Source organism: Jaculus jaculus, chromosome 1 (assembly GCF_020740685.1).
Source record: "Jaculus jaculus isolate mJacJac1 chromosome 1, mJacJac1.mat.Y.cur, whole genome shotgun sequence".
In the NCBI taxonomy this organism is placed as follows: Eukaryota; Metazoa; Chordata; class Mammalia; order Rodentia; family Dipodidae; genus Jaculus; species Jaculus jaculus.
The window spans coordinates 287,480,382-288,057,097 of NC_059102.1; the positions used below are offsets into that span (position 1 = coordinate 287,480,382).

At 35.4% G+C, this 576,716-nt stretch overlaps 1 protein-coding gene, 1 long non-coding RNA gene, 1 other non-coding gene and 2 pseudogenes across 6 annotated transcripts; 2 read left to right on the forward strand and 3 right to left on the reverse strand.

The window, feature by feature from the left end:
* Positions 1–21,649: 21,649 nt before the first annotated feature.
* On the reverse strand, positions 21,650–24,627 carry LOC123457713. The gene is made up of 3 exons (XR_006635119.1): positions 23,942–24,627; positions 23,372–23,471; positions 21,650–22,252 (listed from the first exon to the last, which is right to left on the reverse strand). It is a non-coding gene; the product is annotated as an uncharacterized LOC123457713 (long non-coding RNA).
* Positions 23,810–485,713, forward strand: Brinp3 (BMP/retinoic acid inducible neural specific 3). Of its 4 annotated transcripts, none has more exons than XM_004659507.3 (8): positions 23,810–25,112; positions 48,770–49,055; positions 256,005–256,195; positions 274,390–274,580; positions 324,844–324,949; positions 331,335–331,571; positions 414,566–414,788; positions 484,248–485,713. In XM_004659507.3, the coding sequence occupies exons 2-8, from the start codon at positions 48,820–48,822 to the stop codon at positions 485,362–485,364; spliced, it is 2,301 nt and encodes a 766-aa protein (XP_004659564.1). In that variant the 5' UTR covers positions 23,810–25,112; positions 48,770–48,819; the 3' UTR covers positions 485,365–485,713. The 4 variants fall into 4 exon arrangements, with proteins under 4 accessions (XP_004659564.1, XP_044997954.1, XP_044997953.1 ...); XM_045142019.1 differs by lacking the exon at positions 23,810–25,112 and adding an exon at positions 26,063–26,135; XM_045142018.1 differs by lacking the exon at positions 23,810–25,112 and adding an exon at positions 26,511–26,732.
* LOC105944073 lies at positions 127,357–127,784 on the reverse strand (annotated as a pseudogene).
* On the forward strand, positions 252,563–252,721 carry LOC123457994. Its single transcript, XR_006635332.1, has one exon. It is a non-coding gene; the product is annotated as a U1 spliceosomal RNA (small nuclear RNA).
* LOC105944072 lies at positions 349,904–361,239 on the reverse strand (annotated as a pseudogene).
* Positions 485,714–576,716: the final 91,003 nt, after the last annotated feature.

Here is a 576,716-nt window from a genome sequence, read left to right on the forward strand (position 1 = left end):
AATAACACAAAGCCGTAGTTTGTTAAAATTTTGTATATATATATTTTTTTATTTTTTATTTTTTTGGCTATTTAAGGTAGAGTCTCACTCTAGCCCAGGCTGACCTGGAATTCACTATGGAGTCTCAGGGTGGCCTTGAACTCATGGCGATTCTCCTGCCTCTGCCTCCCGAGTGCTGGGAGTAAAGGCATGTGCCACCATGCCTGGCTCAAATATACATTCTTAAAATAGAACATTTCCCTGTCAAAGAGAGATTAACTTATTTTAGGTTGAATCCAAATAAAAGAACTTTACTGTAAAAAAGAGAGAACATTTTAAACTGTGCAAAAAATAAAGTTGATTAGGGAATCCAGACATATTCTATGCTGTTTTATGACATTTTTATAGGAAAATTTTGAATCCTGTCAAATTACTGTTCCATATTGAGTGACATAAAATAAACACAATATAAAACTGGAACAAATATCTTAAAATATGTGTACACTTACAAAGAGTGTGATAAAAAGAACAAATGTTAAACAAGACAGAAGCACTGGTTCAATTAGAATCAATTCTTCATGGTACCTTGTGCAGGGCACTATAATATGTTTAGATAACACATACACCCCAAAGAAGATATGTACCTATACATTTTTCATTGACTAGATTCACACTTAGATACCTTTAGAATCTAAAAGATTGGCTGGAGAGATGACTTAGCAGTTAAGCGCTTGCCTGTGAAGCCTAAGGACCCCAGTTCCAGGCTCGATTCCCCAAGACCCACGTTAGCCAGATGCAAAAGGGGGCATACATGTCTGGAGTTCATTTGCAGTGGCTGGAAGCCCTGGCACGCCCATTCTCTATCTCCCTCTATCTGCCTTTTTCTCTCTCTGTCACTCTCAAATCAATAAGTAAAAATAAAATAAAAACAAATAATTTAAGATAAAACAAAAAAATAAAAAAAACCCAAATTAGAATCTAAAAGTATATTTCAATCAATTCTTAAAGTTATTATGCATTATATTCCAAAGTTAATATATAGAATACACTAGTATAAGGAAAACTACAAGATTAACCAGTGACATTTGCATCATTATCTAAAATCATAAACAAACCTGGAATTTTTATCCCGGCCAAGGTTTCAGTTTTGAGTATATGTCGAAGAAATAAATGCAAGTAGGAAGTCAGAAAACCAATTCGCTGGACACAGAAACCAAACAAAAAACTAGAGCTAAGGATATTCTCAGTTTGTGCAGTACTTAACCTAACTTATAAAGGCCTGGGTTCAAGCCCCATGATTACAATAAAACAAACTAGTAGAAAAGTATTGTATCTCAGTATAGGATACCTGGGGTAATGAGTTAAAAAGAAGGCTGCTTGCAAAGATAATCATTAAATTGATAAATGAATATGTGTATAGTTCAAATGGGCAAAAATTAAAAATTTGTATATACATTAAGAATATATCATTTAATTCCAGAACACTCTAAGTCATATGACTCACTTGCATCCATTGGGTTTTTATTTTGAAGTATTAAGCAAGTAATCTCCTTTATTAAATGCCATAATCCTTAAGTTGTATATTTCATTTTATTTATGCTTAAATTGAGATTGGTAAAGTCCAAAAATCTTTCCCCAAATTCCCAATCTAGGACAAAGTGGGAGAAGCTGTGCTCTGCAATTCCACTTCTTGGGCTCAGGATGTCTTTGTGGTTAAGGCATTTGCTTACAAAGCCAAAGGATCCCAGTTTGACTCTCCAGGATCCATATATAACCCAGATGCACAAGGGGACGCATGCAACTGGAGTTTGTCTGCAGTGGCTGGAGGCCCTGGCTTACCGATTTCTCTCTCTCTCTCTCTCTCCTTCGATTTTCTCTGAAATAAATAAATTAAATATATTTTAAAAAATTCAAACAGGGGCTGGAGAGATTGTTCAATGTCTAATTCATTTGTCTGTAAAGCCTAATGACCAGGATTCATTCTCCAGTGTCCATGTAATGCCAGATGCACAAAGTGGTGCATGCATCTGGAGTTCATTTGCAGTGGCCAGAGGCCTAGGCATGCCCATTCTCTCTGTATCTTTTTCTTTCTTCCTCTTTATCTCTCTGTCTGCTTGTAAATAAATAAACAGTATTAAAAAAAAATCAAGCAATTGTTCCTTCTCTGAAGAGTCGAGGAGGAAATGATTCAGAGATAGAATCCTTCAAGCCCTTGCCATTCCTCTCAGCACCTGTCAGCTCCCAGTCCCAGCATACTTACTTCAAATAACAGACAGCTTTTACCTCTTTTCCCCTTGTTATTACATTTACAATATGTATGCTGGTATATCAGAAGAGAACATCAACAAAAATAAATAAATAAATAAATTCTAATGACAGTATCTTCACATGGAAAGCATTAAGATGGTAGAGAAAATCTAAGTCCAAAAGAGCTAAGGAGATGGCTCAGAAGATAAAATACCAGCTACACATTCACAGGAAATTTGGATCTCTAGTACCCTATGCATGATTGGTTTGATGGCTAGCTTGTAATTCAATACTAGAGAGATGAGGATAGGGTCCCCCTGAGAAAGTTTGTTAGCTAGACTAAGTGAATCATCTATCTCCAGGTTGAAGTGAGAGACCTGGCCTCAATAAATAAAATGGGGAAAATTTGAGGAAGAAAGCAGGCATCAACCTGTCGTCTACTTGTGCATGCACATACAGTCATGTACCAGCGCATACCTGCAATCATACACATATGAACTCTAACCTATGCCTGCATATTATACACACACAAAAAAATTTATAAAACATTTTAAGATTACACTGTACCACATACAAAAGTAAATTAATAAAATACTTTAATATATAATACACTGTACTATTATGGTTCTTTCAACCTTATCTTTTTCTTTGTATCAGTCCAAAAGTCCTGCTAATTTGTCCAAGACAGATCACCTATACACTGGTCTCCTGTACACATAGTTAGATAAAGCAGTCAGAGCCTAGTGTTGAGTATATCTGGCAATTTGGGTTCTTTATTTTTGAGTGTGTGTATGTGTGTGTGTGTGAGAGAGAGAGAGAGAGAGGGAGAGAGAGAGGGTGAGAGAGAGGAAATTACATGATACAATTTGAATCTTTTCACATGAGAAGTATAGGAATAAGCTATCTTATATTATTTAAGAATACAAGCAGAGGAGGCAGAGGAGTTGGTTTGGTAAAGTCTGTGTATGCTACACAGACATGAAGATCTGAGTGGATCTGCAGCGTAAATGTCATGAATGATTAGAGGTGGGAAGGTGGAGACAGGGGGATCCCTCAAATTTGCTGGGTAGCTAATGTAGCCATATGCACAGCACAGGGTCTAGGCCAATGAGAATGAGAAACTGTCTCAAAATGATAAGGTTAAGAGTGATTTTATAAGACACCTTATGTCAACACCTGGCCGATATTCCCTTTTCTGAAGACATAGGGAGAAAAAAAATGATAAAAGGATATAGTATATTAATATGTTAATTTAATTGATTCTCCATAACAAAACACTACAGATTGAATGGCTCATACAACAGAAATCTATTCTTACAATTCTGAGCCCCAATAAACATAATTAAGGTGCCAGCTTGGATAATCCTTGGTGACACATTTCTTCCTGGCTGGCAGTCAGCTATCTTTTTGTTATGTCCTCACCTGATTTCCTTATGAAGCTCTGATTTGCTACTTCCTTATATAAATTCACAGCTTATATAAGGGAGAACAAAGATTTGATGATTATGATCATATTTAACTTTAGCCATCCTTTATAAGTCTTTCCAATGCAGTTCCTTAGGGGGCTGGAATTCAACATTGGTTATGAGGAGGTAACAGTTCAGCACATAGTACAAAGACTCTACCAATAAGTTGGAATTTAGCAGAATACCCACTCATCATTCAGGTCATTGTCTTTGCTTAATTTTCTCCACTTGGGTTTCCTCCTAGCAGTCTATCTCTCCTCCCTGACTTCTCAGAAGTATCAGAGTACTCAATAGAGAGCACTCATAAAGTGAACTGTGGATTTTATTAAGCTCTTAATCATTGTCCAACATGAAGAAAGTCAGAAAAGAGATCACTTTGCCTATAGGATTAATCAGCAAATACCACTTGGATATGATGGTGGAAAAGCAGAGAATCTAAAGCTTTTCTTTCTGAGATATTTTGTCATACAAGAATAAAGTACATTAACTGTTAAGTAAGAATATTATCATTTCTTACTCTATATTCTCTTGTTTAAAAGTTTTTTTTAACCAATAATGTAGCTAGTATAAAACTTGAAATGCTAATGTGTCAAAATATTGGTTTCTCATTGTCTGAAATCCACTCCCATAGGTGAACAGCATTCCAATGAATAATGGTGACTTGGACTCAGAATAGTTACAGTGATGAATGTTTCTTGCACAAGCATATATTTATGTGGGTAATCAGATGCACACTCCTAGTGATTTAAATTTCCAAATAGAAATAAAAATCACCACAGACAATAAGGTATTTCTGGGTTGTGTTGACAGAAGACACAACAACAGCATCTCATTTTCGGTTCCAAATGTAAGTGCAGCAGCACACGTGGTGAATCTGGCCTCGGCATCCAGTGCTCCGCTCCTCAGAGGGGTCAGAGGTAAAGGGCAGGACAGCCAAGCACAGGTTCCCACTATATAGGAGCCATTGTGTGATTTTTTTCCCCAATGAGGTGGTTCCTATTTTGCTGTAATCATTTTTCTTTTCTGTTCTTTTTCTTTTCATTTATTTATTTGAGAGAAGGAGAGAAAAGGCAGAAAAAGAGAGTGAGAGAATGGGTGTGCCTGGGCATCCAGCTAATGTAGACGAACACCAGACATATGCATCCACTTGTACCCTTGGCTTTTGTAGGTCTTGAGGAATCAAAGCTGAGTCCTTCAGCTTTGCAGTCAAGTGCCTTAATCTCTAAACCATCTAATAGAAATTCTTCAAAGAAACTCACTCTTCTTAAATGAACCACATTTGCTCCTATTGTCTGCTTATGGAAAACTGATTCCCAACTAACTGGAGAATTATAACCCCTCCAGAACTAACTTCTGAACTTCTATTAATGTAGCGTAGGCTTTGAGCAGTTATTAACTCCTTTTAGAGGAAAGTCAGAAAGAGCTCCAAAGTAAATAATAAATAAACAAGCTCAACATTGATATCACATGTTCCCTCAATTCTCTTTCCCAGTATTTCTAATTTAAGTGAATAATATTACTATCATCTAACTGTGTAAGACACTTTGGAATCACTTTCTCTTCCCTGTGTTTTCTAACAAGCAATTACATTTAATTACCTAAATAAATTAATTTTTATTACTTCTGCTCACCCCTAAAGATCTCACCTAATTTATGAATATTTCTAACTTGGTGTGCTGAAAATATCACCTGACTGCATATGAACTCAAATTCTCTCTAGTTGAAGTATAGGTATAGCTTCCAAAGTTATATTTTGACACCACCTCTTCCTTAGGATTCTTTGTCATACTATGATTCTCAGTGTAGGATCAATTCTCAGGGGCTGGTTCCAGCTTCAAGTTGTTTAAATCTTGTCCCTGATCTCATTAATTAAGATATAACTTCCATTTTCTTCTACTTGTCAGGCCTCTACCAATTTCATGTTTCTTACACATGCAGTTTGTCTATCAAGACAGCATATGCAAGTAGTAATTGTTGATTGAGCCAATAGGCTGAGTGATCTCTTTTCTGACTTTCTTCATGTTGGACATTGATTAAGAGCTTAATAAAATCCACAGTTCAATTTATGAGTGCTCTCTCTTGAGTACTCTGCTACTTCTGAGAAGTTAGGGAAGAGAGGTAAAGTGATAGGAGGCAATGCAAATGGAGAAAATTAAGCAAAGACAATGACCTGAATGATGAGTGGGCATTCTGCTAAATTCCAACTTATTAGTAGAGTCTCTGTACTTTGTGCTGAACTGTTTCCCCCTCTTAACTAATATTGAATTCCAGCCCCCTAAGGAACTGTATTATAAAGACTTGTAAAGGATGGCTAAAGTTAAATATGGTCATAATGGTCATTTTTGGTTCCCCTTGTATAAGCTGTGACTTTGTATAATGAAGTAGCAAATCAGAGCTTCATAAGGAAATCAGGTGAGGACATAGCAAGAAGATAGCTGACTGCCAGCCAGGAAGAAATGTGTCACCAAGGGTTATCCAAGCTGGCACCTTAATTATGTTTATTGGGGCTCAGAATTGTAAGAATAGATTTCTGTTGTATAAGCCATCCAATCTGTAGTGTTTTGTTATGGAGAATCAATTAAATTAACATATTGATACACTATATCCTTTTTACCATATTTTTCTCCCTATTGTGTCAAAAAAGTTGAGAAGTCCATGGTGTCCTCCATTCTGACAGAATAAAGGAAGTGTCCAAAGACCATTATACATGAAACTTATGTTCTCTTCACAATGATAACAAACTTTACCGTGAATGCATATAATATAATTACCTGTTTTAGAGAGAGCCTTATTGTCAGTTTTACATGCGACCAATTAGTAAACACATTTTTCTTAGTTCTAATACAAGATTTTATCTTATTTATTATAATCTATGAATAAAATTATTTATATAATAAGCTGAATATTTTTGAGACAATTTAGGAAGAACATTTTTAGTTAAATATTTCAATAATCAAATAAAATATATGTTAAGGGGGGCTGGAGAGATGGCTTAGCAGTTAAGGCATTTGCCTGTGAATCTAAAGTACCCAGGTTTGATTCATCAGGACCCACATAAGCCAGATGCAAAAGGGGCACATACATCAGTGGTTCATTTGCAGTGGCTACAGGCCCTGGTATGCCCATGCTCTCTTTGTCTCTCTTCTTTCTCTCTCTGCTTGCAAATAAATAAATAAATTATATATATATACATATACATAGATGGAATGACAATTATTTATTAGACATGTACTAGTTTATAAATAAACATTTGTTTTTCTTTTACAGAGCCAAATTTCTTCTTCTTCTACCCAGTCTAGAAATGGTGAAATATACTAGCAACTCAAGAAAAACATTAAATGCTGTACTATGGTTTGTGAGAAAGTTTGAATTTTATACACCTTTCAAAGCAATTTAAGGCTTATTTGAAGAATATAGCAATAATTGCTGAATTTTAAATTTATTTTTATTTTTAGTAATTGTATAGATATTTGCATATATAGAAATAGAACTTATATAGGAAAAGATATTATATAGAAATATTTTATGTTAATGAAATTTTTATTATTTATTGCCACAATATTGTTCTAATTGGTAGTTTGTTTTTCCGTTTTGTGTAAACCATATAACATTATATGGAAGAAATTTAGTAAGCATGCTATCTAAATTATTTATGAACTATTTTGGCATTCCAATCTTGCCTTCTTAAAGACTATTTATGTTAAGTATTTTGTGTCCAATTTCTAATGGCTGTCAATTGATTCATGACAAGATGGTAAGTAAACTGAAGAAATCATAACATAGTAGTGCAAATCATAAATGCTACTGTTTTCCTTCCAGCATATTTATTTTCTATATTAATATTTAAATTAATAATATGGCATATTTGTCTTGTTAAAAATAGAGAATATTTACTATTTTATAAAATCTCTTTCAGTTTCTTAAGACAAAATCCAAAAATTATCTTTTGTTCAAATTTTGTGAATATTTGCTCATCCCCCTGTCCTCTGTTCAATTTTCCCAGACATGATACCTTACCTAAAATGTGGGAGAAATCTTGTCAGAAAGGCAGCTGTTGGAAATGCTACTTTTATATTAATGTGCTTTTATATTTATAATATATAAAAGATCATTACTCTTATATTAAAAAGTTTAAGCTTACTTAATATTAAAAAGTAGACTGAAAGAATCTATTATTAATAATTCCAAGTGTTTAATTATCTGTATTAATATGACAACATAAACTAATATGAACAAATATATGAATAATTACCTTTGTCCCTTTGAAATTCTTAGTACTCAACTAGAATGTATGAAAGTGAATGATGAGGCTGAATAATGGTCACACATTTTTTGGAAGTGAATATTTGGTTTGGAAGTTGAAGACCAATGGAAACGAATTTCAGTAGGAAATCTCTTTGACTGCTTGCATGTTAATCAATCAATACTATCTGATATTTCAAAGGAAAATATATGACCATATTTCATTGAAATATTACTCTTCTTTTAAGTTGTGATTACTTTGGCTTGTTCCTGACATTGATTATGGAGGTCATAACTTTATCATTATAGATCCTGTATGCAAAGCATTAGATAAATGTAATACATTGTGGCTTCTATGTGCCTTCTCTAAACAATTACAAAATTTCAGACTATAATTTATTATCTTGGGTTTCCTTTGCAATGTACTACAAACATTTGACACAGTTCTCATAACTCATACATAACTTAAGACTGGAGTTTTAAAGTAATAAATAGGGACAGAAGATATTGAGTTATGTCATTTTATAACAAGAGTTAGAAAAAAGGCACCTGGATTCTGTGGCCATAATTGTCCTGAGTCAGATAATTCAGCACTGCACTGTGGACATGTTAAGTGGCATATTAGAAAGCAAACTGGAGAAGACCAAGGAGAAATATTTGTACTCAGGCCATATTCTTGCAGGCATATTGATTCAAATTTATCACTTTATACTTCTCTTATGCAAGTTTTACATGAGTTCCTTTTTGGTCAAATATACTGAGAAAAGGGCTGGAGAGATGGCTTATCAGTTAAGCACTTGCCTGTTGAGCCTAAGGACCCAGGTTCAAGGTTCGATTCCCCAGGACCCACGTTAGCCAGATGCACAAGGGGGCGCACACATCTGGAGTTCGTTTGCAGTGGCTGGAGGCCCTGGCATGCCCATTCTCTCTCTCTCTCTCTCTCTCTCTGTCTCTCTCTCTCTCTCTCTCTTTGCCTCTTTTTCTCTCTCTCTCTCTCTCTCTCTTTGCCTCTTTCTCTCTCTCTCTCTCTCTCTCTCTCTGTCACTCTCAAATAACCAAATAAAATAAACAAATTTTTTTTATTAAAAAATATATGTGCTGACAAAATATTTGGATATTTTCAATTGGATTTGTTGTCTATTTTCCCCAGAAGGGAAAACCAATGTCAGAAACCAATGTTTCTTCATTAGTGACTTACTGAATATTATTTTATGTATATAAAGTGTTATTTATTTGTAGAAGATAAACATTAAAAAAATGAAACATTAGAGCTAGCCTTTAATAATTATATCTTGGTTTGGAGAGGAGGCTTAGTGATTAAGATACTTGCCTACAAAGCCAAAGGTCCCAGGTTCAACTCCCTAGGACCCACATAAGCCAGATGCCCAACGTAGCATATGCATCTGGAGTTCATTTGCAATGATTGAATGCCCTGTTGTGTCTATTCTCTGTCTCTCTCTGCCTCATTCTTTCACTTTCTCTCAAATAAATAAGATAAATAAATTAATTATTAAAAACTCACAGGATTTACAGTAGACTCTTACAATAGAGATCTTTTATCCTTCCTTACCTCTCTCTCTTTCCTCTTTCTCTCTGTTCCTCATTCCTCTGTCATTTCTTTGTCACCCTTTTTCTATTACTTTTCTATTTTAGATTTTTGTTTTATTTTTTGTCAGTTTTGAAACATAGTCTGACATATAGTGTTAGTTACCATGAACTTTTCTTTATAGTCCAGATTGAAATCTCCCACTGCCTCCAAAAATCTAAAGTGCCAGTCAACCACTGTTGTTTTGGGTTCTCTGAATTTTGCCTTTTGCAGAATGTCATGTTCTCGGAATCAAATAGAAAGTGTCCTCTTGACAAAGCAGGATTATTACTTCCAAGTTTCCTTCATACCATACTGTGACTTGGTACACCGATTTTAATCACTGCAGAGTCTTGAGTGTGTGAATGTGTTCATCTACTCACCTCTTGAAGGGTATTTTGTTTGCTGCCAATTTGGAGCAACTGGAGCAAGCCACATGTATTTTTATGTACAAATATTTCAAGCCATTTGAGAAGACATCAAAGGATGTGGTTGGTGAACTGAATGATGTAATACAGATTTCTAAATGTGGCTGTCATTTTGAATGACCACCATACAGGAAATGAATGCCGTTATTTTATGTCTTCTACTAGTTTGCTATGCTTTTTAAAATTTGCTATGGTTATGGGTGTGCATGTAGTATTTCCCTGTCCTTGTAATGCCGTAATGGCATAGTGCTCAACAACTGTTTATTTTGTTTTGAACAAGATAAAGTCATTTAATTGAAAATATTATATTTTAAAATGTACAAAAAGAAAATAATTTTGGTAAAATATGCTAAAAATTACAGAAGTCAAAACCAAATTCTGCTAAAATCAAGAGAAGTGTATGGTGATGTCCAGACTATGAAATCAGAAGCAGCTACAAAAGGGATATGATAAACACAGTCAAAGAGAATACAGACACATATATATTATTTTATATTTATCTAATATATTTATTTATAATATATATTTGATTAATATTAATTCATAGTATATTTAAATTTCTAGCTATTACATATAATAGCATAGTGATTTATTTAATAAATAGCATATTGGGTGAACAGATTGCCTGGAAACCGAGAAGATAATAGGAAAGGCACTTGCTCACAGGAGCTGGGAGTTCTTTGGGGAGGAAGCTCATGAAATTTTGGAAGTTGTTAAAATGTAGGCATATTCAATTTAAAGCCAAATTTTAGTTCTTAGCCCTAGTGGGTTTTTAATTTTGGCTACAGATACTAAATTGTAAAGGCTTTTCCCAGTTTTCAATTCTTTGTTCATTTAAGCTGGTTAAGTTTTTTCACTGTGTAAAAAGTTTCTGAAGACTATATGGCAGAAGCCTGCTTGATATGACATGAATTCCAATGGAAGTTTCCCCATAAATAAAGTATGAAGACATCCTAGTCTTTTCTCTTACAGCTGTTTCGTGTGTCTTGATTTTGTGTCCCTACAGGGTTTTATCATGGCTACCTTTCTTCAGATAAAGGGTCTGCAGGGCTTCTCTCCATTCCCTTTACAGTGTTACTCTCTTGGAATTTTCATGTTCAGCTCTGTTTTCCCCAAAAAGAGATTCAGAAGTCAACTTCCAGGCAGAGTTGTTTCAGGTCTTTCTTGGATTAGAAAGGTGTAGTGTGTTTATGAGCAAATCAGAAAAGTCTTCGGAGAATGCCCTGCATGTTACCCTAGTAAATATCATGACACATGTCACCATTGGTTAAAAAAAAAAAAAAAGATTATTTCTATATGAACATTCCCTTCTTCAACTTTGGGTTTGCATATTGATGTACTATGTCCTAAATCACCAATTATATACCTCATATTTACTCAAAAATATGAGTCAGCTTCATTATAATATCTTCTATGCCACCTTGGAAGCATTTTTTATCTGAAGATGGATAAATGGAGGCTTCATTGGGTTTATTGTCATGGTCTACCATGACAAAGTTGTGAAAGTGCTTAATTCCCAAGGGACTCTGTGCAAGGATGTCCTTTGGATTTTGACTTTTGGAAATGATTATAAGATTTAGTGTTTGTAAGTGGCATAGCTTTCACGACCCTCACCACTGTTTTAGTCATTAAAATGATCACATGAATATCTTGTGATATGGGAAACACTCATGTACCACCTAGAGTTGCTTCACAATGTATGAATTAAAACTTCACAAAAAAATATCCATTCCCTATAACCATCCTTTGACTATTTTCATAGAATGCTTTGTAACAAAATCAAAGTTACTCAGCAACCTGATACACTTGTAGAACTTACCAACACCTTTTTCTTTTGATCCAAGGATTCTTTTACATAATAGGAAGACATGTTAGTTTCTCATAGAACATTTTTCTTAGCAGGCACCCGTTGTTCTTATTCATCTGCCACTGTATCCTATTTCTTCATGTTTTCTTTGAGATTTTCCCCTTTCCCTTTAAAAGTAAAATGTTCTTAAGGACTCTGTTGTGAGTGGCATAATATGACCTGTGTCAAAGAATTCTTCTCAACCCTCAAGCAAATGTGTTTCTTAAATGTCTGGAGAAGAGATACAATGGTTTCCTTGTTAAAAAAGTCTTTTACTGGCTCACAAGGATTTTAGAGTGGAAAGCACTGTGACTAAACTATCATTTTTTTTTTTTTTAATTTTTGGTGGTGATGCTGGTTCTGCAGGATATTTCGTATAGTATGACACTAAAATTCACAAAATAAGGTCTGTACTTCTATTTTCTCTCTACCTATAAGCATCAAGTTCAAGTCTCATTGGAATCCTTTGGCCTTTCTCCCTCTCCTGCACTGTCTTCTGTCCTTTCTTCTCAGACATTTTTTCACAAAAGGGAGAAGTGTAATTCCTGATTTGACCTTTAACTCCTTCATTATCCATCTCAGGGAAGTAGCTTGAAATATATGCAAGAAAGTCTCTGAGAAGGCAACATCATGAATAACATGTGTATGGAGTAAAAAGGTCACCAGTATGTCTCTTTTTCCTTACCTGTAATCTGTTTATATTTGTTGAGACATCTCTTAATATTTTTTTCCATTTTAATTATATTTTTATTGCTGAGTTTTATATGACCTTTGTTAGTCTAATGGAAATCCATTGCAATATGTTACAAATGTTTATAACTATTCTCTCTATCCATTCTCTTATCTGTCTTTTGTACAGTAGGGACATTTAATTTCAATAAAGTTAACTTATTATGCCAAAATATTCTTCCCCCAAATCAGCATCACATACATATTTATACCTGTTACCTTCTGATCATATTATAGTTTTTACTTTTATTTTTAGATCAATAAACCATTTTGAGTTAGTTTTTAATAAAAGATATAAGATTTAGATCTAAATTAATTTTGGGTCTGTCTGTTTATGATTGTTTTTGTTTTGCATATGGACATACAGGTGAATAGCACAGAGAAATTTTGTGAGAATACTCCAAGCAAAAATTTTATGAACTTAATAAATATTAATTGAGTACTGATTATGTGAAAAGTCTAGTCTAGTTTCAGGAATGGTCTGGATTCCCCCCATTATATAATGACATCATTTATCAAACTACATGATATATTTTATTCACAAAAGAAGATTTCAAGCCCATTGTGGTGATGCATACCTTTTATCCCAGCACTTAAGAGGCAGATGTAGGAGGATACTGTGAGCTCAAAGCAAGTCTAGGACTACAGAGTACATTCCAGGCCAGCCTGGGTTAGAGTGAGATCATACCTAGGGGAAAAAGAAAACAAAATAGCCTATGAATAAAGAATCACCCATTCTATACTGAAGGAGCAGCTTGGTGCTTAATCATATACTAAAAATGTTTTATTCCAAGACTATCAGTGTAGCATGTTGGTATCTATGCCTTCTTTTCTAGAAATAAAGCAGGCATGCATTGCATAGCATTCTTTGAAGCTACATGTAGCAATGTGAATATGCTCTGATCATCTGTCTAGGAAGGGACCTTTAAGTCTGATTCATAAAATAATCACAATAGATCATGCACAGTCCCCTTTACCTCCATTTACCAAAGGGAAACAAAAGATGGAAGGATTAGCTGTGTGCTGAGCTATGGGATGATATTTTATGGGGTCACAGAAACTCTACAAATCAGATCACCAAACATATCCTGTGAATAAAACTGAGCTGTTTGTAAGAACAAAATTTTATTTTGTATAAAAAATGATCTTTAGAGATCTTAGGTCCAATAGTAAACTTGATGTGGACTAAACTATTCCTTCTACCATAACTGATACTACTCATGCCCTAAGCAAATCCAGGTTGTGAATTCATGTATTTGTAGAAGGTAGCATGTAGTATAAACTTGTGGTTTTACTGGATACATTGCTGTACAGACTTTACATGTAGGCTAAAGACAGAAGTAATCATTTAATTGTAGGAGTTTTGCCATCATTGTTGCTGATTTGCTTGTGATAATATTTGATGAATATTTGGAGTCCTTTTCCTCATTGCCTTATTCAGCATCCTATTCTGGGAAGTGCTTGGCCCAAAGATGGCAATCAATACATTTGTCTTTCTTTCAAACAAAACAATGATTGATTATGTGAATGAAATAAAGGGTGGAATAAAGACTACTCATATCAATGCATTCCCTTTTTGCTACTAGAATAAAACACTATAACTTATTTTTATGTACTTATAACATTTAAAATCTTGCTTCCTCTATAGGATACTATCTGCAGATGATATTGAATAAATGCTCTATAAATATTTGTTGAATTGACTTTTAGACTTGTTCTCTTTCCATAAATAAGGAACAAATTCATTTTATATAGTCTTTGAAAATTACTTTTGTCTATAAATTCATATTTTCTCCACAGAGCTAAAACTCATTGCCAAGTAAGAAAGATTGTTTTTCATCCTCCTATAAGGTATGTATTTTTTTTCCTGAAGAGAAAATACAGCATTAGTGAGATTTAAGATACCAAGAGGCTTGGCAATCAAGTATATAGCTTTTCTGTAGTCTCATTAAAGAGGTGAAAGGCCTTCAGAGTTCATATGACACTAAAATTAATGATGCATCCTAATTAAATAAATGCTCAGTTCCTATCCTTGGTTGTAATACTGTACAAAATATAACAAGAAAAAGATCAAATTTTGTCATAGCAATCTCTTTATGAAAATAAAAATTCTCCCACTCCTTGTCAGTCATTTTCTTGGGGTCTACATTTAGATCCCAAGTTCCTTTTAATATTTCTTACATGTCAACAGCTTCTAAACTTAATTTTTTGTTCTTTGCATCTTTCCTTTATTATAAAATTAGTATTTTTCATATAGTCTTCACTTTGTGGAGTATTAAACACTTTCTCATGCATACATCAATAGTTCTTATATTTATATGCCATATTGGCTGCCAATCTATAAAGCTGTGGGATAAGTAGTATATGTGAAGTGAAGCATTACAATATTATATATTTTTAAAATATATTTTATTGATTTATTTGAGAGAGAGAAAGTGTGTCTGGCTTGTGCAGGTCTTGGAGAATCTAAACCTTTGGGTTTGCCTTAACCCCTAAGCCATCTTTCCAACCCCAATATTACATATCTTTAATTTGACTTTATTTCTAGAAACTAGTGTTATTACTAGTAACCCAAGCCTGTTTTATGTCGATCTCCTAGCTCTATGTAACTAAGTTAACGTATAAGCTTAGGGCCTGGAGAGATGGCTTAGCAGTTAAGGTGCTTACCTGCAAAGCTTAAGGAACCATGTTCAACTCCTCAGATCCTATGTAAGCCACATGCACAAGATGACACAAGAGCAAGATTGCACACATGCACACGGTGGCTCATACATCTGGAGTTCGGATGCAGTGGTTGGAAGCCCTGGCATGCCAATTATCTCTTTCATAATCAAAACAGATATAAGCTTAGTAAATGATTCATGAGAGATGGTGTTTTGTGAATCTCTAGATGGCCATTGTACATGAGTCTGTTTTTAAACCAAAATGTTCTTAGAAGAGATAACCAACCTACTACCTATATTCCATTTATCTTATTAATACTGTACTTGTTTCCTAGTATTCTTTTTACATATTACAAAATATAATCACTTAAACTTACAATTCTAGATGTAAGTCTAAATGGGTCAATTGCTTCAGTCAGCAATAAGTCAGAAGTGGGTTTTTGTGGGGTGTTTGTTTCCTTCTTACAGATTATAGAGGATAATTTACAAACATATCTTGGCTTAACACCATCTCCAATAACATCAACCAACCATTGTCTGTTCTCACAACACTGTCTGACTCTTTTCCTTTTACCCTTTCTTTGAAAGGTTTATATTTGTAATATAGTGTGAGCTCCACATATTAAGTGGTTACTGTAACATTGCAAAGGCTTTTCACCATAAAAGACAAAGCAGTCACAAATTTTGAGAATGAGATTATGGGCATTTTGGAACTCATTATTCTTCCTACCACAACTTTATGTTAATTATTGAAACACACACATAAACAAAAACAACTTTAGGGAAGATAATCATACTGTTTGAAATTTTTCAAATTTAGTATTTTTATTTTTTTTAACTTAATTTATTAGTTTTCTTTTCAGTAAATACAGGCAGTTTGGTACCATTATTTAGGCTCATCTGTGATCTACCCCCTCCCATTTGGCTTAGCGGTTAAGCGCTTGCCTGTGAAGCCTAAGGACCCCGGTTCGAGGCTCGTTTCCCCAGGACCCTCGTTAGCCAGATGCACAAGGGGGAGCACGCATCTGGAGTTTGTTTGCAGTGGCTGGAAGCCCTGGCGTGCCCATTCCCTCTCTATCTGTCTCTTTCTCTCCCTCTCTCTCTGTTACTTTCAAATAAATAAATAAATAAATTTAGTATTTTTAAAGTTACCTTAAATAGTGTGTAATTATATACATGCTAACTGACAAACATAAATCCAGATAATCACATTTCGATGAACATATGTTAGTATTAAAATAATTAAGAACATAATCATTTTGTTAAAAATCTAAAATTCTATATAAATTTCAAACAGTAAACCATTTTATATAAAATATATATTTTTTGTTTGTTTGTTTTTGGTGTTAGGTTTCACTCTAGCCTAGGCTGACATGGAATTCATTATGTAGACTCAGGTGGCCTTGAACTCACAATTATCCTCCTACCTCTGCCTCCTAAGTTCTGGAATTAAAGGCATGTGCTACCACTCCTTGCTAAAATGTAATGTACACACACACACACACACACACACACACACATATGCATATATATGTAATATATATATATATATATATAATATATATATAAAATTATCTATCTATCTACATATATATATATATATATATATATATATATATATATATATGTAGATAGATAGATAATTTTTCCCTGAATACATTTTGCTTCCAATAAACTAGAAAATACAGAACTTAAACTTGCCTAACTTAGTAATATAATTCTAAAAATAAAAATATTACCATTGTGTCTGTGCTGCCAAAGTGGGAACATAGAGCAGCTTCACTGATTGGGAATCCAACGTGGATTGCAGTGATATGACTCTTAACCATATCTACTACACCATGAAGAAGCATCACAGTTTATTTTTGATCTACAACATAGTAGAAAATAAAATATGGTGAATAAACAGTGACATAAGTTGTATGACAGGTTTTCCCACGCTAATTTCTGTGTTGAAATCCTACCCCCAGTGTAACGGTGTTCAGCAGAGTGTCCATAGGTAATTTTTAGTTTTAGTGTAGATGATGAAGGGAACCCTGTTGATAGGAGTCATGCCCATTAGGAAGATCTCCATCTGCTTTATATTGTTCCATGTCTATCTCTGTTTGCCCATGCTGAGAAAAGGTTATGAAAGTACATTGTGAAGAGGAGTTTTGCAAACCAGAAAGCAAGTGCTTTCCAGGGTCCACATTTGTTTGCAGCTTGACCCAGGGATTGCTAGTCTCTAGAAGCAAAAATAATAAATGGCTGTGTTTAAGTTACCTAGTCTATTATGTTTTATTATAGTAGCATGAATAAGCACACTAAGACAAAAATTAATAACTGATATTCAATTTCCTCACACCTTCCTCCTAGACTATTAAATCAGCTTTCTCCTTTACTTCACAAAATGGGAAGAGGATCAAGTTAATATCTTACCTAGTTAGGTGCTTATCAAAAATTGAGTCTCTTTTTGAGAAATACTCATTTCCAATAAAATTTGCTTCATGAGTTCAAAAGTGTGACAAGGAAAGCATTTGAAGAAAGCTGTTATTTAACAACAACTTTCTAAATAGTTAAATCAATGTTAAAATATTGTGGGGAGACTGAGAAGATGGCTTAGTGCATAAAGAGCTTGCCATGTAAGCCATGAGGAGCTGAGTTTGCATTTCCAGTACCCATGCAAAGCAAGAAAAGGTAGCAAGAATTTGTGATGCCAGTGCTCCTAATGAGATAGGAAATGAGGATAAGAGAATCTCCAGTTGGCCTGGCAAACACAGCTAAAACAAGATATCTTGCCTCAAACATGGTTGACGACAAAGAATAATATACAAAGTTGTCGTTTGTGTTCACACATATGGACACACAAACATGCACATAGTACGCACACACAAAAAAAAAAACACTAAAAGAAATATTTATTGAGCTCTTTCTCATTGTGTGATATTGCTTTAGAGGCCTATAAAGGAAAGTAGGCTTGTAAAGGAAAAGCATTGTTGACAATTTTGATTAAAAATCATAATTGAGGGGCTGGAGAGATGGCTTAGTGGTTAAGGTGTTTGCCTGTGAAGCTTAAGGACCCTTGTTCAACTCTCCACATCCAACATAAGCCAGACACACAAAAGTGAGGCAAGCACAAGGTTGCACGTGCCCACTAGGTGGTGCAAGCATACGGAATTTGATTTCAGTAGCTGACACCCTAGTATACCAATTCTCTCTCTCTCTTGTTCTTTTCACTCTCTCCCTCTCTCTAAAATAAATTTTAAAATATAATAATTTGGGTTTCTTTTCTATGGAAGCAATAGTTGCCCACATGTGATCTGAGATGCATTGGGCTCTATCCTGCATCATATGCACATGAAGGCATGTTTTTAGTCACACAAACGATAGCAACATAAACTCTTCTTAAATGCTTCTAGCAATGTCAATAAGTCATTAGTGATATTTTCAGTTCAGTGAAAATGTTTTAGTTATTATAAGAGTATAGTATAGACATTAAAAATATTTAGATTGATTCTTCTATTCCTATTTAATTCATAAGTAAGAACTGCAAAATGTATTTTAGTGATCACACGTGCTTTTATATTTGCTGAATGAATGAATAAAGAGAACAGAAGGAAAGGAGGAAAAGACAAGGAAAAAAAAATAGTTTCATGAAATGCTCAAACCCTGACATACACAAAAGAATAAAGAAAATCCTTATGGCCTCCAGTACTCCAGACACCTGAGTAAGGTTAAATGACTAACATATTCTCCCTTCATAGTAACCGGGAGGCCTTCTTGAATTTATTTTTTATTTGTTTTGTGTGTATAACATATATATGTGGATTTATGTGTATGCATGTATATAAGTTTGGGTATGTGCATGCCCTAGTGCATGTCTAGAAGTCAGGAAGCAACCTCAGGTACTGTTTTTCCTCCACTATCTGTAAGAAGGAGGACTTCTTATTGTTTGCTCCTATATATACAAGGATACTTAGACAAGAGATTTGCTAATGTTCTCCTGTCTCATTGTACTTTCCATATATATAGATATTAAGATTTAATACAGAGGGCTGAAGAGATTGTTTAGTGGTTATGGTGCTTGCTTGCCAAGTCTGAGGATCTAGATTTGACTCCCAAGTACTCATGGAAGCTAGATGCACAAGGTGGTACAGGCATCCACAGTTTGTTTACAGTGGCTAAACGCCCTGGCATGCCCACTATCTCTTTCTCACATAAATAAATAAATAAATAAATAAATAAATAAATAAATAAATAAATATTTTTAAATAAGTAAAATAGAGAAGTGATATTATACAGTGTGATATTACATACAAATAAATTTGTGTGCAGTTTATACCATGTAATACTCTAGAGAACAATCCAACTCATATACAAACAGAACACTGAAGACATTTCCTGAAAAAGAAATACTATATTGAGAATTGTCCCCTGATCATGTCAGGGTGTTCTTGTGGATAAAAGACTATGGAGTAACACAATAATTTTCCATGGTGAAAGATATTAATTATTAACAAAATTAAATCTTGTGACAGGTGATTCAACTTAATGGTCTTTGTAGTACTTTTTATTTGTTTTGTGTTCACATGTCCCCTCTGTCAATCCCAAATGGTACTTGTCTTAGAAACTAGAAATAGATTTGTGTGTGTGTGTGTGTGTGTGTGTGTGTGTGTGTGTTGGGGGATTAGCAATAGAATTTAATTGACTTAGAGTTACCATTAAGTTATGGGGAAGTTGTATCTAACATCTAACATTTTTTATACTACTATTTGCATTATGACCACACTCAATCAGTATGAGGTGGATTAAATGATCCTTACAGCCCTTTAAGTTCCTATTCTTTTTTTTTTTAAATTTAATTTATTAGTTTTCTTTTCAGCAAATACAGGCCATTTGGTACCATTGTTTAGGTTCATCCATGATCTACCCCCTCCCAATGGACCCTCCTTGTTGATGTAAATGGATCGTGCATTATGGAGTTAGTCCACAGTTATTGATATGATAAATGTCTCTGCATATCATGACCCAACAGGTGACTCTGACATTCTTTCTGCCCCCTCTTCCACAAAATTTCCCTGAGTCATGTTGTGTTCATTTTTGGTCTGCTTCAGTGCTGAAGTGTTGGGGGCCTCTGAGGCTCTGGCTCTCTGATTTGGTAGTTGATTTTTCTCTGTGTTGGTCTCCTTCCCCTTTGTGCTGGTATCCAGTTCATCAGGAAAACAGCACCCTTTCTTGTTTCGCCAATTTTCCTTCGTTTCAGTCTGGCCCCTTTTGAGGTATGATGGGGCAGCTCTGTCCTTAGGATCTGCATCTATCTGAAAAAGAGAAGCAGATTCTCCAAAGGAGAGTAAGTTAGCACCAGGACAAATGAGATAGCCCTTACTTTTTTAATAGAGAGCTTAATAGGTATAGGCCCTCTTGCAGCCCATGATTGATGGTAGCTTGATATTGGAGAGTGGGCTTATGTTTGGATATGGTTGACTTGTTTCCCAGCTCCAGCTATGGGTCTCGTACCAGTAAGGGGATCATGTATGACTCTGTATGAGAACAAAATATGAATTCATTTATTGTACTAAATTATAGTATGAGAACAGAATCTGACTTCATTTATCGTGCTAAATCGTATTTCCATTTTCAATTAGAATGAAAGTTTAAATTAATAAGAAACTTATGGACATTTTGCTTCAGAAAGAAATTTATATTTTGTCTTATATTGTTTTTACCTAGCTGGAACTCAAACCCAAGGCTTCATGCAAACCTGGTCATAGGCTTTACCCCTGGGCTACAATCTGCCACTGAAACACTGAAACATCTTTGGTGTTACTTTAAATACCTGGTAATGAGTTAGTAGGTAAGAAACTTATTAGCTTGTGCTCATACATGACAGAAGAAGCTGTAGGGAGAGTGAAGAGTGAAAGCATATTATCTCAAACATAAAATACTAAACCCATTTTCAGAAGGGCCATGTGGCCATTCAAGAAAAAATATTATCAACATGAAATTAAAGTGTCAAAATTTGACATTTACAATGTACAAATTACATTTGCTCTGAAGATAAAAGTACATAGGAGATTTAACATCTATAACTCCATTTTGGGATTAACACAATAATATGTTTTTTTTTTTGTTTTGTTTTTTTTTTGGTTTTGCTATGCTTTGTTTTTGTTTTTTGAGGTAGGATCTCACTCTAGTCCAGGCTGACCTGGAATTCACTATGAATACTCAGGTTTGCCTCAAACTCATGGTGATCCTCCTACTTCTGCCTCCTGAGTGCTGTGATTAAAGGCATGTGCCACCAAGCCCTGCTTCACAATAATATGTTTTAATATAATGTTCATATATTTAAATTATTTAATAGTATGTTAAGTGTTCCAAAAGTACTTGAAGGTTCATAAACTCAAAGTTACAAAATCTGTTTTTTAAATATTTTATTTATTTATGAGACAGAGAGAGATAGAAAGAGAGAGAGGAAAAGGCAGATGGAAAGAAAGAATATGCATGTCAGGACCTCCAGCCACTGCAACATCTGGCTTACGTGTGTCCTGAGAAATTGAACCAGGTTCCTTAGGTTTCACTGGAAAATGCCTTAACTGCTGAGCCATTTTTCCTGTCCCCCAAAGTCAATATTTTTATCATGTTCTTTTCCACATATTTAAGATATGTATATATTTGTAATCACTATGTAGCCTAGTTTGGACTCAAGCTCTTGCCTCAGCTTCCTGAAATGTTAAAATTTTATGCATGGCTATGAGATAACATTTTACTGCTACATTTTCTAATTGAATTCAGAAAACATGTCAATAATTTAAGTCAACAAACCAGTATAGTTCTTTGAACAGTAAACTAGGTAGATACACTGAACAGCATATCATGATTTTATATGAAAAGTGTGCTGTCTCTGTTCCATGACTGTTGAGCTGTATTTGAACTAAATGTATCACAAGATGCTGATTCTTCATCTGTGGCCTCAGCTGCTCTTGGCATCATTTGTCAGCCTCTGTAACAGAAATCATCCAGCCTCTTGGTAAAGGGGACAGCTGAACACAAAGTTCTACTCTGTCACAGCACTACGGCTGGAACACCACCTGTGAAGAGAAAGACAGAAAAGATGTGTCAGCATGCCCTTACTAAATTATTGTCCTATCATGGCTTTGATAGTCATAAATACTATACATTCCTAAGCACATGCAGTTTTGATTTGCTAATGTCATATACTGTTTATGTCATAAACCATAGCTTTGTTTCTTCTAGGATTTTATATTATTGATTTCTAAAATGTTGATTATCCAAAATGAAGTTTATAATTATCAATAGAATTTTAATATCATATATGAACAGGTCCAAATAATGTTGCATGCATTGGGAATATACTTTGCATTAGATTATCTTTTCTAACAATTGAAGGATAAGGTGTTACACTAGGATAAACCATAGAAGAAAAAAAAAATCTAACATATACATTTTGCCATTGAATCATCCTTACTAATTTAAAATTGAAATGATATCTCACCGATAATATCTACTTAAATTAACTGAATCCAAAATGGTCAGTTTCCATACCAAGTTTACACAATTTTCAAGACTTGCTATTCTCCATACTTAGTAAATATGATAGAAATACTCTGGAGCTGTTTGATTTCTTCCTGCACATCCCTGGCCACTCCTCACACTATGACCCTAACAGGCTGTGGTACTATAGACTCAATTTATAGTAACACCTCAACATGCACATCCCTGTTTTAGACACTATTCATTTGTATCTGATACAAGAGCTTGAACCAAGATACACACTGAGATTTTCTAAGTATTAAATTACTTACTTTCAAAATGTGGTGAAAAAAATAAATCTGTTCTTTGAAAGAATTTTATGTTAAACCATAGCTAAAGTATAGTAATAGCATATACACGGGACCACTACTCAACACTATTAATTGTATTGTCTGAAAGGAAAAAAGAAATATTAGAGAATAAAAGTGATCCTTAAAATACCCCTTTAGTAAACAAAGGTTGCTCTACCTGTGTGGGTTTTTAATAAGATGGATCTTAAAGTGTTTGTGTCTACTTGGAATTCACACTTACATGCTACTACTCTCTGAGGAAAGTGAGAAAGAAAATTTTCACTAGCAAATAAATGTACAGGGTGGGTGTGGGGCATTGACAGGCAATGCATTTCCTTTTCAACTGCAGAAAATAAGATTACTTACCAAGACCACTTTTATCCAGGACAAATGTTTGTTTCCTCTATCATTCAGTGACTCGGTTTCTGCAAGAAATCAATTTCCACCGTACCTTTCCATCCTATTTCTAAAAGAAGAGAGATGGCATAATCCTTAAGCTTCAGGATTCAGAGGGAATGGAGCTGGAGCCCAGAGCTAAGGATGCCCACTGAGCTCTTTACACCCTGTGGGTCAGAAAGTGAACCTTGTGGACAGAGAACCCGGATCTTCCCCAGGAGAAGACTGGGTGAGGTAGGAGAGAATACGCTTTCCACAGCCAAGTAAATAAATAAATCATCTAAAACTCAAATTACAAACCTCCAGTCTTACAGGCAATTCCACAGTGGAAATAGGTTTCTGGGGTGGCGGGGAGAGGGAAGGAGGGTGGGAGGACAGGAGAGAGGTGAAAAAAAAAATGAGAGAAGGGAGACAGGGAAAGGGAGAGGACCAGAGAAAAAGAGAAACGGAGATTGAGTTTAAAGCTGGGACAGGGTCTGGGCTTGGAATAGGAATGGGGCCTAGGAGAGGAAAAAGGAGCGGATCTAAACCTAGTCTTACCGGAGGATCGATCAGGTGATCTTTTATGCAGTATCTGGACATGCAAACGGCAAGCCAATGCTTTCCATAGCAAAACCATCTCTGCACTGCTTCTCTCAGGTCCCTAAGTGTTCAGGGGAGCAAGAGACTCCCCACAGCCTCCTCCTTTTCCCCCAGGACCAGGACGGTCCGCAGAAGCACCCGCTTCCCAGCCAGGCGTTTGGAGCGGAGGCTTGGGAGCGAAGGCAGTGCCTTGAGTGGCAGGCAGCAGGATTCGCCAGGGACCACGGAGGGCGCCGCCACCTCATCTAAGCCAGGCTCGCTGTCCCTGGGCAGAGCCCCGGAAAGCGTCCAGCGATCAGCCTCAATCCGCACCTCCGTCCCATCTGTCCCCCAGCCCCCGCCAATGCTAAACCGCGGACGATCTGATTATCATAATGTGACAACCGACCGGTCCTGGTGGGTTATGTGGTGTGCCGGGCTTCCTTACTGCGCCTCCCTCAGTTGCTGAGGGGGACAAGCGTTTCTGGGAAAGCTACTGAAGGAATACTACTAATCCTAATGACAATGTTCCCTGCGCAGGTAACTCTTAAAGAACTGAATGTGGGGAGATCCGGGTAGGATTTCCGAAGCGCTGCTCTCTGGATTCTCATTGGATCGTCCGCAGCAACCTAAATCATTCCTGCTGCTCTATCCATCAGGATGACTCCAGCCTTGCTCACTACTTCTCGCTTTATCTCCTTGCCTTCAACGCATCGGTTTACTTCTCTGGGCACATTTGTCTGTAGTATGCATCGTGTTCTCTGGGGTGACACAGTTTCCGTCTTTCCCCACTGTGTGGGAACATACAGTCTGTAAATTTGTTTCTCCTGAGGATCCACATAACTAAGAGCACCCCACCACCACCACCACCGCCACTGCCACCTCCCCTAATTTAAAAAAAAAAAAAAAAAGAACACCTCTTCTACATTTCACTTCTTTTCCTCCCTGGTTGCTGGCTCTCTGTGGAACTGGTTTCCACTTGGTTACTTACAGCCAGGAACTAGTGATTTTTTTTTTATTTTTTTATTTTTTCAAACTCTCACCACCCTGCAGTTCACTGATCTACCTTGATTTGGAAAACCATGGGATGTATGCTTGACTCCTGGAGATATTTCTCTCACAGTCATCCTGCTTCCTGAAATTTCCTCTGGTAAGTTGTTCTATTTATATGTTACTTGTTATTAATGTTATTTTTCAGTGAGCATTGCTTTTGCTAAATGAGTCACTTTCATATACTTGTTACTTTCAGAACTCAAACATCTATGTGACAATTTCTTTGCTGTGTGCAAGTTGAACTGCTAATGAATCAGTACAATACCTTGTACTTTTTTTCATATGTTCTCTTTCATATTACGGGGTGTATCAGTTATATGGATATCACCCCTCCCATCCATTAACCCTTCATGTGACACATGAAATGTCAAATTTTATATGTTTATCTGTAAGATACACATAGTGCAGGGGTTAGAAAGTTCACTAGTTTCTGGTCTTTAGAAGGTTGTTGAGGTCAGTGTGCGTTTATGTCCTCAGAAGCAATTTCATGACTGAGGAAGGACTTCTGTGAAGTGTGTTTATGGATTTATAAGACCCTAAATCCTCAATACCAGTAGGTGGTAAACAGAGATTGTTAATTTTGAGGTCTTTTTTTTCCCTTACACATCCTAAATCATACATGGGCACATGGTTTCGGACGCTGTTACAACCCTGGCACGATATTTGGCAGTACTTTTGGGTTTTGTGAATTAACTGAAGAACAGTTAATTGGACAGGGATTGTTCCTTTCAGAGCAGGAGAGCTATAGGAAGAAAATCCCTGATTATCTTGGTTCTCATACATTGAAATTCAGGGAGGCACTTTACATGAAAAATGGAATTGCCTCACTCTTCACACTTGCCCACCCCCGCCCTCAATTTTTAATAAGTATGTTAATATGCCCCTGCTTTCTGCTTTTCTGAGCGTTTCTTTGGGCTTAACTGATTATCTCCTCCCCAATCAGCCTAGTTTGTTGAGAAAGATGTAAAGCTTGACTTTTACTTCACATAAGGACAAATGTAAGGTACTCATGAACCATGAACCATGAACCTGCACGCCAGCGATCTTTCAAAGCTGGGAGGGTTTTCTCCGTGAAACCTCCCCAGAAGGACAAGTTTCTAGTTTATTGGTATAGATGGAGGTGAGAGCCTATTGTTGACGCTTTTCTTTCTTAGTTATGCCCCCCCCCCTTCCTATCTTTATTTTATATTGTCTGAAACAACTATGTCAGTCATTGAGGGCTGAGGAGGCAATCTGAACAATATTTTCTTTCTTTTTCTTTTCTTTTCTTTTCTTTTTTTTTTTTTTTTAATTCAAAAGCCCTTTAAGCTTCCAGACATAAAAGTACCCCAGCTGCAGCGTCACACCCCGCCCCCGTCTCAGATTCAAGGGCTTCCCCCTTGCCTCCCACCACGAGGGAGAGGGACCTAGCTGGCACTGTGGTCCGCACCACTTGGCGCCCCTCACCAGGCGCTAGTTTCTATTTTTTTTTTTTTCCTCTTTCTCAGTCGTTCCCGGGTCCTTTCTGACAAGCCAGTGCCATTACCATCCGTGACTTCATTTGAAGAAACCAGGCTTCAGTGTAATTCGCCAATTCAAATATCCTCAGTGGAGGACTGCTGCTATTGCGCAGGGGTGGAGGGAGGAAAGAAAAAAAAAAAAAAAAAACTTTGAGTGCAGTCAGACCTTCTCTTAATCTAGTCTACTCCATCCAGTGGCACAGACATTGGCTGTCTAGGTAAGTGCGCTTTGCTCTTGGAGTCCCGAGCTCACCCTGGTGAAGGGGATGACAGAGCCAGGATTATAGTCACCACGGGGCTATCAACAGGCGACTGTGCCTGGAGATTTCGCAGCAGCTCTTGGCTTCTTCTAAACCACCTGGGCTCAGGATAGTCCGACTGGCCCAGGCCGGGTCTGCGGCGTGGGGACCAGCGGTGGGGATGGAGTCCGTAGCTGCCCCAGCGGCTCAGGCTCCGCGCTCTGCCTGGGGGAGGACTCTGGGGCTGGCGCGTCCGCAGCCCAGTCTGGGAGCACCGGCTCACCTCGCTGGCCAGCCTTCCATCATATTCTGCTCCTGGGCTTCCCTGGGCTTCAGAGCTCTTCGGTAGGAGTGCACAAACAGGATTTCTGCTATCTGCATTGCTATTTATTTATTATGGTAATGAGCTGCTTCTAAGCCCAGTACAGGATGATTTCCTCTGCATGCCTGCTTGGTACAGCCTGGATTGTTGTCCTTATCGTACTGCTTAGTGGGGCTTGGGATTGCTGAATGACTTCTTCAAATCAGCATTGAAGTATTGCTGATGGTCACTTCTGTCTTTCTTCCCTGCAACTCCAGAGAATCCGGAGGGTGGGGGCTCCAACTTGGGTCCAGCGCTTGGGATGTAGGTTTATATTTATTTATATTCAATGAAGGTTGGGAACTGCCAGTTTACATTGTACCTTATTTTATTTATTTTTTCATGTTCTTTTTTGGACCATCTTTTCTGGAGGTGGGGGTGGGAAGCCTAAGGACCAGTGTCTGGGATATCCTCCCTCCGCTTCCACCAGGGTGGCGCTTCCAGGTCCATGGTGACTGCTGTCCCTGCACTAAACAGAAGCAGAGAGGAGAAATGTCTGATGGCTGTTCTCCTAGTCCCCAGGAGTTGAACCAAGAAAGCCTTCTTGCTTCAGGTCAAGAAAGTGATCAGTCTTTCAGATCAGGGACCTTCTTGGCTGGCGAGATTGCAGGGGAAAAGTAGGGTGGTGGACTCTACTCTAGGAGAGAAAATACTTGTTTCCAAATGTGTGAGCTGCCAAGTGGCTGTTTGAAAAGATGCAGAGGTGACCAAAGTGACAAATTAACCCTAACTTCGCTTTCAAATATCCTAGCCAGCCAAATACATGTAAGCAAAGAGAAAAGCACCCGACTGTAACACTGTCAAGTAGCGTGGAAGGCAGATGATTCCCAGGACATTAGTGTGTTCTGTAGATTGTTTTGTCGTTATGCAGCTAAGCAGGTAAGAACTGGATGACGGTATTGTATCCACAGCCAGATGACCTGTGTTTGACCTAGCCTGTGGTGGTTCAGTTCAGGCTATGGAATACATGCATGTTCAGATGACCCTTCTAAGATCCATTACTTCTGAATATTCACATTCATGAAGAAGTACATTGAAATGTTTAATACACATTCATGGAATTAACAATGGTACAGTGAACCTAATTTGGAACTAAGTGAGAGGATAAGGCTAGTAGAAAGTTTGAGAGCTACTCTAAATGCAGTGTGGAAATGGAGGTTACAGAAATGACTTAAAACGGTGCTTGTCATTAAGGTCACGAACTTTCATGCATAGAAGGCACTTGGAGATGTATTAAGGATGTCTTGAACTACCAAAGTAATTTGGCTATTTGAGATAATATTTTGTTGATATTTTTGTTCTATTTCTTAATCTTGTAAAGAAAAAAAAAATGTGGGGTGGGGGTTGGGTGTTTGGCCTGCTGGTAAAATTGGAAATGAGGAAAGAATTTGCCCAAGGGCAGGGTTCTGTATGACCTCCCCTACATAAATTTCCCTTGCTTCAGAAAACAGTTGAAAGACTGAGGAAAAAAAAAATCTTAAAAATAACTTTAGAAAATTATGGGAACATACCTCAAAATATGTTTCTTTTACACTGAAAGTTTTGTAGATGTGTAGGTTGAGCAGCCAATAGCTTTAACCCAATAACAATGAAAAAAATAAATCTGACCATGGTAATAACTTATTATTATAATTACTGTTTGCATATATGCTGCTGATAGTTAAAGGAGCATAGAGTTTCTTCTACAAGGCAGAGACAAATATTTACTAAGAGACAATCTTCAAACTATTCCATTAGCTAATAACATTTTCTCCAAGGAGGTATATCTTTAAATTTTCTATGGAAATGTTTTTAGTGCTCATGCGTATTCATGTGGATCTTTGATCAATAACTTTTTCTGTTTCTCGGGATCAATAATAAAATCTTGAACAAGTAGGAATAGTTAAAATTTTGGGTTGAAAGATTAAAAAAGTTATTTTCTTTGATGCAGGAGTAGTTTTTCCTCCACTGGAGGAAGTCATCTACCAATTTCAATTTCTCATTCCTTTTGCATTCGATATTCTGTAGTTGTATTGGAGCCACTAAGCCCACTGTGTCTGTGTATGTTCATTTTTGGATTGGTAGATAAGATAATGCAAAATATAAAATTGTTTAAGTAATCTCTTCAAATTGAAACAGATATAGCAGTTAATGACTCATTTCATTCATCTTAAACCAGATATTATGTGAATCTATACTCATAGATATTTTCTGTTAAGAAATCCAATATTATTACATGAATGTACATTTTATGGACTATATAGTACATGTTGATTATTTTCAGCAAAATCATTGATATTGTATAGTTATGTAAATCAAACCTAGGATGGAAAAAGCGATTTGACTCAAAGTATGAGGTTTTAGACATATATCAATATATATGACTTCTACTGTCTGTGCTCCTAGACCTGGGTTATTAAATAGAAATCAATGTTTTTATTTAATTTATTATTATTATTATTATTATTTAGAATAGTGCTGCCATTGCTTGTTTCTCTTTGCTTGTGCTACAATCACACTGTAGGCTTTCTAAACTTAGTATCCTTTATGCTCTACTTATATTTTATTATTCCTATATTATCTTAGAAATAAAAAATCACTTCTTGGCATGAGTCTAAATTTATTTATAAATTTATAATATTGGTCTTTACTATTTAAGGAGATCTAAATTGAATGGGAATATGATACCTAGTATATGACAAGTTTAACACATGCTTTTTTTTTCAGAAAAATGTATCAAATGCATTTGGATATTTAGTGTAAGAGTTATGATTAGTGGTATTCTTCTCAGACTCCTTACAAGGCATCTTTACCTTCTAATACTGATTAATGAGAAGGAAATTATTGATAAGTCTAGGCCTTCACTCTGAATTTCTGTTTGAATAGTGCTACCTCAATAATGTGATAATAACTTTTTTTAACCAGATTTCATTCATTTTATTAACCTCTCACATGGAGATTAACTGGACATTTCTCAGAGCTATATAAAACTTATTAAAAAAAGAGAGGATAATTTGATAAATAAGGCCAAAAATATTTACATGTTATTGGTACACCAAAGGTACCAATGAAGTGTGACTGTCTTATTTAGTCTTAAAATAATGGTATATCTTCTCATAAGAATAATATTAACTCATACTTTTCAACATTATTATTAAATGGTCTTGGTCTATGGCATCATGGTCACAGATAAGTTTCAATATTTCTTTTGTTTTGATATTACATATTTTTTAAAAAAAAATTGAAATAATGTTCTTAACAGTTTACTTACCTGGATTTTAATGTTCATGTGGAAGAAAAGTCACATTTGTGATACAATCACTCTCAATGGCCTTCTCAGTGTCACTTAATGAAAGGAAAATCTGACTTCTTATGACTTTCATATTGTCAGTTTGATGATACTATTCTTCCCAGAAAAGATCAAAATAGTCTCATGTAATAAGATTAAAGTGGCAAAACTTGAGAGAAACAGGTTAATTATTTCTAAAATCTTTCATAAACTTGTACTTAGTTTACCAAAATTAAGTAGAATGACATATGAAATTGTTGGTGTTTTAATTTAGCAGGTACTTGAATAATTTCCATTAGAAACATAATTCTGAACAGATTTTCTATGTACCACCATATGCCTCATGACAGTTAACTATGTGAATGTCTATAATTCATGAATTCTAAAACAGGGCAAAAGAAAAAAAAACTGCTTTCTTTTTGAATACTGTTGATTGCTAGGAAACAATCTTAATTGTTAAAATAATTGAAAACTGTAATAATGCTTATGTTATTTTATTAAAGGAAATGGAGTCTCTGAAGATGAAATTATGCCTACTCATGGCCTTTCCTCTGTATCAATTCCTGGAAGTCTAGGCTGGGATCAACTCTTTTTTGTTGTTGTTTTTGTTTGTTTATTTGTTTTGTTTTGTTTTTTGTTTGGTTGATTTTTTTTAACTCATATCAAATAGCCACTGTAGTTTTAAATTGATCATCACTTGCCCTCATCAGTAATATTTTAAAGCTATCATGTCTAAAAGTATTTAAATAGCTTTCAAGAGCATTTGTACCCAATCATCCACATATAATCTTATTTAATTATAAATTTTTAATCAATAAGCATTTCACAAGATATTAATCCATTCTGCCATAATTGTTTAATTTAAATAATTAATACAAAGTGTAATGGCATGCTTTCTAATTAATATTCAAAGTTACTAATGTTGATTATCTGGTTCATTCTTTAACAAGTAAAATGAACTCAATTATGCTTCACTAGCACATTTCTTTTTCCGAAGGATGGAAAGATACAACTATTTTTTAGACAGATTGGGTTATTAGATATTTAGTCATGTGGTAAATGTATTGCTCAGATGCTTAGGTTTTTTTTTTTTTTTTTTTTTTTTTTTTTAACCAGGATGTGTGAATTAAGATGTAGAAATTTATACACAATCTACTTATTTGGGAAAAGTTCAAAATTTAGTATATTCAAAGTTATGTCTTTTTAAAATTATACTACTATTTATTTGAAATACATTGAAATGTCTTCTGGATTTTTACATCTTTTTGTTAAGAATGTTCTTTGTATGGACACATAAAAGTTATTTCTTAATCACACTTTATTATTTTAAAATGTTGTTAACATTAGAGCTAAAACAGTATTTATCCTGAGCACAACCCATTTCACTTATAATTATTCTTTGTTTTAAGTTGAAACCCTAATTTACTCAGATGTAGATGCTTTAAGAGCACCCAAAATTGAACAAATTCCCTCTAATAGGTTATAATTTAGCTACATATAATAGTTCCATCAAATTAAATATATAAAATACATATTTATTGCTTAAATGAATAAATATGTGAACATTACATCCAAATGTATTATAGCTTTGTTGTATGTAAGAATTATCCTCTCGTAATAATAGTGTGTTTCATTTAAATTCCATTATAGATTTATTGTGAAAGACTACTTATAGATAGACTTATTCTTCCTAAATTTTGTGAATAACAGCCCAACTTCATCAGGATCGAACTCGTTTTTATTAACTTTTCTGGACTCTTGCATTTTGTTAATTTTAACAGCTATTTCTTATATATTACGCCATTAAAAACAATCTGACATTGGGAAGACCAGGACTGAACATGCCTGCTGCACTTCTCTGTCAAATAGTGATTGCTACGTAGCATATTGTTACTTTATAGATTTAGTGAACGCTCACTTCACAGTCACAACTTTTAGATAATTTTTTTTTATTAAAAGGTTTCACACAAAGTCTTCCTCTCCCCTGCCCCAGTTCTGCTGAGGGTCTTTGGTGGCATTATTGGCATTCATTGTGGGTAATCAAGAGGCCTCAGTCAGTCTCCGACAGGAATGGGGGAGATATGGTGTCTCAGGCGATTCCTACCTACCTTGAGGCTCTTATAATTATCTCACCTCTTATTCTTAGATGCTCCCTGAGCCTTTGTGGGCAAGACAGAGATTTGATTTAGTATTTCTTTCTTTGTAGATTCTGGATCTTTTTGTATGAGGTTTGAGTGACCACATGTTTCTGCTGTCATTTCCTGGAACTGGTTTTTAGGCTAGTCATGAGAGCGGTATCTGTGTCACCACTCTCTTTTTTCTTTTTAATATTTCAGCTGAGGTGCACACACATAAAACAGTAGGGAAGGATAATTAAGTTATATGAGAAAAATAAATTTGAACATTATGGGTTTATTCAACTCAAGCACGACATCTCGCACACATGATCTAATACTAAGGAGGTTGAAGCGGGAGGACCGCTGTGGGTTTGTGGCTAGCCTGGGCTACGTAGTGAGGTCCAGCTTGAGATATTTAGGGTGAACCTGTATCAAAATATGTACATTTATACTATCTATGTATTATTGTGTAATAGGAATACTTTTATATTTTAAAGACAGACATTTCTATAGTTGTTAGTGGATATAGAGCTTAACAAGAAGTTCTGTTAGAGCTGAAATAAATATAATACAATACATACACAATCATGGGGATTTTGACATAGATGGTATATAGAGGTTGCTTTTGCATCTTTTGTGTGTAATATTAAAAAAAAAATCAGTTCTAGAGCCAGGTATGGTGGTGTATGCTTGTAGCTCCAGCATTTGGGAGGCAGAGGGAAAATGATTGCCATAATGAGTTCAATGCCACCCTGAGACTACATAGCGAACTTCAGGTCAGCATGAGCTATAGTGAGACCCTTCCTAAAGCAAAATAAAATAATCTCTGAAAACTTGTATGTAGAAGTTGGTTGCTATTTTTTTCAGCAAACACACTTCAATTTTCATCAAAAAATCATGAAATATTGAATACGTCATGTGAAAGTGTTATAAATATAATTTTGGATAATTTATGCACTTCTTTCAATATTTTCATAGATAACACCAGTCATATGAATGTGTATACTAAGGCCAATGTACTCAACGCTGTAGATTAAAGCATTATATTTAAATACAATGGTTCTCTTATAAAAATAGAATTATTTTTATTATCCATCCAGACCAGTCATTAATACAAAGTCAGATTTATAGTGTTTTACACATGACAAGCAGAGTTTTGAATATTGCATTAAGGAATAATGAGAAAGTAAGGTAAATTTTCAAAAATTGCTCAATCTAGAATAAAAAGAATAATCAATTATCTGAAGAAACAACTAGAAAGTTGATTTTTTCAGATTACTTAATACTATGTTCACTCCAAATATAGATTTTCAATAACTTTTTATATCTTATTACAACATCTCTGAATACATTAAGATATGTTTTTCAAATTTACAAGGTGTATTCAATTCTACTTATACAATGTTTCAGCCTGTCAGTCAAAGTCACTCAAAGACTAAACTATCCTTTTATTTTCATTTCTAAAATAGGAACTATGAAAAGTGAATTAACTCACTTTTCAAGAATTGAAATTCTAACCTTAAGGAAAAGAAAGAATCCTGAGTAATTCTTTTTTAATATTTTATTTATTAGAGAGAGAGATAGAGATATTATGGGCATGCCAGGGCCTCCTGTCACTGCAAACAAATTCCAGAAACATATGCCACCTTGTGCAACTGGCTTACATGGGTCCTGGGAATCAAAATTGGGTCCTTAGGCTTCACAGGCAAGCTCTTTAACCACTAAGCTATCTCTCTAGCCTCTGACTAATTCTTAAAACCTACTGTATGTAACCATCAGAATTAGTGTTAAACCTTCCATTTTGATTCAAGGAAGTCCTAAGTGTCTCTAAATGGAGATATAGCTTCTTTCATGTTTTAGAAGTTACAATCTCCCCAGTATACTTTCCCAGAACATCAGTTCTTCCAGAACTTTCACATGAGAAACAGATTAGATAATGCCATGAATAACTTTTTCACCAATGTAAAAAGAATGCTATGCACAATATATATTGGTGACAAAAGTTATTCATAGAATTATATTGAAATAGTAAAATAAATATGGGTAAGTGATTCTGAATATATTTTCTGTTATAGTAAACTGTAGTAGATTTTTATTTTCATTTGTCATCTTACTGTGAATCTCAAACACTTTAACATCCCTTGTTCAGCCAGTTGGAAAGATGATACAACAAATTACATTGTTGAGTACAGGCCAGAATGAATTTGGAAAATCGTTCATTTTAGTTTTGTGTTTTAAACCTATCCCTGACAGCTGCTATTTAAAAAAAATAAATAAACTCTGACTTAGAACAAGTCAGATACTCTATCTAATACACACTTCTGTGACTACTAAATATATTTTTCTCTAATGCACTTTAGTTCATAAAGGAAACAAAAGCTTAATCTATAGCCACATAATTTTTTGTTCACACAACATAAAATTTTAACATGCTTTACTATCTTGCTTTAGATATAGATTTTCAGAACTCTAAAGTAATGGCGGCATTTTATTTTCTTAGATTTTTAAAACAAACATTGATTAACTGATAATTAAAATGTAACTCTTAGTAAATTTCTTCTTAGAAATTTAATTATTGATTGCTACAATCATCGTATAGGAAGTCATTCCTGATATGTCCAAACAACATGACTTCCAAAATTACCACTTACTGTGTACATGATTGTATCAGATGGCTTCAGGTTCACTGACATGAACTTCCAGACCAGGCACAGTTATGGAGGAAGGGATATTTATTGAAGCCTACCGATCCAGGGGACGTTCCATAAATGGCAAAAGAAGCTGGCCTGCCTTCACAGGACCATGCGGAGAGAGAGAAGTACAAGCCAAAAAGCCAAAAGCCATATAGCACAGCACACTTCAGGAACTCCAGTTAGGCATACTTTGCATATATCTAGATTGTAATCTGAAACCCACCACCACACTTTAAGGTCCACCCGGTGACACTGCCTTCAGCCAGGTGGCTGCAGATGCAGACTACAAACAAATAAAAAAAAAACAAAACTGAATATATTGGGGGCCATATATTCAAACCACCACAATGATATACAGGTATAAATGATATTCAAATTATTTGTAAGACTTAGGATTCAAAAATGTATTCATATCCCTATATATATCACATATACCTTTATTTATCTTTGCATTTGTATAGTGTGTTTGCTTGTGTTTGTGTGTGTGAGCCCTAGTGTCCTGGTGCCCATGTGGAGATCAAACAACTTTGAGCATTAGTGCTCACCTTCCTCCTTGCTTGTAAGCAGGGTTTCTTGTTATTCACCACTGTGTATGTTGAAAGTAGCTGGCCAGATTGTTTCTGGGGATCCTCCAGTCTCTCTTTGCATCGTGCCATAAGAAGGTTAGCTGGTATTATAGATGCTCACTTCTATGTGCTCCTTCTACAGTGATTCTGGGGATTTAAACTCATAGCACTTATACTCACTGAAATATCTCTCCAGCCCTATTCATTTGTTGTTATAATTTCCTTCAAAGGTTTTCTGATTTTTAATTTTTATTTTATTTTTTTCTGGTTTTTAGAGGTAGAGTCTTGCTCTAGTCTAGGATGACCTGGAATTCACTATGTAATCTCAGCGAGGCCTTGAACTCATAGCAATCCTCCTCCCTCTGCCTCCCAAGTGTTGGGATTAAAGGCATGTGTTACCATGCCTGGCTCTGATTCTTTGACTACTATTAAGATGGTCTTCAAAATATAGTTTATTTCATGATAATTTACAATGTTTTATGAAATTCAGTCTTCCATTACTGAAAACAGACTTGACCAGGGTTTCTGAAATTCACATTTTGGGCAACCATGATGCATGTAGATACCTGCAATTAGGGGGAAAAAAAATTTAAGTAAGACATATTAACATCACACCTAGAAGACTAGCTTGTATAAATATATGTTATATTAGCATGCTTGACAACTAGGTCAGATTTGCTGAAGAGGAAAAAAATTGCTTAATTAGTAATAAGAACAATTTTGACATGCTTTGTTAGATGAGGGTTCCAAAGGTTTTGGAGGCAAGAAAAAGATGAACTTTTAAATACTTGATCTTGAAGGGGTTTATTATAGATCATAATCATATTGTTATTATTTCTGCTTATTTTTAAAATGCTATGTGTTGAATACCTGATGAATTTGGTACTTGCATAAAGAATACAATGCAGCAATGCAAATGGAACCAGCACAAGCAACTGTGAGCTGGGTGTGGCCAATTTGTCATTCAGTAGACACCTGGTTTTAATTAATCCAGCAAGACAAAAGAGGCTTGGCCACTCATTTTCACACATGTACAACTTTGATACTGTGAATACTATTCTCTGGAAAAAGTGGGTTGTTTAATTACTAACCATTGACAAACCTCCATATATATATTCTAGTATACTAAAGAATAGGTGTTAAAGAGAAATGAAGAAACCAGAAAAGTTCTGAAAATAAGGGCATTTTAATTTTTGAGTGAATATTTTGATATACTAATGTATGTTTTTAAGGAATATGTTAGAATATTTTTTAAGGAATATGTATAACAGAAACATTATGGTGGGTTATTCATTTTGATGTCAGCAAGTAAATTTAATGAAAGTATCAATGAACACCTCATGAACTCTCTTTATAAATTTATCTTTTCTTATTCTTCTGTTTATTTATTAATATGTTCCATTTAATAAATACTTTCTACTTGCTAAGACCTCTTGTTGTTGGTTGTGTTACAGAGAAATCTTTGTATAAGCCCATACTTCATGCTGAACAGAATACATCTGTAAACAGGAAGGTAAAAAGTTTGGGAGTTACCAACAACTTTTAGAAACACAGCACACTTATTTTTACTACACATGGATAGAAGCAATCTGAATGTTATTATATTTAAATTTTAGATGTTTTTTAATGACTTGAATAATCATGCACTATTTTAAGTTTAAAAAATATTACTGAGGGGGGCTGGAAAAATTGCTCAGATGTCAATGATGCTTGATTAGAAAGCCTGCCAGCTTAGGGTCAATTCTCTCATCAGGCTTGTAATATAGATGAAACAAGCTAGAGAAACAAGCATCTGGTGTACCTGCAACCACATATGATAAGCAAATAAAAAGTACAGAATTGGCCTTGAAAGTTCTGTATATCTAATATTTCCCATGTGGGTTCTCAAAGTACACATTTTACTTGTTACATAATAAAATCTCTTCAGTTTATATAGCTAAACATGTTTATCTTGGTCCCTATACATGTCGAGTTTGATCTTTATTCTATTTTCCTTATGGTTTACAATCTGAATTTTACAAAGGTGGTTTTCTATATGATCATGCATGTTGGAAAACAGGTGTTTCGTATTTATCAGACAACCCAGATGTCTCATATTTTGACCTATGTTCTGGACAGTGTTGGAGACTGGAACTGATCTCTTCTTGTTTTTTTTTTTTTTTTCTAATCAGTTCTACATTGGGCAGCAGCATTTAGTGTCCTGGTTATTGGTAGGACACGATTGTATTGACAGGATCAAGCAGGAGATTTGTTCCCTTCCCAGTATATATTCCTCAGAGGAATATTCACCCTCATTAAGATGGAAAACACTCAAAGCTGTAATTCAGAGGCCCTGCCTTGCCTGCTCAGTTAAAATAAACAAGGAGACAGGCCCTCTAGAATACAGGATTAGCACAGTAAAAAGACTAAAAGTGCACCCTTCAAAATCCTGTCTTAGGCTACACAATGTGGTTAATACAAGGAAATTCAGTTCCTTTAAGTAAGTGGAGAAAGAAAAAAAAAAAAACAGTCAAAAAAAGTACAATAATGTGCTACGGATAGATAAATGTATTGGAAATCCCTATGTGGTACAAAAAGATGGCATGAAATAGCCCAGGAAGCTAGGGAAAATGAATTTAATTCAGTACTCATTCTAAAAACTTGCTATGTACCAAATAGTATGTTAAGTATTAGGGCCCATAGAGGTGACTAAAATAATTCTTTTGTTGTTGTTGTTGTTGTTGTTGGTAAAAAGGATTTTATTACGTGGCTTAGGAGGTCTTTGCATTATGCTAACAGAAAAGCATTGTCCATACCTTATCCAACCTAACAGAAGTACGTATTTGCAACTTGGCCTGCACAGCTGCAGCATGAACACTATGAACACCTTCCTTCCTATGCACTCTGGTACAACTAAAATAATTCTTAATGGTAAACCATCACACTCTATGAACAAGTGTTAGAAAACATATTACCAGCATACTGTAAAATTTTAGCAGATTTATAAATGGGAGTCATTTTAATATGTACTTCGTTTTAATGCTCTCCAACTTGTGATCACAGCAATCCAAGGCAGTTATCTGAGTATTTTTCTTAGAAACGTCAAGAGAATGTATGTGCATTCCATTCACTGTTTTAGTTCATGCAAAGATCAGCTCAGGTTACTGGGATGACTGGAGTTGAATGACAGCTTTCTGTTCATGGACTATAAGCACTTTTTGGTTTAATGAACTGTTCTTCAAATTTAGTTTTTTTAAATTTTTTTTTAAAAATTTATTTATTTGAGAGCGACAGACACAGAGAGAAAGACAGAGAGAGAGAGAGAGAGAGAATGGGCGCGCCGGGGCTTCCAGCCTCTGCAAACAAACTCTAGACTGCGCCCCCTTGTGCATCTGGCTAACGTGGGACCTGGGGAAACGAGCCTTGAACTGGGGTCCTTAGGCTTCACAGGCAAGCGCTTAACCGCTAAGCCATCTCTCCAGCCCTCAAATTTAGTTTTTAAAAGAAGTATCAATGAATGAAGAAGCATATGTAAATTTTGTTGTTAATTCCCAGAAATGTCCACTGAGAATTGGAACAGCTAGGGTTAGAATATAATCCCCCATCTCTATGTTGCTGTTTGCTAAGTTCAAGAGAAGGATCAAGATCAAGCAGTAATTCTGCTTCAATACTGGTGAAGGAAAGAGAATATATGGTCAAATCTTTTCTATTTATAGTTAAAAAAACCCACATCACGGCTTTTAATATTTCATATTTTCAGTGAAGTGATGTGCACTTAATTACTGTTGTTGCTTGGATAAATACAATCTTATTTTTTGACCTGCTCAGACTATATCCAAATAAATATCATTCTGAAGCAAATTTCAACATTCACATACATATGGAAAAATCATGTGTTTTACTTTTCTTGTTGGCATGAATATGTTTTTCATAATTAGCATTTAGGATTAGAACTATTAGCTATTGTTCCCAAAACAATGCTTTCAGAAATATTTGTTATTATAATTATTTTTGGTTTTTTTGAGCCTAGGGTCTCACTCTAGCCCAGGTTAACCTGGAATTCACTATGGCCTTTAACTCATGGTGATCCTCCTTCTTCTGCCTTCTGAGGGGTTGGATTAAAGGTGTGTGCCACCACACCAGGCAGAAATATTTTACTTACTTTTTTTTTATTCAAGGTTATGACCAGTAAAATTGTATGATATATAGGATCTATGGATAGTTCTGAGTTTTCACATTATTGTCTTCTCCTTATGTGAAATGACTTTCATAGTGTAATTAATTGATGTCTGAGAACATAAGAAAACTGACCTTAATTAATATCTTATAACTTATTTTCAGCCAAATATTGTGTTTTCCCTTTTACTAAAGCTCTATTATGTTTGCAACTTTCGTACACTTATTCTGGCATATGTATTTTGTAGATTTTAGTAGAAGATTGGTTAATCAAGGCCTTATTGGATTAATCTTCCAGATTTTCTAAAGAATAGATAGATAAATTAAATTACACTAAACATGATGATTCTTTCGCCTTTTGCATGTGTGTGTAGGAGCACATGTGTGACTGACTGCCATTCATATGGACAGTCTGTCTATTGACTCCAGAGGTCAATGTGGGTGTTTTGATCAATCACTTTCCATTTATTCCTTGAGTGGTTGAGGGGAGATAGCGAGAGAGTAGGAGAGGATGCTAAGAGAGGAAGGGGGAAGAAGGGATAGGGAAAAAATAAAAGAGTAAATAAGTCATGAATATAGCTAAAAGATATGTAATTTTTTGAATTTTCATATATATTTTACACTATTTAAAATAAAAAATGGTTTTACTTATTTTAAGAAAATACTTTGGTGTTGGAGAGATGGCCTAGCAGTTAAGGCACTTGTCTGGAAAGTCAAAGGACCTAGGTTCAAATCCCTAGGACCCATGTAAGTCACATGCACAAGGTGGCACATGCATCTGGAGTTCGTTTGCAGTGGCTGGAAGCCCTAGTGTGCCCATTCTCTCTCTCTCTCTCTCAAATTAATAAATAAATAGAAATATTAAAAAAGAAAATACTTTGGATATGTGCAAAATCAGTTTAAATGATATATAAATGCAGAAATTAAACAGTTCGTATATTCTTCAACAATAGTAATGATTAGCACTTAAATCCAGATAGATAGGGAATAAATCATCATAATCCCAAAACCAATCCAATGAAGGTGATACTGAATTTTACCAAAAATTTCAGTTAGGCCTTTATAGTTTCAGCTATATTGGGAATTCACCTTGAATATTGTCAGACAAATTTTATTCATTTCAAAACCTTATGACTTTAAAATATATGTCACATTTCTTATACATTTAAAATTCATATCACCAATATTGCAGATTAACGTAATTCATTGTCATTCTTGAGTATTACATATAGCTTGGGATAAAAAGTAATTATTGCCTATTTGAATATAAGTTATAAACTTAGCATGTATACTTATATATTATTAATAGTATACATTTTAATATATAATATAATCCAATGTGTATTGTTTCTGCACAGAATTTTTAGGGTTGTTGGGTTTTTGCAAATAAATTTATATCAAGTAGTTTCAATACTTATTTTGTCGGCATGAATCCCATTTTTAACTAGTAAGAAACTTCAAGATTTACTGCTTTTGGTTTTTGAAAAATAGAACTATAGAAATAGAACTTTCAATTACATATCATATTGGAAGTATAAGATCCTATTTTTTTCTCACACTTCTTTTAATCTTGCTCCTAAACTTCTTTTATTCTTATATATTATGTTTCAGAAAATATTATTCATTGACATTTTGATGTCAGTATTTTGCCACATAATCACCTATTTATTAAAATGAATTCAAAGGTTTTTGCAATTTTCTTAACAAATCCCTTAGTATCATTAAAAATAAGTGAAGAATTAGTATTTATATAGAAGTGACTCAAATGTACAATCGTCACGTGGATGTAGATGAGCAATTAACTTCTGTTAGTAAGTAGCACTTGAGGGATGATGGTCAGACGCCTGCACCCTTCATGAGCCCACATCAATGTGCAGAACTTTTCAAAGAAATGATACAAGTCTAATTTCACTAGAACATTTGTAAGATATCTTAGTATTGCTTGATAAATATTTTTTTAAAAGATCTTATAAACATGATTTTAAGAGATGTGAAAACTTGGCTTGCCTTTGAAAAGCACCAATATTACCATGTGTTAACATTTTTCTAAGTTTTTCATAATTCCACTTCTCAACCCAAAGAGGCAATTTGTTCATGCAAATGATCAGAGACAATAGAAATAAAAGTCTAATAGTTATGTTTCCTAAGATTCCACCTAAGCTATTTTAAATTGTTTTCTACAAATATCTGAAGAAAGTGTTTCTAATATCTCAAATGAGTATAGAGGTGATAGATGAGATGATAGGCATGTGATATTTTTCCTATTAGTCATTTTATTATATTTGTCAGTATGTTTCAAGATGCTAACTTTATACAATAAAAGTCAGTTTTTAAAGTCTGAGGAAATACAGTAGACAGCTTTAAGTTCTCTGAGATGAACTTCCAAACCAGACACAATTATGAAGAAAGGTTATTTATTGAAGCTTACAGATCCAGAGGAAGTTCCATAATGGTAAATAAAGTTTGCCCCCTCTTAAAAGACTGGGAAGAAACAGAAAAAAAAAAGAAACCACAAGCTACAACCTAAAAGCCAAAAGCCACACAGCACACTTCCAGAAACCCCAGGTGGAACTAGGCAATTTGCATATCTCTAGATTGGCATTTTAAACCAAAAAATACCTCAAGATCCACCCAGTGACACCTCTTCTAACCAGGTGTCTGGTATTGGGGGCCATCTATTCAAACTACCAAAATCTCCTGACCTCCAATAAATTCAAAAGTATCATACACTATAAACTGTATTCAGTTCAATTTTCAAGGTCCCCACAGACTTTACCAACTTAAGATACTTTCAAAGTCCCAAATCTCATCTGAGATTTAAGATTGTCTCTTAGCTCTGAGTCTTGTAAAACCAAACAAGTTAAACACTTTCAACATATAAAGGCACAGAGTAAACCTTTCAACTAGTGCAAGGCATAGCAAGGAGAAACTAGCTCAACCACCATCTAGCAAACATCAAACTTCTGCAGTTCAAGTCCAGTGACTGACAGTCTCCAGATTTTCTAATTCCACCCTTCCAGCTGGGCTGAGTAGCCAGGGAAAACTGCCATTCTTAGCCAACAGCCTCTATGGTAGCCCTTGCACAGTCCTAGTATATCCAAAACATCTTTGGGTGTCCATATAAGCCACAGTCCATCTTTTAAAGGCTCTTTTGTCCTACTTATGTGGGTCATCATGCCCTGTCTATATGCCACATCTCAGCAGTGGCTCCTGAAACTGTGTGTATGTTATGACCATTCTACACATTTTTAAATTAATATCGGGTGTGTAGGACACAACCATATTTTTTAATTCAGGGACAAAATAAATCATGACCTAGAAAAGCAGGTTTTTTTTTTTTTTTTTTCCTCCAGTCAACTCTTTCTAAAAGAGTTTGTATTTTTATCATAGTCTTTTCTCAGGCATCCTCTAATTGTATTAATGTAAAGCAGTTGGGCCATCTTTCTTAAGATTGTTAACGTGTTGGCAATAACAGTTTTAGTAACCTAAAACCAGTCTCTGTGTCTGTAATTTTAACTTGTTTAAGGTTTATTTTTTTAAAACTTAAACTCTTAAATCTCTCACTCCAGTATGTTTATTCAAGCACATCAGTCCATTACAAATTTCACCTTGATTAAACTCTCTGGACCTGGGCAGCAGAACAAAGCCAGACTTTATGCCAGTAATCCAGTTCCAACAAAGTACTCTGTAGTATTTCCTTCCCTTTAGAAAGTTCATAAGCCAAGCCTCCATGTTCATAAGCTAAGCCTCTAAATTCAACTTTTGCTATACTTAGCATTCTCAAATTGTTATAAGAATAGTCCATAAAACTTGTATTAGCACTCTAGGTGTCTTTAGTTGTAAGTACCAAGTACATAAATAGGTCTGTAGGCCTCAAGATGCTAACTTTATACAATGAATGTCAGTTTTTAAAAAGTCTGAGGAAATATTAAGAACATGAAGCATCCTCAATGCAACATTTTTTAAAATAAAATACAATTTTATACAGCAATATTATTCTTCATCCATTGTTTTATTTATGAGAGAGACAGAGAGAGAGAGAGAGAGAGAGAGAGAGAGAGAGGCAGATAGAGAGAATGGATACATCAGAGCCTTCAGCAACTGCAAAAGAACTCCAGATGCATGTTCCACCTAGTGCATCTGGCTTATGTGGGTCCTAGGGAATCAAACCTGGCTCCTTTTTGTAGGCAAGTGCCTTAACCACTAAGCCATCTCTTCAGCCCCTCAATACAATTTTTGATGAGGGCAATAAGAATGTTCTTCTACTTAATTATATTTAAAAAAACCCTTCATAATTTTAGAATAAAATTATAAAACCTTCCTAAGACAACCAAATCTTACATTTGCAACATTATGTATTCCTAAAATATATGACCAATTACAGACAGATAGGTTTAACTTCATGCTAGATAATTTCAAGCCAATTAGAAACACAATCTGAGAACATATTTTTCTTTATGCCATGATACGTACTTGCTTGGCTGCAAAGCCTAAGAACACAGCTTAGTTTCCCCAGTACCTCAAGTAAGCCATATAGACAAGGTGGGCAAATGTCTAGAGTTCCTTTGTAGTGGCTGAAGTTGCTGGCATGCCAATTCTTTTTCTCTCTTTTTCTCTCCCTCTTTCTCATCTCTGTCTCTACCTTTCCCAAATAAATAAATAAGTAAATAAGTAAAATAGTTTTTAAAATAAGGATGCTTTTTATTTATTTATTTATTTAATGTAACTTTTTTTTTTTAATTAACAACTTCCATGATTATAAAAAACACCCCCGGGTAATACCCTCCATCTCCCTAATTTCCCCTTTGAAACGCCCTTCTCCATCATATCCCCACCCCCTCGCAATCACTCTCTCTTTTATTTTTATGTCATGGTCTTTTCCTCATATTATGATGGTCTTGTGTAGGCATTGTCAGGCACTGTAGAGTCATGGATATCCAGGCCATTTTGTGTCTGGGGGAAGAATGTTGTATGGATCCCTATCCTTCCTTTAGCTCTCATATTCTTTCCACCACCTATTCTGTAATAGACCCTGAGCCTTCAAATGTGTGATAACGATATTGTAGTACTGAGTGACTCCTGTCACTTCTTTCCAGTACCATGATGACTTCTGAGTCATCCCAAGGTCACTGCCATCTGAAAAGAGAAGATTCTCTACCAAAAGTGAGAGGGCATTAATATAAGGGTATGAACATTAAGAGAAGTGCTTACTGGGCAGTTTGATAAGCATAGTATATACATTTAGCCAGACAGCAGCAGACGTTGCACCCCCAGGACTCACAACTACCCCTGTCTACAGTCCAATTTGAGGGCAGTTGGTTTCCACCATGACAGACGTGCCACTATTGCACCCATTGGCCCATTTGGCCTGACTGGCTAAATATAAGGCTTGCAATGTCCACTGTTGAGTATCTTCACTGTTGTTTTCTCTTTCTCCCATTGAACTGCTTGCAGAGTAGCTTCTTCTAGCTTTCTGTCAGCTGGTCTGCATGGAGGAGGTTATCAGCTCAGTTCCAGCAGGATATCTCAGTGACCTTGCAGCCCAAGTATGTGGAGTCTTCAGCAATTGGGTCTTACCATCTATTTCTGGTGGGAAGCTAAGGGCCTTGGCAATGGCTTATAATGTTTTGGGGGCATCAGGGATCTCCCTGGCCAACAACTCACTGGAAGATCCCATCCTTGGCACTGAAAATTTCCTAGCAAAAATCTATATCTCCTGAGTGTTCCACTGGAGTATGCTTTTTATAACAGACTGATAGTGTGGTCCTTTATCATAGCTGAGTGAAGAAATTAAGGGATAAAATATTAGCAACTTGGGCTGGAGAGATGGCTTAGTGGTTAAGCGCTCGCCTGTGAAGCCTAAGGACCCCGGTTCGAGGCTCGGTTCCCCAGGTCCCACGTTAGCCAGATGCACAAGGGGGTGCACGCGTCTGGAGTTCGTTTGCAGAGGCTGGAGGCCCTGGCACGCCCATTCTCTCTCTCTCTCCCTCTATCTGTCTTTCTCTCTGTGTCTGTCGCTCTCAAATAAATAAATAAAATATTAAAAAAATATATATATATTAGCAACTTGCTTGGGCCACAGATGATTTGGGCAGACAAGCTGAGGTTTGAACACAGGTAGTTCTTTTTCATAAATTTTCAACAGCCTTACCACAAGTATGTTTATAAATCTGAAAGCTCTATGTTGATAGTATGAATATTAAATTTACTCAATTGAAATTTATTTTCTTTAATATTAGATATTTGATATCTCTTTAAAACATCTGAATAATTTATTATTATTTTATAAATTAAATAATTACTAGAGAAATTAAAAATGTACATAACATTAGTAATAAAGATAACATTTTGTTAGTTTAAATGCAAATGTCTTAGTGAATAAAAATGCATGTGCTTGATAAAGATGAGTGATATTTGTCGATCCCTCGGGAATTATACTATACCATTACATATAAGATACAAGAAACATTCTTTTTTATTCAATATTTTTAATTAATTACTTGCACATGTTTGTTGGGGGACATTCTCCAGGAACTCTGGTTGGCTGAAAATTAGCATAAGACACTTATACTGCTTATAAAAAAAAGTCTATATAGGGTCTCACTCTAGTCCAGACTGACTAGGAATTCATTTTGTACTCTCAGGATTGCCTCAAACTCACTGCAATACTCCTACCTCTGCCTCCCCAGTGTTAGGATTAAAGGTATGCACCACCACACCTTGCTTTGTTAAAAAAAATATATATTTTTTATTTAGAGCGAGAGGAGGAATGGGCATGATAGTCATTATAGTCACTGCAAACATATTCCAGACATATGTGTCATCTTGTGCATCTGCTCTATGTGGGTTCTGGGGAATCAAACCTAGGTCCTTAGACTTTGTAGGCAAGTGCCTTAGCCACTAAGCCCTTGCATTGCTTTTTGAGTACACCTTACGTGGGTGGCTGGGAATTCATGCCAGGCTAGTAGATTTTGTAAGAATGTGTATTTAACCACTGAGTCATCTTTTCAACATCCAAGAAACACTTTTAACTTATGAAAATGAACTATAGAAACTTTGATATAGAGTTGGGTATGGTTACACATGCTTTTAATTTCAGAACTTGGGATGCAGAAGTAGGAGGACCACTGTGTGTTTGAGGCTACCCTGAGAGTACATAGTGAATTCTATATCAGCCTAGGCTAGAGTAAAATCCTAATCCAAAATAGATAAATAAATAAATAACTTTGATACAGTTTCCATATAAGAAAAACAGCATGTAAAAATTTCTTTTCCGTAGCAGATTTGGAACTCATGAGTTGATGCATTTGGCTGTTATGTTTACAAAATAACAAAAGATCAGAATCCCCTAGCATATGATCTTAAGTCCTGCTATTATACTTTCTTAGATTTCTTGAAAAAATATTTTTAAATGTTTTTGCATGTAAGACTATCTATATTATTAACGAACACATCATTCCTTAATAACTATAGTGGAATAATTTATATTATTGGGATAGGTACTAAACTTTGTGAATATAGTTCTTGTAAATTTTAGTGGGGAAGATAGTGCAACTAAGGATCCACGTGATTCAGACAACACCACTAATTTGAGATAATCAATAGTTGCAACATATTTATAGCATATGACACATATCCCAATGATTTAGAATTAAGTTAAAATGGATATGGAGAATCAATAACATCAATATTATTATCTGAATATTGAAGATATGCTAGCTATTGTAACATATTTTACTCAATGTTGTAAATTTTACTTTTTATGATTTGATGGCTAGAAATCTCACACTAAAATGTGACAAAATAGAATATATTGCTACTGATGTATGTTATGAATATAACCCTTTTTAAATGATGAGAATAGAAATTTTAAATGCAAATGTTTCTAGAATGTTTTCTGTAGCAGTTTTCCATTGTACCATCAGTTTTATATCTATTTATTTACACCATACTACTTTGGAACTCTACCTCTATTATTATAGTTATGTTTGGTAATATTGTAATTCTTTTAATATTAAAGATTCTGAATATTCTGTCTTGCTTAGTTTATACATGCATTTGATGTATTTTCAAGTTTCTATAATGGAAGACACACACATACCTAAATCTTCTAAAGCTTAGAGAAGTAGTTTATTGTGATTGTTATACAATTACTAAAAGAAGCAGCTTCATTAAGATAATAATGAAAAGATTTCTGGGCAAATGATTCTTCTTCTTTATTTTCTTTCCCACATCTATCTATCTGTCTTTCTATTTATGTAATCTATCATCTGTATAAGCTGATTGATTACACACACACACAAACACACACACACACACACACACACACACACACATATATATTACTGCATTTTTAGTGTACTAGTTTTATGTTTAATTTATCTACCTTATAGAGAAACTATATGAATGAATAACTTTAATTCATGTCAAATGTACTTCTCAATGTAACCATAAAATAAGAGATTATATATAAATAGCTAAATTTAATAATTAATGTTCATGTTAATGTTAAAATTGATATGTGGTTGAATATTTAGACATAAATTTGATGGTATACAATTTTATACATCACTTAAAGGGAAGAATTAAATTTAACTGAAACCTCTCAGCCTTGCTCATAGATTTCAGGAATGCTTCATTGCCTGGCATTGTTACAATACAACCTCTTATAATCTGTTATCATGGAAATATGGACATGAGATATAAAAGATACATATCTCTTAAAAAATAAGTCATTTTGTTTTGATTTCAAGCAATAACTTTAGACTGAAATGAAAGAAGTTTGCCATCTCAGCACCTTGACTGATGGAAAAGACCCATGGCAGAGCTAACTAATTACTTGTGTATTTTGTCTAGGTGTTGAGGGAAAGCTAAAAGAATGACGGCTCTAAACGCCCAGAGGAAGCATGATATGGCGGAGCAGAGCTGGTGCTGAATTGTTCTCTCTGATGGCTCTATGGGAGTGGATAGCCCTGAGTCTTCATTGCTGGGTTTTAGCGGTTGCTGCTGTCTCTGATCAGCATGCCACAAGCCCTTTCGACTGGCTTCTCTCTGACAAGGGACCCTTTCATCGCTCACAAGAATACACAGATTTTGTGGACAGAAGCCGTCAGGGATTTAGCACAAGATACAAGATATACAGGTATGAAGCAAGTGGGCAGGAGGTATAGAGATATCATTCTCATGGTCTGTGTGTAATGGTTTCCTCAAGGGAGAGTTTCAGGATTATCATGGTTATATGCCACAGTGTTAATTTCTTTTTATCTTAGAATATTTTTGTGGGTATGATGTAGTATGAGAATAAATAGGTAATCACTTGTATATTTCTCCCAAGTTTGAGAATGGTATACTGACTTAAAGTTCATTGAGGCTGAATTCATTATTAAAACAAGATATTAAAAAATGATGGTTCTTGAGTCATTTTTCCTCTTACCTGGCTATGTTACTTGTCTCAGGCTAATTGGGAAAATAAATTCTCTAATTCATTGAGGAATTTTGCCAATTCATTCTATTTTTCTTGAAATGCAATTAGACGTTAAAAAGCTGTGGTGGGGGGAGGCACAATGGAATGAAGAAAAAGTAATATCAGACAAAGAGGGCATTCTAGCTAACACCACAGCAAAGAAAGTATCTAAGATACATGACTTTTAACTTTTATTACTCCTTTATATTTTAGATCTAAGTAAACTGTACAAAAGAAGCCTTATATTGAAACAAATAAATGTTTCCTGCTCCCCCAAAGCCTATTGAACCCATTAAACAGAGGAGCATACAAGTGGCCACCTGACTGAATTAGGCTGTATTGATCTATACCGTATGTTTAATGCGGTTATTGCTGGATTGTTTCTCAGTGCTGAAAGGTTGCCATTCCAGTTACTACATCAGCATTTATAAAGAAGCAGTTGTTATTATATATATATTTGTATTTGAGATTGTGCAGATATCGTCATACAAATATTTTATTATATGTGGTTTGTGCAGCAGAGGGCACTGTGTTTCAGGTCTGTATGGAGAATACAGCATTATAAGAAATGTCCAAATCCTGTCTGGCACTGAAGATCACAGGAGATACTGAGTAAGCGGAACATATTCTAGCTAGTGTAGTGCTTTATTAAATTAAGAAACTCCACACAAAACACTATCATAGCTAAAAACATTCAAGGCCCGTTAGTCTAAATTCCTAAATGAAATATTAGGGTGTTTTTTTTTTTTTGTCTAAATTCAGCAGAAACAGATGTTATAATTCTGGTTCATTCATTTTGAGATGTGTTTGTATGTTTAGCTAGATTTTCTTCACTAACTGAGTGAATTTAAAATTATGTGAGTGTCTTATATTTGAATTCTGCATGAGTATTTTTAATATTCTGAGTGAGATGAGAGCACACTTTCATGATGTGTAGAGTCCCTATCTGGAAGTATGAGGTGAGTTGGAGTCCTTCTCAAGAGACCTGGGTTGTAGTCATTTGTGTAACTGTAGTGATTTGGTTTATCATTCATTCAGGTATGAGCAGCATACGGCATACAAACCTCCATATTCTAGAGGTTCTGGGATAATAAAGAGACATTGTAAAGTATTGAAAGACAATAAAAAATGCTTTGATATCACTTGCAAGGCATATATATATATATATATATATATATATATATATATATATATATATACTACTTGATCTTTACGGAATTGATTCTTAAAATGTTTATTATCTATGCTCGTAATCATTCCTATGTCTTTACCTTTGTGGTTTGAACAAACATGTTTGTCTATTAAGTGTATGAAGAAAGGATTAAGACATCCTTTTCTCCTTGTGAACCAGATAATTATTCGTAAAAGCTTCTAAACCTTTCTCCCAATGATATAATCAATGGTAGTTATATCAAATTAATAGTGTGTCATATTCACTAGGAATGTATAGTGTTGATTAGGAGAGGTATTTGATTGGTACAACTTGAATTTCTTAAGTTCTGTCTTTGTTTACAATAGAATAGATAAAAAGAATTACTCAAGGAATTAATTTTATATTTGAGAATCTAGAGAAACTCAAATCTAGAAATTCAAATTCCTTTCTGTTTTTTTATTTTCATATTTTATTTATCATCAAAGAGATATTTTAGAGAAATATTTGCAATAAAATACAAATATTGAATTAGCAAATATTTAAGAAATAGGTGGAGAATTAATGCATTGCCATCTTAAGTATTTGATTTTTTTTTTTTTTTTGAGAAACGTAGCTAATGTGATGAATCAGCTTCTGCTAGGGCTTATTACTACTGTTATAAATTCCTTCACTTGACATATTACACTGCCACAGCTTCTAAACACCATCAGATCTGATGTCAAAACATATTAAGCCTTTAAAATAATTAGGTCATATTTTGAGTTGTCTTTCTTCTTTTCATATTTGTTTCCTGAAACACATTTTTCCTGTACATACTGAACAGAAACTTCACAATGATTACACATCACTGGTATCAGAGATAGGGATAACATTATTCATTTTCATCTGTTTCAAAAAGGTACATTTTGTCAAATAAAAGAGCTTAGGTCCACATTTTTAAAAATTAAAGTATGTAAAATACATTTACATCTTACTGTTGAAGCTGTAAAATGCCGAGATGCTGAGTTATTGGTGTTTCACTGAACTGGAAGACATATAATGAATTGTTGGTACAACTATTGTTAATCACATGTTAATAGCAGAATTAAAAAAGTAGTTTTATATAGTTTTTCAGGGGAGGAAGGAAGAGAGAGAACGAGGGAGGGAGGGGAGAGAGAAGAAGGGAGGGAGAGAGAGAGAGAAAGAGAGACTTAGCATTTGGCACAGCAGGGCTTCTTGCCACTGCAAATGAACTCCAGTTGCATGGATCACTTTGTGAACCTGGTTTTACAAGTGCACCTGGAAATTGAACCCAGGCCATTAGATTTGCAAGCAATTGTCTTTAATCACTGAGCCATTTCCCCAGACAAAATTAAGATTTGAATCACTGTTTCCTCTTATCTATAGATTGATTATATAACTAGTGAATGGAGCATTTAAAATGCCACTGGAAATTATGAAATAAGCTATTCTGAGAGAAATGTTGGCCACTGAAGCATAGGGCAGGCATAACCAGGATTTGTTGACAGATAGGAACCAGTGTGTGTTTGAACATGGCAGAGTGTGCCTGATTTCCTTCTGGTTGGTCAAGTCCTCATCCCTCCAGTAATTTGTGGGACCTAGGACAGGGGATCATTTCACTGAAACAAACTTTGCAGTAGTTCAACTGCATTATGGGTTCCATTTTCATACCCTTAGTAAGTTTTCTTCACATGAAAGAAAATATTTAATATAATTAAGTCTCCATGTTCATATTCAGTGACAAAAAAGACAAATATATTATTTTTTCCCAAACTTCTTCTATTTTTCTTAAGCTACACACACACACACACACACACACACACACACACACACACACACACACATATATATGCAAACAAATGACAAGTATATTGCAGATGTATATTACTACAATTATTTTGCATTCTGCAGTCAGACTTTACCTCTTAAGTCTATCCCAATACTATCTTGTTTTCTCATAGGGTTTTAAAAAAGTGTTCTAAACTTAAGTTAGTTAGGATAGGGATCAATGACAATAAATGTTCTGCATTATGCATGATTGTAATTTGAAAACAAACACTAGCTAAACCATTAATGAATATGAACTGGAAATTTTTGTTCCTGAGTTTTAATGTCAATAAAGCCAACTATTTACATGAGAATAGCTTTATATCATTTTATTAGTTATTTTAAAGCAGATGAATTTTTGTTTTGATACAGACTATTTGGAAGGGTTCTACTAAAGCTTTGATTGTTATAAAGCCAAAAAATACTTGAAATGAATAAGATAGCTTAAAAACCTAGAAAATATTCAGAACACACACACACACACACACACACACACACATATATATATATATATATATATATATATATATATATATATATATATATTCATATGTGACAGTACTTAATTGTGAGAAATTGCTTTCTGGACAAAGATTTCTTAAATATGAGTAACCATGGGGTAAAAGCATAAATAGGATACCTTCCTCACACCAAGTTCTTTACTCTAATTTTATATGAAATAAAAATTTACAGAGGAAGGCAAAAATATTATCTCTAGAAGAATAATTATTAAAGTGTGTTTTGATATTGGGGAACCTATGGATTTGTTGAAGATTATGAGCATGATATGAACAAAAATAGTGATCAATTCAGGTATGCTGACATTAACATGAAAATAAAGCCATGTAGCATCACAGCTGCATCTCTAAAATAGAAGGGCAACAGTGAAGGAAATAGCATACCCATTCAAGCAGAATTAAATTAGTATTTTAAATTAATATGCCTAAAGACAAATAAGGCAATGAGTAGGAACAAAGTCAAAATTGTTGTGATTTATGAGGAGGGGGAAACAAGATGTTTTAAGAAAGAGAATGAGAGAGATTTTCTAAGGCAATGGGGAAGATTACTATGATGATGTCCTTTGGACTCAGGGAACTTCAAGGAAAAAGGGTGGAAAGAATCTAATAGAGGAAGGATGAGAACTGGTGTTACAGGATGCTGTCATCTGTACAAGATAAGTCTGCTGCACTCAGAAACTCCTAGCAGTCTGAGTCTGACAATATGTCATTATTAATGACAGTGGAGTCTGTGAGGCTTCATACAGCCAGAGTAAGTAGTGGGGATGGATAACTGCTGGGTTAGGAAGAGTCATGTCCTTTACTGCTTTGGCAACTGGTGGGCTGTCCATTCTACAGTGACTGGCCTCCCTTCTATAATCACGTAAACAACCCTAACTAAACTCAGCTGGTCAAAGAAAAAGAAAACACAAAGAACAATTCATGAAATTAGTATGTGGATCTAATGAGAAGTAAGGTTTTAGTAGGAGGGGGAAGGAGAAGAAGGGGAAGAAGGGTCAACCTTGCATGCATGAAAGTGTCAAAATAAAAATAAATAAAATAATAATAAAATAAATAAATAAAGTGTCAAAATAAAAAATAACTAAATAAATATTATAAGACTTTAATCAAAATGCTACTGTTCTCAAGTTAAGTAGGTTAATTCATTTATAATTTGTAAGCCAACTTTTAAACCTTACTACTCTGCATAGAAATGTTCAGTTTTATGAGTGGTATATACTTCATTACACTTTTGTACTTAAAATTTAATTTGTATACAACTAACATTTTATTTATTGCTTGTTCTTTACATATATGTTTACTATAACATCTCATTTATTGTACTTTTAATATACTAAATTAATAAATACTAAAATGTTTTAAATAATATTTCTACAAAACAAGAAAGCGGTAAAAATAAAAACATACATGTTGCACATATATGTAGACATAAATGAGAATTTGTATTTAATGTACATTTCATTACAATTATAATAAAAGGATATAAGGAGCCCCGAATAACTGGCTCCCTCTTAGGCAGGAACTAGCCCAATATTTGAGAAACACATTCACTGCACTAATTTATCATGTATTTAATTTATCATGTATTTATGTTTGTTTGGGTCAGTAATCAGTCCTTCCTACTATCTCTGCTTTCAGTTACTAGGGGAAAGAAAAGTTTGATTTGGAATCCAAGTTTTGAGATGATTTTGTATGTAACAGAATATACACAATTATTCTTCACCAGAATTGTGCCTTAGAGCAAGCATTTACTGATGCCATAAATAATAAAATGTTGACTATAATATTAAAGAGCTTTATATAGGATTTTATAGACTTTAAATAAAAACTATGGAGATTCTATCTTTAAAAAGAACTTCTAAATAACCATCCCCAATATAAGCACTTTTAAGTTCCCTACACATGGGCCTTTTCCAGTTGTAGAAGCCCCTCTTCTTGCTCCTCTTAGTCAGGAGCTCTGTATTCTTCCCTCCTTCACTTCAGTGCTTTTTAATGCCTATAACAACATCTTCCCAAACTTCACAACAAACAAAATTTTGTTCTATAAACCTTTATAGAAAGAGAAATGGTAGCTGATGACAATAGTGAAAATTAAGGTTTGTACCCAGTTGCAGGATGAGGTGGGCAGAAGGTTGATAGCTGTATGATTCAGACATCAGCAAACATCTTAATACTCATGACAGACTTGGTTTAACAGTCCACACAAGGGTGCCATTTGCTTACATTCATTAGAGACGTTTATGATCCTTACCAGCAAGAGCTTCAAATAGACAAGCAGTGTGGCTCCTCACACAAATGATGTTAACCTCTCTTTGCTACAGATCCTGCTTTGTATTAGGAACACAAATGTAAACCCCCTTGTCTCTATGTTTGTTGACGATAGGTCACAAGGATTAAATGGTAAAGAGTTGCCCAAGAAATATTCCCCAGGCAATGTTTGTGACGTATTTAGCATTATAATTATGTGTTATGTATTTAGCTTCTCCTTTTCAATTATTAACCAGGTCCATTTAGGGTTATAGTATTCCTTTTATTTGTTAAACAGGAAAATATAAGTATCAAAATTGATGACAAGGACATTCAAAAATAACACAGGAACAAATGTGGAAACCCATGAATGCTGTTAGTGTAAATTTGCATGGACCATCTAGTTCTGGTGTTAGTAAGAAAAACATCACAGAAATTATATTTCATCCATGCAATGATAATTAAATCCAAAATACCACCCATATACCTCCAGCAAACCAAACTGTGAGTGGATAAAAGTAACCCATTCTCTGTGATTCTCAACAAAATGTAGGTATTGACAATGTTGTTTATTCCACATGTCATAAATAAAATAAAACTCTACTAGCATAGTTTACCTCTAGTGTGAAGCAATAATAGCAACAATAGGGAAATCCTGCTTACATAAGTAAGAAAGGAAACATACATATATACATATTACATAAGTAAGAAAGGAAAAATTTACATAGACATATATATAAAATCTTGAAATCCAATAGAAAAGTTTATCATGGCATGGAGGTATTGCTCAGCCATTAAGGAGTTTGCCTGCAAAGCCAAAGGGCCCAGGTTTGATTCCCAAGGACTTATATTAGGCAAATGCACAAGGTAGAACACACATATGGAGTTCGTTTGCAGTGGCTGGAGGCCTTGGCACACCCATTCTCTCTCTCTTTCTCCCTTTTTCTCTATCAAATAAATAAGTAAATAAAAATAAAATATTTTTTAAAAAGAAAAGTTTATCAGTTTTCATCTAGTATCTATTAATGCACATGTGCCCAAATGTTAAGCACATGTTCATAAACTTGAAAGACACAGGAATGTTGGAAATCTCTAAGATTGTATGGAATTGTAACATCTGTAGAAACAAGCAAAGATGATGAAAATAATAGTTTGAAAACAGAAAAGAGTTGGTTAAGATAGAAAAGTAATGCAAATAAAATAAAAGAAATAAGAAAAGCAATACTAAATTACTACACGTATGTGTAAAATTGTGACTTGTGGAATTACATGGGGCTGTTAAATACTTATCTTGGATGAAACTATATTTCACATGGCACACACTGGTTATTTTAACTCTTGAGTCTATAAATAGAGTATGGGTTAGTTTAAAGATTGAAGAAAATATTATAAAAATAAATATGTGGGGTCTGGAGAGATGGCTTAGCAGTTAAAGCACTTGCCTGTGAAACCTAAGGACCTATGTCCAATTCCCCAGTACCCACTTAAGCACAAGGTGATGCATGCATCTGGAGATTGTTTGCAGAAGCTGGAGGTCCTGGCATGCCCATTATCTCTGTGTACCTGCCTCTTCCTCCCTCTCTCTATTTCTCTCTCACAAACAAATAAATATATAAAATATTTTAAAATATAAATATACATTTATAACATAGAAATTTAGAAAAATCTAAGTTTATGTTATTGCATACTTTTAAAGCAACCGTTTACATATGAAAAGACATTGTGTGGGCTGCAAAGATTGCTTAGCAGCTCAGGTGCTTGCCTGAAAAGAAACAAAAGATACAGGTTTGATTCTGCAGGACCCATGTAAGCCAGATGCAGAAGATGGCATATGCATCTGGAGTTAGTTTGCATGGCTGAAGCCCCTGGTGTGCTCATTCTCTCTCTCTCTCTCTCTCTCTCTCTCTCTCTCTCTCTCTTTCCCACACTCTCTCTGTGTCTCAAATAAAGAAAATAAATAAATAACTATAGTTTTAACCATTATTTCTAAAAAAGCATCATGGCATTTTATTTCTGACACATGTACAAACATGAGTACTTTTCTCTCTGAAATGGGTGGAAATATAAAATCTGAAATAAAGGGTGACTTTGGGGAAATTGTAAGTATAGTTACAACAACAAATATAAATTTTTCAAGCTGTGACTATCAGTATGTTAAACAGACTCTATTGTTGGAGGAGGTTATACAAACTAATGTCACCTGAAACAAAGCCAAACCTTATATAAAAGGTAAATTGATGATTAACTCTCTCTGAAGGCACAAAATACCAGCCGATGAATAACATACTACACAATTCGATCTTTTAAGGTAAATACAATCAAACGTTATTGTCACATAAAACTTCAATATACCAATTTTTTAAAATTTATTTATTTATTTATTTGAGAACGACAGACACAGAGAGAAAGACAGATAGAGGGAGAGAGAGAGAATGGGCGCACCAGGGCCTCCAGCCCCTGCAAACGAACTCCAGACGCGTGCGCCCCCTTGTGCATCTGGTTAACGTGGGACCTGGGGAACCGAGCCTTGAACCGGGGTCCTTAGGCTTCACAGCAAGCGCTTAACCACTAAGCCATCTCTCCAGCTCCAATATACCATTTTTAACTTGTCACAAATTAAATAATGTAAATTTAAGAAATTGAGCTAGGTGTGGTGGTGCACATCTTTAATCCCAGCATTTGGGAGGCAGAGGTAGAAGGATTGCTGTGCATTTGAGGCCAATAAAATATTTTATTTCAAAGAACATTCAGATTACATTAAATGATAATTAGACTGGTTTTGGTTTTACTCTCATATACCTGAATATCTTCCATTTAAAAAACCTGCTTATCCCTCTTAAATGTGAGTGATTTAAAAGCAGGATTTTTCCATCTTTTGGCTCTATGTGTTTTGTTTTAATCTTCTCTCCTTTATATTCCCTGAGAAAGCCTGTTCCTTACACACTCAGAGCATCAGCTTTACATTGGGATCTGACTTCTGTAATAGCTGAGGCTATTCCATTGAAATATCTACTTTAATTCTATGCAAGGTGGCTTAGTTTTGTCCTTTCTTCTGTTGACTGACAATAGTTGTGTAAACTCCATTTATAACGCACTTCTTAGACTGTAGCATCCCTGTTTATGAAATTAAAGATTTAGTTCACCTCTCAATATCTTCTAAAATGTAAAAGTCACTGTTCCTAAACCAAAAGTAAGTGTAAACATATTATAACAAATAGACAAGAGAAAATCAGACCATCCTACCTCACCAGGGCCCCAGCTGAAACCAGAGAGTAATTAGAGAAATAAGCAAGAGAGATGCTTTCTTAGTGAAATTGGTACCAGCACAGGTGGTGGTGGGGGGGTAGGAGACAGACACAGAAAACACACAACTCCTACCAAACCAGATATCCAGAGACACAATGGCTCCCAAGACCTCATCACTGAAGTAGACCTAAAACGAACTCAACATGGCTCAGAGAAATTTGTGGAAGAGGGGGCAGAAAGATTGTTACAGCCACATGTTGGGACATTATGCACAGAGACATTGCCTCTTCCCCATAACTGATGGCTATCCCCAAAATGCAAGACCCACATTCCCCAACAGGGAGGGTCCTTTGGGAGGGGAGAGGGCAGGGAGGAGGCTAACAATGGTACCAACATGGCTGTATACACACTGTGCATATAACTAATATTAAAAAAAAATTAAAAGATTTAAACAAAAGTCATCTCTGGTTCTTTATGTCTGCATTTGACTGTAGTTTTTGTAAGTATCTTATGTTGATTCTATAGTAATAATAATAATACTATCACTTCTAAATTTCCTGTCTTCATGTATGTTTGTATATAATTTCATTACTTCTCTCTCCCTGACCAGTCCAACTCTATTCTGTTACTCAATTCTTATAATTCACACTCAATAGTCTGATGGAATCGATTTACTTACTTGATCAAATTACTCTACATCAGTCCATTAGTTTGTAAAATTTCTTTACAATGCAGTGGCAAAGAATATCCTAGATAGTAGTTTTACAATTTAAGTAACTAAAATTATTTGAATACCTCTCTTCAACAATTTTATCAGTGTATCATTGTGTTTCTACCATATACTTGATTTTACTGTTTAATCTTAACTCACAATTTGGATATTCATATGAACCAAGCTTTCAGTATTTTCCAGCTATTACTAAATATTTTCAGTTGGAAAATAATAAAATATCAATTTTAGAGTTTTGAGATAATAAACTAATTTCAGAAAAGCCATTTTGTAACATAAAATATAAATAATGTCACAAATGCATACATATAAGAACATGTTTTTCAAATAACTACTTGAATTTGAACAGTAATTTCTACACTAGTAATATACTCATACTTGTGGCTGTTGTTAAAATGTGGAACTGAACAGAACTGATGATAAAGGTGATTACAGAGCAGAAATTTGTAATCACAATTTTGACCTTAAAAAATCCTCTTTGAGTTTTTTTTTTTTTTTTTTTCTGTGTCTAATGACATCTTATGCTCACTCTTCAGTCATTGTATCTATGGTCCTAATGCTAGCAAGTTGTATTACTGGGCCGTTTTCTACAATACAAACTTTAAAGCTAATAAATAAACTGTAAGAAAGAACCCTTTAGAAATATGCCTTGGTTTCTTTGTGTTTGTGCTTGTCAGTGTGAGAGTAATTGAATGGATATTTAAAATAAACATCAATAAAGCATTTTTAATTTTTTTTTTTATTTATTTATTTGAGAGCGACAGACACAGAGAGAAAGACACATAGAAGGAGAGAGAGAGAATGGGCGCACCAGGGCTTCCAGCCTCTGCAAGTGAACTCCAGATGCGTGCGCCCCCTTGTGGATCTGGATAATGTGGGACCTGGGGAACCGAGCCTTGAACCGTGGTCCTTAGGCTTCACAGGCAAGCACTTAACCGCTAAGCCATCACTCCAGCCCATTTTTTAAAAATTAATTTATCTCTCTGCAGACATAGAGAAAGAGAATGGGTGTGCCAGACACATGTGCCACTTTATGCATCTGGCTTTATATGAGCACTGAGGAATTAAACCCTCAGGCATAGCAAATAAATGGTTTTAACAACTGATCCATCTCTCCAGCCCTTGAATAGACTTTATTTATTTGTTTGTTTTTCCAGATAGGATCTCACTCTAGCTCAGGATGCCTCTGCCTCCCAAGTGTTGGAATTAAAGGCAAGTGCCACCACAATCAGAACAAATGTGTAGCCCAGGCTGGCCTTGAACTCCTGATCCTCCTGCCTGTACCTTTTCATCAATATACTACCCATGTGTGCCACCACAACCATCATGAATGGACTTTTTAATTTTTTTTAATTTTTTTAATTAGTTTTCTATTGTGTAAGTACAGGCAGTTTGGTACCATTATTAGGCTCATCCATGACCTACCCCCTCCCCATTGGCCCCTCCTTGTTGAGGTATATGGGTCATGCATTGTGGAGTTAGCCCACAGTTATTGGTATGATAAATGTCTCTGTATATCATGACCCAACATGTGGCTCTGACATTCTTTCAGCCCCCTCTTCCATAAAATTTCCCAGAGCCATGCTGGGTTCATTTTTGGTCTGCTTCAGTGATGAGGTGATGGGGGCCTCTGGGGCTCTGACTCTCTGATTTGGTAGGCATTGATTTTTCTCTGTGTTGGTCTCCTTCCCCCTTGTGCTGGTATCCGGTTCATCAGGAAAACAGCACCCTTGCTTGTTTAGTCAATTTTCTTTAGTTTCAGTCAGGGCCCTTTTGAGATAAGATGGAGTGGCTCTCTCCTTAGGATATGCATCTATCTGAAAAAGAGAAGCAGATTCTCCAATGGAGAGTAAGTTAGCACCAGGTCAGAGAAGATAACCCTTACTTTTTTTATAGAGAGTTTAATAGGTGTAGGTCCTCTTGTACCCCATGATTAATGATAACTTGATATTGGAGAGTGGGCTATGTTTGAATATGGTTCTGACTTGGTTCCCAGTTCCAGCTATGGATCTTGTACCACTGAGGGGATCAGTTAGCCAAATCAAGAGCAGTTGGTTCCCCACCATGGCTGTGTGCCACTATTGCACTTGTGTGGGCATCACAACAGGTTATTTGCTGCTATTTAGGTTAGACCATGAGTTACTTGGACATATATTGGTCATTTCCCCTAGTCTCCCATGTAGCACCTTCTGGCACTAGACATGCTGACTATCTGGGGACTGACTCTCTCCTGGCTTCCAGACATGCCGTTCCATTTTATGTGTCAGCTGCATATGGTGTCTTCAGCAATAGGGTCTTACCTCTAACCTTTGGTGGGTCATCAAGTACTCTGACAGAAATCTGTCATTCTTTTAGGAAACCTTGTAGGTTTCTATAATCAAAAGCTCATTGTGGGTGATAGCCCCATGCTGGTACTGGGAGTTACAGGTCATTGCCCCCTAAGAAAATGAGGGTAAAATGTAACTAATATATAGGAGTTAGAGAAGTGAGAGAGAGGGAGAGGGAGAGGGAGGGAGGGAAGATGTAGAGGATTTAGGTTAGACTTGATCCCACCCTTTCCAGTGTCTTGTGGTTTAGGTGTTTCCTGTAAGGGCCTAGAGAAGGTTCAGCCATTTGGTCTACCGTTTAGGAAGTAAAATTTTATGGTACCCTTGCCGTTTGGGTCTAGATTAGTGTTTCCAACCCATTTGATGCCCTTCCCTCCTTCCCCATTGCTCCTAGTGTCTAGTCCATGAAATGCTTGCTTGGTATGTAAGGTATCTTGGGTAGATTCAGGTTAGGTGCTATAGATGAGTGAGACTATCTGGTGATTTTTTTTCTGTGATTGGGTAAGTTCACTGAGAATGATCTGTTCCAGGTTCAACCATTTTTTCTCAAATTTCTTTGTATCCTTTATTCTTACTGCTGTATAGAATTCCATTGTGTAGATATACCACATCATAAGTTATCTATTCTTCTAGTGATGGACATCTGGGTTGATTCCAGCTCTTAGCTATTACGAATTGAGCCACAACAAACATGTTTGTGCAAATCTCTCTGGCCTGTGGTTTGAAGGTTTTAGGGCAGATGCCCAGTAAGGGAATAACTGGGTCTGTTGGTATCTGTATAGTTAGCTTTTTCAGGAGTCTCCATATTGCTTTCCAAAGTGGTTTTACCATCCTACATTCCCACCAACAGTGGATAAGTGTTCCTGCTTCTCCACATCCTCGCCAGCATTTATTTTTGTTTGATTTTTTGATGTTTGCCATTCTTATTGGGGTAAGGTGGAATCTCATAGTTGTTTTAATTTGCATTCCTCTGGTGATTAGGGATGCTGAACATTTTCTTAAATGTGTGTTTGCCATCTGTATTTCTTCCTCTGAGAATTGCCTGTTCATTTCTTTGCCCCATTTTGTGAGTGGGGTGTTTGACTCCTTACTGTTTAGATTTTTGAGTTCTTTGTAGATTCTAGATATAAGGCCTTTATCAGTTGGGCAACCCGCAAATATTTTCTCCCATTATGTGGGTATTTTATTGGCTTTGCTTATTGTATGCTTGTCTATAAAGAAACTCTTCAGTTTCATATGATCCCATTGATTGAGTGATTATTTAAGATCGTGAGCTACTGGGCTTTTGTTCAGGAAGACCTTTGCCATTCCTATATCATGGAAAGTACTTCCTAAATTTTCTTCCAGTAGTCTTCGTGTTTCTGGTCTTATATTGATGTCTTTGAGCCATTTGGATTTGAGTGTAGTGCATGGAGAAATGTGTGGATCAAGTTTGAGTTTCCTGCATGTGGTTATTCAGTTTGTCCAGCACCATTTGTTGAAAATGCTGTCTTTTTACCAGCCTATATTGTCTGGGCCTTTGTCCAATATCAAGTAGCTATAGTTGCTTGACCCAAAGTCTGGATCCTCAAGTCTATTCCATTGGTCTATACTCCTGTTTTTATGCCAGTACCATGTTGTTTTTATTACTATGGCTTTATAAATAGCTTTAGATCAGGTATGGTGATGCCACCAGAGGTATTTCTTTTGCTGAGGATATGTTTGGATATGTGAAGCATTCTGCCTTTCCATATGAAATTTCAGAACATTTTTTCTATGTCTGTGAAGAACACTGTGGGGATTTTCATTGGAATTGCATTAAATCTATATATTGCCTTTGGTAGTTTTGTCATCTTCACAATGTTAATTCTACCTGTCCAGGGCATGGGAGGTTGTTCCATTTTCTCAAGAATCCTCAATTTCCTTTTGGAGTGTTTTTATGTTTTCATTGTATAGATCTTTCACTGCCTTGGTTAACATTATTCCAAGGTATTTTTTTTTTTTTATTGCTATTGAAAATGGGCCTATGCCCCTTACTTCTTTCTCTGTATCTTTGTCATTTGCATATAAAAATGCTACTGATTTTTGTGCATTGATTTTGCATCCTGCTACTTTGCTATAGGAGTTAATCAGCTTCAGGAGTTTTGTGATGGAGTCTCTCGGGTATCTTACTTATACAATCATGTCATCAGGAAATAGAGCTAACTTAACTTCTTCCTTTCCATATTTTACCCCCTTTATTTCCTTCTTGTTTCTTATTGCTTGAGCTAGGACTTCCAGAAAAAAAACAGCTAGGGAAAAACAGCTTTCAAAGGTAACCCCATCAGAATTACTTCAGACTTCTCAATGGAAAGCCTGAAAGCTAGAAGAGCCTGGAGTAAAACTCTCCAAAGTCTAAGAACCTATGGATTCCAACCCAAACTACTCTAAAAAGCAGAGGTGAGAGAGGACAACCCTGTCTTATTCCTGATTTTAATGGGAATTCCTCCAGTCTCTCTCCATTAAGTATTATTTGGGCCTTCGGAGCTTTGTATATTGCCTTTATTATGTTAAGATATGCCATTTCTCTCCAATGTTTTGATCATGAAGTGATGTTGTATCTTGTCAAAGGCCTTTCTGCATCTATTGAAATGATCATGAGGTTTTTAATGTTTAACCTTGTTTATGTGGTGTATTACATTGACAGATTTCCTTAAGTTGAACCACCCTGTGTTCCGGGGATGAATCCCACTTGGTCAAGGTGGATGATGCTTTTGAGGTGTTTTTGGATTCACTTTGTGAGGATTTTGTTCAGGATCTTTGCATATCAGTTCATTAGGGAAATAGGCTGGTAGTTTTCTTTTCTTGTGGCATCTCTGCCTGGTTTTGGAATTACAGTGTTTCTAGCTTCATAAAAGTAGTTAGGTAGCTTTCCCTGTTCTTCAATTGTGTGACACAGTTTAAGGAACATTGGTTTGATTTCTTCCATGAAGGTTTGATAAAATTCAGCTGAGAAGCCATCTGGTCCTGGACTCTTCTTTTTGGGGAGGTTTTTTTATTACTTTTTCAATCTCCATGAGTGTGATGGGTTCATTGAGGTGATTAATCTGCTCTGAGTTTAGCTTTGATAGATGATATGTGTCCAGGATTTTATCTATCTCCTCCACGTTATCCAGTTTTGTAGAGTAGTGGTTTTTGAAGTAAGTCCTGATGATTCACTCGATTTCATTATGTCTGTTGTGATCTCTCCTTTTTAATTTTGAATTTTGTTAATTTGAAGCCTCTTCTTTTTTTGCTTGATCAAATTGGCCATGGGTTTGTCAATCTTGTTTATTTTTTCAAAGAACCAGATCTTTGTTTTGTCAGTTGTCTTAATTGTTACCTTGGTTTCCAATTCCTTAACTTCTTCTCTGATTTTAATTATTTATTTCCTTCTGGCGGTCTTTGGGTTGGATTTTTCTTGTTTTTCAAGTGCCTTTAGGTGAATGGTTAGGATATTGATTTGGGATCTTTCTGTCTTTTTTATGAAGGCATTGAGTGCCGTAAATTTTCTCCTGAGGACCACCTTCATTGTGTCCCATAAGTTTTGGTATGATGTGTTCTCATTGTCATTCAATTCCAGGAATTTTGCAATTTCCTTTTTTATTTCATCCACTATCCAATTATTGTTTAAGAGTGTGCTGTTTAGTTTCCAGGTGCTGTTAGCATCTTTGGTGGGTCTTTTGTTGTTGATTTCTAGCAATATAGCATTGTGATCTGGTATCATCCAGGGAATTATGTCAATTTTCCTAAATATGTGGAGGCAGTCTTTGTGACCCAGTATATGGTCTATTTTAGAGAATGTTCCATGGGCTACTGAGAAGAATGTGTAGTTTGTGGATTTGTGGAGGAAAGTTCTGTAGATGTCCGTTAGGTCTAAGTGATCTATGGTTTTGTTGAGCTCTCTTACTTCCCTGTTGAGCTTCTGTTTGGCTGACCTGTCTATTACTGATAATGGTGTGTTGAAGTCCCCAGCTATTATGGTGTTGGTGGTTATTTCTGTTTTATTGTCCAGTAGGTTTTGTTTTATGAACTGTGGTGTCCCTGTGTTTGGTGCATACAGATTTATCATTGTAATATCCTCTTGACAGATCATTTCCTTGGTAAGTAGGAAGTGGCCTTCTTTGTCTTTTTTGATTATTTTTGGTTTGAAGTCTATTTTATCTGAGATTAATATAGCTTCACCTGCTTGTTTATTATTCCCATTTGCTTGGAATATTGTCTTCCACCCCTTTACCCTGAGGAGGTGTCTGTCTTTAGTGGTGAGGTGGGTTTCTTGAAGGCAACAGATTGTGGGGTCTAAATTTTGATCCATCTTGTCAGCTTGTATCTCTTGATGGGTGAATTAAGGCCATTAATATTTAGGGTAATGACTGTGAGATTTGATTTGATCCTTGCCATATTGTGATGGTAGATGTGTGTTGGTGTTTTCACGGGCTTTGAAGTCTTTTTTTGCCTACTCTGGATTTGGGTGTTGTGGTCTCCTTCTTGTAGGCATTTGAGTTTGTTTATTTGTTTCTTCTTTGTAGAGAATTTCCTGAAATACTCTCTGTAGGTTTGGTTTTGTGTTCATATAATTGTAAAGCTGAGTTTTGTCATGGAAAGTTTTTCTTTCACCATCTTTTATGAGGGATACTTTTGCCGGGTAGAGTAGTTTGGGTTGCAATCCATAGGTTCTTAGACTTTGGAATGTTTCACTCCAGGCCTTTCTAGCTTTCAGGGTTTCCATTGAGAAGTCTGAAGTAATTCTGATGGGGTTACCTTTGAAAGCTGTTTTTCCCTAGCTGCTTTTAGTATTTTCTCTTTGGTGTCAATGTTTAGAGTCTTAATGACAATATATCTTGGAGAGTTTCTCCTTTGGTCCAGTCTGTTTGGAGTTCTGTTAGCTTCTTGTATCTTTTTTTTTTTTTAAATATTTATTTATTTATTTGAGAGTGACAGACACGGAGAGAAAGACAGATAGAGGGAGAGAGAGAGAATGGGCGTGCCAGGGCTTCCAGCCTCTGCAAACGAACTCTGGATGCGTGCGCCCCCTTGTGCATCTGGCTAACGTGGGACCTGGGGAACCGAGCCTCAAACCGGGGTCCTTAGGCTTCACAGGCAAGCGCTTAACCACTAAGCCATCTCTCCAGCCCAGTTTCTTGTATCTTGATGGGCCTTTCTTTTAAGAGACTGGGGAAGTTTTCTTCAATTATTTTGTTAAATAAATTTTCCATGCCTTTGGTCTGAATTTCTTCTCCTTCTGGTATTCCAATGATTCTGATATTAGGTTGTTTAAGTGTATCCCACAATTCCCTCATGTTCTGTTTGCAGGAACTTTTGAACTTACTGAAGTTTTTGAACTTTCGAACTCTTTTTTCTATCTTGTGTTCCAGATCTGAGTTTCTATCTTCCACTTCTCTGACTCTATTCTTGAGAGCCTCTAGAGAGTTTTGGACTTGTCCAATTATGTTTGCATTTTCTACTACTTTTCTATGTATCCTTTCCATTGCTCTGTCAAGCTCCCATTTCATATCATTTTCTGATTTTCTTGATGATTCTTGGAATTCATCCTTGCATTTCTTTATGTCTTCATTTAGTGTGGCCAGCTGATTTTTAAGGTCCTCTTTTTTTTTTTCACTCTCCCTCAAATCCCTTAATTATCTTTGAAATCCTTCCAATGTCATTAATTTTTTCTAGCTTAGTGATGGTAGCATCCACATGATTATCAGTCCTTTGTTGCTCTCCTGCAAGTTCTATCAGTAGGTTGGTCAGGGTTGCATTGCTTATAGCTTCAATTGGATGTTCTGATCCTGATGATTCTTCTGTGGTTTGGTTAGATGTATTATTCATTGTAGGACTGGGTGATCTACCTGAATTTTCTTGCATTTGATTTTTCATGTTATTTCTTTTGCACTGTGGTCTGCCCATGACAGTGTATGGGCATGTAGGTGCGTGGATCAGCGTGTGCTCTAGTGCAAAGGGAATCTGAGGCTGCCTGGGGCAGTTATCAAGCAGCCTGGGTTTTGGCTCCCACTTGCCAGAGCCGCCTATCTACTACTGCCTGACAGGGGCCCCAAAGTTACCTGGTAATATGCCAAAGGTGCCTATGTTTGAGCTTGGAGGAGGACTGGGGTACAAAGCCCTGAAGCAGCGGAAACTCTGGTTGGGATCCCAGAAAGGCACCTGAAGTGATGCAAGCCAAAGACACTGTCTGGGTTTTTGTGGTAGTTCCTGTGGGACTGTTCTCACTGAATGTGCAGCAGCAGGAACAGTAATGTGGGCAAATGTGCAGAGCAGTTTAAACGTCTGCAGTGGCGGTGCCCCCCTGCCGGGCACAACACTGGGGAGTGGCAGTGTGGTGTAGGACAGGCCATGGCAGCAGTGGTACTGGGACTTCAGGGGCTGCGGGAAGGGGCTCAGGACCGTGCGAGGGACGGTGGTGGGGCACAGACGGGTCAGCGGTGGGATGCAGGATGATGCGCAGGACCGTGTGCAGGAGGGCTACCAGGCGCAGGACGGGAGGGAAGGTGGCAGGGTGCCTGATGGCGGTGGGGCCCCGTGGGACGTGGCGCCCGACAGTGACAGGGCACAGGATAGGTGTGGGATGGCAGGAGGGCGCAACAGCTATTTGGTAAATTGGATCGTCTACCCACCTGCAAGGGGATCCACGTTTCCCTGTTTTCTCCCCTTCTGAGCCCCCCACTGACAAGAAGACCCAGAACACCCTTAATTTCTTGCCTTTTCTTCCCGGGGATTTGCAGAGCACCTAGGCAGTGGCCATCTTGGCCAGAAGTCATCATGAATGGACTTTAAACAGAAAAAGTTATTCAGGTTATGTTGCTTATTGCATGTAAGGAAAGATGCTATAATTATATTATTATATTGATTTTACCTTTATGTGTAAAAATAATTAAGAGTGTCCTTTAATAGATTTGATTAAATAATCATCTTCTGAATATTAGTTTTAAGGTTGTGCTTAAGATATTACTCATTTTATTTTAAAAATATGTTTGTATAAGAATATAATAAAAATCTTCGTATTTTATTTCCAAATTAAAGTTGAAACTTTACACTGAATATTTTTGAGTTATTGTAGAGTTTATTCATCCTACATTGTGTTAGAAGGAGCAAGTTTTATATCATTTTGACATTACTTTTCCTATCAATTTTTAAACTTTCCCAGTATTATTTGTAAAATGAAAATTTTATAAATTTCTTTTGGTTGTAATAATTGTACAGTAACATTAATTTGGCTCAGATAAAATATTTTAGCAGTGAAGTTGTAATGTTTGTTCATAGAACTTTCTGAGTAAACTAAAGTAATATAGTAATATTTAGATGTTTAGTGAGAGTTATTTAAAAAGTTTTTACAAAGATGTGTGTATATTATTTTACGTTTCCCCTTTATAGATTTCCACAAAACATTACAGATTCATGTAATATCAAGCTATTTTGTATATGAAGACATTTGGAAAGTATCAATAAACTATTTGATTTGGTAATAACCAAATACAGAGACATAATTTTTAAAACACATTTTATTTATTTATTTGAGAGAGGGACAGAAGAGAAAGGTAGATAGAGCAGGAATGGGCACACAGGCCTCTAGCTACTGGAAATGAACTCTAGATGCAGTGCCACTTTGTGCCTCTGGTTTTATGTGGGTACAGGGGAATCAAAGCCAGGTCATCAGGCTTTGCAGGTAAGTGCCTTTACTGCTGAGCCACCTCTCCAGCTCCCAAAACAAATATCTTTATAAAAACTATCATTAAATAGCTTTTAAACATTTTCTGCATGTTTTCACTGGGAATGATAAAGACGGATTCTACAACATTTCAAAGTAGTTTATGTATGTGAATGTTTGTTTGTTGTTAGGGCAATAATTATACCACCAAGTACTACTGAGTATGAAGATTTGGGAATCTGAACTCACTGTTTTTAAACATATGTTTCTTTTCCATACATATTCAAAATACCTATTTTCTTCCTTTAAAAAAAAAAAAAGAATTGAAAGAAGAAAAGACAATGGCTTGGTCAGAATTTCCTTGTCCTTTTTTAATGAGTGATTTACATGTCTGGACACCTAAATAGATATTAGCATCTCACTAATTAAAGTGCCTTTCCTGTCATCTTGGAATTAACAAAGGCTCTGTTGTGCTATGTCTTTTTATGCTGTCTTATCTTAAAGACACAACCTACTATTATTCCACAACATGAGAAAATTAGATTTAAATAAGCACTCAATTAACATTTATAAAATTTGCCATAGTAAAAATGCAGTCTTTCAAAGACTGAGCATTATATGAAAAGCAATTTTTCACACAACAGTGAATTTAGCAGTTGTAAACATTTTTCATGTTTAAAATAAAACCAAAAGGTAATAAATTTCTTTACAATAATTTAAATGTAAGAGGTACATTCTCATAAAATCAGTGTATATGATATAAAATTACCTCACAATTCATATACTCAAAAGAATGCTCTGTAGCTAATGCTAATTCCATCCACAACTTTCTTCTAGCAATCATCTAATCATTTGTGAATGTTTCAAAGAGCTTTGTACATACTTCATTCCAGATGCTCAAGCCATGTGTAAGATAAAAATTATTGCTAAAACCATTTGTTCTGAAAAACTCAAAACAATCCAATCAAGAAAAATTAAAAAAAAACTCAATAAAATGTAAAATTAAATGAAAGAAAAAGACTTTCCTATTGATGACCCAAAGAACTGCATATTGTTTCTGTAATAGTTTTATTGAGGTAAAACTAATGTATAGTATTTGAAGTATACATTTGATAAGCTTTGTAAACTTTCATGTAGAGAACTTCACGGCCTCCAGAGTTCTCCTGAGTATTTTGTAAAGTCCCTCTTCCAACATGCTCTTGCCACTCCATCATGCTTTGTGTCTTCATTGATGATCTGTGTATTAAAACTTACAAGCAATATACACTCTCCTACTTGTTTGTCTAAAGTCACTCATGTTTGATATTTAGTCCTGTCTTACATATCAATGGCTTATTCATGTTAAAATATGTTTATTTAGGGGCTGGAGAGATCGCTTAGTGGTTAAGGGGCTTGCCTGCAAAGCCAAACGACATAGATTCAATTCTCCAGGACCTACAAAAGCCAGATGCACAAGGTGGTGCATGTGTCTGGAGTTTGTTGCCCATTCTCTCTCTCTCTCTTTGTCTGTCTCTCTATTATCTATCTCCCTCTCTCTCTCTCTCTCTCTCTCTCTCTCTCTCTCTCTCTCTCTCTCAAGTAAATAAATAAAAATAAACAAATATTTTTATTTAGGCTGAGCATGGTGGTGCATGCCTTTAATGCCACCACTCAGGAGACAGAGAGGTAAGAATATCGCTGTTAGTTCAAGATGATCTAGTGAATTCCAAGTCAGCCTATGCTAAAGTGAGAACTTACCTCAAAATAAATAAATAAATTGATTAAAATAAATATGTTATTTATTTCCACAATAGACAAAGAGTAAGTGCAAAAGGGCACACCACAGCCTTTTGCTGATGCAAATGAACTCCAGACACATGTACCACTTTGTGGATCTGGATTTACATGAATGCTGGGCAATCAAAACCAAGCCAGTAGTCTTTGAAAGCAAGTGCCTTTAATGGCTGAGCCATATCCTCAGCCTCATTTATTTATGTGTATTATTGAATTTCTTTTCATATATAAATAATTCACACTTTGCTTATTCATTTATGTATGCATGAACATTGAAATGTAGAAACATATCTTTTGAATATTTTTTTTTCTCTTTACATGTGTATGCCATTGAAGGAGCCTGGTTTTATCATAATAGTATTTTTAAAATATATTTTTAAAATTAAAAATATTACTTACTTTTTCAATAGAGAGAGAAAGAGGAATGAAGGAAGGAAGGAAGGAAGGAAGGAAGGAAGGAAGGAAGAAAGGAAGGAAGAAAGGAAGAAAGAAAGAAAGAAAGAAAGAAAGAAGGAAAGAAAAACAAAGAAATGAAGAAACAAAGAAAGAAAGCAAATTGAAAGAAAGAACAGGTACATAGGACTTCCAGCCACTGCAAACAAACTCCAGACATATGTGACACCTTGTGCATCTGGCTTACTTGGGTATTGGGGAACGGAATCAAGATTTCTAGGCTTCACAGGCAAGCACCTGAATCTCTAGTCATATTAGTCATATATATATATATATATATATATATATATATATATATATATATATATATTTAAGTATGAGAGAAGAGAGAGAGAGAGGGAGAGAATGGGCACGTCAGGACCTCCAGCCACTACAAGCGAAATTCAGATGCATGTGCCCCCTTGTGCATCTGGGTACATGGGTACTAGTGAATCAAACCTGGGTCCGTAGGCTTTGTAGGCAAATGCCTAAACCATTAAGCAATCTCTCCAGCCCAAGATGTGTATTTTTTAGACTGAGGCATTTTTTTTGCGGGGAGGGGACCATTAAAATGAGTGAGGTAGGGCTGGAGAGATGGCTTAGCGGTTAAGCGCGTGCCTGTGAAGCCTAAGGACCCCGGTTCGAGGCTCGGTTCCCCAGGTCCCACGTCAGCCAGATGCACAAGGGGGCGCACGCGACTGGAGTTCGTTTGCAGAGGCTGGAAGCCCTGGCGCACCCATTCTCTCTCTCTCCCTCTATCTGTCTTTCTCTCTGTGTCTGTCGCTCTCAAATAAAAAAAAAAATGAGTGAGGTACACATGATGTCTTTTCCCTTGGTATGTTGAGATTTGATGTCCATGTCAGCCTTGTTTTATCTGTTAATTTTTCTTCTATCCCTTACCTCATCAAATGTTTTAAATTAAATCAAAGCATATCTCAGCACTTTTGTATCATTAACTTTCTCAAAGTCTACCTGTAGGTACACACACATACATATATACACACACACACAGTCAGATCTTATTATATAAAATAATAACCAAATTGTATACTTCTTGCCTTCCTGAGAAACTTATTTATTTGTAAATACATGGGTGCTTGTGTTATATAAAATGTAAAATAAAAATTTGAAACAAAACCTAATTAAGGATGCTTGGGTTATATAAAAATTTTAATTTATATGCATACTTATTTTAATGCTCATATAAGCAGTATGGATACTTATTAGCCACACACTACTCTCTCTCAAGAAGAAAGGAAGATAGAAAGTGTAGAACATTACCTTAACATTTATGTCTATCCTGAGTTACTTCAGTCTTATAGAGAAACTCCCTCACCTGCATGCTTCTTCCCTTTCCTGTCAATTGCAGAACATTAAAAAAAAAAAAAAAAAAGAAAGAAAATGTGACAATATTAAGGGGATTGGATAAATATATGCAAATCAAAGCAACAGCAAAGTACTCCTTCAACTCTAACTTTTTGAATGGAAAACAGAAGACAACAATGAATGAAAAGAAAATCCACTGGGATTTTCTAGCATGAGAGATTAGGTGGCTCTGTGAAGGAAAGAAGGAAGCTGCACAGGAGGCTATCAACAGCGTGGTCTTTGTTCCTGTGATCACTTGGTGGGAACAGGGTGTCACTGTTAGTATCTGTGGAAAGAAGACTTCAGTCTTCCTTATCTTACCCTGCTTCTCATTGGCCAGGAAACTTATATTCATTCTTGCCTTTCTATAGGATCTGTTTTGACTTCATGCAGTACTGCTATTCAAAACCACCAAAATGGATAAATTTAGTAAATACCTACATTTTATAAAATAACTGCTAGATAATCATATAAATGGATTTAATATTAAATGTTTGATACTAAAAATTTATATTTAAAAGCTCCACACAGAATATCTGATTATACCAATAATGAATTGGATTATTCAAATATAATTTACAGCTAGGTGTGGGGGTGCTTGCCTTTGTCTTAGCACCACAGGCTGAGTTAAGCTGGTCACCTTAACTATGAGGCCAACCTGGGGCTGCAGAGTGACATCCAGGTCATCCAGGACTAGAGTGATACCTTAAAACAAGCAAACAAACCAAATCAAATGTAAGTTTCTTTAAAGTGAGGAACTTTATCTGCTTGATAAAGCAATTCTGGAAATGCTAATTCAGGAAAACATTGGAGTGGCCAAAATGTTGGCACTGTTTACATATAAAAAATAAAGAAAAATGAATAATAAGAGAAGAAGAGAAAAAGATCACCTGACATCTAAATAAATGCATACAAGATTGAAACTAACAGTTAAGATGCTCATCTTGTTTTCTTGTTAGGTACTTTTATGACTTTTTCTAAACATCTAATGCTTATGTTTAATATACAATAAACAAACAATGATTTAACAATAATGCTTGGAATGGAAAGGGAATATCAACTTGGAGTCATACACTGTATAGTTTTAATATAGTCTAAAATCTTGCAAAGTGAAAACATACCCTTTGTAAAAATAACCTGTAAATTGATGTGGCCTGTTCTATTTCTACAATTATATTTAGAAAATCACAGAGAAATTATATACCAAATTATATATATAAATATTTTACAATATAGACTCTACTTCAATGTATTTTATTACTTACAAATTAATCAACATAAAATTAATGAATTTTATTGAAAGTCCATTTATTTTATATAATTATGTTGCATGCTAAAAATCAATGAACGTCTAAGGGTTTAGCTCAGTTGTGGAGTGTTTGTCTAGTATGAACAAGGTCCTGAGTTAGGTTCCAAGCACAACTAAGGATAAATGAAGCAGTAAATAAACTAAGTCTTTAAATATTTTTAAACTATGAAAGTTACTTAGACATATAATAAAATTGTTAAACATGGACTCCATCTAAAATGCATCATGCTATCTGTGGTAATCAGCTTTAGGTTGTTGGGATGAACTTCAAACCAGACACTGTTTATGGGAGGAATGAATGTATTGGAAGCTTACAGATGCAGAGGAAGTTCCACAGTGGTGAAAGATGTTGGCCCCATTTCACAGATCCAAGCAATGAGACATAGCCACACAACCACCAGCAGGGACCCGGAGAGTACTCTCTCTGTACACCTTAGCCTGGAAGTCAGATCTGCCCTCAGTGACACCCCCCAACCAAGCAGGAGTCAGCCTGCTGGGGGCAAGCGCTGCAAACTCAATTTTAATAATGTCTGAGTCTATTAGAAGACATACATGAAAATTACCACGTTCTACCCTCTGGTTGCCAATAGCCTCATGACCATCTTACAATGCAAATTGTATGTAGTCCAACTTCAAAGGCCCCACAGTTTGTTAACTTTAAGACTGTTCCAAAGTCCAAATTCTTGAGATTCACTACTGTCCCTTAACTGTGAGTCCAGTAAAATCAAATAGGTTACATACTTTCAGCATATAATGGCACAGGTGTTTTATTAAAGCTTATAACTTGGATTTCTAGCCACCTGGTTAGAAGATGTGCCACTGGTGGCTGATCCTGACATCCAAGCTAAAGGTATGCAGAATACTTGAGCTCTGCGTGGGGTCTCTACTATTTGTGGCTCAGAGTGTGCTTGCTTTCAGTGATGCTGGTGGTGGATTTTTTTTCTTCCTGTTCAGATTTGTGAAAGGGGGGGCAGCCATTTTTGCCATTATGGAACTTCCCCTGGATTTATAAGCTTCAAATATGTTCCATTCTTTCCTAAACTGTGTTTTCAAGTACACATCCCAGCAACATGAAGCTGACCACAACATCTATAATGGATATATTGATATAAAGGATAAAGCTGATCTTATTCATGACAGTGCATTACAGCATTAAGGCTTAATAGTGTTCAGAGAGGAGCAGGCACACAAACATTTATTGAAATATGATAGTTTTAGCTAATGTCAATCTAGCAATGTGGGAAGTGTGAAGTTTGATTTGATTTATATAAAAATGTTCATTTTTATAAAATAGGACTATTGGACAGAACTAAGCAAGAAGTCTGAAGCCAGTGTTTCAGAGAGTATTAACCAGAAAAGATTATGTGGCAATATCTACTGAAGTCTCTATGTGCACTTAGAAGGTTCTAGAAAAAAAGAGTAGTGTTATTTAGAAGTTATAGTTCCAGATAAGAAATTCCTGGAATAAAATAGTTAACATGGGGCTAGAGGTTGGGATGTTATTTTGTGTTAGAGATATTGTTTAGCATAAGTGAGGCCTTGCATTCAAACCCTAGCACTAAAAAAAAAAAAAAAAAAAAAAAAAAAAAAAAAAAAAAAAAACAAGAAAAAAAAGAAGTAATATTTATATAGACAATGTATAGACATAGAAATTTCTTTGCACATAGAAAATTTCAAACCCTATGACTTTGTGGTTTGGATTGAGATGGTAAAATATCAAGTAGGGTTAAATAGATTGTCTCAGGTCTTGAATATGTAGATCACATATTTAAATGTTTTTACATATTCACCTGAATAAACTTGCTGAGATAGAAATATAATAATAGGGCTGGAGAGATGGTTTAGCAGTTAAGTGCTTGCCTGGGAAGCCTAAGGACCCCATTCGAGGCTCAATTCCCCAGGACCCATGTTAGCCAGATGCATAAGGGGGTGCATGTATCTGGAGTTTGTTTCCAATGGCTGGAGACCCTGGTGTACACATTCTCTCTCCCTCTCTTTTTTTCTCTCCCTTTTTCTGTCTCTGTCTGTCGCTCTCAAATAAATAAATTAAAACACCCCTCTCTCTGCCTCTCTCTCTTTCTCTGTTGCTCTCAAATAAATAAATAAATAAAATTTTTTAAAAAATAGGAATATAATAACAGGAAAACCACAATAAAGTCAAAAGCCACTTTAAACAGTACTGATTATACAGCAGGCTTTGATCTCTCTGAAAGGTTACCAGGGTGAAAGTGTGCCCTACAGAAAGGCAGGTTGTGTGCAGTGTATGTAATGTTCATTGTAATTGTGTGATTGTTGGACAATATTATTTAAGATTATAGACTTACATGGGAAAAATATGTAGTTTTTTGTTGTTGTTGTTGTTGTTGCAGTACAGAGTATGAGGTCTTAGCCATAACATATGGTCAATGAATCCAGCCCCAGCTCACTGACAGTCTCTAGCAGTTGGCCCTGTCTGATGTCAGACCATCACATCCACCATTCTCAGCTAAAGCCTGTTGAAACGACTCGTGCTTCTATTTGCATGATATGATTTCCAATCAAATATAGTTTTATACATTTATTTGTTAAGTTGTATGGGATGAGTTATTCCAATAACTTCACAAAGAGGCAGAAAATTTTAGTTAGGATCAGTTATATTTTGTTTGTATGTACATATAATGTGAAATGTATGTGTGCATATGAGGGAGTGGATAATGGCGTGTGGGAGGATCATCACAGTTTATGCATGTTTATGTGTACCTGGGCTGTCCCAGACACTGGTATGGAGTAACGTGCTTTTTCTTGCTATGGCTGGAGTAGAACTTCAAGAGTCTACTTTATCACTCTTTTCTCCATTCGTTTTTTTTTTTTTTTTTTTTTTTTTTTTTTGAGCCAGAGTCTCTTACAGCTTCTGGAGCTTACCAAGTCTTCAAGAGCTCTGGTGGTTCTCCAGTCTCTGCTCTGCTATGGGACTGTGGACACAGATGTGCATGACTGCACCCAACTCTTCATGTATGTCCTGGAAATAAAAACTCTCAGACATCCTCAAGCCCTCATATTTGCCCAGGAAATTCTCTTACCCTCCAAGCCATCTCTCCAGCCCTTAACATCATTTCTAATTAATCATTACTACTATGTGCCTAATATCTGTCACTGATACTTTTAAAATGTTGATATGAAGATTTGTTCTGTTATCAGGCATAATTTAAAGTTTATCCTAATAAGCTATTAGTTTTTAATTTAAGGAAGTCCAGAACGTTGGCATATTAACACAACCACATCAATTTAGATCTGAAATTATGTATTTCTACAGCTAAATTAATCCCCCCCTCCTTTACCTTTAGCTAAAATCTAACCAGATTGTGAACAAAATATAGTCATGTTTTCTCTGATTCAGTGAAACCTTAATTCCTATTTGTCTTTATCTGACTGACCAATAAATCCCTAAACTGTATGCATGTGTAAAAGTTAATTTAAAAGATACAGTTATTGGGCTGGAGAGATGGCTTAGCGGTTAAGCGCTTGCCTGTGAAGCCTAAGGACCCTGGTTCAAGGCTCAGTTCCCCAGGTCCCACGTTAGCCAGATGCACAAGGGGGCGCACGCGACTGGAGTTCGTTTGCAGAGGCTGGAAGCCCTGGAGCGCCCATTCTCTCTGTCCCCCTCTATCTGTCTTTCTCTCTGTGTCTGTCGCTCTCAAATAATAAATAAATAAAAAATGGACCAAAACAAAAATCTTTAAAAAAAAAAAGATACAGTTATAATCCTTACTTCCCAAAGAAAGAGAAAAGAAGCATATGCCAAAATTTAATTTAGGGAACTGGGCTGATGGCTCAGCAGTGAAAGGCACTTTCTTGAAAATCCTGTAAGACCAGGTTCATTTCCTGTGCCACCCGCATAAGGCCAGGCAATAGGGCTAACCTCTGTCATTTATTTGTGGTAGCAATAGGGCCTCGAGCAACCCCCAAATACATGCAAATAAATATTTTTAACTTAATTTTGTTTTAATGGAATAACCAATAATATTACTGGTTCAAAGGGAATTTCAATGAAGAATAATAAGCTCAACTGGAGAGATGGATCAGAAGTTAAGGCTCTTGCCTAATGGCCTGAGTTTGATTTCCCCAGTACCCATGTACAGCCAGATGGACAAAGTGGTGCATTCATCTGGAGTTCCTTTGCAGGGTCTAGAGGCCCTTAAGTGCAATTCTTTCTCTGTTAACTCTCTCTCTCTTTCTGTGTCTATGTGTATCTCTCTGCTTCCAAACAAATAAATAAAAATAAAAGAAAATACTAAACTGAATTTACAAATAAATGAAATATTAGTTCTTTTCATGGTGAGAAAGAACATTTCCCTACCTTACCGAATGTATTTGCATTGTTATTAGTTATATAAAACTTTCAGTCTTTTAAGAATGTGCCAGTTAAAATGGCATACTCTGGCCTGAAGGGATGGCATAGTAGTTAAGGTATTTCCTGTGAAGCCTATAGAACCAGGTTTGACTCCCCAGTACCTATATAAGGCAAATGCACAAAGTGGTGCATGCCTCTAGAGTTGGTTTGCAGTGGATGGAGACCCTGGCACATCCAGTCTCTACCTGCCTCTTTTTCTTCCTCTCTGTGTCTCTATGTGTCACACACACTTTCAGATATATATCTATCTATATCTATATCTATCTATATCTATTATATATATATATTATATATATATAATATATGTATTATATTATATATATAATATTGTATAACATACATATACAATATATATATATATATACATACATTTTAATATATACAATATTAAAATGCCATATTCTAACGAGTTTATTTTCTATCTTAACAAATTCAGTGCTTTCATTGCTTCATACTTATAAAATATTATTACACATGCATTAATAAATTAACTTAAAGTTATATATTATGTTTACAAATTGATTAACAATAAACCTGAACTTTTGCAACCAGTCCAAGTATAAATGTCTTGAAGTTGTGGGTGCTTGGTAAGTTTCAGCTTCTGAGAGCTTAATACTTAGTGGTGGCAAGGTCATTCTCTTCTGTTTCCTCATGGCCAATGCAGGGACATTCAAAGATGGATTAAACTGGACTTCAGCATAGAAACACTAAAAAAGATTAATAACACTAGTTTTGTAGAGACAGAAACTTTAATTCAATCCCACCTGCTACAGTAGGCAGTTGAATTGCAAGCAAAAGCCTATAATTCTTATTTAAAACTGTCAGGCCTGACAAGCTCAGCTTTACCATGGTGAAAAATCATAGACCGGAAAACAAACATGGAGCCCTAGCAGTTTTGTGTTTCTGATGGACGGTGGGCAAAGCTTCATAATCTAAGGTGTTTTTCACATTTGTGTACATGAAATATGGAATCTGAATAGTATAAGTTTTGAGCCATCTAAGGCTAAGTGAAAAAATCAATTTATAAGAGTCAGCTCTACATTATAATTCTCAGGACATGTTTTGGGGAGAAAAAAAAAAAAAACATTCTCTAAATACCAACTAGAAGTTCCTTATTTTCAATTAGAGTGGACTTTCATCATGGTGGTTTGAGAGTGAAGAAGTGTACCCTCAGCAGTTTCAGTTTGAGAGCTTTGTTTAGTGGGACTTCATGTAAATCAGTTTTGGATCTAATGGGTCTGGTTTAGAGACCATTGTGTAGGTGGGCTTAAGACCTTGTGTTTTGAAGTTGTGATTACTTCTGAGTACAACTCTCATCATGTAGATAGATAGATAGATAGATAGATAGATAGATAGATAGATAGATAGATTTGAATGTGCTTTGATACTTGGGCTCCTTTTTCTTTCCCTATTTTTACATTAATATCATTATTTTATTATCAAATTTTATATTAAAATGAAGTCTATTAAAGATATAAATTTAATAGAAAATTATGTTTATTTACCTATAAATACAGCCACATAGATAATCAGTTAGATATTATCAAAGAAAGCACATAATATTACATATTACTATTCATTTAGTTTGAAGTATCAGAAAGAAAAACAAAGAAAGACAGTCACTTAAAGGGAACTGTGATTGTTTAGAGTTCTTCAGTAGGAATACATTCCATTTTTCCCTTTCTATTTTTTTCATAGAAGTTGAAATCTTAATCCTTACAGATTAAATTGGTTTACATTAATTACTTTAAAATAATTATCAATACTATTTATAAAATTTATTATGCCAAGTGTTACTTTTAGATTTTCATTTGAATATTTGAAGACAATCTATACATATAATCAAATGCAATTTAATTAATTCTTTTACCTATCTATTAGTTCAAGCAATAATTCCCACTATCATCAGAGTCAATAGTTTGAGAATTGAAATATGTACTATATTTTCAGTCATGGATCCCAAACTATCAGCCAAGTACTAGAACTAAAATATAATATTTTAAAAGTTATTTCCTAAGACCCTCTAGTAAATATCATATTATTCTATAGTTACATGAGATATTATATCTCTTAGAATTATATATTTAAAAGAAATATTTATTTACTTATTTGCAAGCAGAGAGAGAGAGAGAGAAGAGAGACAAACACACACACACACACACACACAGAGAGAGAGAGAGAGAGACACTAGGCATGCCATGGCCTCTAGCCACTGCAAATGAACTCAAGATGCATGTGCCCCTTGTGCATCTGGTTTCTGCGGGTCTTGAGGAATTGAACTTGAGTCATTTGGCTTTGTAGGCAAATTGATCAACCACTATGCCATTTCTCCAGCACAGAATTATTTTTTTGAAGTAAAAATATCCTTGTGAGCTACCACTTCAGTAGGATAAAACTATTTGAGTTTTTCAGAGTTCATTAATTTGATTTCTTACAAATTAAACAATGTGATTGAATATTATATTATATATATTCTATAGTCTGGCTTCAGCAGTTAGAACCACAGCAATTGGGTTTCTTGTTTGATAAAGCAAAATAATGGCTTTTGTGAATACTGAAACATTCCACAGTAATAAAATGTGAAATACCATCACTGGTTTTTGGATCTGATGATCTTTAAATGTCATAAGAATTGGAAATTGTCCCTGAATAAGGGTTTGAAATTTTAAAAAAAGTTCTGAGAATAAACTTCACTTTAACAGAAAATATATTTTAATCACAATTTAGCAATAAATTTCTGAGCTGTCACCTGTGTGTCCATTCTTCTTTACTGACAAGTGGAACTTGGTATCTTCTCTCTCTCTCTCTTTTTTTTTTTAATTGTCAGACCTAGGAATATTCAGCATTGAATAAATCTTAGCTCAATTTAAAAAAATGCTGGTTTTTTTAGTAATATGTTTTTTCCCCTCTCTCTACTTTCTCAACTGTAAACAATGTCCCTGGTCTGACAGAGTAATATTTAACTCTGTTTCCAGGAGTGATAGTTTGTAGAGTAGTAACTAGTACTGTTTCCAGGAGTAAGTAAAATAGCTTGTGAAATTAGCAGCCAATTAACTTTCTGCCTTGGTTACTTGGCTTATTTATAGCACTGACCTTTCTTATCTCTCTGCAATTCCAGTACTTCAAATTCTTAAGAGCAACTCGTGAGAAAATAGATAAAGAAGAATAAAAAATGACAATTTTTTTTCTTACTTACTTAATTATTCTTTCAATTGCTTATTTTATTTTACTTTTTATTTATTTTGGTTTTTCAAGGTAGGGTTTTGCTCTAGCTCAAGGTGCTCTGGAATTCACTATGTAGTCTCAGGATAGCCTGGAACTTATGGTTATACTCCTACATCTGCTTCCTGAGTGCTGTGAGGCCCCAGTTGTTTATTTATAAACAGGTTCTTAGTATGACCTGTATCCTGGTTTTGAACTTGCTGTTCTCTTGCCTCACAAGTCATGCAATTAAAAGTGTGTGTCACCTTGCCTTAGTTGACTGACTTAAGTTCTTTGAGAATATTTTCTTCCCTTAATTACCCAACATTTGATTAAAAATACACTTAAAGCAAATAGCAATCTTTCCGAGTAACTCTGACATCATTCCTGCTGAAACAAAGCAGAAAAGAACAGTTGTTAGTCTTTACTAGCAGTATTTCTAACCTAATGATAGGGTACTAAGAGTAGATATAAAATGTTCTTGGATCTAATGTAACCTGGTCTGTTTCAACTGCTCCTTTATAAATATCATTAACAGAGCTGTGAAGATGCTTCAAGGGAAAAAAAAAAAAAAAAAAAAAAAACAACTTTCACCTTTTAAGTCTGAGTACCAAAGTTCTGTCCTAAGACCCCACATTAAAGTGCAAGAAGCTCTGGAAGGCTTCTGTAATCCCAGTACACTGGCAGTGGAGACAGGGGAATTTCCTGACAGCTAGGAGAGCAAAGAACACCAGCAGCAGAATGAGACTGAGGGAAGCTCTGCCTCAGATACACAAGACAGTGAGAGAGAGGAAGCTCTGCCTTAGAAAAGCAAGAGTGAGGCTGAAGGAAGTTCTAGCTCTAAGCAGGTGGAATGGTAATGGATAAGCCTGAAAGTTGTCTTCAGACCTCCACATGAGCACTGTGGCATGTACCAGCCCATAATCACACACCCATGCACTACACACACACACACACACACACATTGAGTTTGTAAAAAGTGCACGACTAACAAAATCTTTAAAACAAGAAATTAAAGTTAATCTTTTGGCAAATTACTATGATGAAAACAATAACTACAAATGATGCATATATTTATTACAAACTCCACCAGTGCCAATATATATATATATGGTATAACGTAAACTTCCATCTTAATTTTGAATTTCAAAAAGAAAAAGAAATTTGATATTTTATCAGTGTTGGTCCAATCTACTGTCTTTAACATATCAGGGGCCTATTTCCAAGATCCAGAAAGTCTTGTGGGCAGTCTGGGAGCAACTACAGCATATATATTGGGCATATCTTAGATTTGGGTTATGGCCATGTCACTTCAGTATCTTTTAAAATTGAGCAAGTCAACTAAACTCTAATCATTTGTATCATCATGAGTAAATGAAAATAAACATATTATCTGGTATAGAGTTTTCTTAAGAAGATTCTACTCAATAATATATGTCAAATAATAAATTAAATACTTAGTTGAACATCTGACAGAGACAATAAATTGTCATGATTTGATTTTTTGTGTATGCATATATGCATTAGGTATGATGTGGTACATATGTGTGTGTGATATATAGGTGTGTTATATACATGTGTCTGTGCACAATCCAGAGGAGAACATTGTATGTCTACTTTCATTGATCACCCACTTGTTTCCATGAGATAGTCTCTTCCTTGATTCTAGGATTACCATTTTTACCTGCCCTAAAATTTTCCTTGCCTCTGGCCTCCACAGGACTGGGATTAGAGACATGTGTGACCATGCCCAGCTACTTACGTGGGTACTGGAAAATCCAACTCATCGTTTCCAGATCCTCATGCTTCTATAGGAAGTTCTCTTACTGCTGGGTCATGTCTCTAGCCCTGTATCTGATTAAGGGTAATTTGTCAATTTAAGTGACATTTGGTGCTTTTAACCACACTTTCATGTTCAAACTAATTTTCCCTCATAAGTTAAAATGTGCTTGGTGTTCATACTCTTCCAACTCTTTTTAGCTTCATTTAATGTCTTTCAACTATTTTCAGAATATCTCACTATTGCCTAACAGTTTTGATCATATGACCACTTTGATAAGAACCTTCCACATGGTGACTCACACATATAATCCCAGTACTGAGGAAGCTGAGATTGGCCCAATATCATGAGTTTGAGGCCAGCTTCTGCTATAGAATGAGTTCCAGAATAGAAACAAAGCAAAACAAAACACCACCACCCATCAATTAAAAAAAAAAAAAAAGACTTCTAGCATTCTCCATTACCAAAATATTATATTGATACTCTTGTATAAAACAGTCAAAATTAAAATCTAAGGAAGTACTGTGCAGAAATGACCAAAAAATTTAAAACTGAGAGTTTTGAGATTGAATGATTATAGTTAGAATATCCATACAGAAATCAGTCCTATGAGGAAATTAAGACCAACTAAGGTGTATCAAGCATATTATAAAACTGTTAAAATGCTAGTGATAAAATTTTTAATTGCTGACACCTTGAGCAGGATGATTCTTTGTTCTAGTTATTTGATTCTCATTTGAAGGTATTTCTGTACTATACCTGTGTAAATGGCCTTCGTGTAACTATGTGTCCATTGGATAGTTGTTCTTGATGCCAGGTGGCATAGATACAATGTAAAAAATAAATAAAGAAAGAATATGATATCTGTAAGTAATGGTGTCTCTAAGCCATTCTAGCACTTATTACAAAACTCTATGATCACAGTGATTTATACCTTGAATTTTCCAGGTGACATCTTGCTGAGTTTCTATTTCTGCTCAGATTTAATGTATTCTTATTCTGGCATATAAATATTGACCTGTAAAGGAAATTAATCATTGTTTGGTTTCCCTACAAAATTTTTAGTTTCACTCACATTAGAAATGAAAGCTGGCTCATTGTCATTGGGTATTATATGATCATTTTATACAATCAATAATCATTTCCCCTATTGGCAACCCTTCAGTGATGAGCTCCAGGCCTCTCACTTTTCTGAAGATTACATAGACAGGCTACCATGCTAAGGACTTACAATATTCTGCTTCCTTCCCCGGGATGCCCTTATTCATTTCCCTAGGTTTCAGTACCTTCTCCTGAGAAGATTTTACATACAAGTATTTGCTAGAATTGGATACAATTTTAAACATCTGAGTCACTCTTCCCTGGCTCATATATTTTCTTCAACAGTTTCCACCCATCCTCCCCATATAATGCCAGTTCCTTCATTTGATCAAATTTTTGATAAATGCAAGTCAAGGATTCATATGTAGATTTCATGATATATATGTAAATTATTTAGTTCACTATGTTCCTAGAATGAATGTTGATGGAATGAATCAATGTAAAGTGGTTAGGTAGTGTCCAGTTTATAGCATGGCTAATTTTACTTATAGGCCAACAGAATTATTTTAGACTGAAAACCAAGAATACAATGAAAAGATGAAAGAGCAGAAAGAAAAACATAGTAAGGTGTTACTGGGAAAACTCAAGGCATAAGTCATGGTAGGTAAGTTTTTAAATAAGTTTTTGTGTTCTTCAACCTACGGTCTTGATATTTGACTTTAATAAATGCACAATGAAAATCTGGGAAATGCTACAAACTGCACTTAAAAATATTTTTCTTTATTTGGAAAATAACAAGTTTCAGATAGAAAAATGTGAATTTAGGAAGGTACAATTTTGTCATAATGTATGGTAAAATAATGATCACAAAGGCAAGAATAAATCAGAAATAAGTGAATTTTCAGAGGCAGGAATTACAATTTTTATGTGAGAAAAAGAACTAGTAAAGAATGTATATGACTATTAATATGTTGATATTATCTAACTAAGTATTAGGAAAGCACAAAGTATATTTAACACTCAGATTTAGATAGCAAGTAGGCTGCAGACACTTGTAATCACCATACTGAGATTTGGAACAGAAGTCAAAAGAGAACAGTAATTTGGAAGCCAGGAGATAGGATGATTTTTTTCAAAGTGTGGAGTAAATAGAGCATATAGTAAATCCCTGTAGAATGTGCTTTTACTTACCTAAGGAGTAGACAAACTATGAGCAATTAAAGAAGGTTCTGAAATAAAGAAGAAAGTATAACATTGTAACATTTCAAGAGTCTGAAAATCTGCAGTGTCAAAGGCTACAGTAAATTTGATACTCATTTTAATTAGCAGAGGAAAAGTGAATGTTTGGGAAATATTCAATGAAAGTAATGCAGAGGAAAACTGATGGAATCTGGAGTGCTTGAGGTGAAATAATGAATGGAGAATGCAGATATTTCAAATGTCAATTGCAAGAAAATTTGCAATGTAAAAACTAAATAGAAACACAAGACTTATTTCTAATTTTAATTGAATAAAAATCAAATTGAAACATAATGAATTAATAAGAAAGAAACAGCTAGAACTAAAAGGCATGCTTGTTCTGAAAGAAAAAGAAAACTAAAGGAATTTCATCCCCTTATGTATTTCAATAGAATTTGCAAAAGAGCTTTCTATTACTAATTTAAAATATTGGCACAGAGTTATTGTATCATGCAGTTGTGAAGTACAGATATCTATAAAGGTTCAGTAGGGTGAATTTCTTTTTGAAGCTTTAGAGACGATGCTCCTCTACCAAATGCCTTAAAAATATTTTGTGAATTTAACACATATAAAGGAAATTACTCCAACATAAAAATATTTTACAAATGTAACTTAAGTTCAGCATTTTATAAACATGATAGGGAGTGGCTCTTAAAATGGGTGCCTCAATGTTGATTTTTTTTTTTTTAAGTAAATCAAAGAGACTGCCTTTTTTGATGAGAAAGAGAGAGAGAATTGGTACACCAGGGTCTCCAGGCATTGCAATCACACTTCATACATGCACCTCCTGTGAGCATGTACAACCTTGTGAGCCTGTGTCACTGTGTGCCTGGCTGACGTGGGACCTGGAGGGCCAAACATGAGTCCTTAGGCTTCACAGGCAAGTGCATTAACTGCTAAGCCATCTCTCCAGCCTTCAATGTTGATTTTTTTCTGATATTATTTGTTTGTTATTGTATAGGTATTACTAATTATACATATACATATATATGCTGTGGTAGTTTTATTCAGGCGTCCCCCATAAACTTAGGTGTTCTGAATGCTAGGTCCCCAGCTGATGGCAATTGGAAATTAAAGCTTCCTGGAGGTGGTGTATTGTGGGGGCGGGCTTATGGGTATTCAGCCAGTTTCCCCATGCCAGTGTTTGGCACACTCTCCTGTTGCTACTGTATACCTTATGTTGGCCAGGGGGTGATGTCCACCCTCTGTTCATGCCATTGTTTTCCCCTACCATCATGGAGCATCCCCTCGAGCCTGTAAGCCAAAATATACCTCTTTTTCCCAGAAGCTGCTGTTGGTTGTGTGATTTCTACCAGCAATGTGAACCTGACTGCAACAGTAAAGTGGTACAGAAGAATGGGATTCCTGCTAGACCCCTGACAGTGTGGCTTTGACCTTTTGGAGCCTATTTTTAAGAGGAATGTGGAAGGATTTGAAACTTTGGCCTAACAGATGTCTTGCAGTGTTGTAAGTACAGCTTGATGGACTATTCTGGTCAGAGTTGAAAGACCTAAATGCAGTAAGAACTATGGACTGTGAAGTTTGGCTTATGAGGGTGAGAAAGAGCTTGGCCTGGACTGGGCTAGCAGTTTGTGTGAGAAGCTTGTTTTTATGCTCTTGTCCTGAGAAGTTGTGCAGGGTTGCTTTGCATAGAAATGAACCGGTGTGGCAGAGGGATATGGCACAGAAAGAATAAAAAAGTCTTTGGGTGAACTGCTACCTGTTTAGCTGCAATTGAGAGATCACAACCTTTGAGATTAGGCCAGCTGATCTACACAGGGGCAACAGGAAGAAAGTAGACTCTTTTGAAGGGGCCTCAGTGCTCAAGGAGTGTCTTGTTATTTCAAAGTCTGCTTTTATTCCCCCTTGAATTAACAAATTGGCACCCTATCTGGTATTGTGGAATATAAGAAATTCAGGAAAGAGAGGTCATTGACTTTGGCACAGTCTTGTGTTTTGGAAATGTCCATGGGCAGCATGAAGCAGGTTTTCTGGATGCCTACATGGAGACCCCGATGGAGCCATGAAGATGAACCGTGGATTGTAGTGGAGACCCAGTGGAGGTTCTAGGACCATGCGATAGCTGCTAAGGAAAGCTGTTGGCCCCGATGAAGTTTTCCAGGACTGTGAGTAGCCTAGATGGAGGGGTAGAATTGGAATGCCAGAGACTTGTTGCTGGTTAGAATTATTGGACTTGGAGATTTGTACTTGGCTAGAGTTGTTGGACTTGAAGCTACAGAGTTTGATGTTTGCCCTGTTTCTTTTAAATCTTGTATTGGATGAATATTTCTTTGCTATGCCCAGTGCCATCTACTGCAGTGTGAATTTTTATTCTGTGCCATTATGGGTTTTTTGAGGTTATTTTTTGGTATTATGGCTCAGTTATGAGACCTTGGACTATAGGGATATTTGAACGTTATTGGAATTGATAAAAACTAAGGGCACTTTTAAAGTTTGATGAATACATTACATTTTTTACAACATGTAAGGTTATCAGCTTATGATGCCACGGGTGGGATGTGGTGGCTTTTTTCAGGTGTCCTCCATAAACTTAAGTGTTCTGAATGCTAGGTTCCCATCTGATGGCAATTGGAAATTGTAGCCTCCTGGAGAGGTGGTGTGTTGTTGGGGGCAGGCTTATGGGTGTTATAGCCAATATCACCATGCCAGTATTTGGCACAACTCCTGTCACTACTGTCCACTTTATGTTGGCCAGGGGTTGATTTCCATTCTCCTCTGTTCATGTCATCATTCTTCCCTGCCATCATGGAGCTTCCCATCGAGCATGTAAGCCAAAATGAGCCTCTTTTTCCCAGAAGCTGCTCTTGGTTGGGTGATTTCTACCAGCAATGCGAACCTGCAATATATGCATACACCCATACAAAATGGCTTATTTTCACTATTTTGCTTTTAATTGTACATGAACACATATAAACACAGGCATTAGTTAAAATTGTCTGATATTTAAAAGTAACATTGTCAATACTTGACAAATTTTCCATCTAAAGTCAGGATGTAAAAGCATACTTTCCATATAGAAGACAACACAATTTTACATTGCAAAGCTTTTCAAAAGCATCTCTAATTCTCAACAAAGTTTGCTTATGTATACGATGATTTTCTAACAATTCATCTAACAATTTAAGGTACATTTTAGGCAAAATTATCCAACTTTATGGTTTTAGAATTTTAGATCCTTAAGTAGTCTTGAATATTTATTTATTTGCAAGCAGAGAGAGAGAGAGAGAGAGAGAGAGAGAGAGAGAGAGAGAGAAAGAATATGGGTGTGCCAGGGCCTCTAGTGGCTGCAAATGAACACCTGATTCATTTTCTACTTTGTGCATCTAGCTTTACATGGGCACTGTGGAATCAAACCTAGGACATTAGCCTTTTCACAAAATGTAATCACCCTAGCCCTGGAGGTACAATTAAAAGAAAAAAAAAGATATATAGATAAAATATAAAGATAAGAGCTAGTTGGCCTAAAATTCAACATATTTTAGAATATTCTCATATTATGGATATTTTATATCTACTATATTTTAATTTTTAAATTAATCCATGAAATAACTATTACATAGATGTGGATATCAAGCTAATTAGCAACAGGGAAATCTTTACACAAGCCTGAGGACATAGAAGGCTATGCACCTTAGGCAGTACTTCATAAAGACAAGAACTCACAGCTTCTCCAAAGATTTCCTGAAAACACAAACAAATAACCCATGATCTGTTCTGATGAAAATACGTGGTCTGCTCAGGCTCCCTATAGCTTTGACTGCTTGACACTGAAGAAAAGCTGTGAGTATAGTCAGTCCTGGGAGCACTCAGTGCATCCTCCTGACCCTCCTTTAAATCATATTTTGTGTGTTGTGTGTTTTACATTCTTCCAAGCACTGCTGCATGGTGCAAAGGCTTATATACACTGGAGGGAGATAGAAGAAAGCTAAAAGGCTTCCTTACAAGTCCATGCTCCAAAATTGAGAAGTGTATATCACATTGGAAAAGTCACTGAAATGATATTTTCTTCTAAAAAGCACACAAAGGACAGACTTGTGCCATTAATATCCTTGAAAGCAGGATGAAGGCCTGGCCTCTCTCCCTCCATGTTATGTCTGGTACTTTGGCTAAAGGCACAGAGATACATTTTCCTTTCCTTAAATGCAGTATTTTGTCTTGAGGACCTGTGCCTAGGAAATATTTGCAAAACAGAACCTCTCCCAAGATGAGAACAATTATTCATGAGGGTTAAGTCCTCCCTGTTACAAAATGGGCAGCACCATTTTGGACCAGCTTGTAGGAAACTGCAACCTTATAGGACAAGTGCTGAGGGAATTGTAAGTTAATGACAGAGATCACACATTGCCTAGGACTACTTAAATTACACATACCAAGATTTACTTGATTGTCTTGGACCACTTTCATTAATCTTATTACTAACTTGTTTATAATAGCATACTGAATAAATCTCCCCTCTCTAAGTTTTGCCATTACTCTTTTTTTCTAATTGCAGACTGGAATAAATAACTATTCCTATCCTCTTGGGTCTGTTGCTTTACATAACTCCTGTAACAATGTGACACAGTTTTCTTGTTAGCTAATAAATTAACTGGCAAATATACTTACTATTGCCAGTTAAAGGTGTGGCAAAAACAAAAGAGTTGTATTACTCAGAAAAGAATTGGAATAACATTTTAAATGATAAAAACGTCTTCAAACTTATCAATAACAATAACATCTTAACATTTGCTATATTTTCCTCAAGTGTATCCATGCACCTGAGATCACATAGCTTTTTACAAATAATCATATTTTCCCATAAAATACAGAATCAGTTATGTTATTAAGCTTTTTATAGTTATTGTATTTCATAAATATATTCAGGGTATTTAGGTCATGATCTCCATTAGGCTTGGCCAGGTAAGAGGATGAAAACTTTGTGGAATGAGAAACCATTTCCCATGTAAGTTATATTAGAAACTTAATGTAGCCAAAGCAACACTTCCATTTCTCTTTTGCTCTTAATTTTATGAGGTGGGTTGCAGAGTTAAAAATATGAGACAAGGAATATTTTCTTTATTCCCTTGGAAAGAATCCTGAAAATTATACTCTGGCTTTGGGTGGATATTTCCATTATGAAGACTATGATATACTTCTAAATTAAGGGTTACATACCAACTTTTAAAACTCAGGTTATATTGCTACATGGAAGAGAGCATGCCTCTTCATTTTCAAGTCCTGTAATATGGATATCAATCTATAATTTCTGGACTTTCTTGCAATACTGACATTTCATATGCCAATGCATTTAACATTTTGAAGATTAAAAATAAAATACAGGGTTTTCATTATTTATTGGCTTTTCATGAAAGTCAGATTTATTGGCTTCCTGTTGAAATGAATACTGTTAGAGAAGGAAATTTTATTGCAATGATTTTGTTTGAGCCATTTACCTTTCAGGAAGGCACAAATCAACATTGTTTGGGTCTAATGGTTATTGATTTGGAAATAATTCTGACAAGTACAGTTCCTTAAGGTCACACAAAGGTTTTGCCAATTTAGCTGTTGTACATTACACATTTTCCAAGCCTCTTCTCATAGGATCATTTTTACTATACTTGATTTCATTTCTGGAACAGGGGCTTAAATGGAAGCTTTTGTCACAATATTCACTACTGCCTTGCTAAATTGTGATGCTGACTCCTAGTAGAAAGGACTGTCCTTCTTTGCAAATTAAAAAAAAAAAAAAGTGGTCCTTTTGAAAGAAGTAATTTGTCGTTATCTTAATTCAGGCATTCCTGAGGCTTCCTCAATGACTGGAACACACTAAGCAGTAGAGCTTAAAGTTAAGCCAACTGTACATGCTAACTATTAAGGGTTGTCCTGTGCTTATTTTGGAGACAATATTTTTCATAAGCTCCATATGCTTTTGTGTGCTTCAAACTACCTCCTCACTTATCATTATGTCTTGTTTTGATTTTCCTTTCCATTGTAAATGAGTTTCTCTATATTTCTGTCAATGTCATTCTCTAGTTGTTTGAAGTGTCAATTCTGCTTGTCTGCTTCAATCTAGTTCTTATTTATTAGTACAAGTCTTGTTCCCAAGAAGACTTCCCTCAGCTCATTTGTCTTCCCTTTAGTTGAATTGAATTCTTCTCTTGTCTAATCTCTTCACTGAGCATGCTGCTTTAGAAATATGATGTCGTCATGCATAGAACTGCAATTTCCTTATGATGTTACACAGGGAAAAATAATTTCTGAAGACAACTTTTAAAAGTAATAACTTTAACACTTAAGAGATTTAATTTTCTATAAACTGAGGTAAATTCAGTGTCCCTCTATAATAATTTTCACATGCTCTAGGAACTTTACAATCAAAATGACTCTGCTTACAAACAGGTATAATTCTAACTACTATTCTTGTTGTTCCTTCTCTATCACATGGACAGTAGAAAGTAATAGGTTGGGTACAAATATTTGCCCATGGTTTCTCTCAGTCATTTCCTGGTGATAGAATTAGGATGTTATATTAAGCAATAGAGGGTGCTAAGACAGGAAAAAAAACGAAGTCCAGGTGTGACTATAGATGATGATGCATTTCTTAGTTCAGAAAGTGAAAAGAAAAGGTTTGGTAGGTTTCACCATAATGTATTTATATAGATGTGAGTACATGGAAGTGTTTACTCTGATATATACTTGTATAATGTGTAAATCTATTAAAACATCACATGGTACTCTATAAATATGTACATTTTTTTGTGTGTGGTTTTCAGGATAGGATGTTATTCTAGCCCAGGATAACCTGGAGATCACCATGTAATTGCAGGGTGGCCTTGAGTTTACAGTGATCTTCCTACCTCTGCATACCAAGTGCTGAGATCAAAGATATGCACAACAGCACAACCAGCTGAACATGTAGATTTTAAATGGCAGTTAAATGGACTTAAATACAATTTATTTTACAAAAAAAAGATGCATAAATTTCTAAAGCCCATTAGGTATGTTCACCACATTTCCATGACTGTATTGTCCTTCAGAGGATAAATCTGCTCCTCTCTTCCTAGGTCCCTTTATCTTTGAGGATACATAGAAAGGAGGGAACAGAAACAACTTATAATCATGAGTCACATGAAATCAGTACACTTTCATATATCATATGCTTACCTCTGTACTCCAAGTATCTAACACCATATTCTCGAAAACAATGAAGTGATAAGTACAATACATTTGGGATAAATGTTAGAAATTAAGACAGAGAAAAAGAGGCTAAAGAAATAGAGGTTTTTGAATCAATAATTAGTTGGAAAATATTAAAAAGTTGAATTAAGGTACACCTACTTAAAAGGCTCTGTATGATACTTCCACCAACTAAAATGTGAACTATCAAGTACTATTAAAAACCATTAAGTCTCCATAGTTATTATGCAAGAGGTATTGCCCTTGAGCTAAAACGCCATTGTTTATTAAACAGCTATTATTAAACATTATTTTATGAATATACAGTAATCTGACATATTAAAAATGTACACCTGCATCAGCTGTGCAGCTGTTGTTAAAAAAAAGTCAATAAAATGACAGACGGTGTGCAAAACTGAAACTGAGTTAACATAAATTCATTATATATTATTACAAATTGGATTACAGAAATTAAAATTAATCATAAAATCCCAGCAAGGGAAAGATAATATTGTGTTCAAATATCAAGCTATTGTAGTAGTAATATTAATAAAAATCTTAGGTTTAATATTAATGTCATCACTTCTATATAGGTTTTATCCAGTGGGTGGGGGAAGTAGGACCATTTTTTGAAGTTTAAAATTTGAAAGATAAATTTGTACATAGGAACATAACATGATAGTATTTGGTTTGTTTGTAACCTTTTGCTCTGTGGGATGATCTTGATTTTTGTTATATTGGATATATTACTATCACTATAAAGTACACATCACATGTAAAAGAAAAGATTGCAATATTTTACTATTCAATTGTCAAATGCATAAAAGTAAAACCAGCTGGACCTAGAGTAATTATTTTGCATTATGCTAAGTAAAGAAAATTTAAATGTGTAGGAGACTGGGCTGCCTGCTTTCCTAGTGTCAGTGAATTTTGTATTTAATTTTGTTTCAGTGATTGTTTATGAAATAAAACATATGGTGTGAAAAAGAAATATTCTGCTTATAGAAATGAGGAGGCAAAACACCATGTAAAAGCTCAGCACTTCATTACTAAGTTCAGTGTGCAGACCTTCCCTGGGCAGTAGACATGCTATAGGTTCCCCATGGATAGATCTTATCTAACCATAAAGCCCAACTCATCTTAAAGAACTTTCTGAATAATGCTGTGTGTGTGTGTGGTTGGTAAGGGCAAAGGGAAAAAAAAATTCTCTCCTATTCTCAACTGAGACTCCAATACTTGTCTTGATAATAAGGACAAAACCTTCTTTTTGTTTTCACTGACTGAATTAAAGTTGTAAATGAATATGAGATTTAAAAATGGAATGGCATTTTAAATATGACAATACATAGTACTTTGTTTTACTGTTAAAGATAGCAATTTTGTTTAAGAAATAATATTTCAATAGAAAATTTAAAATATACAAAGGCTACGCTAATTACACAAAATATCTTAAACCTAAAATAAATGCTTAACAGTAAATACTCACTATTCTTATTATGTTTTGGATGAAGTTCTAGTCTTTAGATTTACTTTTTTCCAACCATAATTTTCAAAACCTAAATTTGTTTCAGATACCTGGAATCTGCCTTAGTAAAAAAAAATTATGTGCTGCTTACAAAAAAGTAAGAATAATGGAAATTCTAGATATATGGCCGATGCTCTGGCATCAGAATTTTCTAATTACCTGTTGACCAGGGAACATCTGTAAGAAACTGACAGCACATGCCCTCCATGTACCTGTTGACTTACATTAGAACAGATGTTATTTGTCATCTATGTGTCAGTAACTTAATGACTAGAAATGTACCTTTTCTGTGTCTTGTTTTAGGTTCATAGAGAACCAGAACAAAACATTTTTCCAGTTCTATATCATTCATTGTATCCAAATAAGTCAACCATCACTGTGCTAAAAATGGCAAATCAGTTAGTCTAAAGACAAGAATGTGCACTCATCAATACCACACTGCTCTCAGTTGATGGCACAGCTTTAAATGTTCTATTATTGAACTAACTTAACCCTTCTTCTACAACATGAGTTGCAGTGTACTGTCTAAGGCTTAAAAGGATGACATAGCAATATAAAGTAATTCTCAGCAAGCATGTGACATGTAAGTCACAGACTTGGAACGAACATCCAGTCATCTTATGAGATGTCCAGGTTACCTTTGGAAACACAGACAGGGAAGAAGAAGTATTTTAAAGGGTTGCCAACGGACAATTCACTGAAGTCGCTTAAAGATATGAAGAGAAAAAAAAAAAAGTACATTAATAGAAAAGGAAAACATATGGACATCAGGAACATTCAGGAAATAATGAATGGGTACCTGGGGAATGCAGGATTATGAATATGATATTAAACATTTCATATCCATGTCCACTCAGATCCCTTGAGAACCTGTGCCTAGTATATTTCCATATAAGGACCCTAGAGTGTGGTAAAAATGAATAATTAGTTCAAAGGCATGCCAATTTAAACATAGGAAAAGTTCTTAGGCCACTAACTTTTTGCAAAAGCTAAACAGCTTTAGATTTTAAGATATGCATTAGTAATGTGACTTGTAATTGATAGCTATCTGTTTTAGCTCCTCAGGACTTGGGGCCCAAATTTGGTGCTTTCAGTTATAGTAACAAATTCTATTTTTTTTTCTCTTCTAGAAATTTATTTAGTTTTCTGTGGCTAAAAGTCCAATTTAAGCATAGATGTGTTTAATTTTGGATTATTCTAGGATACACCCATGTGTATAACATAATATTTACTCAAATTTTAGAAATAACTTGCAAAATATTGAATCTTTAGCCTTTTAAATACCTGTTTTCCCTAAACATGGAAGGCAGAATTTGACATATAAATGCCTTATTCAAAAGAAATCATTATTAATATCACATAAGCATTGAAGAATTTTATATCACACCTTCAATATATTTATTATTTATTAATTTAAGCGAGAGAGAGAGAGAGAGAGAGAGGGAGAGGGAGAGGGAGAGAAAGAGAATAGGGAGACCAGGACTTCCAGCCACTACAAATGAACTTCATATGCATGCGCCATCCTGTGTATCTGGCTTACATGTGTACTGGGGACCTGAGCCTGTGTCTTTCAGCTTTGCAAAGAAGGAATTTAACTGCTAAGCCATTTATTTCTCCAGCCCTGCAAATACTCTTTAAAAAAATTAAAATTTATTTATGTATTTATTTATTTGAGAGTAACAGACACAGAGAGAAAGAGGGAGAGAAAGAGAGAATGGGTGCGCCAGGGCTTCCAGCCACTGAAAATGAACTCCAGATGCGTGTGTCCTCTTGTGCATTTGGCTAATGTGACAATACATAGTACTTTGTTTTAGTGTTAAAGATAGCAATTTTGGGGCTGGAGAGATGGCTTAGCAGTTAAGCACTTGCCTGTGAAGCCTAAGGACCCCGGTTCGAGGCTCGGTTCCCCAGGTCCCACGTTAGCCAGATGCACAAGGGGGCGCACGCGTCTGGAGTTCGTTTGCAGAGGCTGGAAGCCCTGGCGCGCCCATTCTCTCTCTCTCCCTCTATCTGTCTTTCTCTCTGTGTCTGTCGCTCTCAAATAAATAAATAAATAAATAAATAAATAAATAAATAAATAAAAGATAGCAATTTTGTTTAAGAAATAATATTAGATTATTCCTTTTACTCATCATAAAAATTGAAAATTATCTGTATAATTATTGCCTTAATATTAAAAACAAGTAGACAAAGAAGGCATATGTTCAATAATAGACAACTCACCAAATTCATATTCTCACAAAATACATATTCAGGGATTATTCAATTACTAAATTAAATTATTAAGTTATTATTATTATTATTATTATTATTAAATGAACAAGAATACATGACCTTATCGCATTATAGCAAAATGCAGTTTAAAAAAATGATTTCCATAAATATGATAGTCTGCATATTCTATGATTGAAATGAATACCCATGTATTACTGAGTTGATCTACTTTGTAATATAGAAGAAAGTATAAAGTTATCTTAGGATCTTCATATTATTATTGAAACCTGATGGAAATACCCAAAAATGTATTACCTCCTACTCACAAAACATAGCTGTAAAATCCACTTATACATTACTAATATTATATGGAAATATACTAACATTTATAATGTTCATAGAGGTATTTTTATGATGTTTATAAGAGATTCTTGTGTTTTCTCATATCACCAGGCCTAATATTCAAATTTATGTTATATATAGAATCAAATGATAATGTTCCATTTACTTTAATATTCCTAATTATTCCTTAAAGTCTGAAGTAGTAAAAAATAAATTAGATAAAATTCTAATATATAATTTTATCATTTTGATAATTAAGCATCAAATTATGTTTGCATATTATCAATTGATATTTAAGTTTTACTTTATGCTAGCCACATTCTCATGCCTGTGTTTACATTATGCTGAAGATTAAATATTAAATGATCACAGCATGACTTTGTTTACAAAGCCAGAAGAAACAACAGCAAAGAGTAGAACAAACAGTCCTTCATGAAACTTATATTGAGCTTCATTTAATCCACAAGTAAAACAAGGGATATCAAGGGAGACTGCAGTTTATAATGGTGATTTGTGGAGTTATAAACACAGTAGAAATGATATACAAGGAGTATATGTATATATCTGGAAGGCAGAATTTGACATATAAATGCCTTATTCAAAAGAAATCATTATTAATATCACATAAGCATTCAAGAATTATATATCATACCTTCAATATATTTATTATTTATTTATTTAAGCGAGAGAGAGAGAGAGAGAGAAAGAAAGATAAAGAGAATAGGGAGACCAGGACTTCCAGCCACTACAAATGAACTTTATATGCATGCGCCATCCTGTGTATCTGGCTTACATGTGTACTGGGGACCTGAGCTGTATCTTTCAGCTTTGCAAAGAAGGAATTTAACTGCTAAGCCATTTATTTCTCCAGCCCTGCAAATATTCTTTAAAATAATTAAAATTTATTTAAGTATTTATTTATTTGAGAGTAACAGACAGAGAGAAAAAGAGGGAGAGAGAGAGAGAGAGAGAGAGAGAGAGAGAGAGAGAGAGAGAGAGAGAGGGAGAGAGAGGGAGAGAATGGGTGCACCAGGGCTTCCAGCCACTGCAAACGAACTACAGACGCTTGCATCCTCTTGTGCATCTGGCTAATGTGGGTCTTGGGGAATTGAGCCTGAACCGAGGTCCTTAAGCTTCACAGGCAAGTGCTTACCCTCTAAGCCGTCTCTCCAGCCCAATATTCTTGATAGAAGTATTAGAATGGGCTTCTTGATTGAGTAATGGGACTTTAAACCATTATTTTATTACAGCAATACATAAAACTTTTAGATTAAAAAATGTAGCCTTACCATTATCTTTTACATAGTGTATACTTTTCTGAGTTATCCATGTTTATTTTTCATATGGATTATCTTTTGAGTTCAGCCAATTTTGACCCTAAAGTTACCTTACCTTCATTTTAAAAAATTTTGCTCACAAATATTTTCACATGACCATACACATAGTTTTCTACTTACTATGATTTGTTTCCATGTGAATAATATCAAGAATATCAATGAACTAGTCATTTTACCAGTATTTCAAAATAAATCTTAAACAATTTCTATCCATAGTGTAAAAGTCATAGAAACATTACATACAGTTAGAATGCAAAGAATCAAGTAATCCTACAGACCATATCAGAAGAATGATAAATGATGTGAATGTACAGAGAGGACATGATCAAATTTAGTAATGAACTCTAAGAGAAAATGAGACAGTCTAACCAAGAAATGACAATAGAACTCAATAATGAAATAAAGATGCTGAAGAAAAACATAATAAAATTTTTAAAAAGATATAAATCAAGACTCCCATGAAAGCCTCCTAATAGAAGTAATTATGTGGAAGTCAGATCAATCAGTGATTTTAGACAAGACAGACTAAATTGATCATATATACTGAGGCCAAATCAATGATCAGTTCAAATAAAGCTAAAAAAATGAATAGAATATGAGACAAATGTGGGACTCTTTAACAAGTCTAAACATTTGAATCATTAGTATATAAGAAAGGTAAGAACTACAGGCCAAGAGCATAGAAAATATCTTCAATAAAATCATGGAAGGAACCTGGCATGGTGGTGCAGGCTTTTAATACCAGTACTTTGGAGGCAGAGGTAGGAGGCTTGCAGTAAGTTCAAGGCCACCTTGAGACAACATAGTGAATTCCAGGTCACCCTGAGCTAGAGGGAGACCCTACCTTGAAAAACCAAAAGAAAAATGTGGAAGAAAATATCCTGATTCTTACAAAAGAGAGACCTATCCAGGTACAGGAGGCATGTAAAACTCCAAATAGAAAGAATCAGGGAATAAATTCCCATGTCACACTACAATTGTAAAAATAGTAAATACAGAGCAAAAGAGGGTACTATAAGCAGCAAGAAAGAAATATTGTCACTCATCAAAGTTAGCACATTAGAATGATATTGGGTTCTTCAACGTAAGCTCTAAAAGCTACAAGTACTTGGAATGGAGAGTTTCCGATTTTGAAAGATTATGGCTGTCCAAACTACTATATCCAACAACATTATCCCTTATGACAGAAGTTGAAAAAAAGATACCTTTCATGTTCTACCTTTATAAATAAATGAGCACTAAGCCAACCTTACAGAGAATATTGGAGAGAACCCATTGCATGGATGAGAATAAAATTACTCCAAAAGCTACATGAGGGAAAAAAAAAATAATAAACAAAACTAGAACAGAAGTGAAAACAAATGAAGATTACAAAAACCCAAAACTCTAAAAAGTCTTCAAATTGACAGAGATTAATTCATGCCTCTCAGTTATAGCTATGAATATCAATGCACTCAATCCTCAATCAAGTGAAATAGGTAAATAGGCTGGATCAGAAAACTGGATCCATCTATTTGCTGTCATCAAGAAACTCATCTTGTCATTAAAGATGGGCATCAACCATCTTAGGATGAGTGAATGTAAACTGTCATTCCAAACAAATGGAAATAGGGAGCAAGTGGTTTTGCCTACATTATTCATGAAATAACACACTTCAAACCAAAGGCCATTAAAAGAGATAAAGAAGGGCATTTTATCTCCATCTAGGGGAGCATTCAACAAAAGGATATTATAATCATAAACAGGTGAAGCAAATCCTTTAAAGCAAAATCCACCAGACATTGTCAAAAATAAACTCTAAAACAATGATAGTGAGTGACTTTATGATCAATAGACAGATCAGACCAACACATACATTCATTTTTAGTCTCACTTAAAAAAAAATATTACATCTTCAATAGATTATCAGTCCTAGATGAGTGAAGATATTACACCCGTTGCCTGACTTGACTGCAGACCTCTTCGCCCTTTATAATAATTTAAATAGTTGAAAATAATTTGCTCATATAATGTATATTGAAATAATTCATATTGAAATCCATGATTGTACACAACTAATATACACTAGTAAAATATTTTAAAATATGTATAAAATGATTCAAATGCTGTCCAGACATTTTGATGGACAGGGCACTCACTGTGCTAACATTGCAATTGCAGCTAGATCACGAAATAAGACAACTAACATGAGAAACAGGACCACTGGTGAGAATACAGGCAAAAATCCGCTTTATTAGATTATCATAGGAATGATATTTTTACTAGTTACAGTTCGCATCAGTTCAGGGCTTCCACAGTTGTGAGCACAATATTTAGCACATAGGTTCCACTGTGTCCCTCCTTTCCTACTAAGGGAGGATCAGGCAACTGTTACACTTGCTAAGGTTTTAGGCAGAGAAATCACCCTGCTCTCAGGAGATTTCACTGAACAAGTCCATTTTGACCTCCTTCTGGTAACTAAAATAGAAACTATTAGATTATGGAAGGGCTGAAATCCCATGGCAAACACTGTCATTGCTAACATACTTGTTCAGAAATTGATCTATATAGTCTCAGTTACATTTGCTTCACCTTTGAATGAGAATTCTTTCATCATGTGGGAAGCCACAAGATGGAGGCTGCTTTACTGTTTTGGAATGCTGAAATGGATGAAGGTTCAAAGATGTTTTACACTTTCCCAACAGAACTTTTCAAGAAAGTTAAGACTTTATTAAAGTTACGTGGAAAAATTGTATGTTCATGAGTGAAAAATATGACAATTTTATAAAATTTATTTTTTAAGGGGAAAGAAAATGATGGATTATTTTGCTTAACCTAGGATTACTAATGGAGTGAATTTTAAATATGACTTTTGGGCTGGCTTCTATGATGAAGGTACGGAAACTAATGAAACCACCTTGATTTCTTTTGTAGACAGCATTAGGTTGCTGGGATGAACATCTAAACCTGACACATTATATGGGAATAAGAGGTTTATTTTAAGTTTACAGATCCAAGGGAAAACTCTCTCAGTGGCTGAAGAAACTGGCTTACTTCCATATATGTGAGCAGAGAGGAAAACTGTAGCAAGGGGAACAGCAGCACTAGTGCACACACACAAAGCAGCAAGCACAAACCCGCAGCAAGCAGGACCTCCGCAGAGCTCAGACAGCTCTGCGCACATCTGGACTTGGAATCAGTATGCCTGTAAACACATCTGAAGGCTGAACCCCAGGATCTGCTCCAGTGACACATCCTCCAGCCAGGCTGCTGGAGACCCAAGCTTTATTAAAGCACATGAGTCTATGGGAGACATACTTTCAATATACCACAACTTCATAAGCAAATTCTTTCTTTATATCCATGTGAACTATCCATTTTTTTAAATTTTTTTGGTTTATTTTTATTTATTTGAGAGAGACAGACAGAAAGAAAAAGAGGGAGAGAGAGAGAGAGAGAGAGAGAGAGAGAGAGAGAGAGAGAGAGAGAGAGGAATGGGTGCGCCAGGGCCTCCAACCACTGCAAACGAACTCCAGATATGTGCGCCCCCTTGTGCATTTGGCTAACGTGGGTCCTGGGGAATCGAGCCTCGAACGAGGCTCCTTAGGCTTCACAGGCAAGTACTTAACCACTAAGCCATTCCTCAGCCCAAACTATCAGCTTTATATGTCCTTTAATGCTCCAACAATTTCTAACTTTTTGTATGCTTGTCAAATACATCTGTTAAGAGATTATATTTAGCAATGTTCACAAAACAACTTCTCAGTCAATGTAACAATTGAGGACTGTACAGAAGCATGACTGTAGCCAAGTGATGAACTGAAAATATCTGTTCTATGGAGTAAAAAGTTCTTAGAACAGTTGACTGTGTCCATAGATGTTTTCAGATACTATTTGTGAAGACTGGCTGCCTGAAAAGCCATCTGTTTGCTTAATTACTGGATCTTATTAAAGATACACAGATGGATTCATAACATATTTTGTTCCAAATTTTGGTTTTCCTGAAAACATATACTTTATCTAGAAAAACAAATTGTTTTAAATGGCATTAATACACTGACATGCTAATATATAAATTTCCCCTAAGAAATTAATAATTTTGGCTAATATACCAATAGCCTATAGTAACATTCTGTGTTTTTATGACTGTTGTAATCTTACTAGTTTCTTCGGTGCCTAATGTGTGTTTGTGTATTTGTGAGCTGAAATGTGTGAACCCACTGTATGTATAAACACAACAATCATGAAAACAAAATGTACACATAAAATAATATTTTGCTATAATTTTAAGACGGGATTTTCCATATTTATATATTTGTTATCAGATATTATATCTTTGGATATGGTTTACATTGTGTGATTCTCTACCTAGCAGGTACCAATATGAATATAATAATTTAGAACTGAATTTACTAAGTATTTATTATCCTATCTTCTGTCAAGTCTATCTTTATCCACAAGTTATCTTTCCAGTTTGAGTTCTGTATGATCAGCCATGAGTGGTACCAGATGCAGTATAGAAACTGCAATAAGATGTTCTGAGAGGTCGAGAAGAAATTCGTACCATTTTAGTTCAAATACATTGTTATAATAGTTCCATTTTGTAAATATTGTTAATAGCTTAACACTACAAATTTTTATGTTAAATTTCACCATAGATATGTATGTACAAGGGAATAAATAGCATTTGTGACTATCTGTGTTCCTAATATCCACTGGTTTGGATGTTTCCCTTAGATAGGGATACTAAGTTTATAAATAATATGGAACTGATGAATTATTTAGAGTTCATATAAATATAACATTTTTGTACCAATAAAGCAACAGTAATAAAAGGAAACACAAAATTTATTGAATTATTTATGAATTTGAACAATCATTGGTTGTCATGTGATGGCTGATATTTTGGGTGAAATTAAAGAGTTTCAAGATTAATTTTTGATTTTTTAAATGTTATGCTATCAACAATGATATGGTTTTATATTCTTTATACCATGTGTGTTTGTGTCATGTATATGTACATATATATGCACATACGCACATGTATGTATATATACATTGTTTGTGTGCATGTGTTTTTTTGTTTTTTTTTTTTTTGCTGGTTTGCATACACATTGTAAAAGCTAAATGTTGACTCTGAAGTTAACCTCACTTGTTCTACCACTTAAGTTTTTGAGAGTCTTTCACAAAATTTAGACATCACCACTCAGGCTAGAATAAATAGCTAGCAAGCTACAGAGGTCTGGCTGTCTCTTCCTCCCCAGTTTTGGATTTAGTGCATGTGAAGCAAGACCCAGAATTTCTCATGGATAGTTGAGGATCTGAACTCAGATCCTCATGCTTGCAGGGAAAGTACTTTACCCATGGAACCATCAACTCAGCCACTTTTACCTTTTCTGTACTTAAGAAATGAAGATAGAATTTTCCAGTATTTTAAGTTTAAATAATAAATATTGGTTTTAATATGTGCCATTCCTCTTAGTCAACCTAAATGACCTTCAGCTATGAAACAGGTGTGTGCTAGAATGCATGGCCTGATAGACTCAGGTATTTTTGACTAAGAATGAGCTCATATCTTGAGTCTTCAGTAGTGGATTCCTGTTGGGGAAGCTGTCTATCCCTGGGGGTGGATCATTTATTTGAACCCTATAGGGTGTTTAAAGAGGAGTTTGATTTCTGGCTGTTTGTGTTTGCTGATTGCTGCAGTTTTCCCTTCAATGTATCTATGGATGCAGTCCAGTTTCTTCTGCCTGTGATGGTACTTCCTCTGGATTACTTGACTGAAATAAAACTTTTCCTCCCATAAGCTCCTTCTGCTTGGGTGTTTGTCTGGCAATGAGAAAATAACTATGACAAGGTACGTGAAAGGAAAATATAGAACTTTTTTTTTATTTTTCATGGTAAATCTATAATATTAGGAAACAAACATTTTAGAAATAATGACCTGTATCTTGAAAACAATTTATTCAACAAAAGTTTCTATAAAATTGAAAATTATCAATGGCACATTTTCAATAAGGGTCTATCATGTATAAGTTTGCGTTGAGGAAAATATAATGGTTATCTCACAGATACTTGTCTTTTAACTAATGGCTGTGGGGCTGGACAAATGGCTTAGCAGTTAATACTTGCCTGAGAAACCTAAGGACCCAGGACTGACTTTACAGATACCATGTAAACCAGATGTCCACGGTGTCCCATGTGCAAGGTCAGTGGTGCACACGTCTCGAGTCTGAGCATAGGCTGAAGGCCCTGGCATGCCAATTATCTCTCTATCTCTCACTTGCTCTCACTCTCTCTCTTTCTTTCTCATGAAACAAACAAACAAAAGGCACTAGCATCAAAAAGCAGGTGTGTTTGGAGCAATAAATATGGAGGATCTCAGCATTACTTGTGTACATGTTCAGTTTCTACAAACTGACTCTGAGAAAGGTTTATGTACACTCTTTAACCAAACTCAGGCTCTTTTGTTTTTGTTTCTGCTTATCTGCTATTTTGTTTTCTAGTTTTCCAAAGTTTTAAATAAAAATAGAAATATATGTAATTTTAGTAGGAGTTATATCTAAAAATCATTTTTAGATATAAAAGAATTATTTTTTCAACACTTTGATAGCTTAGGTTCATTATTATCTCAGTTATTCTCACGAAGATCATAGTAGAAGTCTGAAGGTGTGTTCATGTATGTGGGGTGTAAGAAGTGACATATTCTGAAAGCTGTGTGATAACTAACGTGGTATTTTGTAAAGGGATTAAAAGTCCAGGTGGCTTTATATGGTAAAGACTTAGATCCAAGTCAGAGACCAAGCTCAAAGTGATGGTAGTTTCTTTTTGGGTGATAATAGTGGGGTAAGGGATTTTCTAGTGAGAAAGAGGGAGAATCTGTGATACTGACAATATTAAATATTGTAAGTATAGTAGAGTTAAAGGTCCCTGGAGATAAAGCACAGTAAGTAGTAATATACTATGCCACTGTGCTAGAATATTTTAGGAATCTAGGTAGCTAATATCGGGACCAATTCCAAGTCCATTATTAAAAATCAGCTACACTTATGAATTATTTAATTTGACAAAAATATGCTTCTGTTAACTGGCTATATTTGTATAGATCAGAACCAACTTGCTTCCCAAAATGAAACATTCATTTTTATAAATATAAATAATGATACACTTCTCTTAGCATTTTGTTGTTTATCACTTCAACTTCTTGTCATCAAATCTGCTGTTTTATAGTCAAAAATAATAATATGGCAGCTTACTCATATTGAACTAATTATTCCATTTAAAGAAGGTACAAGTTATTATTTTATTCTTTTGTTTTGTGTTATAAATTCATGTGGTTGTTTGTGATATCTCTTCACTCTGTAATTTAGACTGCCCTAGAATTCATTACATAGCCCCGGCTGACATGATCTAATGACTCTGTATCAACCTTTCAAGGGATTGTGTGTGTGTGTGTGTGTGTGTGTGTGTGTGTGTGTGTGTATGTCACACTCAAAATGTATGCTATATGAAAAAGAAAATATGTTTATACAAAATATGTATTTAAATGTAATCATGTATGTTCCTTGAAATTATCACCAAATATCATTTTGTGAATAGTAAGAATTATTAAATTACACAAACATCTCATATATATAATATATATATATGAGATGTTTGTGTATATATATGTATACACAAACATATATGTGTGTGTATATATATATATGTTGTTGGATAGAGTTGTTGAATAAATGTTAATAGGCAGTAAACATATTAAATATCAACCAAAGAAATAAAGTAGAGTTTTGTAAAGACCCTTAATATGTCCTCTGACTGGTACAAATGCTGTTTATTCATATTAACAAAGAGTAAAGTTCAGTGGTGGAATTTTTATTATGTAAATATCTTTATTAAAATATATGCTATAATTTTAAATCGTCTCTGAATAATATTTTCATTTATAATTCCATTTAGTATATTCTTGCTATATTTCAGAAAGTTTTCTTTCTCAACTTAAATTTAGAACATATTAGACTGTTCTGAATAGCAACTGGAAAAGTAGGTAGCATCATGAAATGAGTATATCAAATAATCTTTATACCTAATCCTCTAAAAATGGCATCTTGTAGCTTAGTTGCAGTGATGAATCTACCAAAAATTCTGACCCAAATTTCTTTGATAGAGAAGACAGCCCTACAGTGGCCAATGCTCTCTAAGATGCTGCTCACTCACGGAACAGGGTAGCATCAGGATTAATGACCTGGTGTGACATAAGACATGCAAATCTCAAAAATCCCTGGACAGGAAGAGCTATTGTAATTACCACTTAGTTTATTTAATTGAGAAGTGTAGATTATAATAATGATCTTGTTTCTATTGCATTGTATCCATTGAATAATGTTTATAAGCCTTCTTATACCTGATGGCATAAAAGTCTGTTGAACAAGGAGCCATCTCATTTATATTTGTCTCAGATTTATATGACCGACATAAATTTTGAGAACCACAGGCTGCTTTGAACATCTGTGGTTATGCCTGCATAACATGAATCTTTTTCTTATGTTGATGTAAGTATATTTTATTTCCAGTTCTGAAATTTAATTTATCAATTGAACACTGTGGTATTTCATGGACACACAAAATACTCAGAGTCACTTAGGTGCTGAATTTATACCAATAGTAAATCCAAGTCCTCTCATGATGCTTCTAGGCAAGGGCTGGAAAAGCTAACGTCCAATGGGCATTTTATTAATTGAGTAACTGATATAATATTAACACTAGAGAATAAAGGATTTGTGCATATTCAAAGTAGAGATTAGAGTTGTAGATACATACAAGCTTTCATGTGATACTGATATAAAAGAAAGAGAAATGTAAGGCAGAATTCAATGTCATAGATCATTAACAGAAGACAAATCCATATATTGGTATTGAGCTGATCATTACTTAATCAGGATTTGATGGTGATATTTATGAGAGACCAAATTGTATTTAACTTCTGGAAGATTTGAGTATGATTGAGGTAGTGGAACAAAATTCATAAAGTAAAAATAGATTACCTATACCAAAAGTTTGGTTGAACTTGATTGCTAATACTAAAATATATTTGGATTTCTATTTGTACTATGCTAATGTTCTTCTGTTGAATTATTTATTCATTTGAAAAGTAACAATTTCTTTGGTTAAAAGTATTTCTGAGGTTGGGTAAATATTTAATGAATAAAATTCTTTCTCCAAAAGTGTAATGATCGGAGTTAAGATCGGCAGAACCCATATAAGAGGCTGATACAAGTAGCAGGCATTTGTAATCCCAGCAGTCCTCTGGTCAGATGTGAGGTTGAGACAGGAGAATTCATGTAAGCTCATGGATTTGCCAGCCTGGAACACACAGTCAAATAACAAGAAACTTTGCCTCAAACAAAAGTGGGCAATAAGGTCCGACACTTGAAGTTGTCCTCTGACGTTCATAGGTCCACTGTAGTTTGTGCCTACTTGCTTTCACAACACGAGCATGCACACACACAGAGACACAAATCAAACACACAGAAAAGATCAAATTTTCCTTGTTCTTGCTTAGTATTTTCTTGTGTTTAGTTTGTTTTTCATAACTTAGAAGACTGAAGACACTAAATGTTAACTGTGAATGTCATAATATCTAACTTGACTAACAGGTTAGTGTAAAATATCTGTTTTTGTTTTGGTTGCTTCCCCAGGATATTGCACATGATTGGAGACTGGATTTTGAATTTCTTCCCTCTTCATTCCTCCTTTAGGTTAACATGGGCTGCACAAAGCAGGCTTCCTCGCTAGATTGTTTTTATATTATTATTACAACATCTTACTTGTAGATGCATCATGGGTTGGAACCCTCTTTTCCCTCATCCCTGCCCCATCCCATTAGGTAAGCTCCTCAGTGGGGTTACAGGTATTCACCATGGAGTTGGGGTTTATGCATTTTGGGAACAGCAGTCAGTTATTTGGGCAGGGAGATGGAATGCCTCTGTGCATGATGCTTCAACCAGTGGTTCTTAACAATCTTTCCACCCCTCCTGAGCTGTGGTGGGTGAGTTTTAAGTCTACAGCAGTGATGAGCACTTACGAGCCCCTGGGTCTCTGCTTTAGTAGGTGTGTAGGTGCTGAGTGTCCTCAGGGTCTGTCTCCTACACCCTGGTGCTGATTTTAAGGAACAACATGGAAGCAGCACTCATACTTGACTCCCCAGCTTCTCTGTACTTTCATTTGTGGCTTGGCTAAAGTGCAAGGAGTAGTTTATCTCCTGTGGTCTAGCTACCTTCTGAAAAGGAGGAGCAAATTCTCCAACAGAGAGTAAAGTCAGCATAGTTTAAATGGGATAAGAATATTAATTTAGGGAGAATTTGATGTATGTAACCTCTCTTTTAGACAAAGATTGGTGAGAACTTGACAGAGGAAAACATGATCTTTGTCTCCAGAGGATTCTGATATGGTTCCCAATTCCAGATATGTTTTCCTTTGTACTGAGTGGATTTCTTAGCCAATAAGAAAGCTATTCGTTACTCACTGAGGCTGTGTGCCATTATTGCCCTGGATTGCACAATCTCTCAGAGTGTTTGCTTCTGAGTACCTTATATTTCTGGTGGCTAAGAGGGTTGTTGGCCATTTTCCCCCAGTAGCTACTATAGTTCTTTATAACACTAGACAGGCTAAATGTCTGAGGACTGGTTTTCTTCTGAATTCCAGCAAGGTCTCTCTGTGTCACTAGCAGATTATTGTCCAGAAGGTAATGTGTTCAACATAACTTAGAAAAAAATGGAATTATTTTTGAACCAGGTCCTTAAATAGAAACTAATCTATTTCAAATCAATAGAAGAAAATGAAGAAAACGCACAATGTTGGTTCATAGTTTCACCAGAGCCATTTGGTGACACTGTTGTAAGTCCCAGAGAGATATACCTGGAGATATGTGTCTTAACAAAAACTTCTCTTTAATATTTTTAATGAAAGTCAGCATTATTGGTAATTTGTAATTGTTCCTTTCATGGGTTGGGGAGACAATGCTAACTATCAACCCAAAGTCCCTTCTAACCCAGCCTTAGAGACATTGTTCCCAACTGAATAAAACATTTTGCAGCCTCCTAGTAGATTGAGGTGCAAAGTGAGATGTAGACAGAGCATTTGGTGTGATTCTAGGAGAGATCTCACTTTTTTTCTTTGCATTCTCTTAAACTACTCCTCCAGATGATCCTCTGTAGTATGCTATTGTCTGTAAAACGGGTGCTGTATCATAAAAATGACAGGATAAAAGTCACAACAGAAAAGAATTCCAGGGCTGGAGAGATGGCTTAGCAGTTAAGTGCTTGCATGTGAAGCCTAAAGACCCCAGTTCAAGGCTTTATTCCCCAGAATCCACGTTAGCCAGATGCACAAGGGGGCACACGTGTCTGGAGTTCGTTTGCAGTGGCTGGAAGCCCTGGCGCGCCCATTCTCTCTCTCTCCCTCTCTCTCTCTCTCCCTCTCTCTCTCTCTGCCTCTTTCTCTCTGTGTCACTCTCAAATTAATAAATAAATAAAATTTTAAAAAAGAAAAGAATTTCATTACATAATGATTCCAGTATGGCTACAACAACCTTCCATCTCTTATTTCAGAGTAATTTTATTGAAGAAAAAGTATACATTTTTGTTAAAGTTATAGGAGTTCTGATCACTGATATTAATAGGCAAATATAACAGATAAAGAATAGAGATTCATTTAGTCTCAAAACATTACTTGGTACATTAAAGAAAAAAAACTATATCAGTATGTTAAGTCACTAGGATCAATAATCTTGAGTTAATAAAACTTTGCATTTTATTGCACTTGTTTAGACAAGGATATCTTATAATCTGGGAAATTACACAATTCATTTTTCTTTAAAAGTGAAAGTAGTATTATTGTTTTCAGAAATTACCAATAGTCTTAACACGTATTTTAACTTATGTTTATTTATTTTCAGGTATTTTTTCCGAAACACTTTTGTTATGCATTACTTACACAATCACAATCTTAACAATATAACATAAGGATTTTTTTTATTAATTAGTACAGCTGATGCATTAGTATCCTGGCACAGCTACATTACCATAAGCCTAAAGTTGAAAGCAATAGAACCTTATTCTGATAACAGTTAAGTCTAGAGATCCAGTGACAGTGACACTAGATTGCTGTCAGGTTGTTGCTCACCCATTGCTACTTCAAAGGTTTTCTGGGAAATTCCGGTTTGTACTGGATCCAGGTTTTAGAGGCTGTCAAAATTTAGTGGCCTTTAGCCACATCACTCCAATCTCAGCCTCTTTATGGTCTTCTATCTCCTTTCATCTTTTAAAGACACTTTGACAAGATTTATAGCCCTCTATCCTAGTTTGTGATAATCAAGCTAAGTCAAGGTCTTTAAGTTAAACATACTTGTAGAGGTAGTTTTCCTCTAAAAAAATTTTTGTAAGTCAAAGAAATTTGGGCCTGACTACATTAAAGACAGGTTAGCTGTGTTATGCCTTGTTTGTGTATATATGCTGCACAATATTTCCAGTCCCTAGGAGAGCTACTCAAGTCACTTCCTTTTTGATTATTGTAAACATAATATTGTATTAATATAATAAATAATTATAATATTGTAAACATACTCTTTTTTGTAAAACCCTAGTAATTGACCTGTTTATTTTATTGATCTGCTTTAATCAAAGAATTTGGACATTGAACATGGCAAAATACATTGTCAAACTCCCCTCAAATAGGTTAGTACAACTTCTCAACACTGGAGAGACTGAATATGTTTATGGTTATCAGTTTTTATTGACATTATTAATATGGTAAGTTGGGGCCAAATAGTCCCTTTAAAGGCTTTTATCAGTAAAGTACAGTATATTCTGCCTTTTTTTTTTTTTGGTTAAATTCCCAAGGAGCAATTTATCCATTTGACTATAGAGTGGTACACTATTCTTCGACTGTGTGACAAATTGAAATTTCATATGTATCAATTACCTTTGGATTTTACATATCACCTATACTTTACCATCTATCATAATCATGTATCTATCTATTCATCTTCATAATCTGGTTTTATTTCTAGTAGATTGTCTTTTATTTTTTTTTAACCATAAGATTACAGAACTGTTTCTTTTTAAATAACAAGCAAAATCTTTCAGACATTTAGGTGTCTTGTTGGCAAATGATTTGAAGCGAAAAACCTCTTTCTATCCAGTAGTCCTTTCCATTCCTCAGGAAGTTTTTCTTGTTTCATGTCTGTTATTTTCCTTTGAATTTTGATGTTTGACAGAAGACAGTGAAGAAGCTAAGAAATGCCTTTCATATGCTAACATTCCCCACTTCCTGGCTTGAGTGAACACTTGGATGGGCAGGCCTGCATAGGTAGGTAATTAGTAGTCTGAGCTATGTATGAGGGAAGAGAGATTCTGCATCTATTTGTCTCTATTTCTCACCTGATTTGTTCTATCAGAAACACCTATCCTTGAAAAATATTTTCTTTATTTATGAGAAAGAGAGAATATGAATCAGCAAGAAGCCAGGACCTCCAGAATCTCTTGTCACTCCAAAAGGACTGCAGATGCATATACCACTTACACTGGGTCAGCAGGCTTTGCAAGCAAATGTCTTTAACCACTGAGCTGAGCAAACTCCTTAGTTGTTAGAAATCCTTTTAAACACTTAGGATTTAGCTACCTCCAATTTACTTAAGCTGACTTTTCAATACTTCTGCTTTCCAAATTCAGAAGTGAGTTTAAGTATGTGGTCTTCAGTTATTTTATTTTTAATGTATGGTCTTCCCCTTGTAAATTTATAATTCTTAAATTCTTATTCATGTTTTTGGAAAATGTTACTGTGGACAAAAATGCATGTTGTTTGAACAGAATATAATATCTCAAAGTCTCCATTGTTATTTTAAAAATGTTACCAGTCATTCTTTTATCCTTTCAATGTAGAAAATTGTAAACAATAGACATAAACATTCGCTGATAGATTGCTGGAAATATTTCTCAGTGTTGCCCAAAGTGTGCAGATACAATTAGGAGAAGCACAGTTTCTACCGTTGCCTTAATTTTTGCCTTTCTTTTCTCTTGTATTCTCATGTTCTTGTTTTTTTTTTATGTCATATTAAAGAAATTCTTCATGATTCTACAAGTATAGATGCTGTTTGCTATTATCTTCTAGAATATTTATGTAGTTTGTTTTTTTTCCATTCTATTTTGGATACATTTAATTTTTTTCTCCTGGAATGAGGAAGTTTTTTATCATGTTTTCCATCTTCTTGTATACATAATTATTCTTAACTTTTAATATATATTTTATTTTATTTACTTTTTTATTTGAAAGAGAAAGAGAGAAGGATGGCGAAAGAGAGAGAGAGAATGGGCATGCCATAGCCTCTAGCCACTGCAAATGAACTGCAGACAAATGTGCCATGTTGTGCATCTGGCTTATATGGGTACTAGGGAATGGAACCTGGATCCTAAGGCTTTATAGGAAAGTGCCTTAACAGCTAACCCATCTCTCCAGCCCTATTTATTCTTACCTTTTTGATTGATAACATCTCTTTTTCCTGTTATTCATTGCTTTATGAATTAATTAATGTACACATTGGTTATGGACTGAGGGTTTTTTTGAGGCAAGCTTGGAAGACTGGCATTTATTTTATTTCATTTCATTTATTTATTTATTTGAGAGCAACAGTCAGAGAAAGAGAGAGGGAGAGAAAAAGAGAGAGAGAGAGAGAGAGAGAGAGAGAGAGAGAGAGAATGCTAGGGCCTACAGCCCGTGCAAACGAACTCCAGAGGTATGTGCCCCCATGTGCATCTGGCTAAGGTGGGTCCCAGGAATCGAGCCATCTACCAGGTTCCTTAGGCTTCACAGATAAGTGCTTAACTGCTAAGCCATCTCTCCAGCCCCAAGACTGGTATTTTTTTATATAATGTGAGAGGTGAGAGAAGGGGGAGAGAAAGAGAAGCAGAGAGAATTGGTGTGCCAGGTCCTGCAGCCACTGTATTTGAACTTCAGATGCATGCACCACCTTGTGCGCATGTGTGAACTTGCATCATCTTTTGTGTCAGGCTTATGTGCGACCTGGAGAGTCGAACATGGGTTGTTAGTCTTTCAAAGGCAAGGACCTTAACCACTAAGCAATCTGTTGAGAACTGAGATTTTTTAATAAATATTTTTATATATTTATTTGAGCCAGACACAGAGAAAGACACACAATGCACCAATGCACACACACACACACACACACACACACAGAGCGAGAGAGGAGAGAGAGAGAAAGATATATATATATATATATATATATATATATATATATATATATATATATATATATACATGTATATATGGAGACAGAGAGAGAGAGAGAGAGAGAGAGAGAGAGAGAGAGAGAGAGAGAGAGAGAGTATGGGTGTTCCAGGGTTTCCTACTGCTGAAAATGATCTCCATACGCACTGGCCACTTTGTGCCTCTGGGAATCTTGACCTGGGCTATCAGGCTTTGTAAGCAAACAACTGCATAATCACTCCACCTATGCACTGTGTTTCCTTTATTGCTGGTAGCCTATGTACATACATATCCTTGAATCAATAAGATGTTGACTTGATTTGCATGAAACTGAAAATGTATATCTTTAGTTTTCTTTTGTAGCCAGGGTGTTCTGGAATTCACGATGGATAGCTGGCAATAGACATGAATATCTGATCCTCCTGCCTTAAGCACCCCCACCCAAAGCTGGAGTCTGACTTCACTGCCCCCAAGTTGTATTCATATATTGTAAGACAGCACCAAATGACACATACAAGTGAAACTCACCCTCCCAAACCACAGTTTTAGTTAAAATGATGTATTTAAATTGCCTCCGTAAGTATTGGTGTTGCCAATTCTCATCTCTATGAGGATAGCTTACACAGACCATGCAATGCCATTATGATAAAGAGAAACATCCCCAGAGGGAAATAGTCACTGCAGGGTAAAATAATCCACCATTAAAAACAATTCATCTGATATGTGTGAAGGAAAGATTGATTTTAGAGCCGAGAGTGAGTGGTAGCTCATGCCTTCAATTTCAGCACTAGAGAGGCAGAGGTAGGAGAATCACTGTGAGTTCAGGGCCACCCTGACACCATAGTAAATTCCAGTCAGCCTGGGCTACAGCAAAAATTTATTTGGAAAAGCCAAAGGAAAAACAAACAAACAAACAAACATGTTTTTAGACATAAAACTGAAATGCAAATGGGAACAAAGAAGCTCTAATAACCCAAGTGCTTAGAAATGAATATGTTCATTCATCTTTCTTAAACTTTCTAATAATTATTCTTTCTGGATCTTGAATTCAGAGATTCTAAAGTTAAAATGAACCTCAAAGAGGGTTCAATTATGTCATAGAATATTGTATGTAACCTAATAGATTTTATACAACATATACAGTTATAAATAATAATATATAGGATATATTACATAACTATGTATTATAGTATATAATTTAGTTCAACTATATTATTTTATATGTTAAAAATTGAGATAATAGCAATATATGTTTGTTGCCTATGGTCATGGGGTTGATATTTCAAAATAGTTCATATCCATATGATGGAAAGGAAATTATATGTGTGTAAATAAGAAAAAATGTTTATTTATATGTTTGGAAACTATATGACATTGCTATGATAAACATAAAAATGTGTAAATGGCTAAAGCAGCTATTAGCTTTGTTGTTTAATCTAGTACTTCCTCTCAGCCATGTTAATACTTCATTACCAATAAAAGAATATCATGGTTTTTAATGATAATAAATTGTTATTTTATGAATATACTCAAATAGAACTCTGTATATGTGTGAAATATTTTATATTATTATGTACAAAGTTTATTCTGAATAATAGAAATTTAAATCATTATATATTTGTAATCAAGTTAATAATGCTAAAATTTTCCCTTTTCACATATTAAACTTCATTTACAATAAGGCTAAAAAGTTTTAAATAAATAAATAACAAATATAAATTTTATTTTTCTTTGAAGATTAAGTTTTTGTCTTGGGATTTGATGCAAGAGTAAATGCAACAGTGATTTCAAGTGTCAGTTCTCTGGAAAGGTTCTGAATGATGCTGTCATTAATGGTGACACAGGATTCACAATTTGAAGATAGCATGTGGATTGTAGGCTCGGGTATTTGTCCATTATGCATAGTTACACCAGAACTATATTACTGACCAACTGGAAAGATGCCCTCCCTGGGGTTGTGTCCCTCAGAGTAGTCTGCCAGAATTAATGCAAGTTATAGTCTCTCTATAATAGTTTTCTTTGTTCTTGTTACAAAGCTTGGTATGTTCTGATCATAGAGGTTTGGGAAAGGATCAAGGGCATTATATTAGGCTAAAGTATTTTGAAATCAATTGTAATTTGGCCCCAAACTTGACTGAATAAGAGCATCAATAATGTTCATGGGAACCCTTTGATTTTTGTGCAATCTCCTTTCCATTTTAATGATTTCATTAAAGTGAGATGGCCATGAAAGGTACATGAATTAATTACTAGAATGGAGTATTTTGTGATCTTCACTTGAACTTCTGAAAATACCTGTCTGTCAGTGCCTATTGACTTGGTACTAGTGGCATGTGACACAATTTTCCCCCCAAACAAATTATACACAAGTATGTGCATCATTTCTCTTTTTTGAACAATCTCTGGTTCATGAAAATAAATTGTGTTCCCAGCATATAGAATGCTAGGCTGTTGTAAATTAATTTGGTATGTGTCACAGCAGGACAGAATAGATTCCAGTTCATATAAAAGCTGTATAAAGTTCTTGAAAAATAAATAATGCAAAAACCAAACTGAAATTCACTTGGTTTAATATTACTTGAATTTGAAATCTGATCTGTCAGGAGACTCAGCGAGACAGGTCTGCCTCTTGCTGTGGCATGATAATACAAGGTTAGTAAAAATAATAGTGGAAAGTGATGTGTCAAGCTTATAAGACACAGTCCATAGTATGTTCAAGGATAATGATACAAAAATAATTACCATGGGGCTGGAGAGATGGCCTGGTAATTAAGCCACTTGCCTACAAAGCCAAAGATCCCAGGTTCAATTCCCCAGAACCTATGTAAGCCAGATGTACAAGGTGGTGCATGCGTCTGAACTTTCTTTGCAGTGATTAGAGGTCCTGGCACACCCATTCATTTTCTCTTTCTTTCTCTATCTCCCTCTCTCAAAAAATAATATTATGAATCATGTTTGTTTTAGCTCATTTCTCAGTATGAAATTGTATGTGAACAATCAGTGGGAAGGTCTAGGAGATGTTAAAGTACTTGTCCTTCAAACATGATGAACCTGAGTTCAAATCTCCAGAGATCAATCATGGTGCCTGCAAGTAAATCCAGCACTGGTGAGCCAGAGAGATTTTTAGAGAATACTGGCCAGCTTATTTACCCTAACTTGTGAACTATTTGCTTAGTAAGAGACCACTTCTCAAAAAAAAGAAAAATTAAAAAACGGGGTGGAGGGCAACTGAAGGAGACACCTGATGTTGGCATCTAGACTCCACACACACACATAGATGCATGCACACCTCCACACACACTTAAGAATATGTGTAGACACACCACATGCACATATAAGATAGAATTAAGATATTCTGTATGTTCAGTTCCCCAGTTCCAACTTTGACCTCGATTAGTGTGAAAAATGATACCACACACTGACTGCCCAGTGCAATCTACCTTATACTTTACAAAACCCAATTGTATCTAATTTTGTTAGTGTGAATAAACATATGACTACTGTAACATAATAATTTTGAATCTAATGAAATATATAAATTTAAAAATATCATATCAGGTAGCCTTAATATCACAGATCATGTATTTGTTGAATGCTAGTAAGCACACTGAAAATAAAGCCTAAGTGATATAATGAAAAAGAATATATTAGTCTGTCTGACCAATTTTCAGTATTATTGTGTGAATATATTTGACCTAATTTCATCACTTGCCTGTCCTTTTTATACAGTTAGGACAGTATATGGAGCCTGATTACAGATGATTACTAATGAAATCCACAAATATAACTCAGAAATCTTTGTAGCTTACAGGGAAGGCTAGACACACATTTTTCTTATTTTATAATATTGTGCCTGGTGAGTCCTTTCCTTTCATTTGAAATCATTTCTCGGTGTCATGCTCACAGATGTGGCATTGCATTAATGTCTGTGATAAGCCTCAGAGCTCCTTCCCTCTGCTCACCGCATTCTCAGAGCTCAGAACTTCTTATCATTATTCATACTAAAGAATGATGTGACATATCTGTGATTATTCTTTGAAAATATTTCTATTACTATCAACTAAGAAAATGTGGCATAATTAATCCTAAGATCCAGGTGCTGTGAATGTAGGGGAAGGCTGCACTTGCTGACTACTAAAATGAATGTGAGAACAATAGCTTCCTTTTCCATTTAGCTGTTTATGTTTTCTTTTCTCTGTTACAAATATGCTATTTCCTGTGTAGGAATTTTAAAAGCCTTTGGGACAATAATTTCATATCAACTCTCCACTTTTAAAATATTTTATTTATTTATTTGTAAACAGAGGTAGAGATAGATAGATGATTGATAGATAGATAGATAGATAGATGATAGATAGATAGATAGATAGATAGATAGATAGATAGATAGATAGATAGATGATAGATAGATAGATAATAAGAATGAGCATGCAAGGTACTCCAGCCACTGCAAACAATCTCCAGATGAATGTTTGTACCACTCTATGCCCTGGCTCTACATAGGTACTGGAGAATGGAACCCAGGTGGTTAGACTTTTCAGGCAATCACCTTTAAGTCTGAGCCATGTCGCCATCCCATCTTGCCACTTTTGATGTTTAAAGAAAACCTTTTTTGCAAATTGAGAAATGCTTTGTAAAACTTTCTCCTGTGGTAAAATTATTACTGTCTAGAGAAAATAAATCAGAAAAACCAGAAATAAACTTGTCTAAAATAATGCAAGCTTCCACCATAAAGCTATGTGTATTACTAGAAAAGATAATTATTCCAAGCATTAACTTGCTCACCCATAATATTGGGTTAATAATTTATCTTCAATGGTAAACTCACAGGTTTTGCCAGGGCTAAGTGATAAAGTGTGTAAGAAAAAGTCTTGAACATGCTTTATTAGTGTAAAGCAAAATTATTTTAAGTGTTTTCTTAATTTTTTTTTTTTAATTTCAGTCATTGTTGCTATGTGTGGTGGTATGATTCAGGTGTCCCCCATAAACTTAGGTGTTTTGAATGCTAGGTTCCCAGCTGAGGGAGATTTGAGAATTAACCCCACTTGGGGGCAGCTTATTGTTGGGGGCAGGCTTATGAGTGTCTCCCCTTTGCCAGTGTCCACTCTCTGCTCATGCCATCATTTTCCCCTGCCATCATGGAACTTCCTCTTAAGTCTGTAAGCCAAAATAAATCATTTTCTCCCACAAGCTGCTCTTGGTCAGGTGATTTCTAACAGTGATGTAAACCACTACAACAGTAAGTTGGTATCAGAGGAGTGTGATTGCTGCTAGACACCTGACTGTGTGGCGTTGCCCTTTTGGAGCTGATTTTCAAGCAGAATATTAAAGGATTTGAAACCTTGGCCTGAGAGACACCTTGCAGGGCTGTAAGTACAGCTTGATAGATTAATCTGGTCAGAGATGAAAGACCTGAATGCAGGAAGAAGTATGGACTGTGAGGTTTGGCTTGTGAGGGTGAGAAAGAGCTTTGCTGGGACTGGGCTAGAAGCAGTTTGTGTGAGAAGCTTGCTGGTATAACCATGTCCTAAGAACTTTTTCAGGGCTGCTTTGCATAAAAACAGACTGAAGTGAGCAGAGGGATATGACCCATAAAAAATGAAATCTTTACGCCAAAACTGCTGCCTCTTCAGCTGCAAGTGTATGAGAGATTACAACCATTAAGATTAGGCCAGCTGACTTGCATTGGGGCAACAGAAAGAATGCAGTCTTTTGAGGGGCCTGTATGTTGAAGGAGTGTCCTATTCTTCAAAGTCTGCTTTATTCCCCCCTGGATTAACAAATTGTCACCCCACCTGGTATTATGGAGTACAGAAATGCAGGAAAGAGACGATCATTGAATTTGCAGCATGGCCTTGTGTTTTGGGGTATAGAAATGCAGAAAAGAGATGGCCATTGAATTTGCAACATGGTCTTGCCATGGGCAGTGTGAAGCAGGATTGCTGGATGCCTGCATGGGGATCTGACATAGCCATGAGGATGGACTGTGGGTTGCAGTGGAGACCCAGTGGAGATGCTGGGACCATGAGATGGCAACTAAGGACAGCAGCAAGGCCTGGATGAAGTTTTCTAGGACTGTGAGTACCCTAGCTGGAGGGGTGGAATTGGAACTTCAGAGACATGTTGCTGGTTAAAATTATTGGACTTGAAGTCTTGTCATTGGCTTCAGCTTGGTATTTGCTTGTTTAAATCTTCTACTGGTTGACTATTTCTTTGCTATGTCCAATGCCATCTTTTGCAGTGTGTCTATTCTGTGCCATTATGTTTTTTGTTTGTTTTTGTTTTGTGGTTTTATTCATTTATTTATTTTGGTATTATGACTCAGTTTTTGAGGGTTTTTTTTTTTTTTGGTATTGTGACTCAGTTAAAGGATCTTGGACTATAGGCATGTTTGAACATCATTAGGGTTGAGAAAAAGTATGGGGACTTTTAAAGTTGGACTGAATGCATTGCATTTTACATCATACATGGCTATCAGTTATGGGGTTCAGTGGCAGAATGTGGAGGTTTGATTCAGGCATCCTCCATAAACTTAAGTGTTCTGAATGCTAGGCTCCCAGCTGAAGGAAATTTGGTAATTAATGCCTCTGGGAGGCAGTGTATTGTTGGGGGTGGGTTTAAGAGTATTATAGACAGTTTCCCCTTGCCAATGACTGGCACACTCTACTGTTGCAGTTGTCCACCTGATGATGGCCAGGCAGTGATCTCCATCCTCTGCTTATGCCATCATTTCCCATGCCGTCATGGAGCTTATCCTTGTAGCCTTTAAGCCAAAATAAACTTTTTTTTAAAATTTTTTTCCCACAAGCTGCTCTTGGTAGGGTGAATTCTGCCAGCAATGAGAAGCTGATTGCAACACTAAGTAAATATTAAAAAAAAAAATTAGTAATCACCATTCTTCTCTAAGCAAAGGAAACAAGCAGATTATAAATGTCACACATAAAATCTATAACTTTTTAAAGGGATCACTATATTTTTAGTGTTATTCCATTTTTCTCTCAATACAAAATTATTCCACAGGTATTTAATATCTTTTTATTTAATTGTTCATCCCTGAGTCATAGAGTATCTTTGATGGATTAATGTGCCCTCTTTCAGTCAACCATTAAGATATGTCAGATTACTGTACTGTATTATTAGCTTCTATTTGGTTGTTATTAATTTTAAATTTTCAATAGAATTCTATTTCTAATAATATGATGTAATAAATTATATATTTTGCAGGGCATGGAATGAAGGGTAAAAATTCAGATTTCAAATGCTTGGTTTGGTTACCTATAAAAGATTCACTAAATGTTACTAAATTTTAGGGGTTTTGGACATAAAATGTGATAAAATAGGTAATCTGATACAGTGTAGATTTCAAATAGTGTTCTCAAAATTGTGTAAAGAAACCATGTTTTAAAATACATTGTCGTTTGAGCAAAGGATTTCTTTTACCCATAATTTTTACCTTGGCATGTAATCATTTATAAAATTATTTAAAGGGATAGAAAATTTGATGCAATCAAAATCAATCTACACAATGATGAGAAGAGTTACAAAAGGTAATACAAATCCATACCAGATATCATATTTGAATTTGATTACTGTTCCAAAATATGAAAGAATTTAAAATATTTGACAATTCAAAAATTTCCTATGTATTCATCTTATGGTTCCATTTCCCATTCACTCTGTCATCTACAGATACATTGGATCATCCTTCTTGTGAATCACTAAATCACTTGTGTACTTAGGTTATATTCAGAGACAGGCTCTGCATGCCCTGCTTTGGGCTATGCAGTAAACATGAAATTCAATCGTTTATCTTCTACATGTTTTGATACAAATGATCGAAAGTTGGCATCTCTTCCCATTGCATAGGTTTTTATCAGGCACTTTGGTTGCACTGATCTGCACACAGTTAGAAAACAGAAGCAAGGCCTGGGGCTGTACAGCTGCTTCAGCCTGGCCCAATAATTCAACTGATAAACTCAGAAGAGACTAATTGGTTAACTGTTTACAAAAGTGCATAAATCATTACTATTTCAACAAGATTACCATAATTTAGCATGCATCAAATTAGATCATAGGCTGTTCATTTCAATTTGTTTATGTTCCTTTTTCCCAAGGCCAATGAAACATTGGCTAAGTTTTGAGTACTTTTTTGTATAATGTGTTAGTTGAGAAGATTAGTTTGTAGCAGTGTGAGAAAAGTTTTTGCAATTGAAAAAACAGTCTAATCTTTAAAAATAATTCACTATACACACTTGAATGTATTTTGCGAGAAAAGTTCACCTCATTATATTTTAATAGAATACTTTTCATTGAATATGTAAAAACTTTTCTTTGGGAATATTTTACAGAGTGGTTGAAATTATAACTGAACTCCATAGCTTCTATTGAGTATGAAGATTAATGTAAATTTTCTAATTAGTTCACCACCAGCATATGAATTTAGGATGTTTTCATCAACTATGTGAGTGGACAGAAAGATTTTAATGGCAAATTACCCTCCTCTGGGGCACCTTCTGAGAGATTTCAACACAGTGCATGAAAGGAGTTTTTAAGTAAATTGGATTTCTAAATTGATAGTTTCTATTAAGAATAAAGATGATGTAGCTAATTTTAATTTTCACTAAGAAGGAACTATTATAGACCATTAACATCTGAATGTTCCTCTGTCTGAAAGTCTTCAAGTTGATGAAGCTAAGAACATATTAACACATATATTCCTATCATTTTGTAAATGCCCTGTATTTTCACAGATAAAAGTATAATCGGCTATGTAATTATACATACATATATATATATATACATATATATATATGTATATATATATATATATGCATTACTTCAATTTACTTAAGTTAAATTGTATTGGAAATGAAAACTAGCATGGAAGTTAAATTTTACTGACACACACATACACATATGACATCAGTGACTATTTTGGAATATTTAGTTTGGATTCATTCTCATGATTAAAAGGTTATATTGTTAGAAATAATCATGCAAACATATTTTTTACAAACTTCCAAGTTTAGATTGTGTAACAAACTAAAAACTTAAGTTATCCATTGAAATTTAAATATATATAAATATGCATATTTAAATATTTTTACATTTTTAAAAGTTTGTGTCAAAATAATGAAAATTGAGTTGGTAATATAAATAAGTGATAGGCCAAAATTTACAAGTATGGTTAATTTAAAAATATTGCATGTACCTTGTTCTCATGTGAATAATGTGTGCATTGTATTGACTCAATTGGCTTGACAATAATTGGTCTTTTTACATTAATTTGCCTATATTAGATGGCAATTACTAGAAATCATAATTCAAAGAGGCTCACATTCATAATTCACAAATTTTAATTGTTGATAAGACCCTGGAGATCAAGTTCAGCACATTTCTACTCATAGGCCCCAAACTAAGTTTCTATTTTGTACATGTAGTATGTGGCCAGGACAAACATTTTTGTTAAACCCACAGCATCCACCTTTTGAATTCTGGGTCAAATTACAGACATACGAAATAGTTGAAAGGTTATGTTGCTTCAAGTGACACTGAATCATCAGGATTTTTTATTTATTTTATTTTATTTTTTTACTATTTTACTCCTTTGTGCCACACCTATGACGTTTTGTTTGCCTGTGGGCACTCTTCCCTCTGGTCCACGATGTGACAGCAGGCAAGAACTGAAGCAAGGAGCTTCAGGATTCACTTTCAGTTTACAACTGAGAACATGCCTGAATAATGAAACACAAGGGCTTTTCTTTTCCCTTTTAAAAATTTATGTTTCAAGCAGAGAAAGAAAGAGAGGGAGGGAGAGAGATTGAAAGCAGAAGACAGAGCCAGGGCCTCCAGCCACTGCAAACGAATTCCAGATGGCATGTACCACGTTGTGTATCTGGCTGCATATGGGTACTAGGGAATCAAAATCAGGCCATTAGGCAGTGCATGCAAGTGCTTCAACCGGCACAAGGGCTTTCCGTTTGCGTGACTGGATATAAGCCACATATAAGAATGAACAAATGAGAGTTTCGAGGAAATGGCATGATCTGCTGTTCTTAAGCCTGTATTACTGAAACAATACAGGAAAGGACGGTCTGGACTACTTTATATCGATAACAGTGTATTTAAAGAATTATGGAAGGACTGCTCTCAAGGAGGTAAACAAGTGAATATGATTTGCAGGATGACAAAAGTCATTGATGGTGCTAGAAGGGCACAAGTAGCAAATACTTGTAATACTTCTGAATATTAACTGAACTCTATACAACAGTTCCATGAAATATGCAAGAAACAGATATGATATTCCATGCAATGAGTAATGAAATAGCTATGACTAATTCTACTACATATTTTATAAGCAACAAAATTATTTAATTATATTTATTTCTCAAGTACTTTTGTGTAATTATAGCACCCCATATATTTTTAACCACATGAGCTTATTGGGAGAATTGACTTTGCCTAACTTGCAACATTTGTTTTTTCAAGGTAGGGTCTCACTCTAGCTCAGGCTGACCTGGAATTCACTATGTAGTCTCAGGCTGACCTTGAACTCATGGAGATCCCCCTAACTCTGCCTCCCTCTCGAGTGCTGGAATTAAAGGCATGAGCCATCACGCCCAGCTTTAACTTGCAACAATTTTTGAAAGCCTAAAATAATTTGAGGTTGCCTTGTAATATCTCAACTTTAAATGCTATGTCTTATCTTTTTTACATTTAATGTTTATTGTTTTTTATATTTTTATATTATTTTATATTTAATTTGTATAAATTGTTAATCTACCTGATAATCCTTAAGGTTCTTTTTTGATCTCTATTTTTAGGACTCTCCAATATGTGACAGAATTTGAAGTGTTATAAATTCAAATTAACCAAACAGTTAATTTCATACCAGAAGTCTTGATTTATGTACCATGCCAGATGATTTTAGTCAAAACTTCATATGGAAATGACACAGAATGTTCCCTCAATTATAACTCAACCTTTCATACAAAGATTTCAGAGAAAGTATGGTGTAATACATAACAAAGAATGAAGTGGAAGCAATAAAACTACTGTCATTAGGCTATGAACACTTAAATGCACTATTAAAGTAATTTGGAGTCAGAATATTGACACTCATATGTTATAAATGAGCTGAATTTATAAGCTCAGATAGGCTTAAACTATTTTAAAACTGAATGACCTGAGCTGTGGCTTTGCTTCTCTCCTCAGATCATACATTGGGAGGATTGTCTTACAGTGTTGGTAGATTGGGATGGGAGGCTTCATACAAACGGTTTATTTTTGTCCAGCCTATGTAGTGCTGAAAGTTAGTATCCTGCTCCACACATGTGCGATTTCCACTTTCGCTTCCATGTGAACAGAAGAGTACTGTGCACACACTTAAATGTCCTAGCTAGTAAAAACCAACCTGTGGGAAATTCTAAATGAGAGCTACTTACTGTACTTTATAAAGAAATATTTCAATTTCATATCCAAGTAGTATTACCTTCATTTTTAGCTTGAAGACATTGTGATTGGACAACAAGACACAAAGTACATCTAATTAACTGACCCAAGAAAGTTTTCTATATTGAGCTAAGTATTATATTTCCTAAGAAAATATTAAACAAAACAAATATATTATATCATTGTGGTAATATTTTCTATTGATCCTTTGAAGCACAATACTAGTGGTTTTTGTTTATTGATTTTTTTAGGGAGAGAGTATAGATATTTATTATTTATGTGAATGTGTTTAGATAAAACTATTATGTGAATCTATACCCACATGATCTATAATATGAGGATTTCACAATTTACTTTTTCTGCTAAAATTCATTTAATAAGTGTTCAGATGGCAGGCTTCTAAATCACCAATAGAATACAGTTCTTGTCTAGAAAGAATTCATTATCTCTAGGGAAAACAGATGAAATGATGGAATCATTCATTAATGTTTATTTGTATGAAGTCTTAGGACTTAATCTGGAATCTCTTACATGTTTGGAAAGTGCTCACCACTAAGCCTTATAGTCAGTGGTTTCTTAATTTCTTATTTTGAGATAAAAGTCTCACTAAGTTGCCTAGACTGGACTTCAAATAATTCTGCAGCATAGATTGGCCTTGAGCTGGTAATTCAGCTCCCTCAGTCTTCAAAGCATCTGGGATTGGAAGCCTGAACTCCTTGCTGGGCTAAAAATAGATATTAGCAGTACAACCAGGTCAACGGCTGATACATGGTTACTCTTCACATTAAAAGAGAAGATGGATAATCAAAGTGAGGTGCTGGGCAGAGGAGGAACATAATGTATTCTTGGAAAAGTTGAATATTAACGAAGGAAGTTAAACTAAATAAGAAAGGCATAGAAATTAGCAGCACAGAAGCACAAGGGATAGAAAAAAATCTATTTATGTAACCATCCTACTTTTTATGTTATATAATGTTAAGCATATCAACTGTATGCACATTATGAAATTTAGATAAAATAGAAACATAAAATGAGTTCACTATACAATACATGCTTAATAAATGACAGTTACTTAAATTTTTATACTTATATTTTAGATTATAACAGTTAATTTTTAAGTGAAATTTCTTAAAAATTTTATTCAAGTTTTTGCTAGACTATAATTAAACATGCAATCACTTTGCTATTAATATATGCACCATCAGAGTTGGTCTTAAAACTATCCTCTAAATAAACTCTTCACCATTGAAGGACAGGTTAGACTTGAGTTCTTAGGAAACACGCGGTGATTTTGATGCTACATTATGTAGAACATTAATTGTCAGATAGTTTGTCTAATCTCTAATATTGATTAACGTACCACAAAATAATAATCACTTTGTGTACATTGATGAATATGCTATTTTCAAAACTGCAGTCTAATGGGACTATTTCAAAGTTAGAAAATCTCATGTTTATAGCAGAAATGAAAATGTTTTTATCATGAATACTGGCTAAGTATAAAAACACAAGCTGCTCTGGACAGGGCATGGGTCTCTTTCATCATTCTAGCAACAATCCAGATTCACATAGTAATTTCATACTTTTGAAAAAAACCCTACATAAGAAATATATTTTAGTGGCTGGAAGGATCGCTTAGTGGTTAGGGTGCTCTCCTGTGAAGCCTAAGAACCCAGGTTTGACTCCCCAGTATCCATTTAAGCCACATGCACAAAGTGGCACATGCATCTGGAGTTTATTTGCAGTGGCTGGAGGTCCTGCTGTGCCCATTCTCTCTATCTGCCTCTCTCTCACAAATTAATTAATTAATTCAGATATAAATGTAAATTTTTGTGTATTATTAACCAAATATTTAAATATCTCTTGACCTGTCATTTTATGAGATGATTTTATTATCAAATTATGGGGAGAATTTTAATAATTAAGGTTATTTCATTAAACTACTTATGTGCATAACCATTTCAGCCACAAAATCCCATCTTTTTAAATCAAAAAATTCTTTCTTTTTAAATTTTTTTTGTTTATTTTAATTTAGTTATTTGAGAGCTACAGACAGAGAGAAGGAGGGAGAGAGAGAGAGAGAGAGAGAGAGAGAGAGAGAGAGAGAGAGAGAGAGAGAGAGAGAGAGAAAGAATGGGCGCACCAGGGCTTCCAGCCACTGCAAACGAACTCCAGATGCTTGCGCCCCCTTGTGCATCTGGCTAACGTGGGTCCTGGGGAATCAAGCCTCGAACTGGGGTCCTTAGGCTTCACAGGCAAGCGCTTAACCCATAGCCATCTCTCAGCCCAAATTCTTTATTTTTTAGTTTAAAAAAAAAAAAAACTTTTCCAGGATAACCATGATTAATTTATGCACATACATCTTTAAGGTATTTCCCTGTAATAGGAAACTTAGCTGTAAAAATTCTAAACATTAAAGGTAAAAATAAAATGTTTCTATTTCTTGCCATTATAAGACAAAAGAGAATGTAGCAGAATCAAGAAATCCAGTTGTACTTCAGGCCTTTCTCCTCCAGGAACCAGCGTTGTTTTATTATTTCCATTTAACATAATCTGATCTAATTTAGTAATCCTTCTTCCTTCTGGTGTGATTTCAAACTCATTGGCATCTTCCAGCACCATATTTCTGCTTCCCCAGTGCTGGGATTAAAGGCGTGCCCCACCATGCCAGGCTCTTTTTGTTTTGTTGTTGTTTGGTTCCTTCACACTTTTTAAAAGGATACTGATGAAGTCATCGAATCTGAGAAGTGTACCAAAACTTTCTTTATCACTGTTCATCACAATGTGAATTCTTGATCCTATGCATTTGTCTACAAGCTCTAGGGCAGTAGCTGTGATGGGTTAGTGTTTGCATTAATTGACATGGCTACGACAGAAGTGAAAAATCCTATCGCTATGTTGAAACTCTGGAAGGATATTAAGTTGTCCTCTGTTGCTGTAAGTCTCACATTGCTGGCAGAAAATCATCTGACCAAGAGCAGCTTCTGGGAAAAATGGTTTATTTGGGCTTACAGACTCTCGGGGAAGCTCAATGATGGCAGGGGAAAACAATGGCATGATCAGAGGGTGGTCATCACACCCTTGACAATATCAGGTGGATGTGCCAAACACTGGCAAGGGAAGAGCCTCAGCAATATCCTGTAATGCTTTGGGGGCACCAGGACCTCCCTGGCCAACAACTCACTGGAAGGAAATAACTTATTGAGAAGCAAATTTATAGTAGATTTTGCAGTATTTGGATGGCTTTCTATAATTGAACACTGGATAACATCATTGGTTTTCCAGAAATCATCAGACACCAAGACTATGATGTCTAGTAAGAAGGAACTATTGAAACCTATACCAGCTTGTCCAAATCCAGTGAAGAAATGAAAAATAATGCCTATACTATGATTTAAGGTGACCATACTTTTTTGCTATATGTATTTTACACTTGTATATAATCACATTACTTTTGTCATTAAAACATTACATACTTGGTGAAGCACATAGCTTCCTTTCAGTGTAACATTAGCTATAGATTTCAATTCTAGTATTTTTTTAAATTTACTAGTTGGATGAGACCAACCAGTTTATTTAAGTTTATTGCCCACTGGTTCTCTCCATCCACAAAGTAACAATGATATCACCTGCACTTGCTTCATTACGTTTTTCAGAAAAAAAAAATGACATAGGGAAAATTGAGAGCCCTTTTTTATAATACAATCTTATACCCAATACAATATTAGCATTCCAAATTCCTCTTTCTTTTTTTGGTGCAGCTATTTGCCCTTTAATGAAACAGAATGTGTAGAATGTTATAAAGATTATGTATTTTCCTTAAAACAATGGCAGGAAAAACATGAATAACATAATTATCCACAACCAAACAGTGGGCTCCTTGGAGTTTTAGAAGGTAATTCACAACAGGTGAAAGAACCCTAAGCAAGTTTACCAATCAAGGTTATCTAATTTGAAGAGAACAGACTGTGTCTTTCTTTATAGACCAAGAATGAATTGGAATTATGATAGGTTAACTAATCTAATAAATATTTTACAGTGTCCCTACAAAGGATATTTAAAGAAAACATACATATATATATATATATATATATATATATAAATTTTTATAATTTTATTCTATTTAGATATTAGAGAGAGAGAGAAAGATAAAGAGATAGAGGGAGAGAGAGAATGGGCAAGCTATGGACTCTAACCAATGCAAACAAACTTTGGATGTATAAGCCACCTTGTGTACCTACATTATGTAGGTCCTGGGGAATAAAACATGGTCCTTTGGTTTTGAGGGCAAGTGCCTTAATCCCTAAATCATCTCTACAGCCCTAAAATATATTATTTTTTTTAAATTTATTTATGTATTTATTTCACAGAGGAGGAGGGAGAAAGAGAGAGAGAATGGGCACACCAGGGCCTTCAGCCACTGCAAACGAACTCCTGATGCATGTGCCCCCTTGTGCATCTGGTTAATGTGGGTCCTGGGAAAATGAACCTGGGTCCTTTGGCTTTTCAGGCCTTAACTGCTAAGCTATCCTTCCAGCCTCAAAATATATTTATTAATTTTACTCCACATGATATGTAAATTGTCTAATGTAAACCATCATTGAATATTTATTGGGTGTACTGTTGACATATATTTGTTACATGCAATAAAAACACAGGGGACAAAAACTATACTTTATTCAATAGCAACATGTTAGAAAATGTGAGGCTTAGTGTATTAGTGAACACTTATGATGCCAGTATTTGAGAGGCTGGTACTGAGGCAGAGTTCAATTTAGCTATAGCATGAAAACTCAACTTAAGCACAAAATCAAAACAAACAAAAACTAAACAGTTAAAGCCAAAATAAATAATGATAATGGAAGTTTTTATTTAATATTTTAATATAGAATTGTACTATGTGAAAATAAGTTAAACAAAGGTAACTTATATCCTGAGTTAACTTTTTTTATACTACTGTGATTACTGAAGATTTTATGTTTCAACCCATACAGAATGCCACATAGAATATTCTCAACATATTTTCACATTAACAGAATGAATATAGAAAGAAAACAATTAACTGTGGTGAAATCTGTGCTTACTTTTATTTTAGTTATTGCTTGGGAAAACAATAGCTTTACAGAACAAGTCAAACTATTTTTAGTAAGTTTTATGTGCAACAGCATAGGTAAATAAACATCCTCAGTACAATGATGGCAAAAATAATGACAGAGTTGTCAGCTATCAATACAGAAAAAATGCTGTTTCCTCTAACATACAACGTGCATGGGTTTTATGAGTCTTGTCCATTAAAAGTACCACATAAACTTTCTCAGTGACTTTCCTAAATCTCCAATGGAAAAATAACATCTTAAACACTACTAAGAAACCCCTTTGCAGACTGAAATGATTACTCAGTGGTTAAGGCATTTGCATGCAAAGCCTAGAAACCCAGGTTCAATTCCTTGGTACCCACAAAAGACAAATGTGCAAAGTGGCACATGTATCAGGAATTTACTTGCAGCAGCTAAAGGCCTGGTGTGCCCATTTTCTCCTTCCCCACTCTCTCTTATCTATCTGTCTCTGCTTGAAAGTAAATAAATAAAATATTTAACAATAAAAAGAAATCCCTTTGCATTGCAGTTCTGCACACATCTGCAGGGGAACCTTTCCCTTTTCAGAGGGGGGGAATGCTCATATGCATGTTTGTTCCTATATATGCTCCAGAAATTTATTATTATATCAATGGATGTTCATATGTATGTTCTGAAGTGCATAAAACCATGTTTAAAAATATTTAAAGAGCTATTTTTTAACAAAATTGTAAAAGGTAATAGTAAGCACAGAATAATTTGATATTTTCAGAAAAGCGATATGTAAAGGATAATACAATGTTATTATATTTATTAAATTGTGTTTCCTAACCCTATTTTCAATGTTTTAATTTTAATATCTTTCCATATAGTTGGAGATATACAGAAATTTTGTAACCTTATGCAAAGGAAGAATAAGGCCCCTGAGACAACTGTCTGAATAATGTTGAAGTAATTATTACTGATTACAATAATACAAATTGAGAAGCTTTGCTTTTATTGCCAAATGCACATGCATATTCTCTTTAGAAAGGAGAATTAGCAGTCTGTAAAACAAAACATAGCTTCATTACCATAATAAATCACTGTTATTGGAAATAATGAATTTTAATTGCACTTTGTTTATTAGTTCCATTTTCATTAAAATGAGATATTATTTTTTTGAGGATTCAATACTCTACAGATATAAGATTAAGTAATTGTAAGTAAAGAGAGAAAGGAATCTCACTTAAAGCATAAAAATGTCACAGTAGTGAAGGATTTGACATTTTAAATTATGTATAGCTTAATACTTTAATTTGTTACTTTGAATCAAGTTCCAAACTAATTATAGTGAACAATTTTTCTACAATTCTTAAGTAACCTAGCTGATAAGATGTTCAAAATGCAGCATAATTGACATTAAATAGATTGCATGGTTTAAAGCTGAGCTAAGAGAATTAAATAACTGCAATTTAAATATTTCTCAAGAAAGCAGTTTTAACTAAGAAAATAAATTTTAAAATGGCACACTTAATTTCCACTTACTGTAGTTATTACTTAATTACTTGGCTTAGCTTTATTATATAGGGAAACATGAAAACCTCTTTTAAACCTAAAATTCTTCAGTGAGTGTACACAACTAGCCATAAATATCCCTTTAACATAATCAAATGCAAATTTTTGCAACCATTTTCATAGTAATACCTCCAGTCTAGGTTTTGCATGATGCTTTTGGGTTTAATGGGGTGAGATATGAGTTATTATTCATATGAGAAAAATTTGTATACATTCTTTAATTCCTCCTTTAAGCATATTATTTTTCTGAACAATGAAAAAGAACAGCAGGAAGTGATATTTTCTATCATATTCTGTATGTGCATTATTTATACATACATGTATATAGCAATTCATGGTGTGATTTTAATCACTGAAAGGTATTCAGTATTTTGCATAGTGTGGAAATATGGACATATCAGTAAGGATTATGCTGAAGACTGAAAATTGAAAGCTGCACCTCAATTAATACATGATGTATTATTTCCCTCCCTGCACTTATCTCTTTTTTCTCATCAGACCTAGTCTTACCTTCCTATTTCTGTCAGGATTGCCTCACCCAGAATGCCACTATATGTCAGTAAATTAGAGACAAAAGTAGTTGTGGTGCCCTGAAAAGCATGTTTTAATTATCCTAGTTCACTCATAAATTCTTTAGCAGACACCATGCCTGTGAATAAAGTATATGTATCCATATCCATATGAATGAATATCTGACATATTTAATATATCATGTATGATAACTGTGCAATACATAGTAGTATACAGATAACTTGTGGTAGTTTTCTTAATAATTTAAAATACTATTACCAGGTAATACTACTTAGCATATAAATTCTAGTATTCAAGTTACAGAATCTTTAGAATTGAAAGGTTTTCTCAGGTCTTTAGACAATTGACATTCAATTGAGCAGCATTTGTTTAATATGTGTTCTATTCCATATTTAGTGATTCATGCCTGCCAAAATTACTAAGTTTTATATGCATTATGAACAAAACAAATTTAATGCAATTCAATCTTACATAAGCAATTCATTATATTAATAGTTTTTCATGCTTTGCAAATAGCCAAAGTTAAATTTTGATTAAATAATTTTAATTACTTTTTATGGAAAGTCCATTGACTTTCTTTTTAAAATTTTCTTTACTTTTAATATGTCTGTGTGTTGTGTGTGTTGTGCATACACTTGGGTGTTCATATGTATGTGGGCACGCCTATGAACAGGTTCACATTTGTATATGTATATATGTGTGAAGCTAAAGTAAAGTGACCTTGGGTGTCATCTTTAGGTATGAACTGTAGCAGTTACCTTCTAAGTGCTGGGACAAAATATCTGACCAGAAGCTTGCTTATTGTACTTTGTAGTCTCAAGGGGAAGTTTCAGTTTGGCAGGGAAAGCATAGCAAGAGCAGGAAGTCTGGGTCTCATCTCCATGTCAGCACAAAGGAATTGATCTGAGTACTGGACTTGCAGCTTTGCTATATTGCAGCAAAGTACACCCCTAGTGACACACCCACTGCAGCCGGGCTTCAGCTCCTAAACGTCCAGCGACTATATCAAATTGCTGCCAGTTGGAACCAAATACTGCAAACATGAGCTTATGGAGAAGGCATTTTATTCAAAACACCACAGCCATTCACATTTTTTAGCCTGGAGTTTGGCAATTAGGCCGTTTTGTTTGGCCAGGTGTCAACAGAGAATCACTTGTCACTGCATCCCAGTGCTTGGATTCCAGGCTGGTGTGCAACACTGCCCATAAAATGTAAATATAAATACTAATACAAATATAAATATAAATATAAATATAAATATAAATATAAATATAAATATAAATATAAATATAAATGTAAATATAAATACTAATACAAATATAAATATAAATATAAATAAATATAAATATAAATATAAATATATACATATGCATATACATATACATATACATATACATACATACACGTGTATATATATATGTATATATATATATAATTTACATATTCACCATTTATATATACAGCATTTACATATATACCATTTATGTACAGACCATTTACATATACACCATTCCAAGATCGTATGCCACCCTGTCCACCATTTACATATGCAGTAGGGTTTAAAACTCTGGTCCTCAATCTTTTGTAGAAAACATTGACTTGAACTGCCTTTTAGCACCCAATTTATTTTGAGGGTATTTTTTGTTTGTTTGTTTGTTTTTCATTGAGAATTTAGACTGCTCCTACAATGCATCCAGAGATTTACAGAATAACAATGAAATCAGGGATGGTCTGTTATGAATGGTGAATTTATATTTTTCATTTTAAACCTTATTGGAATAATATACAAAAAGTGGTGTAGAGAACATCTTGCTTTTAGAAAGCATATGCACTGAGCAATATGAACATCAACCCTTCAGATTTTTATAAATCTGCACCACCCTGGTTTCAAGAGGCAGATTGCTGGAGAATTTCATTATATCATGTTTCAGCTGACTAACTCCAGTCACATTACCTTACTTTGCTTACTCTCATTGTTTTTGGAATACCTGATAACAATAGTATCAACCTCATAGAAATGTGATTGATTGAGAAACATTCTTTATATACAAGCCATGTCCTGGCATTTTGAAGTCAAAGTCAAATGAGGGATGATGCGCTATAACGTATATGTGGGCTGTAGTTAAGATGGTGTCAATATTTATTATTGTTGTTTGCAGTAGTAGTAGCAGCAGTAGCAGCACAGAATTAGTAGAAGAGGTATTTTACTTTCATGTTTTTGATATGAAATAAAATGCACACACCACAGTATAATGCTAAATAACTATTTTTTCAGAAGGTTTTATTTCCACAGTTAAGTATGTTTGGCAAAGTTAATCCATTATTTTGTTTTAAAATTGTACAATTTTCTGTGGTAAACAAGTAAAACAAACAAATAAACAAGATATATGTATGTGTATATATATATATATATATATATATATATATACACACACACACACACACACACATGGATTAAACACGCATAGGTATTGTCACTGACAAAATATAGAACCAGAGTATAGTTTCCATAGACCAATTATCAGTGACTGCCCCACTTCAAGGAATTTGAAAGATATGTAAAGTGATAAGTTTATATTTAATGCCGGAAATGATTATAAGAAAGGGTTGTTTGGGTCCCAATTATTGATAATGCCAATATAGCCAACTTTACTGAGTAGGCTTAATTTAAGTTACAGTATGGTTGCAACTCAATCATCTACTATCTACAGATCATGGCAGGAAACCTTAGTTCCTAGTTTGGAAATAAGGAGAGAAAGAATGTCACGCTCTAAAAATCCTATAAAAGTTGTAAAAGCATCACTTTTACTTTTTCAACCATCTATAAAGTAGCTAGTTTGACCTAGATATTTTTTTTTCACATCCATAATCCCAAGGTTTGGGAGGCTAAATTGAACCCTTGCTATGAGTTTTAGGTCAGTCTAAGCTGCACAGTAAGTTGAAAACTAGCCCTGGCCAGAAAGTGAATCCCTATTTCAAGAAGAGTTTTTGTTGTTGTTGTTGTTGTTGTATTTTAATCTAGCCCAAATAAAGCATAAACTTGCTTGCTCTTAGTAGTTAATCTAAGACTAAATCTCTTCTGAAAAAGCCACTGACAGCTCTATGGACATAAATTATCTTTCCAATCAAATGCAATTGACACTCATTAATTGTGTATTTGCAAATGTAATTGAGCACATGCTTTATCACTTACCAGATGCCACAATAGCGAGTCACTATGGAGTCTCAGATGTGAACTCAGTTTTCTTTCTAGTAAAGACTTTTCTGTGTAACAAGTCTTTGTTCTCTATGTGCTCTGGCACAGAACATAACAAGGTGGATGATGGAGAACCTGAAGATCAACAAGGTCACAAGAAGCCCTCAAAGCTAGTGGTACTCAACCTGAAGTTCCTCATTCCACATCCTACATCTTTTATGTTGGTAAAATAAATACTTAACTGATTTATTTTATAAAAATAGGGGGAATAATATATTTCTTTATGAAGGAAACTTTTCACATATAACAAATAATATGATTTAAGTTCATTTCTAATATTATTATATCTCCCAGAACATAAAAAGTCTCTTCCAGTACCTGAAATAGAAGATAGCAATGCTATTTTTATGAAAACATTTCATTGGTGGTAGGAAAAGAACATTTATCTTTTTATACATTTCTACTTCCCTTTACCTTTCCTTTTATATCTTTCTTTTTATTCTTATATGAAAATTATAAACATTAGGGTAGGTCATTGGTGATTTGGTCAAAATTAGAATTTTATTAAGAAATTATGGAGGATATATGAAATGGATATATGATAGGTAGTTATTATCACTAGTTGACATTCATTCTCCCTTTTGAAGTAAGAATTGTACTTTATAAAACTTATAAAATTTGGTCACCCACATAAAAAGTCTATAGTAAATACATTATGTAATACAATACTTACTACTTTTATTTTTATTACATGCATTCAAGCAGTTCTTTATTAATTTATATAGAACAGATTTTGGTGTGGTACATAGCATTCTTCCAATTTAAAGTGTTTTAGCCCTGGGCATCTCCTCTATATTTTAAAGCATCATTTAATATTCATTTTAATATTTCATAAGTAAATACTTTTGTACCTAACAATCTACTCACTTTACTAAATGACATTGAAATCACTTAATGTCTCAGCTGTGGGAACCCTTATATTTAATTTTACATGAAATAAAGTATCTTATATACCTCCCTGTTATAATTACATAATGGGAATTGTTCACTTATTCCTTATTTTATAAGACCTGAATTGTTCCATTGGATTATAAATGTAGCTCCCAAACAATTATTATAAAGTAGACAATAAAAAACAAAATAAAGAATAAAATAATAAATGTTAATATATATTATATTAATGAAATAATAAATTTATCATTATAAGGTCTGTAGGTCAGAAGTTCTAAATCAATGTGTCTATAGAGCTATATTTTTTAATAGAATCAAGGAAAATATCCTTTTCTTCACAATCGTTGACTGGTGCTTGATTCTAATATCTACATGTCATCACCAGTTGATCTCCCTTATATATTTTCATTTCCAAATCTCCATATTTTATAAGAGTATCAGTCATTGGATTAGGATGTACAATAATCCAGTATAGATTAATTTCAAAAGATCCTACATGGAATAAGATTGTATTAGGGACTCATTTCAATTAAGTACCCTGTAGTATCTGCAGCAGAGTAGTTATTCCAAAATATTGTTAATTCCTACACTGAATGATTATTTGAAGGTGGAGAGTGACTTCATACATTACATGAAATATATGAATTTTGTAAATGGGTGGCAATTTGTTGTTCATTCTTACTGGTAACTCAAGAAATTGCTTATTATTTATGTTGTTTGTTCAATTTTTATTTGAACATAAGATATATATTTACATTTATAATCATTTATATTTTACTAGTCTACTCAATGTTATAATTATATGCATGATTATGTAAATTCATTTAATTCATATCCAACCTTTGTTAGGATGTAGACTTTCCTTTTAATCCAAATCTTCCTATAGTGGTGAGAATTGACTAAATTGTGGTAAAGTTCAAAGCAGGAAGTCAAATTTTTTTATCTATCCTAGAGAGATGCAGATGGATAGAGTTTATTGTCTTAGAGAAAATGGGAACAGCAGCTCCTACACACAGCTCGTGATTCATGGGAGGCAAGGGCAGGAAATGAGAGGTGTCAAGAATGACATTACATTCCCTGTTTGAATGACAATAAGATCTACTTGTTATTTATTTTATTTAGAGTTGGGATAGTTTTTGCAAATTATGTTTAAGAGAACATAAATGCATAGTTTTGGATTCATTGTATTTACAATTCATTATATTTCCAAGTAAAAGTATCCAGAAATTGGTAAGGTTTTACAGCATAGCATTCATCAAAAAAAAATTGAGACCAGAGATTTACATGTATGAGTCATTGTCATAAAGATGGCTTTTAAGCCTTGGAACTGGATGAAGTCATCAAAGAATTTAGTGTCAATGGAGAAAGAGGAGATCAGGATAAAGTCTGTAAAATATAGGATCCATTCATAATAAACTCTGACACTCAACTAAATGTTGAAGGAATGTACCTCAATATAATAAAGAGGAATTTTGAGAATCCTATTGCTATCATTTGTTCAAAGATGAAACAATATTTTTTTTTCCAGAGATAAGAAAAATGTCAAGAATTTCTGTTTCAACAACTGCTGTTCATCATAGAATTAGAGATCCTTTTTAGAACAAGTAGGCAAGCAAAAATGTTCAAACTGCTACCAATTCCATTTGAAATATGTTACCTATACTAAACACATAAAGCTAAGTTTCAGGATACATCAACAGCAGCAACAAACCAACAGTGATTACAAATACAAACAATGTTATAAACAAGAATAAATCAGATCAACCCTGGGTACAATACCCCCTCATACACAAAGCAATTATAAAGCTTAGCAGTAATTTTGTAAAATATTTATTTATTTATTTATTTGACAGAGAAAAAGGGAGTGAGATAGAATGGGTGTGCCAGGGCCTACAGCCACTGCAAACAAACTCTGGATTTGAATGCCTCCTTGTGCATCTGGCTAACGTGGGTCCTGGGGAATAGAACCTGGGTCCTTTGGCTTTGCAAGCAAACACCTTAACCACTAAGCCATTCCTCCCCCCCAGGCTTGGCAGTAAATTTAACCAAAGGAGGGAAAGGTCTAAAAATCATGAAGAATTAAATATTAAAAAAAAACATATACCAATGATTAGAAAGATAGATCCATGCTTGTGAGCAGAAAGTCAATAATGTTAAAAAGCATCCAAAGTATTGAGAGTGATTTGTAAATTCATTTAGTATATAATATGATATGCCTGTTAATAACATATATGATGGTGGGTTAGTCCTCAGTTTGAAATAATTAATGTTTGGTGGAAATTCTTAGTGGATGATTTAGTAAGAGTCTTGGAGCGGGTCATTCTGGGTTCCCTCAAAAATGACTGGAGAATAGCTTTCCCCAATCTCTCTCTATCTCTTCCTGGATCAGAGGTTATCAGTTCTCATCAAATACATGTTCTTGTAATGAAAGTCAGCTGCATAACAGGTATCCAGGTAACAGAAATAAGTCTGCTCAATTGTGGATTGTTCCAATACACAGGTTTTTTTTTTTCTTCCCCAAATTAGAGCTTTTGTATTCACTGATTGTCTCAGATAATTAGTATCATGAAAGGAGGTATGTGTAGAGCACAAATTCATAATGCCCATAAATATATCAATGGATTTTTCATATGAGTATTAAAATTATTAAAATTAAGAAGCATAAAACCACAAATTGACAAATTAATATTGAAAAAAGAAACCAAAAGGCACCATAATAACTTATTTCAAACAATACTACAAAACTAAAGCATTATGGTAATGAAACAGATGCACAATAAACAGACACAAAAGAGAGCCCAAAAATATATACCCATGGTAAATTATTGACAAAGACCCAAGAATAAGCAGGGAGCATTTAAAATTGTCAATAAATATTGTGGTGATATCTGGATACCCTTTACAGCAGAATGAAATTTGGCCTTTATCATAAACCAGATATAAAAGTCATTTCTAAAAGCAAGTTGTGAAAATAAAAACTACTAGAAGAAAATATGAATGAAAAAAACTATAGCTTGGATTTAATCTCCAATGTACATTGTCATAATTATATTTCATGGCACCTTGACAAAATGTCTGACACAAGCAATATATGGAAGGAAGATTTATCTTATTTCACACTTTAGGTTACAGTCCCCTATGGCAGGGAGTCATGTCAGCAGGAAAATGGAGCATTATATCCTCAGTCAGCAAGCAGAGGAAGATGAGTGCTAGAGCTCAGATAATTTTCTCCTTTTTTTTTTAAAAAAAAATTTTTAAAGACTTTTTAATTTATTTATTTGAGAGTGTGACAGAGAGAAAGAAGCAGATAGAGAGAAGGAGAATGGGTGTGCAAGGGCCTCCGCCAGCTGCAAACAAACTCCAGACACATGCACCACCTTATGCATCTGGCTTATGTGGGTCCTGGGGAATTAAGCTTGGGTCCTTTGGCTTTTCAGGCAAATGTCATAACCATTAATTCATTTCTCCAGCCCATAATCTCCTTGTTGATTAGTCTAAGCTCCTTGCCTATTGGGTGGGCCTATCTGATATAGACATATGATGTGTATACACACACACAAATATATCTATATCTATATATACATATATATATTATATATATATGTATGTATATATACATATATACACATATATAGATATATGTGTGTACATATACAAACATATCTATACATATACATATATATAGATATGTGTGTATATATGTACATGCATATGCATGCATAATGTGTATATATATGTGTATATATATTTGGAATAATACTTAACTAAAAGAAGGAAATTCTCTATTTTGTGATTAAGTAACAATAATTGGGGAAAAACTTTTGAAATAAAGTTCAGTCAGAACGAACAAAAAGTAGTGAATGGCCTCAAATATGTGGAAGGTAAGACAAGGGCACAAAGGAACTGTGAGGGGAATGGTGATTACAAGTGGGATGTGGGGAGATGATAGGCAGAAATAATATGTTTATTTTATCAGTATTATTATTCAACATTGTTATCATAAATAATACTATTATGATATTATACATTTTAATATTTAAAAAATAGCAAGAATTTGAAGTCATGGATATGATTATTTGGTTGATTGGATTGTTGCTCATTGGTATCATAAACCATAGTATCACCTTCTATGCCATAAATCCATGCCATTATAAATTTTTCATTTATAATAAAAAGTGGAATCTTGTCACCCTTTCATGTTAAAGTGAACAAACATATGTTTTGTTGTGTTTTTAAATCAATACATATAGTAGAATAACCTGGGTAATATTTGGTTTTGGAAGCCAAGCTGACCACAAATAGTAACTATAAATTGTCCTTTCAAGAAATCCTACAGAACTTCAGGAAATCATACACAGCTCCAACTCCACAACAGTGTCCATCTTCAATTTACTTAGAATTTTCATTTTTTTCCTGAATATTAGTATCCATAATTAAACAATGGTTCAAATATGTTTTGACAGTGAAGAGTACATTGGGCTTATCCATACCCATGATAAGTACAGTATACTTCCATTAATAGTGTCCAGGATTAAATTAGCTTCTACTGGGTTGTCATTTTATTTTGTTTGATTAATTGAAAATCCCGAGTTTTGGATACATGAACCAATATAATATAAGGCTTACCTTGCTCCATCCTCTAACTTCTATTATTGCTTTGTATAAAGTATATCCAGGAATTTACATATATCCTTATTAAATATCATTCTATAGCTTTATCTGATTATGCCTTTCAAATTATATTTATTTTACATCTACCAGTCAGGTAAGATAACCTCCGTCTTAACTAGATGTCAGAGGCGTACTCTAATTGCCTACTGCAATTCATCACTAAAAGTGATCACAAGGGTTAAGGTCTACAAAGACCTAATAAAAATCTCTTTCCATGAAACCCTGATTCATGTGAGAAATGACTCACAGGAATTAACATCAGTACAGATGATGTTTCCTGTTAACAGTGTTGGCAAAACCTGTTGGAAGTTAAAAGGATAAGTATTGATATTATTTTCACCTTAAAAGAATATGAAGCTTTAGCAAATTAGAGAACAAAGAAACTACAAAAGCATTTTACACAATAGTATAACTAAAAACTAGCTAAGAGGGGCTGAAAAAAATGGCTCTGTGTTTAAAGCATCTTGCTTGCAAAGCCTGAAGGCTGGATTTTAGTTCCCCAGTACCAACATAAAGCCAGATGCATGAAAGGCAGATACATTTGAGGTCTATTTTACATGGAAAGACAACTTATGTGGGTAATTTCTCTATTTTTCTCAATCTATTTTTCATAAATAAACAAATATTTAAAAATAAAGAACTAGCTAGCAATTATAGACCAATATTAATTATAATCTATTTATTTGGATCATTAATCTTTAAAGTAACTAAAATGAATATTACTATCAATGTCACTGTGGGAAAAAAGTATTCATAGTATTAAAAATGAATAAAATAGCTCCGTCCTTACCTGCCCAAATGCACAAACTTGCTCATTGACATAGGATCTTAGGCATCTGCCCTCAGGGGTAATGACTTATCTTACTAAGTACGAGTCCCTCCTTACAAAACAACTTCTGTGAAAAATTCAATAAGTTAAGTATGTCAGTCATGTCTTCAATGTTCTTATAGATTATGATTCTATAACTATAAATCAATTTATATAAATACTATTTATAAATTTTGATTTCTACTAATGGTATAGTTCATACTTAATATACTTCATTGCTTAGATGCCTTTAAAAATCTTAACTCATAAATTTCTTTACTAAATAACTTTTATCCCCTTTACTTCAAAACAGGCCACAAACACATAGGCACATCCACAAATCAACATTATCAGCACTAATTATGATGCCATAAAGTTTCTTCATAATGGTGAGGCCTCATTTTATCAGTATTTCATCTCCTAAGTGTGTTTCTAAATGTTTTGTATGATTTTAAAGAAGTGGAAATAACAATTTCATTGTAATATCATAGTCATTATGATATATTCTCTTTTGTGATCAGAGAGAGAGAGACAAAGTGGGAGAAAGAATAGAGAAAGAGAGACTTGGCAGGCCTAGGCCTCCAGCCCATGTAATCAAACTCCAGACGTGTGTGCTGTTGTGCACATGAGACCATGCACACTTGCATCACGTTGTGTTTGCCTTACATGGGACATGGAGAGTCAAACATGAGTCCTTAGGCTTCACAGGCAAGTGTTTAAATGCTAAGACATATCTCCAGCCCACAATATACTCTTAAATTTTATTTTGACATGTGCCCCATGAAATTTTGATAGGATTTTGGGTTTTCACTCAAGTTGCCAAATTTCAAAATGAACAGTAACAATATTAGATTCCTAACACCGACATATGGATAAAATAGGGGAGTTCTAGAATGATCTTAGAATATAGGTAGTTAAGGAACAAGAACTACCTTTTTGTACTTTGCCATACAACTTGTCTCTTAAAAATATGCTTCTGAAAGTAACATTCTTGGAACTTATGATATTTATAGTTTTCAAAATGTTGATAAATATTCAAAATTGTCTTCAGGACAATTAACTAGATTACATTAAAACTCTTCAAGAGCAGAGTATATTTAACTGCATTGGTATAAATCAGACTGTTGGATTTTTTATTACATAAAGTATGAATTGTATTTAAAGATTGATTTCCCTAGAAGTCATATATTACTTACTCATGCAATAGCTTTTCTCCTTGAAAAATGAATTTTTTTGTTATATCTCATATAAAATCTGAAAGAGTAGAGTTCTTTATTCATGTTTGATGGTTATATTTGTACACCTGTACAAAGGATTCTTCAAAAAGAAAATTTAAGAAAATAGTAATTATGAAGTCATTATTAAAGAAAATTTATGTCAGATTTTTAAATACTGAAATGATATGGAATATTATTGTATTTTCATTTTTCACATATTATGAAATGTTGTTTTGTGCTGAAGAAATCATGATTAAATATTAATATGTACAGGTTAAAGATACCAAACTTCCAACACACTTCAAGAAAAAGTTATGTTATTGATTACTTAAATTTTATTTACCCAAAAGTTAGAAGGCAACTAACCAATATTGATGGAGAGTGTTTTTATTGAAGGTGAAGAAGAGGACAGGCCACCATCCATGAACTAATGTCTCACTGTTAAAGAATTTATATCCTTATGAAGTTATGCATAACTCAAAGTCACCTTTGTTTCTTCCCTCATGCATGAGAAAGCTTACTCTTGTGCTAATGTCTATGGGTATGTTTACCAGAGATGACAAACAGAAATACCGATCCTATATTTCATTGAAGTTGAAGGAATATAGTATGTTTTCTTCTTTTTCCCAAGCTCCCAATGAATGTTGTTTCTTTATAAGTATACAAATATTTTTCACATGTGTATATGAAATGCCTATGTTTATGTATTTTTATCTATGCTGGAAAATTGACTTTCTTCATGATCTTTAACAATGAAACCATATTAAAATATAATTAAAATTACAGTACTGTTCAGAGCCAAGCAGTTACTAAGTAACAGGAGTCTTAATTTTTTCTTTTCATAGGAGAAAATGTATCACAAAATGAATACAAAAACTTCATTTTATGGGCTGGAGAGATAGCTTAGCAATTAAGGCATTTGTTTGAAAAGCCCATGGAGCCAGGTTTGGTTCTGCAGTACGCACTTAAGGTAGATGCACATGGTGGCACATGAGTCAGGAATTCGTGTGCCCTGGTATTCCCATTTCCTCTTTTAATCTCTCTCTCTCTCTTTCCCCCTTCCTCTCTCTGTCAAATAAATAAAATATTTAAAAATTCAAAATATTTCATTTAATTTTTTTTTTTGCATGTTACTCTAGCATTGAAAAGCTTTAAAAGTTAGTGATTAAACTGATAGCATGGATCTTGGGATTAGCTTGCCTAAGATTTGAGTTTTTGCTTCATTATTTAGCAAATGTGTGATGTTACTTACATTTGTCTATCTCCATATTCTCATCTGTCAAGATAGGATAACTACAATTACTACCTTGGAAGGTTGTTGTGATGATCCCATGGGTTATTTCACAAACCAAAGAAAGGCAGGTACAGAATCTCTCAAAGATGGAGAGCAGGCATCCTATTTCTGTTCAGTATGGGATAATATGTAAAAATTTGCCTATAAAAGTAGTAATATTGATTATCTTTATATTTCTTGTAATTCTTAAATGATTTCTTTTATTTTTATTTATTTATTTGTTTGTTTGTTTGTTTGTTTATTTAGGTTTTTTGAGATAGGGTCTCACTCTGGCTCAGGCTGACCTGGATTTCACTCTGTAGTCTCAGGGTGGCCTCAAACTCATGGCGATCCTACTACCTCTGCCTCTCAAGTGCTGAGATTAAAGGTGTGTGCCACCATGCCCAGCTTCTTTTTTTTTTTTTTTTTTTAATTTATTTGAGAGCGGCAGACACAGAGAGAAAGACAGATAGAGGGAGAGAGAGAGAATGGGCGTGCCAGGGCTTCCAGCCACTGCAAACGAACTCCAGACACGTGCGCCCCCTTGTGCATCTGGCTAACGTGGGACCTGGGGAACCGAGCCTCCAACCGGGGTCCTTAGGCTTCACAGGCAAGCGCTTAACCGCTAAGCCATCTCTCCAGCCCATGCCCAGCTTCTTAAATGCTTTTTAAAAATATATTTTATTAAACATTTCATATATAAATATACATATATATGTGCTTGTGTGTGTGTGTTGGTGAGAGAGAACAGAGAGAGAGAGAGAGAGAGAGAAATGGAAATCCTAGGGCCTCTTGGTGCTACAAATGAACTCTCTTCTTTGACACATACCCCTTTGTTCATCTAGTTTTACGTGGAAATGGGAAATCAAACCCTGGTCATAGGCTTTGCACACATGCCTATTTAAACCACTGAGACATCTTCTCAGTTCTATAATGCTTTCTAAAGCACTTATATGTCATAAAATTCCTGGGAGTCAGCAGCATTCTCATCATCAGAATAAAAATAATAAAACTTGAAAGGGAAGTAAGTACTAAGAGACTTCACCTGGTCACATATATTGTCATCTATATGTGGAATTCATTCCCAAGGTTTCTTTCTTCACTTTCTAGATTTAATATTATACACTAATAAAATGATTTACTCTATAAATTCCATGTTAAAAAGTGATAATTGAACCTGGGAATGATGGCACATGCCTTTAATGCCAGCACTCAGGAGGCTGAGGTAGGAGGATTGCTGAGAGTTCAAGGCCACCCGGAGACTACATAGTGAATTCCAGGTCAGAATAGACTAGAGTGAGACTCTATTTTGAAGAAAAACTTGATAGCTGATATGAATCTCACGTTACTCACACTTACATCTTTATTCTGTAGTTTTGCTAGTTGGGATATAGCTACTCTGATTACATGCTTAAAGAGGAAAATGAATTGTTGGAACATAATTAATGGTCTTTTGATCTGAACATGACCATTATTATCAAGTGACACATCATTGCCATCTAAAGGTGGCAAATGATGTCTCCTCAATCATGTAATGTTTTTTATTGCTAATGTACCATAAAAAGAAATGTAGGTTCTGTAGCCGATGTGTCACCATTTGTTTTTTAATTAAATAAAGGACCCTTGCTTTGTTAATGCCCTCAAAGAAAGCATGCAGTTAAGTATTTTCCTGCTCAATGTGAGATGAATAGAGGGAAAAATATACACCAGAAATGGCTGAGTGCCAGTATACTAATTGCAAGGGTCTCTTTTCATGGCCCAGTTCCACCTGCACTATTGAGAAGACACAATCAATACAGTATCTATTCTGGGTTGTCAATTTGCCAAACCCAAGTGGGGAAAGCACTTGAGGAAATTTAGAATGAGTTAGGACTGGAGTGAGTGCAGAGAATTGCAATGACACTGACATTTGTTTGTACCAGATTGAGTGGCAATCCTAAATTAAGTAGCCTGCACCTCAACCTTTATAGGAAAGTACCTTCGTTTGGATGTTACCCACAGGTCAGCCCTGGGACAAGGTGGGCAGTGGCTTCAGACAATTTGATGGCTACTGGTTTTGTGACAGTAAATATGTAATGATAGGACATGTTTAATACTTGACACAGCCTAAATTCATTGCAACAACCTTGCAATTGGCAGATAAAAATGGCTTCTAATGGCATGCTTTTAAAGGACAAAAAGAGTAATAAGTATGTACTTTCCTGTGACATTTGTCAAAGGTAGGCTATATATTTCTCAAGAAGATTAGGCAATGCAGTGACAGAGAAATTTCCTATTTTCAATAAATTAAATCTTGATCCAGGTGATCTTTCCAAAAGTTTATACTTTGGTGTTTTCTTAACTTTTTCCTTTACCAGATGGAATCAAGAGTTTGTTCAGACTCATTGAATGAGGCCACATTTCTAATTTTCTCAGCTATTGAATATGCAGTTGGAGCTAGAAACAATGTTTTCACTTGTAATAGTGCTTTAGGAGAGAGAATGTAAATCCCAGTTGTGTGACAAGGACAGATGTGACAGGATTTCTAAGTAAAATTTGCGAGCATGAAAAGAGAGGAACAAAATAAAAAGTAAGACTATTAAGAAGGATCAACAGGAATTTTGTTGTTTTTTCTTCCATGATCTTTAAATTTCATGTCACAGAAGGAGAAACATAAAAAGGAAGGTATATTTGTTGAGCTGAGCACTTTTAGGCTTCCAGAAGTACTATATTATATTTGCAAAAGGAAATATGTTATCACACATATTCTCTATAAAGAATAAATAAATGGTAGTATATGATATACACATTTATTTCATAGTATTTTATTTTTATTATTTATTTCATAGTAATTTCCTTTCATTATTGCTTTTTTAATTTTAATATTAAATGTACATGCCTAAAATATTATCTGGAAGTATAAAGTTTTGAATATATAATTTGTCATATAACATATGAAAAGCTTAATTCCCACAACCCTATAAATATGAAAAAGGAAAAGATATTTAAAAAAAAACCCTTAGAAACCATTACTATTCAATATGGCTTGGGATTCTAAGATATTAATGTGTTTTGAATGCAATATATCTGATAGATTTAATGAAAATGTTCTATTCACTTCCAATAACATATTATTTCATTATTTTATTTTACATATGATGACTCATTAAGAGAGCTTCATTAATATACTCTTTGTTAAATTATTTTATTTAATTATTTAAGAGAGAGAGAGAGGAAGAGGCAGATAAAAAGAATGGGCCTGCCAGGGTGTGGAGCCACTGCAACTGAGCTCCTGACACATGAGCCACCTCGTGCATCTGGCTTAAATGGGTACTGGAGAACTGAACCTGGGTCCTTAGGCTTCCAGATAAGTTTCCTAACCTCGAAGCTGTCTCTCCAGCTCCCCATTAATATACTTTTGATTTTTGTTAAAAAGAAAGTTAGTGAAAAAAATCAGTCATTTTCATATATTTATGTGACTAATTAAGTATTAAAGTTAGAATTAAACATGAGAATTTCTAAAAATACAAAGATACAAATGCACAATAAATTTCATTCACTTTATTTTCCTTCAAACTGTTACTGAAATTCATACTCCATAATACAGATACTGCTCAGGCTGGGGAGATGGCTCAGAATTTCAAGACACTTGCTTGCAAAGCTTGTCAGTCTTAGTTTGATCCCCTAGTGCATATGCAAACCCAGATATGTGTAAAACAGTGGTAAAGGGTACTTATATGCCCATACTCATCCCCCTTCCCTCTCAAAATATAAAAATTCATTTTAAAATTATGGACCTACTCAAAGTTGAGGTCTGTCTAAGCTGAGAATGTCACATGGACTAATACCTACCTTTACTGGTGTGGGAAAAGGCCAAGGGTACACTATAAAACAAATCAGTTTAACTTGTTATTTTAAAATAATAAATTATTGAAAATAATAAATATAATTCAGGAGAATAGTTATACAGGCAACCCTATTACTTGGGCTACAAGGGGTCATATAGTCCTACATTTCAGACTTGAGCTGAGTCCTTCGTTCTACTCTTTATCAGGTTGAACTTGGCAAGCTGGATACTGGACAATCAAACCCTTACCATAGGCTTCACATGCAAGCACATTTAACCACTGAGACATCGCCTCTTTTCTAAAATGTTTTCTAATGCACTGTTTTGTAATAAAATTCTTTGGAGTCAGTAACAAAGTTCAGTTTTCTCATTCATAGAAAACATGTGGTTAGTCAGACTTATCCTTCTAACCACATAGATTATGGAAACATAAATAGGATGAAAATGTCTTGTTTGATAAAAGGGCACTGAGAGAGAAATGAGCATAGTTTTTAATACCTAGATATTCTATTTACTAATTTGTAAAAATGAGCAAGTTTTGTTACCTGTAAATATTAATATCATAATTAATATTAATAATAATATAAATATTTTGTTAGATATAAAGTGGCTATGTCATAACACCTAATCACAGGTGTTAATTTATCTCATAACTTTTGTTTATTTTTTTTAAAAAAGATTTATTTTTATTTATTTATTTATTTGAGAAAGAGAGATGGGTGGGGGAGAGAGAGAGGCTGAGAATGGGTGTGCCAAGGCCTCCAGCCACTGTTAACAAACTCCAAATGCTTGCTCCACCATGTGCATCTGGCTTATGTGGGACCTGGAGAATCGAACTGGGGCCCCTTAGGCTTTGCAACCAAGTTCCTTAACTGCTAAGCCATTTCTCCAGCCCAAATTTTGTTCATTTTTGAGATAGAATTTGTTCACCTAAATAACTGTTCCTATCAAAAAGCAAGCCACCCCAGTGTATTTTTCTTTCTTCCTGTCTCTCCCGCGCCCCCCCCACACACATACACACACCCACAAAACATCAAAGAAGTGGGATTATTTGGGAGGAGGAAAAGAAAGTGACAATGTTTATGATTACCGTCATGAAAAGGGGAGAAAATTATGATGATAGATTATTAAATTTCAATTATTGTAATTGAATTACAACATGAACTAAATAAATAGGGGCACATACATTTCAGTAGAGTAGCCTGGGAGAATGTTATGCATCTTGATTTGTTATTTTTGATAAAGTTAAGATTTGTATTTAAACTTAGATTTGGACTTTAACCTGTTTTTTTACAAAAGCTAAAAGGTCTTAGATTATTCCTTTTTTGAAAAATGCATAATGTATCATAGCTTCGTAGACATTATGGAAACCTTGCATGAGGCACAAAGGACCTTTTTAACCACAGCATGGCAGGCAGCATGAGCTTCTCTTCCAAATTGGTTCTCCTTGCCGGAGAGTCCCACAGAGCTTTGTGTCACAGTCCAGAAATCTCGAACTAGGAATTTCAATTTTATAAAAGGAATGCCTACAAATCTTCCCAGCTTTTTACTGGAGGGAGCCAAACAAAATCTCTATTATCCTAGACAGGAAACAAATCACGCTTCTTTCCCTAAGGGCAACATTATTTCTAGATGTCAAGATTGTTAGCCAGTAGAACATCTGTAAGCAGATCTTCTGGAGGAAGATATTTCACAAGAGGGATGGAAAAACTAGAGAATAGCTTCTCCATGGTCTGGTGTTGTAATAGAGCAACCATAGCTTCAAATTTATGTCTTCACACATTCTCTTCATGCAGAAAGAACTGAGAGATGCAAAAGATCCATGTTGTCACTGCATAATTTTTGTTTGCTATTAATGTTGAACATCTTTCTGGAGATCTGCTAACTTGCCTTTGATGGAGACTCTTTGGCCTCAACTGGAGTAAGTGCATGTCTAAAAATAAGCAGTCAGGGAGGAGGGAATTTTATGTCTAGTTTAGCTTCAGATTAGGTTTTGAAATCAGAAGTGTTAGACTAATTATTTTTTCTTTTCTAATTGGGTCTCTTTTTATTGTCATTATGTGCTAATAATCATAAACAATGTCAGCAATGAAGCACATCTCCTAAGGGGCGGAGGGGTAAAACTTGTTTGCCTAAGTTTTAAACAATTGCTTTTATTTTATTGTTTTAAGATCGCTTTGCCATTTATGCTTTTGATGACTTTAAGGATTTTATTTTATTTCTGTAATTTTTGATGGGATTTTTACAGGATGTATTGAACCTCTAAATCATTTAAGGTTGCATTGGCATCTTATCAGGATTTGCAATCTGATCAATGAGCACAGAGTGTCTATCCACTTATACTTAGGCCTGCCTTAATATATCAAACAATATTTTCTACTTGATATACATTTCTAGATACCTTTTCTTTTTTAGTACTGTTGTTAATAGAACTCTTTTTGTAATTTTACTCTTGGATTGTTTCACACTTTATAGAAACACAGTTAAAATTTCTTTATGGTTTTCGGGTCCTAGATTTGTTTTAATGTATTAATGCTAATGGTTTTTGTGTGTATTTGTGTGCATCTCCAGAAAGTCCACCCCAGCACAGGGGGCAATTTCCAAAGCTGCCTCTCTGGAGCACACTGCACAACCTGCAGACAGCTAATCCTCCAAGCAGTTATTTTCACCCTTAGTGTAACCTTAGGGTGGGATCTTGCAACCTTTTCCCAGACTAGCTGATTTCCTGAGTATCTAGAACTTCCTTTCTGCCCTTCTGGAAAGGAATATTTCATAATTAACATAACCTTGGGAGTGCTTGAGTGACCATTAAATCCCAGGTCCTCCAGACTTTCCTTTCTGAATTACAACTTCTCACTCTTTAGTTCCAAGGAATCTGCCATAAAATAAACTACTCCCTTGCTTTCTATCTGCCAGGCACTCAGTCACAGTGGAAAAATAAGAACCAAAATGGGTGCATTAGTTTAGTTTTACTTTTTAGTTTATGTAATTATTTGTTTTGTATTTCTGGGTGTGAACCTCAGGATTTTCAGCATGGCTGGTCAATGCTGGTTGTGTATATTCAGATTTAATTTTTAATAAACTTTATAAATGAATATTCATGACAATATATTTGAGAGATTACTCCTCAGCATTTAAGAAATTTTGCTGTGAAGTCTGGATTATGTACATTTTTTGTTTAAAATTAGTTACCTTGCATTCGTCTTGCAATGGGGAGATGACATTTTTAATTACTTTACAAATAAAGCTTATAGCACAATGTCTAACACATTTTAAATTCCTACTGACGCAGAGACATCTATAAAAACAAGTTATAAATAGGCAGATAGATTTTAACATAATTTCATTTCTCAACTTGTATTGGCATCTGTTTTAAATTCTCAGTAAATTTCAGAGTTAATAGAGAAGTTGTTAAAGTACATTCTTTTGAGCATATCATTCTACATAGGATGATATTTCTAGAAATCATCTAATCAAAACAGAGTTTGAAGGAAAAAGCTTCCAAGCACCCAAAGGTAAGCGTCTGCTTAGACTATTTAGAACTGATTTCTCAGCCAGCTGCTACCATATCACAAGAGGCAACATTCATAAATTAGTATGCACATTGAACACTGCTGGGACATGATTAGTTCTGTAGTTACACTTTGTGGTTTTGGCAAGTGGCAAGTACTTCAATATTTTAAAATGCCCACTGTCATCTGAAGGCTTCTCTTTTGTTAATTTTCACATAAAGTTTTATGGCCAGAAAAATTTATGATAGAAATTGTGCCTGATGAGATTCTCATTTTCATTTGAATCAGATTTATTTTTATTTAAACTAAGTATGTCATCAGGGAGAATTGATTCACCATGAAACACTGAAACACTCAATCAGTATCCAGTTTACTTTCATTTCCTGAGGTGTTAACAAACTCAACATGCCTAGTATTTAAGGTCTTTTTCTTTTTTTAATTATTCTGATAGCTATTGGAATAAAAGCCAAAATAATTTTAAAGTGAATCACTATATGAATATGCACAGATGTTATTCTGTCAGCAAAATGATTGTTTCTTCCAAATCCAAGTATAGGAACCATGTGAATTTATTACATGTCACATGTAAATACCTGTTTACATGTTTGTTTTTCAGTGGGTGGTCTTTCTCTTGTTGATACATAAGGGCTTATTTATTTATTGATTGATTGATTGATGAAGGGCCTCACTCCAGGCCATGCTTGCCTGCAACTCACACTGATCCACCTACTTAGGCCTCCCAAGTGCTGGGATTAAAGGCTTGAGCTGCTGGCTGATACATAGAGAATTATATAAATAGTTACATTAATATTTTCAAATATATTTCATATTTTTCAGTTTGTTTTATATTTTTACTTCAAGTTATTAATTGAGAAAAGGCATTTATGCGTTATTGAAATAAATACTTTATGACTTCTACATTTTGATACTGAGAGTACAGATTAGAAGCAGAATGATCAGTAGCCTTGTTTGTCTCATAACTTAAGCTTTCATATTCTGTATCAGTATGAGAAAGTTGTATAAAATACACTCAATCCTTTGGAATTTTATTTCGTCTGAGATTTCAATCCTACTCCTTTGATTTCTGAATTATTAGTTTTCTATTCCACTAGTTTAAATTTTGATCATACTTGATGTAGTAAAGATGCTATCTGTGTGATTTATCAGAATTTGATACATATGTAGAACTGAGTCTTGCTTACTTTACTGCTGCTTATATGGGTGCTATTAAGTAACTTTTAAAATTATTGTGTTGCCATCACATTTTTATTAGTTCTGATATTCCCTTGTTTGTCTTCCTTCCAAACTCTTCCTAGATACTTTTGCATATCTATGTTTCCATTGTTAACATACTTCAAATTAGGATACCTTTAGGAATTTGAGACCTTATGCATCATGTAATTGAATAGTTTTATTCTACATTTGTAATCAGTAAAATCAGTTAAATTCTCTTTTAAAAGTGAGTTTAACAATTTATTTTTTTAATTGTATGCTTCTTTCATTGATATTACAAATAAAGTCTTCTCTAATATCTTCAAATGCTTAATGTGTGTATACAGGAAGCTAATAATATTTGTATTTTAATTTCATACTGTTCTCCTTTGCCAAATTGTTTTGTGTTTGAATCAGTTTCCCAGTTTATTGAGCAAAATTGCTGGGAGTGGTTTATATGACAAAAAAAGTAACAATATTTTTCTTACTTCATTTTTAGTGTTTTTGCTTTTAACCTATTTGACTGGTTACACAATGAGTATGTTTCACCATCTTTGAAACTCATCTTGGAATTTAATCTTTACTTTTAGAAATTTACTGGCTAAAAACTGTGTGTGTGTATGTGTGCTTATGTTCATGCCAAGGTGCATCTCCAGAGGTCAGAGAAAGGTTTCAGTCCTCAATTCTCATTTTCCCGTTTTTGTTGGAGGCAGAGACGTGTGTTGCTCACTGAAAGGTCATGGAACCTTTGGAGCTTCTGGGAATAGGGCTGGAATTACAGAAACCACTGTGCTCAGCTGTAGGCAAATTCATTTTCTGGGGATCTGATCTCCCTTCCTCATATCTGATCACCAAGCACTTTGACCTACTGAGCCATCTTTCCAGCCCAAAGAAGCTGAAAACGTATGAAAACTTTATATTTAGAAGCGGGTATTGACTCCACCTCAGAGTGGAGTCCCCATTATTGAATATTGATAGCATTACAAAAATGGGAAAAAAAGAAAACATAACACCAATGCAAGCTTCCTATATCCCAGTGTGACCTTTCCTTCTGGATGAGCTCTCACAATGACCCATCACCTCATGGTGATGTATCTTAGGGATTTCATCAGGTTAGGTACCCTCCTCTGAGATTAAAATAAGTAAATAAATAAACTTTTCAAATGATTTTAAAATGTAGCTTTTTCTTCTTTTTTAACTTCTCTTTCTATATATTTTAAAACAGACTAGGAGCACTTATGGATGAATAGTGTTATTGTTATAAGAATCCCTAAAAATGTAGACAAACTTTGAACCTCTATTGTGATATTGAAAATGCCTAGGCTGCTGGTATATGCCATTCATGCAGGAATTTGGAGTTCAGGAGGAAGTTTGCCAAGTTTATGAACCCCAGTTTAATGAACTCACAAAAGGATAATATATGAAGTAACAAGTTTTTGTATGGAGAAAGGATAATTTGTGGGTTTATTCAAAGGAAATTGGGAAGGGTAGAGCAGACTCGTAAGCAGGGAGGCAGGGCACATACAATCATGTGGACAACACTGTGTTGTGCAAAATGTACATTGAAGAAAAATGGAGGTTTTAAAGGAAGGACTGGACCAGATTCACAAGAGACTCACAAGCACAGGGAAGATAGAACATAGATGCATATGTAGAAAGATTTAAAAGAAACACACAGTGCATCTGCCATCTGCTTCTCCATAGAAGAAAGTTAGGAAGTCAAATGGTGGGAGCTTAAGGAAGAACAGCAGAAGTAAAATATTAAAACAGGGAGCAAGAAATTCAGATGAGAAATAAGTAGTAAAGAGAGTTAGACTCATATTTACCCTGAGTTTTGGGAAGTTACACACATAACAGGCCTAGAGATAGAGAAGGCATCCATGTGGTAGATTGGGAGTGTAAGAGAAATATGTTTGTGGTAGATTTAGAGACCAGAGGAAAAACATACATGCAATTAAAGTGAGAAGTTACCCCAAGGTATGAAACAGAGGCAAGCAGAGAATTATTCAGGTGGAGAAGGAGTACTTTCCTCTCCCTTATGCCCAGCCTAGCACACATGTGTTTAAGAAGCATAGGATCAGCCTAGGAGAATGGGGCAAGGAGAGGCCAAACTCAGCCATTATAGTGATTAAAAATGCATTCTTTCAACAGATTTAGGCATGCATCCTGACTTACTATGCTAAGAATTAATAGTCAGGGAGAACCAATGCCATTCATTGTGGTCTTTATGAGTTCAAACCTATGAACTAAATAAATTCTAATTTAAATTTACTTGGCTTTGGACATTTCATAATAGTAACGAGGAGCAAATGAATATATTGGTAACTACAAAGGTTCTTGTGCTAACCGTATATTGCATATATGGGGATTAGTTTAAGTCTGTCAGAAAATAACAGTAAACATGCCACACACACATATAGTCATCTGTTATTATAATAATAATGTTTTATTTTTAACTCTCTGACATATTTATAGGCATTTCTCTACAACACAAACATATGACACTTTTGGACCCATTATGAAAGTAATACAAACTCCTTTCAACCCCACTATATTAAATCTTTAACACATTATTTTTCTACTAGTATTGTTACTATCTCTATAAATAAGCATGTTAACTAAAGTACAGATACTAACAAATGAGCAAGTTCCAATTATTTGATCTTGTCTCTTTTGGGTTAGCTTCTCTCAGAATCTATTTCTGTGTCCTAGGGAGCTGAGTGGTGATACTGGGTATGGTCCCTCATACCTCTCTCTATATGTTGTCTCTAAGTGGGATGTCAGTCAATATCTTTTTCTAGTTACCTCCCTCTATTCTTTACAGTCTAACAAAAATTTCCTCAAAGCTGGATTCTTTCATAACACAAAGTTTAGAGGACATTCTAGATCAATAGAAAGGAAGAAGGAAGGAAAGAAAGATGAATAGTGATTTATACATTATATACACATTCATATACAACAACATTCTGAGAAATGTATGATTAAATGAATTCATCATTGGTGAATATCACAGTTTACTTACATAGGTTAAGAATGCTAGAATACCACTAAGCTGTATATCCTTGTGATCCTATGCAATTATTCTTTGACTGAAGCACTGGTATACTATAATACCTGCATATTCCATTTCTTTCTTCTTATTCCCTCCTACTTCCTCCTTGTCTTTTTTCTTTTAAATTTCTCTTCTAACCATCCTCTGTGATCTTCTGCTTCCCTTTTTTTTGTTTTGCTGTATGCATTGGGACATTTATGGTGTACTTTACTATGCATATAATGTTTTTATATAAAAATTTTTTTGATTACTATTTCTCTAACATACGAAAACGTATGATCTTCATGGTGATATGAATTCAAGTGGTTTGCACATCACTGAGTCCTCAGTTCCCAGCAAAGCAAAGGCATAGCTAGCAACTAAATCAGTGATTATATTAGTGAGTATGCAAATGAATGAATCAATGACAGACCAGAAAATCATCTTTCTCACAATTATTAAATTCTCATTCACAATTATCATATCTTCTTTAGAAGGTGGAAAATCTCTTGACTTTTAACTATGATGTGGTGCTATCTACTTTATTTTCAGGTGATACCATTAATTTTGAATATATATATTCATATATACATATGTATATATGAATATATATATATATATATATATATATATATACATATATATATTCAAAATTCATGGTAATACATGAATTATATATAATTGTGTGTGTGTTTGTATGTATGTGTGTATGTTTCAAGATAAGGTCTTCTTTAGCCCAGGCTGACCTGGAATTCACTAGGTGGATTCAGGTTGGCATTGAACTCACAGCGATGCTATTAAAGTTATGCACATCATACCTGGCTTGAGTTTTGACTTTTTGAAGACATAATGATGAATTAGTATTTTATGAAGATGACAACTTGAATAATCAAAGTTGTCATTGTAATCCAAATCTTTTTATCTTTTAATATTTAGCAAGACAGCTTCAATGTTTTTTGAAATAAATCAACTACCTTTCTTCCCATGCCAACAGTATCTTCCTAGGTAAAAATACTAGAAATTAATTATAAAGCAACTAGATACTACTTCTCAAGGTCAGTAGAGTCTTCAGAATATACTGAGCAATTTGGATAATTCTAATACAGATGCATTAACTATAGAGTCTCTAACAAAAATCATTCACCAAATAGTTTTTGAAGCATTACTAAGTTTGTTTTATAGATTTTATTATCTTTTTTTGCATTATGGTCAAGATCATGCAAGATGTCTTGGAGCTTTAGCCTAAGTCTATTGAAGGAATGATTTATAAGACAAATTATTTCTTATCAATATACATAAAATAGCATATAATATAACTCCTTATAATTTACTATTATATTTTTCACAGAGGGTAAAATTATTTTGTTCCCACAAATTTTACAAGTAATATAATAGTGTTTTTTAACTCTTTCCACTTCTCTCTCTCTTTTCTAGGCTTTGTTTTTTTCATATTGCTAGCTTATATTTTCCTGATATAGAGACTTAAACAACCATGTCCACATCAGGAACATTTATTTGCGTTGTTTAACATAGAAGTTTCCAATCAATGAGGTAGAACCATATATGAAAGTATTATTTCAGATGCAAGGATAAATTCCTGCAACAGACCAATTAAAATAGTTTATCTACTATAAAAGTGTCACAAAATACCCAAATACATCTAAAACTCAGAAAAACCTTAATCATTGGACCTTTGATTGGCAGATTAGTGGGGGGGGTGATTAGATTTTCAGAATCATCATGAATACCATTAAAAGTTTACCTTGAAATTGATTGAGCATTTTATCAGAAATGGAAATTTCTTCCAAGAAGGGGATCATGAATTATATTTTATATAAAAAATATGCACTGAGGGATATTGCCTTTTTCTTCAGATTTTGTTTTAAACAGTCTTAAATGTTATATGTCCAAATAATATTTATTGTATGATTTCCGTAAACTCAAGTTTATACCTTCTTCTATATTCCCTTTGATGGTTATAGAGCACCATACACCTAGATCTTGCAGGTTCTTATCAAGAAATCATTTTATATCAATTCCTTCATGAATCCTACACATCCCCATGATCTCCATGACTGAAATTGGTCTGTCCAGTTTAGTTTCATACCTTTATTCCCATGCATAGGTTCTAGTATGTCATGGGTATTCAAAAGAGTAAGGTATAAATTTATAAGTAATGGCAATCTTATGCTTAAATAAAGAACACCGTATCCATTAGATATTACATTTTAGAGAAAAAGAGCTAACATTAATAAGTATGCTAAAGTGTTAAATATAATCTCTGATCTGAATTAATACTACCTTTTTATGTTGTTTGCTTTCTACCTAACTTGCACACCTACAACATAGGCTATCAAGTTTTGACACACTGGCTTGTGTTTTATTCATGTTCATATCCTCATATCCCTGGAAGGGAAGAATGTTGACACATCTCAAAGGTTGAAAAATGCTTATTGTTTTCACTGAATGGGTTGAAACAAAATGTAAGAGAAATGTGGAAATACTTTTAAGAATACTAAAATCCAAACATGTACTGGTGTTTGTGTATGTGCATTTGTGTATGTATTGTTAAGCAAAGCAGGACTTCATTCAAAAAAAGAAGAGGTAGAGAAACAGACTGCTTATGAGAGAAGGAGATTAGGAATGGGAATGTCTCTTTCCACATCTTATGCCAAATGTTCCAGGCCATGTCAAACATGTTGTAGATAAGTATTTCAGATCAAGTAACACCATAAAGGCATAAAGGTAAATGTAAAAAGCAATTCATTTTGGATGTAGGAGAACATCTGTCTTTTTCCTGGGCTCCTTATAAGATACAGTGACTTTTTTATTTAAAAATATTCTCAGTCTAACTAGCATAGTTTCAGTAATATCATACATGCTATTGTTCAAATTTATGCTATTCTTAATTATTTGATTAAGTGCACAGACTTGATAGAAACTAAATATACTCTCATAGGCTTAACGGACATCTACATGTGAACTTAGCCTGCTATTCTTATTCAGAAGTGGCTGAAAAACAGTTCAGGTATTGAGAGTGCATGGCTGAAATACTGAGAGGATTTTTAAAAATCATTTTAAAAGCTTTATTTTTATTATTTATGGTCATACTCAGTGTGTAAATACCTGTTGGTACCATCATTTATCATCCCTGCCCCATTCTCCTCATTGCTGATGCCAGTTATCACCACGGGGATTGTGAATTGTGCATTGTGGGGATAGTCATTTGTTATGGAGAAGAGGCAATGTTTCTGTGCATAATGTTTCATCTTGTGGTTCTAACAATCTTTCCACTCCCTCTTGCATGAATTTCCCTGAGCAATGTTGGATTCATTTTAGGTCTACTTCACTGATGGGAACCTGGGAGCCTCTGTGTCACTGAATCTCTTATTTTGTAGGAGTAGAGTGTCCACTGTGTCTGTAGCCTTCACCCTTGTGCTGATATCAGATTCACCAAGAAAGCAGCACTCTTGCTCATCTCCCCAATTACTCCATGGTTTCAGCTGGGGCCCTGGGTGAGGTGGGATGGGCTGATTCTCTCCTCAGGTTCTAGGTCCATCTGAAAAAGAGAAGCAGAGGCTCCAAAAGAGAGTGAAGTCAGCACTGGTTAAGTGGGATAACCATTGTTATTTTAGAGAGAATTTAATAGGTGTAGGCCCTCTTTTAGCTCAAGATTGGTGGGAGCTTGATAATGGAGAGTAAACTCATTATTTGGGTATGATTCTGACTTGTTTCCCAGTTTCAGCTATGGGTTCCTTTCCACTGAGCACATCTATTAGCCAGTCCAAGGGCAGTGGGTTACTACCATGGCTGTATGCCATCATTGAACTTGAATAAGCATCAGGTCAAGTTGTTTGCTGCTAAGTAGCTTAGACCTCGAGTGATCAGACAGATGCTGGTCATTTCCCCCAGTAGCTCATGTGGCACCTTTTGACACTAGATGAGCTCACTGTCTGGGGACTGGTGTGGCATTGATATTTTTTTTTTCTATTTTTCTAACAAAAGAGGATTCTGATTTTCCTGAAGTATGGCCCATAAATTTATTTAATCACAATTTCTTTTGAAAAGAAAAACAATTCATTCGATTAGAAATGATTAGTGATCTTACCTGGATTATTTGTCTTCCATATAGTTAAATATATAGGCATGTGCAATTATATATGTGATATATGTGTGTTTGTATCTACTAGGTGATAACAACTTTATAAACAACAATGTCTCTTGTAGTACTTCTAATTTTTATACTTACAATTGATAATTCACTTTAGTTACTCTCAAATTTGTTGTTGATGTTGCTTGTTTGTTTTGAGATCATTTATTAAGAAAAACAAAGAGACTCCTGATAATGGTGGTGGGCTAACATGATGGATAAAGTCCTGCATTTAAAAGTGCTATTTATTTTACCTATTAGTTAAAACATTTTATTGACATTGTTTACATGTATATAATATATTTTGATCACAATCTCTTGTCATTACCTTGCTTTATCCCCTTCTATAATTTCCTCTTCTAATGAATTCATCTTTCTAGTTATGCCTTATTTATTTTGATGGTTTTTGGTTTGTTGTTAGTTTCTTTTCATACCTCCAACTTCCATGACAGCATTTTAATGAGCCCAATATTATACAGGCCCTGTACAAGTAGTTGCATAGCCTTTCAAAATACTCCTCCCTATCCTTTGGATTTTATATTCTTTCTACCCCCTCTTCTACTATGTTCCCTGAGCTTAGTAAGACTTGACAGAAATGTCTCATTTTTCACTGTTCACTCAATATTCACCTATTCTCAGCATGTTAATATGTTGTGAGTCTCCCAATAGTCACTCTCATCTACAAATATGAACATTTAGAGGGTAACTTGAAAATCACAATATATCCAAATAATCAAGAAACAACAGGACCTTTCCAGCTATAAACTTTTGATTAGATTTTCATTCCAGTGATGAATTCCCTGCTTTGGAATGCAAATACAGTCAGAGAGTAGTTGGTGATCCCCATAACTGTCATGCCATTATTACACCAATGAACACATTTTGACTTGTTAGTCAGTTATTTCAGCACCTTATATTATTAAAATATGTTAGTTGTAATATCACTTAAACTTCTTAGTTATTTTTATTTTGGATTTTTTATTTTTTTTAATTTTTAGAGGTAGGTTTCACTCTCGTCCAATCTGACCAGGGTGATTCAAATTCATGGTGATCTTCCTACCTTTACCTGGCTTTATTTTGGAATTTTTATCTTCCTTTCCTTTGACTTTGGCATATATTAAGGGTTGTATCCTTGGCTTCTTCCATCTTTGTACCTGTCTAGCCTCATAAGAGAGTAATCAGAATTCAAAAATAAGCTATTGTTCCAACTTAAAAAAAAAACAAAACATTAGTATTAATAGATTTGTAAGGAGAGGGAAAGAGAGAGACTAGGGCCTTGTGTCACTGCAAATAAATTCCAGATGCATGTGCCACTTTGTGCTTCTGGCTTTGCATAAGTTCTGGGGAATGGAGCCTAGGTCATCCAGCTTTACAAGCAAATGTCTTTAACTGCTAAGTCATCTCTTATGCCCTGTTGCAAATTTTATATCTATTTAGGCCCAAGTGATACCTATATGAGAAAAAGAAAATGATTTATTTTTTAACTCTCAAAATATTTTATTGTATCATTTTTTCAATATCATAAATGAATTAATATTTTCACAAAAGAAAAGCTTCACTGAAATATTATGGTCTAGCAGATGTGAAACTTCTACACTATGTACTTTGTAGTTGGAAGTATATATATATGATCTGCATAGCATATACTCATTTACTGTGAGATCATGGAGAGTCTCCCATCTTCTGAGCATTTTAAAATGTGGGTTACATTTACTAAATTCATATTCTCTTTTGCTCATATGATATGAGCTAGTAGAAAAATAGTCTCTAGAGATTCATTTATATTGAAATTGTGCTAAATTTATTTCATTCATATAATTCTTAATGAAGATCTTCCTATTTCAATCTTTGATGTTTCATTTATACTTCAATCCCAGAAAAAAAATTCTGACTACATTCCTTCTTTTCCTGTTTTCTCCTTATCCCTCAAACCACAAACGTGTATATGCTTGAGTAATATAGTTCCTCATTATTCCTTGAACAAATTTCCCCCCATATTCTTAAAGTATTTCGTATATATTTTCCTTAAATATTTTTCATTTTTTCTGACTTCTTTGAAATTCATAAACAAAACTAATTGAACTTTGATTTAATTTGTTCACATCCATTTTCTTCTCTACAATGTGAATTCTCTTTAAAAATCTGAGACAAGCTAAAGATCATTTCTTTTCATATGTAATGTCAATTATAGTATTTGACTGTGTTTGAAGACAATGAAAAAAAAAAAAACATTTGGGATAGATTTAAATCCTTGAAAACCCAATCACATACTTCAGTTCAAGCCCATAATAAACTTTGGTAAAAACAAAATTAATCTATCACTGTCTTTGATTTTCTTCATATTTATCATTGTAATATCTAAATACATTTGCCTTACTTGTGCAAAATTAGACCTCTTAAGAAATTCATAGTTTTAAAAAGGCATTTTTAAATCTCAGAAACAATGCATATTAACAAAATCCTTCTGAAACTCTTTTTAAAAATTAAATGTGAATGTTAGATATATTTTATAGATCTTCCTTATGATCACTCTTACTCTTGTTTCTTTCCATTTGATCTACAGTATTTTCTCCATGAAATCTGCATGGCAAGATTAAGATGTGTTGTCCATATGTCTCCATTTGATGGGATTGTCTAGCATTATACCTGTTTACTAATATAAATTATTAACAGTGTTCACTTTCAATATCAGAAGTCTCCTGGCTTCGACCATAATTATGCAGTTACCCTAATTACACAGAACATTATTAGTTTAATTAGAGTGCTGCAAAGACCTTTTGTGGGCAACACAATAGAAAGTTTAAATGAATATTGCTCATTGTTTAATGTATTAGACATACTGACTGGCTCTGGAAAGAGCAGAGCATGAGTAGTAGACAAGCAACTTTATGATTTTTTTTTTTTCAAATAGAGTCTTACTCTAGTTCAGGCTGACATGGAATTCATTCTATAGTTTCAGGGTGGCCTTGTACTCTCAGAGATCCTGCTACCTCTGCCTCTGAGTGCTGGGATTAAAGGTGTGCACCACCATGCCCAGCTTGCAAATTTACTATTTTGACTTCACTTACATAGATGAAAGATATGATTTGACAGGTTTGTAACCACTTTTTAAAATAACGTGATTCTTCATAGCCTGAAGTCTTTCCTATGAAAGAAAAGATTAATTAATATTCTAATCCAAGTAGATTTGCATGTTTCCTACACAAACATACCATGTGGTGGGAAGAATTTATCCAGGCATGTAGTCAATTGAGAACAGTTTTCTTTGAGGTCACCTTTAAGTTAACACTCTCAGTTTCATCATTCATCAGAAATTCTACTCAAATAACTCATTTCACTCAGATAACTCACTGGCATCCTTAAATGCATCTTCATACTTAACTACAGGAAATGGGGTACAGATTAAAATTATTCAAGAAAAGAAATGCATAGGTCAGGGTGGGAAAAATGCTAACTGAGAAGCTTCCATTACTCATTCTTTGTGGAAACATGATGTGTCATTTCCCAACCCCAGAAAACCATTAAGGGCCTTGAAGTTTAACAGCTTTATTATTTTATTGGGATCCTACATAGACTTAAAATTGGTTAATTGCCTTTGTGGTTGTATTCATTCTGCTTGAACACCCCATAAGCCAAAACCCCATGCTCAATTATAGGGTTTTTTTTTTTTCTTCTTCTTGGGTGGCTTACTTTGCCATCATATTTGGCCAATCAACTCTAAATATTATTCATATCAAGGTCTGTTGGACCTCAAGAAAGCAAAACATGCCACTCATGAGTCAAAATCAAAGGCTGATCCTCTCCTTTGGCAAGTTTAAATTCTTTATTATACATAACATTAATGCATTGTGATCTCCCTTAAAGGTTCCACACTAAGTGCAATTATAAAGTTTCAGATTGTTATCAATGCAGAATCACTATTGTGCAAGTTTTAATTTTAAGCTAAAATAACTAAGATTATTACAGGCTTAAAAAATAGAAATGTGGGACTTCAATATGGCTTAGTGGATAAAGTACTTCTGTGCCAGAGTGAATAGATGTTTGGATTCTCAGTACTCATGTAAAACCAGATGCAGAAGTGCTGACATCTATATCCATAGCCCACATAGAGGAAGGAGAGAAACAGAGGCAGAAAACTAATGCTTATCATACTCATGGGCCAGCTAGTATGATGAATGCAGTAGGAAACAGCTAGAGAACTTGCCTCAAACAGAGAAACAGTTTGAGGACTGACAACTGAGGTCACTCTCTGTCTCCAAATATGCATCCCCACACTTCTTTTGATCTCTCCCCTTTCTCCTCTCTCTCTCTCTCTCTCTCTCTCTGTCTGTCTCCTTTTTTCTCTGTCTCTTTCTCTCCTTATCCCTCTAACTCATATACCACATACACACATGCACACACAGGGGGAAATATTAGTGAAAAAATGCTATAGTAAAGGGTCCTCTAGAAATTATTTTTTGAAAATCAGTTATCTTGAATTATTTTGTAGCCATAAGTAACACTTTAATGAAAATCCAGATTAATAAATGGAACAAAAAAGTCAGTTTCAAAATGTTACTAAAAATGATAAAACATTTACTTAGCTCTTTGTTGATATGAAAATAAATCATAATCCCCTTAATTATCAACATTAATCTGAATAATCTAGAATTTAAGTTTGTTCATTGGAGTAAAATCTATTTTTTTTTTTTAGGACTGAAACAAAAGAAAAACAGATAGAGGGAAAAAAGAGAGAACAAAGGAGGGAGGAAGGACAGGCAAAAGAGAGACTACATTAGATAATATGCTATCAATTGTAGGAAAAGCATCACTGACCATTCCCAAAGATGTCCTCATGACCCCACAGAAACAATTGACACTGTGATTCTATGAAGTAACATAATTTTTTTACATCACTTACCATCCATCTTCTTGAGGCAACCTCTCTTATGCAGTTTTTAGAATGAATCACAAATTTATTAAATGAATTTATAAACTTCCTAATCAGTGAGGAATTAATTACATTCAAATAGGAGAAATTGATTATTTTGTGAAGAAAAATTATAATGGCTCCCCCAAAGTAACCACTTCTTTTTTTTTAATTATTATTATTATTGGTTTTTCAAGGCAAGTGTTTTAATAGCTAAGCCATCTCTCCAACCCATTTAATTAATTTTTTTATTGACAAGTTGCATAATTATAGACAATAACCCATGGTAATTCCCTCACTCCCCCCACTTTCCCCTTTGAAGCTCCACTCTCCATCATATCCTTTCCCTTCTCAGTCAGTATTTTATTTTGATATCATCATATATTCCTCTATTACGATAGCCTTGTGTAGGTAGTGTCAGGCACTGTGAGGTCATGGATATCCAGGCCATTTTGTGTCTGGAAGAGCATATTGTAAGGAGTCCCACTGTTGCATCTGCCTCGACCAGCAAGGAAGACACAACCACCAGTTCTTCTTACAGCAGTTTATTCAGGCAACTTCAAGCTTCATTTCCCCTGAGCCTCGGGCGGGGATTCCTTATAAGCGCACTCACTCCACCCAATCACTCCAGGCCACACAACCCCTCCAGACGAGCATCAGAAACCAATGAGCAGCAGACATGGCAAACTCCTCCAAATATGGACTTGTTTGTCCCAAGCACTGAACTTCCGTCAGGCGCCATCTTTAGGGCTTGGCCAGGGGTACTCTCCCCATAGGCCTTGGCCATGTGGGCTGAGGGGCTCCCCACATCCCACCCTTCTTTTGGCTCTTACATTCTTTGTGTCACCTCTTTTTCAATGGACCCTGAGCCTTCAAAGATATGATAGAGGGCTGGAGAGATGGCTTAGCAGTTAAACACTTGCCTGTGAAGCCTAAGGACTCCAGTTTGAGATTCAATTCCCCAGGACCCATGTAAGCCAGATGCACAAGTTGGCTCATGCATCTGGAGTTTGTTTGCAATGGCTGGAGGCCCTGGCACACCTATTCTCTCTCTCTTTCTCTCTCTCTCTCCCTCTTTCTCTTTCTGTCTGTCTTCTGCTCTCAAATAAATAAATAAAAATAAAACAAAGAAAGAAATAAACAAAAAGATGCAATAGAGATATTTCAGTGCTGAGCACTCCTCTGTCACTTCTTCTCAGTACCATGTTGCCTTCTGGGTCATCCCAGGTCACTGACATCTGTAAAGAAAAGCTTCTCTAACCAAAAGTGAGAGTAACATTAATACATTAGTTTGAACATTAAGAGAAGTGCTTACTGAACAGTTGGGTGAGCATAGTATATACATGAAGCCAGACACCAGTAGACATTACACCCCTAGGGCTCATAGCTACCCCTCATGTAGGTTTTCAGGATCAGGGCTATATTCCCTTCCATGGAGCAAGCCTCCAGTCTAATTAGAGAATGGTTGTTTTCTCTCATAACAGTCATACCACTATTGCACACATTAGCTCATTTAGCCTAGCTAGCCAAATTTAAGGCTTGCAGCATTCACTTTTGAGTATCTCCACTGGTGATTGCTCTCTCTCCCACTGAACTGCATGCAGCATAGCTTTTTGCCAGCTTTCTGTCAGCTGGTCAACATGAAAGAGGTTTTCAATTCAGTTCCTGCATAATTTCTTAGTGACCTTGCAGCCCAAGGATGTGAAGTTTTCAATAATATGGTCTTACCATCTATTCATGGTGGGAAACCAAGAGCCTCAGCAATGGCTTGTAATGTTTTGGGGCTATCAGTGAACTTGCTGGCCAACAACTCATTGGAAAATATCCCATCTCTGGCACTAACATTTTTCTAGTAACAATTTATGGGTTCTGGGCATTCTGTTGTCCAAAACGTAGGTTTCATATGACTTATTTATAGCCTCTTAGATTTTGATTAGCACATCTTCCACCTTTCCTTTATTCACTCTCTTCCTCTTCCCTCACTTAGGCCTTTTCACCCTCATTAATCTATCTTCTACTTACATGTATACAATACTGTCCTATTAAGTTCCTCCTCCTGCTCCCTTTCTATTCCCTTTATATCTCTTATTTAGCTTACTGGCCTCTGCTACAGAGTTTTATTCCAATTCACATAGAAGTCCAATCATTTGTAGATAGTAACCACTTCATAATCTCCTAAATTTTGACATATGTTAATTTACATGCTAAAGGAACTTTGAAGATGTAAGTTAATGACTCAAGATTTTCTTCAATTAGCTGGAAGGTCTTATTGCAATCTGACAAGCCTGTATAAAACTAAGGTAGATACAGAGATAGTGAACATGTGTGACCATAGAAACTGAGGCCAGAGGGAGAGAATGCTAATAAATAACATATTGTCCAGTATGGACCCATGAGCCAAGAAATACAGTTACCCTTTAGAAGCTAAAAACATTGGCAACTATGAGCCTGTATAGGAAACAGTTGTCTTGCTAAACTATTTTATGTTTTGACCATTAGAACCGTGAGATAGTATGTTTGCTTTTTTAAGTCATTGAGTGTATGATAACTTTCTGGAGAAACCATGGGAAACTTCTACATTCAAATTTGTGGCTGCTCATCCAACTTTAAGTATCTTTCATAGAGACTAAAGGATAGGACTACTGTTTAAAGTCACTTCTGATCTATTTAGACCTTCTTACAAAACCATATTCTTTTATTTTGTTGTAAGATTGCAAAATGATCAGCACTCCTCATTTATTCCTCATAAATGCTTCTAAACACACAAACACACACACACACACACACACACACACACACACACACACACACACAAACCTCAAATTCCAACAGCTTAGTTCAAATATAAAGAAAGTTCTAAATAATCATGGTGTGTTCTTATTTGTCATGTAGAACACATCATTGCAATTAAAATTTCAAATGATTATGAACATAATTAGAATAGGTTTTTGTTTATAGAAATTAATGTTGAAATGGTTTGCATGCAGCCAAAATGTTGGTAAATTATGCCTGAATATTTTCTGGAGAAACAATGTGCATATAGATGACTGACAGACTGAAAGAGGATATTCATTCTGGCTTGTGACTAGGTTTGGGAGGACAGCTTGACTGCCCTTTTTGGCAAAAGGAAATTTCACTTGAGACCTAAAGAGCAAGTTCACTGAACCCTTTGAGTACTGAGGCTGGTATTTGCAGGCAGAGAATGCAGAGGATAGACCTAACTGTGGAAATAAGTTGGTGCCCATGTAAAGGTAATGTGTACTAAATAACCATATGGCTTAGTATTGACCCACAAAAATCATTTTGTAGAATCTTTTAGGAACCAAAATGTTTTTTTTTCTATTATTTTTAATCTTAGTTCTGAGAACAATCAGTTGGGAAATCAGGAAAATACTAATACAAAGAGACAAGGTTGATATAGAATGGGAGATTAAGGGTCACATATTAGGGAACCAGGTATTTGCAGGTAGAAAGAAGTCACAAACCTTTATGTTATTACTGGATTTGACTCACCAAGCCGTAACAAGTATTTATGGCTACATCTGTTTCTAAAGGTGAAATTTTCTTGCAAAAAAGATACATGATAACAAGTATCTGTTCTGTACACACCGTACACAATACATACAAAGCTCTTGATATAAAATAATTCCATATTTGGTAAACATTACCAAATATCACTGTTCTTGATTTTACTGGCAGATATGTATGTTTTATTATTGAAATGCTAACCAGTTTTGTTCCCTGGCATTTTTCACCATTTTAATATTTACTATGATCCATAGATCTTTGTAAAGACAAGAATAGTGTATATTAGTAGTTGAACAAGAAATAGTATTTTCATAATAATAGCTTCAGAGAACAAAGAAGCCTAGATAACTATCTAGGAATTCCAACATTCCTAGGTAATCCTCAGAGTTGTGAATTATTACACACTGAAAACTTAGGAAAGACTGGAATGAATGTGGCTTATTAAGATAGAAACAAACAGAAAGAATATGCAGAGTCATTCTGATTCAACTAATTGTTTCAAAATATTATTTTTGAAGTTTTGTAATTATATTTACTCTGAAAAATTGAGAAATAAATTATCCAAAGTTGTGGGATACCATGTGAGGATTTGATTCTTGTATATGTTCTTCATTGTTCATATAGAGTAAGAAGGACTATAGCACATGTTTTGGTTCTTACTTGTAATGGAAATAATGAAAAAATTTTTTGTGGGTGCTTTTTGTGGGTATAGAGTAGATGTTGTGTGATTTGATATGTGTGTGGCATATGCAAATGCAAACATGTGTACAGATGTGTGTACCCCATGAGTGCACAGAGAGGGCAGAAGAGAATGCATGGTTCTCTACTCTATCAATCACAAATCCGCATATTTCCTTGAGATGGAAATTTTCCCAGGCTTGAGCTGTTATTTTCAGTCAGTGAGTGACTGCAATTCTCCAGTATCTAATCGCCACAGGATTAGGGCTGAAGACATGTGTGTTCATGCTTGGCTTTTTTGATAGGAGCTGGGTAATTGAACTCAGGTGAACAATGAACCTCTCTAGCCCTCATGCTTAAGTGATAAGTTCTCTTACCAGTTCAGACATCTCCACAGGCACTCTGATTTTTTTTTCTTTTTTTTTTTTTTATGACAGATGAGAGCAAGTGAGAGTGCACGCACATTAAGAGAGAGAAGGAGAATTAGCATGCCAGGGTCTCCAGACACTGCAATCAAACTTCAGATGTGTGCACTTCCTTGTGCACATGTACAACATTGCACACATGTCTCACTATGCATTTGGTTCATGTGATTTCTGGAGTAGAACATGAGTTCTTATGCTTCACAGGCAAACATCTTAACTGCTAAGCCATCTCTGAAGCTCTCTGGTTAATTTACACTCTAGTTTTGTTTATATATACAGCATATGAGCATTAGCTGTTGTGATTCTACTCTGCAAAAGAGCACCAGAATGTCTTTATCTTATCTAGCTCTAACCTATGATTTGTTATCAACCTTCCACAGTCTTCCTTTGCCACTACTATCCTGTCCCTAGTTACCACTGCTATACTTCCCTTGTGCAGTCTGCTTCTTGGATTCTACTTTCTGTGTGACATCATTCAGTACTTGTTTCTGTACCTGGTTTATTTAACCTAAGCATCTTGTGTTTTCATGCCTGATGTTGGAAATGACAGAGATCCACATTTTCAATAGATATATTGTGAATATAGTCCTGAGAAGGCAAAGGGTTATTTTACATACTGAGTTCATTTTATATGGATATATACTCATGAGCTGAATTGCTGGATGATATAGTAATTAATTTTTATGGACTTCTGGCAGTGCCAGTTCTAATTTACATTTCTCTACAGAGTTAGAAGTTACACTTTTTTTCCATATTCTAAAATGCAGTTGGAAAAATGCCAAAGTTTAAACGCAGGAGGAGCATCATCAAGATTGTTATCTTTGTTAGATGACCACTGACTGCTGACTAAAAATGTAATGAAAGTGTTCATGAGTTTCATAAGACAGCACCACCTGGAGAGTTTAAAATAAGAGGTATTTTTTAACTCTCTCTCTCTCTCTCATGTGTGTAAAGAGAAAGAAGAAATGGATATGTTATATATATTTTAGAAGTAGAAAGAGCATATTGGATGACATAATGGTGCACTTATGTATGTGCAAAAAGTGGAAAGACAATTCAGCAAAGGGAATATTGCTTGCTTGTTAAAAGGAAAGAAAGATGATTCTGGAAAATCATATTTTCATATCTGAATCAACTTGCCATCTGTTATTTAATATCTGGGTTACAAAGAAAATATCTTTATGTTTATTCACTTATCTTCCTTTTCTAAGTCACTTGCTATGATTTAGACTCTATGCTACGTGTTAATCATTCTGGCATAGAAAATTCAATTCTTAACTTAAAATATGGAAAGAGGACATTCTTGCCCCACCTCATCCTCAGCAGGTTGGGCATTTTTAGTTGGCTAATTCCCTGTTTTAGAATTGGTAGTGCATACTGAAATGTTTAGCAGGAGCTCTGGACTCTACCTATCACATGTCATCAGCATGACCTTCCCTGGTTTAAATAACCAATATTTCACATAGCAGATTTTCTCAAACCAAAACCCTAAGTGAAACAGTGAGGAAGACACATAACAGAAATCTATAACTTAGTAATAATAAAATTTAAAAGTCTGCTATGAGATAATCAAAGTATAAGGGCAAATTGAGAGCAGAAAGCATAGAGGATCTAGACACCTGGTGAGAAGAGAGGATGGACTGGGAGAGAAAGAGGAATTACCAGGCAAGAATAACTCACACGTGAAGGCTTCTTTTTTGTGTCTTCTTCTTCTTCTTCCCCTTCTTCTTCCCCTCCTCCTTCTTCTTCTTCTTTTGAAGATTGTGAAGAGTTCCAAGAAAGATAGAACTGTGTTATATAAAACACAACTGGAACACAGTTATCTAGAGAATCTTACAGAGAGGTTTCTCTCCCATTATGTTGACACATTGACCATGACTATTGAGAAACAGGAATAAGACTGAAAGACATATTGGATGTAATATTTAATGCTTTAGTGATGAGTCCAGGATGATCACAGATGGATTAAAAGCTGAAATGTTTTCTGTAGGTAAATGAATGTTTGATTATGTGTTATTCACTTTATTTCTTAAAAGAGAAAAATATGAAATGGCATACAGATAAATATAGACAGTTGTAGCATGTGCATGAAAGTGTTTAAGCATTGAATAAATAGAATAATATTATGAAGCCAATTTCACTTGAATTATATTTTTCATTCTTTATTCATGTCTTAGCTCTGACTTCTTCAAATGAAAGGGTTTGATTTTGAATAAGTCACCATAATCGCTATAGCAGCAATAGTCATATTTTAATCAAACTCTCTATTAATGTGAAGGGATGCTACTGACATATTTCCAGCATTATCTCACTTTCAAATTCCTTAGTGTTACTTAGTCAGTACTCAGGATAGAATATGTGATGGATTTCTGGCTTATGATATTGTTATGACTATGATTTAAATCATGTGGAAGAATACTAAACATAGTAACCTTTTGGCTTTACACTTTATGAATTTTGTATTACTAATATTAGGCAATTTTATTTTTACATCACTTGACATTTTTCTAGCCTAATAAAACATGCACCTCATTATGAAAATTGCAGTAATATATAAAATGTGGAATACATTTAACACAAAACATGCTCTGTTTCTGCCCTGCATATAACATTGTAGTTAAAACATTTAATAAATGAAGAGACTTTCCACCCATGGAGTTCAAAGACAACAAAGACATTTCATCCTTTTTATGTAACAATCATACCTGTTAAAAGGGCTGAGTGTCACTTATATTATATGATTCATGGAGTTCTAACTTAGTTATCTGCCATCGTTGTGTATGCATGTGTGTATTTGCACACAAGAAAGATGAGAATATCTATTTCAGTATAATTATGCTTAAGAAATATGGATGATGATATTTTATGCAATGAATATTATAGAATTTGTTTTACTGTATGGTAATTTGTTGCAACCAAAAGATTTCTGAATAAGGAATTTAAACAATAGTGTATCAAGTGGGATATTAACATAAATTAGGTTAAGAAGTTTTATATAATACATAAAATTAAGTCTTTTCATTTAAATAAACCTTCTATATCATATATCTCTTTACTCTAAGAGAGCTACTAAAGTGGTTATTTGAGTTAAACTTTCAATGTGAAGTTTTTAATGTTTTTATTTATTTATTTGCAAGAGAGACAGAGGAAAAAAAAAAAAAAACTAGAGAGCATATAGAGGCTTCTTGACACTTCAACAGAACTCCAGATGCATGTGGCACTTTGTGCATCTAGCACTACATGGGTAGAAGGGAATTAAAACCAGGCCATCAGGGTTTGCAAGCAAGTGCCTTTAACTGCTTAGACAATGCTCTAAACTCTTCAATATGAATTATAATAATGAATATAACCTGTTGCTTATTTGTTTGTTTGCTATTTTGAGACCAGGTCTCACTCAGTAGCTCATAATGGCTTTCAACTCCATATGTGGCCTCCATGGTCACCAACTTGTGGCAATATTTCTGTTTGTCTCCTATGAACTAAACCTAGATCATATTTTTCAGGAAAATTGACATTTTTTGAAAAAAAAAAAACTTTATGTCTTTATATTTCAAAAATGTCAGCACCTATGGGCCAAATATTAATTCATCCAGTATATTTCCTAAACCCTCTGAAACACAGGGTTCTAAACATCATATACTACTCAAAAGAATGAGATTGTCCAAATAGATGATAAAGTTTGCTGATTCTTGACTATGGGGTTTATAAATGTTTTTGAAAGGACAAATGAAGGTTTCGTCAGCCAAAATGTAAAATGTAACTTACTAAGTGCTGTAATAAGCTATAATGGATGAATTTCTGTGAAAGATAAGCTATTGTTCCTCACTTTTTTTTTCCTTTTTACTTACTATCTACGGAGTAAGACACAATTATATTTTGTATTTTTTTTAATTTTTATTTTTATTTATTTATTTATTTATTTGAGAATGACAGACAGAGAGAGAAAGAGGCAGATAGAGAGAGAGAGAGAATGGGAGCGCCATGGCCTCCAGCCACTGCAAACGAACTCCAGATACGTGCGCCCCCTTGTGCACCTGGCTAACATGGGTCCTGGGGAGTTGAGCCTCCAACTGGGGTCCTTAGGCTTCACAGGCAAGCGTTTAACCACTAAGCCATCTCTCCAGCCCTATTTTGTATTTTTTTATTAATTAGTTTTTCATTCATCAAATACAGTCAGTTTGGTACCCTTATTAGGCTCATTCATGACCTACCCAACCCCCACTGACACCTCCTTGTTGAGGTATATGGGTCATGCATCGTGGAGGTAGCCCACAGTTATGGGTAGGATAAATGTCTGTGCATATCACCCAACATGTGGCTCTGACATTCTTTCTGCCCCCTCTTCCGCAAAATTTCCCTGAGCCATATTGAGTTCATTTTTGGTCTGCTTCAGCGATGAGGTGTTGGGGGCCTCTGGGTCTCAGGCTCTCTGGTATGGTAGGAGTTGATTTTTCACTGTGTTGATCTCCTTTACCCTTGTGCTTGCACCTGGTTCACCAGGAAAACAGCATGCTAGCTTGTTTTGCCAATTTTTCTTGGTTTTAGATGGGGCCCTTTTTGAGGTATGATAGGGTGGCTCTCTGCTTAGGATCTGCATCTTTCTGAAAAATAGAAGCAGGTTCTCCAACAGAGAGTAAGTTAGCACCAGGACAGATGAGATAACCCTTACTTTTTTTATAGAGAATTTAATAGGTGTAGGCCCTCTTGTAGCCCACGCTTGGTGGCAGCTTGATAACGGAGAGTGGGCTCATGTTTGGATATGGTTCTGACTTGTTTCCCACCTCCAGCTATGCGTCCCATACCATTGAGGGGATAGGTTAGCCAAATCAAGAGCAGTTGGCTCCCCACCATGGCTGTGTGCCACTATTGCACTTGTGAGGGCATAACAAAAGGTTTTTTTTTTTTCTGCTAAGTGGGTTAGACCATGAGTTGCTTGGACAGATATTGGTCATTTTCTCCTGGTCGCCCATTGTAGCACTTTCTGGCGCTAGGCACGCTGACTGTCTGGGAACTGACTCTCTTTCAGCTTCCAGTCATGCCATTCCATTTTACGTGTCTACCACATAAGGTGTCTTCAGCAGTAGGGTCTTAGCACTATGCTTTGGTGGGTCATCAAGTACTCAGAAAGAAATCTGTCTTTCTTTTAGGAAACCTTGTAGGTCTCTCTGATCAAAAGCTCATTGTGGATGATAGCCACATGCTGGTATTGGGAGTTACAGGTCAGTGCCCACTAAGAAATGTAAGAAAAAGATAACTAATATACAAGAGTTAGAGGAAGAGAGAGAGAGAGGGTGGGAGGGAGGGAGAGGGAGGGTGACAAACTGTAGAAGATTAAGGTGGGTCTTCATCATAGCCTCTCCAGTGTCTTGTGGTTCAGGTGTTCCCTCTAAGGGCCTGGTGAAGGTTCAGCCATTTGGTCTGCCTTTTAGGAAGTAGAATTTTATGGCATCATTGCCTTTTGGGTCTAGATGTGTTTCCCACCCCTCCGCTACCCTTCCCTCCCTCCCCTCCCTCCCCACCCATCCTATTGTCTAGTCCACGAGATACTTGCTGGGTATGTAAGGCATCTTGGGTATATTAAGGTTAGGTGCTGTAGATGAGTGAGACTATGTGGTGATTTTTTTTTTTTTTTTCTGTGTTTGGGTAAATTTCACTGAGAATGATCTGTTCCATTTTTCCATTTTTCCTCTAATTTCATTGTGTCATTTTTTTTCTTAATGCTGTATAGAATTCCATTGTGTTGATATACCACATCTTAGTTATCCATTCTTCTAGTGATGGACATCTGGGTTGATTCCTGCTCTTAGCTGTTATGAATTGAGCTGCTACAAACACGGTTGAGCAAATCTCTCTGGCCTGTGGTTTGAAGGTTTTAGGGTAGATGCCCAGTAAGGGAATAAGTGGGTCTGTTGGTATCTATATAGTCAGCTTTTTCAGGGGTCTCCATATTGCTTTCCAAAGTGTTTGTTCCATCTCACATTCCCACCAACAGTAGATGAGTGTTCCTAATTCTCTAGATCCTTGCCACCATTTATTTTCATTTGATTTTTTTTGATGTTTGCTATCCTTATTGGGTTAAGGTGGAATTTTATAGTTGTTCTAATTTGCATTTCTCTGATGATTAGGGATGCTGAACATTTTATTAAGTGTGTGTTTGCCATTTGTATTTCTTCCTCTTGTGAACTGCTTGCTCAGCTCTTTGCCCCATTTTGTGAGTTGGGTGTTTGACTTCTTACTGTTTAGATTTTTGAGTTCTTTGCAGATTTTAGAGATTAGGCCTCTATCAGTTATATAACACACAAATATGTTCTGCCATTCTTTGGGTAATCTATTGGCTTTGCTTATTGTATGCTTGTCTGTAAAGAAACTCTTCAGCTTCATGTGATCCCACTGGTTGAGTGACTGTTTAAGATCGTGAGCTACTGGGGTTTTGTTCTGGATGGCTTTTTGAGTGTTTTTATGTTTTTTGTTGTATAGATTTTTCACTTCCTTGGTTAATGTTATTCCAAGACATTTTATTTTATTTTTTGTTGCTTTGAAAATGGGACCATGTCCCTTATTTATTTCTATGAATCTCTGTCATTTGCATATAAAACGGCTACTGATTTTTGTGCATTGATTTTGTACCTTGCTACTTTGCAATAGGAGTTAATCACTTTCAGGAGTTTTGGGATGGAGTCTCTCGGGTCTCTTACATATATAATCATGTCATCAGCAAATAGAGCTAACTTAACTTCTTCCTTTCCAAATTGTATCCCTTTTATTTCCTTCTCCTGTCTTATTGCTTGACTTAGGACTTCCAGTACTATATTGAAAAGCAGAGGTGAGAGTGGATAACACTATCTTGTTCCTGATCTTAATGGGAATTCCACCAGTCTCTCTCCATTAAGTATTATTTGGACCTTCAGAGCTTTGTATATTGTCTTTATTAAGTTAAGGTATGAACCAACTATGCCAATTCTCTCCATTGTTTTCATCATGAAGTGATGTTGTATCTTGTCAAAGGCCTTTTCTGCATCTATCAAAATGATCGTGTGATTTTATGTTTAACTTGTTTATGTGTTGTATTACATTGACAGATTTCCGTATGTTGAAACACCCCAGTGTTCCTGGGATGAATCCCACTTGGTCAAGGTGGATAATGCTTTTGATGTGTTGTTGGATTTGGTTTGCGAGGATTTTGTTCAGGATCTTTGCATCTAAGTTCATAAGGGAAATAGGCTGGTTGTTTTCTTTTCTTGTGGCATCTCTACATGGTTTTGGAATTAGGGTGATACTAGCTTCATAAAAGGAGTTGGGTAGCTTTCTCTTTTCTCTAATTGTGTGGCACAGTTTGAGGAAGATTGGTTTGAGTTCTTCCATGAAGGTTTGATAGAATTCAGCTGAGAAGCCATCTGGTCCTGGACTCTTCTTTTTGGGGATATTTCTTATTACTTTTTCAATCTCCATGAGTGTGATGGGTTCATTGAGGAGATTAATCTGCTCTAAGTTTAGCTTTGATAGATGGTATTCGTCCAGGAATTTACCCATCTCTTCCACATTATACAGTTTTGTGGAGTAGGGATTTTTGAAATAAGTCCTGATGATTCTCCCAATTTTTCTTATGTCTGTTGCAAACTCTCCTTTTTCATTTTGAATTTTGTTAATTTGAAGCATCTCTCTTTTTTTTTTTTCTTGATCAAATTGGCCAGGGGTTTGTCAATCTTGTTTATTTTTTCAAAGAACCAGCTCTTTTTTTGTCAATTGTCTTAACTATTTCCTTAGCTTCCAATTCATTAATTTCTGCTCTGATTTTAATTACTTTTTTTTTTCCTTCTTGAGCTCTTTGGGTTGGATTTTTCTTGCTTTTCCTGTGCCATTAGATGGGTAAATTAGGTTTTTGATCTGGGATCTCTCTGTCTTTTTTATTAAGGCATTGAGTGCTATGAATTTAACCCTGAGAACTGCCTTCATTGTGCCCCATAAGTTTTGGTACGATGTTTTCTATTGTCATTCAATTCTAGAAATTTTGCAATTTCATTTTTTATTTCAGCCACTATCCACTTATTGTTTAAAAGTATGCTGTTCAGTTTGCAGATGTTGTTGGGATTCTTGATGGGTCTTTTGTTGTTGATTTCTAGCAATATAGCATTGTGAACAGATATTCTGCAGGGAATTATGTCAATCTTCCTAAATATGTGGATGCAGTCTCTGTGACCCAGTATATGGCCTATTTTAGAAAATGTTCCATGGGTTGTTGAGAAGAATGTGTATTCTGTGGATTTGGGATGGAAAGTTCTGTAGATGTCCATTAGGTCTAAGTGATCTATGGTTTTGTTGAGGTCTCTTACTTCCCTGTAGAGTTTGTATTTGGATGATTTGTCAATTACTGATAATGGTGTATTGAAGTCCCCAGCTATGATGGTTTAGGTGGTTATTTATGCTTTATTGTCCAGTAGGCTTTGTTTTATGCACTGTGTTGCCCCTGTGTTTGGTGCATACAGATTTAAGATTTTAATATCCTCTTGATGGATCATTCCCTTGATAAATAGGAAGTGGCCTTCTTTGTCTTTTGTGATTATTTTTGGTTTGAAGTCTATTTTATCTGATATTAATATAGCTACACCTGCTTGTTTCTTATTCCTGTTTGCTTGGAATATTGTTTTCCACCCTTTCACCCTGAGAATGTGTCTGTCTTGAAGACAACAGATTGAGGGGTCTATTTTTTTTTTTTTTGTTTTTTTTGTTTTGTTTTTCCAGGTAGGGTCTCACTCTAGCCCAGGCTGACCTGGCATTCACTATGGAGTCTCAGGATGGCCTCAAACTCACGGTGACCTCTGCCTCCCAAGTGCTGGGATTAAAGGCATGTGCTACCACGCCCATCTAAGGGGTCTAATTTTTTCATCCATCCTGTTAGCTTGTGTCTCTTGATGGGTGAATTAAGGCCATTAATATGTAGGATAATGACTATGAGGTTTGATTGGACTCCTGCTATATGGAGATGGTATATGTGGGTTGGTGTTTTCATGGACTTTGAAGATTTTGTGCCTATTCTGAGCTAGGTTATTGTGATCTTCCTCTTGTAGGCAGTTGAGTTTGATTATTTGTTCCTTCTCTGTGGAAAATTTCCTGAAATACTCTCTGTAGCTTTGGTTTTGGTTTCATATAATTGTAAAGCTGAGTTTTGTCATGGAAAGTTTTTCTTTCACCATATATTATGAGGGATACTTTTGCTGGATTGAGTAGTTTGGTTTGGAAGCCATAAATTCTTAGATTTTGCAACGTTTCCTCTAGCTTTCAGGGTTTCCATTGAGAAGTCTGGAGTAATTCTGATGTGGTTACCTTTGAAAGTGGTGCACTGTTTTTCCCTAGCTGCTTTTAGTATTTTCTCTTTTGTGTCAATGTTTAGAGTCTTAATGACAATATGTCTTGGAGAGTTTCTCCTTTGGTCCAGTCTGTTTGGAGTTCCACTGGCTTCTTGTATCTAATGTGCCTTTGTTTTAAGGGACTGGGGAAGTTTTCTTCAATTATTTTGTTAAATAAGTTTTCCATGCCTTTGGTCTGAATTTCTTCTTCTGGTATTCCAATGATCCTGATATTAGGATGTTTAAGTGTATCCCACAATTCCCTCATGTTCTGTTCACAGAAACTTTTAAATTTACTGAAATTTTTGAACTCTCAAACTGTTTCTTCCATCTTGTCTTCCAGATCAGAGTTTCTATCTTCCACATGGCTGACTCTATTCTTGAGAGCTTCTAGAGAGTTTTGGACTTCTTCAATTAGGTTTGCATTTTCTACTACTTTTCTATTTATAATTTCCATCCCTCTGTCAAGCTCCCTTTTTACATCATTTTCTGATTTTCTTGATGATTCTTGGAATTCATCTTTGCATTTCTTTATTTCTTCATTTAGCATGACCAGCTGATTTTTGAGGTCTTCTTTTTATTTTATCACTCTCCCTCATATCTCTTAACTGTCTTTGAACTCCTTCAATTTTCTTATCTATTAAGTCTAGTTTAGTGATGGCAGCATTCACACAAGTATTGGTCCTTTGTTGCTTTTTTGCAAGTTCTACCAGTAGCTTGGTCAGGGTTACATTGCTCATAGCTTCATTTTGGGGTTCTGATCCTAATGACTCTTCTGTGTTTTGATTAGTGATGTTCATTGTAAGACTGTGTGATCTAAATGGATTTTCTTGCATTTGATTTTTCATGTTATTTATTTTGTGCTGTGGTCTTCCTATCACAGTGTATGGGCACATAGGTGAGTGGATCAGCCTGGGCTCAAGCACAATGAGAATCTGGGGCAGCCTGAGGCAGTTGCCAAGCAGCTGGGGTGCCAAAGTTGCCTGCGCTCTCAAGCAGTAATGTGCCCAAGCTGCATGCACTGAGGCTAGGAGGGGCACTGAGGTACCAAGGCCTGAAGCAGCCCAAACTCTTTTGGGGAAACACTGGGACTGGGAAGCACTCTGTACTCCTGCACAACAGTACAATGGTGGAAGGCCATTGTGGCAGACAGGTAGGTAATGGCACCTGAGCCACAGTTTGAGCTTGTGTGGCAGTTGCTGTGGGCCTGGACTCACTGAACATGCAGTGGCTGGAGCAATAAGTGGGTGAAGCAGTCTAAGCTTCCACACGCAGTGATTGATTGGTGTGGGGGCACCATGGATATGGTGATATGGTGGCTACTTGGGGGGAGGGGTGGAATACCCGCCCCGTGAGGGAATCAGTGATTCCCTGTTTTTACCTGGACTTGCTGAATGTGCAGCGGCTGGCCAGAGCAGTATGTGAGCAAGTGGGTGGAGCAGTCTAAGCTTCTACATGCAGGTAGATTTCTCTCCCCTAAAAGAGCCAGTGAACCCTTAATGTCTTGCCTGTCTTTCCCCAGGATCTGTGGTGCAGCTAGGCAGTCACCATCTTGGATGGAAGTCCACTAGATTAAAGATGCAATTATTTTTAACTTTGACCATGTTCTGCTTCTTGGTTATAGAAAAGTAGTTATTTATATTCACATATACAGACAAAATAATTTTCTTATATGAAACCTAAAATGTGTAGAAATCTTTACCTCAATCTTACTCAAAATAGAATCAACTCTTTTTATGTGTCCTCTTAACACATCAAATATTAAATCATTTTATCACTTTCAACTAATCATCATGAATCTCTGTTACCCAATGTGTAGTTAGAAACTAAGACACTATTTCTACTTTTTATTTTAATAGATGAAAAGGAGGATGAAAAGCCTGGAATGTCAGTATTGTTTTCAACATAGAAAAAAGTACATTTTTTCTTCTCAATTAGCATTCTTTCCTGCTAGCTAATGGGATATTTTCAGCAGTGTTCAATATATGGAAATGTTGCAAATACCAGTTTAACAGGCTGCCACTTTGATGCATTTTTGAACAGAAAATATTGATAATAGCCATTTGCAAAATAAATCTGCATAGCAGTTACAGGGATTTTTATATTGCAAATAAAATGAATGTGTAAATCAGTTTTGTTTAGTTTGAAATTTTCTTTTTTAGGATTAAAAGCTTAATTTGCTATGTCTCTTTGCTGGGAATGGAATTTTTAATTTGAGGTTTATTGGAAATTCAAAACAAATCTATGCCCTTTATGCATGCAAAATGCATTGTACTTAAGAAGAAAATGATGTCTTGCATTAGATAACTTATTTCTCTGCTTTGATATTGTAGGGAAAACTGAAATAGTAAGAGACAGACCTTTAGTTAATGGCCTATAATGTCTCCTTTAACCATTGTGTGGATGAAAAGAACTCTAGCAAAGGAGACCCAGGTCTTTGCCCATTCTTTTACTTGGGAACTGAGCCCAAATGCTAACAAGACACTAAACAGTCAAGAGAATACAGTAAATCATTGAACTCAGGCATAACTGTGTTTAAAGAAGAGGCAACTTCCTAATGGCTTGAAAAAATAGAAATTCATTTTCTCTCTGATAGCAAAGCAGATAATCTAAGTATATGAATAGTCATTAGATATTTGGATCCTCTGGTCTTTTGACTCTACCCTGCTATTATTCAGTATCCATGTTTCAGTCATCTCACCACTGGGGTTCTCAAACTTTCCTGATTATGATGTTCCAGGAATCAGAAAGAAGGGCTTAAAAATGGAAATAATGACATTGTATCAATTTCTACTCTATAGGAACTTTCCTGGGAGTCCAACTATAAATTTTTGTATACATGGTTACCTATAGCCTAACAATGTACTTTTTTACTAGACATTTTTAAATCAGCATAGATTTGTGGTTCAATGTGTGAAGATGATTCTAAGCACTAGGTGAAGCTAACCATGCCATCTCACCTCTTTCTTGGCTCCAGTCTCAAGTTTCAATTGACCATGTACTATCTAAAGTGTGAAGGACACAATGCTTCCAATTATGGTAGGGTTTCTGTCCTCCTTCCTTCCAATTTAATTTGTAAATCTCTTACTCAAATGATAATGTAAATACTGGCCTTTATCTCCTTGTATTTAATGTTCTTTACTGGTAAAGTTTATAATTGGACCTTACCTTGCCTTACCTCATGATTGAAAAATACTTTCCAGTAGACTAAGATTTTCTGTTACCCATGCCTGAGATAAAATCAACTTTGACTTAGGAAATCACAATGCTTTTGTCATGAATTTTAAAAAGGCTTCATATATTTAAGATTATATATTCTCACAGGAATCAATAGAATAAGAAATAAACATTAGCTCCCATGGGCTGAGACTGCTTAAAGAAAAACAAGGCGGAGAGGAGAGGTGGATTTCTGAAGCTCTTCAATTACTCTATGACTGGTATCTTCTCAACCAAGCAAAAAACAGATTTAAAAACTAAGATTTTGCTCTGCTTTTCTCTGGAACATGAGGTGAATTATTCTCAGGACATCAGATACAGTTAATGTGTCCAATGAGAGATTTTTTTTACCATGCCTTTTGTTCCTGCTATTTCTCATCTTTTTGTCACTTCTGTTGAATTTCTGCAAACTGTTCTAAAAGCAATAAATTTTAAAAAGATAAGAAAAATAAAACTATTAAAATATTATTCAGTGTACTTTTTAAAAATGACAAAACTTTAACATCTCATAGCTAAATAAGAATGGAAGTTATGGCCTGGGGTCAGTTATCTACACATCAACCATATCTCCTTAGTAGAACTACTATAAGCATTACTTTATGGTGATCATCGATCTTATGATTTGGTATGCTCCATTATCAAAAGTTGGTAGCTATATGAGCTCAACTATGAAATTGAATGAATGAAATGAACAAGTTGTACATCATTTTATTATGATTGAGCATATAGTAGGAAGAAATATTAATAGAAAATGACATGTTACAGGTAATTGTTACATATTATAAAATGTATTTTATATTCTTCTGAATAGGAAGTAAATAAATGCTAAGCGTGATTGAATCATTGTACATGTGATGATGGTAAGCATGTATAACATGGATTCCAAAGAGGGACACCAGGCATTTCTGGATTAAAAACTGCATATAGGGCTGCTGAGACAAGGTATCTGATAAAAAAGTCATTTTGATGAATGAAGACTTTTTGGTTTATCATTGCAGGTTTCAGCCCATTATGGTGTGTGGGAAGAATTATGTCATAAACTTAAGGAAGCTAGTCCCAAGTCACAGTGATAAAATAGATACTAATGAAACATCTGTGTTCAGCCAATTCTTTCCTGTCTATACATTCCAGAATACCAGGAAATGGAATGAGGCATCCCACAATTAATTGAACTAAGATAATCACTTCCAGAGACACCAAGAGGCTAACTAAATATATATCTCCTTACAGGTCATTCTAGGGGGGTTCTGTCAACTTTACAAGCAATATGAACCATTCCAAATACAAGCAGCCTGAACGAAAGATTTGAAGATATAAGTTATTTCTTACTGACATTGTTATAGTATACCTTGGAGTGAATGTCAGTAAACAAAAATATTTATTTAGTTGGCTGAAGATATAGCTTAGTGGTTAAGGTGTTTGCCAGTAAAGCCTAGGACCCAGGTTTGATTCCCTAGTACACACTTAAGCCAGATGCACAAAGAACGTGTGTCTGGAGTTTCTTTTTCTTTCTTTCTTTCTTTTTTTTTTTTCTTTTTGTTTTTGTTTCTCGAGGTAGAGTTTCACTCTAGCTCACGGTCACCTGGAATCCACTCTGTAGTCTCAGGGTGGCCTCGAACTCACGGTGATCCTCCTATCTCTGCCTCCCGAGTGCTGTGCTGGGATTAAAAGCATGCACCACCATGCCTGGCTGTCTGGAGCTTTTATGTAATGGCTGGAGGTCCTGGAGTGGCCTTCCTCAATCTCTCTATCTATTTGCCTCTTTCCATCTTTCTCTTTCTCTTTCTGTTTTTTTGTTTGTTTGTTTGTTTTTTCCGAGGTAGGGTCTCACTCTGGTCCCAGGCTGACCTGGAACTAACTATGTAGTCTCAGGGTAGCCTTGAACTCATGGCAATGCCCCTACCTCTGCCTCCTGAGTGCTGGGATTAAAGGTGTGCGCCACCATGCCCAAACCATCTTTCTCTTTCAAATAAATAAATAAATAAAATGTTTTAAAAATATTTATTATATTACCAGGGTCATTTACACAACACAACACACACACATACACACACACACACACACACCATTTTGATACAGCAATAAGGTGTGTATACATTAGGAAAACAGCTCCCAGAATGATGTATACAACTATATAGAATATTAGGATATATTTGGTTTATTTTTGGACACAGAAGCAACAGGCACATGCTGGACTTGAGAACATTTGAGCCTTTATTTTTTTTTTAATACAATCTTCTGATCATAGAGTTGGATTATGTGGAGAGTTGTTTCTCAATCTTCTTATCTCAATTCAAGATAAAATCTTTACTATTTTAAGTCATTGAGAGATTATTTCTCTCCTTTCTAAAGGAAGACTTTATGAACAGTTATGTGAAATTTATTTATATGCTGCATACAAACTTGTCTTTTCAATTGAATTTTCAAAGGCTTTAAAGAAATTGGAGTGACAAAGATAATATGTTGCATGTGCTTTCTAGGTTTAAAGCTCCAATGTAGTCCATTTTCCTTACTAAAATGTTAGTGTGTCAAGGTATCTCCCTGCCCATGGTTACATTCCTCTGTCCTTTAGATATTGCTCCTAACATAAGCTCGTTCTTTCTTTGTTTTTTTTTTTATTGTTGTTGTTGTTTTTCCTTTTGGTGAAGGGAATATATTTTAAATAATATGGGGACTATATTATATGTTTATGTTATGTTTTACATTAGTTCTTTAAAAATACTACATAATAGAACTTAAGTTTAGTTTACTTCAGACATGAACATGGTATAAGCCTCAACAAAATTTACTAGAAAAGAAAGATAAGAAAGCAAACTTAAAATGTACTTACAATAGGAAATTCAATATAATTTACTAATTTCAGTGAAGTATAGTTTTGGGATATGTTAAAGCAAGTATTTATGACATATTTTTCAGCTAAATCATTGTAAATAGGAAGGCATTATTAGTAACATATGGATTCTTTCCAGAAATTCATACTAGTCAAAACTTAGTCATAAATCTGTTTTATTCTTCCATGGAAAATTAACTTGTCTGGAGATATTTCCATTTACTTACTTATGAACTCCAGAAAGAGATAGATAGAGTGAAATAATGGGTGTGATAGGGACTCTAGCCACTGCAAATGAACTCCAGACCCATGGGCCATCTTATACATCTGTCTTACATGGTTTCTGCATAACCAAACCTGGGTCCTTTGGATTTGCAAGCAAGTGCCTTAACTGGTAAACCATCTGTCCAACCCAGATATCTCCACATTTTAACTGAACTTCTTTGTTGATTTCAGCCAGTTTTCTGATTGTGTGTTGAGTCAGAGGATAAAGGGTTAAAATTTGAAGTTAACGATAGATGATATAAAGATAAATAGATATAAATAAAAATACACATATACCACTGTGACCATACTGACTTTCATTCTCTGTTTTCTAGAAAACAGAAGAAGTTAATGAATTTCTAATCTCGATATTATGAGGAAAATCTGAGGACGAATATCATATAAGCTTAAAAATAATTTGTCTCCATCTTTGGAATGCTAACTTATTACTTATAATTTCTTAATTTTTGAAAATATGTAATTAATTCTAGGCTTCTCAAAATGATATTACAGATTCATTTAATGTTCATTTTAATGTCCAAATTTGTTCTCTAATTGATTTTCCCTAAACTTTGTAATTATATTTTTCTGTTGCATACTCATGATTGGGGAATATTTACCTATATAAATTTTAAAAATTGAAATACTTAAAGTATGTGAAAGAGCATATGATATGGGTCGAGTCATAGACTTAAACAGCCTGGTTTCAAGATCCCTGGGGAAGATGGTACAGTGTGTGATTATCCAGCTTCAGAAAAGAATGCTGTCTTGATGTCTACATCAGAGAGAATCCTGGAGTGACATTTTGTTGAGTTGAAGTAAATCAGAGAGACAGAGAAAAAATATTGTGTAATCTAGTTTACATGTAAAAATAATTCAACTATATATCGATATAAGATGCAGTAGTGGATATCAGGTTTGGAAGTGTGGAAGAAATGGGTAAATGAGTGTCAAAAACATAAAGCAGCAGATGTATACCATAAACAAACCTAGAAGTCTTATGTACAACATGAAGGCTACAGTTAAAAATTGTTTTCTATGTGTGGAACTCATGTCACATGACTATGATGTAGCTGTTCTTGCCACACACCACATGTTTACACACACAATGGGTAGTTCTGTGAGGTGTGAGGTATGTTTATTCTCTTCACTAATATATAACATTTTAAATATCCACATTGCATAATACCATTTTATTTACTTTAAGTGTATACATAACTTTTTAGAATAGATATATTTAAAGGTTATGAGTATACTGTTTAGGTCCTCCATTCTCAATCTCATCTGTGAAAAAATTATGAATGACATAATGCTTGTGAGGATTAAAAATTCTAGTGTCTTTCAACTTTTCATGAATGAAAACTATTAAATGTATCTATTATTATGATTATTATCCTTGACTTTAAAGTAGAAGGGCAGCTTTTTGGTACATTTTCAATGCTTTCCTGCCTTCTGTAACTTATCAGTATTTAAAGCTGATTACAAAAATATTTTAACAAACTTTATTTATTCTGTAAGAATAACTAAGAACTTTATTTATTCTTAGTGGCCATTACCAAGTATGCAGCAAGAATCATTGAGCACAGTTTCTATCTTCAATATATACATTTCTTTTAGAATATGTCCAGGTTAATATGCAATAATCAAACCAATATTTTGGTATGATGAGTGTAAGAATAGTTTGAATGAAGATTTAGGTTAATCAAAGAGATGCAAGTGTCTTTTGATAGCACACTTGAGAGATTGTGATCAGAGAAAATGTACATTAGAGTTCTCAAGAATGAGGAAGAGTTTGTTAGAAGAACATGAATGTAGCAAAGAGAATGAGCAGTTTCTAAAAACTGCCCAGATATTACCTAGTATTTGTGATGTATTATACAGTCTTGTGAGTTAGAAACTAAGGAGCTATGAGGAGTCTTTGTAAAAAGTATAGGACTTAAGGTTTCAAAAACAAAAATTATATGGAAATGTAATACAGATATATCAGTATCTAAACAAATTCAGTATTTTCTGTATAAAAACAATCAAGGAGTTTATATATGAAACTAACACACTGTATTGAAAGCAGAATTTCATTCCCTAATATTTTCATATAGTGATGTATTTTATATATGAATAACTATGCATGTTTTGCATTCTATATTTTTTGGTAATATATCTTTCCTCTAGAACAAAACCTTACATTTGCATTTTTCCCAGAATACTACTTAGGTACCCAGTAAAAGTTGTTATACATGTATTTTTAGTAAATTGACTGTTATTTTCAAAAATAAATCAAATGAACATAATAGATATACTAGCAACACTATATTTTCCTAATTGCTTTATAATTCTAAAACCCAAAACCTTAATTTGTCAAAAATTCACATACTAATATTTTATTTTTGTAGGCCATGATATTTCCATATATGTTTCCATATTTAGAAGCAGATTTTGAGAAGTACTTGCGAATGTTTTCCAATAAATGTCTTAAAAGTTAATTTATTTACTAATTTATATATTAATAACTTGTTCTTTCACCATTTTTCTTTGAAAGAAAATGTTCAAAAGTGCTGCATATTTTAAAGATCTTTTTTCTGAGTATAAATGAACATTTTCTGCATGATTCAGAAATTTAATTGTCTTAATGTTAGATTTTCCAAGTCAAGCTATTTTGTTTCAGCAATAATCTTATGAAAATTGTCTTGCATTTTTAACTTTTCCAATTTTAATATTAACATTTAATTTCGAAATTTAATATTAAAATGTAATCCAGATTGCAAGTGAGCACAGCTATATATGTAAACAACAAATTAGTAATAGTATTATATTTCCACTCAAAAATAAATAAAATAGATTGAATATTAAAAAGAAGAAAATTCAAAAAAGTCTTTAGGCCTCTAAAGCCATATCCAGGCTTACAGTTCTTTATTTTGTACATATTTTATCTATTCATTTATTTGTGGGAGAGGAAGAGGCAGATAAAGAAAAGGCAAATGGGCATGTCAGAGATTCTAGCCACTGCAAACTGATTCCAGACACATGTGCTATCTTGTCCATCTGGCTTATGTGGGTACTGGGGAGTTATCCTGGATCCTTATGCTTCACAGGCAAGTGCCTCAACCACTAAGCCATTCTTCCATACAAAGATTTTTATTTTATTTTTTTAATTCTCATTATGAATGGTAGCAATAGCATCACTTCACGGGAAAGTATATATAAATTTAAGTGGACTGGATGCAGATCCTATTACATATTTTTACCAGAGAATATCTAGTCCTTAAATTTATTACCCAAATAACTGAGTACTATAATGATTAAAATACACACCTTCCAGTGACTGTAGAGATATCTGTCAAAACCTCCAGGCTGGCAACTTGGGCAGTTGATAGAACAATGAATGGCATTATAAGTAAACACAGATCACAACTAACATAATGTAAATGTTAATGAACTTTATAACATTATCTCAGATGCATGCCAGGAATCATAATCACTGATTCTGTGTAAAATTTATACAATCTCAATTTAAATGAATTATAATAAATCAAATAGCATGTCATTTCCACAATGCTTTTAATTTGAGCTTTAAATTAATAGTTACTATCATCACATACTAATATTCAATTTTGAATTTCTAGTACTTGCAGGCATTGAGGCTATGTACGTAAAGATAATTATAACAACTATGAAATGTTTGACTATCAGTAATTTTACTTTATGCTATTGCAAACATCATTGAGTTATATTATTATACTAAACATTGTAGTTTATAGTCTAGAAATTAATAAATGATTGACTTTGATGTTCAGTGTGAATTTTATCTCAGGCACATTCTTTATAGCCTGAAAGAAGACATGATTATCAGGAAAATTGTTCTTTAAAAATGCCATGGAGGAGATATTCAAATATTACTAATGATTCAGACTGCACTGAGTAAAATCATACTACTTGGAAATAGTAACTGGTAATAAAATATTGCACACTGAAAAGGATTTGTTTGTTTGTTTTCGTGAGGCAAAGTTTTACAGAGAAAAACAGGAAAAAAGAAAAGACTAGTGCATCAGGTCTACATCCCAGAGGTCAGCTTTCAGGAAGCAGCCTCAAACTTCTGGGAGTGTCAGCTTTTATTGGAGAAAAGTTTTGAGCTGGCTCTTGTAACAATTAACTCAATGACAATAGCTGAAGGGTGAACATGGCAATGTCAAACCACTGTATAATAATCAACATTAGCACTTCACCTTCTAACTCTGAGACAAACCACTCTATCATCTGTGCCTCAGTTTATCCAACTCAAAGTTGGGAGTACTAAAATAACAAACTCTTTAGAACTTATATTAAAGCACAGAAAACAATGAGCATAGTAACTAGACTTAAGCAAAATATTTTCTATTAAATGACATTACATGCAGAATCATCTTTGTTTATGTAATGGAAGTAGATTCCTTTCAAGTAAGATTCAAAGCACCATGTCTAATTGTGGTGAACTTAGTTTCTCATAGCTAGTAGCTATGCATTCTTAGTCTGTTATTGAATTTGTTATTTGTTCATGAGCATCAAGTATAAGAAATTGTGTATCCTGCCACAATATATATTGTCTGTTGAAATGAAAAGCTTAACAAGACATGCCTTTAATATAATAACTCTTTAGAGAAATCCATGATAAGAACATTGTGCCAATATTATTCATAAGGATAAATATGTTCTGTGCTAGATATCAACATATAATTATTACTATTTTTAGCAAGATCTTAAAATTTTATTTCTGATATTTTAGCTACCAGTGGTTAAATAGAGGACATATACAGAGAGTTTATTGGTTGGTGGTAATGCTAACTCTCAGTAATTTTCCCTTTCTTAAATTTCTAAAACCCGAGTATTGGATATAATGATTCTGATAATAAGTTTTGGTTCTCATTTTACAAATAGCTATAATGACAACATATAAAGTGAAAATTATTTGAAGCATTGCACATAGATATTCAAATGGTTACTTGATTTGCATCACATGACATACTATTTTAGAGTATGCAAGCAGAGTGCCATTTTTCCCATTTTATAGTTGAGTAAACTGAGGATTAGAGAAGTGAGCAGACTTTCTCAAGTGACTTATGATAAATAGTAAGTATCAGAATTGAGATACAAAGTCAGATTAATCTTTATATGCTTTCATTTTAATATTTATATTATCTGTTTTCATTATCTCTTAGATTCTCAATAAAATTTGACCATTGAAAAGCAAAGTTATCTAAATCTATTTGTGATAGTTACCTACATATTTTAGAATAAAAATTTTGATTTCAGCCCTGCTTTTTTCCATATTTCTATTTTGTACCTGAAATTTTTCTCGGATGTCTCTTCTTTAGCTTGCTGGCCTAAGCTACCCTTCCTAATGCAGTCAAACAATGGTTGATATACACTCCTGTTGGCCTTAACTTTGAGGCTACCCAATTCAAAATCACTTGTAAAGTCTGCCATATATATGTTCAAAAGCTGTCATAATCCTCTAATTTTTACTGAATAAAGTTTACAACTCTTTTTTTATTTTTAGTAATTTATTTGAGAGATGGGGGGGGCGGGGAGACACACACGTGTACACACACACAGAAAGACAGAGGGCATGCCAAGGCTTGAAGCCACTGTGAATGAACTCCAGATGCATGTGTCACCTTTTACTTCTGGCTTACATGAGTCCTGGGAAATCAAACCTCGTTCTTTGGCTTTGCAGGCATGTGCTTTAACCTTTATGCCATCTCTCTAGCCCAAGTTTTCAATTCTTAAGCTAGTATTCAAAACTTTTATAATTTGATAAAAAAGTAAAATATTTTTATATTTATTCCAAGTTGCAGCCAAATACAATTTTGTCACATGTCACTGCCTTATGAGTTTGTTATATACATACATACATATATATATATATATATATATATATATATATATATATATATATATGTAATATATACCTTTTATTATGAAATTAATAGGTACATGATTTATGGATCAGAGCTCAAAACCATTTTATTTGCTTCAATAATCTGACTGAATTTCCTTAAAAATCTCAAATATGTTGACATAAGAGAAGTCAAATTTCTATGCACTGATATGAATTGCACAAGCCCAAAATTATGGAGCTGGACGTTTATATAAGCTTCCATAAAGTCCTGTTGCCTTATATCCTTTCCCAAGGGAATGAGAATGCCTTACTTTCTTTTTCCAATATAAAAATTCTTTATAATATAAAATACACAATGTGTTCAACAAGATAAAAGGGAAACTATAAACTATTAACTTGTAATTGCAACAATTACCTCCAGTTCAACCATTTAAGTGGTAATTTGTATGTACAGATTAAACACTCATTTAATGTAAAGTTTGTAAGGATTAAGGGAAAGTATAATCAGGATGTTATACCATGTCAACACTTGTAGCAACGAAAGATGAGGCCATGAATGAGTAGGTAAAATATTTGCCTGGAAATGAACCCTGTGGACCGTGAATATGTTAGGTTACCTGGTAAAAAGGTGTCATGTTGGTAGTGGGAATGAACTTTGATTTATAGTTGGACAGTGCCATTAATGAAGGCATTCACTGACTTCAATGGAATTGGCTGGGTTCTTGAAAGTAGAAGAGGGAGGCACAGGACTCAGATCTAGGTAGTTTACTTGACATGAACATGCACTGCATTTGCTGGTAGTAGAGAGCTGATTGGAACTGTGAGCCAAGGTAGGAGGGCTTTTAGAGACAGCCAAAGAACACTTTTATGCTGAAATGAATCCCTTACTATAGCACTCTAACCATCTTGACCTCAGACCCATTTGAAATTATGCTATGCAAAAATGTCATGATAGTAAATGTTTAATGTTTTAAGACACTACATTTGTGATAATTTGTGATACAAAGCAAAAGATGAAATGGTTATTATCATTTCCTACCACAGCACCTACATCTGTGTGTGTATATTCTGTATGTTTTGTTTATAACCATGTATTTATGTTTGTCTGTATAAGGTTGGTTTTCTTTCAACATTGTGCCTTTTCTATTTTTTTTCCTTTTATCAATATGTCTATTCCATCAAATATTACTTTTAAATCAGGTGAAAATTTAACAGTTTGAAATCTAGAATGACAATTTCTCTCCATGAATACATGGTATTTATTCATGAATTACTTTTTGTGTTGGCTATTAAAGGTATTATGTTACATGTGCTTATTTACTGGGTAACATTAATTATGCATTAAGAAAACATGATATTTGGGAATTATGTTTCTATCAAGAAACATGCTTCAAAGAAAGCTACATTTGAAATATTTGAGAAAATGAGGCATAATGCACATGTGAAAGGTATTTCACATAGTTTTGCAATAAAGTTGATTATCAGTCATGTGATAATCAAAGATAGAACATAGTCACCAAGATGTCTTGTCTCTACTGAGTGGTTTTAGTTTGAGTTCTGTCTGCATAGATGTGTGTAAATATTTCTCATGGGTTCATGTAGGATGTTTGTTTCAAGAAGCAATGAGAGCATAAATAACTCACCAGTAGCTGATTGTTTCCTTTCCAAGTGTAATGGCAAATAGTCTTCTGTTTTCCTGATGCATGGTGCACAGTTTTAAGTACCTGGCATTGAGAAAAGAATCTGACATTGCATTAATCTCTTTCCTTTGCAGAATGAACATAGAATGTATCATTCTTTTCATAAGAATGAGTCTATCTTGAAATGAATCTCTGCATAAAAGGATGGGAGTTGACATGAAATTTCTCACTATGACATCTGAAATTTGAATACACACACTGTTTTTGAAACCAGTGTGCGGAATACTAGTTCTTGATTGGCCAATCTGATTGGTGAGAAGGATTAGTGTAAATTATCCATACTTATTCATTATTGTCATAATTTTTCCCTAGGGATCTATAACAAATCCTTTGATATACAACACCATCAGTAGGAAGGATAAATCTATGTTTAGCTGGAACCACAACAATAAAACAATCCAAAATACACAAGACAAAAACAAAACACACAAAAAAGAAAAAAACAAAACAAAACAATGCTTCCCAAGTTTTTCAACTGAAGGGGAGTCCTCAAAGTATTCATGTGAGATAAGGAAAGTGAGCCCTTGAATGGACAATGATGAGACAGTTAACCCAGCTCAGTCGCTTCTTGAGTTCCTTCACAATGTCGGAGTCTAGCCCAATGAGCAGTGTTCAGCATATCTCTGAATTAGGAAAAGGGGACTCCTGGTGAATGATAAAAGGAGCATGTCATACTAATTTAACTGCCCAGGGAAGCAAAACTTCTCTAAGTCTTTCCCCAAGAGAACCCATGATCCAAAAATCCAATATACCGGATTACTCACAAAGACTCTCTTATGCCTTGGTATACTCCCTAAGATTTTCTTCCTTCCAAGTGTTGATCAACAAGAGTCTATAAAAGACATGTCTTTTCACAGAAGAATAATGGAATGTTTTTTTTCTATGTAATATAGTTTACAAATAAAATCAGAACAATGTCTTCAAATGTTGATGCATAGTGTCCCAGATCGGTTAGAAAATGAGCTTTGTGATAAATGAAATGAGGAACACAAAGTTTGTCTTTAGGTAAATTTAAAACAAATACCCAACTGGGCTCTATCTATAAAGAAAAGGTTTAGACATTTCTGAGGGAGAGGGTTCTATGGAAGGAAGACAATGATTAGTAATAACAAGTGAACTATTCTGAATGAAATACTTGCAGAAAGGACTTCCATCATTATTTCCTGCAGGTAGGGGAGGAACAATTACACATATTTTCACTTACTCATTAATATTTCTATTTTCTTGCCTGACTTATTTTCCATTTAAGAGTATATTTCCATGTGACCTTTTTTTAAATTTTCTTATAGATCATTAGCACAATGAATATAGATACAGATCCTAGGTCAACTGAAATACATTTGAGAATCCTCATTATTACTGAGGATGCTACCAGACTTTGGCATGAATTCCACTTTTATTTTAGGATATTCTTGAATCACAATCATTTCCAAAGATATTCTCACTTTCAATGAAGCACTGGAGCTCTCTGAGCTGCAGTAACTACTTCACAATGTGTCCCGTGAAGCCTGAAGAAGAACAGGGGCAAAGCAGACCTCCCTTCTGCACAGATTCAGAAGTGTTTTGTCCTCAACAAGGGAAGTGAAAGTGGCTGGTCTGCTGCTCAGCATTCTGTCAACATCATAGGAATGCTGCAGCACTTCTGCATAGAGACCTAAAGAAAAACCTTCATTATTTTTCCATTGAGTATCAGCTATACTCTGCCACATAAAACAAAAATATGTGTGAAAACACAAGCCTCTTAATGTATAACTTGCTTGGACTATCACATCTTGTAAACAGACATAAGAAGTGGTCCCTTTTTATGGGCAAGAATATACCCCTAACTGTTTTACACTTTGGGTAACAAGGTACCATGAGTCACAATCCTTCTTATTTACAACTCCCTACTTACCATTTATAAGCCTAAAATTATATTACCTCACTTCAGAAATTGATCAACTGTCATTATTTCTACAGAGTTCCAGGATAATATCTGTAATACAATATAGGTAAGTAAGAAGCACCTCACCAGAAACAAATAATATTATGGCAAATGTACCATAACTTGATAGATAAAAACAAGAAAGTGTCAATATTGTGTCCAACTTATTCCAATTAAGTTTCACCTATGCTCTGGTCCACCTATTTTGTTCTCTTCACATATTTGACCTGCAAATATATGTGTGTGTGTGTGTATACATACATATATATATACATACATATATATATGCATATTTAATATATATATATTTAATATCTATGTATATATATATATGATCTATGAATATCCTCTTGCAAGCAGGAGTATCATTGCAGTGTCATTTTTTCCTAAGTATTGGAGATTGAGAAAATATGTGACTTTTTTTTTTACCTTTCCATACACATAAAAATGTCTACTCAACATCATGATCAGTATAGAATAGTTAAAATAATAAAAATGTGCATTTTTCTCAATTTCCAAAAAATTAAGTCCTTTCATTTCTTTAGCAATCTTTTACTCCTTTGAATATCAAACCTAGCAGATGTTGCCTCTCATGCTAGCTGCTGGCATCCTGCTGTATCTGGTTTCCTCCTAGCTTTAGACATTGGAGATAAGGTATAATTAGTAGTGCTCTATTTTGAAGTTTTAATTCATTCCCTAAATGATCTCTGACTATGTATATCACTTGTGTTCTGTTTCCATCCATCAGAGAAAACATGAAATAGTTGTCTTTTTGCATCAGTTTATTCCACTGAACTCAATAATATTCCGTTCAATTTATTTGGGAGCAAATAATATTTCACTTTTCTTTATTGCTAAATAATGTTCATTATATTTATGGGGATACAGAGAGCTGGGCTGATAGGGTCCAAATAAACATGAATCAATCTTTCCCTGATATCTTGTATCTTTCTTATATAAAAATACCCAAGATCAAGATGAAGATACTGGGTAATAAGGGTATTTTATTTTATTTCAGAACTTCTCTAGTATATTCTGTAATATCTAAACTGTTACACCAAGCAATGTACAAGGTTTACCTTCTTTGTATAATCTCTTATGTACTTATTCTTTTTATTACTGTAGTCATTCTATCTGTAGTAATTATAATTTATGTTTCTCTAGTAATGAGTGATATTGAACCCTTTTTAATACAGTTATGAACTCTTTGTATTTTTAGTTTTATACACATGGTCCATTTTATTTAGTTTATAGATTTTGAAAAGCTATGATAAAGAAGTGACAACTTTTTTTCTGTTCTTTGTTGTGCCTTCCTCTAGCTGATTATTTCCTTTGTTGGACAATAGCATTTGTTTGATACCATGTCTGTCAAGTTTTGCTTTTCTTAAGTTTTATTTTTAATTTATTTATTTGTGTGTGTGTGAGAGAGAGAGAGAGAGAGAGACACAGAGAGAGAGAGAGAGAGAGAGAGAGAGAGAGAGAGAGAGAGAAAGGCAGCTAGGCACAGTAGGGCCTCTAGCCACTGCAAATGAACTTCAAATGCTTGTACCACCTTGTGCATCTGGCTTACAATGGAAACTGAGGAATCAAACTTAGGCTTCACAGGCAAGCACCTTAACGGCTAAACCATTTCTTCAGCACAAGTTTTGCTGTTACATATGTTCTTGAAGTTCTAGCAAAATAAAATCATGCTTATAACAATTATCTGTAAATAATTTAATGCTTTGCTCCAGTGGCTTCAGAGTTACAGCCTCATATTATTGTGTTTAATCCATTTTGAATTGATTTTTGTGAAAACTAAGAGTACAGGTCAAATTGCAATCTGTTGCATGTGGATATCTAAATTCCCTCCATTTGCTAATAAGGTCTATATATTTTGGATACTTTATTGAAAATCAGTTGGCTGTATTTCCATTCATGCACTCTTCCTTTATATGAACACTTTGCCATCTTTGTTACTATAGTATCATAGTACATTTTAATGTAAAACTTTGATATTCATACAGTTTTCCTCCTTTTATGCAAGATTACTTTGTCTATTATGAGCTTTTAATGTTCCCATAAGACCCATAGGATTATTAATCTCTAGTTAGGTAAAGAATGTCATTGGTAGTTTGAATGAGAATGCATTAAATGTGTATTTGACTTCCGGCACTTTTAACACCATTAGACAAATTTGGACTATACCAGTACTTCTAATGAGAATTTGAGCTTTTCTCATTTTAATGTCTTTTTTTAAAAAAAATCAAGGCTTTATAACATAATTTTCAATATATAATGTATTCATTCATTCACATCCTTAGCTAAATTTAAACCTGGATATTTTGTCTTATTTTATTTTACTTGTTCCTTAGAGTCAATTAAACTACTTCCATGATTTTCTTATAAAATTTATTCTTACATATCTAGAAAAGGTACCAACTCTTGTTTGTAGATTTTGAATCCTATAGTATTTGTGAACATGTATGACATTTCTAATATTCTTTTTGTGTTATGTTTAATTTTTATGTATGATTTCATTTTATTGGCAACAGAGATACTTTGCCAGCCTTTCCAATTTTTATCTCTTTTATTTATTTGATTTTTCTCTTCCTTAGTTGCCTTGCAAAACTATCTACTGCATTTAAAAGAACTGTGATAAGTAGTAGACACATATAACTTGTTCCCAAAGTTAAGGTAGTGATTTCAGTATTTTTATTATTGATTAAAGTGCTAACTGTGGATTTTGCTTCTGCAGTCTTTATTATGTAGAGCTACCATCCTTTTTATATCTTATTTATTCAAGCCTTTACTTTGAAGTAATGTTGACTTACATCTAATGACTTTTCTGGTTCTATTGTAAACATCATGTGATTTTTTTTTCCTACTGAATCTGTGTGATCATGCATTTCATTTATTTTTATTTGCTCACTTAAATTTGCAAGTCTGAAATGAAACCTATTTTATTGTGCCTTGTGAACCTTTTGTCATGCAGTTGATATTGCTTTTTTAGTATTCTGCTGAGGGTGTTTATATCATGGTCACCAGAGTATTACTCTAGATTATTATATTTTGCTGTGTTGTTGTCAGGCTTTGGTTACAGGCTAATACTGACCTCATAAAGTGGGTTTGGGGCTGGGGGTGATACCTCTACCAGCAAAGTGCTTGCCTTGCAAACACGAAGGCTCATATATGATACCAGAAAACACACACACACACACACACACACACACACACACACACACACACACTCATTTGTCATGGGGGCATTTATTGGGGAAAGGAAACTAATGGACCCCTGTCTAGTCAGTCTAACCTACTTGGGGAGCTGAAGGCCAAGTAGAAACCCTGACTCAGAAAAGGTACATGGTGGGCTGGAGAAATGGCTTAGCAGTTAAGGCATTTGCCTGCAAAGTAAAAGGATCCCAGTTAGATTCCCCAGGACATACATAAACCAGATGCACCAGGGGGTGCATGCATCTGGAGTTCATTTGCAGTGGCTGGAGTCCCTGGCAGGCTTATATCCCCCCCCACACTCCCTCTCTCTCTCTCTCTCTCTCTCTCTCTCCCTCTCTTTCTCTCTCAAATAAATAAGTAAAATATATTTTTATAAAGGTACGTGGTAACTGAGGGATGGAAACCAGAATTGTCCTCTGCTTTCACATGCATATATACAAGTGCGTACCTACAAACTTATAAAATATATATACACACAACATAATAAGTCTGTAACTGTTTCTCCATTTTAATTTTATGGAAAAGTTTTAGATATACATTGACTTAAATAGTTCAAAGTTTCTTAAAATTCATTATTGAAATCATCTAGTATTTGGCTTTTCCTTGGAATAATTTATTCACTGCTTAAAATTGTGCTGTTAGTGGGGTACAGTGGTGAAGACCTTTAATCCCAGCACTCAAGAGGCAGTAGTCAGCTGATAATCAGGTGTTCAAGGACAGTTTGGTTCTACAGAGTGAATTCCATGTCATCCTTGGCCATAGTGAGACCCTGCATCACATATGGAGCTACTGCGATTACTACTGGATACTTTCTTTGAGGTGGAAAAGCTGGCAGCTCAAGCTTTGCCAAGTTGTAGTGGCTCGAGCCAAGAAAAATTTCACTCAGCTTAAATACCCACAGGAGTGGGAAAAAATTTGGTTTAGGCAGAGTCAAAGAGTTTCTATAAACTTCCCTGGATGATGTATTTCTGGGAAAAGCCACATTCAAAGTCTTTCTAGCAGGCTTCGTGGTTCAAGTATGGGTGGACACATTAATTTTCTTGTTCAGAGACATGGCCGTTGGTCAGTGCTGGACAGAGTGGTGTGAATCACATGCTTGATTGCCTCAGCCCTGGCACAAATATAGCTCTATACATGAATGGTTATTTCTTGCCATAAAGGACAGGTCCCTTGGTACCCTGTTCTTTAAGGCAGATCTGTACATTATTCCCCATGTTGAACCACTGTGTCCTCGGATGCATTAAAATGAGTGATTTTCAGTCACAAGAATTGTTTTCCCAAGTTTAGTTCCCAAGGCAGCTGAAAATACAATGCAGTGTCTGTGGTGTCCCAGAAATGAGAATGGGCAAGGATTCAGATCATATAGAGCAGCCTAAATTTTTATAATATGTCTGCTCTCAAGATAGCTTCTAGCTGAAGCACCCTGCTGATTTATTGGAATATCATATGAATTCCTTTTCCAAACATGATTATGATGAATATTTCTGTCTTCTTTACTTAGTCTATACTACAAGCCTTTGAGGTTTGGGGAAACTTTCCAGTAGCCAGAATTGCCAGTAATTGCCACTATTTTCATAGATAAGGGATCCCCAATTTTCTCTTACTTATATTTATTCCCAAAGAACAGATACACACCTCCCATGGTTGTACAGCCAGGGTAAATATGCCTAGACATTTTGTTTACTTGCTATGCTGGTAACCATAATCTCTTAATCTGATTAAGTTCCTACTTTCTCCTGTTGATTTCCAGGATTTGCCCCCTCTCCCGATATTTAGAAATGTAGCTTTCACCTATAGCCTTGGTTCTCACAGGATATGTATGCTGGTGTCCTTGCTGTGATATTTTCTTTTCAGATAATATTTCACTGAGCTCTTGTCTTTAGGTTCTTAGACTGAGAGTTGGATGATATAGACCAAACAGAGTGAGTCACTTCAAATGATTAACAATTTTAAAAAAGGAAACCCAAACCAGGCAATTCTTTTCAAATTTGAAAGAATCTGTGGCATGTGGAAATATAACCTTTGGAAAAAATATAATAATAAAAATATACAAAATAAAAAAGAAATTCTGACCATAGCTTTAGGTAGAGCCAAATATATGTCTAAATCCAAAGTGAAGAGAAGGCAGCAAAGGCTTTCAGTATGACAAGCTTTAAGAAACTGGGACAGGGCTGGAGAGATGGCTGAGCAGTTAAGTCATATTTTTATAAAACCTAAGGACCCAAGCTCAATTCCCCAGTATCCATGTAAACTATATGCACAAGGTGGCAAATTCGTATGTAGTTTGCATTGACTCGAGGACCTGGAGAGCACATTCTCCCTCTCTCTCTCTCTGTCTCTCTCTTTCACTCACTGTTTCTCTCATGCTCTCTCTCTCTCAAATAAATAAATAAGTAAATCATATTAAAAAATAAAAGCATAAACTGGGATACACTTCTTATTCAGATTAATTCCTCTGCCCTTGGTAAGAGTTAGCACAGGGAGGAACATCGCTTCACTTTTATTATCTAAAAATTAACTCTGTAAGTATAATACCTTGGAACTTTGTTTTCTTTTTTGACACCTACTATACTTATTATTATTATTATTAGTTATTACTATCACTATTTTATGTTGTACATACAGTTATCACTTGTTGCTCACATGCATAGAATCCTAAAATTATTTCATCAAATATTCTTTGAACCCCTCATTGGTATATTGCAGTTGAAGTTGTTTAGACAACTGAAAGGTAACAAAAAAAAAAAAAAAAGGAAGGGAAGAGACAAGAGAGAACAGAGAGGGTGGGGGAAGAAAATATTATATTGTGCATTATATTCTCCTCTATAGAATATTATTTACTTTTTTTTTTTCGAGGTAGGGTCTCACTCTAGCCCAGGCTGACCTGGGATTCACTAAGGAGTCTCAGGGTGGCCTCGAACTCATGGCGATCCTCCTACCTCTGCCTCCCGAGTGCTGGGATTAAAGGCATGTGCCACCATGCCCAGCAAATATTATTTACTTTTTACTATATAACATTCAGTTGAAGAGTCAGGCTCTTAATGGTGGAACAAATATTTTGTAGTCCTTTTAATTTTGTGTCCATGAACATTAATTGTAAATTATATTTTCAAGAATCTGCCCTACAAACAAAATTCCCTGAATATGTGACTTTCAAACATACACAGTGATATTTTTCCAAGTTCTTAATTCCATTAAATGTGGTGCTTGGTCCAGGTGAGATTCACATTTTCATGTGTGGAGCATTTATTTCCATGCCATTGGAGTAGCTTGATCTTCTGACATTTGCTTATCATATTTTAATTCCTCTGATGTTATCACATGGCAGTGTGGGTTATGTCAGGTATCTAGTCACTATTTAATAAATGACACAATTATTAAATGACAAAAAAATTAATTCACCTTTATTTTTCAAGGAAATTAAAGGTGGAAAATGTGTTTGGAGCCCCGCTACAGCATTAAAATTAACTCAGTAAAACATGCATGGGACTTCCAAGTAACTTGTGGCTAAAACTGTTATGATGTTAAAAACAGCTCTCATGCAATTATCTGCTGTTGTTGCAGCACTTTCAAATGACAGAATAAGGAAAAGTAATTATGGAACTAGGGGCTACTGTAGCTGGAGGAATTGCAATGGTTCTTTATTCTAACCATTTTATTTAGATGATGCAAGAAAAATAAATGCTCATACAAATATTACAGAGTTGTATTCTATTAGACTAAAATATCACATTTCTCACTGTCAGGCATTCATTGCTAGATCTAATACACAAGTAATGATTATTAATAGATAAAGAGATGTAGATATATTATGTAATCATATATATGTATACACACATATGCGTATTTTGTTTAACATTCAAATACATACATATATGTATATATATATATATATATGTATATGTGTGTGTATATATATATATATATATTCAATACATATATGTATTCAAGCATGCACATATAAGACATAAAACACTTTGTATTTAGCTTTCTAAATCTGCTCTGTTTTGTTTAATATGATTTCCAGCTCCATTTTTTTCTCTACAAATGTCATGATTTCATTTTTTATGGGTGCTTAAAATTTCATGCATACATGGACCACATTTCCTTAATGAATTCACTTGTTGAGGGCTATGTATTCTGGTTCAATTTCTAGCTATTTGAAGAGTATAGCAGTATAAATGCAATGTATTGTTCAAGTGTTTATATGCAATGTTGACATAAAGATGTATACATTGTGTGCATGTGTGTGTGTGTGTGTGTGTGTGTGTGTGTGTGTGTACATTTTCTCCAAGTGCAATATAACTGATTCAGCAACAAAATAAATCAGTATAGTAGCTTTCCTACGGACTACATTAGGAAAATAAGCCAATGTGTCCATATAACCCCAACTTTATGTGGGCTTACTTGGTAGTGGAAGGGAGGGGTATTCCTTTTACTGCCAATTTAGATACTTTGTGCTTCACATGTGGTGTTATTCTAGAACAGAGAAAAGGTACTGGCATCATTATGGAGCTGTATAAATATTTGATGACATGTCAATTGGAATTAGTACATGAATAAATTATGTGTTTCTCACAGGACAGAACCAGAATCAATGAGTTGAAGTTTGAAGCATAACAGATTTCAGGAAGATAACACAATTGAGCTGAGCAGTATTATAAGGAATGCATTTCTTTCCCCAGAAAATGGTTAAGTAGATATCAATGTTCTATTGCCACAGAAATTGTAACAAAAAAAAAAAAAAAACCTACCCTGGAAAACAATTTTAAGAAACAAATTTAACTCATTACACTCCTTTGTTGTTCATTGTTGGAGATCACACAGGACTTTGTGTACTATAGGTGATTATGAGCCATATTCTCAACATTTTAGCTCATTTTTGAGAAAATTAACATTTTATAAAAGTAATGCTTGAAAATGTAGAAAGTTTTTTTTTAGTTTCTTATTTATAATGGGAATACTATAGTTTGATCATTTATACAGTCTATTTGATTTATTTTTATCTATTACAATGTATATAAGCTGCATTTGTCCTGCTTATTTTTATCTTTATTCTGTTTTTTTAACCTTATATCTTAAAAGTAAGAGTCAGTAATTACTGCCTCAGATACACCACTAGATTTAGTCATTTTATATCACTGGGCATCATCATTACTTTACTGTCCACAGCTTATTCAAGTAGATAGCTTTAATGAGCAAACTGTTCCTAATTCACTGGAGCAACATTCACAGCTTTGAATCTGAACATAAGTTTTTTGCATTTTATACAGTTTGAAATCTTCATTGATAAATCATGTGGAAAATTTGTTTTATTGTTTGCATCTATGACAGGAGATTACTTTTTTCTTTATTTCATTGTTGACATTTTAATATATTTATATGTTTAATAGTTGATAATATACTTTGTTAATATCATAAAATATATATTTAATATTATTTAACAATAAAAATAGATTTTAAACTTTTAAGTCAATTTCTTGCATAGTTCCATATGTAAAAATTTGTAAAATACAGCCTAGAGAGATGGCTTAAGAGAGTGGTTAATGTGCTTGCCTACAAAGCCAAAGGACCCAGATTTGATTCCCCAGTACCCATGTAAGACCAGATACACAAGGTGACATATGACTCTGGAGTTTGTTTGGAGTGGACACAGGGCCTGGCTTTCCTACCATCTCTCTAATCTGTCTCTCTTTCAAGAAAAACAATGAAATATTTTTAAAAGTGAAATTAATATTTAAAAACATGAGCATATGTAGGACTTAGTTTATGGTTCACTGGTTAAAAATGGATGCATAGTTAGGGAGGTTAATATAAAAGAAAGTGGGATGAGTTAATGGAAAATCCATAAACACTGAACCAGAACTCAATGGATGATAGCCTTCAATAAGTACATTGCTAAGCAAGAAACATTTTTTTTTGCTACACCTCTGTTTTTACTCACAGATGATCATCTATTTTGTCTCAATAAAGTACATTTACATTAATCATAGACATTTTATTGAAACACAGGGAAAAATCTAGATTGTCTTTGATATAGGTTGGAAAAAGGGACTTTTATTTCCAATTAGTAATTTCTTCAAAGAAAATGTGAAAGATGGAAACAGACAAGGCAGAGAGAAGTGTGTTGCTTTCACGGTACCTTGTAGATGGAGCTTTAATGCAAGACATGCTTAAGAGGCAAAACCAGATATATGTCTTGACCACTGCACCTACTGATGAATGAGAACACAGCAGCCAAGTGGAGCAGGTCCACTGAAGTCCACACCTATGAGGAGGCAGTATGAATGGACATGATATAAGAACAGTTTTATTTAACATATCATATACTAATTCAAGCTGACATGTGTTGTTCGGTAATGGTTTTTAAGTTTCTTTGATAATAAAGTGCTTATTTGGAATAATTTGCTCCATGCTGCCCATATTCCAGATGCTTACAAACAAGACTTTAAGAAAGCCTGGTATTGAACATGCATTTTTTTTCTAGAAAATTACCACACTAATATGTAGATATTTTCTTGTCATATATGTTAATTTTATCAATACACTGTGAATAGAAATGTGTGTGTAACTTGAATTGTGAATAGTCAAATTATAGTTTAATTGAAGATATTATAGTAAAATAATACTGACAACATAAATCTTTTATTTAAAAGAGTTTATAATCACAAAAAAATTGACTCTACTAATAATATGATAAATAAATGGGTTATTCATTAAATTATAGAAATTTCTTCTATCAACATATTTACAGAATGTAAATGGCATGGTGAAATAAGTAATCCCTGTTTTTTTTTTTTTTTTTTTTTTTTTTTGTGATAGTAACTTCTTTGCTACAAAGGAGAAGCCATAACATTACTGACACAAACATTATCATGGATTGTTTCTTATTCATGAAATGGAACTCTGCAGGATTTGGAAAGGCATGCATATCACCACTAATGATTAGTGACTGAATTTAGTCATGTGGCCACCTGTAACTGCCAAACCATGAACAGATGTTCAAGAATAAGAGAATAATCCTTCAGTTTGCTGCATGAAAATTGGACTCTTTATAATGAAAAGTGCATAGTAAACTTGCTCAACAAAGCAATTTCTGAAGTCTAGGAAAAAGTTTTGTGTTTTCACATGGCATTTGTTTTTATGTAAAGACATTCTATGAGGATGTATATTATTCAATCAAACATAATCTACCATGTGTATTTTAATATCATAGAAATCACAAAGTTGAATGTTTATATGTAAAGAGATTCTATGTGGACATATATTATTCAATCAAACATAACCTGCCATGTGTATTTTAATATCTTAGAAATCACAAAGTTGAATTTTATAGGATAATAGTTTTAACTTTTTATCAAATTATCATTTAACGAAATCCAGTTAGGAAGCATAAACCTACACATCTCTAAATACTTAGAAATGACAACTCATATGACAAAAATGTTGTTTATGCAGAAATAATAGAAATATTTTCAGGAGAGTGATGAACCAATGCCAGTATAAGACAAGAGTTGTCTACTATTATATACGAATGTTATAAAACTGGCTTTACAATACAAGTATACTAATATTGTACAATTACTTTGCAACTCAGGACAATTCTCTCTTAGTTATGACAGATTAGCAGCTCCTCCTGGTGATATTTTTCTTATATATCAATAATTCCTTTAAAATTTTGATTTATAGGCTTTGTTTTTTGAACTAGAAGCTTTAATTTCTGATCCTGAAGAGTGGTCTCTTGCCAACAGTTTGCAAGTAAAGTCTCAGGGTTTTCACTGGTTCTGACTAAATCTCAAAGAGCAGGCATTGAACCTTTTCTGTAAAGTTGATACATGGTCCCTTTGTCATATGTGTTTCTGATTGCTGTCCTTGAAATCCTTTAGCTTGTAGCCCATAGAAAGCCAGTTCTTGGTTTCCATCTAGCCCATGGCCTCTTAATGTAGATCACGTGATCAAGTGGCTCTTCTGCTTCTCCAGCAACATAACCTAATTTCCCTCAAAGCCACAGTGCTGCTTTGCAACACAACTACAGTTAAATTGAGATTGTATGGCTGGGCTGTCTGTCGGTCTGCTTGAAGTGGAGTGACTGTCTGAAAAGTTATATAACAGAAATAATGGCATCTTTCCATGCTGCCTTCTAGACAGTGTTTATCCAGGCTATTACTCTTCGAAATCAGTCCACATGTGTGGCATACAACTATGTAACATACATACATTTTGAAACGGGGGAATTGGGGTTCTGGGGTGCTTTCTGGAACCTCAAGTTCTGAGTTCATATCTGCAAAACTGTCCGATGACTCAAAAAATGTTGCTGCCAGCTCTACAGAGAGAGAGGAAAATAATATGATTTACAAGTTTAAAAAATATTTATTTATTCATTCAGTCATTAATTTTATTTATGAGAGAGATAGAAAGAAACAGATAGACCAAGAGAATGGACATTCCAAGGCCTTCAGCCACTGTAAATGAACTCCACACATGCACCACCTTGTGTATCAGGCTTATGGGGATCCTGGGGAACCAAACCTGGGAACTTTGGCTTTACAGGAAGATGCCTTAAGTGCTAAACCATCTTTCCAGCCCCTGATTTGTACTTGTTTTGTAAAGCTTGATTCCAAAGTACTAGTTATAATATGTCAATAACTATCTCTTCTTCCATCTACCTTTTAAATATGAAGTGACCTTGTTTCTAATATTTTCTGACACTTTGGGTGTCCATTAATACTTACCATCAGTTGAGTATAGTTTTAAATAGGCCAATCAATTTAGCACCAATCTGGGCATAATATTCCTTATCAAGAATTTAGATCACGTAAGCCCTTGCTTAGTATAATTTTATCTTTATAAGCTTAGTTCCTGTTTAACTAGCAAAACATTTATTAAAATATTATTTTAGGGCTGGAGAGATGGCTTAGCGGTTAAGCGCTTGCCTGTGAAGCCTAAGGACCCGGGTTCGAGGCTCGGTTCCCCAGGTCCCGCGTTAGCCAGATGCACAAGGGGGCGCACGCGTCTGGAGTTCGTTTGCAGTGGCTGGAAGCCCTGGTGCGCCCATTCTCTCTCTCTCCCTCTATCTGTCTTTCTCTTTGTCTGTCACTCTCAAATAAATAAATAAAAATTGAACAAAAAGTATTTAAAAAAAAAAAAAGAAAAGAAAAAAAAATATTATTTTAAGGGTATCATAATTAAATCATAAATGTTATTGTCAGAAAATGATTCTATCCCTTTATAACAAAATTTTTAATATTTGCTTTTGTTCTGTTGAAAAATTTTATCAGATTCATTTAGGGTATTCACTTTAAAAAAAATTAACATTTTCCATGATTATAAAAAAAAATCCCATGGTAATACCCTCCTTCCCCCACACACTCTTTCCCCTTTGAAATTCCATTCTCCATCATATTAACTCCCCATCTCAATCATTGTACTTACATATATACAATACCAACTTATTAAGTACCCTTCTCCCTTCCTGTCTCTTCCATTTATATCTCCTTTTTAACTTACTGGCCTCTGCTACTAAGTATTTTCCTTCTCACACAGAAGCCCAATCATCTGTAGCTAGGATCCACATATGAGGGAGAACATGTGGCCCTTGGCTTTCTGGGCCTGGGTTACCTCACTTAGTATAATCCATTCCAGATCCATCCATTTTTCTGAAAATTTCATAACTTCATTTTTCTTTACCGCTGAGTAGAACTCCATTGTATAAATGTGCCATATCTTCATTATCTACTCATCAGTTGAGGGACATCTAGGTTGGTTTCATTTCCCAGCTATAACAAATTGAGCAGCAATAAACATGGTTGAACACATACTTCTAAGGAAATGAGATAAGTCCTTCAGATATATGCCTAGTAATACTATAGCTGGGTTATATGGTAGATCAATCTTTAGCTGTTTTAGGAACCTCCACACTGATTTCCACAATGGCTGCAGTGTAGAAGCGTTCCTCTTTTTCCACATCCCCACCAACATTTATGATCATTTGTTTTCATGATGGTGGCCAATCTGACAGAAGTGAGATGGAATCTCAATGTAGTTTTAATCTGCATTTCCCTGATGACTAATGACGCAGAACATTTTTTTAGATGCTTATATGCCATTCGTATTTCTTCCTTTGAGAACTCTCTATTTAGCTCCATAGCCCAGTTTTTGATTGGCTTGTTTGATTCCTTATGATTTAACTTTTTGAGTTCTTTGTATATCCTCAATATTAATCCTCTATCTGATATATAGCTGGTGAATAATTTTTTCCATTCTGAAGGTTGCCTCTTTGCTTTTCTCACTGTGTCCTTTGCAGTACAAAATCTTTGTAATTTCATGAGGTCCCAATGATTAGTCTGTGGTTTTATTGCCTGAGCAATTTGGGTTATATTCAGAAAGTCTTTGCCAAGACCAATATGTTCAAGGGTTTCCCCTAATTTTTCCTCTAGCAGTTTCAGAGTTTCAGGTCTGATGCTAAGGTCTTTAATCTATTTGGACTTAATTCTTGTGCATGGTGAGAGAGAAGAATCTATTTTCACCCTCCTGCAGATATATATCCAGTTTTCCCAACACCATTTGCTAAAGAGGCTGTCTTTTCTCCATTGAATATTTTTGGCATTTTTATCAAATATCGGGTGGCTATAGCTACCCGGGCTTACATATGGGTCCTCTATTCTGTTCCACTGATCTACATGTCTGTTTTTGTGCCAGTACCACACTGTTTTTGTTACTATGGCTCTGTAGTATATGTTAAAATCAAGTGTGGTGATACCACCAGCCTTATTTTTGTTTCTCAGTATTATTTTAGATATTCGGGTTTTTTGTGATTCCAAATGAATTTTTGGATTGATTTTTTCTATTTCCATGAGGAATGCCTTTGGAGTTTTGATAGGGATTGCATTAAATGTGTTGAATGCTTTTGGTAAGATTGCAATTTTCACAAAATTGATTCTTTCAATCCAGGAACAAGGGATGTTTATCCACTTTCTAGTGTCTTCTGCAATTTCTCACTTGAGTGTTTTAAAGTTCTAATTTTAGAGATTGTTTACTTCCTTGGTGAGGTTTATTCCAAGGTACTTTATTTTTATTTTTTTTATGCAATTGTGAATGGGAGTGATTCTCTGATTTCATCCTCTGTGTGTCTGTTGTTAGCATATATGAAGGCTACTGATTTCTGTGTATTTATTTTGTCTCCTGCTACATGGCTGTAGGTTTTGATCAGCTCTAACAGTTTGCTAGTAGAGTCTTTAGGGTCCTCTATGCATAGAATCATGTCATTTGCAAATAATGATAACTTGATCTCTTCTTTTCCAATTTGTATCACTTTTATGTGTGTCTCTTGCCTTATTGCTATGGCTAAGACTTCCAAAACTATATTAAATAAAAGTGGGGACAATGGACACCCTTGTATTGTTCCTGCTGTTAGTGGAGAAGCTTCCAGTTTTTCCCCATTTAGTAATATGTTATCTGTAGGCTTGTCATAAATAGCTCTTATTATATTGAGATATGTTCCTTCTATTCCCAGTCTCTGTAGGACTTTTATCATGAAGGGATGTTGGATTTTGTCAAATGCTTTCTCTGCATCTAATGAGATGATCATGTGGTTTTTGTCCTTCAACCCATTTATTTAATGTATTACATTTATAGATTTGCGTATGTTGAACCATCCCTGCATCTCTGGGATAAAGCCTACTTGGTCAGGGTGAATGATCTTTTTGATATACTCTTGTATTCTGTTTGCCAATATTTTGTTGAGAATTTTTGCATCTATGTTCATGAGGGAGATTGGTCTGTAATTTTCTTTTTTTATTCTATCTTTGCCTGGTTTTGGTATGAGGGTGATGCTGGCCTCATAGATGGGGTTTGGTAGAATTCCTTCTTTTTCTATTTCCTGGAAAAGCTTAAGAAGCCATGGTGGATTAGCTCTTCCTTAAAGGTCTGGTAAAATTCAGCAGTGAATCCATCTGGGCCTGGGCTTTTTTTAGTTGGGAGATTATTGATAACTGTTCGGATCTCCATGTTTTTTATAGGTCTATTTAAGTGATTAATCTCATTTTGATTTAATTTATGTAGGTCATTTAAATCAAGGAAATCATCCATCTCTTTCAGATTTTCATACTTTAAGGAGTATATGCTTTTATAATATGTCCCTATTATTTTTTGAATTTCTCTGCAATCTGTTATGATGTTACCTTTTTCATCTCTGATTTTATTAATTTGTGTCTCTTCCCTCTTTCTTTTAGTCAGATTTGCTAAGGGTTTATCAATCTTGTTTATCCTTTCAAAGAACCAACTCTTTGTTTCATTAATTCTTTAGATTTTTTTGTTGTTTGTTTCTATTTCATTAATTTCTGCCATAATCTTTATTATTTCTTCCCATCTACTGATTTTTGGTTTGCCTTGTTCTTCTTTTTCCAAGGCTTTAAGGTGAAGCAGTAGGTCGTTTACTTGCAACCTTTCTAGTTTCTTAATATAGGCACTTAAGGCTATAAATTTACCTCTTAGAACTGCCTTCATTGTTTCGCAGAGATTTTGTTATGTTGTATTCTCATTATCATTTGACTCTCTAAACTTTTTGATTTCCTTCTTGATTTCTTCATTGACCCATTTATCATTTAGTAGTGTGTTGTTTAGTTTCCATGATTTTGTGTATGCTCCCGGGATGACCTGTCTATTGATGAGAGTGGGATGTTAAAGTCACCCACCACCACTGTGTTTGGTGTTATCTGTGACCTTAGTTGTAATAGTGTTTGCTTGATGAATTTGGGAGTCCCCATGTTAGGTGCATATATGTTTAGGATTATAATGTCCTCTTGGAGTGTGCCCTTAATCAATATAAAGTGACCTTCCTTATCTTTCTTGACTAACGTTGGACTGAAGTCTATCTTGTCAGATATTAGGATAGCAACCCCTGCTTGTTTTCTAGGCCCATTTGCTTGAAACACCATTTTCCAACCTTTCACCCTAAGATAATGTCCATCCTTTGTAGAAAGGTGAGTTTCTTGGAGACAACAAATTGTAGGATCCTGCTTTTTAACCCAGTCTGCAAACCTATGTCTTTTGGTTGGGGCATTGAGGCCATTGATATTAAGCGATAATATTGAAAGGTGTGTATTTATGTTCGCCTTTTTTTTTTTTTTTTTGAGGTTCTGGTTCTACCTTCACTTTCTTGTTTTAACTAGTATTTGAGTATTGCTTTTTTCTCCAGGTTCCTTATATGTGTGCTTTTCCTTTTCTTCAGCATCAAGGATTCTATCAAGTATTATCTGTAGAGCTGGTTTTGTCTTCAAATACTCCTTTAACCTGCTTTTGACATGGAATGTCCCTATTTCTCTGTCTATTTGAATGGATAACTTTGCAGGATAAAGTAACCTTGGTTGACAGTTGTTATCTTTCAGAACTTCGAATACATCACTCCAAGCCCTTCTGGCTTTAAAAGTTTGTGTTGAATAATCTGCTGTAATCCTGATGGGCTTGCTTTTGTAGGTAACTTGATTTTTCTCTCTAACTGATTTCAATATTTTTTCCTTGGTTTGTGTGTTTGGTAGTTTGATTATAATAGGACGAGGAGAGGTTCTTTCCAGGTTTTGTCTGGCTGGGGTTCTAAAGGCTTCCTGTATCTGCATTGGCACCTCTTTCCCAATTTGGGGGAAATTTTCTTCTATGATTTTGTTGAAGACACCTACTATGCCTTTGGAGTGGAACTCTTCTCCTTCTATTATGCCCTGAATTCTTATATTTGATCTTTTCATAGTGTTCCGAATATCTTGAAATTCCCACTCATACTTTCCTATAAGTTTGTCTTTCTCTTTGTTGGACGGTATTAGATCTGCCACCTGGTCTTCTAGCTTAGATATTCTGTCCTCTCCTTCGTCCATTCTACTGGTACGATTTTCTACAGAGTTTTTTATTTCATCAACTCTGTTCTTCATTGCTACTAATTCTGACTGGTTTTTCTTTATTATTTCTATTTCCCTATTTATGTCTTGTATTGCCTTCTTTATTTCATTAAATTGGTGTCCTGCCTCTTCTTTGATTTTCTCTTTGATTCCTTTGATTTCCTCCTGATTTCTTCTTTGATTCCTTTGATTTGTTCTTTTATTTCTTTGAACATGTTTAAAATCATTCTTTTGAAATCTTTCTCAGGCATTTCCTCTAACTCATTCTCATTGGAGGTCATTTCTGATGCATTAATACTTTTAGGTGGATTTATATTGTCTTGCTTTTTAGTGTTTCTTGTGTTATAATGTATATATTTTTGCATATTGTATTAAGTTAATGCTTGGATTTTCTAGCTAGCTGGATATTCTTAGCTGTATCAATTGATTTGATGTTATATATCTTCAGGGTAGGAGCTTAAGGTGTTAGGTGTAGCTCTTAAGACTCTGAGTATCTACAAAGGTGTTCCTATGGGTTGAGTTTCCCTGCCATGCGAGTATTCAAGTAGGCTGAGTGGAATAAAATACAGGTAGATTCTAAAATTTAACTAAACACTGTATACATTCAATCAAAAACAGCACTGAGTATTTATGCAAAAGTAGTTATTATAACAACCAGATCCACTATCAACAAAGAGGTTAAGATTTCTGGTCTGTTGAGGGATCCAAGTCAGCTTGTGACCAAGTAAGAACCTTCCCTGGTGCAATCACAGTTACCTTTTTGGATGATTTTGGTTTCAGTCAAGTTGCTGTCTGGGTGATTAGGCTGCTGTTCTGATTTCTGGAGCTGGGCATAGCTTTTCCTGTGGGGCAAACTGAGCCTGGCAACTGTGGCTCTGCAGATCAGCTCCCCTGCTGCTGGAAATGCCACTGTTGCTCCTGAAGCTGCCACTGCTGGATCTGTCACTGCTGCTGCTAAAGCTGCTGCTGCTGGGTCTGTTGCCTCTGCTGGGTCCACCACTGCTGCTGCTGCTTTAGCTGCCACTGCTGGATTCTCTGCTGCTGCTGCTGGATCTGCAACTGCTGCCTTTTCTGCCGCTGCTGGGGCCGCTGCCACTGGTGCCGCTCATGTTGGCATGGCCGGGTCCCAGTTCGCTGGAGCTTGGCACAAGCCATGGGGGAGGGGAGGGAGCTGCAGCTGTTCTAGTTCTCTCAGTGTTCCACATGTTCTTCTACCTTGTGATCTGCTCCTCCTTGCTCACTTCCCCTCTCCCTTCACGTTTCTTGAGTTGCGGAGAGCTCCAGTGTAAGTGGATGCTCCCCTCACCTGGCTTTTCCTGCAGCTAGAGCAGAGCCTGGCAGCTTTCTGGTAGGCTGCTGCCACCATGGTCAGCGGACCTGCCGGGGCCACTTTTACCAGACTTTGCAGGCTCTGGATCTCTTCTACTTCTCCACTGCCATTTCAATTTCCTATACACCTCACTTTTTAGTAAAAGTGTGTATTTTGCTGAGTTTTTTCACTCTTCTTCCCCCTTAGGCTGCTTTGGCATGGTACCTAAGCTGCCATCTTAACCAGAAGTCTCAGATATTCACTTTTTAAACCTCCTTGATGACATACTTGAAGCATTGTTGCAATTATTGCTCATAACTGCCTGTTCTTAAATTTTTATTATTTTGTTTCCAACTCCAAGCATATTTAGAAGGAAATATTAATACTGTTTATTTTCATTATTAAATCCTCATTATTATAATATTTCTGTTTGTTAATCACATGTGCTTAAACCTTATTCTTTCTTGAAACCTAATGTTTATATGATGTTGCCACTTTAAAAAGTCATCAATAGTCCTAATTACTTACTTGCATCTTTTCTTGCTTTAACTTTTGTACGTAAATTGTATTTCCATTAATCTCATAATAAAATATTATCTATATAATTTTCTGGGTCAATAATGTATTTCTACACAAGTTATTTTTTAATCTACGTCATTATTATTTAAAAGATTAAAAATGGCATTTTTAGAGTGATTTGACATTTACCTGTAGTAAATATTATTATCAGTTTTTTCTTTTTTTTTTTTTTTTTGGTTCTTGACGGATTCAAAGCAAGTGAAATAAACATTATTTATAAAACTACTTAAAAAAATTCCTGATCCCCAAACAAAATAAATGAAGAGGACCATTCTACAAATTGAGGACATTTTTCACAAATATTTATTATGAAACAGTGGAAAAAAAGGATGACAGTTTATACTTCTCATGATGCATCATGGCTTACTTTTCATAACATTCAAAATGTGAGGGAAATGGTGCACACTCAGGGACATGTGGGCAGTAATTGTCTCTGAACACTTATGTCTTAAGGACAGGCCTGTGAGATCGCAGTCTGCAAGATTTTGACATGGGGAAATTTTAGAAACCTTCATATTAATTTTTCACCCTATTTATTTTTCTCCCTTTAGTGAGAATTGCTTCTTTTGTTTTGCTTTCAGTTTTGAGAATAGGAATCATATAAATTTTATAACAATAGATCTTAGAGAATAGTCCCCCTCTTTTGCTGTCTACTAAAGCCAGTTACTAGTGGATGTTAAAAGAACAAGATTTGACAAGATCTGTCCACTTATCTTGATATTCTAATATTCTTTTCCCTATTTGTACTGTGAAGCTGGTGAAAAACAGGTTTTTCCTTTATTTTTTATTGTTTTATTTTATTTTATTTATTTTTGCAGTAGGATCTCACTCTAGTCCAGGCTAACCTGGAATTCACTATGTAGTCTCAGGGTGGCCTTGAAGTCACAGAGAGCCTCCTACCTCTGCCTCCCCAGTACTGGGATTAAAAATGTCTGCCACCATGCCTGGCTATTGTAATTATGAGAGAGAGAGAGGGTGGGGGGAAGAGATGGAGAGAAAGAGAGCACCAGGACCTCTGGACACTGAAAATGAACTCCACATATATTTGTCACTATGTGCATCTGGATTACATGGGTCCTGGAGAGTCCAACCTGGGTCTTTAGGCTTCACAGGCAAGTGCCTTAACTGCTAAGCCATTCCTCTAGCCCCAGTGTATTTGTTTTTAACCAAACAATAGTTATAAACTGTGATTTGCATTCATTCCTTTTACATTTTGGAGTTCCTATCTTTAAAGAATTTATGAATGCTTCTGTAGTAGTATATTTCATTTCCTTCATAGACTATTTATGGTGAAAAGGATTCAAGTTATGTAACTATATACATTTGTTCTTAAGAAGTTAAGAATTCATCAGTTACTACTTATGCATTCAAGCTGTGAGCCTTGAAAGGATTTTCTTTACACTATCTTACATGCCACTAAAGGCTTTTTATGTGCAGTAATTATGCAGCTGTCTTGAGATTCTGTCAGGCCTGTCAAGTTGGTGTGGCTTCCTTGTGTAATCTTGGTGACATGAGTTACAATATTCAACCACCCAGAACTGTTCAATAACCAGTCTCAATATAGGTGAGGAAAAATATTCTCATGGAATCCTACCATATCAACATGGTTCTGATGTACATACATTTTAAACTGCTAAGTATTAAATCAATTGTTATTTTATTTATTTAGTGGGGCAAAAATGTCATGTAAAAAATTAAATTGAAGCTGGGTATAGTGGCACACACCTTTAATCCCAGCACTTGAGATGAAGAGGTAGGAGGATCCCCAAGAGTTTGAGCCACCCCTCCCCCGCCCCCAGACTAAATAGTGAATTGCAAGACAGCCTGGACAAGATTGAGACCCTACCTAAAAAAAACAAAACAAACAAACAAAAAAAAAAACTAAATTACTATCCCTCCTGTCCTCAAAATAATTACATTTGCTAGTGATTAGAGTGTTTTTGTTTTCTTCTATTATAAATGCTATGTTTTCTAAATAACATTGCATTGTCTTCCATCTGAGCAGTAAGTATATATTTAAAGTTTAATTTAGCTAGTAACTTAATCTTTCTGGGCTTTAGAGAAAAAATAAGTTACTATCAACTATCATTTAAATGATTCTATTAGAACACATGAGGTAATTAGTGGTAACAATAAAATTCATTATTACTAAAAACATGAAGATCAGGATAGTTTCATCAACATCATTATTATTGCTAACAACCACACAATTTAAAATTTAAAAGAAGTAAACTGGGCCTGAAGAGATTGCTCAGTGGATAAGGCGCTTGCTTGTAAAGCTTGTCATCCTGGGTTTGATTACCCAGTACCCATGTAAAACAAGACTCACAAAGTGGCACCTGCATCTTGAGTTTATTTGCAGTGGCAAAAGTCTCTGGTTCAGTCTTTCTCACTTTATCTTTTTCTATGTCTCACTCTAGCTCTCTCAAATAAATAAATACTATTTATAATATATGTGTGAACTCTATCATATTTTATAATATATACATATGTAGATACATGTAATGTGTTTCACTATGGCATTTTCATATATGTATATAATATACTATTATATATTTTCTTTGTTATCTTCTCTTTTTAATGTCCTTCTCCCACTGATACTTTTCTTTTTCAAACATATCTCTCTTCTATACTTTTGTCTTTAAGGAAATATTGGTTGAATATCGTTATGTACACCTTTAATCCCCACACTCAGGTGACTGAGGTAGGAAGATGGCCATGAGTATGAGGCCAACATGAGGCTACAGTGTGAGTTTCTGGTTAGCTTTGTCTAATGTGAGACTCTACCTCAAGAAGAAAAGTTAATACCTAAGTACCTAAATAAATAAGATTGGATTATCCCAGTGAGTTTTCATTATACCTGTTTACAGAGGCCCATATGAAGCATTGCTTACAGGAGCATGGCATACCTGAGTTTCCATTTCACTGTTCAGCAAAAATTTAAGTTCCTTCAATTTAAGATTCATTTTCCCCTTCTTTGAACCGAATTGGAAAGACTTACATGGTGCTTTGTGGATGACAGGAAGATAAGCCATTAATTATCCTCAAGGTCACAGCTGTTTAAGATGGTGTCTGTTGAGGTCTTTACCATAGCTCTGTCTTGGGTGATAAGACCATTCTCGTTTTCTCAGTCATACTTCTTCAGGCTTTGTCTGCTCAGTAACTCCTCTTCTACATGATTGCTAAACGTTTTAGATCTCCATGGAGTGAATTGGGGCTTATCAGCATTCATATAGTCATGGAGAGGAGGAAAGAGATTCACACTGTTGACATTTACTTTGGGACTATAATTAAACAGATGCTTAGCTTTCTGCTCAGATACCCTAGATTATCAGCACTTTTTCTCCTACTTTCTGCAGGCTGGCATTGTCTTATAAACAGAAAGTATAGGACATACTTCAGAAAGAACTTCCTCATTTACATGAGAAATGTGACATTACTCAGTATCTTCACCCTTTATAGGAAACACTTTTTATTTGAAGAGGGTGTGGCAGTGCCTGCCTATAACCCCAGTACTCAGTAGGCTGAGCCGGGAGGAAAGATGTTTTTGTTTACACGTAAAATACAAGTGTTTTCCATTCAGACTAAAGTACTAACTAGAATTGTAACAACTTCTTCTTTCTGTGATGTTCATTACTGGGCTTTGGGTTTATTTTAGAGAATTGCTTTGATTTATTCTTCCCCATCTGTTGGCCAACTCTATTCTTCAACATTTTGACCACTAGATGGTAGAGTTGTGTTACCTAAATAAATAGTATGGTCCCCTGACAATGAAGCATGAAGGTATACTAGTATCCAGATTTGTTCCTTTGTAAATATGTATCTTATATGTGATCGAATAATAATAAAATTTACCTTTATTCTGATAGCATAAACTCCTCTTACATAGCAATTGAAATATTGCAGAGACCATGACTTAAACAATGGGTTGGGGAATTAGTATTTTTTTTCACTTAGTATTTTATAACTTTCCATACTGGAAAAATTATTGGCATGTTTACATGGCATCTCCTAAGTACCATTTCCAGTAGTAGGTGTCAGGTATACAAATATATCATAAAATCTCTTAAATTTATTCTCTTATAGATAAAAAAAATAAAATTACTAAAATTGGCATTAGAACATGATATAAGGATAAACGGAAGCATTGAAAGAAAGTCACAGCAGTCTGAGAAAGAGTCATAAGTCATGAGGAGAGAAGAAAGGAGGAGACAGAGAGTGTGTTCTGTTCCAAGATTCAAGGAACATGATATAAAATGAATGGATAGTGAGAGACCTACCGGAGGAATTTAGATAAAAGGGTCATATGTGAGCCCCACAGTCATGAAGAATCTTCTAAAATTGTGATAGTGACTAGCCAGCCTGAAAGACTGAGATGAATGAGTGGAAGGAGGGCTATTTTCAGCCAAATAAACTCTATTATCTACATCATTCCATGCTAATTATAACCCATGCCATTTCTTCTTCTTCTAAGCTTTATCTCACTCCATAGAACAAAGTAATTGAGCTTCTCATTTAACCAGATGAGTGAAACTAAGATTAAATATGTGGGTCTTTGTTGGATATAACCATTTAAGGAAAGGGGGACTTGTCAGGACCTTGACCTGCTTCAGATTTCAAGGATCAGCTGTAAACCTCTCCACAAAAGTGCTAATACAGACTGCTCTTTGTAATTAGCAAAAGAAAACATACGAGTTTGCGTTATAATTATTGAAACTTTTATTTCCTCTCACATTCATCACACTCCTTTGGCTTACTGGGACAATACCTTAATAGACCGATTGGGAATTAGCTTTGTTAGGTAGTTGATAAAAGGTATACGACTGATTTTAAAGAACTTGATGAAATAAACATGTGAAATGAATTATTTTCTCTAGACAAGTTCCTATAAGCAAGTGAAGGGAAAATTAGAGCAAGGCAAAATATTGAGACTTAGTCAGATTCTTCTTAGAAATGACAGGATCAAACCATAAAAAATAGAATTCTCATTAAATGTTTCCAATACTGAAAATATCACATAAAGTTAAATAAAATAACTAAGGTAATATGACTTGAGTAGAAAATGAAGAAATGAGATTCTTAGGAAGTGATACAAAGCCAAATATTACTAAATTGATGATCAGAAACTTGAGCTTCTAGGTAGTTTCATGTAGCTTTAATGTTATACTTAAATAAATAAATCTGAGAATATATTCACATTTTCAATTTGTAATCAAGATAAAGAAAGATAAATGAGGACTGGGGAGATGGATCAGTGGTTAAATACAATACCTAATGGTCCAAATTTGATTCCCAACTTACCCATGTAAAGCCAGGTACACAAAGTGGTACATGCGTCTGGGTTTGTTTTCAGTGGCAAGAGGCCCCTGGCATTCCCATTTCTTCTCTCTTCTCATTCTTTCTTTTTTTTTTTTTTTTTTTTTTTTTTTTTTTGAGGTAGGGTCTCACTCTAGCCCAGGCTGACCTGGAATTCACTATGTAGTCTCAGGGTGACCTTGAACTCACGGCGATCCTCCTACCTCTGCCTCCCAATTGCTGAGATTAAAGGTGTGCTCCACCACGCCCAGCTTTCTCTTCTCATTCTTTTTAACTCCCACTCTCATTCTGCTTGAAAATAAAAACTTAAAAAAAAAAAGAAGAAAAAGAAAGGCAAACTGAGAATTATCATCTTTGCTTCCTTTCTATGAATAGGATTTTCATTCATTCAGTCAAATCTGTATTGAGTATTAGTACATGAAGTTTTGTCTTCAGAAGTAATTATACATGAACTCTGTCTTGAGTTGGGGAGATAAAACATTTCTTATCAAAGTGACACAAAGAGAAGATACCCATCTATTGTAGTAAAAACAAACTACAGGAATGAATAAATCTGCCTATAAAAATAGTAAAAAAAAAATGTATAAAGGAATTAAAAGGTAAAATATTGCAGTATAAATGTGAGTTAAACAAGTACAAGTAAGACACTGTGGTCTTAGCAAGAGGAAATAGGAATGATTAAAGATGCTCATGTAAGAATGTGTTATTTTGAAAAAAAAAATGCAACTTTTCAATAGGCTTTCCCTAAGAAGCATGGTTAATAAATAATAGAAGGTACAAATGAAAATTCAAGGAAAAGGTAATCATACAATTGGGACAGGGACTTGGTTTTCCAGTTGCAAAATAGACAAACATTATCATTTTCCCTGCAGCAGGAGAGAAAAGACACATTGAGCCTAATGCAGACAACTTGAGAAATAGGGATAAGTAACTTCAAGGACTTTCCTCCAAATGGCCTACATTTCTTCCATGAAACAAGAATCAGGGCCATTCATGGACAGGTGTGAGAGCTCTGGGGAGGTATCAGATGACTGATAAAAACTTGGAGTAGTTTCCCCAGGCAATGGTTGTATCTGGGGCAATAATAGATAAGACCACCTTCATGCATTTGTAGTTTAAGATCAGGCTATGCTTTCTATAAAGAACCTTAGACTAGCTACTGCTGAGGAAAATTTTTGTTCTGATGACAAAGTATTTTTTTTTTTGCATATTTAGTACCATGTCAATCTAATAAGACTTTAAAAATTATCAGGTTTTTTACTCATGTTTTTGGTGTTTTAAAATATTTAAGGATGCTTATATTGATGAATTCTAAGTTTATTTAATGTAAGTTCCAAACATTCTTTTGTAATGTGTAAATGGAGAATATTATCACTGCTGTGTTTTTGCCATGGAATGTAATGGATTTTGGACCTTAGCAGCTCCACAGTACTTTAAACTCTGTATCACTGACCAGTCAAAATTTACAAAAAATATTGTTCATAGGTGGGTATTTCAGTGTCACAGCTTATATTCACTATCTTTATATCTTTTGCACTCCACCACACTTTATTTTCACTTTTGCTTTGACATACATATTTGCATGGTCAGCAATGACTTATTTTTATTCAGTGGCTTTATATCAGAACAATTAAGAGAAGAGCATGTGTAGACAAACTCCCTGGATTTAAGATGCACTAGTGTAATCTTGGGCAAGACCCAACTTTCTAGCACGAACTGGCTCATCTCTAAGATGAAATGAATCAAGTGTACCTCACTGGATAACAATTATGTCTATGATAAGGTTACATTAGCTACTGTAACAAATATTCCAAGTTCAGTAAGAAAGTCATCTCATTGTGTTCATTATAATCCAGTATTCATCTGCTGCTGGTCTGTAGAGGTGTAAGTGATAGGATCACTCAGCCATTCATAGATCCAAGGTGCAGACAGCTTTGCCATCTTACATTATATCAGTGTCTGGTTGCTGACAGGGGTTATTCATTGAAGACTTAAAAAAAAGAAAAAAAGAAATGAAAGACTGAGGGAACTGAGCTGAGGGAAACAATAGATTTTTTTCCACAATTATGCTGTGGAAAGAACATATGGCCTTGTGCATGCTAGACAAGGACTTCCACGTGCTATGTTCTAAACCCATAAAAGTGGGATAGTATTAACGACCAACTACCAACTAAATCCCACAAACTCTTTGTGAGTTAAAACATCCTATTTAGAATGATATATGGCACCCAGTAAATAGTTAATATTTCACATTATTATTTTAGTACTCTGTTGTCTGTGAACACGTAGTACTTATATCCCAAGGACTAGGTCATTTTGAGTTCTCTTCCTAGATCAGCACATATCTCCTATCTTCCTTTTTATCCTGTCCACACTACAAAGAAACAAGGCTCTTTATATTTCTTCACTGTCATTTTTCTCTTCTTATCTGTATTTGTAGACAGTCATTATGTATTTCACATGGCTTCCACTATTGTTCTAGAAGGATGATTCATAAAAATATAGAATCGTCCCTGACTTTGTTCTGAACTTCAGAAACAATTCCAGATTGTTTTGTAGATATTTTATTTTCTTTGGAATGTCCTTGGCAATACAAGTGCACTATTAAAAAAAATTATACATATATATATGTAATCAGATATCAGAGAAATTTGTAAAATTTTATAAAGACAATGATTAGAAAGGCGGGACACATAATATAAACACTATAAAATTTTATAAATTTCCCTGATATCTGATTTTCAGAATCCCAGGTAAGAATTAGTAAAATGGACAGATTTATGTAGCTTATCTTTTATCTGGCCTTTGATGTGCTCACATCTGGCTATCTTTGTCCTTCATCTTTCATATTACCAGAACATAATTCTGTCAGTCAATGAACTCCAGATACATTTTATCCATTCTTTTTTGATGTTAGTACACTCCTTTTACATGCCTATAGCTACTGCTATTTAATCTTACCCAAGCCTCCAGCATCTCACTTTCATAGTAAGCATCCCATAATCAGAGCTGCCTCTCTCAATGATCTATGCATCCTTGCATTTCAATTAACATTTGGCATTGCACAGGAGAATCCATCTGCGTCAGGGGTGAAAAGTTTGTCTACTATCACACAGCTGTCCTATATTTACTTCCCTGTATCACAAATATATTATCATGCCTCAGTGTGAAAACTTTACCTCCATATCAAATGTTCTTTTAAGCTACCATCATTGCTATATTCCACCCTTTACCTCCTCTTCACTATAACCCATAGCCCTTCTAATTACTTTCTGAGGCTTGCTGAAGCTGCATTGTGTTTCTTGATTCAATCCATTTTGCTTTATCCAAGTATTGCTTGTGTACTAATCTCTTCATATTTAGTAATATAATCTTGATTTTATATCAACAACCATTTTAAATGTTATATTCTTAACTTTGTCATGATTGCATTTGCTTTGTATTAAAATAGTAAATTTTGGACATCTATTTATAACAATATCAACAATGTCTTAATCTGAAGTAAATTATCATTTTTCTTACACATTGCCTGAAAATTTTTCAATCTTTTTATGTGGCTGTGAATGTAAATGTCACTTTGTCATCTCTGCTTAAATTCATTCCTTACTCTGTTTACCCTGTGGCTGTGTGTCCTTTCCTTAAATATTTTATTCACTCATTAATTTATTTATTTGCAAGCAGAGAGTGAGATAGAGGAAAAAGGGAGAATGGTCACATTAGGGCCTCTAGCTATTGCAAACAGGCTCCAGATGCATGCACTCCTTTTATATCTTGCTTTTATGTGGGTACTGCGGAATCAAACTTTGGTCATTAGACTTTGTAGGTAAGTGTCATAACTGCTAAGCCATCTCTCCAGGCCCACATTTCCTTTTTTATATCTTTATTATTTTATTATATTTTACATGGTCTTGTTTCTTATTTCATCAAAATCTTTGTCTACTGATTTGACAACAGTCCCTTTGGTCCTGCTTTCTTTTACCATAGCCTCTTCATCTTGCTGCTTTCATTTTTTAAAAATTTTTTGTATTTTGTTTTTAATTATTTATTTGAGAGAGAGGGAAAGAAAGCAGAAGATAGTGAGAGAAATGGAGAGAGAAGAGAGGGGGAGAGAGAATGGGCATGCCAGGACCTCTAGCCAATGTAAAAGCACTTTAGATCATTATGTCACCATGTGCATCTGACTTATATGGGTCCTGGCAAATAAAACCTGGTTCCTTTGGCATTGCAGATAACTACCTTAACCAATAAACCATCTATCTATCCTTGTGTTGACTTTCTTAAAAATGAACCTGGGAGCCGAGCGTGGTGGTGCACACCTTTAATCCCAGCACTCAGTAGGCAGAGGTAGGAGGATTGCCATGAGTTCAAGGCCACCCTGAGACTCCATAGTGAATTCCAAGTCAGCCAGGGCTAGAGTGAGACCCTACCTCAAAAAAAAAAAAAAAAAATGAACCTAGGCTGGAGAGATGGCATAGCAGTTAAGGCACTTGCCTGCAAAGCCAAAGGACCCAAGTTCAATTCCCTAGGACCTAAATAAGCCAGATGCACAAGGTAGCACATGCATCTGGAGTTCCTTTGTAGCTGCTGAAGGCCCTGGTGGTCCCATTCTCTCCCACCCTTCCTCTCTCTGTCTCTCTTTCTCACACTCTTTCTGCCTCTTTCTCTCTCTCTCTCTTTCTCTCTCAAATAAAATTTTAAAAGTAAAAATAAACTTAATGGCACTTCCAGATTATAAATTCAAAAGCTTTTGCATTGTGATTGGGATGGACCTAACCGCCCTTAAAATGACCTGAAGAAACTTCTGGACCTTCTCAATTAACTGTTGCTATTGACATTGTGTCCCTGTTCTGTCAATTGTATGTTTCTTTTGTAATAACAGTCACAGGTTAAACAATAGTTAACGGACTCTCAGTGGTGGTCCTTGACCACATGGGATATTCACTTTACACCTAACATTTTTCTTTATATATTCCAGAATACTTTAAAATACACTAGGGGAGCTGGGTGTGGTGGCACATGCCCTTAATACCAGATCTTGGGAGGCTGAGTTAGTTGGATCACTGTGAGGTCGAGGCCAGCCCAAAACTACTTAGTGAATTGCAGGCCAGCCTGGGCTAGAGTGAGATACTACCTTGAAAAAAAAAAAAAAGTTCATGTAAGTCAAATAAATTGAGGACCTAATTTAGAGATTTGTGATAGATTTTTATTGTTACTCTAATAATTGAATTTCTTACAAAATTAATGGTTTCACATAATAAAAATTGTATTTTTCTTATACTTTTGGAAGCCAGAAAGCCAACATGAGTATCTAAATAAATAACAAAATCAAAATGTCATTAATGTTACATTACTTTGGAGTCGTAGAGAAACAGAACTGTTGTACTGTTCATCTTTGAGAGGTTACACATGTCTTACTGTGGACCTATGTGCTGACATTTAGCTATCACCTACTTAGTATTGGCTATCCCAGGAAACTTCCCTTATCCTCCTAGTCTAGGTTATTATTTATGGCTATGTTTCCAAATATCTCTACTTCAAAAATATTTGCATTCTTATTACATTATTTGCTAAAGACTAGATAGTTACCTCTTTTTACTGCTATGTGGTTGTTGATGGCAAACTTCCTCCACATTGAAAGGTATAAACTACTATTGCTAGGTTGGTCAAAAGCAGCTGAGTAAACTCATAAGAAAAGGCATGGGGAGAGTCATCAGATCCCCACCTTAGATTTTCATTTCTCATATTCCTTCACTCCCATCTTAATTATACTTTTGTATGCTTAAATGTAACCTACTTTAAAAAAATGAGAAGGCTAACCCCATAATGCACGACCCATATACCCCAGGAAGGTGGGTCCCTGTGGAGGGGGGAGGACAGGGAAGAGGATACCAATGATACCACCTTGACTGTATTAATGGAGTACAAAAATTAAAAAGAGCATTTCCCTTGGTTCAAACTGTGTATCTTGTGTTGTATTTTCCAGATATTTTATTCTCCACTTAAAATCATCAGACACTATCAAAATATTCTAATACATTGCTGTCTCATTTCCAAAATATGTGTGTGTGTGTGTGTGTGTGTGTGTGTGTGTGCGAGAGAGAGAGAGAGAGAGAGAGAGAGAGAGAGAGAGAGAGAGAAGCACCACACTCTTAACTGTCTCCTATTATCTGATATCACATATAATTTAAGGTTTGTGTTCAATATTTCAGAGTGTTCAATGCAAAAAAAAAAAATCTTTTGTTCTTTTTCTAAAAACCCTTGTATTTCTAGGGTATTTGAAAGATCTCAGTAACATTGGGTAGAATCTTTTTAGGAAAAAAAAAAAAAAAAAAACATGTCTGAGAACATTGAAGGAGGCCACGAAAGAAGTTCAATAGGGACACCTCAAGGCCCATTTCATTTCCTATTTCAAGAAATAAGGACAATCTATGATATAATGTATCTGTAACAGAGGCTCCAACTACTGAGACAGGCCGCTTTATTCCTTTTCACAATCCCTGGTTGAGTGGATATATTTAGGAGGGCTCTGTGAAGCATAAAATGTTTTTTTTTTTCCTCAAATATCTCTGGGGATCATATAAATGTATTGTTAGAAATGCTATATTTTGACTTTTCTTCAATTGGATGCCATCCCAAGCTTTATTTTAGCTCTTTGAGTTACAATATCTCTAAATTATAGCTAATTTTAAACTATGTAGGAATTCATAGGACTATCATTATAGTCAAATTTGCACAAACACAATTTATAAAAGATCATCAGTTGCTATTAAAGTTTGGCACCACTTCAAATGTGTTTAGTTACTTGAACTAAAAATACTTTCATTATATCATGTTCTCATATAAAAGCTGACTTTATAAACAATCATATCATATATTTTCCTAAACAATATTTATTCTTCTATCTACTTAAGAGATCATATAACTTGAAATTATACTCTAAAAATTTCAAGAATGTGCCTCTAAGTGTGTGGTTCTTAAGTATAATGGCACTGTCCATATAGTTAAGGATTTTATTTTAGGTTCATACATTCTTTTTGTCTCAGCCTTTGAGAATATAATTTATCTTTGTTTTACCTCTCTACATTCACCTTTTTTTTCTCCATCCCTCTTTTTCTTTGCTTTCTTTTTCTTTATCTTTTCCTTTCTCTTTCTCTTATTCTTATCCCTCTCCCATTACTTGCTCTCACTCTTAAATATTATGTCTTCAGTGTTTTTAACATTTTTTGTTATTATGTAATTCTAGGAAATAAATTGATACATTTATTTTGAGAATACTAATCTTACAAAACTATAACAATATAACTTCCAAAAATAATAAATACCTAGTATTTCATAATATCAAAGGCAAAATAGTATAAATTGATAGTATTTGGTTAATCCTACATTCTAGATTCTATGATGAACCTTTGATGATATTCATTGAATCTTTCAAGCAAATGTTTTTCTATTAATTTTGGTTGTAAGTATCTGCCTCTCAATCATTATATTCTGCTGCTAACACCATTTTTTTAAAATTTTTTTTAATGTTGTCTTTTCTATCCTTAAACCCTTACTTTTTAGTCTCCTAGAATTTGCCTTCACTCCATAAGCAAGATGTGTATTCATTTACCCCTGTCTGTGCAGTCACTCTCTCTTTTCAATGTTGAGTCTGACTTAGTTTGAGTTCTATGCAGCCTCTGGATTTCTGTTTTGATAGGTTTTGATTGATCACTATGTCTGTCACCATCATCCTTGGGCTGGTTGTCAGGCTAGCAATAAGAACAGTATTCACATTGCCACTTCCTTTACAAGTTCTCCTGGGCCTTGGCAGATGTGGAAGGGGTGGCAATTCTTGTGGTAGTCAGTATCTTCTTGTCTTATCAAAGAATCTTTGCTCTCCTTGAGTTTCTCTGCCATCTTCCACTGGTTTTCCCCTCCCTGCCTGCTGCCCTGGAAATGAATTACAGTTTTGACCACAACTTAATGTTCTCTTATAAATTCTTTCTGTCTTATGGTGTGACAGTTTGTATAAATGTCAAAAATAAAGTAACTTTTTTTCCTTAGTAAATAAAATTTTATTACAAAATAAAATTTTCCATGATATTCATTGCAAATATTTTTATTCCTATGTCACCATCATCCTTCTTGTCCTTTTCCATGGTGAGTTTTTATCTTAGTGTTATTCATAACAATAATCCAGTCCATAGTTGGAATAGGATTTTCATTTAAAAACTGCTCAGAAAAGATAAACCCCATTATATTCAAACATAACAAAGGTGAAGAAGACAAACATTGGAAGTTAGTCCACTCAATTTATTACAGTTGCAGTTTTTAAAACAACTTGTATCAAACCCCATAAGAAAAAAAAAAAATGTCAAACTGCCCTTTTAGAGCAATACACTGAAATTAACCTTATTCATTTTCATTCTGAGGGTGCCTTTACTTCTTTTTTTTTTTGGAAAGCATGGACTCCAGTCCAGGGCTGAAGCCAGGACTGAAGACATGGTTTATTTCACAGCATTCCTTTTTATATCTTTTTACAAACAGTTTTTCCATAGACAAAGATTTTATGAGCTTTACAAGTTCCTATCAAAAAACCTTCCTGTTACAGAGTTTTTGCATTTCAATCATTTCTCAGTACAAAGGACCAGCCAAATGGCTGAAGATACCTAATCTTGCTTACAGGTAGGCCGCTATAGTTTTGTTAATGTCTTGCTGCCAGACAGCTTCCTGACACTGAAGATACACAATCTTACTTGCAGGAAGGCTGCTATAGTTTTGCTAATGTCATATTTCTAGTTAGCACAATATGGTTTAGACATAAATTTACTTCTATGTGAATAATAATTATATTCTATGCAAAATGGAGTAATTTTTCTTTATATCAATGACAGCACATTGAAAATAATAATTTCTTCAAATAATAGTTTGACTATACAAAATTATCATATGTAATGATATAAATAGGTTTATATATGGGGCTGGAGAGATGGCTTAGCGGTTAAGTGCTTGCCTGTGAAGTCTAAGGATCCCAGTTAGAGGCCTGATTCTCCAGTACCCAAGTAAGCCAGATACACGGTGGCACATGCACCTGGAGTTTGTTTCCAGTGGCTGGAGGTCCAGATGTGCCCATTCTCTCTCTCTCTCTCTCTGCCTCTTTTTTTGTCTGTCTGTCACTCTCAAATAAATAAATAAATTCATATGTGTAGTGATATGAACATATTCACATATCCTCTTTTAAAAAAGAAATATTTTCCCCAGGCTGGAGAGATGGCTTAGTGGTTGAGTACTTGCCTGTAAAGCATAAGGACCCTAGTTCGAGGCTCGATTTCTCCAGGACCCACATAAGCCAGATGCACAAAGTGGCTCAAGCATCTGGAGTTCATTTACAGTGGCTGGAGACCCTGGGGCACCCATTCTCTCTTTCTCTATCTGCCTCTTTCTCTCTCTGTCTGTCACTCTCAAATAAATATATAAAAATAAACAAAAAATTAAAAAGAAATTTCCCATGTATACTATTTTATACGGAAATTCACAGAAATCATGGAATGATATTTACAAAAGTCTAGATAATGAGATAATACTAACTGTTTGAAGCTTTATTCCACTATTAATTTTGTTGTAACATTAGAAAATATTTATTACACTTGTCTGAAAATTGTATTCATTAGACCCTTTAAAATTAACAAAAATGAAATATGAAAAATATAAGTATTGTCTTACCATCTTGAACACTTTCAGTACATAATTTAATGACATTAAACATTTTTATTATATAGCCATAGCATCAACTATAACCAGAAGTCTTTTCATCTCATCTTAGAATACTAAAATTTTGTGCTAACATCAAAGAAGTCCCCAGTCTTTCTCCCTGCAAGTCCTTGATTATCATCATTCTACTATCAATTTCTATGGTAGTGACCCTGCCAGGCAAATAAATAAAGGGTATCACACACTTTTTGCTTTGGAACAGTCATATTTCACTATATCAGTATATTTCATGTCCTCAAAATCCCTCTCTCTCTCTCTCTTTCTCTCTCTCTCTCTCTCTCTCTCTCTCTCTCTCTCTCTCTGTGTGTGTGTGTGTGTGTGTGTGTAATGTGAGTAACAATCCTTTATTTTGAAACATGACTTATCTTTCATTGTGCATGGGTGGGGTGTTTGTGTGTGCATGCCCACAATATTTTGTTTGTCTTTGCATTAATGACTGAAATTTTAAGTTGCTTCCACCATCTGGATTTCTTAAAAAGTCTTGTTTTTTATACAGACATACAACTATTAGAAATATTGGTTCATGGATTCAATTCTTCTACTTATTTACCTGGAAGAATTACTAGATCAGATAATTCTCTGTGATAGGTGATTTGAATTCAGGTTACAACTACCCTAGTGTTGTTCATAATGGCTATGTATGCCTTTGAGCATTCCAATCAATGCCATGAAACAATTTCTTTATTTCTGTTTAATTAATTTTTAGTTATGGCATTGAGTACTTTCATCATGGCATCTTCATAAATGTAAGCTATTAGACTTTGTCTCATTCATTCCACTTCCCTTTATGAGTCTCCTATGCTCTCTTGCTTCTGACTGGTTCCTTTTTTTCCATAGTTAGTCCTACCATTTGTAATCCACTACTTCCTTCCATCTTCCTATCCTTCTTAGTCCCTTTCTTCTTCCTTTCTCTCTCTCTCTCTCTCTCTTTCTTTCTTTCTTTCTTTCTTTCTTTTTCTTTCTCTTCTTTCTCTCTATCTCTTTCTTTCTCAATCTTTTTGTATCTTCCTTCCTTCTTTCCTTCCCTCCTTTCTTCCTTCCTTCTTTCCTCTTTTTGCCTTGTTTTCCTTTTTTTTTATTTTCTGAGATAGGCTTTCACGTAGCCCAGGGAAGACTTAAAAATTACTGTGCAGCCACGAATGCTGGCCTTGTGCTCCTAAAACTCAAGTCTCTACTCCTCCGGGCTGGCCTTATTGGCTTATATGTTTCATGCTCACTTCTTTTCTTCTGTCTTTTCACATGTATTCCATTACCCTATTATCCACATCCCTTAAGTTTTCTACTACATCTTTCATAATTCTCTTTCTAGTTTTGCAACCTACACATAAACACACACACACACACACACACACACACACACACACACACACACACGTGTAATTTTGAATATACGTTTTGCATATAAAAGAAAGGATGTTGGGCTGGAGAGATGGCTTAGTAGTTAAGCAATTGCCTATGAAGCCTAAGTACCCTGGTTCGAGGCTCAATTCCCCACAACCCACGTTATCCAGATGCACAAGGGGCGCACGTTTGCAGTGACTGGAAGCCCTGATACACCCATTCTCTCTTTCTCTCTCTATCTCTCCACTTCTGTCTCTCTCTGTCTGTCACTCTCAAATAAATAAATAAAAATAAACAAAAGAAAGAAAGGAAGGAAGGAAGGAAGGAAGGAAGGAAGGAAGGAAGGAAGGAAGGAAGAAATAAAGAGAAAGAAAGAAAGAAAGAAAGAAAGAAAGAAAGAAAGAAAGAAAGAAAGAAAGAAAGAAAGAAAGAAAGAAAGAAAGTTGTATTTCTGAGACTGTCTTTTTTGGTTAGTATATTGAGTTTAGGTTGCATACCTTTTTCTTCCAGTATCATGGTTTCATTTATATTTTAACAATTTTTCTGTTAATGGGCATGTAGGCTGATTCCATACATTAACAATTAACAATGCAACAATAATCACAGAGGAACAAACATCGCTATGGTGTGGTGACTTAGAGATCTTTGGGTATAAACCCAAGAGTGGTAAATCTGGGTCATATGATAGTTCTACTTTTAGTTTTTTGAGAAATTGTCACGCTGACTTCCACAGTGGCTTTACCAGTTTCCATTTCACCACCAGTAAATAATGGTTCTCATCACCTCACATCTTCAGTACCATTTGTTTATTGGTGACTGCCATCATAAGGTTAAAGAGAACCTCCAAACATTTGTGTTTCTTATTTGTGGAAGAATTTAATTCATTTACCCCTTTGTTGATTAGATGATTTGTGGGTTGTTTTGTTTGTTTCCTTGTTCTTTGTGGATGATTAATTTTTGTTGTTTATCACATTTCCTCCATATGAATTTATTGTCAACTGTGTACTTGAGAAAATATTTTCCCATTCTATATATAGACTGATTTTAGTTTAGTGATTTTTGCTGTATATAAGACTTTTTAATTTTACATAAACCAATTTGTTATTTTGGATAATATATTCCCAGTGCTATTGGAGCCCTTTGCAAAAAAATTTGCCTCTGCCTCTATTTTTCTTATAATTTCATTTAGCAGGTTAAGCATTTCAGGTTTTGCATTAAGGCTTTTCATCAATTTTCAGTTGATTTTTGTGAAAAGTATAAATAATACATTTGATTCCATTCTTCTATATGTGTAAACCCAGTTCTCCTAATAACAATTGCTAAAGAGACTGTCTTATCTAAAGTACATTTTAATAACTTTTCCAAAAATTAGGCTGGAATATTTGTGTTTAGTTCTAGTCCCTCACTTCTATTGTATTGGCTTCTTTCTAGTCGATCTCTTCTATTCGAATAGCCTGTCGGTCTGCATTCATGCCAGTACCATGGTTTGTGTTGTCGCCATGGCTATTTAGTACTATTTGCATATTGCTCTTTGTGCTGCAAATCACTTTGACCATTTACAATCTTTTGCTCTTCCATATGAATTTTATGGGTTTGTTTCTAGTTTTGTGAAGGCTGTCATTAATCTTTTGATGGGAATGTGATAGATCTATATATCACTATAGGTAATATAGCCTATTTAATAATATTTATTCTGGCAACCCATGAGCATGAAATCTTGTTCTATTCATATTCCAGTATGCTTTTTCCACCTGTTTCTTTCATATCTCAAAGTTTATTTGTGAAATTCTTTACTCCTTTGTTAATTTTTTTTCCAATTATTTTATTGTATTTTATTTTTTGAAGCTTTTGTAAGTAAGATTTCCCCCTGTTGTCTTCTGGAAAGCTCGTTATGGCTACTTGGAAAAGCTTTTTTTTTCTTTTCTTTTCTTTTTTCTACTTGGCTAACAGTGCTTATTAGGAATAAGAGTTTTCTGGTGATGTCTAGGTTTTTCAATTTTATATTAATAATAACATATAGAAGTAGTGATTCTTTCTTTGTTTTAGTACATTAGCTACAACTTGAGCAATATCTCTCTCTCTCTCTCTCTCTCTCATATATATATATGGAGAGAGAGAGAGAGAGAGAGAGAGAGAGAGAGGCTATTGATTGATATGCTGGATAACAGTCTTTGGCTTGAGTGTGTTAAACCAGCCTATATCTCAAAAATGAAACCAACTTAGTCATGGTTACAATTTTAATTGGTTTTCCAATTTGATCTGCAAGAATATTTTTTGGCTTTATAGAATGAGCTTGGCCATGATCCTTCCCTTTGTATTATGGAACAGTCTAAGGAGCACTGATGTTGGCTCTTCTTTCCAAGTTCTGTAGAATGCAGCATAAATCCTTGAGTCAATTCTCAGTCTTTGGTAAGCAATAGTATAGTCAATTGTACACATTTGAGGACATAAATCTCACACTTTCATATTGCTGTTTAGCTTTGAATACTTTTAAATTATATTTTAATCCATTCTTTAGATTCATTATTGACTGAACAATTCATTGAACCATTTATAATTATAAAGAAGTTCAAAATATACACTAAATATTGATAATTCAACATGCATGACATATTTGGATTTATGTCAACTGTCCTATTTTGTGTGTTTGAATTTTGTATTTTTTTGTTTGAATTTTTTTCTTGCTCCTTTTTTATTTTAAATACTATATTTGACTATAACATATTTAGTTGTAAGTTTCACATTGTAGCACATACACTTCTATGCATTTTAATATATGTAATGATGCATCTAATTCCAAGTGTTTTCAATACTCTTCTGAAAATACAAGGGCAAAGAAAATTTAAATTGCATTTAATACTTGTACACATTATTAGTACACTGTTAAGTTATACTTCTTTTCATACATGTTACAACCATTAGTTTTGAAATATATTTTATTGGTTTGTCCTAAAGCACAGTGGCTGGACAGTGATTCTGTAGCTCTAGGTGAGAATGAATGTATGGGTGGATACACTGATCACTTTTGCCCTTTCCCATTTCCAATTGTCACACACACACTTTCTTCTTTCTCCAGAAAGCTGTATGCTAAGTCATGGAAACAGATATTCGACTTCATATAAATTCTGCAAATCAGTGTACATTTCTATGCTTTTGCTTAATCAAACAGGTATTTTTTTCTTCTGAAGAATCCTAACTTCTTATCTGTTCAAAATGTCATTAAATGTTTATTTTCCTCAAACATGGAATTATTTTATGGACAAGAAAACTGACTTAGGTGTAGGCACCTCTCATTATCTTTATATTTTTGTTTCTAAAAGCATACATCTAAGAAAAAGCAAAAAAAAAAAAAAAAAGGAAATTTCTCAATATCTAAACGATTTTTGTTTGAAAGATCTGAGTGCTAAACCACATTGATGGGTAAAGGCTACACACAAATACTCAAAAGCAGAAAAAAAAAAGACTTTGAATTCTGGGATAAATTCTAACACATGACATTACAACTTAAATACTTTATTAATATATTTATATTATATATTAGGATATTTCTCTATACAGAGGGAGATTTAAGCATAAAAGAAGAATGATTGCTCTAAAATTTGAATTAAAATATGCTTTATTTTTAGTGACTATTTAATAGTTTAATAGTGAAACCTGTCATCAGTTCATCAATTACCATGAATCAAAAGAAACATATAATAATATGGATGATAGAAGCAGATATCACACATATTTTTCAAACTCTCCCAATCTTGTGTTTATAAACAGGGTCTATCAGTGAACCTGGAGCTCACCTATAAAGCTGCACTAGCTGGCCAGCTCAAGGCCCACATAGCTCCTTGTCTCTGGTTTTCTAGCACTATGATTCCAACACAGGCCACTGTGCTTGGCTTTTTATGTTGGTGTTGTAGGATTCTAAACTCTGCTATTCCTGATGCTTGGAAGACAAGCACAGTTCTGGATAAGGTATCTATCTACTTCCTATCCCTAGTAAAAGTATGTTAATACATAATAAACATTTTTTGATTATTATAACTTGATTGGGAAATTTAATATAGGAACATGCAGTATGTTAGTCCTTTCCTTATCAGGTTATCATCTCTGTTCCCCCTCTCTCCCACCCCCATTCATTGGAATGCCCTACTCGCTGGGGATATTGGTAATCACTGTAGGGTCGTGACTGTACCAGTCAGTTCATCTATGCAGGTCAGTGCCTCACAGTAAGCCTTTCCAACCTGTGATTCATATTATTTCCTTCATCTCTTCCATAATGTTTTCTGAACCTTGGAAGCTGTGTTAGAAGTCTCTTTTTGTATTAATCTCTCAACAACCTCTTATTTTCTGGTTTGACGAGCTTTTCATCACCCCAGTGTCTACCTCCATGTCTACAGAAAGTATTCTCAGGTAAGCAGTGAGAACAACACTCATATTTAATTTGCTACTTCCTCTCCAATGTTTTTTGGGTCCTGGTGAATGTGCTAGAGAGATCACTTTTCCAATGCATACCATTTCACTTTCTTTTTTTTTTTGCCATTATGATATGTCTTGAATCTTCATGCTTTTTGCCACCATCTGTAAAGAACAGCATTGATCAGAGGTAATATAAAATATATTTAAAAGGCTGTTAGTGAATATAACCACACCATTTAGCCAAAGAACCGTGGAAGTTTCTGTAATGGGGTGCTAGTGGTTCAGGAAAGTCCTTGAATCCCAAACCCTAGGTTTGTGTCTATCTTTTGAGAAAGAGAGAAACAGACAAAGAGAGGGGCAGAGAGAATGGGAGTGCCAGGGACTCCAGCCACTGCAAATGAACTGCAGACGCATGCTCCACTTGTGCATCTGGCTTATGTGGGTCATGGGGAATTTAACCAAGGTCCTTTGGCTTTGCAGGCAAATGCCTTAACTGCTGATCCATCACTCCATCTCTTGTGTCTACTTTTAAGGAAAGAATTGAAGAAAAGATTGAGAAGGATAATTGTTAAATTGTTTTATTTATTTAGGGAACTAAAAAAAAAAACAGAAAAAAAGAAAATAAATACATCCACATGGCTTAAAAGCCCACGTGGTAGACCTTTAAAAATAATAGACAGAACTTACAAAAGATACAAAGAACCCTTAACATGTGGAAAAAGAGCCCATGTGGAAAGTGGGAACAAAAGGGTTCTCCCTCTGCTCAGGTTAGTTGGACCAAGGTGGGGGGAAAAAAAAATCACCAGCAGGTGGAGGTTCTGGAGAGCTCTGGAAGCTCAGAGCCCTTGTGCTTCCAATACAAATTTCGGTATAACCTTATGGTGGTGGACCCTACCAAGAAGCCAGTGACTGGTGATTGGTCTGGGCTAGGGACTGTCTCAGAAAGAGGCTAGCCATGACATCAATTTCTGGGGACTGAACTTGACCAACCACAATGTCAAAATTAAAAGATAAAAAGGAGTTATTTCTCTCAGGAGGTTCCAGGTTGTTTGTGAAAAATCAAATCTAGGTAAGAGATAAAAATCCAGATCACCTTTTGATCTCTAACAAGTATGAACTACAAGGATAGGCCCAAAGACATTCCTATTTCTTACTTTCAGGGGCCCAGTCACCCTAATTGCCTAAAAGAGCTACCTGATTCCCTTCATTTCCATCTAGGGTCTATGATCTTTCAAGCCACACTTAATATTAGTACCATGCATAAATTCTCTCCCACTAAATGGGCCTTGTATACAGAGAATAGCTGATTATCCCTATAATTTATGTGTCACTCTTTCACCAGTGGGTACATCTTGCCTAGTTTGTTGATTTTATAGTTTTAATGTTCCAGTTTGTTGAAACCATTGTTGACGTTTTTCCTCAAGCAGGTCACAGAGCACTTTCCAGTACCATGACTGCTAGCCATCAGGGAGCTGGCTTCCACCTCATTTCCAGTTTCTGAATGTCCTGTGACTGCAACCAGTAGTGTCTTTACCAATAGGGTTTTACTATATTGTACTGGTTGGTCAAATAATGTTTTAGCAATTGCTTTCATTGTTTGGGGAATTAATGCATTTCTATGACAAACATCTTACTTTTGGGGGGATGACACCATTTTGGAAATGAGATTTAGCAAAAACAGCCTATAATTTTAGAATAAATCCTTCTCCACCCCAACAGGGTACCTCCTCTCTTTTTCTCTCTCTCTGTGTCTTTGTAATTCTTCTTCCCTTTATAAATAATTTTTAATTTTTATATAAACTTATTTTAACATATCATGAAAGCACAGTTTATACTTATTATGGTATGTGATTTCCCAAACTATGTATACATTGTACAGTATACAAGTCTGAATAAATATGGATATATTTTATTATCATTTGATACATGTTAGCTATAATTATTTGACTTTAGCAACATTATTTTACCAAGCAAGCATACAGCTTGATTTTTACAATGTAAATGTACGTAAAGTGACAAAATACACTGTATGCAACATTTATTTTCAGTCAGTAAAATGTAGGAACTCTATGTTCTCTATGACCAAAGAGTTCTCATGGAAATAAATTCATGTTTAAAAACCTAGAACCTTCCATTTAAGTGTTGCTATGCATAATAGTTTGCTACTGGACAATGGAACTGTCTCAAGCAACATATTACATTGCACTAGTATCATTTAGCTACATACCCTAATTTAAATAAATACACTGTCTTAATTCCCTGCATATGAATCATTGTCTATCTTGAGATATAACATGTATGTGAACATTTATTATGACCTAGATTTTAAACTCATTCCATGTCTGACAGTAAATACAACTGCTCAACAATAAATCTTCATTATTGTGTGACAAATACAGAAATCAATTTTTTTAGACTCAAACTGCATTGATAGACTACAAATATAATTATTATACCAGAAATCTGATTGATTGTTTCATATCAAGTTGATGGATTTTTTTCTCCTAAAATTATTCCCTATTCTTGTCCATTTTTATTTACTATAGAAACCATTTATTTTTTAAACCTGGAAGACACAATATGTATTTGCCACTGGGTAATACGGAAAATAAGTGTTACTATAGAGCTTTTTTTTTTTTTTAACTCTAAAACCTTTTTTTCTGATTCTTGGAATTTCTCCTCATAACTGAAAGGTCTCAGTACCACTGAGTCAGTTAATTTAAATTTACATCCTCCTTTCCACTACAAGTGCCACCTCACACACCTCCCAATCTTCCCATGAGGGATGTCACCCCTCTCCCCACATCATACTCCTCCCAGTCTTCCCTTGGGGATGTCACCCCCCCCTCCAACTCCACCTCATATTCCTCCCGGTAATCCCTTTGATGGTATCACCTGGACCTCACCTCACACTCTTCCCAATCTTCCCTTGGGAATGTCAGTACACTTTAATTCCACCTCACTGTCTCCCCAGTCTTCTGTTGGAGTATATAATCCCGCCTCCCTAGCTCTAGATGATATGAAGAAATTTTTGTTAGGGTTGGATTAAATATATATGTATATATACATAATTTAGAATCTATCTGACTATGATAACAGTATTTTCACGTGCTTTATTTGTCATTTTGAGTTCTCAACAACTAAAACACACAAAAAATTATTGGTGATTTCTCTAGGCACATATTGCATTTTGGAGAAAAAAGTATCCTAAATTTACACTATGTTACTATATCTAAAGTAAGTGGACACAGTTTGGCACTTTGAAAGGATTATTGACTCAACATTTACACATTGCACAATAAAAACCACACCCCACTGATTCCATGTTACATGTGTCCAGTAAAAGCTCTGTCACATTTGAATTTAGTATAAACTTTGTAACATAGTGTCATATAATGAACCTGAGACAGACATATGAATATGAAATTCTCGCTCCTCTGATAATTCTAGTTTCAAAACTTAAGAAAATTAATATGTAGTTGACTACAGGAGTTGACTACTAGTTAATGATAAATTAATTGTTCCTTGAATTAGTATCTCATGAAAAATTTAATTATCTGTGGTTTCTGTTGATAGCTCAATTTATTATTACAAAGCAGGTTACTTTAAATTTTTCTTGTGAGAAAAGGAAGATACTTATTTTAGCTGAGTCTGTAATTAGAACTGAGTCATCTTCCATTGATGGGGCAAATTACCAGCAATTTTCCAATTTTCCAGATTTTCACATATATCACATGAATAATTGAATAATGAGAATGAGCCAACTCTAGGATAGTTAATTTTAGTTGGGTGAATTCAACACCATCTGGACTTCGGGCTTACTAACTTTTAATTGACCCAGTTCTTTCAGAGCAGTCTTAATACACAATTTATAATACAGCCACTCCAGCTCCAATGAGAGTGAGTAAAACTACTTGTTAAAATGCTTAATTGCCATTTATTCAAAACTAAACAAATGAAATAAATAACTGATACTTGGTGTTTAGAGCTCATTTTCTTCAATTTAATAATTATATCAAACTGTAACTTGATTTCATAATATTACATTTTACTCCTAGTATTTCAGGCTTTATTGATTGTTACTTCTTTCCTATCTATTTTCAGCCGCCTTGTTATTTTTGCAAGACAAATGATTACTGTCAATTCCAGAGCTTCTTCCTCCCCTTTGAATGTTTTCTTTTCTGTAAAACATAGATTAACATTAAAAGTCATACCATGGACTGGCGAAGATGGCTTAGTGGTTAAGGCATTTGCCTGCAAAGCTAAAGGACCCCAGTTCAATTCCCCAGGACCCATGTAAACCAGATGCACAAGGGGGCACATGCATCTGGAGTTCGTTCGCAGTGGCTGGAGGTCGTGACGTTCCCCTTCTCTCTCTCTCTCTCTCTCTCTCTCTACCTCTTTTTCTTTCTCTCTCTCTCAAATGAGTAAATAAATAAAATTAAAAACATAAAATACATATCATTTTACTTATGTTTATATGGACATTAAGATATTAATGTTCCTAACAAGCTTAATTTGAATTACTCTTTGGAGATCTTCTTGGTGTGATCTTCCTATTAATTAGAAAAACGTTAATTTCCATCTGTTGCTACATGTTGAAAGTTAGAAAATTGAAATATATTGTCTAATTATAAGAGTTACCATTATGTACTAGACAAGTATGAAATAACACCTTGGGATTACATTTCCCATCTTGATGGTAGGCTGATAGTTTATTTTTGTGATAAATTTAAATTATTGATTCTCTCTGGTTGCTACATTAAAAACATTGATAATATTGGTTCAGGATCCATTGTGGAAAAAGTGGCGGAAAGAATGTAAGAGCCAAAGGAAGGGTGCAACTCACTACTGTCTGGACAGAAATTTGGCCTCGATACCCAAGACCTTGCAGTGAGTGCCTAGCAATACCTACACACGACCCTCATAATAAGAGAAAAAAGATGATGACATTAAATTAAAAGAGAGAGTAATGGAGAGAGGGAAGGTATATGAAGAAGAGCAGAGTTATGAAGGGGAAAATGGGGCAGGGGAGGGAAATACCATGATTTGTTGTCTCTAACTATAGAAGTTGTCTCATATATATATATATATATATATATATATATATATATATATATATATATATATATGCACACACATACATATATATATATATATACATACATACACATACATATGTGTGTATGCATATATATATATATCTAAATATTAAAATTATTTTATGATAGTGATTTAGTATTTTTACAATAACCATCAAAAATATAATAAATATGAGCTTAATAACTATTTTTATACTCTCTAATCTACTTAATATGAACCCACATACAATCTGCTTACAAAGGCATTTTGTCAAGTACTTCTGCAATGCAATCATTCTGTTTTTTAATTATTATTATTATTATTTTATTAATTAGTTTTTTACTCAGTGAATACAGTAAAGTTGGTACCATTGTTAGGCTCATCCACGTCCTACCACCTCCCCCTGGCCCCTCCTTGTTGAGGTATATGGGTCATGCATTGTGAAGTTAGCCCACTGTTATGCATAGGATTAATGACTCTGTGTATCAAGACCCAACATGTGGCTCTGACATTCTTTCCACCCCCTCTTCTGTAAAATTTCCCTGAGCCATGTTGGGTTCATTTTGGGTCTGCTTTAGTGTTGAGGTGTTGGGAGCCTCTGTGTCTCTAGATAACTGATTTGGTAGGAGTTGTTTGTTCTCTGTGTTGATCTCCTTCACCCTTGTGATGGTACCTTGTTCACCAAGAAAGCAGCACTCTTGCTTGTTTCACCAATTATTCTTAGTTTCAACTGGGGCCCTTTTGAGGTATGATAGAGTAGTTCTGTCCTTAGAATCTTTGTCTATCTGAAAAAGATAAGCAGATTCTCCAAACTGAGAGTAAAGTTAGCCCCAGACAAATGGGATAACTCATATTTTTATTATTTTATGGAGAATTTAGTAGGTATAGGCTCTTTTGTTGCCCACAATTAGTGGTAGCTTGATAATGGAGAGCAGGCTCATGTTTAGATATGGTTCTGACTTGTTTCCCAGCTCCAGCTATGGGTCCCATACCACTGAGAAGAACAGTTAGCCAAATCAAGAGCAGTTGGTGGTTTCCCACAAAGGCTGTGTGCCAGTATTGCACTTGTGTGAGCATCACTACAGGTTATTTGCTGCTAAGTAGGTTAGACAATGAGTTGTTGGACAGATATTCGTCATTTTCCCTCAGTTGCCCAAGTAGAACCTTCTGGCACTAGATGTGCTGACTGTCTGGTGACTGACTCTCTCCCAGCTTCCAGCCATGTCACTCCATTTTACATGTCAATCGCATATGGTGTCTTTAGCAGTAGGGTCTTACCAATAACCTTTAGTGGGTCATCAAGTACTCTGACAGAAATCTGTCTTTTAGGAAACCTTGTAGGTCTCTCTGATCAAAAGCTCATTGTAGATCATAGCCACCTGCTGGTACTGGAAGTCACAGGTCAGTGCTCACAAGAGAAGGAAGAAAAAGATAACTAATATAAAAGTGTAGAGAGAAGAGAGAGAGAGAGAGAGAGAGAGAGAGAGAGAGAGAGAGCGCACTAGAGATGGAGAGAGAGAGAGAGAAGTTGTAGAAGATTAAGGTCAGTCTTCATTATACCCTCCATAGGTCCTTGTGGCTCAGGTGTTTCTTCTAACGGCCTGGTGAAGGTTCTACAATTTGGTCTACCTTTTAGATTGTAGCATTTTATGGTACCATTGCCATTTGGGTCTAGATTTGTGTCCCCCACCCCCTCTTATGCTCCCCTCCCTCCCCACCCACCGGTTTGTCTTACCCCATCACAGAAAGATAATTGCTGCACAGTCTCACTCATCTAGAGCACCTAACTTGAATCCACCCAAGATGTTGACATGCCCAGCAATCATCTTGAAGACTAGACAATGCTATCATTCTTGCCTGGTTTTTACATTCATATCCTTTGCAACTACAATATAGTCTAATAATAATATGTATGGTGTTCTTAGAATGAATTCACATTGATAATCAAGGAGTATAATTAGTCCTCTTCATAATTAAAGTAAAAAAGCAGTATTACACAGAGCATAATGTAGAAGTAGAATTCGTACCTTCAAGGAGCTCCTTCTGCCATTAGCTGCAGTGACTGAGTAAAGGAACTACCTCAGATGCAGAGATTCTTCTGTTAAATGGGGTAAGGAAAGCCAGCTGAAAGATGCCACTCAAATAAGGAACATCAGCTTATACCTTACTTTGCAAAATTCCCATGTTTCATTTAAAAATAAATTATCCTGGGTGCTTAGAAGGTAGCTCAGAGGGTAAAGCCTTTGCTGTGCAGTCATGATGACTTGTGTTTTGATCCTCAACACCCAAATAAGATCCCAGCATGGCAGCACAAGCCTGTATCCCAGGCTGGGGAGATGGAGAGAGGAGGATACTTGAGCTGCTAGCTAGCTTACCTATCCCAATCTTTGAACCCTGGGTACATTGAGAGAGACCTTGCCTTCAGAACAGTAAGATGGAGAGTGACTAAGTGTTACACCTAAGTTCCACCTTTGGCCTTCACGTGTAGATGCACCTGCACCCATGTTCCCCCCCGCACACAGATATTCATACACATAAAATAACTCAATTAGGCAATTAATTATTTAAACCTCTTACAATATATCAGAAAAGTTTAAATAGGGATTAGTGCATAAACAATGAAAATACTAAATGTCAGAAAATTTAGAATTACATGAAAATATTTAAAATAAGATTCATGAAAATATGCCATTGTACCATTATCACCACTCTTAACTAAATGGAAAGATAGAATTTCAGTAGGACTGTTATGGTGCTGACCAAAACAGTTTTAGAACATGGAAATTGTAGCAGAAAAAGCATAAACTTATAAAATCTTTATTAGATATGATGGGCAACAAATGGTGGAAAACAAAACCAAACACCATGGAATGTAGGGAGAATTACTCAATACTTACTGGTAGAAAATATACTTCTAAAACCAAACGTAATTTAGCCCCACAAAGCAATGAAGACAGACTGAGAATCTGTGATGATATAAAAAATAGAATAGAATATTTATGCCATTGGAATCCTAAAAACGATAATGAAGATAAGTCTAAAAATTATTCTCAAAAATACTAGTTCATCTTTCCACTTGTCAAAATTAATAAAAGTATGGTTTTGTGATACTGAACAAATACCAAGTAAAGTGAATTTAAGAAAGCCACACAGCAGCTACTCCTACAGAAAATTTGTGAAGATAAGATTAAATAAATAAATAATTAAGTAGAGCAATAATTAGAGCAGGCTAGATTTACCCTGATAAAAACTGGAGGCCAGGTAAAAGTGGCACACTAATTAGTGAATTATCAAAGAAGGGAGCACCGAACAATATAGAAATAAACATACAGAGAGAGAATGGGCACACCAAGGCCTCCAGCCACTGCAAACAAAGTTTAGACACATGGACTTATGTTATGTATATGGCTTACATTAGTCCTGGGGAATTGAACCTGAGTCCTTTGACTTTTGCAGGCAAGTGCCTTAATGGCTAAGCCATTTCTCTAGCCCAAGACATTCTTATATTAAGGAAAACTCAGAGATGTCTTCATGTGATTGAGGTTCATAGAAGACATATGAGGAATTCTCTAACTAAAAAGAAAATAAGAGAATTTTGAAATATCAGGAAGGAAAAAAATAATGAAAAAGATAATAATTAAATATGAACTAATTCCTCCTTCTACAGAATATTTAAAGTGATGCTTGGCAAGTAATGTAATATTGTACTGTTGGGCCTTGAGAGGCCCTGACATGAGGCCTAGTGGAACTTCCTGAGCTTAGCTAAAGTTTGGCAAATTGCTTCTGGCTAGCTATGACACAGCAGGGGGCCAAATGACCTCTGGCCTGCTACTTCTGCACAGGAAGTTAGAGTTAGAACCAGTCATCTCAGAGGTCACCGTATGCTATTGGCCCTTACATCTCACCCCATCCTAAAATCCCCGCCTTCCTTCTGAACATTATATAAACACCTGCCACTAACCATAAAGTGAGTTCCTGCTTTGATGAGACTCTCGGCTCCACGGTTTTGTTCAGGGCAGTAGACAACCACCCTCCTTCTCAACCCCTTGGGGGGAACCAGCGGGCCTGGTCCACCCCCAGCACTACTTGTCCCTGGAGCCTGGCATTGTACTATTGCTTTTAGATTCAAATTAATTCAAAGGTAATGTTCAAGATAATTGTAATGAAGAGAATAGAGAAGTAAAGGAAGGTGAGACTTCTGTTGGAAATGACAAAATTTTGATCCTAGTAGATGTCAATGCTTTTGTTTTATTATCAAATTACATATACATAAAATTGTGTTCTAAAATATTCATGTAATATGCAACTAAAATAGGAAAGATTAAACATAAGATACAATAATGGAAATAAAATGTATACATAAACATGTCATATAAATAATTACATTCAATACCAGTGTATAAGTACCATACGAGTTCAGACATTAGCAGAATGTATGATTTGAGCTGTGAAAAAAAATCACACTTCAAATATAAAGGTATAAGAAGTACATAATTTCAGTATGTTTCCTTTTATCAATGCTAAAGCAGGTAAACCATCTGCTGTCAAGAATAAAGACCTCAACCCAAATCAACCAACATGACCTAACTAATATTTATTCAACAGCCAAAAAACTGACAGCCAAGTACACATAGATTTCTCTGTTCATTGGTCATAGATCAAACTGAACATAGCCTGAATTGTAAGAAAAATCTCTACACACATTAGAGAATTCTGATAATACTAAATATATTTTCATACCAAATAGGTAATTTAAGAAATTAATATAAAGAAAATGTATTCTTAGATCTCTTGGATATACTTGGATATAAATATAAAAAGAAGCATGTCTGAGTATTGTGGGCTAAAACTTATAAAATTCTGATAAATATTTGAATAATTACTTTGATTATTATTATATTATAAATATGTCACTATTTCTCAAAAATGATATACATGTGTTGAACATTTTAATTTAAATTTAAACACAAATGATTTCCTGATTTAAATAATACTGTATTGTAGTGAAAGCAAACAGACACGAAATTGGAACATATGAATAATTTTGAAAAATGAAGAACTAGATAGCAGTAATGGATCTACTCCACCTTGAAAAACCTTCTTAATGAGAAGAAAATTCAATTACAAATTAGGGATGTTGAGAACTACACATTCAAAAAGACAAATTTCTAGAATGTGTCTATGTGTGAGATTATGTATGATTATTACTAATATAAAATATTTCACAAAATAGAATGCCAAAAAAAAAAAAATAAACACAAGGTATGGGTAAGTTAAAATTCATCACATTAAGGTACCACTATGGGGCCCGGGAATATTTTTCAAGAGTGAAAGGCACTTGTAAGGCCTGTCAGTCCCCAGTTCAACATCCAAAGAGCCTGCACCAACTTAAATGCAATTCACTTAAAAATTGAAATATGTAGACCCATGTGCTTTGCCCTAACTGTCTCTACCTCACAATTTGCTTGGTTGCATACAACCATTGTCTTTATTGTCAATTTTGCTATATGAACTCTATATCCTAAGACTCTGCATAAACAGTAAAGGTTAAGATAATACTAATTTCAGTTACATTATTCGTGGTGTTACATTCCATCATAGGCATGAAACAGTAAAGTGCCATATGTGGACAATGAATATATTTAATATAATACTAACTACATATTGACATATTAGTAAGTACAAATTAGTTATTTAGTTACATCAGTTACTGGTTACATAAAATCCATCATTTTAAATAATTTTAGACCTTCATATGGTAGGATCATGTAACCTCTATTTGGTTTTCATTTTGCCATGTAAGGTATTACAGAATTTCAGCTTAAGAAGGATTTTAAATATATGTATATGTATATATAAAATCTGTTTATGTGTGTGTGTGTGTGTGTGTGTGTGTATGTGTGTGTGTTTGTGTGTTTATCTATATTTTAAGGGAAACTCTGTTGATGATGATTGGGCAAACCAGTGAGAATCAAAACTCAGTAATTTGTCTAGTTGTAATTACTTGCTTTTGAATACTCTAATTTTGTGGTAAAATATTTAAAATTACATTGAAATTAGTTTTCATCTTTCAAAATGATAAAACACTTTTTTTTCTTTTCCAGTACACTATTCTTATAATCTTCATTTATCTGTATATGCACATTTACACTCTGTTAATGAAAATGTCCTTGATATAATTCTTTGCATGTTTTACTTTATTTTTGCTATATCACATTATACGAATGAGAAGGTAAAAGATAGCAATAATAGATGATCTATAGATAGAAGATAGATCAATATATTAGATTAGATTAATCTAGGGGAAAATATATCTTCCATAGGTATGACCCCTCAGTGAACAGTTTCCACCAGCTAGGCTTTCCTCTTGAATGTTTCCATTCATTCCCAATAGCTGATTCAGCTATAAATACAATTTATCCTATGGATACATTGTGAGATTTTATGATAGAATCACCTCCTGAAAGCTCCTCCTTTGATCAGTGCTGCTTCACCTGGTACAACATGAATTGACAGTACAATCATCTGATGTTTTCGTGATTGTTGTCCTTGTCAACATTATAACTCTAGTATCACTCAGACATTTGTTGTTATGGCTTGAAGTCTGTTTTAAACCAGTATTGTATGTATTCAGTTTTAATATGTTTTTAGTCAAAATCAAATTAGCAATTTTTTTTCTTCTTTGCCTTTTCTTTTGACAACCTTGTCTCCTGAATACTATAGCTTTGTTTTCCATTAATTGTGTTAATATTTTTATTTGGCCTTGCAATCATTTAGGTAGATCATTTATGTTTTCTGTATTCATCTTTCTTTCTAAATCTCTATTATGTGATTGGATTTCCCCACGGATGACTCTTCTAAATCCCACCAGCTGGTCATTTAGAGCCAACTTTCAAAGGGAGCTTTCACATCCTTATAAAAGACTCAGTAGATACTTGATCAATGTATTTTTTGTATGTATGTGTCAAATTTGTTGATTTGTTTCATTATAATGATCAGATCATATTTTCTTTAAAAAATTCTGGTACTTTGAATTATGGTCAAAAATCTTTCTGTTTCATGATAATATTTATTATGAAATATAGGCATCTCTGTGAATTTATATGCCAGTCTCTATTCTTCATTGGAATCTTCCTCATTCATTTGAATCGTTAGCCATCTTCTGCTTAAGTGGTTGGTTGATGCAACCCTCCTCAGCTTCACAACTGTGATTCTTGAGCTCCCTCACCACTGGTGGATGCACCATTCTAAGATTCTGTTTCCTTTCTCACCATCTGTGTTTATTCCTCTCTGGAGCTTCTATTCTCTGAATCCCAAGCCTCATATTTGAAATGTGCTACATCACCTTTGAATGTAATTGAAAATAAGCCTGTTTATCCATTCAGTTCATATAATTGCTATTCCAAAAATGTAAATTAGTCTCAAAGGTCCTTTAACTTCTTCTACCAAGTAGAAATGTTCATTTCTGTAAGACTATTTAGATAGAGCAATAAAAAGATAAATCAACAGCGATTTTTTTCTTCTTATTGGTGAATATTAACATTTAGGTTTTATATCTTCCCCTGCTATTTCTTTCCTGTCTCTGCTATCTTTGATTTTCTTTTACTCTTTCCTTCTGTCTCCTCAAAATCCTACTATGCAGGCTGGAAAGATGGCTTAGCAGCTAAGGTGCTTGCCTGCAAATCCTAAGGATCTAGGTTGGGTTCCTCAGGACCCATGTAAGCCAGATGCACAAGGTGGCATGTGCATCTGGAGTTTGTTTGCAGGAGCTGGAGGCCCTAGCGTGCCCACTCTCTTCCACCCTCTCTCAAATAAATATAATGTACTTTAAAAAATCCCACTATGGGTCTGTAGGTATAGCTTAGCAGTTAAAGTGCTTTCCTGCAAAGCCAAAAGACCCAGGTTCAATTCCCCGGGACCCACATTAGCCATATGCAAAAGGGGTCACACATGGCTGGTGTTTGTTTGCAGTGGCTGGTGGCCCTGGCATGTCCATTTTCTTTCCTTATTTCTTTGTCAAATAAATAAATAATAAGTAAATATTTCAAAAAAATCCCATTATGCTCCAAGTCCATATACTCACACTCATAGATATCGAGCTCTTTCACTAAGGTCTAAACTTCAAATAAAGTTACATATATATGAAAACATATATGCACACACCTATATATGTACATATATATGTATACATATGTATATATATGTGTGTGTGTGTATGTATGTATGTGTGTGTGTGTATATATATATATATATATATATATATATATATATATATATATATATATCTCCTTGAGTCACTATATCATTTATATAAATAAATTATGACAGCACATTCTTCATTATGGAATAGTTTAAACCTTGTCTTAATGACTGGTTATACAAATCAAATCATAACTTAAGATTCCATAAAAGTGTACATTATTTGCCATTTTCATAACCAGTTATATAAAATTTCTACTTCTTGCTTGACAAACATTGATGTTATTGAGAGCTGCTTGAGAGACTATCTGTTTTAAAACTTTTAGAAGAAAGCCCAAGAAATATGTTTATTTCTGTTCTACCAATATGGGAACAATATTTGTGTAAATTTCCCCATGTAATATGATGGGCACATGTGACAGGAAAGCTCTGAAACAAAATTATTCTTCACATAGTACATTCAGTAACAGAGGCTGCCACTGTACTACCCTTGTACATGTAATTACCTTACTAGACATAGGTAACTGTTTTTCAGCATTCATATAATTTATCACCAACACTTTTCATTAACTAGCTACCTTAACCAAATTCATGATTTATCATGCCTTAATGCAAAATTTGTTGTAGAGGTCAAGCAATCATGAAAAATTTCAGTTAAATATTTTTAAAGGCTTTAAGAAAAGACAAAAACATTACAAAAAACTTTAACTTTCCATAATAACTATTTACTCTTTTGAGCATTTCCCTTTTCTCATTAACATTTTGTTAATTGCTTGTACTGTGATCAAGTTTATTAGCCCCTAGCTTGATAGTGTTAATTGGCTCATTCTCTTGCTGCTGTTTACCACATGTTTTAGCAAAGGAGATATCTAGCCTCTGCTAATGTCACACAGTCTTCCTGCCATCATGAAGTTTCCCCTTGAGATTGTAAGCCAAAATACACATCTAGTCTCCCATAACCACTGCTGGTCAGATGTTTGTCCCAGCAACAATGTTAACTACAACAGACCACACAGTACTATTTGATGATCCTTTGTGCGGTTTTATTTATAGTTAGTTGATGTTTATTGGTAATTTATTCATCATCAATATTTGCACATTCCCCCCAAATTAGTGATTTGATAAAAATTAGTTACTTAATAACCATTAGGCACCAACAATTTCTTAGAGGCAAAAAGCTTTCTTAGGTTAATTTAGCTGTTTTAAAGATTATTACTTACCCTTCTACAAAACAAGTATCATTAGACCTATCCTTTACTCGTCATGGGTTGTGACATAATCAACAATAAGATGTACCAAATTTCACACTTTTCATGTTCATGAGCTGTATTTTTAAGAATGGGATATCAAACTTCACTTTTCTGGCTCATTAATTATTATTATTTATGAGGTAGGGTCTTTCTCTAACCTAACCTTTCTCTTGACCTAGAATTTGCTATGTCGCCTCTAGGTGGCCTTAAACTCTCAACAGTCCTGTTACCTCTGTTATCCAAGTACTGGGATTAAAGGTGTGCACCACCATGCCCAGCATATTTTCCTGTCTTAAAATTACTATTGCCTTTATAACATATTTCACATATGAAGGTAATGAGAATTTTTACCTTGTAGAAACTCAAGTATACACTTAAGTAATTTTAAATGTAAAAGCAAAGGATGTTCTTATTTGTTTAATGTTTTTTAGAAAGAATTATATATTTAATTTTATTTTACTCAGTTCTATTTATGCTACTTGGATTAACTGCTCTGATCAATTATTACCAAATCTATATAATTATGAAGCTTACCTAGGCATTCTTATGATAACTTGATATAATCTTTATAACAGATGTTAAAGTATACTTTTAGAATTACAAACAAAACCCCTGAAGTTATTAGGTATTTTTCTAATATTTTTCAACATAAAACATTACTAATTGACAGTAACTATTTGACATAAAACTCTTGCTCATATCTGTTTAAAAGTGGAAAATGCATGCCTAAGCTGTTTTGATGCTGTAGAACACATAGACGTGTGGTATCTATATAAATAAACCATTAGCTACTACAGTGTCAGTATTAAATTAATTTTATTTGAGATACTATTGGTTGTGATTATTGAATTCTGTAATGTTTCTCTTAAAATTTGAATCACATCTTACCTACTAAACCAAACAAAATGGTTAAAGCTAATATAAAATAAGATTATTTTTAGGCATTTCTTGGCCCTGAATGTTTAACAGATCTTGAAAACTGGAAATATACATAATTAGCCACTAAGCACACTGTCTTTTTAGAATTTCTCAGTAACAGCACTCTGGCATTGACTCAGTGATATAGTCATTGGTTATAGGTCTAATCAGTTCATATTGTTCTATTTGGATAGGAAACTGTTTTTATGAGATCTTGCCAAATGTCTTCACTAAGAGCCCAGAGTTCATCAGCTTATTCAAAACACATGAATTACTAGTTGGTGCTCCCAAGACATGTGCAAGCAAACATTTTATATGTCATATTAGTGAATGTGCTTTTATTTTTTTTTACAAGATATAACTTTAAAAAGATTCATCCTATAAAATCTCTACGTGCATCTTAAAGTTTCTTTTTTTTTCTAGACTTAGTAGTGATGATAAAACCCTCTCCACTGTTTAAAATAAATATCAGAAGAGATGCCTTTGGCATCAGGAAAGTAATGAGAATATATTCTCTCCTCTGCTCAATGCTTAGTGCCGAGATGCATTAAACTTGATTTCATTGTGCTGCTCATTCAGGCCATTAGGATATTTCACTTATAATAATCAAATGAAAAATAATATCATTTATTAAATATGGAAAGTACATGGCAAGAGTGTTAAAGAAGCCATATATAAAACTATTGCATATAATAACATAGAATTATTGATTACAGCAAGCATTTAAAATCTGTATGTTTTTCCAGAAGTAATTAGATGGTTATTGCTACTAAAGACAAATCACTTTATGATACTCGTGTTGAATTTATTTGCAGATTACTAATTGAGTAATATATTTTGTTTTAATATTTTGTTGTGTCTGCAATATTTAATGAATATTGATAGAATTAAAATTATGAAACAGCAATTATCATGATGTGAGAAGTCATCTAGTAGTAGCCTTCAGGACTTTAGAATAACTTTATTAAATTTTACATTAGCTGTTAAAGATAAATCTTTCCATGAACTGTGTCAACTATTATCAATATTTTTAAGTTGCTTTGTTTATGATACTGAATTAAGTTGTAAATATTATCAGTGGCCAGTAATTTCCATTTTAGGAACTGAATATACAAATATATGCATTTTAAGGAAACATAGTAGTTAATATATTTTAAAATAATAAGAATATTTTTTATTGAATTATAATTTAGATACTATTATAGAGGTCACTGGCAATTATGTTCAGCATTTCAGTGAAATTCAATGATGTCATCCATGTTTTCCAAACCTTTTTGTGAGATTAGTAGCAATAAAGACATAATTGGAAAAGTAAATGTTATATGGGTGTATCTAATAATAGAAACTTATGAGTCAGAACTTTTAGTAGGCAGAACACCACCTCAGTAAGCTAATAGGAACTTCTTGGAGCCAAAAATCCTTTTCACAGTTATTTTCTGTCTGAACTATTCATAGTCGATTGTGTATTCAAGAAAATTATGGTGGTCTAAAGGGGATAAGTAGCATTGTTCTCTAACGATTTTCACTATTTAGTTTAAAGACTTGCAAAGGTTATAATAAGAAGAAATTTATGTTTTATGTTGGATTCAAGTGGCATGTAGAACTTCACTACAACGAAGTTCTTACTTAAGGAAATAAAGCTGAATATGAATGTATCCTAATATGCATTCTACCTTTAAATAGAATGTTCTTCTGGTGATAATCATAACCCACCAAATGTTTTCATGTCACTGTTTCATCGTCATTTTTATGAGGCTTAAAGAATGAAAGGACTACTTGAAACAGATGATTTTTTTTCTTCAAGAGGGGAAATATATTTTCACCATTAAAACTTTAATTTATGTGCAAGGATTAACTGTATTATTTCTCTGAGCTGCTCCAGTGTAAAAATATATCCATTGTAAAGTTTTACTTTATAGTTCTAGAAAAGAAACAAACAACCCAAACAGTAAACACATCATCCTAATGGCATTTAATTCCAATAAACTGAAAATATATATTTGGTGTAAGGGTGCTGATCATTGATGCTTATGAAATTATGAGGACAATGGACCGGATTGATGTGAAGTGTTCATATGCCCTGGATCAGAGTCAGCTCCACATCCACAGGATTTTATAGCAGACCAGTAAATGCCATATTGCCTTGTTCTCAGGAAAAGAAACACTGGGTCTTGATTTTATTGCTGAAGACAACTATTCACAGGGTGGTACTTAAATCTCCGGAGATAATTTCTTTCACTCCAAGTGTTTTTATCACCAAGTTTCAAGAATATTTCAATACTTCCTATCTGAAAGCATCACCAACATTCTGAGAGATGCTTAGGATATGGCTGAGGATATGGCTCAGTGGAGAAAGCAATTGTCACTTAAGCTGGAGGTCCCAAACTGGGTGGTCAGAACCAACAGAATTCCAGTAGCCCATGGTGAGCTTCTGTAAACCCAGTGGGCTGGTAGCTAATGGGAGGCAGAGTAAGATCTATTTCTAAGATCCTCTGGGCAAAAACAGGAAATAGATAAAGATCCAGAGAAATGCTGGTGCAAATTCAGTTGAAACACAAAGACAGACTAAAAATCCTCCACTAATCTTTACACATGTGTAATTATTTACACATGCTCATACACGAGCTCTTACACACAGAAACCACATAAATAATTAAATAACAATAAGAGATGTCAAAAGTAAACCATGCTTTCTTTTCAGTGGATCTTCCGTGAACATGTAAACAGTTCGCCCAGGGTGAGGTTTATCCAAGGCACTCTGGGTGTACTGACCCCGTGCTTTTCCCACATGGTGAAGCTCAATGGCAGAATTAGTGGTAGTGGGATTCAATCATGTGTTACCCTGTAAAAAGTGTATCACATATCAAACAATGCAAATGAAATATTCAAAGATCAGGTAGATCTCTGTCTTAATTCAAGCATTATATTTTCTGCATGATCTAAACATGTTGGACATCCACAGTGACATATACTGTTTGATTCAGTACATGAAAATAGGAGGAAAAAGTAGCTAGAAGAATTTCTGATAATTATTCTTGAATTTAAGACAATAATGCCTTTATATAATTTATAATACAGTTTATTTATTTCCATAATTAATTATTCAATTACTTTCAGTTTGTCAATATCTGGTTCTTTGGTTTTAGTCTTATGTGATGGCAACATGTTTTGTTCCAATGTGACTGTTCCAATAAAATGAAAAGAGGAGAATTAATTATTTAAGCTTTTGGCTTGGACCTACATAAGTAATCCAAACCCATGAACACTGAGGAATCTTCTGTGAAAGGTAGTTACAGTCATAGACTGTGCATGTTTGTATGAGATATGTGAATCTGGCTGAGCAGAACTCATATCAAAGTGAGCTAAGCTAATCATTTGTATTCATATCAAGGAATAACCAACGAATTGGTTAAAGGTGTTAAAATACAAAACCATACTCTTGTGGTTTTACCCAAAAAGAAATCTTCTAAGTGTTTTAATTTCAGCTTACTCATTCATAGTTTTATCTGTATTCACACTGAGCATCTGTTATTTTTATGGCCAATAGAAATGGAGAAACAGTAAGAAGTCAAACACCCCACTCACAAAATGGGGCAAAGAGCTGAACAGGCAGTTCACAGAGGAAGAAACACAAATGATAAACACACACTTAAGAAAATGTTCATCACCCCTAATCATCAGAGAAATGCAAATTAAAATAACTATGAGATTCCACCTTACCCCAATAAGGACATATATTTTGTTTTAAATCATCTTTTTTTCAATATTTGAATATATATTTATATACACTATGCATACATGCTTATCTATCATATGCAAACATTCCGGTGATTTTTATAAGAAAATATGACAACATAAGGTAATAGAATCAATTTAAGACTAAAAAGGTAACAAAATATCTTTCTTTCTGAAAAAGAATTATAATAAACACAATTTATAAATCCCATGTTTAATGAAAAGACAGCACGTTGAATAGATTTTAAAGACAACATACCAAATTACCTCAACAGTTATATTTTTTCACAGTATGGCTTCTAGAAGAACAGAATTAAAATTTCTGTTTATTACTCAGACATACAGAACATTGCCATCCTATTTGCAGGATTATGAGTCATGTTAAAGAAAGCCAGACCCAGAAACATAAATACTATATGGTTTGTCTTGTATGTCTACATTTAAATTAATAAAAAACCATGAAAATAGAAGGGGAACTATTTGAGAATAGTGACCAGGTTATAGCAGAAGCATGAAGGGCAAGGAGGATAAATATATTAATGGATATTATATAAATTTTAGAGAACACCATCATGAAATCTATTTATTAAGCTAATATGCATTAAAATTATTCAGTATGCATGCTAACATTCCTACTCAAAACCTGCTTACTTAGACATTATATAGAAGTGATCTTACTAGATATTGATGTTTGAGAAAACTTGGTGAAACAAGGGTATTTAAAACTATTTAAATGATCTCAATTATACAAGAGACAGCAAGAGTCTTTCAAGAAGGGAAACAGTAAGTAAAATTTTGTTTAGATCAACATCTTCCTGCCTATATTCCTTAGGGAATTTTACTTTACAATTTGTTTCCCAAAGAAAGATTTTCTAAATCTCCCAAACGTGTATTTGTAAAATATTTATAGTTAGAGATGGCCAATGTCATAGCTCTTGGTCCTAGAAGTATTTGAACTGTTCCTCATTAATCTGTGCAAATCTTTGCCCTAATTCTCTTCTCTTAGCAATACTTTTTCCTATTTGTATTGCTTGTGCATTGCTTTGCCAGAGTTGACCTCAATGGCACTCCAACAGAAAATAAGTCCACTTCCACCACCATACTATTCCTGTCACTGTAGGAGGGGTGTATCATTTTCAGAATACATCACAATTTGAATTTTTAAATTTATTATATTTTTATTTTTTTACTCATTTTTAACATTTTCTAGAGAATACATTTAATTTGGTGATGGCAGAATGCTTCTCATTTTTTAATGGATTTTTACCTGATGCTTCACAAACATTTCACAAAGAAATATGCATGCATACACAAAATAAATACATATGCTTGTGCATGGATACACACATATGCACATAGAATATGTTTAATCAATATTTTATTTACTAAATATTAATAGTGCTGAAAACACCCATGTGAGTATTAATGAAAATAAACAAGTTTTTAGTGTGCAAATTATGTAAAACTTTTATTAGATCTTAGTTTTGGAAAATATCAGAAGATCTGATGGGAAGTAATCCAGTTTAACATAATTGTTTCCTTTTAATTTTCTTCTTCTTCTTTTTTTTTTTTTTCCCAAGGTAAGGTCTCACTCTAGTCCAGGCTGACCTGGAATTCATTATATAATCTCAGGGTGGCCTCAAACTCATGGTAATCCTTTGACTTCTGCCTCCCAAGTGCTGGGATTAAAGGCATGTACCACCACGCCCAGCTACATAATTGTTTTGAGTTTGACTGAACTATATGTATATATATACAGTTGTCCTTATGTATACATTTTTGTCCCCCTCCCTACTTCCTTTTTGTAATTTGCCAAATCCATCTATACAGTTATTTTTCATCTTGAAAAGTTGCTGTCCATCCTGAATTTGGGTTTCAGAATATGGTATAATTAATGTTTGCTACAGGAATGAAACCAAAATGAGAAAAATTACCTTTCCTCTTTAGATTTTTTTTAAAGTTTATTTTTCCTGAAATTCTTTTATACCCTTTTGGTTTTAGGTTACCATTCTATAGTTAATAGAAAAAGTACTTAGAAGTGATGAAAATAAGGTTATTCTATATTTCATTCTATCCCCTATATAAATATTAGGATTTAATAGTTACATTTTAATTGTTCGTATATATACATATTTCCTTCACAGGAAAAATATCACAGGAACAGCTGTTCATTCTTAGTAGCTGTGTTTTCTTTCTGTAAGTTAGATCCCAGTATTCATTCCAGCGAGGTGAACTATGAGTATTCTATCTTCTCCACATGGCTAGCTCATGAATATTCTCATAAGCTAATCACTGCAAGGGGTGACCCCAGTGAAACAGCAAAGTGATATTTTTGTGATGAAAACATTCAAATTAATTGTGTGCTTATGAATAAAAATGCATTTGCTTTTCAGGGAATTTGGCCGTTGGAAAGTAAATAACCTTGCAGTTGAGAGAAGAAATTTCCTTGGATCTCCTCTGCCTCTTGCCCCTGAATTCTTCCGAAATATAAGGCTCTTGGGACGTCGACCTACCCTTCAGCAAATCACAGAAAACCTTATCAAGAAATATGGGACTCATTTCCTGCTATCTGCTACTCTGGGAGGTATGAATCTTTGAAAATCTGTGTTTCCCTGTTTATGCATAAAATTGTGTAATTAATTGAGAGTGTCAGTTATCCCGATAGCTAGAGGAGAATCCGTTCATTCGCTTCTCACACATGCTCAGAGAGTAACTGCAAAAGATGAGTACAGTATTCACACTCATGAGGTAGAGGATTATCACTTAGCCTCTGCCTTATAGCTATTCATAAGCTAATATTCATTAAGTATACTTTAAAGTCAGGCCTAGTTCTCACACTATGACAGAAGGTTATCTTGACAAATTTTGTTTAAAAATGCATGGTGAACATTTACATGTGTAAGTCATTACTTCTAGTTATAAAAAGCCAGAATGAATTCTTGGAATTAAAAATCTATAATACTTTAAAATATATATATATACTATTTCAGTACTTTTGCTTTTATTTTTTATTTTTTATTTTTTCAAGGTATGGTGTTAGTCTAGCCGAGGCTGACCTGGAATTCACTAGGTAGTTTCAGGGTAGCCTCAACTCATGGCAATCCTTACCCCTCTGCCTCCTAATTGCTTGGATTAAAGGAGTGCTCGGTCACACCCTGGTATTTCAGTACTTCTTACTGGGCTTCACTTCTAATTCACAAAATAGATAAATAAATAGCCAGACGTGGAGTTGCACACCTTCAATTCCAGCAGAGATAGGAAGATCACTGGGAGTTGGAGCCAGTCTGAAACTACCTAGTGAATTCCAGGTCATCCTGCCTGTACGAGACAGGACACTACCTTGAAAAAATATATATATATAGATAAGTGATTAAGTGATATGTTATATATAAAGGAAAAAGAAACCATAAACTCACTTGCTTCTTATTTGCAAAGTTGTGGAAGGAAGATGTCCTTTAATATATGGATCAGCACAACATCCAGTAGCATACTAAAAAAAAGAAAGAAATCTGTGAGTAAATGCAGCTATGAGACAAGATTCCCTGCCTACTTGAAAGTTTCTTCAGAAGTCCAGAGGTAGCAGCAGTGATGTGGACCAATCCAACAGTGTGGCGAAGGCTTTCTCTCTCTGTCTCAGCCTGAGTGGATGATTCTCCTTTCTTTGCCCTGGCAGTTCAGACTGTCAAAAGAGATTCAGACCCATAATTACTCTAGAATATATTCCACACTATGCTGTCTTCTCATATAGTACCTGCATCCCTAGATCAAAATGGCCCATCTCCATGAAGATTGAACCATTGAGCCAGGATGTAGACCCTTTTAAAATTGAAAACTAGAACTAGCAACTGAAAATAAAATCTAAGACAGGACTCTCATTTATAATGTATTACATTATGGACCAAATACTAGATTTCCTCTCTGACATCTTAGGTGTTTCCCCATCATGTTTTTATTATTTAATCTCATTAACTACTCAGATCTTACCTTCTTACATAGGCTTTTCCTAGCCATCTTTTCAACAATAGAACATAGTAATCCCCTCTCACCTCCCCCTCTCCCTTTCTCTCTCTCTATCACACTCTCAAATAACTAAATAAAATATGTTTTAAATGTTAAAATACAAGAATAATACCCTAAGAGCTCAGCCAGGTGGCACATGCCTTTAATCCCAGCACTCAGGAGGCAGAGGGAGGAGCACCATGAGTTCAAAGCCACCCTGAGACTCCATAGCGAATTCCAGGTCAGCTTGGACTAGAGTGAAACTCTACCCCCAAAACAAAACAAAACAAAATAAAACAAAACAAAACAAAAAAAAAAAGCTTGAAGAATAATACCCCAAAGTCCAGTTTTCCAGGTAATTTACATTCCTTCTAAGTTCACAGTAAATAAAACCAAACCAAACATGAAGCTGTATTGTTCAATTTTTAAAATGAGATCTGTAATAATTCAGTTAAACCAAATATCTGTTATATGCTACATTTTCTTTCCTATTCTCTCTTTTCCCTCCTACTTACTAAGCTGGAGGAATATTTCTAGTACCAGTACACAGAAGTTTCATATGGAATCAAACATTTTAAACACAAGAGTATTTATTTATAAATAAAAGCTTTTATAATTTCTTGAATCTTCACCATAGTTAAAATATTTTAAAAAGTTGAAATTAAATATATTTACTGCCAGTATAAAAGAGATGAAGAGTTATTTAGCATACCCTATTATTGACACAGACATAACACATTGGATCATTTATTTGAGCCCTTTAATTTGATATTTTATGATAGATGAATCCAATAATTGAATTATGTTCATATAAGGTAATATATTATAATTTTTATCAATATGCATAATTTACCCCACTTACTTTATTTCAGAGTTTCTTGACTGCTCTTCAGTATGGTAATTCTGCTTGCTGCTAGTTTGGATAATGGTATCTAAACCAACCCAGCACTATTTATAGTTCTGTAATAACGACTTTAAAGATTCTATCTTGTTAAAGTTGACACTCTTTGGATCTGTTGATTTCTAGCTATGGAATGTATTTCATAACTTTTTTCTAATCCTTTTTATTTCAATACAATATGTAACCAATATTGAAATGTCCTTCTTTCTGGCAAACACAGAAATATCAAAAATAGAAAGAAAAAGGAAACAAATCTTTAAAATTGACAGAATTTTTTTACTAGAGGAATAGTAATGGTCTGCTGAATAACACTAAATTTCAGTTCTAGATCAACCTAAGTCTTAAGGCAAGAATTAATGTTCATTAATTTTTAATCAAAATTTAAACCAAATATACATTGCAATATTTAATGTGTCTGATCTTCATATCCAGAATTAAATAACTTAGGCATCCAGTCAAACAACCACTAGAGAGCAAGTCCCTCTTTACCCTTGCCTCTTTCAAGTTCAAGTGAAGCCACTCCTAACAATCTGCCTCTATAAAAGCCCTTCAAAATCAGAAGAATGAGCCTAGGCATCCAACTGCCCAAATGTTCTCCACCCAAGCTTTTAATTAGTGCACTGCAGATCTTTGTGCAAGGCAAAATAGAGTATAGGAACAATGGATATACCTGTTAAGAATTGGATCAAATTTGATACGAAGTCCACATAGATAGTACATTAATATTGGTTTATTTAAAACAAATCAAAGACTTTTTCTGTCTGGGAAATAATAGCAATTCCAGTTTTAATATTTTTCCAATATTTTATTTTAAATTTTATTTGTGTATTAATAATTTAAGTTTTAAATCCACAGACATAAAAAAATTCATTTTGATCATAATATCCATGCATTACTTGATTTTGATTGGTTCAATCAGAATTAAATATTTAGTAAGCATATGTACATTTTGGGTCCTTTGTAAATCTTTATGATTTTTCTTTCTGAAGAGCATCTTCTCATGTTGAATTTTTTGCTAAACTTTAGCTTTTTTAAGTATTTATTTAAATACAGACAATATTTTCTTCATTGTCTAAGTGAAACCATATAGGCACAGTGTCCATAAGACTATTAAGATATAAGCATTATAATAAACACTAACTCAAAACTTCATGATGTATTCATAAATATGCCTTCAAAATAGTGTATTTGGTATTTAAAATTATATTTTATAAAATACTTTTGCATTATGTGCCTTTCAAATAAAGGCCAGAAGACAGGGAATAAGATAAAATATGGGCAGTATATCATATATGATTTTTTTCTAATCTGTTACATTTCCACAAGGTTAACAATTTTAAAAGCCTGTATTCAACTTCTGAAATGTTTAATTCCTACTCTTCTCTTTGGGTGTTTTCTTCTGAGTGTACTCTCTGTCACATACCAGTTTATTTCAATTTCAAAAACTTTCATTTTTTTCACATATCAGATATTATCTTTATTCTAACTTGGTCTCTTATTAGGAAATGCAAGTTCTTTGTATTTTAGATTTACAAAAACATGATTGAGGAAGCAGATAAACAAGTGTGTGTGTGTGTGTGTGTGTGTGTGTGTGTGTGTGTGTATGTGTATGTATGTATGTATACACATATAAAATATACCTATAAATATATATAAGTATGTATGTATATATGTCTAATATATATATATATGACGTATATATATATATATATATATATATGTCATAAAATCAAGAAGAACAAAAAGTCATCTAGAGTTTTTTTTCAGTGGCTGGAGTTGCATTATCTCTGTCAGTCTCTCTTCTTGCTCTGGTTGCAAATAAATAAATAAAAATAGTTTTAAAATAAACTGAGTTTAAAATGTTAATAACATTAACATTAATATTAATATATGAATATATAAATTAATTAATATATAAATATTAATATAAATGTTAATAACATTTAACTGGTAGCTCTTTTAAAAATAGAGTTCCTAGAAACCAAGGGAAGAGTTTAATGTAAGTTGTAGAATATTTGTCAATTGCATGCAAATTTATTCTGATTTTTTTTTATATAGAACACTGATAGAATTGAGAAATCATGTGTCAATTACTTGGTGAATACCTTCCAGGATGCCTAGGACAGGTGAAAGGCCTCAGAGCTTCCAGAATGGAGTGCTCTGATGTTTACCAATCACTGCTGTCATGGTTTAAGGATGTGTGACTTAGTGTAGCTCTTGGGAAATAATATCAGCTTGGAGCTTGTTATAATTGCATAATCTCAGTGTTCACCTCAGATTCATGAATCAGAAATGAAGGTTTCCACAGATGTCCATGTGACATCAGTACACCTGAATGTTGGATAGCACTGTTTACAGTGTCTACATAGATTAAAAGCACTTTTAAATGTCCCAGAAATTTCTCTCATGAAAAATTAATCTGAGAAAACAATAGCAAGAATTTGTAACGATGCATAACAAAATGTACAAAACAGTTCATTTCATATTTCTTGTAACCAGTTCCAAAATTAAAAATGTCTTAATCTTATTTGTCAGAATAGATTCAATGGTCAAATGGAGCTATTCACAATTATTTTCTTCATGTAATTGCCCTATAGGGAGTATTATGATGTTTGAACAATTTTATATAGACATTTTCAGTCTTTTCTTAGGGTAACTGTTAATGACCACATGGTCAATTGTGTCACTTTAGAATGTTTTGCTAAACATTTTGTTGCTTTGCTGAGGAAAATAAGCTTAGATATTTCTTCACCATAGTACCTTGCAGATGTCAGTTGTTTCTATGCAAATTTTTTGTGTTTGATCTAGAGTTCTAACTTTTGTCAGGAGACTTTTTTTCTTTTTTGGACTTTTTCTTCTCAATTTTTATTAACATTTTCCATGATTATAAAAAATATTCCATGGTAATACCCTCCCTGCTCCCCCCACTTTTCCCTTTGAAATTCCATTCTCCATCATATCCCCTCCCCATCTCAATCAGTCTCTCTTTTATTTTGATGTTATGATCTTTCCCTCCTCTTATGATGGTCTTGTGTAGGTAGTGTCAGGTACTGTGAGGTTATGGATATCCAGGCCATTTTGTGTCTGGAGGAGCATGTTGTAAAGAGTCCTACCCTTCCTTTGGCTCTTATATTCTTTCTGCCACCTCTTCTGCATTAGACCCTGAGCCTCGGAAAGTCTGATCGAGATGTTATTCAATATTCCAGTCATTTCTTTCTAGCACTATGTTACCTTCTGAGCCATCGCAAGATCACTGCCATCTGAAAAGAGAAGATTCTTTGCCCAAAGTGAGAGTAGCATTAATATAAGGGTATGAATATTAAGAGAAGTGCTTACTGGGCAGTTTGATAAGCACAGTATATACATTTTCCCAATTATAAGCAGATATTACATCCCCAGGGCTCATGACTACCCCTGTTTTAAGTTTTCGGTATCAAGGATGTATTCCTGCCACCCCCATGGAGCAGGCCTCCAGTCCAATTGGAGGGTAGTTGGTTTCCACCATGACAGATGTACCACTATTGCACACATTGGCTCATTTGGCCTGGCTGGCCAATTATAAGGCTTGCAGTGTCTACTGTTGAGTATCTTCACTGGTGGTATCTCTTTCTCCCGTTGAACTATATGTAAAATGGCTTCTTCTAGCTCTCTGTCAGCTGGTCTACATGGAAGAGGATTTCAGCTCAGTTCCAGCAGGATTTCTCAGTGGCCTTGCAGTCCAAGTATGTGGAGACTTCAGCAATAGGGTCTTACCATCTAACCCTGGTGGGAAACCAAGGGCCTTGGCAATGACCTATAATGTTTTGGGGGCATCAGGGACCTCCCTGCCCAACAACTCACTGGTGGTACCCTATCCCTGGCACTGAAAATTTTCTAACAACAATCTATGGCTCCTGAGTGTTCCATTGTCTGTAACCAGAGGATTCCATATGATTTATTTGCATCCTCTTAGATTTTGATTAGCCCTACTTCCTCCTTTCCTTTACTCAGTCTCTTCCCCTGACCTCATTTTGGGCCTTTTACCCCCATTAATCTATTCTTCTACTTACATATCTACAATACCAAGCTTTTGTCAGGAGACATTTTTAAGAGTGTTTAATCGTTATTGTTTTTTGTTTGTTTGTTTCTTTGTAAAACACTCTTTTCTCCTGATAATCCCTATTAGTAGGAAGAGGTTAACAGGCTGTGTGGATTTTCCTTGTTCACAATGGTATATCTGGAAGAAAAGAAAACAGGAAAACTGCCTGAAACTTGAAAAGAAGAAAGCAATCCAAATATCTCGAACTTTCACCCAGGGAATGATGTGGCCTCTCACTACCAAAAGTGCACAGTATTTTTGAAAGGAGGCTATATCTAATGTAAAACTTTCCACTTTCCATTATTTTTCTATTACATTTAAGCTATATTTGTAAGGTTTATTCCTGTGAATTTTTTACAAACAGCATTTTAATCACAGTAAAATTCACACTGAATTAGAAAATACAGCCCAATAAGATCTTTAAATGTAAGAAACTTGGAAGAATCTGTTGTTATGTACTATGTGTGCACATTTATTTTTCTTCGTGTTATATACATGCTATACGAATAACTCCAAGAGCAGTAACAATAAAAATGAAATAAAAAGCAAATTGTACTTCTCGAGAAGAGTTAGCTTCAGTGCACTTGATAATAAGTATCCTAAAGCTCAGTGTATTATACTGATTTTGTAGTATTAGCTACTGATAACTGTGGGTCCCTGTGGTTCAAATGAATTCTCATTCTAGAAGTCAAGTTCAAAGAGAACTCTTTGACACAGGCTGTCTTCCTGGCAGAGGAGAAGAGTGGGGGCAGTACTGCAACTATAGGATGCTGCAATGGTTACATCAGGAAACACACCAAGTATATTTAGGTGCTGCTGACCAAACCCTCTTCTGTTTCAGTGTCCTAATTGTGGGAGGAAGGGATGGGGAAATAGCTTAGCAGTTAAAGCATTTGCCTGCATAGTCTAAGGACCCTGTTTTGATTCCCCAGGACCCAGGTAAGCCAGATGCACAAGAGGGAGTATGCATCTGGAGAGTATTTGTAATGGCTAGAAGTCCTGGCCTGTCATTCTGTCTTACTCTCTGCCTGTTTCTCTCTCTCTCTCTCTCAAATAAATAAATAAATAAATAAAATATTTAAAATATTAGTGGTATGCTTTTATGAACTGCTCATAGCTCTTTCCTATACAGCTCTAATGATCCATAGATGAATATTTGCAACCTTAATGTGGCAGTTAATAAAGACAAAGAATAGCATAATTAACTGCATTATTTTGGTTAATTTAACTCCATATTCCATATTATTATTATTTCATTAAGTTTTGCTCTTTCTGTGTCCTCAATCACAATATACTTTAGATGGAAAAATGAGAAAATCTAACTGGAAACTTTGTGTGGACACATTATATGTTTGTACCATCATTTCCTTCCTCACTGTCCCCATTTTCACTGAGGGCCCTCCTTAGTATAATTCTGGTATTCACCATGCAGTTGTGGACTATGAGTTGTGAGAGCATCAGTCATTCATTTGGGGGCAAGGCAATGCCTCTGGATATTCCCTCACACCTTGTGAGTCATACTGTCTTTCATTTCCATCTACCACATAATTCCCTGAGCCTTGGTGACTGTGTTTTAAATCAACCTTAGTGTGGTCTCAACAGTTTCTGGACTTCTGATTTGGTGTATTTTGAGTATCCTTGGAGTCTATTGCCATTACCCTGGCACATGTTGTTGGTTTTGAAATGGAAGCAGCACTCTTGCGTAATCTCACCATTTCCTCTGTGTTTTCATCTGGTCCCTTGCTAATATGCTAAGGGTGATTCATCCATTGACAGGGAGTCAGCTATGTATACTTGTCTTGTTGCTAGGTTAAGGTTGTCCTTGTCTCATACCTTCCAAAGAAATCTCCAGTGGAGATCGAGATCAGGATGGTTTAAAGGATGTTAATTTAGAGAGATTTGGATGCATGTAGCCTCACTTTTGGCCAAAGACTAGTGGGAGTTTCTCATTGCAGTGCATCATCTTGGTCTCCATAGGATTCTGACTTGGTTCCCAGTTACCCATGTAGGCTGTGTGCCATATTGCACAGGTGTGTACATTTTATCATGCTGGTTGCTTTCATATAGCAGATACTAACTAACCACCTGGGAGCTGGTATTTTCTTCTTTTTCTCTTGTACGTTTCTAAATTAAGCACATTGTGGTCTGGTATGATTCAGGAAGTAACATAAATTTTAATGAATTTATGAAGGCATGTTTTATGCCTTAACATATGTTCTATTTTGGACAAGTCTATGTGGGCTGCTGAGAAGAATTATGTTCTATGGAATTAGGGAGGAATGTTATGTAAATGTCTCTTAGGTCTAGTTGATCGATGGTGTTGTTAGGAGCTATTATTACCCTGTTGATTTTCTTGGATTATCTGCATACTGAAGATAGTTCAATATTGAAATCCCCTACTTTGATGGTATTGGGATTTATTTCTGGTTTGTTGTCAAGTAGGTTTTGCTTTATAAACTGTGATGCACCAGTACTTGGTGCCTATAGAGTTGTACTTGCGATGTCCTCTTGTTGGATCTTTCCCTTAATGAGTAAACTGTGTCTTTATTTATTCCTTTTGACTAATTTTGGTTTGAAGTCTATTTTTTTAAGATATAATATAGCTACACCTGCTTGTTTATTATTTCTTTTTTGCTTGTAATATCATTTTCTATCCTTCCACCCAGAGGAAATTTCTATTCTAAGAGATGAAGTGTCCATTTTCTGAACAACCTTGCTGGCTTGTGTATTTTGATGTGTGTGTTAAGACCATTAATATTTAATGTTATAACTGTGACATTCAGTTTAATCTCTGCTATGTTGCAGGCTTTCTTGGGCTTGGTGGTATCTTGGGCTTTGTACATTTTTGTGCGTGCTCTAGTTTTGGTTATTGTGTTCTTCCTCCTGTAGGCTCTTGAGGTGGGTTGTTCCACTTTTCTGTGTGTACTTTTCCCGGAAATATTCTCTGTACATTTGGCTTTGAATTCAGAGAGCTGGCTTTTATCAATGAAGGTTTTTCTTTCATCATATATTATGAGGGATACTTTTCTGGATGGAGTAATTTGAGTTGGAAGCCATACTTTTATATTATTTTTGTTTGTTTGTTTTTTGAGGTAGGTTTTTCCTCTAGCCCAGGCTGACCAAGAATTTGTCTCAGCTTGGCCTAGAAATAACAGAGATCCTCCTACCTCATGCTACCAGCTATGTTCTGTAATGGATGATTCCTCCCAATTTTATTTATGTTGTTGTTGGTTTTTTGATGATTTGCCTCCTGCTTCAGTGATTTACTTGGTCAGGGTAAATAAGCTTATTGAACTTTCAGTTTGGGATTCACTTTCTGTTTTCTCTGTTTTTATTGGAGACTTCCATTGTGGAACTAGGCAAACTTGGTGGACATCTCTCAGTTTGTTTTTCTTGCATTTGTGGAGTGTTCCAATCTCAGGGGAAAAGTCTGTTTTATCAAGGAGAAGCAAGTATTTGCCTTCTAGTATCTTCAGTGAGTGTTTTATTTTGGGTTTGAACCAACTTGGAACGAGACATCATTGAATACACCGATGCATGGATTGTAGAGTTTGCAAGGGCAACTGCAGCTCTGACCTGATTGCTGATACAAGAAGTATGGTCGGAGGTCTGGAATCTCTTCATCCCACTGCCTCTTAGGTTCCGTGGCCATAGTGTTTGGCCCTGTGTTACCCCGCCAAGCAGGTTGTAGAGGATTCCCTGGTACCCCTGACAGGGGTTTGCCAGATACTCCTGTGCTCCTCGTCTGGGTCAGTAGTGATGTGCCAATGGAGCACAGCTAGGGAGGTGTCAGCAGTTGGGGAGAATAGTGGCACTATTGGAGCCTAGCTCCAGTGATCAGGAGGGAGCCAGGAATATGGGTTGGCAGGATCAGAGGACTTGGCCAAGGCCCAAAAGATCTGCTGAGACAGGTTGCAAGGTGTATGGGTGGGGGGATTCACTTGTGAGCCTCAAGCAGTGATTGGATGCACAGCACACAAAGCTTCTGTGCTTCACTATTGTGAGGGCTCAGGCCCTGAGCATGTGGAGCACCTCACTAGCTGGAGTGCACAATGCCCCAAACATGCTAGCAACCCAAAAGCACAGCTCTCAAACAGAGGCTGCAATCCTCACCCGCCCGGAGTTAACGGGCCCTGAAGATGCAGGCCCCTAACATCGGGAGCACCTCACACACCTTGCTGGTGCCCTGCATGCGCAGGCCCCAAACTGGCAGTTCCCCTCACTTGCCTGAAGTACTCACTAAGTCAAAACACCACGCACTGCACCAGCTCCAAGTGAACAGGCTCCAAACACACTGGCTTGCCTAAAGTTTATTATGTATGTTTGATGTCACAAACAATGATAGAGTCTGAATTGGATCAGACAGAGTGGCAGAGTTTCCATGGGAAATTATCACATCTTTTTATAGACACAGTCATTCATCCTTTTCTCATTCTACTCAATTCAAAACCATAGATTGCTTTTAAAATCATGCTGAGTTTTAGAGAATGTTTGAAAGTCCTTTGTCAGGCTTATGTGCTACAGCTGGTTTTTTAAAAAAAAGAAAAAAAATTACATTTGAACATAATTTTTAGTTGATTTTCCATATCTAAATAGTGCATGACTTTCACACAGAACGCCATAGGAATTTTTGAATTGAGTTCATGTTGAAAATCTAGAAGTTGAGAATATACCTTTCTTATCCAATAAGACCAGTTTTAAAAATCTTGAAAGAAAGTGGTCATCAAAAATATAATGAAAGCAAGTTAGTTGTGAATTATTTTTAAATAAAAGAAGATCATATAATACTTGAAATTTACCATAATCCAGCTAGCTGATAACAAATATTTTCCTAACCAATTATACTAGTATAAGTTTGAATGAAGATGAAGGAGGAGAAGGGGGAGGGAAAAAGGAAGAATAATTGGAAACGAAATGGAGGAGGAGAATAATAAAAAGAAAAGAAAAATGACTTTATTGGCATGTTTAAATTAACTATTTTAAGGAAAATTAATACTTCCTAAATTCTGTTTTATATTTTATTTTTAACTGGCATGCAGAAATATATGCATTCTGGTATTTTCAAGTAAAGTTTTGAAATATATTTTATTTATTTATTTGAGAGAGAGAGAGAGAGAGAGAGAGAGAGAGAGGGAGGAGAGAGAGAGAGAGAAAGAGAGAGAGAGAGAGAGAGAGAGAGAGAGAATGGGTAATCCAGAGCCCCCAGCCACTGCAAACGAATTCCAAATGCATGTGGCTCTTGTGCTTCTGGCTTATGTGGTTCCTGGAGAAGCCAACCAGGAACCTTTGGCTTCGCAAGCAAATGGCTCAACCATTAAGCCATCTCTCCTCAAGTACATGTATTTTTTTTAACAAACTCCAGACACATGTGCCACCTTGTGCATCTGGCTTACATGGGTGGGTACTGGAGAGCCGAACTGGGACTCCTTAGGCTTCGCAGGCAAACACCTTAAAAACTAAACCATCTCTCCAGCCCTCAGGTACATTTTTAAAATTGCTCCTTTTATCCTCCTTCCTCTTCTTTCCCCAAATTGTCCTCTACACTGGTGTCAATACAAATGCTCATTCATTAAATTGAGTTAATTCTTTGACTTAAACATAGTACTGATATAAAAATTACTTTTTGTTTTATCTTTTAAGTAAAGAAGCTTCCTCCCAAATTTAAGAACCTATAGAAAATAATGCTAATATTGTTTCAATTTCTTTCCTTTTCCAAATGGAATCAACTCACGATGTATGATTCATCTAGAATTGTACTTTATCTTTTCTAATGAATTTACAAGTTACTTAAGTACAATTATAATAAATGAATAAGCTTTATTCCTACAGCAATATACAATGAGAGATGCAAACACTTATATACAATTAGTAACATTATTGCATTATTTGCTTTATGTTTAATTTTGTGTATAAATAAGTCACATTTCCTGATAATACTTTCTGTGCAGAACACATCATAGCAAGTTCTGGCAGAACAACCTTTCCTTTAAATTGTTTCACTTAAGTTGCCTTCCTTTCCCTTCAGGTAAATATTTGAATAAGCATTAAGCATAGATGGATGATAGATAGAACCAGGGCTTCCTGCCACTACAAACACTCCAGATTCCAGATACATATGCCACTTTGTGCATGTGGTTTTCCTTGGGTACTAGCGAATATTATAGATAGTCAAGATAGTCAAGCAAGCAAGACCTTTGAGTGTTGAACCATCTCTCCAGCTTTCCATTGTATATTTCTGAGAGCTTTGTCAAAGATGTAACTGTGGACTGGGCAGATGAGTGGTTGTGACTGTGTGGGTTAATTTCAAGATATTTTATTTAATGCCACTGTATTACTATTTTTTTAATAGGGAACATATATATATATATATATATGTTCCCTATTAACTGTATATATATATATATATATGTATATATATATACACATATATACATACATATATATATACAGGGTGGCCTTGAATTCACAGAGCTCCTCCTATCTCTGCCTCCCAAGTGCTGGGATTAAATAGGTGCACCACCATACCCGGCGATTTCTATCTTTGTAACCATGGCTCTGTAATGTAATTTAAGATACGGTATTATGATAAATCCAACCTATCCTCTCAACAAGGCTTGCTGAGATGATTTGGGATATTTTTTGCTTCCTTATGAGTTTGTTGGGTTCTGCCTTTTTAGTTCAAAGAACAGAGTAATAGGGGTTTTGATGGGAATTAAGTTGAATCTGAAGATTGTTCTTAATAATTATAGCATTTTGTAAAATTAATTCTACCAAACAATGTATGATGTTGTGAGTTTTCCCATCTTCTTCTTCTTTTTTTTTTTTTTTTAGGAAAGCCCAACAAACTGGCCTTTTTAATGCAAGAGAGTAAGATACAGAGAGAGAGAATGCATTGGCATGCCAGGGCCTCCAGCCACTGTAATCAAACTCCATATGCATGTCCCATCTTGTGCACATATGCGAGCTTGTCTCACTTGCGTCACTATGCATCTAGCTTATATGGGACCTGGAGAGCAGAATATGAGTCTGTAGGCTGTGCAGGCAATTGCCTTAATTGGTAAATCACTTAGCCATCTTGCCAGTCTCAGTTTTTCCATCTTTAATATCTAATTCAATTTCTTTATTGACTATCTTTTGGGGGGGGGTGGGAGAGGATTTTCACCTCCTTGGTCAGGTTTTGCCCTAGTTATTTTATTTGTGGAAATATTACAAATGTGACTTTCCTTGACTTCTGTCTCATGGTTTTTGATTTTTTTTTTTTATATAGTAAAGCTTTTTTGGTATATAGTGAAGATTTTTTTCTATGTGGACTTGTATCCTGATGCTTTGTGACTAATATTACTAGGTATAAGAGTGCATTGTGGGGAATCTTCAGGTTCTTGTCAATATAGGATCTTATTTGCAAGTAGGATAATAGTAGTTCTTTTAATATTTGTATCTCTTTAGTTTATTCCTCTTGCCTTACTGCTCTGAATAATACTTGAAACACTTTATTGAATACAAACTAAGAGACTGGGCATCGTGGCCTCTTGTCAGATTTTAGAGGATAGTCTCTCAAGATTTCCCCATTTAGGAACTGGAGAGATGGGTTAGCTGTTATGTGCTTGCCTGTGAAGCCTAAGGACCCCAGTTCAAGGCTAGATTCCCCAGGACCCAAGATAGCCAGATGCACAGGGGGTACACGTATCTGGACTTCATTTGCAGTGGCTGGAAGCCCTGGCACACCCATTCTCTCTCTTCTCTCTCTCTCTCTCTCTCTCTGTGTCTGTTGCTCTGAAATAAATAAATAAAAATAAACAACAAAAAAAGATTTCCCCATTTAGTATTGTGTAGGTTTGCTGAATGTAGCTCTTATTATGCTTAGGTGTGTTTGTTCTACTCCTAGTTTCTTCAGGTCTTTGACCATGGAGGGATGCTGAACATTGTCAAAGAAAGTTCTATTCTACCTTGATGAAAATGGTCATGTGATTACTATCATCAATCCATTTATGTGATGAATTACACTTATGGTTTTTGGTATGTTGAAACGAGCTTGTATCACTGGAATGAATCCAATGTATGACTTTGATGTGTTAATGTGTTATTGACTCTGGCTTATAATGATTTTCTTGAAAATGTCTTTGCAAGATTTTTTTCCCTAATCAATTGTGTCTTTTCATACATTAATATTTATAGTTACCTAATATTGTTATATTTCCATCTATTCAGTAAGTACTTTTTGCAGTTTAGTTATATCTTACCAACTTCTGTCAATGTGAACAGCAATTTGTCAATAGGTTTTCTCGGGAAAAAAAATACTTTTAGGTTTGTAAGTCCTTTTCTAGAACAATATTATCCTATTTTGCATTTTCTTCTATATTTGCGTTTGGCATTTTTTATACATGTAATATAGGAATACCAATTTTGAATGTATTTTTTTTAATTTAAATTTGAAAAATATTTCTTATTTTCTTCATCAAGTAGATGCTCAGGCTTGCATTCTTTTAAGGAATTGTATCCTGATTTATAATTTTTAATTTTTAATTTGTTATTAATTATTTTTGTCCATTATGTTCATTGCCAACATTACTTACTACCAATCATAATTTTAATGTTAATAGGCTAAATTATATTAATAATTTCATAATATTGAAGCATCCTTGAAGTACCATAATTATCATATTTGGTCAGAACATATAAAACTTGCATATTTACTTTTGGATACTGTTTATTGTTTATTTATTATTTTACATTAATACTCATAAATACTTTATATCTACTTCTGATTATTTAACCTTTTTTGGGTATTTGTGCCAGTTTTACATTAATTTTATAAAAATGGGAATTTTTATTTTTCCCTTTATTTCATATATTCTGGAAATATTTCCAAGAGTATAGAATTTTTTGATATTCACTTCCTGCCCCCTGTGAAATAATTTTCATCTACTGTATCTGTAGATTTCTAAGGTGTTGCCATATCAAGTGTATTATAATTTTTCTACAAATACTTTATAGTTTCTTGCTGCTTTATTTTATGTTCACAGTGTAAATTCTCCATGCAATTTTCTGTCTCGGGATAAAAAAAATCTAAGATTGATTAATTGCTGTTTTACTTCTACCTTTTGCTTCTATAAAAGCACCTTAAAAATTTATTTGTAATATCTACATTTTTGTGAGGTAGGGCATCACTGTAGCCCCAGACTGACCTGGAGTTCTCTATGTAGTCTCAGGTTGTCTTCAAATTTACAGCAATCCTCCTACCTCTGCCTTCTGAGTGCTGGGATTAAAAGTGTGTGCTACCATGTCTGGCTATAATACCTACTTAAAAATTGTTTATAGCCATTTTAGTCTCTTTAGTTATTTATTGTTATTTGATATAAATTTATTTTCTAATATCTCCTTATGTATAGATTTATATATCCTTCCTATATCCATGATCTACACAACATATGATAATTTACTGTTGTGACTATTTCTCTTTGTCCTGTCATAGCTGCATTCTTTGAATTTGATGCTATCATGATATACTTGAAAAATTTAGAATTTGGTGTCACAACATATACAAACCTATACAGTAGACATTTTTCCATATGTATATCTATTTTATTTTTAATCACATTTACAATCAGAAAATAAAAATAAACTACATTTTATAGTAAGCATGGTCACTCTGTGTATACTTGTGTAATATCCCTGAGTAGCCTGACACTTGTCATTTAAGCAAGGCTGGCCTAGACCTCTCAGCAATTCGCCTGTCTCAGCCACCCACAGTCTGCAATTGTGAGAAATATACCTGGCTTATATTTTATAAAATTAGTCAAAGTTTTATGAATATGTGGATATAAAAGTTGAAAGTAAATTTCCTCCTCTAGCATTAATAAGATTTCTAGTTTTTCTAATAAGTTTATTTTGTCTATTATAGCTTTCTATCATCACTGACTTTTAAATTTTGTTAGTTGTGTTTTGATCTAAGAGATACAAAAGTCTCCTAGTAATGAATGCCTATAATTCACACATAGTTTACTATACTGAAAAGCATAACATTACTGTTGAAAAAATTATGCAATTTAGTGTATAACACTGTATACTATTTTTCTTTTTCCACATTTAATAATTTTGGCATGGTCTATTCAGGATTTTATATCAAAATCATTACCTTCACTTCCTTTCTATTTACATTTATTGGGATAATGTTACTATTTTACTTTCTGCCTATCTAAAGTATGTCATTTTGTAAGTGATGCAACTACTTTAGGGGTTCTTAGTCCACAGACTAGGGGTACTTATCCTCAATACTCTCTCCCAACTTGATGTTTAGATGAATTTTTCCACCTATTTGTTGGTCATTCTGAGATGAGTTAAAATAAATTCAACACTCTGATCTTTGGGGGGGAGGAAACCTTCATTGAGGATTTAATTCAGTTTTCATTGTGGTGTTTGATGGTCTCACTCCAAAGCGATTTCAGTATACCTGTCTAGTGGTGTTCATTTGACCCATCTCTTCTCAGCCCAGGGGAGAGGCTTTTGCTTAGATATTCTACTCGGCCTCTCTGATTTCTATTGTTGCATAATGGGGTCCAAATATAAAGTGAAGATTTGTTTCTCACAAGAAATCTTTATGACAGCTTGTTCTGGGGTGACCTGGCCTGATCCCTTGCAGAAGCATATGAGCTTTTTCAGGACTTGACTGTCACCTCGGCTGTGCCATTTTGGAACATGCATTGACTTTAATGCTGAGATGGAATGCAACCTTCTCTATTACATGATCTTATTTGGCCTTTCAAAAATGCAGCCTGTCAGTTTTGATGTGGGCACAATGCCACCAGAGCAGATGGATTCTGGAGAGAGGAGAATGAGAATAATTTTGATAATTGTGTGATTGAAAAATGTGCAATAATGTAAAAGTTAGAGGATCAAAAGTTCTTCATGTGTAACATACATGATATGGAAGTTGTCATTAGCATGAGAATTTTGAAAACAATAGCTTGATTGTAACATATTCTGAGTTTCATCATGGATAACTGTCAGTTTCTGTGTTTCCATTGAGTTTAGTGATTTATGTAGATTTTACACATGTACCATGTTGTAATGCAGGAAAATTTTAATGTATTACTAACCTATATATAAAAATGCATTCTGTACATTTTAAATATATAATGTAAAACTGCTCAAGATTTGTCATGTTTACATTTTGATGTGCTCTTCTGTGTTAAAAACTTCAGAATTAATGTGATTTCATGCCACACTACCCGCATTCATTGGTTTAATATCTTACTTTTTTTTTTTTTTTTTTTTTTTTTGCCCTATAAGTCAATGAACTATAGGCATTGCTTGTGAAAATCCAGATATACAACATTTATTCAAGGTGCATTTGAAACCTCTAATGACTCTGGCTAATTTTTAGAAACTTAGATAATAAATACATGTTACTTTAAAATTTTGTATTTTTTTTATTTTTATTTATTTACTTGAGAAAGACAGATATAGGAGAGAGAGAGAGAGAGAGAGAGAGAGAGAGAGAGAGGGAGAGAGGGAGAGAATAGGCTCACCAGGGCCTCCAGCCACTGCCAATGAACTCCAGATTCATGTGCCACTTTTGCATCTGGCTTACATGGGTCCTGGGGAATTGAGCCTCAAATCAGGATCTTAGGGTTCAAAGGCAAGTGCTTAACTGCTGAGCCATCTCTGAAGCCCAAAATTTGCATTTTTGGTGTTTATCATGCGTTGTTTCTTTATCCTATGTTTTAGATAGTTCTACCTGCAGATAAATGTAAAAGTGAGTTAAGTGGAAACTGGAATAATGTCTGTATTATGAATGCAGGAGAGGAGTCACTCACAATTTTTGTGGACAAGCGGAAGCTGAGCAAAAGATCTGAAGGAAGTGATTCCAGCACCAACAGTTCCTCTGTCACTCTAGAAACTCTACACCAACTTGCAGCTTCCTATTTCATTGACAGGGACAGCACCCTCCGGAGACTGCACCACATTCAAATTGCCTCCACTGCCATAAAGGTAGGAGTGAGTTAATATGACTGTCTCTTTCTTCTCTTTTTCCCATCTCCATTTTGCCTTCTGATGCACGTCTTAGCTTTTTGAGTCAAATGATAACATAGTAAAGTATGTTTTGCATTTATACTTGTTTTGAGTTATGGGAATAAATATAACATGGAATGATATGTAGGTTGATGTGCTATTCTGTTTCTAAATATATCAAGGCTCTGCACAATCAAGTAATATTGAAATATACTTGAAGTAATGGAGGGGGTTTGATGGAAACTGGAGTTGTGAAGGGGAAAATGGAAGAGGGGAGGAAATTATCATGGTTTATTGTATGTAAGGATAGAAGTTGTCAATAATAAAATTATACATTAAAAAAAAACAGTATAACATAGACCCAAACTCTTTAGCAAGGTGTACTTGCATATATCTTGGTTTTAATAACATTAATTCTACTATGATTTGTATTATCTTATTCTATGTATGTTCAATATATCATGTAAAGGGTTTGTTGGCCTCAAGTAGCATACAGAACAAAATATCATTAATAATCTTCATTTAGAGTCTTGTCCTCAAATATTTTATGATAAAATTAGGATGTATAAGCATTTGGCTGAAATTTTCATAAAAGTACAACATGACCTGTGATTAGTAGGTCAATAGTATGCATTCACTAAAATCACTTGACTGTCTATCCTGAGTTTGGCTTTACCAAAATTAAGAAAAGACTAAGTAATACAATTATAATTTTTGAAAGACATCAGAATGGATAAGCAAAAAAAAAAAAAAAAAAAGTGAACAGAGTTTAGGTCTCCCAATTGGAATAATATATATTTTTGACATTTTTTCCTGGATCTCCAGGCCAATATGTTATTTCATTTGGCCAATGGTGACTGCAACATTAGCAATCTAATGAGTATATGCAGTATAATCCTAGACTAAATTATTAACAAATAATTAAGAACAATTAAGAAAATAATAAAAATAAGTTAGGCATTACTTTATGTAACTAAAATTAATATGTATGATTTTGTATCTGTTAATTGAAAAGTAAGTACTTTAGTAATCCAGATAAAAATCATACTCAGAAAAAGTACAGATACTGTGTTAATTTAGAAATGATTTAATATGGGTATTGTTAGATATTTAGTTGAAGGATGCTGAAGAGAAACTGATTTTAGAAATCAAGTTTAATGTTATAAATACTAACTTAAACTATATTTTGTGCAAGGAAGCATGGTTGTGTGTTCATTATATTATTAATGTTTTTGTTTAGCACCGAGTAGAATTATGAAGTAGAGTTTTAATACTTATATTAAATAAGAGATGTTTATAGCTCTTGCCCACATTTAAGGAGTATTTGCACATGGTTTTCTCTCACAAGTGAGGTTCGTCACCCAAAGCATATGCTTTAATTGGGTAAGCAAATGGCATACTGTCAGTGTTTGAAATTCTGCTGACACATCTGGGAAACCGAAAGATTTGAGAAGTTTATAAACTTTCTCTGTAGAAGTAACAAGCTCCGAAGGGAAGGGACCTTAATAGGAAGTGAATGGCCTACAAGAAACTGAAAAGCATAAAGGAATAAGCTGACAGCCTCACTTTTACAGGGTGACATTTGAAAATGTCCCTTCTTCATTGACCATGGGGAAGGGGTTTCAGAGGACATAGTCGACATGTCCTCAGTTAAATATTGATTAACTATAGATCAGAAGGAGAAAGAAATTTAGTCCATGGAGAAGAAACAGAATAGGTTGAAAATGATACAGGGATACTCAAAGTTTGTATTTTTAGTTCTGTAAAAAAGAATGAGGTCCCAGCTAGGGATGCATGAATATTGAGCGTAGGCACAGACATCCAGTGAATATGCATGGCTCTTGAAAGAGTGGCAAATGAAGGCATGAGGGCCATTGGATATTTCTTAATTTAATTCACGACTGAATGGAAATCCATTCTGAAGCAGCAATAATTTTAAGTTACTGATGATTCTCTGTAGGAGGCCTAGCTGCATTCTGGGTTATTATAAAGAGTCCAAGGAAAGTGTTCCAGCCAGTGTGTTGTGTTCAAGCCAAAAGAATAAGACAGTTGATAGCCACATGAACCTCAGTTCTATAGTCCTGAAACATACGTACTATCACATATGAACATTGTTCTAAAGGAGGTATAGTTTCTGTTTATGAAACAGAAAGTTCATAAAGTGTCCCCGTGTGGAAAAAAAATATGTCTCAATGTTTCTTAAGATTATATGTAAAAATATAGAAGTGAAGAGAGTATAAAGGCATGGAAGGGTCGTAAGAGGTGGCTTGGGTCAGAATCAAGTTGCCCAAATAATAAAATAATTTATAATCATGTAAATCATCAAATTCACATCACTTTTATCATGTCTATTATATTTTAATTCATTTATTACAGCCTTAAAAATTCAATTCTTTGCCTTACTCATTATAAGAATAATGATTTCCACTACTAATTTCTAATACAATTTGTGTTTATAAATCAGCATGCTGCACATGTTGGATATCATGAAAACATTTTAAATCATGTTGTGTTTTGATTCATAGCATTTAAGAGACAAAGTACTGCTAAAGATAAGCTCAAATGCAATTATCAGACACTGATAATATTATAATTAGATCTGCAAAATCATGCCAACTTTTATCCTGTGAATTCTTGGAAAACACAAAGGAGTTGGGCAATTAGTGTTGGCTGTGCACCAGTTTCTAGTGAATAGAGTACAGCAATTGGTTGCTTTGTCTCTTACAATTACAAAAGTAAATGAGAATTCTTGTTCATTAACACATCTTTAAATTTTAAAACAGTGGCTCAAATTACTTTGTATCTCACTAAAGTTCCATGTGTGTAACTGATAATATTTATGTAGAAATTTATTCGTCATTACAATTTATAATAACAAAATATGCCTTATTTTAGAAGAACATACAGTCAATAATGCAACTTTGATTGTAGTATATGCATTTGGAAAAAGTATTTCCTTGATATATTGTTTTCAAAATTATACAGTGGGTAAAATTATTACATGGAAATCTACTAAGAGAGCAGTTGGGATGGCTCGGTGAGTAATATGTACTTGATGAACAATAATATGGCAAAACTAGCCTAAGTTTTCCTGAGTTTGATCCCCCAGCACTGATGTAAACAGCTAGGTGTGATATGGCCATAATTCAGACTGGAGAAACACTGTGGTTCAAGGAAACATGTTAATGGGTACCATAGCAAAACACCTGATATGTTCCACTAGAGTTAGCATGCTTCTCACAAGGGGCGCAAACATCTCCACATATATGTGCACATACCACACATATATTCCCCCAAATGGACCAACACTACACATAGCACATATACAAAATATAAAATAATTACTGCAATTTTAAAAATAGTAGTTATTGTACTCATCAAATATTTCTAATATATTTGCTGTATTTTTGAAACAAATGGCAAACACACACTTAAGAAAATGTTCATCATCCCTAATCATCAGGGAAATGCAAATTAAAACAACTATGAGATTCCACCTTACCCCAATAAGGATAGCAAACATCAAAAAATCAAATGAAAATAAATGCTGGTGAGGATGTGGAGAAGCAGGAACACTCATCCACTGTTGTTGGGAATGTAAGATGGTACAACCACTTCGGAAAACAATATGGAGACTCCTGAAAAAGCTAACTATAGAGATACCAACAGACCCAGTTATTCCTTTACTGGGCATCTATCCTAAAACCTTCAAACCATAGGCCAGAGAGATTTTCTCAACCATGTTTGTAGTGGCTCAATGCGTAATAGCTAAGAGCTGGAATCAACCCAGATGTCTATCACTAGAAGAATGGATAACTAAGATATGGTATATCTACACAATGGAATTCTATACAGCATTAAGAAAAAAATGACACAATGAAATTTGAAGAAAAATGGTTGAACCTGGAACAGATCATTCTCAGTGAACTTACCCAATCACAGAAAAAAAATCACCACATAGTCTCACTCATCTACAGCCCCTAAGCTGAATCTACCCAAGATACCTTACATACCCAGCAAGCATCTCGTGGACTATTTTTTGTATATTGTGTATTAGACTCATTCTAATGTAGGAATATATCTGATACAAATTTAATATACTCTGATTAGAAACTTTTAAATGGCAAATCTAGGATAAAACACAAGCTATACAAGAAAAACAATTTATAGGTGTTAATGCTTTTTCAGTGTTTCATAATTAACTTACAAATATTTCAGGATAAGAAGTGTCACATCTTTGAATTTACATTATGCGGCTACTTATTACATGAATATTTGAATACATTTATAGGATTAAACCCAAGAATAACTGGTGTCTAATTATGTGTTTAATAAAAATATTTATTCTTGGCATGAAGCCAGTGAAGTCTGAAGTCTCCTGTATCCTCATGTGTTTGTGATCAAGCCTCCTAGATAATCTTGAGTTGAGGAAGCCTTTAGAAGGCAGAGTCTGACTTAAGCAGGTTTATCACTGTGGAAGGGCCTTTGGTTTTATAGTCCAGCCACACTTGTGAGTGGGGTTCACTCACTAAATCACACATTTACATTCTCTTAACTGCTGTGAAGATGTAATGCCCAGCTGCCTGTGCCTTGATTTCTTTCCCATCATAATGAAACTTTCTCTTGAAACTAAACCAAGAATGAATCTTTACTTTCCATAAATTGCTTCTGACTAGATGTTTTGTCCCATCATCAAGAAGGTAACTGAAACAGTTACACAAGATAAAGCCATTTCTAATAAACCTGGCACTTAGGAGTGTGGGGTAGTAAGATTCTAATTGAAGAATGTACCACATGTGAGTTCAAGACCAGCTTCAACAGCCAACAGAGAATCTGTATGTAAAAAATAAGCTACGAAAATGGCTCATCTGTTAAAGGCACATATTTGCAAGGCCTGCCAGCCAAAGTTCAATTCACATTAAGTCAGATACATGATGTGGCACACATCTGGAGTTTGTGGCAAAAAGAGGCCATAGCGTCCCCATGCTCTCTCTCTTCATCTTCCACATTCTTTTTTGTAAATTATATGTATTTATGATACAAAACATTTTAAATATTTGTTACTTATTTGAGAGAGAGATAGAGAGGCAAATAGAAAGAATGGGCTTGCCAGGACCTCCAGCCACTGCAAATGAACTCCAGACACACGCACTACCTTGTGCATCTGGCTAATGTAGATACTTGGGAATTGAGCCTGGGTCCTTAAGTTTTGCAGGCAAGCACTTTAACTACTAAGTCATCGCTGTAGACTCTATCTCTCTTTTCCTATCTCCTTACAAACAAATAAATTAAAATATAAAATAAAAGAGATAAAATGGGGCTGGAGAGATGGCTTAGCAGTTAAGCGCTTGCCTTTGAAGCCTAAGGACCCCGGTTCGAGGCTCAGTTCCCCAGGTCCCACGTTAGCCAGATGCACAAGGGGGCGCACGCGTCTGGAGTTCGTTTGCAGAGGCTGGAAGCCCTGGCACGCCCATTCTCTCTCTCTCCCCCTGTCTTTCTCTCTGTGTCTGTCGCTCCCAAATAAATAAAAATTTAAAAAAATTTAAAAAAAAGACATAAAATGGCTTAGTATATATGTCATTGGTACAACACTTGACTAGCATCCAAGAGTCAGAGAATCAGTCCCCAGTACCAAAAAGAGATTAACAAGTGCAACTTGGAGTAAGACAGTTAACAATATAATAAGATTTTCATTTCGCATATTATAATGTTACCTATTTTTTATGTTGGTTTTTTTTGAGGTATGGTCTAGCCCAGGCTGACATGGAATTCACTATGTAGTCTCCGGCTGGCCTCAAACTCACAATGATCTTCCTGCCTGTGCTTCCTGAGGGCTAGGATTAAAGATATGCATCACCACACCCTGCTTATGGTACTTATTTTCATTATTTTATAAGTTATAGGACATGACAGTTTAATATAATTTATGGCACAGTTACTACACTTAGGCATCTTGATATATCCATCCCGTCATCAGTTTACACATCTATACCTTTGTGAATGTGTGATGAAAGTTTTTGAAGTTATTCTTTACCCAAAATTCCAGTGAACAATGAAATAATATTTAGTTCTTATGTTATTGGATGTTTATATTTACACATCCAACATAATTACAACTTTATGTTTTGAACAACATATCTCCATTACTCTTCCATCTTACCAACCAACCTTCTAATCTTTTTCATTGTATTCAACTTTTGCTTTCGATTAAATATGTAAGTGGGACCACGCAGTATTTTATGGTGTAATTTCCTTATCATAATGCCATCAGGGTTTATCCATGTTGTCATAAAATTGGCAGAACTTAATTGTTTCCAGTCTGCATTACATATATATATATAATATTCATATTTATTATGTGTATTATATATATGTTTCCTTGTTATCATCTTAACAACTATAAATAATGTTATGGAGACCATGTGGTAACAGATATATCTACAAAAAGTCTGATTTTATTTATTTTGGTTATATAATCTGATATCTGATTTCTGAAATATTTAATAGTACTTTAAAAAAATTGTATTTACGGTTTCTATCATGGCTACTTGAGTTTATTGTTTCACCATGACTGACTACTTGTCTTCACTAAACACTCCAGCCAAAACTTATTATCTGGTGGTTCTTTTTTAACTAGGATGTTCTTCTAAAAAATTGTTTATTTTTATTTATTTGTTTGAGAGCAACAGACAGAGAGAAAGGCAGAGAGAGAGAGAGAGAGAGAGAGAGAGAGAGAGAGAGAGGGAGAGGGAGAGGGAGAGGGAGAGGGAGAGGGAGAGGGAGAGGGAGAGGGAGAGGGAGAGGGAGAGGGAGAGGGAGAGGGAGAGGGAGAGGGAGAGGGAGAGGGAGAGGGAGAGGGAGAGGGAGAGGGAGAGGGAGAGGGAGAGGGAGAGAATGAGAATGGGCGCACTAGGGCCTCCAGCCACTTCAGACGAACTTCAGTGTGCCAACTTGTGCATCGGGCTAACGTGGGTCCTAGAGAATTGAGCCTTGAACCAGGGTCCTTAAGCTTCACAGGCAAGCGCTTAACATCAAAGCCATCTCTCTAGCTCAAACTAGGATATTCCTCTAAATATTAAAATAAAAACTTCTTTGCTGTTTTTTTCTTTAAGGGAGAACTTCTTTTTCTTTTTATTAATTTCTTTTTTTTATTAGTTATGTACACAGTGTGTATACAGCCATGTTGGTACCATAATTAACCTCCTCCCTGTCCTCCCCCTTTCACAAAAATCCTCCTCCTTGGGGAATGTGGGTTATGCATTGTGGGGTTAGCCATCAGTTATAGGTAATAGTCAATGTCTCTGTGCATAATATCCCAACCTGTGGCTGTAACAATCTTTCTTCCCCCTCTTCCTCAAATCTCCCTGAGCCATGTTGGGTAAGTTTAGGTCTACTTCAGTGATGAGGTCATGGGAGCTCTGTGTCTCTTGATACTGGTTTGATAGGAGCTGAGTGTTTTCTATGTCTATCTCCTTCACCCTTGTGCTGGTACCAGGTTCATCAAGATCGCAGCATTAAATCATTAATTACATTGTAGAATAGATATCACATAACAAACTGGAAAATTCTCACAAAATTAATAATTTTAGGGCTGGAGAAATGATTTATCAGTTAAGATATTTGCCTGCAAAGCCAAAGGACCTCTGTTTGATTCCTCAGAACCCATGTAACAGATACAAAAGGTGGCACATTCATCTAGAGTTTGTTTGCAGTGGCTGGAGGCCCTGGTGTGCCCATTCTGTCTCTCTTTTTTTTTTTTTCTCTCTGTGTCTGCCTCTTTTCCTTCCTTTCAAAACTAATTCTGCTCAGCTTATTGCAGAATGGTCTTAAATACTATTTCTCAGTAAATAACATACTTATAGCATGCTTATTAAATTCATAACAGTAAAATACATGGTATGATTAAGAATCATATGTTGGACTGGAGAGATGGCTTAGCAGTTAAGCGCTTGCCTGTGAAGCTTGGTTGGAGGTGTGATTCCCCAGGACCCATATTAGCTAGATGCACAAGAGGCCACACACATCTGGAGTTTGTTTGTGGTAGCTGGAGGCCCTGGTGCGCCCATTCTCTCCCTCTTCTGTGTGCCTCTCTCTCTCTCTCTCTTCCTCTTTCTCTGTCTGTCACTCTCAAATAAATACATAAAAATAAACAAAAAAGTTAAAAAAAAAACAAATAGTCACATGTTTTTAGTGTCTGAATCTTCCTAGTCTCCAACACGTTTCTAGTTTGCATTAGGAATTTATTTGCTGTGGTGTACTCCCTTTTATTTTGTTGCATAGTTATAACTGCTGAAAAAAAAAAAACCAGAATCTGTGTTCTCATGCTTTGATTTTAATTAAGTTAGGTTAAAACAAAAGTAGCTACCAGGTGGTAGTTTAATCTTTGTTGCTTATTTTAAATCCTGATGAGAAATATCAGGAACAAAATAACGTCACATTTTGGAAGTGTTTATATTGTTTAATTCCACCCTCCATTATCCATTTCACTTCTAGGGCTGGTTACTTCTCCTCTGAAGGGAACTCACAAAAGACTCTGGGCTTTGCATGTTTCAGCTCTCATACACCACAACTGTATCACCCTTTTAAGTCACAGCATAGCTTATGATTGTTTCATATTATGCATAGTATATAATTATATTTCCTATGCTTTTTCTAATTGTGTGTAATTTTCAAAGGAAATTTGAGGTAGCAAGGTCTTAATAAAGCACAGTCAAGGAAAATAAATAACATTATATCAAGTATTTTTAGGTTCAAAATATAAAATTACCTAAATAGTCATAGATATTTCTACAAAATGATAGACTTATAGAGACTGGCTTCTTCCTCCTGTCTGATACATAAATAAATTAAACAAATAAGTTTGTATTTACATATGTAAAACATATAATGTATAATATTATTTTGTGATACATGCCCAGACATTGTTTAGATTGTTCTTCCAATTATAGTGTCCACTAGTTTTCACCATAGTCTCATCTTGGCCTAGGTTAAGTTCCCATACCACACAATTGTTCATAGCATCCCATTCTTTGCTGGATTTTAGACATAATGCCTCAGTTTCTTGGCAACTTGTACACAATCACATTCAATCCTTTGCCAGTAGGGCCTGTTCATGCTTAAAATGTGTTAATTTGTTTTTGGAAGTTCAGATGCATAAAATATTTTAAGAAGACATTGTAACCACATATGACACAATCACAGTAGATAATCACATATAATTCATGTCCCTTATCATATTCTGCCAATGCAGAATATTCTATGGGTTGTTGATAGTCTGAGGAAAGGTTCATAAGCAGCTGTAGACATGTTAAAAACACACATTCCTCTCTCTCTCTCTCTCTCTCTCTCTTTCTCTCTCGTCAATGTAAAGAAAATTTAATTTGTTTTACTTGGCTTACTGTTGACAGGATACCATCTATTATGAAGGCAGGGGAGTGTGCTGAAGAACAGCTCATCTGATGGTGACAGAGGACAAAGAGGAAGTGATGGTGGGGGAACAGAGGTCTATGCTAGTTAGCTTTTTCCTTCTTATCTTTTCCTTTCCTGTGGGCCTCAGGTGATGAATTGGTGCTGCTTACAGTGAGAGATGGTGCTCTCCAGTTACAGCCTCATAGACACACCTGACTAATCCTCTAGGTGCCATCCCAACCAACCCCCAACCAAGGTAACAATCAAGATTAAGCATCACTCTTCCCTATTTGAAGAAGAATTTAAACATATAAGAAACCCATAAATAGTACTAAGTTGACAAACCCCAAGCACAATAAAAAATAAGACAATAACCAAGATATGAGAAACTTAATTTTCACTAGTTATCAAAATTCTTTCTGCCTAAAAGTCATTCCTTAGAATAAATGATTCATGAAAAAAATAAGGTATATTTAAATATTCACATATATATTTAAGCAACAAGATCACCTGAGCTACAATATATATTTTATAGTGCTTCAAACATATATGGAAAATAATTAAACATTTTAAGAAATAAGTTATATAATTATGAAGTGTTCATAAGCCAATGACTAAATGAAAAGACATAGAAAGATGATGGATAGATGGATATATAATAGAAACATGGATATAATTAGCTGATAGAATATCTTTTCAAATGATACATAAAAGTTTTAGTACAAACCTTCAAGATTATGAAAGTATACATACCAAAACTTATGTTTTCTTAACTTTACAAAGGACATTTCCAGGCTGTAGAGAAAGGTCAATTGTTAAAGGAGATTCTTGCAAAGCCTGATGACTCAAGTTTGATCCCTCAGTACTCATGTAAGGCCAGATATACAAAGTGGTGCAGGTCTGAAGTTTGCAGTGGCAGGAAGCCCTAGCATGACCATTCATTCTTCCTCTACACCCCCCCATACACACAACTAAGTATTTACATAATATAAAGAACATGTACAAAAAGAAGCTTTATAGAAAATTTTCCAGCAAACAGTATTTTGTTAGTTTTTAAGAGATTTTCTTCAGTTATTTTCAATCAGAGAAAAAGAGAGAAAGACAGAATGAGAGAGAGAGAGAGAGAGAGAGAGAGAGAGAATGGACATGCCTAGGCCTATAAACACTACAAATAAACTACAGATGCTTATGCCACATTGTGCATCTGGTTTTACATGATTATTGGGGAACTGAACCTGAGTCATGAAGCTTTGCAGGCAAGTACCTTAATCATTGAGCCATCTCTCCAGCCCAAAAGTTTATTATATAACTAAAATGATTATGGCAACAAATATGTGTGAAATAACCAGTAAACAATCATAAAAAAGAAACAAAATTAAATTTAAAAATAAATTAAAAGGAATAGAGGAAAAATTGAAAAGTTTCACTTATTTTTATAAAATGTAAATGCACTTAGGCATTTAGCAAAAAGAAAAAAAATATTAGGAAACAAAATAATGAATAATTGCAAGTATTCACAATGAGAGAAGTAATCTGTCAGTGATCCAAACATGAGATGTTAGTAAGGATAAGTTATAAGCCATTGTGGGCTTCTAGATTTGAAAATTATTTCTGTGTTCCTTAAAAGGTAGATTCTTTATGCTCATTCAAAGATGAATAACCTGAATCACTTCTCATTTATTAGAGAAAATGGCAAGAAAACCAACTAGTCAGAGTTCTTCACTGCTGAGCTCTGACACTTCAAAGAAAAAAAAAGAAAATAATATATGTATATATACAGCAATCCACTGAAATTCTTAAAGAACATTCTAGGGAGCTGAATGATGTTGGAATCACACTTTTAAATCAGAATCCCTCTCATACAAAAGCTAAACAATGCAATTAACAGAAAATAAAGCTATAGAGTATGAACCATATTAACATTTATTCAAACATTCTAGGCAAAATTACTTTGATTCCAATAATATATGAAAATAAATACATGTGATGATTTTTTGACATTTTTCTAGGGACATAGGCAACATTATTAAAATACTAAACAATATCCATTATATTAATTTGCTAAATATACATCTACATAAGATATAAGATATTTAGACAAATGTAATTGCCTTCAGCCAGATATTAAAGATACAGTATAAATCTGAAATGTATTTCTTACTATAAAAATAGAAAGCCCAGGAAAAAATGTAACTTCCACAACATGATGGAGAATATTTGCCAAAATTTTGTGAGACTTCCAACAAGACAAGGACATCTGGTTCACTAATTTATTATTAGACACAGTTCTTAAAGTTCTACATTGTTCACTCCAACTATATAAAAAATTAAATTAACACAAAATTGTGATTATTGTGTGTTACAATAAGCGACTAATGTGAGAAACTTAATGAATTATTTATAATTTGCCAAAAATGCCCTTTGACCTCGATGCCCTCTGAAAAAGAAAAACTGATTCTCCAACAAAGAACGAGAGCAGCATAGGTTAAAGGGGAATAAACGTTATGCATGGAAATATAATTTACCAAGGCCATGAATTAGAATATTAAGTGAAATTAATATTTAAATTGTTACATATCCTATAAGATCAAAAATATTCAACAGTGATGGATTTGAAACCTGAGTTCACTGAAACTCATATTTTTAAATTTAGTTCATGCTTAAATATTTCCATTATGCATCTTTAAACACATTTATTGCAATGTTTAAATACAATTTTAAATACATTAGCATGGTGTATTGATAGCACCATATATAGATTAAGTATTGTTTGCATCACTCCATATTCCAGAACATACTTTATACAACTATCTACCTCTTAGCCAACTTATAGGTTGTTAATAATTTTCCTCTTATTTTTCAGTCTCCTATATTTCTGACCATGATTTTTAGAATGAATAGGTATCACGACTATAATTTTTCCCCTCAGTATCATGCTCCACTTTCTCTGGCTTTTCTTCACTTTGTTTCTTGTTTTGAATATTCAAGAGTTTTACTAGAAAATGTTTTCATGCAATTTTCTTTCCATTCTTTCTTCTTAAACTCCTTAAATCAGAAAATATATTTTATTAGTTTAGAACTATTCTTGGCCATTTTATTTTCACATCAAATAATTACCATTTTTTTCCTTTCTATAACTCTATGACTTATTTTTTTTTTTAACATGATGACAGCCTGTAGAAGTTTTAAATTTCAACTGAAATTCTAACAGCAGACATAAGGGTTGGTTCAGAATGCACTTCTCCAAATCATCCTTGAGTAAAATAAATTCCAGGAACAAGTAAGAATAGTTTTCCCCATACTTGACACTGATCAGGTTCAATACATGTAGCACTAACTAAAATTTCAGGTTTTCCTCATTATCCTGTCCAAGATAAACTCACCCAATTTGTTCTAGTCCCTGTACTTATTTGAATCTAATTGTGTTGTCTATTTTCTGTCTTGTCCACTGGGTACACATTATTTTTCTTTTCATAAAGGGAAGGAAACAAATCAAAAAAGCAAAATAACAGAAATGATTGATGTATCTCATCATCTAAAACTGACACATATTTAATCTCAAATTGAGGTATATCTATATACTCTTGAAAATTAAACTTGATTTATTGACTCTTTTGGTTTTAAATATTTAAAAATGATGACTTATGTTTCATTTTACAAGTCTTGGCATCTGGCAGTAATTGAGATTCAACTTTTGGCTACATAGTTATAGTACAAATGCAAATTCACTGTGTCATGAGAAATCTCTCTGTTTCCTTTTTTGGTTAGAAATCTATTAGAATTCTGAGGAATTATTAATGCTTACCAGCCTGTGCTGTTTCAAAGTGGAGGTTGCCTTCTCTCTCAGAACATGGTACCTAGCATTTGAAATGCAATACCTTGCTTTTGGGGACAGACAGGGATGCATGTAAGGCATCTTTCTGAGCATTTCTTTCTTATTGTGTTCCTAAATTGGTGAAAGTCAGGCATCTTTTGGAGGCTTCTTTTAGTTATTCAGTCCTGCCTAAATGGGTTTGTACCATACCACAGGCTGTGTGGTTCCTGTGCTTCAGACCACAGTTCTCCAGGCACTGCTGGTTGTACCAAGGCAACCATCATTATCCACCATGTACTACATGAAGGCTGATGGCTGTAACACTCAGTGTGGGTTTACACAGACCAAGAGATCTTTGTTCCAGTTCATGTCTTTCTCTGAGAAGTCAGTCACTTATACCATACTGGGAATTGGAAATGTTCATCATCTTATAAAGAAACTTCACAGTTGATTTATAATCCCAATAACTGTTATCTATACACACTTAGCCATAAGCACTAACATGCAGTCTTTCTGGATAGATTTACTAGATCTGCACCATCTTATAAATGGCATCATGTAATGTGGAGAGAGTTTCTCTCATTTGAAATATTTTTTGTGTTTTATTTTCTAATTAGCAGCATGAATAAATATATGCTTCTTTTTAATTATATGACTGCATAATATTCCATTGTATTCATAGGCCACAACGTTAATGCATCCATCAATTAATTGATAGACATGTGATATGGATTAAACTTTTTGAAATTATGCTTGATGTTGCTATACACTTTTATGGAAAATGTCTGCATAGACAAATATTTTTATTATTCTTGCACATATGCACATAAATTGAATTGATGTCATGTGATGTGCTAACTCTATGATTCATTGTTTGAGTAATTGCCAGATTTCTAACAACAGGATCATAAATTTTATATTCTCACAACAATGCAGGTTACTGCTTTGTCAATGTTAGTATTCTCTGTCTTTTTGTGACTTTAGTTTGCATTCCTGGATGACTAATTATTTAGAACATCCTTTCATGTATTTTTATTAACTTTCTTGAAAAGTGTGTATTCAAATCTTTTACTCATCTCTTACCTTGTTTATCACTGATTTTCAAAAGATGTCTATATTTGATATAAAATCTGAAAATATTTTGTCCCTCTCTATGATCTCCCCTTTCAGTTTCTTTAAAATATGTCATAAAATATTTTTAAAAACTTGAAGTTGAATGTATTTTGATTATCTATAGTTTCATCATTATATGAAAACATCACTTTTGAAATTCAAAATCTTGAAAGTTAGCCTTGTGCATCCTTATGAAATATAATTTTAGTTCTTAAACTGATTCCTTTTGTCCATATTGAGTTTATTCATGGACGCTCAGTGAGGTAAGGAAACAATTTCCTTCTCTGTCATGTGCATGACAGCTGCCCCAACATAGTTGTTTGAGACGATGTTCATTTTCCTGTTGAATGATCTCAACGTATTTGTTATAATTAGCTGATCGTAGAGTTATGCATTATTTCTGGACTGTTAATTTTAATGCGCTGTCCAACAATCCTATCTGTGCTGACATGGTGCTGTATTACCTTGGATTTGTGATGAGTTCTGTCATGATGCACGATGAGTTCCTTAACTCCTTTTCAGACCCATTCAGATATTATGAATCCTTTATGATATCCTAAAACTTTCATAGTTATCTTAATTCCTACAAACAACTAATCAGGGTTTTGGGCGAGGACTTCATAGAATGGGTGCTTTGTGCAATTGTTAACCCACTCACATTGTTTATGCTTTATTTTGGGATTGTTCATGGCTAGTGTGGAGAATTACATAGCAGTTTTCATTTTGACATTGTGTTGTGAAACTTGCTGACTTTTTTAGTAAAGTTTATTTTAGTAGATTCTGAGATTTTCTTTATATAAGCTCATGTTATTTGCCAAAAAGGATATATTTTTATCTCTAGCCTTAACTGATGAACAATCTCTCCAGCCTTAACTTATCTATTTTTTTATGGATTAATTGCATTGACTCGTATCTCCAACAATAATTTATAGACATGGCAAGAGATTAAAGTTCTGGTTTTTATCCCTGCACTTAAAAAGACATTGATATATTTGTAAAACACTGGACTGCAGTTTTTCTGTGATTTTTTTGTATGAAAATAAGATCATTGTATTTTAAGGAGTGTGTTTTTTACTTCTATTTGGGAATACTTTGGGAAGAACTAGCTTCAGTTTTTCTTTGTGACACTGAATGAATTGAGTAGTGAAGTCACCTGTTTGACCACTTTTCTTTGTAATATATTTTGAACACTTTACTATTTTTATTTGATAGAGCTCTCTTTAGATTATCACATTTTCTTTTATAATTTTCAACAGTTTGTGACTCATGAATAATAATGCTCTAATTATCTATTTTGTTGTTTTTAGTTTTCATAGTATTCCTTTAGTATCTTTTGAATTTAAATATAGTAAATGTAATAGATTTTAGTTATTTTAAACTTGCTTTTTTATATTATGTGAGTCTTTTCTCTTTTAATATTGTTTTAAAATATTTTAATTTATTTCCAAGCAGCAAACGATTGAGAGAAGAAAGAGAATGTATGTTCCAGTGCCTCTAGAACTGCAAATGAATTCCAGCTTCATGTGCCACTTTATGCATCTGACTTTATTTGGGTCCTGGGGAATCAAACCTAGGAAATTTAGATTTGTGGGCAAGTTCCTTACCTACTGATCAATCTCTCCAGCACCTCTATTTTATTTCTTATGGATATAGATATTGTAGCTACATTATTCTTTCAGAACATTAGTTTGGTCTACAAAGATGCTATTTATTTCTGTAATTACATACTTTATTAAAATTTATTGCTGCTTTCCAGGGTCTTCTTTTTATTTTATTTTATTTTATTTTATTTTATTTTATTTTATTTTATTTTATTTTATTTTATTGAGGTAGGGTCTCAGCTTTCATGGGTTTTGAGTTTCCTCAGTGTCTGACTTCATCACTATGACCTAGATTATGAGACTTGCCAGGGAAACAGCACGCTTACTCATCTCAACAGTTTCTCTGTAGTTTCACGTAAGCTCTGTCAGGGAGTCAGTTATCTATTCTTGTCTTATTGGTAGATTATGGTAGTCCTCAGTTCTTGCTACTTTCTGCAAAAGTAAAACAGATTCTGCAACAGAGAATGAGATCAGGATAGGTTAAAGATGGTAAGAATTGATAATTTAGAGATATTTTGATGGATGTAGCCTCACTTTTGGATGAAGGCTAATGGAAGCTTCTCATTGGAGTCCATTGTCTGGTTTCCACAAGATTCTGACTTTGTTCATAGTCCCAGTTATGGGTTTCATTCCATTGAAGGGATCTCATAACCTACCAAAGAGACATTGGTTACCCAACAAGTGAACTTTTCTTTTTCTTTTGAATTTTTACCATGATATTTCACTTAGTAAGTCTCTTTCTCCTTCTCTTACACCATTATTGTTGAGTTCTTTGAATGTGTAAGCTGTTCATAAATAATTTTGAGAAAGGTTTTTGTCACTAATGCTTTTCTATCCCCACATCTCTCCTCCCATACTTTCAGTTAGGGCTAGTTCTCTACTGGCATAGTTGATGCTGTCCTCCACTTTTGTCAATCTCCTTTCCTCCATTACTTTCCTCTTTGGCTTGCACAGCATCAACTGACCTGCTAGGGGTTGCACGGTTTGTGACTTCTGCCCTTGTAACACTACTAAAATTCTGCAGTCAATTTTAAAATTTTCCCTTGTATTCTCTAGCTCCAGAATTCTAGAATTTTCATTACTTTCTCTCTCTCCCTTCCCCTCCCATTTGTCCATGTGTATATGCATTTGTGTATTGATGTAGATGCACATATATTAGCAGGTGTGTGTGTGTGTGCTCATTGGTATAAAGAGCAGAAACAATGCCAGATGACTTCCTCAATCCTCAATTACTCTCCTACCTTTCACCTTATTATTGAGAAACATCCTGTCATTGAGCCCAGAGTTCACTGACTCTGCTAGACATGACAAGCAGCAGGGGCCAGCTATGCCCCTGTCTCTGTCTCCTTTAGGCTGGCATTGGGTTTATGAATCACAACTCTAGACATTTACATAGATGTAGGGGACCAAATGCAAGTCCACAAGCTCCTTTAGTTCTTCAGTTCTGTGAAAGTATCTGCCAGGGACATTTTGAAATCTTAACCTGTGAAAACCATCACCCGGCTGTGTGCCAGTGTGATTTCTGTTGTCCCTTCTTTACTGCCATATAAGTTATATTTTCCTCATTCTTGCATGCCTTACACCTTCTGTTATAAACTGAATGTATTACATTAGAGATGTTTCATATCTCTGTGTGCTTTCATATCCTTCCCTCATCTCCTGTGCTTGCTTGTTTTATTTGTTTCAGTGACCAGTGGGTAGTTGTAGTTAGGTCCAATCACACAAGAGTAGGTGGGTAGTAAAGCCTCAAAAAGGGACAAACGTTTAGTGTTTGCCCACAGTCACCCTCATGTGAATGTAGAAGACCTTCTTTCCTCTTTTTTCTGGCCATACTCAGCTTAGGAATTACAGTTTCTGCTTGATAGCAGCCTTAGTGTTTTCAACACTTCCCTGGGACATTAATTATCCTACAAACTATTCCAGTCAAATTCTGGCTCTTTTGACTGGTATGTACTATAGCTGAAAGTTTATGTTAGTTCTGACCCTGTGAAGGCTCCAGCCATCTGTCTTACTCTCTAAGTCTCCTAAAACATAGCTTACACACAGAGTGTAGGTTACACTTCATAAAAGCCATAGAATTTTGCCAGATTATACTTGTCACAACTTTAGATATTGTGGTACCTTTAATCTAATTTTCTTACTCTCAAAAATGAACCCAGTCCATTAGTAGAATACACACATACACACACACACACACACACACACACACACACACACACACATACACACACACACACATATATGGATCCAACCACAGTGACACCTCCTCCAGCCAGGTATACTGTTAAGAATAATCAGAAACACAGATAAGATCTACCCTATACTTAAAAAAGCAATCTACACAGAGTTTTCGTTATCTATGATGAAATGGATCACATAAAGATTAAAATATTGATTAAGTCAGAGCATGGGGAAAGTTAATAAGTCAAAAAATAGTATGTGGAAGAATTTCATTTCATTTAAAATTGATTTTTTTTTCTTTCATTAGTCCCCAAATCAAGATGAGAGAGTAGTCTGCAATCTTTGCAGAAAGCATAATAACCCTAGAATGTATACATAAAACATGACCAGAAAATATGTCTGTTTATTTTATTTTTTTTTTGATTTCCAAATTAATTGCCAAGATATACATTAGTTCATTCCTGAGGGTACCCTGAGCAACTTTCACTGCCAATACTGTCCTTTCGTTCAGGCATTGAACCTATCTCATTCTGTTAATCTCTCAATGGTTTCTCTAGTCAATTTTTTAAAAATATTTTCATTTATTTATTTTGAGAGAGATAGAGAGAGAAGAAAATAGAGACACACACAGATAGATAGATAGATAGATAGATAGATAGATAGATAGATAGATAGATAGATGGCACAAGCAAGAGATAGAGAGAAAGAGAGAGAATGGGCTTGCCACTGCAAATGAACTCCAGACACATGTGCTGCCTTCTGCACCTGGTTTATGTGGGTTCTAAGGAATCAAACCTGGGTCCTTTGACTTTACAGGCAACTGCCTTAGTCACCAAACCATCTCCTCAGCTCCTCGCATCAGTATTTTTGTTTGATTTAATAAAAGGTACATTCATGAAATATGCCTCTCACTTCTTTGGTTATTTAACAATATGTATTCTATATCCAAAATGCTGAGTACAAATCTCAGCTCTGTTGACCAATATCCAAGTAAAGCTTTCAAATTCTCACCTTCATCATTTGTATGAGCATAATAAAGACATGTGGGGGAATGAGTAAATGTTTGAAAATCTCTGAAAATAGTATTTAGAGTGAAGGTGAGCTAAAATATCTTATTTACAATGATATAAAATATTCTTATTGCCAAGTTACTTTATTCCAAGTGGTATTTGTCTTCTGATATCTTCACCTAGATTTAAGACTTTATAGTTGATAAATGCTAAAAAAAAAAAAAAAAAATGTAAATGGCAGGTTGAGGAATAGGCTTAGCAGTTAAGGCATTTGCCTGTGAAGCCTAAAGACTCTGGATTGATTCCTCAGTGCCCAAGTAAGGCAGATTCACTAGGGGGTGCATGCATCTGGAATTGTTTATAGTGTTTGGAGGTCCTGTCATGCCCACCCACTTTCTATCTGCCTCTTTCTCTATCTTTAAAATAATTTTTCAAAAAAAACTAAATGAACCTACCTTAGCATGAGTAAAATTAAAGAGTAGATTCAGAGAAAGCAATATCCTCAGAGTGTCATATTGCTAAAATGAGGTAATTCCAAATATAGCATATAGATAGCAATGGTATTCAGAATATCAGAGGGATCCCTGATAATTCTTTTTTTGTTGTTGCTGTTGTTTTTTGTTGTTTTGTTTTGTTTTCAGGAAAGGTTCACACACTACACCAGGCTAACCTGGAATTCAGTATGTAGTCTCAGGTTGGCCTCGAACTCACAGAGATTCATCTACCACTGCCTCCCCAGTGGTGGGCTTAGAGGAGTGCCCTCCCACTTCCAGCCCCAGTGAACTTTTATATTTCTAAAGCCTCATATTTCTTCATATCAATAAAATAGCCCAATAATTAATCTAATAGGAGAAAGCAAAACAGCAGGTTTTTGGAAATAATGTATTTTAATAGGAACACCCAGTGTATGTCTTCTTTTATTAGTTCAGCATGTTCTACTTCCTGTTCTCCAAAACATCAAGAAGCAGAAGTTAGGCTGTAACTGATGACAGGTCTTTGAAATACTGATAGCACAAGTATGGGACACAAGAAATATTTCAGAGAATGAAGCTCAGCACATGTTTGTGAATGTAATTTGTTGAATTTGTAAAATATTGGTTTCAGTAATAAAGATGCTCAGAAGGGAAATGATCTTGTAAGCCAAGTAAAAAGTGACAATTATTAACTCTGTTTATAGTATCTCTGACAACTGTCCTACAGAGAAATGTGTGTTCTCTAACTATTGAATTAGTACAAATTCAACTTGTTCAGCATTATCTTGTTATTAATCATTGTCTACCCATAAGAACAGCTGAGACAGTTTGCTTACATTAGATAACAGATATGCAAAAAAGTGCAAAAGTAATATTTGAGATTGGAATATATGAGTGTGGTTTACATAGTTTTCTGTCAGGTACTTAGCTTTGTGCCTGGGAATGCAATGAAAGAAATTCAGAAAAGCCTGTCATGTCTAACAATGTGTGCTTAGCATCTATTGACAGCAAGTTGAACCGCTGTCATCACAGTTTGGAAGAGACAGGTTGCAAAATTATTTTTTCCACTTCACTTACTATATCTAACAATATCCATGAAAAGAGCAAAGTCAGAGAACTATGTCTTGTTTTCCTTTGCTCTATGTCTTGGGCAGAGCCTTGCTGCACCCTGGCACATGATTTCAGTAACAGCATTAAAGCAGAGCAAAGAAGATGCATGATTATGAATCTTCTTGGCTGGAGTCCCTGCATTCTACTTAGTTACTTAGGCTGTTTATTTATGCATCAGATTAATGATTTGTGAATGAGGAACAATTGGAACATTGCTTAGAACAATACCTGATATTTATTAATGTCATCAGTGACTAAAAATATAAGCTCAGGGAAGCAACACAGTATTCAAGAACAAGCTCTAGTATAGACAAAAGCCTGATGAGAGCAGAAGTGAGATATATTCCCTTTACTGTGTACAAAGTATATCCCAAAGCCTGTCAAAGAGAAAACAAAAAATCAAGGGCTAAAATGCAGACACCTTTTATGGAGATGTACGAAAATGTACTAAGTCATGGAGAAGCTTGGATTTATGATGAGTCTATACTTTGATCCTTAATTACTAGAGGATAATTTGAAAATATCGGTTTCTCTCAGATTATGGAAAAAGGAGAATTTCAAGATCTTTTGATTTTTGACAACTTGCTTTGCATAAGTTGTTAGTTTTAATTTTTGCCTAGATTTCTGCAATGTGTAATGGAGTCTTGACATTCCTTATACTTTACTTTTGTTATCAAAAATGTAAAAGAAAGCTTGATTTTTACCCCAGAAAAAAATATAGCAAAATTTTAAATGTTGGAAAGTATGGGAAGCATTAGAGAAGGTCATTCTCAAAATAAATCTTTTACTGATTTGCACAGTTGTTAAAACTATGTGGTATGAAGTATGATGTGCCCAGTTATATGATCTCTGTACAATTTATCCTAATATAAGTATTTTTCAATATTGAATTCTATAGCAGTCTCAACAATTGTGATGGTGACTACATTTATTTGAAAAGGCTAATTGGGATACCATTAAAAATTATTCATAGTTGGGCATAGTGGCATGCAGCTCTAATAATAGTGCATGGGAAGATGAGACTGAAACATTACAACCTTAAGCTTATTCTGGGCCACATAATAAGGGTACTATAAAAGCCAGGAAATCAAAAAAGAAAAAGAAAAAGGAAAGAAAAGAAAAAAGGAAAAACTAAGTTCATGATTTTTGTAAAGCTTAGATTTACAGGTAGCATTTTTCCTTGAGCCAGTCACATGGCAAAAATGTGTTCAGAAGTTAGGACTGCTGTATCTCAAAGGTGGAAAAGTGAGAGAAATCATCAGAGGGAAGATGATTCCTCAGAATTTAGGCTATCAATGATCTTGAGTGGGATAACGAAAAAACAAGTTGTTTTAAAGAATTAGTATTTCTGTTTACAAATTAGTGCTCATGCACTCTTTTACTATTGGTACACCAAATGACTGGTTTCCACCACTCTACTCTTGGCATGACATTGAAAAGACTTGTTCTTTTCTAAGAGGATGGTTTCTTATAGGTAGATTACATATAAAGTATCAGAAAATATTCTGGCATTAGTTAACACACAGTGGCTTAAGAGAAAAGTAGGCTTTGATGCTAATGACAAATGGTGGCCTCAGGAATGAAAAACTATTAGAGTCTGAAGAAGAAAGTAAACCACCTGATATGTTGTATATAATAAAAAGTGGCAACAATGTAAGGACTAGGAGGAAGTTCCTACACATACATGGAGAGAGACAGAGTGGTAGCAGAGAGAGTCAAGGGAGAAAGAATTTGTACAGGTTGATCTAAACCAAAGAATTAATGAATGTCTTATTATTTTTAAAAGTACCCATAAAATTTTCTTACTAGTGAAATATTGATCAATAAGAAATTATACAAAATAGCTTGTTTGTCAGTCATTTCCCAACCATAAATTCTACATTGACAACTACCAAATCTAGATTACATTTCTGTCCTCTAACCCAAGGTTTTTATTAATATTACTAATAATAGAAAAAAGACAGTCAGCTGATCATATATAACTTAAATTGTCAATTTCTGAAAATTGTGGTTTTATTTGTCATTCTTCTTTTGTTCTCTGTCATTAATCTGCAGACTCATTTGTCTGTCAATTTATGTGCCTCCCTGACAGGAATCTAGTCCAGGAATTTCTTACTGCAGGTCTCCTGCACTCTTCTTCACATCATCATTGGCATTTCAGATGCAGCTCACAGAGCATCCCAAGATAAAGTTAGTATAATGCTCTCTTAAACATTGTTTTAGAGCTGCTCAACACTCAGGGGCTTTCTTACTTCCTGTTACATCAAATCCCTAGTAGATAATAAACTCTAAAGTTGAGTGATGTATTGCCCCTGACTCTTTCTTATTGAACCATTCCATCACTGACTTCTACAGTGGTATACAAGACAGCTCATCAAATTGTAGGAAACCTAATAGGAAGGAAATAAAATAAAAACAATTTCAGTCAGCCAAAGTGTAAATGATTTTAAAAATAAATATTCCATTGAAAACATGTAAAGTTAAAAATTGACATTGTACTTTCATTTAATATTCTAGATATATAATGCATATTTCTTTCATTAAAAAACCTGAACACCTTTGATCATGGAAGAAATGAAGAATTAGCTGTGCTTAATAATTATTTTTGTTGAAATCTATTTACTAATTTACATTTCCTAATTTATAATATTTTCGTTATTCTGCTTAAAGGCACCTCAAAATTTAAGTCACTAGAACTTACTGTAGTAAGAGAGAAGGGGTCTATGTGTGCAAACCTCTTATAAAGCTATCAATAAATGAAAAATAAACTCACTAGGTGTTGTACCCAACACCAAGTTTGAATATCCCCTTGATACCCCTTGCCTCCCTGGCTGGAATATAAAAGGTTGAGGTTAAACTACTTTTACATTTTAAAGTGGATTAACTTCTTAAAAATTTGCCCTGAAAAGCTGCACTAATTTGTTATGCCTTATATCCTATTTCTACCAATTAAAGAGAAAAATTTGAGGTGACTTTAATTGTATTTTCTTCATTTTTAATCTTTAGAGGTATATTAGAAATTTATGTTCAAGTAAATGGAAAAGTTTTGTTATCTTAAAAAAGATATTTTCTTTTAAATTTAGATGTTTCTGTGAGAACTATAATAATCCTGTCAGCTCTAAAATATATAGCATTAGTCATTTGTGACTTACATCAGTAGGAAAAGTTGGAGTCTGCTTTAGTTAGGTACATGAAAAATGTACTCTCACCTTCCCATAACTCAAAACTGGCTGAAGCAATTTAGTTCAAGCTCTCAAACATGTTCACCTTTGGTCCAAGCTAAAGTTTGAAATCTCATCGAAAATGGAATTGAAAACAGAAAAAAAACACACTCTATATAGGAGATAGAAATTATACACCATTTTATTTTTCACTTAATACATTAAATTATTATTTAACTAGAAAATATTGTATTTTGGGCATTTATTTTAACAGACATAGGTTCCCAATTTTTTAAACCTATAGTATCTATCTATATACATACGCACAAATGTATAATTATATCACCAAAATGTGTTTGGATAAACATACACAAACATGTACACACAACACACACACATACACAAACAGATGTATTTGTGTGCCTGTGTGTATGAATGTATATAGGCAATATCTCACTCTAGCCCTGGCTGACCTGGCCCTCATTCTGTATCCTAGGCGGGCCCCAAACTCAAAACACATGGTATCCTTATGACTTATGGAAATGCAGGCATGATCCACCACAGCTGTCTGATTGTCATTTCAATAAAGCTAATGAAAATATTTACTACTGGGCTGGAGAGATGGCTTAGCGGTTAAGCGCTTGCCTGTGAAGCCTAAGGACCCCGGTTCGAGGCTCGGTTCCCCAGGTCCCACGTTAGCCAGATGCACAAGGGGGCGCACGCGTCTGGAGTTCGTTTACAGAGGCTGGAAGCCCTGGCGCGCCCATTCTCTCTCTCTCCCTCTATCTGTCTTTCTCTCTGTGTCTCTCACTCTCAAATAAATAAATAAAATTAAAAATATATATATATATTTACTACTTGTTTTAATTAATTATCTTAATTCTATAATTAAGATGGGCACATGATTAGTGATTCTATAATTGCTAGACCTAACTTGCTCAGGATCTCAGGTCAGTGTAAGTTTTTTGAAGATCTGCATATTGGTTAGGTTGTTTACTCACTGAAAGTTAATATAGTAACTGATATTAGCACTTGAAAGTGATAGGCCTCTCTCAATAAAAATTACACAACCTTTGTCCTTGAGGTATTTGTTTGGATGAGGCAGATATCTATGCAGTTAAAGGAAAGATGACAAAATTAGATTTATTCCAAGATTATTGATTGATTCCTGCCTGAGGGAATGCTAAGAAAGAACTCTGAGCTCTCTGGTCTGGATTTTGATGGGAAAGTAGCAGGTTAACAGCATGGAAGAAAGTCCAGACAGAAAAGCCTTTGTAAAAGGAGTGACCTCAGGTGGAAGGAGTGTGTAAATATTTAGCTTGTGTAAAGTGCTGTGCAGTGTTAGGACAGTTTACAGTGGGGTAAATTCTTATTACCAAGACCATCACCCTTGTGGCAGAAACCCCCTTCTCACATGGCTTTGTAATGTATCCAGTGGTCATTGGTATATAATTTTCTGTCTCTTTGATGTCCCTGGGGTAAACTTGGTCAACAGACTGTCAATATTTCACAAGGAAAAGTTTGAAAAGTCCTTCCATGACTCAGATTCCTTTACAGCCCTCAGCCACTGTCATTTGAGAAACTTTTCCCAAGAAACCACTGTCTTAACTTGGCTCTGGAAATTCACAGGTTATGTTGAATAAACACCCTGCAAGTACATCCTGGGTATTGAGAACATTGACTATTCACATTAGGCAGTTACAGCCAATAAAAAGCACACTAAGAATAAACCAGTATAGACCAATTTTGCTGCACTCTCTTCTTGTTAGGACAAAACACTGAGGAAATGCAAAGGTGGCTGATAGGAAGAGAAGGTTTGTTTAAGTTTATGTCCTGTAGAAGAAACTTGGTCACAGAGGGAAAAGCATGGCGTGAGCAGGCAGTTACCATATATCTGGACAAAAGTAGTCTAAGTATTGGATATGTAGCTGGATTAATAATCCCCAATGCCTATTCCCAGTGACATGCCTCCTCCAGTAACATTACTTCTTCCAAAAATTGTGGTATCAGCTGGAGATTGTATATGAAGTTTAATCACAAACACATGTGGTAATGCGGGATATTTTATAAACTATTATATTCCAAAACTGACCCCATTGTATCATGTCAATGTCAGATGCAAAATGCATTTACTCCAACATTAAATTTTTTAAAATATTTATTTATTTGTTACAAGGAAAGACAAAGAATGGGCACTCCAGGGCCTCTAGCCACTGCAAAAAAAAAAAAAAAAAAAAAAAAACTCCAGATGCATGTGCCTCCTTGTGCATCTGGTTAACATGGGACCTGGAGGATAGAACTTGGATCCTTAGGCTTCATAGGCAAGCGCCTTAACTGCTAAGCCATCTCTCCAGCCCTGTCCATATATTCTTTATCAGTCCCAACACTATACAAACTTTAAAGTTCAAAGTTTCATCTGAGACTATTCACTAAAGATGAATTCTAGGGCTGGAGAGATGGCTTAGTGGTTAAGCACTGGCCTGTGAAGCCTAAGGACCTCGGATCAAGGCTCAGTTCCCCAGGTCCCATGTTAGCCAGATGCACAAGGGGGCGCATGTGTCTGGAGTTCATTTGCAGTGGCTGGAGGCCCTGGCATGCTCATTCTCTCTCCCTCTCTCTGCCTCTTTCTCTCTCTGTCTGTAACTCTCAAATAAATAAATAATACAAAAGAAATTAAAGATGAACTCTAAAATTATATATATATATATATATATATATATATATATATATATATATATATATACACACACACAAATAATGGCACATAGGAAAACATTTCTATTGCAATGCAAGTTTGAAAACCAGTAGAATACCATCAAATTCTTCAGCTCAACGTCCACTACCTAGGACTCATGAAAAAATGCTCAAAAAAGGCTTCAGATTCAGCCCCTCCTGCCTATACTGCTTGCTTTCAGGGAAGATTGACCTGAGCCAGAATGAGTCATTTTCCTTGACAGTTGTCCCATAGCCCTTGTATAAATAAAATAAAAAAGCATAACATAAAATAAATCCCAGGGTCTTCACTATAACTCATGGTTCCTTTATGGCTCCATGCTATAGTCTCACATGGCCTCTGCACAGAGACTTCAACAGCCTTGCCTCAAATGTGCAGCAAGGATCTAAATAATGATAAGGTAATTTAAATGAGTTGGAATCCATGTGGGGAAATAACTAATGATGCATGCAAAGATAGCATGAAACACATAAAAATGTAGAGGAAAATGTGTGATGAAGATAAACATCCACAAGACAATAATGTTCTTAAGCCTGTTTGGAATGACTTCTTGAAGCACTGATGAAATAAGGGAAAACAAGAGAGAGAGAGGGAGGGAGAGACAGAGAAAGAGAGGGGGGGGGGAGAGTATGGACTCAGCAGGGCCTCGAGCTACTGAAAACAAACTCCAGACACATGCACCAACATGAGCATCTGTCTTACATGAGACCTGGAAAATTGAACCTGGGTCCCTAGACTTCTCAGGCATGTGCCTTAACAGCTAAGCCATCTCTCAAGGCCAATTGTATTCATTTTTTAATACAGAGGTTATATTACTATATGCCCTTTTCCCTGCCCAATTTCTGCAGAGGGTCATCCTCAGTGGGGTTGTTGGTATTCATTGTTTCTCTGCACTGAGGATGGCATGGTGCCTCAGGCTATTTCCACCCACCACGAGGCTCTTACAACCCCTGCCCCCCACCTTCTTCCACTATGGTCCCTGAGCCTTGATGGACAAGATAAGAGATCTGATTTAGTGTTGAATACTCAGTAGCCTCTAGATCTCTGTTTTGATGAGGTTTGAGTAACCACAGTGTCTGCCACCATCTTCCTGGAACTGGTTTTCAGGCTGGCCTTGAGAGCAGTATTTATGTCACCTCTTCTTCTGCAATGACTTCTGGGTCTGGGTGGATGAGGAGAAGATGCCCCATCTCTTAGTTGATTGTTGACTATTTTTGATATACTAATGTATCCTGGTTCTCCCTACTGTTCCCCAACATCTGTAAGATAGAACAGACACTCAAACCAAAAGTGAAAGTAGTTTTAATTAAATGAAATAAACATAGTTATTAGAGAGGCTTATTGATGTGTATGTTCACTCTTCTTCAAAGAGCAGTGGAGGAGCTCAGTGGAGCCTATTAATTTCTTGTCCTAGAAGTTATGGTTTGGTTCTCAGAGCCAGAAATAAGTTCTCCTCTAATGAGCAGGTCTCATGTCCATTTTTATTATTGGAATTTAAAATAGAATCTTAAGTACTGACTAAAATATTGGTACATGAGTCATAATTTCTATTTTATTACTTTGAGTCAAAATATATGGCTTCCTTTGACACTATTATCAATTCACCCTACATTTTCAAAAGAAATGCATTAAAAGTGATAATAAGAGGACATAATAGTTGTATTTTCAAGACATAATAGATACACTTGAATTTCTCAAGAAAAACAAATAAAAATGACTACAATAGCTGTTACCTTTATTGGGTCCTAGGTGAAAAATGCAAAATGACTATGTGCTAACTGTTGATTGACTATTACTGCAACAGTGCTACCTACATAAAAAAAAAATGGATGAATAGGAATTTTATTTTGTAATATTATATAGTAAAGGAGACAATCCATAAATTAAAATTAAGAATCATTGGAAAATAATTTTTTCCAGTATTTTTTTTGTATTAGTTGATTGGTAGATTGACTGTTTAAAATGAATACACTTCACCTGATGGTAGGTGTCGACCACTGTAGAGATTCAAAGTTTTTGGAGCTGGATCTTACTGTGTTGCCCATTTATTTTATTGTTTTGGTTTGTTTTTACTGCTGCATTCTCACTATTTTTTTTATTTTCATTTTTTAAATTATTTTTAAATTTTATTTATTAGTTTTCTACTCAGCAAATACAGGCAGTTTGGAACCAATATTAGGCTCATCCGTGACCTAACCCCTACCCAAAGGCTCCTCCTTGTGGAGGTATATGGGTCGTACATTGTGGAGTTAGCCCACAGTTATTGGTACGATAGATGTCTCTGCATATCATGACCCAACATGTGGCTCTGACATACTTTCCGCCCCCTCATCCACAAAATTTCCCTAAGCTATGTTGGGTTCATTTTTGGTCTGCTTCAGTGATGAGGTGTTGGGGGCCTCTGAGGCTCTGGCTCTCTGATTTGCTGGGAGTTGATTTTTCTCTGTGTTGTTCTCCTTCCCCCTTGTGCTGGTATTTGGTTTATCAGGGAAACAGCACCTTTGCTTGTTTCACCAATATTCCTTAGTTTCAGTCGGGCTCTTTTTAAGGTATGATGGGGTGGCTCTCTCCTTAGGATCTGCATCTATCTGAAAAAGAGAAGCAGAATCTCCAACGGAGAGTAAGTTAGCACCAGGACAAATGAGATAACCCTTACTTTTTTAATACGAGTTTAATAGGTGTAGGCCCTCTTGTAACCAATGATTGATGGTAGCTTGATATTGGAGAGTGGGCTTATGTTTGGATATGGTTCTGACTTGATTCCCAGCTCCAGCTATGGGTCCTGCACCACTGAGGGGATCAGTTAGCCAAATCCAGAGCAGTTGGTTCCCCACCATGGCTGTGTGCCACTATTACACTTGTGTGGGCATCACAACAGGTTATTTGTTGCTAAGTAGGTTAGACCATGAGTTACTTGGACATATATTGGTCATTTCCCCTAGTCTCCCATGTAGCAACTTCTGGTACTAGACACGCTGACTGTCTGTGGACTGACTCTCTCCTGGCCTCCAGCCATGCCATTCCATCTTATGTGTCAGCTGCATATGGAGTCTTCAGCGATAGGGTCTTACCACTGAACTATGGTAGGTCATCAAGTACTCTGAAAGAAATCTGTCATTCTTTTAGGAAACCTTGTAGGTTTCTCTGATCAAAATCTCATTGTGCATGATAGCCCCATGCAGGTACTGGGAGTTACAGGTCAGTGCCCACTAAGAAAATGAGGAAAAAGATAACTAATATACCAGAGTTAGGGAGGAAAGAGAGAGGCTGGGGGAAGGAAGATGTAGAAGATTTAGGTTAGACTTGATCCTACCCTCTCTAGTCTCTTGTGGTTTAGGTGTTTCCTGTAAGTGCCTGGTGAAGTTTCAGCCATTTGGTCTGCCTTTTAAGAAGTAGAATTTAATGGTACCATTGCCATTTTGGTCTAGATTAGTGTTTCCCACCCCTTTGATGCCCTACCTTCCCTCACCCTCCATCTTAGTCCATGAGATGCTTGCTGGGTATGTAAGGTATCTTGGGTAGATTAAGGATAGGTGCTATAGATGAGTGAGACTATGAGGCAATTATTATTTTTTTTTCTGTGATTGGGTAAGTTCACTGAGAATGATCTGTTCTAGGCTCAACCATTTTTCCTCAAACTTCTTTTGTCATTTTTTCTTACTGCTGTATAGAGTTCCATTCTGTAGATATATCACATCTTAGTTATCCATTCTTCTAGTGATGGACATCTGGATTGATTCCAGCTCTTAGCTATTACGAATTGTGCCACTACAAACAAGGTTGAACAAATCTCTCTGGCCTGTGATATGAAGGTTTTAGGATAGATGCCTAGTAAGAGAATAACTGGATTTGTTGGTATCTCTATAGTCAGCTACTTCAGGAGTCTCCATATTGCTTTCCAAAGTGGTTGTAGCATCCTACATTCCCACTATCAGTGGATGAGTGTTGCTACTTCTCCACATCCTCACCAGCATTTATTTTCATTTGATTTTTGATGTTTGCTGTCCTTATTGGGGTAAGGTGGAATCTCATAGTTGTTTTAATTTGCATTTCTCTGATGATTAGGGATGATGAACATTTTCTTAAGTGTGTATTTGCCATTTGTGTTTCTTCCTCTGGGAACTGCCTGTTCAGCTCTTTGCCCCATTTAGTGAGTGGGGTGTTTGACTTCTTACTGTTTAGAGTTTTGAGTTCTTTGTAGATTCTAGAGATTAGGCCTCTATCAGTTGGATAGCCCACAAATATTTTCTCCCATTCTGTGGGTAATCTATTGGCTTTGCTTATTGTATGCTTATCTGTAAAGAAACTCTTCAGGTTCATGTGATCCCATTGGTTGAGTGACTGTCTAAGATCGTGAGCTACTGGGGTTTTGTTCAGGAAGTCTTTTTCCATTCCTATATCATGGAAAGTACTTCCGAAATTTTCTTCCAGTAGCATTCGAGTTTCTGGTCTTATATTGAGGTCTTTGATCCATTTGGATTTGAGTGTAGTGCATGGTGAAATGTGAGGATCAAGTTTTAGTTTCCTGCATGTGGTTATCCAGTTTGTCCAGCACCATTTGTTGAAGATGCTGTCTTTTTTCCAGCCTGTATTTTTCAGGCCTTTGTCGAATATCAAGTAGCTATAGTTGCTTGACCCAAAGTCCAGGTCCTCAAGTCTATTCCATTGGTCTATACTCCTGTTTTTATGCCAGTACCATGCTGTTTTGATTGGTATGGCTTTGTAATATAGCTTTAGATCAGGTATGGTGATGCCACCAGAGGTATTTCTTTTGCTGAGGATATGTTTGGATATGCGAGGCCTTATGCCTTTCCATATGAAATTTGAGATCCTTTTTTTTCTATCTCCATGAAGAACATTATAGGGATTTTAATTGGAATTGCATTAAATCTATATATTGCCTTTAGTAGGATTGTCATCTTCACAATGTTAATTCTGCCTATCCAGGAGCATGGGAGGTCTTTCCATTTTCTCAAGTCCTCCTCAATTTCTTTTTTGAATTTTTATGTTTTCATTGTATAGATCTTTTACTTCCTTGGTTAATGTTATCCCAAGGTATTTTTGTTGTTGTTGTTGTTGGTGGTGGTGGTGGTATTGAAAATGGGACTATGTCTCTTATTTATTTCTCTGTTTCTTTGTCATTTGCATATAGAAGTGCTACCAATTTTTGTGCATTGATTTTGTATCCTGCTACTTTGCTATAGGAGTTAATCAGCTTCAGGAGTTTTGGGATGGAGTCTCTCGGGTCTCTTACATATACAATCATGTCGTCAGCGAATAGAGCTAACTTAACTTCTTCCTTTCCAAATTGTATCCCTTTTATTTCCTTCTCCTGTCTTATTGCTTGAGCTAGGACTTCCAGTACTATATTGAAAAGCAGAGATGAGAATGGACAACCTTGTCTTGTTCCTGATCTTAATGGGAATTCCTCCAGTCTCTCTCCATAAAGTATTATTTGGGCCTTTGGAGCTTTGTATATTGCCTTTATTATGTTAAGATATGTACCAACTATGCCAATTCTCTCCAATGTTTTGATCATGAAGTGTGTTGTATCTTATCAAAGGCCTTTTCTGCATCTATCAAAATGATCATGTGATTTTTATGTTTAGGCTTGTTTATGTTGTGTATTACATTGACAGATTTCCTTATGTTGAACCACCCTTGTGTTCCTGGGATGAATCCCACTTGGTCAAGGTGGATAATGCTTTTGATGTGTTGTTGGATTCAGTTTGTGCGTATTTTGTTCAGGATCTTTGCATCTAAATTCATTAGGGAAATAGGCCGCTAGCTTCTTTTTTTGTGGCATCTCTGACTGGTTTTGGGATTAGGGTGAAACTAGCTTCATAAAATGAGTTGGGAAGCTTTCCCTGTTCTTCAATTGTGTGGCACAGATTTAAGAAGTTTGGTTGAGTTCCTCCATGAATGTTTGAAAGAATTAGGCTGAGAAGCCATCTGGTCATAGACTTTTCTTTTTGGGGAGGTTTTTTATTACTTTTTCAATCTCCATGAGTGTGATGGGTTCATTGAGGTGATTAATCTGTTTTGAGTTTAGCTTTGATAGATTGTATGCATCCAGGAATTTAACCATCTCCCCCACATTATCCAGTTTTGTGAAGTAGAGGTTTTTGAAATGAATCCTGATGATTCTCCCAATTTAACTTTTGTTTGTTGTGATCTCTCCTTTTTCATTTTGAAATTTGTTAACTTGAAGCTTCTCCTTTTTTTTTTCTTTTTGCTTGATCAAATTGGCCAGGGGTTTGTCAATCTTGTTTATTTTTTCAAAGAACCAGCTTCTTGTTTTGTCAATTGTCTTAATTGTTTCCTTGGTTTCCGATTCCTTAATTTCTTCTCTGGTTTTAATTATTTATCTCCTTCTGGAGCACTTTGGGTTGGATTTTTCTTGTTTTTCCACTGCCTTTACATGGATGGTTAGGTTATTGATTTGGGATCTTTCTGTCTTTTTTATGAAGACATTGAGTGCTATAAATTTTCCCCTGAGGACTGCCTTCATTGTGTCCCATAGGTTTGGTATGATGTGTTCTCACTGTCATTCAATTCCAGGAATTTTGCAATTTCATTTTTTATTTCATCCACTATCCATTTATTGTTTAAGAGTTTACTGTTCAGTTTCCAGGTACTGCTGAGGATCTTGGTGGGTCATTTTTTGTTGATTTCTCATAATATAGCATTGTGATCTGATATCATGCAGGGAATTTTGTCGATTTTCCTAAATATGTGGAGGCAGTCTTTGTGACCCAATATATGGTGTATTTTGGAGAATGATCCATGGGATGCTGAGAAGAACATGTAGTCTGTGGATTTGGGATGGAAAGTTCTGTAGATATCCGTTAGGTCTAAGTGATCTATGGTTTTGTTGAGCTCTCTTACTTCCCTGTTGAGCTTCTGTTTGGATGATCTATTACTGATAATGGTGTATGGAGTCCCCAGCTATGATTGTGTTAATGGTTATTTCTGTTTTATTGTCAAGTAGGTTTTGTTTTATGAACTGTGGTGCCCCTGTATTTGGTGCATACAGATTTATGATTGTAATATCCTCTTGATGGATCGTTCCCTTGATAAGTAGGAAGTAGCCTTCTTTGTCTGTTTTGATTATTTTTGGTTTGAAGTCTATTTTATCCAATATTAATATAGCTACACCTGCTTGTTTCTTATTCCCATTTGCTTGGAATATTGTTTTCCACCCTTTCACCCTGAGGAGGTGTCTGTCTTTGTGGTGAGGTGGGTTTCTTGAAGGCAACAGATTGAGGGGTCTAATTTTTTGATCCATTCTGTTAGTTTGTGTCTCTTGATGGGTGAATTAAGGCCATTAATATTTAGGGTAAGGACTGTGAGATTTGACTTCATCCCTGCCATGTTGTGGTGGTATATGTGTGTTGGTGTTTTCATATCTTTGAAATTTTTTGTGCCTACTCTGGTCTTGGTTGTTGTGATCTGCTTCTTGTAGGCATTTGAGTTTGGTTATTTCTTTCTTCTCTGTGGAGAATTTCCTGATATACTCTGTGTAGGTTTGGTTTTGAGTTCATATAATTGTAAAGCTGGGTTTTGTCATGGAAATTTTTTTTTTTCACCATCTATTATGAGGGATACTTTTGCCAGGTAGAGTAGTTTGGGTTGGAAGACTTCGGAGGGTTTCATTCTAGTCCCTTCTAGCTTTTAGGGTTTCCATTGAGAAGTCTGAAGTAATTCTGATGGGGTTTCCTTTGAAAGTGATGCACTGTTTTTCCCTAGCTGCTTTTAGGATTTTCTCTTTGGTGTCAGTGTTTAGAGTCTTAATGATAATATGTCTTGGAGAGTTTCTCCTTTGGTCCAGTCTGTTTGGAGTTCTGTTGGCTTCTTGTATCTTGATGGGCCTTTCTTTTAAGAGACTGGGGAAGTTTTCTTCAATTATTTTTTAAATAAGTTCTCTATGCCTTTGGTCTGAAATTCTTCTCCTTCTGGTATTCCAATGATTCTGATATTAGGAGTTTATTCTTGAGAGCCCCTAGAGAATTCTGGGCTTGTTCAACTTAGTTTTCATTTTCTACTACTTTTCTATGTATCATTTCCATCACTCTGTCAAGCTCCCTTTCCACATCATTTTCTGATTTTCTTGATGATTCTTGGAATTCATCCTTTCATTTCTTTATGACTTCATTTAGTGTGGCCAGCTGATTTTTAAGGTCATCGTTTTTTCCCCCTCTCTCCTTCAAATCTATTAATTCTCTTTGAACTTCTTCCAATGTATGGTTATTTTTTTCTAGCTTAGTGATGGTAGCATCCACACGATTATCGGTCCTTTGTTGCTTTCCTGCAAGTTCTATCAGTAGGTTGGTCAGGGTTGCATTGCTCATAGCTTCAGTTGGATGTTCTGATCCTGATGGTTCTTCTGTGTTTTGGTTAGATGTATTATTCATTGTAGTAATAGGTGATCTACCTGGATTTTCTTGCAATTGATTTTTCATGGTATTTCTTTTGTGCTGTGGTCTATCTACCCATGACAGTGTATGGGCATGTAGATGGGTGGATCAGCCTAGGCTCTAGCACAATGAGAATCTGAGGTAGCCTGGGCCAGTTGCCAAAGCAGCCTGGGCTTTGGCTCTCACTTGCCAAAGCCGCGTATTTACTGCCCGGCAGGGGCTCCAAAGTTGTCTGAATTCTCAAGTGGTAATGCTGCCAAAGCTGCCTGCCTTAGATCTTGGAGGAGGACTGAGATACCAAGCCCCGAAGCTGCCCAAAGTGGATGGGAACACTGGGACCTGTGCTCCCTGGCCACAGAGGAGTGAGGGATGGCCAGGGCCAGACAGGTAGGGGATGACACCAGAGCTCCCAGTAGTGAGAGACTCAGTCTGGGCTTGTGTGGCCCTTGCTGTGGGACTGGGCCCGCTGAATGTGTGATCTATCAGAGTGCAGAGGCACCTGCGGCTGGCGCAGGATGGGAGCATAGCGTAGCGGCCAGGAGGCACACGATCAGTGCATGGCACAGCAACCAGGTGAGCGCGCAATCAGAGCACAGTGGAGGCCCAACAGGCACAAGATCAGAGCATGGTGCAGTGACCCGGCGGGTGCAGGAGGCTGTTTGGAGGGGGTTGTACCGCCCAAGAGGGGATCCACGATTCTCTGTTTTTCCTCCTTCTGTGCCCTCCCAGTGACAAGAAGACCCAGAAAACCCTTAATGTCTTGCCTTTCTTTCCCAGGTATTTTGCAGGGCAGCTAGGTGGTTGCCTTCTTGGCCAGAAGTCTCCTCACTATTTTTTTGTTTCCATGTGAGCTTCATCATACCTCATAGGTAACAAGGTCATTTGGGCATAGTAGACTCTAGAGGAATGGAAGATATTGGGAGGAGATAGAGGAAGTGGAGGAAGACATGGGGCAGGGGAATGTATATTGGAGTACATATTTTTCCTATTTTACCCTAAGGAAATTCATAGACATACATTAAAATGTACAAACATGTACATATATTCTATTGCACTTCCCTTAATGCATAAGGATGAATAATGGCCTTAATTATAATGCCTAGGCTACTTTTCAAATAATCAATGGACAGAGGGAATCACTGCATAATATGATCATAGATTATAAAGAAATTTGGTCAGTTCATTGATTTTTACAGCTCTTAGAATTTTAATAATGCATGTTTAATTCATATGAACCATAAGGTCTATCTTTTCTTATATAATTTCCTATATAACTTATTTTTTGAGTAGGCTTAGAGCTGACTTGTAGTGATTATCAGCTGCAAAAGAATTTGAATTTCTTATAACTTTTTTGTGATCAAAACCAATTTATTATTTTAGGATAAAAATATCTGTCAGAACTGTTTCTTCAATGGGAAGTTGAAACAAGAAATCCACTTCTGTCTTTCTAATTATGCTCAAATCTGCTGAGCTTTAGTAAGCTGTACTTATTGGTTCTCTAGGGCACTCATTTAATTGGGTGACAAATGGACAGATATGACAATCTTAGTAAGGAAGTCCTGCCAGTCACCACAGAGGCACCCACTGCCCTATTACAAAAGATAACTGAAGTCAGAAGCTGTAGTTCAGAAATATTTGACTCTGCCTAAAATTCAAAATACTTTAAACCACAAGCAGTAAGGAAACCTTTAATAAATCTTTTAGAATTAGAACATTCAACATGCAACTTCACGAAATTTATTATATGATATTTGAGTAAAATCAAAAATTTTGGCTAGGTAGATATTTTGGGAGCTATTCTAATATAATACACTCCTTCCCAAATTGAGAAAATGTAAAGTAATAATAATGAAATAGTTTCATTAAATGACTTTATCTCTCTCTCTCTCTCTCTCTCTCTGTCTCTGTCTCTGTCTCTCTCTCTCTCTCTCTCTCTCTCTCTCTCTGTCTGTCTCTCTCTCTCTCTCTCTCTCTCACACACACACACACACACACACACACTCAACCTTTTTCTAGCCAGTTATCTTTCTTCGGTATCCTAATATTTTACAATACCTTATGGAGACCCTGTCCCTGGAATGATAACATGACAGATTTTTGCAGCTGCGGTTTGAATGAGCAACTAGCCACCGTGGACTGTCACTGCCCTCGAGGCCATTGCCACCATCATGTGGTGAAGGTACCTTATGCCAGAACTCAGCATTTGCACATGTGCAGTTTTTGTTACTCTGTCAAAGAAAGCCAAATAGAGGATTCTGTTTAAGTCTTTGTATCACCTGAAGCATCTGCTCACTGGTAACAGCTTGACTGAGGCACTGGGTGAGTTCCAAGTGGGTGTGCTGGCTGCATCCAAAAGCCCATGGATGCACTGAATTTTATAGTAGGGGACAAAGAGAAGAGTGGTTGTATTTCTATGTTCACTTGGCCATAACTTGGGACAGGGAACTGCATTTAAGAGTTTGATGTGGACTAACAAATGATGCTGACTCATTTAATCTCCATAGCATATTTCCTGTTGACATCAGTTAGATTGGCTCAGTTTTAGTCTAAAGTATATACAACACCCTTGTTCATTCAATCTGTTACATCAAAAAGGAATGGGACACTTCCAAACAGTTGGCCCCATAGAAGTTGTTGGATCTAGAGATACAGAATGAGTTTTGAAAAGAAATAAGAAGGCCTAGAGAGGTTGCCTAGTGTTTAAGGTGCTTGCCTGCAAAGCCAAAGCACCCAGGTTAAATTCCACAAGACCCACATAAGCCAGACACACAAAGTGGCACTTGCATCTAGAATTCATTTTCAGTAGCTAGAGGCCAAGGCATGTGCCTGCTTGCTTGCTTGCCTGCTTGCTTGCTTGCTTCCTTCCTTCCTTCCTTCCTTCCTTCCTTCCTTCCTTCCTTCCTTCCTTCCTTCCTTCCTTCCTTTCTTCTCTTTTTCCTTCCCTCCTTCCTTCCTTCCTTCCTTCCTTCCTTCCTTCCTTCCTTCCTTCCTTCCTTCCTTCCTTCCTTTCTTCTCTTTTTCCTTCCTTCCTTCCTTCCTTCCTTCCTTCCTTCCTTCCTTCCTTCCTTCCTTCCTTCCTTCCTTCCTTCCTTCCTTCCTTTCTTGTTTGCTTTCTTCCTTTCTTTCTCTCTCCTCTGCCTCTTTCTCTTAAATAATTATATTTTAAAAATGAAAGGAACTAAGAGAAACCATCAAGTAAAGTCCACATCTGCCTTTTCCAATAAGAGATCACTATTTCCAAGGCTAAAGCATCTTTCTTAATTCTACAAATATTATCCTAATTTTAATTTTCATCTGCATATGATAGCTAAAACTTAAATTTATTTTAAAATAATGAAGATTTTATGTTGATATCATATTTGCCCTCTGAACTTGGATTGAAAAATATTTTGGTAATGAATTTTAAAGTATGTGGTCATTTAGAATTTATTCAATAGCTACAGTGCAACTAGATGATAATCTGCACTAGAAGCACCTATGTAAAGCCAGAGGCACAAGGTGGTGTATGAATCTGGCATTTTTTTGCAGTGGATACAGGTTCTGAGATGCCCATTTTATCTTTTCTCTATGTGCGTTTCTGCTTCAAATAAATGAAAATAAATAAGCAAATACTTTTTAGAAAGTAGAAAAGATAACAATTTTGTGATTTATTTCTTCAGTTTGCTTTTATTTCTTAAATGAATCTAATTATAACTTTTAAAATGAGATGCATCAGAGAAGGGACTCTGGTTCCTCTTTGCTAAATTTTAATTTGCCTAGTCCAGGGAAAAGGCAGCAAGCCCCAACAGAGGCAATAGCAACTGCAGGGCCTCCCTCCCCATCTCAGCAGATGCACACAGCCAGCTACAGATCTGAAACATGTGCTCTGTGTCTGACTTGTACCTGCCCTGTGGCAGTGAATTTATACATTTTTCCTATATTAATATTGAAACCATCAGAAATACCTCAGCCAACTGTAGTGTAATACAATACCCCTTTAGATTTTGCATAATGAGGTACCAAGTTACATTATGTAATATAGTCAGTTACAGCTGTCACACACATAGCCTGTAGAAAAATGTCAGCTCTTGAAATGTATATCCATGCGGTTAGGATTGTAATGAAAACTTTTTGCTCTGCAGTGTCTGGAAATTGCTATGATTTTCAGCTAGCTCTCTGTTGTTTAAAAAATAAATCCAAGCAGCATCTGCAGGAGTGAGCCCTAGGTTAGGCTGTTCCATGACTACTCAGGAGATGCATATTTAAGTGCTTTGGTGACAGTGGTTAAGCACAAAGGGTTCTGATACTAGTTGGCATCTGTGGTGTGACTCAATTGTGCCATGTACCTAATTCCACATCATGTAAATAATAAAATTCCAAAACCATAAAATACTGTACTTTGTAACCTGGTGTGTAATTTTATTTTTTAATGTGTACATAGTCCTCTCAATAGATTGACACATGTATGTTTGGGAGTGGGATGTATCAATATTTTTTTGATGATGTATAATTTGTGGGCTTTGAAAAAGTAGCCATGACTGGACTCATTAGGGCATGCACAAGAGAAAACAGCACTTAGGTAATTGTGCTATTTAAGGTGTACCCTTTTGTCTCCAAACACAATATGTAACTTATCTTTTTAAATGCTCCCCTACAACCTTAACAATTTACTCTAGTAAACTTATTAAGCTCCACTTTACTTCTTTTTTTATATTTTATAATATGCAGTCATATTATTTATGTTTGTACATATTTAATTACATTATGTTTATATATGTTTATGTTTATAATCACATCTACTTACAAGATTTTTAGCATTTTCATTTATTTGTTTGTGAGGATAAGGAGAGAAAGAGAGAGAGATTATGGGCACATCAGGGACTCTGTCCATTGCAAACCAACTCCAAATGCAGATACCACTTGTGTATGTGGCTTTCCATAGGTACTGGTGAAACGAACCCAAGCCAACAAGGCTCTGAAGGCAAACTCTGAGCCATCTCTCCAACCCTAATCGTGTGTGTTGAAACTCACTAATTCAGGTATCAGAGTTATAACAAGATATAAATACATATTTTTAAAGGTAAAACTTTAATTGAATACCATATTGAAATTATATAAAATTACATAATTTTATAATTATGTAGTTTATGTATAATTATATAATTTATGTGGCTATATAAATTACATAAATTATATAAAATTATAAAATATGTAAAAAAATTCAGATAATAAAAATGAAGAGGAATAGATTTAAGGTAAATTGTTCTCAGCAAAAACTAACTAATTGAACAGTAGTATTTGTTCCTTCTTACTGAATTTGTGTTTAACACGTTTGGAATTTTCCTGTAAAAATCTAAGCAATCCGAATATCAATTATATATCATATACTATTTTGAGCTAAATACTTGGAGTAGATTTAATTAAACATTGATGAAATCAAATATATTTTAATCACTATATACATTAGCTTTGTATCATAGAGAAAATGTAATGCCCATTACTACATGCAGATGAAAAAAGTGTATTGATTAGTGGTGTACTTACACTTTTAGTTAGCATCACTTTTTATGTGAATTTTCACTTTTTTCACATCAGTACTCAAATAAAATGATTGGGTAAATTTAAACAACAACTCTTTGTAACTGAACTATGTTTATTTCAATATGAACATCTTCAGAAATCTTATAATCAACACTGTGGAAATTCCCTTTTTTTGTTGTTGGTTTTTTGAGGTAGCGTCTCACTCTAGCTTTAGCTCAGGATGACCTGGAATTCACTATATAGTCTCAGGGTGGCCTTGAACTCACAGCGATCCTACTATCTATGTCTTCCGAGTGCTAGGATTAAAGGTGTATGCCAGCATGCCCGGCTTGGAAATTCACTTCTTAATGAAAACCTGCAGAAGTATTTACACAAGATGGAGAAGTAGTTCTACACTGAATCAAAGCCTGATATTAAATGCTTTATGAAATCCTGAATTCATGACTAGTAGAAAAAAATGGTACAGATATTTTTAAACTAAATAATCACCTTTCACAGAAGCCAACAAAAATAATAAATCACCATTTTAGTTAAAAAATATTTTTTTCTTAAATTTTTAGTATCAGCATTTACTGAATTATTTTGTTTGACTTGGTTTAGCAGTATGTAGTTGCAAAATATCCTATATGTGTTGTAATAGAAAATAACATTTTAATGATCTAATAAAATTAATCCATACTTTTGTTGATTTTCTAGAAGCCTAGTCTAAAGCAATTTTGAATAAGTGAGAAATTATATCTTTACTATATTCATAAATGAATACTTGGCGTAAAGGAAACTATTACTATATTGATTATAGTACCATTTTATACATTTAGAAAAATGACCAAGACAGTGGAGCCTTCTAATTTATTCCTGCATTAGTCTATACTAATTAAATACCAGATAAGGGCTGGAGAGATGGCTTAGAGGTTAAGCGCTTGCCTGTGAAGCCTAAGGACCCCGGTTCGAGGCTCGGTTCCCCAGGTCCCACGTTAGCCGGATGCACAAGGGGGCGCTCGCGTCTGGAGTTCGTTTGCAGAGGCTGGAAGCCCTGGCGCGCCCATTCTCTCTCTCTCCCTCTGTCTTTCTCTCTGTGTCTGTAGCTCTCAAATAAATAAATAAATAAATAAATAATAAATAAATAAATACCAGATAAATTGTGCTGCTCAAGAGAAGGAGAGATGGAGAGAGAGAGAGAGAGAAAGATGAGAATGATATTGATAGATTGATGATGTCAAGCACAGAGCTTGGAAAACCAACATGATGTCTGCAATGCAGTTCCCTGAAGTAGCTCTCATCTCATTCTATAATACTAAGGTAGCAGGGGAATTGAATACTGTTGACTATATATACTTCATTGATAATATGAAGTTGTGAGACTAGATTTCAAATATCACTGATCAATCGAAAAGGTTACATGTGCTGGTATTGCTTTTGCTGGAAGGTGTCTTAGAAATTTTATCAAAACAAATAATCAGAGCTGGGCATGGTGTTATATGCCTTTCATCCCATCACCTGGAAGAGTTAAGAGGATCACAATGAGTTCCAAGCCACCTTGAGACTACATAGTGAATTCCAGGTCAACCTGGTCTAGAGAGAGTCCCTACCTTGAAAACTCAAAAACAAAACAAAGCAAATCACTTGTAATAAATGTTTTTAGGCACTGCCTCTCCCCAGTAACTGACTGATGCTCCCACAATGGATAACCCAAATCCCACTGGGAAAACCTGCAACCCCACTGAGGGCTCCAAGTGGAATGGGGCAGGGATGAGGGAAAGGATGGTACAAACGTATCATGCATGCATACAACGTTTGTTCATAATTAATAAAAAATTAACTGTTGACCTATATTTCACTCTATAGTTGTGGAAATATTAGTATTCACCAGGTTTGCAAAATTTTAAAACAATAATAATAATTAAATGTAAATGTAATAGATAAGTACATTGTAAATTTTCAAGTTACTGCGTAGTATGTGTGATGCTTTGAAGGTGTGGTGCACTGTATGTGGATATGTAGTGCATATGTGTCTGTGTGCAGGTGCACATGCCCAGTTCACTCATGTGTAGAGTCCAGAGAAGAATGTCTGATCTCATCTGTCATTATTTCATGGGTTGGAGATGAGAATTTTTTTTTAGGCTGACAAATGAACATCAGTAATTCTCAGGTCTCTGACCTCAAAACAGCTGGAGTTACAGCAATGCATGGCCACTCATCTGCTTTCATATGGTTACTGAGGAATCAGATTTAATAAAAATCAAGCCTTCCCAGGATCTCATGGATATGTGCCATGCACAGCTAACCTGTTACACCTCCTTTATAAGTTTCACATTGTAATATTATAATTGTAATAAAACATAAACAAACTTTGATATAAGAAAATAAAGTGAGATATGAAAATATGCTTAAATACCCATACCCCAATTCTTTGTTTATTTACCACCAATCATATTATTTTCTATTTTCCAATGAGTGCTATTAACTGCATTTAATCATCATTTTCAAATGTACTTTTTTTGACATCCTTACATTTAAATTGTCATTAATTTGAGTAGTAAACACATGAATTTTTTATTAAAATTTTAAATTATTATTTGCAAGCAGGGATAGAGAGAGAAAGTGGGAGAAAGAGAAAGGGAAAGAATGGGCTGAAGTCCAGAGGCATGTGCCTTCTTGATCAGCCAGCTATACATGACCACTAGGGATCCAAAGCTGGGCTGCCAGGTTTTCAAGAAAGGGCCTTAACTACTATGACATGTCTGAAGTCCAACAATATCGATTTATAAACTCACTTCATTAATGCTCTATATAGTGATTCATTTTCAATAAAGCTAAAACCTAAACAAAAGAAGGCTGGAAAGTTAATATTATTAAGAAATGTCAAATATGGTAATTAACTACCTTATTCATACTTTTTAAATTTTTATTTAAGCCAAAATTGTTAGAAACACACCAACTTTAATTGAGGACAGGTACACGATTTTGGAATCATAGGTATATATAAATAAAGAAGAGCTAACTAATATGTTAGTTGGTAGTTGAAATTGATTCATCACGTCTCAGTTTTTTTTTAATTTTTTTTAAAATTTTTTATTTATTTATTTGAGAGCGACAGACACAGAAAGAAAGACAGATAGAGGGAGAGAGAGAGAATGGGCGCGCCACGGCCTCCAGCCTCTGCAAACAAACTCCAGAAGCGTGCGCCCCCTTGTGCATCTGGCTAACGTGGGACCTGGGAAACCGAGCCTTTACCTGGGTCCTTAGGCTTCACAGGCAAGGCTTAACCACTAAGCCATCTCTCCAGCCCACGTCTCTGTTTTTAAAGTAATGTTTCTAGTCTAAAACTGAAGCAGTTATTCTATATTATAAAATCAATAGAAATTAACTGAATTTGATATGAAATAAACTCTGTTAATCTAAAGACAGACATATGTGTTTAATGAATTTCATATCATATTTTACCATGTTAATTGTGAACAATAATAATAACACAATGACCAATTCAAAAGGCTATAGGTACAAAGACCCATGCTAATTTGGCAATAGTCACAGAAGATTAATTAGCAATATGTAAACCAATCAGTAGATGTATAGAATACGTATGACTAAAAAAATCATGTGGCTTGTGATTTGCCCTAATGTTATCACTGAAAAAATAAATGCTAATCAATTTAATTGCTAAAATGAGTATTAACCAATTTGTATGTTAATATAAAACATAAGCAGAGAACAAAAATTAGTTTAAATTCAAAAAACATCTCATCAACCATTGTTTATATCAAAAGAATAAAGTTAGACTGGAAATATAGTTCAATGATTAAGGTGCTTGCCTAAAATGTCCAATGACAGGGTTTGATTCCCTGATACCCACATAAAGCCAGATACACAAATTAATACATTCGTCTAGAGTTTGTTTGTAGTGGCTAGAGGCCCTGGCGCACTCTCTCTTGCTCTCTGTTTCTCTTAGTCTCTCCTTTGAAATAAATAAAATATTTAAAAAGAAAGTTATAAGATGTCAAGTAATCTATATAATACTTCTTTAATATTTTCTACAAAACTACAGAAAATGCCATTCTAATTTCCGACACTATACTTTTTAAACCTAATTTTAAATTTCATATTATTTGAAGCATAATGGAGTTTATCCTTGTTTTACTGTACCAATGTCTTCTTTTTATCCTTACTGTGTAGTCCAGGCTCAATTTGCTTATACGCTGTGTGCTCCATTTTAATGTTGACTTTGGGACCATCTTCTGCTGCACTCATGCTGTCCATTTTCGTTTACTCTATCCTTGGCTCAAAGAATGTGTTTGTTAACTTATGGAGACACTTTCAATAGACCATCTAAAGAGAATCCCAACTATTTTAATGTGTTAACATCTGATATTTTCAGCATAATATTCTTATAATTCATTTATGTAAGTACATTAGGGACATCTGATTGGGCTTTACATTTGTAGGTCCTTTATAAGAAAGCTAAACAGCTTTATGCTTATGTGATGCTAAGATATCCTCTTCTATTAAGTGTGTTGCCAGCTTGCTCTTGCCAGTTTATTATTGGCCTGTACAATTCTTCAAGTTGAGCGAAACTTTTGTCCTGGGGAGACAATAACAAATGTCCCATCATCCCACATAAAGCATAAAAGACAGTCCAAAGCAAAACTATAGCAAGATTCATTTTTTGCTGATCTAATGGGTTTATCTTAAGGGCACAGGTGAGGAGTTATTTTCGGGAGCATGAGTGACTCAATGTAGATACTTCAACAAAAAGCCCACACCACATAGTGGACCACTTCAGAAGTTTTGTTGCTAAAGGACACTCACTGAACCATTTGCAGGCAGATGGGCTGGTTCAGGAGTGTTCCCTGTAGCATTTATTTATGACTATATCTTCAGGAAGTTCTTAGGACCTTGTAAGTTTTGGCTTCCCAGCCCTGACCTCCTGAGTCTCCCAAGCTTCCCTCTCATAGGATATGTTTCACTTGTGAAGAAAAAGTTACCCAAACCTTTATGTATTCTAAATATCACCCATTTGTTGGTCATATGAATTGCAATTTTATTACTTTAATAAACAAATTAAATATACAATAAATAACTACCTGAGGAAAAAATGTTATAGAAAGGAACAACGTTATTTCTGTTTGAAATCTAAGTTTAACACTCATATTAAATGTTAAAACACAATGACACAATAAGCCCAATATATTGCTTTGACTTATCAAACAGCAGTACAAGCCAAACCTGCTATGCAAGAAAGGACAGCTGTAGAATAACCATAGAGTGCCTGGGAGTAGGTGTGATGAAAGTTGTACTCGACCCTCATCCCTCACGATTTAATGTGGGGTGTTTTGCTATAATTTGTGTTAGGCAATATATTATCTTAATATTCATATCTTATTTGCAATTGTCTCCATGTAAGGTGATCTTCAGAAAAATAAATTTAACTCACACAGGATAATCACGTTTCTTGCCTTAGGAATAACTGTTTCTACAATGAGTTGCATTTGACTTACTGATTTTCCAAAGATTCACCCATCTATTCAATGTTGTATATAAGTATTTAAACACTACTTTGGTACAACCTAATATAACTCTGAAAAACAAGAGTTTTTAACATAACGACGGTGAAAAGATAAGGAGTGTGAAATGTTGCTATGAACAAACAATGACTCTGAGCAGCAATTGCTTCTAGTTTCAACTACTTTACTATCTAGTAAAAGTATGAAGACAAACATGAAAATATGGGAAAAAATATTTGCCATTGTTCCTCTGGGCTAGTAATTTATCACATTTCTTCAGTTTCCAACATGGACACGTATTACTGCTTTTATTAGAAATGTAAGGTGGAACACATATGACTATTGCTTCTCTGTTTTCCCATCATATACTCAATAACTAGTCATAAATGGCAAGCCATTGTCAAGTGAAGTAGAAACATTTATATTTTTGGCAAAATTAAGAGGAAAAAATGATTTTTCTATGTATCAGATCATCTTAGGAACATTAAGTTTTTTTTAAAAATGTAAACTATAAAATATACATATAATATAGATGTATATTTAAATAAGTAATATAATATTTCTGTGAACATATGTTACATGGATTTTTTTGTAAAATAATAGTCACTTTAAACAAAATGATGAACTAATTCTTTATTTTGAAAAAGATATGGAACAATAGCAGCTACACATAAAAATAATAAATATTAAATAAGTATGAATTGTGCTTAAATTGTACTATTCAATTTTACTGAAGATACAAAAGTATAGCAAACCTAAAGCAATGCATAAAAGCGCTTAAATAAAAATTTGCTTATATATTCATGCATAGTTTTCCAAATGAAATACACATTTTAACCTACGTTTTCCCACTCAAATCAACTTGAATAAAAATATTATTGGGCTGGGGAAATGGCTTTGTGGTTAAGGCGTTTGCCTGCGAAGCCTGGAGATCCAGATTCAATTCCCCTGACCCACATAAGCCAGATGTAAAAGGGGGCACATGCATCTAGTGTTTGCAGTGGCTGGAGGCCCTTGTGTGCCCATTCTCTCTTTTTCTCTCAAATAAATAAAAAAATTAAAATATAGTTTAATCACATTCTTGGAAAGAATTGTGTGTAATATTATGAAACAGAAATAACCTTTTCTGGTTTTTTTTCATTGCTGTTGTTCTTATGTTGATCACTGCATTTCATGGGAGTGTATAGATGATGAAGTTGTTAATATGGTAGACATTTGCTATTGTATATGACTAATGATGGAAACATAAAGTAATATATAGATATAGAGATATAGCATTTTCCAAGCTTCAATATTCATCTTTCTGTCACATTAATTTTAACAACAGAATGAGTAAAAGAGACCTTTTGAGGTATTAAATAATTGTGCTTTTCCTTTATAAAATTCACTCTTATTATATTTCTTATTAATAAGATCACATAGGATATTTTTTCTGAACTTAAAGCCAATTTAATGGATATATTAATTAAAGCATATAATAAAATATAGGAAGATTCTGTGACCTTTATTGTAATATTTCCTTTTCTGTCTTTAGTCTTCCTTTGCTTTTATTCTAGAAATAGTTTATGTTTAAATATTTATTATATAATATAAATATATACCAAATATATTAACAAAATTAATTCTGTGTGCTAAAAGGATATTCATTTTTGAGGGGGTTGTGTATAAGGAAAAAATAAAACAACAATAATGTGAGTATGGCACTAATAAGCTGCATTGTTAACTGTTGCTATGTACACCTTGTGAAATTTGGTTACTATAAATAATTTATAATTTAGAAAGTATGATATTTCATGTGAGAGAGAATTTGCGCCTTATGCCAACTTGTGTGCATGTGCAACCTTGCATGCTTGTGTCACCTTGTCTCTCTGGCATACATGGGACCTGGAGAATCGAACATGGGTCTTTAGACTTTGCAGGCAAGGGTCTTAACTACTAAGCCATCTCTCCAGCCCATACACACTTTATAGAACAAATTGAGTTGCACTCTATGAATCTGAGATGTGTCTAATTCCCATCTTTAATTACTGATTATATATTAATAAGTCCCAAATCTCTAAGCATGTGTTTGATATAAGTGATACACATAGGGCTGGAGAGATGGCTTAGTGGTTAAGTGCTTGCCTCTGAGGCCTAAGGACCCCCATTCGAGGCTCAATTCCCCAGGACCCACGTTAGCCAGATGCACAAGGGGGCACACACGTCTGGAGTTCGTTTTCAGTGGATGGAGGCCCTGGCGCACCCATTCTCTCTTTCCCTCTCTCTTTCTCTCCCTCCCTCTTTCTCTCTGTGTCACTCTCAAATAAATAAATAAAAATAAATAAGTGATACATACAGATGAACATGGCCATGTTTCCTTTTAAATGTGGCCACTAAGGAGATTCAACATGGTGAAAAGCAAGTTCTCTTTCATGCCCTCCACACTGGCACTCCTGGATTCCTTCAGGTTATCACCTCTGTTAAAAGCAGTTTGCTCTTTTTCCCTCAGTATTTATGCACTTTTAGTGATTCACATCTTCCAGCTTTATTTTCTATAATTCTCCCTTTTCTCCAAATAAACATATGACCAGTGCTTACTTCAGACTTCATTATAAAAGCTGGACATCTTTATTTTCTTTGTTTCCATGGTCTTTCATGGCACATCCTTTCTTTCTCTTACCATTGTCCACAGGCTGGCAGAATAAAAACAAATATGTTTTATGGCTATTTGAATGGAAAATAAATCAAAGTTTCTGTGGATTATAAATCTTGCATTCTACTGTCAATAACAGTTGTAAGAAATAAATAATTTTTACATGCTAATAGCTAACACTGCTGTTGAAAATAGTACCAAGTAACATGATGATAGGAACATACAGGGAGGTTTGCTGTGATTAGGTTACTCCAAATACTTCTAAGAATCAAAATTAAACAACAACTTGAATGAGATAAAACATAAACTTGGAAATCTTTTCAATAGCATTCCCTATTCAGGAACAGCCAATCAAAGATTATGAGGCAAGCACCTACATACGATTTTACAGTCATAGCAAGAAGCTAGTACTGTGTTGGAGTATATAAGACTTTACAAGAGTAACAGGAGTTAGAAATTATCACATCTTCTTTGTTTTTTTCTGACATTATATCACTAGGTAGCCCACACTGGCCTTGTATTTTATCCTCTTGCATCAGCCTCCCAAGTGCAGGGGTTAATGACATGCACCAGTCACACATGGATAACTTAAGCTATTGAAGGCTGGAATTATTACATTACATGAAAACTATAAAGCCATTACAACATTGAAAACAATAGGATGAAATGATCTAGGTGTTGTTTTGCACAGTGTATTATGTTTAGGGAGAGTGTGATAGTAAATAATAAGAAAAATCAATATATTTCCTGTCCCCAAATGACTTGTATTTAGATATCTTCAGGAAAAGTTTTGATCTCATATAACTGATTACACTATAGAGTTAATAGCTTATGAACTGCATATTATGGTTTCAGAAATGTTAAAATAATACAGGTAACATCAGGGAATTCAGAGTGTAAGTCTCTGAACACAATTGATTACTCAAATTGGCAAAGGTGGCCTTTCTCATGAACCATGAAACATGTACCCTGAACCATGGGTGGAGGAGCAGGTGTTATAGAAGCAAGAGCACAGAAGTAAGAGGATTGACAGGCAGGAAGATCACCTGCCTGTTGGACAGATGGAAGCCAATCAGAAAGTCTAGACTATGATGCCATAACAAAAAAAGGAATGATTACATTTAGTAGAAGAATAAAATAAAATAATATAATTTGTTTTTAGATAATAGATGGGTGATGGCTTTTATTTATTAAAGAAGATAAACCTAAAATTATTATCATATCATATTAACTTATCTGAATTTTCTCTCTGTCTTAAAGAATATGCATTGATAATGGCCTTGGTAACATAAATAATGTTACATGAGTTAAGTTTGATTTGTCAAGGTGCTCAGGTTTACTTACCTAAAGTCATGTCTGACTAAAAGTGAAAAAATACTGTTGCAGATAGGATAGTTGTTGCTCATGCAGAGCTGAGGAGAACTTAATGCCGGTTTCTATTAGAACCTAGACCTTTTGGTGCTGTTTACCACGAAATGAATAATATTGGTATAAGGTAACTCCATGGACCAGAGAGAACGTTGTAAAACTCTAATTTCTATAATAAAGTTAATGTTCTGTTTGTCAGGTGACAGAAACACGGACAGGTCCTCTTGGCTGCAGTAACTATGACAACCTAGACTCCGTCAGTTCTGTTCTGGTTCAGAGTCCTGAGAATAAGATTCAGTTGCAAGGTATGTAGATAAATCTTCTTCAGTTCTCTTTGAATCTGGAGGGCAGGTTCTCATGTTGTAATTTCTTCTATTGTTTAAAGAAATGGTATATACATATAGTAAATTTATAAGACTATGGGAGAAAGTTAATTTCTTAATTTTCATTTAACATCACTGTCAAGACCAGAGGAAACCAACAGCAACATTTTATATTCTTCCTGCATTTAGATACAACAAAAGAAACCTTACCTTGATATTATCATTCATGTACATGATATTCCCTGGCTCAATATGAGTCCATTTCTACATCAGTTTGCCTAAGCTGTGACTGTTTTTATGGTATTTTGTAAAAGTTTTAACCACAAGTATCTATACTATAAAATACACTGTTGACATTTTAAACTGAACTTAATATGGCCATCAATACTGCATTCATTTTCTGGTAAGTAGAAACTTAGTTGAACATATAATGTTATACAGATAATATTCACATTATTATCATTCGAATCGACTTTATGATAATGACAATGTTGTTTTCTTCAGCAACATATTTTAAGGAAATTGAAAATATAATGGTTTGATAACATTGACAAGTAGGTACTATCACAAAAAAATGGATATGGGTGCATACTTTCTCATTCTACAAAGCAAGAGAGGATTGTGAATAGGTTCCTTTTTATATGCATTAGTTACAATAGTTTTAAAATAATCTTATGAATATATTTATTGTCTAAAGTGTTTTACTTATCAAATATGTAACTTTGGATTATTATAATCTATTATACCTTATATACATTCTAGAATTTTAAAATTTGTGTTTGTATTTATTAATTTACATAAATATATTTAAAATTTGGGCATTTTATGCCAGTCTTCTCAATTTCTTGTTTTGTTTTTTTTGGCGGGGGTAGCATCTCACTCTAGCTCAATTCGCTATGCAGTTTCAGAGTGGCCTCAAACTCATGGTGATCCTCCTACTTCTGCCTCCAGAGTTCTGGGATTAAAGGCATGTGCCACCATGCCTGGCATTGTCTCAATTTTTTAGTATTGAAAATTATCATTCTACTAGGATTTTTACCTTATCTTAAATTTAAAATGAATGCCATGTATTTTGAAAATGAAAAAAACAAACAAACAAACAATTGCACAGCTATGGTTATGGCTCCATGGGTAAAGAGTGGGTGTGCCAAGTGGGGAATCTAATTTTGACCCCCTCACACACATCAAATGCCAGGTATGGGGGTCACCATCTATAACCCCTGAGCTGGGGAGGTAGAAACAGAGAATTCATAATATTACTGGGTAGTGAGTCTAACAAAATCTGAGATCTAGTTTCAGTAAGGATGAAATGGATAACACTTGAAGAAGAAATCTGACATTGACCTTTGGCCTCCACACATGTGCACAGAGGCCCTGAAACACATAGGAACATACATTAATCAAAAATATGATACCTAGAGGAATTTTCTTGCTTATGTAACCATAAAATATGTGTAAAACATTGGCATTTATTTATAAATTCATCATTCTCAACCCACATTTCCAGAAAAAATTTATATTTTAAAAATAAAACTTCAGCCAGAAGTGTTGGTTTGTGGTTTTAATCCCATCACTCATTATATTAAGTTAGGAGGATCACTATGACTTCCAGCATAAAAAACCTAGGATAGAATTAGACCCTGTCTTATAATATATAAATAATAAATAAACATATGAATAAATATATAAATAAATAACCTTATCTACATATATTGAAAAAAATAGCAAAAGAGAAGCATTTATTTTATTTCATGTATATTTTAATATTAATATGTCCCACAGGTTCATAGTTCTTTCCCTTTTTCTATTTGCCAGGCATCAATTTTCTCTGGTTTTCTGTAATTTTATTTGTGCCTCTAGCAGTGTTGTGTCATGATATTCAGAGACATTTCTATCCATGACTGTGGGCTAACTCCACAATGCATGACCCATATACTCATATACCTTGGCAAGAGGGGGCTAAGGGGAGGGGGTAGGACATGGATGAGCCTAACAATGGTACCCACTTGACTGTATTCACTAAGTACAAAACTAATTAATAAAAAATAAATTAAAATAAATAAATAATATTACAAAAATAAATAAAAATAAGTGATTTTTCTAAACTTAAAAAAAAAAACACAACAATGTTGAGCCATCAGAGCTCAGTACTCAGACTTGGAAATTATTCCCCTGAGTCCATGTCAACATGAATAAATCTTCTAATCCTTTAATCTAAAAAAGAAGAAGAATATTTCTAAAGCATTTTGAAGAATTCAACTTCCAAGTTTGATGTAGATTCATCATTTCAGCCTAATTTTAGCACTGTACTTTCACTTCAAAAAAGAATAAAAGAATATAAACTACAAATCAGTTGGGGATCTATGTACTCATCATGCATTCTTTATACTGTTGTTTTAATCTATATTTAAAATAGCACACAGCAACTGGGCATCATTATGGCATCTTGATTTTCTTCCTCCATCTTCTTCCTCCCCTCCCCCCAATTTTCTCCTTTCCTAGCTGCATAGATATCACGTATGTTTTTTTACCCTTCCCCTGCATTCTTCCTATTCATCTCTTTTTACCCTGTCCTCATCTCCATTATGGATTTCTAAGCTATAGTCACATTTATTCTTATTTATATACATACATATTGATATTGCAAGAGAGTATCTTCATGTGAGAGAGAATACATAGCTCTGTGTTGAGCTTGATTCACCTTGTTTAATATAAGTTTTCCCAGACACACCCATTTTTCTGAAATTTCATACTTTATATAATTTTACTTTATTTAGTTTGTTTTCTACTTCTCTCCTGTTCCATTCTTTTTTTTATTTTTATTTTTTAATTTTTATTAGCATCTTCCATGATTATAAAAAATATCCCATGGTAATTCCCCCCCCCCACTTTCCCCTTTGAAATTCCATTCTCCATCATATTACCTCCCCATCTCAATCATTGTACTTACATATATACAATATCAACCTATTAATTACCCTCCTCCCTTCCTTTCTCTTCCCTTTATGTCTCCTTTTTAACTTACTGGTCTCTGCTACTGTTCCATTCTTTTGAAAAGTAGCAAAATTGTTTCACTGTATATGCAACTGAAAAAGAAAAACCTGGTTTTGACCAATAATCTTTTATGTAGGTGCTACTTTGTGATGACTTCATGTCTTTCACAGTCCATTAGCCAACTGGGTCAATGCATGGGAGTAGATAGATGCAGATGATAAGACAATGGTGTGAAGAGAAACTGTGTGTTTCTCTGTACATTGTGCTTTGAGAGACCAGATAAGGAATTAGATATAGAATGCATCCTTTTGGGATATTTGGAATTCAGATATTCAAGATTCTGAGAGTTCCTTGGAAAAATCATCTTTCAAACATTTGCTCATGTATTAAAAAAAAAAAAAAGGTAATTTTCCAAAGTAAAATTTTACTGAAGCAAGACAACAAAAGCATCAATAATGAAAAGAACTGGATCTGAGGTCACAAAACAAACAATTGTGTTATGTAACCACCTATGCAAGATGATGCTAATTCTTATACAGATTTGCAATAAACTTAGTTTTGTGGATCTTCATATTGTAGTGTCAGTAATAACACATATCAATGGTGTATTAACAACAATTTCAATATCTCTATGAAAATAGTTAAATATTTCCTGGAAATGAGTAAGCTGAATTTATCTGATCATTTCACTTGTAGCCTGGCTTTGCCACTAAAGTTACAAAGTAGATATTTTTCAGAGTAGAAAATCCAGATTAAACTCCAAATTACTGATGGAAACATATTCAACTACACCTATAGTAAAAATTATTGAAACATTATTATTATTATAAAATAATAAAATTTCAGTCAATCAACACTCTGAGTTCTATGTATCACCTAAACTGCTTGTGAGAGGATGGCAGAACTACACAAATGCCACCTATGTTGTAATAGTGATATTTTCATGCTTTTCTGAAGCTAATGCAATTGCTACAATTCCTTAACTAATTAGACAAGTTAGATAGCCTGCTGAATATTTTATATCTACTCTGATAGTTTTCAAGGAGTATTCTTTTAGAGATTATATATAATTGAACATTTATTTATCTTAATGCATAAAACTACAAGATGAATATATATGTATGTACACACACACACACACACACACACACACATATATATATATGTATGTATGTATGTATGTATGTATGTATGTGTGTGTGTGTATATGTATATATAATCTCTGTTGTAGTCAACTTCACATTGCTGGGATGAACTTCCAGACTAGACACAGTTTATGTGAATAAGTGATTTATTTCAGGCTTATAGGTCTAGGTAAATTTCTGCTATTAATGGCCAAAGATGCTGGCCCCCTTTCACAGACCTAAATAGAGAGCAGATCACCACCACCACCAAAAATAAGCACCACATCAATAGCAGAGAACACCAGGCAGAGCTCAAGCATTATAGGTATATTATGCTGGAATTCAGATCCACCTCCAGTAACACTTTAGGGCTGGACCCTAGGATCTACCCATAGTAATACACCTTCCAACCAGGCAGCTAAAAATCCATATTACAGCTATAATAAAACATTTGAGTCTAAAGGGGAACATAAATTCAAACTACCACAATAACATATCTAACAACTGTCTGCCAAATAAATAGTGCTCAATAAATATTTTTGTGGTGAAATAAAAAGTAGTAAAATTGTGAAGGTGAAATTTGTATAATTGTTTTTCTGGCAAATATGTGGGAGAATTACACTCATGGAAAAATATAGATTTCATTGTTTTTGCAAATCAGAATTTTTTCTAATTATTGCATCATTTTCATTAAGTCAGCATGATATGTACTTGTCAAGGGACACACAATTTTATTTGGTATTAATGAAATATAAAGTTATCAAAATTCAATTCTGAAGTGAATAACACTGTTGTATTGGCTCAATTTTCTTTCTGTTTTAGATTTATTTTTACCAACTGTTGATTTAGACTATTGTTTTGGATGGAAGGATGTAATATAGCCCAGGTTGTCCTTTTATTTATTTATTTATTTTTTATATAGCAGATGCTAATCTTGAACTCTTGACCCATAGGCTTCCACTTACCAAGTACTGAGATCACAGCTATACTTGGTTTAGTAGAGTATTTCACTTTTTAAAGAAATTTTATATAATAAGTAATGCTTTAGTTATCATTAACTTTTTCCTATGAATACCATAATGAATATAAATTCATCAATACTATTATTTATTTACTTGAGAACGATAGAAGTGGCTGCAGATATAGAGTGCAGACACACCAGGGTCTTCAGTCACTGAAAATGAACTCCAGGCCCATGTGCCACTTTGTGCTTATGGGTTTTGTGAGTAATGGGGAATTGAACCTAGGTCCTTAGGCTTCACAGGCAAGATCTTAACCACTAAGCCATTTCTCCAGACTGCAAATTCATCTGTATTACTTTTAAAGATTTAATTTTTTTTCTCCTTCTTTAAAGAGATAGTGACTTTATCAAAATCTATTCTATAAAAGCAATGAGCTGCAAGCCTAGTCCTGTCTTGTACATATCAAGCAAACTAACTGTGAAGAAACTGAATCAGTCCATGTGTGCACATCTAGTCATTTTCCTAATGGTAAAATCACATGAAGTACACTTTATTGGTGATTCTTTCTGCTAGCCACCTTCCATACTTCCTGTATCACAATCCACCATCATAATGTACTGATGAGGATGTGAGCTGAACTCAAGAGTGGGATGGGGGCTGGAGAGATGGCTTAGTGGTTAAGCACTTCCTTGTGAAGCCTAAGGACCCCAGTTTGAGACTCGATTACCCAGGACCCAAGTTAGCCAGATGCACAAGGGGGCGCATGCTTCTGGATTTCGTTTGCAGTGGCTGGAGGCCCTGGCTTACCCATTTTCTCTCTCTCTCTCTCTCTCTCTCTCTCTCTCTCTCTCTCTCTCTGTTGCTTTCAAATAAACAAACAAAAATTTTAAAACAAAAAGTGAAATGGGCATATTGAAAATCATTGAAATCAGGTGGTAGAAAGTTAACAAGTACACATATTTACCAAGGTATAATTTGTAGGCTTTATATATTTTGTAAAATATATCCAAATATTCTGGTCATTTACAATTACTAAATATCCAGTAAAGTAACTATTTCAAAATTCTAAAGAGTTAACCTCCTCCATATATTCTGAAAGTCCTTATTCAAAGTCAGACATATTGAATGAATTATAAACATTTCCAATTGCATAGACAGAGAATGGCAGGATTTAAATATCTATATGTTCACAAGTTAACACACTAACTCTTTTTACAGGGTGGTGTGTATATGGATCTCACTGTTGCCTTTGACAGAGTAAACTTGCTTACTCTGCTTCTTTTGAAGGACTACAGGTGCTCCTACCAGACTATCTTCAGGAACGCTTTGTCCAGGCAGCCTTGAGCTACATTGCTTGTAATTCAGAAGGAGCATTTATCTGCAAGGACAATGATTGCTGGTGCCACTGTGCCCCCAAGTTTCCAGAATGCAACTGTCCCTCCATGGACATACAAGCCATGGAAGAGAACCTTCTTCGAATAACAGAATCATGGAAGGTCTACAACCTTGACTTTGAGGATTCAGGTAGGAAAAAGACATCACTAATCTTTCAATATTTGTTGAAACACTATGTTGAAAGATCTGTTTTATGCAGTTATAGAAATCTTTTATAAAGACAGATGTTTTTATGTTTTGGTTTTTTTAGATATATATTTTTTTCATTTATTTTACTGGCAGCCGTATCTGTCATTTTCATACTTATAAGATATCTAGCAATTATGTTTCAAATAATGATTATTGAATACCTATTTTTACTTCAGGTGAAATAAAAATTAATAAAATTATAAGTTATTTTATTTGGCTGAAAAGATATTTGATGTTTTGTGTGCTGCTTGTGTGCTATTGGCCCTGGAATCTGGTCTCTCTAGTTCAGGTAATGGTCATTATTACACAAAGCCCTTGCCATCTCAAAAGAAAAGGTTACCATCTGCTAATGTTCATGTTCATATGGACTTTTCTGACGGCCCCTGAGGTTTTTGTGTGTGTGTGCGTGTGTGTGAAGCCAAATGTAGAAAGCATTTGTCCTACACCTTGTTGACATCTGCTTGATGGTCATAAATGTTTTAGTAATCATTTTATGAGCGTATTTAGATCAATTTTATTTGTATCATGTTTCATGGATATCTTACTTTTTCTAACTATTAATGAAAGTATATATGGCATATATAGATACATACACATATATGTATATACATATATATGTATATATATATATGTATATATATATAGATAGATAGATAGATAGATAGATATATTATTAGCTAAATATGTTCTTTTGTGTGTGTGTATATAGTGTATGTGTCTGTATGTATGTGGGCACATGTATACCCATGCATGGAGAGGCCAATGGTTGACATCAGAATCCTTCTTCTATCACTTTCTACTTTATTTAAGGGGCATGTTTCTCACTTGAACCTAGAACTCACTGAATCAGCTATTCTAACTAGCCAGCTTGTCCCAGATATTCTCTGGATCTACCTTATATGCAGCTGGAATTACAGGCAGAATATGGTGGGCCCAAGGCATTTAAACTGGTGCTGGGGATCTGAAATCTGCTCTTAACCCTTGCATGTCAACCACACAATATAGCCATTGAGCCATAGATCCACCTGTACTTTAGTTTTAAGGGTGTATGTTAAATTCTGTAGTCTACATTTTAGAATGTACTTAATAAAAGATTAAAGGATTCTTCAAAATAAAAATAAAATATATGACTGTATATAAGATAATAATAATAATAATTCCTCCCATGTGATATATACAATAAGGCAGACTTTAGTAGAAATGTGTTAGGCATTCTTTACTTTCAAAGAAGCAAAGAGGACCACCACATTATAGAAGAAAATAAGTAATTAAAAAGAGTTTCATCCACATATATTTTGGTAAACATCAGGAATGATCATGTACAAACAGTGTGAGTGTGAGGATGGACAAGTCAGTGCTTCAACTTCACAGCTTCAATCAGGGATAAAGTGTGAACGTTACTGCAGTGTGGAGACTACAGTCAATCATGTATAGAATAAATGAAAGTTACTAAGAGAGCTGCTTTCAATATGTTCACCTAAAAAGCTACAAGTATAGAAGAAGACATTTTACTTATATTTAGTTGTTCCACATTATAACCAAATATCTTGATCCCATATGGTTGTTGATGATTTGCCAATTTATAAAACCAAAAATGAAATTAAAAACCAACAAAGACATGCAAGAGAAATAGACTAGACAACAGGTAAGGAAATAAAATGCTAGAGAGAATGATGAATTGACACTCAGCTTCCACAACTGCTTTTCCTTGGGGCACATTTATCAATTTATGGCAGGCTTCGAGGCTGAGAAGCTATTCTTAGCCCCAAGAAAATGCTGCTGCTTCTAGGCAGAGAAACAAGAGGAAATGTCTGCAGTCACATTCAGTTACAATGATTGTATTGGGGCTTAAGGTGTATAGCCAGGCTCTGCATTTTAGACATTTCCTTCAGTCTGAGCATAGACATAGACACTGACTAGATAGTTAACCTAGTAAAACTTTCGATAGCAGGAATAAATCTGTTACAAACCAAAATTGCAAACACTTACCAGACATGAAATCAGCAGTGCTATAGGGCCACCTCAGAACAGGCAAAAACCATGACACCCATATAGCTTATTTTCTGAAGTTAGGGAGGAGTCCAACATGGTCAGATCTCTGTAATTTCCAAGGAAAAGTGAACCAGCAACAGTAAATAATTGAGAATGGCCTATTGAGGATGAAAACATTTTTTAAAACACTATAGCTTATATATATATATATATATATATATATATATATATATATATATATATATATATATGTATATATATAAGTATATATATAACATATGTATATATTTGACATAAGCCTTTATTAGTAACTTACTTGATTTGAAGATTATGGACAATATCAAGAGAAAACAAAGAGTAGATGGAAATCAGCTCTATGGTTATTTGTGAGTTTATGCTTATGTTCTTTATTCTGTCCCCTTTGTCTAAATGTCTGTGTTAATTCCAGTACCCATGCTGGATTGACTACAACAAATGTCAGATGTGTTTTGAACTCAAGCAACATGCTTCCTTCTTCATTCTTTATCCTTAAATTAAATTGGCTGTGTGTGTGTGTGTGTGTGTGTGTGTGTGTGTGTGTGGGTGCGTGTTTTCTATACCAACTTTAGGATATTTCCGTATTTCTGGGAAGAATGGCATTTGTATATTGATATTGATTGCATGAAATCTCTTCATTGCTTTGGGAAGTCTGGGTATATTAACAATACTTAATCTTCCAATCCATGATCACAGCAATTTACAATTTTAATATCCCTTAGTTTTTTATTGATATTTTATAATTTCCATTATAGAGTCTTTTTACTCCATCATTAAATTCATTAGGATATAATTAAATTTTGACACCATTGAAGAGTTGTTTGTTTTGTTACTTCTATTTCATACAATTTTTTCTGGCATATAGTGCCACTCCTGAGTTTTGTATTATTGATTTGTATCTTGCAAATTTGCTGAATTTCTTCACTATGATTTATAGCTAGAACTATATAATTTGTACTTCAAATGGAAACTAATGAGTTTGATTATGGTACATTTCATGTGGGTATGTCATTGAATTTTGCTCATATCTGTCCCTTTTTTTCCATTTTTTTAAATGAAGTGTAAGGGCTGTTATATACAGACTCATGCCATTTGCATTCTGATTTGTTCTTTTCCAGACCTATGTTCATTGCTGCTTTATCTTAGCTTGTTGCTATGACTAGTACCATCAACATTAAGGAGAAGAAATGTCTATGTACAGATCCTTGTCTTGCTTCAGAATGTAGCTAAAAGCTTTCATCTTCTACTAATTTGGAAAGAGGTTCCTCTTGACTTATTGTGTATGGCTTTTCATGTATAGGGAGACAACCTTCCCATACTAAATTCATTCAAACTTTTTTACCAATAATTGATATAAGTTTTATCAAAAGAGTTTCTTTCGGGCTAGAGAGATGGCTTAGTGTTTAAGTGCTTGCCTATGAAACCTAAGGATCCCCGTTCAAGGCTCAATTCTCCAGGACCCACCTTAACCAGATGCACAAGGAGGTACATGCATCTGGAGTTCGTTTGCAGTGGCTGGAAGCCCTGGCACACCCATTCTCTCTCTCTCTCTCTCTCTCTCTCTCTCTCTCTCTCTCTTTCTCTCTGTCACTCTCAAATAAATAAAAATGAACAATAACAACATTTTTTAAAAGAGTTTATTTCTTTCTTCCTTCCTTTGAGGCAAGACCAACAGACTGAATTTATCTTAATGTGATGAGCAATCAAGAGAGAGATAGAGAGAGAAATGGTGCACCGGGCACTCCAGCCACTTTAGTAGAACATCAGATGTGTGCACCACCTTGCATGCCGGGTTCATCTTTTGTGTCTGGCTTACATGGAATCTGGGGAGAAAAACAAGGGTCTCGGCTTTTGCAGGCAAGTTCCCTAACCACTAAGTTCTCTCTCCATCCCTGCAATTCTTTGTTTAAAAAAAAAGCCCTTTTATTTTATTTGAATCTAGTTTCTTACCTCTCACCAGATAAAAGAAAATGTTCTCAAAATAGATAAAAGAGGGGGCTAGAGAGATGGCTTAGCAGTTAAGGCAGTTGGCTGCAAAGCCAAAGAATCCCTGTTCGATTCTCCAGGACCCACATAAACCAGGTGCACAAGGGGGTGCATGCATCTGGAGTTCCTTTGGAGTGGCTGGAGGCCCTGGCGTGCCCATTTTCTCCCTCTCTATTTCCTCTCTCTCTGCCTCTTTCTCTCTATCAAATAAATAAAATCTTTTAAAAATAGATAAAAGATTTGAAGTTAAAACAAGAAATTCTAAGAATAACAGAGATGACATGAGACATAGTTCAGGACATTGAAGTGTGGATACTTTTTAACAACCTTGTTGCAGTTTGAGTGTGAAAAGTCCCCCACAGCTAGCTGGGTTGTAATTAAGCCTCTCCCTCGGTCACTGGCTGGTGGGGTTTGTCAGGGCCATGGAACCTTGCTGGAAGAGGTGTTTCCCTGGGACAGGCCCCTGAGGTTTCTTGGTTCAGGTATAGAGTTGTTTGGTGTCCACCTCACTCTTGTTGCTACTGCCCTGCTTCTCTTGTGTGATGAAAGGAGCTAGTTTTCTGTTGTGCCATGCTTTCTCTACCATGAACGAACTTCCCAGTGAAACTATAAAAGTCAAATAAACACTTGTCTTCTAAAAGGGGCTACTGGACAGGTGTTTTGTCCCAGGAACTAAAAGGAAACTGCTATAAGTACTCCAAAAGCACATAAAATACGAACAAAAAAAATCAACAAATGTTATAATCTCAAATTACATAATTTTTGTACTGCAAAGAACAAAATAAAAAAAAAAAAAAGCGGTACAGTCTGCAGAAAGAGGAACTGGTAAAATGTTCTGTTTCAGTCCGGTTCGCATTGCTGGTAGAAATCACCCAACCAAGAGCAGCTTCTGGGAAAAAGAGTTTTATTTTGGCTTACAGGCTCGAGGGGAAGCTCCACGATGGCAGGGGAAAACGATGGCATGAGCAGAGGGTGGACATCACCCCCTGGCCAACAGAAGATGGACCACAGCAACAGGAGGGTGTGCCAAACACTGGCATGGGGAAACTGGCTATAAAGCCCTTAAGCCCGCCCCCAACAATACACTCCCTCCAGGAGGCATTAATTCCCAAATATCCATCAGCTGGGAACCTAGCATTCAGAACACCTAAGTTTATGGGGGACACCTGAATCAAACCACCACATTCCACCCCTGGCCCCCATAAACTGATATCCATACATGATGTAAAATACAATGCATTCATCTCATTTTAAAAGTCCCCATAGTTTTTATCAATTCCAGTGATGTTCATATATCCCCATAGTTCAAGATCTTTTAACTGAGCCATAATACCAAAAGATAACCTCAAAAAACCCAGAATGGCACAGAATAAATATTCACACTGCAGTAGATGGCATTGGGCATAGCAAAGAAACATTCAACCAATACAAGATTTAAAACAACCAGGGCAAACATCAAACTGTAGCTTCAAGTACAGCAACCCAAACCAGTGACAAATCTTCAAGTCCCGTAATTCTAACCAGCAACAAGTCTCTGGCATTCCAATTCCGCCCCTCCAGCTAGGCTACTCACAGTCCTGGGAAACTTCATCGGGGCCGGCAGCTCCTCGGCAGCCATCTCATGGTCCCGGCATCTCCACTGGGTCTCCACTGCAAGCCACGGTTCGTCCTCATGGCCCCATGGGGTCTCTATGCAGGCAACCAGCAAACCCGCTTCACACTGCCCATGGCCATTTTCAAAACACAAGACCGTGTTGCAAACTCAATGACCCTCTTTCCAGCATTTCTTATACTCCACGATACCAGGTAGGGTGCCAATTTGTTAATCCAGGGGGGAATAAAGCAGACTTTGAAGAACAGGACACTCCTTGAGCACTCAGACACCTTCAAAAGAGTTGACATTCTTCTTGTTGCCCTAGCGCAGGTCAGCTAGCCCAGTCTCAAAGGTTGTAATCTCTCAGTTGCAGCTGAACGGGCAGCAGTTCACCCAAAGATTTTCCTTTCTGTGCCATATCCCTCTGCACACACCAGTTCATTTCTACGCTAAGCAACCCTGCACAACTTCTCAGGACATGGGCACAAGAGCAAGCTTCTCACACAAACTGCTAGCCCAGTCCAGGCAAAGCTCTTTCTCACCCTCATAAGCCAAACCTCACAGTCCATAGTTCTTACTGCCTTCAGGTCTTTCAGCTCTGACCAGGATAGACCATCAAGCTGTACTTACAGCACTGCAAGGCATCTCTTAGGCCAAGGTTTCAACGCCTTCCACATTCCTCTTGAAAATCAGCTACAAAAGGCTGAAGCCACATAGTCAGGTGTCTAGCAGCAATACCACTCCTCGGTACCACTTTACTGTTGCAGTCCGGTTCGCATTGCTGGTAGAAATCACCCAACCAAGAGCAGCTTCTGGGAAAAAGAGTTTTATTTTGGCTTACAGGCTCGAGGGGAAGCTCCACGATGGCAGGGGAAAACGATGGCATGAGCAGAGGGTGGACATCACCCCCTGGCCAACAGAAGATGGACCACAGCAACAGGAGGGTGTGCCAAACACTGGCATGGGGAAACTGGCTATAAAGCCCTTAAGCCCGCCCCAACAACACACTCCCTCCAGGGGGCATTAATTCCCAAATATCCATCAGCTGGGAACCTAGCATTCAGAACACCTAAGTTTATGGGGGACACCTGAATCAAACCACCACATGTTCCATATGCAAGGAAGTTAAAAATCAAAAGCAGAGCCAGGCATGGTGGTGCCAGCCTTTGATTCCAGCACTGGCAAGGCTGAAATAGGAGGATCACCATGCGTTCCAGGCCATCCTGAGACTACATAGTGAACTTAGGTCAGCCTGGACAAGGGTGAAACCCTACCTCAAAAAACAAAACCAATAAATAAACAAGTAAAAACTCAAAGGCACAATAAAAAATACAAATATCTTGATTAACCTAAATAATCAATTCTCAAAAAAATATACAAATGGAAAGTATGAATATTAAGATTATTAAAATTATGAATCTCAAAAGAAACATAAAACAAAAATCATTAATAAGAATGATGAATATATAGAAGTTGAAAACAAGATGCTATTAAAGATATGAAGGAATTTAACACTTGAATTCTGGGTGGAATGTAAATTAACATAACCATTATAGAATCATGCTGACCTGTCATGCAAAACAAAACCACCTTGTCATCCAGCAACCACACTACTGTTTAAACATCCACAGGAAATAAAATTTGTCTATTGAAGAGATGTCTATACCCCTTTGTGTATTGCAGAACTACTCATAGTATTCAAGATATGAAAACAACCGATGTCCAGTAACTATATATATATGTATGTATATATATGCAGTATACACACATAACAGTATAATACTAAACTATTTAAAATAATGAAATTCCTTCTTTTTTTTTTTTTTTAGAGTGACAGACACAGAGAGAAAGACAGATAGAGGGAGAGAGAGAGAATGGGTGCGCCAGGGCTTCCAGCCTCTGCAAACGAACTCCAGACACGTGTGCCCCCTTGTGCATCTGGCTAACATGGGACCTGGGGAACCGAGCCTTGATCCGGGGTCCTTAGGCTTCACAGGCAAGCGCTTCACTGCTAAGCCATCTCTCCAGCCCAGAAATTCCTTCATTTTAAACACGTGTGAAACTGAGATAATTATGTAGGTGAAATATGACAGGCACCAAACAACAACTTCTGTATTACCTAAGTTTAGGTAGAACCTAAACCATGTTAACACCAGCAAATTGGAGAAAGAAGCTGATGAGAGGGAAGGAAGAGGGCATTCCATTCAGTGGGTACATAATTGTATTTAGAGAGAAGCAGCTCCGGCGTACTTTTGCTTAGTACACTGACACTAAGCACTTGCAGAAAGCATTTTGATGTTTATATTTTTTTACACATTAAGGGAATAATAATTTTAAATCATTGGGATGCTTTTAGTTCCTTGGTTATCACCCAGTGTATAAATATACAGAAATCCACATAATACCATATCACAATGCATAATTTATGTATCAATTAATGCTTTTTACACCTAACAGAAATACACCAGATACTGAAAGTATGATGATGTACATATTTATATGACCTTCAGACTGTTATCAAAATGACCAAAAAGACAAAGTTAAGTAAAGGTAAGGTAAAGGATATTCAAAAGTTTATCAGAGTTTTGGAATCAATAAACATGAGTTAAGGAGCTCAGCAAAATGTAAAAATGTGGTATCTGGACACAGTAATAAAGTTTGGTTTTATTATATTTTATCCCATTGTGTGACAAAATTGGTGATTTAAGCCCTGAATTGTTAAACACACAGGAATGAAAGCAGGAAAAAAGACCTGGTATATACCAGGCAGATATATACCAGACTTATGAGATGTGAACAATGTGCTAACATGTTGCATTTCAGCCAGGTCAGTTTGAGAGTTAGTGGTACAAACAGCATGCAGAGACATATTGAATATAATATTTAAAAACTCAAAATATAAGATTCATAGTATGAATTATAAAATTTCAACAGACATAAAGCAAAATAAAATTTAAGAAAACCACACATGATGAAATATTCAATAGAGTTAAAGACAGTAATAATAACATTATAATAAGATCATCAATCAATGGATCTTGACACAATGTGTTGAAATAGACAACAACATAAAATTATATATTTCATATAGAAGGTAAAATCAAGATGTGCATAGATATGCATTAATATAAAAGAGAACCATAGCATAGGAATGGCAAGAATATAAATAAACATATGTGAATATCACTTACACAAAATAATGACTGTAATATGATCTGGCAAAGTAAACACCAACATACACAGGTTTCCAATAAATGAAAAAAATGCAACATTGTGTTATGAATGTGTAAAGTAAGACTATCTTTGTATTGAAACTATTAGTATTGTTGAGAATATGATGCTAGAAGTAATTGATTATATTGAAATAAATAAAGCATATGAATTCTATTCTCTGAAATAGCCACTAAAATGTAGAAAGGAAGGTATTAAAATCAAGAAAAAGAATAACAAATAAAAGTTATGTGATGAGTTCAAAATAAAATAAAAAAGATTTAAAAATGGTAACATGTAGATAGTATATAAAACAATAAACAAATGTAGATACTAATTTTTCAATGAATTGTGTAGTGTTAGATAAAATGTGTGTAAATTTATCAAATGACATGTGATATATTGCTTGTTATATTAAACATTCTAATTAAAGTAGTACTTCTATAAAATAGGCAGAAATAATGCTTATCATAGGCAAATATATATAAAAACAGAGAAAAATTAAAAGGTAGAATGAAAGATGAGGATAAAAATGCAGGCAAAAGAACAGTAGAATGAATACTAAAGCAAAATACATTGAGGTTTAAGTAATCATAAAATGCAATAATCCAATAGAAATAGGCACTTGTATGAACTATAAAACAAATATTGACTTCACTAATGGAATAACCAATGGAAGTGTTCTTCAGGACAGCTATAGTTTAATATGAATAACTGCCATGTGAGAAAGAGTAAACTCCCCTGCAACAAGACTGAGATGTTAGGTTAAAGAGTATTACCAAGAATAGAAGTGGTGGATTCTAGCGTGAAAATTGCTCAGTGTTCTGTGGTTATCATTCACTAATGAAGTTAGACTCCACAGAGACTGGGAGATAGAGACCCTGTCTCCCTCAATAGTTGCATTTCACATGGAGGGCCCAGAACTCCTGGTGAAAGACTTGACACGTTTGTAGATATTCATGAGAAAGGGCATAGAAAAATTTACAGACCTCTAAGAAGGAGACTTCTTATCAGAGACTGATAAGAAGAAAGTTGTTCAAAATGAGTCAAGCTGAGGTTCAAGGTCAGGCCTTCGAGGTGCAGCCCCCATTTAGCTTGTTTTCACAAGTAAAAATGACAGAATTCAAGAATCGAAGACAAAGGCAGATTTGTAGGGAAGATGTTATCATATCTCAACAAATGAAACAATAAACAACCTTAATAACATTGAAGATGGCACCTTCGCATAGAAAGTCAAGAGTTGTCCCTCCAAAAAAGATGGGACATTGAACAACAACAATGAAAAATTCACCTTAAACAGATATGTTTTTTTCATGTAATTTCTCCCAATGCTGGACCACAAAGCATTTGTAGACATAGTGCAAAGATTGAAATCACTTAGAATGTTTGGGAGTGAAATCTATGATTAGAAGGTAAATTGGAAAATGCTGTCTGCCTGAAATCTAAATGGCATGCTTCAGAGAAGAAACGGAGGAAATAACATGCTAAATGAGAAAGTAAAATGACTGAAACTCTCCCAAAATAACAGTGTGCATTGATTCCTCTTTAGAAAAAAAAAAATTCTGAGAGATGTACTAAAGATAACTGTACCATTTCCTTTGACCTAGCAATTTCATTGTTGGGTGGAAAGCTGAAAGAAATAGGCATATGTTTTCAACACCACAAAACACACATCTCTACAATTGTTCATATTAGTATTGTTAAGACCTTAAAAGAGGACTAACAGAAGGCAGAATAATGAAAATAAATGTTTAGTTTAAAAGTTTCAGAATATTTACATATATGATCTTACAAATTAAAATGAAGGGCTGGAGAGATGGCTTAGCAGTTAAGCGCTTGCCTGTGAAGCCTAAGGACCCCGGTTAGAGGTTCGGTTCCCCAGGTCCCACGTCAGCCAGATGCACAAGGGGGCGCACGCATCTGGAGTTTGTTTGCAGTGGCTGGAAGCCCTGGCGCGCCCATTCTCTCTCTCTCCCTCTATCTGTCTTTCTCTCTGTGTCTGTCGCTCTCAAATAAATAAACAAATAATTTAAAAAAAGAAAACTATAACATGAATGATTTATGCAGAATCTGCATAAATCTATGAACAAAAGAAGTTAGATTTAAAGATATACGTATATTAGGATTGCATTTTGTTTAAAATATATATACATATACATATACATATATATATATATATATATATATATATATATATATATGTATATGTATATGTATATGTATATATATATATATATATATGGTATGAAACAGTCTTTATTTTTTTTTAATTTTTTTTTATTAGAGTTCTATTCAGCAAATACAGGCAGTTTGGTACCATTATTAGGCTTAGGCTCATCTGTGACCTACCCCATCCTTGTTGAGGTATATGGGTTGTGCATTGTGGAGTTAGCCCACAGTTATTGGTATGATAAATGTCTCTGCATATCATGACCCAACATGTGTCTCTGACATCTACCCCCTCTTCCGCAAAATTTCCATGAGCTATGTTGGGTTCATTTTTGGTCTGCTTCAGTGATGAGGTGTTGGGGGCTTCTGAGGCTCTGGCTCTCTGATTTGGTAAGAGTTGATTTTTCTCTTTGTTGGTCTCCTTCCCCCTTGTGCTGGTATCCAGTTCATCAGGAAAACAGCATCCTTGCTTGTTTTGCCAATTTTCCTTAGTTTTAGCCGGGGCCCTTTTGAGGTTATGATGGGGCAGCTCTCTCCTTAGGATCTCCATCTATCTGAAAAAGCAAAGCAGATTCTCCAACGGAGAGTAAGTTAGCACCTGGAAAATTGAGATAACACTTACTTTTTTTGATAGAGAGTTTAATAGGTGTAGGCCCTCTTGTAGCCCATGATTGATGGTAGCTTGATATTGGAGAGTGGGCTTATGTTTGGATATGGTTCTGACTTGATTCCCAGCTCCAGCTATGGGTCCTGCACCACTGAGGGGATCAGTTAGCCAAATCAAGAGCAGTTGGTTGCCCACCATGGCTGTGTGCCACTATTGCACTTGTGTGGGCATCACAACAGGTTATTTGTTGCTAAGTACATTAGACCATGAGTTGCTTGGACAGATATTGGTCATTTCCCCCAGTCGCCCATGTAGCACCTTCTGGCACTAGACATGCTGACTGTCTGGGGACTGACAGTCTCCTGGCCTCCAGCCATGCAGTTCCATCTTACGTGTCAGCTGCATATGGAATCTTCAGCAATAGGGTCTTACCACTGACCTTTGGTGGGTCATCACGTACTCTGTCAGAAATATGTCATTCTTTTAGGAAACCTTGTAGGTTTCTCTGATCAAAAGCTCATTGTGGATGATATCCCCATGCTGGTACTGGGAGTTACAGGTCTCTCTCTCTCTCTATCCTCTCTAACTCTTGTATATTAGTTATCTTTTTCCTCATTTTCTTAGTGGGCATTTTTCTGCATTTTGTTTTAAATTTTGAAAGAAACACTAGTCATTATTACAATTTAGTGATGATACTACAGCTAAGGTTAATGCAGATGGGATAGATGAGGAACTTGAAACCTTCTCTTCTGTTCTCATAAGCAGTGATTATTTCTTATAGTTTTTTTTTAATATTTTTAATTGTGAGAATTGTGAGAAACAGAGAGACAGGAAGAAAAGAAAGAGATGAGTATGGGAGTTTCAGGACCTGTTACTGCTGAAGATGGACTCTAGGTGCATGTGCCACTTTGCACATCTGACTTTATTTGGGTTCTGAGAAATGAAACCTGAACCAGCAAGCTTTGCAAGCAAGTGGCTTTAATTGCTGAGTGATCACCCCAGCCCCAAAAGTCATTATTTATTCATCCATGTTAGTAGCTTAAATGTATTTAGTTTCTGAAAATATTCCTGAAAAAATTAGAATATATACAATTTTCTGTAAGCATTCATTTGATTAAGTTAAAAAAAAACTGAAACATATTGCCAAACATTTTTCTTTTTTTTTTTAATTTTTATTTATTTATTTGAGAGCGACAGACACAGAGAGAAAGACAGATAGAAGAAGAGAGAGAGAATGGGCACGCCAGGGCTTCCAGCCTCTGCAAACGAACTCCAGACACGTGCACCCCCTTGTGCATCTGGCTAACATGGGACCTGGGGAACTGAGCCTCAAACCGGGGTCCTTAGGCTTCACAGGCAAGCGCTTAACCACTAAGCTATCTCTCCAGCCCATTGCCAAACATTTTTTAAGACATATACTTGTGATAATTTGATGATTTAATATATTTAAGTATTGCTATCACTTATATCTTCAAATTTGTAGATAATATAGGGTATCAATCACCAGACCACACATGTGAGTGTCCATGAAGCTGTTAGCAGACTTGAGTCAGTTGTGTGGTTATGAAACGGGTGATGACAGTTTCCTTTTTGAAATAATATTTCTGGGGCTAGTTTCAATATTGATGACCTTAATGTTCAATTCTTTATTGTAACTGCTATAATAATATTCTTATCTTATTCATATTAGATGTGCACTTTTTTCCTACTTTGTTTCAATGTTTAACTTTTGCTGTAATTGTAAAAAAAAGATAACTAAAGAATCAATGCAAACTTTTTGTTTGCACATTCTCTGAAGAATTTTATTCTATGTATTTAAATTTTAATATAATGTTATTTATTTATCTGAGAGAGAGAGAGAGGGATAGAGAGAGAGGCATATAGAGAGAAAGAATGGGCATGCAGAGCCTGCAGCTGCTGCAAATGAACTCCAGATACATGTATCACCTTGTGTATCTAGCTTACATGGGTCCTGAAGAATTGAACCTGGGTCCTTAGACTTTGCAAGCAACCGTTTTAATCGCTTAGCCATCTCTCCAGCCCTCATTTTATACTTTACCTTTTTTCTTTCTTTCTTTTTTTAAATTATACACTTTTTTGTTGTTTTTCAAAGGCAAGGTTTTGCTCTACCCAGGCTTAACTGGAATTCATTATGTAGTCTCAGGATGGCCTAAAACTCACAGGTATTCTCCTACTTATGCTTTCTGGATGCTGAGATTAAAGGCATGTGCCACAACTCCAGGCTTTTATTTCACTTTATATTTCATGCCTTTGCTGGCCTAAAACACACTTTTTAGACAGGTTGTTCTTGAACTTTTGGAACTCTTTCTGCCTCTGCATCCTTAGTGCTGGAACTCGAGAATGTGCCCCTGTGTGTAGCCTTTCATGCATTACATCTACACTGAACTTGGAGTTAAGCTACTGATAAAAGTGTTGTATTTTTGTACTCTTTTTAAATGATACTGAAATATTTCTCGAAAGCAAATTTCATTGTTTTAAAAGCTTCAGTTTTGGCTTTTTTGTTGTTAATGAGGATTATTTATTTTTTGTCTTAGAGATAAGCAAAATGTGAGAAGCAATGAAGCAGCTGTTGCTCTGGGAGAAGTTTTTCATGGAGCTCTTAACTATTCACATGGTTTGATATGTATAACTGTTATTCTATATATATCATGATTATAAGGAAGTGAATCAATTGCTTCATTTTCATGATATTTGGGAAAGCAGAAGTAATACCTACAAGGGTACACTTAAATGTTTCTATTAGGAATTCTTAAATATTTAAGTACAAAAGATAATAATGGCATATGCTTTTCTATATACCAGAAACTAAAATACTTTAATATTCTATATAAACACACACACAAAGTTATATACACATTTTAGGTTACTTTCAGATGTTGATTCACCCTAGCTTGACAAATTAAACAAATACCAGTAATTAACATGCTGTTGTAGTCAACTTCTCACTGCTGGCACAAAGTACCCAACCAAAGCAATTTATGGGAGGAAAGGGTTTATTTTGGCTTACAGACTGGAGGGGAAACTCCATGATGGCAGAGAAAATTGACTGCTTGAGCAGAGGCTGAGCATCACCTTCTGGCCAACATCCGGTGGACAACAGCAGTAGGAGAATGTGACAAACATTAGCAAGAGGGGGTGGGCTGCCTAAAATAACCATATGCCTGTCCAGCAACTGTCTCCCTCTAGGAAGCAACAAATCCCAATTTGCCAGCAGCTGAGGATCTAGCATTCAGAACACATAAATTTATGGGTAATACCTGAATCAAACCAATACACATGCTAAAATATTTTCATTGAAACAGAGAAAATAAAATTTTACAATAAGTTGCAGGAGAATATTCACCTGAATTTGAAGGATTCTTTCTTGGGAACCAACATTAAGATGAACTGTATCAGAGTGCATAGCACAACAATTTAAGATGCTGATGACTGTCACCAAATAAGCAAGGAGGAAGATGTGTTGCATATCTCATCAGGCCAAGAGAAGTTGTAAGTGTGAGAACACAAAACTCTTCTGTGTATATCCTATTTGCATCAATCTAAAATCCAATCAATAGACCAGAGTCGGATTGGATACTAAACCATTTACATATTTGATTAGTTTGAGGTCATTTTGTTCAGTAATAAGAAACTCTAAGAAAGCACAATTACTCTTGCTGACAAATTAAAAAAAAAATAAGTCAAGCAATTTCAAGATAAAATATATTTTGTCATACATTGCAATCTGAGGGAAAAATCAACTTATTTAATTATAGGAATATATTCATCTAAATTAAAGGACTCTTCTTTTTTCAAGACGACTATTCATATGAGATATGTTAAAGTATATTCTACAGCAAATTATCAAAATAATTAAAAAGAACATATAATTGTATCTGAAAACTCAACAGTTAAAGACTCTTGCTTGTGAAGCCTTACAGCCTGGGAGTAATGTCCTAGCCACAAATATAAAGCTAGAACAGAATTTCTTTGCAGTGGCAAAAGACCCTGGTATAGACACACACATGCGTACACACACACACACACACACACACACACACACACAAATTTTAAAAAGTCTAAAGCAATACATAAGCCTACGAATTCTCATATTAAAAAAAAATAATATCAATACAATTGTGGGTAAGAAGTATAAAACATCAGATGCCAAAGTTCTATGAAATTATAGTTGCAGAAAAATGAAATATATATACCCTCAGGATGGAAATAGCTAAATAATGATTTATTTCTATTTTTTAAAATATTTTATTTAGTTATGAGAGAGAGAAGGAGAGAGAGAGAGAGAGAGAGGAATAGAGAATGGGTGCACCAGGCATTCCAGCCACTTCAAACTCCAAATGCATTTGCTACCTTGTAAATCTGGCTTATGTGAGTACTGGGGAATCTAACCTGGGTCATTAGGATTCACAGGTAAGAGCCTTAACTGCTAAACTATCTCTCAAGCCTAATTTCTGTTGTTTTATTTTTGATTGTTTGTTTGTTTTGTTTTTGTTTTTGTTTTAGTTACAGACATACTTAGGATGGATATATCATATGTTGGTACCATCCTTTCCCTCATTCCTGACCACATTCCTCTGGGGTCCTCCTCAGTGGGGGGTTTCAGGTTTCCCCATAATGTTGTGGGGTATGTGTTGTGGAAGCAGCAGTTGGGTATTGGGGACAGGCAATGCCTCTGGGCATGATGTCCCAATCTGTCGCTCTTACAATTCTTTCCTTACCCACTTCTGAAAAAGTCCTGAAACTTTGGTGGGTGTATTTTATTGTTTAATTTTTTTTGAGTTCATTGTAGATTCTAGATATTAGACTTTATTCAGTGGTATAGCTGGCAAAGATTTTTTCCCATTCTGTGGACAATTCTGGAACAGATCATATTCAGCAAACTCACACGATCACAGAAAGACAATCACTGCATGGTCTTCCTTATCTGTACTTTCTAGCCTGGATCAGTTCGCATTGCTGACATACTTGATAGGCCCAGACAATAGGAATGGAAGGGTTTGTTTATGTTGTTCATCTGTGCTAAAGGTTTTAACTTCATGATATCCTCATTCCTATATCATGGGTAGTTATTTCTATTTTTGCTTCCAGTAGGAGAAGAATTTCAAGTCTTACATTGAGATCTTTAACCCATTTGTACTTGATTTTTGTATATGGTGAGATATGTGGATTTTGTTTCACTTTTCTACATATAGTTATCCATTTTGTCCCACAACATTTGTTGAAGATGCTATCTTTTCTCAAATCTACATTATTGGTGCCTTTGCCAAAGAACAAGTGTCTGTAGTTATTTGACCTAAAGTCTGGGTTTTCAATTTTGTTCCATTGGTCTATATTTTTCATTTGATGCCAGTACCATGCTGTTTTGTTACTACGACTTTATAATATAGCTTTAGATCAGATATAGTGATACCTCCATAGGTTTATTTTGTTAAGGATATGCTTGGATATCCAAGGCCTGTTGCCATTCCATATGAAGCTGGTGATAATTTTTTTATCTCTGTGAAGAATGATGCTATAAATTTTATTGGTATTGTACTAAATCTGTATATTACTCTTGGTAGAATTGCCATTTTCATAATATTAATTTTACGTATCCAGGAGTATGGGAGGTCTTTCCATCTTCTCAAGTCTTCCTTAATTTTTTTCTTGAGTGTTTTTATGTTTTAATTATATGAGTCTTTAACACCCTTGGTTAGTATTATTCCCAGGTATTTTTTGTTGTTATTGCTATTGAAAATAGGACAGCCTCACTAATTATTTCCTCTGTATATTTGTCTGTTGAATATACAAATGCTACTGAATATTGTGCATTGACTTTGTATCCTGCCCTATTACCAAAGGGATTAATCATTTCTCTCTCTCTCTCAATCTCTCTCTCTCTCTCTCTCTCTCTATATATATATATAGATATATATATATATATATATATATATATATATATATATATATATATATATATATATATATACATATATATATATATATATATATATATATTTTTTTTACATGAGTAACAAAATGTGTGTTTAGCTTTAATGTCTATTAAATAAGTTGATGTAAAGAAACAACTCTAGGGCTGGAGGATGGCTTAGCGGTTAAGGCGTTGGTCTGCAAAGCAAAAGGACCCAGGTTCAATTCCCCAGGAGCCACGTTAGCCAGCTGCACAAGGGGACACACATGTCTGGAGTTCGTTTGCAGTAGCTAAAGGCCCTGGCATGTGCCCCTTCTCTCTCTCTCTTGCTATTTCTCTGTCAGATAAAAAAAAAAAAGAAAGAAAGAAAGAAACAACTCAAGTTGTGGGAGCCAGACTAGTACACAGAGCTCAGTCCACGCGAGCTGTGACTCGTCCAGAACTGGGAGAGCTCTCCCCAAGACGACTACAAAGTAAAGGATGGTGTCTAATTCCTTTGGGGTTGGGGCTGGACTGCGAAACAATGCCAGGCTCCTTCTTGGTGGTGTCATTTCCGCAGTCCAAGTGCTTCCTTCTCCCAGAGTTTCTGTCAAGGTCAAGGTTCTTGGCCTCCTGCCCCTGGCTCCTGATGGCTCTTCATGTTCAGAACAGCTGGCTTGGAGAGCCAGCCAGCAACAACACTCGTGCAACATGAGCTCAGAAGCAGACTCGCGCTTCCTTAGGGTGGCATCCTCCTGCCCTCATGGCTATCTGTCTGCTTCCCTCATGCACTGGAACAGGTTGCAGAAGAATTCATAGCAGAAGAACATGAAGCCTGTGGAGAGGGCAGCCTTCAGCAGGCTGGGGGAGAGGCCCTTGAAGAAGCCCTGCGTGCCTTCATCCTGAAGCACCTGCTTGGGGCAATCCATGAGGCCCCTATAGCTCGGCACCTGACCAAATGTTGATCGGCTTGCTCAAAGCCCGAGACCTGCAACCCCTTCTTGAAGAGGTCCAGGGGATACGTAAGAGTCTTGCTGATGACTCCAGCTCCACAGCCACAAAGCAGGCTTCTGAGATTCCCTGAATCCTTCTGCTTTCCATCTCCTGGAAGGACCCAATCATAGGCTTGCTTCAGGAAGTGGTAACAGGAGAACTGGAGCCCGGCATAGGGAAAGGTGGCTATCACCATGGAAGCTAAGCCTTTGTAGAAGACGAAGGGACCCTCCGTCTGGTACATAGTCATCACAGCCTCCCGCAGGGTCTTATAGATCTTGGGCTTTCCCTGGGCTGCGAGGCGGTGCGAAGAACATCCACGGGTGCAACACGAGCGTGGCCATGCAGGCAGACAGGCCGCCGCAGCAAAGTGCGCTGAAAACTCATGAGCATCATGCAAGCTGGTTCTGTGGGCCAGCTCAGTCAGCTGTTCAAATGACAGAAATTGGACAGCACCATAGCCTATGGAGAGAATCTGGGCTGGAATGTGTCCTTTCCAGAATGCAGCTGGGCCCTCTTTCTTCAGGATCTGCTTGCTGGCCTGGAAGATTCCATGGTACTTTGTTTTTGGGTCACTGCTAGATAGGCGTTCAATCTGAAGCTGGAAACGGATCTTGATGACATCCAAAGGGCTAATCAGTGCCCGAGCAACAAATCCAGACACAGATCCTGCCAGTGCCACCTCAAACTTGGAGTTACTCCTGACATCCTCTTTGGGGTCATAGCCGACCAATCCTGCCTCTGGCCCATCCAATGTCCATGAGTATCAAGCAGGTAAGTGCGGGCTCCCTAAGCACGGTTCTCCCCGGGTCTTCACACGGGCTCTCAGCAAGACAACCACCTTGGCGGAGACTGATGGGCTCCCAGACGGTCAACACGCACCCCCACTCCCAGCAACTCCTGGCCAATCGCTGGGTGCCAGAGGGCCCGCCCCCACCCCCGCGGGCAGCCCTGGGTAATCTCTATATATTTTAAGATGGAGACTTTTGGGTCAGTTATGTATAGAATCATGTCATCTGCAAGTAGGGCTAATGACTTCTTCCTTTCCAATTTATATTCATTTTATTTCTTTCTCCTCTCTTATTGCTTGGGCTAGGACTTCTAGTACTTTGTAAAAGAGCAGTGGTGAGAGTGACCATCCCTGTCTTGCTCCCAACCTCAATGGGGACTCCTTGCACCTTTCTCCATTAAGTTTTATTTGGGTTCTAGGAACTTTCTATATAGCCTATTGTGTTGATATATAAACCTTCCATGCATATTCTTTCCAGTGTTTTGATCATGAAGTAGTGTTGTATTTTGTCAATTTTCTTTGAATCTATTGAAATGATCATGTTTCTTGTGATTAAGTTTATTTATGTAGCACATTATGTTAACTTATTTCCATATGTTGAACCATCACTGTGTCCCTTAGGTAAAGCCTATTTGATCAAGATGGATGAAGCTAGTGATGTGTTGTTGAATTTGGTTTGTAAAGATTTTCTTCAATATCTTTGCATCTAAGTGCATCAGAAATATAGACCTATAATTTTCTTTTTTAGTGTATCTCTTTCTGGGTTTGGTATTAGAGCTTCATAAAAGGAGTTAGGGAGCATTCTCTACTCTCCTATTACTAGGAACAGTTTGAGAGTAATGGCTTCAGTTCATTCATGGAGGTATGACAGAATTTTAGTGAGAAGCCTTCCATTTAGTCCTGGGCTCCTCTTTTTGGGGAGGCTTTTGATTACCTTTTCAATCTTGATAGATGTGATATGTTTGTTCAGGAGATTAATCTGCTCTGAGTTTAAATATGGGAGATGATATGTGTCCAGGAATTCATCCATATCTTTCATATTATTCATGTTTCTGAAGTAGATGTTATGAAGTAGGCCCTTATGATTCCTCCAATTTTATTGATGTCTGTTGGGACCTCTCTGTTTTCATTTCCAGTTTTGTTAATTTGAAGCATCTCCTGTTTTCATTTGATCAATGTGGCCAGCAGTTTATCAATCTTGTTTATTTTTTCAAAGAACCATTTCTTTTTCAAAGAAATCTAAGGTGCAATATTCTGCCAAAAGCAGCTTTAATAGGATCATGTCCTATTAAATTAGAAGGTATTTATTTGATGTTTCAGAAATGGAAGTTAGAAGCCACCTTGTAATAGAAATAGCTAGTTATTACTTATGAATATCATATATTTCAACACCTCATCTGAAAAGTTATGAACTTCCAATGTTACAAATACTAGATATATTAAAATTATGCTATGTAAAATTGAAATATCTTGGTTTAAAATCCTTAATTAAGCTCATCTAAATCTTGTGTAGTCTATTCTTTAATTTTTCTTTGTTAAAAAACATCTCCCTTAGATTATATTTGGCTATCAGTTTACTGCAAAGGGATATTTCCCAAGGAATATCAGTACATATGACTGAAATGTTTAAATTTTAGCAGTCCATTTACATGTTATATTATTTAATTAGATTCCACAATTTTAGCTTCAGTGTTCATTCGTCTTCTCTTACAGTAAATAATTCCAAAATTAATGTGGGAAGCCAGTAGTCCATGCTAACTTTGCACAGCCTATATTATGAATATATACTGGCAGCCAATATTTTAGCTGATGATATATGCTAATCACAATATCTGCTTTTGTAGCTGGAAATATCATTCACCATATATGAAAAATTGAATGGCCACAAACCCCATATAATACTTTTTAGGCAAATTTTACAGCAGGGAAATAGCTCTTATTTTCCATAAATAGTGGCAGGACATACTATCAGCTTTTCTTCTCAATTGTGGAGGCACATGATAATGAAAATTTTAACCATACGAGTCTCACAGGACTCAAAATGTACCTTGATTGTTTGTGTGTTTGCCCGGCAGGAAAGAGGCATCAAATTTGACCCCTAAAATGGCATAAAGCAAGAGGGATGGTATATAACTTCCTCACAATTGGACGAAGGAAGTAGGAAGATCAGAAACACAAAGTCCTGTTTGGCTACATAAAGAAGTCCAGGCAATCTGAGCTATATAAGACCTGATCAAAACAAACAAAGAGATAAATAAATAAATATCTCTTGAGCAAAACAGAGTAGATCACAATCCTTCTTTGGCTGCAGCTGTAAGGTATGGAATCACTTTCTCAGAAAGCTCACACTTCCCCTTTAGTGTTTTTCCCATGAGCTGATAAATTTCATTCATAGTTACATCAATTTTGAGTCTGCAATTTACAACAACATTTGTAATATGAAGATGGCTTAGTGGTTGAGGCATTTGCTTGTAAAGCCAAAGGATCCTAGTTAGATTATCCAGGACCCACGTAAGCCAGAGGCACAAGATGGCACATGCATTTGGAGTTTGTTTGCAGTAGCTGGTGGCCCTGGCATGCCCATTCTCTCTCATCTTCTTTTTCTCTGTCAAATAAATAATTTTTTTTTAAATAAAAGAAAGGGAAGAAACAGAAGTGTACTTGGATGCTATAACAAATGCCTGTGATCCCAACTGAGACAAAGAGGACTGAGTATCAGGGCAAGCCTCAAAAGCACAGTGAATGCCTATCCCAGGGGAAACATTAGATAGATAGATAGATAGATAGATAGATAGATAGATAGATAGATAGATAGATATAGATAGATATCTCAAAATCTTTGGTATGCAACATTAAACTTTATTTCTCCCTCCATACTTTCATATTTCACATAACATTAAAGTTTATTCCTCCCTACTTGTTCATTCCAAATTGTAGGTTTTGGTGTATCTCCTCCTTTCAAGATTCCCATTGACAAAGTTTTATTATGTAGAAAAGGATTCATCTTTCCCAAAGATAAATAAGCAAACTACATGCATCCATAAAGGGTTATAAATTTACTCAGAAAATGATACTTGACATACTTGGTGAAAGTCTTTTGGAGCAAACAAAAAGGGATCCTTCAATGAAATGTATTTTGTTTGAAGGGGAGCCTGAATATATGTGGAAAGTTGTCATGACTTCCACAATTAATGCTTCTTATTGTCAGACCTTCACCTTACTTATTTTCCCAGATGAAACACATTAAATCTATCCCCAGGACAAACAGATCAAAAGTCATTTCTCCTCTGGAATCAAACAAAATGAAGGAGGCATGCCATCCTCTTCACTCAACCTAGACACAAGACATGAACTAGAAGCAAGTTATATAGCAAATAATGTAGAATAACTGCAGTCAATATTTCCACAGCTAACAAATGAGTCGGAATGGACTAATGAGGCATCCAAAACAAACCCAAGCTGGAGGATTCTCAAACTGCCGCTGGTTAGACATGCTGAGACCTGGACCTAAAAGGAAGAATGTTCTTAGGAGACCTCAGCTTTTGAGTATAGTTTTTTTTGTAGAATTCTCTACACCACAACACTGCATGACAAACTGCATTTTAGATTTCTAAGGTCTGGGTAGAGGATACTCTACTGATTAATACAGGATTCTCTACTAATTAATAGCTCATGGACCGATCACCACACCCACAATTTTTCTAGCCATGTTTTCTTTCTTTACTACCTTCCTTCCTTTTGTCCTTCCTCCCTTTCTTCCTCCTTCCATTCCTTCCTTGTTCCCTCCTTCCCTCCCATCCTTCCTTCCTTCTTTCCTTCCTTCCTTCCTTCCTTCCTTCCTTCCTTCCTTCCTTCCTTCCTTCCTTCCTTCCTTCCTTCCTTCCTCGTTCTTCCTTCCTTTCCTGCTTTCTTTCTTTCTTCATTCATTATTTCTTTCTTTTTAGTTTCTTTTTTTTTTTTGTGTGTGTGTGTGTAAGCAAAAAGACAACTTCAAGTGTCATTTCTCAAGAACATTATGCCCACTTTTTGAAACAGAATCTCGCAATGCCCTGGTATTTCCCTAATTAAGCTAGACTGGCTGCTTAACAAACCCCAGGATCTAACTGTCTCAGTTGTCCCAGCATTGGGATTACAAGTACATGCCACCACACTTTACTTTTAAATGTTAATGTGGCTCAAACTTAGCTGTTCAGGTTTGGACAGAAAGCAACTTATTCTGTCCTCTGTTCATTTACTTATGTGAGAGAGAGAGAGAGAAAAAAAAAAAAAAAAACTGGGGAGCTCCAGGGCCTCCAACCACTGCAAACAAACTCCAGATGCCTGAGCCACTTGGTGCATCTGGCTTATGTGGGTCTTGGGGGATTAAAAGGAGGTCCTTTGGTTTTGTGGGCAAATGCCTTAACCACTAATCAATCTCTCCAGCCCCTATTCCTTTCTCTTTCCATTGAGTTGTGCTATGATATTTTATCAGACTCTCAGTTTTTGGCTGGCCTTTTGAAAGTACTTATGGGGAACACCTGTTTAAGGTATACATTATAATACAAATTAATATATTTTATGGCCCTGAGGAACAATATGGACCTCATGTACATATCATTTCTATGAGCCTAAAAAATCAATTAGTTCTATAACAGAATAAGTTATCTTAATATTGGAAGTCAAGAAGCAGGCACCTTTCCCAACTTTACCTGATCCCCCATCTCTATATGTTCTTTGTCCAGCATCCAAACACTTCTCAATCAGACACTTTTTTTTGAATTTGAGGCAATACTTCATATAAGCAAGACAAAATGTTACAAAAATGCAGCATACAAAAGAATCTTGTATTATGACACTGAAGTTCATCTGTCCTCATAACATTGTCCATTGTCAGTTGGCCATCATATAATTGTGTCTACTCACTCCAGGGTGTGGGCTGACTGTGCAGCCACCATCTGGTGCAATGTGTCACTGTGACAGAGGTGATACCATGCCATGCTTTGCCAGAATGCACTGTCAGCAGAGAATTAACTCTTTTCCAACATCTGATTTTGTTAAATATATTGCATCCCTTTTTCTTCACTGAAGGCAAAAATTTTACCTTCAATTTCCTCCAGTCCTTATCGCGGGTCATTATTTCCATTCAAGTTTCTGCTGAGTGTCCCCATCACCTCCATAAGATACTGAGACAATACTTCAACTAAAGGTTGTTTTTTTTTTTCCTGATGTTTTAGAACCAATTTTTGTGTAAGGTAGGACCAGTGTAGTAACAGTGCAATGTGAACAATACTAAAATATGAGATTTACACAAATATAGTTTGTTCTTAATGTGTAACTAAGACAGGTAAACATAGGTCTCTCATCTTCATTTTCTTCTTGAATTCAGACCCAAGAAAACAGCACCTTCTCATGAATTCCTTCTGGAGGAACTGTGATAAAACCATCAATTTTCATTAATTCCTGTGGGAACTGCTATCACAGTATTTACAATCATATTTTATGGTTATAACCTGACTTTAAAGGAATAAAGAAAATATCATTATACCACATACTTAAAAGAATTGAAGAAACAAAATATGTGTGAACATATAAAGTTCAGTCACTGATGTTTTTCAAATACAAGAAACTGAACACATAATCTGCATTATAAATCTATAAACTCTGGAGAATGACTCTGCAAATATACTCTTTCTGTTTGACTCTCCCCTGAATCTTCCGTATTAGTGGGGAATATAGATATATTTGTAATTGTACTTCAATGCATTCATTTCACCATACTCACCAGTTAATCCAAGCTTACACTCTGATATTCAAGCTTTATTAGTAACAGTGTCTGCATTATCCAGTCACTGAATTTCTTAAAACTTCAATAACATCATTTGGCATTTTATAGCTTTAGACTGATGCACTAAAAATTAAAATATTCTTCTAAAGTAACTACCACAGAAAATTATCTCATGGGATAAGGCTTTTTGGTTATTATCTGCTTGTGATTATAAAATAATTCTTTTAAAGAAATTGGTTGTTGGAATTCCAGAGTTTGGAAAAGAATCAAACATTTTATGGTATCAAGATTTAATTTTAATCCCCATGGTAATACATTTTTAATTAACTGTGATATTTTTCATATTGGCTCTACCATAATTGTCAGATGACTTTAGTACCTGGGGAACGCTTCTGGTCCAAGATTGATATGGAAATACTAATATGGTTTCCACTGATATTTCACTTTGACTAGTCATTGTTTCCACTCTGATTGGGGCTGACTGTACAATATTTAATATATTATGAATATCACCTTTGACATTACTAAATTTTATTTTGTGTTTTAATTAATTTTAGGCTCATTTGAAATTAACAGGCCATAGGGTGCCAAACAGGTGTTTTATGTAATGATTCCTGATCTAGAGCCCAGAAGGTATTCTGCCAAATGTCTTCTGCCTGTTCCAGTTGGCCCCAGTGCTTTCCATGCCCAGACCAATGCCATCATTCCAAGTTTCTGAGAAGAGGTTGACATTCCCTTAGCGCAAAGAAGAGCACATTTCTTTGCATCATTACACAAACCTAGCACAGAGTGCTATATATAGTAGACACATTATAAATCACAGTACAACTTGACTGATGGATAGCTCACAAAATATATGTGTGACCAAACATTGCTTGTTCATCCAATTTGATCTATTTCATTCCATCTTCCTGGGAATGTTACAGTTACTATGGCATTGTGAGTCTTTCTGTAAGCATACTCCTTAAAAACAATTCTATGAAACAAATATGTTCTATATGTAATGTTGGAATTGTGTAAGTCCTTTTTTGGTATCTGTCTGTTTTTTTAAATTTATTTTTATTTATTAGTTTTCTATTCAGCAAATATAGGAAGTTTGGTACCATTATTAGGCTCATCCATAACCTACCTACCCCCTCCCCATTGGACCCTCCTTGTTGAGGTATATGGGTCATGCCTTGTGGAGTTAGTCCACAGTTATTGGTACGATAAATGTCTCTGCATATCCTGACCCAACATGTGGCTAAGTGTCTAGGTGGTTTTTTGTTTTGTTTTTTTACTTTTGTTTGTCTGTCTGTCTATCTGTTTCTTTGTTTGTTTTAGTGCCCATTGTTATTCAAATGTGAAGCAGAGCATAAACACTGCTAGGCATCGCTGTGGACCATACACTTAAACCAGGGCATACAACCAATTTGCCTTGCTTTAAACTTCTTTGTAATAATGAAATGTCTCTCCTATGCATTTATTCTAGAGCTTTCAGAGTCTATATTTGTTTAATCATCTGCTCAAATATACCCTTTAAACTGCAACAAATCATTCAAGACTTTTACAAAGTATCAGTAAAAGCAAAATAAATAATTGCCTTATTGAATTAGTTTTATTGTTTTTTTTTATTAGCCTGGACTATGGTGATAGAAATTAATCATAACATAATATCTTAAGAAATGATTATTTGAAATGTACCAGTTTGTATACAAATGCATGGTAATTTTCAAGGTTGTGTGCACTTTATGCTATCAATTGAATCATTTGGATAAAATGGTGTTGATTTCATCAAATATCAAGTAGCTATATGTAACCTAAGGTTTGGGTCTTCAATTCTGTTCCATTTTGGCTTTGTTTCTGTTTCTCTGCCAATGTGATGATGTTTTTGTTACTCTGGCTTTGTGATATAGCTTTACATCAAGGATGGTGCTACCACCAGAGAGGTGTTTCTTTTACTGAGGATATGTTTGGATATTGGAGGCCTGCTGCCATTTCATATGAATTTTGAGAACATTTGTTCTATCTCTGTGAAGAGTGATGCTGGATTTTTTTTAATTGGTGTTGCATAAAATCTATATATTGCTTTTGGTGAAATTTCCATTTTTACCATAATAATTCTACCTATCCAGGGGCATGGGAAGTCTTTCCATCTTCAAAGCCCTCTTTGATTTCTTTCTTGAGTTTTTTTTTTTTTATGTTTTCATTATATATGTCTTTCACATCATTGGTTAGTGTTATTCCAAGGTATTTAATTATTTTGTTACTACTTAAATGGAACAGCCTCACTGATTTCGTTCTCTGTATATTTGTCCTTTGTATATAGAAAGGATACTGCTTGTTACATGTTGATTTTGAATACTGCCACATTACTGAAGGGATTAATCATTTTTTATGTTTTGAGATGGAGACTTTTGGGTCACATATATAGGGGCATGTCATGTGCAAAAAGGGCTAACTTGACTTCTTCCTTTCCAATTTATATCCCTTTTATTTCTTTCTCCCATCTTATTGCTTGGGGAAGGACTTCTAGTACTATATTGAAGAGCAATGGTGAGAGTGGGTACTCATGTCTTGCTCCCAGTCTCAGTGGGAACTCCCTGAGTCTTTCCCCATTAAGTATTATTTGGGATTCAGGTGCTTTGTATATACCTTTTATTGTGTTGAGACATAAACAGTCCATGCCTATTCTCTCCACTGTTTTGATCATGAACTGGTGTTATATTTTGTCATAGGCCTTCTCTGCCTTAATTTAGATGATCATGTGGTTCTTTTGATTATGTTTACTGATGTGGTATATTACATTAACTGATTTCCATATTTTGAACCATCCCTACATCCCTAGGCTGAAGTCTGCTTGATCAAGATGGATATTGCTTTTAATATGCTGTTAAATTTTGTTGGTGAGAATTTTATTCTGGATGTTTGCATCTAAATTCATCAGGGATATAGGCCTATAGTTAGTTTTCTTTTTTTATATTTCTGACTGGTTTTGTTGCTGGATGTTTGTAGCTTCATAAAATGACCTGAGGAGGATTCCCTGGTATGCAATTATGCAAAACAGTTTGAGAAAAAAATGATTTCAGTTCTCCAGTGAAAGTTTGATACAATTTGGCTGAAAAGCATCTGGCCCTGGACTTTTCTTTTTGGGAACATTTTGATTACTTTTTCAGTCTTGATGGATGTGACAGGTTTGTTTAGGGGATCAATCTGCTCTGAGTTTAGTTTTGGTAGGTGGTATATGTCTAGGAATTCATATATTTCTTCAAGATTATTAAATCTTGTAGAGTAGTGGTTTGGAAAGTATGTCCTAATGAGTCTTCCAATTTCATTGATGTCTGTTGTGACCTCTCCATTTTCATTTCTGCTTTTGTTAATTTGAGACTTCTCTGTTTTGTTTGTTTGTTTGTTTGTTTGTTTTTGTGCTTGATCAAGTTGGCCAGGTGTTTATAATATATTTTTAAAGATCCTCCTCTTCATTTCATCATTTTTTAAGATTGTTTTCTTAGATTCCAGTTCATTAATTTCTGCTCTAATAGAGATTATTTCTTTCTGTCTAAGCTCTTAGGGTTGGATTCTTCTTGTTTTTTCAGTGCCTTTACATGGATGTTAGATAATTTATTTGGTGTCTGTCTGTCTTTGTTATGAAGGCATTTAGCAGTTTAGATTTTCCCCTTAGAACCCCCTTCATTGTGTCCCCTAAGTCTTGGTATGTTGTGCTTTCATCGTCACACAATTCTTAGAAATTTACAATTTCTTTTCTTATTTGTTCTACAACCCAATCATTGTGTAAAAGTTGTCATCTAGTCTCCAGGAGCTGGTAGAGTTTCTGATGTGTCTCTTGTTAATTTATAGCTTTAAAACACTGTGATCTAAGCCAGGTGAGGTGGTGCATGCCTTCAATCCCAGAACCTGGGAGGCACATGTAGGAGGATTGTCATGAGTTTGAGGCCACCCTGATATTCCATAGTGAATTCCAGGTTAGCATGGGCTAGAGTGAGACCCTACCTCCAAAAAGCAAAAACAAAAAACAAAATAAAACAAAAAAACAAATATTGTGATCTGATATGATGCAGGAAGTTACTTCAATTTTCTTGAATATATGGATGCCTGCTTTATGGCCTCAGATATGGTCTATGGTGGAGAAGGTTCCATGGGCCACTGATAAGAATGTATATTTTCTAGAATTGAGATTGAAAGTTCTATAGATTTCCACTAGGTGTACTTGAACTATTGAGTTGTTGCACTCTATTATCTGCTTGTTGATTTTCTACTTGGATGAGCAGTCTATTATTGATAGTGGAGTATTGAAGTGTTCAACTGTAATGTTGTTGGTGTTTATTTCTGTTTTGTTGTCAAGAGGCTTTTGTTTTATAAACTGTGGTGCATCTGTATTTGGCATATATAGATTTTATGATTGTGATGTTCTCATGTTGTATCATTCCCTTGATGAGTAAGATGTGGCCTTCTTTGTCCTTTTTGATTACTTTTGGTTGGAAGTCTATTTTGTCAGATATTAATAAAGCATATAATTTACCTGCTTGTTTCTTATTTCCATTTGCTTGAAATGCCATATTTGATCCTTTCATCCCAAGGAGGTTTCTTTCTTTGGTGGTAAATTAGGTTTCTTAAAGATAGCTGATAGAAGGGTCTGTTTTATTTGGTTGGGGATCTACCCTGTAAACTTGTGTCTTATGATGGGTGAGTTAAGGTAATTAATGTTTATGGTCATAACTGTGAGGTTTGATTTAATCCCTTCCATGGTGGGGTGCTTCATGGGTTTGATGCTTTCTTGTGTTTTGTACTACTTTGAGCCTGGTCTAGTTTTGATTATTGTAATCTTCTTATAGGCTCTTGAGATTGGTTGTTTGACTCTTCTTTATAGAGTATTCCTGAAATATTCTCTGTAGGTTTGGCTTTGGGTTCATGTAATCTTAGAATTTACATTTTTAATAGAAATTTTTCCTTTTACCATCTATTATGAGCAATACTTCAGCTGGGTACAGTAGCTTGAGATTAACTTACAAACTGTTGAATATGTTCCATATGCCTCTGGCCTGAATTTCCTCTCCTTCTAGAATGCCCATATTGGTTGTTTTAGGATATCAAAGTTCCCTCATGTTCTGTTTGTATTTTTTTTTTTAACTTAGCAATGTTTTTGCCTCCTGATCAATTTTTTTCTGTCTTGTCCTCCAGCTCAGAAGTTCTGTCTTCCACATGAACAACTCTGTTAGTGAGGGGTTCTAGAGAGGTTTTTAAAGGCTCTATTAGATTTTTGTTTTCTGTCATATTATTTTTTCCTGTGTTCATCTTTCCTTTGAGGTATAATTTCTGCCTAAGGACTGATTTTTTTATTAGTTACATACACAGTGTTTATAAAGACATTTTTGTACCATCAGTAGCCTCCTCCCTATCTTGCCCCTCTCCAGGGACACTCCTCATTGGGTAATGTGGGTCATGCATTGAGGGGTTAGCCATCAGTGGTGGGTAAGAAGTAATGTCTCTGTGCATAATGTTATAACATGTGGCTCTAAAAATCTTTCTGCCCCTTCTTCCACAAATTTTCTTGAGCCATGATGAGTTCATTTTAGGTCTACTTAAGTGATGAGAACCTGGGACCCTCTGTGTCTGACTCTTTTCCAGATTCCAGCCAGGTCACTCCAAATTCTGTGTCAACACCATATGGTGTCTTTGGCAGTAGGCTTTTACCATTAACCTTTCATACTCTGACAGGAATCTGTCTTCTTTTGGGAAACCTTGTAGGTCTTTCTGATCAATAGCTCATTGTGGATGTTACCTGCATGCTGGTATTGGGAGTTATAGACCAGAACCAAGGAAAATAAGGTAGAAATAGGTAATATAAAATAGATAGAGAGAGGAGAAAGAAAAGGGAAAGATAGAGAGAGAGAAAGAGGAAGAGAAACAGGAGAATATTAAGGTCAGTCTTCATCATATACTCTCCAGGGCCCTGTGATTCAAGTGTTCCCTCTAAGGACCCGATGAAGGTTCAACCATTTAGTCTGTCTTTTAGCATGTAGACTTTTATGGTACCATTGCCATTTGGGTCCAGTTTTGTGTCCCCAACCCCTCTTACCCTCCCCTCCTACCCTGCCAGCCCTATTGTCTGGTCCTCAAGATACTTATTAGGTATGCCAGTATCTTGGGCAGATTCAGGTTAGGAACGACAGACAAGTGAGACTATGCGATGATTATCTCTCTGTGACTTGGTGAGTTTGCTGACAAAGATCTGTTCCAGGTTTGACCACTTTTTCTCAAATTTCATTGTGTCATTTTTCCCTACTGCTGTGCAGAATTCCATCCTATAGATATAACACATCTTGGTTAGCCATTTGTCTGATGATGGACATTTGGTTTGATTCCAGCTCTTAGCCATTATGAATTGAGCAACTATAAACTCGGTTGAGTAAATCTCTCTGAACGGAGGCATAGAGCTTTGGGGTAAATACCCAGTGAGGGAATAACTGTGTCTATTGGAAAGTCTATAGTCAACCTTTTAAGGAGTCTCATATTGCTTTCCATAGTTGTACCACCTTACATTCCCAACAAAATTGATTGAGGGTTCCTGTTTCTGCACATCCTCATCAGCATTTGCTTTCATTTGATCTTTTAATATTTGCTATCCTTATGGGTGTAAGGTGGAATCTCATGGTAGTTTTAATTTGCATTTTCCTGATGATTAGGTATGATGCATATTTTCTTTTTTTTAATATTATATTTTTATTTATTTGACAGTAAAACAGGCAGAAAGAGAGAGACAGACAAATGAAGAGAGAATGGGTGCTCCAGGGCCTAAAGCCACTGCAAACAAACTGCAGTCACATGCAACCCATTGTGCTTCTGGCTAACACGGGTCCTGGTGAATCGAACCTGGGTCCTTTGGCTTTGTGGGCAAATGCCTTAACCACTAAGCAATCCCTCCAGCCTGATGAACATTTTCTTAAATGTGTGTTTGCCATTTGTATTTCTTCCTCTGAGAAATCCCTGTCCAGTTCTTTACCCCATTTTGTTAGTGGGTTGTTTTCCTTTTTATTGTTTTGTGTTCTTTGAAGATTTTAGAAATTAGGCCTCTGTCAGTTGTATAGCCAGCAAAAATTGTCTCCCATTCTGTGGGTAATCTATTGGCTCTGCTTACTATATGTTTATCTGTGAAGAAGCTTTTCAGCTTCATGAGATCCCAACAGTTGAGCGATTATTTAAGTTCCTGAGCTACTGGGGTTTTGTTCAGGAAGTCTTTTCCCATTCCTATGTCATGGAGAGTTCCTCCTATTTTTTTTTTTTTTTTCAGGAATAGTAGCTGAGTTTCCACTCCTACGTTGAGGTCATTAGCTTTGTCAAACTTATCAACATATGGAATTAAGAATTGCTTTGTATGTATGTAACTTGTTATCAAAATAGTGAGGAATCAGTGGCACAACAAAATGCATCATGGAGAGTTGTGTATTGGATCATCTTATCTGCCAAAAGAATAATTCACATTTATAAAAACATTCAAGATTATCAAAAAGGATTTCTATGGAAGACAAAATTGTCATTGATACTCTTCTCAGACAGAAACACATATAAACAATCATTAGCCTTCAATCACTGGTAGTAAAAATCTAGCCATACAACTTGTCTTGATAACAAATGAAACTTGAAAGGGACAATGATGACCACTGGCTTAAGGAAGGTTTCAAGACTGTCACTTGAGTAGGAAGATGGTGAGTGCAGACACAATCCATCTGTAGATAGGTATTTGATTTGGGCTGACATGCAGAACATTTTGTTTTTATTCTTCAAATATAGAAATATTTAAGTAGTACTTCATATTTTGAATAAAAAATAACCTATGGTGATTTATACATAAGGTTATGTTTTCTACTTCACTGTCTGTGAGAGAAACAATAAGACCAATGAAAATGTCGTGCTTATAACAACAAGGTAAATGTAAGTTACATCTCAGAACATATTTTACTTAGCCTATTTTGTTATTATTTATAATATGATTGTTGGTATTGATGGTGTTGTTGCTTTTGTTTTGAGACAGTGTTTTACCCAGCTGAGGGTGGCCTCAAATTTGTTATACTGATAAAGATTTCTTGAACTCTTGAGCCTCCTGCCTCCATGAGAGTTAGGATTATAGATATGTGCCTCCATGCTCACCAGTCTACTTGATATTTAATATAATACTGTACAACAGTAAATTAATAGGAATATGATATCCTAAATAGATTTTATTTGACATTCAGAAAAAAGTACATTATTCTTTGCCTGCCAGAATCTCTCAGACAGTAAATGTCTTGTGATGAAAGTCTGAGTCCCTGAGTATGACTCATAATGCCCATGTAAAATTCTTCTTTTGATCAGCACGTTCTTGTAATCACAGTCCTACATGACTGAAATAGCAGGGTCCCTGGGACTGCCTGGTCAGAAAATCAAGACTAATTGGTGAACTCCTGTCCAGTGAATTACCTTGTCTCAAAGATTGCATATGGCATTCCTGAGATTAGACCCTAGACTGTCCTCTGACCTTCATGTACATCTGAATACACCTCACATGTATCTCCCCCTTATACAGGTGCATACCCCCACACATGAACATGTAAACACATACACAATAATTACAATTTAAAAAGGATAAAAGGGGCTAGAGAGATGTCTTAGCAGTAAGGTGCTTGCCTGTGAAGCCTAAGAACCCCTGTTTGAGGCTTGATTCCCCAGGACCCATGTTAGCCCAATGCACAAGGGGGCGCATGTGTCTGGAGTTCATTTGCAGTGGCTGGAGGCCCTGGCATGCCTATTCTCTCTCTCTCTCTCTCCCTCTTTCTCTCTGTTGCTTTCAAATAAATAAATTTTTTTTAAAAAAAAGGAAAAATGGGGGGCTAGAGAGGTGGCTCAGCAATTAAAGGCACTTCCTTACAATGTTTGATGGCTTGGGTTTGATTCCTTAATGCCCACGTAAGCCCAGATGCATAAAGAGGAACATGCATCTGGAGTTTCTTTGAAGTGGAGTGGGGTTCTGTTACATACATACTCACTCATTCTCATAAATAAATAAATAAGACAGTTATTTTTGCAGTACACAAACTAAATTCAAGAACAAATGTTACCATTTCACAAGGAGGTCTAATCCACTTATCAAAGCTCATTTATTTTTCTCCATGAATTATTAGATAATGACTTTCTGGTGATCAGAGATAAAGTATTCTAAGGGTTTGTCTATGAACAGTCACCCCTGAGAGGTTCATGTGTAATACGGCAGCTTCCCAACTGGTGGCACAATTAAGAAGTGATGACCATGATGGCTTTAACTTGGTTAATTATTAATATAAACCATCTATAATGTTGATCTATTGATAGAGTAATAATTTGTTTACATTATTGGGAGACAGTAAAAATTAGGAGGCTATTCTTAGTTAGAGGTAATGGGATATTCACAGGGGTAGTGATGAGTCACCTTGGACCGTACTCCTTCTGCATTCTGTACTTACTGCATATTACGAAGTACACCTGCTACAGACTCAATACCATGAAGTTCTGCCTCATCTTTCATGAGACCAGAATGGAGTCAGGTGATCATGTAAAAATAATTCTAAAGCCAAGAATATGAATGAATCTTTTCACCTTGAAGTTTGAAATTCTTGATCTCTGGTATTCTATCACAGTGACAGATACCTAAGTCACATGACTGTGAAATTGGGAGACTAGGTTTGGTTCCCAGGGCCACAAATGAAGCTACATTGCAGAAGCTATAACAAATACCTAGTGATAAAAAGTAAATGTATGTAGAAAATGAAAAGATACATAATATTAAATAATATGTTCATTAATGTGAAATACAATATAATTAAATGTTGATATTACTTAAATCTTAAACTTTTGACAGTGTGTCTAACCACTTTCTTTTCTAGTATATCAACTTGTATTTAGTAACATAATTCAAGATTCTGATTGCATGGATAATTACATTCTTTGAACACCATTGGATGATATGGCACATTTACTCATTTGTAAAACATTTCTTTGGTTTGAACAATGTTGCCGCCTTCTCTTATAGTGACCCCTGTATAGTGTACACATAGCATCTGCCATACAGCTAAATGGCTTGTCACTGACAGTCCTATATAATTTTTCTTATCTTGCTAGCAGGATCTTAACAGCTAGTTTTAAAGAAGAAATAACCCTTCTGTTGGCAAAAGTCAAGGCTACCTTTAAGGAGTTGACAGAGTGTTAGCGCAAAGATCTTGAAGGTAATTGGCAGCAAAACAAATGTTTAGCACTATGTCTGGTTGTCAGGAAGTTATATTATGTGAACTTGGAACAAGTATCCTCTGAGGGAAGTTGAACAAATTTGTCATGCTGGCTATGCACAGCAACAGAGAATAACAAGATAAATTTCCCCAAACACCACTGAAGCATGAAGTCTTGCCTCCATTCTGAAAAACTGGCAGGACTTCTAGTCTCCTACTTGTCAAAAGTCTCACTTTATCAACTGGCCTCTGGTTTCCTCTGTGATGTCACGGGCACATGAATGTCCTCTCCTTCCTTCATAAGCCAGGATTCAGCTGTGTGCACACAATTAAATCCTCCTCGTATATTTGCCTCTAAAATTTTAATATTTACACTTCTTTAGATTGCTCTTTTTAAAACAAAATTTCTAGAGAGCTAATGATACCTTCCTCTTTGAGAGATATAAAATCTCATAAATCAAGGGAATTCTGATGCCAGAAGCTAGTGGTGTTCAGCAGAGATGCATTCATACTTTATACTTCTTGTACACTGCAGGTCACTGTGCTTTACCATCTACCCTCCAGAGGCCAGTGTTAAAAGAACAATCACTCACTTGAATGTACAAACAGGACCAATCATGGCGAGTAGAACAGAGACTCAGATGAACTTCAAGCTGGCATCCGGAGCTGTTGTTTGGAACTGGCAGATAACAGTTAGGCTCAGATTTTATTTTAGGAGGAAATGATGAAATAAAGCCACAGTTCAGTAGGGAACACCATATTACTCTCCTGTAGTAAAAGATGGTAACCTGAGAAACGGCTAGAAGAAAGTCAGGAAATGGATCACAATTGCTACTTAAAAATTTGATTTCATACCAATAACTGTGAGCTAACCCCACAATGCACGACCCATATACCTCAACAAGGAGGGACCAATGGGGAGGGGGCAGGTCATGGATGAGCCTAATAATGGTACCAAACTGCCTGTACTTGCAGAATAGAAAACTAATAAAAAAATGAAATAATAAATAAATAAAACAAAATAAAATAATTGATTTACAAATCATTGGTCTGTCTTAAATAATGGAAAACCATTTAATGGAATGAAATGATCCTTAATGCATGATGATCTAAATGTCCTCAAACATTGTTGGAATACATTTTGCATTATGATATCTCAACAGTTCAATGTCAGGTGAATACTTGGCCCTATTCATCTGACATTTGAATTGCTCTGTTTAGCATTATAGTGGATGGAGGAATAACTATTCTGCTTATCAGAGTGATCATGCCCTTCCAAGGCAGGTTCTTCAATTTTTAGATAGTATTACAAGTCTTTTATTTCAATGCTGTCAATAACTGAGTCCTAGATTTCTACTTAGTCATGCCAGTTCTGGTCTCTTAAACTTCTAGTAGTAAAGCATAGACTACCTTAGTATCTGTTCCACCAACTTTTGAAAACTGTGTACGAATGTCCGTTTGGGCATTTGTGCATGTGAATGCAGGCACACATGTGCCAGTATGCAAATGCAGGTCAGAAGACAATTCCACATGTCAGTCTTTGTCTTGCCCAGTGTTTGGGGCAAAGGTCTTTTTATTGTCCATGCTACTAATGTCACACTAGCTGGGCTTCATGCTTCTGGAAGAATCCTACCTTTCTCTCTAGTCCCCCAGTAGAAAGGCTAGATTAAAGACTGTTGTGTGAGCCATCTTCTGAACCCTCAACATTTCAAGTTACATAAAAATTTACAAACACGAAGAATACTCAAAATGTACCAAATCAGAAATCCAGAAGATGCTGGGGAGCTCAGCACAAAAGTAGACATAAAGCACATGCACCAAGGCTCAGGGAATTTTGTGGAAGAAGGGATGGAAAGACTGTAAAAGCCACAGGGTTGGAGGAAGATCCAGAGATGTGTTCCCAACAATGACTCACTGATGTCTCACAACTCCATGGTGCAAACCAGCAGTCCCACTAAGGAAGGCCGTCAGGGGAGTGGAGGCAGAGAGGAGGGAAGTGATGATTCCAACATATGCTGTGTCCATACAAAGTCTCAATTTAATAAATAAATAATGAATCCAGTCTCCTACAAACAAGTTCAATATCCCTTACTATTGGCCATTTCTTTCCATTATCTGACTTCAAATATCTACATTATTATCCCATCAATATATTTTTCTTTTACTTTTGAACATTTGCTTATAGACAACAAATAGTGTACAGAAATGAGGAAAATCAGCCTAAATCTAAGCTTATTTTTGAAAAACTTCCCTGACTAGGAAAACTATGACAAGTTTCCTTTATCAAGGCAAAATTCATCCATCTTTTGAATGCAATCTTTATATTTAAATAATGTGTTATTTTGTTTCAGACTAATGGGTAATGAAAAATAGTTTACATAGTCATTTCAGTAATTTAATTTTTTAAAGTTTAATATCATTTAATATGATTACCAACTATAAATACCCTCAAGCAAAGAAACTATCAGAAATGTATGGCTACAACATATTGGCTATTTCTGGTAGAACAGCCTGTTGTTTGTGGACCATATTCACATTGTATCTGTCTGAAATGTATTCTACGTTCTGCAGCAGGAACAGCAACAGATAAAATGCTAACATTCTGTTAGTTTGATCTTTGTCTTTACTTCCTGGCATCTTGCTTTCTGCTAAATGCATACTTATATTTTGATGTTCTCACATGAAATATAAGGTATTTACTATCAAGTAAATCTCCTAGGGGAAACCACATCTGTTCAATAATCTTTAAAACAATGCTTGAACTTCTCAGCGTCTCAAAATTCAGAGTCTGCTTTGATGAAAACATTCAGGAATGTGAAAATCCTTCCCAGGAGGCAAGCAGACTCTAAAAGCACCTCCCTGTTGGAGTTTAAAGAAATATACTTCTTCTTAAAAAGCAAAATATGCTTGTAATGTGTTCTTTAAGAAAAAAGTAGTGTTCTCTTTCCATTACAAACTTCTTTGTGTTCCTTTGCCAACCTAATGCAGATTTGAGAAACTCATTATTCTTGGATAAATTCATATTTTACCTAATAAATTATACCATTTTGAAAGAACTATATCCTTATATAACATGGCAATTTTAACTTATCTAACATAAATGTCTAAACATACCTAATAACAACTGTGACAAAGTATGTTGTGTAAATTTCACTATTAGTATTTTTCAAAAATCAACCTGGCACAAACAGAAGATAGGGTTCAAGGCAGTAAAGAAAAATGCTTCTCATAAATCAATCCCACAACAAAACAGCTTTAAACACAGCAGCTGCCTGTCAGTTTTATCATCATCATAGCTAATTGTACCAGGACCAGAATCTGTCCATGCATTCTAGAAGTGGTACTTCCATGGGCCTAGTGGTGCTTATAGTTTAATTAGTGTTATGTCCATTTTCAGACTTCCAATTGATCTACATCTATAGGATTTAGAATATGGAAACTGTCTGTTTTTTAGCTAACCAATAACTAAAAGTAAATGTCTTATGAAATCATACATGACTCAGGAGTGATTCAACAGTACTTCCCTATTTGTATTCTATGATCTCAGTGGGAAATGAATAAAATTTACAGTTTATGATATTGAGTATATGTTTATTCCAGCTCAAATTTTAATTATTTCAAGTCAAAAGTTCTCTTATGATTAACAGTATTTGCACCCAGACCAAAAGTACCAGTGGCTTGGAGGACAGTGGCCATTTATTTAGGAGTAGACATTAAAGAGGCTGAAGAGACATGAATTCAGGTCTGTACATAAATAACTCAAAATCTGTGCCAGTGATTAACAGCTTATTCCAGAATAAATGATAAAATTGTGTTGTGTGTGCTTCAGGGAAGAAAATAACAGTTGGTGCATTGAGAAAAAGCACTAGAGAAGAGTGCGCAAAAAGTGAGTATTTTCACTGTGTCCCAGGAACAAGTAGACATTCTGTGAGTCACCTTTTGTCACAATCAAGTCCTTCATCAAAGAGGACATGTGGATGATGAAGCTGTCAGTAATTGTGAAAGATTTTGTTTCTGCATCTTTTGTTAGTGAAATGCATACTTAGTGAAGTACAACTTTAGAAAGAAATAAAGCCTGTGGATTGACTTATTAGTCATAATGCATTTTATGAAAAATAATTTATTAAAATCATTAGGATACTCACTAAAATTTGGATTTCTTGTTTGTAATATTTTGTTTGTTTTTTTGAGGTAGGGTCTCATCCTAGCCCAGAATGACCTGGAATTCACTATGTAGTCTCTGGGTGGCCTTGAATTCTCAGTGATCCTCCTACTTTTGCCTCCTGAGTGCTGGCATTAAAGGTGTGAGCAACTACACCCAGCTACCTGTTCATATTTTTATCTCATTTTTGGTAATGTTTCTTCATTTGTGGCCAAGATGGATGTCAGTATCATTAGAATTCTATCTAACCTATTTTTGTTGTTGTTGTTGTTTCAAAAGTTTTGCATAAATGCCATGGGATGGTCAACCTGTGTCTTTGGTGTGGGCATGGGCATGATTCAGAGTTGGGATTGGCAAGGAAATGTTTCTCCTTATTATCAGTTTTGTTGTGGCTAAGGTAATGGCTCAGAACTACTCACAAATACCATCACCTTTAGGGATAATGGAGTGAAGGAAGCAGATGGATCTACAATGAAGATAAAGAGATATCTTTTGTAAATGTAAAATTTCTGGTTTTGTTTATTATAATGTTGGTCATATATTAAGCTAAACTTTACTGATATTATTTGGATGAATAATTTCAGAGTTAAGTGTGCCAGTGGCTTCCTCAGTAATTACTTGTACACCTTTTCTGGATGAACCCTTTATTAGTTTAAATCAATTATTGATTCCAAAATTAAAATGAACAGTTTTATAAATTTTTATTATGAACACAATCATAGAGTTCTGTTACTACTGTATACCATGTAAAGGAATCATTAAATAATTCACTCAACTCTTGATTGTCTTTTCACTCTCCATATCACTGTCTTGATTTGCCATTCCCTCTTGAGGTTTTTGTTCAGCAATTGTGATAACAGCTGCTTACTCTGGAAGAAAAACACATCTGAATATTTTTGACATAAACACTATAGTTTTAACACTGTTTAAAATAACATATGAAATATACTAAAAGATACTAAATTTCATAACAATGAGACAGCTATCTTGTGACAGACAAGATTAACTGTTTGATTTATAGTACCCAAGAGGTCTAAACCTATATGCCACCATGGGTGACCTACCTGAGTAAAGATGATATCCTGATGACAAAAGACCAGGTACCTTTGGTTATAGGATGAAATTGTAGTTGTATTATAGAAACAAATTTAATGTTCAAAGAAGCATGACTGAAACTTGGAAGTAAGTCAGTGCTGGGGCAATATATTAGTGATGGATAACAATGCCTCCAGTATAAGCAGGGAAATTGTAACACACAAATCTTTGTTGAATGAAAGTATCTAATAGATGCTGGAGACAATATGAGAGGCTCTGCACTGCCTAGGCCTGAAAGCTCAGATGCGTAAAGTCCTAGAGCTCAGCATCGGCCATGAATTATATACACCGTATATATATATATATATATATATATATATATATATATATATATATATGCATAATCATACTTGTACCCATGAAACAAACATGCATATTGAATGACCTTACATGGTGCATGCAGTTCTGTGACAGGCACTGTTTTTAAACACTTACGTGATTAAAGTTTTTGCTTTTAATTTTATTTTTTCCAATTTTTTTTATTAACAACTTCCATGATTATAAAAAAAAAAAAAAATCTCATGATAATTCCCTCCCTCCTCCCACTTTCCCTTTTGAAGCTGCATTCTCCATCATATCCACTCCCCATCTCAATCAGTCTCTGTTTTATTTTGATGTCATTATCTTTTCCACCTATTATGATGATTTACTGTAGGTAATATCAGGCACAGTGAGGTCATGAATATCCAGGCCTTTTTTTTTTAATCTGGGGGGAGCACATTATAAGGATTCCTACCCTTCCTTTGTCTCTTACATTCTTTCCACCACCTCTTCTTCAATAGACCCTGAGCCTTGGAAGATGTGATAGAGATATTACAGTATTGAGTACTCCCATCACTTCTTCCCAGCACCATGATGCCTTCCGAGTCATCCCAAGGTCAATGCCATCTGAAAAGAGAAGATTCTCTACCAAAAGTGAGAGTAGCATTAATATAAGGGTATAAACATTAGCAGAACTGTTTACTGGGCAGTTTGATAAGCATAGTATATACATTTAGCCAGACAGCAGCAGATGTTACACCCCTAGGACTCATGACTACCTGTTTTATGTTTTCAGTATCAGGGATGTATTCCCTCCCATGGAGCAGCCCTCCAGTACAACTAGAGGGCAGTTGGTTTCCACCACAATAGATGTGCCATTATTGTACCCATTGGCTCATTTGGCCGGGCTGGCCAAATATAAGGCTTGCAGTGTCCACTGTTGAGTACCTTCACTGCTGATTTCTCTTTCTCCCATTGAACTTCATGCAGTATGGCTTCTTCCATCTTTCTGTCAGCTGGTCTACATGGAAGAAGTTATCAGCTCAGTTCCAGCAGAATTTCCCTGGCCTTGCAGCCCAAGTATGTGGAGTCTTCAGCAATATCATGTATTCCTGGTGGGAAACCAAGGGCCTCAGCAATGGCCTATAATATTTTGGGGGCATCAAGGACCTCCCTGGCCAACAATTCACTGGAAGGTATCCCAACCCTGCCACTTATTTTTTTTTTTTACCAACAATTTATGAATTCTGAGTGTTCAATTATCCAAAAAAGTAAGTTTCCATATGATTTGTTTATATCCTCTTAGATTTTGATTAGCCCTCCCTCCACCTTTCCTTTACTCAATCTCTTCCCTTGATCTCACTCTGGGTCTTTTCACCCCCATTAATCTATTCTTCTACTTACATATATACAATTATTAATTTATTTTTTTAAAAATGAATTTATTATTTAATTATTTAATTCTTTATTTGTGAGAGAGGGAGAGAAAGAGAGAATGGGTGTGCCAGGACCTCTAGATACTACAAACAAAGTTCAGACACATGCAACTCCTTGTGCATCTGTGTTACATGGGACCTGAAGAATTGAACTTCAGTCCTTAGGCTTCACAGGCAAGCACCTTAACCACTAAGCCATCTCACCAGCCTAGTTTTAACTTTATAAGTTCTCTTTGGAGGCTAACAAGAAAGGGAAATGGAAGTTTTGTTTATAAAAAGTTCCATGTACCCTTGTAAACATAGTTCGACATACTGTTTTTCCCTAAAGAAGTGACTGGAAGCTGCTTTGAATTATTTATGTTAACCATCTGTTCCTTTCTTTTCATATCTTCCAGCACAGAGAAATCTCATGGCCTTCAGACTTTAGATACTACTTCTAGACTAGCAGCTGTATTTTTTAGTGTTATTATTTTTTTTTCCCAAAAATCCATGCTGAAGCTGCTTATCCTAAATTGGGGAATTCCATTATTATCTTCAGGGTCCAGCTAAAGTAATCTATTAAATAGTATCCTTAAAAACAGGTGCTTAAGTGGCTTGTCCAAATTTTACATTTTAATAATAGTATTAAGAATGAAAACAAAAAGTATTTCACATTTCTACCACAATGAAATAACATGATTACTTTCACTTAAGGTCCCTTTTCTTCAGAAAACAATACAACAATGAATGAGTGAACATAAGGCTGCCTGCTGGTGACACCCTCATCAAAGTGTGATCCAATCTGGGTTTCAATTAGAATTAATAGCTTATAGCTGTTTGTTAAAAGGTTTTTGTACCACTGTGTGGCTTGAACAATAGAAATGCATCCTCTCATGATTCTAGAACAAACAGCTTAAAGCCAAGGTGTCAGACAATGCACTTTCCTGGGCGCTCCATGGAAGCATGCTTCCTTGCCTCTTCCAGCTTGTACAGCTGTCTGTCTGCATTCTCTGATTCCTGGTCATATCAATTCAATGTTGGCTTCAGGTGCTAATGGTTCTCAGTGCTTTCTGTGAATAATCTTTCACCTCTCTTCAGAAGTTCACTTTGGGTGATATTTAGAGACCGCTGGGATAATTAAAGTTAGCAATCCCTTTTGTTATCAAAGAAACCATAGATACATCAGACAAGTTAGACAGAAAAGCCTGTTGCATCCAGGTTGAGAGAGAGAGAGAGAGAGAGAGAGAGAGAGAGAGAGAGAGAGGGAGAGGAGAGGAGAGGAGAGGGAGAGGAGAGGGAGAGGGAGAGGGAGAGGGAGAGGGAGAGGGAGAGGGAGAGGGAGAGGGAGAGAGAGAGGGTTCAACTTATGGTAACAAAAGATGATGTATGTTGAACATTGCAAAGTTCTACTATGCAAGTATTAGACAATACGCTAAGGATGCTTGGTCTATATTATTAGATTATATATGTTGGATAATGTGTAATTTCCAATTTCTCTATGAAGACTGGGGCATGCATCCCCTTCTTTCTTGATGTTTGAACTAACAGTATGACTAAAGGCCTTAAGAAGGACTTCTGGGTTCTAAGACTAGCCAAAAGGTAGGAGGTTTGCATGTCAAACTGTCAAAAACTTAAAGCTTCAAGTTTTCTCAAGTATGCGCTCTCTCGTGGACATTAGTTAGGAGGTTACCTGTCTAATTAGTCAAGCTGAAGAGAGCACAGAGACTTCCCATTACAGTGGCATGATCAATAATATAACCTGGTTTGCAGAGGTGAGTCTTGAAGATTAAGGTAAGAATTTTAGGTTCCAGAAATTAAGAAATATATACAAGGGAAATTTATTTTTATATTCTACCAGAACTATCAAAACAATAATTAAGATAGCTAAGTGACTAATAGAGCTCTGACATAAAATGTTGATAAGTTAGATACTTTAATAAAGATCATTGTATAATTTTTTATAATGTATTTAAAATAAAGTCTTTGTTAAAATTTAGAAAACACAGGGCTGGAGAGATGGCTTAGTGCTTGCCTGTGCAGCCCTGGCGGGCCTATTCTCTCTCTCGCTCTCTGTCTCTCTCTCTCTCTCTTTCTGTTGCTCTCAAATAAATAAATAAAAATAAGCAAAAAAAATTAGAAAACACAGCCTGGTGTGGTGGTGCATGCCTTTACTCCCAGCACTTGGGAGGCAGAGGTAGGAGGATTGCTGTGATTTCAAGGCCACCCTGAGACTACATAGGATTCCAGGTCAGTCTGGGCTAGAGTGAGACCCTACCTTAAAAAAAAAAAAAAAGAAAAGAAAACATCTTTCCTAGGCCTTATTTTTGTCTTGCATAAGATATTATTTTGTAATTTCTCGTAGTACTTGTATTTCTTAATAATATACAATAACATAACATTTACTCAGAGTTTTGACTCCGGCATTTATAATTAAAGCATTCCAGTTCAATCTAGATGAAGCACTTGTGTGTGCAGTGGCAGGGAGAGATGTGTGTTTGTGTGTATGAAGATGTAGAACCCCATGCATGTGCAGGCCAGAGGAGAGCATGGGTTGCCCGTCATCTTTTATCCATGCGCTTCCTTGAGACAGGGTCTCTGGATCTTGGTGTTTAAACATGCCCCAGTGATTCTCTGTTCTTTGCTCACCACAGCATTAGCAGTATAGATGGACAGGGCCACACCTAATTTTTTATGTGGGTTGGAGGGAGTTAAATTCAGAGGTCACAGGCCCACTTAGGCTTGTGAAGGGAATAACTTAATGGCTGAGCCATTTCTCCAGCATAGGAACCTAATTTAAATAATTATCTTTCGTTACTGAAAATGTGCTTAAAATACTTCTGAAGGTTTTTTTTATTTTTTTTGTTTATTCTTATTTATTTATTTATTTATTTGAGAGCGACAGACAGAGGGAGAAAGAGAGAGAGAGAGAGAGAGGGAAAGAGAGAGAGAATGAGAATGGGCATGCCAGAGCCTCCAGCCACTACAAATGAACTCCAGACATGTGTGTCCCCTTGTGATCTGGCTAATGTGGGTCCTGGAGAATCTAGCCTAGATCTGAACCGGTTTCCTTAGGGTTCACAGGTAAGTGCTTAACTGCTAAACCATCTCCCCTGCCCTACTTAGGAACTTTTGAATCACAGATCAGATAGTAACAATATTTAGAGCCCATATTTGATGGAGCCAAGTTTCTGAGCATATGCTCAATAAATATTAACTAGAAATTCCTGAAAATTCAGACAACACTTTTGTTTTGTTTTGTTTTTTGTTTTTTGAGGTGGCCCAGGCTGACCTGGAATTCACTATGTTGTCTCAGGCCAGTGTTGAACTTAACGGTGATCCTCCTACCTCTCTGCCTATTGAGTACTGGGATTAAAGGTGTGTTGCCACATGTGAAAATTCAGACAATTTCCTGTTGTTAAAATGTTAATCCATGAGCCAGGCGTGGTGGCGCATGCCTTTAATCCCAGCACTCAGGAGGCAGAAGTAGGAGGATTGCCATGAGTTCAAGGCCACGCTGAGATGACAGAGTTAATTCCAGGTCAGCCTGGACCAGAGTGAGACCCTACCTCGAAAAAACAAAAACAAAAACAAACAAACAAAAAAAAGTTAATCCATGATAAATTTATATCTCTAATCCTATTTTTCCCACTTTAATTAAAACAAATACTTTAGTATAAAATTGGTTTTCAATTTATAAAGTAATTTTGAAGCAGCCAAAAATGGATAAGCATTCAGTGAATTTACAAGCTATCTCAATGCCATTCACACTGCCAGGCACCACATTTTCAGGCATCACACTGTCAGGCACAACTTCTTGAACTGTTTTACTTGTCATGCATGGGGAATCCTTAGAAACACTGATGTCTGTGAGCCACAGGAGATTTCAAATTAATTGGCTGTAAATGTAATCTGGACACTGGGACTTTATGTGACTTTAGATGATGTACCCTGTAGCAGAATTCTTATGAAAAGTATTATGTAGAGAGTGAGTGTGTCTCATTGGAGTCAGAGGTAAATTTCTAAGCTGTTAGTATCAGGTTTGTATCTTTTAGTATGTATGATTCATAAATATGTTTAATATTATTGTTTAAAAGTATTCTTATTATTTATTTTATCAATAATATTAGGGTATAATACCTATCATGTATTCCTATTTTCATTTAAAATTATTTTTGGTAACCATTATATTTACAAATGTTTTCAATCCCTCCTACTTGCTTTGCTTATAAAAATAACTTTGTGGTCATTTGAATATGTATATATTTTTATTTTTTTTAATTAACTATTTATTGGTTTGCAAACTGAGAGAAACAGAGAGAAGAAAGACAGAAAGATAGAGAGAATGGGCAGCTGGGCTCCTCTAGACACTTCAGATGAACTCCAGATATGTATGCTACTGTGCATCTGGCTTTACGTGGGTATTGGGGAATTGAATCTGGGTCATTTGGTTTTGCAAGCAAATGCCTTAGCTGCTGAACCATCTCTTCAGACCTCATTAAAATAAAAAGTAATTGCATGATGGCCAAGTTATTTCATAAGCACACTGACACATAACATTGTACACAATATAATTATTTCAAAAGAAAACAGACTAATTTTCTGTATAATGATTTTCCTTATAATTCACTTTTCATGATTAAACTGATAATCTGAATTCTGAAACACAAAATTGTGATGCACTATGACAGTAAATTCAATCATTGGGATTGGGAGCATTTTGTTGTTGCTGTTGTTTTGTTTTGTTTTATTTCCTGCTGTCAAGATTCCCTGAACTGGGGTGGAGCAATAGCTTAAGGTTCTCTAGCAATTACCTCTTTCAGAAGCACTAAATTGAGCAAACATGTATTTCTAAAAATAACATCAGCAAAGAATTTTTTAAAATTAGAAAAAATAAATAAGTTCTAAAACCTGCAAGAGATGTTTGTAAACGTAAAATTATCAAAGAGAAGTGAGGTTGAAAGTAACTAGCCAGGCATTGTGACTGACAGATGTAAAAAAGATGAGCAACCTGGGAAGACAACAGAAGTAGTGAAGGTTGCACCTGAAACAGAGACAAAGATTTGGAAATGATGACAATATCAAAACAATTTGACCTTTAGCTTGTCCATAAAAGACAGAGAGTTCAAATGAATCAAGTAAAATAAGTAAGACAATAAAGTGATACTACACAGATTTAAAGGATTATAAAAGATTATCATCAACGGTTATGTGCCAACAAATGGAAAACTTAATAAAAATGTGTAAATTACTTGATGCATCCAATCTACTATGACTGAATTAGAAAGCTTAATATTGAATAGGAAAATTACTTTGGGAAATAGAAGCAACAATAAAACAAGAAAACATCAAGGTAGAACAGGGACTAGTTACATAGAAATAGTTCAGAGAAAGAAGGACTTGGTGGGTCAACTAGAGAAGATATGAGGAAATTATGATCAAAATACAATATGCACATGAATTAAAAATTGTTCAAAAATAAAATAAAATTTCAAAATGTCTCCCATAAAATCAAAGACAGGAAAAGATGTCTTCTCTTTAAATTCAATGAAAGATTCAGGGAATGAATACAACTCTCAAAGTTTTCCAAATAATTGAAGATGGGATAGTTCTAAAATAATTTCATGAAGTAAATTTACTTGAAAAAAATACAGGAAAAGCCAGCCAAAAATAAAATCAGGCAAAAGAAAAATGGTTATAGCAAACACTCCTATTGAACATAGATGACAACACCCTTAGCAAATTGTTCACATATTGAACTCTACAGCAAGTGCAAAGATGATTCACTATGATCAAGTAAGGTTCATCCAAGAATGGTTGAAAATGTGTAATTGAATACATATATCACATGAATAGCATGAGACATTAAAAATAATTTCACTAGATGCAAAAAATTGAAAAAAATTAATTTTAATTATAAAAAATTCTCAACAAAGTCAGTATGGAAAGAAAATACTGAACAACAACAAAAAAGATTTATAAGAAAAATCTGCAGCTAATATTATAACATATAATAAAAAAAAAGTGAAAGCGTTTTATTTGGGCTGTGGAACAAAGCTGGGATGTTCACAGTTGCCCCTTCTCTCAGTATAGTAATAAAGGCCCCACCCACAGAAATTAGGGAAAGAGAGGTTAGAGAGATGGCTTGGTGGGTAAGGTACTTGTGTGCAAATTCGAATGACCTGGGTTTGATTCCCCAATTCCTATGTAAAGCCAGATGCATATAGTGACATTTGAGTCTGGAGTTCATTATAGAGGCTAGAGGACTTGCTGTGTGTGCCACTTCTGTGTATGTGTCAGTCTCCTCTCTTTCTTTGCTTGCAAATAAAATTAAATAAATGCAGTATGCTTGCTGTAATAGAAAGACCACAGAGCTTAGAATCCAAAAGTTGGCACTGACCTCTTTGTGTAACTTATAATTGTAATTTTATTTAATATCTTATAGCCTTAGTTTTTTTTATATTTGATATAGAATTATTACCATCTGTCTACTAGAGATGGCTAAAGAATTATATGCATCTATAAATATATATGTTCCTATATGCATGTGAAAGTACAAACATATATATACCTGCTTATGTACAGATAATTTCATATATGCATTCCATTTGTGTAATATCCATACATTATATTTATATGCACATAGAACTTTTCATACACATATGAAGAATATTCCCATTTTTGTCAAAAAGAGAGCATGAGATAGAGAGAACGAGAGTGAGTTGGCATGCCACAGCCTTTAGCCTTCAGTCCAACTCCACATGTGTGCACCATCTTCGATTGTGTCACATTGTGCGCCTGGCTTGCGTGGGGCTTGAAGAGCTGAACATGAGTCCTTAGGGTCCATAGGCAAGTGCCTTAACTGATAAGCTGTATTTCCAGCCCTCATTCCCACTTTTAACTAGTTTATATATGTATAAATTTATCAATCAACTACATCTTGAATTCCTAGAGATTAATTACTCCTTAACACACTTCTTCTCAGGCTGTAGCAGTGTTATAAACAATGAAGAATGGCCATAAAATACTTAGGTGAAAATGCTTCCAAGTTCCTTGGGATAGGGGAAGAGGGAATTATTTTGTAGTATACATTATAAAAATGTGAGTGCTGGGGAAATGTGTCCATGGATTAACTAGGCAAGAATCACCAGCAAATGCATTCTCTAATTTTCACTGGATGTTTTTTCAACTAGGCTGTACTACCAAATTTATGCTTTGATAAATTTGACTTCATTTGTTACAAATAAATAAATTAGAAAAAGAAAAGAAATCATGCGAAAAGGAAAGAAAAGCCATTAAATAAAGCTAAGGTTCCAGATTATATGACATTATATATTTAAAATCCTAAAGACTTCACCAATGTTCTCTTAGAAATAAAGGAATTAAGTAACCTGGCAAGACTAAAAACCAACATACATGGCTGGGGAGGTGCCACAGTGATTAAAGGTGCTTTCTAGCAAAGCCTGCCAGACTTGGTCTGATTTCCCAAACCCACTTAAATCCAGATGCACAATGTGGCACGTATGTCTGGAGTTAATTTGCAGTACCAAGAAGCCCTGGCATACCCTTATTCTATCTATCTCTATATATTTTTGTCAATCAACAAACTATCTGAAAAGTACATACAAATTTAGAATTGTCAAAATACTGAGGAAGTGTTTTCAAGTTATTTGATTGTTATAATTATTAACACATTAATTATGCCAATGAAAGTATTTCATAGTGACATTTTCACATTTACAAACCTCATTCCTTGCTCATGCCAACCCTTCCCTTTCTCTCTCCTTTATCTCTGCCCTTCATTCAGCCCCTTTCCTATTCCCAATGTTTTTTTTTCTACTTTTTTGTCACCTTATTTAAAAGTTTGCACATGTGAAAGAAAACATACAATACTAGTCATTTTGTATGTGACTGATTTCACATGACACCCTCTAGTTCAATTTATTTTCCTGAATACAATAGCATTTCCTTTGTATTTTTGTGGGTGAATAATTGTGTATGTGTATGAGTGTGTTTGTGTGTGTGTGTGTGTGAGAGAGAGAGAGAGAGAGAGAGAGAGAGAGAGAGAGAGGAATGATAGTTAAACATCTTTTCATCCTAACAGGATAAGTATTTCAGCCTGGTGCCATATTTCTTCCTTTAACCAAAAGTGGTAGGGAGAGGAACAGCTAAGCTCATAGGCATTGGCCTTACACACAAGGAGGGATGGAGAATTAGAAGAAACTTAGATTGTAATTCTTTTAGAAACAATGTGAAGTTCCAAGTGTTATCTGATTTCAAGATAGAAGCCATATTTCACCCAGAAGGGGGATGGCTGCCTCCTATGCATTGGTAATCAGATTTTTTTTTTTTCTTTCTTGATGGCCAGTTAGTTATTGGGCTTTCTTTGAAGGAAAACAGGCAGCATCAGTTATCCTTATTTTACTTCTTAGATAAGGGCAGGGACAAAGGAGAGACAATGTTTATTAGGAATATTTAAGAGAAAGTCCATCACTGAAGCAAAATACCTCCTGTGCTTAGACAGGATAGAAATAATAGCAAGAAATAGTACAAATCCAATAGAAGTCCATTTGACAAAGAAGATAGCAAAAATAACCTTTGTAGAAGTCACATTCCTTCTGAGTGACATTATAGAAATTGAAGCTTTAGTACCCTGTGTCTAGAGTGTATTCACTGAGCGACCATCCTGTGACAAGAAAGGAAAAGAATTTTAGCAAGGTCACTAGCTCATATTAAAGTATTCTGACTTGCTCACATTAAGTAAATTTTGCATGCAAAAAAAATTGCTTTACATGCAAAGCAAATTTTATCTGTTTTCAATGAGAGGATCCTTGGGGGAATTTTTAATTAGATTGATGGAAATTGAGGGTACTGTTTAATAATTTACAATAAAGAAATATAGCATAATAATTATTGGGTTTTGTCACAGATCGGAACTTGTTTGACAGAAAGAGACCTGGATTGCCATAGTTATTTTAAGAGACCTGGGAATACCACATTTAGGATTACAAATCATCTCTGGGGTTTCTCAATATAATTATGTTTTCTTCATCATTTTGCAAGGGTGTTAATTGCCTGCTAGCAGTTAACTTCCCATGTGACTGTCAAGAAATGTAATCAATAGAAAGAACAGAGGGACCAAGCTGTCATGGTTTCTGTGACCAATATCCTTTTCTCACCCCTGGCAAGGTGTTTCTGTGTTAATAAAATGAACAGGTGCAAATGTAGGAGGTTTCTCCAGAAAGCCACCAGCTAAATCAGCTCATCTGATGGCTCTGAAATTAAAATGTACCCAATCAGAACTTTGAAATATAATTGCCTCATTTTCAAACTTAAATACATGATAGGCCTCCTGCTAGTGCTGCACCTGGTTAACGTACTTATTAAAGTTAGGCAGGGGAAGTGTGCTGAGATGCTTTACATTGTGTGCTGGCATTGTACTAAAAGAAAGGAGAAAGGTAGGCATGAGCTAATTCTACAAATGTCTGTTCAGATTAGTAGACACCACCCCTCTTTCAGAGCTGATAATCAAATTTCGTTTATGGTTTTATTTCAAATATTTTTCTACAAAGTAAGATCCACTGAATTTACATATATTACATCACTCATACTTCTTCCTTTTTTTGGAGACTTTTATTATTCCAATATTGTTTCATCATTTACTCGCCCAATATGTTTAATATTACTTTCCCATTTGATTCTTTCTTATATATCTATGGATACTTCTGTAAGTTATAAGTAGGATCCATAAGTAACATGAAATTCAATTTCAGTCACTGTGCTGGCAAAATTATTGTGTTCTGAGATGTGATCAATCTTCATCAGTAAGTAATGGGAATACAAATCCAGTGTTCAGATTTTTGGCATTAATATTTTAAAGAAATGATTTAGCTATTTGCTTTACCAAGTCCTACATGTCATGAATAGTAACAATAAACCATAAGATTTTGATTTACAAAACATATTCTTGCAGACTAGTATTATGACTACCTTACATAAAAATATTTTAATAAATGCCTTGAAATTGCTAATTGGTTAGTACATGATAAATATCAATCACAAAACACAATGCTTTTCAGAAAGAAAAATGAATTGAATGTATTGAATATGAGAAAAGTTACAAATCTAAATATGATAAATATCCTAAGACGTTTGGTGCCTAAATATTTTCCATAGTCATTCATAATACCACATTGGCCCTCATGATATATGAATCATAGATCCATAATATCACATGGAAAATCAATGTTGAAAATATTTTATAGAACATATAACATCCAAGCTCTAAAAAGTTAATGTAATACAAACATTAAAGTCAAAGTTTTCTGGAATTACTGCATTGTGCATCTGTAAAGAGAGATTTCCAAATGACCTTGGGTAAAAACAGACTTGGCTTTCAAATTAATTAAATTCTATAGTTTTTAGAGTATTTGGAGTTATGCTAATACTATTGCAAATATTCAATTGTAGTATTTATCAAAACAACTTTTTCTTTTTTCATTTATGTCATGTTACTATTTTCATTACAATTATTCATAGAAGAGAAATCAAATTATACCAATTAAAATAATATTTAGACATAATGTCTCAGAATACTAGGTTAAGTTGTACATGTGTTTGTTATCCCTACACATCCTTTTCCTCCTATTAGAGAAATTGGTGCTAGAAGTGCATTACTTCCATGATAAACAAAATGATTTGGCCCCAATGATCAGTTGGCTCAATGCCAAGGAAAAATGTAGTTTAAATTATTTTTTTTTTGTTAATGCTGTCATATGCAATTACTTGCAAGGAAGGACAATTGTCACCTGTAATTTTTGCTTTACTAAAAGTTAAAATTAAAAATGTCTGTGGTTTGTGTTCATAGTCAATGGTCATATTTAGCCACATTTTTAAAAACATATATCAACTTGGGCTGGAGTGATAGCTTAGCAGTTAAAACACTTGCTTATGAAGTCTAAGGATCCAGGTTCAATTCCCCAGTTCCCACATAAGCCAGCTGCACAAGGTGGCACATCTATCTGGAGTTTGTTTACAGTGGCTAAAGGCCCTGGCCTGTCCATACTCTTTCTCTGCCACCCTATCTTCCTCTGTCTGTCTCTCTCTAATAAGTAAATAAATGATATATACTTGTCTTAGGATATGAAAGGACCAAAGTCTAGAAATCTCAGAATGACAGAGTTCAAAAAGCTATCCTGTGAATTGGAGGGTGGCTTAGTGGTTAAGGCATTTGCCTGCAAAGCCAAAGGACCCAGGTTTTTTTTTGTTTTGTTTTGTTTTTGTTTTTTTTAACAGTTTTTTTTTTTAATTTATTTATTTGAGAGCGACAGACACAGAGAGAAAGTCAGACAGAGGGAGAGAGAGAGAAAGGGCACGCCAGGGCTTCCAGCCTCTGCAAACGAACTCCAGACGCGTGCGCCCCCTTGTGCATCTGGCTAACGTGGGACCTGGGGAACCGAGCCTCGAACCGGGGTCCTTAGGCTTCATAGGCAAGCGCTTAACCGCTAAGCCATCTCTCCAGCCCAGGACCCAGGTTTTATTCCCCAGGAACCATGTTAGCCAGATGCACAAGAGGGAGCAAGCATCTGGAGTTTGTTTGCAGTGGCTGGAGGCCCTGGCATGCCCATATTCTCTCTCTCTCTCTCTCTCTCTCTCTCTCTCTCTCTCTCTCTCTCTCTCTCTTTCTCTGTCAAATAAATAATTTTTTTAAAATCAATAAAGAAAAAATTTTTAAAAATCTAAAAAATGCTAACCCATTATTGATCTCAGACATCAGAAAGTAAAAATAAGAAATGTTTAGGGAGATATATTCTATAAAAGTAATAATAAGAACATAATAGTCTTTTCAAATATTGACAGCTTTGAGATGACCCACCCATTTTAATTTAGCAGAAGTGAAAATAAGAAAATAAAGAAATATAGCAGTTTTGAGAAAATCTGTGGCAGAGAACTCTGAGTGGGGATGGATACTAGCCCTGGGCAATGACTGAGAAATGAGACTCAAAATACAAACATTGGACCTGCAATGGATCACATTCTATGATAAACAGCTCTCCTTGTGTCTGACTGGATCAGGAGGCTACTTGGGTAAATGATGAACAGTGATCCTTTTGCATCTTCCATCCTGCCCTTTATAGCCCAAGTAGGTTACTGAGGAAAATGACATGTCAACTTACTTGATTGACTTGCAGAACAATGGAGTATCATCTGAAGGTTTGTTGTTGTTGTTGTTGTTGTTGTTTTGTTTTCAGACTCCCCCACCTTTCAGAAAAGTTGGGTTTTATCCTTTGGTTGAATGATGAGACTCTGGGGTTATGTCCCCTAGAGACAAGTCTGAGAATGCTCTATATGCGAGTAAAAGAGAAAGGAAAGGGGTAAACCATGAAGAGCAAGGGTTAATGCAGAGTATCACTTCTCTTATCAAATACCCCTCTCATAGCTTATTTTTCCCACTAGTGTTACTGTCTTATGACACAATAAATGTCAGGTGTTTTACTTGAAGAATGTGGTTTAAGAGACAAGGAAAACATAGAAAAACAATACAAAAAAAATTATAAACACATGAACCTCTGCCATATCCTTCTTTGGAAACATGAAAAAATACCTTAGCATCCACGGTGATCAGTGTGATATGGGAGTCCCAAGGATCCTGGCTGGGCACCTGCCGAGTGCTCCACTAAACTTCCTGTCCTGAAACCCATGAAGAACAAGAATTGTTCTTAGCTCAGACATTTAGATTGGAGGATAGCTTGTTATAGCAGCACAATATTGCATCTCCTAAAAATTGTAAGATGTTTAATGGGCATGGATTGATAGACACACACATAGATGGATATAAATGATAAATAAATTTATAAGAGTTTTGTCTGTTACACCCTCCTTGTCTTATGAGAAGATAAAATTGAATTATTCATTTTTATCTTCCTTTTGTGTAAATTATATAAAATAGACTATATAACATAAAATGAATCATTTCTAACCTTTTCTTGAACAGGCACATGAAGTGGGTTTACTTGTACAGCCAACCATTTCTGTCTGAGGTCTAAAGATTTTTTGAGTTCTAACACACACACACACACACACACACACACACACACACACACACACTCCTTAAAGCTAAGAATATAGGATTTTCAGGATGAATTAAGTAAGGTATTGTGAACTAAAATCCCATGAAAGCTAAAAATAAATGCATGTTCATTTTAGTTCTTTTTTTTTCCCAGGATAAGAACAAGTATCTAACTCCTGTGTTTTTGGCAAATAACTAGCCTAATGCTTACACAATAGTGAGACATCGTTTTATTGAACATTTATTTGGGAGACTGAGATATTGGTATTCTTGCAGATCAATTCCTCTGATAACCATTTTACTAGCTTTGCAATTTGCTATTTCAATTTTATATTGCCTGTGGTGTTAGACCTGCTATTACTTTTATTGCTTAGATTACTGTTGAAAATATTGTTGGGAGAGAGAAGTAATACAGCCATGATTTTATTATTAGACCACTTTTCTAATACACAATGCCAGGACTCCACAAAAGCATCATGTTCTCAGGCCATATGGTATCATTTATATCTTTATGACTGCCTCTAAGGGCATTCCACTAGGAATAGTGAGAGTGATTTTCAGAGCTCTGGCAGGGGCAGCACATTTCCGCAGCAGGTAGCATAAATATGGTGCCCTGATTTTAAAATCTGGAGACATATTTCACTGAGGAAAAATGAAAACCAATGACTGTCCAAACTCTGTTTCACTGCCACATGAAATTCTAAGACAATACACAAAGCAAAAGGAAAATCCTATTAAGAGAATGCACCATCCATTAAATACAAACCAACACAACTTGTCTCTTTTGCTATATGTTTAGATTATTTAGCACTATGTGTATATGGTAAGCTAGTAGTAAGTAAACATCCCAAATCTACTTTCCTTCAAATCATTGCAATAGTATGAGCATGGTGAAATTGGCTTAAACTGTTAATGACATACATTTGAACTTTCTCAAATAAAAATGCTTAGCTATTTTATGTATTAAATACACAATTTGTTGAATAATATGTAGACTTCAATTTTTGTTGTTTATTTATAGACTAATATGCAAACAATACATATGATTGTTATAAATTAACATATACTTTATGTTAGTATACATTTATGTGTATTTATATGTGTTCATATTACTTAGAGTTATGATAATATTTGGCTGTAACTACTTTCTGTAAAATCCTTCACTATTACCCTCCAAACAGAAGAATTATCTTGTCATAGTGAAAATAAGACAATATTTTTTGTTAGCAAACAAAGAATTAGGTTCCATGATATTAATTTTCAAGAAAAATTTGTTTTTGCTTCACTTCCTTCCACTTCACACACACAAATATCTCCTCCAGTACTCACACACTCTGCTCTCTCTCCCTTCTCAGCTTTTATGCCTCATGTTTCCTAATGCCACCTCTGCTTCTCACCTCTTGTTCCTCTTTCATGATCCTCATTTTATAGTCATCGAAAGACACTTTGTTCTTTGAAGACCAGTCAATATGGGCATCCACTTTGATGTTGGAGTAAAATTTTCCTAAGGTACTGATGAGTTTCCTTGGCTATAACAGAGCTATTAGCTTACTTTATTTACAAAGAATGCTAGTTAAAATAGGGTATAAATTGTAATACACTTGATAAATATAAGATATGAATATTATATTATTGTTTGAAGCAGCATTTCTCAGGATACAACCAGTGGATTGTGAGGATCCTGAGATAATGTTAAGAAGCTCATGAGCTAAAGCCTCTGTGATATCACAAGGTTAGACACCTAATTTTTCAGATTATGTTTGGAGTGTGCAAGGAAAATACAGCAAAGCTACATGGCTGTGATACCATAGCAAAATGAATGCAGCCTCAAACAATTTTATGTGTTTTACCCAGCTAAACATTAGTTTTATACACAAAAAAATGTGGAGGAATGTTAATTTCATAAAACAATATTAATTTATAAAATATAGTTATCCTTATAAAATATAGCACTTAATTTAAAAATTTCATAATTCTTCAAATTAGTACACAAATATTATTATGAAAATTACCTGCAAAATAAATAAAATCTCATTGATATTTTCAAAAATGTATAAATGTACAGGGATCCTGAAATGGAATTTGGAGCATGATCATATTAAACCCTTGCGTTCTCTGTTTCTTCTTCCACATGATGACACTGAATGTCCCAGCAGTGAGACTGTGGTACCAGTTCTGTTTCAAGGCTTTGAGAGATGGAAACCAATGCATCCCCTTTCTTTTGACTCTTTCCACCATGTTTCTACATATTTGGGTCAGCTTTTCTTTAAGGCATGATATAAGAAAGGCCAACGATAAAGAACATCTCTAAATCTCACAACTCAAAATTCTGAGCAATGTGAAATTTCAGTCACCCACACAGATATCAGCGCATTTATGCCATCAGCCATGACGTCCTGACATTTCTACCAGAGGCTATAAATTGGTTTTAATCTGGATCTATTGCTATGCATAATACATTCAATGATGTAATAGCAATAATTAGACAATGAAAAATGGTAAATAAGGAACCAAATATAACCTACTTGATTTCTTCTGACCTTAGGCAATTAAAATAAAGAATCTTGGGGCTGGAGAGATGGCTTAGCGGTTAAGCGCTTGCCTGTGAAACCTAAGGACCCCGGTTCGAGGCTCGGTTCGCCAGGTCCCACGTTAGCCACATGCACAAGGGGGCACACACGTCTGGAGTTCGTTTGCAGTGGCAGGAAGCCCTGGCACACATATTCTCTCTCTCTCCCTCTATCTGTCTTTCTCTCTGTGTCTGTCGCTCTCAAATAAATAAATAAAAAATGAACAAAAAATATATATAAAAAAATAAAAATAAAATAAAGAATCTTAAAGTAGCTAGGGAGATAGCTTTGTGGTTAAAGGTGCTTTCTTGCAAAACATGCTACCCCAATTTTCACATAAAGCCAGGTGCACCAAGTATGTAAAAGTATTATGTGAAAAGGAAATTGGTTATTCTTGTTTGAATTTATTTTAAATTTATACATTGTTATAGTCAACTCCATGTTTTGGGGACAAACAACCAACCAGACCCAGATTATGGGAGGAATGGGTTTATTTCAGTTAATAAAGTCAGGTAAAACTCCATCAGTGGTGGAAGAAACTGTCTCCCTTTCACAGACACAAAAAGAGAAAGAAAAAAAAAGAAACTACCAACAGCCAGAAACTAAAACACAAACATCCAGAGTTCAAACATCTCTCTGTACACCTTTTAGATGAATTCTCATATACCCATAAACACACCTCAGGGGTTGACTACAGGCTCTGCCCCACAGGGTCACTTCCTCCTGCAGGTAGCTGGGAGAATAAAGCAGTAAGTTTAATTTTATTATAATTCTTGAGTCTAAGGGATGATACAATTACACAATCACATTTAGACTACCACATAAATCAAATGTAATCATTACATGTCAAAATCAAGTTATACATATCTATCTTATTATCTCCTCATTTTAGAAAAAAGATTCAAAATTCTTTCTTCAAGTTTTGAAATATATAATACATTATGTATAATCACTCAATTGTTCAACATTGTACCAGAACTTTTAATTTTTTATCTTAGTGGCATTTCAATTGTGTAATTATATTTTGGTTTTCTTTTTCTATTTTTAATAATTTTGTAAATTTATTAAAACTATTTTGACTTTACCTCCTCAATTATGCTTTCTTATCCTCTTCTTCCTCCCATTAACATCCTTCTTCTTCCCCATTAGTCTTTATCTTACTTTCACACCAGTTTATTTTACCCATTGATTTAAACTAGAGTTTCTTGCATGACTGTAGGAAGGTTATTCATTGTGAAATGGACAACTTACCAGTGGCTATACCTCTGTTGTACCCAACTTCCCAGCAACCATTAGTTGCCATTATATACTGTGGGATGTGTGGAGTCTCATGTATCCTTTCCCCTTCTATGGACACTAGAATTTCTTAATCCAATTTGTCTGCAACTTGGAATCTATCAATTAATCATTCTACATCCTACTGACCTTTCCATCTATTCTCTCTAGCTTCTCTTCTAACCACTATTTTGTTCTGAGTTCTGATGAGACTAACCTTCTTTATATTCTATGTGAATGAAATACCATGCTGCGCTTCTTCTTGTATGTGGCCTCTAGGTTTACACACGTTATAAAAATGACATAACTTGTTTTTGAATAATATTTAATTTTGTATATCTACTTATAAAACTCTGTTAATTCTTCTTGTTGTTTTTTTATATATTTTTATGTATTTATCTGTGAGATAAAGTTGTGTGTGTGAGAGAGAAAAAGGCAAGAAAGAGAACAGGCATGGCAGGTGTTGCAGTCAGGTTCGCATTGCTGTTAGAAATCACCCAACCAAGAGTAGCTTCTGGGAAAAAGAGATTTATTTTGGCTTACAGGCTCAAGGGGAAGCTCCGCGATGGCAGGGGAAAACAATGGCATGAGCAGAGGGTGGATATCACCCCCTGGCCAACAGAAGGTGGACCACAGCAACAGGAGGGTGTGCCAAACACTGGCAAGGGGAAACTGGCTTTAATACTCATAAGCCCACCCCCAACAATACACTCCCTCCAGGAGGCATTAATTCCCAAATTTCCATCAGCTGGGAACCTAGCATTCAGAACACCTAAATTTATGGGGGACACCTGAATCAAACCACTACAGCAGGGTTTTAATTTTTACCATTGCAAATGTACTAGAGATGCATGCACTACTTAGTGCATCTGGCTTTACATTGGTACTCAGGAATCAAATCCATGCTATCAAGCTTCACAAGAAAGTGCTTTTTTATTTATTTTTTTTTCATAAATACTTTATGTATTTGTTTATTTGAGTGACAGAGTAAAAGAAATATGGAGAGAGTGCTGGGATTAAAGGTGTGCATCACCACGCCTGATTTAGCAAGAACTTTTAACCATTGAACCACATCCCAAGCCGTATGTCACAGACAACTTCAGTTGCTGAGGTAAACATCAAAACCAGACACAGTTTATAGGAAGGAGGAAGCTATGCATTGACACTTACAGATAGAATGGAAGTTCCATAATGTCACAGGAAGCTGGACTCCTTTCACAGGTCCCTGCAAAGATTGAAAACCAACCAGAAGCACCATTAGCAAGCACACTCCAGGACCCCAGGCTGAACCCTGGCACTTTATATATATTAGGTTGGAATTCATCTGCCTTAGGGACAGACCCCAGGATCTGCCAACAGTGACACCTTTTCCACCCAAGTGGCTGGAGATCTAAATTACAACCTTTAATAAAAGTCTAAAATGGATTGGGGGACATCCATTCAAACCACCACACAATGGTACTCTAAATTCTAAAAAAGAGAAATTTGTGACAATTTATCCTTCCTGTGACAACACTTTTTCACTTTTGAAAAGTTGGTATGTTAATGGGAACTCAGGAAGTTAGCTATAAAGGAAAAGATAAAGAAAGCCTCTGACTACCAGTCCTTAAAGAAAATTATGAGTCTGAGAACTCAAAACTCTGCCAAATATAAAATCAGTAGTAATTTTCTACCCATTGTTACATGCAAACCACCAATATATTTCCCTTTTAATAAATGACAGATATTACTTTTAAAATAGATAGGTAACCTACTTTTCCATGCCTGGACTTAAATAAAAACTTCCCCCTTACAATTCGCTAACTCTATTACTTTCTTTTTTTTTTTTTTTTTTTTCAGTAGAGGAAGTGGATAGTAGAAACATTCAGGTTCTAAAACATTGGAAATGTTATATTAGATGATAATTATATATATATTCATTATATGATAATTATATATATTCAGTGTTTTCTGTTATTCTTGAGGTAGAATCTGGGGCTTACATGTATGAGACAAGTACTTTACCATGGAGCACCATCCCTAGACCCATATTTCTTTCTATATATTGTGGTGTCATCATTGTCTTCCTGTATAGTGGCACTAATTTCCATTTCTTTCAGCAGCACATATTCTTGTTGACATCTCTTATTATTCATCTACTTGCCATTGTTTCTGACATTCTCTACTTGAGTGAGATGATCTCTACTAGTAGTTTTGATTTGAAATTCTCAGCCGGGTTTGGTGGCACATGCCTTTAATCTCAACATTCAGGAGGCAGAGGTGGGAGGATCACCATGGAATTTTTTGCCACCCTGCGCCTACATTGTGAATTCCAGGTCAGCCTGGGCAAGAGGCTAGAGTGAGAACTTATCTCAAAAAAAAAAAAAAAAAAAAAAAAAAAAATTGAAATTCCCAAAAGATAGTTGAGTGTTGTTAAGCATTTTGTCATGACTGGGTTGTTGTATCATCTCCTAAGATTTCTTCTGCTCTTTTAGTTTTCATTTTTATAGTTAAGTCATTAATTCCAATTAGATGACTTTTTTTTTTTTTTTTTTTTGGTGGTAGTGGGGTTTTTTTAGTGAGACATTAGGGTCTAGTTTCATTCATTTCCTTGTGTATTTTTTTTTCCAGCACAATTTATTGCTCTTTCTTTAATATATATTCTTAGTATTTATTGAAAATAAGCTAAATATAGATCCACTGGTATACTACTATAGTCTCAGTTTTGTTTCATTGGTTTAGGTGCCTGTTTTTTACACCAATGCCATGTTAATGTGATTGCTACTGCTTTATGGTATATTTTGAAACAAAGAGTATAATGACTCCTGCTCTATTCTTCTACCTCATGATTTCTTTGGATTGTTTGGGGTTAATGGGATTTTGGAAGGGACTTATAGAGAAAAGAATTTGGAAAGTGAAGAAAAGGAATGGGATAGAATGAAGACAAGAGAGTTATCTATATGCCACTTACTTTCAAGACCATTAATGGGAAGACAAACCAGAACCTGTGCACTGGTCCAACAGATGCGTTTGTGTGACCTCTGAAAATGACGCCAGGGGAAAGTCGCCTGCACACTGTTGTATAGAGGTGCACTGCCTCTTTGTTGGATGCGCTTTTATGTGGATGCTCACATGCCCTTGTGAAAGGATAGTGTTTTATTGTCACACACCCAATGACATAGAATTTCTGAGAATGATGGCTTTCACTTCATATCTGGCTTCTGTATTCAGTTAGAATTTCCCCTTTTGCCTTCAACTTGGTACTTTCCAAAGAAGATTTGCAGACAGGGTTTTCAAAAGCTATAGGCACGGGCAGTGGTGCCAAGTTTACAGGGGTCAACCTAGCAGTGCTGCCCACAGTGCACAAAGTGGACATGGTACAATCTGCGTTGTTACAATTCGGGGTGAACAGACTAGTCATGGCCAATATATAGTATCATATGTGGTTGTCTTTATTTTTTTTAAATAGGCAAGATCATAGCAAACAAGAATGATGAAGATTAGACTGGAGGAGCATAACACATACACGATATATTTGACTAAATATATAGATAAGAAAGATTTTAGGACAATTTTAGAATATAAAGAATCTTCTACTCTCTTGGTAAAATTAAAATAGAACACACTATATGATAATCCTACACAATTATCACTACTTAAATATTGGATGAAAGTATTAGCACATATATAAGACTAAAATCACTTATTTGTTACTGTAGGTACAGAATCTCTCTAGCCAAAAATTAAATCATTTTGTTTTTCTCTTCTACTAGGTGCTTCTATTTATCGAACCCCTCCTGAGGTAGAAACAGTATGAAAGATGAGAAACAAAGCAACTGTGTGTTTCCCAGCTTTTTGTTCCCCAGGTTATGTGTAGAGACACTTGATATAGCCAGTGCAAAGAACCTTCCTGGGCAGGCATGTTGTGCCTGATGGTTTGGGCTGAATTAAGCTAGGTTTCTTTTCTCCAAGTTTCACTATTTGAAAGGCATGACTACTTTTGATTAAAGTGATACACATTGTTCTAAACTAATTGTCTAATTCTCCATAAGATGAAGAGTGATGAATATTTTTACCCTAAGTATCTTTACTGTGTTTTAACCTGCAACTGGATTAAATTATATTGTAATAACATAAAGTAATATGTTTCATGCCTGTTCTTAATTTAAGTTGCAATGTTTGCATTTATATATTATGGAGATTTTCTTGTTTGTAAATATATGCAGGATTTAATACTTTGTAAATTAGTATTATTTACGACTTACTACAATACATTTTATAAAACAATATTGTATAACACGAAAACAAATTATAAAAATAAACCATATAAAACTTAGTTTAAAAAATTTAAAAAAAAAAAATCGGGCATGGTGAACATGCCTTTAATTCCAGCACTCAGGAGGCAGAGGTAGGAGTATCGCTGTGAGTTTGAGGCCACCCTGAGACATGGTGAATTCTAGGTCAGCCTGGGCTGGAGTGAAACCTTACCTCAAAAAAACAAAAACAAAAATTAAAAACATTTTAAAAAATGATACTTAGCTTAGGAGGGGAAAGTGTTGGCCAAAGGTTTTTCTGATTACGAAGAAAAAGAATCACTTTGAGTATTGTTTCCTACTTAAACAAATTGACCTAAAATCTGTTCTCATGGCTAATTCCCTAGCCATGGATTCCTGTCTGCTACTATTCTTGTCTGTTATTTAGTTTCTAAATAGTTTTATCTCATAGATTGTTTCAAAATTGCATTGGTATTTAGATATTTTTTAATATGCCACAAGTAGAGAAATTTATTCAATCCATCAAAGTCATGGTTATCTTTCTCATACAATGAACATTACAATACAAACTTAGAGAATTAGGTGACCTAAGCATTAACAGAAAGCTTAATAACCAATAACTAAACACTGAGAATAGTTTTTAGTTTTCTATTCTGCAAGTACAGGCAGTTTGGTACCATTACTAGGCTCATCCATGACCTACCCCCTCCCCATTGGCCCCTCCTTGTTGAGGTATATGGGTCATGCATTGTGGGGTTAGCCAACAGTTATTGATATGATAAATGTCTATGTATATCATGACCCAGCATGTGTCTCTGACATTCTTTTCGCCCCCTCTTCCCCAAAATTTCCCTGAGCCATGTTGGGTTCATTTTTGGTCTGCTTCAGTGATGAGGTGTTGGGGGCCTCTAGGCTCTGGCTCTCTGATTTGGTGGGAGTTGATTTTTTTGTGTTGGTCTCCTTCCTCCTTGTGCTGGTATCCGGCTCATCAGGAAAACAGCAACATTGCTTGTTTTGCCAATTTTCCTTAGTTTCAGCCAGGGCCCTTCTGAGGTATGATGGGTTGGCTGTCTCCTTAGGATCTGCATCTACCTGAAAAAGAGAAGCAGATTCTCCAACATAGAGTAACTTAGCACCAGGCCAAATGAGATAACCCTTACTTTTTTTTATAGAAAGTTTAATAGGTATAGGCCCTCTTGGACCCCATAATTGACGGTAACGTGATATTGGAGAGTGGGCTTATGTTTGGATATGTTTCTGACTTGTTTCCCAGTTCCAGCTATGGGTCTCCTACCACTGAGGGGATCAGTTAGCCAAATCAAGAGCAGTTGGTTCCCCACCATAGCTGTGTGCCACTATTGCACTTGTGTGGGCATCACAACAGGTTATTTGCTGCTATGTAGGTTGGACCATGAGTTGTTTGGACAGATATTGGTCATTTCCCCCAGTCGCCCATGTAGCACCTTCTGGCACTAGACACGCTGACTGTCTGTGGACTGATTCTTTCCTGTCTTCCATCCATGCTGTTCCATTTTACGTGTCAGCTGCATTTGGTGTCTTCAGCAATAGGGTCTTACCACTAACTTTTGGTGGGTCAAGTACTCTGACAAAAATCTGTCATTCTTTTAGGAAACCTTATGGGTTTCTCTGATCAAAAGCTCATTGTTGGTGATAGTCCCATGCTGGTACTGGGAGTTACAAGTCAGTGCACTCTAAGAAAATGAGGGGAAAAGATAACTAATATATAGGAGTTAGAGAGGCGAGACTGAGAGAGAGAGAGAGAGAGAGAGAGAGAGAGAGAGAGACAGAGAAAGACAGAGAGAGAGGGGGAGGGAGGGAGAGGGAGAGGGAGAGGGAGAGGGTGAGGGAGGGAATATGTAGAGGTTTAGATTACACTTGATCCTACCTTCTCCAGTGTCTTGTGGTACAGGTGTTTCCTGTAAGTGCCTGGTGAAGGTTCAGCCATTTGGTCTACCTTTTAGGAAGTAGAATTTTATGGTACCATTGCCCTTTGGGTCTAGATTAGTGTTTCCCACCCCTTCGATATCCTCCCTTCCCTCCCCATCCCTCCTAGTGTCTAGTCCATGAAATGCTTGCTGGGTATGTAAGGTATCTTGGGTAGATTCAGGTTAGGTGCTGTAGATGAGTGAGACTATTTGGCTGTTTTTTTTTTTTTTTTTTTTTCTTGTGATTGGGTAAGTTCACTGAGAATGATCTGTTCCAGGTTCAACCATTTTTTCTCAAATTTATTTGTGTCATTTTTTCTTACTGCTGTATAGAATTTCATTGTGTAGATATACCACATCTTAGTTATCCATTCTTCTAGTGATGGACATCTGGGTTGATTCCATCTCTCAGCTATTATGAATTGAGCCGCTACACACATGTTTGAGCAAATCTCTCTGGCCTGTGGTTTGGAGGTTCTAGTGTATATGCCCAGTAAGGAAATAACTGGGTCTGGTGGTATCTCTATAGTCAGCTTTTTCAGGAGTCTCCATATTGCTATCCAAAGTGGTTGTACCATCCTACCTTCCCACCAACAGTGGATGAGTGTTCCTGCTTCTCCATATCCTTGCCAGCATTTATTTTCGTTTGATTTTTAATGTTCGCTATTCTTATCGAGGTAAGGTAGAATCTCATAGTTGTTTGAATTTGCATTTCTCTGATGATTAGGGACGATGAACATTTTCTTAAGTGTGTGTTTGCCATTTGTATTTCTTCCTCTTTGAACTGCCTGTTCAGCTCTTTGCCCCATTTTGTGAGTGTGGTGTTTGACTTCTTACTGTTTAGATTCTTGAGTTCTTTGTAGACTCTAGAGATTAGGTCTCTATCAGTTGAATAACTCACAAATATTTTCTCCCATTATGTGGGTAATCTATTGGCTTTGCTTATTGTATGCTTGTCTGTAAAGAAACTCTTCAGTTTCATATCATCCCATTAGTTGAGTGACTGTTTAAGATCGTGAGCTACTGGGGTTTTGTTCAGGAAGTACTTTTTCATTCCTATGTCATGGAAAATACTTCCTAAATTTTCTTTCAGTAGTATTCGAGTTTCTGGTCTTATATTGAGGTCTTTGATCCATTTGGATTTGAGTGTAGTGCATGGTGAAATGTGTGGATCAAGTTTTAGTTTCCTGCATGTGGTTATCCAGTTTTTCCAGCACCATTTGTTGAAGATGCTGTCTTTTTCCCAGCCTATATTGTTCAAGCCTTATTGAATATCAAGTAGCTATAGTTTCTTGACCCAAAGTCCGGATCCTCAAGTCTATTCCATTGGTCTATACTCCTGTTTTTATACCATTACCATGCTGTTTTGATTGGTATGGCTTTGTAATATAGCTTTAGATCAGGTATGGTGATGCCACCAGAGGTATTTCTTTTGCTGAGGATGTGTTTGGGTATGCGAGGCCTTATGCCTTTCCATATGAAATTTGAGATCCTTTTTTTCTATCTCTGTGAAGAATAGTATAGGGATTTTAATTGGAATTGCATTAAATTTATATATTGCCTTTGGTAGGATTGTCATCTTCACAATGTTAATTCTGCCTATCCAGGAGCATGGGAGGTCTTTCCATTTTTTCAAGTACTCAATTTCTTTTTTGAGTGTTTTTATATTTTTGTTGTAGAGATGTTTCACTTCCTTGGTTAATGTTATTCCAAGATATTTTATTTTATTTTTGTTGCTATTGAAAATGGGACTATGTCCCTTATTTCTTTCTCTGTATCTTTGTCATTTGCATATAGAAATTATACCAATTTTTGTGCATTGATTTTGTATCCTGCTACTTTGCTATAGGAGTTAATCAGCTTCAGGAGTTTTGGGATGGATTCTCTCAGGTCTCTTACATATACAATCATGTCATCAGTGAATTGAGCTAACTTAACTTCTTCCTTTCCAAATTGCATCCCTTTTGTTTCCTTCTCCTGTCTTATTGCTTGACTTAGGACTTCCAGTACTATATTGAAAAGCAGAGGTGAGAGAGGACAACCCTGTCTTGTTCCTGATCATAATGGATATTTCTCCAGTCTCTCTCCATTAAGTGTTATTTGGGCCTTCAGAGCTTTGTATATTGCTTTAATTATGTTATGATATGTGCCATCTATGGTAATTCTCTCCAATGTTTTGATCATGAAGTGATGCTGTATCTTGTCAAAGGACTTTTTTGCATCTATTGAAGTGATCATGTAGCTTTTATGTTTAACCTTGTTTATGTGGTGTATTACATTGACAGATTTCCATATGTTGAACCACCCTTGTGTTCCTGGGATGAATCCCACTTGGTCAAGGTGGATGATGCTTTTGATGTGTTGTTGGATTCGGTTTGTGAGGATTTTGTTCAGGATCTTTGCATCTTAGTTAATTATGGAAATAGGCCGGTAGTTTTCTTTTTTTGTGGTATCTCTGCCTGGTTTTGGAATTAAGGTGATTCTAGCTTCATAAAAGGAGTTGGGTAGTGTTCCCTATTCTTCAGTTGTGTGGCACAGTTTATGGAAGATTGGTTTGAGTTCTTCCATGAAGGTTTGATAGAATTCAGTTGAGAAACATCTGGTCCTGGTCTCTTCTTTTTGAGGAGGCTTTTATTACTTTTTCAATCTCCATGAGTGTGATGGGTTCATTGAGATGATTAATCTGCTCTGAGTTTAGCTTTGATAGATGGTATGCATCCAGGAATTTATCCATCTCCTCCACATTATCCAGTTTTTTGGAGTAGAGGTTTTTGAAATAAGTCCTGATGATTCTTCCAATTTCACTTATGTATGTTGTGATCTCTCCTTTTTAGTTTTGAATTTTGTTAATTTGAAGCCTCTCCTTTTTTTGCTTGATCAAATTGGCCATGGGTTTGTCAATCTTGTTTATTTTTTCAGAGAACCAGCTCTTTGTTTTGTCAATTGTCTTACTTGTTTCCTTGTTTTCCAGTTCATTAATTTCTGCTCTGATTTTAATTATTTCTTTCCTTCTGGAGCTCTTTGGGTTGGATTTTTCTTGTTTTTCCAGTGTCTTTAGGTGGATGGTTAGGTTATTGATTTGAGATCTTTTTGTCTTTGTGATCTGATATCATGCAGGGAATTATGTCAATTTTCCTAAATATGTGGAGTCAGTCTTTGGGACCCAGTATATGGTCTATTTTAGAGATTGTTCCATGGGCTGCTGAGAAGAATGTGTAGTCTGTGGATTTGGGTTGGAAAGTTCTGTAGATATTTGTTAGGTCTAAGGATCTATGGTTTTGTTTAGCTCTCTTTCTTCCCTGTTGAGTTTCTGTTTGGATGATCTGTCTGTTTCTGATAATGGAAGTCCCCAGATATGATAGTGTTGGTGGTTATTTCTTTCTTTTTTCATTATTTTCTTTATTTTTATTTATTTATTTGACAGTGACAGAGAGAGAAAGAGGTAGAGAGTAATAGAGAGAGAATGGGCATGGCAGGGCTTCCAGCCACTGCAAATGAACTCCAGACACATGTGCCCCCTTGTGTATCTGGCTAATGTGGGTCCTGGGGTACCAAGCCTCGAACTGAGGTCCTTAGGTTTCACAGGCAAGCACTTAATTGCTACGCCATCCCTCCAGCCTGGTTATTTCTGTTTTATTGTCAAGTAGGTTTTGTTTTATGAACTGTGATGTTCCTGTGTTTGGTGCATAGAGCCTCTTGATGGTTCATTCCCTTGATATTAGGAAGTGGCTTTTGTCTTTTTTTATTATTTTTTTTTGAAGTCTATTTTATCTGATACTAATATAGCTACACCTGTTTGTTTCTTATTCCCATTTGCTTGGAATATTGTCTTCCACCCCTTTCCCCTGAGGAGGTGTCTGCCTTTAGTGGTGAGGTGGGTTTCTTGAAGGCCACAGGTTGAGGGGTCTAATTTTTTGATCCATCCTATTAGCTTGTGTCTCTTGATGAGTGAATTAAGGCCATATTTTGGGTAATGACTGTGAGATTTGATTTGATCCCTGCCAGATTGTGGTAGTAGATGTGTTTTGGTGTTTTCATGGGTTTTAAAGTTTCTTGTGCTTACTCTGGGTTTGGTTGCTGGGATCTGCTTCTTATAGGCAGTTTTGAGTTTAGTTATTTGTTTCTTCTTTGTGAAGAATTTCCTGAAATACTCTCTGTAGGTTTTGTTTTGTGTTCATATAATTGTAAAGCTGAGTTTTGTCGTGGAAAATTTTTCTTTCACTATCTATTATGAGGGATACTTTTGCCGGATAGAGTGTTTTGGGTTAGAATCCATAGGTTCTGAGACTTTGGAGAGTTTCACTCCAGGCCCTTCTAGCTTTCAGGGTTTCCATTGAGAAGTCTGAAGTAATTCTGATGGGGTAACCTTTGAAAGTGGAGCGTTGGTTTTCCCTAGCTGCTTTTAGGATTATCTCTTTGGTGTCAATGTTTAGAGTCTTAATGATAATATGTCTTGGAGAGTTCTCCTTTGTTCCAGTCTGTTTGGAGTTCTGTTGCCTTCTTGTATCTTGATGGGCCTTTCTTTTAAGAGACTGGAGAAGTTTTCTTCAATTACTTTTTAAATAATTTATCCATGCCTTTGGTCTGAAATTCTTCTCCATCTGGTATTCCAGTGATTCTGATATTAGGACATTTAATTGTATCCCACAATTCCCTCATGTTCTTTTCACAGGAACTTTTGAACTTACTGAAGTTTTTGAACTCTTGAACTGTTTCTTCCTTGTCTTCCAGATCAGAGTTTCTATCCTCCACTTCACTGACTCTATTCTTGAGAGCCTGTAGAGAGTTTTGGACTTGTTCAATTAAGTTTGTGTTTTCTACTACTTTTCTATGTATCATTTCCATTTCTCTGTGAAGATTCCTTTTCATATCATTTTCTGATTTTCTTGATGATTCTTGCAATTCATCCTTGCATTTCTTTATGTTTTCATTTAGTGTGGCCAGCTGATTTTTAAGGTCCTCTTTTATTTCACTCTCTCTCATATCCCTTAATCTCTTTGAACTCCTCAAAGGCCTTATCAATTTGTTCTAGCTTAGTGATCCACATGATTGTCAGTCCTTTGTTGCTTTCCTGCAAGTTCTATCAGTAGGTTGGGCAGGGTTGCATTGCTCATAGTTTCAATTTGATGTTCTGATCCTGATGATTCTTCTATGTTTTGGTTAGATGTATTATTCTTTGAAGGACTAGGTGATCTATTTTTCATGGTATTTCTTTTGTGCTGTGGTCTTCCCCTGACAGTGTATGGGCATGTGGGTGGGTGGATCAGCCTGGGCTCTAGTGCAATGGGAATCTGAGGCAGCCTGGGGCAGTTGCCAAGCAGCCTGTGCTTTGGCTCCCACTTGCCAGAGCTGCCTATCTACTGCCCTACAGGGGCGCCAGCGTTGCCTGAATTCTCAAGTGGTAATACGCCAAGGCTGCCTGTGTTTGAGCTTGGAGGGGGACTGAGGTACCAAGTCCTGAAGCAGCCCAAACTCTGGTTGGGAACACTGGGACCTGGAAACAGTCTGTGCTGCCCCATCTCAGGAGAATGGGGGCTGGCTGGGAAGGCACCTGACCTGCCGCAAACCAGAGGCCCAGTCTGGGTTTGTGTGGCAGTTGCTGTGGGACTGTTCTCACTGAATGTGCAGTGGCAGGAACAGTAATGTGGGCAAATGTGCAGAGCAGTTTAAGCTTCTGCAGTGGTGGTGGGCCCCCAGCCGGGTGCAACAGTGGGGAGAAGTGGGGAGTGCATGGCACTGCAGTGGTGCAGGGACTGTGGCGGGTGCCAGACAGGGCGTGGGATGCGGTGGGGCGCTGTGGGACGGTGCATGGGACAGTGACCGGGCGTGGGACGGGACGCGGGATGGCGGCTGGAGGTGGCGGAGCACCGTGCGTGGGATGGCGGTGGGGACAGGATAGGGCATGGGATGGTGGGAGAGTGCAACAACTATTTGGTGAAATGAGTGGTCTGCCAGCCTGTGAGGGGATCCGCGATTCCCTGATTTCTCTCCTTCTGAGCCGCCCACTCACAAGAAGACTCAGAAAACCCTTAATTTCTTATTTTTTCTTCCCCGGGATTTGCAGGGCAGCTAGGCGGTCAACATCGTGGCTAGAAGTTGAGCGCTATTTTTTGATAACAAAACATAAAACCAAGTGAGATGGCATGGACCTTTAATCTTGGCACTTTCTAGAGGCTGAGGTAGGAAGATCACTGTGACTTCAAAGCCAGCCTGAATCTACATAGTGCATTCCAGGCCAGCCTACACTAAATAGAGACTCTACCTTGAAAAAAAATTAAAAATCCATAATTTTTTTCTGAAAATATTCATTTTATCTATGATATTGCTAGCTATTAAAGAAAAAAGTAAATTTGCACACTAATAAAATAGATGTACTTGGTTGTTTTAACATGAATAATTAAATCTTGATGGAATATTTGATACAGTAGGGTAGAGAGCCTTTTTTGCATGTTTCACATTTTATCAATATTGTGATTTTTATAATAATCAAAGCTGAAACTGACACAGCATTCAAATATATACTATAAAATATAAAATGTATGTTTAGGGTTACTACAGGTCTGTTAGAAATTCTGTCCTTATACTTGTAATGTATTTCATTATTTTGCCTCATTTGCTTATTATTCTTTTATGACTTTTTAAATTTAATTTTATGTTTTGCTTGCAAACATGTATAATATATACATATATATTGCCATTTCATTTCCCCCTTTTTTTCTCTCCCCTCTCACTAAAATATTTCTTCCATGATTACCATTTGACTTTACCACCTTGGTTTATTTTTTGTTTTCTTTTGTTTTGTATTTCCATTCAATGGTTATTGGAGAACTGAACCTAGGTCCTTAGGTTTTACAGGCAAGGACATTAACTGCTAGGCCAAGTCTCTAGCTCTTCTTCTGCTTTATCTTATTTTTTTCTTTCTTGAGTCCGAGTTACCTTTCCAATACAGTATTGTGCTTTGGAATTGTGATATACATCATACTTTGACTTTATTTTCCTACATAAGTCACTGGCATCATGTTTATATGACAAAGCTCAGAACTTTCCATATGGATTATTCTACACATATTTGTACTTACTTTCAGTGGTTTATTTGTCTTCATCTTGTCATTTAAAATACTTAACCAGTTCATACTATAATAATGTGTTGTATTATGTTTTTGAAAAGTAAAAATTAAAAGAAAAATAAAATGCAGTTATGACCCTTGTAGAAATATATAATTATCTCTCTCAAAAATTTCCTCAGGTCTATTATTTTCCTCTCATGTTGGCTGGGTGCAATAACCCTATAATTGAAATTAGTTTCACATTGCATTCCAACAAAATTAACTTGTCTTACTTCTTGGTTATTATGAGACTATGTGGTAATACCTGTGAAAATCTACTAAACAAAAGCACTTATTAAATACAGAGAATATTAACAATTTCTATGTCAACTCTCAGAGAATTTATACTTTTTTACTTTTTCTAAAAATATTATTTATTTTTATTTATTTATTTTGAGAGAGGGAAAAGGAGAGAGAGAGAGAGAGACAGAGAGAGGGAGGGAGGGAGGGAGGGAGGGAGGGAGGGAGAGAGAAAGAGAGAGAGAGGAGTGAGAATAGGCATGCCAGGGCCTCTATCCACTGCAAACAAACACATGTACCACTTTGTGCATCTGGCTTATGTGGGTCCTGGATAATCAACCCTGGATCCCCTACTTTTCAGACAAGTGACTTAACAAGCTAAACCATTTCTGCAGCCCAGGATTTGTACTTTTTGAGACATAAGGCTTTATGTTTGTTTGTTTGTTTGTTTTTCAAATAGAGAGGTGTTTTTCTTTTAATTTTAATTATTAGCAATTTCACCTCAAGTAGTTTGCTAAACTAAACCTTGATAAGGAAATTTTTCTCATCAACAAATTTCAACTATAATAGCAATATATCCTAAGTTTTCTATGTGTTTTAAATGTATAGCAGATATAAATTACTCAGAATGATAGTCATGGCAGCAGAGAATCTATTATAAAAGAGAACAAAAGAGCTGGCATTTTTTTATATTTGCTAGACATGTAAAATTAATTTTATTGAGTATTCATAGCAATTATCTAAATCAACCTACATGGATATCTTATACAGAAAATCTCATTATTATAGCTATATCACTAATTATTATTGAAGCTTACATATTTAAGCAGCACAGTGGTTGGCACAAGGTAGACAGTAAATAAATATTTGTTGAACTACACAGACTGTAATTACCCTTGAGACTTCAATTAACTGTCTCAGTCAGCATCCTTACAAGAATAGAATCTGACTACAGCAGAAAATGTATTTATTTAAAGACATTGAATTGTGAAGCCCAGAGTATCAGCATGAGGATTGGAGATGCTGGCTCAGGGGCTATGCCAGGAATGATCCGGAACTCACACAGCAGAAGCAATCTCCTGAGAACACAACGGGGCAGAGGAATCTGCAGCTGGCACATCTGCCACCCAAATACAGATCATTGAAGTCATCATTATCAACAATGTCATAAGAGAATTCACTTCATGCAACTCCAGAGATTTTCCATCTTTCTAATTAAAGGGGGATGAGGAAGCAATCACTGCTCGTCATTCTGATAGGGAGATCAAAATATGCTCAGGAAGCAATACAGTTTATTTGCAGCACACACTGCCAAGGTATGTGCGAATAGTTAGGGCAGTAGTTACTTGTATCTTTTACATCTATGCCATATTGTGTTATTGGCAAAATGGGTCCTGTGGCATCCCAGAGATAATCTACTATAGCTCTATAAGGTAGATTGTACTGGAGGGTCTACATCTTTAAAAGACAAAACATTTATATGACACAAAGAAAAACTCTGGGATGGAGAGATGGCTTAATGAAGTGAAAGGACGAAGGTAAAATTCCCCAGGACCCATGTAAACACCAGATGCACAAGATGGTGCATGTGTCTGGAGTTCATTTGTAATGGTTGAATGTCCTAGTGCACCCATTCTCACTCTACTTCTTTCTCTCAAATAATTAAGTTGATAAATAAATATATGAAAACAAGAATATAGTGAATGGGGCTCCATATTTAGCTATAGAATACAATGTGGATGTTTGACATTAATGACTTACATAGGAAGGAAAACTGTTTCAGGTATCTGCTTACAATGATTGGAAAATAGCTTTCATCAGAGAAGAAGCATTGGCAGTTGTGCTAGGAGTTGAATCCCAAGTACAGCTTCCCCATCAGAAATAGCAGCTTTAATTAAAATGACTCTGTGTTTAAATTATAACCAATATGGTGAGTTATTAACTGATGGGGTTTTAATACTACCCCCATTACCACAAAATATTGATTGAACACTAATTTCTGCAATTGTGCTCAGCAAGAAAATCCACCACAATGTATTTGGACTTATTTTTCGAAGGGCTACAGGGAACATCCTCTATGTATGACCATATCTCTATAAGGCTTACACTATGATCTGTAGAACATTGTAGCATTTATAGTCTTGGGAACATGAACTTGCCATTCAAGTATGTTCTTTTGAAATGCTTTTGTTTGTAATATTTCAAGACAAAATTCATTGTTTGATTTTCTATTTTCTCTGACTCATCAAGACATTTATTGTCAGGTAAAAGTCTGCCTTACTTTGTTGTTGTTTGAATTATACAGACCAGAAGGACTTCAAGTGATTCTTTGTGTTTAGATCCATAAAAACTGAACAGATTAGTAAATTCTATGCTCAGCCTTCCTAAGTGGCACACACGCCTGTTATGCATTATGGTACTTAAATCCACTGTGATTCTAGAAGCTAATAGTTGTACTGGGGTCTCAACTGCAGTGGGGCAATTGTATCCTCAATGACTTCAGAGAACTCCTTTGATTTTCACACAGGCATGGGTACCCAGCCTATAGAAAACAGTTAAATATAGCATTTATTAGAGGTGCTGCATTTTTCAAGCCAGCTCTGATAGTTGCAACCAATATATAGTTGAAAAAAAAAATGGCTGCAGATACAATACTTTCATTAAGCTTCTTGAGATATGACTGGAAATTGAACTGGGTCCTGGTAAACACTGGTTTCAAAATGGTCAGTCCTTTGATTAAAATTCCTTATAATTTCTGAAGCCAAAGCAAGGTTAGTCTGTCAAGCAGCCAGGACCTGCTGGATTATTTTTTGTATTTTTCAATATTTTTCTTTAAATGAGGAGATGATAAGGAAAGCAGGAGTTGAGATTTTGGGTTTTTGAACCAATTCAAAATTTCCTACAAAGTTGCCAATATACCATTGGCTTTCCAATGGTAGCTCTTTCTACCTTTAACATAACTAGTCTCCAGCCATTTAAAATGAATCTTAGGACCAAACATTGTTTGGAAGTCCTCCATCTTCAAAGGATAATGATTCCTGTGGCAAGTCTTTGAAAGTCTCCAATAATTTTTTACACTTTTAGAAGAAAATATAGACACTTAAGCTCTTTAAGCAAGCCTTATCTGATAGTTGCAACAAGTTACCCAATCTTCAGAACTTTCATACTCTACTTTGAAATCGAGAGTGCGTTATCATAAACATAATCAAAGGCCAGGCATGGTGGCGTACACCTTTAATCTCAGCACTTGGGAGGCAGACGTAGGAGGATCACCATGAGTTCAAGGCCACCCCGAGACTACTTAGTGAATTCCAGGTAAGTCTGAGCTAGAGTAAGACTCTACCTCCAAAAACACCAACAAAACAAAACAAAACAAACAAACAAACAAAAAACATGATCAAAGGAGCAGTATTTCATTCTTGATTTTGCCTGTGATGTTTTACTTTACTGAATTTTCATGTTTAGTGCTGTATGGGTTTATAACATTTTATGTCTCAACTATTCTAGAAAGCCAACCACATATTTTGTCAATTGTCTTTGGACGTTATAGTGTAAAATTACTTCTGATACCTGTATATCTGTAATACCGCATTTTTTTTTTCCTGCAATGAGGGAAATGGCTTAACTGAGTTTATCAAATAGAAAATTCACTATAGGGGCTGGGGAGATGGATTAGTGGTTTAAGCACTTGCCTGTAAAGCCTAAGGACCCAGGTTTGATTCCTCAGTATCCACATAAGACAGATGCACAAGGATGGCACATGAATAGAGAGCTAGCAGTGTCTGGAGGCCCCGTTGTGCCCATTCTATCTGCCTCAATCTGCCTCTTTCATTCTCCCATCTCAAATAGTTTACATAAAGTAAAAATTTTAAAAAACACTAAAGATAAAATATTGCACATAGAATCATTAAGAATGGTAGGAAGCCAAGCTTTTCTATTTTGTAGGCAGAAAACAAGGAAAACTTGTAACAATATTTAGTGATGTCATCAGTGCTAAACACATTGAACACCTGAATCCAATAAACATTGCTATTACTGCTGCAACCATTACCTCTAGAGAAAGTAGTTCTAGAAATCTGCTTTGTCTTCAAACAACACCTAGTGCCAAATCTGAGTGACTAGAACAGAATTCTACAGCTGAGAAAATGCATTCACCCTGCAGCATATAGGGGACTTGGAAAATCGAGGACTCATCTTACCCAATTTTTTTTAGTTACCAATGCAGATTTATTTTTAAGTACTTCCTTTCACATGGTAAATGTCATTGTGGTGGTTTGAATGCATATCCCCATAGACGTTGGGGTTTTTGATCAAGACTGAGCTTGCAACTTGGGTCTCCATCATGTGGCTTTCTGCTGGGGAAGAGGTATGTCACTGGGTGCAGATCTTGTAGTCCAACCCCCAGATACAGAAGAAGCAGGTTGTGTTCTGGCTGCCTGTGACTAGAGGCTAGTTGGCGGTCTTTCTTTGATACTGACCTACTGAAGTTAGCCATCTTCTTTCACCATCAGCGGTGTTTCCTCTGGATTCTGCAAACCCGAAATAAACCCTTTTCCCCCATAAGCGGTTTCTGGCCTTGTGTGTGCCCAGCAACTTGTAGGTAACTGCAACATTCATAGACAGGGTAACACAATTCAGGACTGAAAACTCTTTGAACTGAAGGTATTTAATATAAATATATATTTCACTGTTTCTGATAATGTAGACTATTTAGCTAAAGTAAACATTTTGAAGTTGCTACTATAAGGGACTAGGATATGCCTCTGGCTTCAGCGCTTTTGTATACATATACATTAATTGGGCCTATACACTAGCTAGTGAATGGCTTGCCACTACTTTATGCAGTTTGGTAGCATTTTATTTCATTTTGTAATCTCTGTGTTCATGTGTGAGAACAGGTTTGCATAGACTTGCACTGATAACGGTGTCACTCAGAGGTGCATTGTTCACTCACTGTGGATACATAGGAAAATTCTACATGGATATAAATCAGTCAAGTAGTTCTTTGGAATGTTTTGAAAAAAAAATAATTTGTAAAACTAAAAACAAATAAATGCTAATGAGAATTGTGGAGCATGTCAATGTGTGTGTGTCCTAGTTCACTTCCTCACAGACAGGATGTTATACTATACCTCTGAAGCTTTCAACGATTGAGGGCACAATCTTCCCAGATTCTCGGTCTCAGCTTTGCTGTGGTATTTTATTTCATTTTTGCAGACATAGCCTTACTTCTATCCCACTTTGAAAAATTTATATCTTGCCTACATAAGGAAAGTACCTCCATGGTGCCAAGGGTTTATTTTCCCAGAAAAAAAAAATGTTGCCGTTGAGTAACATAGAAGGTAGAGAAACTAATGCTATTGCTAAGAAAGTGGCAATCAAGCAAGAAATAGCTGTATTCTTAGAAAGTATTCAGGTTTGACAAGTGCATTGAAGGTCAGTGATAAAAATAATTTGATATCTAATTGTCAAACTTGGAGGTAGGACAGTGTAATTCTAGACATATTGTAAATTAAGCAAACAGAAATATAAAAAATGATTTTTTTTCTTGCCCAATCTTTACAATTTTTGCTTTTACTTTTCAACAGAAATGCCTTCTGCTTTTGACCAGTTTTTGGTGATTTGACAACTCAGTACATCATTTCTAGAAAATAAAAGTCTATTACTCTCCAAGGAGAAAATCATATGCTGCTAATGCTCTAGAAACTTTTAAATGCCAAAATATTTTACAGCATTTTTGAAAATATATTTTAAGGCAATAGTAAATAGAGATTTGGAATATTCAAAATTCTATCTCTACTGTCCTGGGCAGAGTTTGCCACATCCAACACAAATCAGTGGTCTTGTGAGATGTCTGCACAAGCCAGACAAACAGAGCTCTGTTCCCTAGAACCTATAAAAAGTTGGATGTCAGTAGCAAATCTCAATAAGATCAGTGCATCTATGGAAACTGTTCCTTTGCAAAATCCCACTCACACATGTGAATCATAAGTATAAACAACATGAAGATATAAATACAGCAGATGGATGACAATAATTCTCTTCCAGGTACTCAGGGTATAATATGTAGAAAGGTTGGTAATATGTATCCAGAAGAATATTTCTAGCTTTAATAGCAAAATAAAATTTAAAAAATATAGAAACGAGGAGTGAAAAATCCATTCTTTCTCTGATGTATCTGCTTGGCTTGGGGAGGCCCCACTCTAGGCAAGAAGGATCTCCAACTCCAGACACTGAGACAGAGTTCTCAGTGTAGAAAGACTCAAAAATCTGTATTTTCATTGATTGGCATCTTAAAGGGCAGTAAACAGAGAATTCAGGCAAGAGGAGTGCAGTGACATTAGATGAATGAGACACTAGGTTTTCTAGTAGCACTCCGAAATCACAGCTGCAGATAACATGTCCTGCTGATTTTGCAGCTGGGCAGGAGGTTGACTGTTTGTGGACTGCACTCTCAGGAAACGCAGAGCAGGTAACTCCAGGGTGAACATGGGCCAGTTGAATTCTGCCAGACAGTGAGGAGATAGTGAGTTCATCATCAGGAAAGCAGAAACTTGCTTGGAGACAGAACCTGTAAAGAACATAGACAGTCTCCAAGCTGCAACCAGGAAAATGGAAAGATTAAACAGAAGAAGGAATAGCACTAGCAAATGGACTGCTAAAGGAAGTCAAGTAGTGTGACCAGCATCTGAGACTTTACATGTGAAGCACTGCCTACTGACGAGACATCTGCAACCTCATCTACTGTAGAACAAGAGTTCCTCTGCTCTGGGGAGATAGAGACTTCAGGCAACCAAGGAGGAATATCAAGAGACTTAGAATCAGGACTAAACCCTACACATAACTAACAAGCCAGGTTGCTTTCATATTCTTTTGCCCTATCCATCTTTCTGCCCCTTTCACATGCATTCACATATATTCCTTCTTAATTAGTATTGATTGCCTCTATCTCCCTTTCCCTCTTGCTCTCCTTTTCTCTTTTTTTTTTTTTTTTTTTTTTGGCTTCTTCCATTGAGTCTCTCCTCTTCTCTCTAACATTGCTTATACTTTTCTATTAGTTTTGTGTGGCTTCTGTACCTCTAATTCCTGATAGCTGATAATATCGTACAATATTTGATTATTCTTCTTTATCTCTATTTTTCATGTCAACCTGCAGACAAAACTGCCTTACCACCTGTCCTTTGCCCCTGACACTCCCTCTTGCACACATGATTCTCTTGTCTACTTTTTCTCTATCAGGACTAATTACTTGTCTTACCCTGAAGATCTCTGCTGTGGTCTTCTTTTTTTTTTTTTTTTTCCATTTAACTTTCCCCTTATACCCCAAATAACAGGACGATCAGTCCTCATTTCATTCTTTAAATCATTGATACTTAAGAGATGATATTATTTTACTGACTATTGCTACACTTCCATCATGAGTAGTCTTTAATAGTGAGGTTTGGGAGACAGTGTTCCATTTTCAGGGGAATGTTGAAGATCAAGCCTGCTACCACCCGTCTAACATAGAAAAATTACATGTTATCCCTAAAGCTGACCCTCTTGAACTTTAGTAACACGCCATCTGAAAGAGTAAGAGTTAATTAATTAAAATCAAATAATGGACTAAACATTTTTAGTTGGTGAAATAGTTGAAAAATAGAAAGCAATATTTCCAGAAGAAAAACGGGCTGATAGAGTCATTCTCCCTTCACCAGTTCAATGGAAGATAACTGAAGGACTCCTTTACTTAAAACAAGACAAATACCTCCATGCATCTACAGGAAAGAATAAGCCATACTAGAATGATAGTGAAACAAGAGAAGAATAAAAAAAAATACCAAACACCTCAAGTCAACAATGTTACAGGAATTAATCTACAGCTTCAAAAACTCAGAATAATTCTTATGTGCCATTGATCTCTTCTATAAATATTAAGTTTAATAATAATAAAAATGCAAGAAAATATGTCTATTGTAATATTCCTAGGTAGTTTACTGACTTTTAAGTACAACAGTTTTCAGGCAAAGAAGATGTTTTGCTAGCACTTGAAAAAAACATATCATTAATTAGTCATTTATAAAATGAGAAGATAGGTTTACCCACATTTGCTCTCATATATTCACACATCTGTAGGGTCTGTGCACATCAGGTGTTCGTCAGTGTTGTGGGTGACTGTCAATAGTGCTCTAATGACTTCATAATGAAGTCATTCGTCATGTGTCAAGTTAAAACTGGTTTATAAAAATTGCAAGCTGATGATTTTCACTGAACCAGCAGTATTTCTAGCATTGTTGAAAATACATAAACTATACTTTAAAATATTTTAAGTTGGATAAAATTGCATGATTTATATTTCCCAATACAATGCAGAAAGTGTGTATGCATACACATAATACAATAAAGACTTATCAAAAGTGTTCAAGTAAAGCTGACATGCAATGAATGATTAGTTTTCAAAGTAGTGGCATCTGTTCTGTAAATAATCCAGGGAGTGCTTCCCAATTTCCATGCACCAATTCTTTACTCAGTAGAAGAAGCTTCTCAAAAGAGACATATGGCAGTAAGCAAACTATGAATATTGTCAAACAAGAATCTTTATAGTCAGCTTACTTTAAAAATAATGTGAAGCATGCCTCTTGAAGATACACTCTAAAATCTCAAATGATTTTTTTTTTTTCTGTTCACAATATTCTTTGTTGTGTTTTATTCTTTCTTCTTCTTTGGGTAAAAATTTATTTCTTTAATGTTCAAAATATTTGTCATGTATGTATTTGCTCTCAGATAAACTCAATATCCATTCATATTATTTGTTTTGCTAAAGTTGCATCTCTGAATGTTAATCAGTAGGTTGAGTTGAATTTTAAAATCTTCATTGCAGTCGATATGTAAGTTGAGGCAGGGAGTACTAGGAATAGAAAAGTTTAAATTTGGGCTGGAGAGATGGCTTAGCGGTTAAGCGCTTGCCTGTGAAGCCTAAGGACCCCGGTTCGAGGCTCGGTTCCCCAGGTCCCACGTTAGCCAGATGCACAAGGGGGCGCACGCGTCTGGAGTTCGTTTGCAGAGGCTGAAAGCCCTGGCGTGCCCATTCTATCTCTCTCCCTCTATCTGTCTTTCTCCCTGTGTCTGTTGCTCTCAAATAAATAAATAAAAAATGAACAAAAAAAATATTTAAAAAAAATAAATAAAAAAAGAAAAGTTTAAATTTGTTAGGGGAGAGATTCAGGTAAGAGGAGGAGTGGCAGGAAGACTAACCCTCACTTCAAAATAAAAGTTATGAAAAGGCCCAATGGAAATAAACATCTTAGTTAACTGATTAAAAATATAATTAAAACTGGTCATGATAGCACATGTCTTTAATCCTAGCATTCATGAGGCAGAGGTAGGAGTATATGTGTGTGTGTGTGGGGGGGGGGGTTGTTCAAGGTTTATCTATGTTGTAGACTGAATAAGACCTTGATGACTAGGGCAGGAAATAACTCTTACAAATGTCTAACACATTTTTCTAACCACTTATCAATTGATGCACTTGTTGTTTTTACCTTTAGGAAATGTCTCAGCTATTTTGTGTGCTTAGGTAATTAATAGATCCTTTAGAGTGTTATTTGCTTCAGTATAATATCAAAATTTATTCTTATTGTAGGTCAATCAGGCATTTGAGAGGAAAATAATCTCATGCATGACAATTATTGACACCAAACAGCAGCCAATTCAGAGCTTTAAATTTAATTGTTTTTCTCTTTAGGACACACATGTTAAACTGCTTTGCTATGACAAATTGAATTTGACCTAGAACAAAGGGAATGCATAACTGAATATTAAAATTACCTACTTGCAAATATTTCCCTTTTTCTGTAAAGACTAAAAAAATTACCCAGTAATTATTTTATGTATTTTCTATACTGTGTTAGTGAAAATTATTCAAAATCCTTCTTTAACATAGACACTGAGAGAAAAACATTTATACTAGTTCCAAAGATGAAGACCAAAGCATTACCATTGATTAGGGGGAAAAAATGGTCCAAATCTCATGAAAGGAAGAGTATGGAAGCATTTCAGTTGAACTTTCCTGCTAAAGCTATTTGTGCCTGCACAAATTTAAAATTCTTTTATAAAGCAGATCAAAAAGAGCAGCCATCTTAAAATGTCCAAAAAACTATTTTTCTATTAATTTGCTACTTAAAAATTATGCATTCATTTGTATTTTAATGCATTCAGTGTGTTTGGGGTGAAAGGGAATATAATCTTTATAATTAAACTGTTGAATGTTCACATTTTTCAGATGAATTCAAGTTCTTCATGAAAAGGCTACCCATGAATTATTTCCTCAACACTTCAACAATAATGCATTTGTGGACAATGGATTCTAATTTTCAGCGCCGCTATGAACTACTGGAGAACAGCATGAAGCAGCTTTTCCTCAAGGCTCAGAGGATTGTCCACAAGCTCTTTAGCCTTAGTAAGAGGTGCCACAAGCAGCCCCTCATCAGCCTGCCTCGACAAAGGTAAGACGTGCTTGTGAGCAAGCTGAGGAGCTTGACTTGACAGCCCAGCTCTATTTACTTTTGTGAGTAGAGGTGTGGTAATATATGTACTGCATTATTATTTCTACTCTTAGAGATAACAACACATCCCCTTAAATATTAAAATAATAAATTGTAGTTATTTTCCAAGGTATTAATGCAGCGGGAGACATATATACTGATACTTACTTTGCTTTTATTTTATTATAGTCAAGAAACTGCCCTGTACTTCTTCACATTGTAATCCATTTGTAACTGTATGGCGATGAATGACAAAAAATACAAAGCAACATAGTGATATTGTAAGCATATGAACTCAACAAAAGCACAAACTGAAATTTATCCATTTGTAATTTTCAAGTAAGATAATCCAAGGCTTATTTTTATTTCTACTATTTATAAAATTGTAAATCTCATTTATACTAATCTGAAAATAGCCATAGAAATGTCTAGGGCTTCGTATGAATAAATCAGGTTATTAAAATATTTGGGGGTGAGCCAATTTTTATATTTGCTATTTTAAGGTGTGCTGACTGGTTGGTGCATTAAAAATATTATATTTGGGCTAGAGAGATGGCTTAGCAGTTAAGCACTTGCCTGTGCAGTCTAAGGATCCCAGTTTGAAGCTCAATTCCCCAGTACCCACATAAGCCAGATGCACAAGGTGGCACATGCATCTTGGAGTTCGTTTGCAGTAGCTGGAGGCCCTGGTGGCCCCATTCTCTTTCTCTCTCTCTCTCTCTCTCTCTGTCTCTCTCTCTCTCTCTCTCTCTCTTCCTCTTTCTCTCTTTCTGGTGCTCTCAAATAAATAAATAAAAATAAAAACAAAATAAAAAATTGTATTTATCTATTGGAGATCTGGTTAAAATATCAGAGAGAAAGGCCCTGGGAAATATAGGATAGAAGTACAAAAATATACATTTGTGCCATTATTTCTATTATAAAATTCTTCAATTTTCTTTTGATCTATAAACCATTAAGAGGGTAAATCTGTATTTCTAGATTTTTTTTTACTATAAAAACATACCCTGAAGGTTAATAAACTAATAAATTTCCATTTAAAATATCTCAATGACATTTTTTTGTATTCTTATGCCCAGAATGTATACAAACATCTCCACAACCTAAATTTAAGGTACATTTTCTAACAACACAAAGAAGAATAGCAATTAGAAATAAATTTAACCCCATCTGCCTGTGGGCTATTTATCTTTATAGATTTGTATATTATATTGTTTTGTACAGGATTGCCTATACTGGATATTTTATATGAGTGTAATTATAAAGACTGTGTTCCTTGTAACTGCCTCTTTTACTCAGCATGGAGCTGTATGGGCTGGGCCCATCAATGTTGGAATATCAGTACTGTGTGGGCAAAACATTTTTAATCAATTTATTTTTTTTATTTATTACTATTTTATGACTAATGTTTCTATAAGCACACATATATACTTTTATTTGGTCATGCATTTGCAATTGTCTTGAGTATATGTTGAAGTGTGAGTTGAGTCATAAGATAATTCAGTTTTAAGCATTTTAAGAGTTGTCAACTCTTTTATTCCATATCGCTGCACCATGTTATAATTCTTCATTGCACAGATGGCACCTCTATTCACTCCACATCTATACAAACAGTTATTTCCTATATCTTGATTAGAACAACATCACTGTGTGGGAAGTAATACCAGATGGCTTTAATTTACATTTCCCTAATGGCAAAAATGAACATGCTTTCTTGTGCTTATAGACCATTGTATATTTTGTGAAATACCTGCTCACATTCCCCAGACAGCAATAGTTTTTATTCTTGAATTTGCCATGGTGTACCAGCTGTCTGTATAGTATTTTTATATTTCACTTTTTGGTTTTCTAAATTTTTTAACCCAAACAGGAAATGTACGAAAGTGAAATGGACTACAGAGAAAATCGCTAAATCTAGTTATCAGCATGTTAATTATAGGGCTCTGCTTAGTAAAATGATACTTGGGTGTGTATGTGAACATACACACATGTACATAAACATGTATGCAAAATCACACACACATATTCAAAGTACAAGGAGGCACTGGACAAGTGAGATGGCAGATATCAGTACCCACAAATCAAAGAATGTGAATTTCATGTTGGTTAAATAAATATGTAAAGGAAATCTTCAGCTGTGTGTCAGAGGTGATTGGAAAAACATGAACTGCAAACAGCAGATAGCATTGGAAAATATATGATGGAAGCCATATTAATTTTCAGTAAGAGCAAAGTATGATTTGAAAATGCAAATATGCTATTAAAGTAGAACATTTATAAGGAAAATTTGAGTAGCTAAAAGCTGACATAAATTGAGTGTGTAAAAAATAAGTAGGATAAGATAAATATATGTTATTTGAAGCAGAATTCAATAAAGGATAGATAAATGCTTGTTTCCCAAAGCTTCTAAAATAAATCAAAGATCATAGCAGGCTTTTCTTGGATTGATATTTTTAATTTAACATAATTCTTATGTTGCCAGTCATCCATTACTTTCACAAAGCAATACAGATTTCTTGTTATATAAAGAGCTTTATTGAATTTAGTTTTTATTTCCATAACAAGGATCCATTTAATAGTGAAAGGAGCTTTTGTTTCCATTTTCATTATTTTTCCATTTTAATAGAATACTATAAAATGCAAGTAAGAAAAGTATACACTACAATATATGAGAGGATTGTGGTAATAGTTCCGGGGGTAAAACACCTGCTGTACAAGTATAAGGACCACATTTCTGATCCCTAGAGCATGTCCAAATCAAGGCACAGTATTTGTTGTCTGTATTCCCAGTGCACCTATGGCATGATAGGATGCAGAGAGGGGACTCACTGGAAGCTCACAGGCAGCTTGCTTGGCATTGACAGCAAAAAAGCTCACCTGGATTCTGATGGTAGACAAGATACAACTTATACGATCGTCTTCTGACCTCCTTGTATTTATCTGGTCATGTGTGCACCAACATTCTACATACATGAACACATGCATACACCCATATATTAAAAAAAAAACAGCAGTTTATTACTGCAGTACAAAAATAAAGTTGTATATTTGTTGTGATTACTTTAATAATTGTTTGAAAGACTAATGAATAAACTGCTAACAACCACTTTTGAATAATATGCATACTGTGCTAAAATGTGTTTTGAGTATTTTAATTCACATATCATTCTGGCATTTTAAATTATAAACACAGTTATTTTAAAAACAAAAGTCTTCATTCTTTATCCATTTCATTTGTCTTATTTCTCCAGCTTTTATCATTACTTCTTGACTTCCTCAGGATGATATTTCATTTTCTGTTATGCTGAAATGTTTTAGAATAGGCAAAACAAACAAACTGAGGCTATCAAAATGCATTTTCAATGCATAAGACTTGCTGAATTGAATTGTTTTGTAACATACACTGCAGTTTTTCCTTTTGGACTTGATATAGCATGGCACTCAAAGAACATATGATATTGTGTTCTCAGAAATTCAGGAGATAAGAAATGTGTTTCTTGGGCTGAAGAGATGGGTTAGTGATTAAAGGTCCTTGCTTGCAGAGCTTTATTACCAGGGTTCAATTCTTGAGTGCGCAACAAAACCAGATCCTCTAAGTTTCACAAGAGTCTGGAGTTCTTTTACAGCATCAGGAGGCCCTAGTGTGCCCAGACTCACTCTTCTCTCTTTCCTCTAATTTCTACTTCTTTCTCATTGTCTCAAATAAATAAATACATGTTTTCTTAAACATGCTTTCTTTTTTTAATTTATTTTTTATTGACAACTTCCATAATTGTACACAATAACCAACTGTTCACATGAGCCAGGATGTTCAGGCTGCAGCACAAAGCTGGAGTTTGTCACCATAATTTTTAATGAGACAGACACAGAGAGAGTCTTACTATTAAACTTTGGTGGATAATCAAGTGCTCTGACAGAAATTTGTCTTCTTTGGGTAAACCTAGTAGGTCTCTTTGGTCTACAGCTCACTGTGGATGTTAACCACATCCTCGTACTGGGAATTACAGACCAGCTCCAAAGGAAAAGAAGGAAGAAAAAGATAGGTAATGTAAAAAGAAAGAATGAAGACAGAGAGAGAGGAAAAAAAAAAAAAAAAAAACAGGAGAAGATTAAGGTTAGTCTTCATCACACCCTCTCCAGGTCCCTTTGATTCAGGTGTTCCCTCTAAGGACCTGATGAAGAGAGACAGAAAGAGGGAGAGAATTTAAACCAGGGCCTCCAACCACTGCAATTGAACTCCATGTGTGTGTGCGCCACCTTGTGAGCATGAGTAACCTTGTGCTTCTGGCTTATGTGGGATCTGTAGAGTCAAAAATCGGTCCTTATAATAGGAGAAAAAGATGATAGCATCAAATTAAAAGAGAGACTAATGGATAGAGGGAGGGGATATGACAGAGAACAGTATTATGAAGGGGAAAGCAGGGAGGGGAGGTAAATACCATGATTTGTTGACTATAAGTATAGAAGTTGTCAATAAAACATAGAAATATAGATAGCTCGATAGATAGATAGATAGATAGATAGATAGATAGATAGATAGATAGATAGATAGGCAGAGAGACAGACATATAAGCCAAATGCACATGGTGGCACATGCATCTGGAGTTCGTTTGCAGTGGCTAGAGGTTGTGGCATGTCCAATCTCATTCTTTTTCTCTATCTCTAAAACTCTCTGTCTTCAATAAATAAATTCATAAAAATAAAATCTTTAAAAACATCATTTGATGGTAAAGGCAGAAGTCTTACTTCATTCTTCCTTCAGATACATACAATATAGAACAAATTGTTTAAATACTCAGTACTAATGAATACAGAATATTTGAGGAAGAACAAAAAATAATAGTAACTCTTATAAAAATGAAATTGTAAAAATTATCAGTGTCTAAGGTGGGAGATACTAATTTATGTCTGGGAACACTAAAGTAAAGTATTGATGTGTCTTAGGTGACTTGTCCTGCCAAGTAGGAAGCTCTAAGCATATGGGGCCTGACTCCTATTTGATAAGCATATATCAAGCATTTTTGTTAAAGTGCACCTTAATATTCACAGAAACCAGAGAGCAATCCAATGAGTTTTTGTACATAAAATAATTAAGTACATACACGCGTGTATGAATATGTGGAAAATACACCTATATTTATATCTGTGTGCTACAAAAATTATAAATATTGACATTTATAGGCATTTACATTGACAATAATATACTTCAAAAGGTAATAGTAAGTATTGCTTATCACATATGTCATTTACATTTGTCGGGTGTTTTTAGACATTTCCTTTGTCTATTCAACTCAGTTGTAATTTCAAAGTTGTTTCTGTGTGAATCCATTCTAATCTCTAGGTTTAGATTTTGACATATTTGTTGTCAAGGTGAGAATTGTAGTAGTCTTGCCATATAATTTTGAACTATAATCTTTCATAAATATTAAAATTCTATTGGCAGCATTATAAATGACACCTCAACATCATTAACAATTTAGTGTCAATTACATTAAATTCCTACCCATAAAAAACAAAATCATGAACTCTTCATTAGGAAAACATTGAATAATTTTGAAATGTTCAAATAGTGATACATATCATTATAAAACATTACAATGTCTGATTCTTTAGTATTATCACTGAATTCATAAGAAAAGCTTTTACATTTTTAAAATTTATTTATCATATATGGACATATTTATTTTGTAAAAAAGCACATGTTCATCCCATTATTTCCCTCCTCCCTGCCTCTTTTCTTTTTTTTTTTTTTAAATTTTTTATTTATTTATTTGAGAGTGACAGACAGAGAGAGAAAGACACAGAGAGAAAGACAGAGAGAGAATGGGCGCGCCAGGGCTTCCAGCCTCTGTAAACGAACTCCAGACGCGTGTGCCCCTTGTGCATCTGGCTAACGTGGGACCTGGGGAACTGAGCCTCGAACCAGTGTCCTTAGGCTTCACAGGCAAGCACTTAACCGCTAAGCCATATCTCCAGCCCATCCCTGCCTCTTTTCTGAAGAGGTTTTACTCATTGGGGATGCAGGTCAATCCCATGGGGATGGTGGGTCATTCATTATGAGGGTTGCAGTCCATAATTTTTACATTTTAAGCAGCTGTCATTCTCATAATGGCAGGTACATGCTTTCTAAATTTCTATTTTCACTTGAAAACTAGAATCTTTTTATAATTTTTTTTGTTCATTTTTATTTATTTATTTGAGTGTGACAGAGAGAAAAAATACACACACACACACACACACAGAGAGAGAGAGAGAGAGAGAGAGAGAGAGAGAGAGAGAGAGAGAGAGAGAGAATGGGTACGCCAGGGCTGCCAGCCACTGCTAATGAACTCCAGACACTTGTGCCCCCTTGTGAATCTAGCTAACGTGGGTCCTGGGGAATTGAGCCTCGAACCAGGGTCCTTAGGCTTCACAGGCAAGCACTTAACCACTAAGCCATCTCTCCAGCCCTAAAACCTTATTATCTCTATTAACCATTGTATATACTTGTCTTGATCTGACACTTTAATTTTCTTCAGTTTAGTTGCAATTGCCCTATATAGTCAAGTTTGAATAACTATGGCTGTGGGAATAATTCTTTGACAATGATACCTTTTCTACATCAATTTTTAAAAATCATTTTATTTATTTGACAGACAGAAAGAGCGCACCAGTGCTTAATGCCACTGTAAATGAACACCAGACACATGCAACACCTTGTGCATCTAGCTTTACTTAGGTACTGGGAAATCAAACCCATGTTCTTATACTTTACAGCCAAGTGCCTTTACTGCTAAGCCATCTTACCAACTCTCTTATTGCAATTTTGTCACCACAGAAGGACTTCATAAACTTAGATAATGAATCCTTCACACATCCTCTTCCATTACTAAAGAAACACCTGTGTTAACAGAACATGCACTACATCATTCCTGGAGTAATTTGATCCTAGGATGAAGACATGACTGATTTTGGCCAAATATAAATAAATGAAAGTTATCTATGCAACTTTTGAATTGTGTTATTAGGGAAAAATAAATATATGACAACTCTCTTCTTAGCTAAAATGGAATTGTGATGACTGGAAGTAAAATTATGATATGACACGATTTGATTAGAATTGGAGAGCCAGGCTAGGTTCAGTAGTTAATGAACTTGGTTTTAAATCCTAACAACTGTGTTTAAATTCCCCGGTACGCACATAAAGCCTGATGCACAAAGTGGCACATGCATCTTATGTTCATTTGTAGTGGCTGTAGACCATTGTGCACCCATTCTTTCCCCTTCCTTTTTTCTCTAATTCTCTCTCTCTTATTTGTAAATAAATAAAAGAATGGGAAAACCCAGCTAAAATGCTAGGATTTTTTGTGTTTATCCTGCTATTTGTATAGGGAATAATATTCAATTTTGTCTAAATCACTATTATTTTACTTATATTACTGTGTCCAATCTTGCAGTCTAACCAACAAATCCTTTAAAATTACACAGCCTAGAATTCAATTAAAATTGTAATTTATATCTTCATACAAGTGACTTTGGCAGAAAGCAATTTTATATAAAAATTAATAAAGAAGTTATGATATTAATTTGTTTTACATTTAATATGCCATAGACAAAGATTTCATTATTTTGGGGTTTCTGACCCTCCATGATGACTCATGGGCATATTCTAAGAAATAATTAAGCAGTAATTTTAAAGGATTAAATATTTAGATATTTCAACTTATTATTAAGATGTTTCAAGTATATACCAGTTATGAAGCACCCATCATATGGGAGGCTATTAAATAGTTATTTTTTCATTGTCAAAACAGAATTTTCATTTCTTGGTTAATGGCAGTTTTTCATAAACTGATTTTAATTTATATTTTTTGCCATAAAGATAATGATGTAAGTTTTATCAAACCCACACAAAATGTGCTAGTAGATTTGACTCAAATTCATAAAGTCAGAGAAATCAATTTATCAAGTAGAGCAGAGAAAGAAAAAAGGTGGTTTTACTCTTACCTTCATAGATGATAACCTCTAAATAAATTGAAAAGGAGGCAAAATTTTTCTTCATGTCCAAAAATTCTTAATATTCAATTCTTGGTGGTGACTATATGTAGCACTCATGACACTGAAATATCCTTAGCTCTATACCGTGATATCTCCACTTTGACCTTTTTCTCAGGAATCATTTCATGATCTTTCATTTCAATAGATCTTGGATAGTTATTATTTAAAAGTAATGCTAATGTACTTTTAAGTGTTTTATTTTGTCATCATAGTTACTAATTTGAGATATTTTAGGCAAAACGGGTGCTGCTGTTGTCATGACTAAGGACCTTAAAATGTACTTTATTTTTAGATGAGAAATGTTGGGTGTCTTATTTCTTTCACTGTTATGATTAGTACAGATCAGCTGTGTTTATTGTTTAAAAAATAAACAAAGGTTGCTTATTTCTCAGCTTTAAAAAAGTGTGATACCGAGTTAAAATAGAATAGTATTTGTGGTATTATATTGGTGTACTCACTTTTTCACTTTTTAACATGAAAAATGTTATGCAAAACAAAAAAAACAACCTATCGTCTTTTCTACAATGAATGCTGTCCATACCCACCAGACACACAGAAAAGATTGCCAAATTCAATACTTAGACATATTTTTAAGTAAATGAATTTAACAGTACAGAATAGCCCATGAACTTTGCACATCTTTATTTCTTAATTGTGTGATTTGAGTGTGTATGTGTAGCTGTGTGCAGTGGCTCAAAGTGACAAGTCATCATCCTTTTGATTGTAAGAATCTGCCAGAATTGTTTTAATCCTCTTTAAATTATTAACTCATTCATGAGAATGGAAAATATCAAGAACCATAGGAAATAGTCTTGGATGTTCTACTCATTACAAATTAATGAGATTTGTTTTCTTTTCTGTTCTTATATATTTAACACTAAAGAAAATTCACATCAGTAGTCTCTAATGTGGGTTCCCATTAACAACTATCTTCTAAAAGAAAATAAAATCAACATTTCCTAACACTCCTCCTGAAGGATCAATAGAATATCACACTAAAATTCAGATTTGAAAACAAAAACAATAAAGAAAGTTCTAGCACTGTCCTAACACAAGTTCTAACATAGTTAAAAGTTCTAATTTGTGAAAACCAAAAAATATATCTGTAATTCCCAAGATGAGGAAGCTGCCTACCTCATTGCATATGTAGAACCTTGTTTAAGGAGACAGAATCAATGTCTTCTCAGCAGTGAACTACTCTAGAACAGGGACCTGAGGCCAGGCTTCACTAAGGAACTGGCTATAAGTCGCCATTGTGTTCTAGAACTAATGTTTTCCTAAATAGGTGCATTAACACAATTTTGTTTAAAGAAAGAGTTATGATCTGGCAAGTTTAGAGACTCAGGATTACTATAAATTATTAGATTCCTACAATGCAGGCGAACTGAATACTATAGTGCTTAAAAATTAGGACAAAATAGCTATACTTATTTGAATAAGAAAATTATTATTGTTTTCAAAAAGTAATGATTAAATTTTTTTCAATGGAATTTATAGATACTTTTGTTATATAGTTATGTATCCTTGTGAGGTTATATTTTCTCACTTGTATGCTTAATCCTACACAATTTAAGAAGATATGCTTGATAGTGTATGATCTTTAAAAAGTTAAGTTTTTGGACTGTACAATACATGAGGTAAAATCAAGATTACATTAAAAATTGTTTCCTTCTCTGCACTAATTTTGCAGTGAGACTGAAAAGGCAAGTACAGAAATTTATTTTCATAACTATGGAAAACATAAGCTACTGCTTGGCACATTTTACACATTAAATAATAAAGAAATTTGTAAAATAAATCTCCTATTTTCTAAAATTCCTAATTTCCCAAAGCACACACTTACCAATTTCCTATTACTTTTTAATCCATTTTTATAGATTCTAAAATATCTTCAGCAGTAGCATAGACACATCAAACAGCAGAAAATATTTGATACTTTTCTGATACCGTGAGTTGAAAATGATAGTAATAAAATCTTCATAACTGATATGCTCTAGTTACATACATTGTGATGAATACCAATCTGAAAAGCACTTTTTAAATTACATTCATTGGCAAAGAACTCACTCTTCATTCTTGTAACACCAATACATCCTACAACTGAAAGACTAATCATTATGAAAACATATTTTGTCAGTTATGTTTTTATGTTATTTAGACCTGTGCTTTTTATTCAAATATTTCCCTGAGATAAAGGAATGCTTAAGTGAAACTCCTGTTTGATATTTAATACATAAAATTACATTTCATGGAAATAAATATCATAGAATACAAAAATAAATTGATTATTTATTCATTTCATATTTAATAAATAGTTTCAGTACTATGGTATGAATTCATACAGTATATGTAGTAGGGCATAAACTTTGCCTTTTCATATTCATATTATATCGATATTACAATTAATTCTTTTATGTTATCAACAATCAAAGCTTTAGAATTGGTGAAATTCAACTTTTAACTATAGTAGAGGTGAGTATGTAGTCAGTCTTATTTCTTTTTGAAACTCTTCTAAAAATATTGATGATTTGGTAGAAATCCATTAAATTTTTAAGATTAGCCATATGTCAAGGATCATGCTTTATTAATCTGGTAAGTTAGCTTCAATATCTCAAAGCAGGATCTGATCTTATATATCATAAACATGCTATCATAGATCACCTTTCATTCTGATTAAAACATTGTATCATTAAAGCCGGGCATGGTGGCGCACGCCTTTAATCCTAGCACTCAGGAGGCAGAGGTAGGAGGATCGCTGTGAGTTCAAGGCCACCCTGAGACTCCATAGTGAATTCCAGGTCAGCCTGGGCTAGAGTGAGACCCTCCCTCGAAAAACAAAAACAAAAACAAAAAATAAAATAAAACATTGTATCATTAAAACATTGTATCACACAGAAAAAACAAACATGGCGTTATAAGGATATAACAAAACTAGGGTAGGGTCTAAAGTCCTGATTCTTTAGAAAATATAGTCCCTTTATACCTACTATATGTAGTGTCTTTCTTATATCAACTTTCTTCCAAATATTATTGGCATCTTTAGCAGGTATGATTAAAAACACATTTGGTTACATGAATTGCTAAAATAATATTGGCCAACCTGTTGCCATTCTCAAAGAGAGCCCTAAGAAGAAACACTTTGACTTTTTTTAAAAAATCCAAACTTCAGTTGCTTTTAGATTTAAAAAATAGCTGCCCATTTTGGTAACACCCTTTAGACACACTATGAATGCTTTAAAATTTTTATTAGATATTTTATGATTATAATACAGAAGATAAAATAATTCAAAGAAATATGTTGATGGTGTTCTTCATCATTGTAAATTCTTACACATATAGGTATATATGATAATACAAGCATGTGCGCACACACAATGTACATCAGACCATCAAAATGTATTATCTCTGAAATCCATTTTTTCTTTAGTATTAAGTCAAGATATTGTTTTCTTAAGACAAGCAGCTTTATGAGTCAAGAAGGAAAATAAAGCACTTCACCCCTTTAAGACAGCCACCACAAGTTATGAAGTGAGTGAATACATTTCAAAAATCAATGCCAATTGAAATAAAAATCCTCTCTCTATCTAGATGCACTTCAAACAGCAACAAATAGACCCGCACAAAAGAACACTGAGGTGACAAAAGAACACAGGAGAAAATGAAGGTCAGTCTGTTGTGGTTGTTCTATTAGACTCAGCAGGAAGAGCCCATGTAGGTCCTCAAAGGAAACACAAAGGATCAAGTCTGAGGTATACCTTTATTGAACTGTAATGCAATTAGTCCATATAAGCAGTAAAGTCAGCTATAAACCAAAACCAAAACCAAAATCAAATAGTAAGAATACAAGCAAAACCTCCCAAGTTATGACACATAATTGTATATACATTTGTACATACATACACACAAACACACACATCCATGTTTGAACTATCTACTTAAAATATAAATGCTATGATATAAAATGTGTCTTAGTTGTTGCAATATTCGTCCCATAAGAAGTGCTTAAATTTGTGCTGTCTCTTTAAAATTCATGTGTATATGTGTGTGCATGTCTATGGTTGATCATGTAAAGAGGTCAGGGCACAGGTGCAAGGTGTTTGTCCTCTCATTTCACCTTGTTTACAACAGGCTTTGTTGTTTTTTCCAGTTTGAGGTCCAAGCTAGCTGACCTGAGAGTTTCAGGATCTCCTTGTCTCTGCCTCCCACCATTGCCATAGGTGTTTAGACTACAGACAAGTACACTATTTTGGGTCTACTTTTACCTAGATCCTAGGGACCCAAAACTCTGGTCTGCAGGGTTACAGTAAAAGCGCCTTTAAATTCTTAGCCATCTCCCCAGTCTCATTGAGATTGTTCTGAGACTATTAGAAACAAACAGAAATGAAGGCAAAGCAAACCAATTTATAATTTCTTACAGAAGTGAAGTATCTATTTATGTAAGAAAAGAATGGGACATTTAGTGGCATCAGTCATATCCTTTGATGTAGACTCACAGAAAAAAAACATGATAAAAGGTTATATTGTTTTATTTTAAAGTATTTTATGGGCTGGAGAGATGGCTTAGCAGTTAAGCGCTTGCCTGTGAAGCCTAAGGACCCGGGTTTGAGGCTCGATTCCCCAGGACCCACGTTAGCCAGATGCACAAGGGGGCGCATGCATCTGTAGTTCGTTTGCAGTGGCTGGAGGCCCTGGTGTGCCATTCTTTCTCTCTCTCTCTTCCTCTCCCTCTTCCTCTCTCTGTCTGCCACTCTCAAATAAATAAAAATAACAATAAAACAATTATTGAGAGCGAGAAAAAACGGGCACACCTTGGTCTCTAGCCAGTGCAACTCCAGGCGCACACGCCACCCTGCGCATCTGGTTATGTGGAACCTGGGGAATCAAACTTGGGTCCTTAGGTTTCATAGGCAAGCATCTTAACCTCCAAGCCATCCCACCCGTACCAAGTTATAATTTTTGAGCTGACTACCTACTGAGAACTGCCATGGTTAGTAGTTAGTCAATAGATGCTGAGCACAAACTGCTGAACACTGATCTAGGCACTTTACATGTTGGATCATTTACCTTCTCCTTGCTGGGACAAAATACCTGAACAGACGCATATTATGGAGGAAAATGGTTATTTCCACCCTCCATTTTTGAGGGGCAGTTTCCTCATGGTAGGCAAGCATGACAAAAAAAGACAGACAGGCATCTCATGTCCTCAGCAGCAGGAAGACAATAATCTGAGTACTGGGTTCCAGTCCCATCCCCCACAAACAAACCTCCTCTAAAGAGGTTCACCTCATAGAGGTCCCACAATGTTGCCATACTGCTACCACCTAGAGAAAATGCATAAAAATTTATGAACCTATGCAGGACATGCTATATTGAAAGCACCTCATCTGTTTTTCCTCATTTAATAGAATGTTACCAGTAGGTAACATGCCACATCCCAGGTTTATCATTTACTGCAAAAGTTTCTCAGCACCTGGGAGCCCACATAATTAAGAATTTTAAGAAATTATTGAGCTTATGAAAAAACATTGAGTCATGGCATGGGTTATTAGGAAATAAGAAAACTATTGCATAGATAAAAGATATTATGATATTATTACTAATTTCAAAACTCAAATTATTAGAATTGGTGTTGTTATGTCTTTAATCCCACCACTAGGGAAGTAGGAGGATCACTGTGTGTTCAAGGCCATCCTGGGGCTACAGAGTGAGTGAGATCTTGCCTCTACACAATAATAAAAGATAAAGAATACAAAATGAAATTAATGTAGTACACTATCACTTCAAATGAACAAACCTAGTATTATTGTGTATGTGTTGGCACACATACATGTATAGATGATTGAACACATGTGTGCACGAATGTGGAAGTCAGAGTTTGGCATTCTCTTACTCAGTCATCTTTGCCTTATTTATTGAGAAAAGGCCCCTCCCTGTGCTCAGGACTTACCAGTTCAACTTAAGAAACTGATGGGCAGGTTGCCAAGGGGACTCACCTGTCTCTAAATTCTGTGTATCAGGAATCCAGAGGCATATAGCGAAACATTTCTGTGGGTACTAGGTATCCAAACATAGGTCTACAAGCTTGTATGGCAAGCACTTTACCCAATGTGCCATCATTCCAGAACTGAGATAATTTATTGCGTGGATAGTAGATACCTGGGAAAAGACAAAAGTGAACACTATGGCATCACCTCCAGGCCTAGATCCAGGATCTATAGCCCCAATATTGGTTGTTCAGAGACCTAATGTTTTCCCTCTCAGTGGGACAAGATCTGAAGTCAAAAATACTAGTGGAGTTGTTGTCTGTTGTCCTTCTGGGTCACAGCTTTGCTTCTTTAAATCTTGTCTGTCTTCCTCTGGGAAGAGCCAGAAGACCAACTTGTCAAAAACACAAGTAATATATGAATTTAAATCAAATTAGCTGAGTGGAAAGCTGACTGCTAATATTGGTTTTAAGACTGTGTTTGAAAAATCAAATAGATTATAAACTAGACTATGGTAGAATAAAATCAGTGAAAAAATAATAAAAGTTCCATGCTTAGACAATTGTGTAAAAAAAACCCCACATTTCTTATGCATGTAATGGCTTAGGTTAAAACTGCTTTCTAAAAGTGCTTGTTATGTTAAGTGATAAAATCACTAATCACTTCCAGAAGGTATATAGTTCTCTCTTCATGGGATCTCTTGGCTTGACTGAACTGACTTAAGGAGACCATGGCCTAGAAAGCCAGTCCTCCTGGATGCAAGAGGCAGTGTGGCATGAGACAGAGTCTTGTAATATTGCAAAAGAAACATATTTCAAAAGATGACCAAATAAGTCTTCACCCTCCCCTATCTTTTTCTTCACTACCAGCTGATGTTTATCTCCATTACTTTCTCATGGATTTGAAAATACATTATGTTTATAACTTCTTTCACTTAAACTTTCTTTTAAAGTGGTAGCTAACCTCTCTCCTCCACTTTCTTGGCTGAAGTACCAGAGAAATTTCAAGGCAAAATTCATAAGTCTTGTAAAGGAGAGATTAAAAACCTCTTACAGGCTTTGAAGAAAACATCTAAATGATAATCATCCAAGCACATTGCATATCGTTTTCTTAATCTTCCAGCTTAGAAGAAGAGGCTTAAAGAACAACTATCCAAGCACATTCCATATATAATTTCTTAATCTCTGGTGACTAGTCCACAATGATCACTTTTTTTTTTCTATATATAGTTTGTTCTTGAACCAGAAATTCATGTTTTCAGAAGCAAATTGTCCCCTAAGAATAATTCAGTGCCATGTTTCCAATTGTCCATTTAAATTTTCCACACAAATCCACTCAAATTAGCATCTAGGGTTACTAAACTTTTTTTTTTCATTTGGCATCTTTGCTGAAAACATAGACCAATACTTGCCTGACACTTTCATCTTTATAACCAATCATATCAAGTATCATGTCAGAGTTATTGACATTTTGTTTATTGTCTTCTGGAATTGTATGCTCAAATACTCTGAGCATTTTAAATTATTTATTTGCATAAGTATGTGGAGGGGGATTGCTAGGGACTTTTGTCACTGTGAAATGATGTCTGCTGAGTTTTACTACATGGCTGGGGAACTGAAGCCTGGTTTTGGAAGCAAGCATCTTTAACCATGGAGCCATCTTCCCAGCCTCACTTTGAGCTTTTTCAAATGAATTTGTTGTTTCAATAATTGTGTTATAATGACTCATTTCCTAGCCTAATGAAAATGCTTTCTCAGATATATAAGTTATGCATTTGGTCAATTAGGTGATGGTTTCTTAATGATATATTTTGATGACATCTTTTTGAATTTTATTAAAATCCAATTTATCAATTATGTTCTGTAGGTAATGCATTTGACAAGGTTGAAAAGAGTTTCTCCTTTGTTTTCTTCTAAGAAGAGTATCTTATTATATTTGTATATCTTCTTTTACTTTTTACTGTATTTATTTTCTTTTATGCTTTTATTCATTTTTCTATAAGGCATCTTACCCTATCCTCATACTAACCATAGGCAATACTATTCTCTTTTATAGACAAGAAAATAGAGGATTAAATATGAAGTGACTTTTCTTAATGGAGTTCAAATTGATAGTTGATAAGCTCAGAACTGAGATCCATCTAACACACTTTTGTCTTGAATACCCTGAAGACAAATATCTCCAAAATACATCTCAATTGAGGAAGAGTGGATTTGAATCCCAAGATCACTATGATCACAACATTATGAAGAGTCATAACAATTTAGTATAGATGAAGAGAAGATTTTTTATTGTTTATGTAAAAACTATCAGCTCATTGAAATCAGTATTTTAATGACAAAAAATGCAAAGAACACAAAATTAACAGGAACTGATATTTTCATTAGTAAAATAAGTTAGATATTTTCATTAGTAAAATAAATTAGATAGAGCATGCAAGAATCAATACAAATGGAAAGATCTCTGAAAAGCATGCCCATGTGAAGATATATGGCATGAAAACGCTGATGGAAGGGAATCTTTCAAAAACATTTATGAGAGAATCAGTGTGCCATCCGCACCTGTTGTGAAGAGGAGAAACGACTGCTAAAGGCTCTAATTCAATTGGCTTCAAAGGCTTGAAAAAATAGCCTCTCTGTTGTCAGATTATTTTTTCTTTCTTGTGAATAGGGGGTGTTTTTTTGCCAGGCAGGAGTAGCAGACTATTGGGATATTTGCTGCAGGCTGCACCTGTGGAATTTGGCAAACTTGAGTGTCTTAAGCTGCTGGTATGAATAGCTTTCCACTATGCGAGGAAAGAGTCTACAGTGCTTTCTGATGAATGAAACCACGGAAGGCTAATTCTATGACTCTTGAATTGTGTGACCAGTTCAGCATGAATGTGTTTTTTTTGGAAATACAGTTCACTTCATCTCACCAAGTTTGAAAACATAGCCTTCAGTTTTAATTGCAGTGTTTGATTTTATAAAAAGGTTTGTCAAGATGCTAGGGAAATGTTTGAATCATTTGTGGTTTACAATTTCTTATTTCAGTAAGTAAAATGATCAGCGTGCTTAATTTTAACTCCTGTGTTTCCACGATAGGTTCATGTAACAGTTCTGTGTGTGGCACATGGTTGATTAGGTAAACAGGCGTTCCAGATATGCTGCTCTTCTATGAGAGATGGCCATGTATTTGCCAACAAGAAACACATTGTACTGACTGCAGCATCACAGATGTGTCTACATTTTCTATCATTTTGTCTTGAAAAGACTAACAGCACAATCACATTTGACAGGAAAAAGAAAAAAAATAACCTTGAACATTGTGGTGGTTTGATTCAGGTGTCCCCCATAAACTTAGGTGTTCTGAATGCTAGGTTCCCAGCTGATGGAGATTTGGAAATTAATGCCTCCTGGAGGGAGTGTATTGTTGGGGATGGGCTTATGGGCTTTATAGCCAGTTTCCCCATGCCAGTGTTTGGCACACCCTCCTGTTGCTGTGGTCCATCTTATGTTGGTCAGAGGGTGATGTCCACCCTCTGCTCATGCCATCGTTTTCCCCTGCCATCGTGGAGCTTCCCCTCGAGCCTGTAAGCCAAATAAACCTCTTTTTCCCAGAAACTGCTCTTGGTTGGGTGATTTCTACCAGCAATGCGAACCGGACTGCAACAAACATTAAAGAACAATGCTTGTGAAGAGTCACCTTGAACAGAAATAATGTTTAAAAGAAACTAAGATTAGCTAAAAAGTACTTATGACAATATAGAACAAAATGAAAAAAAATACATTAGTACAGTATAGCTCCCCTTTCCCAAAAAAATATATATTTTTTTCCTATTTACTCTTCATATTTGCTGGGAAATCAGCTGTAATGTTTTCTCATTTCCTGAAAACTTTATTTTACTTTCACTTTTATCCAACCATTTTAGAATATGCTTGCTGAATTCTACATTTCTAGTAATTTCTAGTAATTAGTAATGAGTACACACATTTGCTCTTATGTCTACTATTGCTGAGAGAAAGTAAACTTTATAGAGACAGAGATCATGCTGTGCTCATGACTCAACTTAGTGCAGCTTCAATGAATGTAGTTTCAAACTTCTGAAAATTGCCTGTAAATATTATTCATGGTCTCTCTCATTTTTACAAGGATCTAAAAATGATCAGTTTCTCTTAAGTAGCCCCATCATCTTTTCCTTCTCCACCTGACCACCTTTTTTTCTAAGTTTTTTTTTTCTAGCATAAGATTAAGAATTCTCTTCACATTACAATAACTCAGTGAAATCAAGCACAATCAAAACAAATTTGTAAACTATAGCCTTACATAGGAAAACATATTTTTCCATGAACTTTTTTCAAACAGATCTATTACTTTTGTAGAAATAAATCTAAACACTATAATTTTATAGTCCTTTCTCACTTTTTCCATTTTTGTTTGGCTTGAATCTGACCAAATATGAGATCTCCAAAAGGTACTAGTCAGGACTGGCCTTTAGGGGTACTCTGGCTTTCTTTGCCTATTTCTCCTAATGGGCTGGAGATCTGACATCTCCAAAGGGCAGTCTTCATCTTCTGAATCTTAACACTCAGTAAGGTCCTCTGTCCTTCCTTTCCATTCCTGATTACAGAAGGACTTGACTGGTCAGCCAGTTTTTTATGAGGTCCATATATCTCTGCTGCTGCTGCCTTCAAAGCCTCAAGCAATCAGAAATCTACTAGTACCATTACCACCTGCACCCAAGCTTAATGTAGAGAACAAAGCTAAAAGAGTTAACCATCTTCTTTTGCTATCATTGTGTGTGTGTGTGTGTGCTTTCTAGGTAAGGTCTCACTCTAGACCAGGCTAACCTGGAATTCACTATGTAATCTCAGAGTGGCCTCAAACTCATAATGATCCTTCTACCTCTGCCCCCCAAGTGCTGGTATTAAAGGTGTGCACCACCATGCCTGACTCTTACTATTAGTCTTACAACCAACAAGAAATAAGACATTGTTTTGTGAGTCTCATCTGTATCCTTATATTTCCTGTTCCATGCCCATTAAATAATATTTTAAAATTGTTAAAGTTCATATAGGTTGTAGTATGTCCCCTCCCGTGGTCCCCATTTTACTGGTGGCCCTCCTCAGTAGGGTTATTGTTGTCACTCTGGGGTAATTAGGGCCTCTGTCTCTGGGGAGAATTGTGCCTCAGGTTGTTTCTACACTTGCCCAGTGTACTGCAATAGCCTCTGAGCTTTGGCAGTGATGTTATTAGTTAGGGTTGACTTTGAAGCCTCTGTATTTCTGGTATGTTGTGTTTTGGTTCACCACAGTGTTTGTTGCTTTTTTCCTGGATGTGGATGTCAGGCTAGCAATGAAGTGATATTCATGTTGTTGTTTCCTCCCTAATTTCTTAAAGACCCTGATAAATGTGGTAGACATTGCACATCTCTTCATGAGCATTTGGTTATCGTTTCTTGTGTTAATGGATCTTGGATCTCACCATTACTTTCTGTAATTTGTAAGATAAAACAGATTCTCTGATTAATGGTGAGAACAGTTTTGATTAAAGGGGATATACATAGGAGCTTGAGAGTATTTTGATGAGGCTACCCACTGGAATTATACAGGGAATGCTGGGGACTTTTCTGTGTGTTTTGTGATTTTTGAAGTAGGATATTAAAAATATTGTGGAGTATCCTTATTTTTACTTCAAATAATTTGTATAACCCTTCTTTAACTGTCTGCCTTGGGAGAAAAAATTACCAGAGTACTAGTTAAATTTTTGATGTAGAATGGAAGATGTTGGAAACAGTAACAGAATATGTAAAATGCCTGCCAAACCAAAGATGATTATTAAACAAAAATATTTACTCTTCAGTTGTTCTCCTTTGAAGAATTTCCCTTACATAAACTTCATGATAGTGTGGCAGCAGTGTTTTAGCTCCTTGTATAGTTACATTTCTTGTTGCTATGATAGGAACCTCACAAAACAAAACAAAAAAAGCTTTGGGAAGGGTTAGTTTGGACTTATCTTTTAAAAGGATACTGTCTATCAGAGCACAGTCATGTCGGTGCAGAAGATGGATGCGACTGGTCACTTTGCTTCCAGTGTCAGGAAGCATAGAGAGATAAATACTGGCTTTGTCCTTCCCTTTTCATTTAGTTAGGGACCCAACTTAATGGGAAAGCATCACTCACATTCAGAATGAGTCTTTTCAGTTAAATCTTTTTGAAAATGCCATCAGTGATACACTTATATGTGTTTTTTTTAATTATTTTTTTATTTATTTTATTTGAGAGCGACAGACACAGAGAGGGAGAGAGAGAGAATGGGTGCGCCAGGGCTTACAGCCTCTGCAAACGAACTCCAGACGCGTGCGCCCCCTTGTGCATCTGGCTAACGTGGGACCTGGGAAACCGAGCCTCAAACTGGGGTCCTTAGGCTTCACAGGCAAGCGCTTAACCGCTAGGCCATCTCTCCAGCCCCTTATATGTGTTTTTGATGATTCCAAATCTAGTTCAGATGACAATGTGAAGATTAATTAAGGTTCACACTCCATATTGCTACCATCTCTTGTCATTTAAAATAATTATGACATATTTGCCATCTTAAGGGGTTCAAAACTTCCTGTTACCCTAGTAATAAGTGGCTTAGGAGTTACAGTTCTTTCTTAAAATTTCTCTTTTGTTTGTTTATTAGAGACAGGGTCTCACTCTAAACAAGACTGACCTGGAACTCACTCTATAGTCCCAGGCTGGCCTCACAATCACATTGATGTTGTACCCGTGCCTTCCGAGTACTGGGGTTAAAGGTCTGCCACCACACTCAACCATCCTCTCACATCTTAATGAAGTCTCTGTGACCACAGTAACTCTCATTCAAGACGTTTTTTTTTTTATATATTTTTTTGATTTTTCATTTATTTATTTGAGAGCGACAGACACAGAGAGAAAGACAGATAGAGGGAGAGAGAGAGAATGGGTGCGCCAGGGCTTCCAGCCTCTGCAAACGAACTCCAGACGCGTGTGCCCCCTTGTGCATCTGGCTAACGTGGGACCTGGGGAACCGAGCCTCAAACCGGGGTCCTTAGGCTTCACAGGCAAGCGCTTCACCGCTTGTTTGTTTGTTTTTTTGGTTTTTCAGTTTTTTGAGTTAGTGTTTTGCTTTGACCAGGCTGACCTAGAATTCACTATGTAGTCTCTGGGTGACCTCAAACTCACATCGACCTCCTTACATCTGTCTCCGGTGTGCAGGGATTATAGGTGTGCACCACCATGCCTACCCGTCTAAGATAATTCTTAATATGTTCCATTCTCTTACGAAACACTCTTGTGGCTTCATTTCACATGTTTCCAAGCCTAGAGTGTACACCAGAGAAATACAACATATCCAATGGTGTTATTTCTTTCTCTTTCAATCGCATGTCATATCAATTTTGGCTTTCCATAGCAATCAGACTAATATGTTTTCCAAAATGAAAGCCTTCTGATGTGTCATTATAGCACTCTTTTTACTCTTTGTATTAGTGACTTTTTGTTGCAGTTACAAAGTAACTGACAAAAGTAGGTTGTTGAATGGTTTATTTTGGCATATTTATTATTTTCGTCTGATCTATAATCTTTCATACTTTACTATAAGAATAGTATTTTACATGAATTTTTTTAAATCTCACACCTGCTTTCCCCCCACAAAATTCCTTCAGTAGAAGCTAAAAATTAAGAATAATTTATTTTCTCTAGAATGAATCATGCTCAAATCATGATATTGTCAATATCCATTGTATTATAGTGTGCAATACATGTAACTGTACTCTACTTCAAGTCATTTGTCTGTAATTTTCAAATTAAAAAAAAGTAATACAAAATGTTCCAGATGATATAAGGCATTCAGTAGCAACTTGTGAATGTGGATTCAACAGATACAAGCCACTTTACAAGCAGTTTATATAATTATACATTTAATTGTTATAGTCAATTTAATTGAATAATCTGTTGTGTTTCAAGTACCTAAAAAAGGTCCATATAGTAAAAGTTCATTGACTGGGGACCACAGTTTTCCCAAACATGCTTCTTAGATATCCTGGATTTAAGTTTTCTTCCTTCGGATGTTTAAGAAAAGTTATTTTTAAAATTTATTAAGTAAAACTGATAGAAGAAAAATGATTTTCCTTGATTCATTGCACTCATGCAGTCTGTATATAAAAGGTCCCTATTGATAAAGTAAATATATTAGATAATAGAAGAGAAAAAATAAGCATATTAAAAATGTAAACTTAGTTTAATTAAATTTATCTATATCATCAGATAAAAGAATCATTTTTTGAGTTCAGTACTGTGATGAATGGGATAGGAATGAAATGAAAGTTTAGCAGAACAATGCAATAGCATAACTATTATATAAGAACTACAACTATTGCCTAGCTAATAAAAACAGGAAGGAAGGAATGTGCATGTCATTTACAGAGAGTCAAGAGAGTGGCTGAATATCCATCCAAGGAGCTGAGGAAGGGTTAAGCAATACTTGTAAGACCTTCACTTTGGCATTGAAGTCAACATTTTGCAAACTTTGTGTAAATCAAATGTAGTATTTTTCTGTTTTTAAATGAAAGAAAAGATAAATGTATAAAGCTTTGGATACTTTAGATAAAAAGCTTCTAATATGATTTCAATGTACTAGCATTTCTCTTATTTTCAGTCATTAAGCAGAGAATAAACTGCATGTAGCTCTTGCTTTTATGAAATGAATAATTAATTAAATGCAAACACACATTAGTCTTTATTGCATCATTTCTCAGTTAATTTTGTAACTTTTTATTTTATTTGTTTTCAAGCAGAGGGAGAGAGAGCGAGACCAAAGCATGTTTTTAAAAATATTTTATTTTTATTTATTTGACAGAGAAAGAGAGAGAGAGAGAGAGAATGGGTGCACCAGGGCCTCCAGCAACTCCAAGCACATGCTCCCCCTTGTGCATCTGGCTAATGTGGGTCCTGGGAAATCAAACCTGGGTCCTTTGGCTTTGCAGGTAAACGCCTTAACTGCTAAGCCATCCCTCCAGCCCCAATTTTGTAACATTTTTTAATAAGATATTTTGTTCCACAAGTTGGTGACTATAGTAATGTATGCATAGTTTTATGTATTTATTGCTTTGTGTAGGTAAAATAGAATCACATGAAAATTCAGACATTTAAAAATTAAACCTAATTGCTATCTCTCTTTCACTGTCTAATTCTGTCTATTTTTCAGACAGATCTTGCTATTGTGGCATATGCTGGCCTCAAACTAGCAATCTTCCTGGTTTAAAACAATTAATTGTGCTGTGTTATATCTGGCCTTTTAATTAAAATATCTTAAATATCCTTTACCTTTTCAATGAAATGAAGAAGGTAAAGGTAAAATGCAATCATTTGTTATATGCTATGTCTTTCTAAAATTAAGCAGAATAATGAATTGATACTATAGCTTAGCCTAGAATTACAATATAATACAAAGTATGATATAATAGTATCTTGATCATTTTGTTAAATGAGAGACTGTAATTGGCTTGACTATTGTTATTTCTGTGGAACATGAAGTGTACGTTAAAAAAATCACATCATCTTATTTTCACCCACTTGCTCTAAGACAAAAATTCAATCACAAGCCATCATACCCAATTTGTATGACCTACGACATTCAATGGTCTTTCCTTCTCACTATTTGTAAAATACAATCTTCTCTGCCTAACAGAAGAACTGGAATCTTACCTGCACATCACCATTGCATGCCTACTCTTCTGTCCTTGTGAACTGATTTGCTGCATAGCACTCAGTATATTTCTTTTGCAAAATCTATGTTTGAAAGTCCTTGCTTTGCCTTTCAATACTTATAATACAAATCAGGTCCTAAGATTAACATAATCCTGTTTTGCAATAAGCCATAGTGTTGAGGTTGGTGTCACACTGATCTTACATACCTTTTCACATCCAAACATGGCACCTGTATTCTGCCTGGAATTCATAACCTTTGCATAGCTGTGCACAAACAGCCAATTCTAATCCTCAGCTCTCATCCCAAATATCACATTCACACAGACGCATTCCCCAGGATCCTCCCCATCAGTTCTCACACTTTGTTCTTCAGCAGATTATACTTTACCAATCCACAGCAGGTTTGCTTACTTCTCTTGATTTATTGTTCCATTTATTGATGATGAAAATACACATATCTTCTATATTGTATTCTTAATCTCCAAATATAAATAGACTGATAGGACTTTTTTGTTTATTCCATCAAATTAATCTACAAAAATGAATTTACCTTGCATGCATCCATACTTTACATTCCTAAATATAAATATGCCATTGTAAATTATGTGGCAAAGAGGTAAGAGCATGGTGATTAATCAATATTCGTTGTATCATGCCTATTTTCTTACTTTTTAAATCAAGTTTACTTTGGGGCCCTACACAATTTAAAATACATATTTTATTTATTTATTTGAGAATGAGAGAGAGAGATATACAGAGAGAGCCAGATAGAAAGAATGGTCAGGCCAAGGCCTCTAGCCACTGCAAACAAAGTCCAGATGCAGGAGCCACCTTGTGCATCTGGTTTACATGTGTACTGTGGAATTGAACCTGGGACCTTGTGTTTTGTAGGCAGGGGCCTTAACCTCTAAGCAATCTTTCCAGCCAGTACATAGTCATTTTTCTCTAACAGCATTGTGCGGCTTCTAGCTATTGCAGAACATATCGTATTCTGAATCTACCATACTTCCCATCCATTCCTTGGTAACATTCCTCTAATAACATAAACTACCGCTAATCTTCAAAGTACACCATGGAATGAATCTGAAAAGATGTTTCTTTAAAGAATGGATTTTTCCTCACTGTGACATTTTAAAATCAGGCCTGACTGATTTGTGCACATGCATCCCATCTTTTCTCTACCTCCATTTTAGATGGGTAATATAGACACAGAATTTTCTGTCACTTACTTTGACGTGGAATGCATATAAGCATTTCTGTACAAATTATCTCTGACTTCTGGGAGAAAACACTAAAGGCATAAGAGAGACTGCTAATGAGGCAGCTAAAACAAGCTTTTGTTTGCTAACGTCACGCACAGTTTAAAAGTCCCTGTCATGTCAACAACATTCTCATTCTTCATGCCAGGCTGCCGCTCTAAACACAGATTGGATTATTGTCCTTCGTGTTCAGAAACTGCACCTGTTCTTTTTTAATGGTATTTAAAAGAACATAATGCTGTAATTATCTACTGCCTGAATTACAAGTATCCCCAGTACTGATGAATAATATACCACTACAAACCAAAATTATAGATCAATGCTTCTTTGCATGTAGATGGTCAAAAATGTGTCTCTCCATGTACTCTTCTTCTACTAGACAATAAAATTACTATCATTTCACTTTAAAAAGACACTTCTGTTATTTTTTAAATTTTCAGCTAAACTGTAAAAATTTTAGAATTAGTTTACATGGAGAAAACTATCAGCAAGAAGGAAAGTACTACACACATGCCTAATGAGATGGCTTTCTTGTAAAACCATAGTAGTAGAGTGGTTTGTGTAAATAAAATTGTCAAACAAAATTAGATCTGACTTACTTGTTCTTTGGCAATAGTTGGAATACCAAAATCTTCTTGAAAATTCTACTCCAAAGACTCAATAAAGCTATGTTGCTGTAGCAGACAGCTTCAGGTTCACTGAGATGAACTTTCATACCAGGCACAGTTATGGAGGAAGGGATATTTATTGAAATTTACAGATCCAGGGGAAGTTCCATAATGGCAGAAGCTAGCCTGTCTTCACAGGCCCTAGCAGAGAGAGAGAGAGAGAGAAGCACAAACCTAAAGGTCAAAAGCCACAGCACACTTCAGGAACTCCAGGTAGGCACGCTTTGCCTATCTTTAGATTGAAATCGGAAACCCACCAGCACACCTTAAGATCACCCAGTGACATTGCCTCCAGCCAGGTAGCCAGCACATGCAAACTACAAACAATATAGAACTGAATATATTGGGGGCCATCTATTCAAACCACCACAGTTGCCTTACCCAATTATATCAGAACTGTCAAATGTTTTGTTATGAAAATCAAACAAGACTAAATGAGTTGGAGTTTATCTCCCATTTTGAACCTCCTATTGGAGTCAGTGTTAGCATAAAGGTTACTTTTGGTGAAATACAAGTGAAACCTTCATGAATAAAACTCAGTGAACTTTCCAGGCACTAATTGTATTAAAATATGTTATACCTAACATATCTTTATATCACATCGATAGTAACAGTGATTTTCAGGCTATATTCTTTCTCTGATTCTCTTAACTATTTCAAAAATGGACAAAGGTGTCTCAATTTTCACCTATTATCCAGTTTAACTTCGTGAATTTAGCATAATAGATTGTTCTAAGAAAATATTTTCTTTATAGATAATGTATACTGTGTGTATAATTGCTTCATACATTGTTTCCTTTTTTTTATTAGTCAGGTTTTTTTTTTCTAAGAAGTACATTTCTGCATTCTATGATTTCGTGAAATCAATAGAAAGTTACTATTCCCTATTTTACAGATAAAACAGTGTTTGTCCATTTGCCAAAGGTGAATCAGCTTAATGATTTTAAAAAAAAAAAAAGAAAAGAAAAGAAAACTTTAGGAAATAGTCTGGCAAATGCAATGAAACAGTCAATTAAATGATAATTGGATTTCTTTGTATAGATTATAAAATGAGCCAATGAAGTTGTAACAACTTAGATATACTGGAGAACCTAGTTATTCATTCACACAGTTTTGGAAGAAACAACAAAACTACGTCATTTAAAGAACTTGCATATTGAGTTTTAATAATGAAAGAAAACAAGATGTAATATAAATACACATTAGTAGAGTTCATATTTAAGTGTGTCATAGAAAAGAACTAAATTAATTATTTCTTATAAAACATTTAAATGTTTCATTTATATAAGCAAATAATTTCAAATATTTTAATGTTTCACTCATAAGTTATTGACAACACATGTACTTTCATTAGCTATACCTTCTCTACATAGGTGACATCAAGTAAATTGATGCTGTATTCTAAGGGCAATATGTTGGCATGAGAGTAGAGGGTGAGTATATCTGAGTATTTATAAAAGTGTTACAATAAAATCCATTACTTTGTACCATTAACACATGCTAATAAAAATACTCAAACACTGAGATAACTGTAAATATGTTACTTCCATTGAATTCAAGAATAAAAATAAATTACTATAAATTGTATAAATGTGTTAACTTTAATTACAGCTTATTAGAAAACAATCCTGCAATTTACTAATTGATCTACATTTTTACTTTTATCCCAGTCAGCTTGTGATTCATACATTGATGAGATAAATAGGTACTGCTTGTTATTAAATTAAAACTTTGTTTTTATAAATCATGCATATTCTTATAAGATTTATAGTGGTTGTCTGAGGAATTATTTGGTGAATGGCTATTTGTTCACTGCCCTGTAAATTCAGTGAAGGCAGAAACTGTGTCTGTGCTTTAACTTGGAGACTCTCAACACCCTTCCTCTATGCAATGTACCTTTTAAAAGATTGCAAGGTAGACAATAAGCAACCAACTAATACATGCAGAAGAGATTTCATAGCACAGTAAAACTCATTAAAAGTTGATAGGATAATATGGAACTTGGGAAGACGGTGACATTTGTTGTTGGGGAACATCCCTGAAGAGAAACAAAAAATGAACACAAAAGCAAAAAGAATGTATAGAAGCTGATTATGCATATGTGAGAGAGGAGAGTGTGAAGACAAAGGAGCCTAGCATGTCTATCAGCTGAGAATGAAACAGTCTAACACTGAGTGTGCTGCTCCGCAGGAAAGCAAATGTACGTATGTAACCATTGTAGTAACAGATGACAGCAGAGGTGAGCTACCAGGCCCTCTCTCTGATGCATCCAGAAATGGAAAGAAGGAAGTAAAGGTAGTTTTCACTGATAGAATTGAATTCTCTGTAATTTGGCAAGGATATCCACAATTTCTAACTGAAGACTTAGGAACTACAGTAAAATTATTTGTTCAAAAATTACACAGGGTTTCAAATTGTTCTTAGGTTGGAAGAATTACTCTCAGTGTTAAATAAGCCTCTGTTTCATCCAATTTTGTTTAGTATTGTAGTTATAAAACTGTCTTTTAGTTAAAACCAATTCCCCATTCAAATCAACTCTGTCTGTTTGTTGAGCATATATTTAGCTGCTATGAAGAAAGACTCAAGATATAGCTTACACAAAATGGAAACATTTGTCTTTCTTAGGTAAATAAGGAAAAGGACTTTCAGGGCTGAGAGTTACTTCCAGTTCTGGAAAGCCTTGTTCCTTTCTCGAAGGTGTCCTGTTTTTGGCACACAACTCTACCCTTAGGATAGTAGACAATTACTTTAGTGGTTACTACTATAGCTGCATTTAAGTCATGGAGACTGAGAAATAGAGCAAGACACAAACCTGAAATACCATGCCAAATACAACATAGAGAGCAGAACTTATCCTTTGATCATTTTAACTAAAAGACAAAAAGTTAGATAATTTGGCCTTTGGCTGATGGGTCATGTGCTTATATAAAAGGTATACTGCTGCTAACATAAAGGAAGAAGAATATTAAAGACAATCTTTAACATTTGCTTTATCATCCCATTGTGATTTTAATTTTCAAGTGTTAGATTCATTTTTGGAAATAGAGCCTATTCCTTGAGATACAATCAAATGAACTATGCCTAAAATCAATTCCACATTCTGAATAGCTACCTCCATCACAGTACTTAGTATTGTTCATTATCAACCAAGTCCTGATGTTAATAATTGTTAAAGTGAAATGTACAACATGCTCTTCAAGGAGAAGTAGGTGTGTTTTAAAAGTAAAAGCCTTTTTAAAAAGTTATGTACATCTTATAAGTATTCCTTTCTTCACAAAGTAGTATGAATTACACCTGAGCATATATAAACATGTTCAATTTTGCCTCTTAACAATGTACTTGATGACAGAGATCTTTATTCGATTCTAGTTTTCTCCACTTTGAAGCAGCATGACCTTGACTCAGGCGAAGGGAGCCAAGTTAGAAGTCTGAACACTTATGTTTGCGGCCTTGTTCTACTTGTAATTATCTGTGTGACCTTGGGAAATTATCCTTGCCAATCTGCTTTCAATTTCCTCATCTGCCAAATGAGGGTGTTGAACAAGGTGATCTCTAAGGTCCTATTCTGCTCTAATTTTCATGATTGTCTGACTCACAGTACTTTGTGAATGCTGATCTAATTAATTTTCTTAGTCACCTTCACCACACTCTATGGAATTCATTTTCTCATGACGTTCCAGAAGCCATTCTGTATATCTGTAAAATTTTTGGTTAAACATAAATACTAATTTTGACTTTCCTAAGAGGCAAGGTTGAGCTTATGAAAATGCCCACTAATTGTATTAGACAACTGCTCTCTATTCTGTCTTCTGACATCAATTATATACATCTCTTCCTAGGATAAGCTTTGAAATGGTGCTAATTAAATCTGTTTTACTACAGTGTTGCATATAATGCTTTGTGTTCTAACACTGATTTTTAGATAAATAGTACAGATAAATGAGCCTTCTGGCATTGTTTCATGAGGTTTAAACTGGAATGATTTATTTAAATGTTACAGTATGTCAATGTTGTCTTTTTCATTATCAGTAATATTCACTAAGCATGTTTTATATGGTATAAATTTTTCTCAGCTACAAAAAGTAATAAATATTTTTCCTATCAACTGTAACAAAACTTAGGTTCTTTCAGGGCTATAAGAAGAAAACTACATATAGTGGTTAAATATTTTAAACAACTTCAATATCATCAAGCAATAAGGGAACAGAAGATACTTAGAAGACTTTCTATTAAAAATTTATTTATTTGAAATCAGAAATAGAGAGGGATGGAATGGGTGGGTCAGGGCCTCTTGCCACTGCATGTGAACTCCAGATACATATGCCACTTTGTGCATCTCGATTATATGCATACTAAACAGGGGCCATCAATCAGGTTTTGCAAGCAAGCACCTTTAACTACTGGGCCATCTCTCCAGCCCAAGATTTTAGTTCAGTTTAGCCATTAACATAGCTATTTGCAACCATCTAAACTAAGGAAATGATTTCAGTGAAGTTATGGAAGTCAGTTTATTTAGCCAACAACTTGATGAGAAGGCTTAGCAGTGGAAAGTATAATAATTACAGATATCAGCAACTTAGGTGCTGATTCAGAGGTCTTAAGCTGTTCACTGAAAATGCTGGGTGTGGTGTGGTGGTACATGCCTTCAATCCCAGCACTTGGGAGTCAGGAGAAAGAATCTCCAAGAGTTCAAGGCCACCCTGAGACTACACAGTCAATTCCAGGTTAATCTGGGCTAGAGCAAGACTCTACCTCAATAAAAATTTTTTAATGAAAGATTAATATTTAAGAATATATATATGCAAATATATATATGCATATATATATATGCATTTGCAATCTGTATTAATAGTATAGGGACTGTTTTTGAAGGTTAGAAGATCTAATTATTAGTACTTCTGATGCTTATATAAATCATGCTTAGTATTTCATATATTTAATACTGATTAGAATTATTTAATATTTAGTAGTAGTTAACATACTAAGTAGAGTCAATAACTAGTAGGAAATATTTGTATTGCATATTAATAAGTATTTAGATGTATGTAAAATGAAGACACAATGCAATTTAGTAGGAAAGAAAGATCCAGGATTCTGACCTTTTATGCTGCTTAAAAGCCAATATGGTAGAAAGAATTAAGATCCAAACGAACGGTAGCACTCCTTACATCGTGCTCTTCCAGACACAAAATGGCCTGTATATCCATGCCTGACACTACCTGCACAAGACCATAATAAAAGGAGGAAAAGTTGATAACATCAAAATAAAAGCAGACTGATTGAGAGGGGGAGGGGATATGATGGAGAGTGGAGTTTCAAAGGGGAAAGTGGGGAGGGAGAGAATTACCATGGGATATTGTTTACAAGGTAGGAAGGGGTTTACTGATTTTTGTGACCATGCAAACTGTTTTCTTGGGTCCTGGGATATTACACTCACATGATCTCAGGCACTTCAGATATATATGCACTTACCCAGAGTGTCATCTCCCCAGCCTTTAAGTCAGTCTTTGAATGAATCAACTCCAGAATAAACAAATTAATGAATTAAAGGCAATGTAATTGAATGGACAGTGGAAACAATGACATAAAACTGTTACTAAAAAAAAGAAAGTGAATATGCTGAATTTCTGTGAGGCATGAGGCCTCAAAATAGAAAAAAAAAAAATAGCACAGACCTTTGAAGGCATGACTTAAGATATCATTGTCTTTTAGCTACTTTGCTATGTAGTATGTTATTCTGCACAATAACATTGCTCATTCATTCTCCTGTAGTGGTTCATAGTGCATTCATACCTAAGTTCATGTACATCCCTGTTGATAAATTCAGTCTACAGGACCTATAGTTCTTTTTAAGAACTTTTATAGAACTTTTTAAGAATTTCCTGCACTTACTTGCATGTCATAATTTGCTTTTAATTTTATATATATATATATATATATATATATATATATATATATATATATATATGTTCCAATCCTGCCATTGATTATTTCTACACCTAGTATTATATAAAATGTATCTAGACATATAAGTAAAATATAGTTATTAGTTATAGTGCTACTGAACAAACTTGCTTAGCTTTTCCAAAGTTGAACTAATTAAGTTGTTCTCCATATTTTCTTATTTTTTATTATAAAAATAGATATAAAAATATAAAAATATTTTTGTTATAAAAATTAGATACGTAGTGTGTATGCAGCCATGTTGATACCACTGTTAGCCTCCTTCCTATCCTCCCTCCCCCAAAGGGATCCTCCTTATTGAGGATTGTGGGTCTTGCATTGTGGGATTAGCCATCAGTTATGGGGAGGAGGTAATGTCTCTGTGCATAATGTCTAAACATGTGGCTCTAACAATCTTTCCACCCCCTCATCCATGAATTTCCCTGAGCCATGTTGGGTTCATTTTAAGTCTAATTCAGTGACGATATCTAGGGAGCCTCTGTGTCTCTGGATATCTGGTTTGGTAGATGTTGATTGTTCTCTATGTCTATCTCCTTCACCTTTGGACTGGTACCAGGTTCATCAAGAAAGCAGCACTCTTGCTCATTTCCCCAATTACTCTAAAGTTTCAACTGGGGCCCTAGTGAGGTATGATGGGTTGATTCTCTCCTCAGGTTCTGAATCCATCTGAAAAAAAGATTCAGATTCTCCAATGGAGAGAAGTCAGCACCAGATAAATGGGATAACCATTATTCTTTTAGAGAGAATTTAATGGGTGTAGGCCTTCTTGTAGCCAGTGACTGGTGGGAGCTTGGTACAGGAGAGCAGCCTAATTTTTGGATATGATTCTGACTTGTTTCCCAGATCCATCTATGGGTTCCATTCCACTGAGCAGATCCATTTGCCAAATCAGGAGCAGTTGGTTATCCATCATGGCTGTGTGCCACTATTGCACTTGTGTGAGCATCACATCAAGTTATTTGCTTCTGAGTAGCTTAGACCATGAGTTTCTTGGATAGGACAAAAAAGAGAGAGAGAGAGAGAGAGAGTGAGAGAGAGAGAGAAAGAGGAAATAAAAAGATTAAGGTAGTCTGCACCATACCCTGTCCAGGGACCTGTGATTCAGATGTTCTCTCTACGGACCTGATGAAGGTTCAATCATTTATTCTGTCTTTTAGGATATAGAGTTTTATGGTACCACTATCATTTAGGTCCAGCTTTGTGTCCCACCCATCCTTACCCTCCCCTCCCACTCTATCCACTTTATTCCTTGAGCTGCTTATTAGGTATATCAGCATCTCAGGCAGATTCAGGTTAGGTATGACCGATGAGTGAGACTATGCAATGATTATCTTTTTGTGATTGGGTGAGTTCAATGAGAATGATCTGTTCCAAGTTCAGCCATTTTTCTTCAATTTTCATTGTGTCATTTTTTCCTTAATGCTATGTAGAATTCCATTGTGTAGATATACCACATCTTGGTTATCCATTCATCTAATGATAGGCATCTTGGTTGATTCCAGCTCTTAGCTATGATGAATTGAGCAGCTACAAACATGTTTGAGCAAATATCTCTGAACTGAGATATGGAGCTTTAGGGGTAAATGCCCAGTAAGGGAATAACTGGGTCTGTTGGAAACTCTATAGCCAACATTTTTAGGTGTCTCCATATTGCTCTCCACAGTAGTTTTCCCTTTTACATTCCCACTAAAAGTGAATGAGGGTTCCTATTTCTCCACATCCTTGCCAGCATGTGTTTTTATTTGATTTTTTTAATGTTTGCTATCATTACCAGGGTAAGGTGGAATCTTGTAGTTGTTTAAATTTGCATTTCCCTGATGATTAGGGATGATGAATATTTGCTTAAGTGTGTGTTTGCCATTTGTATTTCTTCCTCTGAGAACTCCCTGTGCAGTTTTCTGCCCCATTTTGTGGGTTTGACTCTTTTTTGCTTGTTTAGGTTTTTGAATTCTTTATTCTTTGTAGATTCTAGAAATTAAGCCTATATCAGTTGTATAGCCAGAAAAATCTTTCTTCCATTCTATGGCTCTGCTTATTGTATGTTTGTGAAGAGTCTTTTCAGCCTCATGAGATTCCAATTGTTGAATGAATATTTAAGTTCCTGAGCTACTGGGGATTTGTTCAGAAAATCTTTTTCCATTTCTATATCATGGAAAGTTCCTCTGACATTTTTTTTTTATTACAGTAGTAGCAGAATTTCTGTTGTTATATTGAGATCTTTGATCCATTTGGACTTGATTTTTCCACATGACAAGATGTGTGGATCAAATTTCATTTTCCTGCATATGGTTATCCAGTTTGTGCAGCACCATTTGTTAAAGATGCTATCTTTTTTCCAGCCTATGTTGTTAGGGTCTTTGTCAAATACCAAATAGCTATAGTTACTTAACCCAAAGTCCAGATCCTCAATTCTGTTCCATTGGTCTAAAATCCTGTTTAAATGCCAGCACCATGTTGTTTTTATTACTATGGCTTTGTAATATAGCTTTATATCAGGTACTATGATGTCTGCAGTGTTTTTTTTTTTTTCTCTTTTGCATAGTATGTACTTGGATATCCAAGGCCTTCTGCCATTCCATATGAATTTTGAGATCATTTTTTCTACCTCTGTGAAGAACAATGTTGGGATTTTGATTGGTATTGCATCAAATCTGTATATTTCCTTTGGTAAGATTGCATTTTCACAATGCTAATTCTGACTATCCAGGATCATGGGAGGTCTTTCCATTTTCTCAAGTCCTCCTCAATTTCTTTCTTGAGTGCTTTTATATTTTCATTGTATAGGTCTTTCACATCCTTTGTTAATGTTATTCCAAGGTATTTTTGTTGTTGTTGTTGTTATTGAAAATGGGACAATGTCGCTTATTTCTTTCTCTGTATCTTTGTCTTTTGTATATAGAAAAGCTACTGATTTTTGTGCATTGATTTTGTATCCTGCTATTTTGCTGAAGGAGTTAATCACCTTTGAGTTTTGAGATGGAGATTCTCAGGTCTCTTATGTATAGAGTCATGTTGTCTGTAAATAGGGCCAACTTAACTTCTTAGATACAAAGATCCTGAACAAAATCCTTGCAAAGTAGACTGGAGAGATTGCTTAGTGGTTAAGGCACTTCACTATGAAGCCTAAGACTTCAGGTTCAAGTATCCAGGTCCCATGTTACTCAATTGCACATTATGGTGCATGCATCTGGAGTTTGTTTGCAGTTGCTAGACTCCCTGGAACACTCATTTTGTTTCTTTCTCTCTCTCTGTGTATCTAATAAATAAGTAATAAAACATTTTTTTTTAATCCTCAGAAACCAAATTCAACAACACATCAAAAGCATTATCCACCTTGATAAAGTAGGCTTCATCCCAAGAATGCAGGGATGTTTCAACATACAGGAAACTGTCTATTTAATACACCCCATAAATAAGCTTAAACACAGAAAACACATGATCATTTTTGATAGATGAAGAAAAGGCTTTTAATAAAATACAACATCACTTCATAATCAAAACAATAGAGAGATTAGGCATGGACAGTTTTTATCTCAACATAATAAAGGCTATATATAAAGCTTCTAAATCCCAAATACTCCTTAATAGGGAGAGACTAAAGGAATTCCCATTGAGATAAGGTACAAGACAGGGTGTCCACTCTCAACTCTGCTTTTCAACATAGTACTGGAAATCCTAGCTCAAGCAATAAGACAGGGGAAAGATATAAAAGGGATACAAACTGGAAAGGAAGAAGTGTGTCCATATTTTCATACTTTTCAAATTAGAGTGAACCAAAGCAATACAAATTTTAGCATTAATTTATTATAGAAATATTCTTCACTTCCATGATTAACACATTTTAATGGAATGTTCTATGTAAATTAATTTTAAACATTTTGTTTTCATAAAAATTTGAGTTTGTGTGTTCCCTTAATATCTGATTTCATTTTCTTGAGAGAGACTGGAGACAAAACAGAGAATTCCCCTTGAGTCAGTCAAGTTCTCTGCAGCTGAGATATTGCCCAATTCCTTGTCTTGGTAATTACACACTAACTGTTGCACTGACATTGTAATATATAAACTGAAGTCTGTTTTGGTTTTATTTGGTTTAATATTTATGAATATTTTATTTTAAATATTTTTCATATCCTCAAATACTTTATTACATCTTACTGTGCTCATGGTTATTATTCTAGTTGCAGTCTGCATGAACAAAACAACGCACTATCCAGTTTCATCCTGGAGGAGGTTACCTACCCATACTGTTATTTTCTTCCCTAGCAATTTGACTGATTTTCTCATATCATAGGTACTTTCATTACATCACATTCTCTCTCTGCTGACAGCATACATTCTATACAAGCTTACTATAATATTTTATTTTCTGCTGACATTAAATGTCATTATTTGCAAACACTATGAGTACTTAATTCAAATGTTATTTTGAAATAATTTTATTTACAAACAACCAATTATTTGCAAATTGTGCACTTAAAAGTCACATTTGTAAAATTTGTTTAAATGATGTTCCTAACACTAAAACATGTTGTATGAGAATATTTACATCCTGTCATTGAAGAAACAACTAAGTACTTCTTCAATTTAACTGAATTATTTTTGCAAGTACGACTAAGTGTTACTAGTAGGCTATGTTTCCTAAGGCATGTACATAAAATGACAATTTACTTTACAATCATTTTTAAGGGAATATTTGCTATGAAATACTTCATTGCTTGTTGATGACAATAAAATATAGTAATACATTATATGAGTTCTAATGAAGAATGAGGAAGAACTGAGCTTTTCAGAATTTATTTTATTAGAAGTCAGACTCATTCACTGCTTAGGACTAATCTTTGGAATATTTTTATTTAAATTTACCTTTCCCAATGACCAGAAAAGCAATTAACCTCATTTTACATGAAAGATATATATGTAGATATAAAAATCATCTTGTCTCCTCATTTGAAAGTAAAAGGGAAGGGCATACAATCATAAAGTACGGGCTTCCTAGATTTAAGACACTAAAAAGTGAACTGTTTACATAATTAAAAATTTTAAAAAGAGAAGAAAAGAAAGCAAGCATCTGTTTTCTGAGGAGCAGTAGACAGACACCAAGACCACCGTGTTGGACCTGACCAAGTAGCTCGCGTGAGGGGCTCCAGGGAGTCTCCAGCTTTATGGTGACAAGGCAACACACCTGCCCTCCATCTAGAAAGCTGCTCAGTGTAGAATTTGAAGCTATCAACTGGGATATAAAATATCCAATATCAGCATGCCTTGAATCCCAGAACTTAGAAGGCTAAGATAGGGAGATTACAGTAAGTTTGAGGCTGGCCTGGAGCTATATATTAAGTACCAGGTTAACCTGGGCTAGAGTGATACTCTGCCTCAAAAGAAGATTTCTCTCTCTCTCCATATGTGTGTGTGTGTGTGTGTGTGTGTGCGTGTGTGTGTGTGTATGTATGTATATAAATTCTCAGCCATATGAAATTTTTTCAGTAATATGCCTAAGATATTTTCTGAATATAGGTTTATGACTTCAGTGTATGTGAGGCTGATTGAAAGCAAATGACAGAAAGAGGGAGAAGAGAGAGAAACTAATGTAACTCATAAACTTTTTGAAATAGTTAAATCATAACTATATAAAAGATGAAATGATTGCTTTGTATTAATTATGGTAATATTAGCATAGAAACTAGTATGATGGAAATTGTCTTTGTTATATGTTAGAAATGTATAACATCAATGACTTTGTTTTTGTTTTTTTGAGGTAGGGTTTCACTCTAGTCCAGGCTGACCTGGAATTTACTATATTGTCTCAAGGTGGCCTCAAACTCACGGTGATTCTCTTATGTCTGTCTCATGAGCACTGGGATTAAAGGCATGCACCACCATGGCCAGCTAGCAATGACTATTTTTTTTTAAATATTTAGAATTCACTTTTAACTAAAGATTGATCTACCATATGACCCAGCTATAGCACTCCTAGGCATATATCCTAGGGACTCATCTTGTTTCCTTAGAAGTACGTGCTCAACCATGTTTATTGCTGCTCAATTTATAATAGCTGGGTAATGGAACCAGCCTAGATGTCCCTCAACTGATGAGTGGATAATGAAGATATGGCACATTTATACAATGGAGTTCTACTCAGGAGTAAAGAAAAATGAAGTTATGAAATTTGTAGAAAAAAGGGATGGATCTAGAAATGATTATACTAAGTGAGGTAACCCAGGCCCAGAAAGCCAAGTGCCACATATTCTCCCTCATATGTGGATCCTTGCTACAGATGACTGGGCTTCTGCGTGAGAAGGAAAATACTTAGTAGCAGAGGCCAGTAAGTTAAAAAGGAGATATAAAAGGAATAGAAAGGAAGGGAGGAGGGTACTTAATAGGTTGGTATTGTATATATGTAAGTAGAATGATTGAAATATGGGAGGTAATATGATGGAGAACAGAATTTCAAAGGGGAAAGTGCAGGGAGGAGAGGGTATTAACATGGAATATATATATTTTTATAATCATGGAAAATGTTAATAAAAATTGTGAAAAGATAAAATAAAAAGAAAGAGCAAAGGAACAATATCAGAGGAGAGCTAAGTGCTAGTTTTCAAGTAATAAATATGCCAAGAAGCAAAAACAAAAACAAAAACAAAAATAAAAACACAGATCCGATTCTGAATAGAATTCACTTTTTTAACCCTGAGGAGCATGGAGATTGCAGGCCACCACTTAGGAGGAACTGTGAGTTTGGAGTGAAATGACGGATGAAAATCTATGGGAGGAAGCAGTAAACATTTTCTCTCATTTAAGATTTCCTGGGCACAATGAATATTCTAAACTGAATTTTAAATTTATAAAACCTCCACCTAGGTTGAAGAATACATTAAAATTGGATCAAAGGATCTGTAATGTTACATGTGCATCAAGTGCTATCTGACTGCTAAACAGCCTTGAAACTTCTTGGTAGGAGTTTCAAAGGAAGAGGCAGTAGCTGAAGTTAGTTAACATTATTAAGTACTTTGTTTTAATTGGTTTTAATTTTACATTTCCCATATATTTTTTAATCCTCACTATAAGATGCAGTATCCATAGGGTTAAGGAGACTGAACACTACTAGTCTTGTTGTTGATGTTGGAATTATATTTCCCATCCACTATCTAATTCTTCTGAAAATGCTCAGCTTGTAAAACTTGCCTCGTGTATACACATCATAAGATTTCCTTGATTTTTGAAATTATTTTACTTTTATTTATTTATTTGACAGAAAAAGAGGGAGAGAGAGAGAGAGAAAGAGAGAGAGAGAATGAACACATCAGGGACTCTAGCCACTGCAAACTAAATCCAGATGTATGTGCCCCCTTGTGCTTCTGGCTTAGGTGGGTCCTGGGGTATTGAACCTGGGTCCTTTGGTTTTGCAAGCAAACACCTTAACTGCTAAGCCATCCCTCCAACCCTTCCTTGAGTTATTTTAAACTAATTTTAATATATATTTTTTATTAATTAGTTTTGTATTCAGCAAATACAGTCAGTTTGATACCATTATTAGGCTCATCCATGACCTACCTCCTCCCCATTGGCCCCTTCTTGCTGAGGTATATGGGTCATGCATTGTGGAGTTAGCCCACAGTTATGGGTAACATAAATGTCTCTGCATATAATGACCCAACATGTGGCTCTGACATTCTTTTTGCCCCCTCTTCCGTAAAATTTCCCTGAGCCATGTTGGGTTCATTTTTGGTCTGTTTCAATGATGAGGTGTTGGGGGCCTCTGAGGCTCTGTCTCTCTGAATTGCTTTTCCTCTGTGTTGATCTCCATTCCCCTTGTGCTGGTATCCGGTACATCAGGAAAACAGCACCCTTGCTTGTTTTGCCAATTTTTCTTAGTTTCAGCTGGGGCCCTTTTGAGGTGTGATGAGGTGGCTCTCTCCTTAGGATCTACATCTATCTGAAAAAGAGAAGCAGATCCTCCAACGGAGAGTAAGCTAGCCCCAGGACAAATAAGATAACACTTACTTTTCGTTATAGAGAATTTGATAGGTGTAGGCCCTCTTGTAGCCCATGATTGATGGTAACTTGATATTGGAGAGTGGGCTTATGTGTGAATATGGTTGTGAATTGTTTCCCAGCTCCAGATATGGGTCCCATACCACTGAGGGGATCAGTTAGCCAAATCAAGAGCAGTTGGTTCCCCACCATGGCTGTGTGTCACTATTGCACTTGTGTGGGCATCATAACAGGTTATTTGCTGCTAAGTAGGTTAGACCATGAGTTGCTTGGACAGATATTGGTCATTTTCCCCTAGTTGCCCATATAGCACCTTCTGGCACTAGATGTGCTGACTGTCTGGGGACTGACTCTCTTCTAGCTTCCAGCCATGCCATTCCATTTTACGTGTCAACTGCATATGGTGTCTTCAGCAGTGACTTTTGAATCCATTCTTATATCCCCAACATACCCTTAGTTCAGATTTTGACTATTATTATCACTGTAGAAACAATACAATTCCCATAATCAGTCAAACCAAAAAATTCCATGACATTAATTGGTGAAAGAAATCAAGTTGATGATTGAGCCTAAAACTGAAAAAAAAAAATTATATATATATATATACACACACACACACATACATATATCAGCCTAATAATTGTCTGTGGAATGAGCTACCAAATGATTTAATAACTTAAATATTTCCTATAAGGACATATGTCCCTCTCTCTTCCCTCAGTGTTGATTGATATGACATAATTTATATATTGATCTTTTCAAATTGATGTTTAAATGATCTAGAGGAATTTTGACTTTAACCTTTCGTAGTGGCACTCAGAAGGTGATTTTTGGAAAGGCATGTCAAAGAGTGCATTATAATATCATGTTGCCTGTTTCAAGCCAGTTTTGACACTTTGGAGTTTGAACCCAGAGTTGCTTCATGCTCTAATTTAATGTACCTTCTTCATCTGATAAACTGTTGAAGAAGTTATTACTTATAGTTTCATGTAATTGAAAGGGGTTTAAAAAGTACTGGGAAAAGAGTATGTTGTTTAATATTTATTAACCACACCAGTCAAATTAAAATGACTTGTCTACTATAACATTATAAAATAAGCCCGAATAGATACTACTTATCATTTTTTACAACAAAAGTTAAAATTTTAAGATTAAAAGGAAAAATGTCATTTCATCATAAAACTAAAAAATACAGTATTCATATTATATTTTCTTCTTTCCCTTGAATCATAATTATTTCTTATAAAAAGTTACACAGTATCCGAGCTCTTCATCTTCTATGTATGTGTGCATGTGATTTGAGAACATATTAATTTAAAATAGATAATAAATACTCATGCTTTTTAAAATCCCATATATTTTTCCCCAAGATACTTCATACTTACATCTCAGAAAATTTTCTAGATTATTAATTATGATAAAGGCATAGCTTAAATATACTGTATGGTATATATCAATCATATCACAAATTGGCAGTGATATAAAGTTTACTTTGTTTCCCAAAAAAGTAAGATGACTGGGTATTATTATACAATCAATGACCAAAGGCCTTATGGCATAGAATTCCTCAACAAAATATCTAGATTTTTTCTGCTGGATCTTAATTTTTAAGAATCAAATTATTTTATGATCAGAGACATGTGATAATTGACTAGGGATTTCTTAGTCAATAAATTGCTATTAGTTCTATTATGATGTAACAATGAAAGTGATTACATAAGTCATTTTTTTTTTATTTTTATAACATTTTTTATTCCTATTTATTTATTTGAGAGACAGTGAGGAAGTGAGAGAAAATGGGCAAGCCAGGGCATCAAGCTCTTGCAAATGAACTCTAGACACATGAATCACCTTGTGCATCTGGCTTACTTGGGTCCTGGGTAATCGAACCTGGGTCGTTTGGTTTGTCAGGCAAGTGCACTAACCACTAAGCAATCTCTCTATCCCTGATATTATTGTTTTGATTGATATCAACTTGCTGGCCAGATGGACAATATTAATACAAGCAAACAGAGGGATTAATGTAACTGTGTAAAAGCAGGCAAAAAAAAGGGAGAAACCACCACAGGTTTCAGAGTAAGAGTTCATGTGTGTGGATCTGAGGCTTCACTTCTGTAAAGTTTATGGTCCACCCACCAACAGGAAGGCAGGATTTATCCCCTTTCTCTGCCTCATTACTTACCTTTCCTGTAAATTCAAAAAGTTAAATCTAGCCAGGTGTGTTATTGTACATTTGTTTTGTTGCTGTTGTTGTTTGTTTGTTTTGTTTTGTTTTTTCAAGGTAGGGTCTCACTCTAGCCTAAGCTGACCTGGAATTCACTATGTAGTCTCAGGGTGGCCTCGAACTCACAGTGATCCTACTATCTCTGCCTCCCAAGTGCTGGGGTTAAAGGCCTGTGCCACCACACCTGGTTTATTGCACATCTTTAATTCCAGCATTCGGGACTGTGGTTAGAGGATCTCTGTGAGTTCCAGGCCAGCCTGGGACTATAACGTGAATTCCCTGACAGCCTTGAAAAAACAAAACAAAACAGAAAAACAACAAAACACACACACACACACACACACACACACACACACACACACAAATGTTCACCAAATTATGTAAAAAGAATATAACTTAAGATGGCAGGGGTGGCATATGCTAATGCCAGCCTTCAGGAGGGAGAGGTAGTAGGATCACTGTGAGTTTGAGGCCACCCTGAGACTATGAATTCCAGGTCAGCTTGGGCTAGAGCTAGACACTACGTGGAGGGACACATTTGTTAACCTTACAGAAATGGGTTTCCTCCTATCACACTGAACAATTTCCAGATCATTGGTTAGCTGTCCCCTCTACCTACAGGTCAACTGCCTCCAGGATTTTTCAAGTTCCTTTCACTGCCAGGCAGGGAACAGTGGAACAGCACTTCCCCCATGCACCCACATCCCTATCAGAGCCAGGAACAGGTACACATACGCGGCAGGGCCTAAGTCAGGCCCAGCAACCAACTCAATGTATTTGTTTTTCGTATATAAATGCCTAAATTTTAAATTTTTATTTTAAAGCATAGCTTCCAAAAACAGAATGAGAGAAGCCTAAATCAGCAAATAATTAGTAGGTGGAAAAAATACTTATGGAAATTTCATTTCCAAACATACAAGAATCAAATAATCAAAAATCTCCCACCTTCTAGAAACAAGTAAAATTGCACAAGGCATGGAGAATGACTATTATCAGACATTGGCCAAGAGATGGTACATGACTGTGATCCTAAATTAAAGGTAATGCATCTTGAACAAGGAAAATTTTGAATTTGGAGGTAAAGAGGAAAAGTGGAGCCTAATAATCTTGGGAAGCTGAGAAAGCCATTTTCTGGAAGACTGGAGCAGCTGTGACTATAAATGCAATTCCTGAGAAGAGGGGTTCATGGAGAGAGGGCTCCAGAAATGTGCATGCAGAGCTCCCGATAGAGCAGCCAGAACAGATTTTTCAAGGGAAGTACTGTTAACTGAAGATGCAAAATTAATAATCCCAAGGGTCATCCAAAACCTACATCCCCTTCACTAACCTCCCAGTAACAGGAGAGATCTTGCTGATCCATTAGTGTTCTTAGTGTAGAAGATAAAGGCTTAAATACAACATACTTACTTTAAAAAAAAAAAAAAATTAAGGTAAGGGGCCAAGCGTGGTGGCACATGCCTTTAATCCCAGCACTCAGGGAGGCAGAGGTAGGAGGATCACCGTAAATTCGAGGTCACTCTGAGACTCCACAGTTAATTCCAGGTCAACCTGGGCCATAGTAAGATGCTACCTCGCAAAGCCAAATAAATAAAAAAATAAATAAAATAAAATAAAAATAAATAAATAAGTTAAGGGCCGGAGAGATGACTTAGCAGTTAAGGTGTTTACCTGCAAAGGTAACGGAGCCAGGTTGGATTCTTCGGGTCCCATGTAAGCCATGTAAGCCAGAAGCACCAGGTACTGCATGCTTCTGGAGTTCATTCACAGTTGCTATGCCCTGGTGTGCCCATTCTCTCTCTCTCTTTCTTTCTGTATATGGATATGTGTGTGTATCTTTCTGTCAAATAAATAAATTTTAAAAATATATATGTATATATAAATAAAGGCACAAAATGATTTAAAGGAGCATAATAAAAAGCAGTGTTTGACATAAAATATGCAGAAACCATTCAAAAATTACCATATAACCCCCCCCAAGAGAAATCACGTTTATCACTAATAAAAACAAATTGAAATAAGAGGGATGATGTAACATGGATAAGAGGATGCTTAAATGTTTAAATAGTAATTATTTTTAACATTTTAGAATCTGAGATACAGAACTTTTCATCATATGTAAGATAAAATAACATGGCATCCAAGATTTTTCTCAAAATATCATTATAAAAAGTGGCATGAATATATAACACAAGTGTCATAAAACATCAGTAGTTGAAACTGGCTAATAATTACCTGGAGCCCCAAGTAAAATCTCTCCAATTTATGTGTGACATTTTCACATAAATGTTACTCAAAATTAATAAGGACTGAATATAAAATTTTAAAATTTAGGCTTTATATTCTTTTTAGGATACCAACAGTTCTTTATTATATAAGAATTTAACAAATATTTATTAACTTGCAAGTGTTGTTAAGTGTACGTTTCTTTATGCTGACAAGAATACTGAATAAAACTATTTAATTTAATGTCAAAAGGAGGACACAGCAAATTTATAACCCTTACCAAGATGCTTAGGCTGGACTGACTTATTGTAAATAATCACAAACTACCTCTAACATATAATACTCATTGCAAAAGATAAGCATTTAATTTTTATATTCTGTAAAGGTATTATGGTGAGAATGCCAACTGTAGTTTTCATTAATTAGGAGTTTAAATATCAAGACAACTGACTTTCTGTCATGAACTATAACTTGATTTAAAGAAGTACTACTAGGGGTGAAGAGATGGCTTAGCAGTTAAGGAGTTTGCGTACAAAGCCCAAGGACCTTGGTACAACTTCCCAGAACCCACATAAGCCAGATGCACCTGTCCATTTCTCTCCCTCTCCCTCTCTCTCCCTCTCTCTCTCTCCCTCTCTCTCTCTCTCTCTCAAATAAATGAATAAAAATAAAATACTTTAAAAAAGAACCACTAGTAGTTATAAGTTAAAGAATAGCTGTTAAGATTGTAGTGCTTCTTACCTAAACCACTGTTTTTTAGTCATGGAGAAAAACTGGAATTTAGATATTTGTACGGAAATTGCAAGAAGTGTAAAGTAGTCATATTCATTAAGCACAAGAGAGCATGACAGAATCAAATTTATTTCATATGCAAATAACCAAATATTTTGCAGCTTCAATTTGTTCTTCAATCCTCAGGTAAGTACTTCATAAATAAAAACTCATATTTATCTTACTTGATTTTGAATAAGAAAATCTATTAAGAAAAGTAATGCAAACATGTTCATTTGAAATTGTATTTAGTCCCTTTAGAGTGCTATGTTTACACCAACCGCTGACATTGCAAGATCACTTGAGGACACTTCACCCCAGGGTGGAGATGCAGTTATATAGTAGTCATGCTACTTTGAATCTAATTTTCCAAACAAATAGCAGAAAGAACAGCAGGTGTTTTCATCTAACACCATTGGTTATGATTAGAGATATTATAAAACTATGAAAATCGATGTTGGCATACCACTTTGAAAGCTAATCTCTCTCTCTCTCTCTCTCTCTCTCTCTCTCTCTCTCTCTCTCTCTCTCTCTGTGTGTGTGTGTGTGTGTGTGTGTGTGTGTGTGTAATGCTGTAGCATATCTCAATGTGGGTATTCCTACTATACATAATAACACATGATATTTCAGAGTCCTTCGTTCTAAAAACAGATCTTGTCAGCTTCAATCAATTTTCAGATATTAATGGTAGCTACAAATGATCTTTGTAAAAAGCAGATACTTTCAATTAGTGTTTTTCGGGGCCTATATGACATGTATTCCGAGGAGGTATTCCAGACTGCCAGTATCAATTGCTGTAGAGCAAGTTACCAGGTATCAATGGTGTTGTACACAGCATTTGAAACAAATTCATCTTTCCTCTGATTTTATACTGCACAGGATACAAATGAACAGAGCTAGTTTATTGTAGTATGGAATGAGAATAAGTAGAGAATGGATGAATTAACAAAGTCAAATTGTTACTAAAACTTCCCCAATGGCCATCCACAGTGAGGTAATAGATTGGCTTTCTTTTTCAAGGTATTTGTTTATTTTCTTTATTTTATTTTGTTTTCTTTATTTTATATTTTTTTATGTGCAATCAGAGAGAGAGAGAGCATGCAATAGAGAAGAGAGAGACAGACAGAGAGAATGGGCACACCTGGGCCTCTAGCCATTACAAACGAACTCCATATGCATGCACCCCCTTGGGTATATGGCTTATGTGGGCACTAGGGAATCAAACCTTGATCCTTTGGCTTCATAGGCAAGTGCTTTGACCAGTAAACCATCTCTCCAGCCCTCAAGGGATTTCTTAAAGAAACAGAAATGTTTTGAGTTCCTTTTTCATGTAGTACAAGAATGCCAGACACAAGGAAAATATCTACAAATTCATCTTCATTCCCCTTTTTCTATATAACCAGAATGAGGAATAACATTTTGCCTTTTCTAAAATTGTGAAATCATTTGTCACATTGCTTTTCTGACAGAAGTTGCAGAAGGACCTTACAAGGCCTCCACTCTGGTATATCCAAGGGGAACACAGGACAGAGCTCTCCAAATACATCTCTGTGAAGGACTCTGGGCATGGGGTGTGGGCTCTAAGTATTGTTATCATAATTACTTTCTGAATTAATTGAAGTTCAGTATTTTATAGCATGTAGAAACAGAGGAGTATGTTTTTTTTCTTTTCCATATTTTATAATATATACTTATTTTAAAGCACTTTATAGTACTTTATTCATTATTCTGCCTCATTTACTGAATGCATGTCATGAGCAAGATACTATGATTGGAAATATAAGCAATGGAAATTTTAAAAATCTGACAATGATTGGAGCTATCATTCTAGTGGAATATAAAAATCGATCAGAAGAATAACGTAGAGAAGGATGAGAAGGGGGTCATGAGAAGACAGAATTTTGAATAGGATATAAATGGAAAAGACACTCAAGAAAATCACTTAAGGTAAGGAAGTTAGAAGATGAAACTATGGGGGTTCCAGGCATGGGAAAAAATGCATGTAATTTTCCAGAGACAGGACCACATGCATTTACAGGAAACGGAAAGAAGCTCAATAAGAATAGTGAAGCATGACAAGCAATAAGAAACCCATATGGAGCTTCTGAACAGGAGCAGAAAAAGTATCTCTGCAGGCTCTTCAGACCTTATTCCAAAGATCCCTATTTTAGGTACATGAAATGACTAGATGTTGATCATCAGGAGTGATTTTAGTGGGCAATAATGGAATGTCAATGCATTTTGAAGACTTTAATGTCAATACACACACGTGCATGCGCGCGCGCACACACACACACACACACGCACACACACACACAGAGTTGCAGTTTTATTCCAAATATATTTGAAGAAACAGAAGACGGTCTTTTCCTTTGGGTATTACTGGTAAGCTCTTATTAACACACTTTTAGTAGCTTATATGCCCTAGTTTATATGTACTTACACTCTTATGCATGAATTGTAAGTATTTTCTAGAGGAAAAAAACACAGAATTTTAAAGTTTTGAGTAGAACTGAAACAGGTCAAATGACAAAGATTTTTTTAAAAGCATGAAAAAATGATCAGAGTTAATGGAGAAGACGGTATTAATTGAGGAAGGGAGGGGATATAAGGTAATTAGGGCAATACATTATCAAGTTATAAATATGAAAAATAAAAAAACAGGATATATCACATTAAAATAATATCCCATAAATAAATAATAAAACATTATTTCCAAAGAGGTTCATGATAACTACTGAAATCATATAACTTTATGTTTCTGAACTGGCACCTGATCAGAGCCCCTTCCAAATTCCAGATTCCTCAATTACTATGCTTTCAGCTTAGCAACACCTTTGATAAATCAATATTCTGCCTTTCTTTTGGTAACTGACTATAGAGGAGTACAGATATTGTCTATTTGTACTTCTATTCTCATTTACAAATGAGAAAATGACTCTAATTCTAAGTGATTTTTCAACAAAATGCACTTTTATAAAATGCTAGAGATCTATAAATGGGTACTTAAGAACAACTTGGAGTCCCCCCCCCTTAGATTTAATTAACCTAATTTTGTAAAATTTGGCTTGTTTTATTTCTTTTACACACACACACACACATACATGCACACACAATGTATCATGCACTGACTTTTATATAATGAATGATCAGTCCTTTTTGAACTTTATGTGAATAAGCACAGTATTTTTTTCTTATACATTTTCTATGGAAAAATGAATTCTATAACACTTTATCTAAGTTTTAATTAAGTGTACAAAGATATGCAAGAAAAGTGAACAAGATGAAAAGGTAGAATGAGTGTGAACAGTAATACTGGAAGAAAAAGAATGATGGGGTTTAATTGTCTTAAGTTTTATATTGTCAAATCAAGCTTGCATACCTTGTAGGAGCACAGCATGGTAATTTACATCCTTGTGCAAGAATTTCCACAATGAAATTAATTAATATTTGTACTTCTTCTCCTTCACATTGCATTTCCACAAATGAAATTTCTTGTAACATAATCTCTCACTTTAATCATGCTTCGGTGAAGAAAAAGCTGCATTATTTTTTTCTTTTGACATTAAGAACTATACTTTGAATACTAAATTTGATGTTGTAGGTTTGATTTAATTTTTGGTTATTTACAAGAAATGTAATGTTTCCATACAATTCTCATTAAAATAACATGAGACATTGATAGATGATGATGTGTTCTTTCCAATTTAGAGCATTAGAGAGAAGTTGTATGCTAGATCCTTTGCAGGAGTGATATATGTAAAGATAAACTAAAATGAGAAGTTAAACATTTCTTATAAGAATCCAAGTACTGTAAGGATGACAGTAACTTCAATTCTCTAGGAGAGGGAAAAACATATTGAAATAAATATTCAGCATATGCTTACAAGTTTATGGATTTCATTTATAGAAAAGGGTAAATAGATTTGCCTAAAGTTTTCAGTATGTAAACAAAAACAAATCATATCCACTCATTACATAAACAAGTAAAACCATAAGACTCAATGATTTAAAAATATTTCAGTTAAAATTCTGTTAGTATTTAAAATTAGGATGTATTCTCATGAAACCAAACATCAAATATTCTCAACATTAACTTGGCATTGCTTCAAGAACATTATGGTTATATGGCCACTATATATATTGAGGGACCTCAATTATGATGAAATAGGATCCTTGGCCTAAATGCAGAAAGGAATTTCAATGCAACCCAGCATGCATCAGAGTTGGCAGTATATTGACAGATATTATTTTACATGGGCTTTCAGCCCAAAGCTTAAAAGAAAGGAAGAGGTGCTTAAGAAGAAAGTAAGACACACCTGACAAAATAGGTAAGGGTTTTTCTAAGACAGAACACACTTTTTGGACTCCACAATGGTAGTGTGTAGTTTTTGATGAGGTTTGATATCATCTTCAAATAATTGTTGAGAAACCTAAAGGAGGTCATAGGGTGGTCCCTTAGGAGTGCCTAAAAATTGGCAATTGATTAAAATATATATATAGGTCACAGGGAAACAGGAAAGTAGGATGTCATTATCATAAACATTAAATATCTATGCCCTAAAGAAAATCCAAGAGAGAAATGAATCTTTACAAAATATCATTAACATCCAGGCCTTCATCCTAGCCCACTGTAATTATGAACATAAAATAACTACACAAAAAAGTAAGATAATTGTATGCTGGTATCTTCACAGTAAATTCTGGAATTCTTGCTTATTGTCTTGCAAGAGCCTTCATTCAGGTTTTAGAATGGGGGCTGTCTTTCCCTTCCCATGTCCTCAAAGTTTGCTCTGTCATTATAACCTGCATTCCAAAGCACTTCTGTCTTAAAGATAAACGTGAAAAGGAGCTTATTCTGATATATTTTGTTTGACAAAATCAAAGATCAGTTAGCTTGAGTGATGAACCTATCTCTATTTTGTTGACATCTATGGGGACAAATCAGAAACTCATTCTTTATGCACCATGTAATTTAGTTTCAGCTTCCTTCTGCTTTCAATAAATAAAAAGTTTACTTTGACTCATCATTGTTTTCACGTAGGGTGATCATGTGTTATAAGAAGAGAAGACGGTATGGAGAGATGTCTTAGCAGTTACATCACTTGCTTATGAAGCCAAAGGACTTAGGTTCAATTCCCCAAGACCAATGAAAGCTAGATACACAAAGTGGCACATGCATCTGGAGTTTGTTTGAAGTGGCTGAAAGCCCTGGTGCATCCATTCTCTCCCTATATTTGCCTCTCTCTCTCAAATTAATTAATTAATTATTTTTTTAAAAAAGAAGAAAAGTCATACTTTCAATGTTTGCAGAATGAACAACAGTTCGGGTTAACATCTATGGTCTTTTAGATTTTGTTTTTATTTCATAAACAATAGTAATAATTTAAAATTTTTTCCATATCAGGCTGGAGGGATGGCTTAGCAGTTAAAGTGTTTGCCTGCAAAGCCAAAGGACCCACGTTCAATTCTCCAGGACTCAAGTTAGCCAGTTCCACAAGGGGGCGCACATATCTGGAGTTTGTTTGCAGTGACTGGAGGCCCAGGTTCATCCATTCTCTCTCTCAGTCTCTCTCTGTCTCTCTCCCTCCCTCTTTCTCTGTCAAATAAAAGTAAATAAATAAATAAATAAATATAACTTAAAAAAAATTCTCCTTATGTTTTAAAAAAGAGCTGAACTGCTGAACTTAATGGTCTTTCTTCACTTCATTATGATGACTCTGAGTCACCTGATATAAGTAGTCACTTCAGACATACATATGTGTGTGGGGTGTGTGTGTGTATGTGTGTGTATGTGTGTGACATTTGTGACCACCTGGTTTTAGCTATTTATTAGCCTGATCTATGAAATAGGGGTTTTAGTAGAGCACATTTGGCTTAACTAGGATAAGATATCATGACATATTAAGATACCATCTTGTGTTACTCATGTTTCCTACTTTGTGTGGTTAATCTAGAAAATCTGTAGGAATTTGCTTGTCTTTTCAAACTTCTCTGGGCTTCCTGAGACATTTTAGATATTCCCACTTTTTATTTATATGCCATTTTTAGTCTATGAGTATGATAGATATGATAATGAAGAGATTAAAAGCATTAACCTTGGAACATTTTTATTGACAAATTGTTGTATAACATAGAAGACACCTTAGTTTCCTCACTACTAGATGTGGATGTTGATGGTGTTCACCTTGAGATTTGTTGACAGGGTTAAGCAAGAACTATGTAAAAAATTTAAATAGTCCCTATCACATATTAAATATTTTTTTTGTAAAATAGTAATGGTTTTTCAGTAAAGCAGAATCAATGAGATAGAAAAAATAACTAAGATGATAAATAGATCATAGATAGATGATAGATGATAGATAGATAGATAGATAGATAGATAGATAGATAGATAGATAGATAGATGACATATAGATCAAAGTTTTATTAGGAGGATTATTTTTTACATAAGTATGAATGCAGACAATCTTGTTTCTGGCTGTCACAAAAGACAGAACCTAGGAATTGAATCTTTATTCAGAGAGCCAAAATTCTGAGAAGACAGTGGCTTAGCATTATAAAAATCTCTCTTGAATCTTATCTTTTGCCAGATCATTATACAGGAAGGGGAAACAAAGAAAGTCAGTCATTTAAAATTTAGTTAGGTGGTCAGTCTTGTCCCTAGATTTCAGGTGTTAATGTTTTTCACTTCCTGTCTCCCCTCTTTGTATAAGAGGGGAGGTTTCCACTTTCCCTCATTGCTATCTCTTTGTGTAGCAGTGCAGGACCCATATACACCTAGTTCACTGAGCACTGCTTCCCCTTGATTCTCCATTTGGAAGACATCTACGTCGAGGTTTACCAAACCCATAGCTGTGTGTGCATGCCGAGCTGCTGGCTAGTGCTGCAGACTCCTTCCTATAGAATGAAGTAGAACTGTGCTCTTAGGATGTAGAATATGAAATGCACCAATCATTTTTCCCCTATCAAAACACCTTACTAGTCTTTAATATGAGATTCCAGTAATGTGTCTCAGTTCACATTCTAATGTCTCATAACCAAGAACGCTGACGGTGTAAGTTTCTACTTGACAATAAAGGTCTGAGAACCTTGAGTTTGGATAGGAGGAAATGATACTGGTGTAAACCTTGCTGCCTAAACACCAGAAAACATAATTATTTCATATACAAAAGACAGGGTAAGAATGGCACCTCAAACTCAGGATGGACAACACATGCAACAGTTTTGTTATGTTTTTGGCTTGCTGATGGTCTGGACCTATGGCCCCTGTTCTTCCTCTTTGAGTAAAGGAAGCATTTCTTTGGTTCTATTCAAATATTGGTCTCTGCTGAAAAGGCCCTCACAAACATGTGAAGGACTAATAACTTAACATTAATTTTTCTATGACTAAACCTGGTGACATGGAGGTGCAAAATTAATTGTCACATGATTATTTGTGGTACACATGGGGAGGAGTTGATTACCTTTATGGCACTACAGAGTGAGATGGAACATGTTTTAGACCTTTGTAAACCTGGGTAGAGTGCCCAGCAGTACCACAAGTTTGTAAACTGTGGGATTTATAAAGTTAAACCATTTTTATTAGAATAAATATTTAGTGTATGTAGCATACCAATCATACATAAAACACATCACAACTATTCATGCCAGTGTTTCAACAGTAATTTACAGATGATGTGTTTTTACCTTCATATCATTTTATCTTTAATGATAGGTAATAAATAAAAAGGTAAAGTTAATATAAACAAATTATTCAAAATAACATTAGGAACAAAAAAACAATAACTGATTTTCAAATAATCTGAAGATAGGTTTGCTGTTTAAACATTTAACTAAGCCTGACATGAAACACTGAGGATAAACATATGGATTTTTCTTCCTGCCAGCAGAACAGATTAAGCTCTTGAAATGACAGAAGTTTCTGTCTATCTTTCTGACAGCTGATAAGCAGTTCCCATTTTTATTTTGTGATTTATCCTATAAGTAAGGGAGAAGAGTACATTTTGAATACCTGTTTGATTTGTGTCACTGCTGATAGTATCCAGAGAGATTCATTCATTTTACCAATCAGATGATTTTTTTTAATGGAATGTCTTATCAGTGCAGTGAAAGAGATGTTCTGCCTTATAGTTTGCTGTGAAACCAAAAACTAAATTCTTGGCTCTACCATTTGTTTTTTGAATAAATGTGGGTTGGTCATTTAAGCTAATTCATCATTTTCTAATCTCATCTACAAAATGAGGCCAGAGTGTTAGACATGCTATGTTAGACTTTTGTCTTGTCATAGAATACATATGAATTTTATTTTCTCAAACCTAATGTAATATTAAATTGTTGGAAAATCATGAGACAGATTTTATATGTCTTCTTGCCTGATAAAAAGTCCTACAAAATAGAACAACAGTTAATTGATTGTTTCAGTATATCATTAGTTTTTTGTAACTCAACCATTAAAGATATAAATTATTGTTTCTAAAATTAATGTACAAGTTTTACACCAGTTCAAACACACACACATACACACACACACACACACACACACACACACACACACACATTCGCATGCATGCACACACACAAACACACATTCCCATTTGCTTATTATCCTAGAAATTAATGTTTGCTAGGGCTATGTGTACCCATTCTCTCATTCTTTTTGGAAGATTTCAGGATATAACCATCAAATAATATTACAACTATGGGAAAATATTATCTCCAGCATTAAGCAGTATTCATCCAAAACTGACATGGAGGATGGGATTTCAGAGAAAATTTTGATGGATGGGATGACCTAGATAGGAACAATGGAAGTTGAATTTCCATATTTTTTCAATGACCCAGTTTCCAACAACAATTCAGCTGCAGGATCTCCATCTACATTAATATTTTAAGATGATCAGTTTAGGGATTACAGTTTAGCCAAACTCCCAGAATAATAAGACTTAGTCCTGGATAGCATAATGTTGTTTGATGACAAAGTTTCCACAGGACTTATCCTACTTGTGTAATTTAAGTCAGACTTGTCCCTAAAGAAAAGTTATATGAGAAGCTAAATTGTATTCTGAAGATTTTTAGGGATCATGGAATTGAGCAAGGTTATTTCATATGTATTTCTTTCTAATTGTACTGCCTACCACAGTGAGGCACACTTCTAATCACTATAAATATAGAATATGAAAACATCATTATTCCTTATAATTATTTTGTAAGGATAACTTCCATAATGATAGATAAATATTGCTAAATATCTCTGCAGTGAACTTTCAATTTTCTTTGTTATTTTCTCCCCACCCCCTCAATTTTTGGCAAACAGATTTAAATATTTTTTTATTTACCATTAGTTATTCTATAGTTACATTTGTGTTTGAATTACATGGGATTTATATTATTTTTTAAATTAATTCACAATTATCTAATCAATATTATCAAGGTAATGATTTTATCAGCTCTTAACAGACCTGCCATAATTAAAACCCCATAAAAACTTCAATGGCAATGGAAATTGTTCATATTTTCTTAGAGTATCACACTAATATACAGTATAAATTATAATACATATAATATGCATCATATATGCTAGTCATAGTTTAAAGTTGGGTGGACAATATGTAAAATATAGATCTCTTATATACGTTAAAACTGTAATTAATACTTTTTAAGATTTTTATTTTCTTATGGGGTATATTTCAGGCTTATTACCCTAGCATTTTTTATGTATTATCTATATTCTCTTCATATGCATTCTATGCCAACAACAGCACTAGGCATGAATATTCTGAGGTACCTTTTTTCTCTTGAAGAGAAGTAAAAGGTAAGTGTATAATTACAACTAAAATTGGTAAATATTGAGCCCAGTTATTTTAGAAGCCTAAAGTGGACCAAAAGGGATTGCAGGAGAGAATTTGTTCTATTTCTGAGGGATATAAGGCTTTCTTGAGAAGTGATATATCAGTTAAGTCCTAATAGACGCAGTGACATTAATTATACCAGGGGTGAGAATTTGGAAAAGATTTCAGTTTGCTGTGTAGAGTGACTACAGATTTTTCAGTCTATTGTGAGGGATAACTAAGGTTTCTTTAACTGGGATATCTTATACAATCTTGAAAAGTAAGTTACTCAAATACTTGTAGTAAGTGTCTTAGAGTAAATGAAATCAACAGTGAAACTGATGGTGCAAGAAAAGTCTGAAAGACAGAGGACCACCATGAAATACCTTAACAGATATCATGACATTGAGTGTGTTATGGTCATTAACCTAAAATGAAGGAACTACCATTTTCTAAGTTATGAAAATGTCTTCTCTAAGTTCTGAAAAACCAAGCATGAAAGAGGAATAGACCAAATGAAAGCAGAATGATTCACTAGGCAAGCAGTGTATTAAGAGTAGGTAGGATTATAAATACTTGTAAGTGATAGTTAATTTGTAATGACTACTGTGTGGGATGCAATTATCTGAAGAGACACGGAGAACTAAGCATGAAAATCTCAGACATATATATGTATCTAGTTTAGGCAGTTATCTGACCTATAAAACAATACATTTAAGAACTAATTTGAACTAGGAAAGAGAAGGTAAGATACAGAAGCTTGGGTGGGTGTAAGGTAGTCTTCGCTAGCATGCATCTTGTAATGTTCATGTGGTTTTTATCTTAATTTGACATCTAAAGGGACATAACATATATGAGTTATTATTAAGTAATCTAAGCCTATTTGGGAATGCAAGCAGAAAATTTGTCATGAAATATACAAGGAGAGATATAAGCATGCTTTGAATTTGCCTTAAGGGAGGAAAAGCTGAGGTCTTTGTGTCAATACGGCCAGTTGGGCTCCAGGATGGTCCCTGAGTGAGGATGTAATGTTATGCTTCTGCTATACTACTGCACAAATAGATAAGTGTTTCTTTAGTCATTAAAATATAAGTTATAAGTAAACCATTCAAATTGGTAACAATAGCTCCATTTAGAATTTTTTGGGGGGAGGAGGGGATAAACATCTCATAAGTAACCAAAATCTATCAAGAAGAAATTATTTAATAACAGATTTATGTAAAAATATATGCAGTCTTTAATTTTGTTTTCATAATAACAATTTAAATTATAAGCTATAATTATTTAACAATTTAAAGAAGAATAAAGAAATAACTCATAGACATAGCATTTTAAAATAACATATATGCAGCATAGGGTGGCTATGTTTCAGGTATTGCAAAAAGCAGCCTAGTACTTTAATGTCATTTGCAGTATATTTGACTGTTTGATTGATTACAATTAATAGTAAGATGTATTATCTCAATATTTCTGAACAGTGGTGCATTGATTTTCTTATTACTGTGACAAAAATATCAGAGAGAACAAGTTTATAAAGAAAATATTTATGTTGGCTCATTGCATGAGACATTTCAACCCTCAACCTTTGTCTGCATTGATTCTGAGTCTGCCATGAGACAGAGGATGATAGTAGCAGAAGTAAATGGGAATGAGAGCTATAGCCACAATGGAAGACAGGAAGCACAGAAGGAGAAAGCACCCCGAAACCAGGAGTGACCTTTAGGGTCACAAAACAACGACTCCTAAATTTTCCCAACCCTTCCTCAGATAGCAAGGCCATAATGATACCAGTAGTTTAGTACATGATCTTGGAGAGTCCATATTCAATCATAAAAACAAAAAAATATAAAATAAAGCTATGAGAGAGGACCTATTATAAATATAATGACTTGATTATGTGACTTAAACATGCAAGTACAATAATTGTCTTTGGGGGCTGGAGAGATGGTTTAGTGGTTAAGGTGTTTGCCTGCAAAGCCAAAGGACCCTGGTTCGACTCCAAGACCCATATTAGCCAGATGCACAAGGGGGCACACACGTCTAGAGTTTATATGCAGTAGCTGGAGGCCTTGGTACACCCATTCTCCTTCAATGTCTCTCTCAAATAAATACACAAATAAAAAAGAATTATTTCAAAAATTATCTTTGGAAAAGATAACTATTTAGATTAATAATGCCATCATTTTTTCATAAAGATGAAAAATATTTTTCGGTAGAATTTACATTTTATCTTTTAGGACATGTTTAATCATTTGCATGAATTATGTTTGTAGTCATTTCTTTTTTAAATTTTTTTTTCTACTTTCCCTCTAGCTCACTTTAACATGAAGGTTACTGTAGCCTATAATGGCCTCAAATTCACTCACTGCAATCCTCCTTCCTTGGCCTCCTAAGTGCCACAACTCCTGGCAAAATGATGTATATATTCATTATTGGAATTGGATAGAGGGTAGAGTTTGTATTTTTCCAGATATGTGAATATAATAATGGATTACAAATAATAGAGAGAAGAGGTGAATGAACATTGGTTTATAAATTAACATATCCATTCATTTGTTTCCACTGACTACTTCTATCACTTTTTAATTGGAAGACCTTGTCAAGTCCCATCCATTTTCTTCCTTATTACAATTAAATCCTAATTATTCTAGCTTCTTCTCTGAATTTGTCTACTCTATGGTGAAACCAAAAAGACAACAATAGGGGAAAATGCCTTTGGGTATGTCCATTAAAGGTGGAAATTTGGTGTGTTTGGTAGTTTGAATCAGAAGTCCCCCACTGACTCATGTGTTCTGAATGTGGGTGACAATTTGAGGGGTATGCTTTGGAGTAAGGGCTTAGGGGAGCTATAGTCTACAATCCTTCAAGAGAATTCAGCTTCTTTTCTTGCTGTTGTATTCCACCTGTTGTGACAGTGGTGATGTTCAGCTTTTGCTCTACCATTTTTTTTTGGGGGGAGTAAGGGCTTAGGGGAGCTATAGTCTACAATCCTTGAAGAGAATTCAGCTTCTTTTCTTGCTGTTGTATTCCACCTGTTGTGACAGTGGTGATGTTCAGCTTTTGCTCTACCATTTTTTTTTGGGGGGGGGGCTGATATCATGAAGTCAAAATAAAACCTTTCCACACATCAGCTTATTTGATCATATTTATTATATTAACAAAGTAAAGGCAAATAGAATAGAAAATTTGTACCAGAGGAATGGGGTTAATGCTGTTAGAAATGTAAACATATAGTCTTGATCTTTTGGAACAGATTTGTAGGAGGAATGTAGAAGGATATGAAATCTTGAGCCAAGAAGCCTCTTGCAGTGCTATAAATAGCAGTTTGATAATGCATTCTTGATAGAGCTGAAAAACTTAAATGCAGAAAAGACTATGGACTCTAAGGTTTGACTTATGAAGAGAAGAATGAGCTTTTTCTGGACTGGGCTAGGGGACGATTATAAGCAGGCTAGCTATGTTCTTCCTATATTCTGAGAACTTAAGCAAAGCTAAATTTAAAAGTAATTGCAAAACAATAATTTGACCCCAAAATAAATGAAAGTTCCGGGCAGTACAACAACCCAATTCTATTGCAATTGTTTGAGAGATCACCACTATAGAAACTGGGCCAGCTGTTTTGCCTTTGGACAGTAACACAAATGCTATATATATTCTGCTCTTGAAAGTTAGCTTTGCTGTCTTCTGGATTAATAAGTTTGGTAGTTTACCTGGTATTATGGAAGTATAGTAAATGTGGGAAAGAGGAGCTCATTGAATTTTCAATGTGGTGTTTTGGAAATGACATCTGGGCAATGTAAGACAAGTCTGTTGGAGTCTCTGTATGGAAGACAGATGGAGCTATGGGAATGAACTATAGATTTCCCCTTATTACCCCAGGATTTATTTTTTTATTTTTAATTTTTTTTAATTTATTTATTTATTTATTTGAGAGCAACAGACAAAGAGAGAAAGACAGATAGAGGGAGAGAGAGAGAATGGGTGTGCCAGGGCTTCCAGCCTCTGCAATCGAACTCCAGACGCGTGCGCCCCCTTCTGCATCTGGCTAACGTGGGACCTGGGGAACCGAGCCTCGAACTGGGGTCCTTAGGCTTAACAGGCAAGCACTTAACCACTAAGCCATCTCTCCAGCCCGACCCCAGGATTTTGAATGTGCCAGGACTATAGCAAAGCCCCCAAGGAGAGCGGCAGGCTCAGAATGGATTGTTTCCTGGGTTATAAGCAGTCCAGCTGAAAGGACAGAATTTGAACCCCAGAAACTTCACTGTGGGTCTCAGGTGGACAAGAAACTATAGAATTTGATATTTTTCTTTTATATTTTAGATTTTACATTAATTCAATCTTTTCTTGTTTTACTTTCTTTTGTAGTGGGATTGTTTATTCTGTTTCATTCTGTGAATTTAACTCATGTTATGGTTTTACAGACTCACTGTTATGAGAATTTGGGCTCCAGGGTTTTTTGAATAGTGTTAGTATTGACAAAAACTATGGGGAATTTTAAGTTCAGAATTAGTTAATTGTATTTTATATTGTGAATGGGCATCAGCCTATGTGGGCAAGCAGTAGAATGTGGTACTGAATCTATTGTCCCTGTGAATACATGTGCTGAATGTTTGATCCCCAGCTGGTGGCCATTTGGGAGGGAAACCTTGCTAGGTGGGGTGTGTTGTTAGAGGAGAGCTTAGGGATGCCATAGTCAGCTTCCTGTTGTCGTATTTCAGCTCACTGTCTCGCGGCTGTTTCCCACCTGTGGTGGCAGAATTGAAGTCCAGCCACTCTGCTCAAACCATGCTTTCCCTGAGCTTCATGTCTTCTACTTGAGACTATAAGCCAAACTATATCCTTTCCTGTCATCAGTTGCTTTTGGTTGGATGGTTTGATCCAACAACATGAAAGTAACTATAACAAAATAAACTTGGATAAAAGTGAGGGATAAGATAGCTCATGTTCAGATACTAACACCAATGTAAATATGAAGTGGATAAAAGGAATAAATATATGCTATGGACCCAAACTTGGGTAATTTCAACATGTATTGCTATTTATCTTGGTAGGGCATGGAGACCAAGGTAGGACTAGAGAAATTAATAGCAGCAAAATTTTAGTGGTAAATAGATGAGATCCTAACAAAGGAAACTCATGAGGTACTATCAGTGAGAAGACAATTAGAAGAATTAAAAGGTTAAATAGAATGAGTATTTCAAGAAGAAAGTATGTAACTTTGTCAGAAGATTACATTTTGCTGAGGTAAATTGTTGCCATGATCTTAGCAATGATTCCGTGAGGTCAAGCCATTTTAATATTTTATTTTATTTCATTTGACACAGAAAGAGGGAGAGAGAGAGAATGGGCATGCCAGGGCCTCCAGCTACTACAAACAAACTCCAGACACATGTGCCCTCTTGTGCATCTTGCTAAAGTGGGTTCCGGGGAATCAAACCTGGGTCCTTTAGCCTTGCAGGCAAACACCTTAACTGCTAAGACATCCCTCCAGCCCCAAGCCATTAAAAAAACAAAACAAAACAAACAAACAAACAAAAAAACTAGAGAAGAAATCTATTAAGATTTCAACCCAGTAAAAAGATAAGGAAGTCAATGGAATAAATAATCTGAATTAATTTCTCTTAAAATTAAGCAGGGACATTGACTGCCATCTATGAGATGACTATAAATTGAATAGTGTTCTTTGTAGGTTTCCCATGTTAACTGCATTGATGCAAACATCAATATTGTTGGGAAAAGTGAAACATAGGAATAACATCACAGAAAGTTTGCAATATTGCACTCTGTGTTGTTGATCTGTGTTGTTTACTGTTAGAATATACATACTATTCAGAAGTAGGAAAGTTGGCAGTTCTTATAGTTGAGTTAAAAATAAGTTATCTTCTTATTCTATTTTCTCAGGTAAACCAAAAAATAGTCAATGCATGGTAAGGAGAAAAGATAGCTATTTGATAAGAATTAATTATATGTGCAATACCCTTACTGTAGATAGTAGAGAGACTTGTGAAATACCATTTGAAAAGTTTATCTGTAAATTCAAAGCTAGCCTGTTTAATTTGATTTTACATTTTTTTTTCACACTCAAGTTTACCTGTTCAAGTGTAGCTATGGAGTCCAAATTGTGATACAATAAGGATTAGAGTATTTTCTAGTGAGAATGGTAACTTTATAATATATTGTTATCATGGCAGGGCTATACACACCTGCCATTCCAACACTGGATTAGCAGAGGCAGAAGGACTGCCTGTGCTAAATATCAAGACTATTTAAAATACTAAAATGAAAAAAAAGGAAATATACTGTGGAATTATTATGGTTAATAGCCATGAAATTTAACATGGATAAGGATTAAAACAAATTTACAAATGACTGTCATCTATTGAGGTTACTTGAAATTGCTGAACATGAGAATGCAGGGAACTGAGAGACCACTGAAAGGCAGGAAAAAAAAAAAGAATAATCCTTAATTTCACTCATAATCATTGAAAGCTTATAGTTATCTTTGCTTATAAGTATAAAACTAGGATTACTCACAGGAATTTGTATGTGTTCCCAGAGATGTTCACACTACCTGTGAAATGAAATATCAATCTTGTAATTCTTCGTAGAATATACCTTCACCTTATTTTGTAATCCTTCCTGCTGACAATGCACAGAGCATGCACAAAGTTTGTGATAGGTAATGAACCTAGTTCCTTCCTTTGTACTTGTATACTTGCAAACAAAATATAAGAATCATACATACACCTTTTCTTTCATTCATTTTCTCACTCTTCCCCCACATGGAAACCCACTCTGTTTATGGACATTTGGGAACTAGGTAAGCATTTTGGCAAGAGAGATGTGCAAAAAAAGAGCACTAGGGTTTACTTTTTAATTAATTTATTTATTTGCAAGCAGAGAGGGGAAGGATAGGCATACCAGGGTCTCTAGCCATTTCAAGTGAATTCCAGATGCAAGTACCACTTGTGCATCTGGCCTTATGCTGGTACTGGGGAACCAAACCCAATCATTAGGCTTTGGAGGCAAGTACCTTAGCCACTCAGCCATCTTTCCAGCCCAAAGGTTTATTCTATTGAATACAAAGTGTTGCAATTTGAACATAGAGACAATTCTTCATACTCAATATTACTTTAGGAAATATGTTATAGTGAAAAATAAGTAACCTTTGTCTAAGAAGGATTGTCCATAGGTGAAAATATCATAAATTAGGAAGGGGTGAGGATCTTTTCTAAAGGACTCTTTAAGCTTTTCAGTGATACACATCTATGTATATTTATATATATACATATCTATGTACATGTAGAAGTTCTTAGTCCTACTTTTAAAATATCAACATAGGGCTGGAAATATGGCTTAGCAGTTAAGGTACTTACCTACAAACCCTAAGTGTGAAAACTGGAGTGTGATTCCCCAGTACCCACATAAAGTCACATAAACAAGGTGGTGCATGCATCTGATGTTGGTTTAGCTCCAAAAGGCCAAAGCCACATAGGCAGATGTCTAGCAGTAATCCCACTCCTCTATACCACTTTACTGTTGCAGTCAGGTTTGCATTGCTGGTAGAAATCACTGACCAAGAGAACCTTGTAGGATAAAAGAGGTTGATTTTGGCTTAAGGGGGAAGCTCCATGATGGCAGGGAAAACTACACCATGAGCAGAGGGTGGACATCACCTCCTGGCCAACATAAGGTGGGCAATAGCAACAGGAGAGTGTGCCAAACCTTAGCATGGGGAAACTGGCCATAACACCAATAAGCCCATTCCCAACAATATCTCACCTCCAGGATGCAATTTCCAATTGCCATCTGCTGGAGAAACTAGCATCCAGAACACCTGAGTTTATGGGGGACACCTGAATCAAACCACCACACAGAGGTAGGAGGATCACTGTGAGTCTGAGGCCACCCTGAGACTACATAGTGAATTCCAGGTCAACCTGAGCTAGAAGATAGAGTGAGACCCTACCTCAAAAAAACAAAAAACAACGACAAAAAAAAGGTCGGTGTGATTTAAGGAACATATTTGACAACTACCTCCACACATTCACATATCCACATATATGTGCACCCTTGTACATAGGAAGGAGGACATAATTACATACACACATACATGGTTACACATATATAAAACTGCCAATATGCATATGTATATATGTGTGTGTGTGTGTCTATATATGTGTGTGTGTGTGTGTGTGTGTGTGTATGATTCAATAAATTAAACTTGTTTTTCTCAGAATGCAATGTTATCTCCAAGAGTGAAACTGTCACATCAAGAGTATCAGCTTGAGCCTGAAGCTCAGATGTCCAGGGCAGCAAAGTAAAGACAGGCAGAATGATAGTGACATTACCTGGCTCTATCAGTTTATAGTGGAGCTAATAATCAGCTTATGGTTGTTTAAATTGGTATGTGTATTTAATCCCCAGAATTTATATTTACTTTAAAGTATTAGGGTCTGAGAAGGACAAATCTATGAAAGCTAAAATGAAATGGCCTATCCAAAAGAATAATCCTTCAATTCTAAGAGATACAGAAATTATATTGTTTAGGTTTAAAATTTGGATCCACATTGTAGCGATTTAGAAAGCGACAAAGGATTAAAATGCTGGAGTAAGGAGACTTCTAAATAAGATTATTCGTGCACAGAGAGCATTTAACTGTGAGAGAAGGTAACTGTTTTGTGTCAACATGTACTGATATCACAGTGCAAAGAGTTAGCACTGAGAGTGTACATTTCAAATTGGAGTAAAATTGCTCCTGCAGAGTTCACAAGGCTTTGGAACTATCATAGAAACCATCCATACATTTCTGAATATAGTCATTATCACACTATCAAAACAGTGTCCATTTAAAATATAGTTGAAGCTTAAAGACACTGTGTAATATTATTCATGAACACATGAATGATTGAAAAGAAAATGAAATCTGGGGTATCTCAGTTATAATAAAGTAACTGACTACAATGATATTTCCTTAAAAATAACAGCATTAATTAATGTAATAACAATGAGAATAAGAATTTGCTTTCCTTTCCAGTTTATTCTATGTATAGGCACTGTTTTAAGTACCCTAGCTGCAATTATTCTATAATTCTTACAACAACCTTGTCATACATTTAGTTATTTTTTCTCAGAAGAGGTAAGTTAAACAGCACTAAAAGTCAATAGTTTTGCTTGCCAAAAAATGTACTTGAGCCAATAAATTTCATTTTGCCAAAAATACTCCACATACCAGAAATGAAAAGGTTATTTCATTATTTTATCTATTTTGATGTAGTCCTGTTATCACAGTAAATGTATATTTTTCTAAAGTCATATTTAGGTTATTTTCATTGTGATAAAAATAAGCCCTTTTAAAACTCATTTTTATAAGTAGTATCTTTGTTCTTTAACTTAGGCCTGATTCTAATAATTAAAAGATATATTGCTGAGTCATTAAAACTTATAGGCACAATAATTTTAACATTTTAAAATGATAAAATATATAAATTCATTTTAAGAATTAATGAAAGAAATGAATGCAAAGTGACTGGTCCAGTATATGAAATGTATAGTAAACTAAATTCATAATACCAGAATAGGACAGAATATGCTTACTAGTCTAGTCTTTAGTGTTCGGTTTATGGTAAAAGTTTTTGGTACAGAGTTTCTGGTACAAGTGTGAGTATATATTGTGCCCACAGAAAAGCTAGTGCAGATAAGTTCAATGCCATCTGCTGCTGTCTTCTTTTAATAGAGATATAAATTCCCACCTGCTTTATTCTCTATATATTTACCCATTGTTTCAGTCAGGTTTGCATTGCTGGTAGAAATAACCCAACCAAGAGCAGCTTATAGGAAAAAAGTGAGGTTGAATTTGTCTTACAGATTCGAGTGGACACTCCACAATGGCAGGTTTATTTGTGCAATAACATCAATAAAATTTTGGTGACCTCCATGGGCCAATGTATTTGTCACCAAAATATTAGGAGATGATTAATACATTTAAGTGGTGGGAATTGATGGGAATTTTTTAAGTTATTGGGGATGCACCTTTAGAAAGCAATGTGGTATTTTTTTTTTTTTTTTTGAGTCCTTAGTCTTCTCAAGAGTTGTAACAAACAAAAGAAGAAAGTATGGACTTACCCAGCTTCCTCTGCTTCCTGATTTGAGATTTTTTATTTTTTTTTAAATTTGGACCATACGTTAATTGAACTTGTCAGATGCATGAATCACTTTTTCCATCTGGATTTATGTGTATGTGGAGTAATCAAAACAGGGTCATCAGGATGTCAGGTTTGGCAAGCAAAAGTGCTTTTAACAGCTGAGTAAACTCTCCAGCCCTACCACTGTAGTTGTTGAATGTTTTTATTTATTTATTTATTTACTTGAGTGTTGCAGTCAGGTTCACATTACTGGTATAAATCATCCAACCAAGAAAAGCTTTTGGGAAAAAAGAGGTTTATTTTGGCTTGCAGACTTGAGGGGGAAGCTCCAAGATGCCAGGGAAAACTATGGCATGATCAGAGGGTGAACATCACCCACTGGCCAATAAGGTGAACAATAGCAACAGGAGAGTGTGCCAAATGCTCGCAAGGGGAAACTGTCTATAACACTCCTATGCCACCCCCAGCAATACATTGCCTCCAGGAAGCATTAATTCTCAAATCTCCATCAGCTGGGAATCTAGCATTCAGAATACCTAAATTTATGGGGGACACCTGAATCAAACCACCACATTCTGTCCCTTGCCCCCATAAACTGATATCCATTCTTGATGTAAAATACAATGCATTCAGTTCAATGGCAAAAGTCACCAGAGTTTTTATCAATCCTAGTGATGTTCAAACATCCCCATAGTCTAAGATCTTTTTAACTGAGCCATAATACCAAAAAATCTCCAAAAAACCCATAATGACACAGAATAAACATTCACACTGCAAAATATGGCACTGGACATAGCAAAGAAATTGCAGCCAACATAAGGTTTAAAACAGCCAGCGCAAACATCAAACTCTGCAGCTTCAAATCCAATAAATCTAATCACTGACAAATCTCCAAGTCTGATAATTCTAACCAGTAATAAGTCTCCAGAGTTCCAATTCCACCCCTCCAACTAGACTACTTACAGTCCTGGAAAACTTCTTCCAGGGCTGACAGATTCCTTAGCAGTCACCTAAGGGTCTCAACATGTCCACTGGATCTCCACTGCAATCCATGGTTCATCCTCATGGCCCCACAGGGTCTTCATGCAGGCATCCAGCAAACTTGCTTCTCACTGACCATGGCCATTTCCAAAACACAAAACCATGTTGCAGACTCAATGACCCCTCTTTACTGCATTTCTTATACTCCACAATACTAGGTAGAATGCCAATTTGTTAATCCACCAGAGAATAAAACAGACTTTGAAGAACAGCACACTCCTTGATCATTCAGGCCCCTTCAGAAGAGTCTACATTCTTATTGCCCCAGTACATGTCAGCTGGCCCAATCTTAAAGGTTGTAATCTCTCAATTGTAGCCAATCAGGCAGCAGTTCACCCAAAGATTTTTCTTTCTGTGCCATATCCCTCTGTTCACAGTCACACAGCCAGGTGTCTAGCAGCAATCCCACTCCTCTATACCACTTTACTATTGCAGTCAGAATCACATTGCTGGTAGAAATCACCCAACCAAGAGAAGCTTGTAGAGAAAAAAAAAAAAAAAAGAGGTTTATTTTGGCTTACAGGTCCACAATGGCAGGGAAAATGATGGCATGAGCAGATGGTGGATATCACCCCCTAGCCAACATAAGGTGGACAACAGCATCAGAAGATAATGCCAAACACCGGCAAGGGGAAATTGGCAATAACACCCATAAGCCCACCCCAGCAATACTTCATTCTTCTTCTCTTCTTTTTCACACATCATTTTATTCTTGCTTTACTTTTGAAGTAAATGTCAGAAACTTTGACACAAGTTTGATAAGCTGAAAAACAACCTACCAAATTCCCAAACAATTTGTAATATATCTTAGTTTGTCTGAATCAAGTTTATGCCAGTAACATGAGCATTATTTTATTTTCTTATTATTGAAAAAAGTAATAATGAAGAAAAATATTTTATATAATCTACTGTGACATGTTGAAGATGTTTGTCTGCAAACCCTGTGTAAGGTTACAAAATAAAGCAAGAAAAGCTAAATTTTGCACAGGTAGGAAAATTAGCAATGTGAGGTTTTGAAAAGATGAAAAGTTCCTTAGGTTGAACTGGAAACTCACTTCTGTTTGCTTCTTTTACCAAAATGTCATCAAGAGTAAAGAAAGATTATATAATTTATTTTTCTATGAAAAATGGACTGTCTTCTATTGAAATACAGGGAAACATTCAAAAGGCAGGTAGTGGGCAACACAGGCAAGAATAATGAAGGGAGACCCGGTGGTTCTGTCCCAGAGGCAGGGCATTAAGGTGAGTAGGAATTAATGCTTGTACATGATGAGCTGAAACCCAGCAACTGAGCATTTCCTTCTGCAATGCCCCTGTGGGAACAGGAAAGGATGGGAAAGCCTCACAGCTGGAAACCTTAATTCTTGTATTGTGTCCTAGTTTTGTGACTGTCTTCTGTAGACTAATCCTGTTCATTTCATCTTTTATTTAGTCTTTATAAGTTCAAAACATGATCAGAGCTTATAGTGAGAAATGACTTAGCCCTAGGACTTCATGCTTCGGTTTCAAGGAAGAAAATATAATCATCAATGCAAATGAGACTGAATATATGCTTTTATCATATTTTTATTCTTGTTTGTCAAATTGTATATTGATTAAAGAATATAAAAATATGTATAATATATACATATGTATTTATTTATTTGGTATACCTTATATTTACACAGGCATAAATAGAACTAGAAGAGAATCCAAAAGATGAGGATAATAGGGGATGAAGGAAAAAGAAGAGGACCCAAGTAGGAAGGACAAAGAGACTGAGAAGGGCAGGAGAGAAGAAGAGGACAGAAAGAGCAAAGAAATCAAAGGAGGAGAGATAAGAGGAAAGACATTAACAGAGTATAGCAAGTAATGAAGAAGCAACTAAATGCCTCTAACCTCACCTCGATATTTTAAAACCTTGGGGTTATATTGCTGGGAGAATTTTTCTGAGACTTTATCTTACAAGTATTTAAAGAAACTCAGGAATGAATTACAGGAGCCCATTCTGTGCTGATACAACAGAAAAGCATAGACTAATTAATTAATGAACAAAAATTGGTTGACTCTCAATATAGAGACTGTGAAGTCCAAGATCCAGGGACAAGCATGTCAGAGTTTTGTTGATTTGCATTTGCCTCATCATTTCACAGTGGTGGATAAGAGGGGGTGAGAGACAGCAATAATTGGTCAAGGTTATCTTTCATATGACTGTACTGCCATGGTAATGGAATTATTTAAATCATAAGGGTAGTACTTCCTGGCCTCAATACTTCCCAGCGGGTGGCACAGTGCAACCCTGCTGCTTTGGGCACCATGGGGCCAACAAAAGAGTTTTGAGGATAGTTTTCAAACAGCCTGTATCTAAGTTTCAGGTGTCCATGCAGTATGTTTTCAGTGTAAGAAATAATTAGTTTTATGGCTTGGTTTTCTCTTTTTCGTTTTTTTCATTCTTCTGGGTTATAAGATGCAATTATTTTTAAAGGATGCTGGATTGTTTTTTAAGGCACTTTATATGGAAAGGGTAAATGTGTACATTGTATGACGCAGTAGCTTTCCCACTATATTTCGTGTTCATTTCAAAGTTTACATTTATTTTTCACTTAGCAATCCACTTTTAAGGACATATGCCTTTATTTTATGGATTTATTCAATATTCAACAGGTATTAAGGGCTTGTGATCACTCTGTGTTTTGCTGAGCATTTGACATGCACTGATGAACACGATGTGCAAGAGAGAGGAAGCTGGGAATTGTACTTGAAGAGATAATCAGTAGTAGTAAGAAAAATGTGAAAATATTATGAGAATTTAACTGACAAAAAACATTATGAAGATAAGTAAGAATATAGTGTATGACAGCATGAAAGAGCTATCTGATTTAGTTTGAAAAGGGGGAAGAATCTACCTTAAAAATGTTAAATGTTTCTAGGGGAGGATGGACACAAACTAAAACTTGACATGTAGTGTAAACAGCGTAGTTTCAACTCTTTTTTGTTTTTCCCAGAAAAGTAAAGTCAAATGTTTCAGTACTGTTTCCCTCTTCATGGGTACTGTCCTTTCCATCTTAGCAAACCACTAGGATCTAATTTTGTCAGTTGACCATTTAGAAATGTGTTTCAGTTTCATTTTATTTTCAGGCTTAGTGAAACTATCTTGTTAAGTGAATGTAAGAGTGGAGGAATGGACAGTCGTGCATATGCATCAAGTCCAGTCTATTCAGGCTAAAACTACTTTTATTTCCTCCTGCTGGTTATCATTTCAAAACACTGACCAGCAGAGTAAAATTTACAGTGAGCTTCCAAGTACACCGATTAGGTTGAAGTCTTCTCAGAAAGCACCACATACAGAACTGCGGTCTGTTTGAACCCCGTATCTCTATTTAGCTTTGTATCTTTTTCAATGATGAAAAGAGTGCATGTGCATGCCTGTGCTCATGTATGTATGAATTATGCAATTATTTGTGCAATGTTTTGTTGGATGACTTGAAATAATACAGAGATTTTTTTTGAGCTATGGTTTATGTCAACACACACACACGCATACACACGGTTTTTGCATTTACTTAGATCTCTTTCTTTTGTGTTTGCAGAACCTCATCGTACTGGCTGTCCCGCGTCCAGTCTTTCCTGTACTGCAACGAGAACGGGCTCCTGGGCAGTTTCTCGGAGGAGACACACTCGTGCACGTGCCCCAACGACCAGGTGGTGTGCGCCGCAGTGCTGCCCTGCGCCGTGGGCGACGCCGCCGCCTGCCTGACCTGCGCGCCCGACAACCGCACCCGCTGCGGCGCCTGCAACACCGGCTACATGCTGAGCCAGGGGCTGTGCAAACCCGAGGTCGCCGAGTCCACCGATCATTACATCGGCTTTGAGACCGACCTGCAGGACCTGGAGATGAAGTACCTGCTACAGAAGACCGACCGCAGGATCGAAGTGCACGCCATCTTCATCAGCAACGACATGCGCCTCAACAGCTGGTTCGACCCCTCGTGGCGGAAGCGCATGCTGCTGACCTTGAAGAGTAACAAGTACAAGTCGAGTCTGGTGCACATGATCTTGGGCCTGTCCTTGCAGATCTGCCTAACTAAGAACAGCACCCTGGAGCCCGTGCTGGCCGTGTACGTGAACCCCTTCGGAGGCAGCCACTCGGAGAGCTGGTTCATGCCGGTGAGTGAGAGCAGCTTCCCCGACTGGGAGCGGACTCGGCTGGACCTCCCCCTGCAGTGCTACAACTGGACCCTGACTCTGGGCAACAAGTGGAAGACGTTCTTCGAGACCGTCCACATCTACCTGAGAAGCCGCATCAAGTCCAGCGGCCCCAACGGCAATGACAGCATTTACTACGAGCCTTTGGAGTTCATGGACCCATCCCGGAACCTGGGCTACATGAAGATTAACAACATCCAAGTGTTTGGCTACAGCATGCACTTTGACCCTGAAGCCATCCGGGACCTGATTTTGCAGCTGGACTACCCTTACACTCAGGGATCCCAGGACTCGGCGCTTTTGCAGCTGCTCGAGATCAGAGACCGTGTAAATAAACTGTCCCCGCCAGGCCAGCGCCGTCTGGATCTGTTCTCGTGCTTGCTTCGTCACAGACTCAAGCTGTCTACCAGTGAGGTGGTCAGAATCCAATCTGCTTTGCAGGCGTTTCATGCCAAATTGCCAAACACGGTGGATTATGACACGACCAAATTATGTAGTTAACCATACATGTCAAGCACAACCCAAAATCTTGAAGGAGTTTTTACAGTGCTTTTGTGGAGCAGTTTATGTTTGGAAGAGTAAATTTAAATTGTCTTTTCAATATCTGTCTTATATCAGTCAATAACGTTGGATGGCAACTTACACTCATGAACTTGATGACAATGAATATATTATACCACAGTTTTGGTTGATGAATGAAATAAATACTGACACCAGTCTAGAAGACATTCTACTTTTTACAATAAATTTCATTTGTAATTTTATATGTTCCGTGGCAATGCTTTTGTGCGTTACAACCTCTAGAGGGAACATACAATAATGCCAATAAAATTTTGTAGCTGAACAGTTATTAAAAAGAAGTGCTGTGAGATTTCTTTTTTTTTTTTTTTTCTTTTTTTCCCCCATGAAATGAGACCTATTTGGATATAGTTTGTTAGGACCTGGGGTAAATTCATTAAGATTGTTAACGGAAATATCTGGAGGTCCCTTTCACTTATCTAACTAAGGGAAATGCTCCCTACTTAGAAGCTTTCTTAGGCTTAAGTGCAAAATGGCAGTGGGATATTTTCTTCACTTCATTTATAAGTTGATCCCAGAGACACCAACCATTATTAAAAATAGGCAGAGAAACTCATTCCCAAGCACATTCCAGCAAACATCCACCAAACATGGCATGATTATGAGCTGAATCACGGATAAAGTAAACCCTTAATTTCCTGAGCAACTTGTTTTGGTTTTCTCTTTCCACGCCCTAATAACTAATAATCAGCAACTCTACACAACCATTTTCATTTCGAGTCCTGAAAGGCTAGTGTTTCCAGACACTTGCCACTGTCAAAAAGTAACACTTCTGGAATTCACAAATCACAATGTAATAATATTAAAAAAGCTCATATAACTAGTTCATATATAAATATACTGCTTTTCTTTCTCTCAGAAAAAAATAGATTTCTAAAAGATTATGAAGAGGAGACACTCAATAAAAAAAAAGCTAATGCGGACTGGAGAGATGGCTTAGCGGTTAAGTGCTTGCCTGTGAAGCCTAAGGACCCCAGTTCGAGGCTCGGTTCCCCAGGTTTCACGTTCGCCAGATGCACAAGGGGGCGCACGCGTCTGGAGTTTGTTTGCAGAGGCTGGAAGCCCTGGCGCGCCCATTCTCTCTCTCTCCCTCTATCTGTCTTTCTCTCTGTGTCTGTCGCTCTCAAAGAAATAAATTAAAAAATTTTTGAAAAAAAAGCTAATGCAAGTTTTTGTATGAAAGATATATTGAATTCCCATTGACCTATGAAATAATAGTAGACATATAATTATTTCTTTATTTTATATGAATATATTTAATTTATGTTACATTACTACCTTAGTATAATTTAATTATGCTATTTATCACTGAGATTGAATGTACACATATTTCATAAATTTTTCTTATTGCCTAACCATATGGACCGAGAAGGCCAGCTTTCTTGCCAAGGTCATGAGGCATCACTTCCAATGTTACAAAGAAAGGAATCCATGGCTTCGAAGCAGATACTGTTTTTGTAGGACTAATAAAAACATTCCACACAAATCTACTGGATTTTGGGTCTGTGGGCTTTCATTTTAGAATATAATAAAAAGACAGTTCTCAGAACAAATATTTAGACAATATACCATAAGCAAAGTAATATTGATCTACCATATACCTGGGAAGCTGAATTTCTTACATTAGGTTACTTCAGTTTTTTTAAGTAAATATATTTTTTGCTGTTGTTAATGTAGTTAACACACACAAGTATTAAATACTCATCAAATTTCTCATATTTTGGCAAATGTCTTCACTTAATGCTGACCACAATACTAGGTTAATACAACCAAAAAAAGAAAATGCTACATAGTGGCTAACCAAAGGCTTAAGTCTAAAAATCAAAGTTTGCAGTTATGTACCAAACTGCTCTTTTCAAATTGTACTATCGAGCCATCATATCCATATATTCAACTTGATTACACATAAACACCTCTACTAGAAAAAAGGAGTAACTTAAGAAATTGGAATCAATATCACCTATTATTGTAAAATGTATTCACTTATGTCATACCTGGAAAATTAAATAAGTTCAGAAGTCATAATTCCTTCACATTAAATCATATGCTGTGTGATCGACAACATAAACAATATTTTTAAAAGATATTTGCTCTAAGACCATTTCCAAATGAGACTTGAATGGCCAGCTGACCACAGCCTCTGACATTCAGTGTCTGAGCCCCATGTGCAATTACCATTGACATCTGAAATGCAATAATTTCATTGCACTTTCAAAAGCACTCAACAATTCTGCCTCTTTTATTGTGTAGCTCATTCTGTCCTGAACAGCATATGAGAAAGAAGATTCTACTACCAAAGGTAAGAAAGTGTTTGAAGGCTCCATGTGCCTGCCAAATGACACCAAAGTTAGATTAAATAAAACAAAATTATGTTAGCTCTAATTCCTCTGGCTGCACCACCAGTAAGACTTTGGTATCTCTGAATGTTGGCACTTTTTACCAGTAGCAAAAATACAAATTTCTTTCTCTAAATGTTGTTTTTAGGATAACATGAATGCAATATATGTAGGCATGCTAAGCAAACTCTAAAGTACAAATATATGTTTAAATAATACATGATATAAACACAAACATCTTTGTATGTTTTGTATGGTGATAACAAGTTACCCAATATCAAGTAACATCTAACATAATAAGCTACTGATGAAATTTATATGGAGAATGGAGTACATAAACAATTTAATATTCTCCTTAATTGACATATTTGAAATAATTTTTATATATTGTTTTGAGAATTTGAGATAGTTTTCTTTCTTTGTCTATTTGAGGCACACTGGCCTTAAACTCCTTATAAAGCCTAGCATGACCTTAAACTATTGATCCTCTGCCTCTCTTTCCCAAATACTAAAAACAAGAGTCATAAAAATAATAGGCTTCCTGCCAAATCATAAAGCAACCTACTATATATATATGATTATTTTAATGAGTGTTGTGATTTTTGACACTCCTAATTCATTCTCTTCTCTAATCATGAACTTAATAAAGTCATTTTAACATAAAAGAAATGGCTTAGTGGTTAAGGCAATTGCCTGGGAAACCAAAGAACCCAAGTTCAATTCCCCAGGACCCACATAGGCCACATGCACAAGGTAGCACACACATACAGAGATTGTTTGTAGTGGCTCAGGGCCTTGTCATGCTTATACTCCCACAAATAAATAAAATAAAACAAAATAAAATGTTCTGTAAATATACTTTCTCTGAAGAATACTCACCATTCTACCTTGCTTTCATTGCTATGATTCCTCCACTTTCAAGTGGATTCTAACCAGGTTAAGTACAAATAACCCAAATAATCAATGTCAGCTCAAAACTGAAGAGGATAAAGCCAGGCACGATAGCATACACCTTTAATCCTAGCATTTGGGAGGCAGAGGTAGGAGTCTCACTGTGAGTTTAAGGCCAGCCTGAGACAACATAGTGAATACCAGGTCAACCTGGGCTGGAGTAAGACTCTATGTCAAACTCCCTCTCTCCCACCCCACCCCACCCCCCAAAAATTAAGATGCTGAAATGGCTGGCAGTCATTCTGAATTTAAATGTTGTATGATGATGTTGAAGGCATTCCTGGTATTGTTTTCCATTTCTTCTCTTTTACAATTCTTTTTAAAGGTAAAACATAGTCTTAGAATTCTTCTGGACCATGTTCCATACTGTAATCCTACCTGTGCATTTTATGCAAAGGAGAGCTCTTTGTTTTCTTTATTGTGAATGTAAATTACTCTTCTCCAAATTAATTCATTTGAAAGAAATAACCCAATTGAAACATCTGGAATAACAAATAAATCTATTGAAATAATAGAAAAAGACATTTCACTAGGAGTTCCTGAATGTAATAAAAATGGAAAATTAATGTTTGTGAAACAAAATACATAAAAATCACATTGAAATAATAAAGCTACTTTGAGATTTTAAGAAGAGACATATATGTCTTCCAAATCAACATAGCAGAACTGAAATATTATTGAAATCAAGCCTAAACTTGATAGTATCATTATTTTACTGCACTTTGGCTACTAGTTTTGTAATAATAATTATTGGCCAAAATTGATATTTATATTCTGTGCTTACAATTCAAGTAACATTTGTGAAACTTGGAGCACCTCACAAAAGTAATGCCCAATCAATGTGAAAGTGAATGTTCTGTCATGTCATTCACTGTCCACCTTTGTTTTCTGGAATTTATTTCCACTTTTTTCTCCTCCATCTCCTGACCAGATCTATATTTCTATCTTGGAAAATTGATAGTCTAAAAGCTTCCACAAATATGATTCAATCATAATGCCCTAATAATAAAAATATTTGACAAATTAGAATCTCCATGTCCAATCACTTAATATTTATAACATGGAAAGCAAGTGTGATAAATTATTACAAATAAGTGGAATTCAAACCGAATCAAAAATTGCATGGTTAAAATTACCTCATGTGCTGGGAATGAGATTAACAGAAAAAATGGCTGAAACAATATTTTGTCTAATGATTTCATGTGTGCAGTTTTCACCTAATAGCTACCCTGCATAATATTTTAATGCAATATATACCCAATTCTCAGCACAAGCAGGGCATTGTTGCCATAAAGACGAAAATTTAACTGCAATATATTATTGATTCCATCACAGGTTTCTAATTTCCTCTCTGCACATACAACACATTGTGATGGGCATCAAAATATCCCAAAAAGGATTTTAAACATGAAGGAATAAATAAAAGGAGATAATAAACATTATTTTGACTTTGGAATTTTCTATTCTTTTGCTCTAAAGCTGTTACAAAGTAGGCATCCTCACAAAAAATGTCCATGATTTAACTTGGCTGTAGTGTATACAAATGGCATTATAATGTTTGTATTTTAGTTTGTTCTTTCTGTTATTGTATTCATTCACACTGATCCATGCTCATGGGTTTCACTATTATGCATTTCCCTGGGAAAATATAGCACCAACTTAACCGCAGACTCTTCTACACATGGATATGTATTACTTCCTGTTTCTCTTACTAAAAAATGAGCCTCACAATATTTTTCTATGTTTTTTAACATTTTTAAGCATTTATTTATTTGAGAATAAGAGAGAGAGAGAGAGAGAGAGAGAGAGAGAGAGAGAGAGAGAGAGAGAGGGAGAGGGAGAGACAGATAGATAGAGAAGGAGACAATGAACACTCCAGGGCTTCTAGCCACTACAAATGATCTCCAGATATATGTGTCACCTGTGCATCTGGCTTACATGGGTTCTGGAGGAATCAAACTTGGGTCTTTTGGCTTTGCAGGCAAGTGCCTTAACCACTAAGCAACCCCTCCTGCTCTATTTTTCGATGTTTCTATGATGAAGATATTCTATTATTTAATTTAGATGGGGAACAGTGAGGTATGAAGGAAAATAAATCTTTAGTATGATTAGAAATGCAAGCCTCTGGCTGGAGAGAATGCTTAGTGGTTAAGCATTTGCCTGTGAAGCCTAAGGACCCTGGTTCAAGGCTCAATTCCACAGGACCCACATTAGCCAGATGCACAAGGGGGCACATGCATCTGGAGTTCATTTGCAGTTGCTGGAGGCCCTGGTGCACCCATTCTCTCTCTCTCTCTCTCTGACTCTATCTGCCTCTTTCTCTGTCACTTTCAAATAAATAAATAAAAATAAACACAAAAAAGAATACAAGCCTCTTCCAAATTAATTGATATGATTCATATTTCATTTGCATATGAGATCTCGCTTTTCCAAGTTCTTTCCAAAAATTACATTGTAAGATTTGTGTTTTCTTATATGGTAAGTAAGACAACTAATATACAGTTGCAATTTTTAATTTGTATGTGAACCTTTTATGTATATGATTTTAGAGGCATAAGTGATGATTTCTCACATGCCAGCATTCAGCTGCATTAATCACCGAACACTTCCATTTCTTTGTTTCTCTCTCACCTGACTACACTTCAGTGCATTTCATAGCTAACAAAATTCAGTAAACCACACATCCCTTCCTCATTCCTACATGATTGGTAGCAAATTTCAAACATTTTTCCCTAAATATTTAAATAGATATGGATAGATAGAATATTAGATACATATAAAAAGTATAACAATTTTATCTTTTAAAGTATTATTTTCCATCTTAATATAAACCGTCTTATAAATAAAATACATAAATGAGGAAAGTAGAATTTATAAAGTAAACCTATACCAATATTAAAAATGGTTTAAAGTGTATTTACTATAGAAATAAGATATCTCACAGATTAATTCAGAAATATTTTAAAAGAATGTTTACCATTCTTGATCTTAAGATGTAATTTACCTTTTTAAAAATTTATTTATTTATTTGCAAGCAGAAAGAGAGATTGAGAGAAAAGAGACAGACAGAGAGAGAATGTGCACACTAAGACCTACAGCCACTGCAAACGAACTCTAGACACATGCACCCCTTGTGCAACTGGCTTACATGGGTACTGAATCTGGGTTCTTTGGCTTTGTAGGCAAGCACTTTAACTGCTAAGCCACCTCTCCAGTTCTAATTTACTTTTTAATGATTCACTGGACTTTCAAATCTACTCATTTTAAATATTATAATATTATAAATGAAATAATACATATTGTAATGAGTTAAATAAAGTGAAAGTGGTCAATAGAGTGAGTACTATGCATTTATATAGAATCCATATGTGATACTTTGACAAACTATGATGATTAGCATAACACTATTGTAAAAATAGAAATGTTAATATGTCTGTATATATACCACATGCAATGAGTTTTTCTAGAAATAGTAAATGCTTTCAAGTTTCATAACAACAAATTGCATATTAATCCTTCATTTCTATTATAATTGGATACTCTGAAATTATAGTTTTTAAAATCCATAATATGAATGAAAAAACACAAATTAAAGAGCGTGATTAAAGAAATGTTAAAATTTTGAATTAAAAATTATACTGGCAGATTTGAAACCACATGTAATCCCTTTAGAATATCATATCAAAAGTACACATGATGTCAGTTCTATACCAAGTTATTTTCAAGAGAATTTCTAAATAAGCAATGTATTAACAGAATCTTCTTACTATAAATAAAACACAATACTTGTGCTTGGAAAAACAAATGGTTGTAAACTAATTTTTAAATAGGACATATTACTGAAAATTTTCATCAACAGATATGAGAATGTATTAGTAGTAGAAAATGCTCTTAATATGTAGAGTAGAAATTAAAATAACATTATGGTAGAATAATAACTTCAGATGATCAAAGAGAACAGAGTTCATCCAAGTAGGATCATTTGACTTTTTATTTGAGAAAAGGAGATTCAAAATTCAGATTTACAGACTGGAGAGATGGCTTAGCGGTTAAGCACTTGCCTGTGAAGCCTAAGGACCCCAGTTCCAGGCTTGATTCCCCAGGACCCAAGTTAGCCAGATGCACAAGGGGGGGGGGCATGCATCTGGAATTCGTTTGCAGTGGCTGGAGGCCCTGGTGCACCCACTCTCTCTGTTTCTCTACCTGCCTCTTCATCTCTCTGTCTGTCACTCTCAAATAAGTAAATAAAAATGAACAAAAAAAATTTCAGATTTGCCTGGTAAAGTAGAAGCAAAGAACAAGTTGAATTCAGTAGTTTAGAGAATTAACACCATTAGCAAATACTATTTTGCTCCCTAATGCGACAATGTGACTTTTTGAGAAAAAAACAATTCAATAGAAATCCAAGGGCTGGAGAGATGGCTTAGCGGTTAAGCGCTTGCCTGTGAAGCCTAAGGACCCCGGTTCGAGGCTCAGTTCCCCAGGACCCACGTTAGCCAGATGCATAAGGGGGCGCACGCGTCTGGAGTTCGTTTGCAGGGGCTGGAAGCCCTGGCGCACCCATTCTCTCCCTCTTCCTCTGTCTTTCTCTCTGTGTCTGTCGCTCTCAAATAAATAAATAAAAAATGAACAAAAAAATATTAAAAAAAAAAACAAACCAAAAAACCTTTAAAAAAAAAAAGAAATCTAATATAAGGAACAAATGCAAGTCACCTGTAGAGTTTTCAGTGTTAAGGTTGCCAAATTTTCTAAAAAGTAGAAGATATATATATTTTTTAATTAATTTATTTATTTATTTGAGAGCGACAGACACAGAGAGAAAGACAGATACAGGAAGAGAGAGGGAATGGGCGCGCCAGGGCTTCCAGCCTCTGCAAATGAACTCCAGATGCGTGCGCCCCCCCTTGTGCATCTGGCTAACGTGGGACCTGGGGAACCGAGCCTCGAACCGGGGTCCTTAGGCTTCACAGGCAAGCGCTTAACCGCCAAGCCATCTCTCCAGCCCATAGAAGATATTTTAATATACTTTGAATCAGTGTGTCTAAGATGTCACTTCAAAAGATATTCAATCTGACTCATTATCAGTGAGACTATCTTTACTAAGTTAGGTGTGTATTTTGTGTTGACCTCCAGCTCAAGTTGTACTAGCTTATGAGGCCTGAGTAGCACGCACAGCGAGTACACTCAGTACTGACAGTCAGCTCTAAGGTGTGACTCACTCTTCCTGTTCACCTGAGCAGCATTCTTACCTATGAGATGACTTTCTCTAGGTGTCTTATGATCTTGAATGAATTATTTTATTTGCAGTATATAAGTTTGTATTTATGTATTTCCATCATCTTGATTCTATATTCATCTTGCAGTTCTCTCCTGATAACCTCCATATGTTTTAAAGCCGTACTTCTTGCTCAGTTACCAAGCCTTTTGATCCCCACTCCACTCCTCTTCCATCATTGTCTTTCTCTCACATCCCTCCACTATCTCAAAATTGATCATTTCTTCTGCTTTCTGTTTTATTTAGGTGCTCTTAGCTCTGTGTTAACAAAAATGAGCATTGAAAACAGAAATCTCTTAAAATGTAAATATATTGTGCCTTTCTATTAACTAAGGTTCTAATTTGTTAGTGGTCACATAATTCTTTTCCTCAGGCAGCCCTGAGATATTTCTCAAATCTCCATCTTGAATTTCATTGACACCAAAATAAGTTCATCTATGTAAATAATAAGACACAACCTTACCAAGCACTCATACCTCCACTCTCCCTAATGTAGCATCCTGCTTTCTGCCAGATGCAACTTCTATACTCACGCTTGGTTCTCCTCTGAAATCAATACTACTACTAATTAATTTCACTGGAGTAATACATAAAATATTTACCATTCTTAACCCTATATTAAAATAGACCATTCATTCCCTTTGACAAACTACTTAATTGTCTTGTTAGTCAAAATACAAGTAAAGTCATTTTGTATAGATATAGATATGTATTTTTTTCCTTGAACTATAGTAAATAATACTTTGATGAACCTGAAACTAGAAAAGTCCCTGCATGAAGAGCAATTTGAAAGCCCACGAAATGGTTTACAATAAAAGATATCAAAAACAGGGATTCTGAATTTAAAGATTACATAAAAATATTCCTAAGTATAAATGTTTAAACTTGAAAGTTCTTTATATTATAGGAGAGTTGAAATCATCATAGCTGAGTCAACACTAGAAGATGAGTTATATTTATTTCCTAAATGTAAACTCCATCGTTTTATCATTTAGATAGCATTTAGCTGTCACTGTATCAGTAATATATGGCTGAGTCTACTGCTAGATCTCAGCCTCATTTACCTGACATGCTTTGTTATAATATTTTATGCAAAATAATGGTTTAAACACCTCGTGATGGTTCAAACATAAATTTAGATGGCTTTCGCTAACAGAGCCATCTACACTTCCTTAAGTAGAAATGAGGATTGAAAATGACATGGAGAATTCAGTACATAGGTTTTCATACAATACATTCCGTTCTATCTATTTTATGGCATATATGAATACAAGCAAATGTGTGCTATATAGCACAAGTATTTTCTGTTGAGACAAACCACTTCTACTTTGAGGAAACTAAGATAAGGACAGAAGACCTTCTAGCACATTTTAATTAGAAAATATGACCTATGCCAAATGTCTTTCCAGATTTTCAGCCTCTCTAAGACTTTTATGATGAATATAAATGTGAAAATATATTTTCTTTTAAAAATATCTTTTAAGCCTTAATTCTAATAAAAGTAAAAGCCAAATCATTTATTTTGGAAGATTATAATTTAAGATATATAAAGTATTCAGCTAACTATACTCTAGTTGTAATGAATGAAGAGAATAGGAACTATGCAAGACCTTAAGAGCTCTACATGAAAAAAAAAATACTCACTAAATAATTCTTTCATATCAGCGTGAGATCATTAACATTTATTCACACCAAGTTATAATCTTCATTTTGTGCTCAGGTGCACCAGTTTTCCACATGATATTTTATGATTTTTCTACTTGCTCCTTATTGTCTGTAAAACAGGATGCATTTGGTTCATACTAAAAGTTCCTTGTACCAGTTTCACATTGAGCATTTCTCCTAGATATTTTGGTCTCTTAAATAAGGTCATTCCTACAAAATGGTTACTGAATCTGGGAAGTCTCAGATAATAGAGCAAAGACACAAGGACACTACAAAAAAATAATTCCTAAGTATGAAATAACAATAAATAAAAGACCTTAGGTAAACTTTTAAAATAGAAAGTACAGCTAAAGTTAATAAAATTACATTAATTAGAATTAATAATTGTAGCAAAGGTACAGTATAATAACAGAAATATAGATGTGAAGGACTAGGAACTCTACCTTATCTCTATGATTTTTGGTGAAATACAATAGAAATTATTTTACATATAACATTTCTATGAGACCTTGAAAGCATTTCTAGAAATTTCACAAATGCAGATATTTTTCAAATAAAATTTTATACTTTAATGCACCCCATGAAGTATTAGACAATGCTATTTATACATACATCAACTTAATATTTTTCCTCTAAATATCAAGCTACCCACTTAAATAAATACATGTCCAAATATTGATCAATGAAACGTCAGTGGAATCTATATTAACAGTTACCAGATATCTGAAAGAAACTTGTCTTAATCTCATTTGTACTTTCTCTCTTGCCTGTGGATAGTTATAGTCAGGATTCCTTGGGAATCAATGGTTCAAGGGTGTCAGGGTTCAGACTACTCCTGAATTGATTAAGATTCAATTCAGATATGCACATATCCCATGGTCAAAGAGTAAGGAATATATCGTATTTGAGTCATTACAAGTTAAAATTTCTTTTCATTCTTCCTTCATTCTAATTTTTCAGAATATCTTCTTTGGCCTGACATGTTGGTACATGCCTTAATGGTGGCAGAGGTAGGAGGATCACTGTGATTTCAAGGCCAGCCTGGAAGTACAGAGTGAGATCTAAATCATCCTGGGATAAAGTGAGATTCTACCTGCAAAAAGTCACAAAAAAAGAGAATGTATTCTATGCATTTCTTTTTCTACAGCATATATATCCCAATTCAATATTGAAATGCTATAATGCATTTTCATAATAATGAATACAAAATTTATACTGCAAATGTGAATCTTATAGCATTTCTGACTACAAACAGTTTTGTTGAAATTCTTTTGATATACTTTTTCCCAAATTTCTCAAACCAAATTAAATAATCAAATAATCAAAATAACCATCAGTTCCTTTCTCCTGTTGTATTAACATATAACAGTGAATATTTGGCACAGAAAGTTGTTTTGTTCTACTATAATTGTTTCCATATTACTATAATTTCTATATTATGTCACTTTAACACACTATAGTCTATTATTTGGGTACATGGATTTACAAGTATTCATTATAATATACATTAAAAAACATATGTTATTCTCAGTTATGGAGATTGCACTCAGAAAATTACAATAGCAGATTGTGACCAAATTAATACTTGTTTCTACCAGGATTTACAACATACAACTTCTTTTGATTAAATAAAAAGGAAAATTTATAATTCTATTCTATATCTTTGATTAATTAGTATTTATTCTTCTGAAAATAGGACCTATAAGAATATTGTTTACTTGTTTTTTATCAATTTGATCAAATAAGATTAAGAATCAATAGTAAGGGGGCTGGAAAGGTGACTTAGTGGTTAAGGCACTTGTCTGTGAAGCCTAAGAACCCTGTTTTGATTCCCAAGTTCTCACATAAGCCAGATGCAGACACTGAGGCATGCATCTGGAGTTTGTTTGCACTGCCTGGAGGCCCCGGTACACCCACTCTCTCTCTCAAATAAATAAATGAAAATAAATCAATAAAAACAAAAAAAAAAGAAGATAAGAAGAGCAGCTAAACATATGAGTGAAAGAGATTCACAGCTATCCTGGAAACAGACCTCTAATACCAATTCAGACTTCTAATATTAAATTTAGGATTATATACATTTTAAATGTACAGTGCAGGGATTTGAACACTTTCACATTTTTGTGTAACAGATATTCAGGACTTTTACCTTTTAAAATTGATGCTCTATTCAACATTAACTTCCCCTCTAAAGAGCTCTGGCCCAACTACATTGTATTTGTATTTTCTGTATTTCTGGATACTCTTTTTGAGGATGACTTGTTTCTTTTAGCACAATATCCACAGTGTTGATTCATGACATAACATATGATAGAACATCAATATTATCATCACAGTCAAAACCCAAACTTTCAATTACTGAAGTCTACTGAGACTGCAGGATTTACTTCATGTTAAGGCTTTATACTTTTTAACTTGGTCTGTCTGATACACTTTCTTCATTCAATCATATGGATGATCATCTTGGAGGCTCTCAGGCTATAAGACTGAGTCAAATATGCTGCTATGAGCATGAATGTGCAAATACTACTTGGAAGTCCAGCATTTAAATTTCTGGATATATGCCACCCAAATGAGATTATTGGATCACATGGTGATTCTAGGTTTATTTTTGCTACTAGTTTCCATAATGGATCTATAATTTACATCATTATAAAAAATGAACATATTTTTCAATGATTACCAGGTACATTGGTCAATACCTTCCTTTATTTTTGCAGCTTTCTCTTATATTGATAAAATATTAATACATCTCATGGAATGAGCTTAAGTAAAATTAATGTTCTTTATATGCAAAGAACTCTAGTAAAATAGCTAGTAGGAGGATCATTTAATTTTGAATTATTTCAAATTAGCAATTCAATAACCTTATTAATTATATATGTTGAAATATTTTTATTTCTTTAAAACTCCATATTAATAGATTTATGATTCTAGAAATATGTACATGTTATCTAGCTTAGTCAATTTACTGGCATATAGTTTCCATTTTATATCTTTGACATTATTTATAGTGTCCTCTTCACTTACTAATTTAATTACCTAAGTTTTTTTTTTTTTTTACTTATTTACAAGTTGAAGGAGTTAACAATTTATTTAGCTATTTTACTAATTAACTGTATGTTTCATTATATTTTCTAACATAATTTTTATCTATACTTTAATATTTTCCTTTAATAACTTTTATGTTACTATGCTATTTTTCTACTTCCTTGAAGAACAAAATAAAATTGATCATTAAGATATTTCTTCATTTTTATTGTTTTTTGAGATATGGAGAGAATGGGCACTTTCAGCCACTAGAAACCAACTCCAGACATGTGTAACACCTTATAGTGCATATGCGACATTATACATACAAGTGTATGTGTCTGGCTAAGTGGGACCTGGAGACTAAAACATGATTTCTTAGGCTTCTCAGACCTAAACCACTAAGCCAACTGTCCAGCCCTATTTCTCCATTTTATTGTGTTCTTACCATAATTTTTTTTCTCTTAATATTGCTCCTGCTGAATATTATAAACATTAGTATGCTACCATTTCTTTTTTTTGAGTTTTTTTTTAAATTTAATTTATTAGTTTTCTTCAGCAAATACAGGCAGTTTGGTACCATAGTTTAGGCTCATCCATGATCTACCCCCTCCCATTGGACCTTCCTTGCTGATTTAAATGGGTCGTGCATTGTAGAGTTAGCCCGCAGTTATTGGTACAATAAATGTCTCTGCATATCATGACCCAACATGTGACTCTGACTTTCTTTCTGTCCCCTCTTCTGCAAAATTTCCCTGAGCCATGTTGGGTTCATTTTTGGTCTGCTTCAGTGCTGAGGTGTTGGGGGCCTCTGAGGCTCTGGCTCTCTGATTTGGTAGGAGTTGATATTTCTCTGTGTTGGTCTCCTTCCCCTTTGTGCTGGTATCCAGTTCATCAGGAAAACATCACCCTTGCTTGTTTCACCAATTGTCCTTAGTTTCATTGGGGCCCCTTTTGAGTAAGTTTGGGCAGCTCTCTCCTTAGGATCTGCGTCTATCTGAAAAAGAGAAGCAGATTCTCCAACAGAGAGTAAGTTAGCACCCGGAAAATTAAGATAATAATTACTTTTTTGATAGAGAGTTTGATAGATATAGGTCCTCTTGTACCCCAGGATTGATGGTAGCTTGATATTGGAGAGTGGTCTTATGTTTGGGTATGGTTCTGACTTGTTTCCCAGCTCCAGCTATGGGTCTCATACCACTGAGGGGATCAGTTAGCCAATTCAAAAGCAGTTGGTTCCTCACCATAGCTGTGTGCCACTATTGAACTTGTGTGGGCATCACATCAGGTTATTTGCTGCTAATTAGGTTAGACAATGAGTTGCTTGGAGAGAGATTGGTCATTTCCCCCAGTCACCCAAGTAGCACCTTCTGGCACTAGATACGCTGACTGTCTGGGGACTGACTCTCTCCTGGCTTCCAGCCATGCCATTCCATTTTAGTGTCAGCTGCGTATGGAATCTTCAGCAATAGGGTCTTACCACTGGCCTTTGGTGGGTCATCAAGTACTCTGACAGAAGTCTGTCATTGTTTTGGGAAACCTTGTAGGTTTCTCTGATAAAAAGCTCATTGTGGATCTTAGCCCCAAGCTGGAAGTGGGGGTTACAGGTCAGTGCCCACTAAGAAATTGAGGAAAAACATAACTAATATACAAGAGTTAGATAGGAGAGAGAAAGGGGAGAGGGGGAGATGGAGGGAAGGAAGATGTAGAAGATTTAGGTTAGTCTTGATCCTACCCTCTCCAGTGTCTTGTGGTTCAGGTGTTTCCTGTAAGTGCCTGGTTAAGGTTCAGCCATTTGATCTGTGTTTTAGGAAGTAGAATGTTATGGTACCACTGCCTTTTGGGTCCAGATTACTGTTTTCCACCCTTCGATGCCCTCCCCGCCCTCCCCATCCATCCTATTGTCTAGTCCATGAGGTGCTTGCTGGGTATGTAAAATATTGTGGGTAGATTCAGGTTAGGTGTTGTAGATGAGTGAGACTATGTGTCAATTTTTTTTCTGCGATTGGGTAAGTTCACTGAGAATGATCTGTTCCAGGTTCAACCATTTTTCCTCAAATTTCTTTGTGTCATTTTTTCTTACTGCTGTATAGAATCCCATTGTGTAGATGTATCACATCTCCGTTATCCATTCTTCTAATGATGGACATCTGGGTTGATTCCAGCTTTTAGCTATTACGAATTGAGCAGCTAAAACATGGTTGAGCAAATCTCTCTGGCCTGTGGAATGAAGGTTTGAGGGTAGATGCCCAGTAAGGGTATAACTGGGTCTGTTGGTATTTCAATAGTCAGCTTTTTCAAGAGTCTCCATATTGCTTTCCATCCTACATTCCCACCAATGGTGAATGAGTGTTCCTGCTTCTCCCACATCCTCGCCAACATTTATTTTCATTTAATTTTTTGATGTTGGCTATTCTTATTGGGGTAAGGTGGAATCTCTATCAGTTGGATAACCTGCAAATATTCTCTCCCATTCTGTGGGTATTCTATTGGCTTTGCTTATTACATGCTTGTCTATAAAGAAACTCTTCAGTTTCATATGATCCCATTGTTTGAGTGACTGTTTAAGAACTTGAGCTACTGGGGTTTTGTTCAGGAAGTCTTTTTCCATTCCTATATCATGGAAAGTACTTCCTAAATTTTCTTCCAGTAGTATTTGAGTCTCTTTTCTTATGTTGAGGTCTTTCATCCATTTGGATTTGAGTGTAGTGCATGGTAAAAAGTGTGGATCAAGTTTGAGTTTCCTGCATGTGGTTATCCAGTTTGTCCAACACCATTTGTTGAAGATGCTATCTTTTTTACCAGCCTATATTGTTCGGGCCTTTGTCGAATATCAAGTAGCTATAGTTGCTTGACCCAAAATCCGGGTCCTCAAATCTATTCCAGGTCTATACTCCTGTTTTTTTTTTTTTTTTTATGCCATTACCATGCTGTTTTTATTACTATGGCTTTGTAGTATACCTTTAGATCAGGTATGGTGATGCCACCAGTGGAATTTTTTTTGCTAAGGATATGTTTGGATATGCGAGGCCTTCTGTTTCTTCCATATGAAATTTGAGATCATGTTTTCAATCTCTGTGAAGAACACTGTAGGGATTTTAATTGGAATTGCATTAAATCTATGTATTGCCTTTGGTAGGATTGTCATCTTCACAATGTTAATTCTGCCTATCCAGGAGCATGGGAGGTCTTTCCATCTTCTCAAGTACTCGTCAATTTCTTTTTTGAGAGTTTTTATATTTTTGTTGTATAGATATTATACTTCCTTGGTTAACATTATTCCAAGGTATTTTATTGTTTTTGTTGCTGTTGAAAATGGGACTATGTCCTTTATTTCTTTTTCTGTATCTTTGTCATTTGCATACAGAAATGCTACTGATTTTTTTTTTTTTTTTTTTTGCATTGATTTTGTATCCTGCTACTTTGCTATAGGAGTTAATCACCTTCAGGAGTTTTGGGATGGAGTCTCTTGGGTCTCTTACATATACAATCATGTCATCAGCGAATAGAGCTAACTTCTTCCTTTCCAAATTTTATCCCTTTTATTTCCTTCTCCTATCTTAATACTTGATCTAGGACTTCCAGAACTATATTGAAAAGCAGAGGTGAGAGAGGACATCCCTGTCTTGTTCCTGATCTCAATGGGAATTCCTCCATTCCCTCTGCATTAAGTATTATTTGGGCCTTAGGAGCTTTCTGTATTGCCTTTATTATGTTAAGATGTTAACCTGCCATGCGGATTCTCTCCAATGTTTTGATCATGAAGTGATGTTGTATCTTGTCAAAGGCCTTTTCTGCATCTATTGAAATGATCCTGTGGTTTTTATGTTTAAGCTTGTTTATGTGGTGTATTACATTGACAGATTTTTATATGTTGAACCACCCTTGTGTTCCTGGGATAAATCCCACTTGGTCAAGGTGGATAAAGCTTTTGATGTGTTGTTGGATTCGGTTTGTGAGGATTTTGTTCAGGATCTTTGCATCTATGTTCATTAGGCATATAGGCCGGTAGTTTTCTTTTCTTGTGGCATCTCTGCCTGGTTTTGGGTTTAGGGTGATACTAGCTTCATAGAAGGAGTTGGGTAGCTTTCCCTATTCTACAATTGTGTGGCACAGTTTTAGAAAGACTGATTTGAGTTCTTCCATGAAGGTTTGATAAAATTTGGCTGGGAATCCATCTGGTCCTGGACTCTTCTTTTTTTTTTTTCTTTTTTTTTTTTTTTTATTTATTTGAGAGCGACAGACACAGAGAGAAAGACAGATAGAGGGAGAGAGAGAGAATGGGCACGCCAGGGCTTCCAGTCTCTGCAAAGGAACTCCAGACGCGTGCGCCCCCTTGTGCATCTGGCTAACGTGGGACCTGGGGAACCGAGCCTTGAACTGGGGTCCTTAGGCTTCACAGGCAAGCGCTTAACCGCTAAGCCATCTCTCCAGCCCTGGACTCTTCTTTTTTGGGAGGTTTTTTATTACTTTTTCAATCTCCATGAGTGTGATGGGTTCATTGAGGTGGTTGATCTGCTCTGAGTTTAGCTTTGGTAGATGATATGCATCCAGGAATTTATCCATCTCCTCCACATTTTCCAGTTTTGTGGAGTAGAGGTTTTTGAAATAAGTCCTGATGATTCTGCCAATTTCACTTATGTCTGTTGTGATCTCTCCTTTTTCATTTTGAATTTTGTTAATTTGGAGTCTCTCCTTTTTTTGCTTGATCAAATTGGCCAGAGGTTTGTCAATCTTGTTTATTTTTTCAAAGAACCAGCTCTTTGATTTGTCAATTGCCTTAATTGTTTCCTTGGTTTCCAATTCATTAATTTCTGCTCTGATTTTAATTATTTCTTTCCTTCTGGAGCTCTTTGCGTTGGATTTTTCTTGTTTTTTCCAATGCCTTTAGGTGGATGGTTAGGCTATTGATTTGGGATCTTTCTGTCTTTTTTAATGAAGGCATTGAGTGCTATGAATTTTCCCCTGAAGACTGCCTTCATTATGTCCCATGAGTTTTGGTATGATGTGTTCTCATTGTCATTCAATTCCAGGAATTTTGCAATTTCATTTTTTCATTCATCCACTATCTATTTAATTTTTAAGTGTGCTATTCAGTTTCCAGTTACCATTGGGATTCTTGGTGTTTTGTTTTTTTTTTAATTTCTAGGAATATAGCATTATGATCTGATATCATTCAGGGAATTATATCGATTTTCCTAAATATGTGGAGGCAGTCTTTGTGACCCAGTATATGGTCTATTTTAGGGAATGTTCCATGGGCTGCTGAGAAGAGTGTGTAGTCTGTGGATTTGGGATGGAAAGTTCTGTAGATGTCCGTTAGGTCTAAGTGTTCTATGGTTTTGTTGAGCTTACTTCCCTGTTGAGTTTCTGTTTGGATGTTCTGTCTATTACTGATAACGGTGTGTTGAAGTCCCCAGCTATGATGGTGTTGGTGATTATTTCTGTTTTATTGTCCAGTAGGTTTTGTTTTATGAACTGTGGTGCCCCTGTGTTTTGTGCATACAGATTTATGTTTGTAATATTCTCTTGATGGATTTTTCCCTTTATAAGTAGGAAGTAGCCTTCTTTGTCTTTTTTGATTGTTTTTGGTTTGAAGTCAATTTTATCCGATATTAATATAGCTACATCTGCTGGTTTCTTATTTCCATTTGCTTGCAATATTGTTTTCCACCCTTTCACCCTGAGGAGGTTTCTGTTTTTAGTGGTAAGGTGGGTTTCTTGAAGGCAGCAGATTGAGGGGTCTAATTTTTTGATCCACCCTGTTAGCTTGTGTCTCTTGATGAGTGAATTAAGGCCATTAATATTTAGGGTGATGACTGTGAGATTTGATTTAATCCCTGCCATGTTGTGGTGGTAGAGTTGTGTTGGTGTTTTCATGGGCTTTGAAATTTTTTGTGTCTACTCTGGGTTTGGTTGTTGTGATCTGCTTCTTGTAGACATTTGTGTTTGATTATTTGTTTTTTCTCTGTGGAGAATTTCCTGGAATACTTTCTGTACGTTTGGTTTTGTGTTCATATAATTGCAAAGCTCAGTTTTGTCATGGAAAGTTTTCCTTGCACCATCTATTACAAGGGAGACTTTTGCAGGGTAGAGTAGTTTGGGTTGGAAGCCATAGTTTCTTAGTGTTTGGAGAGTTTCATTCTAGGCCCTTCTAGCTTTCAGGGATTCCATTGAGAAGTCTGAAGTAATTCTGATGGGGTTACCTTTGAAAGTGTTGTATTGTTTTTCCATAGCTGGTTTTAGGATTTTCTCTTTGGTGTCAAAGTTTAGAGTCTTAATGATATTATGTCTTGGGGAGTTTCTCCTTTGGTATAGTCAGTTAGGAGTTCTGTTAGCTTCTTGTATCTTTATGGGCCTTTCTTTTAAGAGACTGGGGAAGTTTTCTTCAATTATTTTGTTAAATAAGTTCTCCATGCCTTTGGTCTGAAATTCTTCTCCTTCTGGTTTTCCAATGATTCTGATATTAGGATGTTTAAGTGTATCCCACAATTCCCTCATGTTCTGTTCACAGGAACTTTTGAACTTACTGAAATTTTTGGACTCTCGAACTGTTTCTTCCATCCTGTCTTCCAGATCAGAGTTTCTATTTTCCACTTCGCTGACTCTATTCTTGAGAGCCTCTAGCGAGTTTTGGACTTGTTCAATTAAGTTTGCATTTTCTACTACTGTCCTATGTATCATTTCCATTGCTCTGTCAAGCTCCTTTATCACCTCATTTTCTGATTTTCTTGATGATTCTTGGAAATCATCCTTGCATTTCTTTATGTTTTCATTTAGTGTGGCCAGCTGATTTTTAAGGCCCTCTTTCTTTTCACTCTCCCTCAACTCTCTTAGCTCTCTTTGAATTCCTTCCAGTGTCTTATCATATTCCTCTAGCTTAGTGATGGTAGCATCCACCCAATTATCTGTCCTTTGTAGCTTTTCTGCAAGTTCTAGCAGTAGGTTGGCCAGGGTTGCATTGCTCATAGCTTCCACTTGATGTTCTGATCCTAAAACTCTTCTATGTTTTGGTTAGATGTAATCCTTGTTGGACTGGGTGATCTGTGTGGATTTTCTTGCATTTTATTTTTCATGTTATTTCTTTTGCGCTGTGGTCTACCCATGTCAGTGTATGGGCAGGTAGGTGGGTGGAGCAGCCTGGGCTCTAGCTCAATGAGAATCAAAGGCAGCCTGGGGCAGTTGCAAGCAGCCTGGGTTTTTGCTCTTTCTTGCCAAAGCTGCCTATCTACTGCCTGACAGGGGTGCCAAAGTTGCCTGTATTCTCACCTTGTAATGCACCAAAGCTGCCTGCTTTTGAGCTTGAAAGGGGGCTGAGGTAGCAAGCCCTGAAGCTGCCCAAACTCTGGCTGGGAACACTGGGACCTGCAAACAGTCTGTGCTCTTCTGCCTCAGGGGAGTGGGGGATGGGTGGCGACGGACAGGTAGGGGATGGCACCTGAGCTGGCACTAGTGATTCAGTGTGGGCTTGTGTGTCCCTTGCTGTGGGACTGGGCCTGCTGCACGTGCAATTGTAGTGCAGAGGCAGCTGATGCGGGCATGGAATCAGGACACAGCAGAGGCTGGCTGGCGGGCAAGCCATCAGATCACAGCAGCCGGGGGCTGGAAGCCACCTCATCAAGGCAGAGTGGCCCCTGCGGGTGTGCGAACCAAGCACAGCGTGGTGGGCCAGCGCGATCACAGCACAATGGCGGAGGTCTCCGCACCAGCGCAGCGGGCTGGCAGGCGGGCAATGGGCTGGCTGTTGCGCAATTGGAGCACAGTTGCTTGGGGAGAGGGTGCAATGGCTGTATGTGGGGGGGTAGACTACCCACCCAAGGGGGGATCTGTGATTCCCTCCTTTTCCCCACTCTGTGCCCTCCCACTGGCAAGAAGACCCTGATAACCCTTAATTTTTGTCTTTCTTTCCCCAGTATCTGCAGCACAGCTAGGTGGTCACCATCTTGGTGGGAAGTCAAATGATTTTTTTGAGTTTTTAATAAATCCATTTATTCAGTAAATGCTAAAACTAAGACATGGAGAGGTTAAGGAAATATTAAGTAACAATGCAATCTGAAGAAAATATTGGCTTCCTGCTTGCATGTCTATCCACTCACACAAAGCCACACAAATCTAGACAGGAAGATACTAGGTAAGCATTCTAGAGTTAACAATCTCACTTCTGATATACTGTCTCCAAATAAATCAGATAATTTTTCAGATACTATTGACCCATAACAGAAGCAAACAATTTCTTTAATTCTCTCAGGTACATTTCAGAACTTCCTCTCAGACAGGCATAATCAACAACTTGTCAACCACCTGAAATACATGAGTGCTTGACACTGCTTCAATCAATCACAGCCAAGAGCATTCATTTGACCTGGGAGAGACAGAGGACATTTAAAAGACAGAGGGCTTCAAGAAGGCCCTTAAACAGTGTTCTTTCTCAGTCAATTACTTTTTATCTGGATGATTCAAAATCATAATTCTTGTGTGGGATGTTTGAATCTTGGCCTTGCCAGCAGATGGACTTACACCTAAGATAAGACTAGCTTCTTGCCTACTCATTTTATGTTCAAATCCTCCTTTGATGAAAGGCTAGGAGATGCAATCTTTCTTGCTGTTTCTGTTATTACTTGTTCTAAAGGTTTCTAGATCTGAAATGCATAGTGCCCTGCAAATGGAAAAGCTGTAACACCTGTTCCTACAGTCATCAACCTTCTTTCTGCTTGGTGGTGAGCATCAGTGTCCAGCAGCTGGGCTGTGGGAGGCAGGTACTTGCGCACCTCCTCGCTGGAGGAAGGCAGTCCACCATGGGCGGCCACGGCAATGTGGATTCATAGGACGCCCAGCACCATCTATGAGGCGGCCTCTGGGACAAGCTAGTGGACTCGGGTTGGGTTCGTTCACCTGCCTGCGGAGGAAAGAAAGACCCGGCCCGCAGAGCTTGTCCTACATGGCTCATATGCTATCATTCCTAATTAAAGACATTTTCTATTTTTTATTATTTCTTTTGTGATCCATTATCTGTTTACTTGAAGAAATGGGCCTGATTCTCAACTGATTTGCACAAGTGTCTGTAGTACACAAAAAAGTAGACTTCCCATTGCCTCCATGGCCCATTATTTGTCACGATTTTGATTAAAAGAGAAATAGGTGTCTTAAAAATTTCCAGGAAAATTCAGCATATCTGACATATTTCCCATACTCAGTTGTCGCTTGTGATGGAAAAACCAAGAGGTGATCTTTCCACCTGATTCTGTGGTCCTCCTGTAGAGGTTATGGTAGCTGGTCCAGTATCTTTTTGGTTGCAATTCCCTGAACTGAAGAAACTTTTAACTAGCTTCTGAAGTTCTCACAGTGCATTTGGCTCATATTTCATTGGAAAGATGTTTCCGATGGAAAAGACAGTTTAATCTTTGTATTCCAGCATCTTGTTTCTGTCACCACCTAATCTTTGCTTGTAAATTCAGTAGAAGACAGACCCTGTAATTATAAATGGGGCATTAACCTAAAATGGCAGAGTTGTAGCTTTCATGTAGCTTCAAAACTGAAAGTGACTAGAAACTAAAACTAAAAAAAAAATAATTTCTGTGTAGTGATAGAGAACTTGTGTTCATAAATAATAAGATTACATTTTATAATGTAGGCTACATTATGGGCATTTTCACATAGAAAAAATATTTTACATGGACTGTGCATGAGAAATTAAGAAGAAATTACCTAATGAGTATGCATGGAAAATTTAATTTTTTTAAAAGTAGTATTTTACTGAGCACTTACAGAAGACACAGTGTGAGTAGTGGACTTGCAGCCAGGATAAATTACCCCCAAGTCTGCCCTCAGAGACTCACCTGATAAGGCAAGTCTCTACCTCAAAACAAAAGCCTCCAAAAATTCCACGGATTTTCACCAGCTGAAGACCAGATATTCAAAACATGAGCTTATGAGGGTCCTTTCTTTCACACCACCATAAAAAAAAAAACAACCAAGTAGGTGCCTTTGAATTAATTTTCATGCAAGTACCCAGACACCAGGAAATATTCATTACTATAACTGCAGATTAAAGGATTCCTCATCTTTTCTTATCATCTTCTAATAGGCTGTACTTCCCATAAAATCCTGAATTATGGCATGAGAATGCACCTGTTTGCCCATACTGAATTAAAAAAAAAATACCGTGTTCTAAGTGTGAAAAGTGATATTATCTAATGTTTCAATTTCAGTAGATATTAAACATTAAACTTTCAGCATTTCTCTAAAGCAAGCTTGAGGCTCACCTTATTCCAGTTAATGAAACCCTGCTGCTTCACAGCCCGCAGCACTGACATTCAAATCACTGCTGGCTACATAGAGAAGAACATTGAAGGCTGTGCTTTAATGGCCAGGAAACTTCAAAGAGAATTCAATAAAAATAAAAGAATGACAGAGGAAATTAAATATCAATTTTATTGGGTGAAGTGAAAAATAATTGAGTAGAAACAAATTCTAACTTGTATGAGAGTGACTAGGTTTCTTTAACTAAGGTTCAAATATCTGTTCTTTTCAAACAATTCTCAGATATTGTAAGCTAATGATTTTGTTCATTCACATCATAATTTAGTGCAAAAGTGTGATTTTCAAAAAAGGGAATGACAACCAGGCCTGTAGTTTCACTTGTGATGAGAGTAGTGGTTGCCAGTAAAATCCCCTTGGTGCTCAGGATGCATGATAGCATCTACAGAACTTCATAAAATGTGGCAAAATGCAGAGTCAAAATTGCAAATACCACACAAACAGCTGCTACTCGATATATCTGCAATGAAATCTATTTGTAAAAGCTTACAAGCCATCTTTGCAAATAAAATGCCTCAAAGAAAGTTTACTACCTTGATCAAGAACAGCTACTGGCAGCACTAACTGCCACCCTGTATGACAACAGTTACTCTAAGAAATGGAAGTTATTTTGCTCATGAATCAGTATGATGTGGATGTTCCTGGTAAATGGACCACTCTCCATCAACTGCTTTTTATACTGACTGATGTGCTAGATCCCAAAGCTTCAATATGAATCTCTCAGGAAGCCAAACTTATCTTTGGGAAAAGCTAAATTCTTCCACTACAAAGTTATACAAATTATTGTTACTAATGTCTTTTATAAGTAATAGACACATTTGTGGCAGTGACTTCAAATATAGACACAGACAGTTGTAGTTATTTATCTAAGAGTGGCCCGCTGCTTCTAGGAGCAATGCTTGAAATAAAACAATAATAATAATAATAATAATAATAATAATAAAATAAAAACCTAAACAAATCTTATAACCAAATGGTAGTACTTATACACAATGGAAAGTTACCCATAAATATATCAAAATGAAATTATGTAATGTGCCAGAATATGAGCCAATTTAAAATAATTATATTAAGCATCATTGGACAAACTCCAAAATCCCAAGACTATATTCTTTCATTTATGCATTCTCCCTTTCTCATAGCTTATACTATTTGTTTTTAGACATAAACTAGAACAAACAGAGATAAAACCTAAAACATTAGAAAGATTACCAAATAAAATATATAAAGTTATGAATAAAGTGAGAGGGGGCTGGGGAAATTAAATATGATGCATACAAAAGAAAGCAGACAGGATGGAGGAAGATACAAGGGGGTAGGAAAATGGGGGAGATGAAGGGAAAAAGAATCAACTAATTATGTTTGGAAAATGCCATAATGAGTCCTAATATTTAGTATGTTAATTAAGAATAAATTTAAACCAGGAATGGTGATGCACAATTTTAATCCCAGCACTGGGAAGACCAAGATAGGAGGAACATTGTTGGTTTGAGGCCAACCTGAGACTAAGTAGTTTATTCAAAGTAAGCCTGGGCTAGAGCAAGACTCTACTTCAAAAAACAATAATTGTATAATAATAAAATGATAAAATAAAGGATAGCATACCTACAGAGAGAATGTGATATATTGGAATACCATGCTAGAACTGACAGGGAAATTAGCTCCCCTCTGGCTAGCCCTCGAAACCCTATGGTCAGTAACAGCCTGAATAAGAATGGGACTAGGAAGAAATAAAAATCAACTAGACTAACAATAAGTGCGCAATTGTACAACAGTGGCACACAGCTTCTGTGGGTAACCAACTATTCTCTAATTGGATATGAAACTTGCTCAGAGGGAGAGAACTCATCTGATATAGAAAACCAAGTCAGAATCCCATGGTCAGGAAACTCATAGACTTCAGAGAGAAGCCCCGTTTGTTCTTCGGAAAGGAGTAAGCTTACACACCAAAAAGTCTCTCAAATAACTTTGAATACATCGGTTAACTCAAGTTATTCTCTTGTTTGGAGAATTCATTTGCTTTTACAGATGGTAGAAAAAAAAAAACAAAACAGAGGAGACCCAAGATCCATCAATATGGCAAGGCGATGGTGACTATCCATCAGAAAGCATGCCACCTTTACCATATCTACAGTGGAGCAATTGCAGAGGAGGTGATGACCTGATAAACTATCAATGAAATGTTTTGTGTCCATTGTTTATTACACTATATAATACAGTAATTTTTTTTTTTGCTCATTTTTATTTATTTATTTGAGAGTGACAGAGAGAGAAAGAGAGAGAAAGAGAGGCAGTTAGAGAGACAGAGAGAGAGAATTGGCACACCCAGGCTTCCAACCACTGCAAATGAACTCCAGACGCATGTGTCCCATGTGCATCTGGATAACATGGGTCCTGGGGAATCAAGCCTTGAACTGGGGTCCTTAGGCTTCACAGACTAGTGCTTAACTGAAAAGCCATCTCACTAGCCCCGGTAAATTTATTTTGATGAGTTTCTAGTTATTCATCAGAATGCCTTTCCATAATGTAGGAGCAATAGATCAAAATACATGAATGCATTAATGGCTCTTCAAATGCATAGGGAAAGATTGCTCTCTAGAAATACATTGATTTATTCTACACAGTGAAATTTACTCAAATTTTTGATTATATTGGCTGTTATAATTGAAAATGGAAAAATAAACAAAAGTAACAGAATGAAGAGATCATAATATTACAAAATACAAAGATAATCATTTAATACAATAAGTTAATATTGTTGTTTATGGGTTTAGAAGGAATTAACTGAAATGAAAAGCAATAAATTATTAATAACAACAAAACATACAAAAATCTGGATTGTTATGACAAAATAAGTTTCAATATTTTTCTGGTATCAACATTTTATACCATTACAAATGTCAAGTTATATCTTGTCCATAACTTAGAATTACAAAAGAAGTAACTGAAATTCTAGGCCACTGGCAAGTTAAAACTGTATTTTCACAGCAAAAAATTGATTTTTTATTACATCTATTCTGGTTGACAACTTGATTGAATATCTTTTTCAAGCTGGAAAAACAATGGAGCTATTTTCCTAGAGTGAGTAATAGTTGAAAATATTTTATGTCTGGGACAAGTTGAGGTGAATATATTCTGTATGTATAAAACAAAAGTAATTTGTTATTGTTGCTTAAAAATTAATACTTTATTAAGATAATAAAAGTCTAATTCTAGACCTCTTGTAATACTTGACATTCATCCAATCAATTTTTTTTTCTAGTTCAACTTCTAATTTGTACCATCCTAACATTCATTGTTTACATATTTCTTGAGTATATAATGTACTTTTGAGTTAATAATAATCCAAAGTCACTTCCATATGGAATATAACATTTTTTTAAATCCACTTTTCAAATATTCTTCCACTTTCTTTTGACAAGTACTGAAATCCTTCAGATGCATGGACAGACATGTACCACATATGTAAGGGCTTATTTTCTTTTATTGTTTATATTTTGGTTTATGTCTCATGCACCATCTAATGTTACAATATTTACTTCATTAAGGCCCAATGTATTAAACTTCTACAAAGTAATTGAACATGATCTAAGTCACATACATATTGTAACATGAATTATATAAAAGATAAATGTTATTTTATTTTCTGTTTGATCTAGAGTTCCAACGTTGAATTTATGAATTTTACATGAAAATTAAGTAGAAATTTTGGGCACACCATTAAACATATGTTTTGTTCATTTTGTGACCTGGGCAGTCAAATCTCCTTGGCTCATTTTACCATTGGCATGGCAGTATGTCTTTATCATATGGTAAAGGTTGTTTTCTTTCTACTTGTTAGAGAAAAACCATTTAATCTTTTTAAAAAAAAATGTTCACATTTTTAATTTTTTTTTGGGGGGGGAGTTTATGAGGTAGGGTCTTGCTCTAGCCCAGGATGACCTGGAATCCATTATCTCAGGGTGGCCTCAAATTCACAGTAATCCTGCTACCTCTACCTCCTAAATGCTGGGATTAAAGGCATGTGCCACCATGCTCAGCACAAACCATTTATCTTTAGCCATGTTTCATAGTCATTTTGTTTCCAGATACAATACTTTAAAGTACATGTATATCTGTCTAATATATCTAAACGATATCAGAAAGAGCCATCCAGAAGCTGCGAGAATTATTCTTCCAAATTGAACTTCCCCAAAATATGAGTAGACAATTAGACTATGGCCAATGTCAAGGAGAGCTCCACACACAAGGGAAAAATCTGCAACAGTTCTTCAGTGCACAGAAACCTGAGGACTACTTTGGGGAGAGAAAACAAAACCCAGCCTCTTGCCAGCCACTCATGAATAAATGTCAGCTGAGAACCACGGGGCTCTTTCTTGTTTCTGAGCCTCAGCTGTGTGACCTATAGAACTGGACATTGGTATAAGAACCTATAGGAAGATTGCCACTCTGCCCCACATGTCAAATTCTCCAGCCCAAAGCATCAGGCTTACCACTAAATGAATAGCATCTATGGAAACAAGCCTATAAAGTTTAGAAGAGGTGATTTCACCATAAGATGTTGAGACATCAATACTACAACCCGAGGAAACATAAAGCTGAAAGGAAAAACATGGCATTATCAGAGGAGCAAAATAATTTGCTATTAACTCCAAAGAAATAAGGACTTACAAACTCTCTCAAAACAGTTCAAAACAATATGTTAAGGAATGGCAATGAAACAAGAACAAATAAAAATAGATAATTATATCTGGGAGATCTAATCTGAGTTTGAAATTCAACAGAGATAGATATCTTAATTTCAGATATTCCAACATTTTGGCATAGGCAAAGACTTTCTGAATATGACCCCAGTTGCTCAGGAAACGAAATCACTAATCAACCACTGGGACCTCATGAAATCACAAAGCTTTTATACAGCAAAGGACACTGTGAATAGGCCAAAAAGACAACCTACAGAATGGGAGAAAATCTTTGCCAGCTATACCTCTGACAAAAGATTAATATCCAGGACATATAAAGAACTCAAATTACTAATAAGAAATTAAAAGAAAAAATAAAGAATGGGCTATGGAACTAAATACTTCTAAAAAGTAGAAATACAGATGTCATATAAACATCTATGAAATGTTCTACATCCTTAGCCATCAGAGAAAGGCATATTAAAAATACTTTGAGATTCCACCTCACTTCTGTTAGAATGGCTATCATCAAGAAAACAAATGACAATAAATGCTGGCAGGAATGTTGAAAAAAAAAAAAAAAGAACCCTTCTACACAGTACACAGTTCGTGGAAATGCAGTGTGGAACAGCCATTGTGGAAATCAGTGTAAAAGTTCCTGAGACAGCTAAAAATAGACTTACCAAATAACCCAGCTCTACCACTCCTAGTCATATATCCTAAGGACTCCTCTCACTACCATAAACACACTTGCTCGACCATGTTTATTGCTGCTCTATTCACAATAGCTAGGAAATGGAACCAGCCTAGAGATCTGTCAACTGATAGGTGAATAATGAAGATGTGATACATTTATACAATGGAGTCCTCTTCAGTGGTAAAAAAAAAAAAAAAAAAAAAAGAAAAAGAAAGAAAGAAAAAGAAAAAAGAAATTATGAAATTTGTGGGAAATGGATGGATCTGGAAAGGACTATACTTATAGAGGTAACCCAGGCCCAGAAATACAAATGTAACATGTTCTCTCTCATATGTGGATCCTAGCAACAAATGCTTGGACTTCTATGTGAATTGTAATCAAACTCACTAGCAGAGGCCATTAAGCTAGGAAGGATATATAAAGGGAATAAAATGGGAGGAAGAAGGGGGGAGGTAAGAGGATGATGACACACACATATATATAACATATATATAATATATGGAGAGATTATTGGAGGTGGAAAGGCCTAAGTGAGGATGCTGGGTGATATTCAGTCAGGAGAAGGTAGGGTAGGGCTAATCAAAATCTAAGAAGGGATGAATAAGTCATATAGAAACCTACTTTTTTAACAGTGGTATGCATCTAGAAGCCATATATGGTTACTAGAAAATGTTCAGTGCCATAGATGGGATACCTTCCAATGAGTTATGGGCTAAAGAGGTCCCTCATACTCTCCATAACATTACAGGCTATGGCTGAGCCTCTTGGCTTCCCTCCAGGAATAGATGATAAGACCATATTGCTGAAGATTCCACATACTTTTTTATGCAATATCACTGAGAAAGCCTGCTGAGGCTGAGCTGAAAACCTCCTCCCTATAGACCAACTCACAGAAAGCTGGGAAAAAAAGCTATGCTGCATGTAGTTCTACAGGAGACAGAGAAATCATCAGTGGAGATAAGCAACAGTGGACACTGCAAGCCTTAAATTTGGCCATCCAGACCAAATGAGTACATGAGTGCAAAAGTGGCCTGTCTGTTATGAGGAACCCAACTGTTCTCTAATTGGACTAGAAGTCCACTCCAAGGCAGGGAATACTTGCCTTTTACTGAAAACCTATGATAGGGTAAGTCATAAGCTCTAGGGGTGTAAGGTCTAGTGCTGTCTAGCTAAATGTATATATTATCCTCACCAAACCACCTGGTAAGCTCCTCTCTTGATGTTCATACCCATATATTAATGCTACTCTCAATTTTGGGTAGAGAATCTTCTCTTTTCAGATAACAGTGACCTTAGGATGACTCAGAAAGTACCATGGTGCTGAGAACATGTGACAGAGGAGAGCTCAGTGCTGAAATATCTCTGTCACGCCTTCCAAGACTAAGGATCCATTGTGGAAGAGGTACCAGAAAGAATGTAACAGCCAAAGGAATGTACTCCTTACAATGCACTCCTCCAGACACAAAATGGCCTGGATATCCATATCATCACAGTGCCTGACACTACCTACACAAGACCAAGATAACAGGAGGAAAAGATGACATCAAGATAAATGAATGATTGATTGAGAGGGGGAAGGAATGTGATGGGGAGTGGAGTTTCAAAGGGGAAAGTGGGGGGCTACCATGATTTATTCTCTGTAATTATGGAAGTTGTCAATAAAAATATTTTCAAAAAAGTTTCAGAAATTTTAGACATATCAAACTTAGTCAATGAAGGCTGGAGAAATGGCTTAGTGGATCGGTTGCTTGCCTTCTAAGCCAAAGGACATATATTAAATTCCCTAAAACCCACATAGGCAAGATGCACAAGATGGCATATACATCTGAAGTTCATTTGCAATCAAACAGTCAAAAATAACAAAAATGGCTGCATTAAAATGTCTTAGCTAAAACTAATAACATAACATATAAAGAGACTGGATTCATACTAAACATAGCAAAGAATACTTACACAAGACTTACTTAACCTTTAAAAACCCAGGGGGGATAAAAGTGTAAGACTGAAAGATATTCCACATGTGTGCAAATTCAAGATAACAGAAGTGACCATGCTTATAAATATCATATATCAATTAAAATTAGTCTTATATTCATTCATTTTCTCATTTTGGTGACAGAGTACATGACAGAAATGCCTTAAGGGAAGACAGGTTTATTTTGGTCCAGGTTCTAGGTTTTGGTCCACCATGGCAGGGAAAGTATGATGGTAAATATGGCTTTGATTATGTTGACAAGAGGCTGATTGTGATTACACCACAAGTCTTACAGGAAGCAGAGAGCTGAGGCTGTAAGTCAGGCCTTGCTATAACCCACAATGTACAATTGCTAATTCCCCGTTCCCTCCAACAAGGTTCTGGCTCCTAAAAATTCTACATCCTTCAAACAGTTAGGAAGCCAGTGTTCAATCACATGAGCCTGTGATGTGCATTTTCTATTTAATCCACAACAGAACTTAAGTTAAGAAAAACCATAGAATGCAATTGTCATTATTTAATGAAAAGAGGATCAATTCATCAAAAGGGGTTAACAGTCATACATTCGTTTAACATGAGAGTGTTTACATATTAATAGACAACAGGAAGAAATGAATAGCAGTACAGTAATAGTGATGGTATCAATGCACTTGAAATCAGTTAATCAACCATACAAAATTAGTACAATTCTGGGTTTGAAATACATTTTTGAACAAATAGATCTAAGAAATATGCACAGCATTTCCCCAGAGAATTCATAATTCTTTAGAATAGGTCACATATTATATGACAAAACAATTTTTATCATGCACTTGTATGTGTGCAGAGTACACATGGCATGCTGCATGATGCATTGTATTTGTGGTGGACACAAATATGTGTGTGTATGTTCAGACATGTACACCCCATGTCTGTGCATGCATAGGTAGAGAAAAATGGTGAGTGCCTTCATCTATTTCTCATCTGCATATGTCCTTGAAATAGAGTATTTTCACTCAACCTGGACCTACCCATTCTTGTTCACAAGCTCTAGTGATTCTAGGGTTTCTACGCCCTAGAAGGTTAGAGTAAGTTACACTATGGCTGGACATGCCCAGCTTTATATGTGGGTGCTGCAGAATCCAGAATTAAATTCAGGCAATCTTCAGTGCTCTCAAGCCCTCCTTCCAGCTCCCCAGCAAACACAAAACAAATCCTAACAAACTTAGGAAGGTGTAAACCATTTTTCATATTCTTTAAACCACAATGAAATAAAACTAGAAGGCAATCATAGGGTAATGAGAGAAAAATCAAAAAGTTGGTTGTTAATTATTATTGGTCTAAGAAGAAATCCAAAGAAGGAAAAGATATTTTGTGTGAAAAAAAGGCTAATGTAAATTTTTAAAAATAGCTCCTTTTCCACACACATACTAACATAAAGCTGTAATGCTAAGATGATAGGTAGATGTTTCATAATTCTTGGGATGTGATAGATCTCCATGACTCCCAGAAAAATACTTGGCTTCAATTCCACCCCTGTGATGACATGGCAACTTTTGTGATGGCCTCATGAACACATGCATCATAATTTAGAATGAATGTTATACTATTCGCAGGTGATAATAACTTCTCTAGTAGTGCTTATCTATTTTGATAATACAAAATATTTTTGTTCTTGTACTTGCAAGGTATATTTAGGTTTCTAACAATTTTATGTTTCTGGAAACGGAAGTGTGGCACCTGCAATTGTTCACTCATCTTATACAGAATAATATTTTTTGTAGCATCCAAAGACTTATGTGATATATTACTAAAACTTTTAGCACATCAGGTATTGTTTACATTGGCATACATATTATTAAAGGTAAACTATTAAATTATTTTTCTGATTTACTTTAAGTCAAACATTTTTTTGGAATAAGGAATAAATATAATATTTTCCTCTGTTATGTTGGTTAATCTTTTTTTATAACTTGGTGAGAATTAGAATAGTGGAGGAGACACATATCTGGTTGAGTATTTAAAGGGGCTTTTGTAGCGGCTTAAGCTGCTTAGGGAGAAGACCTTCTCTGAATGTCCATGACACCATGTAGTGGGCTGGGATCCATACTGAATCACAAAGAGAAAGGAGAAAGCCAGCTGAACTCCAGCTTTAATTACTCTTGGCTTCCTGACTGCACACAGAATGTGTCCCACAAGGTATCTTAAGCTATAGCTACTGTGTCTGTCCCAGCATCGTGGACTATATCCTTTCAAGCTGTAATCCAACATAAATCCTTATTTCTTTTTGTTCCATTACGGAAAGAGAAAAGATGACAATACATTTTTTTAAAATTTATTTACCATCATAAAATTTTATGTGTATTTTACTTAAATGTTTGGATGGCACTGATAGTTGAAAGCCTTGTATCTGTTCTGTACTGTGGGTAAAATATTTTCTGTGTAAACATAAATAGGTACTGGTACCAAAGTTACACACTAGTTTTTAAAATAGTTATTGTAGAGCTGGAGAGATAAGTCAGTGGTTAAGGAGCTTGCCTGCAAAGCTTAATGACCTATATTACATTCCCTAGTACACATATAAAGTCAGAGACGCACAGTGGTGCAGGTAGCTGGTGTTCATTTGCAGCAGCTAGATTTCCTGGCATGTCCATTCTCTCTCTCTCCCCATTTCTCCCTCCCTCCCTCTCTTTATTCTTTCTCTATCTCTCTTTGCTTGGAACTAGATGAATAATTATTTTAAAATAACATAAAAAAACTACAAATTCCAATGGTTTAAAGGATATTATGCAAGGAAAAATATAGTAATGTGAGTATATGGCTGATATATTTTATGTTAAAATTTGCATATTTTCTAAAATGCACTGCATTTTCAAGCTGTATGACATCTTCTACATTATGAATGCTCTAGAAGATTCCTAGGTAATAATAGTGATTTTATTCTAATGTTGATGTTGCCTAGTTCTTGATGTGAATAACCTACTTCTTATAGAAAAAAAGTAAAATTCAATCTCTGTTTCAGTTGTTCCAGTCACAGCACAAATATTCTCAAAGAACTGCTACTGCCCAGAACCTGCTGCCATTCCTCTGATGAATGACTCATCAAGCCTGCTCACCCATCTCCTAGAAGGGGACTATCGTCCTAGGGGCACCCGAACCTCAGCCTATTCAGAACCAAAATAGAATATTTAGAGTTCCTACCTCAGAAGAAATAGCTTTTATATATACATAGATTCACAAAACCATATCACTTTATGTTGCGCCCCTCCTACCAGCAGGAAGAACGACAACAACAGGATTCTTCTCAAGCACACTTTATTGGGAGCTCCAACCTGAAAGAGAGAAGGACCCCGACCCTACGGAGCGCCAAGCTTATATACTTATGGTCATGTGATTGTATAGCGTCATCTGATTGGCTTAAGTCTCATCAGATGATTTTGCATCACCCAATCGGGATGGGTGAGCAACCAATATTAGAATAACATCATGTGCTCATGCGCAGACAATTAGGATACAAAAGCAGTAAACAAGCTGACATGGCAAAGCCTGACGAAGCCAGCATGGCTTCCCACAGTTCCCCCTTTAAAAAATTGTTTTGAACCTCAGGATACCTGATCAAGGACCAACCCTCATGATGGCCAGTCCGATCGAGGGTAGAGCCTAAGACCAAAAACTTGCTTAAGCACCTTCCCGAGTGCAATGAGAAAAATCCCTTTGGGGTACAAAGGCTGCTCATGCAGGGATGTAAGCCTTCCAAGGTGCAATGACAACAAGGTCACTTGGTGTACAAAGGCCTTACATAAGACAGGGTGAAACTAACCATTACGCAGGCTAGCCAGCCATACTTGTGGAGATGCTCCTTGATCCAAAGCCATAAGTGCCTGAACAATCTTTATGTTATCCTGCTGACGTTGTCGTCTGATTCGACAGATAAGCCAGAGACAGAACACCATACCACACAAAAGGGCTGCTCCAAACATAGCCACCCCCACCCATTCCTTAAAGAAAGAAAATGCAGAAGATAGCCAAGAAGTAAAATCTCCCAAAGAGATTGGCTCCAGATGAGTTCCATTCAGCTGTACAATCTGGAACAATAACTTCCGAGATAGCTGCTCTCCTTCAAGTGTCCAGTTTCCTGCCAAAAATTCAGCTAGCTTGCGACTCTGATTAAAAGAAGCAGTAAAATTAAATTACAAAGGAGTAATACACAAATGTTGATACTGGGAAACACAGCCAAGTTGTGTTATAACAACTTCCACAGTTTGAGCCTGAGATGTCATGGCAAGAGCAGCAGTAGTTGCTGCTGCAGCTGAAATGACTATGGCTGAAATGATTGCTGCAGTAATACCAAAATCTCTTTTATGACGAATAAGTCCTACTAAAGGAAAGGTAGTTGGATCCACCTCTACTGGAATGGGGACAAAAGTAGGTAATTTTACTATTAAAGCCAGATTGACGCTGGCATTCCAGCAATGCAAGCCAACACATGATATTCCTACAATCTATTGAAGAGATGTTAGTGCTTACATTCGCTGTTAGAAAAAAGAATGGAGCTTGTACACAGTTCTAACAGCGCCATAGTAAAAGAAGCATTTATCCCATGAGTTCTAGCGGCTTCTGCAAGATCCTTGAGCTCCTTATACCCTATAGGTTCATGGTATCTAATATTGGTATTAGGGTCCTCAAAAACTGGATAAGCACTAGCCAACTTTCTCCAAGTCTCTGGTTTTATCAAACTACATCCGGACGAAGGACACGCCCCGAACGGAAGTCGGCCATCTTGTTGTTTACATTTTTTACTTGTAGAGGCATAAGCTGGAGGAGGAGTAAAGACGCCATCTTGTCTGGGTCTAGAACATTCCCGAATATACTTGGTCTCTACTTCCTCAAAATCCTGTTCTTCCTCTGGAGTTAATTCTTCTCCCTCAGATTCACTAGAACTTTCTATATATAAATTTGTAAGTTCCGTTAAATCTGGATATAGCTTCGGACCTGAATGTGGCCCTTCCTTTTGTGATTTACTTTTATTCTGTGCACATTTATTCTGTTCTATCTGAAACCTAGGTTCACTTTTCATTTTAACCTTTTTTTGTTGTCCCCTTTTACTTTCTTCAGACTCTGACATACTATCTTGATGATGTGCTAATATGCGTTGGCCTTCCCTGATCACTTCTTCACAACGTTTGTCCTCCAAACATGATCGCACCAAGCGCCATAAGGGCTGTGTACCTGCACGCAACTTTCGCGTTTCTGACTCACGGTCGATGTCTCTGCCTAACTTATCCCAGCAGGTCAAATTTAAACCCCCAGTCAGCTCAAACCAAGGCGCTATCATATCCACTTCTTCCAAAAACCCTTTAAGAGTTTTATCTGAAATCTTAAGTTTACGTTGTTTTAATACTTCCTGAAGTGGCTCCAAAAAGGTAGAGTGGTGTTGTCCCATTTTGCAACCTTATATACGTTACTTATAGATCAGTTACAGGCAAAAACTTATCATATAGCACCAGGGGACTTACCGGTACCACCGCTCCGTGTGTTGAGTTCTGAATCCTCCCTCTGAAGTATCCTCAGGGTCCTCTCAACTGGCCATTTGCTGACAAATTCCCGGGTTTCGGCACCACTTGTTGCGCCCCTCCCGCCAGCAGGAAGAACGACAACAGGATTCTTCTCAAGCACACTTTATTGGGAGCTCCAAACTGAAAGAGAGAAGGACCCCGGCCCTATGGAGCGCCAAGCTTATATACTTATGGTCATGTGATTGTATAGTGTCTTCTGATTGGCTTAAGTCTCATCAGATGATTTTGCATCACCCAATCGGGATGGGTGAGCAACCAATATTAGAATAACATCATGTGCTCATGCGCAGACAATTAGGATACAAAAGCAGTAAACAAGCTGACATGGCAAAGCCTGACGAAGCCAGCATGGCTTCCCACAACTTTAGTTGAATGAGGTAAAACCAACAGAATATCTATTTGGACTTCTCAAACTCATGTAGTGTTTATTATTTTAAAATTATATTTTGATCTGAACTGTGGATGTAAAAATGTCATTGATTAAAATAAAATGACTAGGAAAATGCAAAAGTTATAAAGGAAAACATTTTAAATAAATATGGATTTAATTTGTATATACCATATTTTTGAGGAAAATATATTTAATTAAAAGGTAGGGACATTATATTCCTGAATTTAGAAGAAATATTAGGAAGATGAACAGGATGAAGATAATGCATATGGCTCATTGCAATGAATGGGAAACAGAGCTGAGAACAAAGAATACACTTGCTAACATGCAGTGTAAACTTAGATTGAATGACGACTCTAGTCCTAATTATTAAGATCCTGGCTGCCTATGGAAGGGGTTGTGGGTATAATTCCAAACAAAGTAACACAGAAATGAAGCAGATAATAATTAGGGGAAACTTATTGAGGAAATTATTAAAGGAACTTTGTATTCAAACAATATTAATATAAAATAGAGATCATGCCTTAAATTAATATTAGTTATGCACTAAAGACTTTCTTGTCTACTGAAGGTCCTTTATATTAGTGAACTTATGTGTGTACATATACATACAAAACACATATATGAATTTATGTGACATTATGCATTATGTTGTAGATGTTATATATTTTATCACATCATGTTTTCTGAGTTACTGCAGCTAATCCAAGATGAGCTAAGTCTCTGAATGATTGAACGATTATGCACCAAGGAGAAAAGCAGATTTTCTTCCACTGACTTGGTAGATTCTGGTAATCAGCCTGTCCTGTGAACAAATATTGAATCCTTTTGCCTGATTAGTCTACACCATTCTGCTGTCAGAGAGCTGAATCCATCCCAAAGTGTGAGAATGCAGAGATGCACATTAAGCCCTTCAAAATATATGGAAATTTTGATTCAAATTCTTTGGGGAATGTAGAAAAATGTTAGAAGGAATAGAGAAAAATATAGCTATCTAGAAGAAAATATATCCCCCTGTTTAGTTTCTACACATACATATCAAAACTAAGAAATAGAACTATTTTATATATATACATGTATGTCTTTTTGCTAGTAGCATATATCTAACTAAGTATATTATATAATATATGAATATACTTATGTATATATGACTTGAAATGTTTAAAAAGCTTGATAATTAATTAACATTTTCTTGCAACTTGTTATATTACTGCTTTCCAACATTGTTTAGTATTTTATTAATTTATTAATTTAGTATTTTATTAATTTATTAATTTATGTTTGACTTGCCTCACAAGTAACATGAAAGATACATTCACTTTTAGAATATATATATATTATTTCACAAATACATGTCAAATCGGATGAAGACAAATGAGCATCATCACATATGGTATATGTTCAAATTTAAATAATTAATTTATTAACTGGCAAGTAATGACTGAATTCTGATTCAAGACTGATATCCTGAATCACAGATATAAGTAATACCAGCTCTGTTATCTCCTGATATCTAGTTGTGACACTCAAGGATATAAAGCTTATACCTTATTCTTGTAGGTTCTTACTGACACCTTAAATATTCCCAATGTCAGCTTGAATCTACTATACCCTAGATCATTTAGAAACCTATATAGGAAAGAATTTTGCAAGAGTAGTAAAAAAGAAAATTTATATAATTTCAACTTAACCTCTTTCTCTGCTCCTATAAGCCCTGATCTATATTATCTAAATAGTTTGGCAATAAATAAGAGGGTCCTTAGAAAAATAGAAATAAGCAATTTTTTTTATCATCTTGAAAAATAATTCTAGTTTATGATCTTTAATGGAAAGTGAGAGTATGCTACTTAATACATTATTTTTAGCACATGGATTAGTATAGACTCTTCCAAAAATGTGTTGATTCATATCACCTGAATGCCAAAAGGATCATATGACTCAGCTAAGCCAACATTATATTTATCTTCTATGCCAATAAAGCTCACTATTGCCTTTATTCTACCTAATTTTTATGGTTAGAAAAATTATTACCTTCAATGCCAAAAAGTCATGTTATTTTTAAACATCACAATGACATATCTAAACAATTACAAAATGGAAAACATATAAGGCCTCTAACTTAATCAGTTGTGGAGAAGTTCCTAAAGTAAATATGCTTGAGGAAAGTGATCTAATTACACATCTTTATAAATTATTTGGTAGTAAGCATACAAACCTCCTATTTCTGAATCACTGTTATAAAGAAATGTACAACTATTTCATGGACAGTAATGGTAATAAGCTATTTGCCCCTCATCCAGTGAAATCTCTCTGTGATGTGTGTGTGTGTGTGTGTGTGTGTGTGTGTGTGTGTGTGTGTATGTAAAGTGGAAATTACACTCTTAGTTTAATGAGTTTAATATAACTTAATTAAACATCTTCAAAACTAATGAAGCATTTCAATATTCAAAACAAATGAAAATAAAGATGAACCTATCACCGAAAACCAAACAAAAAACAAACAAAAAGCTGAAATTTGCATGGGTATATAAGGATATAAAATAATACTATTAGAATGGACATTTTGACAAAACTTTCATGCATTGCTGCCACATTTAATACTTTTGCTATAAGTAAATGTCTTCTGAGGTGTTAGCATCTAAAAAAAGAAGCTGAAGATGTGGCATAATTGGTAGAGAGTTTGTCTATGATGTGTGAAACCCGGGGTTCAATCTATAGAGCCCATAAAACCAGGCATGTTGGCCAGCACACCTATAATCCTAGCACTCTTGGACAAAGAGTAGAATGACCAGAAATTACAGGACTTCCTTTGCTAATTAAGTCTGAGACAAACCTGGGATACAGAACAATATTGGAAATAAGTAATATATACAAGATCTCTAAACTACAAAGTCATGTGCAAAATTTTATTTTTGGTATTATCATCCCTGTTTCCACACAGTAATGAAATATGAATAGGGCTTTTCAAGATATTATGGAGTAATTATAAACATGATTTACTTCCTGATTATGTAAAAGAGTTATCTCTGAAGAGAGACACTGAAGTCTCACTTGTGGGAGTTTGATTCAGGTGTCCCCCCATAAACTCTGTATTCTGATTGCTAGGTCCTCAGCTGGTGGCAACAGGGGAATTGTATCCTCTTAGAGGCAGTGCATTGTTGGGGTGGGCTTACGGATTCTATAGCCAGCTTACCCTTGATGATGTTTGGCACACTCTCCTGCTTTTGTTATCCACCTGAAGTTGGCCAGGAGGTGATGTCTACCCTCTGCTCATGCCATAATTTCCCCCTAACATGATGGGGCTTCTCCTCAAGTCTGTAAGCCAAAATAAACCCATTGTTCCCACAAGCTACTCTTGGTTGGGTTCTTTTGCAAAAACATGAAGCTGACTACAACACACTCAAAAGTCATATATTTCTCTCAATTATCACTGACTCTTAATAGTATGTCCAGCCATTTCTGCCTAATACATTTTAAAAATAAAACTTGAGGTATTTTCATTGAAATGGGAAAGAACTTCTTTTAAAAAATAGTATTGATTGAAATATTGTTCAACAATAACCTCTCAACCTCTCTTGGTTTGAGAGGAATATTTTTTTCCCTGTCCACATGACCGCGAATTTGACTGTATTACTTATGTTGCATGATGAAATGAGAAGCAACTTAATGTGAGCAAAAGATACAGCACACTTGAATGATTTAGCTACCATTATGGGTCTGGTCATCATCCATGAGACAAAAACATCCTCCTGGCAACTGCTGTAACTATAGCCTAGGAGGCTTACGGAGCAATGTAGAAAAGAACTTAACCCCACAAAAACCTGAAGCAATCCCTGTTGATTCACAGCCTGAAGCAGAGCCACACAGCCCAGCCTAGCTTGTGTCTATCAAAGTGCGGCCTGTGACCTGCATAACACACACTAGAAATAAAGACTTGAAAAAAAAATATGTATACATATTTTAAAATATTGAATTCAAAATAATTACTGTTTTACATCACAGCAATAACAGCAGATTAACATAAACAGAATTCATGAGTGTATTAAGATTTAACTAGTAGAAAATACAGGCTCTGTTTTGGGAAATAATTTCTTCTATGCCTAATGTTTTGTTTTTTCCTCTCATGAGCTTAGGCATTCATAATGTTGAATTTAGACTAGATTTTCAGATTTTTTGTATAGCAAACAGCCCAAAATTCCAAGTTATAAACAATTGTTTTAATTCCAAAGTAGTGGACAAGTTTTTCTCTTCCAGTATATATATTTAAAAAAAAAATCATAAGAACTTAAGATAGGCTTTCTGCACAGAGTAGAATATTTGGATTCACTGAGCTCAGAATTCTCTCATAGCAAAAGCCATTGTGTATAGAAGACATCAAGTATCTTTGTGGCAAGATGTATTATTGAATCCAACACATGAAAGCAAAATTTCTTTGCCTGATAAGTTTGCTCTAACAAACTATCTTTTTCTTTTCCCTAAGATTCTTATGTCTGCTGACAAAATGAAAGAAATTGCAGCAAGATAACTTTTTAAATTTTGAGTGAAATTTTACACCCTTTAGACTGTTGTCAGCATAAAGATCTGCTGTGGAGAATCATAAGAGAAAGTTTATTGGTTACAGGAAAAGATAATTGTAATAATCCTCTCTATGCAATATAGCAAGCTTTAAGAAACACTTAAAAGCCAATATATTACAACGGATGAAATATTAAGTGACATCTACTATTCTTGAGTTCAATGAAATCAGCCTAAAACTTTCCTGACTATGACAAGCTTTTAATCAATTCTTTCTTGTTTTTTTCTTTTCTTTTAAATACTTTAGTTTTCTTTATTTTATTCATTTACTTGAGAGGGATAAAGAGGCAAACAGTAGGTGGGGGGTAATGGGTGCACCCGGGCCTCAGCCATTGCAAACCAACTCCAGAGGCAGGCGCCACCTTGTACATCTGGCTTATATGGGTCCTGAGGAATTGAGCCTGGGTCCTTAGGCTTTGCAGGTATGCACCGTAACTTCTAAGCCATCTCTCCAGCCTCTTTTACTCAATTCTTATTGTTGGAGAATACTAAAGTCAACTTGCTTAATGTCATAATATTCATAATAATAAATTACATGAATAAATACTTATTGTAGTTTTTATTTATATAAAATGGATTATTTAAAAATTGTATGTTTGCTGAAATTTAGGATTAAAAAAACTTGTCATTAAAATATAAACTTCAAATGTAATATATTAATTATCCCTTATGTGTTATATTGCCTGCACAATAAGTGTCAAAGATTTAAAACATTATATACTGAAAAGAAATCAGTAAAATATGTGTTTGTGTATTTCTGGTAAAATAAGTATATTGTACACTTGGCATTAACTGCTACATATGTCCTCTTATATCTAATTTAATTCTGCACATTATGCTATAATAAGTTATGACTAGTGCTTTGTGTTGAACAATGGCTTCTGTGTAGATGGAGTGATATAGCTCACAACTTACTGCTCTATTTAACCAACTGCTCCATAGTCTATGTGAGGCACTATCCCTGTGTTCCATCTCTGTATAATGAAAACTATGTCAGTGCAATCAAGGAAAATATGTGTACATAGGCTGTTTTTTCAAACAAATGCACTCAGAAGTTGAAAAAAAAATCATGATATTTTTTGATGCATTTCTAATAAGCATAACTACCCACTCTCACTAATTATTTATATGTATGTTAAAAGAAATGTAGGTCTAAGAAAGTTGTTAGGCGGTACAACATGTGCTTAGCACACATGGACCATGGATTCAATCACCACATTGCATAAAAGAAGAAAAGAACAAAAATAAAATGCATTTGTTCAAAATATTTATCATTATTACATAATACTCTTCACTTTGTATATGTAACTCATTGCTCATTGGTAAGCTTTGCGTGTCCCCTATCTTCTAGTCAAGAGACTTAACTCACCACTGCATGCGCTTGTCAGCCTTTTCTTAGCCACTTCCCTCAAACAGATAAATGTAATCCAATATGCCTTGATTTGTCTTTCTTCCCCTGCCTTCTACTCTACAAATGTTATTTAGTATGGCTTGGTCAGTCTCTCTCTCCCCTACCCTATGTTATACAATTGTAATTCAGTAGTCACAGAGCGGCTTCTCTCATTCCTATATCTCCACTCTTCAAATATAATTCAATACTTATTGATAAGCTTCTCTGCCCTCCCTGCTATACTCTACAAATACAACTAAGTATTCATTGACCTGCTTCTCTCCCTGTCCCTTTGACAGGTACAACTCAGTACTCATGGTTTTCTTACATTTAAGGAAACCTAAAGTTCAAGTGAAGTTACAGATCACATACCATAAAATGTTTGTCTTAAAGTTCCAAATAGATTATTATGAAAAAGTAATTTTGATTTTGTTCTGTGTTTATCTGAGGTATTGTTTTGACAGTTTCATGTAAAAATCTATACATTTTGAAAGTTAGGATCTTCTGATAATGCTGCTCAAATCTCACAGTGTGAAATATGAAATGCCTTCCTTGTTCACAATTATGTGAATATATCTTTTAGCAAATGTAAAAAAAGGAGTTGGCCATTATAAAAGACAGCTCTAAAATGCACAGTAAATCTGTAACTCTTACATCCTTAAAAAAATAAATGATCATTAATTTATAATTTTATTAAATAGTTGTTTGATAACCCTCAGGAAAATAGAAATATACTTCCTCAAACTCATCCTCTGAAAGAATAGTAAGAGAATAGGGGAACCGTAGCTGCCAGGTGAGGCTGAAAATTCCAATCTGGAGGACATGCAATTACATACCTGTGCATATTGTTTTCAATTACCTGAAGTAAGTTCAGGATTGAAGTGTTCTGTTCTTGAACTCACATTTTACACTATGAATAAGTGGAATACACTTGCAAATAATATTGTAACTGTTGGCAACAGGCAAAATTTTTCTAATGGAATCAACTGGTGTTAAAAGCATAACTAGGGTTGGAGAGAGAGATTAGTGGTTAAGATATTTTCCTGAAAAGCCCAAAGGACCCTGATTTGATTCCCCAGGACACATGTAGGCCAAATGCTTGCATCTGGGATTCATTTGGAGTGGCTGGATGCCCTGGCGTACCCATTTTCTCTCTCTTTCTCCCTTCCTCACCCTCTCTCTCTCTCTCATAAATAAATGAAAATAAAAACAATTAAAAAATAAAACCATAACTATATGTTAAATAAACACATGGTGAATGCAGATTCCATTGATTTGAAGCTTGAATATAGGAATTTGAACAGGCTGGAGAGATGGCTAAGGCAAAGGATCCAGGTCCAATTCTCCAGAACCAACGTAAGCCAGATGCACAAGGGGTACATGCATCCGGAGTTCGTTTGCAGTGGCTGGAGGCCCTGACATGCCCATTCTCTCTCTCTCTCCCTATCTCTCTCCATATCTCTATCTTTCTGTCCCTCTTTCTTGTTCTCAAATAAATAAAATCTATTAGAAAAAGAAAAAAAAAACAGTAAAAATTTAACCAATGCCTCAGTATGTTTACCCTAAAGTACTGCAATATAATTATCAAATTTCTGTTGGCATGAAAATGGGGGGGGGCAAACTTACCTTTCTTTTTAATATTGTAGGCCCTGAGCATGATGCTTTGTAGGTATCTAGAAAGAGTTGTTTGAGATTTTTTTTTTCAATGAGTAAACTGCATATTAAATGACACAAATCCCTTGAAAATTACATTTTATCTCAAAATTGGTCTACTTATGTATCTATAATTCAATCATAGATCTGAGTCAATTTCACTGAATATGATCAACCAAAATTCTATTCAGATAAATTTTGTGGACCCTTGAGGATCCATGTAGATGCTCGAAAATGCCTAAATTGACTTTCTAAACCTATTCTTTCAAATGGTTCCCAACTTTTAGAGTTTAATTCCAAGAATGGTTTTTAATATATTTACCAAGCTGTGGAAGGTTTCTTATAAAAGACTTTGTACAGTGACTCTTGGATGGAGTAATAGCTTTGAAGAGTAAATCAAGTTAGTTACTTACTAAAAGATTAATCCTTCTTATGGGAAAAAAGAACAAAAGTAATGGAAAATTAAAGTGACACTTTAGCTTATCAAAAACACTTGGGGCTTGTGAGGTACTCAGCATGTCTGGGGCCTGAAAGATTGAGACCTGCATCATTGGAGCCTGTGTACTCCAGGAGGGTAAGGGATGCTGGGTATGTTTCTTCAGGCCTATGCTTTAGGGGCTCCAGTGTGTTTGACGCTTGTGCACTCCAGGCAGATAAGGGGCATAACACCTTTGAAGACCTGTGTCTGTGGCCAGGCAGCAGCCAGCATGTTTGGGAACTGTGCACTCCAGACTGGTGAGGTGTCTGGGGTCTGTGTACTTAGGACTAAGGAGGGGATCAGCGTGTTTGGAATCTGTGTGCCCAATCTGTTCTGCAAGAACCCCAGGGGTTTCACTTCTTCAGCAGGTCTTTTGGGTCTCTGTTCCTTTTGGGCCACTTCCTCAGATCCTGCCAAGCCATGCTGATGGCTGTCTCTGTTGACCAACATCCCTATACCAGCTAACTCCATGGACCCAGCTCCAGCCTGGTCTGTAGATCCTGGCATCCCACACTCTTCTCACCACCCTTAATCCCCAAACACTGCTGACACCTGCCTATCAGTGCCTCCTTGAGACATAGCTCATTCCTCACACAGGAAACACAGGAATATCTGGCCACCACCCACCAGAGAGTACCAGTGAGTCCTCCACAACCTACCCTGCTGGATATAGTAGAGGAGTAGGGGCAAGTGCTACAGCCCGTAGGCCCCACTAGCAAGGCACTGCTGTGATCAAGGGCTGAAGGGACTCAAACTTCCAACTACAGCTCTCATACCTGCCACCATCCCAGAGATACAGACATTCTTGCAACTTCCATAATCATTTGTGGATACAACGCCATGCAATTCCAAGTCAATTTGAACCTAAAATAAAATACTCACTGAGGATCATACAAAGGCAAATACTTGCTTCCTCTTTAATAAAACAGACTTTGCCCTGGGATGGGTAGACTCCAGTGCAAAGAAAACGCCATAAGACAACAAACTGAGAGATCTCCACTAAGAGTACCTAGTCCCATGATGGAAGTTTCCAATGAAAACATAGTGGAAACAACAGAAATGGAATCTCAAAATGAAAGCACAATGAACTCATTCAACCTGTCCAAGCAAATCAGTGAATTGGATGCAAATCATCTATAAAACAAAACTGGCATAAATACAGTTAAACAGAATCATCTCTTATAGCACATTGCTTCCATCAATAGGTTAAACTAAATTGAAGAATACCAGAAAGGCCTGCCTATAAAGGGAGGTAAATGAATTGAAAGTGGATCAACTAATAGAGGATTTCAATCACCAGGTGATTAAGGTTAATGAAGACACGATTAAATGGAAGAATAAATTCCAAGGACATCAAGAAAATCAGGACTGAGGAAATGGCTTAGCGGTTAACGTATTTGCCTGCAAAGCCTAAGGACCCTAGTTCGATTCCACAGGACCCACATAAGCCAGATGCACAAGGGGGCACATGCATCTGGCATTTGTTTGCAGTGGCTGGAGACCTTGGTGTGCTTATTGTCTCTTTCCCTCTTTCTGTCTCTTCCCCCCCTCTCACTCTCAAAATAATAATAAATAAATAAATTATTTTTAAAAAAGAAAATCAAACCACAAACTGAAATTGGAACTCAACAAAGGGATGAACGCAATATAGAAAAATGCAACAGAAAACAAAAGTCAAATTGACCCTGTAAAGGCCTCCCTTGAAACCCTCAATAACAGAGTTAATCATGTAGAGGAAAGAATGTCAGATGTGAAAGATACAACAGAAGAAAAGGATTGGAAGTCGAAAATTTTTTTGATAAGTTGAAAAACTCATGTGAATAGACTTTTAGGGAAATGTGGCATAACCTAAAATCCAAACATCTGAGTCATGGGTATACTAGAATGGAAAGAAATTCATGGAGAACATATTCAATAAAATTATAGAGGTAAACCTTCCCACTCTATCGAAAGAGAGACCCATCCAGATACAAGAAGCTCATAGAACACCAAACAAACTGGATCAAAGAAGAAACTCTCTAAGGATATCATAGTTAAAACTTGTAAGCCATGAAAACAAAGAGAGAGGGCTAAAAGCAGCAAAAGAGAAACAACTCATGAGATACAAAGGCACTTCCATCAGAATTACCTCAGATTTTTCATTGGAAACCTTGAAATCCAGAAGGGCTTGGAATGGAGCACATCAAAATTAAAAACAAAGCAAAACAAAACAACAACAACAACAAAAACCTATGGGTTCCAACCCAAACTACTGTACACAGTGAAAGCATCCCTCATGATAGATGGTGAAAGCAAAACATTCCATGATAAAAAGCCACCTCTATGATTATATGAACACAAAGCCATACCTACTGAGAATACTTTCAGGAATACTTTACATAGAAGAGTTGAACAACCAAGATCCTACAAGAGGAAGAGCACAATAACCAAAACTAGAGCAGGCATGAAAATATTCAAAGCATAAGAAAGTACAAAACCTCATAAAATCTCTGACATGGCAGGGATTAAATCAAACCTCACAATTATAACATTAAATATTAACAGTCTTAACTTACCCACCAGTAAACACAATTTAACAGGGTGCATCAGAAAAATGGAGCCTACCGACTGCTGTCTTCAAGAAACCCACCTCACCACAGAAGATATACACCTCCTCAATGTGAAAGGATAGAAAATGATTTTCCAAGCAAATAGAAATAAGAAACAAGTAGGTGTGTCTATGTTAACATCTGACAAAATTAAAAATCCAGGTGTGGTGGCACATGCCTTTAAATCCAGCACTCAGGAGGCAGAGGTAGGAGGATAGCTGTGAGTTTGAGGTCAACCTGAGAATACACAGTGATTTACAGGTCAGCCAGGTCTAGAGTGTGACCCTGCCTCCAAACACTCACAAACACACACACACACACACACACACACACACACACACACACACGCACACACACACATAGACTTCAAACCAAAAGTGATTTAAAAAAAAAAAATAAAGAAGGCCATGTTTTTCATCAAGATAATGATCCAAAAAGAGGACATGAAAATCATAAATATATAATCACCATAAATACAAAGCACGAGTGCACCACAGCATATAAAGCAAAACCTTCTCAACAATAAACCAGAAATAATTTCAATAGCATCAAAGTAGGGGATTTTAATACCCCACTAACATAATTAGACAGATCTAACAGACATCTACAGAATGTTCTTCCCCAATTCTACAAAACACACATTCTTATCAGTAGCCCACAGAACCATCTCCAAAATACAACATATATTGTGCATAAAAGCATACCTCCATAAATTCAGGAAAATTGACATTACTCCCTGCATGTATTGGACTGCAATGTGTTCAAGCTAGAAACTAAAATTTAAAAAAGCAGTAGAAATTACAGCAGCTCTTGGACACTGAACAACATGCTATTAAACAATGAATGAGGAATGGAAGAAATCAAAAAGGAAATCACAAAATTTCTATAAATGAATAATAACAAAAACACAACATATCAAAACTTGAGGGACACAATAAAGGCAGTCCTGAAGGGAAAATTAATGTCATTAAAAGCCTTCAAAACAGAAGGATAGATCTTAAATTAATAACTGTGATGGTTAACTTGTTATCAATTTGATCGGTTTAGTAACCCACAAACATCTGTTTTAGGTGGGTCTCTGAGGTTGCTCCTAGGAAGGACTAACTGAAGGAAGGTCTTCCCCCAGGGTAAGTAAGCAGCTTTTCTCAGAGGGGGATTTTATATAAGGAATCTCTGAGTGAAAATAACCACCTTCCTTCCATGTGGCTGCCAGAGCTGCTTGCTGCCTTCCAGCATGGACTGAAGATGAGTGCAAACTGAAGACCAGCATGCACTGAACACCAGCATGGATTGAAGACCAGTGGCTCCTCAGGAAGCCTACAGGCATTCAGTGCTGGATTGGGACTGTTGAGGCATCTAGCCTCATAAACTGAGTAGCTACCGAATTCCTTGATTATTGAGACTGCAACAGCTATTAGACTGCCATAAACTCATCCAATAAATTCTCTTTTAATATAATTCATTCTGTCAATTCTGTTACTCTAGAGAACTCTGACTAATACAATAAACTAACCATCAACCTAAAGGTGTTGGAAAAAATAAGAACAATCCAACCCTAAGATTTCCAGATGGAAAGAAATAATTAAGATCAGAGCTGAAATTAATGAATTGTAAACTAAGCCAACAATTAACAAAATTGATGAAACCAAAAGCTGGTTCTCTGAAAATATAAACAAGGTTTGCACAATAGAATTCTGCACAATGGAATTCAACTCAGCAGTAAGGAAAAATGATGTGAAATTCACAAGAAAATGGAATATGATTTAGAACTAATCATACTAAGGGAATTGACACAAGCTTAGAAAGACAAATGCTGCATGTACCCCTTCATCTGTGGTTCCTAAACCTGGACAGCATGAGTTGCAGGCATACTTAACAAGCAACTCAAATAACAGTTAAGAATGATGGATGAGGGCAGGAGGGATGGCTTAGTGGTTAAGGCATTTGACTGCAAAGCCAAAGGACCCAGGTTTGATTCACCAGGACCTGCGTTAGCCAGATGCACAAGGGGTGAATGTGTCTGGAGTTCATTTGCAGTGGCTGGGGGCCATGGTTTGCCAATTTTTTTTTCTCTCTCTCTGTCTTTCTCTCTCTATCTTTATCTCTCTCTGTCTTCTCCTCACCCTCATCCCTCTTTCTCTGTCAAACAAATAAATAAATAAATAAATAAATAAAAATTTACAAACAAGAATGATGGAAGGATTTGGGTGGGAACAGGAGAGTTGGGGAGATATACACAAAACCAAATCCAAAATGAATTGGTTCCTTAGAAAATTTCCCCCTGGATGGCAGACTAAAAGATATGACCATCAATGGAAACATTCAGAGGATTATCTTTTAAAAAGGGTTTATCATCCCTAATTATCAGAGAAATGCAAATTAAAACAACTGTGAGATTCTACCTTACTCCAGTAAGGAGATCAAACATTAAAAAGTCAAATGAAGCCAGGTGTGATGGAGCACACCTTTAATCCCAACATGCAGGAGGTAGAGGTAGGAGGATCCCAGAGATTTCGAGGCCACCCTGAGAATACATAGTGAATTCCAGGTCAGCCTGGGCTAGAGTGAGACCCTACCTCAAAAAATAAAAATCAAATGAAAATAATTGCTGGTGAAGATGTAGAGAAATCAGAATCCTCATCCACTGTTGGTGGGAATGTAAGATAGTACAACCACTTTGGAAAGCAATATGCAGATTCCTAAAAAAGCTGAATATAGAGTTACCAGCAGACTCAGTAATTCCCTCAATAGGCATGTATACTAAAAAGCTCCTTGCATCAGTTCAGAGAGATTTGCTCAACCATGTTTATAATTGCTCAATTTGTAATAGCTAAGAGCTGGAATCAATCCAGATGTCCATCACTAGACTAATGAATAACTAAGATGTGGTGTATCTACATGATGGAATTCTATGCAGTAGTAAGGAAAAATGACACAATGAAATTTGAAGAAAAATGGTTAAAACTGGAACAGATCATTCTCAGTGAACTTACCCAACCACAGAAAGATAATTGCCTCATATTCTCATTCATCTACAGATCCTAACCAGAATCTACCCGAGATGTTGGCTTACTTAACAAGCATCTTGAGGACTGGACAGTAGGGTGAGTGGGGAGAGATGGGAAGGTAATGGAGGGGGAGGGGGACATAAAACTGGACCCAGATGGCAATGGAACCATAAAATTTTACATCCTAAATGACAGACCAAATGGTTGAACCTTCACCAGGCCCTTAGAGGGAACTCCTGAGTCATAAGGCCCTGGAGAGGATATGGTAAAGACTGACCTTAATCTGCTTCTGTTTCTGTCTGTCTCTCTCTCTTTCTGTCTTTGTCTCTCTGTCCCTGTTCTCTCTCTTTTCTCTATCTCTTTTATATTACTTGTCTTTTTCTTCTTTCTCTCCTTAGGCACTGACCTGTAACTCCCAATACTAGCATGTGCCTATCACCCACAATTAGCTCTTGATTAGAAAGACCTACAAGGTTTTCCCAAAGAAGAAAAGATTTCTGTCAGAGTACCTGATGGCCTACCAAAGGTTAGTCATAAGAACCTGCTGCTGAAGACACCATATGCTGTTGGCACATAACATGGGTGACATGGCTGGAAGCTGGAAGAGAATCAGTCACCAGACAATTAGCTCATCTACTGCCAGAAGGTGCTACATGAGTGACTGGGGAAACATGACCAATGTCTGTCCAGGAAACTCATGGTCTAAGTTACTTTGTAGCAAACAACCTAATGTGACACTCACACAAGTACAATAATGGCACACAGCCATGGTGGGACACCAACTACTCTTGATTTGGCGAGCTGATATGTTCAGTGAAGTGGTATCCAGAACTGGAGTTGGGAAACAAGTCAGAATCACATAAAAAAATGAGCCTGCTCTCCATTATCAAGCTCCCATCAGTCATGGGCTACAAGAGGGCCTACACATATTACTTTTTCTCTAAAAAATTTTCTCTTTTTCAGACAGATGCAGATCCTAAGGAGACAACCACCCTATCATTCCTCAAAAGGGCCCCAGCTGAAACTAAGAACAATTAGAGAAACAAGAAAGAGTGCTGTTTTCTTGGTGAATCTGGTACCAGCACAATAGTGAAGGAGATAGACACAGAGAACAATCAATTCCTAACAAACCAGATATCCAGAGACACAGATACTACCAAAACCTCATCACTGAAGCAGACCTAAATTGAATCCATCATGGCTAAGGGAAATTTGTGGAAGAGGCAGCACAAAGAATGTCAGAGCCACACGTTGGGTCGTGATACACAGAGACATTGCCTCCTACTCATACTGATGGCTAACCCCACAATGCATGACCCATATTACACAAGGAGGGTCCCTGCGGAGGGGGTAGGTCAGGGAGGAGATTAACAATGGTACTAACTTGACTCTATTACCTAAGTACAAAACTAATTAAAATAATTATTAAAATAATTTAAAAATGAAGGGCCCTGCAGATGGTTGGATGGATTCTTACCCTAATATATTTAGCCTGGCTTATAACTCTCAGTCACAGAATTAGATTACAGCCCGCATTCAGCTGTTGATTGCAGAGGCCTCTGAGTTCCCCCAAACAAGACAGGGTTTTGTCAAAGTACTTGATTACTTGTCTGAGGTGAAAAGTAAGGTTCTATTGATGAAGAATCCACATACTGCTAATATATAACATCAAGAGATCATGGTGAATATAGAAGGCAGCTCCCTGATGGTTAGCCTGTATAGTGCAGCTGGGGGAAAATGGTCAATGAAATTATGAGCAAGGTGGAGACCCTGCTATATGAAAGTAACCAGTCTCCCCTCCCTCCCCATCCCTCCTAGTGTATAGTCTATGAGATGCTTGCTGGGTGTATAAGGTATCTTGGGTAGATTCAGGTTAGGTGCTGTAGATGAGTGAGACTATGTGACAATTATTTTTCTGTGATTGGAAGAGTTCACTGAGAATGATCTGTTCCAGGTTCAACCATTTTTCCTCAAATTTCTTTGTGTCATTTTTTCTTACTGCTGTATAGAATTCCATTGTGTAGATATACCATATCTTAGTTATCCATTCTTTTAGTGATGGACATCTAGGTTGATTCCAGCTCTTAGCTATTATAAATTGAGCTGCTACAAACATGGTTGAGCAAATCTCTCTGGTCTGTGGTTTGAAAGTTTTAGGGTAGAGGCCCAGTAAGGGAATAACTGGGTCTGTTGGTATCTCTATAGTCAGCTTTTTCAAGAGTCTCCATATTGCTTTCCAAAGTGGTTGTACCATCCTACACTCCCACCAATAGTGGATGACTGTTCCTGCTTCTTCACATCCTTGCAGGCATTTATTTTCATTTGATTTTTTTTTAATTTTTATTAGCATTTTCCATGATTATAAAACAATATCCTATGGTAATTCCCTTCTTCCTCTCCCCAACACTTTCCCCTTTGAAATTCCATTCTCCATCATATTACTTCCCCATCTCAATCATTGTACTTACATATATACAATATCAACCTATTAAATACCCTCTTTCCTTCCTTTCTCTTCCCTTTATGTCTCCTTTTTAACTTACTGGCCTCTGTTCTAAGTATTTTCCTTCTCATGCAGAAGCCCAATAGTCTGTAGCTAGGATCCTCATATGAGAGAGAACATGTGGCGCTTGGCTTTCTGGGCCTGGGTTACCTCACTTAGTATAATCTTTTCCAGGTCCATCCATTTTCCTGCAAATTTCACAACTTCAGTTTTCTTTACCGCTGAGTAGAACTCCATTGTATAAATATGCCACATCTTCATTATCCACTTATCAGTTGAGGGACATTTAGGCTGGTTCCATTTCCCAGCTATTATAAATTGAGCACAATAAACATAGTTGAGCATGTACTTCTAAGGAAATGAGATGAGTCCTTAGGATATATGCCTAGGGGTGCTATAGCTGGGTCTTATTTGAATTTTTAATGTTTGCTCTCCTTATTGGGGTAAGGTGGAATCTCATGGTTGTTTTAATTTGCATTTCTCTGATGATTAGGGATGATAAACATTTTCTTAAGTGTGTGTTTGCCATTTGTATTTCTTCCTTTGTGAACTACCTGTTCATCTCTTTACCCCATTTTGTGAGTGGGGTGTTTGAAAAACAAAAAAAGAAAGAAAGAAAACAAAATCAATTTTGAAAAATTCTCTTTAAAAACACTTCATAAAAATGTAGAAAAATATTAGCTTAATGACTGTTTTATTTTTAAGCAGGAAATTATAATGCAAAGATATTTTTAAACTGATAAAGAAAAGATATTATTAAACATAAGTATTACATACCATAGTAAAGGGTATTAGATACATAAACGACATGGTGTCAGTGATAATATGTTGTATACACATTCTTTTTTATATCAAAATGGCAAATATGACCCTATAGTATTAATGATCTTTGATTGAGTATCATTAACTATCTGGAAAGCTTCTTTATTTAGAATAATTACCTGATTATTCAGGTATACATTTTAGATACTACAAAATCCATCTCCCAATTTGCTTTATTTGGTATAATCTTCTGCTTGGACAAATAGAGTGCAGAGAGAAGTAAGGAAAAAAAAAAGTAGTATTTTAAGTGCTTCATTGGCCTATATATACCAAGGAAAAGAAATTTAATGATTGTTTTTTAAACATCTTTCCTTGGCAGTTATCAAGATATTTCTAAACACAACAAACATAATTACCTCAATTTCTCAATGGAAATCCTGAGAGCCAGAAAAGTCTGAGCTGGAACACAACAAAGTATAAAAAACTATGGTTTCCACCCAAACTATTGTACACAGTGAAAGTATCCCTCTTAATAGATGGTAACAGGAAATCTTTCCATGAAAAATGTTAGCTCTATCATCACATGAACACAAAGCCAAACCTACAGAGAATACTTCAGGGAATTCTTCACACAGAAGTCAAGCAATCAATCTCAATAACCTTCAAGAAGAAGATCACAATAACCAAAACTAGAGAAGCCTCAGAAAGTAAAAATCTCATGAAAGCATCAACTTTCATAGATGACCCCACTATGGCAGGGATTAAATCAAACCTCACAGTTATAACTGTAAACAGTAACCGCTTAATATACCCATCAAAAGAGAAAAGTTAACAGAATGGATCAGAAACATGGATCCTTCTTTCTGCTGACTTCAAGAAAGCCACCTCATAAGTAAAGACAGACACCTGCTCAGGGTGAAAGGATTTAAAATGATATTCCAAGCACATGGAAATAAGAAATAAGCAGTGCTTGCTCAAAGGGTTTTAAACTGAAAGGAACTGAAAGGTTAACAACTATCCTTAAAAATAGGTCTTGGAACATTTGAGACATTCAGTCCCAGACAAACTTGACAACTCTGCTGAATGATAAACTCCCTTAATTCAGAAGGCCTTGAAGGAACAGCAACCATCTATGGCATCCTGCCATAGACAAGCTTGGTGACATAGCTCATTCTGTTATTTTCAGAGCAAGGCCACGAATAACTATAATTCCTTATCAACTTCCACTAGAGCTACACCTGATCCAGCCTGTTTTCCTCAGAATCCTCCTTATAAGCCTGAACCCCAGCATACCTCAGTGCTTCAGCCTTCAAGCTATGGGAAGTTTGTAGCCCCCTGCTGTGCTTCAATAAATAGTCTATCTGTCTGTCTGAGATCAAGTCCATCAGTCCTCTTGTGCCATTCTTATACACTTTCCTTACATTGATATATTAATGTATCTGATAAAATATACTTAAAACAAAAAGTAATCTAAAAAGGCAAAGAAGGCTATTTTTTACTCATTAATGGAATGATCAAACAAAAGGACATGACAATCATAAATCTATATGCACCAAACACAGGTACACCACAGTTAAACAAAACCTGCTTAACAACAACACAGAAATAAACACCAATACCACCATTGTTGAGGACTTCAATATCCCACTGTCATCAATAGATGGATTAAACCAGCAGAAGATCAACAAGAAAATAATAGAGCTCAACAATACCATAGATCAACTAGACCTGACAGACATCAACAGAACTTTCTACCCCAATTATACACAATGCACAGTTTTCTCAGCAGTCCATGGAATCATCTCCAAAAAAATCATATATTAGGCCATAAAGCATGCCTCCATAAATGCAGGAAAATTGATGTAACTTCCTGCATCATATTATATCACAATACTTTAAGACTATAAATTAACAAGAGACACATTAGAAATTCCACCAGTTCCTAGAGACTAAGCAACACAATTTTAAACAATGAATGGTTTGTGGACAAAATCAAAATGAAATCCTAAAATTTCTAGAATTGAATGATAATGAAAGCACAACCTAACAAAACTTATGGGGCTCAATGAAGAAAGTCCTAAGGAGAAAATTCACAGCACTAAGTGCATTCATAATAAAGACAAAGGGATCACAAATTAATAACTTATTGATCCACCTAAATGCACTGGAAAAACAGAAAAAAATCAACCCCAGGAGCTCCAGATAAAAAGAAATAATCAATATCAGACCAGAAATTCATATATTGGAAACTAAGAAAATAATCTTTAAAAATTATGAAACAAAGAGCTGGTACTTTAAAAAAAATAACAAGATTGATAAATCCTTTTTCAACTTGATCAAAGAAAAAAATAGAAGTCTCAAACTAACAAAATTGGATAATCTGGAAGAAATAGATGAATTCCTACAGACATTCCACTTACCAAAACTAAACACAGAGCAGACTAATCTCCTAAACACATCTCTCACATTCAAGATTATAAATGTGATAAAAACCTCTGCCAAAAAGAAAAGTGCAGGATCAAATGACTTGGCCAAATTCTATCAAATTCTCATTGAAGATCTGTAAACCATTTTTCTGAAACTGTTTCACATAATTGGAGAACAGAAAATACTCTTCAACTACTTTTGTGGAGCTAGCATCACCTTAATATCAAAACCAGACAGATAAACAATATGAAAAGAAATATATAGGTCTATATCCCTGATGAACTTAGATGGAAAGAACTTGAACAAAATCCTTACAAACTGAATTCATCAATACATCAAAAGCATTCTCCAACTTGATCAAGCAGGATTCACCCCAGGGATGCAGGGATGGTTCAATATACATAAATAAGCCTGCATAATACACTATAGAAATAAACTTAATCACAAGAACAACATGATCATTTTAATAGATGCAGAGAAGGCTGATGATAAAATACAACATCATTTCATGATCAAAACACTGGTGAGAATGGGTAGGAATGGTTTATATCTCAACACAACAAAAGTTCTATTTTTTTTTTAATATTTTTTGTTCATTATTTATTTATTTATTTGAGAGTGACAGACAGAGAGAAAGACAGATAGAGGGAGAGAGAGAGAATGGGCGAGCCAGGGCTTCCAGCCACAGCAAACGAACTCCAGACGCATGCGCCCCCTTGTGCATCTGGCTAACGTGGGACCTGGGGAACCAAGCCTCGAACCGGGGTCCTTAGGCTTCACAGGCAAGCGCTTAACCGCTAAGCCATCTCTCCAGCCCCAAAAGCTCTATTTTTAAAGCACCTACAGCCCAAGTCATACTTAAAGGGGAAAGATTCAAGGACTTCCTATTGACATTGGGAACAAGACTGGGGTGTCTGCTCACACCACTACTCTACACCATGGTAATAGAAGTCTGTGTCCAAGTAATAAGAGAGGAGAAAGAATAAAAGGCATGCAAGTTGGAAAAGAATAAGGTAATTCAGCCTTATTTGCAGATGACATGATCTTATGTATAAGTGACCTGAAAGTCTCTATCTCAATACTTCCAAAAGTGATTAATTCATTAAGCAAAGTGGTAGGATACAAAATCAACACACAAACTGGGTATGGTGGTGTACGCCTTTGATCACAGCACTCAGGTGGCAGAGGTAGGAGGACTCCCATGAGTCTGAGACCACCCTGAGAATACAGAGTCAATTCCAGGTCAGCCTGGGCTAGAGAGAGAACCTACCTCAATCCCCGCAAAAAAAAAATCAACATACAAATTCAGTATCTTTTCTATATGTTAAGGGGAAATATACAGAGAAATAAATCAGTGAATCTGTTCCATTTTCAACATGCAAAAAGAAAAAAAAAATACCTCAAAATAGCACTAAGTAAGGGCATTAAAGACCAATATGATGGAGATATTAAAACACTCACAAAGAAGTTGACAAGAGCTGAGAAGATAGAAAGGCTTCTCACACTTTTGTATAGGTCTCATTAATATTGTAAAAATGTCAATTCTACCAAAAGAAATATACCAAGTTAATGTAATACCAAGATAATTCCAGCATCATTCTTCATAGAGATATAAAAAAAATATATCTCAAAATTTTTATGGATTGGCATCAGGACTCAAATACCCAAATATATTCTCAGCAAAAGAAACACCTCTGGAGGTATCACCATACCTAATCTAAAGCTGCACTACAAAGCCATAGCAATAAAAACAGCATGGTACTGGCATAAAAACAGAAACAGATCAATGGATCAGAATTGAAGAACAAAAATGTAGGTCAAGCAGCTATCTCTATCTCACAAAGGTGCCCATAACCTAGACTGGAGAAAAGACAGAATCTTTAACAAATGGTTCTGGACAAATCAGACAACAAAATGTAGAAGAAATGAAACTAGACCCTCTCATGTCACCATACACAAAAATCAACTCCAAATGGATTAAGGACCTCATTATAAGACCTGAAACTCTTCTACGCTTCATAACGCTTCAGTAGCCCAGGAAATTAAACAATCACTAAACCAATGAGATCTCAAAAAGTTAAAAAGCTTTTGCACAGACAAACACACCATAAGCAGAGCCAATAGATTAACCACTGAATGGGAGAAAATCTTCACCAGCTATACCAATGACAGGGGCCTAATATCTAGAATCTACAAAGAACTCAAAAAACCTAACAATAAAATATCAAACAACCCATTGTAAAGAAAAAAGAAGGAGATATTAAGGGAAGAAAAAGGAGGGGAGGAGGGTACTTAATAAGTTGGTATTGTATATATGTAAGTACAGTGATTGAGATGGGGAGGTAATATGATGAAGAATGGAATTTCAAAGGGGAAAGTGCAGAGGTGGGAGGTATTACCATGGGATATTTTTTATAATTATGGAAAATGTTAATAAAAATTGTGAAACTAAAAAAAAAAAGAAAAAAAGAAATGGAGTAGAGAACTGAATAAGAAGTTCTCAGAGGAAGAAATACAAATATACAAGTGGCTAACAAACTTAAGAAATGTCCAACATCCCTAACAATTAGGAAAATGTGACTTAAAACAAATATGAGATTCAACCTTACTCCAGTAAGGATGGCAACCATTAAAAAATCAAATGGCAACAAATGTTGGTGAGGGTGTAGAGAAAGAGCAAACCTCATTCACAGTTGGTAGGAATGCAAACTTGTATAACTATGATGAAAATCAATATGGAGATTCTTGAAAAGATAAATATAGAATGGCCAAAAGACCCAGTTATTCCCTTACTGGGCATTTACCCTAAATATTCCATGCTTCACTACAGAGATATTTTCTCAACCAGGTTTATAGCTTCTCAATTCATAATAACTAAGAACTGGAATCAACCAAGGTGCCTATCACTGGATGAATGGATAATGAAGTTGTGGTACATTAACACATGGAATTCTACTCAGCACTAAGAAAAAAATGTAGGGAAATGGATGGACTTAGAACAGATCATACTCAGCAAACACACACAATCACAGAAAACAAACACCTCATGTTCTCATTCATCTGCAGTTCCTAACCTGGACCATCCTGAGTTGCTGGCATACTGGATAGGCAACTTAAGGCCCAAACAATAGGGCTTCAAGGGCTTGGGGATGGGGAAAGGGAGGGAGAGGGAAATAAAAACAGAGTTAAACACAAAATGAATGGGTACATATAAATCTTTCTCCTTGAAGGCAGACTAAAAGGTATAACCCTCAACAGGAGTGCAGGAGGAATGCCTGAAAATAAAAGGCCTAGGGAGGGTGGGATAAAGCCTAACCTTAAAAAAAAATGTGGCTCTGTCCTGTAACTCATAGTACTAGAAATCAGTGCTACCCACATTAAGCTGTTGATCAGAAAGACTTACAAGATTCCCAAAGCAAACCAGGTTTCAGTCAAAGTGCTTTATTACCCATCTGACGTTAAAGGTAAGACCCTATTGCTGTAGACACCATGTACTGATAACACTGCACATGGAGAGACCTGGATAAAATTTGGAAGAAAGTCAGTCCCCAGTTATCACACTTAGTGCTGGAAATCCCTACATGAGCTACTGGTGGAAAGTGGCCAGCAACAGTTTGTGCAGGCACAGATCTAAGCTACTAAGAAACAACCAGCCTGACAAGAAGTACCCACCAGTGCAATGATGGTACATAGCCTGGTGGGTAACTAGTGGCTTTCTTGTTGGCTGAGAGAGCCTCTCAGTGAAAAAGAACCCATATCTGCAACTGGAAACTAGGTTAGAATCCTATGGAGATAAATATTATGCTCTCCAATGTCAAGGTACAATGACTCCTTGGCTAAAACGGGACCTACATCCATCAAACTCTCCCTAAATTAACAGGAATTATCCAATTTAACTTTTGTTGAATTCACTCCATGTTGGAGAATCTTTTTTTTTTTTTTTTCTTTTTCAGAAGGTAGCAAGACCCAAAGAGTTAAACCACCCCTTATATGTGAGTCAAGCCACAGCCAAAACCACAGAGAAGTGGGGAGAAAAGCAAGAATTCCACTTCCATAGTAAGCCTGACAAGCAGCACCAGGGTGAAGAAAACAGACCCTGAAGATACTAAACACTAAAACAGAGATCCTAAGAGCTCATCATTGAAGTGGACTTAAAACACACCCACCAAGGCTCTGGGAATTTTGTATAAGAGGAGACAGAACAGGTTGGGATATCATGTCCAGAGGCAATGCATCCCTCCAGTGACAGTCTGCTGCTCCCATAATTCATATCCCACAACCCCATGGGGAATACCAACAACTCCTCTGAAGAGGGACCCTTTTGTAATGGGGACTGGGATAAGGGAAACAGTGGTACCAACACATCATGAATCCATACAAAATATGTTCTTAATAGTAAAAAGAGTAAAATTAACTATAGTAAGGCAGATTGTTTTATTATTTTTATCCCACTTACTTATCTGTATGTCATAGCTATCTGAATTTAGTAACTCCGAGGTTCACCTTCTCAATTGAAAGCATATTAGGAGCTTCATTTTACAGGAGCCAGCATCACTGCATTCTTTCCTTTCCCAGTTAGCAACTTTTAGAAACTCATTTCCATCAGTAATACCGGAGTTTATGTAGGGAGATCGATCACTTTAAATATAGAACGCCATAATAAAGACACAGTAATGCCACAGTAGAGTTTGTAGTTTGTATATTTTCACGTGCTTTTAGTAATCAAGAGATAATATACAAACCTACTTTCTTCTGTATTATTCAGAAATGAAATCTAATCGCAAGCATTTCTAGTACAAGAAGAAATAGTATGTTGTTAGTGAATAAGTTCAAATAGATGTCTGTCTGCAAAATCCCAGAATGTGCTGGGCATATTTAGCAAGCTATAATGCATGGTTAGTAAGAAGGACTATGAAAGCAGAACCATGCTTCAAAAACCTCTGGTTCTTATCAAATAAGATAATGCATATGCTTGTGTGCTGAAAGCAGTTGGACTGAATACTCCTCTCCTCATTCACAGTTGGATAAACTGAGGAAATGAAAAAATGAAGTCAGAATGCATAATATGACATGATCTTACAACAGAAGGAAGAAAAAAAATGTGAATTTCACATTGTCAGTGACTCACTAATGTATGTTGGACACATTTAATATTGAAAAAGAATATATATTTAAATTCATCTGCTTTTTATGTCATTAAATTGAAAATAATACATGTTTAAGTGACTAGGATAAAAATGAAATTATATGAAAGCAGGTTACTTACAAAGGAAATTAAGGCTTAGAGGAAACGTTAAAAATAGGTTTTCTAAAAAACCAAAAGTATTTTAAAACTAAATGACAATGTCATTAGAAGTTTAGGTAGAAATAATACTGAGAATAGTTTTAAATGGAAATACAATTTTAACCAATATCTTAAGAAAAATATTTCACTCAGTCATTGAACAAATTAGAGAAATGTGTTGGAAACAGGAATGCAACAAGTTGTTCTCTGTATTATTTCTCTTTTTAAATGGGATAGAAAAGTATACATACAACAGGAAAAGAATCCAGAGCTGAAGAAGGTCTATGATACTATCCAGATGTGGTGGCAAACACCTTATAGCCCCAGGTCAGCACAGGTTTATGAGTTTAATACTCAGTGGTTCACAGAGATAAGTCTAAGGAAAACCCAAAGCATGAGGCAGACATAGATACAAGCATCATTTGTTTGCTTCAATAGTGGTAGCTAAAAAAATAAACAAAAAGGGAAAAATTAAGGATTGAAAGTCAAAAATAAAGGAGGGATTAGTGAGTACCAGAAGAGAGGGACTGGTGGAGGACATTGGGAGAATAGTGTCCAAGAGTGGACGGGCATAGCCATCTCATGCACGCCTGTATGCAAATAGCAAGTGAATCCTATTGGTTTGGTAACACTTCTAGCACTCCGGGGAGGAACTCAACCTACCTCTGTCATTAGCACCTTTATCACCTAATAACACAAATGCATGCCTCTTTTCACTTCCTCTTCCATGTAAGGTGTTCTTCTTTCACTAACAAGACATTTTAAAACTATGAATACTAGGTTAAAAAAGTAGTTAATACACTTATAATTATAATTACATTGTCTTTAGAGAAGTAATTTAAGAAATAAACAAAGCTAGAGATAAAATTTATATAAATCAGCCATTGAAAAACAGATCTGGAAAAAACTGACTAATAATTCCTTGAAGAGACTGGAGAAATGCCTAAGTGGTAAACACACTTGCCTGTAAAGCCTAATGACCCAGGTTTGATTCCCCAGTAGATTTCATTCCCCAGTACTCACATAAAGGTAGATGTACAAAGTAGCACATGCCTCCAGAGTTTGTTTTCAGTAGCTGGAGTTCCTAGTGTGCCCATTCTCTCTCTTCTCCCCTCTCTCTCCTTGAACATAATTAAATGAATAAATAAATAAGCAAAAATATTTTTAAAAAGAATTCCTTGCAGATTATATCTAGATTTGAATAAGGATAAACAAAGTTCAAAAAGTGATATTGGAGGGTTTTCCTGATTTTTATACTTGTCATGCTAAATATATCACCAATACTTGCGTAATAATGTTAAGTGTGGACATGTTTATAATTGATAGCCTCAATCTGCAGGAGAACTAGTTATAAAAGTTGGGTATGTACCTGCAAAAGCAAGCCCATCAGGATTACAGCAGATTATTCAACACAAACTTTTAAAGCCAGAAGGGCCTGGAGTGATATATTCCAAGTTCTGAAAGATAACAACTGTCAACCAAGGTTACTTTATCCTGCAAAACTATCCATTCAAATAGATGGAGAAATAAAGACATTCCATGACAAAAGCAGGTTAAAGGAATATCTGAAGACAAAACCAGCTCTACAGAAAATACTTGATAGAATCCTCCATGCTGAACAAAAGGAAAAGCACACATATAAGGAACCTAGAAAAAACCAGCCATACTCAAATACCAGTTAACAGAAGAGAGCACAGGTAGAACAAGTAACACACACACACACACACAAAAATGGCAAACATAAATACACACCTTTCAATAATATCTCTTAATATCAACGGTCTCAATGCCCCAACGAAAAGACATAGATTTGCAGACTGGGTTAAAAAGCAGGATCCTACAATTTGTTGTCTTCAAGAAACTCACCTTTCTACAAAGGATAGACATTATCTTAGGGTGAAAGGTTGGAAGACGGTGTTTCAAGCAAATGGGCCTAGAAAACAAGCAGGGGTTGCTATCCTAATATCAGACAGGGTGGACTTTAGTCCGAAGTTAGTCAAAAAAGATAAGGAAGGTCACTTTATATTGATTAAGGGCACACTCCAACAGGAGGACATTACAATCCTAAACATATATGCACCTAACATGGGGGCTCCCAAATTCGTCAAACAAACACTATTAGAACTAAGGTCACAGATAACACCAAACACAGTGGTGGTGGGTGACTTTAACACCCCACTCTCATCAATTGACAGGTCATCCAGGGAAAGAATAAACAGAGAGGCATCTGGACTAAATGAGGTCATAGAAGGAATGGACCTAACAGATATATACAGGACATTTCATCCAAAGGCTGCAGAATATACATTCTTTTCAGCAGCACATGGAACATTCTCTAAAATAGACCATATATTAGGACACAAAGCAAATCTTAACAAATTCAGGAAAATTGAAATAATTCCTTGCATTCTATCTGACCACAATGGAATTAAACTACAAATCAGTAGCAAGAAAGGCTATAGAGCATACACAAAATCATGGAAACTAAACAATACACTACTAAATGATGAGTGGGTCAATGAAGAAATCAAAAAGGAAATCAAAAAATTTATAGAGTCAAATGATAATGAGAACACAACATACCAAAATCTCTGGGACACAATGAAGGCAGTTCTAAGAGGTAAATTTATAGCCTTAAGTGCCTATATTAAGAAATTAGAAAGGTCGCAAGTAAACGACCTAATGCTTCGCCTTAAAGCCTTGGAAAAAGAAGAACAAGGCAAACCAAAAAGTAGTAGACGGGAAGAAATAATAAAGATTAGGGCAGAAATTAATGAAATAGAAACAAAAAGAAAAATCCAAAGAATTAATGAAACAAAGAGTTGGTTCTTTGAAAGGATAAACAAGATTGATAAACCCTTAGCAAATCTGACCAAAAGAAAGAGAGAAGAGACACAAATTAATAAAATCAGAGATGAACAAGGTAACATCACAACAGATTCCAGAGAAATTCAAAAAATTATAGGGACATACTATAAAAGCATATACTCCACAAAGTATGAAAATCTGAAAGAAATGGATGATTTCCTTGATCTATATGACCTACCTAAATTAAATCAAAATGAGATTAATCACTTAAATAGACCTATAACAAACATGGAGATCCGAGCAGTTATCAATAATCTCCCAACTAAAAAAAGCCCAGGCCCGTATGGATTCACTGCTGAATTTTACCAGACTTTTAAGGAAGAGCTAACACCATTGCTTCTTAAGCTTTTTCAGGAAATAGAAAAAGAAGGAATCCTACCAAACTCCTTCTATGAGGCCAGCATCACCCTGATACCAAAACCAGGCAAAGATAGAACAAAAAAAGAAAATTACAGACCAATCTCCCTCATGAATATAGATGCAAAAATTCTCAACAAAATATTGGCAAACAGAATACAAGAGTATATCAAAAACATCATTCACCCTGACCAAGTAGGCTTTATCCCAGAGATGCAGGGATGGTTCAACATACGCAAATCTATAAATGTAATACATTACATAAATGGGTTGAAGGACAAAAATCACATGATCATCTCATTAGATGCAGAGAAAGCATTTGACAAAATCCAACATCCCTTCATGATAAAAGTCCTTCAGAGATTGGGAATAGAAGGAACATATCTCAATATAATAAAGGCTATTTATGACAAGCCTACAGCCAACATATTACTAAATGGGGAAAAACTGGATGCTTTTCCACTAAAATCAGGAACAAGACAAGGGTGTCCACTGTCTCCACTTCTATTTAATATAGTTTTGGAAGTCTTAGCCATAGCAATAAGGCAAGAGACACACATAAAAGGGATACAAATTGGAAAGGAAGAAATCAAGTTATCATTATTTGCAGATGACATGATTCTATACATAAAGGACCCTAAAGACTCTACTAGCAAGCTGTTAGAGCTGATCAAAACCTACAGCAATGTAGCAGGATATAAAATAAATACACAGAAATCAGTAGCCTTCGTATATGCTAACAACAAACACACAGAGGATGAAATCAGAGAATCACTCCCATTCACAATTGAATCAAAAAAAATAAAATACCTTGGAATAAACCTAACTAAGGAAGTAAAGAATCTATACAATGAGAACTTTAAGACACTCAAGCGAGAAATTGCAGAAGACACTAGAAAGTGGAGAAACATCCCTTGTTCCTGGCTTGGAAGAATCAATATCGTGAAAATGGCAAACTTACCTAAAGCAATCTACACATTTAATGCAATCCCTATCAAAATTCCAAAGGCTTTCTTCATGGAAATAGAAAAAACAATCCAAAAATTCATTTGGAATCATAAAAAACCTCGAATATCTAAAATAATACTGAGCAACAAAAAAGAGGCTGGTGGTATCACCATACCTGATTTTACCCTATACTACAGAGCCATAGTAACAAAAACAGCATGGTACTGGCACAAAAACAGACATGTAGATCAGTGGAACAGAATAGAGGACCCAGATGTAAGCCCAAGTAGCTATAGCCACCTGATATTCGATAAAAATGCCAAAAATACTCATTGGAGAAGAGACAGCCTCTTCAGCAAATGGTGTTTTGAAAACTGGATAAATATCTGCAGAAGGATAAAAATAGATTCTTCTCTCTCGCCATGCACAAGAATTAAGTCCAAATGGATTAAAGACCTTAACATCAGACCGGAAACTTTGAAACTGCTAGAGGAAAAAGTAGGGGAAACCCTTCAACATATTGGTCTTGGCAAAGACTTTCTGAATACAACCCCAATTGCTCAGGCAATAAAACCACAGATTAACCACTGGGACCTAATGAAATTACAAAGATTTTGCACCGCAAAGGACACAGTGAAAAAAGCAAAGAGGCAACCTACAGAATGGGAAAAAATCTTCGCCAGCTATATATCTGATAGAGGATTAATATCTAGGATATACAAAGAACTCAAAAAGTTAACTAATAAGGAATCAAACAAGCCAATCAAAAAATGGGCTAAGGAGCTAAATAGAGAGTTCTCAAAGGAAGAAATACGAATGGCATATAAGCACCTAAAAAAATGTTCTACGTCACTAGTCATCAGGGAAATGCAGATTAAAACTACATTGAGATTCCATCTCACTCCTGTCAGATTGGCCACCATCATGAAAACAAATGATCATAAATGTTGGCGGGGATGTGGAAAAAAAGGAACCCTTCTGCACTGCTGGTGGGAATGCAATCTGGTCCAGCCATTGTGGAAAACAGTGTGGAGGTTCCTAAAGCAGCTAGAGATTGATCTACCATATGACCCAGCTATAGCACTCCTAGGCATATATCCAAAGGACTCATCTCATTTCCTTAGAAGTACATGCTCAACCATGTTTATTGCTGCTCAATTTATAATAGCTGGGAAATGGAACCAGCCTAGATGTCCCTCAACATATGAGTGGATAATGAAGATGTGGTACATTTATACAATGGAGTTCTACTCAGCGGTAAAGAAAAATGAAGTTATGAAATTTGCAGAAAAATGGATGGACCTGGAAAGTATTATACTAAGTCAGGTAACCCAGGCCCAGAAAGCCAAGCGCCACATGTTCTCCCTCATATGGGGATCCTAGCTACAGATGACTGGGCTTCTGTGTGAGAATGAAAATACTTAGTAGCAGAGGCCAGTAAGTTGAAAAGGAGACATAAAGGGTGGAGAAAGGAAGGGAGGAGGATACTTAATAGGTTGATATTGTATATATGTAATTACAATGATTGTAATGGGGAGGTAATATGATTGAGAATGGAATTTCAAACGGGAAAGTGTGGGGGTGGGGAGGGAGGGAATTACCATGGGATATATTTTATAATCATGGAAAATATTAATAAAAATTAAAAAAAAAAAAGTTGGGTATGCTGAAGACTTGATATGCTCTGACAATACTTAAAGAATCTAACTGTGGATTTCTAGATCTTGCATTGACTATTGTAAGTACACACCCATTTATAAAATGTTATGATAACATACTAACATTGCAATGCCAATAATTATGCTAAAGACGACCAGGTTTTCTACAGAATTTCACTACAGCTGTTTAATGTGGTTTTGAAAGTTAATACATTGATTTTATAATATCAAAAAAAAAAAACTGGGCTGGAGAGATGGCTTAGCGGTTAAGCACTTGCCTGTGAAGCCTAAGGACCCCGGTTCGAGGCTCAATTCCCCAGGACCCACGTTAGCCTGATGCACAAGGAGGCGCACACATCTGGAATTTGTCTGCAGTGGCTGGAGGCCCTGGTGCACCCATTCTCTCTCTCTCTCTCTCTCTCTCTCTCTCTCTCTCTCTCTCTCTGCCTCGTTCTCTGTTTGTCACTCTCAAATAAATAAATAAAAATACCTCCTCAAAAAAAACCTGATAGATGCTAAGGAGATAGCTCAGATGATAAAGTGCTTGTTATACAAAATAGAGGACCTAAGTATGGATACCCAGAACCCAGTTAAAAGCTACATGTGGTGACACCTGCTTGTAATCCAAATGCTGGGGAGACGAATACAACATGATCCTTGGTATTACATGTCTGATAGTCTAGATAACCCTGTAATCTTCAAGTTCAGTGAGAGGCTCTGTCAAAAATAAGGATCAGGGCTGGAGAAATGGCTCAGTGGTTAATGGTATTTGCTTGCAAAGTCCGATGGCCCAGATTAAATTTACTAGTATCACATGTAAAGTCAAATACACAAAGGGGCACATACCTAGATTTCATATGCAGTGGCAGGGTGTAACAATACTTTGTCTTTCTTTCTTTCTCCTCTCTCTCTCATAAATAAATACCAATAACAAAACAAAAAACTAAGAATGAGATCCCCTTGCTGAATGTGCCACACACTTTGTGTTAGACAAGGAGAAATCAAGCTGAAACTGAGCTAGAAGCTTCTTTCTTGGTGACGAGATTACATCGTACTGAATGGTACTATGAAGGCTGATGGGGAAGAAAAAATATCAGTGGCCTTACCCATTCATGCATACTGTATTCTATAATGCTGACATGCCAGATAAGATTTTCCCTATGGTAAAACAGTGAAATGATGATTTTGGAGATGTTTCAATTAGGTTGACATTGCTGGTAGAAATCACCCAACCAAGAGCAGCTTGTGGGGGAAAAAAACAGAGTTTTATTTTGGCTTACAGGCTCAAGGGGGAATCTTCATGATTGCAGGAAAAACGATGGCATGAGCAGAGGGTGGACATCACCATCTGGCCAACATGAGGTGAATAATAGCAATAGGAGCGTTTGCCAAACACTGGAAAGGGAAGCTGGCTCTAATACCCATAAGCCAGCCGCCAATAATACACTGCCTCCTGGAGGAGTTAATTCCCAAATCTCCATCATCTGGGAACCTAGCTGTCAGAGCACCTAGGTTTAAGGGGTACACCTGAGTCAAACCACCACATTCCACCCTTGGCCCCCATAAACTGATAACAATACATGGTATAAAATGCAATGCATTCATCCATCTTTAAATTCCCTATAGTTTTTATCAATTCTAATGATGTTCATACATCTCCATAGTCTAAGATCTTTTAACTGAGCCATAATACCAAAAAACATTGCAAAAATACCCATAATGGCACAGAATAAACATTCACCCTGCAAAAGATGGCATTGGGCATAGCAAAGAAATATGCAAGCAATACATGATTTATACTGGGCAAACACCAAACTCTGTAGCTTCAAGTCCAAAAACTCTATCCAGTGACCAGGATCCAAGTCAGATAATTCTATCCAGAAACAAGTCGCTGGAGTTTCAATTCTGCCCATCTATCTAGGCTACTCACAGTCCTGGAAAACTTCATCCAGCAGCTCTCCTTGGCAGCTATCTCATGGTTCCAGGATCTCCACTGGGTCTCTACTGCAGCCCCACAGTTTATCCTCATGGTTCTATATGGTCATCATACAGACATTCAGCAAACCTGCTTCACACTGCCTATGGCCATTTCCAAAACATAATACCATGTTGCAAACTCAATGACCCTCTGTTTCTTGCATTTTTTATACTCCACAATACCAGGTAGGGTGCCAATTTGTTACTGCAAGAGGGAATAAAGCAGACTTTGAAGAACAGGACACACCTTGAGCACTCAGGCCCCTTCAAAATAATCTACATTCTTACTGTTGCCCCAGTGCAGGTCATCTGGCCCAATCTCAAAGGTTGTAATCTCTCAATTGCACCTGAATGGGCAGCACTTCACCCAAAGATGTTCTTTTTTTCTGTGTCATATCTCTGTGCTCACACCACTTCATTTCTATTCAAAGCAACCCTGCACAACATCTCAGGACATGGACATAAGAGCAAGCCTCACACAAAATGCTAGCCCAGTCCAAGCAAAGTTCCTTCTCACTCTCATAAGCCAAACCTCACAGTCCATAGTTCTTACTGCATTTAGGTTTTTCATCTCTAACAAGAATAGTACATCAAGCTGTAATTACAGCCCAGTACGGCATCTCTTAGGCCAAGGTTTCAAATCCTACCACATTCCTCTTGAAAATCAGCTCCAAAAGGCCAAAGCCATGCAGTCAGATGTCCAGCACCAATACCACTCATCTGTACCACTGTACTGTTGTAGTCAGGTTCACATTGCTCATTGAACTCACCCAACCATGAGCAGCTTGTGGGAAAAAAAGAGGTTATTTTGGCTTACAGGCTTGAGGGGAAAGCTCCATAATGGCAAGAGAAATGATAGCATGAGCAAAGGGTGGACATCACCCCCTGGCCAACATTAGGTGGACAATAGCAACAGAAACTTGTGCCAAACACTGGCAAGGGGGAGCTGGCTGTAACACCCATAAGACTGTTCCCAAAAATATATTGGCTTCAGGAGGTGTTAATTCCCAAATCTGTATCAGGTGGGAACCTAGCATTCAGAACACCGAAGTTTATGGGGGACACTTGAATCAAGACAACACTGGAGGTAATCATTTTCTGATTAGATTTGAGGTCCGACTCACAGAAGAAATACATGACTGGTATATAAACCTGTCAAAAGGCCCATGGCTAGAGAGTATCTAAGTCATTTGGGGGAACCTACCATTTTTGTTTGGCTAACTTAACATGTTGTATATCTGCCCTCTAAATATTTATGTTTGCTCTTCTCAACTGTGTCCAATGATTTTATTATTATTATTATCTTTATCCAGTGGAAGGTGGTTTATGCAGAAACTGGTATCTGGTCAAAGTGCTGAAAATAAGTACTTAGTCATAAGTGGGACATCTATCACACTTCTCGTAAGGCTCAAGGGGCATTGAGGAAGTTGGGACCAAAAAAAATGTATTGGAGAATATTGCTATAAAGCTGTCACCCTCAAGAATTCTCAGCAATCAAGGATTATCTCTGCAAGACCTTCACTTGATTGGGCCTGCCACCATTCCGTCTGTAGGGGCATAAACTTCTAATATGTTTGATTTCCTCAGGTAGAACATACAATATGGCTGAAGAATATCATATAATTTTGACTCAGCACCTGTCATGTACATGATATCATTGAATGGAGTGCACCTACATGCACACTCCCAATATAAGCACCCTGGGACTGCAATAAAAGAATTTGCTTTGCTTAACTCCACCTCACTCTATTTTGCATTGCAACTGATGTTGGCCAATATGACCCTAGGGGTCTTCTTCCAGCTGGGCTGTCCTATCCTGACAACACCATAGGTGGAGAAGGAGCTCCTAAGGTCCCACCCATCCCTAAGGAGCTATTAGTAGTTAAACATTGCTGGGACAGGGAGAATAATTTTCCCTCTTGGTATAGCCACTGATAAATTGCCTATGCTATAGGAAATGATCCCTGAGCCACTTTCATGCAGGCAATGCTAATTAAATCCAGTGGGTCACCAAAAGTAAAGTAAGACATGAAAGAAGGAAGGGGTCTAGGGGGAAGAAGTCCAGTGGGAGGATAAGGAGACAAGAGAGGGCAAAAGTAGGTTAATATGATCAGAATATATTATGTACATTTATAAAAATATTTACAAAATGTGGAAAGCAATTGAACACGAGAAATGATAACTCTTGCTTATACATTCATAGTCTTAGTTTTGCATGTGTGTATGCACAAGAATGGAATTAAAACAAGCAATAAAATATTTTTTCATAATCATGTATGACTTTGTTGAAGAAGTTTTGCATTATGGATGATTAAAACTAGCAATGAACATGAAAATAGAGAGGCATAATAAACATAGATATTTGAAGTAGTATTTGAACATCAATTATTGCTCTGAAGAGAAAAACATCTGCTTAGAAATCAAATCAAATCAAAAAAATCAAAGCAAATGGAAGGTTGGGCATTAAAGCAGTTTTGATATTTTAGTATCCCAGTTTTAAAAATAGTGCTGCCACTGGTTTCTTTAGTATTTTCTTCCTTTTCTCCTGTCTCCCATACCTAAGTGAGTGGGCATCCGGTTAGGCCTCTGGGTTTTGCAGAGGAGAGCCCACATTAATTACTGCTCATCAGCATCCATCACGGTGACAGCTCCTGTTAGCAGCACTATTTACTCTGTTCTCACCTTCTCTGTTCTTCTGTCAAATGGAAGAAGTTTACAGTTCTTGAGGGAGCAATCCTTCTCTATGACCAGCTGCTAGGAGGGGGAAAAATGCCTTACCATCAGTGTATGCTGGCATTGGTAATTCCTTGTAAATGAAATAGCACAAATGGATCAAGTAATAGTCTTCCTTAATTGAGTTCATTTATAAAACATCAGAAATAAACCAACCAGAACACTCAAGAAAATTTTGAACTCAACTAGCACTTAAATGCTTTGCAAGGTTGATAACAAAACTTCACATTGTGAAGATGATATTAGTATTATCCTTGATTTCATAAAATATTACTTTTAGTAATTGTATTCCTTTCATTTTCTAGTGAATGATATTGTCACTTAATTTCAACTTAAACTTTTTATTGTTGCAATCTTCCTTAATTTTATGGTAAACTCACAGTTCTAGCTTTTACATATAATCAGCTCAAAAATGGTTATGAAAATAAATGTATACTGAGTGGAGGCTCAGCTTTAAATAATCAAATATACTTTAAAAAGACATTAGTGCGATACTAAGAAAGTTCTTTAATTTACGGTAATGAGAAATAGTATAACTTTTTGAAACAGGTCCTATGGACAAAAGAGCTTTTGTTAAAAAATGTACTTTGGAAAAATTTTAAGAATGAAATAGCTAACAAAACAGAAAAAAAGACAATCTTGATAATGTTATGGAAGGAGAGTTTGGGCTCCCCCCAAATCCATTTTATTGGAGTTACCTTCTCATTACTGGAAGAAAGCACCCAACCAAAAGCAATTGATGGGAAAAAAATTTATGTATTTTGGGTTAAAATATCAAGGGGAAGTTTCCTATGGCTAGGGAAAGTATGACATGAGCAAAGGCTGGACATCACCTCTTCTGCACGTGGAAAACAGCAACAGGAGAGTAAGCCAAATTGGCAAGGGGAAGCTGAACTGCCAACAAAACACCTTGTTCAGGCTCTGCCTTCTAAGTTGCTAAGTTGTATTGAAGAAGGACTCCTGAAACAAAGCACCACACTTCCAATCCTAGTTGTTTAGCAGGCTCATGTCTCAGGCACCTGAAGGAGAAGTTCTCCTTGGGAAAAGAGGGAACTAGGAAGTACTCAGGTTAATTTCTAGGAGGCGAGAAAGCAAAAGCAGAAAGTATGCACCATGTCCCTTGAGGAGGTGGGATGGAGTCCAGTAGGAAGAGTGAAAGCTACCTCCAGTATTAGGACTTAGAATTATGTACTACCATTTCTCTTTCCTTTTCCCACTGCTAGAGGGTAGCTCTTCCTGGTGTAGGAGGAGCCTTAGGAACTGTATTACCCAATATTTGGTCTTTCATAATTAGAAGCATTAGATGTAAGAATGTGTATAAAAGCATAACTACATATAAAGTTAAGAAGCTTGCTTATGAGAAGGGCAACAGTGCTTCTCATGTATTCTTCAGGGTTGGTGTTGTGGCTGTACTGGAACCTACAGACATTGGTTGAGTTATTTCCCCCATTATTCTCCTCATATCTCATATCCAGATGCAAGCCCTTTTATTGATCTTACCCAGTGGCCCAGAAATTTCTTTTTTATTATTTACAAGAGACAGGTACAGAGAAAGGGTGGGTATAGGCATGCCAGGGTCTCCTGCCATTGCAAACAAATGCCAGACACAAATACCACTTTGCATATTAGCTTTGCGTGTGTACTGGGGAATGAGACACAGACCATCAAGCTGTGCAAGCAAGTGTCCTTATTGCTGAGCCATCTCTCTAGCCCCAGAACTTGCTAATTTAACCCTAACACTTGTTTTAACACTAACATATATCTTATCCTATCCATAATAGTCATAGATGAAAAGAGAATTTGTACTGGAAAAAATCCTTCCATATGGGCAAATTTGACAAAGGGAGTATCTAAATATTTTCAAAGTGACCAAGAGAAAGAGCCCACCATTCCTGCTTAAAAGAATTGAGTCCTTGTATGAAAAAAAGCAATAAGTACAAATCAAATGCAAATTCAGTAGGACTTAAATCATGCTTAAAGTCATTTTCCCTATGTAGAAAGCTTCATCTTCTACTGATACTGGGTTAAAGAGATGTTATTTGATGGCCAACATCTCAAAATAAAGCAAACACTGAAAAAAATGCTTTATGCACAAATTTATTCTGCAAGTGTTTCATATTTTCAAGTTAGTTGTCTAACACAAAGACACAGTATAATGAAAGGCAAAGAAGAGCCAGCATGTGGGATGCAGAAATATAATTGTGGTATATTGGGCCTATGGTAAGAATTCATTTTCTATCATGACATAGGAAAGAAAATAAAAGAAGTTTATATTCGCTTTTAGTTAAACCTCAAACTGCAAAAGTTGTACAATATAGTGTGAAAAGGGCATATATAAGATTGAAAAACATTAAATCCATGAGGGGAATATAGAAACAGAAAACAAGTTATTTTAATACTTATTTATTTATTTAACAGAGAAAGAGGAAGAGAGAGAGAGAGAGAGAGAGAGAGAGGAAATAATGGGTGAGCCAGGGCCTCCAGCCACTGCAAATGAACTCCATACGCATGCACCCCCTTGTGGGTCCTGGGGACTCGAACCTGGGTTTTGGCTTTGCAGGCAAATGCCTTAACAGCTAAGCCATCTCTCCAGCCCCAAACAAGTTTTATTTTTTTTAAGTTTTACTTTTATTTATTTGTTAGATAATGAGAGAGGAAGAGATAGAGAAAGAGAGAAAGAGAGAGAAAGAGAAAGAGAAAGAGAAAGGGAACACCAAGGCCTCTAGCACTGCAAACAAACTCCAGATGCATGTGCCACCTTGTGCATCTGGCTTATGTGGGACCTGGAGAATCAAAAGTGGACCCTTAGGCTTTGTAGGCAAGTGCCCAGACCACTAAGCCATTTTTTCCAGTCTGAGAAGGCATGAATTAATTATAGAAATGCATAATGCAAAGAGCAGTAAGTGCTAATCACACAGATTCATGAATTCGTTGTGACTAAAAATGTACAAATTATTGGAGGGGGTTTTCACTAGATATTGATCTCTTACTTTACTTGAATTGTTGCACTGCTGGGAGGTATAACATTTATGTGGGGTGTGCTGCAAATGGTGTGTGCACATGTACATGCAGATGTATGTGACACTCGTGAATGTATATGAAGACCAGAGTAGGATGAAGGATGGCTTTGTATATTACTCTTATTTATTTCCCTGAGAAAGTATCTCCCTGGATCTGGGCTCACCATTTATCTAGACTGACTTGCCAGTAAGAGCTAGTAATCCTTTTATCTCTGCCCTTCCTTAGCACAGGGGTTTATAAGCCTGTGACTAAGCCCTACATTTCATGTGGGTACTGGGGATGAAAGTCAAGGCTTCATGCTTGTGCAGCAAGCACTCTTACTTAAATATATATGTAGAGGGGATTAAAAAAAAAAGACATAATACAGAGTTTCTAGTTTTAGGTGTCCATTGTGCATTGTGGTAGGTGTTACTAAAATGTAATGTATGCATTGTCAACTCATTTTTACAGTGTCTTGTCTGTCCTAATTTTTCAATACTTTTATTTTATGTATGAGAGAGAGAAAGAGAGAGGGGGGTGTGTTAGGGCCTCCAGCCACTGAAAATGAACTCCAGTCTAATGCACCACCTTGTGCATCTGGCTTACGTGGGTCCTGGGGAGTCAAACTGAGTCCTTTGGCCTTGCAGGCAAGTGCCTTAACCACTAAGTCATCTCTCCAGCCCATCTGTCCTAAATTTTTGACAGAGAAGTAGGAATCTAGTTTATATCATACTATAGGAAAGCAGATTAAACCAGGTTATATTGAAGCAACTACTTTAATTCTCTTGTGGATTTTTGATAATTTATGACTTCAGTTGAAAAATAATCTCCTATCTTGATGTCTTTAGTTTTCAACATTCCCTATGCCTAAGTCATTTGGGACTACATATTTTCTTCATCCTCAAAGCAAGAAAAAATATTCTATTTAACATTTTTTTAACATCTTATTTTCTCTTCATGGATCCTCTTGCCCTGAGTCATCACACATGTATATTCTTCTAGACATTCATAACTTTACATTTCTCCAGAACTGTCACACTATCTGCCTCATTACCAAAGTATACCCCACTCCTCATTTTTCATCATAATACTCTAAACGTATTCTTTTTCTTCATAACACATATTACACCTGGAAAATTATCTTAATAAGAGATTTACTGATGTATTTATGTGCTGACGTATTTACAGCCTCTCATGAAATATAATGTTATCCAACAAATCATACATATACATGAGTCAATTCTTACTGAATTTCTAAAACATAAATCATGAATCTATAGTAGTTATGTTATAGTTGTCTGTGGAGTGAGCAGGCCATTTTGCCAGTTTGTCTTTTAATCTATTTATACATAGTTGTCTGTTGAGAAAATCCAATTCTTCACTAGAAAACATTGTCAACTCTGTATTTAATTTTGATTTATCACAAATGTTCTCTGCTCTGTACAGAGGATTACAGGATTGAATTGAAACTTTGAATTATGATTCAATTTATAGTTGTTGTATAGACATCACCTGAAAGTTATTTAAGCTTCTGTCATTATCAATAAAGAAACATTTTATGTCATCCTGACCTATTGTAAGTTCAGAGCAAGACTTCCCTGATGAAATGCATTTCTTGTGATGTGTGCTTTCTAAGTTTCTCTGCATGATTTTTCTCTCTGCACAACATCCCCTCTGCTGGGAGTATTATTTACCCGATACTCTTCTGTACCTCAAAGCTGCAAGCATTTTCAAGAAACTCACTAACAAGATATAAACATAGCATTTATCATTTCATATATGTTTTGAAATCATTTTTCCCTTAAACTTAGATTGTACCACAAACCTTACTCTTGAGAGACCACTAACAAAGAAAAAGAAAACTAAGTATGAAAAATTTGCAGGACTCCATGTGTACTCTTCCTTTGAGCTCTATGGGGTTCTCCATTTTTCTGAGATGTCTGAACCAAAGGAAGAAGAACCAATTTTGGTTGTTCCTTCTCTGAGCAGTTATACTTAGGGCAGAGTCAATTAAAGAGATTGACAGTGGGAGTGTGGGACAGAGACTGCTGAAAACCACCCCACTGCCTGTTTGGACATGTGCTTGATATTTCCAAAAGCATTTCACAAACATCTTTTTTCACATGCTCCAAAAGCTCCAATATGTTATAGATACACACACACACACACACACACACACACACACACACACACACACAAACACACATGCAAACACACACACACATACACACACACACACACACACGGAGAGAGAGAAACATATTTATACATTTTAACTCTTTTTGAGATAGGGTGTTGCTTCACCATAGGCTGACCTAGAATTCTCTATGTATTTTCAGACTAGCCTTGAACTTACAGTGATCTTTTGACCTCAGCATTCTGTGTGCTAGTATTAAAAGCATGCAACACCATGCTTGGGTAATTATTTGTTCTTTCATTTGAAGATTCTTGTTTTTCCCATAGAGCATCTCCCCATCTCTCCATGGGCCCATACTTACTGGCTGTTTGGAGACAAGAATAATTCTTCACTATCAATTCCTTGTGACTTACAAATGGCCAAAGCAGTTTCTTTCCTCCAAATCGGAATCAGATAACATAGAAATGTGCTATAAACAATGTGTACAAAACTACCACTGAACAAAGATTGCCTGAAAATATGAATGTGATATTAAGTAAAGTGGCTTATTCTGACAGATAATGGGTAGAGTAAACTGAGATTCCTCAGATGTTGCTCAGAGGTTACAGCTTTAGATAGTAAAATATTAGCAATTATTTGATAAGTGATAAATAATTTGGAAAGTTTAGGAAATGCCATCAAGATTTTAGGTTGCTATTGCTTATGACCCATACAGTTCCATTTTATTATGTGGAACATTTCATCTTTGTGTGGGATTTGGATTAGAAACCTACAAGATGTAGGAAAAGGTATATTAACTTTTCTGAGAGCATATGGAATAAGGGGATAAATAAAGCAATTACCTATATGTGACACATAATAGAAGGTCATATCATCACAAAAATCTGTGCATAATTCTAATTCTGACTTGTGGCCTAAAGTGTATGCATAGAATTTTATAATACCCTTTCTCTTTAGAGCCACTACTTCAGGTTTAAGCTTTTGTGAGTATTTAACCAGTCCATTTGGGGGAGCTGGTCTAGCCTGACTAGAGAGGAGGCTGACCCCGCCTCCATTGTTTAATTTCATCGTGGCATCTCACCAGTTTGGCTGTGGAAGTCCGACCTGATGATCCAAATAGGGAGTGGGAAGTCACATTCTCTTGAAATAATATAATTTTCTAGATGACTATTGATGTTATGAAGCTAATCAAGCTAACTTAATAAAAACATAAAAGACAATCAAGTTGCCATACTAATGCTAAGATGCTTGGGGATATAACATTGTTGTTGGATTTTATTTAAATAAAAAGCTTTGCTTAAACAAAGTTTTTGCACTAAAGATAATATTCATAACAACAATATTAAAATAACAATCTTCCCAAATATATTATTGTTTTAACCTGCAATTATTGTTAAATGTCATGGGAATGTTTTCATGGCCCTACTATATAATTAAATATTCTAACTGCATGTTTTGTTTGAAACTACACTGGAAGATATTTAGATATCCATTATGTCTTAGAATGAAGACATAAAAAAGAGTTGAGCACACAACATTCATAATGTATTTCCAAGAAATACAAAGTAGGTGGGTTTTTTTTTGCGGGGGGTGGGGGTTCGAGGTAGAGTTCCACTCTAGTCCAGGCTGACCTGGAATTCACTATGTAATCTCAGGGTGGCCTCGAACTCAAGGCAATCCTCCTTCCTCTGCTTCCTGAATGCTGGGATTAAAGGCCTGCGCCACCACACCCTGCTCAAAGTAGTTTTTTTGTTACATGCTATCATTTATCCTTCAGAATCTAAGAGAAATGTTCTATGTATTATGAGAACTAGTGGTATCACCACTGTATTAAACCAAGAAACATCTAGGTTAATAAAGTATATTTGTGGTGTGTCTCTGAGGGCATCTCCAGTGACACAGTAACTGGTGGTGAAGGACAAGCGCTGACTGTGGATGGCTTCATGCTGCATGCTGGACACTGGATGGTACAAAAATTAAAGAAGAAGCAAGACTTGAAGTTTGATTCTTCCTATTTGTACCATTACATGAAGACATCAGACTTCAGCTTCCTCAGCCTTCAAATGAGGACTCATACCAGCCACTTTGCAGAAAGTTCTGGTCTTAAGCATCAGGCTGGGACTGGGGCTATGACCCTCCTGTTCAGTTGTTTTGGCTGAGCAGCTAAGGCTTCTCTGGCCCTTGAGCATATAAACAGCCATTATGGGGCAATTCAAACTCAGATAATGTAAATCAATCTTATAAGTTTCACTTTACACACACACACACACACACTCACATACACACAATTGTATTCTTTTTTATTTTTATTAGGTATGGACAAATTAATATGTAACACTTATTCTATTCTTCTAGACAACCTGGATTAATACAAATCTACTTTGCGATGTTCACTAAAATGATAAATTTTTGTCAGTGATGAATGAATATTTTTGAGCTTCAACACATCCTTCTTACTTCACAGTTCTTGAGAAACAGCCAGGGTTCATTCCAAGCCCTTCATTTGTAAAGGAAATCCCATCAATATTCCTCTGTGTGTTCACGTATAAAAAACCTGAAAGGTAGGCAGAGCATATGCTTAGCATTTGTAAGGGCCTGGATTCAGTTCCTACCAACACACACACACACACACACACACACACACATACACACACACACATACACACACACACACACACACACACACACACACACACACACACAGAGCAATAATAATAGCAGCCTTCATGGTAATGTACAATTACAAATTAAAACAAACACCATAATTCTATAATTTAAGGCTGAAGATTTCCATAAAGGAATTTACTACAGATTATTAAAATGTGTCATGAAAATGATAGAATTGAAATTGTTAAGATAGAAGTTGTTATTTGTGATATTTGGTGGAATTTACTTAGCATGTGCTTATTTTTTATTGATATTTGAGTGACTGTTAATGTGTTTTTAAAAGGAATCCTAGGGTTCAGAAAAAATTTTTTAAAAACATATTTATTTATTTGATACCAAAAGTGAATATATAAAGAGATTAACTGAAAGAGGAAGAAGAGGTGGATGAAAGTATAATACAGTGGGGGAAGGAAACTGGGGAGGAGAGGGGGATGATAAGAGCAGGGACTTGAATTAACAGCAACAACAAAAAAGTCTAAAAAATGCCAAAAAAAAAAAGCATCACTTTTCCTCCTCAGTATAAGACAGTTCCATTAAAGTGGTTTGATTAATTTAGGACTAATAATTAATAGAAACTAAACTTGTAGTCTCATTAAAATAATAAAACACTAAATGATAAAACAGATATAACAAATGACTAGTGTATATTCTAGGTGATGAATGATTACTAGGTTTTGGACATGTCTGCATGCTTGGGATTTTTCACAATAAAGTGCTGGGGTCAAAAGAAAAAAATAATTATTTAAGAAAGAGCTAATTTTTTTTAAATTAACCATTGAAATGACTAGATTTTAAAAGCTAAAAACCCAGCGTAAAGCCACTTTGGACACAAATTTCTTCAAATGCACATTTGCAGAAAACCATCTTTGTGACTTGTAGGTCGTGAGTCTAGGAGAGATTGCAGGTCCCTAAGTGTCTGTATTCCCCTTTATGTTTCTAGGATAGTTTAAGCCTTCCATCGCATTTTAAGCTGAAAGTCTTACCACTATAAGAACAAAGTTAAAGACAACACAGACTTTATTGAGATCACTGAAAACAAGCCTGGATGTGCCCCTGGATATCCACTGTCCATTCCGGGACGAGCACCATGTTTAAAGCATGAAGCAATTGATTCATTTCTTTCAAACTCAGGCTGATTCTCTAATGAGGAGGCAATTTAGATGCAATGCATGATTCACCATTGCGATGAATGAAGAACAGTTTGAGGAAGTAGCCCAAATGTGGTATTGTAAAGACAGCAGATGGCTGAGAAAATACAATTTCTATATATATATTTTTTTTCAAATCTGAACTCTTTTGAGCTAACTTAGTATTGTTATTGAAATGTAAAACTTGGAATTTTGTTAGAGAAACTATGTAAATATTTATAATTTTCTTAAATAATTTACCAAGTAGATCAAAAGATGAACATTCAAAGTTTTTTCACAGCACAAGATAGAATGCTTGTTTGTACAATCTGCTATGTGAATACAAAAATGTCTGTAGGAATACTTTAATATATGTGTTAAAGTATAAATATTTGATCAATTCCAGAACCATTTGCATCTTGTGCAGACATATCAAGTTGTACCTACTTGAAATGTGTAAATGTGTATATATACATACACACACACACACACACACACACACACACACACACACACATATATATATATATATATATATATATATATATATTCATTAGAATGAAAAGTACAGAAAAATAATGTACTAACATGCAAATGAAAACAGTATGGAAATATAAAATTTGTAAATTGTGATTTATTTTCTATTAAGAACATACTTTGTACTAATACAACATGTGTAGGTACCATCTTTTCCCTCCTGCCTTCCTCCATTCTGTAGGGAGACCTCCTCAGTAGGGTTGCTAGTATTCCCCATGAGATTGTCAGTCATGCATTGTGGGAGCATCAGTCAGTTATTGGGGGGAGGCAATGACTCTGGGCATGACATTTCAACCTGTGGATCTTATAATCTTTCACCTTCCTCTTTCACAAAATTCCCTGAGCCTTTGTGGGTGTGTTTTAAGCCTTCTTCAGTGATGAGATCTTAGGACCCTCTGGATCTCTGCTTTGTATGTATTGAGAATTTTCATTGTCTTTCTCATTCACCCTGGCACTGATTATCAGGCTCACCATGGAAGTAGTACTCTTGCTTGTTTTCCCAATTCCTCTTTGGTTTCACCTTGGCCTTGGCTGAGATGGGATGTGTGGTTAATCTCCTTAGGTCTTACTACCTTCTGAAAAAGAAAAACAGATTCTCCAATGGAGAGTGAATTCAGCATAGGTTGAAATGTATAAGTGTTATTAATTTAGGGAGATTTTGATTAATGTAGCCAGTCTTTTAGCCAAAAACTACTGGAAACTTGACACTGGAGAGCACAGTCTTTGAATCCATAGAATTTTGACCTGGTTCCAGTTCCAAATATTGATTACTTTCCAGTGAGTGGATCTCTTAGCCAGTAAGAAAGCCCCTGGTTACCTGCCAAAGCTGTGTGCCACCGTTACATCGGTGCAAACTTCTTGTCAGGCTGGATGTTCCTGAGTAGTTTATACTCCTGCTTGCTTACAACTTTGTTGGCCAATCTCCCTCAGTGGCTCATATAACACTTTCCAGCACTAGATAGGCTGTCTGGGGACTGCCTCTCTTGTGGATTCCAGCCTGGTCTTTCCATGCTCTCTGTTGGCAGCACATGGTTTCTACAGCAATAGTCTTATCTTTTACCTCAGGAGGCTAATCAGTTGCTTTGACAGAAGCCTGTCTCTTTTTGGGGACCCTGTGATCAACAGCTCAATGCACCTGTTTCTGGTACAGACAGTTATAGGTCAGAGCCCCAAAATTTTAAGGTTAGGCTTTATCCCACCCGCTCCAGGGCCCTTTTTTACAGGAACTTTTAGTCTACCTTTAAGGAGAAAGGTTTCTATGGTAACAGTTCACTTTGGGATTTACTTTTGTGTTAATTTCCCCCCAACCACCCCTTCCCCTATCTCCAACCCCTTCCGTCCCTATTGTCTGGGCCTCGGATCGCCTATCCTATATGCCAGAAACTCAAGATAATCCAGGTTTGTAACTTCAGATGAGTGAGGACATGTGGCATTTGTCTTTCTGTGACTGTGTGTGTTGGCTGATTATGATCTAAGTCCATCCATTTTGCTACAAATTTTATTATATCCTTTTTTTCTTACTACTGAATAGAATTAAATTTTAAGTGTACAACAATTTTGATATCCATTTTTCCAATTATGGACATGTGGGTTGATACCAGTTCTTAGTTATTAGAAAATAATGCACATGCCACTTTGTGCATCTGGATTTATGTGGGTACTAGGGAATTGAACCCACACTAGTAGACATTAGTAGATATTGCGGCAAGAACCTTAACTTCTGTGTCATCTCTCCAGCCCTAAGGCACATATTTATGGATATAAGACAAGCTATTAACAAACTCAAAAACAAGACACACACACACATCCACATATACACACACACGTATGTTTCATAAGCCTACATCTGCTCATAAGCAGAAATACACGATTAAAAATAAAGCCTACAGAAAGATTACTTAATCAACAGTGGGTATTTCTTTATTCACATGTTCATCACAATATGCATGTATTCACATATTCAAGGAATATTTCAATTGGCTTATGATTTATCAAATCTCAGAACAGCATAACAGAAGACCTGCCAGTTGACCCAATGGATACTTAATAAGAAGTGAAATGTAGATGTTTTGATTTTTGAATCTCAGGTACAAGTCTTCAATATAGCTACAGAATATTTGGTACTTCAAATTATATTGGTTCACTGTGTATATTCTATGTGTTCTCAGGCATTGGGGTTGTATTCATAAATAATGGGAATAAACTTTTAGTTAGGAAGCACAAATTATTCTCTACAAATTCATGTGTTTAAATATTTGATCTCAGATATTGGCACTTTCTTGGGAGGCTGTGATGCCTTTCACAGTTGGGGCTTAACTGGATAAGATGGGTTGCAGTGAGCATGTTTTAGGGATTATAGCTCCCCCTTTTTCTAGACTGATATTTCTCTCTCTGAGTGTGGATCTCTCTCTCTTTCTCTCTCTCTCTTTCTGTTTCTAAATGACAAACTTTAAGCAAGTTCCTACCACCGTCATCATCGACCACCATGTCTTTTCCACTATGTGGACTACATTTCCCCAAACAGAGAGGCAAAATAAATCCTTCCTTCCTTAAGTTGCTTTTTCAGGTATTTTGTCCCAGCAGTAATAAAAATAAGTAACAGTGAAATTCAAATTATTTTGAAAACCATTGAAGAGCATTATTTTTTGAAATTGTTTTTCAATTAAATTTCAGTTGTGAATCAAACTCAGTAATTAAAATCATGATATATTTTCAAAACTTTGTGCATTAAATAACTTCTCTGGTTTGTGTAATTCAGGGTGCTCTTTTGTGTCAAATTGTGAAAAAGTCTGGTAATTTTTTTGGTTGAGAATAAGTCAAAATATGTATGTAGATGTATAACCATGTAGAAATATTACATTTAATACTAATAAGCAAATAATGAAGTTCTAAAAAATCGGAATTTATTTAATAATTCCAAGTAGAAATGAATGTCAATATATAAAGTTTAAACTGTTTTAATCTGTAATTATAATAGATATATTCACTCAGCTGTAAATTACATTGTATAGTATATATTAAGGTTACCATAGTTTTGCCTTTCATTACTTTTTAAAATATTTTCATGTTTTATTTTGTTTATTTTCTTAAAAATCCTATCACTTTCTCTATTCACAATAGACAAGTGATAGAATTACCTAAGATTTTAATCAACAGAGAATGGAAGTGTGTCATTCACTGGAAAATGGAAGAGGTCATGATATGAACCTTAAAAGCAAGATGAAGAGCACCAAATCTAGTATAATTTTTTTCTTATGCTAGGTGATTACTTTAAAAATGTGGCAGTGGCATTGCTTGGAGTAAAGGGCTGATGGGAGAAGGAACAATAAACAAGGAGTAAATATAATTGAAGTACACAGCATACATGTATAATGCCAAATTAAACCCATTATTTTCTATGAAAAGTTGTCATTTCAACTATGTTAGAATCAAAAATATACATATGAAACAAATTGTATGCATACAAATAAATATAATGACAAATATAGTCTAACAAAATTTTATTTTTATTTTGAGTGGATATGAATCAAATATTTTTAATCAGGCAGTAAGTTATAAAATCACACATGAATATTGAATTCTAGGATGAGTTACAGTATACAAGGCAGAATAAAAAAAAAAAAAAATCCCACTCTTGTCTCTTTAGTAAACACAGTGTTGCAGTTACCTTTGTTTTGCTGAGACAAAACCTGACCAGAAACAGCTTATGGGAGGAAAGGGTTTCTTTCAGGCTTACAGATGCCAGGGTAAGATGCATAATTGTGGAAGAAACTGAATCGTTCCATCATACTTCCACAACAGAGAAAGAATACAAAAGCCATCAAATAGGGACAACTAGAACTCAAGCTGGCTCTCAATGCTTATGAGTACTGGACTCAGGATCCAACTACAGGGACATACCTGATGAAGACTGAATGGGGGAAGTACATTTACATTCAAACCATCACACATGGCAACTAACATCTCTTTCACAACAGATTACTAATCCATGATTTAAGTGGGGAGAGAAATCAATTATGAGCCAAAGGATAAAAAACAATCAAATTTTGTAGTAATAAAAACACTCATAAAATTGGCTTTATTTTAATAGTAAATATTCTGTATGTCTTATTTTAATTCTGTGATTCAGTAACATTCTAAAATGTTTTTTATGCTTTACATTATGTTCTGTAATTGTTGGCATATATACGCCTCCATTTATAGTTAAAGTCAGTTAAGACTGGACATGATGACACACACTTGTAATCCCAACACTCAGGGCATAGGTAGGAAGATTGTTTGAGTTCAATGCCAGTCAGAGACAACAGAGAGATTTCCTCATTAGCCTGGGTTATAATGAGACCTTACCTCAAAAACAATAAATTGTGTGTGTGTGTTTCAATTATTCTTGCTGTGTATGTGGTTATGTTTTGTATCTGTATGTGCACATGCATGTTAGTATGTGAGTAAGTATACATGTGTCTTGATGCTTGTGCTCATGCTTATGTGTGTACCTGCCTATGCAGGCCAGAAGTTGATGTCAGGTATTTTCTTCAATGGCTATACACTTTATTTTTCTTTTCTTTTCTTTCTTTATTTTTATTTCTTTATTTATTTTTGGTTTTTCGAGGTAGAGTCTCACTGTAGTTCAGGCTGACCTGGAATTCACTATATATGCTCAGGGTGGCCTTGAACTCATGATGATCCTCCTACCTCTGCCTCCCACGTGCTGGGATTAAAAGTGTGCACCACCACGCCCGGCCACTTAATTGTTTTTTAACTTTTATATTTGCTTATTTATTATTTGTTTGTTTATGTGCACATGTGTGCTTGTGTGTGTGTTTATGTTTCCTGCCAAACAATTGTCTGTCCAGCTTTACACGAGTGGCAGGACTACGGACTTTGGAAGCAAGCACCTTCAACCATTGAGTAATCTCACCAGATTTATCACCACATTTTTTGAGACAGTATCTTGCCCTAAACCTATAGCTTACAGATTTTGCAAGTTTAGCTAGCCTGAAAAATTTACAGATCCTGCTGACTCTGACTCCACAGTACTAGGGTTACAGGCATGCACCACTGTTAGTTACTACGACTCTGGGAATCCAAACTCAGGTATTTACACTGGGGTGGAAAGCACTTTCTCCACTGAGTCATCTCCTCTGGCTGCTAACATCCACCACTGTTAATGTCAATTAGAATATATATTTGGGGTTTTGTACATACAACAGAACAGAAATAGGGGAGAAGAAAAAATGCCCAAAATAAATACAGGATGGAATTACATTTGAATATAAGGCTTTAAAAAAGAAAGCTTCATTGTCTTTTGGAAGATTTTTGTTTGTTTGCTTTTGGTTTTGGTTTTGCTTTTATCATCTAAACATCCCTTCAGCTGACTCTGTAGCAAATGGTTGATGTCAATACTGAATTTTTTCTATGAATAAATGAAATGTTTTATTCTTTAAGACATTCACTATAAGAAATATGTAAATATGCAACTATCAACATCAATCCAGCATAGTAGAAAACAGGAGTATAAACTCAGAAAAGAACATTAATTTCTTCCATTCCCCACTTGATTTTCATTTTCATTGCCAAGCGGGTTACATATTGAAGTGTTAATTGGTTCAACCAAGCAGTGTTGATGGGTGTTACTGTATATATGTGGAAGAAAATATAGTAGCCTCAATGGTATAAAATCATATTATCCAAATAATTAGGATCAAAAGGCACCTTATGAAAAATACATGCTTTTTTTCTGTCGTTGCCCTGGTTAATGACATAAGGTAGTTTTTATGCATTTCTGATTTCAACATGGCAAGAAAGCTATGTAACAGGTATTTGGGAATACTGACATGTAGGGCTCAAATTTCAGTATTAGGGCAGGAAACAGTGTGCCATTACAGAAGGCAACAACCCTTTTAAGGAAAGTTAAAATTGAAAATCCAAAAGAAAAATACTTTTATCTGTAAGTTCACTGGCTTGATGTAGCTTAACCATATACAAAAGGAAACCCCAGATGCCACTTCTAAAATTTCTTCAAAGTATCTTAGGAATTCATAGGAATTTTCTGGAAACAGCAAAAAAAAAAAACAAAAAAACAGTATCTTAAAACAGCAGAGCCAAATGCACACCCTTAATCCTACCACTCAGGAGACAAAGGTAGGAGGATTGCTGTGAGTTCATGGCCTACCTGGGGCTACAAAGTGAGTTCCAGGTTAGCCTGGATTAATATGAGAGCTTATCTAAAATTGAAGAAAAAGAAGAAGGAGAAGGAAGAGAAGGAAGAGGAGGAGGAGAGAAGAAAGGAAGGAAGGAAGAAAGGAAGAAAGGAAAAACAGCAGAAATTTCAGCAATACTCATTTTATCCAAACCAATGAATTAGGTGCTGAGATCAAGGATAATTCTAAGAAGTTAGGAATAGAGCAAAGTACCAATATTATATATACTTACATGAGCTAAATATAGAAAAATCCATATTTAATATGTTTTCTTTAATACAATGTTACTTTGAATTTATTGTGATATAAGATGTTAGTAATTGCTAACTTTTCCTACTCTCACTCTTAAGTTTATCCTTACAAAAACTCCTCTCCAGAATCATACCCTTACTATGATTCATTCCCCCATATAGTGCTGGAGAGATGACTCAGTGATTAAGATGCTTACTTGCGAATCCTCACAGCCTGTGTGCACTTCCCCAGTACCTATGTAAAGCCAGAAGCACAAAGTGGTACATGCATATGGAGTTCATTTGCAGTGGCATGAGGCCCTGCCAAGCCCATTCACTCACTCTTTCTCTCCCATTGCAAATATATGTCATATATATATATATATATATATATATATATATATATATATATATATATGCACTCTGTGTGAGAGTAAGGTAAAATAATTAAACTTTATAAAGAATTTTCTCTAAAAATACATATATCTTGTAGACTTTCATGATGTTCTTCACATGATTATTTTGTTTCAGGTATTTTCAAGGATAGGGAGAGAACATGAGCTCACCAGGGCCTCTAGCTGCTACAAATTAAGTCCAAATACATGTGCCACTTTGCGGATCTGTCTTTACTTGGTATTGGGGAGTGGAACCACGTCACTAGACTTTGCAGACAAGTGCCTTAACTGCTGAGCCATCTCTCCATCACACCATGAGTATGTTGCAAAGCCTAAAATTATTTAGGTTCAAGAACTAAGGTTTCTATGCACCACATATTTTTATTATATATAAAATATTACATGAGAAAGTTATCCATGCATTTTCATACTTAAGTTGTATCTGCAACCTTTTTGGTGTTTCGTTCTTAAGTTTTAGTTGAATATATCTCCATTAAATATTTTTTTTAATTTAATTTATTAGTTTTCTTTTCAGTAAATACAGGCAGTTTGGTACCATTGTTTAGGTTCATCCATGATCTACCCCCTCCCATTGGACCCTCCTTGTTGATGTAAATGGGTCGTGCATTATGGGGTTAGCCCACAGTTATTGGTATGATAAGTGTCTCTGCATATCATGACCCAGCATGTGACTCTGACATTCTTTCCGCCCCCTCTTCCGCAGAATTTCCCTGAGCCATGTTGGGTTTATTTTTCGTCTGCTTCAGTGCTGAGGTGTTGGGGGCCTCTGAGACTCTGTCTCTCTGGTTTGGTAGGAGTTGATTTTTCTCTGTGTTGGTGTCCTTCCTCTTTGTGCTGGTATGCGGTTCATCAGGAAAACAGCACCCTTGCTTGTTTCGTCCATTAAATTCTTACCCAGTAAAGACGTTACATTATACTTTGTAAATGATCAAATAGTAATTAAGACATTTTTCTTGTTTGTCAACATTTGCTTATGGGGAGAAGTAAAACATAAATATAAATAACTAAAAGACACTAAAAAAATCTTTAGGGAGCTATAACCTAAGTTCTTCAAAGCCCATATGAGGAGAAAAATTCTTATTCCTGGAGCCTTTGCATTATTTCTGCATTAGGATCTCTCTGGTGAACAAGGTAGAGGTGAGGAAATGGGGACTAATCTTATACTTTTCCATCACTTCAGCCTGTATTTTATTTTATTTCTAACATAATTCTTCATCAGAGAAATTTACAGGAAAAGCTGGTGGAATAAATCTTGGAACTTACCCAATCTGTCAGACAATTTAGCTTAACTTGGTTACTTTGGGTAGAGATATCTGTTAAACCAGATAGCAAACCAAAGACAGACCAAGGAGATAATTTCAATCATGTATGGCTTAATGAATCAATGACTTTATTAGGGTTTCTTACAGGAGAAGGAGTGACAACACTCTGACATCCACTTTAACAAAGAGCTCACTGCAGTCTGGGTGATGACTCAGGAAAACTGTATCCACAGAGCTCCCTCACCAACTTATAGGGACCTCCACTAAAGAGTCTCCTCTTCTGTAGTGATTGTTTTCAAAATTGCTTATATAACTTTGAGGGGTGGCTTTGCGTATCCTATGGGAATGTCTCAATTCCAAAGAAATAGCTACACATTACTAGGCACAGTAGAATTGTACTGGAGTTGGTTGTATCAGCTGTCAGCAAATGTTGAAAGGCATCAATCATTGTGACAGTTTTATCTCATCCTAAATTTTTGAGTGATGCTATTATTTGAGCTACATTTCAGAGTTATTGCAGAAACAAAGTATATGCAGCTTGGAAATAAGATGAAAAAATTATGAAAATTCTTCCAAGAAGAAACAAATGAACATTCTCGGCATTTACAATACAAGCTCAGGATGGAGATTCCAAAAATGACTGTTTTTGTTAAAACATGGATCTTTAATGACTAAGTTTACATAGATTTGGATTAGTACTCAAGCAAATAACTTTGTTACAAAACCATCTGTTAAGATTCTTGCATATTGTGGAAGTTTTCACTTCTTTCAAGTAAAACAAATTCTTGAAATACATTACAATAGGATTCAATGTAATATGACAAGGTAAAAGTGCATCTTGGAATTCTCAAGGTGGGCAGTGGGCATGCTGGGTGGATGAAGAGTCAACCATCAGGAGAAGAAGCTTTCTCAAAGAGCAGTATAGCTGGTCCAAACATCTTCAGGTACAGGCAGGCTCAGAACTAACTCAGAGTGGCACTGGTGAGTTTATGTGGTCGAAGTATGGCAGATTACAAGGAACCAATGGTAAGGAGTGCACCACTCACTACTGACCACTGCATCATAAATCCTTTTCCTTTTCCTTTCCATATAATTTCTATAAATTCAGCCTGAAAGTTACCTGCTACTCATTGTTCATAATTATGAGTAGGTAGTGGATATCTGATATGTGCATAGTGCATTTTAGAAATACTGGATACAAACAGAATAATTGAAGAAAGAATAGTCAAGATTCTACTTTTTAAGGAAACAATGCAAACTCATATCACCTTTTATGTTGAAATTTACGCAAGTCAAGATATTATAGTCAGTCATTTCTCTGACCCACTCTGAATAATTATGAATTTTCATCTAAGACCCCAAATGGATCCTATGTTGTATATGTCTAAATACTTAATAAAGTGTAATAAACTGTGCAAATATTAAATGAATTATCCTGTTGTATTTTCCTCTCATGCCAGGGGCTGCTTTTTGGCTCTGATTTTAGGTTCTGTGTTTCTTGGCCTTGCTCAATTTCTGGTCTGTTCTAATTATTCCAGTAATATCACCACATTCATTAAGACTGTCATACAGGAACTAAGAAGTGAGGACAGGTGACACATGACAGCACTTTGCT

Bases quoted from the DNA above. Each gene is read 5' to 3' on its own strand.
- Brinp3 (XM_004659507.3), top strand. From the start codon at position 48,820: ATGATATGGCGGAGCAGAGCTGGTGCTGAATTGTTCTCTCTGATGGCT. The intron at 256,196-274,389 runs GTATGAATCTTT...TTATGAATGCAG, and splicing joins GCTATCTGCTACTCTGGGAG to GAGAGGAGTCACTCACAATT. The intron at 331,572-414,565 runs GTAGGAAAAAGA...CACATTTTTCAG, and splicing joins CCTTGACTTTGAGGATTCAG to ATGAATTCAAGTTCTTCATG.